We start from the raw sequence: 576,716 nt of genomic DNA on the forward strand, positions 1-576,716 counted from the left end.
GGCTGTTTATTAGTACTTATAAAGAACGTTTTGCATAATCTTATTCTCCATCCCCAATTTCTAAACCGGTCATACATTAATTGAAGGTAGAATTCTTACTAATAATTAAACATAAACTATAAGATTTGCCTCAATAGACTTGTAATTTTCTCCTAATTTTTCAGACTACTATACCTTTATGGTTCCCACACTTCTTGAAAGTTCTTAAAAGTACTTTCAGAGTACAAATTAATGTCAGACATATGAATTCAGGGCCTGGAAAGTACTTTAAAAAGTACTTTGAAAGTGCTTAAATTAAATCTAAAAATTTAATTTGTTTTTGGATATATTCAAAAAATTGTATTCAATTGTTAAAAAAAGAAGGAAAAACTCTGACAAATAATGCACGTTTTATCAATATTTCAGAAAACGCATTTGAATATCACCAGTATAGAGTTCAATATTTTTATTAAAGTTCTTTGAACATGACTTTATTACTTGTAAGTGAAAAGTTAGGTACAGGAAGGACTTTCATCAGGCTCGTAGCCAGGGGGGTTTGGGTGGTTCGAAAGACCCACCCCTTCACTTAATTTTGACTGTTATGCCATCATAAATTGTAAAAAATAACCCATCGATAAAGGCTTTAAGACCCTGCAGAATTCTGTGTTGCTTGTCTGAGGAAAGTTGAATCTGTGGTCAGTTTGTTATTTGCCTAATAATTGAAATCTGGCTAGTTTTCATTTAAAACTTTAACAGATTCATTCATTTTCTTTTCGGCTTAGTCTCTTTATTACTCTGGGGTCGCCACAGCGGAATGAACCGCTAACTTATCCAGCAAATGTTTTACACAGCGCATGCTCTTCCAGCAGCGACCCATCGCTGAGAAACACCCATACACACTCGTTCACTCAATTCACCACTAGCACATGTCTTTGGACTTGTGGGGGAAAGTGGAGCACCCAGAGGAAAACCACACCAACACGGGGAGAACATGCAAACTCCACACAGAAACTGTGCAGTATTTAAACATCATAATAAATAGAAAATGAGGTGAATAACTGCAAAAATGTCAACTTTTTAGGAAAAAAGAACCACCCTGTCACCAGGCTGGCTGCGGGCCTGTTCATGGTGCTGTATGCCAGGGTATGAACTACAAATGTGCTTGATTTAAAATGATAGATGCTTTAAAAAGTCATTAAAAGTCCTTAAATCTGCTGTTTATAAAAGCGTTGGAACCCTGTGTCTAAATAACCATCAATAAGCAGCAAAACATGTGTGAATGGTTTAGTAATAGCAAGAATTGGACCTTAAAAAAGTGTGACCAAAAGGTAAAGACAACTACTTTAATATTTGTAATGGGACACAGTCACAAATGATTATGAAATATAATATGCAATAAATTTTGTGAATTGGTAAAATCAACCGGAACACCTTGCAACCAAATAGCAACCTGTCAAAAACCAGATCATTGTGGCAACCATTTAATAACATAGATCAGAAAGCAACATTACATCGTAGCAACATGCTAAAACTATTCTATATCTTAACATCTGCATAGTAACACCTTAGCAACAGACCAAAAACCTAAGCAACCACAATATTATAAAACATCCTGTGTATCTTAGAAACCAAATAGCAACATGCAACACATGGGACAGCATAGCACCTAAAGCAACATTTAAAAGCAAACAGATGCTAAATTTACCCAGAACAACTGCAAAGTGAGGCTAAAAACAACCAGAAAAACTTAACCCTTACTTAACAGTATGCTTAGAATGTCTTAGGAACCCGAGTAACCACATTCTACACCTATAACACCATAGCAACAAGCTAAACTATGGAGAACTATGGAGTAGCAAATGTTGTTTTGAAATGCAACATGTAAAATGGCAGTGCATTTATGTGTTTCAGCTTAGCATATTTTACTGTAGCATTATTCAAACACAAGTGCAAATTTGGTGCAAAAATCAACCCAGGCTCATTCTGGAAAGGTAGTCCCGCGGACGTTTCTAGAGACAGCAAAATACGTCCCGGGAGGTACGTATTTGTTTAGTTTTTGTTTTAGCGAGTCCGCGAGAGGCCGCTGTGCGCGCTTTTTCGCACCCAAACGCCTCTTCGCGCCCGCGCTGTTCTCGCGCAAAGCCTCCAGAGGCCACATTTTTAAAATGTAATTTATATATACATTTAATGTTTTATAAGAAAATTTAACTATATAACCCAAATTGAATGAATGTGTGTAAAGTGTAAGCAGAATACAATGTAGCTGTTTTTGTAGCCTGTAGCTTCAGATCCATATGAACTGCTTCTCCTCGCCTACTGCTCCGACGTACATGTTTGCTTCTCATGCGTTACATCAGTAATAGAGACAGACATGGATAAAGCTGAAATACAGCTCATTAGTCAAACATATCAAGTAAGTTTATTTCATGTATTTGTGGTGGAGTTTATTCAAGCATTTATGAAAGGATGAGTCACACACAAACGCTGTTTGCAGTACACACACACACACACACACACACACACACACATACACACACAAACACATATTAGCATTTACTGGCACCTTGCTGCCATGGTGATTAAAGCAGTTAAAAATTACATAGCGGTTTACTGTCTTTATAACAAACATGCTTTGTTTTAAAAATGTTTTAAACGTACAAAACTTAGAAAAATCACAGAAAGTTGTAACAAATAAGAGTGTCGAATGTTTAAGTCGAAGTGGTTTTAAAATGAATTCTTGTGTTGAAAAATATTAATTCATTCATTAATTGTCCTTCGGCTTAGTCTCTTATTTTTCAGGGGTCGCCACAGTGGAATGAACCGCCAACTATTTCAGCATATGTTTTACACAGCGGCTGCAACCCTGTACCGGGAAACACCCACACACTCTCACATTTACAATCTCATACTAAAGCCTATTTTGTTTATTTAATTCACTTACTGTGGGAGAAAACAGAGCACAAAAAGATATTCAAAATGTTCCCCTCAAGTAATATGATTTTTTAAAAACACTGTACTAAAGTGGATCAAATAAGACCTGAGAAAATCTTTATTTTTAAGTCTAGCAACAATCTACCATCATCAAGGAGACCTTTGTACTGGTAAACCTTTCAGCAATGTTAACGCTAAATCTGTTATTATGACTCAGATTTCCACAGGTCATTTAGTTTCTGTTTGAGGAAGACAGCGTGAGCTTGTCAAGCTGAAAAATAACTGTCCAAATCTCCACATAAACACACACATAGCAGCAAAACTGGAACAGAAACTCGAGTCTTTACAGTACAAAACAAATGAGACACTGGCTTGGGTTCAAGTGTCGTGCAACTCAACTTCTGATTGCACAACACCCAGAACACTATAACTAGAGCTCAGCAACATACAATACTGTGCAAAAGTCTCAGGCAACCATGCACCAGCCAGGATGTTTAAGCAAAGTTTTACTTTATCCGGGGATTGCATATTGAGGTCTGTGTAAACTAATGATTTTAACTAGTTCGAAATGGAACAGGAGGAAGCACATTTATAATGAAATGAAAAACTTAAAAAAAAGTTTGCATGCAGGCCCATCGTTACATATTCCTATATAAAATGCAAAATATAAACATTGTACTTTTTAAGATTGCAACTTTCTCGCCATGTTGTTATTCATGTTTCTGCCTACATCCATGTGATGATGTGTAAGATTGTGGTCAATCAAACATTAAAAATTATAAAGTATTACTGTAAACAATGTATTTTGTTTATGGTAATTTAATTTTATTATTTTGTTTTATTTTTAAAGATGTATAAACTGTAAAAAGAGATTTGTTGACTTTAAAAAAGTGAGTAAACCCATTGCTTTAAAAAATAGTTGCATTTACTTTAAAAGTGAGTTGCCTTTAAATTGTTAAGTAAATGAATATGCACAAGTATAAAGAAAGTTAACAATATCAACTATCAAGTTAAGTCAGTTTAACATTTTCCAGTGGATTTACTCACTATTTAAAGTAATGTAACTGATTGTTTTTTACAGTGTAATATAAAAAGTTAGATTTTTATTTTTATTTTGTCCAAACCCATCTTTTCATCCCAAAAAAGTGTTTTGTACCAGACAATGGTTCTTTACATTAAAATTTTTTAAAACCCTTTAATCAATTTGTGTTGGAACAACATTAGGGATATAGTTAACCTTTAGGGCACTATTTTAAAGTACTTCAAAGTGAAGTACGCTGTCTTCCTCAAACAGAAAAGCGCATGGTGCAAACACATTAAGGGCGTGCATGGTCCAAATCCACTTTTGCTATTTTGAGGACAGAAAAATACATTCCGCACCCTGGCACATGGTCTATCAGGGTTGTGTTATTCTCTTAATGAGATATGGGTCTGTATTGAGCGTAACTTGCATTAAACTAATCAGAGTCTCATCTCCCATTCCTTTTAAGAGTAAGTTGCATTGTGCATTTGCTATTTACATGCCAAAGTGGAAAAACTTAATGCTTCACTAGAAAGAAAACAGACCATCTGCAGCGCGAGGATAAAGAATAAGCTTTCTCCATTCGACCTCTTTACTTTCTTTTTATTTTACTTTTACTCTTTCTTTACTCATTTACTTTTATGGTTAAGGAAATTATGTTGTACGCACTCCACTAAAAGCATCCGTTAGCCTAAATATTTAATTTCGTTTGTTAAGCGCAAAGATTTGCTTCGAAACTATTTCTAAATTCAATTCTAGTTTCCAGCAAACAAATAAATGAACAATAATAACAAAGTGTGTTCAAAAACTGAGTTATATTCAAACACACATCCTATTCTTATTCCCCAAATGGTGATGCATATGTCGGCAAAACTCAACATAGTGGACAAATCTAACCTTGTTTTTATTAAAACAAATATAAATATGCATATAATAAATAATACTGCTAATAATGATAACATAATACAAATGCAAATTGTCATGAATAAACTCATCATGTACCCTCGACATGAAGAAGGCATTGAAGTAGTGGTTTTTATATTTATGTAGAAAAATTTTTTTTTTTGTTACATTTTAATCCTTTTTTTCATATGTAAAGATATTTGTGTATTGCTGTACATACAGTGTATTAAGTAATGTTTAAGCCTTTGGACCTGCGCACAACTAACACTCTCTTTGTTGGACTTTAGACCTGCTTTTAGTTGGTCAATTGTGAGGTCTATTTCAGTTCCTCAAAATAGCAACGCGCCTTAACACACCTCCTTTTTACACCAGCACACCCGTAGGTCCTCTAAGTGGCCCAAATGTATTTACTATTTAACGTGGTGCAAAACATGTTGTAATAGTCAGAACAGTAACAAATCCCGCCATACATGTCTTGTGCCTTATTGTGTCTATTGTGTATGACAGGGCCCATAATCTTTTACAAATTTAAGTGAATTAAACATAAGGCAATTAAGTCATCCCCCAACAAAACTCACAAAGCTCCTATTATATAAGTAGTTTGAACAAAAGCGATAGTAATTTTTTAGGGTAAATGGCATCCCTGTGAAAAGCCCATATTGGAGCCTTTACTTTTAGGAGTGTATCAACAAACTACCATCATTGAGGAGTCATTTGTACTGGTGAAAACGCCAAATCTGTTATTATGACTCAGATTTCCACAGGTCATTTACTTTCTGTTTGAGGAAGACAGCGTGAGCTTGTCAAGCTGACAAATGACTGTCCAAATCTCCACATAAACACATACAAAGCTGCAAAATTGAATCAGTTTTTACAGTACATGACACTGGCGTGCATTCAAGTGTCCATTGCATGTTGTGTGTGTGTGTGTGTGTGTGTGTGTGTGTTTGTGCCTGCTACTACTGTGATCTGTGGAAATGATCCGGCTGTTGTTGATGATTGCTAGCGCTGTAACTGTGATGACATGTGCTGCTGATATTTACTGAAGACCTCAGGGGCCGATCCACACATCTGGAGTCTAGACTCAGCGGCTCTGCAGGCCCGAGACTCCCTCGTTTTCTTCCCCACTCTCGCCGCTGTCCACTGTTTGCATAGCTGCTTGTGTTTAATTTCAATTAAACTTGCCCCCCTTCGAGTGGCTAATTGATTCTAGCGATGAAGGACAGAGTAACCGGAGCCGAGTGTCCTCAAAACACACTGAGAGAAATATTATTGTGAAGACTTACGCAAACCAGCGCCGCCAGCATCTGTGTTTGTGAGAGAAACAATATGATTATCGCCAGAGTTGCTGGATGGCGAGGAGCCATTTTGGGCGTTTATTTGTATAGCTTTTTTTTGAAGAAGAAGTCTTTTTTTTCCTCATCAAGGCTGCATACATTGTAAATATTTGCTGTTATCTTCGATTTTTAAGCTGAATCAGTTTAAGTTGAATGAGTCACTTCAGTTACCTAAATTCAACAGACTTAAAACCAGTTACAAATTTGCATAATTAAAGTTAATAATAAAGATGAAACATTATTTATTTAAGTTAAATAAGTTAAAGTAACAGTTTGTGTGTGAATGCAAGAGTGTATGGGTGTTTTTCAGTGCTGGGTTGCGGTTGCAAGGGCATCCGTTGCATAAAACATATGTTGCATAAGTTGGTGGTTCATTCCGCTGTGGCGACCCCTAATTAATAAAGGGAATAAACTAAAAGAAAATGAATGTAGTTAAAGTAACACAAAAACATATGCTGTCATGAGTTTTTGATCATATCAAAAACAGATCATATCATTTTCAGTGTATTTTTGATCAAAAATACAATAAAGCAATTTAAAATATCTGCTATTGATTTTCATACACTTTATTTTTATTTCATATCATTTCTTAAGCAAAGATGTTGAATTATACAATATAGCCATTATATATATCTGGTCGTAGCATTTTTCAGTATGCTATTTTCAATGGTTGTTGACTTGCTACTGAATATACCCAACTTTTCGTCTGTTACTTTTAAGTAAATTTTCAATCTCCATTCATACTCCAATCAAATATATATAAATTGGCTGTTCTGTTCCCAAGCCTAGGCAAATAATCGAGACAGCACAAATCTGATTTTTTTAATGAAGTCATCATATACTGAATATATTTTGAAACTACAAAAATACAAGACACTAAAGTATTTTGAATCAGTTTTATAGCCAAGTGTGCTTTACACACAAGGAATTTTTTTCGGCTACAGAAATTTTCAGTGTACTTAAAGTGACAAGAGACAACACGAAAATAAATATGAGAAAAGACGACAAACATTGATACAAAATATTAAGTCATTTTCATCGACCCTATTAAATACAAATGACAAAATACTATTTTACTATTTATGATACTAATAATTATTATTATAATATTATTTTAATGCTAATAAGTATTTGAAAATCATGTATCACAAATACATGGTACCAGTGGTAAATACATAAATACTAATCATCCCTGAATTACTCATGGAACTCAAAGTTGACCCTAATCTAATCTTTAGTGTCACGTGATCTTTCAAAAAACATTAATATGCTGATTTTATGTTCTATTATAATCAGTTATTTTTGGTTCTCAGTCATTAATAATGATTCCTATAATTTTCAATGTGGCGGCACGCTGTGTAAAACATATGTTGGAAAAGTTGGTGGGTTATTCTGCTGTGGCAACCTCTGAAATGAATGAAAGGAAAGTTCAAAAGAACAACTTGTATTTGAAATAAAATATTATCTTTTACATTACAATCATTGTCATTGTTATTATTTTAATTATTATTATGATCAATTTAATGATTATCCTTGATTAATAAAACTAATACATTTTAACAGTACTTTTGAGTGATACTGTATTGAAGTAAAAAAAAAAATTAAGCAACACAGCAATTATTACTATTATTATTATTATTATTATTATTATCGATAATAATAATAATAATAATAATAATAATAATGATAATAAAATGTTTCTAGAGCAGCAGATCATCACATTAAAATGATTTCTGAAGGAAGACTGGAGAAATGATGCTGAAAATTCCACTTTAAATTACAGTTATAAATGACATTTCAGACTACATTTAATAGGAAAACAATTCTTTTAAATTGTAATAATATTTGTCAGTTTTACAGATTTTACTGTCAAATAAATGCAGCCTTGGTGAGGAGAATAGACTTCCTTTGAAAATATTTCTGAACCGTACTAATCCCAAACTTTTGACCGGTATATTTAGTGTGCATTTGACTTAATGCATCCGGGTGTTTATGAAAACAGTCACACAAAGGCTCTTGTTGGCTGTGGTGTGGTGATGAATGTATGTCATTGTGGGGATGTGCGGTTGAAGAGTCTGTTTTACCTGTTAATCTCTTTATCCTCTCGGCTGCTCTATAGCTCATACAGCAAGAGCTCCATACGCTGACAGGAGTTTACTTTACTTTACTTTACAGACGCTCCCTGGCGTCTTCTGGCCTGCTTTTCAAGTTGAGTTGAACTGCTGAAGTCATCATGTGCATAAGGCATTAGTGAAGGATATAAAGGAGCCAAACTTTTTGTTTGCTTTCTTAAAAGTTTCTTAACTATATCTGTCTAATTTTCCCATTTAATGATGCAACAATATTGTTTTAATTCAACTTAACTAATTTTCAAATAAATATTTTATAACAAAAATGGAAAAACGTTTTCAGTATAGTAAGAATTGGTAAATGTATTTGTAAAAAGCCTTTTGTGCTTACCAAGGCTATGTATTTCATTAGATAATAAATAAATAAATAAATAAATAAATAAATAAATAAATTCATTAATGCATTTTCTTTTCGGCTTAGTCCCTTTATAAATCAGGGGTCACCACAGCGGAATAAACCGCCAACTTATCCAGCATATGTTTTACGCAGCAGATGCCCTTCCAGTCACAGCTCAACAATGGGAAACACCCATACACACTTGCATTCACACACATATATACTACAGCCAATTTAGCTTATTTAATTTACCTATGCCGCATGTCTTTGGACTGTGGGGGAAACCGGAGCACCTGGAGGAAACCCATGCCCTGTTTCGAAAAAAAAGTTATTATTAAATTATTAATTATTATTAAATAATTATTCATAAATGTTTTTAGTTTCTAATAAAAATTTTTAAATATTCAAAATCTAGTAAACATTGCTTATAACAGGTGTTATAACAAGATTTTTTCTTACCCTGCAAAAATGTTTACTGGCCCCACAAAAAAAGTAAATAGCTATTTCTTAGCCACATATTTTAAATAATGTGTCAAAAATCTAAACTTTAAATATATACATATTTTTTAAATGATATCAACTGCCATATGGTATTTTATTGCTGTTCTAAATTTTTCAACAAAAGGTGCCTGCCAAATTAAGTGCCTGCCAAATGAGAGGGGTCTGGATGCAGGCCTGGTGCAATGCATTCTGAGCTGCATGTAATTCTTTTTAATGCGCTCACTTATTGCCAACCCCCGAACCTACCCCTCACAGTGATGTCACTAGCTCCATTGAGTGCATTGTGTCTGACATTGCATCACTGAGTTATGCAGTCTCAGCTTGCATCATCAAGGCTGTATCTGGATAATATTAAAACTGATGGCAAACTGCAAAACATCACTTCATATTTTTGCTGTGTTTATTTCCATGTAAATGTCTGCTTCAGTTGTAAGAAACAGACGTTTTCTTTTAGCATCTTAATTTAATGTTACTGGGTCTTTGCTATACTCGTTGTTACCAGGTTATGGGAAATAAAATAACATGCTCAAAACATCCAATCAGATAAGGGGAACATTGTGACATCACTGAGAAGATGCATTTAAAGGCTTAAAATCACAAGCAAACAGTAACAAAAATGGTCCAATGATAAGCCTAATATTCATTTGTTTAAAATTGACTTTAAGCATTATATAGAAAAGACACAAAAAATAAAAAAGCTATAAGAATGAATGCAATTTTGGAATCAATTTATTATTATTATTTTTATGTCCCCTGTAATTTTATTTTTATTTTTATAAAAAAAAAAAAAAAAAAAAAAAAAAAATATATATATATATATATATATATATATATATATATATATATATATATATATATATATATATATATATATATATATATATATATATATATATTTTTTTTTTTTTCCTACTGATTTGTTCCTCTGATGTAAAAAAAATGTAAACATTGTTTTTTCTTATTTTTTGTATGTAATTTTTCTCTTTATGCAATAAAAAATAAATAAATAAAATTAAAATCACAAACAGTTTCTCATTTCTAAGACTGTATTTGCATGCAATTGACAAGTAAACAAAGGGAAATTAAACTTTAGTGACATGGCAGTAAAGGGCCCCAGGCAGTCCTTATTGTTGAGCCCTGTATAATAATAAAAAAACTTTGGAGGATTCTTTGACACATAAAAACTTAAAAATAATAAAAGTCTAAGAAGTGAGTTTTTAACATATCAATATGAAGGAATTTTCTGTCGGTATATTTGCTTTTCATTAGTAATATAAGTCCATACCATTGCTGAAAATAAAATAAATGTGTACTCGTATTAGTTTTAACATTGGCTTATTTTTCCATATGGTCCTCCCAGAGCCATAACTCTGCATTCAAACCCTCAAAATGATGGAAAATCGGTCTGAAATGATCTTTGTGTGTTAGAGAGGGAAAGAGAGAGAGAGAGAGAGAGAGAGAGGGAGGGAGAGAGAAAGTATAAATGCACTCCTGATTTACAGCCCATCTTTAGGTAAAAGCCCCTCCTTTTTCCATGTTCTCCCCTTCTCTCCTTTCTGTGCCCATAATAATGGACACGGTGTTTTTACGAGAGTACCAGAGCAAACCCCATTCACACCGCGGCACTGAGTCGCCTCTAAATGGCTCCGTTCAGCTCACTGCTATTAAACAGCTCATAAAAAAAGTGGCCACACAACCGCTTGAGTCACACAGATGCAGCTTCAGGACTCCTGATCTTAGTGTGATGCAGTTCAGACAGCTGCGTTTGCCTCTTTCACATCTCGTCTAAAATGACATCAATTAACTATAAACAAGTCACAATTACACTAGGGGATTAAAGTCAATGTGAAATGGAAGTTGCGATAGTCTTTTCTTACCTTTTGTGGCACGAGCACACACACCCCAGCAAGCATTCTTTGTTTTTCAAAGATGTCTAATAGATGTTTAATAGTTTAAACATAGTAGTCTCAAAACAAGGCTAAATTTGGGCCGTCAGTGAAAATCTAATTGATGTCTAAGAACAGGCCAAAACTAGACTAGTCATCAAATAAACAGAAACGAATGACTACACATATAAAGGGCCCTATTATACACCCGGCGCAATGTGGCGCATGGTGCGACACAATTGTTGTTTGCTAGTTTCAGCTTGGCGCAAAGGTCGTTTTGACGTTTTCCGCTACGCTGTTTAAATAGCAAATGCATTTGTGCTCATATGTGCGCCCATAGGCGTTCTGGTCTAAAAAGGAAGGCGTCCTGAGACGCATTGCTGGCGTGTTGCTATTTTGAGAAACTATAATAGATTTTTCAATCAACCAAAACAAACCCGATCTAAAGTCCAGCGCAGATTGCGTTAGTTATGCGCCTCGCTTACACACTGCTTAATAAACACAAGATGTAGAGCAATACGCAAATATCTTTACATAAGAAAAATAACTAAAACATTAAGGATATATAGGATATAAATATAAAGGATTAAAATATTACAAAACATATTATTTTCTAGCCTACTTACATTTAAAACCTACTGCCTTTTGCCTTCTTCATCTCGGGAGGCTTTTTGAGTTTATTCATAACAATTTGCTTTTGTATAATGTTATTATTATTAGCAGTATTATTTATTATATGCATATTTATATTTGTTTTATTAAAAAAAGCTTAGATTTGCCCACCTGTCATGTTTTAGATCATATGGGGCACAGCATGTGTTTTAGGATATAACTCAGTTTTTTGACCACACTTCGTTTTTATTGTACATTTATTCGTTTGCTGGAAATTAGAACTGAATTTAGAAATAGTTTTGAAATAAATCTTTGCACTTAACAAACAAAATTAATTATTGATTGGCAAATTGATGTCTGTGCGTAAGAGGTTTCCCTATCCACGAGAGCAAATTTTGCGCTGCAGATGCTCTGTTTTACTGTTTTCTTGCTAGTGAAACGCTCAGTTTTTCCACTTACTTTACGTCATGTAAATAGCAAATGTGCTTATGGCGCGACACAACTGGCTCTTAAAGGGAATGGGAGATGAGACTCTGATTGGTTTATTCTCAAAACACACCTATAACTCATTTAAAAAATAAGCTCAACCCTTTTTGATCATGCACCACGGTGCAAAGCGGATTTTTCCTTCCTTATATTAGCAAAAGTGGATTCTGACATGCCCTGAAAGTGTTTGTGCTCTGCGCTTTGCGCATTGACCATCAAAATAGAGCCCAAAGTCTTCTGTCTATTTGACAACTGATCTAGATTTGTGCTATTTTTAGATGTCTATTAGATTTTCACTGACAGCCCAAGTTTAGCCTTGTTTAAGCCAAGCTGTCTACGTTTAGATGTCTATTAGATGTCTATTAATCACAAAATTGTTTGCTGGGACATATGTCAAGTATCTCTGCATATACTGGACTTAGGATAATTTTAGTGAAATGTCAATTTCTGTTTCATTATTAGGGACCGAGCACCGAACGGTGCAAGGCCCTATTGGAATTGCTCCGTTTATTAGGGACCGAGCACCGAACGGTGCAAGGCCCTATTGGAATTGCTCCGTTTATTATTATTATTCTTTTCCGGAATGAATCGCGATTTTGAGGGCCTTACCATGCCCGAAAACTCACGAAACTTTGCACACACCTCAGAAGTGGCGAAAATTTACGTTTGTTACGGGTTTTGGAAATGGGCGTGGCAAAATGACTCAACAGCGCCACCTAGAAAAATTAACCGGACAAGCCCCCGATCCACGAATCACGCACATGCAAGAAAATCGGCACACACCTCAAACATGCCAAAACATACAAAAAAGTCTCTTGGAGCCATATCTCAAACCCAACAGGAAGTTGGATATTTTTAACTTCCTGCGGCGAAAAAGTGGCGTTTTTGCCATTTCCAGGCGTTGTATTTTAACGAACTCCTCCTAGGGATTTTATCCGATCGACACCAAAATTGGGTTTTGTCATCTAAAGGCCTTGGCGATGTTAAATTGCGAAGCTTTAGAGTTTTCATCGATGGGCGTGTCCGTGGCGGCCTCGCAAACTTTGACGATTCGCCACAAAACAGGAAGTCGATATAACTCAGGCATGCATTATCCGATCTGCCTCAAAATTCGCATGTTTGATAAGAGTCCTGACCTGAACACGTTTACATGCCGATATCCAGATACAGTTATAGTGCCACCTACAGGCCACAGGAAATGACATGTTTTACACTGTAACAAACTCCTCCTACAAATTTTTTCGTATCAGCACCAAATTTGGGTGGTGTTATCTGAAAGCCCTAGCGATGATATATTGTGAAGATCTAGAGTTTTCACAGAGGGGCGTGTCCGTGGCGGCATGACAAACCTCAACGCTTCGCCATGGAACAGGAAGTCCTTATAACTCAACCACACAAAGTCCGATCTGCCTGAAACTTCACATAGTTGATAAAAGTCCCCTCCTGAACACATCCCCATAACAATATTGAAGTGGGCGTGGCAAAATGACTCGACAGCGCCACCTATAATAATTAAACGGACGAGCCCCTGATCTACGAATCACACACATGCACGAAAATTGACACACACCTCAAACACGCCAAAACATACGAAAAAGTCTCTTGGAGCCATACCTCAAACCCAACAGGAAGTCGGATATTTTTAACTTCCTGCGGCAAATAAGTGGCATTTTTGCCATTTCCAGGCGTTGTATCTTAACGAACTCCTCCTAGGGATTTTATCCGATCGACACCAAAATTTGGTTTTGTCATCAAAAGGCCTTGGCGATAATAAATTGCGAAGCTTTAGAGTTTTTGTCGATGGGCGTGTCTGTGGCGGCCTCGCAAACTTTGATGATTCGCCACAAAACCGGAAGTCATTATATCTCAGGCATGCATTATCCAATCTGCCTCAAAATTCACATGTATGATAAGAGTCCTGACCTGAACACGTTTACATGCCGATATCCAGATACAGTTATAGTGCCACCTACAGGCCACAGGAAATGACATGTTTTAAGCTGTAACAAACTCCTCCTACAAATTTTTTCGTATCAGCACCAAATTTGGGTGGTGTCATCTGAAAGCTTTAGTGATGATATATTGTGAAGATCTAGAGTTTTCACTGAGGGGCGTGTCTGTGGCGGCATGACAAACCTCAACGCTTCGCCATGGAACAGAAAGTCCTTATAACTCAACCACACATTGTCCGATCTGCCTGAAACTTCACATGGTTGATATAAGTCCTCTCCTGAACACATCTACATAATAATATTGAGTCTGTCATAGCGCCACCTGCTGGCAGATAGTAGTTTGGCTTACAAATCAGCCCCACAATGTCTGATCTGCCTGAAACTTTACATGGTTGTTTAAAATCCTCTCCTGAACACATGTACATAATAATATTGAGTCTGTCATAGCGCCACCTGCTGGCAACAGAAAGTTTGGCTTATAACTTAGCCACACAATGTCTGAACTGCTTGAAACTTCACATGGTTGATTAAATTCCTCTCCTGAACACATTTACATGCCAATATTGAGTCTGTCATAGCGCCGCCTGCTGGCAGAAGGTAGTTTGGCTTACAACTCAGCCCCACAATGTCTGATCAGCCTGAAACTTCACATGGTTTAGTAAAATCCTCTCCTGAACACATCTACATGCCAATATTGAGACACAGTCATAGCGCCACCTGCTGACAGGAGAAAGTTAGGCATAAATCTGTGATTTTCTCTGGTTCTTTTTATATATCGGCTTAAGTTATTATTGTTCGCTGTTCTTTGTCATCCGGAGGCCACCGGCGGCGGTGAGCCCGGGTGCGAGGTCCCTATCATCGCTGCTTGCAGCTTTAATTATTATTATTATTCTTCTCTCCAATGAATCGCGATTTTGAGGGGCTAAACATGCCCGAAAACTCACGCAACTTTGCACACGCCTCAGAAGTGGTGAAAATTTATGTTTTTTATGGTCTTCGGAAGTGGGCGTGGCAAAATGACTCGACAGCGCCACCTAGAAAAATTAAACGGACAAGCCCCCGATCCACGAATCACGCACATGCACGAAAATTGGCCCACACCTCAAACATGCCAAAACATACGAAAAAGTCTCTTGGAGCCATATCTCAAACCCAACAGGAAGTTGGATATTTTTGACTTCCTGCGACGAAAAAGTGGAATTTTTGCCATTTCCAGGCGTTGTATTTTAACGAACTCCTCCTAGGGATTTTATCCGATCGACACCAAAATTGGGTTTTGTCATCTAAAGGCCTTGGCGATGTTAAATTGCGAAGCTTTAGAGTTTTCGTCGATGGGCGTGTCCGTGGCGGCCTTGCAAACTTTGACTATTCGCCACAAAACAGGAAGTCGTTATAACTCAGGCATGCATTATCCGATCTGCCTCAAAATTCACACGTTTGATAAGAGTCCTGACCTGAAAACGTTTACATGCCGATATCCAGATACAGTTATAGCGCCACCTGCTGGCCACAGGAAATGACATGTTTTACATCGTAACAAACCCCTCCCACAAATTTTTTTGTATCAGCACCAAATTTGGGTTGTGTTATCTGAAAGCTCTAGCAATGATATATTGTGAAGATCTAGAGTTTTCGCAGAGGGGCGTGTCCGTGGCGGCATGACAAACCTCAACGCTTCGCCATGGAACAGGAAGTCCTTATAATTCAAGCACACAATGTCAGCTCTGCCTGAAACTTCACATGGTTGATAAAAGTCCTCTCCTGAACACATCCTCATAACAATAATGAAGTGGGCGTGGCAAAATGACTCGACAGCGCCACCTAGAAAAATTAAACGGACGAGCCCCTGATCTACGAATCATGCACATGCACGAAAATTGGCACACACCTTAAACATGCCAAAACAGATGAAAAAGTCTCTTGGAGCCATAACTCAAACCCAACAGAAAGTCGGATATTTTTAACTTCCTGCGGCAAATAAGTGGCATTTTTGCCATTTCCAGGCTTTGTATCTTAACGAACTCATCCTAGGGATTTTATGCTATCGACACCAAAATTGGGTTTTGTCATCTAAAGGCCTTGGCGATGTTAAATTGCGAAGCTTTAGAGGTTTTGTCGATGGGCGTGTCCATGGCGGCCTCGCAAACTTTAACGATTCGCCACAAAACCGGAAGTCATTATAACTCAGGCATGCATTATCCGATCTGCCTCAAAATTCACATGTTTAATAAGAGTCCAGACCAGAACAAGTTTACATGCCGATATCCAGATACAGTTATAGCGCCACCTGCTGGCCACAGAAAATGTCATGATTTACAAAGTAATAAACTTATCCCACAAATGTTTTCATATCAGCACCAAATTTGGTTGGTTGTGTATCTGAAAGCTCAAGCGATGATATATTGTGAAGATCTAGAGTTTTCGCAGAGGGGCGTGTATGTGGTGGCATGACAAACCTCAACACTTCGCCATGAAAAAGGAAGACCTTATAACTCAACCACACAATTTCTGATCTGCCTGAAACTTCACACGGTTGATAAAAGTCCTCTTCTGAACACATCTACAAGCCAATATTGAGTCACAGTCATAGCGCCACCTGCTGGCAACCAGAAATTTGGCTTACAACTCAGCCAAACAATATTCGATCTGCCTGAAAATTTACATGGTTGATAAGATTCCTTTACTGAAGGCATCTACATAACAATCTTGAGTCACAGTTATAGCGCCACCTGCTGACAAGAGGAAGTTTGGCATAAATCTGTGATTTCCTTAGGTTTTTTATATTTATCGGCTCAAATTACTATTGTTCGCTGTTCTCTGTCATCCTGACGCCACCGGGAGGCGGTGAGCCCGGGTGCGAGGTCCCTATCATCGCTGCTTGCAGCTTTAATTAGGGACCGAGCACCGAAACGGTGCGTAGGCCCTATTGGAATTGCTCCGTTTTTTATTATTATTATTATTATTATTATTCCGCCCCCTATCGGGGCACTTTTGAGGGTCTAAACATGCCCGAAAACTCATGAAAATTTGCACACACACCAAACCCGGTGTAAATAGCAGGTTGATATGGGTCTCGGAAGTGGGCGTGACAAAATGACTCGACAGCGCCACCTAGAAAAATTAAACGGACGAGCCCCCGATACACGAATCACGCACATGCACGAAAATTGGCACACGCCTCAAACACGCCAAAACATACGAAAAAGTCTCTTGGAGCCATATCTCAAACCCAACAGGAAGTCGGATATTTTTGACTTCCTGCGGCGAAAAAGTGGCGTTTTTGCCATTTCCAGGCGTTGTATTTTAACGAACTCCTTCTAGGGATTTTATCCGATCGACACCAAAATTGGGTTTTGTCATCTAAAGGCCTTGGCGATGTTAAATTGCGAAGCTTTAGAGTTTTCGTCGATGCACGTGTCCTTGGCGCCCTCGCAAACTTTGATGATTCGCCACAAAACAGGAAGTCGTTATAACTCAGGCATGCATCATCCGATCTGCCTCAAAAGTCACACCCTTCATAAGAGTCCTAACCTAAACATGTTTACATGATCAATATCCAGATATAGTTATAGCGCCACCTGCTGGCCACAGGAAATTACATGTTTTACACTGTAACAAACTCCTCCCACAAATTTTTTCGTATCAACACCAAAATTGAGTGGCGTCATCTGAAAGCTCTATCGGTGATATATTGTAAAGATCTAGAGTTTTCGCAGAGGGGCGTGTCCGTGGCGGCATGACAAACCTCAACGCTTCGCCAAGGAACAGGAAGTCCTTATAACTCAACCACACAAAGTCTGATCAGCCTGAAACTTCACATGGTTGATATACGTCATCTCTTGAACACATCCACATAACAATATTGAAGTGGGCGTGGCAAAATGACTCGACAGCGCCACCTAGAAAAATTAAACGGACGAGCCCCTGATCTACGAATCAAGCACATGAGCGAAAATTGGCACACACCTCAAACACGCCAAAACATGCGAAAAAGTCTCTTGGAGCCATATCTCAAACCCAACAGGAAGTCGGATATTTTTAACTTCCTGCGGCAAATAAGTGGCATTTTTGCCATTTCCAGGCTTTGTATCTTAACGAACTCCTCCTAGGGATTTTATCCGATCGACACCAAAATTGGGTTTTGTCATCTAAAGGCCTTGGCGATGTTAAATTGCGAAGCTTTAGAGGTTTTGTCGATGGGCATGTCTGTGGCGGCCTCGCAAACTTTGACGATTCGCCACAAAACAGGAAGTCGTTATAACTCAGGCATGCTTTATCCTACCTGGCTCAAAATACACACGTTTGATAAGAGTCCTGACCTGAACACTTTAAAATGCCAAAATCCAGGAAAAGTTATAGCGCCACCTGCTGGCCGCAGGAAATTACATGTTTTACACTGTCACGAACTTCTTCTCACAAATTTTATAGTATCAGCACCAAATTTGGGTGGTGTCATCTGAAAGCTCTAGCGATGATATATTGTGAAAATCTAGAGTCTTCGCAGAAAGGCGTGTCCGTTGTGGCATGACAAACCTCAACGCTTCGCCATGGAACAGGAAGTCCTTATAACTCAACCACACAATGTCTGATCTGCCTGAAACTCCACATGGTTGATAAAAGTCCTCTCCTGAACACATATACATGTCAATATTAGTCAGTCATAGCGCCACCTAGTGACGGAAGGAATTTTGGCTAATAACTCAACCACACAATGTCCGATCAGAGTGAAACTTAACATGATGGATAAAAGTCCTCTCCTGAAGACATCTACATACCAATCTTGAGTCACAGTCATAGAACCACCTGCTGACAGGGGGAAGTTTGGCATAAATCTGTGATTTTCTCGGCTTCTTTATATATATCGGCTTAAAATATTATTGTTCGCTGTTCTCTATCATCCTGAGGCCACCGGGCGGCGGTGAGCCCGGGTGCGAGGTCCCTATCATCGCTGCTTGCAGCTTTAATTATTATTATTATTATTATTCCGCCCCCTATCGGGGCACTTTTGAGGGTCTAAACATGCCCGAAAACTCATGAAAATTTGCACACACACCAAACCCGGTGTAAATAGCAGGTCGATATGGGTCTTGGAAGTGGGCGTGGCAAAATGACTCGACAGCGCCACCTAGAAAAATTAAACGGACGAGCCCCCGATTCACGAATCACACACATGCGCGAAAATTGGCACACACTTCAAACACGCCAAAACATACGAAAAAGTCTCTTGGAGCCATATCTCAAACCCAACAGGAAGTCGGATATTTTTGACTTCCTGCGGCCAAAAAGTGGCGTTTTTGCCATTTCCAAGCGTTGTATTTTAACGAACTCCTCCTAGGGATTTTATCCGATCGACACCAAAATTGGGTTTTGTCATCTAAAGGCCTTGGCGATGTTAAATTGCGAAGCTTTAGAGTTTTCATCGATGGGCGTGTCCGTGGCGGCCTCGCAAACTTTGACGATTCGCCACAAAAGAGGAAGTAGTTATAACTCAGGCATGCATTATCCGATCTGCCTCAAAATTCACACGCTTGATAAGCGTCCTGACCTGAACACGTTTACATGCCAATATCCAGATACAGTTACAGCGCCACCTGCTGGCCACAGGAAATTACATGTTTTACAGTGTGACAAACTCCTCCCACAAATTTTATCGTATCAGCACCAAATTTTAGTGGTGTTATCTGAAAGCTCTAGCGATGATATATTGTGAAGATCTAGAGTTTTCACAGAGGGGCGTGTCCATGGCGGCATGACAAACCTCAACGCTTCGCCATGGAACAGGAAGTCCTTATAACTCAACCACACAATGTGCGATCTGCCTGAAACTTCACAAGGTTGATAAAAGTTCTCTCCTGAACACATCTTTATAACAATATTGAAGTGGGCGTGGCAAAATGACTCGACAGCGCCACCTACAAAAATTAAACGGACGAGCCCCAGATCTACGAATCACGCACATGCACGAAAATTGGCACACACCTCAAACATGCCAAAACATACGAAAAATTCTCTTGGAGCCATATCTCAAACCCAACAGGAAGTCGGTTATTTTTAACTTCCTGCAGAAAATAAGTGGCATTTTTGCAATTTCCAGGCTTTGTATCTTAACGAACTCCTCCTAGGGATTTTATCTTATCGACACCAAAATTGGGTTTTGTCATCTAAAGGCCTTGGCGGTGTTAAATTGCGAAGCTTTAGAGTTTTTGTAGATGGGCGTGTCCATGGTGGCCTCGCAAACTTTGACCATTCGCCACAAAACTGGAAGTCATTATAACTCAGGCATGCATTATCCGATCTGCCTCAAAATTCACGTTTAATATAAGTCCAGACCAGAACACGTTTACATGCCGATATCCAGATACAGTTATAGCGCCACCTGCTGGCCACAGTAAATGTCATGATTTACAGAGTAATAAACTCCTCCCACTAATTTTTTCGTATCAGCATTAAATTTGGTTGGTTGTTATCTAAATGCTCAAGCGATGATATATTGTGAAGATCTAGAGTTTTTGCAGAGGGGCGTGTCCGTGGTGGCATGACAAACCTCAACGCTTCGCCATGGAACAGGAAGTCCTTATAACTTAACCACACAATGTCCGATCAGACTGAAACTTCACATGGTTGATTAAATTCATCTCCTGAAGACATCTAAATGCTAATATTGAGTCACAGTCATAGCGCCACCTGCTGACAGAAGGAATTTTGCCTTATAACTTAACCACACAATGTCTGATCTACCTGAAACTTTACATTGTGGATAAAAGTCCTCTCCTAAACACATCTACATAATAATAATGAGTCTGTCATAGCGCCACCTGCTGGCAGATTGTAGTTTGGCTTATAACTCAGCCAAACAACGTCCGATCTGCCTGAAAATTCACATGGTTGATAAGACTCTTCTACTGAAGGCATCTACATAACAATTTTTAGTCACAGTTATAGCGCCACCTGCTGACAGGAGGAAGTTCGGCATAAATCTGTGATTTCTCTGTTTATTTATATATATCGGCTTAAATTAATGTTGTTCGCTGTTCTCTGTCATCCTGAGGTCACCGGGCGGCGGTGAGCCCGGGTGCGAGGTCCCTATCATCGCTGCTTGCAGCTTTAATTATTATATTATATTTACAAGGTTTGATATAATATTTTCCCAATTTCAAATAAAACATGTTATTTAGAGAATATTTAGAAAATTACAAATGTTCAGAATATCAGTATCTTACACCACTAAATATTGATTTTTATAACTTTTCTGAAATTAAAACATTGGTATTATGTTATTTATATACATTTATGTTATTAACTTACAACATATAAAATGACCACAAAAACATGGAATACAAAATAAAAGCTGATTAGCTTTTTTAAATAAGTTAAAGTAACAAAAATAATTATGTTGAACTTGACATTAATGTTGTTCTAACTACATATTTAAAATAAGCCGAATCAACACAATTCCTGACGTTTTTTAGGGACAACCTAATTGTTTAATCTTCAATACAGTAAATTTGTAAAAACATTAAGTTAACTTAAGGCGAGGCAGTGGCGCAGTAGGTAGTGCGGTCGCCTCACAGTAAGAAGGTCGCTGGGTCGCTGGTTCGAACCTCGGCTCAGTTGGTGTTTCTGTGTGGAGTTTGCAGTCTCCCTGCCTTCGCTTGGGTTTCCTCCAGGTGCTCCGGTTTCCCACACAGCCCAAAGACATGCGGTACAGGTGAATTGGGTATGCTAAATTGTCCGTAGTGTATGAGTGTGTGTGTGAATGTGTGTGTGGATGTTTCCCAGAGATGGGTTGTGGCTGGAAGGGCATCCGCTGCGTAAAAAAAAAAAAAACTTGCTGGATAAGTTGGCGGTTCATTCTGCTGTGGTGACCCCGGATTAATAAAAGGACTAAGTTGACAAGAAAATGAATGAATGAAGTTTTTTTGCAGTGTTTGCAGAATAAAACAGAAATTAGCTTATTAAATTAATACATTTTTCTCAAATACAAAACTAAAATTATAAATCATGAATCCAGACAAACCGAGAATTGTGGTCTGGATTTTATATTTCTGAATTGCATTGTGGAACCTTGGTTTATGCTCTATGATCTTTTGATCTTGAAAATGTAGATCTACAGTTTAGCAAAGGTACTTAAAAACAATATTGTATAAGAAATGCATCAAGTTTATTACAACTCATTGCTAGGTTTAGTGCCATAATTGAAAAGATATAAAGTTTCAAACTGTTAAAATTTCAATAAAAGTCACTTTATCAAATGTTCCCATTATGCCTTTTAAAAGAGCTAATAAACAGAAAATGATCCATTTACAGTTGAAGTCAAAATGACAAGTCAAGTGCTGTTTAACAGACCAAGGACATTTGCACAGTTTTTTTTTTTTCAGTTCTCTTTTTCTTCTAGTTTTGGTTGAGTGAAAGCAGCTTTTAAGTTTTAGTTTTTTGAAGAATTTTTATATATTTTATTTTGATTGACTACAAAAAAATACTGCAATGATTAATAATATGATTTACTGTACATTGCTTGTGTTTGTGTGTGCGCATGTGTGCAAGAAACAGCTTAGATGTGATTTTTATCCAATTCATTGGCTATTATTGGTCTATCTTATGTGATTGACAGGTTGTCGTGTCATCAGAAAAAATAAATGTGAGATGGAGATAAGGCTGGCCGATTAATCGAAAACTAAATAAAATTGATATTGAAAACCTTTAATCCATCTAATTTTTCCAGGACGATCTTTTTCAATTACTTTTCCTACTACGTCTAAAGTAGATACATGACTCCGCTCTGTTAAGGCTGATTTATAATTCTGCGTCAAAAGCACGGGAATGTTCCGGCACAGTCTTCACGTGGTCACATACCCGCACACATCTCGAAAAATGTATCTACACATCGCACGTTTGCATTACATTGATGATTGGAAGCTGCGCCTGATATCTGCTAGAGACGTCATATTTTACATTACAATAAAACTATTTACATTGAAAATTATATTTTCTACTTTTGAAAACATTAAAAATAAATGATTGTTTCTGAAAGTGCATTTTATAAAAAAAAACGTTGTTCAATAAATAATCTATAATGTTATAATAAATAATAATGTTTCCTTCAATTATTATTTTATTATTTTAAGTAATATGTGTGCATATTTACTGTACAAAACCTGTCAGTTTACCATGAGGGCAAAAAAATAAAATAAACAAATAAAATAATCGTTCATTTATCGTAATTAAGTTAAAAAGTTCAATTAATTGAGATTTTGATTTTTGGCCAAATCGCCCAGCCCTAGATGGAGCACAACTTGTTTTTTTTTTAAATATTATTAAAGATGACTGCATGAATTCAACAAGAAATCATAACAAAATGTTCAGCTTTGTCAGCATTCTACTTTTTCTTTTTGACCAATCAGAGCGGAGTATCCCAGAGAGCTTTGGAATAATGCTAATTATCACTGACTTCTCTGAGGGCTGAGGCAACTCGGGTTCTTTCCCACCCTGCTAGCTTTCTCTTTCTCTTCTCTTCTTTTCTTTTTCTTTCCGTCTGACGCACTATGAGTGAAGGATATCAGATTCCCCTGAAAGCTCTCGGACAGGTGAGCGCTGCTTTGCTTGACCTCCATCTCTCACATTACGGTGCTAAACTGCGACTCCCTGCTGTTCTCGATTACACACGTTTGCCTGCACACACACACAGGTGTGATCCTTACACATCAGTCTCTTTTAGTCGCCAATTGGTATCGACATCATCGAGGCTAAATGGATTCAGTTACAGGGCATTATTATGTATGATGCTCAGACATGATCATACAAAACATGTTTTGTACAAAAACAGATGGACAAGTAGGAAAAGTGAAGAGACCAGTTTTTCTGGATTTATAGTTGTGTTTTGTAATCTGAAGACTTTTCTTCCAAATTTAAAACACAAATGATTACTTTTACAACATTTTTCGGCATAAAATAACAACCGAGTGCCATGTTTTCAGACACATTTGTATTAGTTTTTAGAAAGCACAATACCTTCAAATTTATGTCATTTATTTATATATTTTTTGAAACTCGGTCCTATACTGCCTGTCTTGACCAGGGCACCCTGTTATAAGAGATATTGTGCCTCAATGGGACTTTCCTGGTTAAATAAATAAATGAATGTTCGAATTGTGTTCTTGGCTTCTTTGGTGAACAGAATGTTATAAACAAAAGTATTTTTTATTGCAACCTTCTAAAGGCCTTATTTTAAAATATTTTTATGCATCATTATTTTTATGAATCAACTGTCGATTGGGTTTAGGGAAGGGGGTGGGCGGATAAATCTGTGATTTTAAAAACACTAGTGGTTGGGTTTAGGGAAGGAGGGGGGTGGGTCAGTCAGTCAGTCATTTAACAGCAGCCTCTGGTGGATTTACATGAGAACAGCAGGCGTGAATTGCACTCGCAAGAGAAATGTGAGATCTGCAAAAGTGTACACAGCGGCCTCTGGTGGATTCAAAAACTGCCAAAAATCGTAGCTCCTGTGACGTATTTGGTGCTCTCCAGAAATGTATATAATGGTACATTTTCTAAACGAGCGTGGACTGGATTTACTACATTTTTAGTGTCATTTAGTGGTTGGAAACTATTTATATGGGCTGGATTTAAATAAACAAATAAGTTAACTGTTACTAAATTTAAATTGTTTGTTTAAATTCAGCCCATATAAATAGTTAGCAAGCACTTACCTTAAGAAAATGTAGTAAATCCAATGAAACTTGTTTTTTTGTATGTAACCGTGTTAATCTACTTTTTTTTTTAAACATGACACTATTATAATAAATCCATAAGACCTCATATTGCTAGTATTTTGATCAATAACATTGAATATTTTCACTGACAATATCTTGACCTCATAGATGCTTTTGCAGGAATTTGATAGCAGCACCACTGTGAGCAAATGAAATCTGCACACTAGGCATTGATATAATAATATTAGTTTTATATCACATGAATCTAAAGGACACTTTAAGCAAAACCAGTCCTGCTGGGATCTCAGTGGGTAGTGGGCACTCTGTGAGGAACCAAAATATAATTACCTGTCTGCAGCAACCACACATTTAAAAAACAACAGCAGCTTTGCTAAGTGATGGAATAACAAATCAAAAGGAAAGTACAGAAATAGTTAATTGAGAGAGAGAGAGAGAGAGAGAGAGAGAGAGAGAGAGAGAGAGAGAAAGAGAGAAATAATAAATAACAGAAAGTTGATCTACATAATCATCTCTAGATAGGACAGCTGTGCTACATTGTGGTCAGGCTCAAACCTCAGCAGAGTTTTCATAGATTTTTAACGTGCTCTTATAACACTCAGCAAAAAAGCACCTGCACTTTTCACTCCCACTCAAGCATGAAATGATGTCGACACAGAATGACTCAACTGATTTGTTGCGCCACATTCAAAAAGACAATACGTTCTGTATCTATACAGGGCTGCATTCTAAGTCTCCCCTATACCTTAAAACAGTGTACTTTTTTAGGGAGCAGATATTTGTATTGGTGTTAGAAACCACAGTGGACATTCTGAAGTGAACTCAGTCAATCCCACAATGTATTGTGCAGTAATAAATGTACAGCCGATGCACACTCAATGGCTAGAGCAGTATTTCTCAACCATGCTTCTGATGGCACACCAACAGTACACATTTTCAACCTCTTCCTATTCAAACACACCTGAATCAACTCATCAGAACATTAGAAGACACTCCAAAACCTGAAATAAATGGTTTAGATAAGGGAGACATTCAAAATATGACTGTTGGTGTGCCTCTAGGAACAAGGTTGGGAAACACTGGACTAGAGAATACAGTAACTAGTAGAAATATGGTACAGTCTCTTTAAAGGTCTTTGAAATGTGCATATTTTTCATTTAATCCCAATAGGCACAGAACGTCAACATAACATCAGATTGACATTGTATCTCAATGTTGTGGGACATTGCTTTTTATTTGGAATTGGGTTGATGTCAGAACCCAATGTTACCGTCCAACGTCAGACAGATGTTGCATTTTGGTTACTTTCCAACGCAATCTAAAAACAACAAAATATTGATGTCTTATGATGTTACAGCTTGATGTTGTGTGGACATAACCAGTATCACGTCTACCACATGTTGGATTTTGGTTGCCATACTTGATGAATAAATGTCAGTATTCGATGTCAATATGAGGAATCAGAGCCGGCCCAAGGCATAACTGAGCTAACCGGCTGCCCTGTGGCCACCAGGAGGCCCCTAAGAGTGCAAAAAATAACCCACTTTCGTTTTTTGGTTACAGATATATTATATCAATGGCTTACTGTGATTATACAAAATGCATTATTCAATGAAAAAAGCAATATTTTGTTAACAGGCTGGCGCAGGATATGGAAATGTGGAATTGTCTAGGCCGCATTTAAAGGCTGATTTATTCTTCTGCATCAAGCGTACGCGTATGCTACAGCACAGCCTTAGCAGTGTCACATAGCCCTTGCCGTGACTGCCGCTGACCAGGCCTGGTTTATACTTCTGCGTTGAGTGTGACCCACGGTGCATGCCTTGCGCATTTCCGTGCATTTATACTTCTGTGCGCTGTTTGTATTGCTTTGCAATAACACGTCTGAAACGCTAGCTGGCAGTGAGGTTTTTATGTTCCTCTGTGTCGAGTTTCTTCATTGGTGTTTTGTTTTTTCTAAACACTACCTTAATGTACAAGTAGCTAAAACTTGCTCATTTTGATGCGGGAACTGGCGGACGTGCAACAACTTTAATCATAGAAAAGATTTGCAGAAATTTTGCTTACAGCCCCCTGAAGGCTTAGACTGGCCCTGTGAGGACTACTTTTGTTTTCTGTTGTTTTTTTTTTTTGTTTAATTTTTTATGTACGTAACTGTGAATGGCCTAATGTATGTGACAAACAGTTGCTTACGTTTTTAATGTGAAATAAAGTGCAAGCTGACAATCACCTATGTCAGGGGTGCCCATATTCGGTCCTGGAGGGCCGGTGTCCTGCAGATTTTAGCTTCAAACTTGCCTCAACACACCTGCAGGGATCTTTCTAGAATACCTGGTAATAGCTTGATTAGCTAGCCCAGGTGTAACTAAACTTTGCAGGACCTCCAGGACCGAGTTTGGGCACTCCTGGTCTATGTGAAGTCTGTCTGTATGGAAACTATTCCTATTTCTGCAATACAACACCCATAATGCACTGTTAATAACTTTTGAGTTTGGGCACAAAATTAATTTCTGAGTCTCACAGCAAGACGCCACCCACAGCTGAATCCTATCATTGTAAGTTTCTAAGTATATATAGTCAAAGTCAAAGTCAAAAGTCATAGTCAGCATTATTGCTGCTACTCCATCACTGAGAAACATCCATACACACTCATTCACACACAAACACTACAGCCAATTTAGCTTCCCCAATTCACCTATAGCGCATGTCTTTGGACCTGTGACGGAAACTGGAGGAGAAGGAGGAAACTGGAGGAGACCCACACGAACACGGGGAGAACTTGCAAACACAGAGATGCCACTACTTTAATTAAACAATATTTTATTTGTTATTTAAACTGTACACCAATAGGAATGTGCTTTAGATGCCATCTTGTAGTCAGATGTGGAAATTGATTGGGGCACCAAACTCTTGGTCAATTATGGGGATTTTCTAGGTGTCGTGTGTACATGGGTTGTAGACTTGTTATTGCTGTGCATTGTGAGATCGATCAGTCCACTTCATAGCGTCCACTATGGTTTTGGACACCATTAAAAGTAGCTGCTTATAAATAGTGGGCGATTTTGGATACAGGCATAGTTTTCCTTTTGTTTGGTTTTCCCGCTATTATTAGTTTTCATCTAGTCGGTTGGATTTTCAACCTTTTATAGATTCTAATCTCTTTAGTGCGCTCTGTCCTTCACCAATGCAAGCCTGAGACTAGGCAGATACAAAAAAGGTAAAAATGGCTGTAGGGCACAGGTGTTAAACTCATTTTCTGGAGGGCCGCAACCCTTGCAGTTTGGTTCCAACCTTGCTTCACCAAACTTACCGGTAGGTTTCAAATAAGCCGGAAGGACCCAATTATTTTGATCAGGTGTGTTGAGAGTTAAAGGTAAACTGTGCAGTGCTGCGGCTTTCCAAGAACTGGCTTTGACACCTGTGCTGTAGACGATTAATTTTGAGATTAGGGTTTTTTTGGCTTTTAGATGCTACATTGGAGTAGTCAATTTACTTATGGTTAATGGCTTTAGACTGTTGGAGGAAATGGGGAAACCCAGTGAAAACCCACGTGAGCATGGGGAGAACATGCAAACTCCACACAGAAATGCTGACCGGCCTGGTGAGGAGCCAAACCAGCTGTGTTCTTGCTGTGAGGCAACAGTGCTAACCAGTGGGCCTCTGTGCCGCCCTACCAGGAGAAGAAGAGGAGTAGGGTTAGAAGGGGGGATTCTTCAAGACAAAGATGACTGGAGTGGAAAACTCTGCTTATTTATAGTGTGTCAGTATTCATCTGATTGGTGCAATATACCGAGCTGATGCGGTACCATCCGTGTTCAATCATAAACATGCAATCCTCACGAAATTAGTTTATAAATAAACCACACAAAGGAAATGTCCAATCTGCCTTATTGTTGCCATGTTTCTTATTTGTCAGCAGATTTCAGTAAATTACAATACATTATTTACTCAAAACATGTTTTCTTCTCTACTGAACTATAAATCTCCACTTCAGCAGCACTTTCTCACTTACAGCATCATTTACTGTCCCTCTTCCTCCAAACCAGTTTGACTGTCGTTCTTCTGTTGAACACAAAACAAGATATTCTGAAGAAAGGTAACCACTGACTTCCATAGGATTTGTTGTTCCTATATGGAAGTCAATAGTAACAGGTTTTCAGCTTTCTTCAAAATATCTTCTTTAGGTTCATCAGAAACTCCTAAAGGTTTGGAACCAACTGAGGGTGCCAATTTTGAGTGAACTATCCCTATAATGAAATCATGCCACCGTTGGATATTAAACAAAAACATTTTAGAAAATTCTTAGTCAAGATGAAACATAATAATGGAACTTTTATGTGTAAGAGTGTTTGCTGAAATGATTTGAGTACTGGATATTTCTTCCTTCACCTGCAGTGACTCAGAGGTTAACACTTCTCCTGTATCTCTGTCAGGGTTATGTAACAGTGAGAGGGCAGTGTGGCTGATCCAGGTGCAGCTCTCCATTTCTGTCACTCTTATGATTTACATGAAGAAGTCAAGCTGGGTATCAGAGCAAATGTTTTTCATGGGCCAGATTCATCAAACTTTCTAAAGAAGAAATGTCGTCTTTACATACATTTTCTTATTTTCTAAGGACAAAAGTCAAGAATATTTCGTATTACCAAAGAAATTTTCTTAAGAATGTTCCTATTTAGTTTTTCTGACTTTGTTCATACAAAATAAATTCTAACAAAGAATGTTGGGGGATGTGAGGAGGACTATTTGTTTATTCAGATATCAACTCTACAAAACTATAACTTTCATTCATTCATTTTCTTTTCGGCTTAGTCCCTTCTTTTGATCTGGGGTCACCTCAGTGGAATGAATCGCCTACTATAATTTTTTATAATATAAAACAGTGTAACTACTTCAATATTTTACTTATTTAAACTAGTATAATTGGCTTATTAGATGTTTATGTTCCATATGGAAATACTATGGTTTATCAGCAGCTCTTTGCTAGGTTGTTTTTTTGTGTCTTTTCACATCATCCATCTTTAATAAGCTGAATATTTTACACTTTTTTTTGTGTGAGTACATTTCTTTTTGTTGTTAAATGAGCAAATTGCACTCAAGAACTTTTATAAGAAGAGTTTTGTAAATCCAGCTCCAGGACATATGTAGATAGAATCTCAAATATTATTAATTTGTTTCAGAACATGTTGAACTTATCATGACAAAAACTTCACTTACACTCTTGCTATTAAGCAAAGTGAACGACAGCCAAGAACTACAGCAATATGCAACCACAATGACTTCAGAAATGACAGTGAGAATAGAAATATCTGATCATAACCTTATACATTTGTTTGCATTATACATCTGTTGAGGTAATTATTCTGCCTATTACATAGTTAAATATAATTTGATTTCAAACTATAGTTGAGTTTATAAACTGTAAATATCTGGCTGTATAAGACTATAATACTGTATAGAAAGGATTTTTTTGGCCTTATCCTGAACATTATGAGAATAATTTTTACGCAGTATGAGAGTCACATCCTTTTGATCTCCCCCTGCACATTAGTCCTTAAATGAGTCTACAAAATTTTAAAGACTATAGAAAGACCTAAGAGATTGTTAAAAGCTGTTCACACATTGCAATAAAGTTATTAATTCATAAACACTCTTACATATAACTAGGCCCACACGGAATCTGTCCGCGCAGAATTCAGCAGATTTTTAGCCCATCATTAATTCTGTTTATTTACTTGAGTAAATGTGTTTAAATATACATTTATTTAGTTTTTAAATTAATTACAGTAATGTTATTGACTAATATGAAAATGTTAATCTGATTTATGTACACCAGTTTGTAAAGTAATATTTTCTTTCTTTTAGTAGATATATTGTATGAGAGACTTGCATTGTTTACCAAGAAGTGAATCTAATTGGATTTGCATTTTAAACATTAAATAAATGTTAAAACGATATTTTTTACTTCACTTATTAAGGTTTTAGTTATGATACTCCCAAAATCATTCCGCAAAAATCCGCAGATTCTTACCAAAATTTTCCGCAGAAAAACCTCCGACTGGCCCTACATATAACCCCGCCAATAGCTTACTGTTTACCTGCATGAGACTTCACGGCTGGTCTTCTGCTACAAATTAAGTCCTTTGGCACCATCTGGTGGCCACAATACCGCACAGTGTTTCAAAAACTCTTCATACTACCCTAGTAACAAAGTCACTTTTTTCTTTCAAAAAGCACCTAGCAACAAATTAAGCAATTTGCAACATCCATTTCGCAAAATAATTTTTTTTTTTTTACAAATTAATGTAACTCAAAAGAGCAATAGTACCTAAAAGCTTAACTCTTTCACAACAAACGCTAGCAGTAAGTGACCATGCATTAATAAAAAGCAAAAGCACATTGGATGACATTAAAAAGCAGCAATTTTACCAAATAAGTCAATTGATAATACTCAGAGATTATTAAAGTCAATCAAATACACTTAAACAATTGAAAACAACAACAACAACAACAAAAAACAGGCAATTGTTTTCTGAGGTACACCAGAATTAAACCAAACAAATCATGGTCCCTTTAGCTTCCTCTAAAATTTGCAACAGTGGAAATAAAGCCAATAGTATGTTCCTGCAGCACTGAAGAAGGGAGAAAGAAGGACACGTGTCTGACATTACAGGAGATGTTTATTTTATGTATTAGAGAAACCAATGCTGCAACACATTGGAGGCCACTTTCCAGAGTCTCAAAATGATTCAGATATTATATGTAGTGGCATAGGAACTATTTAAAGTGACATTTTGTGCAACGTGTTCTGAGCTGTCTATCCAGTCAATACAAGGGGAATTGAAATGCATGCTTGGATATCTTAACTGCAGTTTTGCATGTTTTACACAGCACCATGCACATCTGATGATGATGTCCGGATGATTCAGGTGAGGAATATGGGTCACTGACATGAAACTGAAAGCTATGTGGAGGGACATGCTGTGGTCCATCTAAAAGTATTTTGAATAGCATAAGTTATGCAGCATTTATTAATGCATTGTTGACATGCATGCAGCATTGAGACGTTTAACTCAGAGATTATTTTTGTCAGATATTTGCCACAGCATTTCAAATTATGCATCGATATGTCCTATGATCAAAGTAAAGTACTGATCATGTACTGTACTTCAGACATTTTCTGCTTAAACATTCAAACGATGGCATGTTGTGTATATTTTTTGCTGTATTATTGCAATGATGATAGTCTGATGATTGAAGTGTGTAGCTCCTCAACCAGAAATATAAACAGTCTGGTTATGCTAGTCATTTAAGATTTAACAACCAGACAAACATTGCTTGCTTACAATGCACAGACTACATTCAATCCCTTCAAAAAACTTCATTTAAACAACTGTATATTATAATAACTAAATAACTTGCATCATTAGCAGAAACCAGACCTATAAAATATACTTCACTTCCAGTAAATGCCTTATTCTATAAATCCTCTTTATGTTGTCACAAATGCAAAACAATCAATGGGTTTCTAGAAAAATATGACATAATTAACTTGCACTTTACACAACACATTAAGAAAATAATATTTGATAAGAGTTTTAAAGTCTCATGTAGTGCATTCTCTTAAAGACACAAACGTACTTAGAATGTACAAACTCGCTCTGTCTCCATCAAATATCTGATTTCCTGAATTTTTGTTCTTGCTCATGTCTGACCGTGGTATGTATGAGGATGTCGCAATATTTATGATTGAGAAAATGCATTATTGCAAACCCCACCGTGTTGCAACATAAACTTTGTGTGAAGGTTATTTTCATTTGCACAACCCAACAAATTCAAGTGCAAACACATTCAGTTCACGGAGACCGCCTCCTTTAGCTTCAATAAGGCATCATCACTTAAAATAAGCAACAATGTTTAAGTGCCGGAATTGTTTGGTGCCATAGCAGTGGCAATCTGCCATTTGGGGCTTATGGGAAATGTAGTCCCATCACTGATAGTGCAAGCAGAAAGTGAGGAGTGGGAAAATCTAGAAGCAAAGTTTCACTTTCATGCAGGATTTCAGAAATTTCTTCTCAGTCTCACTCAGAAGCGGAAACAGTCATTAACTTCGTCTGAGCAGTCAAAGTTGATTCCTTCACACACGGAGTCCTCAAGAAAAAAAAAGAAAATTAAGAGACGTGTAAACTTGTATAACCTACAAGAAAACAATAAGTGTTTTTAAAGTATCACAATCTATTGTACAGCATACACTGGTGGTCTAAATATTTTATATATTATTATATTATTTTAGAAGAAAATACAGCAATATTGAGAAATACTATTACTACTACTATTATTAAGGACAATTCTTGATATGGATATTTTTTTTAAATGCTACTTATTTTTGTGTTGTCCAGCTGAATTTTCAGCATCATTACTTTAGCTTTCACCTTTAGAAATAAATTATTATTATTATAATTATAATTATTATTATTATTATTATTATTATTATTATTATTATTATTGTTGTTTTTGTTGCTATATATGTTTATGGAATTCATTATAAACTAGGATTTCAGAATTTTAAAGTAGGATTTTTTTAAATAAAAAAAAACAAACAAATTAATAATCTTATTTTACATAATTGGATCAAATTAATTGAAGTATGTGTAACCACGTTTATTATGTAACATTTTATTGAAATACTGTTTTTGGGAAACCTTGAAAACTTTCAGTTTCTACATAAAAATATCAGGTAGAAAAAGCTCAAAAATATTATATATTAAAAATGCATTATAATAACATATTATTAATTCAGTAATAATAACTGATAAAAAATAAGCACCGAATCTGAATTTTAAAATCTATTTACAATATTAAATATTTTATATTTATAAGTAAATTTGATGTAACAGCACTAAAGACTGCTTATGTTGCATTCTAAACTTTTAAATAATTCAATCACTTACCACAACACATAGGTAAAAACATGGTTACATTTTTTAACACAAAATGTATGTGTAATATATATACATATATATAAACAAGAATCACTATACGTTGAAAACTGCATGGTTTTTGAAATCACACACAAAAAAACTTTTTATAAAAATGAAATGCGGTTTTAACAGGAGCTTTCAAACTCATGGGATTTAATATACTCACAGATGGCTGCCAACCACACGAGACTGTGAAAACAGAGAGATGAGGATGAAGGGGAAAAGAGGATGAAAATAGGAGAGACAAATATGGAGAAGACAAATTTGCACATTCAAAAAATTGATTACAAAAGCACAACATACATTACTTTAAATGGATCACCCAGTTCACCCAGAAAAATCCAGTCATTATTTACTCACACTCACAATGCCATTCAAAACACAAAAATACGTTTTATGTTGCTTATTTCTGTACAATGAAAGCTAACCTTACAATGTAATAAGTATGATCATTTCACTTAAGAAATTAGGAAATTGACAAAATTTTAGGGTAATTAAAGTGTGCCATTGTGATGTTACTGTTTATTTTAGCATTTTTTTTTTTAAGTCAGAAAATGTTCAAGACCAAATTGCACAACATTAATTAGTTCTTGAAATGAAAAGAAAAAAAAACTGATTCTGAACTCCCTAAAACAAGTCATTATTAATTATAGTCTTACTTCCTGCACAAATATATTGGTTTTTATATTGATATTGTTTTTGTCTGGATGGATGGATTCAATGGATGTACATTGACTTAAACTTTTAGCCACCATTTACTTTCATTGCATGGAAATAAGCAGTTTTATTTCTTATTTTGGAAGAAATTCATACAAAAGTATATGTTGAAGTATATATGGTTGAAGTCAGAATTATTAGCCCCCCTGTTTATTTTTTCCCCTACAGTTGAAGTCAGAATTATTAGCCCCCTTTGAATTTTTTTTCTTTTTTAAATATTTCTCAAATGATGTTTAATAAAGCAAGGAACTTTTCACAATATGTCTGATAATATTTTTTCTTCTGGAGAAAATCTTACTTGTTTTATTTTGGCTAGAATAAAAGCAGTTTTTATAAAAAAACAACAACAACATTTAAGGTCAAACTTATTAGCCACTTTAAGCAATATTTTTTCAATAGTCTACAGAACAAACCATCGGTATAAAATAACTTGCCTAATTACCCTAACCTGCCTAGTTAACCTAATTAACCTAGTTAAGCCTTTAAATGTCACTTTAAGCTGTATAGAAGTGTCTTGAATAATATCTAGTCAAATATTATTTACTGTCATCATGGCAAAGATAAAATCAGTTATTATAAATAAGTTATTAAAACTATAATGTTTAGAAATGTGTTAAAAAATCTTCCCTCCATTAAACAGAAATTGGGGAAAAATAAACAGGGGCACTAACAATTCAGGGGGGCTAATAATTCTGATTGCAACTGTATTTCTGTTTAATGGAGGGAAGATTTTTTTCAACACATTTCTAAATATTATAGTTTTAATAACTTATTTCTAATAACTGATTTATTTTATCTTTGTCATGATGACAGTAAATAATATACTAGATATTTACTAGATATTTTTCAAGACACTAGTATTCAGCTTAAAGGGCAATTTAAAGGCTTAAACAGGTTAATTAGGTTAACTAGGCAGGTTAGGGTAATTAGGCAATTCATTGTATAACAGTGGTTTGTTCTGTAGACAGTCGGAAAAAATAGCTTAAAGGGGCTAATAATTTTGACCTTAAAATAGCTTTTAAAAAATGAAAAACTGCTTTTATACTAACCAAAATAAAACTTTCTTCAGAAGAAAAAAATATATTTTTGAAAATACTATGACAATTTCCTTGCTGTTAAATATAATTTAGGAAATTTTCAAAAGAGAAAAAAAAAAATCAAAGGAGGGCTAATAATTCTGACTTCATCTGTACATCTAAGTATATATGTTGAGGTTGAGAGTCAGTAAATGATGAGTCAGTTTTAATTTTGGGGTGAACTATTCCTGCATGTACACATTAAACAAAAAGGCAACACGAAAATGTTTAACTTTGTTTTTGAACTGTTGTTTTCTTACAGAGGAAAAAAAATGCATTAGTTTTGCACATAAAGGTAGGATATATAATGCCAATTTAAAAAGTTAGTTTATTACTGTATGTTATTGCACTGCTAAATTATGAATACTGCATGATTTCTGCACAGAGCACTCATACAAAACAACAAAACAGAAGCTCAAGCTGAACTAAGAGTGTGCAAAAAAACATGCACTTAGATTTAAAAAAATAACAAAACGATGAAGAGCAAAATCATTTCATGCACGATCAGTACTAAGTGTGACGTTCCGGGGTGATTCAGAACACCAGTGTGAGGGTGGGTTAGTGTCAGGACAACACTGAGTCCCTGTAAGATTACGGAGCTTGTTTAAACTGTCACTAACTTGGCTTTGCTGGAGCAGCAGTGCCCCGTCTGGTGTGTTTGGGAAGTGCAGGGTGGTGGGGGAAGGGGTGAGGGGCAGCCAGGGCCGGTTGCCAGCGCTGTAGAGACGGGGACGCTTAACCTGGTCGTGACTGGACAGAGGGGTGTAACTATTCCGCCTTAACAGCAGAGGAGCGCAGTCTCGTCTCACTTTCCCCTGCTTTAAAATGGAAGAGACTGGGTGGGTTAAAAAGAGAGACCGTATTCACAAGATCTTCAACATACATCAGACACCTCCACAAAATGATCAAGAGACATGTTAGCTGCAAGTATTAACAAAGATAATATTTTTACAAATGAAAGTAGTTCTGGTTAATATTATACACGTCAATACTGGGATGGAGAACACAATGTTGTTTAATGGAGAGTTCAACAGACGCATGAACATAACCCACAACACATTAAAACACATTCCCTTATCATAGCTGTGCGACTGACACAATCACGAATGTACAATTTTTATTGTAAACATAGAGGGGAAGGGCTGAACCTCACTCTGATGAGGTGAATGAGTAGAAAGAAGATTTTTCTTTAATCAAACATTTTGATTAAAGTCAGAGAACATAGTTTAAAGCAATGTTATGGGATAACAAGATAAGCTGCTCCCACAAACATTCCATGAAGTTAACATAATTTGGCTGGTTTGACCAAATAGCCAATAGAGAAGGGGCTATACTTTAAATAATTTTACCATTACAGTTGTTTGTGGATGCATGTACATCATTTTGTCTAAAAATATATTCACAATCATTTTCTTGACCATATGTCACAGATGCTGTTGATAGACTTCAGTTGTACTGGACCCAGAAGATTGCTTTAAGCATTGGGTTCTCTGAGAAAAACATGCAGCAAAGCCAAATATGCAGTCAGGATTTCAGATTTATATGTAGCATGAAACAGCATGCTTTGGTGTGTAGTATCAAAAATACAAGTTTGATGTAAACATGTGCTGCTAATTATTTCAAAGTGAATATTTAATATCCTCTATTAATAATTCATGCAATCGGGTATGTCACTGAAACAGATGTGGACTTACCAGCGGTCTGTCCCGATGTGTGTTCACTGCCTCCACATTCAGATGAAACATCTCAACTTTGCAACCTAAAACACCAACCACATTCATCTCTAAGCACAATTTGACGTGTATGTTTGCTAACAAACAAAAAGGAGGACACAACTGTCCAACTCACCGTAGGCAACAGGAGTGAGCTTCATGACAGTATGAAGAGGACATAGCAAATAGGCAAGATCATCTATAAGACAAAAGATGAAGTTTACAGTATTACTTAAACATCTATGAGTATTGATAACTGTTGTTGCATATTCCATTTCACTAGATTATTTCTTCCCAAGACAACGATAATTATTTGTGATCAGTTAGATTGCTGCAGTCTGTCAGTCATTTCCTCACTCGTGAACAAGATCCCAATATACTTAATCTCCTCCATTCGGGGCAAAAACTTTCTAACCCTTTTTCATGATCTCAACCTAGGTCTGAGTTGGCCTGCCCATGTCCATCAGCTGCTTTGAGCGTCCCACAAGCCAACCAGGCTCTATAGAACTCTCTCTTCACCTTATTAGCATCCCTTATTCTGATGTCTGACCTCCGGCCAAGAGTGTCCCTTATTCTCAAACACGGCATTTGTTATAGACAAATTGAGACTAGCACAGAAATCCAACAGAACACCACTCAGATTCAGGTGACGGAGGTCACTTCTCCCTGTCATTCAGGAAGAAGGTATCACAGGTACAAGTTCTCCATGTATCAATGTCCTTGCTCACATGGGTGTTGAAGTCACCCAATGACCTTCAAGCACCCCTCTCTAGGACTCCAAGAAGAGTGGATACTCTGCACTGCTGTTTGACCCTTAAGCACAAACTACATTTAGAGACCTATCCATGACCTGAAGGTGCAAGGCTCTTTCCCCCAGTAACATGACATTCAGTGTCCCAAGAGCCAGTTTCCACAACCAAAGATCAGGTTGTCATGGCTCTAGCCTTCAAGCACCTCACATTTCACCGCTCACTATGGCTCCTCCTGCAGGTAGTTGGTTGATTTTTCATATATATAAAGCAACTTTTTCCAGTGCAAATGCATCCTACCTGCACTCTTGTCCAAGAAATAGGCTAGTAGGCACCGCATTACCGCCTGATGGCAGATGACTAGTACATTGCCTTGTCTCTCAAGCTCCATAATTACAGGCTCCAGTCGCTGAACCAGGTCCTGATATGACTACAAGAACAGAAAGCCTTATGAAGTCAGAGCTTTCCACAAAAACTCAGATATTAACATATGCTAACTTAACCCATAGGACTTTATATATAGAAGAGACATACTCTGATGATGAACGTTAATGAAACTGATAAGTTTATGATATGTCGTACCTCTCCTCCTGGATATCTGTAATGGTACTTGTCCTGATCTCTTAAAGCAAATTCCTCTGGGAATGTGTTCTGGATCATTTCATAGGTCATCTCTTCACAAACACCCTGCGTCAGAACAATGAATGCTGATGAACATATGATACATAAAAACCTAATCCAATCTCTGCTGGGATCTTGTAATACTAACAGCGTCTATCTCATTGAGGATTTTCCACTGTTCATAGGGAACTCCCAGCTCCTCAGCCGTCTGGATGGTTCTCCTTAACTGGCTTGTCCAAACCTTCAGGTTAGATAGCTTATGCTCCTCAACAAACTCATGCAGGGCGCTCGCAAACTACTCGCAAAAGATAAAGCAAGTCAAGAATCTTCTCATTAATTGATGCTAAAAAGAATTAACTGAATGAGGTCAGACCTGTCTCCCTCGTGAGGAGAGTTCAGAGTCTCCTCCAATACGCCCTTGGATGTTGTGTTCACTCTCTCCATGCCTGCACAGGTAGATAGAGTGCGAGTGTACATGGATGTTCATGAGGTAGTAGACAATCTTGCTCTGGATGTAGTCCTGAACACGGTTCACCAGGAATCGACGACCCACATTTATCACCTTAATGAAGGACAGGTCTCTGGGGAAAGACATTGATCAGGAGTGTTTTAGCTTTAACTATTCATGTTTACTGGCATGAAAGCAGGACAAGCAAAAGCAAACCATAAAAATCCAATCAATTTATTTAGGACATTTTTTTTTACTCATTCAGGGTCTCAGAAAAAAAAAAAACAAAGTTTGCAGTTCCAACTTTGCTAGAAAGCCTTTGCAAAAACTATTTAAAAAAGCAGAGCATCTGACTGGCTTTCTTCTAGCACCTATCATGTAAATGCCTGTTCAATACTCCTCTAATTGTAGATGCATGTGCATTTACTCCAGATGCTGCCAGAGAGGTTTGCAACTCTCCAGAGTAGATGTGTTTTACCCAAATGTATTTCACCTGAATTTCCCACCTGACAACAACAATGCTGAGGTTCACCTAATGTACTTTATGTAGTTTTTGACTACTCACTAATTTCCATCTGAACCAGGGGTGTCCAAACTCGGTCCTGGAGGGCCGGTGTGTTGCATAGTTTAGCTTCAACTTCAACACACCTGCCTGGAAATTTTTGCATACCTAGATAGAGATTGATTACCTGGTTCAGGTGTGTTTGATTGGGTTTGGAACTAAAATATGCAGGACACCGGGCCTCAGGCAATGAGTTTGGGCACCCCTGATCTACAAATGATAAGCATACAGCTGACATTTAATACATAATAATCATGTGATGATAAATTCTTGCTAAAACAATAGAAAACTATGAACTGCTCAAAGAGTTTAAAAGCTTTCAAGCAGTACTGTATGTCTAAGGAAGAGTCTGCCAGAAGATGATTAAGAGCTAGTACAGAGAAAAAGTACACAGATAAGCCAAAGCATAATGACTAATAATATGCTCGATATCTCAATATCTTAAATCAATCCTTAGGGTTTTGTAGTTCATAGTCAAATATGTCAAAACAGCACCAACTTGCATATGCATGGACTAAACGAGACCATTTCATTTACAGCTTGAAAATGTATGAGCGTTCATAAATCTTTAATCTCTGAAAAGTCATAATATTGGGCGGCATGGTGGCTTAGCGGTTAGCAATGTCACCTCACAGCAAGAAGGTTGCTGGTTGGAGTCTCGGCTGGGCCAGGAAGCATTTCTGTGTGGAGTTTCATGTTCTCTCTGTGTTTCTCCATTGCTCAGGTTTTCCCCACAGTACATGCAGTAAAAGTGAATAGAACTAAATGTGCTGTAGTGCATGAGTGTTTCCCAGTACTGGGTTGTGGCCAGAAGGGGATCTACTTCGTAAAAACAAATGCCAGAATAGTTGGTGTTTTTTTCTGCTGTGGCTACTCCTGATAAATAAGGGACTACAGAAAATGAATGAACGAATGAAATCATAATGTTTTGGCTCATTGGTAGCCCTATCAGTATATACATTTAGATACACCATAACATGTCCATTTTGCAAGTATTCTTACTTGTCATATTCATCAGGATCTAGCGGCTGGTAAGTGACCTTATAACATTCAATACGTTTCAGGAAGTCATCCATGACTCTCTCTCTGTGTGCTTCTGGATAATCCGGACTTGAAACTTTAACTTCCTGAAGAAATAATAAGGCCATGAAAGAAAGTTTATGAACAAAAGTAGTGCTATGCAGCAATAATTCATTGTACCATCAGTTAAATGAAAAACAAACTCCATACCAGGATGTTAGCAGCAATAACCTCTGGATCATCACATACTGACTCCACAAAAAACACCTGCAAACATACAGAAATAGGAAAATGATTAACACACACTTATCTTATTGAAGTTTAAATTATACATGTGGCTTTGAAACCTTGTATGCATTCTCCTGTGCAAAATCCAATATGAGATCCCTCCTCTCCCGAGTTGTGTTTGTGGCATCAAATACCTTCGAGAAAAGGTTAATTTTAGATCTGTTATTTGTAAATCAAATATAAAAATCAGCATGTTTGATTTGAATTAAATAAAACATTAAATTTTAAAAGTATTAATTGAACAGTGAAGAGGGTAAAACCTTACAGCTATTTGTCCACCTTCCTCATTCAGGTAGATCTTGACATCTTGCAAAGCCACCAATGCACACTGTCTGTTTGGGATGCAAATTAGGTCATTATGACTTCTTAAAAATGGACAAATGCATTGAATAGAACAACAGTAAATTCAGATCCCAGGAAAAACACAAACTGCAAAAGATGTAACCTTCAGAAATGTGTCAAAATATATATTTGGGCTTTCTGACATCGCATTAGTCTACTGGCTTATTTTACTCACATCCTTGGTTTACTGAAAATATAGATTCATGTTTTACTACTAACACTAACATGTACTCTTAAACTTCTCCTTTTGAAAGAAGGAAAGTCATCAGGTTAGGAACAACATTAAGTTAATGACCATAGAATCAAAATGTTTGAGAGAACTGTTCCATAAAATGACATTTAAAAAATGTACCTACTTCCGTATTTTCATGGCCTCCTCATTGTCATGTCTAAAGAAGTCATATGACTTGTACGCTTTAACTGCTTCCCTCCGGTACACACCCAGATTGAACACTGTATGCAAAAAACAACAACAATTTAAGCTGAATTTCAATATTCAACAATCACTTTTCACACTTGAAACATTAAACCCTTAATGCCCGCATGCGTCTTTCTCTGTTTGAATCTGTGTGCAAATCCTGGGTATACGTCAGAAGTGCGACACGCATATGGTCTCATGAACACACACTCTCAACTGACATTAAAGAGAAGAAACTGTTTAATCAAGTTGTTAATTGTGTTTTTTGTGTGCACAAAAATATTCTTGTGTTCCTGTCTGTGGAGGGACAGAAAGCTTTCAGATTTCTTTCAAAACATCTTAATTTATATTCCAAAAATGAACAGAGGTCTTGTGTGTTTGGAATGACATGAGGGTAGTAATTAATTACAGAACTTTCATTTTTGCATGCACTATCCCTTTAAGATGGCATCTCTGTCACATGTTGAGATGATCACATGTTGAGATGAAACAGTTCAATTGTGTAAGGAAACTTTGACTTACAGTGATCAAACACTTATACAATACAAAGTAATAGGTTATAGTTACTAAGTTACTAAGTACCAGGGAAAGTAACTATTGTATTTATTATGATTTAAAAACTTAATTGAATAAATTATTATAATAAAACAATTTACACTATTCTATATACAATATATTTATATACAGTTGAAGTCAGAGTTATTAGCCCCCTGTTTATTTTTCCCCAATTTCTGTTTAACGTAGAGATTTTATTCACACATTTCTAAAGACAATAGTTTTAATAACTCATCTCTAATAACTGATTTATTTTATCTTTACTGTCTGATGACAGTAAATAATGTTTTACTAGATATTTTTTAAGACACTTCTATGCAGCTTAAAGTGACATTTAAAGGCTTAACTAGGTTAATTAGGTTAACAAGGTAGGTTAGGGTAATTAGGGAAGTTATTGTATAACGATGGTTTGTTCTGTAGACTATTGAGAAAACAATAAATCTTAAAGGGGCTAATCATTTTGACATGTTTTTTAAGAAAAGTAAAAACTACTTTCATTCTAGCCAAAATAAAACAAATAAGACTTTTTCAGAAGAAAAAAAATATTATCAGACATATGGTGAAAATTTCCTTGCTCTGTTAAAGATCATTTGGGAATTCTGACTTCAACTGTATATTGTAATGTTCATTCATCTTTCAATCTTGTTATAACAATAGTAAATGCTTTCTTCTCTAACACACTGACTCTGATGCCTTATGGCAGATTCCAGCCTTTACTCACGGAAAGCTGACGATATGGAAATGTTTTTGTAAAGTTGTTTGTCAAAATATGCTATGAAATGCTTAACTAGTTTTGCTAATATATTTTTGCATTTTAGAACACTGAAACTAGTTTGAGTTCCTTTGATGTAGGCCTATACATGGCTCTGTGTCTGCAGTGGAGTGGAGCTCAGTTTATTGCCTGCATTCTCAGGCCCAATTTCAATTCTACCCCTTAGCTTCCCATTTCCCAATTCCTAATTCTCTTTAGCTTGAAGCTGTAGGGCTGAGGGAAAAGGGTAGATACCCATTAAAACAGAGATTTTTCAGGACCACACTCAAAATCAAGGGGTAAGACAGTTTCCCAGAATACACCGGCCACAAGGGCAGCATTGCTGCACCCGGAAGTCAGGAGAACCACAAATTAGTTTTTTTTGGTCATTATTATTATTTTTTTACAACAATCAAGCACATATTTTAATACACTCATAACTGCGTTCGTGTTTAATCTTAAAAACAATAACAAAAAAACGCTTAAATAAAAACCACTTAAAAATTCGCTATCTATAATAACAACTCCTGTATAGCAGTCCCACAACATCCTGACACTCGAAAACCTTGTCAGAAAAGTCTAGTGACTGGAAAACCCCCCAAACACACACACCAATCATCATCAGTTATTAATCTTTTTATTAAAATGTTTCATTCAGAAGTGTACATTTTTAAGAAATAAAAAACAAAACTTAAACGCTTTCTCCAATTGACAATAATTGACCTGTATTTTACCTTTAATGGGCAAAAAAAAAAAAAAATCTTTCAAAAGCCAAAAACATCTTTCCCTGACTTTTTCATTTTATTTTAAATTAGTTAAGTTGTTTACTATATAAATACTATATATATTTTCTTACAATTGTAATCTGCATAATGTAACACATTTCCTGTATTATTTTCTAATGTTAAAAAAAAGCATTATCAGTTATGTTGTTGTCCCACAGCCCCAGTTCTCTCACACACACCCCCCCACACACACCAATCATCATCGGTTATGTTCCCCACTCCCCCCACATAACACAGCAGAGCATGTCCTATAGATTAGAGTCAACTCAGATGAAAACTGCTTCAGTAAGATCAACTACAGCAAATTATACAGTGTATCTAATATATAAAGCTGCGATATTTTCAATGACGTTAACATTGTAATATGGGAAACATTAATTGGTTTGTTACTGAAAAAAGTAACTCCCTTAATAGCACTGTTTATTTATAATGCCGCTATTCCCATCACTTACTGTGGGTCATGATGTACTCAAGAGAATAATTGGCTACACACCCATAGATCATACGTTCAAATTTAGCATCTTGATAGACCTTGATGTCAAAACGGTCAGCTGAGAGCTAAATGAAGCATTTAAAAGGAGAGACAGATGATATTTATAGTGATTGTCATTTGATATGTTGCAACTGTCTGAATCCAGCTGCCCACTCACCCTTTGTTGGAACTCCTATCCAGTTAAGGTAGCGAGTGAGTTTTTTCGACATGTACGTCTTGCCTCTGGCAGGGAGGCCGATCATGACGATCACAGTAGGGGAGTTTGTCATGTAAGAAGCCCATGCTGTGGTCAAACGGACACCAAAAAAAAACAGTAAGACAGCATTTATTAGCACATAAAGAGTTGGAGGACGTTAGCAGTATCTCAAGTATTAACTATTATTCATTCATTCATTTTCCTTCAGCATAGTCCATGATTTATCAGGGGTCACCACAGATGAATGAACCGCCATCTACTCTGGCATATGTTTTACGCAGCCCTTCCATCCACAACCAAACAATGATAATCTGTTAAATATAAACTACTAAAATTGCACATATAAGCACCAAAGGGATAGATGTCGAAAGCACCCAGATATGAAAGCTTATTGTTAATTTACTCGCCTTCTTTTTTAAGGGTTTGAAATAAGTCTTTAATGCTCACACAAATGCTGTCTTTTAAAAACTATTATATAAATAGTAAAGTTACGGTAGCAGAGAAAGCTTAACATGCTTCAAAGTCATGCAATTACAAAAGCAACTGCACCAGAAATTAAGAAAAGATCTTCATCTGTACGACAGCACACATGCTGCAAATCCTCACAACACATACACATTAAAAAACATGCTGCATTTTTCCACACCGCAAACAAATGAATAAAATGTGCTGCATTTTCTCACAACACAAACAAATTACGAAATCACGCTGCATTTTCTCACAACACTTGCAAAAAGAACTGAACACAATGGATATGTTTCAAGTGGATCCAAAAACATGACGACCACCGTGCCGTGACAATTGCTCAGTAAAGTTGTAGGTGATGTTTTATTTTAACATCCTGATCCCCTTGTCTTTTGTATTTTATTAGCCTAAAATAACCATAAACTAAATAGCCAATTCCGCAAAGCAATTTCCGCTGTGTTCCATGCTATTTGAAAGTGTTGTGAGAAAATGCAGCACGTTTTCCTAAATTGTTTGCATTATGAGAAAATGCAGCATGATTAACTGATTTGTTTGCGTTGTGAAGATTTGCAGCACATGTGGTGTCTTGGGACACATCTCTTCTCCATCTACACAACATCTCTAGGACCAGTCTTTTTTTTATTTTTTTTATTTGCATGCATTTTCTTAAATTGCAGCACTAAGCTCACTGGGCTACCGTATAAAATACTAGAAAGTATTACAGCAACGTGCAATGTCTACTTTGACGTGATTCTACTGATATATACACGTCAATATATTATAAATTTCATTTTGAAGTAATGATAGACGATGCTGAATTTTAAGCACCAGTCTTTAATGTCACATGACCTTTAAAAGTTCATTCATTTGCTGCATTAGAAACATTTGTAATGATTATAAATGTTGAAAAAGCAGTGCTGATAATATCTTTTTGAAATGTTTTTATTTAAAAATATTCAAATAATAAAGATATTATGCGAAATAAAAGATTACATCCAGGCAACAATTTATTAAAACACACTCACATACACACACACACAAATAATCCTAAACACTAAAAAGTGCGCCTTTTACCTTGATCTGCAATTTGAAACCAGCATAACAGACAATGCTGACAATCTAAATAAAGGGCAGCACAGCAGTTTTCTTTTTTTTTTATAACCCAGCCTGACAGTGAACTTCTGTTTGGCTGTTCAGTAACAGCTGACACCACAAGAAGGACAACTGTGATATGATTCAGGGCCGTCGTTAAACTTAACAGGGCCAGGGAACAAATCTGTCATGCAGTAAACATCAACTGAGGAGCCCCCTAAACCTCTCAAAAACCCACGAAACATTTTAGATCAGTGGGACACGAAAGCCTGTGTACTTACAGCATTTCTTCTCTTGGCCTCTAGGCTCTGATTTCTTGGCTTCAGCAGAACTGGTTGGACCAGCCTCCTCCTGCTGCAGCCATGCAGACATACTGAATCTGTATCTGACAGACCTAATCACTCACTCACTCTTAGTGCTGCAAAGACAGGCACACCTGCAGAGAGACGAACACAAACGGCGAAATAATGACAATATACGCATTCTACGTTAGTGGAAATTACTAGTGTTTGCGTAGATTATGCTCTACTCAGTGACAAACAGCTTTTATTCTTGGCACTTATTTAGCGCAGTAATACAGATACGTCATTACGTAGAAAAGGATGCTGAGAATATCGTGCTACGTCATTACCGTTAACCTTTGGATGAGGGCTTTTCAACATTTACTGACAGTTTAATCCATACGCATATAAAATCTTATTGTACACATATTAAAGAAGCACTATCGCGAGACACATATAACCATACTGTTTCCAAATCGTTGACATTCTACCTCAAGAGGTCCGTGTTTTACTCCGTATCTTCCAGGTTCCACCGGTAAGTTCAGTATGTTTCCGCCAGGTGCTGTCGTTGCCTCAGCCGGTTTTTGCACTTGATAACCTTCCATGGCAACCAGAGCCAAGCGCGTGAGTGAAGGTGTGTCCATACGTCACCGTTTACTTACCGTAATACCTGCAGCAAACTGAACTGGGAAGTCAGTCATATCGTGGTTTGATTCATATTAGTCAATCTTTTCAATCGACTCGTAAACTGATCCGGTCAGTGTAGAGTCAGACTACAGTCGGGTTCCAGAATTATACACTCTATGTTTTTTTGTCATTTTTTTAAAATGAGCTATTTATTTAGATATTTATTTATTTATTATTATTTTCTTTTACAAAAACTGTTAGCCTGTCCCCTTTTTTTGAGCACAGACCTACACATTTAATTTGATCTCTTAAAAATTCCAAGAAATCAAAACTGAATTTAAAGTGATCTATTAGCTAGTTTTCTCCTAAAAAATTGAGAATATATAAATTATCAAACACGGATCAACCATTTTGATGACATCACTCTGCACTTGTGAGATAGTCTGCCCAATCAAATGCTTTCTAGAATCTAAAGTGTCCTACAGTTAACTTTTGATAGATGCAAAAACTGTGAAACCTGTCACTTGTACATATAATTACCATTTTCTACTGCATGTGGTGAAAGGCACACAGTGTAGTACTGTATATAGGAGATAAATGATTCAAACTATGTAAAAACTTTCCATTGAGATTGATGATGTAAGCTGCTGTCAACTCTCCAATTACTTAAGAGGTTCTCTGGTTTTAATTGACCAATCAGGCTGTGCAGCGCCACATAAAGATGAACAAATCCAAACAGACACCATGAAGCCCCACAAATAATTATATCCTCATGATGTTAAATTACCACCAAAAATACAATTTTGTATCGTTGAGAATAGTTTTCCTTCAAATCAAAGTTGTAAATGTTGCTATTTTCTTAATTCTTTTTGACTGCACATGCTTTCCGAAGGCAAGGCAGACCTGCCAAGCAGTGATACTGCATACACGCACAGCACGCAGTATTTAGCTGTTCATAAAGGGTCGTGTGTGTTTGTTTGTTTCCATGATCAACAGGTTTGTTGTATGTTTTTCCCCACAATGATGTCAGGGCTGATACAGCAAAGCTGTTAGTGTGCAGCAAGCATTTTTGTTTGGAGTCTGGAGAGCTATATGATTATTGGAGAATGGAGGACTTTTCTTTTATCAGTCCAGTTTGTTACAATTTAAGACACATCGCCTATCGGTGCTGCTGTTTTCGCCTGTGTAAAAACCTACAGATTACTGGCAAGCCTAATGCTTGAAATAGACAGGGCAAGACACGGGCTGTACTGCTATCCACTGTGTCTGCATTCAGACCCGGGGACTGAGGAGGAGAGAAGTCCTCCTAGTTTATAGTGTTTATATAAACATGATTATCTTTATGATGATGTAACAAATTGTGGGTATTCTTTCATTCATTTTCTTTTTGGCTTAATCACTTTATTTTCTAAGGGGTCACCACAGCGGGATGAACCGCCAACTTATTCAGCATATGTTTTACACAGCAGATTCCCTTCCAGCTGCAACCCATACACCCTTGCATTCACACACATATGCTACGGCCAATTTAGCTTAATCAATTCTCCTATAGCACTTGTCTTTGAACTGTGGGGGAAACCGGAGCACCCAGAGAAAACCCACGCGAACATGAGGAGAAAGTGCAAACTCCACAAAGAAATGCCAACTGACCCAGCCGGGGTTCGAACCAGCCATCTTCTTGCTTTGAGGTGATCGTGCTACTCACTGCACCTCTGTGACGCCCCCCAATTGTGGTTACGTGTATATGAAATTACAAATAACAAATATAGCAGGGCCTTAAATTACTGTTTTTTTCTTTGCTTTTTAACTTAGTAAACTATAAAGTCATGGGTCTCCTCCCGGTTTGTGTCTAATCTTGTGAGCCAACTGATAGTCGTTCATAATTACTATAGCTTTTATGATTTGTTCATTTTAAACGAACATTTTATGCAATTCTAATTTCGTTTAACGTATTTTATTATAACGTAAAATAGTTTCTTAAAAATAACTCAAATCAACACATTTACATTTCTTGTAACTAAACAGAAACTAACAATAACGAAACAAAAATAAATAGAACTCTTTTGCTTTTTCTGCATATTTAATAGTCAGGAGGAAGGGTCACCAGACCCATCACATTCGACATTCACATTTATTCAACCTCCCAAACCTCAAATATTTGCTTAAGGATTGATGATTAAGGAAGAATCTTGGAGAAAGGTTTATTTTTATACAATGCCAGTAGAAAGTGCTCCTCCAAGAGCTTCAGTGTGCAAGATTTTCAGTACCCTTTTCTTAAAAATCTCAATTGAATTGCCCCATTCAGCAGTTGACAAATCCATATCTCATAAATAGCTTATCTAAAAGTACTGTCATATGCAATTATTCACAAGGCACATAGTGGTTCTGTTTTAAGTGGTTGAATCCAAACCACATAATACACTCGCAGTGGCTACATTTATGGGAAACGGCGACCACTGCTTGTAATATAACTGTTAAGTTGTTACAGTAAGCAAGTGCATCAAGAAAAGCCATTACAATTTTGTTGTGCTTTTTTAAACGACTCAAGGAATAAGAGGAAAACTCAACAAGAATGCAGAGTTGAACACAGGTTTGCTCAGTCTAGCCAAAGGTACAGGGTACAAAAGAAAAAATGCATACGTTTGGTCAGTAGATTTGCACAGTTTTTTAAAAAGACAACTACTTGGTCATCTAGTCGCTTTAAGAGTCTCTCTGGCCCCCAGTGTTAAGACGCTGGCAGTGTAAAAGTCATCATGGTTTGATCTTCCAGAGCTGTTAAAAAAGCACATGATGGATATTGTTAAAGCGGTTAGTTGAAGGACTGTTAAACACCATTATGATAAAAGTCATGCTCTACAAAGAGTGAGCAAAACTCTCTGTCCTGATAACAGGAAGCAGTGTGTCATAAAAACACAGATCATCACGATCAATAAAGGTGCATTTCAGCGGGACAATAAAACAGGCCCAGGATACAGGTGCAGATAAGCACAGTAGTTAAAGTGCAAATGTTTCTCTCACCCGGATGTTGAACCCTAATAAATCGCTGACAGCAGCAGAAACGGCAGACAGGATGAGCACTCGTGTGATATTGTAGATGAGCGGGTTCACCGTCAGGCCTAGCAGACGAAATGGAGTGTCCAATTCCTGAAACAAGCAAATCGCGGTCAATACGAGAAAACGTGTTTTGTTTTTTTCCCCAAAGAGTGATGTTTTTATACTGGTCTTACTTTCAGTAATTTGGTGGCCAGCCTCAGCACATTGTTCACTATGTTCAACTGATCCTTTTTGTTGGGTTTCTTCTCCATTTTAAGATACAAGTTGATCTGAAACAGAGTTGTTGCAATTAATTAGAAGTAAAACAATGTATTTTATTCCAGATAACTGGCAGCTAACGATATTTATGCATATAAATAAAATCAATAATGCAAAGAAAAATTTAAAGGTGCCCTAGAATGAAAATTTGGGTATACCAAGACATAATAAAAGAAAAATAAAAGACAAGGATATGGAAATGAGCATAATGTGCGCCTCAGACACTGTTTTCTTGTTATCATGAAAATTCCACTAGTGTAAAAACCCAGTGAAGAACAGGCCAATCAGAGGACAAAACAAACTATGACGAGACGCTATGTCATCGAGAGATTACTGAGATGATAAAAAAAAGCTCTGAAATCATTAATATGCACGTCTCAGGCTGCAATTGATAAGTCAAAGATTTTGTAGTGATACAACAGTGAAAAGCTTCCTTCCTTATTTATTTTAAGTGTATATTTCACTTACTATGTATGTGGGACTTGAAAACTTTGAAAATTGAGCTCAAAATTTTTTACTGTTCGTTACTTGGCAACAACAGCACGAGGCACATTTCAAACTCGTCTCAGGACGCAAAATGCAAGATTAACACATTTATTCGTCTTCAATCTGAAGAGGCATAAGATATGTTTAGTTACATCACTTGTTAATTTATCTTGTTTATTGTGAAATTTGATGCATATGTTTCAACAAACACGTTTAGACTGCTGAATCGTGTCAAATCACTCAACTCAACTGTCATCTGTTCATGCAGAGGCATGATATTAATTCCTGGCTGCATTTCTTTCACTGTATCTTCAAAATACAAAGCAATACATCTCTATCACTCTCTTTTGTCAAGTTTACCTATAATTTAGACTTTATCCACAAAAGATCTGGTTAGCAAAATAGGTTAATATTATTCTAATTTGGTTTATATTTGTTCAGTATACATTAAGCTCTGTGCGGGTGTGTGCGTCTGTCTGTACGAATGGCAAGTCAGAGTGGAGCTTATTAATATTTACGACACGAGCCATATATGGTCAATCAGAAATTTTCTGATTTTCTGGAGATTTTTTGAACTTACCGAAGCCATAAACCTACTATGTAGATATTAGAGAACAGTTTAGCTTATTAAACTCATGCAGTATATGGCACCGTTAATATTGTCATGTCATTTTTTAACACTAAAAACTATGAGCACGTTACTACACGTTTTATACGAGCAGATTTATTGCATTTTAAATCGACTCCAATCAAAACTAGCAAATAAACAAAAATCTGCATGCTTACACCAGCCCTGCACACACTGCTTGACATGAATAAGATAACTGTGCTGTGTTCTCACGGGTGCTGTCTGATATTCCACAGATGATATTGACATATAACTTATTACTTGCATACGTCATCTTAATAGCAATAACGGTCTTTTCATGAGCTGCAATACAAGTTTCATCTGAGTGAATGCATGCTCTTTAATGATGGTGAACTGACAGCATTGTGACAATTAAGTTAGAACATCTCTTGCTGTAATGTGTAGATTCAATGGCAAACACTGTTTCCTGAAAACTCTGTCCCACCGGCTTTTTGTTAAAAAGCTTTAGTCATTTTCACAGCGAACTTCAAACACTGGAAGTCTTTTCTCCACTCTTCGAAAAATGTAAATGCTGGCTTGACATTCACCATATGATCACTGACCAGATCTGCCATTATTTGTAACTTTAGGTGGTTTCTAAAACTAAATCTGTCAGTGTTGTTTTCATTCTCTCTCGTTCTTTCATTCTCACAAAACTATTAAAGTTACAAAATTACAAAGACATGATATATAAAATAAAAACAAATTACAGGTAATAATAAAAACGACAAAAGTATCTAAACAATACAAAAATAACTAATAAAGCTCCATTCATTAGTTAATTAACAAATGTAAATTAATTAACATCAGTTAAATATGTCTGTTAACATAAAGTAACTAAAACAATGTTGAAAGCATTTATTAATCTTAATTATTGTTCATTTCAACATATTATTAACATCATATAGATAAAAAAACGTTAATACTGCCTAAACAACCTGAGCTAATGTTAAGTAAAGTTACTTCTTCTGTTTTCATTAATGAATGTTAACAAAACAATTCACTGGTAGTACATGTACCTGTTAATACCTAAAGAAATGTTAACTATCAGGAAGTATAAATGACACTCACTGCTCAGCTTGGCTCAGCTCAGTATTTATTTGAGCCTGCTCTGTGTGTGCATATGAATGGTTCACTTGTTTTTGGACAATACTGCCTCTTTGTTCTGTGAGATGTTTTATCTCACCTGTTCAGTCAGAAGCACAGAAGCATTGCTGTATTTTCGGTTGGTCTCTGCTCCAAGTGTTGCGAGACGGAGGAGGAAGACCATGAGAGCTGCACACCACACCACCAGCTCCCAGTTGGTCTCTGAATCCAGAAATGTGTGGTGACTGTGCAGAAGCTGAAAAACACAACACCAGTTTTCGGTATAGTGGGAATACATTTACCAAGAACAGCACTATGATGCTTAACCTAACACTAGAAGATACTTTAATCGCCTCTGAAGATGATGCTATGGCACTAGGTTTGCTCAATGAGCAAATGGACTCTTTTCACAAGAGAAGTTTTTAATATTTAGATTTTTTTAAATGTATGTACATATGTACTATATCATCTTAGCATCAAATTACGAACAACGAATTAGTGCTAATGCGAGGTGTTTGTAATGCAGCGTTTATGGGGGAGGACAGTAAATTTGATGTCGTTATCAGTCTCACACAATTTTTTTTCTTTCTCTAAAAGTCTTGATAACACCATCGTGAAGTTTTTCTTATATTATTTCAGCAAATGGGATTGTGAAAAAATACAGGGTGGGCCATTTATATGGATAGACCTTAATAAACTTATTAGGAATTTCACGAGAAAAACAATGGTGTGCTTGGTTTTAATGCAACTTTATTCTTTCATGAGTTATTTACAAGCCCCCTCACATATACTAATGTGCCACTAACAGGACGTTGCTATCACCAACCATTCCTATTTTATTAAGGTGTATCCATATAAATGGCCCACCCTAGATAGATAGATATTTATATATAGATATGAATATATATGTATGTATGTATGTATATGTATATATATATATGTTGTACTCTCCCATTTACCGCACTAAGTTTACCTAACTATGACGACTTCAGCTACTGAGAAACCTGGAAATGTGAAAAGGATCCATTGGGCTCCAACTATCGGCTGTCGATTTTTCGATGATTTGTCACACACACTTTTATTCAACCAGCAAGTTTTTTTTTTTTTTTTAGAGGGATGGAGGGAGGCAGGGACGGACACATAGATGGATGGATGCATAAACAGTTAAAGTCAGAATTATTAGCCGCCACCCCCCCCCCCCCCTTAATTTTTTTTTTTTTTAAATGTTTCCCAAACAATTTTTATCAGTGCAAGGAAATTTTACAGTATGTCTGATAATATTTCTTTCTTCTGGAGAAAGTCTTATTTGTTTTTTCTCAGCTACTATAAAAGCAGTTTTTAATTTTTTCAAAACCATTTTAAGGTCAAAATTATGTACCTCTTTGAGCTATATTTTTTCCAGATCAAACAATCGTTGTACAATAAATTACCTAATTACCATAACCTGCCTAGTTAACCTAATTAACCTAGTTAAGCATTTAAATTTCACTTTAAGCTGTATAGAAGTGTCTTAAAAATATCTAGTAAAATATTACAGTTTTTCTCAGTCCCTTTGGTGCATTTCTCACAACACTATTTACATTTGCACAACAGTTAATTCATTTCTCAAAGCAATTAGTCATTTTTGCACATCCTAGTAGCAGTTTCTCATTCCTTTCAACAAATTGCAAATGCTTTTGGACATGCATCAATTGCTTTCATACAACTCTCTGCTATTTATAAAATTATCATTTGCTTATGGCATGTCAGTCAAAATTAACAACTTGTAAATGCTGAATAGTCATTCCATATAAAACTAATAGTTCTCATTTCATTACTTGAGTCATTACATTCAAAAATGTTGAACTAGTTGTTAAAATTGGTTGAGCAAATTTGATAAAAAAATTAAAATCTTTATTTTCCTGAAAATGTCTTCAAAATTGAACAATTTGATGAATGATTTACAGACCTGTGTATGTTGCAGGTTCAGTTCCAACATGTACTACAATATTGTTTACAGTTGTGCACAGTTCAACCCAAAGGGAGTTTATGTTTGTTGTAAATAAGGATGTATTTACTGTATTCTTTTGCACAATGCTGTGAATAAATTAGGATTGTAAAGAGCGAATGCAGTAAACATGTGAAACATATTCAGTGTCTTGTACTCAGATGCCTCACTAAATGCATTGATGTCTAACTTTACTGTAGTTTTCAAATGGCTGTGCAAATAGTATATAGTGCTGTCTTGCAACTTTTTGCATTGAAAAAAATGTAGAGAGTGAACTGTCATAATGAAAACATGACTAAGCCATTTGACTATGTTGTTCACAAACAATGGTTTCAGGAATTTTCGATTTTGATGATACTGACACTTTGATTGACATGAATACTTGCTTTTGAGGAATGAGCTATCCATTTTGAGCATGTGACGAGTTTTTGCAGGTTATCAGCTAGGTTTTGCAGTTTGTACTAATTGTTTTGAGAAATGCATTAACTGTTGTGCAGAAATGCACTGGTGCTGTGAGAAATGCACCAAAGCAACTAAGAAAAACTGTATTTACTGTCATCATGTCAAAGATATAATAAATCAGTTATTAGAAATTAGTTGTTAAAACTATTATGTTTAGAAATTAGTTGAAGAAATCTTCCCTCTATTAAACAGAAAAAATTAACAGGGGGGGCTAACAATTCAGGAAGGCTAATAATTCTGACTTCAACTGTATGTGTGTTACATCTAACTTATTAGGCAAGTTTATTTAAGATTCACAATTTTTAGGGAAAATGATTGAATTCTGACCTACAGTAACCTGTGATGAGCCATTTTATCACATACAATTCTCAAAGATGACCTGTTGTTTAAAATAAAATAGTGAATTTCGCTAAAAGATTTACACCTCTGCATCAATAAATGGATGATCATGAAAGATTGCGCTTGCTGTTTTGATTTGACTTCGCTCAGCATTGTTTAAGCATCTCTTTAATCTATAGTGGTTAAGACCACCGACTGAATATATCAGTGAACTGTATATGACCATGCACTGACAATGCTATCAATGATTATATGGGCGGGTCAAAGTTGTATCTATAATAACTTAATATTTTTGTTATTATTTAAGGTGCAGATCAGTGCAAAAAAAATTCCCACAATTCAAAAAGCAGACTAATCTGAATATTAGTGCTTAATAAAGCAAAGGCTTTAAAAAAGTGCTTTCACAATCAGGTCTAAGTTGTTGATTTGGCAAGCAGAAAAAGACAATTTTTGCTATTAGTTTAAACAAGTTTGGCCGTGAAACAACATGTAGCTGCTCTCCTGACTCTTAGTGGTATATTTGTAGAAATAGAGGGTGTTTCTGTGCTTCAGAATGAATGCCCTTTACGGTAAAGCATTTATGTAAATAGCATTGATTTTCTTCAGAAGGAAGAAACCATGAAAAGAAATGTCTAAAGGGTGTGCCAGAAAAAAAGTGTTTAGTAGAAGAAACAGCTAACCTGTGCACAGATGATAAAGGCAATAGACAAAGCCAAGAGGAAAATTGATGATACAATGACATCGACAGACCGCTGAGGGCCTCGTCTCTGTTAAAAACAAAACAAAGAAATGATTAAATTGATACTGTATTTTCATATAATGAAACCTAGGTATATATTATAAAAGGACTAGAGAGATGTCTGACAAAAAAACAACATACCAGTTAAACTAGTAGGCTTAACTTGTAACAACAGCCAAATAGCTTTTAGACAGGAAAGACTGTAAAGCATTTTTCCATTGCACTTGTAACAACAGCCAAATAGCTTTTTGATAGGAAAGACTGTAAAGCATTTTTCCATTGCACTTGATGGTAAAACAAAGACAAAAATGTTCTAGCTGTGGCTGAGATTACAATTCGATACTATTTTATAAAAGTGTAAAAAAATAAACCTACATAAATGAAAACATTTAATGCTACAAGTAAATGTAGGTATCACAGTAGTGTAATGTACAGTATAAACATTTAACAATTATATGCTATCAAATTAAAATAATGAATTAAAGAGATTAGATGATGGCAAAATGTTCAAATTTACTTGGATGTACTAACTAAATTAATTACTACCAAATTAAAATGTACATATGCAACAATTATCAATGAATAAATATATATATATATTTTTTAAATCTTTTAAAATCTACATTTTCTAATCAAAACAAAAACATGGAGATATTTGAAATAAAATGTTACTTGAGCTCCAAATTATATTAGAATAAGTTTTGAAGAATCATGTGACTGAATTTTGAGCTTTACAACACAGAAATAAATATAAAAATAGTATTTACATTTTTATAAATCAACATTTTTGAGCAAAAGACATAAAAAATAAAATATAATCTCCACTATCAGACAATAACTGATATATGGTGCTGTATCTCTACATGTAAAGTGTAGTGGTAAGGTGATACCTTCAGGAATGATCGAAGGGAAAGCCACATCTTGATATTCTGTACTTTCTTGAGCCGAAAGTGAGGAATCTCTGATTTTTTGGCTTTGCGTGCAGATGTAAGATGGCTGAAGAGTTTTGCGAATAAAAGGCGCTGTGGATGACATTACATTTATGTTAAGAAAAAAAAAATGTCTGAGTTTAAAATGGTGGGAAATGTCAAGTCTTTAATTGTTAGTGGCTCAAAGACTCCGTTAGTGGTTTAAAAAGTTAAGCTTAACGTTAAAGTTAAGCTTAAAGGTAAACAAATGTGACAGGATCAAATGTTCACTATTGCATTTAAACATTTTGCATAAACAACAGATTCAGCTTATTGTAGATTACACATTTGTTATATATAATTCCAGTTTAAGGAAAATGTATGGACACATGCTTGAAATTCAATTCTGGAATGGAATGTTTGTTAATAAAGAGGTGTGTTTTGCGCAAGACTTTTAGATATGAAGAATTCAAGAGAACGGTTTGGAAATCCAGCCTCTTAATTCTCTCCCGAAGCCCTGGTAGACCATTAACTAGATGCAAACCAGAAACATAATTTATGAATCATAACCCTGTCAAATTGGTTAGTGTGTTGATATATTACACATCCTCGGTCAGTTTTCACACACAACGGTGGGCTTCAATTTTAAACCTTGTCTAAACCATATTAAACAAAGAATTAGTGCATAGAACTGAACATAACCTATCAAAATAAATGAACATATCAGCCAAATCATTATTAATGCACCTACCAAAACAAACATTACATTTGAAGATGATTTATTTTTGTTTTCACCTGTCTATACGTCCTCTCAGCGACACACATCATGAAGAAGAAGAGTCCACAGAGGAAAACTCTTTCCATAGTGGCGATGATGAAAAACGCATAGGAGAAGGCACAAGGCGACCCGATGGCCACTGCTGGCAGATCCTCCAGGGAAATCGCACTGAGATCCAGTTTCTGTGCCAGTCTGAAGCAGTAGGGCAGCAGAGCCAGTGATGCAGTGACCAGACCACCGAAAATCAGATAACCCATCCCCTGTTCAACCACCTTTACCTGAAAACAGAAATCATTGAGTGTAAGTTAACCGTAATAACACTCACCTGTTACTTTAAGACATGACTCATAGGCAAATACCACTGCAAAGCAATCACCATTCAAATGCTTAAAGAGAGGAGTTTACATTGTATTTAAATACAAGTCAACAGTTCTTTTTGTCTCTCCAAGAAATTTAAATCACTAAAGCCTGGTTCACACTACAGGATTTTAAACATCAGCAGATTGCTCTGCTGTTCACACTACATGACTTGACTTTGTGTCTTTTAATCTCTTTGGTGTTCACACTACGCAACACTCCGTGAACGATCCACAAGAGGGGGGTCACACACTACATGATCTGACAACATCTCATTCCCCATCAGCTCATTCAAGCTACCAAACCACAGCCAATGAAAATTTGAGGGAGGAGTCGTCAGAAAAACGCTGAACACTATTGGCTGCTTGTGTGCTGATTACATCACTGACAGCTTTTCAAGCTTTGGAGAAAGCATTTAAAAACATAGTCAAATCAGCTGATTTATTAGCTGATTAATCACTCATCTGCAAGGTTCCAGTGGATAGATACACAGAGAGTTTTTAATTTTTGTAATTTTATAACTCTTTGAAATAAAACTAACATATTTATAACACCCTGCCGTTTTCTAACTATTAGTGTATTTCTTTCTGACATTGTTATTTTTTTTATTACAAAACAGTAAAGAACTGAGCATTTCTGCCTTAAATTACCATATTGGTCAAAATTACTACATGCATGTCTGATACTTTTCGCTGTGACTTTAAATATGTGTGCATTTTCTTGCCTGGCAACTTCCTGCTAACATAAACAAAACTTTCTGATGGCAAAAACATCAATTTACTTCAGATATCTTTCAAAACAGCATATTCTGTGCTTTGAAATAGCTCCTGTTTGAAAGTGAAAATGAAAGCCAAGACCTTTAAGTGTTTTAGTATCTTAACTACATATTTATAGGCTGTATTACCAAAAAAATATTATATTTTTAGGGTAATGGTGTCATTAAATATGATGCCAGACATTCAAAGCTTAATTTTAATATCTCAATAATAGCTTTGAATGTAAATATGTTGTGACAATATGGCGTTTTATATGAGAACGGTCAGAATGAGCAGTATGGTATTTCTAATAGTTACAGAATTCTAGTTCCACTGTTAATATAGGCTACTCTCATGTCTGTGCTAATGCAGAATGAAGCGAGTGCACCGATGCCCATTCTGACCAATCACAGATGTTTCTGCTGAGCTCCTGAACACACAGGCATTCAGCTCATGTTGATATGCTCTCTCATTGGCTGTAGCTCGTCACTACATCTGACCACACATGGGGTTGAGTCGGCCGACTGCTCTGGAATATTTAGCATGCTGAATGTTGGATTTCCGTCTGCGAGGTGTCGGCGACGCGTCAGCGAGCCTCGTTGATGCGTTGCTCAGTAGTTCACAGAACGAAAGAAAGAGCGGCGAGCGCCGAGCACCCGCAGATTTCTTCCCGATCACAGCCCGATCTGTCGGCGAGCTCGTTAACTTCCAAATCGGGCTCAAATCAGGCTTAAAATCCTCTAGTGTGAACTAGGCATTAAGTAGAGATAAACAGGGTTGAAAAAGGACATTACTCGTGTGAGAATGATACCACTGATCTCCAGCACCGACATGTCAGCTTTCTTACACTCTCCTTGCTCCCAGATAATGGCACTGACACGGTCTTTGGATGGGTGACAAGCTTGCAGCCATGAAAACTGGTGCTGAAGAGAGAAAGAAATAATTTGTTTAATTCAAAGTGTTATTTGAATTATTTTTAACCACAGTTACTAAAGAAATTAAGGCCCATTTTGTTTTTGACACTTTAAACGGTTAAGTGAATTTAATAATGAGGATATTGAAATATTGAAAATAAAAGCTGGGGGTCATCAAGTTAAATAATTCAAGGCCACAAGAAAATAAAAAAATGTCAAGAGAGTAAAATTCTTGTTTGTATTTTGTTTGAAGTTTGTTCTTGCTGTCAATTGGGGGAAAATAAGATCGATAAAACGGTCATGAAAAACCGCTGTGAGTTTAACTGCAGGCACTGTGTGATGCGCGCGTGTGCGAAGGGGAGTCAGATTTGTCCAGGGAGTCAGATTTTGATGTAACTTTCCCTCACCTCCTGTTGCAGGTGAATCAATCAGTCAGTAGGAGCACACAGTTATGTTTTATTATATAAGTTGTATATAAAATGTTTCAAAACTGCCCAAATTTGTCAACCCACCTATGCCATTTTTTACCTGCACAATCAAATGCACAATGAACACTGACAGCAAAACTTTTTATATATTAATCTTAATTCTAATGGAGGAGATACAATGAGCTTTTTCTAAACTTAAAAAAACAAACAAACATTAAGTGCATATAAAACCACAACTTAAAATATTTTTTCCAGCAAAATTGCTTCCCACCTGCGGTAAGGCCTCATTCTCATCCTCATCCTCATCACTTGTTAAAGCAATAGTGGGCACAGGAAGGGAGTGGCTTTGACTGTGAGGCTCGTCCTCCCCAATCTCACTACTTCCTGTGGAGGCGGAGTCAGAATCTTGTAAAAGCTCCTCCCACAACATATCATCTGTATCAGAAGCAGGATGCGATCCCTCTGAAGGCCGTAGATGCTCAACTTCACGTGGCAGCCCTGGGATTTCTGTTGGCATGCCATTGCTCTCTCCCTGTATCAGATCACAAAATGCTAATGAATATCCTGAACTCTCCTACACACATCTCTCTTGGATTCAGTCAGATATCCACCTGAGCCTGGGGTTGTACATTGTTCTTGGGAACGTTGTGAAGTCTGTTTCTCAGCGCGCTGGCATATTTGGGAGGCGCTGATGAAAAGAGCCTCTCTTTTTGTAGTTCTGCTTCTTCTGCTTCTTCTTCTTCTTCTTCACTGGACAGATCTTCAGATGCCCCATATGGAGGCCTCCTCAGGGAGTTCTGTAAAGCCCACACAATCTCCATCAACATAAACATGAATGATTAAGAGTCTTGAAAGAACAGATTTTTTGGAAAGCGTTTTACCAGAGTCTTCTCTGATCTGTAGAGCCGATGGTTGTCTTCAAGTTGCCAGGGTTTGAGTTCTACTATCCCTGCTACTCGACTTCCTTCATCCCCAGACCTCTTGGCTTTTCTACTCTTCCTCTGTCTGTGAATAAAAAAACAACAACAAAATGTATAAACAGGAAACATAAAAAGTTTTGATCAATCAGAAGACAGGACCTAACTGTTTTGTAATATATAATAATAACAATAAACGTTTTTGACCAGATCATTTTTTAATTGAAATGTAATCCATCCATTCGATGAGTCTTCTAAATTATAACTATTTTTAGAATCAAAAGTCCTGAAATCACAAAAAAACTAAATATCACAAAAAGTAATAACTGGAATAAATCAAATTTATACTGGGTATTTGTATTTAAATGTCAGTAAAAATTTGAGATATTTCAATATTCTCCATATATTACAGCTAAATCATATTTATATACAACCAGTCAAAAGTTTGGAAACTAATTCTGTTTTTAAAAAGCTGAATTTATTTGACCAAACATAAACAAAAAAACTGTAATATTGTAAAATATTTTTACCCAATACCTTAATATCTATATCAATACTTTATAATCTATTATGATCATTACATTTTTTAAAAGTTGAGTCATTAAAAAGGGTTCAGAGTATTAATAGCTGCGCTTCCACTGTCATGCCTAAAGCGAGTGAGTCAGGGTAAGCCAGGGCCAGTTGCATTTCCACAGTCACTTCTTGGGCCAGATAGGGCCTTGGGCCACGGTTGTTATAAAATGTTTTAAAAGGAGTTATTACTGGAGAATTTTTGTGGGTTTTATATTATGGACGGTGCGCTGGGTCATCCCTCTGTTTGTGGCAAGACCACTCGATCTACAATGCCAACAGTAAGTCGGCGAGTAAACAAATATAATAAATGGAAATACATAGGCCTATGTGTATATACATATAATGTAATGCCTGATGGTGGAAATTCGGCTAATAATGGAAATATTTTGTTCTACTTTATATTTTCATGGGAAAAAGTAAATTTTATTTTTCATGATACTTTGAACACAAAGTATAAAAAAGCTGAATTATTTTATGAAATAACATTTCTGTAATATAAATGTATTTATGGTCTTTTTATCAGTTAAATATATTAGGATAATCAAAATAAAGCTAAATATAACAAATGATTATTATTATTAACTCAGGTTTATTAAACTCCCAAAAATGAAACATTAAATTAAATTTTCCTAAACAACATGACTCTAAAACAAAGAGTTAATCTGTATAAATATAGAACATGCCCTTTTATCTACGTTTTTCCTTCTCTTCACTATGGAGTCTCTTATTTGTCATTGACCCATTAGTGTCAGCTGCACACTGGCACTGCTGATTAAGCTGCCAGCTTTGCAGAACATTAGATGCATTGGCCATCTGATGAGGGGAAAAAAAACAAACACTCAGTCCCTTATGAGATCTCACAAATCTGACGCAGCAGAAGCTTAACCTTTTCCTGCGAATAGGGCTGGCTGTCCGGCTGTGGACAGGGCTGATGTCTGGGCTTCTGGAGGATTCCGTGGATACTATTTGGCAATGCACTGTTCCCAACAACAGCATTAGACACAATGGACCAACAACTTCACTAGCACAGGCTGCTGGTACCTCAAAATACAGCACAGCTCCTGCCACTGCAAACGACACAAATCCATGAAGAGGTCAACATGATGACGCAGATTTGATTATAATTTTTTCCCTAAACCATGTCTTATCTCTCAACAAAATCTTAAAAATTCAAAGAATGGTTAACCAAATAACTTGAAAGCACACGTCTTCCACAATACTGGTTTGCCAGAAGAGAAGAAAAACCGCATACCTTGAAGCACGTAGAGAACCAAAATGAGGGTGGAGATGCATTTAGACGTGACTTGGATCCACCATTGAAAAAAGAAAGGAAAGAAAAGGACTCGAACCAAGCCTTTACGAGTCAGAGCCGTCCAAGGGCTTTCTGGCTTAGCTTTGCTAAATGTGGAACCTGCAATTATAGAGCAGTGTTAATTTTGACATTAAATTCTGTTTTAGTTTTAATATTATGACATACTGTCTTATGATGTAGTTTTTGGCACACTTTGGTCACCTGAATCGCTTTAAAAGGGTTATTTCACCCAAAACTGAAATTTCTGTCATATACTTTACTTGTCACAAACTTGTTTGAGCTTCTTTCGGAATCCTGTAATCACCGATTACCATACTATTTGTTTTTCCTACTAAAAAAGTCAATGGTTACTGGTTTTTTAACGATTTTCAAAATATCGTATTTTGTGGTTGTTGAAACCGGATCAGATATGGTTGCGGCCAGAAGTTAACGAGAATAATTTATATTATTTATTACATTTCCCATTTACTGTATTTTTATTAATGTTTACCCCTATCCCAACCCTAAACCCAATCATCACACGTAAAAACAGTAGTTGTACTGAGTATTATTTATGGTGTTTATTAACTTGTATTTTATTAACACCTACCCCACCCTGAACCCAACTGTCACAGTACTGTAAAAATATTATTTATAGTTATACAGTGTTACAAAAATGATGCTAGATTGATGTGCGTATTAGCAGCTGTATCTTACGCAGACTTTACCTTGTATTGTGTTCAACAAAACAAAGAAACTCATGAAGCTTTGGAACCATTTGAGTAAACTTAAGATCTCCACTATTAATTGCTACTTTAAATTGGACATATTTATGAATGTAAGAGAAGAATCATTATTACAAACACTGAAGTCTGTAATCAGACTGAACTTCTCTTTTCCTTTTATCATTTGATTCATTTTAATGACACTGACAGCAGCAGATTCATACAGTTCTTTCACTTTAGGAGCTAATGCACTGATAAAACAAGCAGATGCACATCCTGTATTTTCCCAACTCTTCAGTAAAAAAGGTAATATTTGTCATTATTTTAGTTATCATTTGTCAAAAAATGTTGCTAAACTGTGAAAGAGATTCTTTTTAATTATTTGAAAGAAACACTGCTGTAAAGACACTAGTTTTACTGTCTAGAAGAGCATCGTACTATATAACAACGACTAATTTTATTACAAAACAAACAAAGTAAAATACAAACATTTATCAAGCTTAATAGGTTAGGTTTCCTTAACCTATACAATATCATTTTTAAATGTTCATTACAAGCAAATGTTTGGAATTGGTAAATGTTTAAATTTCTTAACCATATATACAGTAATATATATTTCCGTTTTATTTCATAACTGTAAAATTTGATACTCGAAAATATTTTTATTATAAATGTTGAAAACATTAGTGCTGCTTAATATTTCTGTACATTGATTGATACATACACACAAAAAAAATCAGAGCATTGATTTTTAAACAAAAATTTTGCAAAATTATAAATGTCTTAAGTGTCACTTTTGATAAGTTTATTGAATTTTAGCTGAATGAAAAGATTTCTTTAAAAAAATGTTAGTAACATGGTGTTACACACATTACATTTGATTATGGTTAGTTTTATGATTGTAATACTTGCACAATTCTGAATAAGAATAAAATAACACATTGAATATTAAAAAAATGGTTGTCATCTACAGTATTTATTTGACAGTTTCTATTGAATCTGACCTGGTTTACAGCCTGTATCAAGTATACACTCACAAAAATAAAGGTACAAAAGCGGTCATAGGATCTGGATCAGTTCATTTTTGTACATTTAGGTGCCAATATGTACACTAATAACACACCAGTATGGACGCTTTTGCACCTTTATTTCTAAGCAATGACAACAGATTTAGGAGCTAAACCTGTATGGCAACTCACCTCTTACTAGATCGACATCAATGAGATCTGGCTTAATATGGCCAGTCTTTTTAAGTTTGTTTCCAAAGCCCTGTTCAAACGGAAGAGTTTCACAAATCTGATTGCACACATTTTACACAATAGCAACAACAACAAATACATCTATATTTCAAAAACAAATTACCTTAAACTCAGTCTGTTCCAGTGATTTTTCCCAAATCTGTTGATCATAAGCTCCAATCTTTGACAAGAACACGACAGACATTTTAACTCCTTTCTAAAAACAACCTCTGTTTACCTGACAGGTATAGACACACTCACTTTTTTCTGATACCATGCTATTCCTGCCATATTTGAAATACATTAGCTCAGCTCATCTCAGACAGCAGTGTGGTTCACTGGAAATTCCATTCCTCGAAAGAGCAAGACATTCAAGTGTATGTCATTATCGTTGACATTAAAAAGAAAACGCCTGCAAGCAGTATGCTGTACACATAATAGGAAGCGACTCATCAAGAACAAATACAGCGAGCGGGCGTGTTTCAAAAACTAGAACGCCGCCTACCTAGACAGCACACGACAGTTATTGATAAAGTTGCTGTAGTTTTAGGTCTCGTGACGTAATATAATATTAAACTTACCTGAAGCTCAATAAACTGTAGTTTCCTCAGAAGTGCGTGAGGAGTTTTGTCAACATTTTCTGCTGAAGCTGAAACAAACCTCGCCCCCCTTCACCAAAACTATCTGACGCTACATCATCAACAGCTCTGGAAGATGTACAAACAGCCGTCTAAAGTTGTGAGCTGTCTTTATTTGACGTCAAACCAGAAAATCTTTAATTCGGCTCGATCAGGTCGGCCGTTGAAATAAGATGTTGTAAAAGAGAAGTGATTGTTAAAGTTCCCACTCTCATCAACGACGCTGCTGCTGCTGGCAGAGACGACAAGTGTGTGAAGCAAGAGATTACGACACAGCAGCCGCAAATGGCGGAAGTACATGGCGTACAAAATAAACTGCGGTAAAAGTGTGGAATATTTAACAAAACAAACAACAAATAAATATAAAACAGACAACAATAAAAAGATAATTTAATAAACCATGCAACAAAAAGGCAAAAAAGAACAAAATCCAAAAAAAAAAAATGCATTGTTCTTTGGTTGTGGTTGTTGTGGACAGCTTATTCACAAACATTCATATTCTTTACATTCTATTCACTGGTCAGATCTCTGGCGTTTTTATCTATAAGAGTATTTTACATTTATTAACATAAAACATTTTATTAAAATTAAATTGAATAGAATAACAATATTGCACATGATTTTTCCTAATGAAACAAAATCATATTGTTTTTTTAATGTATGTGCAGGGCAGTGATGGACCTACAAGTGTCGTTTGAAAGTGGAATTGTATTTACCTTGTGTTTACAATAGCAAAAATAACATTGAGGAGACAGCAGTTTAATTGATTAGTTAAAATTGATTTTGATTTGATTGATTGATTAATTAAAATTTCCACAAATATCAAGTTAAAAACACCCGGTAGGTGGCGGCAGAACACTCTTAATTCATTCAAATAGAAAAAAGAACCAAACAAATGTGTATGGATCAGGGAATAATTAATGACACTGATTTCATTTATAGATGACAAACATACCGGGTTATATAGGAAGATTTAATAAAGACTTTTACTCTGCTGGACCTTTTTCATATTTAATCGATAATATAAATTTATATTCATTCAAAGTAGAACATTAACCCATTTGTGCTCAAATCGTTAAAATTGTTTTCATGCAGATATCCTTGTTAACATTGTTAGTGTCAAACAGCCTAACCATGTAAAAAAGCTGCAGTAGGCAATACCTATGTCTGTATGGACAGCTGGGCTTAAGGTAGGAACTGAATTTGTTCGTAGTTTTGTGTTTTTCTGTAGTGATTCTGCATTTTAACAGCGATGTTCATTATTCTCTGTGTTATTTTAAATCTTTGTGGGAAAGAGACCAGTAGGAGAAGTTAATTTTACAATTTTGCTGTGTTTCAACTTGTGTATAAAAAGTCTACTTTAAAGTAAAGATATTAGTTAAAGGGTTATTTTTTAAAGGGGTTATTATGAAAGCAAAAAAAAAACAAAAAAAAAACTAAACATTAAACTAGGCCAATAACCTTAATTTATTAACTTATTAACTCTATTCTCTAATTCGTCATCATTTACTTACAAGGTATTTGCCCTCCGGCAACCATGGTTGCCGCTTGAACATGTCAAACTATGCACAAAGATATCTCTTGAAAGACTTGTTTTGTTTGGATCCTAGAGACCTTTATGATTCTATTGATTCATTCATTCATTCATTCATTTTCTTTTCGGCTTAGTCCCTTTATTAATCCGGGGTCGCCACAGCAGAATTAACCGCCAACTTATCCAGCATATGTTTTACGCAGCGAATGCCCTTCCAGCAGCAACCCATCACTGGGAAACCCATGCACACACGCATACATACACTATGGACAGTTTAGCCTACCCAATTCACCTGTACCACATGTCTTTGGACTGTGGGGGAAACCGGAGCACCAAAGAAAACCCACGCGAACACAGGGAAAACATGCAAACTCCACTCAAAAACGCCAATTGACCCAGCCGAGGCTAGAACCAGCGACCCAAGGACTTTCTTGCTGTGAGGCGACACCTACTGCATCACTGCATCGCCTATGTTAATTTATATATTTGTAAATAAAAAATATTTTTATTAACATAAAAATTGCTGTTTATGAAGGTTTGCCATTTTGCATCCTGGAATTAGAGGTAGGAAGTTGAAGGCCTCATGTGACAGCAAGTAAACCAATTGCTTTTTTTCTGTCCTGAAATCTTTTATTTGGTTATTTGCTTGCATGTCATTGAGAAATTAAACATAGATAACATGTGAAAAATTACTTAAAAGGAAAATGGTAACTATGAGCTTCTGCAACTATAGTTGCCGGTAGACTTAAAAGGGTTAATTAGTAAGGAAACAATAAACTGGATTAATAAGTGATTAATAAGTTTCCTTTTAGAAACAAAACTTACTCCTATTCCTAATAACTTGAAAAAAGTAATCATTTCGAAACTCAGAAAACAGTTCAGCAATGGCACAAGAAAGAGAAACATTTGGACACAAGCCCAATAATTTAATAGTCTTAAATCTCAACATGCAAGGTTAGTGTTTTCAGTTTGTTTTGAATTATTCTGAGAAGTATCCCATTCAAAGGTAAAACAGAACTACCGAAACACTTCTAGGCGGAAAGGTGGAAGTGAAGTGAAGTGAAGTGACGTCATGGTGAAAAGGGTCTATTGTTTCAAGAGTGCATTTCAAGTATTTTATTTATGTTAGTTTAAAAAACTGTGACCATTCCACAGGTGAGTTAATTTTCAGTACACGTAAACGCAGAAAATTAAATGCACACACATTAGCGATTGCACCAATTGCAATTTTCTAGGCCTAATCCGGCTTTTAGTAATTTTGATATGCTCATATTGATTTTTTGCTGAAAACCGTACTACTGCTACTAGGCTAGTACTACCACAAATAATATAACACAAGATAAATCATAATAAAAACTGAACATCACAGTTTCCCCCAAACTACATTATCAACAACAACAAATTTAGTGTTTTCCAGTCTATAATTTCACTTATTTCTCATTTCAAAAAAGTGTAGCTGAGCATATTATTGTTTTATAGATTGTCCTATTTATTTTTTTATTTAATTTTATCTAGTATTTGCTAATAACCTCAACATCACTCATGTTTTTTCTCTAAACACAATTATGATTGATTTCCTCACTCAATAACATAAAAAATAGTTTGAAAAAAACAGTTTGATATGACTTAAATGACATTTTAAACCAATTATCTGAACAAATTAACTGGTCAAAAGTCTTACTGTCAGTCAAAATGAGCTAAAGTGCAAGGAAACATGTACAGCAGGGTGTGAAATAACTGAAATTATTAGTAAGCAGAACTGTAATACAGCCAAGACCTGCCTGGAACTACTTTAGCCATTTATCGGTAAATAATTGCTTGCCTTAGAAAGTTTTTCAGCCAATCAGAATCAAGCATTCAACAGTCCCCTTATAAGTAAAGAATAATTGGTGATAGATCAATGAAGTTATAATGCACTAGGGACTAACTGACCCAAATTTATAAAAGTTCCTTTATACTTTAATTGAAACAACAAAATGTAAGAAAGAAAGGAACAACGTGTTAAATAAGCTATCCAATCAAAAGATAAATGTAATGCATGAAATATGTCATACTTTTAAGTACATCTAAATCACACAATTGAGGTTAAGTAATCAGTTATATTTAATATACTTAAATTACACTATCCTGTATAAGTGGTATTTTAAGCATATTCAGAGAAGCACACTTCAGGTAAACTGAGTATTTATTTTGTTTTAAAGAAGTATACTTATAGCAAACTTAAACTTATAAGGGTTTAAAATTGTTGGACTAAAATAATATTTTTCAGAGTGCATTAAACTATAAAATGCATTTGTAAATTTGTTTTAAGGCCATTTTTAACATATAATATGATTCAAAGGCATTCAAATGCCATTTCAAGTTAAATAAGTTAAGGCAAATAAATAACATTCTAAGTCTTAAAATAGAAAAGCAGTTGAAATAATTATGTTCCCTCTGTAACATTTTTACATAAATTTCTATTCATTAATTCTATTTCCTTCGGCTTAGTCCTTTTATTCATTATTATTATTATTATTAATTGAATAAACTAAATTGGCCGTAGTGTATATGTGTGAATAAGTGTGTATGGATGTTTCCCAGTACTGGGTTGCAGCTGGAAGGGCATCCGGCATATGCTGTAAAACATATGATGAATAAAAAGCAGAATGATGTGAAATACTTTTTCTGTATAAAGAAACTGTACATGCCTGTTCTTGTTGATAAAACATTTAAAAAAAAGAAAAAAAAGAAAAGAAATGAATAAATAGTAAGAAATCACAAAAGACTGTGATTGGTCAATAACAATACGCGCTGAAAAACAGTTCCGTTGCCATTTTCAAGTAGTGACAAAAATGCGCTGTCCGTTTTTCACCGCTAGATGTCAGCACTTTAATTGAATTAGTTTACATCACAATGACAGATTCATACGTATTTGTTTTTCTTTTCTCCAAATCTTAAGATCGTTTTATAGTGCTGTTGAATTCCTGTCTATTTCACGTGTCTCCTCATTTCTCCTTTTTATATAATGGCTATTCTAAATAAACCCTTTATTTAATTGAATTCACATGTCTGTTTCTGTCTGACAAAATAAAATTACTGCAGAAATCCAATTGAATCTTTTGACACTAATCAACACCATAAATCCTTAGACCTTTATTTGTGCCTTATGACTGCCATCAAGACCCAGACAGGCTGTTTACAGGCTCTTATCTGGAACTTATTAGATCAAAAGAATGACTGCTGCTTACAATCATTGTATGATAATATTTGTTATTGCAAGTTGTTTTCTACTTTGATGAGCTTCGTCTATAAATATATACATGCAGCAACTCACCCACACTGTGTTTGACAAGTAATGTCAGCTTCTCTGAACAATGCTTTGAGTATTTCTCATATAATGAAGGACATGCAGAATAATCACAGTAATCAGGTTGACACCATAATGTCACCATATAAACGAAGAGAAATTACATGAAGCAATTATGACAGACAATTTACTGACAACGCTTATTATCTGGACCATAATGCAAGTCTTCAGTGCCTTAAAGCTGTGTTAAAGCTTAAATGTCTCAGTAATTGCTGGAGAAAATACTGAATACTTCAACAGAAAAGGTTGTGTTGGTTATTGTATGTGGTCAATATTAAGCTATAGATTAAAGGGGAGTTTGGGGATTTTTTCTATTTAAATATATATTTTTATTATAATAAACGTGACTGATAATTCTGAAACATTTTTAATTAGGGATTTTCACACATCAAAATCAATATTCATCATGATCAATAATCATTCATTCATTTTCTTTTTCAACTTAGTCCCTTAATAATCAGGGGTTGCCACAGCGGAATGACGCCAACTTATCCAGCATATGTTTTATGCAGCAGATGCCCTTCCAGCTGCACCCCACCACTCTCATACACACATACACACTACAATTTAGCTTACTCAATTCACCTATAGCACCTGTCTTTGGACTTGTGGGGGAAACCAGAGAACCCAGAAGAAACCCACACCAACACAGGGAGAACATGCAAACTCCACACAGAAATGCCAACTGACCCAGCCGAGGCTCGAATCAGAAACATTTTTGCAACCCCCGAATCCTTTTTTTGTGTGTTTTTATTTTTACTGTATTTATTATCGTAGAAGGTTGCATGTTTTGTTTTGTTATTTATTGTTTTGCTAATCTATTGTTAGCACTATACTGTTAGTATATTAATATATGTAATAATATGGATTATCTTTTTTATTTTTCCATTTATATAATTGTCAAAAATATTTGTGATAATGTTTATCGTTTAGATTTACTAATCTTTAAATCTATTAGTGGTATTGGATGTGGTTGGATTAGATCTTTTATCAATTGTGAATTTCTAGTTTCTCTTTTCAGTCTAAATTTGTTGAGAGAGTTCTCTTTCAGCAGCTTTCTACTCATTTAATTTGAAATGACATTTTCTATAAATTTCTATCTGTTCACTGAATAGCACAGAGACAGCTCTCCTAAACGATCTGATGATATTTTTTAGACTGTTGATTCAGGAAAAGGTGCACTTCTAGGTTTGCTAGATTTGACTGTGGCATTTGACACCATTCAGGAAATTTTGATTGAATATTTAAGATTGTGGGCTGGGATTCAAGGAAATGTTCTGAATTGGTTTAGTTCATATCTTTTCGGGAGAACTCACTCCATTGAATGAGGAAATTTTTCATCCACTTCTGCCTGTATGCAGTGTGGCGTCCCTCAAGGATTAATTTTGGGCCTAGCTCTATTTTACATCTATATGCTTCCCCTGACTGTTATCTGCAAGAAACATGATGCAAGTTATTATCTTTATGCTGATGATACTCAGCTTTATATGCCAATAAAAATGGGAGAAAGCTCAGTTTTACAGACTTTTTTTTTACTTGTTTTAACGATATTAAGAAATGTTTGGTGGGAACTTTTTACACCTAAGTGAATCAAAGACTGAAGTGCTAGTGTTTGGCCCTCAGACTTTGTGAATCTATCAATCAACTTGGTCAGTTTAAAACTAAGGTCCACAATCACGCAAAGAGTCTTGGAGCTATTTTTGACACTGAGTTAAAGCCTTTTCTGTCGTCTAAGGATTTGGAAACCCTCATTAGCGTGTTTATTTTTTCCAGATTTGACTAATGCAATTCTCTGTATTCAGGAATTGCCTGTGCTTCAATGGTATGCCTGCAACTGGTTCAAAATACAGCCGCTAGGCTTTAAACTGGGACTAAACATTTTGCTGTTTCATCATCCCTTTAATTGACTCCCATTGCAATTTAGGATCCAATACAAGTTATTGGTATTTGTTTGTTTAAGGTTTGAATAGTCTGGCACCTTACATTGAGAGCTTCTTCACTGGCATGTCATCTAGACAACTTCAATCCGCACAACAATTCCAGCTAGTTGTTCTCAAGTCTTGATTAAAATCAAAAGGAGACAGGGCTTTTTCTGTTGCAGCCCCTCGTCCATGGAATGATTTGACTTTATATACCAGGTCATGCTCTTTCCTTGGTGCTTTTAAGTCTCATTTAAAAAATCACCTTCTGTCTCTTGCATTTGATTGTAATTAATTTGAATTTGTTTACATGTACAAGTATGGATTTTGTGTGTTGGTTGATTTGTAAATCACTTTGGTCAACATCTGTTGTCTTTAAATGTGCTTTTTAAATAAAGCAAGCAAGCAAACTAATGAATTGTTATAAAATATAGTAAATGTTACATTTCTACTTTGTATTACTAGTTATAATTGTGTTTTATTAGTGTTATTTTTGTAATTAGCAGTAGTTAATAGCAGCATATACTATTGTTATTTGGCTATTTGTTTTTAGCAGCTTTTTTGTTAGTCTACATTATAATATTATATAATGTTTTTCATTATAGCAGTTGTATTCTTTATTTAGATTTTATTTTTAGCCATTTAATGATAAATATTAACATTTGTAGCAATAATAGTTTACATTTTACTGTAAAAATTCACAGTACAATGACATGTTACTGTGAAAATGCATATATAAAAGAAAAATGTACGACTCAAATTTGTTTTGCTATTTTAGTCTTTTCGAAAATGTCAGAATGCCATTTCTTTGTAATTTAATGCTATTCTTTCGTATGTATTAATTAAATCAAGCAACGGAAGCTTTACCATGTATTTACACCTGAAAGCTCCAAGATGGAAAACTCTTGATTGTTGATGTGTTTTTTCCCCTCATTTGAATGCACTAATGGTTTCTAGCCTTCATAGATCACCTGCTATTTTGTCCAGGAGTAATTACTGTGTCCTCTGTGGGATTGTATACGTGAGCGCTGTTTTTAATGCTTATAGATTTCATTTGTGAGGTTTCCCCCTGATTTTCCCTGCCCCAGTGGAGGGCTGTTATTGACTGGCATTATATGAAATGTCTCAGTCGATTTTTTTTTTCCGTCCACTAACACCGGGACCTGGGGAACTTCATCTGTCCTGTGAGACCTTTACTAATGAGCCAGATCTCACTTCTCTCCAGCACATTTCTCTGTATGCTGTAGTTGTCATGTACGCACTGCCATTAATGACCCCTTTTGAAAATGTATTTTTATCCATTTCTCAGTGAATTTGGACAACAGTATTGGAACATTTTTATGATATATTTATTAATATGAGAGTGTGGTCATCTAGCATCTAGGATAAGAAAAGTATTACATTTAGATTCAAAAAAGGTGTTGCAAAAATCAAACTACAAATCATTTGTTTTTCTTTTTTCCCTTTTTCATTTTAAACTTTTATTTAAAGATTTGCAATGACAAAACCATGGTATAGGTGTCTCATGCCATCATATACAGTAATTTAGCTGTCTATTATACAATCATCCATTGGTTAATAATTCAAGTCTTTTGTGATAGGTAAAATTAAGGGTAAATTAGGGTCTTTCAATATACATCCTCCAAAAACTCCCATAGAGGATTCCAGATATGCCAGAAATCATCAGATTTTTGACCCAAGTCATAACATTTCATTTAATATAATTATTAAAATGGTATTTTGTTTGTCTTAAAATATTCTTCGAGGGAGACTTCCGGTATGCCTCGTGGAGACTAGACGCAGGTGGAAGTCACTCCGTGAACATTCGTGTATTTTTTCTATTAATCTCAGTTATCTTTGTCTTAAATCTATAAAGTGAGCAACGCTGCATCATATCTATACGCAAATATGCCAAAACCGGGAAAATCAGGACGAAATATCGCTGAAATGTTGGCTGAAAGAGGAGGCGAGCAGGCCGCTAACGCCTCGCCGAGGGAGGATGAGCTAACACCTGCTTCTCTGAAGGAGATAATTACGACTACCATTCGCACGGAAGTGTCAACATTACGAACTGAATTCTTATCCGAGCTCCGTTCTGCCGTGTCCACTCTGCAATCAACCCTCTCACTACAAGCTCAGAAGATTGTGGACATTGAAACCGCACTTAATGACTCGGACGGCCGCTTGACAGCGATTGAGGCACTGTGCAACGCACTGAAAAAAGAAAACGGCTCCCTTAAACTCAAAGTGGATGATTTAGAGAACCGCTCGCGGAGGCAAAATCTGAGGATCATTGGAATACCTGAGGGATTAGAGGGTCAAAGTCCGGTTACGTTCATGATTTCACTTTTTATTGAACTTTTCGGAGACAGTGCCTTTGAGAGACCACTACAAATTGACCGCGCTCATCGCACCGGCCAAAAAACACACCCGAACGCATATCCTAGGCATATGCTCGTCCGTCTCCACCACTATCAAACCAAAGAACTCATTCTGAAACTAAGTCGTGAACGAGGCTCTTTGGAATTCAACGGTGCGACGATTCGCATTTTCCCGGACATGTCTGCTGAAGTGGCGAGGCAGCGAGCCGAGTTCAAAGATGTGAAAGCTTTATTTCGCAGCGCTGGCGTAACCTATGGCATGCTGCATCCTGCTAAACTACGCGTCGATTACAAGGGAAAGCGGCATTTCTTCCAAACCCCACAGGCTGCGATGGAATTCTTCACTGCTAACATCAAGAATGCAGCGAATCAGGTTTGATCGACGTAACAGTTAAATGGTCCGAATCAAGAACTGAAGTAAAATTAAGAACTGAACTGACATCTTTGCAAAACGAGTGAAGCCTCAAAATAAATAAAATATGCAATACCATAGCATATTTACCCAGTTTCTGTGCGTTAAAAATACTTTACTTTTTATAGTCGTATGTGATTTTAAGTCAGATACATGTATGCGTTGTCTACTGTTTATTGAATAATTTCTATATACATATATCCGTTCACGGAGCGCTGCCGAAATGACAGCCAAAGTTGAAAGTTGAAACTGTTTACTGGTTTCTTATTCACCTGACTGTAATGTTCTTTTCAGTTAGGTTTGTTATGGATGCTACATTCCGTGACAGTTCTGGTCACGTGGGGGGGACACGGGTTCTTTTTATGTTTTTTTGTTTGTTTTTGGTTCCTTTAGATTTCGTTATGTCTGCTCATTTTGTTTATGCTCTCCATTCAAACACTCTTGACTACTTGAGAAATATCAAGTTATTGTTTAACATTAATGTCAAATGATGCCTACCAAGATAGACGGGGCAGGGTTAATATAATTAGTTGGAACGTTAAAGGCTTAAATAATAAAGTGAAGAGTGTGAGGGTTTTTTCTAAGCTAAACAAATTAAAGCCCAATATATGTTTTTTACAGGAAACCCACCTTAAAATCTCGTGCCAAAAAAGCCTGCAGAGATCATGGGTGGGACAGGTTTTCCATTCAGGCTTTAATAATAAAGCAAGAGGCACTGCCATTTTAATTAATAAGAATACACAGTTCAAACCCTCCAATATTATTTCAGATCCCAACGGCAGATACGTGATTGTGCCAGGCATCCTCTATAATAGTCAAGTTACTTTAGTAAGCGTTTACGCACCTAATTGGGATAACCCAGATTTCTTTACTACACTCTTCTCTAAACTCCCGGACCTGAATCTTTATCAACTGATTATGGGAGGTGATTTTAATTGCATTCTAAACACAGTTCTTGATAGATCATCCCCCAAATCAACCCTTCAATCTCAGTCTTCTAAAACAATTAATTCTTTTTTAGAATTGTGTGGAATAACTGATATTTGGCGTTTCCTAAATCCTACTTCTAAAGTTTTTTCCTTTTTTTCTCCTGTGCACCATACTTATACTCGTATTGATTATTTTTTCATTGACAGTAAACTTATTTCTCGAGTGAACTCCTCCTCATATGACACTATAACTGTTTCAGATCATGCTCCAGTAATTCTTGAACTGGTCCTTCCTGGAAGCTATTCATTTTGTACTTGGAGAATGAATGCTTTACTTTTATCTAAGAGCCATTTTGTTGAGTTTCTTTCAGAAAAGATCTCTACATTTCTTGAAATCAATTCAACGGATGGGATTTCTTCATCTTTACTTTGGGAAACACTTAAAGCATATTTACGTGGAGAAATAATATCTCACTCAGCTTATATAAAAAAGGAGTGTAATAAGAAACTTTTTAAACTTTCTGATCAAATTGGTAAATTGGACCAAATTTATGCACAACACCCAAGCACATCACTATTTAATGAAAGAATCTTTTTACAATCTGAATATAACCAACTTTCTACTGCCCAAGCTGAGCAGCTTTTGCTCAAATCACGACACCTTTTTTATGAGTTTGGTGATAAACCAGGTAAAACACTTGCACTGCAACTCAGGCTTAAAACAGCAAAAAACTTTATCACCCAAATTCAAACCCAAGAAGGCATTATTGTTTCAGACCCTCAAGAAATTAATAATACATTTAAATCTTTTTACTCTTCATTGTACCAGTCAGACTCCCTTAAAGACCCTAACATTATTAGTAGATTTTTTGACAATCTTAATATTCCTCAAATAAGTAGTGAATTAAAAGCAAAAATGGATGAACCTATCAGCTTAGATGAAATTTCAAAATCTATTGCACAAATGCAAAGCGGAAAATCTCCGGGGCCGGACGGATTTCCCACAGAGTTTTTTAAAAAGTTTTCCGCTCAGATTTCACCTTTGCTTCTCTCTGTTTTTGAAGACTCTTTAAATAATGGTAATCTCTCTTCTTCTTTGCGCCAGGCATCAATCTCTCTTCTTTTAAAACCTGATAAAAATCCATTGGAGTGTGGGTCCTACCGTCCTATCTCTCTTCTTAATGTAGATGTAAAAATCTTGGCTAAGATTCTTGCTCTTAGATTAGAAACTGTTATCCAAGATATCATACACCCTGACCAAACCGGCTTTATTAAGAACAGGCAGGCCTTTTTTAACCTGAGGAGGTTGATGAACATAATTTACACCCCATCTGACTCCTCTGTGCCTGAGGCCTTAGTCTTACTCGACGCGGAGAAAGCTTTCGACCGCGTCGAGTGGGACTATCTATTCTACACATTAAAAAAATTTGGGTTTGGTGACAAATTTGTTTCTTGGGTGAGACTCCTATACTCTTCTCCCATGGCGTCTGTGAAAACAAACAGCAATAGTTCTGATTATTTTCCTCTTCACCGTGGCACCAGACAAGGTTGCCCACTTTCCCCTATTTTATTTGCTTTAGCTATAGAGCCTCTTGCAATTTGCTTTCGCAATAATCCTGAGATTGCTGGTATTTTCAGAGCCGGAAAAGAACAGAAAATTTCTCTTTATGCTGATGATGTGGTATTGTATATTTCAGACCCAGAAACTCGTCTCCCGTATGTTCTGGAACTTTTGAGACAGTTCAGCGACGTCTCTGGTTATAAGTTAAATCTGCATAAGAGTGAGTTTTTTCTTATAAATCCTGCTCCAAGATCCTTTCCAGTGTCAATATTGCCATTTAAATTAGCCTCAGAAAATTTTCGATATTTGGGAATAACAATAACACGAAAATATACTGATCTTTTTAAACATAATTTTGTTGTAATATTAGAAAAAACAAAACAAGATCTAGCTAAATGGAAAACTCTCCCACTTTCTCTTGTAGGCAGAATAAACACAATAAAAATGAATATTCTCCCTAAATTTCTTTTCCTCTTTCAAAGTATTCCAATTTTCATACGAAAGTCATTTTTTAAGTCCTTGGATCAAGTAATTTCGGATTTTATTTGGAACGGTGGCCCAATAAGAATACAGAAATCATTTCTTCAACAACCCAAAAAGTTAGGTGGTTTTGCACTTCCTTATTTCTTAGTCTACTATTGGGCGACTAACATCCACAGTATTTTATATTGGAGCCAGTCACACTACGGACTCTGCCACTGGGTCCCAGCATGGGTTGAAATGGAATGCGATTCTTGCACCCAAGTGTCTTTGCATGCGTTACTATGCTCTTCATTACCATTAAAGACATCAAACTATTCCTCTAACCCTATAGTACTTAATAGTCTTCGAATTTGGTCACAATTTAGAAAACATTTTGGCTTTCAAACAATGTCTAGTCTGTCTCCCATATATAAAAACCCTTCTTTCCTGCCCTCTATCTCAGACCAATCTTTTGTATCATGGTTTAGAAAAGGCATTGTAAGCATTAATGACCTTTTTTGTGATGATACATTTGTTACATTTTCTTATTTATCAGAAAAATTTAACCTTCCCAAAACTCATTTTTTTCGATATCTTCAGACACGTGAATTTATACGAAATACTTTTTCCCATTTTCCCCTTGCACCTCCCAAACAAGAAATCGATCAGGTTTTAGATACAAAAATTTGTAAAGGTGCAGTCTCTAAAATTTATAAAAATATTTTTTCATTTATCAGACAGTTAGATTCCTCATCCTTTTTAAAAATAAAGCAGAGCTGGGAATCAGATCTCAATCATGTTTTCACAGACGAGGAATGGTCCAAGGCTCTGTCTCGTGTACAAACCTCTTCTATTTGTGCTCGTCATTCCCTTATACAATTCAAATTATTGCATAGAGTATATTGGACTAAGGCAAAAATATCTAAAATTAACCCTGGTTTTGATCCAATTTGTGATCGGTGTCGACAAGCTCCAGCAACTCTTCTTCATACTTTCTGGCTTTGTCCAGCGCTAAGCACTTTTTGGGCATCAATTTTTAAATCAATTTCTGAATGCTTTCTTTTAGATATTGAGCCATGCCCCCTAGTAGCATTATTTGGACTTAACCCTACAAATGTTTCTTTGTCATCTACACAATCAAATGCACTTGCTTTTTGTTAAATAATTGCTAAAAGGCTTATAACACTAAACTGGAAAAATCCTTCCCCACCCAGTTACATACATTGGATGCATGATCTGATGCAGTCTATGCAAATAGAAAAGATTAGATATACAGTTTGCGGTGATACTGAAAAATTTGACACTATTTGGCAACCATTCCTCTTACACTTTAAAAATAAAAATAATAAATAAACATGTATATATGTATGTGTATTTGTATGCAAGTATATAGCTGACTCATCTTCCCTACCCCTGGCTTGGTTATGAGTGGAGAGTGTGTTTTTTTTTATTTATTTATTTTATTTTTTGTTTTTATATATATATTTTATTATTATTTTATTTTCTACTGCTGTACCCTTTGAGTATTTGTATTTATTTATTCTCGGCACTGTTGTTGTTGTTGTTGTTGTTGTTTTTTTTTCTGTTTTTTTTTTTTTGTTTTTTTTCCCTTAATGCATGAATATGTAACTATATTTTATTCAGAGAGAAAGAAAACGTGAGCAAAATTGTATTCTACCACCACATTGGATCAGTTGATGTCTAATGATTCTGTGTATCTGATGCTGTGGCTCTCTGACTAACATATTTCAATAAAAACAGAGTTAAACTAAAATATTCTTCGAGGATTAGTTCCAGTTTGGGCTCTGTATCTGATAAACCAAATTTGCACAAATATCTCACTCTGTTCACCATTTTCTCAGTCTTTCTGCAGCAATTTTAAGGATGTATCTTGAATACTACTGTACTAGAGGGAATACAATAAGAAAATAATATGGAGGAACAAATCACAGTGATAACTTAAAAAAACCTAAAATACCAGTCAAAGTTGGAAGAAGCAATGAAAAACAATGAAATCAAAATGTACTCTTGATTGCATGTAAATAATGGTGCTTGTTATAAACTATGTATCTGTACACTTCATTAGTTTGTAAAAAATATTTTCATAATCATAATGTTTTAAAATTGCCTTAAATATACCAACAGCAAAATTATTAGAAATTTTAATTATTCAAATAATTCCCAAGCGATGCTTAACAGAGCAAGAAATTCTGTAGTCTTTTTATTTTTGATAAGTCTTTATTCATTCATTCATTCATTTTCCTTTCGAGTTAGTCCCTTTATTAATCAGAGTTCGCTACAGCAGAATGAACCGTCAACCCCCGTATAAAAGTATTACTTCTGTTAATTCATGCTGGAATAAAAGCCATTTAAATAAAAAAGTAGATGTAATTTAAGCTCAATATTATTAGTCCCATTTTTTTTGATTGGCTACAGAACAAACCACTGTTTTCCAATGACTTGTTTAATTACTTACCTAATTAACCTACTTAGGCCTTTAAATTGCACTTTAAGGTTGAATACTAGTATCTTACAAAATAATTAATAGCACATTATTTACTGTCATCATTACAAAGGTAAAATAAATTAGTTGTTAGTCATTAATATGTTTTAAAATGTGTTAAAAATATCTTCACTCCATTGAATATCACTTGGGAGATATTATCAAAACAATTGAAAATTAATATGCTTAGCTTATATGAGCATTTAATAATAATCCCCATTTTAGTTTGGAATGGTTTGTTCCCCTTATCACTTGATTGTTTAAATTTATTGTTATGGGGAGCCCTTGGCAAGAATTAAAAGTTAAAGAAAAACGTTGAACACACACTCAGAAAATTATTTGTCCTGCCTGTTAAAACCACTTATTTAAAATGAACTTAGTGAAGTTTTTTAACTACTTAATTGTTTTATGTTTAATCCACAAAAAAAATGTGAAAACAATGAAGTTAACTTAATTGATTTAAGTTGGGCAACATGAAGGAAGTAGTTGGAACCTAGCATTTTTTACAGTGCAGTTATTGAAAGATGTTTAAAGATGTTTATTGTCATTAAACTTGAACAAAACCCGGTTAGATTCTTTTCTTGACAGATTAAAAAAGATAATTAATACTACAGATTATTTGAGCTGCCATCTTATCATTTAAACTGATCTCCTTTTAAAATGGAAGTTTCCCAAAAGATGTCTAATTTATAAATGCGGCACAGGCACCAAATGGGCGGAAATGTGCATATGTCACTTCCTGTTCAAAATGTGCGCAGATGTAAGTGAAATCTCTGTAAACATATTTAACTCAAATATTGACTTAATTGAACCACTTTAGATCAACATACAGTATTAGCCATAATCTTACTTACATACATTAAATAATAAATACTTACTTTCTGGTCTAAGTTTAATTTTAGCAAGGTTTCTATGCAACTTTTTTTAAAAATCAGCCTCCAGAAGTGCAACTCAAAATTTAAAACACAGTTATGATGTGAAAAAAGGTGTTTCACTTCATATAGAAAGTATGCATTTAATTTTTTTTTCTGTTAGGGTGTATTAATTTATGCTGAGCTTTTATATCTGTTTGGTGTTTTTAGACCTCCTCATTCAATTTAGATCATCTTTATTTCGATAGTGCTCTTTACATTGTAGATTGATTCAGAGCAGCTTTAATAAAAAGCCATGAGGGTCATCAAAAGGCCTTTTTATTATTGATGGCGTGCTAAAGTAAGGAGTGGGAATAGTGATTCTGAAGCTCTGTGTGCTTTTCTTACAGTAATTAAACATGGCTGTCAGTTGTGGGTGGACCACAGGTCTGGTCACCTCATCTGTATGTTTCATACACACCTAAGCCTTCTTTCATCTCAGTCCAAGCCAAAGAAACAGTGCAGCCAAAAATATTGAGACTGGAGTTTTCTTTCAACAGAGGTAATGACATGACATGCTTACATACTGTAATACATGTGACAAGCCGGTTATGAGTATTTATTTTGTATGAAAGCTTGTTTCCATATGGGACATAGAATACAAAAAGGTAACCGAGACATTTTTAAAATGATCTTTATTTTCTAACAAATTCATTTCAAGTTTGTATTTCAGAGTTTTGGATAGTGTGCTGTGAGACATAATGTCACAAATGAACAATAAAAACAGAACTGATAACATATTAACTTGAATTCAATTGATCTAAAGCTTTAATGTAGAAGAAACACTGCAAGAAATTATTAGTTGATATCTTGATTTCTTTTTTTTTATAGACTTAAGATTTAAGATTTTTCAAGAGATTAAGGGCTCTATTTGAACTATCTGGACGCAAAGTCTAAAGCGCATGGGGGAAAAGTGTTAGGGGCATGTTTGAACTGCTATTTTAAGGAAGGTAAAATACACTCTGCACCCTTGCACATGGTCTAACAGGGTTGTGCTTATTCTCCTAATGAGTTATGGGTGTGTTTTGAGAATAATGTGCATAGTACACCAATCATAGTCTCATCTCACATTGCCTTTAGGAGTCAGTTGTGTCGTGCTATGGTGCATTTGCTATTTGACATAGAAACTTTGTTAGGGTAAAAACTGATTGGAAAAAGTAAATGCTTCACTAGCAGGAAAAGTTAAACTGACCACCTGCAGCGCGAGGATTAAGAACGAGCCTCCTCCATTCGGCCTCTTTATTTTCTTTTTACTCTACTTTTACTTTTTACTTTACTCCTTTGCTCCTTTACTTTCTTACTTACTTATAAGGAAACGGTGTTGTACGCACTCCACTGAAGATATCTTTTAGCCTAAACATAAATAATTTTGTTTGTTTAGCACAAAGATTTGTTTCAAAACTATTTCTAAATTCAGTTCTAATTTCCAGCAAATGAATAAATGAACAATAATAAAGAAGTGTGGTCAAAAAACTGAGTTCTATCCAAACACACTTAATATTTTAATGCCCCATATTCTCTAAAACCTGACAATGAACACATCTAAACTTGTTTTTATTAAAACAAATATAAATATGCAAATAATAAATAATACTGCTAATAATAATGAAAATATAATACAAAAGCAAATTGTCATGAATAAACCGAAAAAGCCACCCAAGATAAAGAAGGCATGGAGGCAGTGGTTTTTATATTTTTGTAGTAAATAATATTTTTTGTAATATTTCAATGCTTTAATTTTTAAAAAATTTGTAAAGATATTTGTATATTGCTGTACATCCTGTGTTTGTTAAGCAATGTACGCATTTAAGGTGTACAACTAACATGATCTGCACTGGAGTTTAGGCCAAGTTTCAGTTGGTCAATGGCGTGGTCTATTTTAGTTCCACATAAATAGCAACACGCCAACAATGTGCCCTAACAAACCTCCTTTATAGACCAGCACACCCATGAGTCCTCAAAGTGGCGCAAATAGATTAGCTATTTAAACAACATGGCACAAAACGGGAAAATTAGAGTTGCGTCGGTCTGAAAATAACAACAAATCACAACACGTCTTGCGCCTTTAAGGTAAAATGGAAGAATTGTATGATATAAATTCATAAATTTACATACTATAAGTTGTAATTCTGAAAAAAGGTTAAAAATTCTAGAAGTAAACTCAAAATTATGGAGAATAATATTAAACTGTTAAAAAAGTCAGAATTTTAAATACATTTGTCAATTCTGTCTTTTATGTCCCAATTTAAAGACTTTTTAAAATATTTTTTGATATTCTGCAAATCTCTGATTTTTCTTGCTACATATAAATTGCAAGATTACATAATACCAAAATATATGAAGCACATAGTCGGTGGCTCAGTGGTTGGCACTGTCATCTCACAGCAAGAATGTCACAGGTTCGAATCTCGGCAGGGTCAGTTGGCATTTCTGTGTGGAGCTTGAATGTTCTTCCAGTGTTGGCATGGGTTTCATCTGGGTGCTCCATTTTCCCCCACAGTCCAAAGACATGCGTGAATTGGATGAACTAAACTGTCTGTAGTGTATGAGTGAGTGTGAATGTAAGTATGCGTAAGTGTTTCCGAGTACTGGATTGACTCTGGAAGAGCATTCGCTGTGTAAAACATATGCCAGAATAGTTAGCTGTTCGTGACACTGTGGTGACCTCTGAAAAATAAGGGACTAAGCTGAAGGAGAATGAATATAGCGCATAAACTGTGGTTGTTATAAACTCTTATTTAAATATATATTTTTATATATTTTCACAATTACACATTTTATTTTCCTATCCCATGAAAACAACAAGCGTCAGTAATTTTATACATACGTCATCTCCCTATACTCTATCTGTATTTTCTGCATCTCAGGCACAGCTGATGAGATTTGCCTCTAGCACATACATACACACACATACACATACTCAGATGATACAGAAGAAGAGAGGACAGGAAAAACTGAGCACTCTGCAAGCCTTTGCCCTCTCTTTCTCTCACACATGATCCAGCTCAGAAGAAGAAGAGTGTTTTGCGCTGACAACACTCTGGCCCATTAAGCTCACGCTTTACTAGCTGCTCACTGACATGAATCACTTTGTTTCTGGAGTTATATAAAGACTAGGAATGTGTGCGTGCGTGTGTCTACATAAAATATGCATTTAATTGTTTTAAAGGCTTAATCAGGATAATTAGGTTAGAGTAATTAGGCAAGTCATTGTAAAACAGTGGTTTGTTCTGCAGACTATCAAAAAATATAAAGCTTAAGGTTGCTAATAATATTGACCGTAAAATGTTACAAATCTAAAAACTGCTTTTATCTTAGCCGAAAAAAAAAAACAAATAATACTTTTTCCAGAAAAAAACATATTATAGGAAATCATCACGTATGCGAGGGAGTCGAGGACAACAGAGGTAAGGATCCAAATGCTGGTTTAACAAGATTGATTGTACAGGCAAGCAAAGATCAGTACAGAAGTGGCTGGTGCATATGGAAAAATCCAAATCGTAGTTAAAAAACAGGCAAAATATGGTCAAAATAGGCAGCCAAACACAATCCAACAATAAGCAAGGCTAAGGTCAAAACATTCATTCATTCATTCATTTTCTTTTCGGCTTAGTCCCTTTATTTATCCGGGATCACCACAGCGGAATGAATCGCCTACTTATTCAGCACGTTTAACGCAGCGGATGTCTTTCCAGCTGCAACCCATCTTTGGAAAACATCCATACACACCCATTCACACCCATAAACTATCGACAATTTAGTCTACCCGTTTCACTTGTACCGCATGTCTTTGGACTGTGTGGACAACCGAAGCACCCGGAGGAAACCCACGCGAAAACAGGGAGAACATGCAAACTCCACACAGGCTCAAACCAGCGAACTTCTTACTGTGGGGCGACAGCAATACCTACTGCTCCACTGCGTCGCCAGGTCAAAACAGAACAGGCAAAAACTAACAAATGCTAGTACGTATATACAAAGACTCAGCCCTAATCTAGTGTATGTGTGGGTTATAAATAGTCTGAATGATCAGTGATCACAAGTTACAGCTGTGTGTGTCTCATCAGCGGTGATCAGCAACTGGTGTGTGTGAAATAGCATGATGGGATTTATAGTTTCCTTTGTCTCATTCACACTAGCAACAATTTTGTAGCTGCCTGTCGTTCTAGGTGGGGATCTGCTGCAAACACAGGTCTGTGTAGGTATACAGCACGAATACAGCCAGGCTCTGAGTAAGCTGAGAGGATCACATGAGCTCTACTGATGCTCCTATTGGCTGTAGCTCAAGGAAGTTGCTTTTCATTTGCATAAAGTTGAAATATTTTGAATTTTGTCCCGTCGCTCCACAGCTGGTCGCCAAGGGTCGCTATCACTCGCCTAGATGGAGGTCGCTGGAAGTCACTCGCTCTCCTTTGAAATGAAAGGTCTCTTGTCGCTTTGCCACTGCCAGTCACTCATATTGTAAAGGCTTTAATGTGACGTGTAGTTCACCAGTCATCTGCCAGGAGTAGACCGCTGGTGATCGTGACAGGAAATACTGTAAAAAGTTCCTTGCTCTGTTAAACATCATTTGGGAAATATTTGAAAAAGGAAAAAAAAATCACAGAAGAGCTAATACTTTGGACTTTAACTGTATGTAGATTGTTAGTGTAGAAAGCAGTCCATCTACAATTCTTATGACATCAATTCATCAATCATTTCTACCTCTGTTTCTCTCTTTTTTAATTACAGGAGTCTACAAGCCTTTGAGAACAGCAAAACAAGTTTGTTTTCCATCATCTGTTGAGATTAAGGGTCACCTGAAATGCACAGCTTTGTTTGATGTGTGACGTAATTTCAACTGAATCATGAAGACACAAGTGGTCATATTGATTAGATCCTCTCACTCTCTTTGTATCACAGCTTGGGCACACTTTAGGCAGTTGGTGGGCTAAAGTGCATCCCAATTGTGAATGCTTTTAAAAATGTTTTGGTCTTTATGATGAAATCCAAGTTTCACAAAATGTTCTTCCCTGTTGAGATGTAAATCCAAACAAGGCCTTTTGAAAATAAAAAGGAAGCATGAGGCTTGATTTTTGATTGTGTATAGAGAATTGATTGGATTTTTTGATCATCATGGCTTGCTTTTTATTGGTTGATCTCATGTAATTGACATGTGGCCCTGCCCTCACGCTTGTGAAGATGTAATCAGAAAAGAGATGATGTTACAAGAATTAATAACTACAAATTATAAGTGTAACCGACTCGGTCCCAGTCATTCCCCTCGCAGGCCAGCAGAGGCCGCCATCTCCGGACTTCTAACATTACATCATCCACATACGCTGATTGTGCATACACCTGTTCTGAATCAAGCTAACGACCCACGTACCCTTTATAAGCCAGTTCCAAACGCTCAGTCAGTGCGAAGTCTTGTTTAGCCCCGGCCAGCATTTCTGAGCGTTATTACTGCCTGATTCCTCGTGCATTACTCCAGCCTGTTTCTGACTCTGCTTCGCCTTCTGCCTGCCCACGACCCACGCCTGATATACGGACTCTGATCTTCGTTGCCTGCCCATGACCCACGCCTGATACACGGACTCTGACACTTGCAGCCTGCCCTCGATCCATGCCTGGTAAAACTCTCTGTGTCTGTTCATCGCCAGTCTTTATCCATCACAGACTGTTGTTGTTGTGTGTTTGCACGTTCGTGCATATTGAATGTTTGAGTGAGAGCTTGATTAATAAATACTGCATAATGGATCCCTCCGTGTCAGTCTCCTCGTTACAGAAGACTTCGCCCAACACGGATCCCGCAGCCATACAGGTTTTGTCACATGAAGTCACAGCTCAAGCTCAGGTACTCACCACACATCAACAGCAATTAACCCACTTGACTCAGTTAACAGACGAACTAGTGAGATCTCTGCAAAACCTGCAAGCTGCTCCCACAGCGCAACTCAACGCCAACTACTCTCCGAGTCAACCCTTGCAAACACAGACTCAGACCGCTTCAGGAGTTCGTTTGGCATTCCCTGATAAGTTCTCAGGTAACCCAGCCAAGTGTAAAGGCTTTCTGTTGCAGTGTAAACTGTTTATTGCCCAGCAACCCTATCTATTTAAGGATGAAAATGGGAAAATCGCTTTTGTATGTTCACTGCTCACTGGTAAAGCGTTAGACTGGGCTACTGCAGTTTGGCCAGACAGTACCCCGATATTCCCCTCATTTAATGACTTTCTCAAGCGTTTTTGCACAGTGTTTGATCATCCTGAGGGTGGTCGTAACGCTGGTGAGGAGCTTTTATGTGTGCAACAGGGAGATCGACCCGCAGCTGAATTCGCTCTGCATTTCTGCACTCTGGCAGCGCAAACAGGCTGGGCTGATGATCCACTCACTACCCTCTACCGAAAAGCTTTGAGACCAGAACTGCAAAAGGAGATGGCATGTCGAGATGAGGGGAAGACCCTGGATCAGCTTATCGAACTTTCAATCAGGTTAGACACCTTGCTTCGCACCCGTAACCCTCTATGCTCTGCCATTTCCAGTCCTGTATCCCCTGAAACTCCCACGGAACCCATGCAGGTGGGCAGAACTCGTCTGACCCCCGAAGACCGTGAACGGAGAAGGAGGAACCACCTATGCCTATATTGCGGACTTTCAGGTCACATGAAGAGCTTATGTCCCAATAAACCTCCACCTAAGGCTCTTCCGGTGAGTGCCACCACCGAATTCACAACTACTAATGACGCTGTGAGTGTTCCTGTTTGTCTGAAATATAAGGAGATGAGATTTCGACTTTGGCTATGGTTGATTCAGGAGCCGTTGGTAACTTTATTGACAGCAAGTTTGCTTCTACTCACTCCATCCCTCTAACCTCCTGTACTTCCTCTCTAGACATCACTGCTATAGATGGGCGCCCCCTGGGGGAAGGACACGTAAAGTTCCGAACTCTGCCGTTATTTCTTCGCACAGGCTCTCTCCATGTAGAAGAGATCTCCCTCCTTGCTATCGACTCTCCCCGACACAATGTGATTCTCGGACTCCCCTGGTTACAACGTCATGACCCCCAAGTTTCCTGGAAGACGGGTGAGATTGTTAAATGGAGCGGGAAGTGCTTTACCCAGTGTCTACACTCTGTTTCTCCTGTCCAGATTAACACCATATCTAGTATGGAGGACTCCGAACTCTGTCAAATTCCCAAGATGTATCACGATCTCCTTGAAGCCTTTAACAAGAGAAAAGCTACCAAACTCCCGCCTCATCGTGAGTATGATTGAACTATTGCCCGGCACCACGCCTCCTCGTGGTCGCATATTCCCCCTCTCTCAACCTGAAACCGAAGCCATGAACTCTTACATCTCTGAGGTACTGGAGAAGGGATTTGAAAGACCATCTACATCACCTGCTTCAGCTGAGTTCTTCTTTGTCAAGAAGGACGGCAGTTTGCGCCCTTGTATCGACTATAGAGGTTTGAATGAAATAACCATTAAATACAGCTATCCCTTACCTCTAGTTCCAGCAGCTCTTGAACAGCTCCGCTCCGCCCAATATTTCACCAAATTGGATCTTCGCAGTGCTTACAACCTTGTCCGCATCCGCCAAGGAGACGAGTGGAAAACCGGGTTCTCCACCATCAATGGGCACTACGAATATCTTGTTATGCCCTTCGGCCTAGCTAACAGTCCTTCCGTGTTCCAGGCATTTATCAATGAGATATTTCGAGACATGCTCAACCAGTGGGTCATCGTATACATTGACAACATCCTGATCTATTCCAATTCATTGCCAGAACACATTCAGCATGTCAGAGCAGTGCTCCAACGCCTCATCCAGAACCAATTATACGCCAAGGTATCTAAATGTGAGTTTCATCAGACATGCATCTCATTTCTGGGTTATATCATCAGTCCCGAGGGAGTTGCTATGGACCAACAGAAAGTTGACTCTGTCACTCACTGGCCACAACCCGAAACCATCCGGCAATTACAACGTTTCCTGGGATTCGCCAACTTCTACAGACAGTTCATCAGGAACTTCAGTTCAGTAGCTGCTCCCCTCACAGCCATGGTGAAAGCCAATAATGCCCGCTTGAAGTAGAACTCGGAAGCCATTAGTGCGTTTAACCAACTCAAAGCCTGTTTCACAGATGCACCCATTCTGTGTCATCCAGATCCCACACGACCGTTTATTGTTGAGATTGACGCCTCCAATTCCGGTATCGGAGCCATCCTGTCCCAAAGATCCCCGACCACGAATAAGCTCCATCCCTGTGCATTCTATTCCCGTAAGTTGAACTCTGCTGAGAGAAATTATGACGTGGGTAATCGCGAACTTCTCGCCATGAAGGCTGCTCTCGAGGAATGGAGACATTGGCTTGAGGGCGCAAAACACCCATTCACCATCATCACAGATCACAAGAACCTGGAGTACATTCGATCATGTAAGCGCTTAAACCCCAGACAAGCTAGATGGGCGCTATTCTTCACTCGGTTTGATAATCAAGTCACGTATATCCCAGGCTCCAAGAACATTAAGGCAGACGCTCTCTCTCGTATCTCTGATGAGGAAACTTCGCTAGAAGAGGTAGAACCCATCCTGAAAGACCCGTTGATTATTGCACCCATCAGATGGGATATCGAACACGAGATAACGCAGGCTTCAGAGCAAAACCCTACTCCGCAGGCATGTCCCAAGAACAAGATATATGTGCCTCCCCTGCTCCGTGAGAAATTGATCGCTGAAGTACACAGTCACCCCAGCTCCGGTCACCCAGGCAGCACTGCTACAGCTCAACTGATCCAGTCTCGCTACTGGTGGTCATCCATGAATAAAGATGTGATCGATTTTCTCAACAAATGTTCCCCCTGTCAAATGGCTAAACACTCCCGTCATCGTCCAGCCGGGTTACTGCAGCCCTTAGAGATTCCTCATCGGCCATGGTCTCACATAGCCATAGATTTTATCACGGATTTGCCCCAATCACAAGGAAAGACCACTATTCTCACGGTCGTGGACCGTTTTTCCAAAGCCTGTCGACTCATTGCTTACCCAAGTTACCCACAGCCCTAGAAACCGCAGAGCTCCTATGTGAATATGTATTCCACCATTATGGTCTCCCCGAAGACATTGTCTCAGACTGAGGTCCACAGTTCACATCCCGTCTATGGTCCGCCTTCTTCCAGAATCTCCAAATAAACATCAGTTTTACTTCCGGCTATCACCCTCAGTCTAACGGACAGACAGAACGCCTCAATCAGGAGATCGGGCGCTTTCTACGCACTTACTGTCATTCCAACCAATCTGACTGGAACAAGTTCCTCATGTGAGTATGCACAGAATTCCTTGAGAAAGGCATCTACAGGTCTGACCCCTTTCCAATGTGTACTAGGTTTCCAACCTCCCCTGTTTCCCTGGTCCGGTGAGACCACAGACCTACCAGCAGTCAACACCTGGTTCAGAAGGAGTGAGGAAGTCTGGAACGCAGCTCACACTCACTTGTCACATGCCATCCGAAGATTCAAGGAGCAAGCCGACCGTCACCATCGTCCTGGTCCCACGTATTCCCCAGGACAATGGGTATGGCTATCCGCTCGAGATCTTCGCTTGAAACTACCCTGTAAGAAGCTCAGTCCCAGGTACGTGGGTCCGTTTCAAATTGAACGACATATCACCTGTTTCATTTCGACTGACACTCCCTAAACATTATCGCATTTCTCCTACTTTCCATGTTTCCCTGCTCAAGCCTGCTGTTGGTCCAGCCGAGGCGGATAGGGAGGTGGCAGCCGGTGAACAGGGTCCCCCGCCTCTCATGATCGACGGAGAGGAAGCCTATCAGATCCACGAGATCCTGAGATCCAGACGCTGGGGTGGTCAACTTCAATACCTCATCGACTGGGAGGGGTACGGCCCTGAGGAAAGATCATGGATCAACCGTAAGGACATTCTTGACTCAACACTACTGGATGAGTTCCACTTACAGCACCCGGATATGCCGGCCCCTCACCCCCGTGGAAGACCCCGGCGTCGAGACTCTTCTCACTTCAGGAGCCGTTCGTTGGGGGGGGGGGCTCTGTAACCGACTCGGTCCCAGTCATTCCCCTCGCCGCCATCTCCGGACTTCTAACATTACATCATCCACATACGCTGATTGTGCATACACCTGTTCTGAATCAACGACCCACGTACCCTTTAAGCAGTTCCAAACGCTCAGTCAGTGCGAAGTCTTGTTTAGCCCCGGCCAGCATTTCTGAGCGTTATTCCTGCCTGATTCCTCGTGCATTACTCCAGCCTGTTTCTGACTCAGCTTCGCCTTTTGCCTGCCCACGACCCACGCCTGATATACGGACTCTGATCTTCGCTGCCTGCCCACAACCCACGCCTGATACACGGACTCTGACACTTGCAGCCTGCCCTCGATCCATGCCTGGTAAAACTCTGTGTCTGTTCATCGCCAGTCTTTATCCATCACAGACTGTTGTTGTTGTGTGTTTGCACGTTCGTGCATATTGAATGTTTGAGTGAGATCTTGATTAATAAATACTGCATAATGGATCCCTCCGTGTCAGTCTCCTCGTTACAATAAGAACTAATGATATTTTTTCAAACATCATGAGGGCAATACTGTAAAATGTTTAACCAATTAACCCTTTCAGATGTATGTGTTTAAATATTCACGCTGAGCCCCTGCATGAGTTTTTTTTTATGTGACATTCATTTAGAATGCATTGCTATAAAGTTTCCATGGCAGCTATGTCATATTTACCATGTGTCACATGGCAGCCCTGATAACTTACAATGTTGACAAACATCCTGATTATATTGTGAAATATCAGATATATTTTAATTATCAAGTATGTTTAATAGTATGCTTTCTTTTATTTAACCAGTTTAATAATTATGATATTGTTTTATCTAGAACAGTTGATGGGGGCCACAATGTTATCCTGTGCTGCAGTTGAGAGAGATTCGAGAGCTGCTGGATTTACAATGTGTTAATTCATCAAATTCTCCTGGAATACATAAAAGTAAGTGGCTGTTTAACTGTGAGAATTCTCGCAACCTAAACATTGTGTATCTGAAGTGAATTACTCACATCAACCTGTTATTTTGTTTACCAATAATTTTTATAGCTGTACATCAGTATATTTGCGTCCCAAATTACATACTTCTGCACTATTCTAGGCCATTTTGTAGTATCAATAGTAGAAGTAGTGCATGAATAAGTGCACTGTAAATCCATTAAAAAACATTACAAAGAAGTGTGCAGGTACTATTAAATAGTTTGGTCATTTATTTCACTTTGTTTCAATTTGGAAACATTGGTTGGGAAATTGTTTGAAATCCTAGTTACTAATAAAATGTTAGTTTTCCATTTGGGATGACACAAAATTCATCAACTATGAGTGTGTAAGTGTATACCTACATAGTGCATTGTGTGCCATTTGGGATGCAGTGTATGTATTTACAAATCATAAATGTTACATTCTGCTAGTACTTACGTTTATTTAAATGTCTAAACCTAAAATCCAAACTATTTGTATGTCAACACTGATAAATTTGGTTTATGGCACCTGCCTTGTGCATTTTTTCTGGCTCAGCATGACCAGTCGTGGGAATGCAGGTTTGAATGTAGCAACTTATCATGTGTGATGATTCTCTGAACAAATTAATACACTTATGTAAGTCGTATGCTCCAGGCATTATCCTAGACTGATCACACCAGTGTGATCTTATGCGTCAAAGGTTTAACCAGGAAAGACCAAAAATTCTTCCATAATTTTTATGCAAAGTATACATAAATGTGCATGTATTGTGTAACCATGCATATTTATAGCCTGCATTACACCCTGTATTTCCCAAATCACATCATAATATGAGCAGAAACTGCCGTACTGAGAACTGCGAGATGTAATTGAATGTGCCATGTTAAGCCTGAGGTAGAGAGCAAATGTTATGTAGCACAGCAGAGCAAGAGAGAGAGAGAGAAAGAGAAAGAGAGCATGAGCGAGGCTCTATGGGGACTTCAACAATATTTTCCTTGTATAGCCACATTCCGGTAACACATGCATCTTCTGAAAGTTATTTTGGAAAGGCACTGTTTTGAATTATTCTGGTCTTGCTCTGCCTGGAACTTTATACATTTTGACTTGACCTATATATTTGTAGGAACTGTAGCGCTTAGCCATACGGCCCCTTTATCCTCTTTACACACTCACTTTTTCCTTATTTCCATCAGGAATTCAGCCAAGATTGCATTGAGCTCAGCACACATAAAGAAATGTAAAGACTGCCTCAAAGTGCACTTTAACACATGCAAGAGACATTAGCATAAATTAAGGGTGCTAGCATTAGTTGGCTAATCCTTTATTCTGAATTAACGCTTCTAGTAGCTCTGTCTCTGTTGTACTGGAGGAATGAATAAATGTGGGTCAGCAATTAGAGGTTATCTTTAAAAGTTACGTAAAAAAGTTTAAAGCTTATTCTCCTGAGGAAATCCAGACCTTTAATAGGTTACGAACCTATTACTCTTGATATTACACTTGGTTTGTTTAAGGCTCTAAATTATTATATTATATTATATTATATTATATTATATTATATTATATTATATTATTATATATCATGTAAAATGGTGTCAAATGCATGCTTAACAAAATTGTATTTGTTTGATCAACAGTAAAAATTGTAATATTGTAAAATATTATTACAATTTAAAATAACAATTATATATATATATATATATATATATATATATATATATATATATATATATATATATATATATATATATTATGAAACAAATATATATTTGATACAAAATAAATATTTGATACAAAAACAAAATTTTCAGCATCCTTACTTATCAATCATGTTAATTTGGTGTTTAAAAACGTTTTTTTGAATGTTTAATACTGTGATGCTTTATATATTTTTTAAATAATTTGTCATGATTCTTTAATCAATAAAAAAGCTTAAGACTTAATGGTATTAAATTAATTAGTAATGCAATAAAATAGTAACAACAGCAATAATAATAATGTAATAAAAAACTAATTATAATAATACACTGTTAAAATTCTGTGTTTCACAAAATTAATTTGTGTTGGAGCAATAGGAAGGAATTAAGTTACCTCTTTGGTTTTTACAAATTTAAGTGTAATGATCATAAAAAATTTACTTGTCCTTAAAAAAACTCAAGAATTGTGTTTTTTCAGCATATTGTTTATAAGTAGTTTGAACAAACAACATGTCTTTTTTTTTTGAGTGTTGTAATGATGCTTCTTTCAGCTTCGACTTTAAAAAAAACAGTAAAATCTGTTCTATCTATCTTTTATTACCACTAGATTTGGGCTTAGTCAGAAAACCCATATCCTGTTTACAATTAGTTAAAAGGCTGCTGCAAGGCTTTTAACCTGTACCAAGAAACATGACCACATTGCACCAGTTTTATGCTCTTTGCACGGGTTGCCTGTGTACTGTCGTGTCACTTTTAAAATTTTTCTGTTAGTTTTTAAATTTCTAAATGGCCTGGCATCTTCCTATCTGTCAGACATGTTGATTGACCATCAGCCTGGTCTGTCTCTTCGGTCATCTTACCAGAAATTGTTATGCATCCCTAAGTCAGGGCTGAAATGCAGAGGTGACTGTGCTTTTGGCTGGTCCTGTTGTGGAATGCTCTGCCTCTCTGTATTAGATCCATTTCATCTCTCTGTTTTCAAATCTAGGTTGAAAACTTACCTTTTTTGATTTGGCATCAATAATAATTGTTAAATAAATAAATTTTTCTTTGTTGTGATGTGTCTTGTGCAGCACATTGGTCAACCTCTGGTTGTGTTTAATAATGCTTAATAAATAAAATTGGTGCTTAATAAATAAAATTGACACTAACAAATTTCTGACTGTTATTTTATCATATTAAATTGATACACTGTAAAACCCAAAAAGTTAAGGTAACTCAAACCATTTGAGGAAACCGATTGCAACAAACTATTTTAGTTCAAAAACTAATTCTAATGAGAACTGTGAACTTAATCCATTTGAGTAAATAAAGCAATTTGAGCACAGTAAAACCCAATAAATAAAGAGAACTTAAACCAGCTGAGTACTGTAAAACCCAAAAATCTAAGGCATCTCAAACTTTTTGAGGAAACCGATTGCTACAAAACGTTTTAATTAAAAAACGAATCTGTGAACGAGTACTGTGAATTTACTTAATTTAAGTTGAATAATGAGGTATTTAATGAACTCATTACCTTCAACACTGAGTTCAAAACTCTTGAGTTAAATTACTTTTCACTAAATTTTGAGTTAACTACACTTATTTCATTTGATAAAGTAACTGTTGGGTTTTACAGTGTATTAAAACACTCAAATAGAAGAAAAACATATAAGGTAAAATTACAACACTGTTTGTAAAAATATAATATATCAAAGCCTTGAACATCATTTGCAGTATTTAAGTATCTGTTTTCCCCTTTTTCCTTTCCTCAGCTATTTATAAACTACATCAAACGTTAAATATCTTGTTTTTATTTAAGCGCGCCATAGAGTCAGTGCAGTCCATCTGTTGACTTTTACTTGCTATATACAGTATGCCAAGAACAATTCAAACATTTCAAATGACAAAATCCAGATACAGAATCAATGAGCACAAGCGGAAACCCTCAGTGTGCTCTTAAAACAGGCCTTCGCTGTACAAACTGAGCATCAGGGACACTCTTTAAAGATTACTTGTCATCTAAAATTAGCCTACCTTGACATCATCCTGGTTTTTTCTTCAAATCACCATTGGTGTTTACTGCTGAAGAAGGAATCTGCCACATGGGGAAATCTTGGCCCTTTTTTCATAAATGTAGACATCTTTGCTTCACTGTGGCCTATATGTAGCTTGCTGTATTCCAAGGTTAAGGCTTTTACTAGGAATATGATACACTGTAAAAAGCAATTCAGTTGACTTTAAAGTCATTAAACTTCTTGGCTTACAGTTATAAAGTAAACAAATTATGTGCATGATTATAAAAATATGCTATTTCAACTTAACTGTTCCAAGTTACAACAGGCTTGCTCACTTTTAAAAGTAAGTTTTAGTGTAATTGTGTTACGATTATCTGTTTTTCATCAGACATAAAGCCAAAATATTTTCTAGAACCTAAAGTGCACCCCTTCACCTCATTTCCATAGTGTTTTCTCTTATTGGACAGCTATGGCTATCTGAATTGTGAAAACGGTTGCGTTTACATTTGCATTGCTGCTATACAGATATAAGTCTGATCTTCAACTCCTGTGCTATATGCAAATTTAACTATAGGTTATATGTCTACTAAAGTGTCAAATAGGCCTACAATGCACTACATTTAATTTTTAGTATTATTTACAGAAATGAAATTTGTTATACAAATGATTTTAAATGCATGCTAGGGCTTCGTTCATGTTCAAGTAATCAGCTCAAGTGTACAAGGCGGGCTCCGCAATTAATGTTATTATAGGATGAATGAAACATCTAGTTTTGCCAAACAGATAGACATCTTTTAAACCTGTAAAGGGGTTACATAAATGTATGTATAACCTTTACACTCCCAAAAACAAAACTCTGCTTCCTTTATAAATGAACCAAATGTTAAATGATCTCTTTTCAGAGAAATAAGTTTCAGGTGTGTTCTGCATCCATGTAATGCTGCCATTTGATATTAGCTGAACATTTTGATCAGTGATCTGATTTGATCATTTCACAGTAATAATAAAAATTGAATCAAAATAAAATCAAACAAACAAAATGTAATAAGAACAAACAAACACCATAAACTGTCATTTGTAGCGTTTTCATTGCTTATTAAATTTTCTCTGTATCTGACATACAGTATAACACTCTCTTTTATTGTTTACATTTGGTTTACAAATGTACATACTGTAAGTGGTTTCAACAACTAGATGCATTTAGACCTGTCCAGTTTTGTCTGTAATGTGTCCCATACCACCTCCTAAAGTGATTTGAGTGATTGAATAGCTATTTGATCAGAAAAAAAAGAAGTGACCAAATGTAAACATCCTTAATCAAGCTGAAATCAATCCCTTGTTCACACAATTATTATTTTGCTCTCATGAGTGGCACTAGTCTCTGAGATCTCGAGCAGGGAATCAAACTTGGGTCGCTGCGAGCATCTCGGTACTATGTTTTAATACACTTACCAGTAGGCAATTGGCTATGACGCTAGCTCACATTGCTAATCTTAAATTGAATAATTAAATTGTGTAGGTTAACCCACTAAAAAAAAAGTTTGTTTTGGTAATTCCTTCATCAATTTTCCCTCAGTTCAGTCTATATTTCAGAGATCGCCACAGCAAAATGAACTGCCAACTGTACCAGCATATGTTTCTTGTAACAGATGCCTTTCCAGCTGCAACCCAGTATTGGGAAACACCCATACACACTTATTCCCACACACACACACTTGTACACTACGGTCATTTAGTTTATTCAATTCACCGACAGCGAATGTAAGGCTGTGCCCGAAATCGCTTACTATACTCGAGTATGTACTACATTTGAATTTACTACACCACCGTTAGAAAAGTATGCTCTATATACAGTATTATGAATGTGAGTAGCAAAAATGGAAGTCAGACCACTACATCCACCATTTGTTGTTATTACATGACCTACCCACGTCTGCTTCACTTCCATTCATAAATTGTCTTGTGTGGCAGATAGCGTCCATTGAATGCACATCCTGCAGAGAGCAGATCCTGCAAGTATTTCTTGCCTACTGTTTTTTGAATACTTTGAATTTAGACATACTGCTTGGCTCATATAATGTTTTTATCTTACCATATAGTATGGAATTATGCGATTTCGAATGTAGCCTACATCAACATACTGAAATAAAAAACCTAAGCAAGACTTTTTGAGTTGAACAAAAACTGCATTTTTAGGAACAATGAAATTACGTTTTGTTCCTGTTAAAATTAAAACATGGATTCATTTTTATAATGTTCTGTGAAGGTAACATGACGATGGTTTTCCTTTAAGGAGCTTTTTTATTTAGGAAAAACACTACAAGCGTCATGATTCTTTGAGTACATGTGTAGTAAACAAGACCACACTATTCATTCAGACATTCACAACATGCAGTTCTCACAACAATAAATCATTCCTAGATTATAATTGACAGACACCAGCCCACGCCTTTTTCCAACATTCTTCAGAATGTCTTGTTTTGTGTTCAACAGAAGAAAGTGTTAGTAAAGGCTAAGAACATGTTCACGTTTTGGGTGAACTATGCCCTTTTTAATTGCATAATAAAAAATGCCCTTGCTATTGACCTTATTCTAAAATGCGGAAGTGCACCTGTTTTCGCGATTCTGACTAGGAATAATAAACGGCAGAAAATGGCCAAACTACTTGCTCAACAAACAAATGTTTGCATGACTACACAGACCAAGTAGCATAATATAATAAGAAAATATTAAATTGCAACATCAAGCAGCGTAACGAGCAGTTGTTAACGTCAAAAAATGAATGGAAGTGAATGTGACCGGAAGTCGCGAGACAAAAAGATTCAAATGGCAGCGCCCACTCGCCAGCTGAGAATAAGGTGAATAGATGGCAAGTGTTCATAACAAACAAAGGCATAGTTTGATAATACTTTGACTGAGCTAAAATTTTTCAATTTATTAACTTGGTATAGTAAAGAGCAATGTAGGACTAAGAGCAGTCTTGTGACACAAAAGCAGTGAAATTTTTATTATGCCACAGTACACTGTTTCTGGTTTTTCCAGTTGTGTTTACATGGGGAAAAAGCAGTGCTGTTTTATCAACATCGGCTTATTCTGAAAACTTAGCTCTATATACATTTCTGGGGGTCAGGAATTATGTAGCCAGAGGTATGAATGGCTGCATTTTGTCTTTATAATGAACGCTCTGGCACAGTATGATACTGTTCCTTTTCGCTCTTACCAGCTGACGGCGACAATGATCTGACAAATGACAAGAAGAGAAGAGCAAACTAAATAGAGAGGAATTTACGGCAAGACAGGTGAGTGAAATTGTGGTTTAATTGAATAATAGGGATGAGTGGGAAGATAGGTGGAAACATGTCAAAGCAAGCGTGTGGAGAGAGAGAGCGATTAAAACACAACACGAGCTAAAATACATGTAAACAAATGTGAAACAAACCCAGGTGATCAGACAGAGGACCTGACAGTACCTGATAGGGTCGCCACCGGGCGTACCCTGGGGGGCTCACCTCGTCTCCGACGGAAGTCCGCAATCAGTTTCTGGTCCAGAATATACCGGGCTGAAAACCAACTCCTCTCCTCTGGTCCATAGCCAGGTATTGCAAGCCCCTACCCCTACGTCTGACCTCCAGTAACCTCCTGACAGTGTAAATTGGAAAACTATCTACTAGACGGGGAGGGGTAGGAATAGAGGGAACAAAAGGGGAGGAAAACACAGGTTTAACCCTAGAAACATGAAGAACTGGGTGTACCCGACCAGATGTATGAGGTAGCTTGAGCTGAACAGCCACAGGACTCAACACTTTAGTGATCCGGTATGGATCAATGAACCTGGGAGCCAACTTGCGTGAGGCTACCCTGAGAAGCAGGTCCTTGGTGGAGAACCATACCCGTTGACCACATACATAGGAGGGAGCCGTAGTCCGATGACGATCAGCCGATGCTTTGGTCCATCTACTAGCCCGGGCCAAGGCTTCCTTTGCTTTCCTCCAGTTGCGATGAGACCGTTGAACAAAAGTCAAGGCAGGCGGGACCGCAGCTTCGGGTTCCCGTGAGGGGAACAGAGGAGGTTGATAGCCAAGACAGCATTGAAATGGCGACATACCTGTAGCAGAAACTGGTAGAGTATTATGGGCATACTCGACCCAGGATAGTCAGGCACCAGGAACTAGGATTATTGGATGTCAGAGAGAGTAGAGCATGTTCCAAATCCTGGTTTGCCCGCTCAGACTGCCCATTGGTCTAGGGATGGAATCCTAAAGACAGATTCGTAGAGGCCCAGATCTGTTTGTAAAATTCCTTTCGAAACCTGGAGAGGAATTGTGGGCCCCTATCGGAGACCACATCTACCGGAAGGCCGTGAATCCGGAACACGTAATCAACCACCACCTGAGCAGTCTCCTTGGCAGAGGGGAGCTTGGGGAGAGGAATGAAATGGGCCGCTTTGGAGAAGTGATCCACCACCTTGATCCACACCTTGTGTTGCCCTTCGATTCAGGTAGGCTAGTGACAAAGTCAAGGGCTAAGTGTGACCAGGGACGGAATAGGATGGGTAAGGGGCTGAGCAGAACAACGGGAGGTGAATTGGCACTCTTGTTGGCACAAATAGAGCAGGCAAACACGAACTGCCTGACATCCTTGGCAATGGAGGGCCACAAAAATCGCTGACGGATGGTAGCCAGAGATCTCCTGACTTCTGGGTGACAGGCCAGATTGGATGAGTGGCCCCACTGGATAACTTTAGAGCGCAGTGACTGGGGGACAAATAGCTTGCCCGCTGGGCTCCCTCTAGGTACCCGACACTCTCGTATGGCCCCTAGAACCTCTCTCTCAATGTCCCAAGAGAGAGAAGCCACCACCACACCCCTGGGCAGGATAGAGTCAGTTGAAACCTCCCTCTCCGGGGTACCGAACATGCGAGAGAGAGAATCAGGCTTGGTGTTTTTTGACCCTGGCCTGTACGAGAGTGTAAAGTTGAATCGACTGAAATAGAGGGACCAGCGGACCTGTCTAGAATTCAGCCTCTTGGCCGTGCTAAAATATTATAAATTCTTGTGGTCTGTCCAGACCACAAAAGGTTGAACTGCATCCTCTAACCAGTGACGCCACTCACCCAGAGCCAGTCTGACTGCCAACAATTCCGATTACCAATGTAATAATTCCGTTCTGTGGGGTTTGGGCAGTGGAAGAAGAAGACACAAGGATGCACCTTCTCATCCCGTTGAGACCGTTGTGACAGAGCTGCGCCTACTCCGACATCAGAAGCGTCCACCTCAACAACAAACTGTTATTTTGGATCTGGAATAGACAAGACAGGAGCAGAGATAAAACAGGACTTTAACTTATCAAAGGCCTCCTGTGCCCTGTTACACCAAATGAATGGTACCTTAGGAGAGGTGAGCACTGTTAAGGGTGCAGCAATCTGGCTGAAGTTCCGGATGAATTGCCAATAAAAGTTGGCAATCTGTCTGGAGTTGACCACTCGGCAACAGCTCTTACCTTAGAGCAGTGGTTCTCAAACTTTTTTCACCAAGTACCACCTTAGAAAAAAATTGTCTCTCCAAGTACCACCTTACGACACTATTTTTTAACCAGTATTAAAAATAGCGTTGTGGGCCTAATTAAGCAGCTACAGGTGTGCACAGTTTAAAAACGATGCAGATTAATTCCTATTATTAAGAATATGTATTATTGTCAGTCACTTTAAACATTTTAAATAGTCTGAACATTAACTGTGCTTGCAGGTAAAAAAAAATAAAAAGTTTAAATTGAAATATGCTTTTAAAGATTCATAAAAAATGGCGCTGTTTATAAAAAGTAAAAAGAAAACTGCTGCACTTAAATCTAAAGTATTCATAATAGCCTATTCATCAAAAGCTGCAAATGTTGCTTGGACCTCATAAATATAGGCTATATGTCATATTCATACACTTTTAGACAAATCTTGAAATGTTAAATGTACATATGACAGGGTTCATACAGGCACAGCCTAATGTAAATCAATTCCAGCACCTATTTTTTTTTTCAAGACTGACATGCTATGTATTGAAGACCTGAAATGTATTCTCAGCAACCTATAAAATATTGCATAGGAATAGATACACATAAAAACCATTAATAATACTAATATTTATTAATTATATATTAATAATATAATAAACCTGCACTTAATGCTTGTGAAATATTTTTTGTACTCAAGGAAAAATACTATTACACTGCTAAAATAACACAAATCTTAGTAAATAATACTAATATTAGGTAAAAGTACAAAGTACACTTTTAAAAAGTACTAGTTGGTTACTTTTGAAAAAAAATAATCAGATTTTTATTATGAAATCACTTTTTTTTAAGTGTAAACCTGATTGAATGGTTTAATTGCTTAAATCTCAAAGCTACATTTATAGGAATTTGCACTAACAAAGGAAGTATGGTCGATGTTTCCTTTCATGACAATTAATCTTTTTTTCAATAGCACTGGTAAAACTACCACATAAACTTTAAGGCCATAGTGACACTTTTTGCTCATTTTTTAAACAATATTTTCAAGATTTGAAAGGTTTAATTAAAGTATATGGTAAAAATATTTGAATTTAGCCTTTTATTTACATATTTTACACAATTTTTCTTTACAATATGGCAAATTTGTTTCTTAAATAGCTGTACATCACATGTAGATTTTATTTTACACTTGACTTTAATCTAAAATACAAAAAAAAAATAATACAAGTACACTGTCAGTAAAAAAATAAAACAAATGACTTCATTTTACTTGAGGTATTTGAAATATGACAACACTACATTTATCAAAGCAGTGTTTTAAGAGCCTTATTATTAATTTTGATATATAAACATTAAGTAACAACGAATTGTTTTGACCTGTAATGCTTTAAGACAGATCAGAATACAGCTAAATGTATAAATCACACAAATACCTTATCCAGAAACATTTCCAGCATAATTATTTTGTCGTAAAGAAATAAGTTCCACCTTTGCTAAAAGTAAGTTTCACTTCACAATACAGCCAAATAAGAAGACCATTTGCATTGTAATCGATTATGCATCAATCTAATTCTAAATACTTGATAACTTTGAATACTTTTGACTAAATTTAGTCAAGGAATAAAGATAAATAATGTCTACTTTAATAGTGGAGAGATCGCGATTGTATTCAATCTGAGCACACAGGCGATCATGAGAGGACTTGCAGTTCATTTGAAAAAAGAAGAAAAGCCTATTTAGGAGCTAGCATATCTGTTTTAGCGATTTGCGTACATGAATGCGCTCTCGTGTTAAAATAAAGCACTCGCCACATTTGCAGAAATAAGTGATTTCGCAATACCTTCATTCCCGCGCCGCCATTCAGAATGTATTTAGAGGAGTGACAGGTCAGAGGCGAGTCGACTGGCTGTCGGAGAGCGAAACGTGTACGTAGATCATCAAAAAGGCAGGAAATATGTCCGCGGTTTAATTACTCTGCTAGACATCTCTATAGTGAAAACATCCGAGAAGCATTATTCCAACAAAACCTTTGTTTTTAAGTTGTTTTCTCTGTCTCTGCAACACAGAAAGCCTATGTCCCGCCCTTACGTTTCACGCGACTAGAAAAGGTCGACTGTGATTGGCTACTTTTTATGTCAGTCAAATCACCCTTCAGAATCAATTCTTAAACTTCGGAAACTGATTTTCAACAGCTTATAACACAATGCACTAAAGTAAACATTCTAAGCACAGCGTTGTGATCGTACGCTTCACAAAACAGACAATGCTGATCACATGGATGTTATATTACGCATCAAAGGATTAAAAGTGGTAATTATTTCTTTCATTATTTGGCGATTCCTCCGCGTACCACTAGGAGGAAGCCCGCGTACCACTAGTGGTACGCGTACCACAGTTTGAGAACCACTGCCTTAGAGGGGTCAGCTTTGATCTCACCCGCCGAAAACACAAACCCCAAGAACGAAACTGACTTAGCATGGAAGACGCACTTCTCCGCATTTTGCTCAAACGAAGTGGGGTCAGATACATCCTATGCATAAATTTATGATTTTGTTCAATTATTCTGTTATTGGAAAGGGGAATAAGAGTATTATGGCATATAGTCTCCCATTGATCGTCATCAAATTTATATTCCAAATCTTTTTGCCACACGTTTTTAAGTGATCCCAGTGAAGAGTTGTTATGTTCTAATAGTACAGAATATATCTCAGAGGTCTTTCCTTTTAAAGATTCAGAATTCACCAAAATCTCCACTCCATTTTGACATTTAATTTATAACTCGTACTAGTATCTATTTTCATGTTATTAGTACTTATTTTTAGATACTAGTATCTTTTCCATTAAGTACTAGTGCTTATTCATTAGATACTAGTGCCTATTTTTTAAATACTAGTGATTTTCTAAAATATACTATTGCTAATCATTAGAATATGAACAGGTATTAGTATCTAAAAAATTAGTAGTAACATGAAAATAGATACTAGTACAGGTTATAAGTTAAATGTCAAAACCGCTTGCCATACACATTGTCCCTTTAAGGATTAATATAAAGGAATGACTTCTCATTTAAAAGCGTAAAGTCCCATTCTTGTATAATCACATTCAAAATATTGTCTCATAACACACAAACCAGTCAAGGTTGCGCTTTTACTGTACATTCTTTATCCACTCGTGCCTCCGAGAGAGGAGGAACAGATGAAAAACTGCAGTGTAATTTGTAGGTAATGTTGTTATTGAAACAGATCACAGCAGCATGGAGCTCATCCTTTCAAAGCATTCCTGCAGTCTCAGAGGAAGCCCACACTCAAACCATATAAAGAGACACAGAGCTCTGTGATTTGGAGCTGCTCCAGGTTCACAGACACACACACATGTAGACATACGACACACAGAACAACCTCTATTTGCTACAAGAAGACTCTCAAAGTGAGTGGTGAGGAAACAAAAATCAAAGCTGAACTGAGGCTTTTGTGTAAGCAGATAGAAGCTGAAATGAAGAGCTCGTTCTGGGCTATTTATAGATATAGGTCAATTAGGCGTGCTGTCTTTGTGTTTATTATTGGAGGGATGGACATACAATTCAAAACATATGTCTATATTATTCTATATCAATACTAATAATATTTATATCTTATGTATTATCATGTATTAGATATATTACATGTATAACATACACTAATATCTATATTCCATATATATATATATATATATATATATATATATATATATATATATATATATATATATATATGGAAATTCTAAAAAGCAGTAATAGATCAGTAATACAATGAATTCAATTCCATAATTTAAAACATAATAGGGAAAATACAACCTTAATCTTTTTTGTGTGCACCCCCCCCCCCCCCCCACACACCCCCACACACACACACTCTAAATAAATGTCCAGTATTACTGCCAATTTTAGTTATAACTTCAATTAATTGAATTAATTGAATAATTACAGTTGTGCTGTAAAACTACAGGCCAACTGTAATTGTTTTTTTTACTGTGCACTTGTAAATTTTATATTATTTATGGCAACCAAATTTACCAGTAATACAGTAAATTTTACAGCATTTTTTTTACAGTGCACTTATAAATGTGTGTGTAAAACTAAGACAGACTAAAACATTACATCAATGAATGTAAATCATACCTGTAAACATTGGGATGTAAAAATAAGGGATATGCCCACCATAATAAGGGATCCCCCCCTAGACTTTCGATCCACTTCCAATCACGTGTACAGAATCCGTTTGGGAAACAGCGTCTATTTATCACTATGAAGCGTGTCAGCTGATAGACACGCATTACTATGACTGTTTTTAGGATTGCTGGAGGGGCGATGACACCTGTAAAAAGCACAGAGCAGACTCTCATTTAAGAGCAAGGGCCGGCCCCTGGTGGTTTGGTGGTATGGGTTGCGTATAGGGAGGATCTGCTCTTAAATGTTTATTGCCACCCTTCAGAAAAAAGACTGAAAATGCGGAAAAAATACGGGAAAAGACCTTTATAGGAGGATAGCGGGATAGAACTGTATAGGAGAGAATCCCGGGAAAAACAGAAGGGTTGACAGGTATGGGGTAAATATGTTATTTAAATTTATTTTGCTTTAATGCTTACTTTAATGGGTCACAATTAAATGGGAAAGAATGGCATATGACAAATGACATCCAACACAGGCTCATTCTGAAAACGTAGCCCTGTATACATTTCTGGAGATCGCGAATTTTGTAGCCAGAAGTCCGTATGGCTGCATTTCGTCTTTAAAATGAATTATACGACGCGGTATGACACAATAATAAATAAACCATAAAAAACATAGTTAATCAGTCAGTAGACAGCGGCCTCTGGTGGATTTACATGAGAACAGCAGGTGAGAATGGCATTCACAAGATAAATTTATGATCTGAAAAAGCTCACACAGCGACCTCTGGTGGATTCACAAAAACAAAAACTGCAAAAAAATGTAGCTCCTGGGACGTATTTTGCCCTCTCTAAAAAATATGTAGGGGTACGTAATCAGAATGAGCCTGGGTTGGACAAATCCTGAGTGAGTAATGACTAAAACAAGTGAACTATCCCTGTCATTTTTATTATTTTAAATTTTATTTAGAAAATTTTATTTTTAAATTTTATTCATTTTGCAAAAGTAAACTAAACTAATTAATACACAATATTTAATATATTGTACATTTAATTTTTACTTTAATACACGTTGAAAAAAAAACACTTATCAGTTGCAACGAAACTAAAATGGCAATTATTAACATACAGTACATGCGGGAATGAATTAAATTTAAATTTACTCTGTCATTGACACCAACAACAAACCAAACAAAGCAAATATCAAAATAGGAGCATGAATAAATGAATACATGAATGGCATGAAAACCCGAGTGTTAATTATCAAAGAAATATAGGTGAATATAAAACATCACGTGACAGCGTTATATATACTAAGCCAAAAAAAAAAAAAAAAAAACAGGAAAACACATTGTCGTTATCTGTGCACATGAGCACACTTTCAGGGTCAATAGACTAAGTAAGGTCACAAAGTTCCCATAAGCATTCACCATTCCTCTTCAAACAGTGAGATCAAGTGAACAAGGACTGTGGTTAAATTAAAACCGAACAAATGCCTTTTATTCATCTTGCTTATCGGTTGTGGAATATCAAGGCTGATTCCACTGTCCATCCATGCTTCAAGTAAACACATTAGAAATACCAAGCACATCATTGTGAAGCAGCCATTTGGGTTTAATAGAGAAGGTTTGCATGCAATCTTTCCATCTATAGCCAATAAATACCATTAATTTTTTTAATTAGCCGTGTTTTGCCAATGACTTTCAAAGAAGGATACACTTTCCGATTTTACAGACAAACATTTCAGCCTAATCCAAAAATCAAACTGGACTTTAAAAAAAGAAAGAAAACTCTAATTCTTTTAATCCACCCACTGAAGAGCATTAAAAGGGATCATATTCTGACCAAAGGATGTTTGAAGGGTTTTATGGTACTTTCCAGCAATAGGATAGCACTCAGAGTGCATTCATGTTAAGCTAATGAACAGGATTGCAGCCACAGAGAAAAAGAGATAAAGGAGGAGATAGAGGAAAAGGAGAAAAAGAATTTAGGGTTTTGATTGAGCACATAGTCAGCTGGTTATAGGTTAAACTTGGGATGTGTTTGTGGTTGCAGGCTTCCGAGGTTTGTAAGGAGGCAAGCACCAAAGCTGTTTACTGTAAAATAAATGGCAGTTGTGGTTACTAAAATTTTAAGGTTAAAATATGGCATAAACTGTAAGAACATTAAAGTAAACTAATGCAATAAACACTATTTATCAAAACAAAAGTAACATAAAACCATAATGTATTTAACTAATTAGAAAAAAATAACTAGAAAGTACCATGGTAATGTCAGTTAAAAACATAAAATGTGAATTGTCATGCAACCAAAATTGCCAATAACACTGTAAATTTTACAGCATTTTTTACAGTGCATATGTGTGTGTGCGTGTGTGCATGTGTGTGTGTGTGTGTGTGTGTGTGTGTGTGTGTGTGTGTGTGTGTGTGTTTGTGACATATCAGGACACAAATCTGTTTAATGACATAGGTATGACACAGGTATTAAACTAAGATTATTGGCTAAACATTACACAAATGAGTGTAAAGAAGTTATTTGAATTTAATGTTTACTTTAATTGGTCACAAATAAATGGATGTAAAAGAAGAACAAATGGTATATGACACTGGAACACATCCAGAGTGAAATATCTCTTTAAGTTTTATTTAAACTACAGATCCTTTTGCAAAAGTAAACTAAACTAATTAACACACAAGATGTAATGTGCAGGAAATTCTGTGACAGTCAATTGATGGTTATCTACTGTGTATAAACAGTTGAAGTCAGAATTATTAGCCCCCCTTTGAATTTTTTTTCCTTTTTTAAATATTTCCCAAATTATTTTTAACAGAGCAGGAAATTTTCTCTGTATATGTCTGATAATATTTTTTGTTCTATAGAAAGTCTTAATTCTTTTATTTCGACTAGAATAAAAGCAGTTTTTCATTTTTTAAACACCATTTTAGGGCATTTTTTTTTTCGATAGTCTACAGAGCAAACCATCATTATAGAATGAATTGCCTAATTACCCTAACCTGCCTAGTTAACCTAATTAACCTAGTTAAGCCTTTAAATGTCACTTTAAGCTGTATAGAAGCGTCTTGAAAAATATCTTGTAAAATATTATTTACTGTCATCATGGCAAAGATAAAATAAATAAGTTATTAGAAATGAGTTATTAAAACTATAATGTTTAGAAATGTGTTAAAAAAACTTCTCTCCCTTAAACAGAAATTGGGGAAAAAATAAACAGGGGGCTAATAATTCAGGGAGGCTAATAATTCTGACTGTATATAACTGTATATAATTGTATATTAAGAAAACTTCATGTGAACCATTTTATAGATTTTTACTGTAGAATTTTTAGTTTTTTTAACTTTGAAATTTTGAAATCAACTTGAATGACTATTTGTTTTTAGTGTAGGCAACATCCATGTGTTCTGAATGGGACATTTCACTCTCTAAAGGGCACTTTGAAACAAGAACAATCATAGCCAGCATACTGAGATGTTGTTTCAAACCGATGTGCTCAAAACTGGCCATTTCGAAGGGTCCTTAGTTATGGAGGAAATGGAAGGGTACAACTGATGGACACTGTAGGCCTCCATCATTCTTTTGCAAGGAAATTGTTTAGTGCATTCCATTTGGAAGGGCTCATCTCTATGCCTCATATCTTCAAAGCTGTCAATCAGGCAATCAAGAGAGGAAACTCTTCGAAGGGATTAAGGATGAAGCTATCCAAATAGAACATTGTGCGTATCTCTTTTCTTCTTCTTCTTCTTCTTCTTTCACCTTTGAATTTATGGCAGCCCATAGAACAGCTTGCGGAAAACATGAGATTGAGCAAACATAGAGGATAATGTGAACATTAACCACAGCCAATTTGTCTCTAATTCAAATCCTCAAATCGCGCCACCACTTGTCTAAAGTTGCACTCATGTTTTTGCCAAACTAAAAGGGCTTGAAGCAAAAAAAAAATCATAATCTTAATTAAAAGCCAGATTCGTTTGTTTATGTCATTTTGCTTTAAAATATAAATATGACACGACAAAAACTCAACTCGGTACAGTTTTATCATCATTAAAACTCCTAGATCATTTGTGCAATTTATTCATTCTTTTTCTTTCATCTTAGTCCATTTATTTATCAGAAGCTGTGACAGCTTAATGAACTGCTAACTTATCCAGCATGTTTTACGTTGCGGATGCCCTTCCAGCTGCAACCCTGTACCGGAAAACACCCATACACTCTTGCATTTACACACATACACTACTGTCAATTTAGTTTATTAAATGCATCTATAGCACATGTCTTCAGACTGTGGGGGAAACCGAAGGAAACCCAAGCGAACATGGGGAGAACATGCAAACTCCACACAGAAACGCCAACTGACCCAGCCAGGACCCAAACCAGCGAGCATCTTGCTGTGAGGTGACAGTGCTAACCTCTGAGCCACTGTGTCGACTATTTGTGAATTATTCATGAAATTTGAAACAAATCTTATTCAGACAATGCCGACAAAAACTTAAACAATCAGCTCTTAAAAATTCTGCAAACTAATTTGACAAGAGCTTGCCAATTCTAACATCAAGCTACTGTATTGACCTTATTTTTAATGCAAGTGAAGTGCACTCATTTTTGTGATAGTTTTAGAACTACCGATTCAGTTGCCTATGGGAGAAATGATTAGGAATAACAAATGGCAGAAAAAGGTCAAACTACTTGCTCTACAAACAATTGTGTTCATAACATAAAAAGTGCAACATAATTAGTTAGCAAAATATCAATTTGCAGCATCAAGCAGCATAACAAAAATGTCAAGATCAGTCTTATGGGATTCAAAGCAGCTTACAGAGTCAAATTCCAATTTCTACACAGTTTTTTTCAATCCATTTTACACAATAACACATTAATTAATGCTAAAAAACTAAATTTACCATTACATCCATTTCCTGAAGATACTGAAAAAAATATTGGGACATTGCTACCTTGTGCTCAAAAATGATAAAGAAATGTAGCTTGTATCAGTAGTTTGTTGTTCACAAGTTATAGTTATGAGATATTTGAGGACATGAATGCCTACATGAATGGTAAAAATCTGTGAAGTATTATTATGTGCATTATAAAAAGACCCTCAAAAAAGCATTCGAGGGAGAAAATGACAATTGATGACAGAACTTCAGATGCTTTGTTCATACCTTTATAGGAACACCCATGAAGAAAAAATTGACAGTGTAGACTGCGACACATAATATGAATACATGCAACCAGGTCACATGAAAATTAAAATATAAGATTTTTGACATGAACTCATACAGAAATGTTAAACAGCAGATTATAAATACAGAGGATTAATAGTACTCTGGTAAATATAAGCAGTGGTAAACGTGAAGTAAGTTAATGCTTGATTCTGTTTACCCAGGGTTTGAAATAACACAGAGTTAGTTAAAGTGTAAAAGACATAATCACACACGACTGGCATTAGCTCCTATATAATCTTGGGGGGGAAATGCCTTTCAGCTCTTTTTTTATTTCCCTGTATTTTACGACTTTGAGAGATTTACTGAGGAGATTTAAAAAAAATCAGTATGTCACAGGTTTTGGTTTGTTTTCCCTCTTTATCTCTCTTTCACTGCAAAAAGAGGCCATTAGGTCACACTGTCATTATAGATCAGGATAGACTCCTAGCAAAGCCAAAAACCAAGCAATGACTGAACTGCAGTAAAAAATTCATGACATTTACTTCAAAACCTCTACAGGCTATTTAAGTTTTTCAGGCTTTCTTTTTTTTTCTCTAAACCTTTAAGGGACTGTTCACCCCAAAATGAACATTCTGTCATCATTTATTCACCTCAGGTTGTTCCAAGCCTGTATGATTTTGTTTCTTTTGTTCAATACAAGAAGGGACAATTGAAAATGTTTATGTTGTGATTGCAGGAAATGTAGCGTTGGCTGATCACTAGAGAACACTCCTTTTAATTAAACTAAACTATAACTCCTATCATGCCCTACAGTCACACACCGGTTTCAGTTCACCTTTCTCATACACACAGCTAAAGGGCATCATAACTTAATAAATAAACCATACATCATACTATACACATTCATACACTCTTCCAGTTGCTGAGTCTTAATTTCCATGTCTTTTCTTGCCATGTTTTAACCCTTTCATTGTTTAAACTGTTTATGACTGTTTTCCGCCTGGCTTGGCCCTTACATAGTTTACTCTATGCATTATCTATTGCACATGTTTCTGTCTGCTCCTGTATTACCATGAATATTCAATATCCAACCCCTGTCGTCCACAAACCTTTTAAACAGTTGATGGTAAACATTGACTTCCTAGTATTTTCTTCTAATATTGAAATCAGCGGTGACACGGTGGCTCAGTGTTTAGCACTGTCATCTCACAGCAAGAAGGTCACTGGTTCCACTTCCGGCTGGGTCAGTTGGCATTTCGGTGTGGTTTGTATGTTCTCCCCACTGTGTAAAACATAAAACATAAAACATATGCTGGATATGTTGGTGGTTCATTCTGCTGTGTCGATGCCTGATGAATAAAGGGACTTAGTTGAAGGAAACTGAATGAATGAATGAATTAATTATCTATATGTTTCCGTCTGCTCCTGTATCATCTGACTGACTATTCGATATATGCTGCAGATTGGATCCAACCCGTGTCGTCCACGGGAAAATAAATTTTTAATAAAAACAAAAATAAAAATCAAACATTTAAAAAAACTATTATTTCTGTGTTTAACAGAAGAAACTAAATCATACAGGCTTGGAACAACTTCAGAATGAGTAAATTTCTATTTTAGCTGAACTATCCCTTTAAATAATTTAAAATTAAGAGGTTTCATTGTTCTTAAATCTGTCCATCTTTAAATATAAAAATAAAGATTTTGTCTAGGTTTTGGATTAAACAGCATGGATTTCTTTTGTAGAACTTTGAGGCTTGCCAATTTGATTTGGAGGACTTTTAATACCACAACAACAACAAAAGCTTATAAATTTGGAACAAAATGAAGATGAGTAAATGATTAACTATCATATTTAATCCTTTTAAAGAAGCATTTATGTATGATCTTGATAATATTATAAATAAAGCATTTTAATTATTATTATAATTTTTTTGCTTTAAAACATAATCAGATTAACAAAATTAACATGCAAATAATGCAGACGATCATTAAAAGATCAGTGTGGGGAAAAAGGATAAATATTTAAACTTTAACTTGAATAGATACATAAACTGCCAGTGACGTGTTTTTCCTTGAGTGGGCCACATTATCAAAATTCTTGTCACTTTTATGCTGATAATTACACTGACATTAGTAGTTTTGACCATCAGCATTATTATCTTTTCCAGCCAGACAAGATTAATCCATATACAATATCAAATGTTCATAATGTTTAACATTGTTAGCAATGCTTGCACTAACTACTCAGAATTAGCACAGTTGCAATCAATACAAAAGTGGACTATTCAAATGCAAGCCATGAGTCTGCTTTTTATGTCAAATTTACTTATAAACCAAAAAAAGTAGACAACTACTTTGTAAGAAATCATAATTTTTTTAGAAGAAAGGCATCATCCCACCATCACTGGGGTTGAGCAAATCATACTAAATGTACCAATGAGATTGTACAAGTTTATTGCAATTAGGGAATAAAAACATGACTGTGAGACCGGGAAGTGCAACATTGTAATGTTGAGAACAAAAAAGGATGCTTGAGTCGCAATCCATGAAATATATGAAAATTTCAGCGTGATATATGGCTGATAAATGCTTATTTTTAATGATCTGTAATCTTTATCAGCTCAAGAAGAAAATAAATTATCGGCTGATGAATTATGGATTTTTTCAGTATATATATATATATATATATATATATATATATATATATATATATATATATATATATATATATATATATATATATTAGGGGTGTCAAAATTAATTGTTTCTTCGGTGCACCGCGATGCAGACGCGGACAATTCAGTATCGGTTCAGTAATAATCATAACCGGTTATTATGTAGTGACGTCATTTATCTCCTATGCGCTCTGCCGTTATTTACAACACTCAGCCAACTCAGGGCCGGCCCATGGCATAGGCACCATAGGCAAATGCTAAGGGCGCTGTATATCCAGTGGGGCGCCAGAATAAGCGCGCTTCAGTTGGTTTTGTTTTCGATTTTCCTGATACAATTTCAGTTATAGACGGCATTAACTCAAAAACCTCTTACCTTAAAAAGATCTAAAGTGTGTTTCCTACAGAAAGACAAAGCTGGTTATGTTTCACAGCTGTCTTTCTTTTTTTTCGCTCTACATTACGAGCACTGCTCCGTTTAAGCCCTCGCAGTCTGCGTTTACTTTAGCCGGCAGAGCTCGCTCTGAGAGGAGCTCTCTGTAAGGGACCATCGGAAAAGTGCTTATTTTTTATTTACTGCTCCGCTCAGCGCGAGCTCTCCCTGTTGCAAGGGCTTAAGTGTGTTTGTTTGTGTGTGTGTGTGTGTGTGTGTGTGTGTTTGTTTGTTTGATGCTGTCTATGTTTGTAATTGTGTTTGAATATGAGACAGTGTGTTGCTGTGTGTCTGTGTGTTTATACAGACAGCATGTTATAGCCTCCCCCCTAAAATATAACACTATATATGGAAAGCATCAAATTGAACCGAATCGATGGCATGATAATCGTAACCGAACCGAACCGTGAGACCAGTATAGGTTAACACTTCTAATATATATATATATATATATATATATATATATATATATATATATATATATATATATATATATATATATATATATATATATATATATATATATTAGGGATGTAACGGTATTGTAAATACCGTCATACCGCAATATTAATTTTTTTCGATATTACCGAAGTCGCATGACTCGGTAAAACTATAGGTCTTCTGAGAAAATTTGCTCAGGCGAATGAAGCGAACGGGAGGTAACGAAAACTACAATTGCCATCAGCCCATGCTTGACCATCATCCCTTGCGGTCTGTTGTTGCTACAGATCCAGTAATGCGGAAATGGAGTGTGCTGCTAGAAGCGGGGATGAAAAGAGCTGGAAAACTCTAAAGCAGGTCGCACACCAGAAGCGCCGCTCGGCGCCGCGACACGGCGCGTACATGACAGATTAAAGTATCGCACACCAGACGCGCACATTCGAATGATATTTAACATGAAACTAATCAGATGGCGCTCTGTGGCGCGGCTGAAAAATGAACTGCGTCCTGAGCCGTCGCCGGGCGCCGCCGACAGCCGCCGACTTGCGGCGCCGGTGTGTGTATCCAGATAGAAACCTATGATTAGAATTCTAAAATACGTGGCGCTGCGCGGCGCGCCGCCGAGCGTCGCTTCTGGTGTGCGACCTGCTTTACACGCACAGTTCAGTCCTGCATTATCTCCGTGTAAGTTCAGACTTCGCAAGTTTGATCAAGGCTGCAGTCTCTTCTTCTCAGTTTGATATGGAAAAGCAGATTATACCGAGGACACGGGTAAATCTTCAAAGGGAACAGTGTACTTTATAACTTCATTCACATCACCCTGGCTTCGTTGTTTCACTTTCTCAACAATAAAATGTAAACATGATTTAAGGAACTGCCTATTTTCATTTTAATATTAGCAACTTAAAAGACAGCAGAAATGTTGAGGCGCCGTGCTGCATAAGATGAGCGTCATCTTCACTGTGTGGATATTTATAACAAAACGGAGCCGATAACAACTGCCTCCTTTCAATTTCAGTGAAAATACGAAACACAGCCTCTCTTTTGCTGAGTATCAGTTTTAAGAATCGATAATGGCCATTTTAAAAGTATAACATACAATAAGTTTTTACATTATAGGAAATAAAGGTGATCAGTCAATATACAGAATGTACGTGGTTACATTAATCATTAACTTATCTTTGCGCTCAGCCAAAACACGTTACCTGAGAACAAGTAATAGATTCCAATGACCAAAGTCAGGGAATATGTCGTTAGATAAAGACAACAAGATGAATGAAATATCACGTTTAATAAATATAGTGAGATTAGATCCAGCGGGAGACGCTTGATGAGAAGTCCGACTAGCAGAGCTCTCATCTGGGTAGATGGGCTGAGTGTGATTAAATGTTGAATGTGATGAGTTTTCAACAATACTAAATTGAAACTTTATTTTTTTACATGGTTTAATAATTTTTTGTTATTAAAATTGAAGTTCCTGTTTCAAAGCTTACAGATAGATGGTTAATTTGTATGTCATTGACACTTTTGGCACTTTTTATATATATATATATATATAATATTTTTAGAAAAAAGTTGCCTGGTCTTATGAGTCTGATGAGAGAATTTCTGCTGCTACATTCGGATGATAGGATCAGAATTTGATGTCAAGAACATGGAAGTATGGATCCATCCTGCCTTGTATCAACATTTCAGGCTGCTGCTGGTGGTGTAATTGTGTGGAAGATATTTTCTTGGCACACTTTGGGCCCATTAGTACCAATTGAGCATTGTTTCAATGCCACAACCAACCAGAGTATTGTTGCTGACCATGTTGTTGACCACAGTGTCCTCATCTTCCGATGGCTACTTTTAGCAGGAAAACGCACCATGTCATAATGTGCAAATCATTTCAGAATAGTTTCTTGAACATGACAATAAGTTCACTGTACTAAAATGCCTCCACAGCCACCAGATCTCAATCCAATAGGGCACCAACTGTGTGGTGTTATCATGTCAATATGGACCAAAAACTCTATGCCACTGAAGGATTAAGGCAGTTCTAAAGGCAAAAGGTGGTCCAACCCGTTATTAGTAAGGTGTACCTAATAAAGTAGCCGGTGAGTGTATACATAGTTTACTCTCTTCAATAAGGGCTACTCACAGGAAGGATTGTAAAGGTTGACAGAATGAAAAAGGAGAAACAGGGGTCACACTCACTGTGCATCAGCCACCTGGACATAAATGAAGTGTTCTGGCAGGGAGGTTTGTAGTAGAAGGCCAGCAGTCAGAAAGTCCTGCCCAGTCTCAGGATGTAGAGGATTTGACTGGCAAATTGAGAAAGAGAAAGAGAGACGCTGCTAAGTTGCAAATATATCTTTGCAACTCTACTTCCATTTTAGGTGAATGCAATACCTCACTTCCTTGATAAAACAGGAAGGCTTAAGTTTTTGTTTTTTTGTTTTCATGCACGCAAGGTTTAGGTCTCAGCTGGCTCATCATCAAGAGGGCCATCAGATTTTAGCTGTGCCACTGACTGGAGCCAAACAGCATTTAGTTCCCACTTCAGATTTTCTCATGATTATTTCAGGAGTGAAATCGGGTTAGACGCGTTACATCATCATTCAAAGATCCCAGATGCAGCAGGCTGGCACGGCGTGAATGTGTCTGATAGCTTCGCTGATGATTGGAAGAGAAGTTGCACGGTTTAAGCTTAAAAGCACTCTGTTTCCTGCCCCATCCAGGCCAATGGCTGGCGTCTCCAGGGAGAAGGAGTACTTTGAATGTTATTTTTAGGATCAGAGAGCTCATTTGCTTTTCCCAAGGTGAACAGCGAAGCCCATCTGATCCCGACGACGGCCCTTTACGTGTTAGGCTGTAACATGCTGTAAGACAAACACATGCAAGAAAAATACACGGAGTGATCATTGACATTCGAGAAGTGACAGAGGTGAAGAAAATTCTTTGAAGTCTTTGAAATGGAGCTTTTGGTTATGTTGAAAAAAAAAAACGAGAGTGATAATGATGACAATATTGACATTAATAATAATTATTTTCTTGATAATAATGTTGATGTGGGCCATAATAATGCTGATGTGTGGTTATAGGCAAGACTACTTTTCATGTCTGTCCCAATGCACTATTATTGTTTAACCCACTACTTCTTCACTTTCATTCATAAATTCCCTGTCATGGCCTCATGAGAAGGTAAAGTGTCTATTGAAAGTGGCCTTTAGAATCTCAGCAACAGGAATAGGTTTTCTGGATACTTCTCACCTACTTTTTTTTAAAATACTATGAATTCTGAAATACTCATATATTGTTCGTTTTACATAATGTATAGTAGGCTAATGTGATTTTGGAAGCCGCGTTCAAGGCACATGTAAAAGGCATGAATGGAGCAATTTACTTACAATTTACTACATATACAATAGTTCAAATTTGAAGTGGATCCAGATCAAACAATAGACTCTTTTATCAAGACTGACTATGTTCACATGGACATCAGTAATCCAATTATTTACCTTAATCTGAATAAGCAATAATATGATTAAGGTGTTTACACGAGTTACTTTGTGAATGTTCCTTTTATGATCCTGTCTTACATGTTACAGCACAAAGATCGATAAACGTTGTTGCATCATCATGCTATCCACGTTTCCTCTGGAGTTTCATGTAATTTCAGATGTTTCATTTTTAATATTTCGGCTTTTACTGTAGTTAGGCAGTTTCAGTTTCATTCAGAAACATTTCATTCATGCCCCCGGTGACAAACTGAGGTATTGGATGTGTTTATGAATTAAAGAATGTTGGAAGTTTTAATGAAATTGGATACCGCATGCCGAATGAGAGAAAAAAAAACCTTTGCATTTCGTGGGATGTGTGTCTGTAGTCCTTTATTGACTCAATAGATGTGGAGAATAGTGTCATACAGCTTTGTGTGTATAGAATATACTGCCGAAAAACATGGTGAAAAATCCTCTGTTTACATGGTAAACTCTTAATCAGAGTTTTGTCTTAATCATATCAAAATTTGATTACTGGTGGCCATGTAAAGGAACTCAGTGTTATAATGTCTTTAATGGTCATCAGCATCTTAAATACTTGAAAGTTTTTAATATTTTAATAAAAAAAGCATATTAACATTTATATTTATTTATGTATGTTTTCTATCATCTTTGCATCAAATGATAAAATAGGAATTACCGCTTATGCAGATGTTTGAAATGCAGTGTATAGTGTATAGGCAGAACAGCAAATTTGATGCTTTCTCTTCTGTCTGTCATTATCACATAGTTTTTTTTTCTATTTTCTGAAAGTCTTGAAAACATCATTGCCAATTTTTATATTATTTTAGCAAATAGGATTGTATATATAAAAAAATTGTTGTACACTCCCATTCACTGTGCTCTAAGTTTATCCACTAAGACTTCTGCTACTGAGAAACTCGAAAATCTGAAAAGGGTTCATAGTTTTAGGACAATTTTGAAATTGTTTTGATTCACTTTAAATGTTGACTGTATAATTTAAATGAACCCTCATTCCAGTAAGAATCTTCAAGAGGATAAAACCAAGAATTTAGTAAATAATCTTCAAATAGACAATAGACAAATGGAAATTCTATTTGTAATGAATCATGATTTATTTTGGTAAGAGTTTGGAAAATAAGAAATTTTTTCGGACATCAAACATGATAGGCAGGTCGAACATGACTGACAAGGATTCATGTGGGATGAACGCTTACGCCAGGCTAAATTTCTTCACAAAGCAACAGTCTGGGCAAACAGACAAAACTGGTTGTGCAACAAATTGAGGAACGAATATTTATCTTTTTAAACAGCAAGTTTCACAAAAAAAAAAACCAAAAATCTTTCATGATTTTCAGCTCACACCTTGAATCTGGATATGTTTTCAATTAATGTCATTAACCAGTTTTAGATGCTGATAATAGCCTTGTATAAAGTCCAGGTGCGATTATTCATGGAGTATGTTTAAATTTATTTACTTGGAGGGCCTTTGAAGATTTATATGGGGAGAGACATTTAATCAAGAGTTTCCAGAAATCGGCTTAGGTTCGTAAATATGATTTCTTTCGTGACGGGCTTTAGGACCTGGTGACGTGCGCAGTGAGGATTGCCTTCAGGAGTCCGAAGGGAAATAATGCGCATGCGCTCCAGTGACATTCGCTCCATCCCGAGTCGCGAGCAGGCAGAACAGGATGAAATGTATCAAAACAGACGTCAAACGCTGTACCTGTTTAAAGGAGCCGTGAACCAGGAGGAAACGCTCGCTAACACTGCCTGTGTGCCAAAGAAAACTGCTGGAATGGTACTTTAAGTGTTTAAGAAACCGCTAAACTATTTTGAAAACAACTTCAGACTTGAAGAAGTGTATTTAAAGAGGTTTATGAAATGAAAAGGCAAGCAGATGCGCGCAACCGAGAATATTAAAGCGCGAGGATGAGGAAAACAATACGGGCTAATTAAGGAAGCGGTCGGAGTGGGAATTTCATTTAGTGAAGAGCCGGACAATGGCTTGATTTTGTTTTTGTTGAGCTTTTTCTTGGATCTTTTGGGGCTGCGAAGACGCTGCATTCATGACTGAGCGGACGGAGAAGAAAGTTTACCGCGTGGGATATTTCATTTTATGAAAGTGTTTCGTTTTGTCGTCTGTCAGCGGAGCCACCTGTTTCTGTGCGGATTTTATTGATTCATCATGTCCAAAGTGGTACAGAAGAAGAATCACTGGACCACCAAAGTTAACGAGTGCTCGGTCTCCAAGGACGCCCGTGGCGAGCTGAACGTGCAGCTGCTCGGTGGCGCGGAGAACGGAGAGTTCGCCTATATCGGACACGTTAACGAGACCGCCGTACAGTATAGAAATGGGAAAGTGTCCGAGGGGGAATTACTGCTGGAAGTGGAGACGCTTTCTGTCTCTGGATTGCCGCTGTATGATGTGCTGACAGTGATCAAGAACTGCAAAGGACCTATAAGGTTAAAAACTGTGAGGCAAGGTAAGCAGAGCGATTCCCCTTCACTTTTGTTTGGTTTGTGTGATGCATTTCATGTAAACAAGCCATTGAGGAACTGTTTCCTAAAATTAGCCGGGTATTATTTATTTATTTATTTATTTATTTATTTATTTATTTATTTATTTATTTTCACATGTTCACTAAATATAGGCTTGGCGACTTGGTTTGTTGGCTAATAGGCCTGTATTTATAAAAATATTTATTCATGTTTGCATGTGACTGCATAGGGCTAGTGGTTGTTAAGAAGCATGCTTTTATTTTAAAATTTCTTAATTTGTGTTATTTCATAATGTGTTTTCCTTTACTTTTATTACTTTTACTTTTATAACTACATTTTTATTTAGTTTATCTTTTAATTCTGTATTTTTATTTGTTATGTTAGTGGGGGTGATAGGAGGTGTAGTTGTTATTATTTTTCATGTCCAATAACATAATATGATATGAATAGATAAACAATTATTTGTGATAAATATTTTAGTTCTTTTGATCAATACAGTAAGAAAAGTATGTATATTTTATTTATTGTTTTATTTCTAATTTGCAAACTGTACATAATCATTACCACACCAACATAATATATGCTAAAATTATTATTTGTGTCTGTATAAATAATAATTTTTTTTCTATTGTTTATTTATTGCAACAAATACAGTAAGCTGAGTTATTACTACAGTAAGTGATTTATTATAATAAATATCTGATTTTCTCATTTTACCTAATTATAAATATTTTATTTTTTATTCACTATAGATTATTTATTTATTTGTTTATTCATTTGTTGAAACATGGTGGACTTGCAGTAGTTTCTGCATTTTTTTCATTTGTTTTTAAAATGTGGCATTACTTATGCATTTTTTCATACATTTGCAGCCTTGTTTTGCACTTCTTGTAAAGCATTTCGCACTTGATAATGAATGAATCTCTATTCAAGGGCATTGGATAACATTTCACCCCAGGTTACATTTAGCTGAACTGAAAAAAAAAAACTTTTGACAGAAGGTCAGATAATGTTGAACACTCTTTTGTACAGTCTTTGATACATTTTAAAGTACAATTTCCTAAATAAATTCACACGTAAAGCCGTTCTTCACATTTCTACACCCATTGGTGATGTATTCCGCTTTAATCCTTTATGAGAAGTTGACGAGTGAGCATAATTTGCAGGTAAAGGCACTACAGACCGTCCTTTGTGCTAAAGCAGTGGTGACTCCCCACAGGGCTCTGCCTCATCACATGGTTTGAGTTATGCTGCTTTCCCTCTCTCTATGCTTCTGCCTATTTCACCAAATGACTTCAGACAATATCAGGAAACCAGCCAATCAACTCGGACTGCATTCCCAGAGCACCACCGGGCCCAGATCCAGCTTTCTCCCTCACACACACACACATACTCCTCATATACATTCTGGTGTTGAGTTTCGCTGTTTATAATCTATCATGCTGTCTGGGAGTTTTCTGTTGTAACCAGCCTTAATTATGAAAATGTTTTTTTGGCAACACATGCCATCTGTGTTTCTGTGAGTTTGCGAAACAACAACGAAAAAACGTCTTTTATTTTTCACATCAGCACACAGATGATCTCAAACTCCCAGTGCTTTGGACTACAGTATGAATTATTGATATGAAATGCATTAAGCTCTGCTTGAAGTGGATTACGTGTGGTTCAAGAGTTTGTACGCTTTTGTTCATACAACAAGCACCTGTGGGTCTTCAAGGCAGTTGTATGGAGCTGTTTATTTGTGCAGACTGTTATTATTGTATAGTGTTTCTAATCACGAGCATGGCTTGTTCATAACCTTAGGCACAGTTAATGCAGCGCACAACAGATTCACTCATTAATCCTCATTGATTTTTACATTAAGATACACTCAGTCCTGTGGTGACCTCACTAACAGTCTGTGCCCTGGCAGCTCTCTCTCTGGAGGTAATATGTAATAAGAATACCTTTCAACGCTGTTGTATTGATTGATGGAATAAGCCTCTTATTCTTCAGCTGAGAAAACAGTTTTATTGGTAATGTCAGCAGAGTTGGACCACTTAGAGATGAAAGTTACAAGAGATGGCAGTTTTAGAAGTCTTAAAGTAAGGAAAATGTAAAAAGATTCATGGTCTGGGAAGTAATGCTCATTTTGCTAGTCTTGCCTGTTCATTTTTTTTCTGCAAAATATATTAAAATGCAATTACCCAACACCATAAAACTTGATAATTAAAAATTAATTTGAATTCAGAATAAATTAACAGAAAATGTAAAACTAATCAATCAAGTTAAACATATTAAAAAGTACAGAGAGTGTCACGGTGGCGGTGGGTAGCATGATTGCCTCACAGCAAGAAGGTCGCTGGTTCGAGCCCCGGCTAGGTCAGTTGGCGTTTCAGTGTCGAGTTTGCATGTTCTCTCCGTGTTGGCGTGGGTTTCCTCTGGGTGCTCCGGTTTCTCCTACAGTTTAAACACATGCAGTATAGGTAAATTGAGCAAGCTAAATTGGCCGTTGTGTATGTGTGTGAATGCAAGAGTGTATGGGTGTTTCCCAGTGTTGGGTTGCGGCTGCAAGGGCATCTACTGTGTAAAAAATATGTTGGATAAGTTGGCAGTTCATTCCGCTGTGGTGACCCCTAATTAATAAAAGGACTAAGCCGGAAAGAAAATGAATAATTAAATGAAAACAGGATCGCATTAAATATTGAAATATTGTGGAAAATATCAAACTTTAGACAATACCACTATATTATTATTCAAGGTGCAAGATTATTAGAAAAACTTTCTAGTGGTTGCACCACATGCCGTTTTGAAGTGTCATTATTTTTAGATAATGTCTGTCCAGACTGGCTGATGACTTGATATCATGATGCATCTCACAGTGGGACAATTTATCCCGTATCAGATTTCTCCCATGTCTGCGGTGATTGTAAACAAATGCTGATCTGAGATCAGTTTGCCACTCTGAGCCTCTTTCTAAAGGGGTGGAATGACACACTGCTCTACATCCCTCTGTCTGGGAGCTTGTGTGTGGGATTTGACATCGGGCTGGATTAGGCTATGCCTGCAGTGAAAATGCATGTGTGTGTGTATTTAGCATGTTTACAGCCTCGGTTTAAACAGGGATCATGCTAATCTACCCTGACCCCTTGGAAAAGGCACTGTGAAATGGCATAAAGCCAGTGGTCAGGGGTCACTATGAAGGTATTTAGTGTCTGGATCACATCAGGTCATAGTGGCTTACATAAACAGTCCTGCTGCAAGTCACATTGTATATCAACCACAATTCCATTTCATACATGCATACATTCTGTAGGTCTTTATATAGCTGGCTGATAGATTTACCGCAGTGTAAATGAGCTGAAGGGAGGGGTGGAGGTCTCGGTGGGCAGATTTCATGTGGAAGTGTTTATTTCCTTTTCCTGAGTTCAGTTTTAAACATCTGTGTTCTTCAGGAGAAAGAGAGGAACACACTCTGCTTCCTATCAGCTCGGTGAGCCAGAACAACTTAAAACAATGAGGAAAGCTACCCATTCTTTCAGTGCTTCAAGAAAGGAGGGAACGTTAAAGGAGTGAATGAATTACCAAATGATCTCACCTGGAAATTTGTGCACCCATCTGCGGTTATGCAACATTTGTTTACTATTTAGGTGTAACTTATGAAGGTGTAGTGAATAAGTGTTTCGGCTAGGCCCTATTTGTACCTGCTATTAATATTTATATTTTTAAAATCGTTCTGAATATAAGTAGACAACACTAAGGCTGTTTTTACGCATCAACAATGTAGCCAAAATGGAATATATATATATTTTTTACATTTTAAAGAATGTTTTACATTTATACGACAATGTTTTCAAAATCATTCACGATACACATCCTCGAAAATTAGCAAAAAGTCTGTATTTCATATGCCAGGCAAATATTTGGTGCTATGACCTCGTTAATAAGCAGTACCCGAAGTGAAGTGACGATGTGCTGTCGACGGCTTGGGGCTAGTGTGCATGTAGAATTTGCTGTGTATATGATACTTCTCCTCGTTTGATTGTAACGTGAAGTAAGAACACTGTTGCCATTGTTGTGTGTTTGTTGCCTTCTATCTACACCACCCTAACCATGTTCTATGCACATGTAGGATATTTAGACTCTTGTGTTTTTGTGTTAACACAGACACAACAATGGCTGCATTTTCAGAAACATCAATTTTGTAATGCAATTTCTGTCCCCAAAAAACATTGTTGTCGAACAAGAGAAAACACTAAAAAGTTTCCAGTGTTTGGCTGAAAATGTTGCCATACATTCCCTAATAGAGGTGTAAAGTTGGTGTAAAATGTTTTGAAACTTTCATTTTCAGATGTAGTCAAATTCAGATGATTGAATTGCTTTTGTAATGTAAGTGCTCATATTTCCATCCATATTTTAAAACGTTGCATTTCAGGTTTTAGAATGAATTGTGCTTAATTCATTATGTATAATAAAAATGTTGAAAGTCAAGCAACTTTGTGATAGCAGAAATATTATGTTGGACAACAGGGGACTCTTCAGTCTATAAAAAAAAAAAATAGAACTACTCTTCCAATTTGGAACCATGCTTCTAAAGACTTTTCCTTATACTGTAGGCCTAGAGCACACATACAGTCAGTTAAGTTCATTGACCTGGATGCCATTATTGCTGATATAGCTAAATGTTAAAAATACTAACCAAAAGTAGAACTTAATACCTTTTAATGGTAGCGAACATGACACGGAAAGCATTTGAGTAAAAATTCCTATAGTGCTTGGTCTTATGTGCATTCAAACATTGACATTTTTGTTCATACAGTATAAGTGCTAAGTAAGGGGAATTGGTTACACTTGTGTTTGTACAGTATGACCGTTGCTTTTCACTTTTTTCTCAAGCTGTATGTATCCAAAGGGAGAGCTTCTGTTCAGCTGAGCTAATGGGGTCTTGTGACTTATTGCTGCTGCTTTGACACTATTGAACTGTGAACGATGCTATAAAAATGTCTTATTCACAGATCAAATCTGATTTTACTGTCAGTATCAGAGCATTTCATTCAAGAAGACATATGCGTGTTGGCTGTTTATCAGAGATCTGCCTCTCAGCTATCACATTCACAAAACTGTGACGCTTTCTTGCCTTGTGCTTGAGATTCTGACCCACATTGTGCAATGCATGACATGAAACAAATTGATTAAGTTAGCTGACTTTTCAGTTACCTATGAACGTTTTCACCCCAGAGTAAAAAAAAGTTTCAAATATGTCTTGTGCTAACAATAGTGACTTCCCTTCCTCAACTGCAACTTTACACAATTGTTACTTTAAATTCCTGTAACTATAATCTACATCGCACAACTGCGAGGCATCGTTTTGACTTTATCACACAACTGTGTCCTTACATTGTAATGTGTATAGCGCATTTATCATGTATAACCATTAATGGTGTCACGATCCTCCAAATCCTCGATTCGATTACATTTTCAATTCTAAAGTCACGATTCGATTTGATTTTTGATTATGAATAATTAATTAATTAATAACGAATTAATTATTTGTAGCCTACCGTTTAAACTACCTGACTTGCATGGTCTTTGTTTTACCCATAAACAAATCATACAGTAAATGAATAAAGGTAAGTTACACACATAATTACCACCTGTTAATCACTTTTTTCTGCGGGACTCGTGAATAGGCAGTGATCTGTGTCGTTATAATGGCGTCTGTAAAAAAGGTGCACAATCAACAGGAACCAGCCAACAGTATCTGAGGTGTTCCCTAAAATGACTAAGTACTTGTGTGAAAGTAAAAGATGGAATCCGTCTACTGAAATTTTTACAGTTGCAACTTTTCTCAAATTATTTTGACTTTACTTTGCAACTTTTTAAATTGTGATTCTGACATATAGGCATGGGACTGGTTTCAAGGTTAAGCTCGGTTTTTGAAAAGTCAAGGTATTGAAACCTTAACATTTTTCTGTTATACCATTCCTAAGGTGTATATATCAGTTTTTTATCTTTTTAAACATGTTTTATGACTATTGTATTTCATTTTTTTAGGGCAACAGTATCTCTTGCAAAAAAAGGACCCTCCACAGTAAAAGCTGCTGGTCAGCACACTACTATTCAGTAAACATCTGAAAAACAAATTGCTTATAAATCAACATGCAAACATGCTATGAACCTGAACAGATATTCAAAAATGCCTGTTACAGTTGTTTTTCAGACTAATAAAGGTAGCTGAAGTCAGTAATTTATTTTAATTTCCAAAATGTTTTTTTTAAACAAAATATATATTGTGTTCAATAGGAATTAATTGAATTTTTTAACCAGACATTTAAAAAGAACATTTTAGAGTAGTAATCAAAATAACCATGATATGAAACCATGATATCTAACGTTTTCATACCATCAGAATGCTACTTTGGCCCATGCTTAGTGACATAATTGTTCAAAACTTGACTGTAGACCTGTCTCAAACTGAATATGGCTTTCTGTTTTATAATTGTTTTTTTGTAGACATAATATTTAATATTAACACATTTATTTATTACAATATGATATGACAATATTAACAATATTGACAATATTAACACATTACAATTATTACAATATGAACATATTGGGACTGTATATATATATATATATATATATATATATATATATATATATATATATATATATATATATATATATATATATATATATATATATAATACTATTGCTTAGAATAATCCATTTTGTTTAATATTTTTGTCAATTTATTTTTAATTATTTAATTATACCCAGTTTTTTTATTTATTTAATTTTGTTGTGATATTTTTTATCCTCACAATCTTCTCATTGGCTTTGTACCTCACAATTACAGATTTATTTGTCTTTTATTAAATTTCCTTTTAAAGCAGGACTGTTAGTTTTATCTTTCACTCGAAGGAAATGGGTTTTCACCAGATTCTTTCCTGTGGCAGTGTTGGAGGTTACACCGATTAACTCCATTCATGCTTAGGTTACCAAAGAGATGAGCAAACATTCAGCTGATTGTCAGGTACCCAGGGCTGGTGTGTGTTCAGTCATGTGTCAACAGCTTACCTGTCTCTATAGAGGATTCTGAAGAAGGCTTGGGGTGGCACTTAGATAAAGCCCTTCCGTCTTTGTTTTGACTGCCGCATTTCTCAAAGATATCATGTTCAGTACTCAAACATACATACTGAGGCAAAACAGCTCAAAACCTGTGAAATCTGATAGCTCTTTTTCACTCTTTCTTAAGTTATCTGCTCTCTCTTTTGTTCCAGTTTAATCTGAGCTTAAGTAGTGCTAACCTGTTTATTCTTACAAGATCATTGCATTCTTTATTGCCTTCAGTCAGAGATGCTGCCCTACATGTTTCAAAGCATCAGAGCCAAAGCATCCAAGTCATTTAGTGCTTATGAGAGATTTTTTTAATGCTTCTGGACCAGTTTTCCATTAGGAAAGCACTTAATAAGAATAGCTTGTCTCTTTTTGGCCAGTGAAGATCAACCAGTCGCACAAGAAATGAAACAAAGTGAAAGATGAATGTGATTTGGGAATCAGCAGATGCTTTGAAAGGTAAACAAGTCTATTGTGAGTCATGGCTGTTAGAACATTGAGCTTTTGCTGGATGACTGAATGATGCAAATCTGTGAATCAGTTTCAAAAACTCTGCATGGGTTTCATCAGTTTGTGCGTGGCAGATTAATAGCTAAACATTTTCAGAACATAAAAACATTCATACAATTAACTATATGCCACATTTAATTCACGCTAGAAACATCTTAAAGACACAAGAGCATATTGTTCATTCTTGTTAGAAACATGTTAACTACAGGTTAATTCTTGCTATATTCGTTCTATGTAGCCTATAACTTGCTAATTTATGTTAGCTATGTTTAAACTCTTGCCAGATCCACAGTAACATGCTAGAATCATGTTAGCAACTTGCCAGCTTTGATAGAAACATGCTAGCTATATGCTGACCATACTGCAAAAGTTAATCCATTCTAACTGTATGAATGGATTATATGAAATATGAATGGAATATGAGCTATAAACATGTTAAGTCATGCTAGAATTCATGCAGTTTCAATCCAGCATAAAAGTGTGTTAGCACCTTACTTGTATAATATAATTTGAATGATTTTTTTCTCTAATTCTGAGGAAAGAAAATGTCTTTGCTACAACATCTTGATTCTCAACCTAGACTACAGACTTTGACATTGATGAAAGGTGGAAAAAACCTGGAGAACATCCTCTTTAGATAATATTATTATAACTGTGACATCTGTAGCAAAAGGCTATAGTTAGCACAGAGAGACATGTTTTGAAAGTTTCTCCTGCAGGGTGAAACGTTGCAGAAACATACTTGCGCACATCAGATGTTCTGATCATCCATGCATAGCCTCAGCATTGCCGTCGTTGCCCTCTTTTCTGGATGATTTTCAGGACAGTCTCCCACACAAGCGCTAAACTGAACTTAACCTCGGGATAATCCTGGCCTTTCTGCAAATCACCAATTAATGTAGTTTGGCTGAAATATGAAGAATGTTTTAGTAAACTATTACATATTAATTCTTCATCCACCACTATTGCTGCAAAAAATGCTATTGTATTGATATTTATTCGAACAAATATTCCCGCAGTGTGTATTTCATATTATTAAGCCATATTGGCTTCTGAATCTGTGTTAGTTTTGTTTCTCTGGACTATAAATGTTGGGAAATAAATGCAGACTGGACCTCTTCGAACTTTAATTGAATAACCCTGTTATATTCTGCTGGATTATGCTTTATCATCCCAGAGTCTCCGGAGATGTTGCTGTGTGTCCAGCATGATGCGTTTTTTTTCCAGCACTGCTCTGTTTAGCCGAAGCCCAAGGGTCTGAATACACAGATCTCATTAAGGAAGAGGCCTTTTCTTTCTCTGGCTCTTCTCGTTCGGCCTTATTACTATTAGAGAGATGGCAAGAAAAGAAGTGTGGGGTGTCTCGCAGAGTGTTTGCAGGGGGTCAGACTAGTTCAAGAGGATTTAGACAGGCTTTTATTGTCAACAATAGCAGTCTGACTGCACACAGCTACCCTGGTGTCCGATATGGTCTGTGGCTGGCTATGGATTCTCCTTTGGTGCTTTTTCTTTTATTCTTTTTGTGTTTTTATTTCTGCTTCTTATGTAAATGAGCCTTTCTTGGACTAATCATCTTGGTTTTTGCTCTTTTCAAATATTTTCATTTTAAAATGCAGAGCTTTAAAATGAAAATTCATACAACATATACTCAAGACAAGTGCATTATGTTTTGATCTCTGATTTGTATAGCTGGTCTTATAAATTATAGATCTACTTAAATGTCACAAAGCTCACTTAAATATCATAATTAAAAAAAATTAAATAAAATAAATAAATATATATATATATATATATATATATATATATATATATATATATATATATATATATATATATATATATATATATATATATATATATATATTTTATATATATTTTATATATATATATATATATATATATATATATATATATATATATATATATATATATATATATATATATAAATAAAAATTTAAATAAAACTAATTTAATGCAAACCATGGAAATTTTGTTCTTTGATCTTTTGCACCCGTGGTGGGTTGTTTTTTTTATGTGTGTTTTAAATAAAAAGTTAGTTTACATTCTTGTAAATATAAGTTATAAATCTTAGTTGAGTTTTGCGTGGTGGTCAGTTTAGCATTTAAAAATTTATTTTATGTAATAGATATAAAACTGAAGCAATCCTATAGAAGTTTTTAAAAAGGGAGAGTTTAAAATGTTGTTCTGGCAGCTAACTGAAATATGTTGAAGTACTAACATGACTAAACTTTAATAAATTACATATACATGTTAAATAAATATTAAATATGTTAAAGTATTAATTTATTTCCCAGTGATGGCTTGCAGAAGGAAGGGCATCCGCTGTGTAAAATGTGCTGGATAAGTTGGCGGTTCATTCCATTCCATTAATAAAGGGACTAAGCCGAAAAGAAAATGAATAAATGAAAGCACTAAATTTAAATTCATTCATTCATTCATTTTCTTTTCGGCTTAGTCTCTTTATTAATCCGGGGTCGCCACAGCAGAATGAACTGCCAACTTATCCAGCACGTTTTTACGCAGCGGATGCCCTTCCAGCCGCATCCCATCTCTGGGAACTAATTTAAATCATAAAAATAATAGAAACAACATTGATGTCTGGATATTGTGTACTTTTGTCTTTGCTTGAAAATGTCTTTGTTTTAGAAACGGAGACCAACATTTCAACAGGACGTTCTTAAACACACACATACAGACACCCACACCCATGGAAGGATGCACCCCACGTTCGGAAGGAAAAAAGGATCAGGCAATTAAATTTAATAACCATGTGTTAGTATTTACAAAAGGAAGTCTGATTCTTTCCCACAACAAAACCCTCCCGGAACATTCCGCCTCTGATATAAATAACTTTTCCTGCAACATTTCAGTCATTAAATCAAAGAAATCCAGCTCTGTGATCACCTTATCTCAGCTTGTCACATATTCTGTTTTTAATTCATTTCGTAGATACATGCCATTCGTGCTCTCTAACCAAATCAAATCTTCAGTTTGAACTGTGGAAAACCTCTATCTGTGATTTAAAACACTTGTGCTGGTGCTGGATGTTATGACTAAAGTTTGTTCATGTCTAAACCATCCTGCACTCTCAGAAAAACAGACATAACAGCTTTTGCTGGGGCAGTACCTTTTCAAAATGTACATTTTTGTAGTTTTTGGGTGTTAATACAGTGCCTTGTAGTAATATTGGCACCCTTGGAAAAAGTGAGCAAAGAAGGCTGTGAAAAAAATCAAGATCCTTTACTTAAAATATTAATAAAAAAAAATACTTTATGTAAACTTTTACTCCTCTACCACCAACAACAGATTGAGTGCTGGTTTCAAGCCAGAGCTTTCAACACACAAAGCACAGGCTTTAAATGAAGAAATGTGTTTCTTAAGTATTACTAAAATATTGCTGGGCTTGAAAGAAGAACTGCTGGTATCAGAGGGCTGAGGGTGGTGTTAGCATTACCATACTAACAACACAAAAAGAAACTTTTTGAGTGGTTTGAATACCATATTTGAAATGGCAGCTGAACACAATTTTGAACAGACTATTATCACTTGTAATCTCTTTCTGTACAAAAGTCAGCATGAAACGAAATCCAAGATATTCCTTTTTCCTCTGTTGTGACAGTTATCCAATTTAACACAATAGATGAAGATTTAAATACAAGTTTGTACTCAGTTGTGGAGAAATGTGGATGCATCATATCATATGTGTTTAGAACCACTTTCTCCCACAAAGGCAGTGCAGAAACAAAACACACTGACAGTTTATAATATTTGATTAAAGATCATGAGGGAGAATGATTTTTTACAAAATCCACTTGTTAAGTCGTTAAGTCGTGAAAAATTCGTTTGTGACCCCTTTTTAGTCATATCACACACTAAAGTAAATTTCTTATAAAAACATAATACACAACTAATCTCACGAGGAAACGTAACTAGTGGCTAATTTGCACCTAAGCCCACACCTGAACCCAACCGTTATTGGGGCATAGGCAAATCACACTAAATTGTACGAATGAGATTTCTTACCAATCAGCTACTTGATCACAAAGTTACAAATGAGAGCGATATGCAGTGAGATAGTCCATAGATTGCCATTGACACAACTGCATCACAATGATTTAACAATTTATATAAAGTGTATCACTTTCTGTTCATCTTAGGCATGGATATTGTGGTCATAATTTTCGAAAGTATTACATCATTTTGTAAATGTTTATTAGTTGAGCCTCCAGTTTCAACTCGGAAGCTGTTTCACATGACAACAGACTAAGGCCCAATTCTATTTTTTAGTGGTGACTGCTGTAGTTATTCCAGTTGTGTTATTTTTTGGTGTTTATCTTAAGGAAATCACTGAATGCAACGATATAATGTTATCATAATGATATTTTGGCAATAAGATCGTAACGGTACTGTGCATTTGCACCGTGGCCATATTCATCTAAACACAAAAAGACCATTAACATTATACTAGACACTGTAAAAAGGTCAATTCCAGCCACTAGACTTTTCTGATAGGATATTCGAATGTCATCGAGTGACAGATGTGAATGTATGTTATGGGACTACTATACAGGAGTTATTATTATGGATTATAGATAGCGAAATTTAGCATTTTGTTATCGTTTTTTAAAGCATGACAGTAAAACATGATCACCCTTATGAATGTATTAAAACATGCTTGATTGTTGTAAAAATTCTTAATAATGCCAAAAAACACTAATTCATACATCTCCTGACTTGCGTATGTAACCATGTTGCCGCTGTACCTGGTGTATTTTGGGAAATTTTCTTACCTCTTGGTTTCAAGTGTGGTCCTGACAAATCTCAGTTTCAAGGGCTATCTAGCCCTTCCCCTTAGTGTTATGCCTTCAAGCTAAAAAGAATTGGGGAAGGGCTAATTGGTAGAATTGGGATTGGGCCTTAACTAGTGAATATTGAAGAGCACAGACGCATTGTTTATAACAAGCACTATTACATACATATAAAATAAGAAGAGTCAATTTTTTATACAATGCAGACTTTAACATTAATAGCAATGCAGCATAGGTTGTGTGTTTTTATTTGTTGCTACTACATTTGCATTGTTAGGAAAGAGACATATTCAGGAACATCAGATTTGGCTTTACAGTGTCTTTCCAGCCCATGGAAAAGCAAAGCAGTTGTTATAAAACTCGCCAGATCAACCAGTTCCAAACCCTCAGTTGCACTAACACACATTTCATGCAGATGGTAAGAGGATATGCACCTTTTAGACACCAAATTGTAACCTTTTAAGGTGCAAATGTGCACTTTTTGAAGGGGTCCTACTAGTGACACCTTTTGTACCCTAATTTTTGAGAGTGTGATGCCATTTGTTGGTATGTTTGTGGTGGGACGGAGGAGGGGTGTGTGTGACAGTTTGCAGCTGTGAAGGTGAAGCTGTCATATGTTTACAGTAGGATTTCTCCTGACAGTGAGGGCCACTGTATGCCACATCTGCTGCCATCATTGTCCCCCATCCTTATTTTCAGTGAAATGAGGGACATGTGCAATCATGCACTCATTTATGATGTTGGATTCTGTGCATAGTCGTACCACTCATCAACACCTTTTTAATTGCTTCCTTTCTCTGTTCGTCTTCATTATTTAGTCTTTACGTGCTCTACCATTGTGTCTTTATAGCCATAGTTACTGAAGTCATGGTATTGGGATGCGAATGGCGTTTATGTGACCGCAAGAGCTCAGCGCCGTCCCAGTTGACAGGGTCAGAGGCGCACGCATACATGCATATACACGCGCACACACATGCACACATTGTCTGTTGAGATCCATCATGTTCTGCCTGCAGTAAGTCAGCAGGGTCATTCTTCTCTCTTTATTGTCATCTGCTCACATGCTCATTGTTCCAGTTTGTCACATGTTATCTACGTCCATTTAATTTTTTATTTCTTATAAGCCTTTGAGGGAATTTTTATTTCACAGTGATGCATGTCACATTGTGATACATCACAATGCTATTGTTTTTGCTGAATAAAAATAAATATTTATATATTTTTGATAATCTCATGAATGAATTAATAAGATGAATGTATTAAATAATGGATTGATTTAATTATTTTTTAATAGGAATTTGATGATTTTTATATATATCATTCCATATCGAAAATTATTGAATAGCCTTTTATAGTACATTTTGGTATATTAAGATTTTTAGCCACTTTATTTTAATTTACCAACATTACAAAGACAAATAGTTTTAATAGTCAAAAACTAAAATATTTAAACTAAATATCTGATCTCTTTATAATAAAATAAAGATAAGTGTTAAAGAGACTTCTTAAACTTGGTTAATAAAATGTTACAAATTGTGTGCAATGGAAAAGGTAGATCAACATGTGTAAGGTGTCAATAATAATGGTACAGTGAACATCAAACTCTGTAAACAAAACAAATTATGATAATCAAATCTGAGCTTTCAAGTAAATGAACTAACCATCATTATTCAAAAAACATATAGTAACATTACAAATTGAGAAGTTGAACGACTACATTACAACTATGCTATAAAATCTTTCAGATGGGGAACTAGTAGCTGGGATGCACAAGAAAAGAAACCAAAAAGCTACTCTGGCGACATCCTTTTTTATTTACAATCTCCTTACTGCTGCTATATGGCAGTCATTTTTAGGGTTTGCTGTTATTCTAATTTTAGTTACAAGTGCAAGCACGTACTCTGTGTTTGTCTGAGGTAATTAGTTTGCCGTTAATATGAAATGTGTATATTCTATACAAAGTGTATAGCACTCGAGGCATTCGAAAAAGTTCAGATGTTTTTCAACTAGGTGTACCTGGAAAGTGCGCGTGCATTTTGTGCGCTCTGTTTTCACACCATGTGCACATTGCTCCCATGTTTGTGCTCATTTCTATTAGAAATGACGATTTCACACCCTAAGCTTATTAGCATTGCTTCCAAGCCACGCATGCAGCCACATTTTAATAAAACTACAGCGATTCATCCCGTAATTACATACTGAACTTTTTTTTATGACTGATATTGACAATGGTGTTTGATTTTGGATATTGATTTTATGTCCCAGAACAGCAAAATTACCAAAATTTACATGCCATCCAGTTGTACTGCATTTTACTCCCATTGTGGTGAATTGAAAAGTATTTTTTTAATAAAATATTTTCTTTTAAGTGGGAACATTTATATTTTATTTAAAATTATTTTATATTTTATTCAATTACATTTTAGTTTAATACATGTAACACAAAATATAAGATAATTTTTTTTTGAAAATCAAGCAAGCTAATGATACTATAAATGCAAGTCATTCATTATTTTTAGAAACATGTTTGACAACTAGCTTAACTTTTCAATACTCAAAACACTTTAGACCAGAGGTCGGGACCTTTTTTCAGCAAAAAGCCAATTCAAATTTTTTTTAAAAGAGCAGTTGCGGTATACTACTATAAATATTACAGGTTTAAACAAAACCTCGAAGCATCCCATGTTGAGCAAGTCCATGAATGAAAATGAGCTATTGAAAGATTTCACTGGTTTAATTTCATGAAATTAACAATTGTGAAGTAATTTTGATAAAAAGAAATAAAGGAAATAAACATGATAAATTCAAAACAATTCTAAAACAAACTAACAACATCTTTTCAATATAATCCATTATATTCTCACATGCACCCATTTATCTCTCTTCCTCAAACTTCATGGCAGAAAAGCGTGAAGAGGAGGGTGGTGCGTTTAACGTTTGATGCTATTCTAAACCCTTTAATAAAGCAGCGTCAGTTTAAATTAGGCTGTATGGCACTTATTCACTGCCATGGCCTGTAATTGCACCAACAGCTTTAAAGGAGGCCATTCCTGGAGTCTGCATCTCTCTTGCTCTCTGTGGATAGGTTGGGTGGGAATAATTTATGCTAGGCTAAAGGGCTAAAGTTGCCTTGCGGTGCAGTTGGTGTTTCTGTCTGTTTTTCATTTGGGACTTTTTTTCTTCTTTAGTGGCATGCTTTAGACCGCTTCTCCTTCGTTACAGAGCGAAAGAAAACAAAGTTGTCTTCAGCACCTCTGAGAGGAAGGGAGGAAGAGGCATGACGAACCAATTCTCTCCATCTGTCGCTTTTTTGTGGTGGAAAAAATAGTTCAGACTTTGAAGTTTTTTCTTCTAAGGACGTTGACAAAGACAGAGACAAATTGTGATTCTTGGGAGTCACTGGGATTAGGGAGGAGAATTGAGGGTGTTTTTTCTCACTTTTTTAGAGGTCATTTGCAAAATACTTAAGACTTTCAACCTGTACATTTGCAGGGTTTTCAAACAGGGCTGATGACATTTTTTTCCAAACACTGGTCAACAATTTGGAGGCAACATTAATAAATGAATCAATTCATTCATTTTTAAGCTGCTTTCCATTAGATGGATTATCCAGCTATGAAGCAAAAGTTCACCCAAAAATGAAAATCTGCAGTTAATTTACTCACCCTCAGTTCATCCAAGTAAATTATTTTTTTTTTTCTTCAGCAGAACATTAAATAAGATTTTGAGCTGAAACCATGGTTGTTGGTGATTTCATAAGGGTTTCTGGCACTTTTCGTGGCAAAACAAAAATAATGAAAGTGACAATACATTGAGATCTTATGAAGTGAAACAATCAGTCTGCGCAAGACACTGAACATCAGCTCAAGTTTGAGTTTGCACCTCCATATATGTTACCGCAGAGTCGGACCACAAACATTTATTCTTTGGTTGCACAGGTATTTTTTAGAGTCAAAATTATTGACTTTTTTTTGCCAAAATCATTAGAATATTAAGTACAGATCATGTTCAATGAAGATATTTTGTATTTTTATTCTGTAAATATTATTATTTTTTCGTTTAGTAATATGTGTTTTAAATTAAATTTCTAAATATTTAAAAATGTCAACTCAGATTCCAGATTTTTTAAAGAAGTGACCTTATGATTAGGGCCAGACAAAGTCTGTGAAATTTACTTTTTTTTGCTATTTCTGCGCAGAATTTTATGAAAAATCTGAGGATTTATGTGGAAGGATTTTTTGTGAGCATCATAACCAAAAACATAATATATTCAATTAAAAAATAATGCATTTTTAACTTTTAGTTAATGTTTGCAATGCAAATCTAATTAGATCCACTTATTTGTAAACAAAGCAAATCTGCCATCAAACATATCTACTAAAAGACAAAGAATATTACTTTACAAACAGATTGAAAATAAATCGTATGAACATTTTCATATTAGTCAATAATATTACTAAAATTAATTACAAAACTGAATAAATATAAATTTATGCACAATTACCCAAGTAAATATATAAACTCATTGATGGGCTAAAAATCTGTGGAAATCTGTAGATTTCTGCTTGCGCAGTTTCCGTCTGGGCCTACTTATGACATTTGTCATATGTCATTATGCAACATGCATATTGTGTTTCAGACTGTTATAAATCAGGACTGATTGCTGTGGCTTGAATTAAAGCTAATATCTGTTAATATTGTTTAATTTCTTGGACCAGTCATTTAGCTTCATATCTCATAGTTAGACACAAAAAGTAATAACTTTGTTTTGCCTATATATGCTTTTTAAGCCCGAGGGCAAATAAATTAAAAGCAGATTTTCATTTTTGGGTGAACTGTCTCATTACAACTAAATGTTCCTCACTTAAAGATATCCTATAACTAAAGATGTGAAATGTATAGTGGTATAGACCTTCCTCAAACAAAAGCTTGCTCATTATGTATTGTATATTGCTATGAGGAAATAAGTAACATCATACGATTTAGTAATGACATGAGCAGAGAAATGATCTCTGAGTGAACTATACTTTACATTTAATGCTGTTAATATTTTACCCTCATTCTCTCTAGCATGTTTTGTTTTGAGAGGTTTACATTGACCTAATCTCGTGTTTCATCGGTGGGCTGCGCTGCATATACACACACAGACTCTCTCCTACATTACCTAATTGAATAAATCCTGTTGCCAGGTATTGCAATTAGATCTCTCAGTGGAGCGCATTGTCCTCATTCGAACATTGCAGACTGCAACATCTCTCATTCACTTTCTTTGCTGTTCCCATCACATATTTTCTTTTCCCCTTTTTATTTTTTACTAACTTTATACTTCCTCCCTCTCTTACACATTGGCATCCCTCTTTTCAGGTTGATGCATTAATTAATTTGTTTAGTGATTCAATAGAATCACAATCAGTCAATAGAATCATGGAATCAGTCACATTGTGCCTTGATGCTCATATGGGAAATTTAGGTTTGAGTCAAATCTGCATTCTGTTCAAATATCATAGTTGATGGTGTTTTAGTTTAATTATTGGATACATTTATACACAAACCATTTTTTTCAACTGAAACTGATTTTTTGCCATTCATTTCTGCATTTTGAGGACTGAAATTGCAATGTTTTTTTTAAAATTATACCATTATAAAAATGTTTTTAAAAATGCTATTTTGTGAGAACCTCAGAATTATTAGGTTCTATCTGACATTTTCTTTTGTCAAAATTGAGTTATTAATTTATTAAATGACAACTTGTTTACATTATGTGATGTTGTTTATATTTTAAGACTTTTTATTTAAAAAGCAAAAAAGGTTTTACAAAGTCAAACTCTGGCTTGCCTCTATAAGGTTCATTCCGTGAGCCAATCAGCATTTCAAATGCACGTACGAGGACCAATCAGGATTGACGGATTGCTCCGTTGACAGCGGGAGAGATCAGAAAGAAACACAAAATCAGAGTTGACTAAATAATGCCGCATCACACAACGTTTAGACAAAACTTGAAACTGAAAAGATGTGTGTAAATGTGATAAAATAGACACAAGCAGTTTGTCACATTAAGATGAAATGTTAAACTTTACATTGTTGAAAAAGAAAGTTATAAAAAATATGGAACATATTAATTGTGAAATATATATTTTTTGTGTATTTATATAGTCAGTGAAAGATTTTTCAGTGTTTCATTTTCTGAAAACACTGTATATATATAGCACAGCCTTGTATGCTTAATTTGAAAAAGAAAAAATATTTATCCTAAAACATTAAACATTAAATAAATGTTACATGAAGCAAAAAAAAAAAAAAAAAACTTTTTCAAACAACAACATGTTGCTACAACACCGATTTTTTTAAATTTTCAAGGTAATTAATAAGCAGACTGATTGTATTTCTTGAAAAGTAATGCTTTAATTAATGATCCACTAGCTGGATAAAACTTTCTGCTTTCTCTCTGCTTTTGCCCTGTGTTTTTTACCCTGATTTGTAAATTTAAGAGAATTTGATAATTTACATTTAGAGTACATTTAGGGTCTCTGTCATGTTAATGTATGAAAGAGATCTGTTACACATATATTGTTTGCTATATGGAATGCAAAAACTTTCAAGCTCAATCATTTAGAACACAGATAGAGATTTGCTTTTATAAATACAGCATTTGTAAATGCTAAAGAATCACATTTTTATTTTTAGTGCATGTAAAAAATATTCAGATTTATGTTAATATTTTGAATTTGTTTATCTATCTGTTTATATTTTTATTTTATTTTAGTAAAAATCTGTTAAGTATTAACATTATTATATTATTTGTTATAAAAAACGTTTAAAATTGTATATTTATTTTGTACCAGTTACTTTATTTTACTTAATATGCAACTTTTTTTCAAGAAGTTAATCTAGTCACTTTGCTCTTTGGTTCTCATAAAGAAGTTGTAGTTTGAATCTGACCTTTATTGCATCCTCATCCCATTGTTTGTCTGATTCATTTTATTTAAATCCACTTAAGCTTTGTTTCCAGTCAATGCATTTCATTTACGTTTCTGTGATAAGTGGCGATACATTAAAATAGCTCTTCACTGATGTGCAAAAAACATAAATATCCACATCTAGCATGTAATGAATAATGCAGAGACTTTTAGATAAAGTCCTATAACTTCAGCCTCTGATGGTATTGTGAGTTTATTTGTTGGTACTTTGCTGAAATACACCCTGAGCAAAGTTCAAGAGCTGAGGAGGGGAAAATGTTTGGCATTATAAGCTGCATTCAGTTTAATACTGTTTGCTGACTCAGAGACTGCAGCACTTGAGAAACACTGATGCTGGGAAAGTTTGAACTCAGAGTCCGAGACAATATGATGAGCCCTGACCAATGATTCTTTTTTTATTGTATCATATCTTCAGGGTGTGAAATATTAAAAAAAAGCTGTTTTGCTCGTTTACTAACTACACTTAAGTATAATTTTTAAGAATTTGTAGTTTATTTAATTACAATTCAAACTTAACTTTACACCATATAGCTATGGGAAAAAATAAGAGATGAATGTGGGAAAAAGTCAAATTTTCTCAGTATTTATGATTCATAAGTATGTATTTAACATGGAGTTTTAAATCTATTCTGTTAACCACTGATAACAGTTGTTACAATTTTAAGATGTTGCATAAAATAAATAGGTTGCCATCTTTCCGGAATTTTCACATCCATATTTCTTTTTATACAACACAACACCAAAGTTTTACCTGATAAGTCCAATAAATCCACAGAAACTGAACATTTTCAAGTGGTTAATTTGAAATGAGTTTTTCCATTTTTCTGTTGAGTGTAGTGGCAGGATGCACAAATATTTAATTAATTTGTGATTTTGTTTTTGTTTTAAAATGTTTTTAAGTTTACAAATCTTTAGGGGTTTTACAAATACAAATTTTACAAATAGGGGAAAAGCCAGATGTTAGAGGGTTTATCCACCGTTAAAACGTGTGTACTGTTAAAAAGCATTCTGTGTTGTATTATTTGTAAACCATGCTCTAGGGAGTTTACTGGGAGTGGATAAATGATATTATAATTATATATTATAGACTATTATTACTGAAGTATTACTGTGGCATAAAAAAGGTATGAAGTGTGTCTTTAAGGGCTGTATTTCTTGCACTTGGTGTTATTGATGATTTTGACCCCTGCCCCCTCTTAACTGTCTGCTAAATTTACAGATGTTTATTTTACTTAGAAGATTTATTTTACAACGAAGATTGAATATGTTGACAAGAATTCCCTCTCTCAGTTTTATGTTTAATACTGAAGCACAATTTGAAGCTCTACTTTTATACTCAAGTACATTTTTGTCCAACTACTTCCCTTTTAACTGAGTAAAAGATTCACTCACTATCAGCACTTTCACTTGAGTAATATTTTTGCATACTTTTCACGCAGTTGTATGCCTACCATTTGTTGTTCTCTTTCGAGACTTTGTAAAATAGAAGTGAAGATCGCTTGTATTGACTATAGATTCTGAAAAGTATCAGCAGGAAATTTAGCTTCTCAGAGTAAATAAATGTGAAATGGCTGACTGAAATATCCCGAGTGCCAGAGATTCACGTGACACCTGTTTGCTGAACACACAGCGGCAGGGCTGGAGAATGTTCTGGTGAATGTTTACGTGTCTCCATGCCCTCTGTTTGCACTACGCGCTCAGGAACTCCAGGAATCTCGCCGGACTGGTCTCTCTGACATTATCTCTGTTTTTCTGCCCTTTCGTTGTCTCTGGTGTGTAATAGTCAGTTAGCATATCTTATCCCATGCTGGAAGTTTCTCTTTGTAAAAAGCTTTTGAAACAGATACACTAATACATTTAGAGATGAGACACTGTAAGAAAAAATAATGTGTTCTTTTTCATGCACCTCTCAATTTTGAGATTCGCAGCTTTCTTGGCTTTTCATAAAGTGATTTTGTTTTGTCTATTGTAGAGAAAACGTCCTAACAATATTATTAAGCGTTTCTTTTATAGCACTTTATTCATTTGTGTCTGCACATTTTAATTACAACATATTTTTACAAAATGTTTTCTAAAAATAAATCTAGCAGCACTCACAGACTTACAGTTGCTTTCAAAATCTTTCTACTGGAGGGTTTTACGGAGGGATTTGTTCATACATAATTTGCTTCACTGTATACATATTAATGCATTATTAGTTATTTTGGACTTTGTTGTACTTTTCATGCCCTATTGATATGCGGTTTCTTGCCTTGAATATACCTCTGAAATTCTTTAATGTAAATGTAAGTATTGGTGAGTCGACTGTGACGTTACACTATGCTAGTAGTAAAGCTAGTAAAGCGTGGACTGACTGTGGTTGTAACACACCTGCTCTCTGGGAGGGACCTGTCAGACCGGTTAGAGTGAAACCGATGGATGTCTTCATTCCACCTGTGGTGCGGGTGCAGAGAGATGGAGAGGAAGAGAACCATTACTGTTTAAGTGGCATCATTATGAAAGCTTCAGTTCAGTTCAGTTCACTTCCTCTCCTGTGCAATCTTTAGCACCATAGTTCTTTGTGGAGAAGATAACTTTGTCAGATTGGATGCCATGAAGTTTAACCTGAATTTAATTTAGTTTACAGTTAAAGATGCATTAAAATCTTGTTTATGTGAATTGGAATAAAGTTAGTGAAAGTAAATTGAAGTTTAAATATAGTGAGTTAAAATTAATTTGAATATTATAAAGTTAAAATAAAAAGTTTGTACAATTAAATAAAAAATAAATTAGTGTGATTAAATTACAGTTAAATATAAATTGATTTAAATAAGTTGAATGAAGGAATGGATTTTTATATAGCACTTTTATGTATATAATCTACATAGTGATATGCAATCATATGAAGGGTCCCTCCTCAAGACCACCAGTGATAAAGTTAAAATAAGTTGAATAATTAAAATCAAATTATTTTGAATAGTAGTTACATTTAAAAATGGAATTATATAGAATTAATTGAATTAAATTGACATTGAGTTAAATATAATGAAACATATTTGAAGAACCTTCCGTTAAATGAAATTACATTAAAATGGTGTTACATTTAATTCATTTTTTAAATTTGTACTTTTAAAAAATCTATGAAATAAAAAAGAACAACAATACATTATAATCTATTTAAAATATTTTAATTAAATGTAAATTTGTTTTAAGATAAAAAAAATACAATTTACGTTTAAATTTTATTGTACTTGTTATATGACTGGTTAAACTTGAGTGATTCTAACAGTACAAATATCTTCTTGATTTCATTAGTAATATTATTATTTTTTATGTTGAATGATTTTGAAAATAGTTTTATATATATATATATATATATATATATATATATATTTTAAATATTTACATATTTTGAATATTTGCCAGTTTGCCTATTAGAACATAATTTTCATATAACAACACACTTTAATTGCCTGAGTTAGGATGAGACATATTTACTGATTGTATGAGATGTATATGTTTTGAGTCACTTCAATTCCTATAACTGATATTATATTTATTGAAATATTAATATTCAATATTAATGTTAATCCTCTGAAGGAGAGGCATGTTCATGATATTTACATGGTAATAACATATATTTTCCTGTTGAAATTTAATTAGATTTTTTTTTTATTAATGATTCCTTTTAATTGATTATATACAGAGAACATTTCTGCATGTGAAAGGTTTAGATCAGCACACAATCTCCCAATCTGTATTTGCACAAACCCACAGTGGAGGCGGATATATTGACTTAAGGAGTGGACCGTCATTGGTCACGTGATTTGAGGCTTTATGGCCCACCAGAGGGTCTTAATGTACTCGTACACTGATTGATGTCAAACAGCCTTTCTTTTAGTGAGCCTCGGCCGGTGATTCTCAATCTCACACACATCCACACACACAATAACAGACAATACAATGCTTGTATCGCCTATTTTTTTATTCTTTGTATTTAAAATCACTTTTGTACACTTAGTTTATAATAAAAAAAAAATCCTCTGCAGAAACACTTTGATATTTTAGCCCCGCCCATTAGTTAAGATCTCTCCCTCATTAGCATAAACAGCCCTGAATGAGAAGCAGACATCTGCCAATGAAGTTTTCACACTGTACCTGCTGAAAATAATGTGTGTAACCAAATGTGGAGATTTAGGACACATAAATGAACACTGTTGTCAAACAATTTCACTTGAATTTAAAGATTTTAAAGAGACAGTCACCAAAATAATTAATTATTAATTATTTTAATAATAATTTGGATTAAAGCCTAAAAGGGGCTGTTTCAAAGACTGATAAAACATTATTTGTGGTGTATTTAGAGCTGAAACTTCACATAAATACTCTCTAGGTACATCAGAGACTTATTTTACATCTTGTAAAAAGGGCATAATAGGTCCCCTTTAAATTCGCATATCACCCACAAATATGCCATTTAAATCAAATGCTCTCCTCAACCTGGAATTTTGGTGAAGTATCCAGTGGAGTTCACTTCAAAGGGCACTTATGGTCGAATAGAACTAATGTCTAAAGTGATAAGGGAAACATGCATCATGTGCAGAGCCGTGGACACGAGAAGCAGGATTGATCATTAAACTTGTTTTGCTCCATCTGAAATCTGAGCTTTACTGTAGTTGCAAATTACTTTAGTTCAAGAACCTCTGGCGTATGGAAGAGAATTAGAAAGAAAATGAAAATATAGAGGTGACGTAGTGGCGCAGTAGGTAGTGCTGTCGCCTCACGCTGGGTCGTTGGTTCGATCCTCGGCTCAGTTGGCATTTCTGTGTGGAGTTTGCATGTTCTCCATGCGTTCGCGTGGGTTTCCTCCGGGTGCTCCGGTTTCCCCCACAGTCCAAAGACATGCGGTACAGGTGAATTGGGTAGGCTAAATTGTCCATAGTGTATGAGTGTGTGTGTGAATGTGGGGTTGGATGTTTCCCAGAGATGGGTTGCAGTTGGAAGGGCATCCGCTGCGTAAAAAATGTGCTAAGCCGACAAGAAAATGAACGAATGAATGAAAATATAGAAGAAAAAGCCAAATTTAAGAGTTCAGTCACTTTCTTCATTTTACTTTACTCCCGACTTATGCCTACCCCAAATGCGCCTATTGGTCTTATTGGCTAATCCAATAAGTGATAATAGCATGTTAACTTTGCCCTTGTTACATTAAATTACATTGCATTACAATTTCCTTTCATATTTTGATATACATTTCTATCTGTATATAATATAAACAATGCATATTAAATATAAGTTAAAATGAATAATTTAATAACTTCAACTACAACAACATGATTAAATGTGCTTCAATTTGAGATATTTGGTAATATTTTGCTTAATTATATGCACTGTATAAATAATTTTACTTGATAGTTTAGAATAAAAATATATATGTGCATTTAAAATGTGTTATATATTTTTATTTACAAATAACTTGCGTCCTTTTGTTTCTTTATTGCTGTATCAGCTTTTTGTTTTGAACTAATGCTCAAGCATGTTCGGAAGTAATCTGTGCTGAGTGAGAGAAGGATCCAGTGGTAGCTAGATGAGCAGTGTGATTCTGCTGTAGGCCAATCCCGTTTGGTGCACCAGCAACCACTGCTGTGAATCCAGACGTCCAAACACTGATGTCATGCCTTTTAGACACAAACAGCCCTATTGTAAAACAGAGCTGGGAAAATTATATTATGCCGAACTTCCTTTCCCATGTCTTTGCCATGAATCTGTGGTGCATTTAATTGTGAGATTTGCTTTAAAGTCTCATGCAAGAAGCTTTTAATGTTTTTCAATCCAACAATGAACTTGCAAACACCAAAAAATGAACATTTACTCTCCCTCAAGTGGTTCCAAACCTTTTATGACTTTCCTTCTTTATTTTTTAAACAGAAAAGACTTTTTTAAAGTGTTGGAAACTTGTATCCATTCACAGACTTTTACAGCATTTTCTCTTTTTTCTCTTTTTTATATTTATTTATTTGCATACATTTCTAGCACAAAGATCTGAACATTTAAATAAAGTGATGTTCAAAATTCTACAGAGTGGTTATTGGGAATGTTTTTTTGTATCACTCCATAATTCAAATAATACCGCAAAGAGCCAGAATTATTTTTTTAATCTTTTTTTTATGTAGAATAGAATGCTGTATGTAATAATGCAAATTACCTAAGAATAAATATATGAATAAAATGATGGACTTATATTATTCATTCATTCATTCATTCATTTTCTTTCGGCTTAGTCCCTTTATTCATCAGGGGTCGCCACAGTGGAATGAACTGCCAACTTATCCAGTTTTAAGCAGCGGATGCCCTTCCAGCTGCAACCCAGTACTGGGAAACATCTATACACACTCATTCATTCACACACTCATACACTACGGCCAATTTAGATTATTCAATTCACCTGTATCGCATGTCTTTGGACTGTGGGGGAAACCAGAGCTTATAGAGGAAACCCACGCGAACATGTATGTATATATATATATATATATATATATATATATATATATATATATATATATATATATATATATATATATATATATATATGAAAAGCCTCAAAATTGACAGTTGCACATTTGTAAAAAGAACCTGTAAAGTAAAAGAAAAATTCAGCTGTTGTTGCCAATATTTCACTGTTAAAAACATAGTAACAAACTGTAAAAGTATTTTTTAATTTTATGGTAAAGTACTGTATTTCATTTATTTAATGTTAATAAATAAATGTTAATGTTAATAAATAATGTTATAAAGTGTAATGTGTGTTAAAATACTAACATCTACACATCATATCTTTTGTTACACAGACATACAGCACATGGTAACACAACTATAAACATAAAGGTCATGAGAAAGTCTTTTCCTTCAAGCAGAGAAACAAACTAATATATAGAAGTTGCTCGGTGTCATACACAACTACAATACATTCAAGGTAACACACATAAAATTAACATTAATAAACATTATTTATCAATATTAGATATAACATAAAACGCTAATGTACATAACTAATGAGTAAAAAGCTAACAAGAACCATACAGTAACAACAGAAAGCATTAAAAGTGTCTTGCAGGGATTTCTGGGAAAGTACATTTATAGTTATTCACTGTATATATTAAGGGAACTTACTGTTAATCAGGTTACAGATTTTTACTGTAGCTTTTTTTCCCCCAGTAAAACAGTGTGTGTCACATTAAAATTGAGTAAATAATGACAGAATTGGAATTTTTGGGTGAACTTCCTCTTTCGATATGTTGTGAGGGTATTACTGTATATACTGGGTATATACTGTACCTGCGTGAATGTTTTTGTTGTATTTGTATTTGTTGTATTTCCTTAATGCTCATGACTCTTGGTTGGAGTCCAGCTGCAGCGGCTCCACCCGTTTGAACCGGAGGAGGCCGGTCCACCGCCCGCCGTGTGTGTTTCCCTCTCTGATACAGCAGCAGGATATGTGTGTAAGCCTGTTCATCCCTGTCTGGTGCTGCTCTGTGGGCTTGGTCAAGCATGAGGCTAATATGCTGTGAGAGCCGTTTGCAGCAGGACTAGCAGAGGCAGAAGTGTTTAGTTTACCTGTCCCACGGTGGTTTCCCTGCGAGGCTGTTCCTCAAATGTGTGTGTATGCTGACCTGTGTTCAGTTGGAGCCGTGTTTGTTTTCATATGGCGACTCTAACAGGAACACCAGGCTCTTTTCCAGCCTTAGTCTGCAGTGAGTCACATGCTGCTGTTACTGCCTGAAGATACTCTTCTCTTCATTTCCTCCTTGCACCGGCTGCTCTTTCTGTCTCTTGCACTTTTGCTCTTTTGCTTTTTTTGGATTTTTTCTTGTGCACTTTTGTTCTTTCTTCCACATGTATGCACTTTATCCACACTTAAAAAAATCCACGCTCTTGCTCTTTCGTTTGTACTTACTTTCTTTCTTTCTTTCTTTCTTTCTTTCTTTCTTTCTTTCTTTCTTTCTTTCTTTCTTTCTTTCTTTCTTTCTTTCTTTCTTTCTTTCACACTTTCTTTCACATTTACTCACTTTCGCACTTTCTTTCAGTCACACTCTTTCTTTCTTTCACATTTTTTTCTTTTTCATGTACTTGCACTTTTTTTAAACTTTCTTTCACACTTTTTGCATTTTCTTCTGAGCTTTATTTCCTTCACACTTTCAGTCTTTTGCACTTTCTTTGGCATTCTTTTGCACTTTTTTCTTTTACACTTTTACATTTTTTTCCCTTTTTTTGCACTTTTTCTTTCACACTTTCTATCTTTCCTGCTTTCTTTCTTACGCAATTTCCATCTTTCGCACTTTCGCACTTTCGCACTTGCGCACTTTTTATCTTTCGCACTTTCTATCTTTTGTTCTTTCTTTCACACTCTCTTTCAAACTCTCTTTTGCACTCTCTTTCAAACTCTCTTTCGCACCTTCTATCTTTTGCACTTTCTATCTTTCGCAGTTTCTTTCGCACTCTCTTTCACACTTTCTTTAGCACTTTATGTCACTCTATCTTTAGCACTTTCTATTTTTCGCACTTTCTTTCGCATTTTCTTTGGCACTTTTTATCTTTGGCACTTCCTGTTGCTCTTTCTTTCTTTCTTATACACTTTCTTTATTTAGCTTTTTTTGCACTTACTTTCTTTCACACTTTCATTCACCCTTTCCATCTTTCTTTCATTCACACTTTTTTCGTAATTCCTACTTTTCTATCTTTTCTTTTATTTTTATTTAAAAAAATTTACCTTGCTTTTTTCTTTTTTACTCTTTATATAGCTTTTTGTTCGTCACGTCATTTACATGCTTTCTTGCACTCATTCACTCACACTTTTTTCAATGACTTTAATTGCTCAGTACTTTCTTTTACTCATTTCTTCCATTCTCTTTCATTTGTAATTTTTTTTGCTATAAATTTTCTCTTTTTCAGTTTTTGTCGTAATTTTTATTCTTTAGCTTTTCTTTCATTTCATCATTCTTTACTTTTCTCCATTTTACTTTTCTTCCAACATTTATTGTCCTGCATATTTGCCTCTTTCTATTTTTTTGCTTTCTACTCATTCCATTGCTGTACCAACATTTTCTCTTTCTCCTTTTTCTTTAGCACAGTTATGCTTCTTTTGCTTTTTTCTGTCTTTCCCTCACCCTTTCCTCCCTCCGTTTCTGGTGTCACTCATCCATTTGAAGCGTGTGCTGGGATGTACAGTAACAGTAGAGTGACTCTTTGTTTTTACTATCGGGCATATGTCATAGAGCTTATTGGAAATGGATACTTTATGAGCAAGGAGAGGATGGCATCGCAATTGCTTTTTGCGGTGTGTAATGTAATTGACGTGTGCGTATGAAATGCAGAGTGCGTGTGTGTGTATATGTGTGTGTGTGTGTGTGTATGGCTGTGTGTGAGCCTGTTTGTGTAAAATGGGAGTGGGAGAGATCATTAAGCTGTCAGGCCCTTGAGCAGACGGCTGTAGATATTGCCGCTATAATTCACTAGGGTTGTGGATTGGTCTGCTCTGTAGGATCCCAACGGGAAAGCCCCCCAAAACAGCTTGCAGCCCCTAGTTTAAGTGTTTCTGTACAATCATATGGGTGTACATGGCAAAAGGTTGTGAGATTTGTGAAGTCTTTCATTGTTGTGTTCTGACATTTTCCATGCTTTCCTTCTTCTAGTGCATTTCCTCACAGTGTTTATGTGCATTTGGCTGTTTCTTCGTGTTGTGCGTGTGTATGGTGCGTTGTGCGTGCTGTGTGATTGATGCGCTGAATCCTCTGCAGTGTCTTCGGCTGCTATTTGTCTGTATAATCTTCTCCTCCTGCTGTTTCTCTCTCTATATCAGAGACCGCAATAACACTTACTGCTCATACTCAGCTGAAGAGTTCATTGTGCTTATGACAACATTACAGTACAGTACAGTATAGGGCTGCACAGTATGTTGCAAAATTATTGTAATTGCAATTATAGTATATTCAATATACATATTTATCCATTGTTTATATAAATTTGACCAATCAGAATGACTCTTATTCTCTTTATCCCCACCTTCTCAGTAATTGCTGCTCTGCTATAGGCTTGGGCGGCCCAAAAGTGAACCCAGAGCATGTATACCTCTGGCAGGAATTAAGACAAGAGAGGAAAATTACAACAGCCAATCGGAGTCTGCCTGAGGTTTTCACTTATTTATGGAGTTTTTAAAGACTAAACGTTTGCAGCTTGACAGTTTTTACACAGAAAAAGAATAAATTAGATCAGAAAAATGTATCTTTTACTTGTTTATTTTAATATTATTATATGAATAATGATTTAAACCCATAGCTAATTACATAGCATCTTTTTAGGGAAATGTTATTTTGTAAGAAATATCATTATCGCAATACTCAACAACATTGCATCTCAAATCACATATTTTTCCAGTATCGTGCAGCCCTGGTATTGTAGTACAGCTTCTGTGGTTTGGGTGTGTCAGATCATCTCAGGATGTTAATTTGATTAAAATATGCTTACTATTTTGTTTACTAGTGGCTTCAGACTTTTAAGGTCTGCTGTGTTTTTGACTCTGGTTTGATGTGGAAAGCTTTCACAAGAAATAATTTGTCATATTGTTTTTTTCACATATGTTAGCATACTTTATGTTCTGTTTATGCTGTTTATTGTTTTTCACAGTGTTGTCTGTTTTGACATTTTTGTTGGTAATGAATTTTTTTATTTATTTGTATCATATTACTTTTTAGAACAGCTAACTAGTTTACTTGTGGTACATTAGCTAGAAACTTGAAATTGTTTTTGACAACTAAATAGCAAAAACACTTGTAAATAAACATTTTAAAAGGGCAGTTCATTGAGTTGTAAAATCATAATTTTGAGGAATACCAATTTTGAGTAAAAGTCACTAGATATACACTACCTAACACAATTTTTAGGAGCAACAAATAGTAACTTTACTTCTAATTGATTATTTGGTACCAGAAGTGGCTTATATGAAAGGCAGAAGCGTCTAGATTAAGCTTATTTAACCAAAATAAAAAATGATCATGCCTTGATTTTTAATTATTTTATTAAAACAGTAAGGTCTGACATTGCTTAGACAAAAGTCTTGTCACTTAACAGAAATGATGTACGAAATACAGGGCTCGGTGCTCCTAACTTAAAAATTTAGGTGCACCCACAAAAATTATGAGCACCGTTACTACACAATTGCAATCAACTCTAATTAAAACTAACAAATAAACAAAAATCTGCATGCGCACAACGGCCTTGCACACGGTTGATGAGAATGAGATGAACTGAATTAACAATAATAACTGTGCTTTGTTCTCACAGGTGCTGTCTGATATTGTACAGATGATATTAACATAACTTATTATTTGCATACATCATCTTAGAATCAATACCGGTCTTTTCATGAGCTGCAATATTAGTTTCATCTCGGTTAACACAGGCTCTTTAGCAAAAGTGAATGCAGTTTTAGTCGCATGATTGACAACATCGTGACGATTTAATTAAGGATTAAGTAACATTAGAACATCTTGTGGTTAAAATGTTTAGATTCAGTGGCAAAAACTGTTACCCCGAAAACTCTGTCACAGAGGCTTTTCGGGGAATGCTTCAGTTGTTTTCATAGCGAACTTTAACTTCTGGCAAGTCTTTTCTCCACTCTTCGAAAAGTGTAAATGCTGGATTGACATTCACCACATGATCACTAATCAGATCTGCTATTATTTGTAACTTTAGGTGGTTTTTAAAACTATCAGTGTTGTTTTAATTCTCTCGTATCAGGACCTTTACATTATCGTGGCTGTAGCTCCCTGTCATCGCAACCGAGTGATTGACAGCTGATATTAACTAATCCATTCACGTTCTGTTGTAGCGCAGTGGGACAGTAAGAAGAACTTGAAGGCGGGGAAAGCATTTCAAACTCTTTTACTGCAGCAAGTTGACATGACAACTAAGTGCTGTGTTTGGTGTTTTCAGGTTCAAAGATGCCTAATGTGTGAAAGTGGCGAACATTTTGCTGTGAAAACTGGTCGCACGACAACAATTTTATGCACTTGCACAAATGCCCCCAAATATATTTTGAGGTTGCATAGATAAAATTTTGGCTGCATATGCGACCAAAACGATCACAATTTCAAGCCCTGGTATAGAATATAGGGTCATGGTGCAGTGGAAAAAGAATTAATATTATGTATTAATTATGTATGTAAAAAAAAAAAAGCTCCTTCATTTTACCACAGACATGCTGTATAATGTTCATGTCTGGTGACTGGGCTGGCCAATCCTGGAGCACATCGAACTTGTTTGCTTTTAGGAACTTTGATGTGGAGGCTGGAGTCTGAGAAAGAGTGCTATCCTGCTGAAGAATTTGCCCTCTCCTGTGGTTTGTAATGTAATGGGCAGCACAAATGTCTTGATACCCAAGGCTGTTGATGTTGCCATCTACTTTGCAGTTCTCTTGCACGCCCCCATACTAAATGTAACCCCAAGCCATGGTTTTTCCTTCACCAAAGTCTTCTGCAGTATTTGTGATGATTGAGATGCAGTTTAACAGATGATTCAAATCTACCTTCTGGCACTTTTCCAAATGATCAACTAGAAGTCAAGTTATCATTTGTTTTTCTTACAAATAGGATCGACGACAAGACTTTTGTCAAGTAATGTGTATAAAGTCTGATTTTTCAGGAGTTAAAATGGATTTCTAAGTTAATTTTGACTTCTTTGTACTGTACTGTGTGACGAAAAGTCAAATTTGTCAGATTAAAAAGATGTATTTATTTATTTATTTATTTGTGCATGTAGTGAATATTCCAATGAGTCCAACAAAACAACATTTTCTCAAAGAATGGCAGATTTTGCAGCATGTTTGCAAAATTTGTTTTTATATTCCTTTTACTTTGATCCCACATTTTATAAACAGTACATAAACAGAAATATTTTTGAGAAATTTACATACAGTTTTTTAACCCTCTAACTCAACAAAATAAATTGTGTGATTCTATAAAGAAAAAGTACAGAAAATTCTTTCACATTGCTATATTACATTGACTGACTGTATTTTTACACTAGTGTTTGGAGTTTACCTTTACCTTTCTCTGCTTCTCTTTACTTAGATTTTTCTTCTCTTGTTCATTCTCTATTTTTGTCTTTCTCTCTTATTTGGCCAGTCCAAGAACACACGGTGATCTGGAAAATAGGACAAAGTGAATTTCTGAGGATGTAATTCCAGAATGTGGGCTGTAAACAACTCATTAGTGGGCACAAACTGGCATCAGAACCTGCCTGTGCCAGATGGGCACGTACACCCCTGCAGTCGGGACGGTGTGCTTGAGCCGGGCACCACCCACTGTGGGATTCATACCCGCACACCTGTGCTTTCAGCGTTCGCTTCATACCTGGAATTAGATTGTTTTTTGATTTTCTGACATAATGAGTTAGTCTCCACCTGATCACAAATGAATCTTTATAAAAAATAAATAAATAAAAAAAGTTTAGAGTTGCTGAATGGGCAAACTGATCCACTTTTCATCATTCAGCAATAAAATAATAGATGTCAAACAGCATCACAATCAAGACGCTATTGGAAAAACTTCTTGGAAAATGCCCTTTTAATGCAAATCAATGGGATCCAAATTAGTTTGCACCACAACATTCTTTAAAATGACAAGAACTCATACGGGGCATAATTGTGTATGCATCATCTTGTATTTGTTTTAATTTTTGGCATTCTTGGCTATATGTGGACACTGGTCATTTTGTGTCTGGCTTGTTTAAAAAATGGACCCGTATTGAAGTTACTGCCATTTAATCGGAGCCAGGTGCTGTAGATCATACAACTAGCTGAGCCTCCACGTGTAACTGATGCACTAATGTGGACTTTTTTTTAAATGCTGCACTTTTCCATATGTTGCGTGCAACCATTTACTTCAATGAAAAATGCTGTATGACTTCTAAACACAAAAATGTCATTGTTTTTTTTCCTTTCTTTGAGCATCTGCGAATTTTCTCATACCTTCCTGATGGAGACAGAATGACAGAGTGAGCGGAAAAATAATCGCTCAGGAGGAATTTTAAGCTAGTGGAATAGTGAGTGAAAGATGTTACTGAGGGTTTTCAGTGTGTTTTCAGAGCTAATGATCTGCTTGCTGATCTGCTGGCTGATGCTCTGATACAGTCAGGGTTGAGATTCACAAATATCAGCTCAGGCCAATTCAGCGATGAAGGAATCCTAAACTGTAAATCCCCTTTCTATTTCCAGCATTTTCAATATGTATGTGAAATATGCATGACTATACACAGGCGTGTAATTAGTGATATGGGGGCCCTAAGCAATTCCAGCCACAGGGCACAAAAGTCCTAAAATGCACCCTTTCTACGTTTATTTATTTAGCTGTTTTTTGTATATGTGTATATATATATATATATATATATATATATATATATATGTGTGTGTGTATATGTATATATATATATATATATATATATATGTATATATATATATATATATATATATATATATGTGTATATATATATATATATATATATATATATATATATATATATATATATATATATATATATATATATATATAAATTTTAAATGATTCATTTTCTATGTATATATATATATATATATATATATGTATATATATATATATATATATATATATATATATATATATATATATATATATATATATATGTATATATATATATATATATATATATATATATATATATATATATATATATATATATTTTAAATGATTCATTTTCTAATAATAATAATAATATTTTATATACATTACATTATTATAAATAATATTACATTGCATTTTATATTAAATAATATTTAATTACATTAACTTAATTTGTTTCACTCTCACCATACAGAATAAGATAGAAAACAGTGTTATACTTAGTTTAGAGGTATAATTTATGCTCCTAGATATTTATTGGGGTCCCCAGATTTCCTGGGGCCCTAAGCGGCTGCTCACCTCAATGATTGGTTAAATCTGCCTCTGACTATACATGGAAACACTGTTAGAATGTAGGCAGAGCAACAAATATGTTTGCATATCTTTATTATTCTTTTTCAGTTTTTATAATGTCTAATGGAAACCTATTCTGATTGACTGTGACCAGTGATGTTTCACACCTTCTTTCTCTTTAGATTTTATGCAGAAACTGTCCAGAATTTCTTTCAAATTATTAGAAAAGTGAGACTCTGCAAACTGATGGGATTGAATGCATGCGAACTGCTTGATTACCTTTGACGGTTTCTCTTTATTCTTACACTGCGCTTTTCTTTCCAATATCATTTTTGCTGACCAGCCAAGGCTATATTTCCCTTTACGGCTTACAAGAGATTTTCCTTTTTTAATACTGCCGTTCCTTGTTATCAAGAGTGTTTTAGTGGCCTAAAAGCTTTTCCTTTGTCAGGGTATGGGTTTAACTTCCATTTATGGGAAGTTGTGGCTTTGTTGGTATTTCAGGTCAGTGGTAAAGAATATCCTTCGCTTATCTGGCTTGGAAAGCTCTTAGTAGGAGTTCAGGGCAGAAGCCCTTTTCAAGTTGTAAGCCCGATAAACAAATAAGAGCTCAATATCAGTTATATTTTGAGCATTAGAGATCAGTGTCGAAATACTACAATATCCAAGATCTGAAAAGACAAAAGTAAACGTAACTTTCATCTGCAAATCATTTTACTTGTGTAATCGGATCATATGCTAAAGGGGTCATGAACAGAGTAATCAAAATTCACTTGATCTTTTGACATAAAAGAGGTCATTGAACTGCAAATTGTACTGTGCTTAAACGCTCAAAGCGGTCTCTTTTGTCTAAAAGCAAGTCTGCCAGAATGACAGGTTGTGGAATCGGCTACTTTATTACGTAATAAATTAAGTAAAACTCCGCCTCCACAGATTCATCAATATCTGCTTTTTCATCTCTGTCTGTTTAGCTCCGCCCAGTGATTCACACCTCATTAGGATAATAACAAGAGACGCAAATGCGGGTCTTTGCAGAAACCAAACAATAACAAAAAATCCTAGTCTTTGCAATTTCTTTATTGTGAAACTCTATAGTTCCAGACCAGATTCACTTCATTTTACCAGTGATTTGTCAAAAAAAGCAACAGTTCGACACTGGATTATTGGAAAGTTTTGAATTGAGATCAAGTATGCTGATTGTATATAATTTTAACAATAATGTTTTTTTTTTATTGTATTTTGCGGTCTTCTTTGCTTCGGCTGTTCAAATGATTAATTCCAAAGAGGGCCCTGAAAACAGGACAGAACATGAATTACATCTTAAGTAGCATGTTTTATGAACACCCATACAAATATTATTATCATTGTACATTGTAAAAAATGTTGGGTTCCACACAATTCCTTCCTGTTGTCCCAACATAAATCGATTTACTTTACTTAATGATTTTTTAAAATACATTTTTAGATTAGATTAGATTAAACAATGACTTTAAATTTAAGTTAATTGAACATAAAACAATGAAGTTGTCCCAAGAATTGTGTTGTTTCAACTAATTTTAAATAAGTATTTTGAACATGCAGCGAAAGTCATTTTTGAGTGCAAGTAGAGCTCAGATAACAGTACAAAATAAAAAAGGCAGTTCATGGGCATTTTAAACCAACAGAGATAAAAAAGTTTGTTTAGAAGTACACGTGTCTTGATGAAATAAAGACCTGGAGCATTCATAAAGAAAGTAAATTGGGCCTGTTTTGCTTTCATGTTGACTTAAAAACCGTAAGCAGGAGAGACTTCTGGACGGAGGAATGAGATGAAGAATGTTGGACTGAACTGTACAAGTTGTTTTGGAGCTTTAATGTGGTGCTAAAGTTTGAGAGACAAACGTGAGTGGAGTGAAGGAATGCCACACATGTGGATGAACCTGCTGCAGGGGAATGTGTGTGTGGTCTGATGTCATGATTCACAAATTCAGTCTGTCAGTTTCTGGGCCGTCTGACTTCTCCTCTACAGCCGGTTTCTGTCTGCTCTCTGCAGTTTCTACAGTTACGGTATACATCAGCCTTCAATTTGGACTCTTATTCTTACGTCACTGTTCTGTCCTGAGAATAACTCTTTTTCTTATTCTTTGACAAATTACAATGTGCTTCAGCAGATTGATTGGTTCTGTTGTTTGTTTTCTTTATGGCTCATGGTCATGCAGAAATGCTTGTTTACTTACAATCTTCACAAAACAACTTAAACCACTCAGACCGCTGGAGTTTGGTGAAGATTGCTTGTTGAGTTTTGCTCTGACATTTTGGAGGGGTGATGACATAACCTCAGGCTTACTTGTAAACTGTGCGTGTGTGGTAGTGGTACAGGAAATGTGAAGTGAATCAGACATGCCAGGCTTGTGAAAAATACATGCCTATGGCAACTAAAAATAAAAAAAGAGTTAGATTGCATGCTGCACATTTTTCTGTAGTTTTAATGCATTATGTCCAGTGAGTGCCACTTAAGAGTGTGTTATAGTTTCTCAGAAATGGTTAAATTTAACTGAGACAGGGTTTCATTTTGTTGAATCATATGTTTTTTTATGCTGTTTCATGTATGTATTGTGGCAATATGAAATGAAATGTATAGCGCCAATATTGACCATTTTTGGGTGGGCTGTTTGGTTGTAAATAAATCAAAAGAAATATTTGAATCAGTGTTCTTTATCAGGGCTTACTTTTAATCAGTATATTTGTGATATTTTACCTTAAATGTATTTCCAAGGCATTTTTGTTGTTGTGCTAGTTGTATACGATTCGACAATATTGTCGCAGCCATAAGTGTTCGTATTGTCTGGTCTTTCCTTTGTCTGTTCAAATGGTTTGTCAAATGGTTTGTTCCAAAGAGGGCCATCAAAACTGTACATAACATGGATAGTTATTTCTACTACATTCAAATATTAATTCATTGTACACTGTATAAAAATGCTGGGTTCCACAATTCCTTCATTGGATCAGTTTTCTTTATCAGCATTTAATTTAATCAGTATCCTTGTAATATTCGCACCCTAAATTAATTTCCAGTGCAGTTTTTTGTTTATATAATGGCCCATTTTGTTACATGTGCTACATCTATCATATCAAATTCTTAAAGTTTATTAATAATTAAAATTCGTATTAGGGATGAACAATTACTATTATTATTATATTCATTATATTATTATTGTTTTCTTCATCAGCTCAATATATTAATTTATTTATTTGTATATTATATATTAATGTATTTATTTTTATTTCCTGATCTTCTTTTCTCTGTCTGTTCAAATGGTTTGTTTCAAGGAGAGCCATTAAAACAGGACAGAACATGGCTAGTTACTTCTATATACAGATATTAATTCATTGTACATTGCAAAAAAAAAGGCTTGGTTCCACACAATTCCTTTACTGAATCAGTGTTCTTTATTAGCACTTACTTTAATCAGTATCTTTGTAATTTTCATAAATAAAGTGCGTTTTTTGTTCATATAAATTATTTTTTTGTCATATGTGCTGAATCTAAGTTCAGTAAATTATGCATTATTTCCACCAGCCAATCTGCTTCAAATTTGTATGGCTGGGCTCTAAAATGCTGTATATGTCATAATTTTTGTGAAAATTATTAAAAAATTTTATTACTTTACTGTTTCTGTAGTGTTCATCTGAGCTGAAAACTTCAGTGAATGGTGTGTATAGTTATATTTTTGGATTTGCTGTTTGAGGCATGTTTTTTTCAGTGCAATCAGAGCTTGTTCCTCACATTGTCTCTCTTTTTCCTTTCAAAAGAAGGCATTTACAAAAAAACAAAAAAAAAAAAAACAAAAAAAAAAAAACAAACATCCAAAACCGCTTTGATATCTTTTTTTAATGACATCATGTTAGCCAGTCAAAGCATATGGTGAGCTTAATATGAGTTCAGGGAGTTCTGTGTGGACAGATGTAGATAAAGCTTATGCAAAATAAGATTCATAGTTCAAAGTTAGCTCGAGGATAGTGGACCGAGCTGACAAGCTTTATTATTGTGCTTTGTTTTGGGTCTGTATGGATTTAGGGGTTTAAGTCAAAATTCATAATCATACCGCTGTCCGTGGACTGTAGCTGGTGGAAAACACAAAACATATTCCTGATGGCTTTTGAAGGGTCACATAAAGGGCGTCCTGAAGGCATACCAACAAACTTGCTCTCTTTAAATGTAGGTTATTATTTTTTTAATTGAGCATGATTGAATAACCATATATTACGCATGTGCTAATATTAGAGTGTAAAAAAGGGAAAAATGTTAGTAGATGTGTACGTCATTACATGTGTCGCCTAAGTAGCTCTCGCCCTGATTAAATTTGTCTGATTTGTAGCATTATAAAATCAATAGTGGTCAAAAACAGCCTTTTGTTTAAAGTAATATGTCCGTTCATATATTGATGTACACATAAAACATTTTAAATGAATTAGCTACATGATATTGATCAAATTAATTATAGTTAATTGCTGAAAAAAGCCCCGTCAATATAATTCAAAGAAGTGGAACACTGTAAGGAAAAAGGTGGAGATGAAGTCCATATGTTTTTTATTTTTCTTGGTTCATGTCCATATCATTAAATTAAGCATATCACTGGCCTGCAGTGCACATCTGTTCATTTTACAATTCACTTTTTTATTCTGTCAGTTGGGTTGTCAAAATTTGACGTTACTGAATTTACATATGGGTTAAGGGGCACGGTTAATTATGTAAATTTTTATTGCATGTTTTTATAAACAATTAATTGCACTAGATTAAAATGTGAAATTAGAACCCCTAATTAAAGCTGTTATTAATATTAATGTTGTATTTGCATATTTTAAGGCTTTGACATTTCATGATATTTGCAAACGAATACACACCTAATAAAGACAGTCACTTTTGTTTCTCCCATTTGTGTGAAACTCCTGATGGGAGGAGAATCTGTGGAACTGCAGAGAAAAGTAAGCCATATAGTTCTCTAGTTATAGAAAGTGCAAATTTTAAAAATGCTTAAATATTTACCAAGGCTTTATTTATTTGATCGAAAATAAAATAAAAATGAGAATAGATTAGATAAAATTATATATATATATATATATATATATATATATATATATATATATATATATATATATATATATATATATATATATATATATATATTTAAAATGTTAAATGTTATTACAAGCAAACAACAAAAAACCAGTAATTGAAAGCACTGTACCTGCACTTCATTCTAGAAATTCTAGAAATTATTCCCCTTGTATTGATTTGGTGCTTAAGTGTGTCAATTGAAAGTTGTACTGATTCATATTTTCACTTTTTTTATGCTAAATATGTGGATATTTGGCTTGGTGGATATTTGAACCACAACAATGCAATGTGAATTGTTGCAGCATTGCATGGTTTTATTATGAGATCCTTGTTTATTCGAAAGAAATGTTGATGGTAAACCTTAACATCGAGAGTGATTTAAACCAGCTGAACTGCCTTCTGCCCCAGAGAGGTGTAGATGGGGGGTAAGTGGCCTGTCCCAGCTGGGCTTGTGGAGAAAGACTGATGAAGCATTTCTGAATGGTGAGTCTATGGGTCATAAATAAGATTAACGTCCACTTCCTTCAGTGGTATTAATGACTGTAGGTTGGCAGGTTCAGTTTTTTTCTTATTGGCTGTTTGAGATAGGAGGGGGCGGGGCTGTGTGCATCTTTCTCCAAATCCTCCAGAGAGTCTCAGGCCCTTCCAGCAGCTCCGCCCCCAGAGGTCTGCTGTCGTTAAGATACACTTCACAGGGACCAAAATGAATGTTAATGATCTTAAAGGTGTCAAGGCTCTTAATTAAACATTTGTGCGAATGACATATCAAATCGGCATATGCAAGGCACAAACAAAGCTATCTGTGAATTTTGATGTCACAGCGCATTGTGAGCACAACAAATCAATCTGCACCCAAAACCCCCTCTGTCATCTCTGAGGGACGGAGTCTTGATTTGTGGGCGCAGTTATTTGCATTTTGTAATGGCTCTGGAAACCCCAAAAAGCAATTAGTGACAAATTTAGTCCGCAAATGTCAAGCCGGCTAATAGACCAAGGCCAAACAAACAGTGTCAGCCATTCTGGATGTTACGTTGGCAATTAATGAGACATTTTTAGCATTGAGTGCATGTCTTCAGGGTAGACTTTGGACATCTGTCCAATAGTGAGTCATTATGGGTGAAATCAGCAATGCCATGTGTGTGTTGTGAGTGTTGTGCACCTAGTTGCAGAAGGTTAAACTTGCTCATCTATCTTCTGCTGAAGTTAACAGCCTTTCACTTGATGGGATGAAATTAGTCATTTGTTATTTAGGATGTAGAGATTTCATTCTTTAGGATAAAGAAGACTTTGAATTGATTTTAGGGACTAAACATCAAAATCAGTCTAAGGCACTCAAAAATGTGGGGGAAAAATTATATATATATATATATATATGGGGCGAAGCAGTGGCGCAGTAGGTAGTGCTGTCGCCTCACAGGTGGCTGGGTCACTGGTTCGAGCCTCGTTTATGTGTGGAGTTTGCATGTTCTCCCTGCATTCGCGTGAGTTTCCTCTGGGTGCTCCAGTTTCCTCCACAGTCCAAAGACATGCGGTACAGGTGAATTGGGTAGGCTAAATTGTCCGTAGTGTATAATTGTGTGTGTGTGTGTGTGTGTGTGTGTGTGTGTGTGTGTGTGTGTGTGTGTGTGTGTGTGAATGTGTTGTGGATGTTTCCCTGGGATGGGTTGCAGCTGGAAGGGCATCCACTGCGTAAAAAAAACTTGCTGGATAAGTTGGCGGTTCATTCCGCTGTGGCGACCCCAGATTAATAAAGGTACTAAGCCGACAAAAAAATTAATGAATGAATGTGTGTATATATATATACACACACACACACACACACACACACACACACACACACACACACACACACACACACACACACACACACACACACACACACACACACACAAATGAAACACAAATGAAACATGGAATGCATGAAATGTGCTTTTGCACGTGGTTTTGTGTAAGAAAGTTTTACATGCAGTTTTGAAAAAATATTGTGTATAAACAGTATTTTTACTGTAAAAAAATGTCATTTCAAAGGGCATTGCCTTTTTAAGAAAATAAAGTACATTTCCACTGCTGTAACTAGCCAACTTTATTGTGCTGTATTATTACGCTCCTTAATAGCATGCTGTTTGTTTTGATGTTTAAGCCTAGGTCAAAACCAGTTGAGATGATGCAACAACAACAATTTGCTCAACACTCAAACATTAATACATATTGTACTATTCAGAGGACGAAATACTTGTCACTAAGGATAAAACCTTTACGAAGCCACTGTTTTATTTAAAAAAAAGAGAGATTTTGAAAACAAAAAAGTGGCACAATATTGAGAATAATTCACAGTGTTATGTTGTGCAAGAACAAATTTCATTTATTTATGGATATATAGTTTCTCTAGATGCACTGACAGCACAACATTTAACGTTTTTGAGATGAGTCTTAAGCCCCAGGTATACTTTTTTTTTTTTAATGTTTACAACGTCAGAGAGACACTGTCTGTTGTACTTCACAGAGCATACTCCATTAATAGTTTATGCTGACTCAAGCACTTGACCGCAGTAATATTTTTCTTAGAACTCGAATGTCGTGGAACTCATTTTAAAACAAGTTGTCATTTGATAGAATGTTTTTACAGGCATGCACTCATCGACACTCATCTTGGTTATTCTTCGTCTGTGAAAGGATAATGGCTTAGTTTAGTTAAGAGTTAGCTAAATATGTAGATAAACTTAATTTTTAATTACTTTAACTCACATTTTACTTGTAACATGCTTGAATAGTTGATCTTGATGAATCAAGTTAACGTTTAATACCTTCACTTATGATCAAGATATGATCAATAAGTCATGACAACATGGTTTTGTAACTTTAACTTGATTTAAGTTATACAAGATTGAGCTTATAAGTTAATGTTAATGGAAGCTGAAATGACTTTGATTAAAAACTTCAGGCAGAAACAGTTTTTTGATTTTCTAGAGTGTTAGATGCTCTTGAAAGGGCCCAAATTAATTGTTTAAATTGCAGCCTACACCAAAAACACAGCAACTGCCAACATTCATTTTAGCTTTAGTTAAAAGTGAAGAAATAGCACAGGGTGTTTACAGACTCCGCGAATGATTGTTTGTGGAAAGTGCCAGGAATCACTTCAATTTCTTCTCCTCCTTTTTACAAAAGCACCATTCTCTCAAACTTTTTCATGCATTTGCATCCTTTCATGTTTCAGGTAATTACAAATCAACCCCCCCTCCTTTCCTCCTTTTTTGCCTCCGTTCCCATGATGCTCTTTGTTTGTGTCTTGTGGTGTGATACAGATTTAGATCAGGTTGTTTATCCACAAGTTTCAGACACTTCCAGGAAATGGCGCTGCAGATGAGGACATTATGAATGACTAAATGATGAAATGTTTGTTAAGCTTTGTCACAGAAAGTTGATTAATGAATCAACAAACACATATAATACATTGCCTTCATTTAAGAAATGCTGTCATTGTTTGTTAAAGCTGTTTATCAGTGGCTTGTCTGTAATTACATTTGGTCGTGGTGTCGGCTGGTAAACACGCAGCGGATGATTTTGTTGAAAATGTGGAATGTGTCCGGCTAAGGTATTTTCAAGAATGTCCATCACGAGGTCTTCTCTCACTCTTGCTTGAACGCACACAAAGACACTCCATCTTTTGTGAGCAGATTAAGCTGGTAACGGAGGGCTGAGTTCTAGAAGGACTCAAATGAACTGAGAGCAGCTGAGATTCACGCTCGAGTTCCCTCTCCGTTTGTTTGCCCCCTTATTTCACATCAAGTGACACGAATCTGCACAGTCAGACATGTGATGTGTTTTGCTGGAACGGACAGCAGGGCAATGTGGGTTTGTGCAGCAACGCACATCAGAGCTTTTATTTGCTCAACTAAAGCATGCAATGTGTTGCGAGTCATTTTTGTGGTTATTAGGAAGATGGCTTTTTGTGTTTATTAGTTTTTAGAAAAATCTAAAGCAGAATTAAATCTAGAAATACTTCATGAACAACTTTTATCTGGCCTTGCTCACTTTTCATTTAACTCCGGACAGATTTCTTTTAATGTTGCATGTTTTTGGTTGGAAGCTGAACGATTGAGCTGTGATTTATTTCTGATGTCTATCATGGTTATAATAGACTCAACATTATGTAGATAGAGGTAAAGTTGGTTTTATATTCGCACATTCGTTCATTTAGAAGTCCCTATATTGTTTACCATGTTACGTTGAATATTCGATCCGAATTGACATGCGAGTATGACTTCTAAACAACATTAACACTATCTAATTAACTGTGAACAATGCTGTAGCTACTTATTAAATGCTAATATGATTTCCCTGTTAGAATTTGCAAAGAATACTTTTCTGAAATTATATAATTAAGGAGAATGTCTGAATATCCGAATATAAAACCAACTTTACCTCTATATAATGTAGTCAGCAATAGTAATTTCAGTCAGTTAAAACATCACCATGGCATGATCTGAAAAATGTCTTTCAGTAAAGTTTTGCAACCCAACTGAATCCTGATTCACTTATTTAAATTCCATTGCGATTTACTGTTATGAAATAAACGTACGTTTTTCAGCAGATCCTCTCATTTAATCCCTCTGTTCACACGCGCTGCAGTTGTTCAAATTTAGTTCAGTCACAGCAGGCTGTACTGTTTGTGTTTGGTTCACTGAAACACGCATGTGTAGTATTATAGGTTCACCGCTTCTCAATGTAACGTTACTGCTCTAATAACTGAATAAGAGTATATATTGGATTATTTAGAGTAGGAGGGGGGTATTAGGCTTGTTAAAAAGTAAGTAGTTTGTGGAAAAGTGCTTACTAAAGGAGATAGAATCGTTTCAAATTATTCAGTTCAGTACTTTCAAATCTGTTAAAGTAATAGTTTAAAGTGTCTGTATTTAATACTGTCGCCCTGCTGCTGTCATGTCCACTCGTTGTTTTTGTCGAGGTAGCAACAGCGAAGATGACTGGAGGAGGACCGGCTCTATCTGGCCAATGGTTGCCGGAGACTCTGAGGTGCGAAAGGGTCAAACACAAACACATGCAGCGCAGATTATATTTACTTCTAAAAGGCTTACAGTAAGATTATGTATTAAATACATTCACAAATAGGAAGTATTCTTAGTTTCAGTTAGTTTTTATGTACACATACAGTTTCAGTTCGTTGTAGTTTTTTAAAAAACTCTCTTTTTTATTTTTATTTCAGTAAACGACAGTTATTTTACATTTTAGTTTTAGTTTTTTTGTTTGTTTTCGTTAACTATAATAACCTTGATGTCTATTTGTAGATTGCGCACAATTAGGTGTTGGCAGTTTATTACACAGAGTAATTTTCATCAGGTTAAACTGTTAGTCTACAAATAGCCCTAATTAGGTGTGGATGTTATGTTGAATTGAAGAAACTGTTGGGACGTATTTGAGAAATAGATTTATTTTGTTCATTTTAATTACAGTTTGCTTTAAGTTTGCTACAGTTTGGTGGAATGAACTCCCTAAATGCATCAGAACAGCAGAGTCACTCGCTATTTTCAAGAAACGACTAAAAACTCAACTATTTAGTCTCCACTTCACTTCCTAATCTGCAATTGCCTCTCTGAATATCACACTAACTGTACCCCAAAAAAAAAAATAAAAAAATACTAATACTACTAATACTTTCCTTCTTAGACTTTACAGACCTGAAACTTGCCTATAGCACTTATTCATTGTTGCTCTTAGTTGTGTAAATTGCTTCCTTGTCCTCATTTGTAAGTCGCTTTGGATAAAAGCGTCTGCTAAATGACTAAATGTAAATGTAAATAGTCTGTTTATGTGGAAGATTTGTGGTGAACCACCTGTAAGATAACTTGGCTAAACGATTTGTTAGATGTAAAACACCAGTTATTAAATGAAGGCTAATTAATTATTTAATCCTAAAATGTAATTAGTGCTTATTTAAATTGAGTTAGGTAAATAAAACCATGCCTGTCATATTTTTGCTGGATAAATAAAAGCATTTTGATATAATTGGTCACAGTTTTTCAGTTTTAGAGTGTTTTTTTAACCAGATTACCTTTATTTTTAATAAAAGCCTCATCCTGAAATTATTATTATTATTATTATTATTATTATTATTATTATTATTATTATTACCTTCAATTTACCAGGAAAGACACATTGAGATTAAATCTCTTTACCTCTTTCACAAGAGAGTCCTGGCTAAGATTAGGTAGTACACATGTCACATGGGTCTAACAGACAAAAAAACAAAAAACAATTGACATTTAACATGAATCAAACATTTACAAACAAAACTATTCAAATCATCTACAAGCCCGTGTTTCACTTTCTAAATCATTTATAAAAGCATCTAGTGAAATCAATTCTTTAAACTGCAACTTTGTAGATTATTCCATCCAAAAGGTGCTGCGTATTTAAAAACCTTTTTTCCATCTCAGTCTGCACTTTAGGAACAGACAGTAAATAAATATCCTGTGACCAAAGGCCATAGTTAAGGACTATTTTTTTTTACAAATGTAATTCTGTAGATATGATGGGAGTAAACCCTATATAGATTTGTAAACAAAGGTATGCCAATGCTTGAGCCTACGAATGGACACAGCAGACCAACCTACACTAGCATACAGCACACAATGAGGAGTAAAGGATTTAAAATTAGTTATAAATCCTAGTGCAAAAAAGTGTTTAAATCTCTAATCACATATTGTTTCAACTAATGGCTAAACTAAATATGTATTTTTTGTTTGATTAATATGCTAGAGATAATGTACAGTAATTAGGCACAAAAATTGATTTGAGTTTAAATATTTAATTAGCTCATTAAACACAAAGTGTCTGTGCAGAAACACAATTACTCGCAAGCAGCTTTTAAGCCTAGACAAACAAACAAGTTTAAACACTGAAAGGATAATGTTTCGTTTTGTATCACTTATTACACTGCTTACTCATTAATAATGATGCTGCATGAAATATTTATTGAAGAACACACTGCTATAAAATCTGATCTGTTTCTTCTCTCCATGTGTTTTTTAGCAAGAAGACAAACACATTAATAATGTGATCAAGATTTAATTTTATTTTTTTAATGATTGATGAGAGACATAAGAATTGCCGGATTATCAGTCATTGAACAGTATTACTGTTGTTGTTTTGGTTTAATCTAAAGGCAGATTTTGGTTTAATCATCTGTTATTTGCAGAACAAATGGATCAGTTTAAGTGTCAAAAATGAATAGTTTTTTTACTTATTTATTTAGGATCTTTATTTTTATGTTTGTTTAATATTGTGTCTAGTGGTGATTTAAAGTTCCCCATTAAGTTTGTCTTGAAGGCTTTAAAATTGAAAGAAATATAAACCAGTGTTCCCCTGTCCCTTTAAACAAATGGTTCACCACAGGGGCGTTGCTAGACATAGAGTTATACTGGGGCATGCACCCCCCCACCCCCACTCTCTTCATGATCCTCCAAATTTATATATATCTGGAGTGATATGTGAAGATCATTTACAAATCTTTTAAATAAATATTACTTTAATTTGAATAAAATTCTATAGACTATACTATAGAATACAAAAAAAGATGTTTTATAGAATTATCTGTTGTCTTAGACTTGACACAAGGCAAAGAATTAGGTTTATTAAGTCTTACCTCCCTAACTCGTCATCCCTCCTTTTTGTATCATACAAAAATATATATCAGGCATGCTTAGTAAGATCTCCATCATGTTATTACAACTTTAGATTTGCTGATTTGCAAACACCTCTGCATAAAAGACTGTTATGCCGGTTTCACAACGCATGAGCAGTACGTGAGCAGCAAGTAGCCTCCTTGTTTGGCATGCATGTTAACAACCGAGACTCATACGGGGAGAAGAGCAACACGTCAGTGTCGAGCAGGAGCGGTGTGTGAGGTGCGCAGGTATGGTTTTCTGCTCACATGTGGAGATGCGTCAATTTGTTTATTGATTAAACTGTTGCTTTTATCAGTGTTGGTTCAGTTGCACATAGAGAATAACGTTTTTATTTCGGAATTACCGCTCTTAATAAACACACTTGCATATGAAGTAAATCGTATCTCAAAGCATTTACTGGGGTACTGCCAGTGGGGTACTGCCAGTACCGTACTGGTGATTTTTACTGGGGCACGTGCCCCAGTAAATTGGGTCTAGCGACGCCCCTGGTTCATTATTCCTTTGAATTTTTAACTGAATTAATGCTAAGAGGAAATTGATCTGAAGATGTGTTTGACTTGAAGAATAACTAACTATATACAGGTAAAGTCAGAATTATTAGCCCTCCTGAATTATTAGCCCCCCTGTTTATTTTCCCCCAATTTCTGTTTAACAGAGAGATTTTTTTAAACACATTTCTAAACATAATAGTTTTAATAATTCATTTCTAATAACTGATTTGTTTTATTGCCATGATGTTAGTGAATAATATTGTACTAGATTTTTCAAGACATTTCTATATAGCTTAAAGTGACATTTAAAGGTTTAACTAGGTTAATTAGGTTAACTAGGCAGGTTAGGGTAATTAGGCAAGTTATTGTATAACAATGGTTTGTTCTGTAGACTAATAATCGGAAGAAAAATTGCTTAAAGGGACTAATAATTTTTACCTTAAAATGTTTTTTTTTTCTTTTTAATAAAAACAGCTTTTTTTCTAGCTGAAATAAAACAAACAAGACTTTCTCCAGAAGAAAAAATATTATCAAACATACTGTGAAAATTTCCTTGCTCTTTTAAACATGATTTGGGAAATGTTTAAAAAAAGATAAACAAATTCATAACAATATGTTATTATATTATTATAATAATAAAGAGACAAATATAAGCAAGCTACACATTTCAATATAGCTTATCAACATTTAGGGTGGCTTTGTGTTTTTTAAACAAATACTAGATAAGAAACCTGTTCGATGACAGTTATGTTTTATGAATCTCTATTTTAGTACACAAAAAACAAGATGCAATTTAATATTCAGACAAACTGAAACATTATTAGACCATCCCTGATGATGTGCTTTATTTCCAAACCATTTCCTTTATACTTAAAGTCCCTTTGTCTGTGTTCTAAATCATCTTATTGTTTAGCCTTTTGTTTCCCGGCACAACTAAAAACTCCTCTGTCTTTGTCTGAGTCTCTGTCTGTTCACTCCCTGGTTGGCGCTTTCCTTCCAGCTTTCAGTGTTGAGAGAGTTTACCGTCACACGGCTTAGTCAGCAGCGCTAATGGAGAGAGTACATGGAGAACTGCCCGGCCTTATCAGCTCTTGACCAGCGTCATGGAGTTAAGCTCACGCTGCTCCAGTCGTCTGACCGCAGGGACGTCTCTTCATGCATCTATCATTAATTACTCAGACTCAGGAACAAGCACAGCTCCACATGCCTGCTGCATGACCAGCGGTTGGCCTTCTGTATCCTGAGTGAGACGCACCAGGCACTAATTGTAGCTTGTGGGATGCTTTATCTCAAGCACACATGGCTGTGGGTTAAACGTTGACTATCACAGGTTGGAACAGGATCATTCCAAGTAGACAACACGCTATCTGTTCTTTGGGTAATTCATACACCCACAAAATCCCTCCTTATGAATTCCCTTGACCTCTGGACTTGCTACACATTTTGTGCAACTTAATATCCAATTAAAGCACAAAGTTAAAGCAGCAGTGATTCCCCGTTGTCAACAAACTCTTGATTTAAGCCTCCTTCAGAAGGTTTGAATCTCCAGTGTTTTGGATTATGAGTTGAGTAGGAGGAAACAGCATTTTTCAAGCCATTAATGTTTGGTTTGGATACAGTAGAAGGTCAGGTTTTGGGCAACGATGCCAAGTCTGGAAATCTTCCTGTGGACTTTAGATAAACAGCTTATCTTGACTTTACCGTTTCTCGTTCTACTTGTCTAGGTTAATGATTTATTAATGAAGAATACACACTGGGGGTTTTGTGTATGAAATTTAATGTTGATATTAATGTGAAGTGTTTTTATATTTATGAATTGTTACATATCTCTGAGTCTAAACCTGTGCTCCTATAATGTAAAAAAAGATGTGTTACAGTAATTAATGGTTGCTTGTATTTTGTGTTTCATCAATGTGTTCTGATTATTTGCACTTTGCATGGTCTTCTGCCAGTTTTGGGTGTAGAAATATTTTGTGTCTTTAATTTAATTTTTATATTAGCTTGAAACAATGTAACGTTTGGTAATGGTAATGTAAATTACAGTACAAAAACTTGCAAAGGTGTTGAATTGCAGAACTGGTGTGAACAAATTTAAAGTTCAAACTATTGTCATACATTTCCAAAATGCAAAAATGTAGGCCAGCACTTCTTTAAATTTCATTTGCATATTTGCCTTCCAGACCTGTGATTATTATACACACCGATCATTTTCTTCAATTATTTGTGCTTTAATACATTTGGTAAGCAGGGCTTGACATTATCACCCGTCAACCTGCCGAATGCCGGTAGATATCAGCTGTGGCGGGTTAGAGAACTGCTTCCACTTGCCTCTTTGGCTGGTTGAAAATAGTTTTTAAGTTGTAGTTCATCGAGAAGCAGCATGATTAACAAAATAACTGTTCAGGCAAGCAAAAGAAGGTAATGATCACATGCACAGTGAAATGCAGGCTTTCTTCACTCACTGACTATAGGTCACGGATGTTGCATGCATGGCTGATGTGATTCACATGAGTGTTTATAAATCTTGTGCGCTCCTGTTTTCTTGCGCAAAGCAACATTACCTGCAACTTGTGCGATCAGTTCTCTTTAAGACTGGACAAAAAGTGATGCTCGTGCACTCACAGTTCTGCTGTTTTCAAGAGCTTTGAGATTTTTTTATAAGCAGCTTTTGCTTTAACTATTCTATGAACAGATTATTAATAAATTACAGGTTAACAGTGTGCACACGATCATCCTTTCATTATCGCACTTGATAAGTTTTGACCTGCTTTCTTCTGTTTACAGTTATTTTTTTATTTATGGTTTAATTTTATCTTTTACAACACCATTGCTAAAATAGGAGATTAACTTACCATTTATGTACAGTTAACTGGTGATCTGGCACCTTTAGCCTGGACAGACTACCGTGCATACTTTTAGATAAATGCGGATAATTCTTTTTAAAATGTCATTCTTTTCAAAGAAAGGTTTTGTTGAATAAAAGCACATGTAAACAGCTTTACAAGTTTACCAAGAAAAATTTGGTTAATCCTTAATGTTGAGCCCTGAAAAGTAAAATGTATTAAGAGGCTTGTGGACATAACACAACATCTAAATCAAGTAATTTTAGCATTCCAAAATCAAATTCTCTACAACAAAATTGTGGCTAGTAATGTTAAAAAAACTACTAGCCACAGTGGCTGGTGATCAATAAGGTTAATGTCAAACCCTGTTTGTAAGGAATACTTTTTCAATTTTTAAAATATATTTGAGAAATTGTAAATCAGGCTCCACATGTTGCTGGTTGGTGAAATAATATTTTTTCATATAAAATGTCCAGTGGTTTCTACATAGAGGATAACAATAAAGGATTTTCAGATTTGCAATTAAAAAAGCAATGGATGTATTTAGCTGATTTTGAATTAGTATTAAATTAATCCACTTGTGGTTGGCGAATGTTTCAGTGCTAAGATTCTGACACAGGAGGAAAGCTTTTAGCTCTGTTTATTCAACTGGAGCTTTGTCACTTTCCTCCACAAAAGTTTGAGAGTATTCCAGAGTTTTACACAAAGCCAGAGTCCCTTGCTTCTCTTAATGCTAATGTTTGACACTTTACTTCATCAAGGAATTGTGTTGTTTCAAAATTTGAGTAGTGCAAACAGGAGTACATACTGTAGATTGAATGACTAAAGCGTCTTATAGGAAGCCGATGCACAAATGTCAATTTCGGATACATTCATATATTTAAATCTATAACAATAAAGACATTTTGATATTCAATTGTTCAATAAGTTTTTTTTTTTAAAAAGCAATGTTTTGAAAGAACTTTCTTATGTGCACGAAGGCTGATTTTTATTTGAAGTAAAACAGGAATATTACTACAGTTTATATTTGTTTCCGCCATTCTTATATACATATTTGTGGCTCATTTATTAAATTTTTTATTATTAGTTGAAAGAACAGCATTTTAATCCCATTAACAGTACTTCTGGTCATTTTTATTTAACCTTTATTAAGGGCTAAAGGATGTGGCAAAAATGCAATCTCGTAAATAATTTTTCATATTGAACGATAATGATGTATATTTCGATATAAGTTGTTAATGCTTCCAGATTTAAAAGAGTACAACAATGACTAAAGCCACAAAAATGAGTGGGTCCATTAAATGGCATAACATTTTTTGGCCGATAAATTTTCGGTGGTAGAAAATTCAGTACGTTTTTAATATCAACAAACTTTTACATTACCATTGCACATTTCTGCTGTGTGATTGGCTTTTAGATCAATATAGAGTAAAAAAAAGTCCAGAGCTTATCATTGTTATTCAAATAAATTTTATTGAAATTCAATATAATGTTGCTTATTGGCACAGCCATACCTTCATGAACAAAAGTATTAATTTCTTCATAAAAAAAAAAAATTCAACTCTGTACAGTACATGATAGGACAGATTTTTGTTGTTTAATAAATAAGCCCCACTGTCTCTAAAATGTAGCTAGCTTTTAGCATCAGGCCCTCTTGTAGAGATTTGGCAAGGTGGCGTGTTTACAGTGGTGAAAGTGGATTAGTCTGAGTGTTGTAGTACACTTGAGTCCATTCCTCCATCTGACTGGAGTCCAGCTCCCTGTGGAGTGATAGGTGTTGTTACCTGCCTGCTTTAGCCCTCTCACTGATAATCTGCTCTGCATGCACACACACACACACACACACACACACACACACACACACACACACACACACACACACACACACACACACACACACACACACACACACACACACACACACACACACACACACATTTTGTCAGAGAGGCTCAGAGCCTTTCTCTAGTATCAACTCAACCATCACATCTAGAGCCCCGTCTGCTCTTACTGACTCTCGCTCTTTACCAACTGTTCTGTCAGTCTGGTTATGAACACACAGTGTGTGGCTTTTAGATGACTGACAACTGCATTCAAAGCAAATTCACTCAGCTATTAAATCTGTATAGAGCGTGCACAACCAAATGGAACAACGGTTAATGCAAACACATTGGGGGATTTGTTTCAGGACTGAGTCCAGTTGTTGAATACAGTAAATGACCAAAAAGAGACATAGAAACCAACTTTTCCTGCACAATGTTTTGTAGGTTTATTACAAATGTTGGCCACTGATATGTTTTAGTTTAAAAAAGAAAATTTTCTCTTTCTTTCTTCCTTCTGTCCACACTGAGACAGCTTTTTTTGGAAACCAAATAATATATATTTTTAAAACTCTGTCCAAAGTGGATAAATTTGAAAAAGCTGTTTTTGTAGTGTGGACTGTGAAAAAGAAGGCTCTCGAAAACGATGGCACATTTTACATTGTTACAGAAAGGTTCTTTGAAAAACTATAGCTCTTTCTCAATACCAAGTACCAAATCAATACCAAAAATCACACTTACATTCTTGGAAGTTCAGACTTGGAAGAATGAACTCTTGAGAACGCCAGGACACAAGTCGGGTACTTCTTCAAATAAAACGGCAGTCTACTTTATAATGCCACTTACCTCACCATGGTTTCATCGGTTTCAATGTACATTTAACAATAAAAATATTAAATTATATAAAGCATGGCCTTATAATTAATATTATAAACTGATATGTTTAATTTAAGAATATGTAAAACATAAATCACCATAACTGTGAAGTGAAATGGTTTATTATTAGACTCGTGTCTTTGATTATCAGATTTAATAAACTACAATGGACATTATACAAGTAAAAAGTACAAGATGTAAACTATAGGAAATCAAGATAACGTTAAGCAATTAGGTAAACAAAGACAAACATTGAACAACACAGTAACTTTAGCATAATTAAATTATAAGACATAACAAAATAACACTGCCAAAATAATAAAGCTGAAAACAAATAATAGATTTAAATGGCCAAAAAGAGGACACAAGAACACCAGTACAGACAAGAACACATTTTGAGAAACAGCCTAGTTTAAAAGAGGCTATATCCTTAAATGAACCTTTTCAGACATTGTGAGAAAAGAGATAACACTGAGGAAATTTTTGACCTTGGATTTTTGGATACAAATGTATGACACTTTGGAGAATTGAAACGGATTTAAGATAAATTTGCATATTTTAATAGGAATATAAAAGTCTAGAGACATCATTGGAAAGCCCTTGTGCCGTCTATATTTGTCAACACTTGAATCATATCATATTTTACTCTTACCTTTATTGCAATTTTATCCAAACTTTTAAAAGGTTATTTACAGTTATTTACTATTCTGAATTTCTATTTCTATTCTTTATATTATTCTTATACCACTATAACAGTGTTATAAAACAGATAAGAACATTGCAAAACCACTGTGGCATTTCAAAGTAGCCATGTTTGAGAATGTTTTCAGACAATCCCTGACTTACTAGGTTTTCTATGAAAGACTGAGGTCTGAATTTTATGAACAACATGGAAAATGATTGGGAAAACCCTGGGAATTTTTAAAGTATGACTTTTATGCCTAATCACCTGATGGTAATTTTCTTAATTATCTGACAAACCCTATTTAGCAGGCAGCCAAACTTTCCAGTTTTCTCAGCATTTGGCAGATGGCAAGCTTTTTTAAAGTCACATTTACCCATTTATTTGTTACATTTGCATGAACAAAGTTTCTAACTGCAGTTCACCAAGCAACCATTGCTGTCACTAAATAATAAGAGGTTCTAAATTCTGCATTTAAGTTAGAAAATAATACATATAACAATGCTCTTGTTTTGCTTACTCATGTTGAATATGCTTCTCCAAAATTGTATAAGCGATTGTTAATAAGCCAACAACGACAAAAATACCATTAGGTTTGAGTGGATATATTATAACTTTATGGCTGAACATGTTAGCCCCGAATATGTTTTTAATGACTTGATTGAGAGCAGATGAAATGCTGAACTGTAGAAATGGCGCATGGGGACTTTCACTATTGTCATTTCATTTATTAGGATTTCTAAGGTTTGCAATGTTGGACAGGAGACTGCAAGGGGAAAATCTAGGTTTTCCCCTCACGGCACCTTGAGAGACACATTCACAGAAAGCACTGTATAAAATGCTTGCCTCCGCAGTTTATTTTACTATCCTTCTGAGACTCTGAAAGAACAGGCCAGACTGGTGCTTTTGTTTCCATTGACACCTTCGATGTTTTGAGTTGAAACAGAGCCGGAGAAATGGCACACCCTGACTGTTCACAGACGCTTCACTGAAGGACAGCGAATGGAAATTTTCTGGGGAACTTTTGGCTGTACTGTGTTTTATTAACCATTTGAACCGTCTCATGCTCCCTTTTTCACTCCCCTTCTGCTCCTTCTCTCTGGAGTGAGGATATTTAAATGCTGATAACTGTGCCTGAAAATAATTAGCTGCAGCGGGTCGCAAAAAATAGCCTCTTTCGCTTTCAGCGGTTCTGTCACTGTCAAAACGAGGGATTGGATGTACAGACTGTGGGTCATGTAGTGGTTAAAGTGGACGTCTTGTCATCTGTGGGCTGTTTTTTTGGAGGTCTTGTGCTTAAACCTCCCTCGGGGAGACTTTAGTTTGGACTAGTTTAATGAATGCTCTAATGTGCTGCTTTCTAAATGTATTTTCTCTCACGCCAATAGTTCTCAATAAAAAAAAGTCATCTCATCACATGGTTACACATATGATTATTCTATAAATTACTCTACTGTTTAATTATCTAATGATCTATGAACTGTTTGGAAACATTTGAATAGATTTTGTTTGGGTCGTTTGTGATAAACGTTCTGCATGGATGGAGCAGGGCTTTCTGCTTCGTGCTTATCAAATGCGAGTCTGTGTGCACAGCATGTGCTTAACGGCTCTCCAACAGAACAGGCAGGTTGTCAATGAGTTATTTTTAAATTTTCTATACCTCAGACTAATTTACACATGATATGACTACATGAAAAAAAACTCATGGAAGTAATAATAATAATAACAGTAGCAAAAGTAGTAACAGCAGTAGTAACGGCAGTTGTAGTAATAGTAATAATAATAATAATAATAATAATAATAATAATAATAATAATAATAATAATAATAATTATTATTATTATTATTATTATTATTGTTATTGTTGTTATTAAAAGCAACAAACTATTTTGCTGTTTAATTATTTAATGAACATTGAACATTTTGAAAACATAATGTGCATATAGTGCATGTGCTGTGTGGATAGACCAGGGCTCTCTGCAACATGTTTTGTACATTCAATGGTCTGTGTAAGAAGGATGTGCATAACCCCTTCGACAGAACAGGCAGGTTGTCAATGAGTTTTAGAGCAGAATAATAACAGAGCAAAGTGTGGATGCACTGTGCTTGAAGGAAGTTCAACTTGGAATTTTAAATGACAGATGTCATATTTAATTTTTTTCTTACTGAGACACTTTTTCATATTTTGCTGACAGAGAAATGTAAAAAATACTTAATGTCGTAATAAATAAGGTATGCAATTTTTGTACAATCTACAGTTTTTAACAATATCTTTACAATACAAATTGTAAAGCGGATAGTGAAAATGTAAAAGTGAGATTGTATAAACAGGATTGAATTGGGAAGAAACAGAGATATGGGTTATAAACAGAGAGTGAGTGAACAAACAGTGAATAAATGGCAGGTGTGAATACATTTTTTAACAGTGTTTAAAATTTAAATATTTAAGTTATAGAGGTTGGGTTTCCATGGTAATAACTTTAGACTTTTCTACTATATGTTCCAGAAAAGATCTCAATTTACAGTTTGCAATGTAAAACGCATCAGAACCTATTTATTTAATAGTTCATTTCACTCTAATGAAAGGGAGATAATCTTTCCAGAATAGCGTTTTTACTTCACACTCACTTTGCAACTTTAATCAAGTGTTTGAAATAAATCCTTCAGTGAGAGTAACCGTGCGATTGTTAGTCATATTAAATCAATTCCTCTTTGAATGAATGACAGCTATTACATCTTCTGTTCATCAACTGCTATGGGGATTATTTATGTATGACATAATAATAATAGTATTAATAATCAGTGTTTCCTCTAGGATTTTTTCCAGCTGTTGCGGCAGACCTTTTACACAAATATAAAAAAATAATACCCCATATATACTCAATAAATTTGAGGTAACAAATTACAAGCAATATTATTAATTCAATTCAATATATTTGGATTGATTAACAATGAATTAAATTAGCTTATTTAAAATTAGTCATTTAAATTGAGTAACCACAAACAGTGCTTAAAGAAATGAGCAAATTTTAAACCAAAATGTTAATTTAATTAAACAGAAAAAGCATCTTAATGAAAACTACTCAATGTTTTTATTTAGATTTAACATAAAATGTGTGGAGCCTGTTCATCAGTTCTAAAAAATAATACTTTATGTCTACACAATAAAATTGAGGTATCAGATTACAAGCAATATTACTAATTAAATTCAACAATTATGGATAGAGTAAAATTTAATTAAATTTAGCTGAAATTAGTGGAGCCTGTTCAGCAGTGTGGAGCCACAATACAGATTAACAACAATCTCATAATTGACAGTACGTCATATAATACACAATAAAACATGTACATTTAAACAATTTGATCATCTTAACAAGGACTTTGATAATGTGTTTTAAACAGCATAGTTTCAAACAACACACTTAAAGTAAAATGTATCTGACTTAATCTATGAAAAGTATTATTTGCCAGAATAATGCAGATTCAGTGAAGAAAAGAGGACACAGCTGTTCATGGGAATACTAACCTCTCATATCTTCCAGTGTTCACTATCACCTGTAAAAACACCATTCTTTGTCACAGTTAAAATGCATAGGTCAAACCAGGTGGACACAAGCTCTGGGAATGTAGTCAAGAGCAGTGTTTCCACTCTCATGCCTTAAGTTAGCGTGCCAAGGCAAGCCAGGGCCATTCGCCTTTCCACAGCACTTCCGGGGCCTGATCGGATACCTTGGGCCAAAACTTTCCAGCTGGGGCTTTGCGCGGAATGAAAGCAGAGTTTGCCTGAGTCTGGTAAAGAAAAGGTTTAGAAGATGATGCCAGTGTCTTTAGGCGGTCACTTGTAGAAGGCCCCAGTTCAGGTCAACATTACTGCCATCACAAGCAGCTCAGTTCCTGGCAGTTCTTCATTGTCCAACACAATTGAGCAACAGTAAGAGAAAAATAAAAAATAAAAGAGAAAATATGTTAACAATCTGTTATTATGTTATGACATACAGTCAAAAACTGTAAACTGTAAACATGATAAATGTCAGAAACTCTACCTTTAGTCTCAGATCTCTGTCGTTCTCCAAGAGTTCCTCAGCAGCTGTAAAGATTCACGGTGCTCAGTAGCTTTTCTCTCAAATTCAGCGCTCACCTTAAAAAACAGAATGACAGAAAAAACGTTAACATGAGTTTTTTGATACACTGTAAAATATTTGATCCTCAATTAACAGAAAATTACTAACTAATAATTGTATTACTCTCATAGTAAGCCCATAGTAAGAAACTGTGTTCATCCTAACTAAAAGCTTCTTCGTGCTTGCTGGCCTCACGCATCGCGCACCTGTCTGTCAGTCAGCCAGCACATAACCTCAAAGGGTTAAACAAAAAATGCACACCACTACAACAAATACACAAAAGTTATAATTCACTTACCTTTTAATACGTTTTGGTGCAATTATGACCTGCTAATAAAACAACAAAAACAACAATGACTGAATGTTTTGAATGAGAAGCTGTAATGTAGCCGTGGCGGGATGGCACCCCGCCATGGAAGAATGAATGTAGCGGAAACCATGATTATAAATAAACTATGCACTGAACATTTTAAGACTATTCTGGTGATGCAGCCTGTTTAAAAAAAATTGTATTACCTGCTTTTTTTATACCTGCAATTTATGATGTCTTACCTAACAATATATGATGGTAACTATTCAGTAATTAAAGCAGGCTTTTATGAAGTGACTGTTTGACAGCAATGATTGTTTTTGTTCTCGGCTGATGGGTTAAGGTGGGTCAAGTTTTTTTCTTTTTTTGTGGAGTGTATTATTGACCTTTTCCAGCAGTAATAGCTTGTTTTTGTGTTGCTCTCTGTGTTTATTTGATTTCCTGTAAGGTTTTAGCTTATGTCTCTGAGGATGATGTTAGACATTAACTGGCCCGTCCTGACAGCAGCTCTGTGTTTATCAGTCAGAGGACATTCAAGTGTCTGAAGCTGCAGGTCTTCAAAATCTACCTTGTAGTTAATACAAAATATCTCTTTTATGTTTGAATTTTAATGTTTGTTTATTTCTGTGGAGCTTTAAAAAAGTAAATTAGTATAAAATTATAAATTAGTTTTAATCAGTTTAGTGTATAAACTGTAGTGGCAATTTTCTTTAAGAAGGCTCTCAGTGGTCAAGAAGTCAAATTCTTACCCAAAGTGTCTTTTAAAGTTTTATTCTTTGCAAAGAAGGTCACACGATCATACATCAACAACAGTTTATGCAGAGAGTGAGACGCAGAAACAGAGTGCGTTCTCTTTTTATCTAGTTTGTAATACCCACAAGGTCATCAGTGACATACAGGATGAATCTCAGTTAGACCACCGCTCAACTTCATTTTTGACCCTCTACATTTCAGTCCTACCTCCCACCCAAACATGTAGCTTGTTAAATCACCATGTACTTATCCAGATCCTGTCTGGTGATAAACAGATGTTAAAGTGGTCAAACTTGGTCTAATTTAAAGAGTACATCCATGGAAGAATAATAGAACAGACCTTTATAACTACAACAAATGAGTATACAAAATGAATATAAGATGAATAAAATGAATTTCCTCCACAAAACTATCTGAAATTCCTTTTTAATTTGGTCTGTTACTTTTTAATTTTTTAAAGCAGACTAGTCTTAAATGAGTTTTTATAGCTTTTCAATTACTTTTAGCGATTTAAAAATATAAATGCAGCATAGTTTTTCCTCAGTTACTGTGTAGATGTATACAGTAAAATTTAATCGATTAAAATTTCTCATAAACTTTGTCTCCAATAGGTCTGTGGACAGGTCGGCCAACAATAACCCATAAAGTGGCCTAGAGTCAGTTTTACTGCACCAGTATCATTTGCAATGTGCAGATCTTAGTCAGCATTGAGCTGCATTAAAAGCCCAACTGCATATGCTTCTCTAACATAGTTTATGCAAGTCCAATGGGGGCAATAGTAATTCATGTGAATTTCAGATTCATTGAGTATTATGTCATTTGTAAGACTGTTATGCGCTCTCAGCACTTATACCAGGACTTGCGCCTTCATCAAGAAAAGAGTCACTGAAAACAGGTGAGAAAGGTCTTGTGATGAATGGCTAATGCAGCTGTAAATGGTGGTCTTGTTTCCCACGTTGATGGTAATTTAATAAAAAAAGCTTTTATGTGTGATTGTTTTCCCCTCAGCAGTTTAATGCTGCTGAAATTAATCAAAAAGGAAAACTCAGTCTGCATTTTATTGAGGAATGGCATTAAAAATAATAAAAAAACAAAGCAAAAGACAAAATAAAGGAAGAAAAGCTGCAGAGTCACGGTAGTTACACAAGAAATATCCATTTAGGAAGTCCGGTAACTCAGCAGTTATTCTCTGAATAAGCAGATTAGCATCAACATAACATTGTGTTATTTTAATATTATTTGTATACTGCTGTATTTATTTATATATACGTTTTAGCGTTTATATATGTTTTAGCCATTCTGTCATTTTAATTTTTTTTATTTTTATTATAATTTTTATATTTTTTTTATTTATTTTTTATTATTATTTAAATATTTATTATTATTTTATATATATATTTTTGATTGGCTTTAAATGATTTTGTTTTTTTAATATTTTAATGTATCAGCTTGAATGAATGAAATTGATAACATTTAAAAATATGTCTATTTAACACATTTACTTTTAATGTATTTTTTATTGAAATGAGTTTATTGAATAATTTTATTAGTATTGCAGTTTTGTATTAGCTTTAAATTGGTAAAATACTTATTTAGTCTTGGCCATGTTAGTGTATCAACTTCAATTTGATTTGTATTTTTAGTTAAATATTTATTATTATTCTTTTATTCTAAATGTTTTCTTCCAAACTAGTTTTTTTATTGTTAATAGTTATACATTTTAATTTTTTATAATAAAATGTTTAAAATGTATTTCGATGTAGCTACTTTGTAAATATTTTTAAACTAATTATTTTAATTGTTTTTATAAATTATTTTAATGATTGTAAGGATTTTTATAACCTTTCAAAAAAATGTAATCAAACTTTGATGCATCACTTGCTTTTGTTCATATCTCGGACAGTTTTACCTATTAAAGTTTATTACAATATTAATGACAAGAGAACATGGGTTGCTCTACAAATATATTTCTTATTATGTCAAGAATAAAAGCAGAAAAAGTGCACTTACTAAAATATAGAGATGTTTTTTATAGATTTAGCCTGCTCCACAATTTACACATTACTGTCTGGTTACTTTCTGTCCTATATGCTAAAAAGGCAATAATGGTTCAACATTCCTGATCAGTATCACCAATAAAGCCTAGAAAAACAGCCCATCAGTATATTATAAACCAATGGCTTCAAGTTTGTTTCTTGATTATAGTTTTGTATCTTTTAAATAGTTTGAAATTCAAAATAGTAAAATATACATCAGTGTAAAACCTATAAATGGTGGAAAAACATATTTCTGTAATTGTGTACCTGGGTCTCCACTTTTGCCATGGCCTGTTTTGGCTTTAACAAACTTATCCCTTAGGTTTTTCCAAACCTTTTAACAAAAACGTGCCTCCTTTCCCACTGCGGTTGCAATTTCTAGCCAAGAATTATTGATCATCTGGTTATCTCTATGATCACAGATCATAAAGGTGTCTGTACAGTCGTACTGTTTCAGACAAAATCTCTTTAAAATGATTCATATTCAACTCAAATCAAACGTGGCACCACACACACTGTTTACTCGAGTCTCAAAAAAAAAAAAAATAAATCATGCGCTCCGCCAGCTGAAATCATGTCGCGTGCACCCAAAGCGAACCTTCACAAACACAGCGATAATGTCACATTCGCCGCTTGCACTCAAGCAAACTAGTGGACGCGTTGAGTATAAACCAGGCTTTACACCAATACTGCATATAAACCTTTTATACTTACTTTTTAGGCATAGTATTATTTCAACTCTGCATTTGTACCTATAACAATTCTTTTTAAAAGTGTGTAAAGCCCATATTTGTGCCTTTTCTATAATTCTATGTTTGCAAATTCACCTGACTGGTCTGTTCTGTGGACGATCACCTCTTCCAGTCACTCCTTCCTAATCGGAGAGAAAGGAAGTCTCTCTCATCTGATAGTGAGATGGACGGCCTTTACAGTGGCCTTACCCTCAAAACAAGGGGGCTTCTTTCTGTCTCTCAACATAATCAAAAGTGAAGGTTGAGGACAGGAGACAGGCCTGAGAGAGGGAGAGAGAGAGATGGAGAGGGGGATTATATAAACTCAGAGTCTCTGCCGTTGGGTCTCAGCTGCCCTGCTTCACGAATGGACATGACATTACCACGGCCTGCTTGTCTCTCTGGCTTACTAATGTTTTCATATGCGTGTTTGCGTCCTCTTAACACGCTATGCCAAACGTCACAGAGTCAGATGATAAATGTGACATCACAGGAAATAAAATGATGTCTTCTGTGAGCTATATCTGAGCTATAGCTTGCTCTTCTTATGACTGTTCTTGGACTGAAAACACGCTGATTGTGTATGTAATAGAAAAGAAAGCAGCTGACACAATAAATAAGAGCACAAATTCAGCTTTCGTTCCTGTGTTGACATCTATTCTGTCGAAACATGAAGCTGGGAAAGGACCTATTGAATAATTTGTACAGTATAAAATAAGCAATAATAATGGTATGACATATAGTACTGTATTGTTTAATACAAACATACTGTATTAGATGGATGGATGGATGGATTCTTATTCTATAGGACTTCTGGTTTGACTTGCTATTTCCAATTATCATGTTGTTATGACATGTTATTTTCAAATCATATGGCAGTGTTGTGACATGTGCGGACAAGCAGTCCATCTACCAGGCCGTTGAATGTTGATTGCTGTTATTTTCCCCTTCATGGTCTTGTAGACAAAGAGTCATTAATTCTATAATAATGTCCTGACACGTATTCATTCTCAAATATAGTCTGTTGTTGTCTAACTTGCAGGGTTTTATTGCATTTTGATGTCAGTCTCTTCAGGGTGTTTTGTTGAGCCGCTGGGACTCGTCTTCTGCGTGACACATTCATTTCCTCAGCCTCTGTTTTCTCCACAGTCGTCTTTCTCTGCTTTTTCATGTGATGTGATCAATGTGTTGTGATCAATCTCAACGTCTCTTACACTTACCATATTCAGCACACTGATTTTAAATAAACAGCATTTTAAAGAGGACATATTCTGCTTCTTTTATTATGGTGCCAAGTAAATCTCTGGTGTCCCTAGGATGTGTCTGAACCCTACAAGATCATGTATTATAGTTTGCCAAATTTTATTTGGATGTGCACACAAACATGCCATTTTGTGTGTGTCCTTTTAACAGCAAATGTTATGCTGAATTCCAGAAGAAGGAGGAGACTTTGCAGTATTCTGACAGCCTAGTAACAACAAAACAAGCAGATCTTTTGCAGCTAAATATCAGGAATAAAAATGCAGTCTTTTGACTGCACAGTCCATAATTAATGTGTGTTCATGAATTACACAGATTTTTTTAGTGTAATGTAATGCACTGTGCATTTATTGTCTGTGGCCATACAACCAAATCACTTCACAATCATAAGGGGAGGTCTCTCCACTCAACCACCAGTGTGCAGCATCCTCTTGAATGATTCGAGGGCAACCACAGAACAATGGCAGCAATGTGCTGCCACACACCAGCTATAGGTGTTCAATTTGGTCGTTGGGGATGACTGGAATGGTGGCGATTGATAAGGCCGATGGAGGGAATTTAGCTAACACCGGGGTTACACCCTTGCTCTTTACAAGAAGTGCAATGTGATTTTTAATAACTTTTTCAGGACCTCTCAACGTCTCATCCGAAAGATAGCGCTCACTGACAGTATAGTGTCCCCTTCAATATACTGGGGCATTAACACTGCATGTTGAGTGCCGCCTGCTGGCCTCACTAACACCACTTCCATCAGCAACCTAGTTTTCCCATGTGGTCTCCCATCCAGGTACTGACCAGGTAACTGGTCTTGAGCTGCAGGGTGCAGTGGTTACAGTCACAGTGGTGTCTTCAGCCACATTTGCCAAAAAGTATATTAACAAGCACATTCTGAAAGAAACATTTGGAAACATTCATTGACTTTTGAATTTTAAGTGTTCTTCCTGAACCCCAGTATATGAGTTATTTTTTAAAATGTAACCATTATTTAGAATCCATCGCCTTAAAGTTTCCCTGGCAATGTGTCAAGTTTATCATGTGGCACAACACACCCCATTGATTTATGTATATCATTTACAGTTTCTTTGTTAGTTTTGTATATACTTGTTGTCGAGTCATTGACGAACATCCTAATTGAAATTGAAACATCTGATTTCGGATTCTCAAATATGTGTAAGTAATTTCAAACAGCTTAACAATGATCATAGTATTTGATCTATGATTGGTGATGGGCACCAACAGTTTAGTCTGCGCTGCAGTGAAGAGATCAGAACTAGGGCTGCGCAATGTATCGAAAAATTATTAGATTAAAAGTTAGATTATGAAACATTGATGTCGACCAATACTTCAGAAACAGCACTGAACTGACACTGATTGGTGAAATAATGTGACGTAAAATAAAATAATAAGTAATTTGTCATTAATAAAGTAATTGGACGTCAAATAAAATAGATTTAGCCACATTCCTTGGCACATTTCCTACTGGCTTTTATGTCAGGACTCTACATTCTTATGTTGAAACAACAGACATTGTCATACAATGCAAATCCTGAGCTGCAGTGATGCTGTGGGTGGAAATGTGAAGATTGAGGTGCGGTAATCTATATTCAGATCCCGTTCCTGCATCACTTGGAAAGCAAATTTCTTTTTACATGCTTGTAGAGAAAGTATTGCCATAAAGTTGCTAGCTTATCCTTTTTCGTATTTTCTGGCTTGGTAGATGCTCCAGGGACGCAATTATAACACTTAATCAGTGAAGAAGTCAGATTTGCATGATATGTCGTCTTTAAATGAACTAACAGTGCAAGAGTTCTAGAATGTGTTTCAAAGTGATTGATATTATTGGAGAGCCTGGCTAATATTACACCTCTCATTTCAAGTTACATGAAACATTAGATGGCGGGTTTTGTTTTTGGTCTCCTGCTTTATCACACACACAGGCACACATGGTTTCCATTGAAGTTGACATCTGAGGTCATCATTGAGCAAGAATTGTAAATGGAGTTGATAAGCCATGAAATTATCCCCTGTCGAGGCCTCACTTCCACAGGATCAAAGAAAACACACTGTCAAAATGTCTTTCTCTGTCTTTCCCTCAAACACGCACACACACATGCATACACATACACACACACACACACACACACAGTCATGCGCATATACACACACATATCATTCATTCAGGTGCTGTAATATATCCAGGGTGCAATCAGAGTTCACAGGTGCTCGTGTTCAGACGTCACATCACTTCTCAGACATGGCTGATTTCAGCCATTAATTATATTTTTTATAACTTTTGCTTGATAATTTTTCTGTTTAGCTTAATTTTAATATTTAATTTTTAGTCTTAATATTTTTTAGCAAATTTCACTTATTTACATTATTCTTCATTTTCACTTAGTTATCAGCCAAATTTTTCTTTTTATTTATTTTTTCTCTTTCCTTTCCTTTTTAAAAAATACTTTCAGATTTTTTGTTTACACGACAGAAATCAAAATAGGCCTAAACCAAAACTGGACCACACTCACTTTCACATTTGATTGAAAAAATATATAAATATCATCTTTAATGTTCCAAAGCAAGTCCTACAGGCTTGGAATGACATAAGGCATTTAATCTTTGGGTGGAATATAAACAAAAGTGCAGTATAAACCAAATAAATATTCTGAGGTGAGATGAAGGGTGTTGGTGGTGATGAGAGGCTGCGGATCTCCTGGGCTGAGAAAGCGGTGTGGAGAAGTGAAGTTTGCCAGCGTGCTGACAGTGTGCAACCAGAGAGACCTGGAAAGTTTGTCTTTCCTTCCCTCAGTCCCACCCTCGTCTCATATAATCTCTATCACAGCTGTGTCAATGCTGTCAAAAATCACATTCCTCCCAATTAGATCTTTGTCTGCTTTACCAGCCCATTTCTTCTGCTTTCACCTCAGATGGCTCTCAGTGGAATTACACTTTCTGTAAGTTTGCCACACAACTCTGGAGGTCTTAACTTTGTTTTTAGCCACAAATACACAAAGCGCTGAATGAAATTTCTGTTCTGGGAAGAGAGGTTTGATTTCAAACATTGGTCTGGTTTTGAAACCACATTAAAGCTACACCTGTGGGAGTTAATATACACTATGAAAAACACTATGCAACTTTAGAGACTTCTCAGATTTCTCAGTTTCTGTGGATTTACTGGACTTACTAGGTGTGGGTTTGAGTAAAGATTGCATTATTTGTGAGTGACCCTGGCCCTCAAAACTAGCAATAAGGGTCAATTATTTAAAATCGAGATGTTTAGATCACCTGAAAGCTGAATAAATATGCTTTCCATTGCATTTGTGTTTGTTACAGTAGGTATCTAAATATTGAGAAAACTGCCTTAAAAGTTGTCTAATGAAGTGGTTAGCAAGGCACATTAATAATCCAAAATGACATTGTGTCCTATACACATGATGTTGCACCACAACACACAATAAAATGCATCTTTTTCATGTTAAATCAAGTTTTTGCAAAAGTACAAAATTTCCATTAATGTCTGTTTCTGCAATATTACGGCAAAACAACGGCTTAAACTATGACAATGATCACCTCATGCAGGCACTTATTATGTGGTTTATTCAGTGTTAAAGGATACCAATGTAGGTTTGAACACCATTTTACGTGAAAGCTATTGCCATACTACTGAAGGCAGCCAATAGATCTTGAAAATAAAATAACTAGCAAACGGTTTGAAAATGAAAGTCCGAAATGTGACAGTGTGAACCAACATCAGTCACTCATCTACTTTATATAATGTTAATTAGTTTAAATATGTTTTAATTAGATTATATGCTTTACCATTTCATTGGAAGTCCAGTGGTATTTAAATGTTTCTGCCATGTTATGTTTGGTGCAGACAGCCATATTGCTAATCATTGCATTTAGGACACAGTGTTAAGTTTTAATAAGGAAATTATTGAAAAAAAAACTTCATAGATGATTGTAATATTCTAATGGTTTTAGGGAATTTTTTTTTACATTTTAATAAATTTTACCTATACAATGTATTTTGACTACTTGTTAGAAAATGATCTGATTTTATTATAGACTAATGCTTTAAAAACAGTAAAAAGCTCAGATTTCAGAGTCACCGTATGAACAGTGGACCAAATTAGAGAAAAGATGCTTCATATCAGGATTATTGTCGACGTAAAGTGATAGTTCACCCAAAAATTCAAACTCTTGCCAACGTTTACTCACCCTTTAATTGTTTCAGACCTGTTTGTGTTTAAACAAAAATACTTGTTTTATTTTTTGTTCTTACTATAGATGTTAATATTTGCTTTTCCCCCAAAATGCTTCAGAAAATGTATTGGAAGCCTGATATAAAGATTGGTCTAATGGTACAGTTTGGCCATTGTGTGCAATTTGTAGGTGGTCCAGGGTCTTGGCGAATGTTTGAAATAGTCCTGTTTTTTTCATTGATTCAGCATATTATCCTTTCCTGCACATCTGGAAGTAAAAAGGGTGAAGCTCCACCTTCCTGGATTTAGTTTTATCATCTGGAAAACTGTATGTGGATGTGTTTAGCGTGTGCATGAGAAACGCTAATCTGCTGTGACATGTTAACATGTATGAGTGCGAGTGTCAGCGAGTCCTGCAGGAGGTAAAGTAGTGAAGGCTGAAGATTCAGCATCTTAATGTGGCGTAAAGCACTTCGGCTAAAGAGCTTACAGCTTAGTTAGGATCTGCTCTTTCTCCATTGGCAGACGCATTAAAGTGAGAGATGGTTGTGGCTCTTCTCTTTTCATGCTCTCATGGTGTTTCTGCAGTTTCTTAGGTTTTATAATGTTTATCTGCAGTAATATGTATGATGATTAATACTTACAGTAATGTTCAAAAGGTTGAGTTTAAAATGCATTTTCTACTTGCCAAAGTTGCTTTTATTTAGTTTAAAAAAACATCTGTAAGAATGGTGATATGTGACATAAGTAGTCTTCACATTGATTAATTACCCGAAGTTCCATCATGTTTCTTTGAATTAATACAGATTTTCAAAGTTGTGGTATTCTTTTTGAATCACCGTGTATTTATAATTTGAATACATCCCTTAATATAATAAGATGTTGTTAATACAGATGTGGTGCACAAGGAATATTTATATCATAGTATACAAGTATATTTATGGTCCAATCAGTAGAACATAAATAGTCAGTGTATCCCTAAAAAGAAATTATAAGTGTAAGTGTAAAAATAATTTTTCAATGTTCTGTTTCTAACAGGTTTTTCTTTTATTTTATGTGTTTTATGTACATTTATATTTACTTACATGTATTGCACATTTGTAAAATTCTGTATATTTTGCCTATATTAAAAAGATTTTAATGTGTATTAGGCATACAAAATTGTAATGTAATGGGACGCTGACGATAGAGTAGAGGATCCAAGTGCAGTTTATTATGAAAATGGTCAGACAGGCAACGGTCAACAGGGTTAAGCAGATGTTTACAGGCAATCCAAAGTCATGGTCAGTACAGGCATCAAGCGGCGTAAACGAACAAAACAGAGGGTCAAAACATGACATGGCAAGGCAAGGGAAACGCATCATAAAGTTCACAGTACAGAAAAACAAGACTCAGCCCAGATGTGTATGTGCGTGCTGCATTTAAAGTCCATGGAATCAGTTTGTAATGATCCTCCGGCAGTGTGCGTGTGTAATCAACGGAATGAGGAACCGGTGTGTGAGAGCGGTGCATGACTGGATATGTAGTCCATGCAATGGCTTTTTTGTAGCTCTTTATCGATCTGCATTTTTACCAGCGATCTGCAAGGATTAGATCTCTGGTGAGTGTGACAACAAGTAAGCATTGTTCCTTTTTTTTGCATTGTTGATTATTCAATGTCTGTACCTAAATACTATTAGACTCTCCAGGAAAACGTTAAATTTAACTATTCAAACCATCTGGTGAAACTGTATTCGTATCGCAGAAAAATAAAAAATTGCAATTTCAGATTTTTGCAACATTATTATTATTTTTTTGTTTGTTTTTGTTTCAATTTTATTTTGTCTGACATGATAGTCATATTTAGGATCTCATATTTGTGTTCTGGCTTTTATTGAAGTGTTTTTGATTAAACTTTTTTGTCTAATTCAGTTCGTCAGCACATTTTTTCATAAATATATGTAACTTTTAAAAAACTGTATTTTTGCACGTTTAGAAACTTTAGCAGTGTTGGCATGATTGCTTGGTCTTTTTCCATTATCCGGTGTGTGCTGGATGGAGGAGTGTCTGGTTGAGCTGGTAGTAGTGTTGGCATTTGAAGGGCTGGTCTGTGGGCTGCAGTCTGGATGTTATGGAGCTCTGCCAGGTGAAGTTGTTAGCTAATTGCATCATTATCTCTGGTTCTCCTTCATCTCATTAGACGGCAGTAAAGTGTCTGTTCAACAGCCTCACTGCAAGATTTCTTGACAGAGCTGGTGCTCTTTAGCCCTATTAGCTGTGGTATGAAATAAATCCTAGCATTATTTGTGTTCTGTACATGTGTTAATTTAGGTTAACTTCGGTGCAATCTAACATTGCATCAGCAGTGGAGAACATATTACTCTATAATATACAATGATATGGCACTTATGGCAAAAAACAGGATTTTTGGTGCTTTTTTAATATTTAAAGGACTGTTTAGTACCTGTTTAAAATTATTACAAATTATTACGGACAGTAATTGTAACATTGTCGTAAAAAGATGTTGTTTTTGTTTTACAGTATTTAGTTTTATTTTGTTATTGGTTTAATTTTTTTATGTTTTATTATTCATGTTTGTGTTTTGTTCTTTTTTTGTAATTGATTCAAACATTATTTTTATTTCAGAGTTTCATTTTGCTTTCTTTTTTGTTTGTTATAATTTGTGTTTATTATTTTGTTATACGTTTTAGTAACTCTTTAAAATAATGGTCCATCAGTTTATGTTAGTTAAAGTATGTACTTATATGAACAAACAATTAGTAATACATTTATTACCATATTTATTCAGCTTTTTAAACGTTACTTAATATTAAGTTAAAAAACATTTATGGTTAGATCATGTTGACTCACAGTGTTAACTAATGTTAACAAGCACAACCATCAACGTTAATAATGCATTAGTAAATGGTAATAAATGCTTTATAAGCTTATTCATACTTAACTAATGTCAGTACATACATTAACTAACATTAGCTGATGGAACATTATTCCAGAGTGTTTACTTTGCTTGATTTACATTAGGTTGTTTTCTATTGTTGTTTTGTTTTGTTTTGTTTTAATTATTTGTATTATTTATTTGGTCACTTTATTTTTATTTTCATATATTTTGTATGCTATTAGTGTTTTCTCTTGTTTATTTTTTTGCTTTGATAAAAACAGCAAAACGGCATGCAGCATAATATAAGCATTATACATTTTCTAGACTACAATAACAGCATAATGGGAACGTCATAACTATACATCATTATAAAAAACTTCGGTGGTACAGCGGCTCAGTGGTTAGCACTGTCACCAAGAAGGTCGCATGGGTGGAGTCCTGACTGGGTCAGTTGGCATTTTTGTGTGGAGTTTACATTTTCTCCCCGTGTTCGCATGGGTTTCTTCTGGGTGCTCTGGTTTCCCCACAATCCAAACATATGCGGTTTAGGTGAATAAAATAAAATAAATTGTTTGTAGTGTATGAGAATGTGTATGGGTGTTTCCCCATACTAGATTGCAGCTGGAAGGGCATCTGGTGCGTAAAACATGTCAGAATAGTTGGCTGTTTATTATGGTGTGGTGACCTCTGAAATAGTGTGTGTGTGTGTGTGTGTGTGTGTGTGTGTGTGTGTGTGTGTGTGTGTGTGTGTGTGTGTGTGTGTGTGTGTGTGTGTGTGTGTGTGTGTGTGTGTGTGTATGTATGTATGTATGTATGTATGTATGTATGTATGTATGTATGTATGTATGTATGTATGTATGTATGTATGTATGTATGTATGTATGTATGTATGTATGTATGTATGTATATATATATATATATATATATATATATATATATATAATTTTTTAGTTCATTTAATTTTATTTAATTCTACTTTTATATTCTCACTATATCACTATATTCTCTACTTTTGTGTTATGATGTGGATGTGTGTTTCTCAAACTGAAATGGACAGAATAAACTGCAGGCGATTTAACCTCCTCTCTATTGGCTCATTATCTTCAAGCCCCTCTCTATGCAAACCGTTGGCCCCTCGTAGCAGGTCACAGATTGGTTTTACGAAGTGAAATATGGCCTGCACTGGATCTTGTCCCGCTCTTTTCCTCATTTCCTCAGCACTTCCTGAGCATGTGCACATTGTTTAGTACAGGTGGAGGAGAGAAAGAGGCATTTTCCACAGGAATGAAAAGACGGAACGATGAGCCTCTTGTAATGAGGGACTGAAATGGAGATGATATTATACTGTGGTCTGGTAAAGAGGTTGATGACGTGTGGCATGAAAGCGTTTAGTGACTGATGAATGAGCCGGAGCTGCAGAAAACCTTCACTCGCTGCTGCATGATTAATTCCCTCTCAGTATTACACAGTCTGCAGAGGAAACTCCAAAAGCATGCTTTTTCTGTATGCATTTCTATAAACCTCATCTGAATATACACTGCAGTGATGTTTTGACTGACCAGATAAACGGTTTTCTCCCTGGACAGTCTGCCCCGTGTATTTTAGTGCATATGGGCATTTTTTTCATTTGGTTAATTTGGTTTATTGCTTGATTGTTTGTTTTGTTTTAGGTTTTTATAAAATGTTACATATCTTTGTTTTTAGTTGTTTTCAAAATGTTATTATATTTAGTTTTAAATGAATTTTTAGTTAAATTGGGATTTATTTTAGGAATTTGATCCTAGTGCTGGGCTATACAGCAAAAGTATCACAATAGGATGTTTCATATCATTCTGTATCGATAATTGTTGAATATTTTTTAACAATCCATTTAGGAATATTAGGATTTTTTAACCATTTTATTTAATTTACCAACATTACTAATGCAATCAGTTTTAATAGTCAAAAACAAAAATATTTAACAAAATTTCTGATCTCTTTATAATAAAATAAGCATTAGTGTTAACAAGATTCTTAAAATTGATAAAAAAAAAGGTTACAAAGTTTGTGGTAAATGCTGAACAATCAAAGCAAACTTTAATGTGTCAATAATAATGTTACAGTAAACCTCAAACACATTATGATGATCGAATCTGAGCTTTCAAGTAAAGGAATGATCCATCATTATTCAAATACATACTGTAAAATTACAAATTGTGATGTTGAATGACTATATTACCCCTTTTGCTATAAAATCTTTCAGATAGAGTGCTAGTGGCTGGGATGCACAAGAAAAGAAACCAAACAGCCACTCTGGTGACATCCTCTCATCCTTTTTTATTTATAATTTCCTCATTGCTGCTATAAGGCACTCATTTTTGCTTGTGTCGTTTTTCTGACCTGAAGTGGCGATTACGTAACCCAAAACTTGCACCTGAAAAGAGTGAGCGCGAGGTTTACTTCATGTTCTATGCGCTCTGTGCTCGTGCACCCCTGTCGTCTTTCTATAATAGGCGATCGTCAACCATTTTTTCAGAGGATGACAAATGGACAAACCATTGCTGCAGCTCTCATACAAGTTTATGGAGAAAATGAAAAACCGCTGCAGTTTTTGGATGTGCTGTGTGTGTCTGAGGTAATTAGTCTATTTTTACTGAAATGTGTATATTCCATACGAAGTGGGAAGCAGATTGGTTAGTTCTACTGTCATGATCACGGTGCGCTTGCGGCATTTGGAAAAGTTTAGATGTTTTTCAACTAGCTGCGACTGGATAATGCTACTGCATGACATGCGCACTGCTTGCACACCATGTGCACGTCGCTACCTATTTTCCGTGAAAGTTGCGTGCCTCGATTGCAAATGACAAACTTACACCCTAAGTTTATTGGCATTCCTTCTAATGCGCGCCCTCAGCACCTAAATTTTAGTAAAACAATAGCGATTCATACGGAAACCTCATACCAAACTTTTTTTTATTGTTATTGTCAATGGAGTTCAGTTAATAAATACTGAAACATTGAGGCAATGAAGATGCAGGTGAATATAATTTTTATTGTCTGCATAAAGATCTAATTATATAGGTGTTATTACCTTGCCTAAATGATCAATACAATAGAAAAAAGAGGGGGTGCCAGTCAAGAGCCTAGTGGGACACCTTTTTTAACTGTTTCACTTTATTCAATTTTTTAATGAGATTTTATTTATCATTGTTCTTTTTTCTTGTTTTTAATTTGCTTAATTTTGTCGTTTTGCTTTTTACTGCATAATTTGTAATGTTTTGTTGATCAAAGTATTTTCTGCTGTTTTATTTTAATTTGCTATATTTTTAATTTTTTGTTGCTTTTTTAATTATAATAAACATATTTATTTATGTAGATGTGTTACTACAGCTACTTTAGGCCTGTCATGAATGAATAAATATGACTCTCGAACCTCCAGTAGGTGTCAGTCAAATTCCAGTCTTAATGATTGATTCGTTCAAGACGTCAGATTCATTTAGAAATAAGGCAAATCACTTCAAAATATCCAAAATCACTCTCTTTAACCGCTCATCACAGCAATATTCGAGGAAACAGCCAATATTAGGGGTGTCTTAAACAATATACAACAGTCCAGTTATAGTGGTAAGTGTACAATCAGCACTGTGTTTAGATGTATGTGTGACGCAGGTGATCTGTGCGCTCATGCGTTGTGTCTTTGTCTGAATGAGTGCAGGTTTTCGGATCTGACAGATTGCGAAGCCCCTTGAGGTTTTGTGGCGGTAACAGACTCTGCACATATGGGCGCTTGATATTTTAAGCATGAAAATTAAGGAAAAAATGTTATTTGGAAGGCAACGCATTAAAATTGCATGTGCTTCACATTCCCTTGGCTATCATAGGGGAGGTTTTCAGTGTTTTTGTTTTCTAACTACTTTTTTTATTGTAGCCTTGAAACTGTTTTATATAGGACAAGTGTGTCATGCTGTTTTTGTTTAATCTAATAATTTATTTAAAAATCAGTTACAATGCAATACATATTTATTTTAATGTATTTTTTTGCTGATGAGAACATCTATTATTAATATATTGATTTGTTGTGTTTTGACTTTTTTTACTGTTTATAAAAGCCTTTTTTTACATTTAAATGCCATGGTCACTTTTGTTTTGTATTTTATTTGCATTTATATATGTGTGTGCATGTAGTTTAATTTTTGTTTAGTTTTGTGTTTTGCTTCAGTGTTTTGTTTTTTTATTGTTCTTTTATTTGTTTTGATTTATTGTTTCTTTTTTATCTTTTATCTTTTATTTAGTGTTTTGTTTTATTTATTGATTAATTGATTAATTATATTTTACTTAATTGTTATTTTTTGTTTGTGTGTCTTTAATTTGTTTTGTTTTATTTCTTTGTGTTTTTTTTAGTTTTTGAAGATTTAGTTTTTGTGTAGCTTTGTTCTGTTTTTATTTGTCTTGCTGTGTTTTGTCTTATTTTGGTAGTTTTGTTTAGTTTTAGTTTTGTTTTTATGGTTATTTATATTTTGTTGTGTTTATAAAACATTTTTTTCATTTCATTTATTAATTTACTTTTATTTTAAAAACAAAATTTGTATTGCATATATTTACTCCTAATGGCACTACTTAACACATTCAATGCATTTTTTTTCATATATTTTCAAAAAATATTATTTTAAAAAATAAAAGATTTTTGAATACTAACTCATCTTTATTTTTTGAAGTATGCCATCAAATATTTCAGATTCTCATTAAACACTTTTTTTTTATTTTTTATAATGAAACCAAAATTAAGTGTAGTAGTGTAACAGGGTTATGTTTGTTTGATTGTTTATTTTCTCTTGTAAACCAACAGTGCTGTATAGTGTAAATCAGGAATTCCCAAACTTTTCAGACTGCAACCCTCAAAATAACAATGCCAGTGACTCGCCACTCCCAATATCTGAGGTGGTATATAAACCTTGCACACAGCTCTGCAGCATCAAGTTACCTTACAATTTTAAGTTGTCAACTTTTTTACAGTGTTGTTTCTTTTTTATGGTAAGTTTTAAGCTTTTCTTTTAGTATTTTGTTCTGTTTTATTTGACTTAATTTTTGTTTTGTTCTCTTTTATTTATATGTTTAATTATTTCTGTGTTATGTCTGTCTTGTTGTTGTTGCTTTTGTTTTGGTATGTTTATAAAATCTTTTCACCTTCATATGCCACAGTTTTATTTTTTTACTCTGATCTCTTATTTAAAGATCTCCTTCTCTCCTCATGCTCATTGGATTCATGATTTGTTCTAGGCTCATTTTGTTGGTTCATAAAGACAAGTTTAAAACCTATTTTAAAACTTATTTTTTTAAGTTTAAAACCTATTTAACATCACCTATACCCTGCTGTATTACTGTATCAATATTACGTAGCACATAGTTTGCACAGGATCAGGGCTGCATGTGGGCCACTGTTAGATTAGTGTGTCAAAGACTTGTTTGGGAAGTTGCCTAAGCCTATGTTTATGATGTGCATGTATATAGTGTCTCTCTCTATCTCTCTCTCTCTCTCTTTCTCTCTCTCTGCTTGTGAATGTAGTTAAATGACGGGGCCGCTTGAGTGAGTTATCGTGCTAAATATAGATTCAGGCAGATGTGGCCTGATGTGGAGAACTTCACCTTCACCGGTCTGTGACTCAGCATCAGCATCAGCGCTGCTCAAACTGGGTCATGGACATCAGCTCCAGGGTCGGAGCGGCCCGAGAGCAGAGAATCACAGGAAAACGCCAGGACGGATGAAGGAAAAGTCTGGAGGTGATAGCAGTAGTCCCAGATGTAGAAGTGTTTGATGGAGCTGTGGGGCATGACAGTGGTGAAGGAGAGTTCTTATCTACGATATTATCATCACAATTTATTTATGCTATACTACATATATTTTTTTATTTATTTATTTGACTACAAACAGCTTCTCTTAGGTTGTGAAATATGCACACAGGATGGATAAAACCTATCCTGTCTACTGTCATTCCAAAGTAGTATTAAATAAAATAAAATAAAATAAAATAAAATAAAATAAAATAAAATAAATTTTTTATTTTATTTTTAATTTAATATAGTATAATTTAATGAAATTTTTATTTATTTATTTCTATTTTATTTTACATTTAATTTATTTTAAAAATAATTTAATTAAATTTTAAATATCATTTTCATTTAACTTTTCGATTTATTTTAGTTTAGTTTTAATACTTTTATATATTTATCTTGCATTTAAATTTTTTTTTAAACTTTTTTTTTATTGTATTTTTATTTTGAATAACTTAATATCTGGAAAGTGTTTGCTTTTGCTGTATTTTTTCCAGCTACGTTCATCACTCTATTTACTTTTATTGTCATTAATTTATTAGAAGGCTTTTCTTAGTTTTTTTGTTATTATTATCATATTTATTATTGTTATTATTATTATTATTATTATTATTATTATTATTATTATTAATCATTTTATGTCATAAATAACAGATTTATTATTATTATGTTCATTTATAATAATAATAATAATAATGATAATAATAATAATAATAATAATAATAATAATAATAAAAATAATAATAACAATAATAATAATAATCTGTTTGCCTATTTATTTGAGTAAAAAATCATTGTTTTATTTCAAATTTAGTTTTGTAATTTTAGTTTTATATATATTTTATAATTAAAGTGTTATTTGATTTTATTATTATTAGTAGTAGTATTATTATTATAACTCAATCCATTTTATTGTACATATCAGAAACATTTAACATAGGTCATCATGCATATTTTTATGTCAGAAGCTCATACACTAACCATCTGTGTGAGGAATTAAATCAGGTGATAAATGCATGTAGCCAGTGTTCAGTGTCTCCCCCTAGTGTTGCTGTTGCTCTGCTGCAGCTCTGCTCTCTCAGTCAGATCAGATCAGATCTGCTCTCCTTCAGGGCTCCACGTGCTTCATTTGGTTACAGTGAAGCATCAGCAGAATGAGAAATCAATGGTGAAATCAAAGGCTGCTCTGCTGGTGGTGCTGTAATGTCTGCCATGTTGACTCCTGAGTGAACTTGCTGGGGGGGCTGTTTTTCCCTGCAGGGGCTCAGGGTCGGGCTTTCAGCAAACACAGCGGTGGCGTCACATGAAGGAGGAGAAAACACCGGGATGAGGGACTGAGGGAATGAATGAAGTCAGGAGACAGAAATGTGCTGAGGAAGCTGAGGGGAAGGAAGGAGAGTGAGGAGGTGAAGGGTTTACAGCGGTGTACTAAAAAGTTCAGGGCTCTTTTGTGTTTTGGTTTGAATGAAAAGAGCTTTTTGGGAGGAGAAGATGCCGTATGTGGAGCTAACAGTTGTGTTTGAGATATTTGGTTATTAAGTATTGTTCATTGAATTGAATTAATCCAAGAAATCTATCTATTTATTTTCGTTAATTATTTATTTTTTTATTTTTTTATGAAAAGTGACATTTAACTTAGGCCTGGGGAATTAATAATTTGGGGGGAATTCATAATTTTATGTATATGTTTATATTTTATTTTTATGTACTTTTTATTTCAAATAATTGTCAAATTATTTGAATTAATATTTATAAATAATTTTGTATAAACCAAAATGTACATGTTTACCATACTTTTTTATTTTTTATAACAAAATAATATAAATATTCTAAAATAATATAATATATGAAATAATGTATTCTGTTTATTTTATTAAAATAATATATATTATATTTAAATTAGGGATGCTCATATTAACTTTTTAACCAATAACCAAAAGGATGCATTTTTAACTAATTAATGGTTAAAATTTATTATTATTTTTGACCCGATCTGGCAAAATAAGTTTGAAATGCACTGTTCTATTTTAAGATACAGGCTGATAAAGTGAAAAAACAATGAAAAAAAATCCTGTTGAAAACACTGCAGGAGAAAGAAGATTTGATGATGTTCGGTTGTTTAGATGTTTTGTGTTGTTCTGTGCTACAATTCAATATTTTAAAATGCAATAGGCCTATTTAATGTGTTAGACACACAATACACACATCAGTTATTTATTAATTAATTAATTTATTAGGTTAATGGTTAATATTCAGTTAATGAGCGGCCACTGTCGGTTGGGAAAATTAACCGAAACGAGCATCCCTAATTTAAATTTAATCTAATTTAAATTTAATTACTGCACATTAATTAAATGTATTTATTTTTAATTTACATACATTTTATTTGTTGCATTGTTTTATTATAATTTTTATTTAAATCATTTGTTTTGAATAATTTAGTTAGTTGTTCTATATTATATATCTTTGTTATTTTAATATTATTATTAATTTTAATATCCCTTTACTTTTTTGTTTGACTTTTTTGCATTATTTGCTATTTACTTTCTCTTTATTTACATTTTTATTGATTTATTTTTATTTTTTTTATTTTGTGTCTTAGACTTCTTTGCATATAACATGGACAACTCTGTAGCTACTGTTCTTGATCAAGTTAAAGCAGAACTCATTTTTTAATTCAAGCTAGAGCTGGAGATTATACCAAAATCTTTATAAAATCTTTATTTTTTTTCAGATAACAGTTGTTATTGTTGTAGACTAATGCAAATTTTGTGCATATATATTCATTCATTCATTTATTTTCTTGTCGGCTTAGTCCCTTTATTAATCTGGGGTCGCCACAGCGGAATGAACCGCCAACTTATCCAGCAAGTTTTTACGCAGCGGATGCCCTTCCAGCTGCAACCCATCTCTGGGAAACATCCATACATACACACACACTCATACACTACGGACAATTTAGCCTACCCAATTCACCTGTACCGCATGTCTTTGGACTGTGGGGGAAACCGGAGTACCCGGAGGAAACCCATGCGAACGCAGGGAGAACATGGAAACTCCACACAGAAACGCCAACTGAGCCGAGGATCGAACCAGCGACCTTCTTGCTGTGAGGCGACAGCACTACCGTCGCCTGCATATATATATATATATATATATATATATATATATATATATATATATATATATATATATATATATATATATATATATATATTTATATCAGGGGATATATATATATATATATCAGATATAGATATATATATATATATATCAGGGGCGTAGATTTAGGGTGGACGGTGGACGGATATGTATGTGTATGTGTATGTATATATATACATATATATATATATATATATACATATATATATATATATATATAAAGGCACGTGCACACATAGGGCTCATCCTGTGCAGTGCACATGCCCTTTTTAGTCTTGGATAGAAAGTGCCCCTCCAAAATGATCAAAAGTGCCCCCGCGACGCGGCACACCTTCGGTCCCACCCTTCAGTAGGCGCGCGACAACACCGCTCTTGAGTACGCGCGCGACAACACCGCTCTTGAGTACGCGCGCGATAACACCGCTCTTCAGTACGCGCGCGATAACACCGCTCTTCAGTACGCGCGCATCCACTCTGCAGATCTGCAGATCCTGCAGCATATATAAACAATATTCATTCTTGGTGGGGGTGTGGGGGGATTTTATTCAGTCATTCCCAGTCCCCACCAATATATATATATATATATATATATATATATATATATATATATATATATATATATATATATATATATATATATACTGCCTCAGGTTAGTACATGAATTAAAGAAGTTTGTTTACTGTAAAGAAGCACCAGTGTTTGACAGTCACATCCCTGGGCAATGCATTGATGCTGGTTGTGTTAAATCAGCTTTGGTGTGTCCTGAAAGAGCCAGACTTCCGAAAGATTTAAGTCGGTTTGTCCTAATGAGCAAATATTTGTAGGAGGACAAACAATGATGCTAAGCTGCTTTAACAGCCATTTCTATCAAGCACTGAATGCAGTCTAGCAGTGTTAATAGGCTGTGCTGTTTAATTGTGTTACTTCACGGCAGCTCTTAATGCTGCACTCATAATCTTTCACAAAACTCGCTTCCGCAGCAGTTTCATGTGCTGGACTGTATATATGAAGCATATAATGATAAGGAATTGTGCTAGATGTATTTAAATATATTTTCCAAGTGTTTAATGGAAAGACAATTTTTTTCAACACATTTTAAATATGATAAGTTCGGAAGTAATTTCTAATAACTAATTTATTGTGTCTTTACAATGTAAAAGGCTTATCTATAAGTTATTATGTCAACTGCAGGTGAAAAATATCAGTTTTTGTTAAACATTGGCACATTACATATTTCCTTTTTAAGGTCAATGTATTGTCGTGCATGTCCCTGTAAATTTAAATAAATATTTGGGTAACATGTGGATTGTTCTGTAGATAACAACAAAAAATATAAGGGAGCAAATAATATTAATCATAAATTGTTTTTGAAAAATGTAAATGCTTTTATTTCAGCCAAAGTAAAAAATTATATGAAATGCTGTAAAAATATCCTTTTTTCCCCCAAATATTTAAAAAAGAATAAAAATTCACTGGAGATCTAATAGTTGGTCTGCTGTATATTTGAAATGTTATTTTAACAGTTATTCAGTTCAAATGTTTTGTTATGTAATTTCTTTTATTTATAAACCAAAAATATATATATATATATATATATATATATATATATATATATATATATATATATATATATATATATATATATATATATATATTATTTAATTTAAATTCATGAATTATTAACCGGATGCTCATATTATTATGAATTAATTTATATTACATAATAATTCTTTACAATTTAGTTAATTATTTAATTATTCTTAGAACATTTTTATTATTTACATTTAGTATTAAAAAGGTCCTATTTTTAAAAATTTAAATAATTAATGAAATGAATTGTCCAAAATGATAAAATGATAAAATAAATGGAAAACGAAATGCATATATTCAATTGAGATACAATAAATGCATAAATTATGAATGATTATGATTAAAAAAAGAAACTGTAGTCAAACTTAAAAGCAACATCCACACTGAAAAGCGTCGGACAGGAGCAAAAAGCCAGTGTCAGAGAGGGCTAATATAAAGTTCTGATCAACAGTGCATGTCTGACATGAATGATTTTTCTGTAATTTTCTGCTCAGATGCTGGCAATCAATAAAAGCAATCTGAAACATGGTAAACAATTTCACTTGCTACAGGAGGCTGTAAAGCGTCTCTGTGTTTTTTATCTGCTGTGGTCATTTCAGATCCACAGGATAAATGATGATATGCTCCGATATGCTATTGTCATAAATTTAGACACAAGCAGGGTGTTTATTTTCAGAAATAAGGCATTGATTGTGACTGCTGCTACATTGGCAAATTATCATTTCATATTATACAATTTCAATAAAAATAACTAATAATTGTAAATTGTTTTAAATAAAATTAAATTGTACAATTAAAAATGCAATTTAAAGGAAATGAATAATTAGTTTGTTAGATAATCAATTTTAGAAAAACTTTTTGTGTGTTTAAACAGTATTTGTATGAATTCCAGAAGTTTAAAATGTATATTCTCTACCTTATTCTACATCTTTAAAGCTAATAATGTTAAAAGTATAAATAATAAAAAAAAATATTCAATTTTTAACATCATTATTAACATTATTTTATTTAAATTGAAAGCTTTTTTTGCTATTTATTTTATATATATATATATATATATATATATATATATATATATATATATATATATATATATATATATATATATACTAAATATATATATACTAAATATATACTATATATTTAAGTATATATTTATTATATATACTTGTATATTTTCATTTTTTCCACACACGTTGATAATTAATAAAATTCATATGCTAAATGTTTGCACTGTCTGACACCGGCCACAGGTTGATACCCTGTACATGTTTAGCTGAGTTGAGCACCAGCAGGGGGCGCTGCACTGAAGCATCTTGGCCTGTTCAGTGCTGCCCTGAGCAGCGTCGCCATGGCGACAGTGCCCAGTGTGATGGAGGGAAACAGAGAGGGCAGTGTGGAGCCGAAAAACAGACGCGAGCAGAATAACAAACACACATACTTCTGTCCCACTGTATTCCTGAAACAAATGTTTTTCTTCTGCAAGATCTGCATATTTTGCAATGATTATACAGAGTTGTGCTGAATGTCCTTCTTGCAGGCATCAGATTAGTAGTTTGAGTGTTTTTGTTCAGAGTGTGGAGGGTGAGCTTGTGTCTGTGGGGTGTCAGACTGATCTAATAAGAGCAGATTCATTCACTGACACTGACTGAGGCTCCTGCAGGTTTGTCCACAGGGCGCCTGTGAGCATGTTTCTGAATGAAGGCTAATGAGGTTTTTATATTGAATACGTTTCATTTCTTTAAATATACTTATAATTTATATTATTTATTTTTATATTTCATTGAAATATAAGACAAATATTTCTAAAAATTTATAATAATATAACTTATTATATTATATTATATTATATTATATTATATTATATTATATTATATTATATTATATTATATTATATTATGGGTGAAGCAGTGGCGCAGTAGGTAGTGCTGTCGCCTCACAGCAAGAAGGACGCTGGTTCAAGCCTTGACTCTTGGCGTTCTGTGTGGAGTTTGCTTGTTCTCCCTGCATTCGCGTGGGTTTCCTTCGGGTGCTCCGGTTTCCCCCACAGTCCACAGAAATGAGGTACAGGTGAATTAGGTAGGCTAAATTGTTTGTAGTGTATGAGTGTGTGTGTGAATGTGGCTATGAATGTTTCCCAGAGATGGGTTGCGGCTGGAAGGGCATCCGCTGCATAAAAACTTGCTGGATAAGTTGGCAGTTCATTCCGCTACTGCGACCCCAGATTAATAAAAGGACTAAGCCGACAAGAAAATGAATATTATATTATATTATATTATATTATATTATATTATATAATATTATATTATATTATATTATATTATATTATATTATATTATATTATATTTTTGTTGTAAGATATTAATTAAAAATTTAAGCAAGTATTTATTTTTTTACATTTTTCATGTAACTTTTCTATGTAGATTTACAATTTTTAATATTAATATTTTTTATACTGTGCTACGCAAGTATTTATTTGTATTTACATTTATTATATTTATATTTATTATTATACATAATAGATTAATATATAATTATATAATATATTATATACTGTAGATATATAGATCAATACACCTTTACCTATTTTACTGTATTTTTATGTATTTTTTTATTTCTTTTATTTATTTATTGCTGCCTATTTCTCAGAACACTTGTTTTCTAAAGTAAAAGGAATAAATTCTGAATGTAACATTTACGTAAAAATTGTATTTGTTAGAACCTCAGCATACAAAATATGATAGAAACCAATGTTATTCTTATATAATTTATAGGAATTTATTGGGCCCCCCATGTCTTGGGAATCCCTAATCAGCTGACTACCTTGCTTATTTTATTTTTATTTTTTTATTTTGTGACAGTTCCTAGAGATATGGAATATTAAATGATAAACAGTGGGCGTGGTTTATTTTTTCTACTCGTTTTTAAGGTATTTGGAAGTAGTAAAGTAAACATTTCATTCAGAAAGATGAGGAAAAGGGTTTGCTAAAATCTGACAGACTCCTCCTCACCATTTCTGTTTGTTTTCAAAACTGACATCTGGAGCAGTGTGGTTAAATATGTTAGACATGCCGAATTCCTAAGATATACGTAATCTGACAATTTAACAAAAAATAAAAATAAAAAACAGGAAGTGCTTTTACAGATTTCAATTAAAGATTTGAAGGACATTGTTTTTCTTAATGACATGCACAAATGAATTGTTCATCATAAAACTAGCAATGCGAGCTAACAAAATAATAATGGTCAGTTTTAATTTCATGTGGACTTGAGGCCCGTCCCATTGTTAATTTATAGTAAACACATACATCTAACAAATATTGAAATTTGCTAATGTATATATTACTTTTATCGGCCTTAACATGCTGCGTTAACGCAAGACTTTTATTGCTCAATAAAATAAATATCCTTAATCTATTCTCAACGTTGGTTTGGATTCATTCTATGCAAGCTTTGATGAGGTTCACCTTGATATTTTAGCGCGGATGTATACCTAACCGGTGAGCCATCTGACAAAAAAGTGGCCTTCTGAATCAAATCAGAAGGATGCCTGACTTTAATTGCAGTTCAGCAGTTTCACTTTAATTCATGAAAATTTCGTTCATGCCATCGTGACAAACTGGGGTATTAGATGCAAATAAGGAGTAAGGACTGGTGAGAGTGTTATGGAATTTAATAACGCATGCCAAGTGGAAAGAAAAAAACTCTACATCTCACGATGTGTGTGCATGTGCATCTGTGTGTGTGTGCGGTCCGGTTTGGTCCATTACTGACAGCCGTGTGTGTGGATATTGTCGGAAAATACGGCGAAAAGTCCTACATGACGGTAATAGTTTGATCGCGGTGTTTACTTCAATAATGCCACTAATATATGCATACTCCACGTATTAATTCCATTTCTGTTCAGTTCAGTTATGACTTTAGTCGGATTAAGGTGATCAAAAATCACTGTTTCGAGCTTATGTAGGCCTACAGTTCAAAATTCATGTTTAACTGAATAAAAAGTTAGTAAACACAAGTACATCTTATTAAACATAATTTATTTTCATCACCAATTATCATAGTAGAACAGTTTCTCAAACGTTTGGTGATGTATTTTGGAAACAGGAGATGAGCCCCTGGTCTAATGCACCACCTGGCTTGAAAAAACGTTCTCAGTGACTTATTATTTGAGTAGCACACATATTCTGAATGCCTTCGGCAGAATTCAAATGAACCATTTTAATCTAGATTTAAAAAATGAATCTATGGCCACCTATAGTATATATGCATAGACGAAACTAGAACATGAATTTCTACTGTATCAAAGACACTCGAGTGTGTTTCCTCATTTCTGAAGTCTACTGCACACCGCTGGACAGACTGTGTCTTTCTTTACTTATCAGTCAGGCTCCATTTTTTTTTTCTTTTTCAAAAGCTTTTTTGAACAAAGTTATATTTCCTGCTTTCATGCGCAGGCAGACAAAAACGTTCAGAAAGTAAGCTTGACTCCAAAGAAATGTGCAAATCCGACAGTTCTTTCATTTTCCGTCTCTGAAGCCAAGCGAGTAAAACAAGACTCCGTTAAGTTGCTGGATTTGGTTTTTCCTAGAACTTAAGGCTGGCGTCAGCTGGCACTGATGTTTCTAAGTGCCACCCGCTCCTACACACACACACACACACACACACACACACACACACACACACACACACACACACACACACACACACAGGATTCTTTGTCTGATCCAGTAATCTCCTCTAAACACACTGTGCTTTAGTTGATTCTGATTGGCATCGAGATCCAGCAGGTAATTGAACATGATACTGTTGTCTTACACACTTGTGTAAATGTAGAAACACACAAACACTCTGGAATAAATCCAGCTCGCTTTGGCTGTCCGTGTTCAGTCAGCTTATCAGTATCTCTGCCAGGTGCTGTTGAATCACTGGCAATTTGTTTCCTAATTATCTGTTTTAGGAGGGATTTGTCCACCAAAGTCCAATCCACAGACCTCTGTTTACACCTGATCTTAAGATGTCTTTTTGTTCAAGGATAAGTGGACGAACACTGGTGTAAAATGTTTCAAGCTTGTCCACTTTTACCACTTTCAGATGATGCTGAAAATGTATTTTGTAATTTAGTTGAAAGACTTAAAGGGCACCTATGACGAAAATGATCTTTTAGAAGCTGTTTGGACAGAACTGTGTGTAGGTATAGTGTGCCCACAGTCATATTGGCTTGATGTAAAGACAATAAGTCGCTTTTTTTAAATTTCCTGATGTTAAAATAGGATCCAAATCCGTTCCATTTTGAGGCCAATCCCTTCCATTTTGAGTGCGCAAAGCAACTGGGATTAAAAGACCTGTTCAGCTCTCTGTGATCATCAATTATCATCAAATGTGATCGAGAATGAGTTTTACAAGAGTAAAACGTTTTTAAAACAGTGCATGTTTGTAATGAATTACAGCGATTTTTACCATCTTTATTTTATCACCACAACCGCATGTCAGTACAGTTATAAAAGAAGACGCTTCAATCACGGGTTGTGGACATTAAATCTGGTTTATTTCGCACATTAACATAACAGATATCCATACAGCAGTAGATATTAACATGCTTCTTGTCACATTTGCTGTGCAAAAATGCATGCGCTGTGTGTGTGTGTGTGTGTGTGTGTGTGTGTCCAATGTGCGTGAACTTTGTAACAACATTGTGTGTGAATTTACTGCACAAGAAATACATCAAATAATCATTGGGAAATTCTTACTGTAGTATTTCCCACAAACCTTGCGTGAGATCTGCATCCTTCATGTCTGTCACTGTGCTGTTTATCTGATGCAGCTGGAGATTGTGGCACACTCTGACAGGCACGTTGGAACATTGGGCAGGGAGAACTAGCGTTAAAGGCACAGGCGCCAAAAACAGCTACTCTGTGTTCAGAACAGAAAATTGCAATGTTCTAAAAAGGTATAATAAATAATCTGATGGGTGTTTTGAGCTGAAACCTTACAGACACATTCTGGAGACACAACAGAATTATCTTGAATCTTGAAAAAAGGAGTAAAATAGCTGTCCTTTAAAACAGCCACAAAAAAAACTAAACACTATTCTTAATTTATGAAATCTTAGACATTAAGAGTCAGTCACACAGAGCACAATTTTCCCTTCCAATGCACTACTTTTACATAGTTTTTCTATGTAAACATGCTTGATAGTTTACTGTGAAAAATACACAGTATTTGAGTTAACTATAAAAGGAACTCATTTCTAGGAAAAGTAACTATTGTGTTACTTCAAAAAGATCTAATTTGTCAAATATTAAACATTGTACACTAATTTACACAATTTTTATTATCGTTGTGAGACAATGTGAAAGACAACCATCAAATTCAACAAATCATTACTCAATATTATCATTACTATAGTTGCACAACAAAACACAAAAATGGTTTAGAACTTTAAGTATTTATTGCACAGACCACATCATGGACTCCTGGTTGTTGGTGTGTGCGACTGACTGTGCGTGTGATAGAAATGTACTCTATCCAAGCTAATCATCTCATTCTCAGTTACACCACATTCACAGACACACCAATCATTATCACTGGTTGGTTATGTGTCCTGCACCAGCCCTAAACACACACACCAACCCCAGAAAAAGAGAGGTATGGTTAAAAGAGATGCTGTTAGCTTAAAAAACACTTCAGTATTCTTAATTATATTAACGCGCATTTTATTGTCAGTATTGGTATTTGTTGTAACGGGGGAAACAGTAATTAGTTTGATTACTCGTTACTGAAAAAAGTATCGCCACTTATTTATAGCGCTGTTATTCTCTTCACTGACCACTGGAAAAGTTACTTTATTGTTTCTATCAGTAAAACAGACAACCGCATCTGATGCCACTTGCAGCAGAAATAATGTAATGCGATAGAAGTCTAGATGCCAAGAAAATAAATATCATTGTTCTATTTATTTTCTATTTTGCCCTAAAATATACACAGACTCAAAAAATGAGTTATGTTCGCTTCCAAAGTGGCAGATCTAGGTCTGTTTTTGGAGAGCAGTGGAGTAAAATACTGATAAAAAAATACACATGAAGACTCGGCAGCTACTTGTTCATCTTCACACTGGATTATGGACACACTAAGCTGTAAGAAAGCAGTCAGCCTTGTAAGATAAGATGTGCACCATTGGGCCGTTGTAATTTCTGTCTAGAGGGTCTGCATAAATCAGCCGAGAGTCAGCAAAATGAAGCTGAAGCTCACAATAGACATCCTACAGCTGTTTAAAAGCCTCGGGATGAGTAAGGGTGCTCAAAACACATTCCAGACAAATAATTCCTCTTAGAGTCATTTTGCTGTGTTTGTCCTTTTTTGTGGTTTTCTATGTGCTGGAATTGAATTTATCTTTTTTTGGCATGCGAATAATCTACTGCACTGTATGTTAAAAAAAATCTTGTAATCATATTTCCTTCACAAAACACTTGTTTCCTCAAAAAGGTGCTTTTTAGACCATTTTTTTAACTGGCTCTAAATCCATTATCATATAACAGCTCAGAATGCATGTAATAAGATTATATCTTGTGTGATCCACTCGCTGTATATAAAAGTGCACAGCTCTCTGTAAAAAGACACCCTGAACATTTCAGTACTTTTCAATTTAACCGTACAGTAGTTTGAGAAGGCAGAATTTATTTTAAAGGAAATTATTCAGTCATTCATTCATTTTCTTTTTGGCTTAGTCCCTTTATTAATCTGGGGTTGCCACAGCGGAATGAACCGCCAACTTATCCAGCATATGTTTTTACGCAGTGGATGCCCTTCCAGCCGCAACCCATCACTGGGAAACAACCATACACACCCATTCACGCACATACACTACATACAAATTAGCCTACCCAATTCACCTGTACCTCATGTCTTTAGACTTGTGGGGGAAATCGGGGCACCCGGAGGAAACCCACGTAAACGCAGGGAGAACATGCAAACTCCAGGAAATTATTACTAAAACATATTTTTATTTTTCACTTTATCAGCACTTATATGTCTGTTTTAAAGATCATTAATTGCTTTAATAGTTTCTGTTAAAATATGATTTAGAAAATGTTTATATTCTAAATAGTGGACAAATACACTCACTGGCCACCATTAGGTACACCTGTCCAACTGCTTGTTAACGCATATTTTCTAATGATCCAATCAGATGGCAGCAACTCAAATCATTTAGGCATGTAGACATGGTCAAGACGATCTGCTGTAGTTCAAACCGAGCATCAGAATGGGAATAAAGGTGATGTAAGTGACTTTGAATGTGGCATGGTTGTTGATGCCAGACGGGCTGGTCAGAGTATTTCAGAAACTACTGATCTACTGGGATTTTTACACACAACATGGTTTACAGTTTACAGAGAATTTATCCAGTGAAAATATCCAGTGAGCAGCAGTTCTGTGGGAACAAATGCCTTGTTGTTGCCAAAGGTCAGAGGAGAATGGCCAGACTGGTTCGAGCTGGTAGAAAGGCAAGAGTAACTCAAATAACCACTTGTTACAACTGAGGTATGCAGAAGAACATACCTCTGTACCCAACTGGCCTCCACAGTCACCAGCTCTTAATCCAATAAAGCACCTTTGAGAAGTGGTGGAACAGGAAACTCGCATCATGGATGTGCAACAATATGGACCAAAAACACTAAGCAATATTTCAAGTACCTTGTTGAATCTATGATGCCACGAAGGATTAAGGCAGTTCTGTAGGCAAAAGGGGTCCAACCCTGTACTAGTATGGTGTACCTAATAAAGTGGCCAATGAGTGTACGTGTCTAAATCAGGGAGCTCAACCTTCTGAAGATCTACCTTCCTGCAGATTTCAGTCGCAACCCATATAAAACAAACCTGCCTGTAATTATCAAGTGCTGTTCAGGTCCTAATTTATTGGTTTATTTGTTTGATCAGGGTTGGAGCTGAACTCTGTAGGAAGGTAAATCTCAAGGAACAAGGTTGAGCACCCCTGGTCTAAATCAATAAAAGAGAATAATGATTTATTTATTTCATTTTTTTTTCATGTACGTCTTTTAAAAGGAATTTGTTTTCAGTTTTATATATAAAAATGAGAAAGTTTGCATGTTTTTATGAAATTCCTTTCTCCAGACCAGTGGTTCTTAAACTTTTTTTTATCAAGTACCACATCTGAAAAAATATACATTATTACAGAAATACAGTAGTGTAGTAGACCAATTTAAGCTACAGCTCTGCACAATTAAAAATGTGGCAGATTAATTACTATTATTAAGCATATTTATTATTGTCAGACACTTTAAACATTATTAATAGTCTGAACGTTAGGACTGTACTGTGCTTATATGTTAAAACAAACAAACAAACAAACAAACTAAAAACGTCAACAGTTAAACTAAAATGGGCTTTTAAAAGTTAAAAATGGTAGGTTAAAAAGTAAAAAAAGAAAAGTGCTGTACTTAAATGTAAAGTATATACATATAGTAGTCTATTCATCGACACCTGGAAATGTTGCCTCAACCTTATAAATATAGGCTATATGTTATCTTATTCATATACAAATCATTTTTGAGAAATTTAGAAATATGTTGCATGTACATATGACATACAGTATTTGATTCCTCCGTGTACCAATAGAAGGAAGCCTGCGTACCACTAGTGGTACCATAGTTTTAAAAAAACACTGCTCCAGACTACACAATAAACAAAATTAATTAGCTGAAAAGAAGCATCTGTCTATTATAAGTCATTTTCAGTTTTATTTTAGTTTCATTAAATTTGTATATATCAATTAAATTTTATTTCAGTTGTTACTGACACATTTATGCCAATCCCCTCATGAATTAAAAAAAAAAATAGTTTCACACATTCCACTAACATTTTGTATTCAACACCCTCCACTTTTATTGCAAAAATCCACTTAAAACGCAGTTCAAGACTTGCTGTTGCTGACATAACCTTCTGCAAAACTCAATTACACTTTTAAACATTTGTAAAACAAGCCAAGCCATTGCTCCATAAAGTCTATCCGCTGGCATCTTCCCACACATCTCTCTGTCTTCACGTCCCCGTCAGCGTCTCTCGAAGCTCAGATCTGCTGAGGTTTTTCTGTTGAGTTCGACTAGTAAGCAGCTCATTGGAATAAAGTGAGTTGGGGATGATGGATGGCGGTGGGTTTGTAGTCTGGCTGCTGTAGGTTTGAGTAATGACTCGCAACCTGTTGCAGGGATTAATTCACAGCGGTAACATCAACGCCATGCTGCACACAGCAACTCAACAGGAAGTTTCGCACACATACATTATTCCCCGTTTTAGCTCTGAAAAAGCAGTCTAATGGGTTTCATATCGAAGTGTATTTTTAGGCTTGGATGTGGCTAGATTAAGAAGCGATCCTCCAGAGGTTCAATTAGAAGAGGAGAGCTCTTTTCTGACCTTCTAGCTTCAACATTTTGCCTGGCAGAGCTGTTTCTTGTTTTACAGATAATTGTACAGCCTGTTCGACATGGCAGCGCTAACACCAACTGCGTGCTAAATGTACAGTTTTGTCTCCATGCAATGTGTGCTACTGAAGATGTGTATTCTGTCCTTAAAAGAAAAACTGTGTAGGTGAAATTTCTGTGCATTTTACAGAATAATTAATTATACATTGTGAGTCTATTAATTCAAATATATAACAATTCAAAGTAGTTGGGATATTCAACGAATCACTATACACGTTTTGAACAGCAGGGGCAATTGTGTTTACTGAAGCCAAACGTGCACAATAGAGGCAATTAAGTTAACAAATAGTTTAAAGTGATGAGTGCAAACTGCAATTTGATTTAAATGTTATATGACCAAACTTATTTTTATTTTACTAAGAAATGTGCAACACTTGAGAATAAAAGGGCTCTCGTTCATTTCAAATTTGTCAACTTATTAAAACAAATCTAATTGTGACGTGAGTGAATTGTTACATACCTAATTCATGTTCATGCTATGTTGAAGGGTTTTGAAGTATGAACCTCCTTTTTAAGGTCATGCCACAGCATCTCAATTGGATTCAGATCAAGACAAGATTTGGCCACTCCATTATCATTACACTACCACCATCACATTTTACTGTTGGTATGATGTTCTTTTTCTGAAATATGTTGTTACTTTTACATCCCAGTGGGACACCATCCAAAAGTGTGTCCTCAGAGTCTCGGTGAACCATCAAGATGCTTTCTGTCAAAACTGAGATAAGTCTTTGTTCTTTTTGCCTTGTTTTTGTCTTGGAACAATGCAATATAGTTGCAGTTATATTGGAGTCATGAACACTCATCTCAACAAGTGAGGCCTGCAGTTCTTTGGATGTTGTTGTGGGGTCTGCAGGTGTGCTCATGGGGTAACTTTGGTCAGCCGGCCACCTCTGGGAAGGTTCTCCACTGTCACATGTTATTGCCATTTTATTTGTATTTGAAAGAAAGAAAGAAAGAAATCTGCACATAGATAAATGGTTCACAATAAGATCATTGGGATGCACTTAGTAACCTGATGAATTCTCAATTCATGTTTTGTTTAAAGATCTGTAAAGATTTTTGATTTACAGACTGCAATATTAAATACATTTACATTTTTGAAATACTGATAGTATTTTTGTGGTTATTACTATATTCTGATCACCCCACAATAAGTGTTAAAATGAGAATTTAAATGTTTTTCAATTATCCACAAACCCTAAAATGCCAAACGGTGTTTTAACATTTCTACAAAACTATTATCTACTTCAGGAATGAACTTTTTGTAAGTGTTTTCAAAAGCATGTGCTTGTGACTTTACTTTGTCCATCTTGAATAGGCTATTTATATGGATTTTGAGTGTAAAATGTTTTTAAAGTGGACTCTAATTTGGCCTTTTTTTCCAATTATCTTAGCCCAAGTTGAACACAGAAGTGCTGATTTTACTCTTCCGACCCTCACTTATCTTAGTCAGTGTGCTTCAGAAAGGTAATCCCGTATTCCAAAACACCCAACAGGAGGAACCACATTAGAAGTCACAGCGACCAGTGACTAGCTGATAATTCTGATCTGTTGGCATTTTCCATGCAGCTTTTTGTCTGAGCTCAGATTGGTGTGAATTTTCAATCTTCACTATTTATTCTGCTTAATGTCATGCAAGTTTGCATTCGAAGGATAACTACAAGAGAAAAGGGGCATCATTTGGGATTTTCAGCACTAAGTATTGCCATGGCAACCAATTATGCATGTTCATAAAGTTTAAAAATGTAGCTTTATTTGATCAGCGACAGACTTCAGAGCAAAACTGAGAAACTGATTACATCATTGTGCCTTAATGAGACTATCCATTCAAAAGGAATTCTCTAGGAATGCAGTATTCCCATTAATCCACTGAGGGGAAGTCCCTGGAGTCACTCGCACATGTGAGAAAGGGAGAGTTTGTGGGAAGGCAATGCCGGCGAGTGATCTGGCATTGGTGCGGGCACCCAGCGGAACCACATTAACACATAAACAGCTTTTGGCTATTGGCATCTCTTTGAAATGGTGCTGGGTAAGCGATCTGTGTCTCTGAAACAGATGGTGGAGCGGAGGGTGGGAAATGTTTCACATGGCCCACTCTATTGCCTGCGCCGGGTTGAGGTGGCAGCCAGGTATCCCCATGAGTGTGAATGGAGGTGTGCTTCTATGTGTTAATGTCTCGCAGATTACACTTTCACACACATTTTATTTTTTTTTGGGGGGGAAGGGGGTTTTGATCTGTTTTGATAATAATACTTTATTGCATGTTCATTTGAAATATGATTTTTGGATGATTCTAAAAGGTTTTACTGTCACTTGATGAGTTTAATGCAAAAATACTTGCTGCTTTTGGACGACTTTTTTAGGCTTCATACTGAGGGGCTGTTGAATGCTTTATTTAGATTGGCTGATGAACATTTAAGGCGTGCAGTTATTTTGAAGACACATAGCAGCTGTTTGATGACAAAAACCTGATAAATGTTTTAAAATGCAATATGTGAGCAATATAATCTGTTATCAAAAATACAATGATATGCACCATTGATGTAAACAAAATCCATTTACAGTATATTTTCCCTAAGATTCAAATAACTGCATAATTTTAAGTATTATTTACTTATCACTCATCACTTTTGTTCATCATTTAAACACAAATTGATTTTTTTTAAATAAAATATTTCTGTCCTTCCATTCAAGTAGATTCACCTAAAAATTAAAGAAAGTTTAAAATGTATTGTTATCCAAACATGAAGATGATATTCTTATTATAGCATTGAGGTATTAATCAGCGATTAATCGGAAAGCAATATTCTGTAACTATAATCGGTCAAATTTGTCAAGGTCAATTTTTTCAATTACTTTTCTTACTGTGGAGTCACATAAGCCCGCTCTGTTAGCCACACTTTGCAGCCACATCTAATCTCTGGTCAAGTAGGATGATGGACCTATTCTTGAGCCTTATATGATAATTAGAAGCAGCACCATAGACGCCTTGAGAAGGCATATTTTCCATTACATTAAAATAATTATTTACGTTGAAATATTTGTTTACAGAAGATGCAAAAAATGCACTGTTTAAAATATTATTTACAGGATATACAAGAGTTATTTTATTTAGAAGAAATACTGCTTATTTTCAACTTTTAATATGAAAAACATTTCTTTATAAAAATTCTTTATTTTGTTTACAAAACAAAAGTTATTTATTTTCACTTTTTTATAAGAAAAAAAATGACTTTTGGTTTTAGGCAAGGTGTGTTTTAATTTTTAGGTGTTCAACACTGAATTTAATAAATAATCATAGATAGTAGATGGTGTGCATGTGTTTCCCCTCAGTTGTTATTTTAAAATTAAGTTGTGTAGCCTTCATTCAGAAATTTCTCACTTATAATATGTGAGCATATTTACTGTACAAAACATGTCAGTGAAATACGAGGGTAAAATCATACAATAAATAAATAAATAAAATAATTGAGTTAAAATGTTCAATTAATCGAGATTTTGGTTTTAGGTCGATTTGCCCAGCCCTACGTTGACAGATATGAATTAATGGAATTTTTCTCTCGGGTAAAAAGTATTTGCTTTGAAACAAATAACGGATTGACACCAAGGATTGCCTGTTATATTTTATTTTATGTTTGACCATTATAGAGACATTAAGCACAAGTGTTTCTTTATTTTTGCCAGTATTATGTCAAAGATAAATCTGTAATTTCTTCTTCTGAATGCAGGATACAATTACAAAAATAAATCACCTGCAAAGCATAAAAATATCAAAGGTTCAGTTTATCCAATCTATGGCCTGAACAAAACTGCAATAGTCTGAATGAAAATGCAAATATACTTATTCATATTTCTTATATTTAATTTCATTATAGATATTACTTTACTTATACATTATATATTTATTTACAAACCTATATTATATACTTAAATTTTATATTATTTAATTCACCTAAATACTTACACAGTGCTCAGCATAATTGAGTACAGCCTATTTTGAAAATTAATATTTTCCTTCATTTCTCAGTGAGTATAGGCAATGTATTTTGGTCCATTTAAACAAAACCGATTTATTAAATGCATATATTCATTTAAATGATATTTTAGTCACCAAACAAACTTAGAAATTGAAAGATAATACAATTAAATTCAAGCAAAATATTGCAAAAAAAAAAAAAAACTACAACCTACAAAATTTCAACTTTATTTTTTCATTTTTTTTTGCTTCTCTTGATTTTTCCTCTTTTTAAAATTTGTATTTAATATATAGTTTTTAATTGTAATATAATATTTTATAGCTTTCCATTAAAAATATGCATTTAAAAGATGTGCAAAAAAGAACACTCTGAAAGATCTAACTGTTAGATTTGTTAGCCATTTTAGCCACTGTTAGCACCATTAATTACCATCAAGGTACTTTAATCCATTGGTAGTAACACAGAGTAAGATGTGAACTATGAGTTTGCCAATGACTCAGCATCTTTAACATGAGCATTTCCCCTTTGTTTTGCAGGACATAAACTCAATAAAGACCTGAAGCACTACCTGAGCCAGAGGTTTCAGAAATCCTCCGCCGATTATGAGCTTCAGCAAACCATACGAGACAACCTCTACCGCCACGCTGTGCCTTGTGAGTATCCTGCTTTATTTCTCCTTCCCTCTGTTCTTCAAAACACTCAGCTCTAGTGAGCGGCCTACTCTCTATACTGCTTTTATGTTTCTCTGCTTGTCTCTATTGTATTCTTTTGCTGAGGTTTATATGCAGACGCTGTGTGATGGCTGGGCTGTTTACACTGAGACGGTGGAAGCGGGGATTCGGTCAATATTCACAAAAATCCTCCTTTCGATTGAGTAGGTGGCAGTCGTGTTCTTAGAGAGGTTTGATAACATAGTGTGTGCTTTTTGTGTTTGTGTAGAGGAAGAGAGTATTGGTTGTGTGCATTTGAGTGGATTTTGGCAGATGTTTCTAGAAGTCCACATAGATTCCCCTTGTGCATGTCCGTGTTTGATAACTGGCAGCTTTTAGGTATTTTAAACCAGTGTACGTGCTTGTAAAATGTAGATTGTTATACATCCATGCTACCTTATAACAATTTTTTCTTTTTCTTTTTGGTTGAATGTAGTGCTGCACGATATTAGCTAAGTTTGATAAGTTTATAATTCACATAAAAACTTATGTCGTCATGACTTATTAATCATACACTCACCAGCCACTTTATTAGGTATACCTGTCAAACTGCTCTTTAACCCAAATTTCTAATCAGCCAATCACATGGCTGCATCTCGATGAATTTAGGCAGGTTGACATGGTTGAGATGATCTGCTGCAGCACAAACTAAACATCAGAATGTGAAAGAAAGGTGATTTAAGTGACTTGTGCCAGACTGTCTGGTCGGAGTATTTCAGAAACTGCTGATCTACTGGGATTTTCTCGCACAACCATCTCTAGGGTTTAAAGAGAATGGTCCAAAAAAGAAAAATATCCAGTGAGTGGCAGTTCTGTGGGCGCAAATGCCTTGTTGATGCCAGAGGTGAGAGGAGAATGGCCAGACTGGTTCGAGCTGATAGAAAGGTAACAGTAACTCACATAACCACTTGTTACAACCAAGGTATGCAGAAGAGTAGCTCTGAATGCACAACACGTGGCGGATGGGCTACAGCAGCAGAAGACCACACAGTCATCTCAGACTGGGTTCTTGAACATGACAATGAGTTCACTGTACTCAAATGGCCTCCACAGTAGGGTTGTCGCGATACCATTAATTAATCTTATGATATTATACCAGCTAAAAGTATCCCAATACCAAATAGTATTGTGATACTGTAATTCATACCTAAAATTATAAAGGGAATTGTCAGATATTCTATATTTTATGTTATAATAGGCCTACTTGAATGTAATTCATTATTCCCTTAAGGCCGCAAAGTTTTATTTGCACCTCACTTCACCAACAATTTATTCATTCTTTTTGTTTATTTTGTAGATAACTGACCAACAAAAATACAATAAAATCATTCATTCATTCATTTTCTTTTTGGCTTTGTCCCTTTATTGATCGGGGGTCGGCACATTGAATGAACTGCCAACTCATCCAGTATATGTTTTACGCAGCGGATGCCCTTCCAGTTGCAACCCATCACTGGGAAACACCCATACACTTCCATTCACACACATACTCTACGGACAATTTAGCCTACCCTATTCACCTATAGCCCATGTCCTTGGACTTGTCGGGGAAACTGGAGCACTCGGAGGAAACCTATGCGAACATGGGGAGAACATGCAAACTGTACACAGAAATGCCAACTGACCCAGTCGAGGCTCGAACCAGCGACCTTCATGCTCTGAGAAGAGAGCACTACCCACTGTGCCACCGTGCTGCCCATACATTAAAATAAGGATACAAATTATACTGAATTAAATTAGTTACAAAAGAGCATTTTTACAACAAATTGGGCTATATAAAGTGGTCAAAAATAGTTTCAATGTTTCCTGTTGCTATTTTGGGGTTTTCATCATTTTTCAGTCTTATCTGGTAACAATCCAAAGTAATTCAAAATTTTACTTTGTGAGTCCTTCTTTTAAAGAGATTGTCGCAGTCAATAATAAATCATATTATCAGGAACAGAAATGAACCGAAGCGTTAAAAACCATGCAATAGTCTACCATAAAAGGCACAAATTCTGCAGTTTTGCAACCTTAAAGGGTTCCACAGACTATTAAAATAATAATATTTGTTGCACAAACATGACCGTTTTAGTGTGTTCTCCATATGCAATATTATCTATTGTAGATAAACCATTAATGATGAAACTACCGTTTGCAAACTACAAGGACAACGCCAGTATTTTGTAGCCATAGCATCGCGATACTACCATAGTACTGGTAAACCGTGAAACTATACTCCACAGTCACCAGATCTCAATCCAAAAAAGCACTTTAGGGATGTGGTGGAACAGGAGATTTGCATCATGGATGTACAGCTGACAAATCTGCAGCAACTGCGTGATGCTATCATGTCAATATGGACCAAAATCTCTGAGGATTATTCCCAATATCTTGTTGAACCTATGCCATGAAGGATTAAGGCGGTTCTGAAGACAAAAAGAGGTCCAACCCGGTGCTAGTAATGTGTACCTAATAAAGTGGCCGGTGAGTGTATACATTTTTACAGTGTACTACCGCTTATTTTAGTGAAAAAATCACACCAGATTAGATCATTTGACTCATACTTTGCTGTGAGCATAAAGTAGCTTTGATAAGTCATAATATTTACATTCTTGATGCTGTGCTGTTGAAAACAAGCCATTGCTCCGATTTACTTACCATACTGTTTTTATGGTAAGTTACAGAGTAAACAGAGCAGTGAAGGGTCTCTGATTAAACACTCTGATGCAGTCGCTGATGTGACGGAAAGTGAGTGGCAGTGTGTGTGGTGTGTGTGTTTGAGAGTGATTGATGGACATGAGACAGCTGGAGGGACAGATGGAGGGAAGGACTGATCAGAGGACTGGCTCCATCTCTCTCTCTTCTAAACTCCATCACTCTTTCATGGATGCAAAAAAAACAGCCATGGCCTCAAAGACGTCCATATGCATGCGCCCTGAAAGATGAAGAAATTGCTTTAAAAGTGCTGTGTGTTCAACAGAAATGGTGTGTGCAAACAATTAGGATGCAGAGTGAGAGTTTGTGATTTGTCCTTTGGTTTTAAAGTGTCACATGCTGTGAAGATATTAGACTTTAGAAAGAGATGAGACATATGAAAGAGGGCATCTTTGGGAAACTGGAGCAGCCACCTCTGAGCTCAGGGATGCGTCCACATGCTCCAGAATCAACTTCTAAAGCAGTTTAGCATTTGGAACTATTCATATGCTGTTCTGACATCAGTATTTAGCTGAACTTGATGAGATTTTAGGAGTGCATGGAGATGATCTTAGGCCAAAAAATCAAACATAGATCACATAAATGGACAAAATTTGGCTGAATTGACCACTTAAAAAGGAAAACTAGACCTAATCTTAGTTTGAAGCCAGGTGCATTGTAAGAAATTTTTACTACAGATTTTGTGACAAAAGTTGAGATATTTAGGGCTGATGGATTTTTAAAAAGTTTTGATTCAGTTGTGTTTGCCAAGACAGCATTATTTAATCATAAATATTGTGAAACTTATATCATTTAAAATGTCATTTAAAATAACAGTTTTCTACTCTGTTAATGATGTTGGTAAATAGATACAGTATTTATTTATTTTTATATAATATATTTTATAGGAAAGTAAAGGGAATTATCAGGAAAGCATGGGGAGCAGAAAAAGGGGAAGGATCTGCATAGGACCGCGAGGCGGATTTGAACTCTGGCACCGAAGTGCATGGGCCCTATTATACACTCGGCGCAATGTGGCGCAAGGCGCAGCGCAATAGTCTTTTGGTAGTTTCAGCTTGATTAGAGATCATATGTGCGCCCATAGGCGTTCTGGTCTAAAAAGGAAGGCGTTCTGAGGCGGACTGCTGGCGCATTGCTATTTTGAGAAATTAAAATAGATTTTTTATTAGACCAAAACAAACCCGGTCTAAACTCCAGCGCAGAGTTGCGCCTCGCTTACGCACAAATTAATATGCACAAGAGAGCAATAGGCAAATATCTTTACATGTGAAAAAGGATATAATAGGATATGATAAGAATAGATATAGGATATAAATATAAAGGATTAAAATATTACAAAACATCTTATTTTCTAGCCTACATGAATATGAAAAATTACTGCTTTTATGTCTTCTTTATCTCGGGAGGCTTTTTCAGTTCATTCATAACAATTTGCTTTTGTATAATGTTATTATTATTAGCAGTATCATTTATTATATCTATATTTATATTTGTTTTATTAAAAACAAGCTTAGATTTGCCCACCTGCAGGTTTTAGACCATAAGGGGCACAGCATGTGTTTTAGGATATAACTCATGTTTTTGAGCACACTTTGTTATTATTGTTCATTTATTCGTTTGCTGGAAATTAGAACTGAATTTAGAAATAGTTTTGAAACGAATATTTGCGCTTAACAAACGCAATTAATTATTTATAGACTAATTGATGTCTGTGCGTAAAGGTTTCCCTATCCAAGAGCGAAAGTGAAAGTAAATCGATTATCTCTCATTCTTGTGCGGAAGATGCTTTGTTTAACAGTTTTCTGTTAAAACAACTGTTAACTGTTAACTGTTTGCTTGTGAAATGCTCAATTTTTCCACTTAGACTTACTTTACATCTTGTAAATAGCAAATGCGCTTATGGCGCGATGCAGCTGGCTCTTAAGGGGAATGGGAGATGAGACTATGATTGGTTTATTCTCAAAACACACCTATAACTCATTAAGAAAATAAACTCAACCCTTTTAGACCATGCGCCACGGCGTGAATTGGATTTTCCCGTCCTTAAATTAGCAAAAATGCATTCTGACACGCCCTGAAAGTGTTGTGCCCTGTGCGCATGAACCGTCAAAATAAAGCCCCATGTGTCGACACACTAACCACTACACCACTGGTGTCGACAAATACCGTATTTGTGCTGTAATTGATTTTCAGTAAGTTACCGGTGAACTGCTGCTGTTCTACAGGAAATTGCTAACAGTTTATGTTAATACGTTTAAATGTAATTCATGAACCTTTAGTAATGAACCAAATATGGTGATCTGTTGAAACATTACTTATTATTATTAATGTTAAACATTTTTTTACAACTTTTTTTTTCTTACATCTGACATCCTTGGGGCTGCTTATTTGCACATATGCAGTGGTCCTTTGCCATAAAGTGGTTCAGCTTTCGCGGTCTCGCAGTGTCCGATTTTTTTTGGTGTGCAATTTGACATGCTTTTTTTTTTTTTTAACAGTTCATTGTGTTCTGGCTCCTGATTAGCTGATCAATGATCGGCTGTGTCCTGATTGGCTGTAGACCATTGTCAATCAATCTCCTCCATTTCATGTCTCCCGTACAGTACAGAATGCATTCATCTTGCTAAATTGGCATAAATCTTCGATCGCCAGCAGTGTGACTCTGAAGTGCTGTACTGTATGTTTGCCAGTTTTCTCCTCAACAAACCCCATAATGTCGACGAAACATTCTGCACCGTCAAAGGCATAGAGTGTTTAATGTGTACAATTCTTTGTTAATGAATGTTACAGAACACTGTATAACAGTAAACCGATAAACTGTAATAAATATTGTTAGTGGAAACTGTGGAGCATTGTGATGGTGTAAAATTAAAGCATACAACACTGAAGCCTATTGAATAATTTGTTCATTACTACAGTTGTTTTGTACCACAGCTACAATATAATTACTATGACAGCTTCATGTAATTATAGTATACTTCCAAACACTAGTATTTACTATAGTATTTTTCATGTAACGTTAACGTTATAGCTTATACAGTATATGCCACCTCGATGACAGGCAAATATTAGTTCAGTAGGAAACTCAGCCCTCTTAATGATATAAGGATCATGCTCAGCATATGTGCTTATTTCCTATTTATAAATATGATATAAATCGCAAACATACAGACTTTTCACTATGTCTCTCATTCAGTTTTTTACCTCCTGCCCTCTACCTGAATTTTGCACATCACCAGAACATGATTGAAAACAACTTATAATTTCCCAACAACAAAATTGTGGCTAGTGAAAATGGCAAGTGGCTAGTAACGTTGGAAAACTACTAGCCACAGCGGCTGGTGGTCAAAAAAGTTAATGTCAAGCCCTGATTATTGGACTTTTCAAAAGTTTGAAAAAGTGACTTTTATGAACATTTTTAATAGCTTAAAGTGATAGATTGTCTGGGTCTGTGTTGTTTATTATGCTGCAAGAACCTGGTAATAAGTTGCCAGTACATTTTCTGTTATTCTACAAACTTGGTTCTCTATATATTTTTTCTTAAACAATATCTTATCCCAAACTACAGACATGTCAATAAAAAGTCACTTTGTTAAACTGTAAAGTTGAATTCTTCAACATCAAAAGTGGACAGAGCAGAGATCAAGATCTCCTAATTCAATTCACAAGCGTAAATAAAAGGAAAACACAAAGTACGTAAACTGTTAATTAACAGATATTATTACAATGTATCCCATTTGCACTTCTTATTCTTAACTAGCGGCTAGTTTCGATGGGGTGCTAACATGATGAGAGCACATGCGTTTTAATATCCATTTTAATGGAGCAGCCGGCGTCTTTCTGTCAATTACCTGATAATCGTACATGACGTGGAGCTGGTGAACATGACAGCGATGAGTCAGGATTGATCAGAGCTCATGAATGTGAGGGTCAGTTGTGTTCATGCATGGCCAATGTGGAGGGGTGCAGCTGTCTCTTTTGTGCATTGATGGCCCGGGCTGATAGTGGCCTCACCAGGTGGCCAGTGGCTGGGAGTGTGTGCAGAAATGTGTGTTTGCGTTGGGGGTGTAGGAGAGTAACAATAAAGGCATGTGACCCTGAGACTGGACTGTGTGTCACTAATGCAATTGCAGATACAGAGGAAGAGTCAGCTGTCATTATGTGCGTCTACACTGACGAAGGTCTATTGAATCATGACATGAGTCAGTGTTACTGTGAACTGAGTCAAATCCGTGTTATTGGATCAGTAACAATGATTGTATTTTTATTTTTATTCAGAGAGTTATCAAGGAATACTTGATTCCGAATTCTCAGTCATACATTCTGTCATAATGTTTTTTGGTTTGTTCTGTTTTTTCAGGCAACATAATTTAATTGTAATAATTTTTTTTTGGTTTACCAAATAATTTACATTCATATAATAATAATAATTGTATTTATTATAACAATGGTTATTGGGGTTGTTCTTTTATGTATATAATAAACAGTTATGTCTGGCTCATCAATGTATTAGAGCAATTCCAACATAACAACATTCAAAACATAAATTGACAGAGAAAGTATATGATAGCATTATATTGAAACATCGGTTTATACTTTCCTAAACAACTAAACACAGAGTTATGGAAGCAGAAAAATATTAATCTGTAAACATTTTTTCAATATTTTTAATGAGGTAATAAAGTTTGCACTGTACGCTCGCAGTTTTTAAACAATTTTTTGTTGTGTTAATCTTGTCAATATTATAATTCAGAAGGTCATGCTTTGCACTCATTAAATAATTTTCTGAATGTAGAATAAAAACTATACAAAGTAATTTTTTAAATAATGCGAATCATGACATTCTGAATTATATTTTTAAACATGGGTTATGGATGTGATGAACAAAGTTACGGAGTTGACAGTATACAATATATTTTGTAGAAATTCTTAAACTGTACAACCCAAAAGAAATAATGCCAATCAAAAGGATAAGAGTTGACTCACTATAGAACAAAGCTGATTGATTTTATGTTGGGAAAAGCTGTTTTGGATGTGACCGATGTGAAATTGGCACTTGTGTGATTTTGGTAAACCAAATATAATTGTTTGAAAACATTAACAGAGACACTTTTGAGTATTTTTAAAAGCACTGTCAATTATTTGCACAAACAATGCAGTAATGGTTTCACTAATATTTTCAAATTGCTCATCACTTATTTATTATTTTTCATTAATTATATTATTTTTGTTGTTTAGACAATTCTTATATACGTGTATATAAATACATAATTATACAATTATGGGCAGCCATTGTTATTATTACTGTTATGTATTATTATTTGACTATATGTATGCATTTATTTATTTATACATTTTTTTCTTTGTGTTTAACAGCATCTGTAATAGACGTGCATCTAATGCAGTAATGTCTAGCCAACTATTACTATTAACATTATTACTAATTATTTTATATTATGTTTACAGTTGTGTTATATCTTTTCAATTCATGTTTTAATATAATATATTTAAAAGTTTAGTGTTACATGTTAAATGCAGTTGAAGTCAGTTATTAGCCCCCCTTTTAATTTTTTTCTCCAATTTCTGTTTAATGGAGAAAAGATTTCTTCAACACATTTCTAAACGTAATAGTTTTAATAACTCATTTATAATCACTGATTTATTTTATTCTTTGCCATGATGACAGAAAATAATATTTTGCTAGATATTTTTTCAAGATACTTCTATACAGCTTAAAGTGACATTTAAAGGCTTAACTAGGCTAATTACACTGTAAAAAAAATGCAGGATTCCACACAATTTATTCAAGTTGTCCCAGCACAAATTGATTAAGTTAACTTAACACTTTTAACAAGTTTATCTGGATAAATTAAGTTGTAATAAATAATAATAAATAATAAATGATAATTTCATGGGGACAAATTAAGTTGTCCCAATGAAATCTCAAGAATTCTGTTAAACATGATTTGGCAATTATTTAAAAGAGAAAAAAAATTCAAAGGGGGGCTAATAATTCTGATGTCTATTGTATATATCGACAATAATAATAATAGTAAATATAACTATTATTATTGTTTCATCATAAAAAAATATTTTCATCCTACTGAATAGTTTTTTTAAACTATTTACAAAACTTAAAAACATGGCACTTGAATGTAATGAATCATGAATGGATCAAAAAATTTCTTGCGTTGTTTCTTCTCGAGAAAGCCGACAAATATGCCTTTCATTGAAACAGATGGACTTAAAATAAACTGCTACTAATGCAAAATGTCCTTGTGTGAGCTATGAATCCAGATGTCCGGTGCACATTTCATTCTGCTGCTTTATCTCAGAGTGCACTTGTCTGAAGGAACTGCTGTTTTCCCCCTTCTGTTTATCTCATTTTTTCCTCCAAACCTCAGCTCTAGCAGCTACAAACAGGTGCATATGAAGTGCTTCTGCGGCCTTGCGTATACATTTCATTCCTGTGATATCTGTCCTGTGATGTAATAGTGAGGAACAAAAGGCTGTGCCCTTTGTCTTTTTCCCTCATTTAGCGCTCCAGCTTTTCCCATCGCCGACACCGTCAACACAACAGATGCAGCTGAAACGGCGCTCCCTCCCTCAGTGTTTCCACATTTCCTTCTCAGTCCCTGAGTTCTCGTCTTCATCCATCAGTCTATTTAAGCCTCCCTGTGGTTAGCCAGCCCCTGCTTGCCCTCTCTCTTGCTCCCCTCCTCTTTCCTGCATCCCCACACCCCCCCGCCCTCCACACCCCCTCTTCGGCTCTCTCGCTCCCTCCATCCCTCCATTTGTTTTTCTGCTCGGTAGCAGACAGCAGGATTGCAGCTGAAGACAGGTTGCCGCTGCGATCTCTTGCCAGAAAGAAAGAAAGGATTACCGTCCGGAGGCTGCAGCACCGCAGCGAGGCAAGTCCGTCTTATCCTTTTTTCTACACGCTCTCGGGCTCGTTTCGTGCCATCTCCGAGATGCGTGCAATGGATTAGAGGGTTTGTGGGTGATGTATGGGACTTAGTGCGTGCCTCATATATAGGCTAAAGGGTTGGATTGGGGGTGGGGTTGTTGTGGGGGTGGGGTCGGGGTTGTAGTGGGGTTGAGTCAGGGGAAAGAATATGAAAAAAAGAGAGCGAAAGATCGAACCCTTCAGTCACATCTCATTCACAGGGACAGATGGCTCCTAGCTGAGGAACTTTCTCATCAATATGATTTATTTTCAAGCCATTGTCTGGAGTCCCTTTGGGGCACGGTCCTCATTTTTCCTCTGCAAGCTTGTGTATGCATGCATATATGTGTGTGTGTGATGGAATGATGATGTGGCAGAGGGAGTACGGTGCACCGAAGGGCCATCACCCTTGATGTAATGAGCAATGATCAACTCGCCACCTGAACAAAAGCGCTTAGCGTCGAGCCAGAGCAGCGAAATTCAATTTGTCACTGCCCTTCGCACCACCGAGCGCGCTGTGGATCCCTCATATGCTGCCTCAGACAGGTTACTGCCCAGTCATATGCTGTCTTCTTATGTTAGGCATCACAAAACATTGTTGCTAGGTAGATCTCTGCATCTGAGAGAGCGTATTCATTCAGTCTGTGACTTGCAACTGTCATTGTTTCAGGGAAAAGCAGATGTTTTCTAGTCCTGTGTAAGAGTAAAGAAACACTTGGATCATTTGTTTTAGTTAATGTCATGAACAGGGCATTCACAGACATCCATGTCTGTGGTAGCTAGCTAATTAGCATTTAGCATGTGTGCTAGTCTGTCTGCCAACAAGCAGCGCTCATCAACCACAGGCTTGGAGACAGGGTAGATCTGAAGAGCACCCTGGTCGCAAGTCAGCTACGATTAGCAGACAGAAAAGAGATAATACCTGCAGGGAGCCGAGGGCTTTCAGTTGGGTGGGCGAACATTCAGGGTGAGTTTAAGCATTGACAGTATGTGTCTGGATTTTTGTGCAGGGTGCATTGTTTAGTCTGAAAGGCATTTATTTCGGTTATTTGGAAGTCTGGTGCTCTGTGTTTGGGTTTGTCTTGTGTTTCCAGGCTCCATTTTGATATGTCAGCTTAAGCTTGATATCACTGAGCAAGCATATGTGGGCGGCATACTGAGAAATTTCAACGAAAATCTGGGCATGTTCAGTATCTGAATCCCATTCCATGTTTTTTTTTTTTTGGCTAACACCTTGTTCAGCGTAGACGAGTCTTGCGATTTGACTGTTCTTGGCCTGAAATGCCCATTTGCTCACAGCACTTGACATTCTGTATTCGAAAGCATTTTGTGAATTCATTTGCAAGTCAAAAGCGCCCTCAGAATGTGTTGATCACCGTGAGAGTGGACAAACTAGAGACCAGCATCAGGCCTGTCCAGGGGGCACTACTTTGGATGGGTGGATTTTAAAAGAGGTTGTTGGAACAAAAGGAGAAGAATGCCTCTTCAGAGAACCACTCCATTCATGTGCTGCTCTAGAACAAGAAAGACCAGGACAGGGGAATCTGAAGCAATTTGCCCATTTTTAAGATGTTCTTCAGTATCAAAAGCTGGAATTACTACAAATTACTATAGTATCTTCAGCCTAGTACTCAGTTGTTTCTGTCCACATGGAATGGCATCTACACTCATTCCATCAACACTCAGCCAATCATTCTGAACTGATCACATGAACTTTGCATTTGTAATTACATTTTAAAATCGCATTATACGTCTGTAAACAAGGTTCTAGAGCAAAGATACCCAAACTAGGGCCAAAGTTGGCCTATGGTAACCTTTGAATTGGCCTGCCATACCATCTGAGAATGGTTTGGAGATTGTCATTTTCAAATTTAAGGTAAACTTTTATTTGTTTGTTTTATTGTTAAGCTACAAGAAAACTGAAATTAAATATTTCAGTTTAAATGGTGTAAATGAACCATATTTAGTTTAAAATGTATATACATCGCAAAGAGGACAATGCAGAAACGTTGGTGAGCAAATCAAGGCAAAGACAGCTTTTGCTTGAGTGGAAATTACCCATGGCAACTTTAATGTACAATAGTTTAATGTATGCATCTTTAGCCAATGGCTAATAATGTTTTTGATTTTTTTTCCTTTCATACAAAAAAGTTCGGGCACCTAACATAGGGCATCTAACTAGAGGATTTTTTTAAACCAGTGTGACTACATTTACACTTTTAGATCCATATTTGTTTGTATGGGGTCATATGTAATAATTTGTAAAATATTACAAAATCCCATATTTGTTTTACATGTGTGTCATACATTTCATATTTGATTTTAACGCATGAATGCAAATGTAAAGTGGTGACAAAATTGCTCTCCCCTAAAATAAAGTCATTTTTTTTCCATTCTTAACCCTTACGTTCTTAAGTAGAACACAAATTGACCATTTGAAGAATGTTGTCCATATAGTAAAATACTCAAAGGAGTCCAAAACAAACTTTGACTTGACTGTTTTTCAAAATAGCTTTTATTATTTTCCAAAAGAAAGAAAGGGATTAGAATGACATGAGGATAAACAAACGACTGAACATTCATTTTTAAGTGAACTATCCCTGTACACATGACTGGAAAACTGCTCAAGGTGCAATCTTTAGAAGTCCAAAGGCCACATATAGCACACATACTTTACCTGCATCAGATTTGTTTAACTACACATACTGTGTATCTGCAGCTCGCACAAGTGCCTTGATTTATTTATGCATAACTCAGTTTGTCCATAGTTGTCAATACTGATTTTGACTGATGTTTAATTGTCAGAAAAGAAATAGAGGTGACAGAACAAGAACAACACACTACTGAAGATGGCAAAAACAATCGATGGCCTATTAAGAGGATTAAAAAATACTCACAGTGGCATTGCGAATAGAATATTCTCATCAACTATAAGTTCCAGAGAGAGAAAGCATTAACACTGGATGATGATAAATATTTTTTAGTGTGCAGGTGCCTACTACATGAGATCAAATGAAACACATGTAAAGTAGATGAAACATGTGAAACATAGTTTAGGAACATTGCGTGTTGAAATAAATGTGATTTAGTGAAACCGGTTTCACATGAAAATGTTCCAAAACCATGTCTCTTCATGTGTTCCACACGGATTTCACTTGCAATTCTTACATGTGATTGCATGTAAGAAGTTCAACAAGGTTTTTCTATGAAAGGCCTGTGTGCAGGCACAGTATCAAATGGTGTATACTATATACATGAGTGCCTTTAAATAGTTGTACATTAAAAATAAAATTACTCTTAGTGTCTAAGGCCTTCACCTTCTGTTTTTACATAATGAAGTGATCCTGCTGTTTGTCTTTGGTTGAAAGTTTGATGTTATGTAAAAGGTGAGCTTTAAACCCAGAATCACAGCTCCACAGGGCTAAGAAGATGATTCATGCTGAGCTCCACCCAGAAATAGAAGCTCATACTCGGGCTCAACGACACACTGTTTCTGTCATTACCTCTGGCCTATTTTCTCAGGGTTTCATCTGGAGATGCGTGTTTGTCATTTTGCCACCGTAATCATTCAGCTCTGAGGGTTAAGAAAGAAACAGAGAGAGTTTGAGAGATTTGCTTAAGAAATATGGGACTTGTTTGATGGATGAGGGAAGTAATTTTGTTGAGTGGTTATTAGTGGTCAAAAGGCCATTCAAAAGCAGATTCTTTTGATTTAATTTAATTTCAATTTAATTTAATTTAATTTGAAGATCAACTGAAAGATGGAGAGTAATGTGTGAATTTAGTCTAAGGAGATCAACATGTCATATAAACATTGAACAAAATAATCAAAAGTTCACCTCAAATTATAACTCGTCATTGTCAAGCTCTCCCACGATTCAAATTTCGATCCAATTTATCTTTTTACAATGTAGATTGTGTCAATGCAGCGTATCATAGAAAGGATAAAAAATAAAGAGGATAAAAAAAACATAACATAATTTCAAATATTAAAACACGGCATTCCAAACATGTACAATGATGTATGTAACATAAGGAGCAGATCGTGAATGCACTTTTCTTTTCTGAAAACTTGAGCTGCACCACACTGCCTTTTTTGCTGACAAGAAAAAAAGCAGCTTAGTGCGTTTTTTTATGTCGCTAGGCAATGAATGAATTAGCTGGGTATTGTGTGTGTGTGTCGCTGTTTATAATGGTTTAATTTTAATATTTAATAATATAGTGAGATTCAAGATTTGTGAAGTCATACAGCTCCGGATAACTCAAAACAGCAACCACAGGTCTCTCCTTTAACTTAAAAAAGTCTCCATAGCTGTCTTGACAACACAAACACTGCAGTCATCTCAACGGAAACCCCGTCTCTGCTTTCACTTGATTGGAGAATGAAATGTGCGACTGACGTAACTTGCTTTTTTTCTACTGCGATCGAACAGCAAACAGCAAAAATGTAAGGCACAGCAGGTGGTTAAAATGCAAGGCGTGCAGGGTGCACAAGCAGCGCGCTAAACACTTGTGGCCGTCATTGAAAAAAGGTGCCTTTCAACACAAAAGGCACCTTTGTGTGGTCGCATACCCCTTGCCATAGCTGACACAGAAACTGACGCGCATCTCTCAAAAAAATCAAACTACACAATGCAACGATGCGTAGCGCAAGCTCTGTGATTGGTCGGCTTGGTTAACTTTGATGAGTGTGGGCGGTGCTGAGAGCCACTTGCCCGATGGGGCAAGTCCTGTAAAGGAGCTTCAAATGGAAACTTTTGTTTTTTGTTTACCTTATGATTAAAGTTGTTGCACGTCTGCCGGTTCCAGCCTCAGAATGAGCGAGTTTTAGTTACTTAAGGTACTGTTCAGAAAAAACAAAACACCTGCAAAGAAACTCGACACAGAGCAACATTTAAACTTACTGCCAGCTAGCATTTCGAACGTGTTATTGCAGAGCAACACAAACAGCACGCAGAAATCGAAATGCATGGCTACATGCAAGGCAGGCCACGGCCATATAGACCAGCCTTAATTGTTCAGTCTGGACATGTGTTATCACAAACTGTGTTGTTGGATGTTTCCCCACCCACACGACCATACTGACATCATCATAAGAGAAGTTTTGGTGGTCATAACATTTCACATTACGAAAACATTTTTCCTTTTTCTTTTTTTAATACATTGAACACATTCCCATCAGTAGCATTTATTTAGAAAGGATTAATGAGGAATATACTTGTAAATCATTCCTTTAGACTAAAGAAAGCCTCCTCGTCCCAGACCAAGTCTTTGTTGTTTGTTATGGCTTAATAAAATGTGGGAAATGACTCTGGCCAAAATGTGTTCGCCCTCTCCATCAACCCCCCTCAAGTGCCAAATGCCCCGGTGCTCTGCTTGAGTTAAACAATAGTATTGTATTCATGCACATGGCTGGCCTGACCAGCCCGATTTTTATCTGCTAAATCGTATTCAGCCTTTAATCCCCATCCTAGCCCACCATTTGATTGCCTTAGTCACGTCGTATTTGTGTACGTACTTGCATGAGCGAGAGGGAGTTGTGTAAACGTCTTGTTTGCAGGGGGAACCATGTGTGTATCTGTCTGCAAGTGTGTGTTGGAGAAGGAGGAGGGGGGATGTGGTGAAGAGAGAGAGAGAGAGGGAGAGAGAGAGAGGTGGGCGGGCGGTGGTGGATGAGTGTGAGCCTGAAGACGTTTAGCTCAGATGGTGTTTGCTGTGCGAGCCCCTCACATTGGCTGAGCTTCAACGCTGGGCTGGACGACTGCTTTACAGAGAAAGAGATCGAGAGGAAGAGGAGGAGGAGGGATGGCAGACTGGGCTAGCTGAGATACAGGCGTCTGATGCTTACCGGAACAGGATTCTGGGATTTTTTTCTGCTCATTTCCATTGGATTCTGCTCTTGTTGTGCAAGACCTTGTTGTGGATTGCTTTCATTGGAGGTGTTGGCTCAGAGGTTCTCCGCTAAGGTAATTTAGCTTTTTTTTTACATCAAATATCACCTGGACTTGGTCTTCCGGGGTCTGTTGAAGGAGGGGTGGATGCAAAAAGAGTGACAGAAAGCTCTGTATGTGCTAAATATGTGACCATCTTGACGGATGTGAGAGGATGTGATTTGTTGGGGATGGTAAAATGGTGCACCGGAGATGCCGCTGGAGCACGAGCGTACGTGTTTGTCTGCTTGAGCGAGTGGAGGTTGAATTAAGCTGTGGTCACTTGACGTGTTGGAGGCCATTATGTTTGGAGTTCAGCAGTGTGGCAGCCGTCTCTCTCCCAGCCCCCCTCACACCAGGCTCATGTCTGTCTCTACGCCGCAGCCGCTGTCTCCAGCCGCATCTCTGTCTGTGCTCGCTTTTTCACAGAAGCTCTGAAAAGATGCTCTTTTGCAATGATTCTCTGTGTCTTGTTGGCATGTCTAGGATAAAGCCTCATTCTTTTGCTCTTGAAATGAATTTTGCTGATGTCTTAAGGCTTATGTGTTGATCTGGATGATTTGAACCGAGTAAACCTAAACCCTGGAACAGTCCCGGTTATATTGCATGGTATTTCTTGTTTAAGCTCAGTTTTTGGGTGAGTCCATCAGAACAAATCTTCTCAGGTCATCAGTGCATTGATCGATATTTTCGGCAGGGCATTATATGGCATGTCTTGATGCATTGATCGGTTGTTTCGGCACAGACGTTGCTGGACTGATTTGATGGAGTTTGTGAATGCTAATGCTGTGGATCCCCAACTGGAGGTCTTTTTGGGGGGATATGCTTCCAGAAAGCAACTTCATTTTGCTAATGGGAATATGTGGGGTGGAAATCGCTAGAATCGGGGATCTGTGTTGTGGATTAACCCTTTGCTGGGACAGATGGTTCTCTCTCCCACTGAGCCGGAAGGGCTGGCTGTCAACATCAACATGGGCGCACATCCTCGAACATTTCCTGATCATGAGTCTTGCCTTTCCTAGCTTCCAGATCCCCCAAAATTGAGAAAACGAGACGCCAAGTTTGCCGCTCTCTCTCTCTTAAAGCTTCTGCTCTTTCTAGATCATCATGGCATAAAATTGTTTACAGACATACTGGCTAAACTTACTGAAAATCATTCACTTTGCTTTTGTAGAGAGGTTACGTGTGTGTCATGTCATATGATGTGTCTTTGTTCAAGAAAATACATGCTTGTTTGTGTGTGTAGGGTTGTAACAATATACCGGTATGACGGTTTACCACGATTTGAACGTGCACGATTATCATACCATGAACAATTGCATATCAACGGTTTTAACCCTTAAAGACCGAGACAGCCGCCCGCGGCTAAAAATAAGTATTGCTCTTAAATGTTTAATAACTTTTGATCCGCTGATCCGATTCATACAATTCAAAGATTGGCATAAAGAAGAGAATCTCAGCTTTCCAGTGCTGTATCACATAACATAACGCGGACTTTCAGAGGCTCCGGAATCAGTGCGGTTACGTCATCAAAATTTGACAACGCTGATTTGACAAAGAAACGCTCGTCACTGTGTCTCCGGACAAACCAGACATGATACATTGATGCATTGTCCCTCCTCCATGCCCAGATTGGTTCAAACTCGCTATATCACAACCAATAAGCATAGGTTTCACTTTTGTTTTTGGACCAACACTGAGCTTTTTGAACAACACGGAATGAGAGATAGGCATACATTTCTGCGCGGCTAAATAAAACGCAAAAAAAAAAAAAAGTTTTGCATGAAATAATTCTCATACTAAGTACTTTTGCATGCACAGCAGCACAGAAACATGACAAAACAGTGACACAGCAAAGACGAACTGCTGCTCTTGCTGTTTTCAAAAGACACAAATGAAGGTGCAGCTGTTTGTCTGCATTGCATACAACCACATCCAAATCCATATTCACAGACAACCATATCCATGCTGGCACATAAAACCTAAGGATGTTCCATGTTGAATCTAGTTTCGTTATGTAACTATTTATAGTATAGTAAATATTTACATCTATTTTTTTACTGAGGATTTGCACCATGTTTATTTGGACTTTGACACATTATTTATTATTTTCTTATTTTTTTATTTGTTCATTGTACAAGTGGACACATTCTCTCACCTCAGCGGTCAAGATTAAGTCCTGAAAATCTCAACATGCTTACATTTCTTCATCACAACCTAGACTGAAAAAACAACAACGCTTTAAATACATGTTTACAGCCATAAACTTGGTATTGCACTTTTGGTTTCCCATTTATCCTGCTTATAAGGAAGGACAGTTTAAGTTTATTTTTGACTAATCTTAAAAGACCTTGCTTGTTTATTCCTTCTAATTTAATTTATTAAAATGGGAGATTTTTCAGTTTATTTTTATAAAAGACTTCTATAGTTCTATTAAAATGGTTCTTTCAAAAGTTTGTTGAAATAAAACCTTTGTTCAGTCAGAAAACGTGTTCTTATTCTTTTCAGGGTCTTTGCTATGAGAATTACTATTTAATACCGTATACCGCGAAACCGTCAAACCGTGGTATTGTTTTAGACGATTATCATACCGTAAAAAATTCATACCGTTACAACCCTATGTGTGTGTATGTAGCATCTTAGCATTAATGGTTAATGAGTAATAGAAAATAAGCACAGTGATATGCAAAAAGAATATATAGGTACAATATATGTGTCTATTTACACAAGAACTGTAATAAGGATTAATAAATGGCTGATGTTTATTATATTTATTTTTTATGTTTTATTGTTTTTAATCATGCTTGATTTAATATAAAATGTTACTAAATATTAATAATAATAATAATAATAATAATAATAATAATAATAATAATAGCTAATTTTTTTATATGTATGTGTATTAAATATCAGCATTCTACATAACTCAATGCACCAAATAGTGTCTGTGTGTTTATGTGTGTATGTGTGCTTGTATTTTTAACCCATGTTAACACTGATTAAGCATTATTAATTAATAACTAATACTTTTCTCTATTTCAAAATATATTTGAATAATTATAGTATTTTATTTCTAATAATGACTATTACTCTTTGGTGATGCAATGATAAAGGCTTATTATAGTCCCTATTATAGTTATAGTTCCTTTTGTGCCTCTCATTGGTTTCCTCTTCGATAAGCCTTTTAACAAAGCTTTAGTTATGTTTCGTTTGTGCAGATTTGTGCAGACATGCTAATTATCCAACGCACATTTTGTGTTTGAATAATATGAACTGTTATGCAAACTATTGTGCCATTCAGTGTGTTTTGATAAATCTGTAGTGATCTGTCAACACTTTGCGGGCATCAGTCACACAGAAGAGAAGGTAGGGGCTCTCAAACGCCTCTGCTGTGACAGGACTGTCAATATCTTGTATCCCTTTGAACTCTACTGACGTCGCCTGCAGCCTGGACTTGCCATTTATTAATGCTTTGCCTTTTGATTAATGCTTTTGACTAGGTATACTGTAGGTGCTTTCAGCTTTTTGTACTTTTTCAAAAAAAAAAAAAAATTCTTCTAATCCCTGTCACACAGGATTGGCAATGCATGTAAGAACAGTGTAAGAATGAGCTTGTCAAAAGTTTTAGTTTGGGAAATCAAGTTTATTTGCTTGTTTGGGCTAATTCACAGAGCTGTTCATTTGACTATTTTTGCAGAGAGACTCTCGCCGCAAGGTATTCGTGGCTCTGCTCATGGTTTCAATCACAGTGGAAACTGTGGCCTTGCAAAAATGCATCATGTAAACACGGTTTATGTGATGTGAATCGACACTTCATTCCAGTGTGTGGAAAAGAAGGTCTAATATTTCAGTTTATAATCAGTTAAGCTAGAAATAGTTTCATGCTATTCGTATGGTTTTCTTTATTTTTTTTATTTTGCTAAAAGTTTTTGAAGCTTTCGTGTTACACATACAATGTTTGTATTGACACTGTAAAATGATATGGCAATTATATTGCTTTAATGTTAATCACTTATTCAGGTTTTAACTATTTTTTTAGGTATACGTTTAACTTAATATTTTTAGTAAGTTTGACTGATTGAGTTGAGATGACTAGAAAAGTTTATTTGGTTAAAAATACACTGCAAGAGGACAATATTAACTAGTTTTTTTATTTTATTTTGCTTAGGATTGATTTTAAGTTTTTTTTTTTTATCTGATGCTTTGTGAAATTATACTAGAGGCATCTGTATTTATTAAGAAAGACATGAAAATGGCTCTTGTGATGTTAGGTTGTATTTTGAAATAGACTCTAATACATAACATTGCATCTTATCTTGAACCCTATTTACACCTGGCCTGGTGTCTTAAAAAAGTTGCTCTGTTGAAATCACTGATGATACAGGTTTAACCAGATGTGATTGACAATGGCTTTTTTTTTTCCTCTGACAGCAGTCACATGATCTGAGACGGGTGTTAACACTACTGACGTGATGATGATAATGATATTAATACTATATATTTTGAAGTGAATGATATTTTCCAAGCAAAACTATTTGGAATAAACATGTAACTTCTGCCTTTTGATCAACAAAAGTGATTATAGAAAGCATATTAAATGCATATGTCTACTTTAAAGAAATAAAAAGAATAAAACAGCAAACTGATTCTGATTAAAAATAATACTGACAAATGGGTAAAAAGTGGTTTGAAGGATGGTGGAAAGTCTAATGATATTCTCTATGGCTGTGTATAAACTACTGTTATGCTAAATTACAATTGATGGGTGTCTTCTGTAAATCACAGTAGAACTTTGTAATAAATAAGTACAATAAAAGTAAATAAGGCCCATTCTCATGAAGTCAGGAATTGATAGAGACTGCATTTGCAAATTGTTAAAACTAATCTTAAATGTTGGGGGTGCAAGGGGACATTCTTATACTAGTGTATATACAGACATTCTCATTTGTGACCTTGAAGCACAAAGCCTTATGTTGCACAGGTTTATTTTAGGCAAAGTTTATATTTTCTATGCCAAAAATCAGTAGAATATTAAGTCATTTTCCGTGAACATATCTAGTAAATTTCCAACTGTAAATTATATCATAACTAAATTTATTATTTGTATTAGTTAAATGCATTGAGAACCTCACATAGACAACTTTAAAGTTTTTTTTTTTTAATTGTTATGATTTGTTTTGAATGCTCAGAGTCCAGATTAGGCATGGGACGATATAACCGTTTTCAAGGTATACTGCGGTTTGTAAAAAAAGTCAAGGTTTTAAACCACCAAAATTTTTATAGCTAGTATATGTACAATTTTTTTTTTTTATCATTGTTTATTTGTTTTACTTCTTTAGGACAGCAGTATCTCCAGCAGAAAAGATGTCCAAAGATGGCATTTTAAATTGTAAAGAAATCTGTGTTTTAGAAACTAATGACAACAGCAGAAGTCAGTGATTCATTTGAATTATTTAGCCTGACATGTTTACTGCTCCAAAATATTTAAATGTTTCTCAACATAAAATATATTGTGTTCGAGGGGGGAAAAGTTTAGTTTTTTACCCAGACATTTAAAAAAAAAAATGTTAGAGCAATAATCACAAAACCGTAAAACCGTGATATTTTTATCCAAGGTTATCATGCCGTCAGAATCTTATACCCCATGCCTAGTCCAGATTTTCAAATATTTCTTGGCATAATATTGACCTAGCCGAACACAGTTCACATTAATCTTTATTCAGCTTTCAGATGAAGTTTTGTGATAGTGTCAGATTTTAGTGTTTTTACATAATTGAGTGATTTCTGTTAATTTAAGAACATTTAATCCATATTTAATGGATGTTAGTATCAGTTATTCGATTGGAGAAGTTTTATAGTACATTTCATGTCTGCTAAAAGAGTAACTTTTATCCATACCCTCGTATGTAATTTATGCAATGTTTAAGACGGTCTCAAAGCAAACAAGCACTTGAAAGTGAGTTTTGCCACTTATTTGATTTGTTTCATCATTTCCCCACTCATGTCAGTGCCTTTTCATTTATGGATTACAGAGAGAAGCACATGCAGGAAAAAAGAGAGATGACGAGAGCACGAAAAGAAGGAAGAAGGAGAAAGGGAGCGAGAGAGAGCAGCCTGTATTACTCACTGGGTCAGGCTCATGAAAAATTTAATCAAGCCATGCAGATAACAGCTTCAGCTCAGAACAAACACATCTCAGCATACAAGAGCATTTTTCAATTAGTTTTTATGTATTTAACTGGGAGGCCATCAGAAATTGCTTCTGCTAAAAGAGCGCCCGAGATTTAACATCTCCAGCTAACCCAGTTTGCATTGTAGAAACATTGTAATCGTGCTTTTATTTCAAGCCCGAAACCACAGGGCCTTTAATAACTTTGAAAGAGCGCAAACATCCGATTGCTGGTATAGTAAGAGTCTTGACTATTATTAGAATGATGATGATAATGAGTCGTTTCCAAATGCGCTAACAACAGCCTACGCTACACCGCTAACTGAATCACGGCGGTGAGGCTCAGAGTCACTTAAAGCTTTGCGTCTGATTGATTGCCTCTCCAGTTACTGCAGTATTGCTCTCCAGGAATGCAATACCTCCTTTTAAATGCTTCGATTCCACTTATAACCGGACAACATGTTGCCATGTCCGATTTCACAATGCCTGGTAACATTTGTGTTGTTGTGTCTGTGAGAGGTGAAGATGACCTAGTGCTCAAAAAACAAAGGAGCTTCGAAACGTCTTTGTGTCTGGATTGGGAAGGGAGAGTAACTTTTGTAGATGAATGGAGCCTTTGGATAGTTTAACAGTTAATCTTCACGTGTTTTTAGAGTTCTTTTAATTGGTGCGGGATTAGTCTTTGTCGGCCATTAGGATAAATGTGAGATGGAGTGTTTAATGCGGAGAGGCTATGATGTGGTGGGAGTTTGACTGCGTGTCACACCTTTGCTTGACCTTTAAGGATTTGAATATGGATACATGCTAATTTTAGTACTTATTATGTATAAGAGTCATCAGACACTGCTGAATCACACAGGCTGTACTATTTTTGTCCACTTTGCAACTGTGATTTTTCCTCGGTGAGGGATTAGTATGCGCATACACACATACTGAGCATTAAGATGGCTCAGAGACCAAGTTAAAGCCTTGTTACACTTAGCTGAACCTAAAGCAGACATTCAGAGATGCCTGTTTTTTTTTTTACTTTAGTTTGTGTGTGTGTGGTTTTCTTAATGCAATTAATGATTTTGCATTCGTATCGGGGCATTTTTTTAATCTGTCAATGACAAGTTGAGGGCCATACAGTATAATAGATAAAGCAGACAGGCTTTTTTTTACCGAATTTACTCAATAACACAGAATGTCACATCATTTTGCACATTTGTGTAATTTAATCAATAGTAGTGCTGCTTATTAAAATGTGATATAAACTAGTGTGTGTGAAAATAATATTGCAATAGATTATTTAAATAACAAATCTGTTTATGTATGGCATGGCTTTATTAATAGGACATATGCAAATCTACTATAGTGTAATTACACTACTACGCTATATATGTTGCTGTTTTATGTTTGAAAAGCAATCATCATCTTCAAGTGTCTTCACAGCAAACTTTTATTTTGATGTTTACAATTTTTATTTGTCTAATAAGTATTGTACTATTGGACAGTAGAAAGCATTTCTAAAAGTAAAATTGTTTATGTACTCATACTTGGGTTTAGAGCTTTACACAGAGACAGAGTTACATGTCTATGTATGTATGTTTTAAGCATCATTTGTTTTTTTTAAATCTTTTGGAGTCATGAAATGAATCATGGTTAATCCTGGAATACAGGGAAACAATTTTTATGTGATTCTACAGATGCATCCTCTTTTGGTTTGGCTAAGAATATTGCAAGAATATTATTATTTTTTTACTTAGTAAAATATCTTATAATGTTTATTTGTCATGTTTTATTATTGGTGTTCTTTACATCACTAGTTCCCAACCTTTTTTTGCCTGAGAGACTCCCTTTTCCCCTGGAAAATATTGTAAGGTCCCCCTTCACATTTTTTTGCAGTAAAGATGACAAAAAAATGTTTGCAAACAAACGCTGTTTATTACTATATCTAGATATGTTTATGCACATCAGTAGGCCATTTGTAACTGAAAACATAAGCCTTTGGCCTTTAAAATAATGCGCAGATATTGCACTGTGGCTGCATCTGGGACTCTTTGCTTCAAGAAAATAGAATAAAACCATAGTTCTGGTAACTATCTTGGTGCTTCCTACATTTCGTGATTCCAGTATTGCTAGCGCTGCGACCCGAAATGTTTGGAGCTTCCTTAGCTGGGTTCTTAGACTTTACAGACCTGAAACTTGCTTATAGCACTTATTCATTGTTGCTCTTGGTTGTGTAAATTGCTTCCTTGTCCTCATTTGTAAGTCACTTTGGATAAAAGCGTCTGCTAAATGACTAAATGTAATGTAAATGTAAATGTACTTGGGTCATTATACTATTAGCTGTATTATATGTCTTTTTCGTTAAGGACGAACTACAAATTTGTCCAATTTTTTGGTCGGCCAGGGAATAAAATAAACCAAGGCAACAAGAGTGTTCTCCTAATTGTCCATTGCTAAAAAAAAACTGTTAAAATATGACGTGACCCCCTACAGAGGTCGCTGACGCCTCCTTGTGGGCCGGCACCCCCCTATTGGGACCTGCTGATTAACATCATGTTTGATTGCTATAGATACATTATTATGCTTTGAATCTGTTTTTGACAGCAAAATAATATACCTTCCTTTATGACTGGGGGCAAGCAGTTTTGTAGTGCTCAGGGCTTTATTTAAGTAATTAAAAAGCAATTATTGCCATATTGATGAATTAAATAGGTAAATTGTTTAAATGGCATAACAATAACATATCTTAACAACATTGTTTCATTTTAAAAGATAAAGAAATTGTAAATCCAATTAAGAGTTTTAAGTGTAATATTGTTAAGTTGAGGAACAGAAAAACTGACATTTCTGTAAAATTTTGCTCAACTCATAGTAATGTGTAATTATAGCAATGAGGTAGTAACTTTTGCAAGGGCAAGAGCCCTTTTTTCCAGAAAATTATAAAAGTTTGTTTTTCAAAGGAACTTTGTTTTGTGAACATAAAGCTGATTGGAGCTTTACTAGTTTTGTGGCTTATATTCTTACATTCCTAGGTACTAGTAACTAGCTAGCTAGAGGGCGCTCTCACACAAAACTGTAAATATGCCCTAAAGAAGAAGCCCATGAAATCTCTGTAGAGCTTGCTGAATAAACAGAACATTTACCTACTTTCAATGATTCAGCATGACTACACTGTAAAGCCCAAAAAGTTAAGGTAACTCAATGAGTGATGAGAACTCAAACCAATGGAGTACTTTAAAACCCAGTAATTTAAGGCAACTCAAACTGTTTGAGGAAACCGAGAGCAACAATCCATTTGACTTAACTTACTCCATTTACTCCACCTACTACATTTACACCAAGTATTGAGGCATTTATTAACTCATTACCTTTAACACTAAGTTCAAAACTCTTTTCAATTGAGTTTAGTAAATTTTAGGTTCACTACACTCATTTCATTCGATTAAGTTGACTGTTGGGTTTTACAGCGTAATACACACACAACTACGGAATCATCTCACCGTAGGATTTATTTAACACTCATCTGAACTTATGAAGTGAGTTTAGAGGTAAAACATGTTATTAAATGTGGTATTTTCACATGCTTGCAGATGCAGTTTAAAAGCTGTCGTCATTGCAAAACATGCCATTAGCATTACACATGTTATTAACATGTTAAAAATTTGCTGGTGTGTTAGAACTAAAGACAGAAATGCATTGCTTTATTATAGTTCATAATTGTATAGTACTTAATTATAGTTCATATATTGCTGTTAAATTAAATGTTAGCCAAAACTACTACTACTGTTTACTGAAAAAAGTGTTGCGTTCAGAACTGTTGCAAACAATTTATTTGTGTTGAATTTAAACAAACAAATTAAGTTTAATAATGTTCAGCTAAATTTGTTTGTTTAAATTCAACACAAATAAATAGTTTGCAACCACTTAACGTAGAAAATTAAGTAAATCCAAGGAATCATCTTTAAAATTTTTTTCCATATTATTAATAAAAACTACATAAACTTTTTGTAAGATATTATATATTAGCAGAGGGTTAAATCATGCTAGAAACATGCAGTTAACTTCAAATGTGCTAATAACATGTTAGCACTGTGGTAAAACAGGTAAGAAATGCGTTGAAACATGTTAGAATCATGCTAGCAGTGTATTAAAATGTAAGTAGTGTGTGAAATCATGTATGATATTACATGATAGCAAGTCATGTTAAATCCTGTTAGAAACATACCAGGAATAAGTTTAATGGAAGAAGTGTGATCAGTTATGTTAGAACAACTTGTTAAAGCATGGTGAAAATGTGTTAGAAATGTATTTAATTACATTAGAAGCATTTTGGCATGGCAGACATGTTAGCAGTTTGAAATGAAAACACGTTAGGAACACGCTAAAATGTTCAGTAGAGTTTATCAAGCTAGCACAAATTTGACTGTCTACACTGTCTACGCGTTTTACATTTTTAACCATATATGGTTTGTAGTTTATATTTGAACTATACATTGCAGCAAACTTTGAGTGATGCTGGAGTAGTTAGGTACATTTTTTTATTAATTATTCACTATCATGTCACTATAAACCTGAATGAACTCTTGGAATGAGGTTTGAATGTAGGCCATGTGTGAAAGCTGAACTGGGGGCTTCAGGCACACGGCACTTGCTGCTGCATTGCTCCTGGAGGCTCAAATAAACGGATTTATCAGAGGCCGCTATTTTTAGAGCCAGTTCGTATTCTGGATGTGCACATTGCATTGTTGTTTTCCGGATGTATTTTGGAATGTGTGATGTTAAATACGCCCGCCTTTGGTGCTTTCAAGTTTCTTTTTGGCTTTGCTCTTCACAATGCAGCTATTTTTTACCCACAGCATGTATTTATGTCATATACAAAGATGTGTAGAGAGATCAGGCTCCATTTTGTGGAAAATGAGATACATACCTTACTTGGCATAGAAAGAGCTGATTTGTATTACTAGCCTTCTCAGTACTGTAGCAAATCCTGGAATGTATTATATAATTATTTTGCATTTTGGCAGAGTATAAAAATCTTGGAACTCTTTGTCATTTGAGAAACTTGAAGAGAAATGCCTTAAAATAGGGACTAGTCTTTCATTAAGAATGAATGAGCCTCTGTTTTCGCTGCCAAATCACTGCACTCGTTTTAATTCCAATCACAGCTCTCAGAATCTGTCCTTGTCCTTACACTACACGTTCACTTAAAGGATTAAATCGCCTCCAATATTAAAATTCGGTCATGATTCACTCACCCTCACGTTGTTCCAAAGCCGCATGACTTTGGTTCCTCCATGGTACATGTTTGAATGTACTTTAAAAGCTAATGTTTTAGTATGCAAAAAAAAAATACATCAAAGGTAATTAAATTGTGCGTATTCAAAGTCTTTTCCAGTCACATGACAGAACAAACAATATGTTTGTTCAATCATGTTGGCATGTTATAATAATAATAATAATAATAATAATAATAATAATAATAATAATAATAATAATAATAATAATAATAATAATAATAATAATAATAATAATAAAATAATAATGCATTAGTAAATGTTTATCTATGATTAATAAATGCTGTACAAGTATTGTTAATTCATATTAGTAAGTACATTAACTAACAATGACTAAGTAAACCTTAAAGTGTGACAAGTGCATCTTATGAACCATTTTTTGATACCATTTCAGTCTCCATTCATTGAAATTAGGAATATTTATATATGAACTTTTTTTGTTGTTTCTTGCTAAATGTGATATATATTGTATGTAAGTGGGTATTGGATATGTTTTTGTGCATTATGTTTTCTATACTAATCTAAAAACAAACAAAAAAGCCCTCAGGCTAGCTCAAATATTTGGTCGGTGCTCTTTGGGTAAGGGATTCATCAAAACAACATAAAAAAAATCAGTCCTAGGCAATCGAAAAATATGGAAAATTTTGAAAGCCTTTATTCACATGGCTAAACCTTAAAAAAACCTACCATGTTTTCTATACTGTACACTCTTAGAAATGAAGAGCGTTATTTTTTCAAGAGAAACATATTTGTATCTAAAGGGTCTATATTGCCAATTTAAATGTAAATAAAATTACCTAAAAAGTATAAAAGTGCACCTCATATGATGTCTACACAACATCAAAAACTGTATTTTGTTTTACATGATCATTTCACACACTTTGTCCGACCTTCAAAATGAAATGAGCTCTTCGTGTATATAAGACATCTACATGTAAATGACCTTGTTATGATTGGGCAACTTGTTTGCATATGAAAACTACTGGTGCAGTTCACTGTGTCATTCATCAGCACGGGTGATGCTGTTGAATGCTGAATAGCTGTTGATGTGTAAATGTGGGTGGTAATATGTTAATGCCTTCATAGTTGGTGCATCAGTACTATGACAATTGCAGAATGACCTGTTTTTGAAATATAATTTGCATAAATGTCCATAGTCTCTAAATCAGGTTTTTAATAATATGGGAAGTTTTGCAGCTCTGAGGAAAGAATGTGATTTTTTTTTCTTCCTAAGAAGTAGACATTTGAATGAAAAAGAATATGAGTAGCATGAGAGTGTTTGCTTAAACTGATATTTATAGAAAACACTTGGTAGAAAGTTACAAAATTTATATCAAGGGAAAAAAGAAAGAAAAAAAAACATGGACTGGTTGTGGTGCAGTGTGGCTGAAGGGGCATTTGCCACATAAAACATATGAGTAATTGGTGGTTCATTCTGCTGTGGCAATTGTTAGATCAGGGACTAAGCCGAAGGATAGTGAGTGACTGAAGTTACTGTTGCATAGACAACAAAGACACACATTGTTCCAAGACATTAATCTAACGCAAATAATGCAAAAATTACTGATATAATCTCTCAAGTTGCACATAAAAATGAACATTTTTAAGTATGTTTTATAAATTTTGTTTTGGTGTTTATGATAACAGAATTTGCTGAAGTACAGAATTTGGTTAGCAAACGCATGTGTGTCTAACAAAACTCTTATCTAAACACATCTGATTGGCCATTCCATTTAACTGCACAACATAAATGACTGTGGTTATCATGCTTATCACTGCTCCATCCATCCATCCATCATTTGTTTTTAGCTTTAGATTTTAATGGCATTGGCGGCAGTCATAACAAATTTAGTTTCATTTTGTGAGGGATTTTTTTTGATTGCCCAATGATCTTAAATTTGCAAGCTATCTTTTCTCATTTTGACAAATCCCTTTATTTTTTGACTCCTTCATTGTACTTAATATACCAATACAGTCCCTTTCTGTGTACAGTTTTGAGGCAGTGTGTGTGTATGCATTATACATCAGTGCACAGGTTGCATGTTCCAAGGCTGCATTGTGGAAACTCCTGATGCTGATTCACTGTGAAGCACAACTGTTCTTTTCCAGAGAAAGAATATCTTCAGCTACAAATACACACACACACAGACACACACACACACACGCACGCACACTTCACTGCTCAGAAATACAGCGAGTAGCCAGTGTGGCAGCAGATTCTGCCTGTGACGCATGCGTGCGTGAGATTGTGTGTGTGTGTGTTTGTGTCTGTAACGGGGTTATCATTTATCAGAGGGTTATAAACCCCCCATTAGGTAATTATTTCTCTTTTGGGCTCTGGATCATGCCATTTGGTGACAGTAACCCCTTCTGTTCGCAGCCACTGACCCACAACTGATGAGTGTGTGTAGGCCGGGATCGAACAGCTGCAGATTGTGATGTTTGTTGTCACTGCTCCTCACCTTTGCTTCATTTAGCACTTGGGCACCCAGCGGGCTCTCAGTGGTCTAGCAGAGATACATTAACAGCACCGTCAAAACTGGCCATCCTGACTTTTTGTTAAAAAAGAAGTGTGGTGCACTCTGCTGTGATTTATTCAGCTAAACGCAGAATGCTTCACATGTCACATGTGCAGCCAGAGATAATTAAAGACTTTCATCATTTAATCTAAGGTTCCCATTGTTCTGGAAAACCTACACATATTAAGTATTTTATTTTCTAGTTTCATAATGAAGTTTTCAATATCATGATACTGGAAAAATTATATATTATATTATATTTTATTATATTTTATTCTATTCTATTCATTCATTCATCCATTCATTCTTTCATTCATTCATTTTCTTTTCGGCTTAGTCAATTTATTATTCGCCAATTTATTAGTTGCCACCGTAGAATAGAGCGCCAACTTATACAGCATATGTTTTACACACCAGATGCCCTTCCAGTCGCAATCCGCCACTGGGAAACGTCCATACCCACTCATTCACACACATACACCACAGACAATTTAGCTTACCCCATTCACCTATACCTTAGGTGTTTTTTTACTGTGGGGGAAACACAGAGGACACCCACGCAAACACGGGGAGAACATGCAAACTCCACACAGAAACGCTAACTGACTCAGACAGGGCTTGAACCAGCGACCTTCTTGCTGTGAGGTGATTGTGCTACCCACTGCGCCACCGTTCTATAATCATAAATTTATAACTATATTGACAATGTTTGATTATCATTATGTGATTTTGTTGATAATGTTGGCCATGGGAGGCCATAGGAGAGGATTTTTGAATAGTGACACAACCAGAACACATGACAGTGACAACATGTTCAGATTATGCCTGAATTTCATATAAAATATGTACACAGTGGTTTAAAGAGTACTGAAAATTCATACTCAAATAAAAGTATTATCACTTAACCAAAAATGTAGCACAAGTAGAGTAAAAGTATCTTTTGTAAATATTACTCAAAGTATGTGTGAAAAGTAGCATTTTTAAAAGAGCACAAGAATAGTGAGTAGTGAGTATTACGCCATGAAAGGTTAAAACATTTACATGCAATTTGTGCGTTTGTGTGAAAACTTAACATTCTGTAGTGCATTTAGTTATTGTTTAAGACTATTCAGCATTTCAGTTATCATACAGTAGGTGTCATTCATCTTCTCATCAGTGAAAAGCAGTCTTAACCATCTCTGGGTCATTGCATATAAAGGTTTTGGACATCTTAGACACTTTTAATACTTCCAAAGGGTTTGCTGCATTTATAAAGCGTCCATGTCTTGAGGTTGTTCAGTATGGTGTGATTTACTTTCTATATATGCGATTAGATTGGACAGGAAAAACAGGATTGATATTTCTACTTTGCCAATGACCATAGACAAGAAAAATAAAGTAGTGACTGCAGGCTGAAAAAAAGTAGTGGAGTAATAGTACTGACACAGCATTAAAAATGTACTCAAGGAAAAGTAAAAGTAAACATTTTTAAAAATACTTAGTAAATTACAATTTGAAAATCCTATTCAATTACACTGATTTGAGTGTACGGATGCAGAGATTAACCGATTTCACTAATAACCACGCTTTCATTCGTCACATTAAACTAATCATAAATGCTTCTCAACATCACGTTTTTTGCACTGCAACTGAACAAAGTTATGCCAGCTCTGTGCTAGTTTAAAGTTCCAAGCTTGTACAACGAGGCTAATACCCACACACTGGATTAACTATGTCTGGCTGAGGCTATTAACTAAGGGCTGTTCACATATCACGTCTTTTGGCGGGCTGTTCACGTATCGCATCTTTTACACACGCAAGTTTGTAAACAATTTTGTAATATAGTATCAAAAATGCCTTTCAGACAGGATCAGCAACCTTTGACTACATTTGTTTTCTTTAAAAGTTAAATACTTAGCTAATATGTAGTTAAGATTTACAATTATATTAAATTTTTTTTATTTATTCTTATTAATTAATTAATTTATTTTTTATTTATATATTTATGTATTTATTTATTTATGTATTTATTTATTTATTCATTCATTCATTCATTCATTTTTTCATTTATTTATTCATTCATTGTTCTGTCATTTATTTTCAGTGTAAAATTATTACTTTTTTTCCCACTTATTTTTAAGTCCAAAAAGAGTGTTTCGAAATTAATGAATGCATAATAACCATGATAACCTACTTAAGTATTTATAATTTGTTACTTTACAGCACTGTAAGTATATATTTTTAAAAGGGTGGTAATGTTTAACCCAAATATGGTGCCTGCTATACAGTGATCTTCGTATGCATGGTTTGTAGAAATCATAATGTGCGTCTGGCATTGTGGTTTGATTAAAAAAAAAAATGTATGTATATATATATATATATATATATATATATATATATATATATATATATATATATATATATATATATATATATATATATATATATTGTACTCATTATGCTAAATGCACAGTTTAACTGTTATAACACTTTCACACTTTCATGAGGGTTTAGAGTATATACATAAAAAAAAGTTTAAAATGCTAAAATCAAATATGTTTTACAATGGTAAAGAAACCATAATTTATTTTCACTCACTTTTGGGTATGGATTTTTAAAAATAATGTACATAATAATGTATGCTTGTTGTTGAATTACTGCAGCATCTGAATGAAATGAAAAATTACATCAATAAATAAAAACTGTTGTTTGAGCATTTTCCAGAGTAATATTTTTGTTGTTTGATGTTATTTTGTTATAAATAGATTTTATTCTTTGGACTTTTTGATTTTTTAAAATCATGAATTCTAAATGTAATGGAATTTAATTAAGGTTTTAATGCAGATTAATTTTAGATAATTTATCGTTTTATTCATTCAATTCAGGCAAAAAAAAAAAACAAGGTAAACCATGAAAACATTTAAAATTTGAAACATTTTCTTTTTTAATGAGAGCTTGCTGATTAGTTTTTTGTTCATTTTTAACTCACGATAATCATTGTTCTGGAGTAAGCGATGAGGAACGTGAATACAGTGTGTGATAACCAACAGCTTGCCTTGATATAATTTAAAAAAATATCATGATATATGCTTTACAAACATCCATGATATAAATAACAGCCAGCATTACCTTGAAATAGCATCATTTTTGTGGCTGTTATTTTGCAGATAATCTTCCCTGCGCAGCACAGTGTGTGATATGAAATGAAGTGGTCTGATCCCCTCAGAAATCAGAAATGAGGCTCTCAGGGATTGTATCCTTCAAGGGTTGTCCATAGCAACAAGAAAATATATCATCATGTGACATTCATGCTATTTATATATTTGTGGAGATTTGTTTTTTCTACATGCCGTATAGTAACATTGGTTCATGTTGGGTAAAGAGTGTGATTGTACATAAGTATATCTATTTACTGTTCAAAGGAGGGGAAATATGTTGTGCTATTGCATGCATTAAGTAATAAGGTGGAGGTTTGCATGAGCAGTCAGTGTTATCACTGGATAAAAGTATTGTCTTGAGGATCTAGATGTAGGTTGACTTATTCATTTACAGCTGCATATTTAGTTTGAGTGCTTTTTTACTGCAATGTAGTGAAGCATAAATACCTTGTTTTAGTGTGCTTTCTAACATCCTCCCATAATGATTGCTTGGCGGAAGCTGGTCTTTTAAGGCTGTTTGAACAATTTTGACCATTTTGAACAGTAACACTTACCTCTCTAAGTGATAAAAATTGGACAAGATCAAACATTTTAGACCCAGTTTACATCAGCATTTAATGTCATACACTTGTGATCAAATTGACAAAAACACACAACTCAGGCTCATTCTGATTATGTATCACTATTTACATTTCTTGAGAGTGCCAAATATGTCCCAGGAGCTACGTTTTTTTGCAGTTTTTGTTTTCACAAGTCCACCAGAGGCCGCTGTGTATTTTTGAGATGTCATATTTCTCTTGCGAGCGTCATTTGTGCCTGCTTTTTTTCCCGTTAATCCTCCAGAGGCTGCTGTCGAATGACTGGCTGACTGACTGACCAATCACCTTACCCACCCCCTTCCCTAAACCCAACCAATAGTGTTTTAAAAAGCGCAGATCAACCTGCGCCCACTCACTTCCCTAAACCGAACCGTCAGCAATTTGAGAAGCAATCCAGATAAAGAAAAGTCAGATTTTTGCCATGGTTTCAGATTTTACCACATTCTCGCCATGCTATTTTCTTGTTTGTTTTATTTTTTTGGCTTTTGTTTTTGTCTTACCTGCTTTATGGAACCGTTTTTTTTTTGCCAGACTCAAACCCCAACGTCAGAGTCAACCACTCTGTAGGTCTCAAATTCTCTGACATACGTGGCAAGCCACTGGACAAACTGGTAACAGTAGAAAAGCCATCTACACGGGGCAAGGGGTCAACTGGTGAGCACGAAAAGGAATGGCATCATACCGCCATGTACCGTTTGTTTTAATGATGAAATGCAGCCATACGTTCCTCTGGCAACATAATTTGCGGTCTCCAGAAATGTATATAGGGCTACGTTTTAAGAATGAGCCTATGTTGAATCCACATCTTAATATACGATTAATATGGGGTGTTAATGTGACCTTTTGCTCCAGTTTGAGGGTATATTTAAAAATATTGTCAATTGCCACATTGACATGCATCTGTGAAAATGACAATAAACATAACCTTGTTTATAAGAATGATTTAGGGCGTACTCACACTAGGTACAGTTGCCTCGAACCGGGCCAAAGCACGCTTGTCCCCCCTCCCGTCTCCCCCGACGGCCCGCGCTCACACCACAAACGGGCCTCGGCACGCTTACGTCATCGCTGCTGCACTGTTCAGTGAGAAGCGCTCTCTCACTCAGCAGCACAGTGGAGATTTCTTTATTTATATAGTTTCAGTCGTTTGCTATGCAGTGACATGCAGTCAAATATTTCGCCAAACAGTCCTTTGGGATGCTGTGACACGCAGTCAGATATTTCGCCGAACAGATGCGCCACTTTTGGTGCTCATAAACAATCATAAAGCTCTCGTGCTGCAGGAATGAGGAGGTCTGCTGAAGCCGCGCAGCTGTCGTGCTGTGAGGAGTTTTTAATAAACTACGGCAGTTTGCGTTCACTGAACAGTAAGAATGATTAATAAATCCATATGAAACAGCCCCTTAAAAGTCACGTCTCGCTTTCTCGCTTTGGCGCGTTTTGCACTCACACACAAGCGTACCGTGCCAAAGCCCAAGTGAACCGTGCTCAGGCACACCTCTTCCAACTGGGCCAGGGCCGGCCAAGTGAATCGTGCTTGAGCCCGATTCAGCGCACTCACACTTCTCAAATGATCCGGGAAACGGGCCTGGGCACGGTACGGATGGCATATTGTGAGTACGCCCTTAGTAAACAGACAGGAAGTTTTGACATTTATGGCATATGTGTTGTCTGTGTTTTCAGCATCACATAAGGAATAATTGGAAAATTAGCATATGTAGTCAAAAGTGATTACCAAGTTTGTAAGTTTCATTATTAGTAGATGATGAATGGTTTATAACTCTTGAAACATAGGTGACGCTGTCACCAAATTTATGGTTTGTTCAGTGTGAGATGGTAATGACACATCTAAAATTTGGTGTCAGTATTTTGAAGCATCGCAGAGATACTACTTTACTTTGGCTCATGCCAGGACATTTGTCGGTGTAAGAAACAAAAACTATTACACCTATTAACACAAATTAGATAACTTTTTGTCAGCATGGTCTGAAGATGATCTAAGTAAAATTTGGTGAAAATTAGATGAACAGTCTTGGAGGAGTTTGAAAAAGCAGCGTTTCAACTTGCATCATAATGGCAGACAGGCAGTTTGTCAAATTATGGAAAAATTGTTTTGACAAATTCAAGTACAATTTAGAAACAGGTGTCATGCTATTTGATCATCAACATTTTAAGAAGAATGCTATGCAACACACTATTCATATCTGTTATGATATATATATAATCAGATATTTACCGCAGAGAAGATGAATGGGTTTAAGCTTGTGTTGTTTAAAGATTATTTTTAGTATTTAAATAAAGATATGGTGGTTAAACATCTCTTACATTGACTTGTTTGTTTTATTTATGCTTTGTCAAGAAAGTTGGCCATAGAAAAGAATAGTTGATTTATAAGCTTTTCTAAATGCAAGGTTCTGAAATAATATCAGATGTTCATTCTATATGCTTGCAAATATGCAGAATATGTCATATTTATATCTGTTGGCTAATATACTGTATCGGCTATTTGCCTCCAAATCCAACAAAATATCAGTTATCGTTATCAGTCGAAAGTTCCATTTTGGAGTATACCTAACTTTTATTAATTTCTTTTCTCTGTTGAACACAAAGCAAGATATTTCGTGGAATATTCTGCTATTGACATCTATAGGAACAAAAAATGCAATGAAAGTCAATGACTTTAATCCAACATTCTTTAGTATATCTTTCTTTGTGTTCAACCTAAGAAAGAAACTCAAACATGTTTGGAAGCAGTGGAGAATGAGCAAACGATGGCAGAATTTTCATTTTTGGGTGAATTATCACTTTAAACCTGACTGACTTCAACTAGTAGTTTGATTAGTAGACAGAATCAATTGAATCAGTGAATCAGGAAATAAACACACTTTCTGACTGATTATGTGAATCAGGCAGAAAGTGAATCACTCTGACTGAATCAATTGAATCAGTGAGCTGTTTGGACATTGGCTGTTTTTAATTTCAATAATGCAGAGAACGGACTTATGTCTTTGTAAAGATTTTTGTAATGTTGTAATGTTAATGTTTACTTTCACTGTTTAATTTAGGGAAACTATATGAAAAATATATATACTATAGAATGCTGCGCTTCCTACCTGCTTTACTCAGCCGCAATGACTTCTGGGACTTCTTGAGCAAGTCTTGCGCTCAAGTCTGCATTGATGCGTTCTCGATATCGAGAACACATTCGGGAGCTTTCACACATCCTCCGTTCTTACGGTCTTGAGCAGTTGATAATGACATTACACGAGAAGATGAGGACGCAAGATCGCTGAAGAATGCACATTGAGAAGCATCCTATCCCTCTGAACAGATCATTTGATTCAGTGAGTTGTTGCCTCATGAACAGAATCAATCTGATCGGTCCTGTTCTGTGCGATTCAGCAGATTATTAAAATCAGCTTGGTCACAAATGTTTTTATTTTTGTGTCTATGAGAGGGTGATGCTTTCACTAGTTCAAAAAAGGAGGAACATTATGTTTCAATAAAATGTGTTGGAGAAAAAAGTACACTAATTATGCTTTGTAATGTAGTGAAGTAAAAGTTTCCCAACTGAAAAATCTGAAATAAAAAATGTGCTTGAAGTACGAATGCTTTATCACCATCCACCACTTAATTTCCCAAACGTTTACATTGAAATGAAACTGATAAAAGGCTGCTAAAACTTTGAAAAGTAAAAGTTTCCCATAAGAAAAAAAATAAATCCATACAAAATCTACTTGAAGTACAAAAACTTGCAATACACCACTTAATTTCCCAGAAGCTTCCATTGAACTGAAACCACTAAAAAGACATGCACTGTTTAAAGTGAAACACACACACACACACACACACACACACACACACACACACACACACACACACACACACACACACACACACACACAGGCTTTGCTCAGCATCCATTTTGGCTCTTGTGTTTTACGCCACACACTGTAAATGAGAATATTACATAGTGAGGATGTCGAGAAAACAGTTATCTTCACATCTTTGATTTATTACCAGTGTCACTAAGATGGCTGCCAAAGAGCCTCTCCCATCACGAGTGCTATTTATATCAGCTATTCATCAGCTCATCAATGATGGACAGAAACACACGGACGCTGCCAGACCACCCGCTTCACCTTCAGCATGTAGAAAACCCAGAGAAAACATACAAATGCTAAAAACATGTGCCCTGTTGAGGAGATGCATTTATGACAGCAGGGATATTGATGACTGGTGCAACACGAGGGGCAGTATGTGTGTGTATGTGTGTATGATACAATGATCCATCATGGTGTCACATAAACATGCTCTTGGGTTATGCGTGTTCATTTGAAGAGAATGTGTGTAGTAGGAAGGAAAACTGTGAGGCTTTGTTTTAGGATGAATGACGCTCAGACTTTATTTATGGAACAAATTGTAACTTGAAATGTAGGATCATTTCATGTCAACTCAACTAGGGGTCCTTTGCTCTAATTTTACTGTAATTACTGTAGACTTTATTGTCCTCTTTAGTGATGACTTGTTCTGCAGCCAAATAGATTTACAACACATATGTCCTACCACACACACTCAAGAAAAACCTTAAACAACATTAATTATACAAAAAACAGCAACTACCTTTACCCATTAAAATTCAGCAAATCTATTGCACAAGGAGCAAATGAAAATTTGCCCCAAAGGGACTCGAGATCCTGAGGGAAGTATTTAAAAGGAATCAAAAATATATATCAAATGTAATCTGATGGGCTTTTTTAAAACACCTGGCTTTCATACAAATATGATAACCTCGGCACCTTTACCCCTAATACTTTACTGCAGGCAGTGGTGGAAAGAGTACTAAAAAATAATACTCAAGTACCACTACTTGCCTAAAAATGTAGTGTGAGTAGTAAAAGTATCTGTTGTAAATATTAATCAGAGTATGAGTTAAAAGTAGCCCTTTCAAAAGTACTCGAGTAGTGAGTAGTGAGTATTATGCTTTATAAAGCTGATGCGATTACATGTAATTTGTGCATGTGTGTGTAAACGTAACATTCTGTAGTGCATTTAGTTATTGGTCAGCAGGCACACAACATCATAAGACGTTAACATTAGGTTAGATTTAGGTTGTGATGTCAGGTGTCCAAAAATCAATGATTAACCAGCGTCTAAGGACAAAGTTTTTTTGATGTCCATTAATGGCGTCAAATGTTGTTGATATTTGGTTGATTTTAGGTTGTGGTAGAAAGTGACCAAAATCCAACGTCGAGCCAACATCTTAAAACAACGTCATATTGACGTCAAAAACTGACATTTATTCCTCAGGTATGGCACCCAAAATCCAACATCTGATAGACGTCATAGTGGTAACCTCCACAGAATTTCAAGCTGTGACATCATTAGACATTGATATTTGGTCGGTTTTAGTTTAAACATTGACTTTGGTCTGACGTTGAGTTCTGTCGTCAACTCGATTTTCATTTCTAAACAAAATGCAACATCCCCATGACGTTATGGTACAACGTCAATCTGACGTCATGTTGACGTCTTGTCCCTGCTTGGTGTTTAAGGCCATTTCGGTCATCATACAGTAAACATCCGTCATCTTCTCATCAGTGACATGCATCTAAACAGTCTCTGGGTCAATGCGTGTAAAGATTTTAGACATCATCTTGGACACTTTTAATGCTTTCAAACAGTTTACTTCAATTAATAAGCACACATGTTGAGGTAGATCATTGTGATGCGATTTACCTTCTGTGTACGATTTGATTGGACAGGAATCACAGGACTGATTTTTCTAATCCCCATAGACAAGAAAAAATAAAGTAGTGACTGCAGGTTGAAGGAAAGTAGTGGAGTAAAAGTACAGATACTGCACTAAAAATGTACTCAAGTGAGAGTAAAAGTACACATTTTTTAAACTACTCAGTAAATTACAATTCCTGAGAAAAACTACTCAATTACAGTAATTTGAGTATTGTAATTAGTTACTTTACACCACTGGCTGCAAGTATTTAAAACCTTAGATAATGAGTTCTTCTGTTTTACTTTTAAAGTAGTAAACCAACAAATCAATAGAAAAGGTTTAAATGTATTCTATATAGGGCATCAGAGTTCTATCATTATTAAACTTTGCTAATTTCTGCAGACAGTCAAGTCAACTGGTCCAAATGGTCCATGTTTTGTCTCCTCACCAACCAACAAACTTACAGTGGTGTTATCCGCTAATTTAATTTTTTTGTTTGTTTATTCAGATATGCTATATTATTTCAGCAAGAAATCGATAAATGAATAAGAAAGACAAAATAATGAATGCCATGGCTTTTGACCACTGAAAAATGTACAGTTTACTCATGGAGCCATATTGGGATTCCTATTGGTCTGCAAATAGACAAGGCATGGCCTTCAAATATGGATATCAAAGGAAAACGTTTTTTAGAACAAGAATTAGGATTGAGATATTGGTAATACTTCTTAAGTTATAGGCATGCAAACTCAGAAGAAAAAACATGAAAGTGTCTTTTCCCATTTTTGAAAGGTCCACATTGAAATATAGTGCTTCAAGACTTTTACAATTAGGCAGGTTAGGATTCACTTATAGAGTGGAGGAACTATGATGTCACTTTATAGGCTAATCGGCTTCTAGCATAAAACTGGATCCCTCAATAAAATCCCTATAGGAATTTCCAGTAGGATGTTCGAAGATTGGAAATAATAAGCTTTGTGTTCAAACACAGTCCATTACACTTACATGTTTAGTCCAGCTGGATAATCCTCACATGAAAATACAACTTTGAGCACTTTTGGATCTTAAATGCAAACACAAGAACTGAAAAGCTAACATTAGGCTAGAAACGGACTACAGTGCCCTCGGAGCGCTCGCCTGTGACGTCAGCACCACCCTGCTACAGACAACTTTTCTAGCTTATTTTTACAAACATGGCTTAAGACAAAAATTTAATCTCTCGGTTTTTTATATTATCCACGCTATATAATATAAACAAACAAATACACAAAAACACATCTGTATAGACCTACATGCATTTTGAATAGTTTTTACGTGGGAAATACATTTTGTTTTGCTTTACGGTTATTATAAAAGTTTTAAAACTGTAAGTATAAATGTGCCTTCATAGTACTATCAGATGAAGAAAAATCACTTGATCACGTTAAAATGACAGTTAACATGTCTGTATTTTTTACACATTTATTCACACGTTTGCATTACTGAGAGCAGGAATAAAACAGGCAGCACTGCAGTATCTTCATAATATCGTTTAATTAAAATAAATGATCAACAAATTAATCTGTCTTGACGGTCTTTACAAGTGATTATTAACACACAATATGAATTCACAATTAGAAAAATACTACAAACTATAAAATACTATTCATGAAAACACTTAAATAACAGCCAAATCCAAATGCCCAACACAAGCGGGCTGCGCTCCAGACCAGCTCAACTCGATGACTTATAATGTCTCCGACATCGCCTGTATTCCCATTTATCAACTAGATAGCAACCATCTTTTTAAAGAAGCATAATCAATTTAAAAAATTTGACTTTGGAACTGCTAAACTGCTAAAATGCAAACTCGCTTCTGGGTTTTTGCATACAAATTGACGTCATAGTTCCTCCACTCTATAGACACTAATATTTGTGTGAAATTAAAACAATGAGGGTGGCACAGTGACTCAGTGGCTAGCACTGTTGCCACACAGCAAGAAAGTTGCTGGTTCATGTCCCAGCTGGTCCTGTTGGTATCTCTGTGTGGAGTTTGCTTGCTCTCCCCGTGTTCACGTGGGTTTCCTCTGGGTGCTCCGGTTTCCCCCACAGTCTAATGTAATGTGCTATAGGTAAATTGAATAAACTAAAATTGTGTGTGTAAATAAGTGTGTATGGATGTTTGCTAATTAAAACTGGGTTGCAGCTGAAAGGGCATCCACGGCATAAAACATATGCTGGAATACTTAGTGGTTCATTCCACTGTGGTCACCTCCGAAATGGAGACTAAGCTAAAGGAAAATGAATGAATGAATGAATGAATGATGCTGCAATGATACTCTAAAGCAGGTATGTCCAAACTCGGTCCTGGGGGGCCAGTGTCCTGGCTGGTTTAACTCCAACTTGTTGCTCCAACCAGCTGGTTCAGGTGTGTTTGATTAGGGTTGGAGCTAAACTCTCTAGGACAGTGGTTCTCAAACTGTGGTACGTGTACCACTAGTGGTACGCAGGCTTCCTTCTAGTGGTACGCGGAGGAATGAAATATGTCATGTACATGCTACACACATTTTAAAATTTATCAAAAAGTATGTACATAATAAGCCATATATGACATATAGCCTATATTTCTGAGGTAATCTGCCACATTTTTTTAACTGTGCAGAGCTGTAACTGCTTTACTTGGCCTACTGCGCTACTGTATAACAATACTGCTCATTTTGGTGGTACTTGAAGAGACAATTTTTTCTGAGGTGGTACTTGATGAAAAAAATTTGAGAACCACTGCTCTAGGACACTGGCCCTCCAGGACCGAGTTTGGACACCCCTGCTCTAAAGTAATTTATGGTCCTCTGAAATTTGGCTACACATCTCAAGTAAAGATGCCATTTTCACCTGCCTCTAAAAACTGTGGATTACTCAATAAATATACACCCATGTTATTTAATATTTTGACTTTCTCGCTACTTTTATCTTAAAAATAATAAAATTCAAAGATTTGAGTCGGGGACCTCCGGTTGAGTTGACATGGAATGACCCAATAAATGTTTTGTGTTGGGTCATTCAAACCATATATATATATATATATATATATATATATATATATATATATATATATATATATATATATATATATATATATATATATTTACCAAACCTTTTTTATTTAAAAATAAAATAAATAAAATTGTTTACAAATATTAATCCAGGAATACATTTTCATTTTACATTTAACAAGCTCATGATTGAGTATCTGCAAAATTAATGGGGAAAATGGTTTGTGTATAAGTGAAAAATACCATATTAAATATCAATATTGCTAAATCATTCTAATTGCATCTATTTCTTCCAACAAACATAATTAGTGTGTCAAATTAGTTAGAAGCATCTCTTTGAAGTAACAACTACATGTTAAATCTTTTCACAATGTTGTTATTATTGGATATTTTCCATTGGTCATTGATTTCAACCCCTTGTTTTAGTGCATGTCTACTGAGCGGTCTGAGACACAATGTGTGTTTTGCACCTGTTTTTTCATTCTGACCATTAGTGATCTACTTTAATCTAATACGAAGTTGGATAGTGGACACAGCTTGCTCTCCTACAAGCAGTTATCATCAAGGTGTTAGAACATCTTCACTTGGTCTGTAGCAGTGATTTCACACCCAGCGCTCGGCGTCCAGGAGCCTGCAGACTGTAGCATGTGGTTGTTGTTGTTGTTGTTGGCCCTGATGGAGGTGGTAAACATAGACATGGTGTGGATGCGGTTTCAGGCATAAATTATCAGTTGGGTGTTGTTGATGTCTTACGCGTTCTGTCTGTTTTCTGCTTGTCACAGGTACAACTCGCCCCCCTCGTGAAGGAGAGGTGCCGGGAGTAGATTACAATTTCTTGTCAGTGGACGAGTTTCTGAAGCTTGAACAGAGTGGGACACTGTTGGAGATCGGATCTTACGAAGGTGAGTTTAATTACATGCTGTTTGATTAGACTTGATTCACAGTGTCATGAGAATAAAATTAAATAAGATAATAAAATAAATAAATTTATAATCTAGTAAAGTAAAATATAAAAATTATGTGAATATAGAAGCTAATAAATTGATAGAAACATGGTATAAAACTACTAAGATTGTAGCTAATATTAAAATGGAAGCAGAAAATAAAAGAAATCTAATTAAATTATACTCTACAGAATTAAATAATTCTGAATGCTACATGTTATATAATATACTGTATGACGAAATACAGTTAGTTTAGGTATTAAAATGCTATATGGTAGGGCTGCAAAATATATTGTTTCAGCGTTTATGTCGCAATGTGTGCAGGCGCAAGTCACATCGCAGGATATGCTGTTGAGTTGGGATTATAGTTGATTATAATTAGTGCAGTTTAATTATAATAGAGTAAAAGTTTATCATCTGCATGTGTTATTAAAGAAATATTAAACTTTACTCACTATTTTTATTTACCATTCACTTGTTTCAAACCTTTATGAGTTTCTTTTTTATATTGATTCAGTAAAAGAGGATATATTAATAACTTATAAATGTTTTAAACAACTGAATATTAAGTAAACAGTCATTTTTGAGTGAATATCCCTTTAGGAAAAAGTTTAAAACATCCGGCCACTAGTCTTTGCTGTACTGTATTTAACTATGCTTGTAAGTTATTTGTTATGCATTATTTGAGATTTACTACTACAAAATTACCCCAAATCAATCTAAATTGAAGAATTCGGTTTATTCATATTTTTTAAAAAGTTTTTTTTTTTTTTTTTAACAAGGCAAGGAAACCTTTCAGTTATTCCTATTTTTTAATTAAAGTCGTCTTTTTTAATTTGGCTGGAGTAAGCAGTTTTTACTTTTTTTTATTTTTTAAGTTCAATATTATTAGCCCTTTTAAGATTTTTTTTTTTTTGTCATCATGGCAACAACAAAAGAAATGTCGTCATTATTATATTTGTTATGTGTTAAAAAAATCTCTAATAATCAGAACTTGGGAAGTATTTGAAAAAAGATTATAGATTATAGATTTTTTTAAAGTTCCAATAATCACAAATGCTTATAAAGAGGATGGAAATAACTGGAAAATGTTTGCAGCAAAAAATGTTTTTGTTTTATTCCTTTAAATGACAAAGATAAAGCTACAAAGCTTATCAGTCGGTACTTTTAGCCATTGCATAACTTAGGATTTGCTTTTGTATTTCATACAAGTGCTATAAAGCTTTAGTTAGGTTAAACCAAGGGATAGATGGAGGTCAGCTCACAGTAGCTTTGGATTTGGGGATGATAAATCTGGTCTAAACTCTCAAAATCTGACCTTTTGTATACAGTTACATGATCAAATTTGCTTATATTAGTGACCTAGACTGCACTAGTACACATTAAAGATTTTTATTCCAATTGATTTCTTTATTGACAGTTGTTTTTGAATGATAAAGAAAGATAAAAAATATATTTATTTTAAAAATATATTATATAATATATATTTCTAATAATAGTAAACTATTTACACGTTAAAAATAATGACAATAAATAGTATAAATAAAACCATAATAATATACATGAAAAAGAAATAATAATATAAGTAAATAATGTATAAATGAAATGTGGTTTTTTTTTGGAATTTTTTATTTAAATAAAATAAAAATAAAATAAATCAAAAAAATCTTTCTAAATGAAATAATTGAGTTAGTATTTTACAATTATTTAGTAATTTATTTAATGTACTGTACTATTTCTAAATGCAACTGCTTCAAATGTTCATATTTAATTGTTAGGGTTATCTAATAATAATATTTAATACTGGTTTTACTGATTTATTGGACACTTTTGAATACTTTGGCCCTGTTATCTTAGGGGGGTAGTGTTTTTAAAAAAATGAAAGTTTTATGAAAAGTTGTTATGTAGAACACCAAAGAAGATATTTTCAAGAATGCTAAAAACCAGTAACCATTAATATCCATAGTTGGAAAAACAAATACTATGGAAGTCATTGGTTGCAGGTTTCCAACATTCTTCAAACAAATACTATGGAAGTCATTGGTTGCAGGTTTCCAACATTCTTCAAACAAATACTATGGAAGTCATTGGTTGCAGGTTTCCAACATTCTTCAAAATATCTTCTTTTGTTTTGAACAGAAAAAAAAAACCTCAGATGCTTTGGAAGAAGTCAAAGGCTTGTAAATGGTGACAGAATTTACATTTGTGGGTGAACTGACCCTTTAAGAAACATTTTCTTTTAAGTGGAAGGCAATACTTAATACAGGTTTAAATTTTGTTTATTATTTTTGAGTTTGTACATTTTTTTGCAAATTTGTTCATAGACCACCCACACCTGCAACTAGACACCTTTATTAGTTTTGATTACTTCTACTCTGCTGCCGTTACATTTCATCAAAATAAATTTCCTAATAATTCAAATCAAGGTTGATCAATCTGCATGCTGTGGCTAAATTATAAACATATTACTCTCATTTAATGAATCTTCCCGCCAGACAGCAGCTCTGTCCATTGTGCCCTTAAGCAATACAGTCTGTTGTCCAGACACACAGATACTATTACCTTCATTTAAACTTGCATTGACGTCATGAAGACAAGCACTCATTTATTTTCATAAATAATAGACTAGTTTGCTGAAGCTCTCTTCATAAGGTGACACAAAACATTGTGATTTATGCATCTTTTTCGTGATTAGTTTTTTATTTTCATATATTTTTTTAATTATGTTTTTTAGTGTAATAGAAAGAAACATCGAGAATACACCTTTTGCGTTTCTTTTTTAGCCTTTAACAGTATTCAAGCATATTTTAAGGGAAATGTTTGAAAAGGTGTCTTCTGGAGGAATTTTAGAAAATTCAATATCATTAATCAAACTAAAATGTTGTACATGACTCAAATGTTATGTGTATGTTCTTTTTGTTTGTTTCTGTAGGAAACTGATATGATTGTATGTTATATATTGTATATTTAGTATAGTTTTTGCCATGAATATAGCTAATGCTGCTGCTATGGCATAAAATAAATAATTAAATAAATTAATTAATTCATTAATTAATTATAAGCAGTTTATCAAGTTGTGACTTTAGATTTCAATTACAGTATTTATTTTAAAGGCATGTTTTTATCTAACGGTATTTTTAACAGTTTAACACATACAGTACAGTGTGTGTGTGTGTATGTGTGTTTTGGCTGGTTATATAAGGGTATCTTAAAAAAGTCTTAAAATATCTTAAATTTCAGAAACAAAAAACAAATTTTAGGAACTATTATGTTGTAGGTCTGAAATCATTTGAAACGGCTCTTAATTTTCTTATGTCCATTTTTTTGTCCATAATTTTCCTATTACTATGTCTATTTCAATAAAAGTTTTAATAAACATTTATCTATTAACTCTTACTTTTACTTATTAATTTACTTATTAATATGGTTTAATTGTCTTCCTTAAAATAACATTTGTTTTTAACTTGGGCTTTAATTTTTTTTAGCATTTAGCCTTGTGTTAGTCTGAAATTTCATTTATTATGGTCTTAAAATGATCTTAATAAGGTCTAAATAGTCTTAAATTTGACTTAATTAAACCTGTTGAACCCCTGTATATACAACATTTTGTTCTACAAATTTCCTTTTTCTTGCGGTTTGCAATGTTTTTTGAATTATGGAGCACTAAAAGAGAGTTTGACTCAAATGTGTAAAAAAAAACTAAATGAAAATTTTAAAGGTCCGTTTGCCCAATACTCTCATTAGTGGTTCCATTCTCTCATCATTTGGAATAGAATAACTTTTGCATAGATTTTGATGGAGACATCTTTCTTTGTTCCTATGATTACTGACATGTACAGGAACCAACAACCTTAATTATAGCAACCTAGACCACACAGAACCTAAAAGGTACACTTTCAAATTTGACTTTACAAAAAAAGCCCCTCTTTTTTGGAGGTGTTTATTATAACACAAACAACATATACAACTATTTTAATTACTTTCAACAGTGTTTTTTGACTATTTAAAGCTTTTTCTTTAAAATGATAGCAAACTTTTGCTTTTACACCTCTGCTTGTTGATTTAGGAAGCTTTTGAATTTGGGTATAGGCAAAATCCAGGCGGAAACACCAAAATAACACTTGACTTTAACAGGTTAAATTTCAAAAATCTAATTTTAGTCCTTAAAAAGTCATACTGAAATATTGTGTTGTAGATCTTAAATCATTTTTACAGGTCTTAATTTACCTATGTTTATGTAAAGCTATACCAAACACCCATCAAGTCACTAATAATATATTTCAATAAAAGTTTTAAGAAGCGTTTATTTATTAACTCTATTTAATCATTAATATGGTTTAATTATCTTCTCTAAAATAACATTTGCTTTTAAAATAGATTTTAACTTTAACTTTTGGGCTTTAAAATAGTTTTTTTCAGCATTTACCCTTGTGTAAGTCTGAAATTTTATTCATTATAGTCTTAAATTTGACTTGAAACCTGTAGAAACCCTGTATATTATTATTTATTTATTTATTTTTATTTTTATCAGGATCCCCATTAGCCACTAACAAGGTAGCTATTCTTCCTGGGGTCCATCGAGCACAGAACAAAATGACATTAATTCATAACAACAAAGTGCAATAAAAACAAACAAAAAAACAAATTCATACATAACATCCAGATCAACAATCCACTTAATATTGTGCTATTAAATATTTTTTCAACAATTTTTTAAAGCCTCATTTTACTTGTTACAAAGCATGTAATGTCTGAAGGCATTCATTCCATGTTTTCATTCCTCTATAAACGGTGGAAGTCCGAATCATTAGTCCCCCTTTGATTCCTAAATGATGCTTAACAGGGCAAAGAAACTTTCACAGGATGAGTGATAATATTTTTTCTTCTGGAGAAAGTCTTTTTTTTATTTAGGCTAGAATAAAAGCAGTTATAAGTTTTTTAAAAACCATTTTAAGGACAATATTACTAACCCCTTTAGATTTTTCCGATAGTCTACAGAACAAACCATCGTTATAAAATAACCTAATTTGCCTAATTAACCTAGTTAAGGCTTTACATGTCTCTTTAAGCTGTATAGAAGTGTCTTTAAAAGTATGTAGTAAAATATAATTTACTGTCATCATGGCAAAGATAAAATAAATCAGTGATTAGAAATGAGTTGAAATGTGAGGATGATAAATCTGGTCTAAACTCTCAAAATCGAGTGTTTTGAAATGTGTTGAAACAATCTTCTTATCAATAAACAGAAATTGAATAAAAAAATAAACAGGGGGGCTAATAATTCTGACTTCAACTGTATTACAGTACAACATTTTTATTCTACAAATTCCACTTTTTCTGGCTGTTTGCAGTGTTTTTTGAATTATGAGGCACTAAAAGAAATTTGACTCAAACATGTTAAAAAATAAATGAAAATTGACAAATGAAATCTTATATTTAATAAAACACTTCCTCATTTGCAAACTTAAACATAGGATTTAAAAAAAATCAAATAATGTAATCAATCAACTGGGGAAATATAGTGACAACTATTATTTTGGAATCATCCTATCCACCCTATGTCTTTCCTTGAATTCTGCCAATATCCTCTTGTTTCTAGGTAACTATTATGGCACACCCAAGCCGCCTATTAAGCCCCCTAGTGGCAAAGTGATCACTGGCGATGCTCTTCAAGACAGCCTTCCCGGATCCCAGCCGTCCACCCCGCGTCGCACCAAGTCCTACAATGAGATGCAAAATGCTGGAATAGTGCCTACAGAGACTGAGGATGATGACGAGGTTCCTGAAATGAACAGCAGCTTCACAGGTCAGCACTGAGACGCTTTGTTTGCATTTGTGTCTGGCACATGGAGGAAGAGATGAGTGAGTGATGCCTCTTTGTTGCTTTTCCTCTTCCTTCGCCATTGCCCGTTCAGGAAGGAAAGGGGGAAAGAGCGCCATCTGGCTGTGGCGGAGGGGTTTGTTTGTGTTAGAAAGCAGCAAGATGGACTCTAGCTGTCCTTATGTATTGATCGGACAGTTATGCGATGCCAACTTTCACAACAGTGTTGAATGAGGTGCATTTTTTGTGTCGAACTGAGGTGTTTACAGGCTTGCGGTCTGATTACTAATAGGCAACAGTAAGTACAGATTGTGGAAATGGTTAAACATTAAAGTAGGTGCATTTCGTTGTTTTGAAATGCAAATTAATGGCCCTGTTTGCAACTGGTAAGATGTGTTTTTGTTCATGAGATTTAATGCTGGTTTTACTGATTTTTCTGACCGCTTTTGATTACTTTGGCATTGTCACCTGGTATTAGATGGATAGGGAGTTAATAATATGCCAAAACAATATGAATTTGAATTGTGTTAATTTGAATTATTGACAATTGACAAATCTGAATTTTCATATGACATTAAAAATCCTTTTGAATTTGAATTTCTTAATTTGAATTTGGGCGAGGCAGTGGCGCAGTAGGTAGTGCTGTCGCCTCACAGCAAGAAGGTCACTGGTTCGAATCTCGGCTCAGTTGGCGTTTCTGTGTGGAGTTTGGATGTTTTCCCTGCCTTCGCATGGGTTTCCTCCGGGTGCTCCATTTTCCCCCACAGTCCAAAGACATGCGATACAAGTGGATTGGGTAGGCTAAATTGTCCGTAGTGTATGAGTGTGTGTGTGAATGTGTATGTGGATGTTTCCCAGAGATGGGTTGCGGCTGGAAGGGCATCCGCTGCGTAAAAACTTGCTGGATGGGTTGGCGGTTCATTCCGCTGTGGCGTCCCCGGATTAATGGAGAGACTAAGCCGACTAGAAAATCTATGAATGAATTTGAATTTGTATTTCAAAACTTAAATATTGAACATCTGAAATTAAAAACAACTGAGTTTTTCAAGGCTGATTTTCTTTTATAGACGTATTTTCAAACTCATCGACTGCAGATGTCCCGTTTGTAAAAGTAAAGTTTCAAGTTTTCAAGATGAAGAAATTCAGACTGATTCAATAACCTAAAATTCAAAACCAGAAATTCAGATTGTGCAATTCAGATTCAGCAGACAGTAGGTCAGGGGTGATCAACGGTGAAGTGTAGATGATTACCGAAAAGTCAGATAAAAATTCTGATTTATTAAATTACAATTGTCAATAATTGAAATTAACACAATTTAAATTCAGATTGTTTTGGCATATTATTAGTTCCATAGAAGGATAGTTCATTAAAAAATAATTTATATTTCATTTACTCGCCCTTGACTTCTTCCAAACCATTTTTGTTTTGTTATGTAGAACATGAAAGAAATATTTTAAAGAATGTTTAGAAACCAGTAACTATTAACATCCATAGTTGGAAAAACAAAGACTATGGAAGTCAATGGTTGCCGGTTTCCAACATTCTTCAAAATATCTTCTTTTGTTTTGAACAGAAAAAACCTCAGATGGTTTGGAAGAAGTCAGAGGCTTGTAAATGTTGACAGAATTTACATTTGTGTGTAAACTGACCTTTTAAGATACGTTTTTTAAGTGAACGGCAATACTTAATACAGGGTTAAATTTAGTTTATTATTTTTGAGTTTGTACATTTTTCAACACTTTGGCCTTGTTTACAACTGGTTTTAAGATATGTCTTGGTCGACTAGATTACAAGTAGATGAGAGAGACATTCCCATAATGTTTAAATGTTAGGTGAATAGATGTTTTAAGCCCTCTTTTAACCGCTTTATTAAGGAGAGTGTATGTATAAGCTTTTTCAGAGCCTTCCATCTAATATTGGCAAATAAGCTTGCACCATTTTTGTACTGTACTAAAAAACGTTGGGAGCCCCATTTTTGTTTAAACACTTTTACAGTTAAAACTACTAGTAAATCTTAAAGCAGTGATATTAATGAAATATATTATGGAATGTAAACTGCCAAATAGTGCAGCATTTATACAATTTTTAAATATAAAGTTGAAGTCAGAATTTTTAGCCCCCCTGAATTATTCGCCCCCTGTCCCCAATTTGTGTTTAACGGAGAGAAAAAATTTTTCAACACATTTCTAAACATAATAGTTTTAATAACTCACTTTTAATAACTGATTTATTTTATCTTTGCCATGATGGCAGTGAATAATATTTCACTAGATATTTTTCAAGACACTTCTATACAGCTTAAAGTGACATTTAAAGGCTTAACTAGGTTAATCAAGTTAACTAGGCAGGTTCGGCTAATTAGGCAAGTTATTGTATAACGATGGTTTGTTCTGCAGACTATCGAAAAATTTTTTTGCTTAAAGGGGCTAATAATTTTGTCCTAAAAATGGTGTTTAAAAAATTAATAATTGCTTTTTTCTTGCCGAAATAAAACAAATAAGACTTTCTCCAGAAGAAAAAATATTATGAGACATACTGTGAACATTTCCTGAATCTTTTAAACATAATTTTGGAAATATTTAAAAAAGAAAAACAAATTCAAAGAGGGGCTAATAATTCTGACTTCAACTGTATGTGCCTTATTGTCTACATATAAACCTGTATAACAAGTCATACAACACTTGTTTTGCTAACTGAAATCATATATTGTTTGCATAAATCAAAATAATAAATTGCACATTTTATTGATGGATTAAAACATTCACAAACCAGTACTGTAAATCTCCAAAGAAATGCTCCCTGAAGAGAATGGACAAGAAGGCTTTATTTCAAATAGCTGATTGGGAGTCAAATGCTACTTTTATCCCATTTTGTGCCTTTTTCAACCCCTACAGTATGTGTTACAACATCTCAAAAGTAATTAAATGCATTTTCGACTACCTATGGAAGTGTTTAAAAGTAGATTAACATAAAACATTTTCCCTCCAGTTTACTGTTTTCAGAGTTGTCCACTTTTAAATGGATCAAGTAAAACAGATGTGAACAAGGTCTTGATTTTGCAGCTTTCAGTGCAAAACTTAAACTGCTGCCCTGCATTTTGATTTCTATAGTCTTCTTTCACATACATATGTCAATTACACAATGTTATTTTACACTTTTGAATTTTTTAAAGCTATGTTTATTTATTTTATATTAAGAAATGTTCTCTATACTTTTGTATGTTATGTAGCACAACAATATTACATCATTTAAGGATAATCTTTTTTTTCTGTGCACTCCTACATTTTTTACTGTGCTGCTAAATCTTTTTGATTAGGAGCGCAAGTGCTCCTAATATAACTGTTAGTGTAGAGCCCTGTCATAAGATCAGAACAGGCCCATAAAATAACATGTTCACAATCTTTCCCTGAAAGAAATCAGGCAAGTGGTCAAATGTTTACAAAATGTATACAGATTATAACACTAAATAGGAATAGGAATGTGTCTCTCTCATCTATTTGGAATCTGATTAACCAAAATGCTTCTTAATAGCAGGTGTAAACCTGTTTTGAAGACTGTTTGATTAGGTTATTTTAAAGTTAGGCTCAATCATGGATTTAAAACTTTTAATCAATTAATATAGTTGCTTATATGGAGAGTGTTTATATCTGAATTTTGTTTGCTGTTGTATCATTAAGTGGATGTAGTATATTTGGAAACAGTAGCTTTGCTCCAATTGTTTTTTAAAGCAGTTTATTTGATTTATTTTGGTGCTCTATCAACCTGTAGTATGACATTTGTATGGGACCGACAATGGCATAGTGCATACACATTTTAAAAAGAAGTCTCTTGTGCACCAAGATTGTGTTATTGATTTAAAATTGGTAATATTTTTCAATTTTATTATTCATTCATTCATTTTCTTGTCGGCTTAGTCCCTTTATTAATCCGGGGTCGCCACAGCGGAATGAACCGCCAACTTATCCAGCAAGTTTTTACGCAGCGGATGCCCTTCCAGCTGCAACCCATCTCTGGGAAACATCCACAAACACATTCACACACACACACTCATACACTACGGACAATTTAGCCTACCCAATTCACCTGTACCACATGTCTTTGGACTGTGGGGAAAAACCGGAGCACCCGGAGGAAACCCACGCTAAGGCAGGGAGAACATGCAAACGCCACACAGAAACGCTAACTGAGCCGAGGTTCGAACTAGCGACCCAGCAACCTTCTTGCTGTGAGGCGACACCACTACCTACTGCGCCACTGCCTCGCCCTCAATTTTATTACAAAAAATTAAATAACTTAGATCTTTTTACTCCTTTTTACTCCTTTTACGCCTTTTTACTCCAATGTCATGCGACTAATATCGTGATTTATTATCATTGTTATAAACAAATCTTTGTTAAGATTCTTTGATGAATAACAAATAAAGAATTTCATTGATTTAAAACAGAATTATTTGGGAACTTTCAAACCTTTTCACCGTCGACTTGTTTGAATCACGGGAGATGTATTTGAGACACATTATTAACAGCTGTAAACAGCAGATGGTATTGTCTGCCAACTTGTGAATGAAGTCCTGTTTACACCTGCTGTTTTAATCCATCTTGCTTGTCCACTTTCAGCCAATTTTATCATTTATTTGAGAGGAGGCTCTTCATTTTGTCATCTTTCCATATAGTATTCTAGATAAGAAAGGAAGATGATGTAAAACAACATGGAGAGCTTTGTTTATGCCCTGATACCAGCAAAACTCTGTGGGTTTGTGTTTGAATTAAGAGAACTTTTATATTTATCCATCCTCAATCCAAATTCTCAATTTCAGATGGCAAAATTGATCCTGCCTGGCTAATGTGCTTTATGTGGTTCAGTTGTGTCTTTTGTGGCTGTCTGAATGCATTTGTCCATGACACAAGCAATCTGGTCAAATGCATTTTCAGCTACCACTCAAAATGTTTCAGACCCCATTTACATCTGTATTTAGTGACATCCATTTGTGATCAGATTGGCAATAGAAAAAGAGTGCATTTTAATACCAGATGTGAACAAGGCCTGCATTACCCAAGACACATACGTTTTTTGTAAACATTGAGCCTTTTTAAATATACTGTAGCTGTAATCGTATATTTTTACTTGAAGAGCTTATTTGTTTTATATTGCATGCCATGTTCAATATCCAAGTTTATTCTAGAGCTCTTGATTTAAAATAGGCAATAAGTCGTCTTATTCACACAGGCTTGCGCCTTTCATTTGGCAGAGTGGTTTGATTTATAGCAGTTTTTAATTCATTGCGATGCATTTGAGATTCCTCACCTCTTCAAGAAGGTGAAGGGTTTAACTGTTTGCACTGTCTTTATTGACTTAAGGAGATGTTTGTGATTTGAGTGTCAGACGGCCAGGTGTCGATATGCAGATTTGTGAATAGTAAGTGTAAATGGGGATTCGATCACTCCAGAGTTCACAGGAAGTGAGAAAGAGGGAGGTTCTTTGGTAGATTGATTGGGGATGCAGTTTTTTGCTGGATGTTGAACTGAGAGGGTCTACGCTTGTGTGCATTGCAGGAGACTCGAGCGAACCGGACGATCACCCCTCCGTGAGGCCCTTCGCCCGCGACCAACTTCAACCCTACGGGCTCAACAACACCTCGGCGTCAACCACGGAGAGCTCTCAGAACACACACACACACCCCGCCTACCCAACGGAGGAGGACCCACTGGGCCCTCTGCCTGAAAACTGGGAGATGGCGTACACGGAGAATGGAGAGGTCTACTTTATAGAGTAAGAAGATGATTAATTTATTGTTATTTTATTCAAACTATTTACTGTTAGTGTTTTTGGACACTGGACAATTTGGGAATGTGTGGATGACCGATAAATAAATTAATTGGCTTCCAACTATTGATGAAAAAATAGCAAAAATGGCTCAAATGTATGACAAACAATAACAGGCATTTCATATTTATAAAAACTGAACACATAATATTCATGTAGTGGCTTTTTATTATTATTTTTTATTATTATTGACAGTTTCAGCTAATTAATAATAATAATGTTTTTTTTTTTTTTGCTTTGCTTTGGCACAATAAAACATCAAAGGAAGTCAAATCAATTTTAAAACAAATAAAAAATTCAATTACGGCTCAAATGTAAGACAAATACTATCAGGCATTTGATAATTATGTAAATCGGACGCATAATATTGTTATTTTGAAAGTAGTGGCTTTTTAACTTTGTTAATGTTGTTGACTGTTTCAGCTATTTGATAATTGAGAAGTTTTTTGTCTTTTTTTATTTTATTTTTTTTATTTAGTTTAGTTTTTTGTTTTGTTTTGTTTTTTGTCTTGTGGCTTTGTAATTTTGTTAATGTTGTTGATTGTTTCAGCTATTTGATAATTGAGAATTTTTTTGTCTTGGTTTTTTTTGTGTCTTTTATGTAGTTTAGTTTTTTTGTTTCAGCTATTTGATAATTAAGAAGTTTTTTGTTTTGTTTTGGCACAATGAAACATCAATGGAAGTAAAATCAATTTTAAAATAAATTCAAATTTAAATAATGTAACGGGTAATTGGCTTCAAATTATTGATAAAATAAACAAAAATGGCTCAAATGTATGGCAAACAATAACAGGCATTTGATAATTATGTAAACTGGTCATATAATAAAATATTTTTAAGTAGTAGCTTTTTAAATTTTTTAATGTTAATGATGATTTCAGCTATTTGATAAATAAGAAGTTTTTTTTTTCGTTTTTGCACAATGAAACATTAAAGGTAGTAAAATCAATTTTAAAATAAATAGAAATTCAAATAATGTTGTGGGTAATTGGCTTCAAATTATTGAGAAATGGCAAAAACGTCTCAAATGTATGGCAAAAAATAACAGGCGTTTGATAATCATGTATTCTAGACGCATAATGTTATTTTGAAGTATTGGCTTTAATTTTATTAGTGTTATTGATTGTGTCAGCTATTTGATAATTTTGATGATTTTGTTTTGTTTTGTTTTGTTTTGTTTTGTTAGAAGTTGTGTTTTGTTTAGCTTTTTTTTTCTTTTGTTTTGTCTTGTTTTGTGTTTGTTTTGTTAATGTAAGAATTAAATACCAAAATATGAAATAGTATTGTTATTTTATTGATTAATTATTGCTAAAAGGCATGGCAAAAAAATCGCTCAAATATAGCAATCAATATAATGGACGGACCCTTTTCACATTTCCAGGTTTCTCAGTAGCGGAAGTTGTCATAGTTGGGTAAACTTAGCACAGTGAATGGGAGACGGCAAATATTTTTTTTACAAACCTATTTGCTGAAATAATAAAAGAAAAAAAAATCCACAATGGTGTTAAAAGACTTTCTTAGTATAGACAAAATTGTGAGAGACTGATAACAGCAGCCAAAAGAGAGACAAATGTCACATTTACTTTCCTGTCCATAGATGCTGCATTAAAAAAACCTTGCACAAGCGGTAATTATTATTTTTTGTAATCTGATGCAATGGTGATATAATAAATTTGTGAATACATATACATGTACATACATTTTTTTATCTAAATATTATACATTTTTAAGGATTTAAGTAACTGATGAGCGTTAAACGTATCACAACAGTCTTCTGAAAATATCTTTAGGTCTTCAGGATTAATATATAGTGAGTTTTTCATTGTTACTTATGTATTTGAATTACGGCACTTACATTTTTAATATTTTCAAACAGTAACTTAAAATAAATAGCTTTAATAATTTCTCAAAAGAGTGACTCCTGTGAAGCGCCACACAGAAGTGAAATTAAATAGGAGGGAAGTTCTAAGATCATTGCAGATGTAACTTGGTTTGATTTTTTGATTCTAATCTAATAAAATTCATGGATTTCTAAGCGTGAGTAAAGTGTCCCAAACTGTTCCCAAATTATTCTCAGCACCACTTTCAGTATATTTAGATATTTTGAATGAACACAGTTTGCACTATAAATAGTTCTATGTTTCCTATTTTAGCTTCAGAAAAGGCAGTTATTTAGATATCAGGTCAGGAAATATCAAACCTGGCGGTGCCTTTAGTATACGTATGTTTTCCTGTCTGCTGGGGTGCAGGATGTTGTTGTGAGCAGTCAACAATACCTTACCGTCTGCTTTCTGCTTCTATTCTCAGCCACAACACAAAGACAACATCCTGGATCGACCCTCGATGCCTGGACAAACCTCAGAAACCCCTGGAGGAATGTGAAGATGATGGTATGCAAAAGTTTCTGTCTTTTTGTGCAAATATCAATTTCATGGTTATTACTATTATTATACTGTTGTTATTATTATACGCATTCTTAAAGCATGTTTGTGCATGTGTGGCTTTGTGCATTTATAGGTTTTAATGTTGTAAGTTTGACATAATATCACTATGTCACGATTGTGAATTCCATTTCAGACATTAAAATGGGGTTGCAAATACTGATTATTTTTATAATAAATCTAGTAATCAGTTAAAGAAAGGCAAGACACTGCAGGGGAAAAAGGGGGAAAATAGGTAATTTTTATCACCATACGTCCTCAGTGGATTAACTTCCTATTGTTTCGTGATTGCAAGATTCTAAAAATATGCAAATGAGGCATTGATTTAATTAGTATGCATCTGATTTGCATTTTTAAACCAAAAAAAAATAAAAAACGGAAAAAAAACGAAATTTTTTTTAAACAGAATATTAAAAAATGTTGAATAAAATTATATAGAAAAATTATTTCGCAAATGATGTATAAACAACTCCCCCCCCCCCCCCCATAAAAAGCTTCAAAATATAGATATGAATAAGAAACGTAAAGTTTGTGTACGAGCTGCTAAACTGGAGATTTATTGTTTAGTACAGAAGAAAAAAATATTTTAATAAAAGAGTATTAAAAGAGTATATGTGTTGGGATTGAAATCTACATCAAGTGCAATAAAAGAACCGCTTAAAGTTGATTTTCAGATATTCTCTTTCCATTAAGCTGAAAAAAGACTGACAGTACCTTTTCTTAATCGAAAAAATATATATTTTAATCTGTTATTAAGACTTATTCCCCATCCTAGCCTTATCTGAATGTAATGCAATGCAAGGAAACATATCTCACACTTAATTTAATCATTTAATTGATGTAGGCCTAGCTGCAATTCGTAGATCAGACGATGTAAAAGCCACATCTACTGTAATCTCTTGATGGTCTGTAGATGGCGCTCTTGAGCTTTCAAATGTTTAGCAGACACTCACCCTGTGACTAAATGACTGAGGCAGCTGCTGTAATGCTGCAAGGAGGGTCTGGATTAAACCCAATCTCCTCACACAAAACAAATAATAAAGCTCTGTAGCTGATTTTCCTGTGGTGGGTTGTGCTGAATATGAGTGTATTTGCTCAGATCTCACTTAATAATTCTGTATTAACAAAGGCTTAACTCAGATAATTTCTTTTTCTTTTAATTAAGGGCACTTTTTTAGGGGTTTAACAAAGCATTCATTTCACAATTCTTCCAACACAGACACTTATATAAAAAATACATATATATATATATATATATATATATATATATATATATATATATATATATATATATATATATATATATATATATATATATATATATATATATAATAAATCATATAGTTATGTATTACTGTATATCATAATAAATTAATATAAAATGTTAATTGATACTAATAGTATTTATAATATAAAATATAATTATATGTTATGAATTTAAGTTTATTCTAAAAAGGCTTATTTTAGTAAGCAATTTAATTTCATTTCCATTTTATATTGATTATTTACATTTTCAAGGTTTATTATTATGTGTTGCAGCAATACATGTCTAAACTAAAATAAAGTCAATGAGAATCCATAAACATGATGCACTGTTTTCCAGTACAGATATGTATGAAATATTCTGAAATAATTTTACTGTAAAATCCTTCTGTAATGGGTCGCTACAGCCCTACTAAATAATAGATTTGATCTAAAAGTGATTTCCACTCTATTTTTTGTAGTTTTTTGGGATAATTAAAGGGCTTCAAGCTTTTATTTTGCTTCTGATCAACAACTAACCCTCTCTGCCTCTCTGCCACCCTTCCTCTTTTTCTCTGGTCCTGCTTGCGTGCACCTGCCCCTTTTATTCCCTGATGAGAAGAAGGGGTCCATACAGAGGAGCTGGACAATGAACTAGGTAGGCCACAATCCCACTGGGAAACTTTTTTTTAACTTGTAAACCCAGCCTACATGTTTTTTATTTTTTTGAGTGTAGACCGATCCTTCTGTGCTGCTTTGGGACCAGATGTTTTCTCTGAAATACTGGATTTAATTATGAAAACAGAGCCCACAATTGATCCCAGATCAGCGCAGAAGGAAACGTCTACCCACAGTGCACGTGCAATGCCACGCTTTGTAGATGTAGAATCATTTTTCATTTTGAAATTGTTTATAAATTTAATGGCAAAAAAATGCATAGAATTAAACAAGCAATTTCGAAGTAGAAAAATGAAAATTGTTATCTTAAATTGATGAAGTGAAAATGAAGTGTTATCTTATTAAAGGGACAGTCCACCCAAAAAAGACAAATCTGTCATTATTTACTCACCTAAAAAGAACACAAAATAAATTTGTTAGTATTTTCAAATCCAGTAGCCACTGACATCTATAATATTTGTTTCTCTATAGACCATTTTGAGGGGTGTAAACTAAAGTAATGGTCCCAACATATTTCCTGATTTAGATTTTTTTATTTCTTGAGCCTCCGAGAATCCAAAAAGAGCCACATATTGATAAATAATGTCACAATAGCCGCTTTAACTTGAAGTTATGATTGAATTGTCTCTTGTTACAGTTAAGAAATAGTTTGATAGCAAGCAGGAAATGGTCATGGGGCAATGACACGACCACATTGAAATAGTCTGTTATGGATGCCAATTGTAACCGGTTACCAACATTTTTCTAAATATATATTTTTGTGCTTAACATTAAAAAAAAGACAATCGTAAAGGTTTGGAACCACATTTAGGATGAGTAAATTTTCTTTTCTTGTTTTTTTTTTTTTGGGTGAATTATTCCTTTAAAGGGATAATTGACTGGTTTTCATGTCATTTTTTCACACTTTTTTTGTGACAAACCAGTAAGACTTATGTTTATATCCAAAACACAAATGCTGATATTTTTAATGGAATTTAGGAGATACATTTCTCAGCTTATGAGTACACCTCTCACAACTCTCTCATTTAGATTAATATGTTCTATAGGATGCTTTGCAATATAATATTTATGCATATACATTAGTTTTGTCAGTACTGAAGCCAAATCTGGAGCATATCCAACAAAAAAAACATGCGATAATGGTTAAAAACTAGTTGCCCAAATTTATATGATAGGGAAAAATTACCCAAAATCAAGAGAAACAAAAATATGTTGGAATGTTTGCATTTTGCATAAATTTAAATGTATTGTCTTTCCATTTCTAAAGATTTTATGTGACTAAAACACTATTTTAATAAATATATATGTTAAATAAATCTGTTTTGTTCAAATGCACCAATATATATTACCTATATTCACTGAAAAATGGATAAAGCACTGAGCAGTGTATATGTCCTGATGTGAAATTCTCTATGCTGATATTCTGCACACTGAAAACTCTGAAAAACTCTGAAACTTCGAACAAAAATGAATCCAAATGAATTGAGTGTTTTATTCCAAAATTTCAGAAGAGATTTGATTTATATGATGAAGGGATTTGATATCAGCATACATTCACATTAAATTATCAATCAGGAAACCAACAGTGGCTTAATCAAACTTAACGCAAAAGAACAATCCTGAACGGAATAATATGACATGAAAAATGAACCTAATTTATTTGGTTTCAAGCAAACATAAATGTGCCTTGGTGACCAAATTTAAATTCTGTAAGCATTTTCTTGCTGTATATGTCAGTAATTATTTAAGCTTGATATAGTGATTGTGGCTCCTCAGAATGTCTTATTAAAATGGATTTATTGTGTGATCAATTTATGAACATTTTGAGGGAACAGACTTTCAGCAGAAATCAGTAAAAAATGATTTTTATCTTGCACAAATTAACCAATGTTTGTCTCAACATGAGGGTCAGTAAATTTTAATTTTGGGTAATCAGACTTTTAAATGTAGTCATTTTTACAGTAATCGTTGTATTTACACCTCAAAATATTAATACTAACAGTATAGCTCCATTTGAACTAACTATAAAACCCATTTTCATTACTTTCAAACAAGCCTCATTCTGTGTTGTCATTGGCACTGCATGACATCAAATATTCATTGTTACTATTTCTACCTCCAAAGCGTGCGCAGTTGAAATGGGCTCTTTCGCAGCTGGGAGTGGTTTCCGCTTTCATTATGCATGCAAATAGCTCAAGAGATCCGAAACTATTATGTCGAGCTAACGGTGACAGTCAAATCATTGAATAATTTGTTGCTTTAATCAGTTTTACCATCATCGCAGCGCACTATATCAGCACACAGAGCTTCCTCTCCGCTGTTCAATGTGCCTTCTTAATTGAAGGGCTGATTCATCATTAGTAACGGATTAGTTGATGTAGGCAGTGGCCTTGAGGAGCCCTGTGTTTGCGTCTGGCCTGATTGGAAGAGCACGGTCAATAGCTATTGATTTGAGAAATCGGAGCCATTAGGTAGATGCCGTGACTGCGGCATGTGGGCAGTAGGTTCGAGAGTATCCAGTCGCACCAGAGAGACTTGATCCTGTAGAGAGGGACGATGGGATGCAAACAGATTAATGGGCAATTTGTCAGTAGAGTCACAGTAATGATGTGGGGGAAGGAGGACAGGACGCTTTCTTCTTCAAACAGTCAACACAAAATATGTCACATAATGTAGTAAAATACATATACAAAGCGTTCCCAGTGTTGGGTTGTGGCTGGAACGGTATTTGCTGCGTAAAACATGCTGGATAAGTTGGCGGTTCATTCCGCTGTGATGACCCCTGATTAATAAAGGGGCTAAGCCTAAAAGAAAATTAATGAGTGAATGAACATATACAAAGCTTAATAATAACACTATGATAACGTGTTATTAGGGGCCGAATTTCTACGATGCACATTTTATGCACATTTACAAAAATTGGCACATACATTAAACATGCCAAAACCTACAAAAATATCTCCTAGAGCGAAATCTCAAACCCAACAGGAAGTCAGATATTTTTACTTTCAGTTTTTGCCATTTCCAGGCATTGTATCTTAACAAACTTCTCCTAAGGATTTTATCAAATCAGCACGAAAATTAGGTATTGTCATCTAAAGGCTTTGGCGATGTTAAATTGCGAAGATCTAGAGTTCTCGTCAAAGGGCATGTTCGTGGCAGCCTCACAAAATTTGATGTTTTGCCATAAAACAGGAAGTTGTTATGCATAATGCAACTCAGGCATGCACTGTCCGATCTTCCTCAAAATTCACATATTTGATAAAAGTCCTGACCTTAACACGTTTACATGCCAATATTCAGTTACAGTCATAGCGCCAACAGTAAATGAGATGTTTTACACAAACAAACTCCTTCAAGCTTTATCAGATTGAGTCCATGCTCCAATTGTTCAATCCAAAGGCCTTTGTGATGTGAAATTGTGAGGGTCGAGGGCAGGGGTCTCAAACTCAAAATGGCGGGGACCCATATCAGTGACTGACAGTTCGTAGGAGGGCTGTTTTAACATTCTAGCATACAAAAAAAGTGAAAAACCTGATGTAATTGATGCACTTAGACATTCTTCCCCAGAGTATCAAAGCTCCTTCTTTTTGTTTCCTGTTTAACATATTGAAGCGGTATTTTAAATTGATATGAAAATATTAAAACAATAATAGGTGCAATAATAAGTTTTGTTATGTCTCAATGAATTGTTCCTTAACCAAAAGTTTAACAGTTAGCTTAAGACAGCAGAAAGCAGATGTGTAACTTTATTGACTGGTAATTGTTCTTCTCAATATCTTTATTTTTTTGTAAAACTATAACAAAGAGGGGGAAAGTATGTACATATTTACATTTACTTTAACAAGTTCCATTTAGCCAGCAGTACAATTTTATTAATGCACACATATATATATATATATATATATATATATATATATATATATATATATATATATATATATATATATATATATATATATATATATATATATATATTTTTTTTTTTTTTTTTTTACAATTCATAATATGCATATGAGGAAAATCTATCAATGAGACCATTTAAATCAAATATGAGCAAAATCATAATTACACCACTAGCATAAAATGTAAGCTGTGAAGAGCTGTTTTTATAACAAAATATAGGTGGTATTTAATTAATAATAATCAAATGAATCAAATGAAAATTAACAAAAATATAGCTTTAGCAATAATAGAGCACTTACGGACATATATTTCAACGTTTAAATCAGCCCCAGAAATAATCTGCATGTGCGTTACTCTCGACTGTACACTGAGAGAAACTGAAAGTAACACAAATATATAGTACACTATTAAATGTCCAGGGGGGTCAAAACCACAAGTGTATATGTGACTGCACAACAATGATAGGGATTCAAAAATATATGTTTTGTTGGACCGAAGCTTGTTATATTTTTGGTGTCAGTTGCGTGCCAGATGGAGGAAGAGGGGGGGCATCAAATGGCCTGTGAGCCGGCAGTTTGAAACCCCTGATCTAGAATTTTTGTTGAACGGCGTGTCCGTGGTGAACTGACAAAGTTCAGTGTTTTGCCATAGAAGAGGAAGTACTTGTAACTCAGCCACACAGTGTTTGATCTGCCTGATAATTTAAATGAGATTCCTCTCCTGAAGACATTTACATGCCAATAATGAGTTGTAGTTTTAGCGCTACCTGCTGGCAGAAAGAAGTTTGGCATAGATCTGTGATCAAGTTATATATTCTCAAGTTTTTGTTTGATTGGAGCTGTATTTTGTGTGTACGTGTATTTTGAGGGTTTTTTGATTTGAGTATTTCTGATAGCATGGTTATCTGGAATATTTTCTCTTATAATATAAAAAAATAGATTTTTTAACATTTTGAAGTAAAAACAGTGACATTGGCTTGTCTGGAAATGAATATAATATGTCTGAATAGCTGCATCTTTTTTGTAATATTGAACTATTATCATGTTATGCAAAAATCCCCTAAAAATTACTTTTTTTATTTGAAATAATAAAGAACTTTTATCCGTACTTTACAAAATAAAATAAAAAAGATTGTAAATCTGTATCATCAGCGTTATTTTATTGGGTGAATTTCAGATTTCTTAGATCATGAATGATTTTAAAAGAGAAACCACAAGAATATATAGAAAAAAAGAACAATTGTGAACAAACAATAAAAATAAATAGATAAAATAATTTTGCTAACAATTTACAATAAAGATCATTCCTGCACATTGTTCTGTCATTTAGATTTGCAAGTGATCTGAATTGTATTTAATTTTTTCATTATTAATGATGTTTCTGATGCTAGATGAAAAATCTAGGCTTAGCATTTATTCACATTTCAGTAGAGTACATAGAACGTAGTGTTAAGCACATCATTTAGAACTCTGCAACAGCTTGTCTATTACACATTTGCGCAAAAACGACACCGTGATTTTCACCCAGCAAAACACTTGTTGATTAATTGCATGAAAGATCAGGAGGAGCGAAGATATATGAGGCTGAGGCTGCTCACCGCTAGATCGTTATTTGTAAGTAATTAGTGTTGGTTGACATTTATAGATTCATTAGAACAGTACAGGGGTCTGCCATATATGTTATTGCTGCTTGGGAGAGATAATGAGTTCTTGCTTTGAAAACACACAAAATAATAATAAAAAATATTATAAATGTGTGCCGTCTTCATTGGCCAATTAGAAAGTGGCATCATAGAGAAGATTTCTCGGTGGGAGACGTAATGATGAGTTTCCTATGTGCTGCAGGCAATATGATAATACAGCAGCTCTGTGTCCCAAACACAAGCGTAGCCATGGTAAAGAAAGCAATATTTTCATATGCATGAAAGCACATTTCAATGTCAAACGCGGCTCAGCCTTTTCATGATTATTCCATTATTCTGGAGAAGACATGTTGTGTATCTCCTCGCCTTAACATCGTCACGATCAAATCTCGGTATATCCTCAGCTGTTTTTGTGCACTTGTCAACTTTTTCCTAAAATATTCGGAGCTGTTTGTATTTTTGTTGTTTACCAGGTTGAGAGATTTGGATATGCTGGGGGAACATATTTGCTGTTTATGTAAATATCACAAGGAGAATTTGTCATAGAGCTTTGTCTCTGGAGACTTGTGCACAAACTTGATCCAGATATTGCCTATTTTGCATCTCCATGCCTGATGTCTCAATTAATAGGGAATTCTTTGTATATTGAACCAGTGTTTTTACTACTTAGTGATGGGAAATATCTGGTCGATATGGAAGAACTGATGGCAGGCTGTTTAATTATTGAAAATGGTGGAAATGCTGACCACAGCTACTAGAGATTGCATGAGTTTTCAGTTGATCATTTATTCTGCATTATAATCTACCATGGTTAACTCATATTTATGTTTATCTTTATTATGCATAGTATAAGAGTATTATGATTCAAACCACTTATACATCTTCTAGTGCATTCAAGGCTCTATTTTAACAATCTAGGCGCAAAGTCCAAAGCGCATCGCGGAAAAACATTAAGGGCGTGTCCGAATCCACTTTTGCTATTTTATTCGTTCATTCATGTTCTTTTCGGCTTACTCCCTTTATTAATCTTGGGTTGCTACAGCGGAATGAACCACCTTTGCTATTTTAAGGATGGAAAAATACTCTCTGCGCCCCTGTGCATAGTCTAACAGGGTTGTGCTTATTCTTTTAATGAGTTGTGGGTGTGTTTTGATCATAATTAAAGCAGAGTCTCATTTCCCATTGCCTTTGAGAGTCAGCTGCATCATGCTATGGTGCATTTGCTATCTACATGGCAGACTTTGTTAGTGGACAAACTGAATGCTTTACTAGCAAGAAAACAGTTAAACAGAGCATCTGCAGCATGAGGATAAAGAATGAGCCTCCTCCATTCGGTCTCTTTACTTTCTCTTTACTTTAATTTTACTCTTTCCTTACTCCTTTACTTTCGTGGAAAAAGAAACAGTGTTGTACGCTCTCCACTGAAGACATCCATAACCCTACATATAATTTAGTTTGTTTAGCACAAAGAACTGAAAACTTTTGTCTGGAAACTATTTCTAAATTCAGTTCTTATTTCATACAAATGAATAAATGAACAATGATAATGAAGTGTGGTATAAAATAATTTGTGTAACATTTTAAGTCTTTATTTTTTTTTCATATGTAAAGAAGTTTCTGTATTGCTGTACATCCTGTTTGTGTTAGGCAATGTGTAAGAGTTTTGGACCTGAACAGGTGAATAACCAATGCACTCTGTGCTGGAACTTAGACCAGCTTTAGTTGGTCAATGACACAGTCTATTTCAGTTCCTTAAAAAACACAACGCACCAGCAATACACCATAACACACCTCCTTCTTAGACCAGAACACCCATGAGTCCATAAAGTGGCGCAAATGGATTTGCTATTTAAACAACGTGGCGCAAAACGTGAAAATTAAAATTGTGCTGGTCTGAAAATAGCAACAAATCACGCCAAACACATCTTGTGCCTTATTGCGCTGGGTGTATGATAGTGCCCTAAGACATAATCAAGTTGATCTCCCTGCTCTTGAAAAACCAATTTAAGTAATTCAAACCATAACCCATACAATTTCACAGGCCTTTACCTTGGACTTTTTGTGTCTTTTTTCAAAGAATTTGTGTCAAATGAACGTTTGTAATGTTGTGATTCTCCTCATAGATATTTGGCTTGGTTTATGGCTTAGAATGCTTAAGTGAATACATTTTTAAAATAGATGGTGAAAAACAATTCTGGATGTAGCATGGCTGAAAAAGTGGGTGGATACTAATGAACCCCATAAGCAAACCCTTTAGAACATCTGCCAACCAATCAAAATCAAGCATTTTGTAGTGCACTTTTAAAATCATGCTAAACGATGCAGTTAAGATTCAATTTGCGTAATATAATCTGCTCATCGTGGTCATTATAGTTTTAAAACGCCTGGCTTGTTAGTTGGAAAGCTCTTGAATGTTAATCAAAACATCAAATTACAAAGGACTCCATAAAAGCCTTATTAAATGAGTTACAATGAGCTGAAAAACCTCTTCTGTTTTGCTTCCTTTTTTCCAGAGCTGCCAACAGGCTGGGAGAAGATCGATGATCCAGTGTACGGGGTGTATTATGTTGAGTAAGTGACTCATCAATATTATCTTCAAATCATCTTTAATAAACTGTGTGACATCATCTGGAAACATCAAAGAGGCGGCCACTGTTCCTCCGATCGGGCCTGTTGTGTTTTCGGCTGTGCACACCCTTTGTTACTGTTACCATTTTGAAATCTTGTTCTCTCTCTCTCCCTCCCCTTCAGAGGGACCCTTGGGTTTGTAGTGCATAAATATGAATGCATTCATATGTTTTGATGTTGTTTCAAAGCAATACCTCAGAGGCTGGAAGCCTTCCGGTTTTTGTCTTTGGAGATGTTTACGCATGTTTCAAGCCGTATTTGCCTAGTAAATTGTGCAGGCCTTTTGGAAAGTGGCCTGGATCGCAGCTGGGCGTGATCTGATTTATTTTGTAATTGTGCCGATGGAGTTTTATTTATTTTTATTTGTTTTTTTTTTTTACTGAGCTTGTCTAGTCTGCTGGATAGATTTTGCTTTTAAGCACATGGGATGAGAGAGAATTGCACACTTTTTTTTTCTCCCCCAAATTTCAAATGAATTTTAAATGAATGCAGAGGCTTTCAGCTGTACTTGAAGCTGTCTTTATTGCCTTTTCTCTGAATGAATTCACTTTATTTCTCCGCTTACCTGCTCTCCTTTGGCTCAACCTTTACCTGCCCTCTCATTCTATTTCCCGTTTCTCCCTCTGCTTCTGTTATTGACTGTGTCCTCTGCTCACTCATCTTCATCACCTCTTTCTCTTTCTCTCTCACTCTCTCTCCACCTCTCAGTCATATTAACAGGAAGACGCAGTATGAGAACCCAATTCTGGAAGCTAAAAGGAAGAAGCAACTGGAGCAGTCTCAGCCCGCTGAAGGTGAGCGGTTTATCCAAGGTTCGTTTCAGGCCCAACATGCTATCATTTTTTTTCTTATATGATTTGTCACTATTTAGCCTTAGAATTATGTTGCTGATCTGGTTTTGAAATTATTGTTTATTATGGTTAACCATATTCATATTATCTATAATTTGTTTAATTTCTTATCACTGCTTTTTGTAGATCTTTCTATTTCTTTATTTTTATTTATGTATTTATTTTGCATAAGTGTAATATTTAATAAAAAAAATAAGAGAACTTTAAAATATTGTTTGATTAAATGTTTATGTTTTGGGCCAGTGTTATAGAAACAGCTTGAAAAGGGAAATAAACCAATCGCAGTTGCGAAATGTTAAAATTTTCAAGTGAAACTAAATATTCAAAAATGTCTACATGAACTCATAATCAATCTCATTGACTTATTTAAAGGGATGTTTCAATCAAAAAATATTTATTTCTTCTTCTTCTTCTTATATAAACCTGCATGTCTGTCTTTTGTGTAACATAAAAGAAGATATTTTAAAGAATGTAGGTAACCAAACACTTTTAGTGATCGCTGACTTCCACCTTTTATGTTCCCTAAAAAAAAAGAATTCGAAATTTTGACAGTTAGTAAGATAGTAGTTTTGGAAATCTCTTAAGTAAAGAAAATCCGCAAAGATTCATGGTTCAGTAATGTGACACACATATTAATTCTATTTATTAACTGTATAAAAATATAATTCATACTATAACTTGGATAAACTGATGTGGAATACTTGCACATCCTTCTAAAATGAATGATTTATTGATATATTAAAATTCATGCAAAGAGTACATTTCTAAAAATGTTATCTTAATTACTGACACTCTGGCATGTCACTGACCCTCATATTCACTGTAGGTTTTGCAAAAATAATTACTCCGTCTAGACTGCCTGTTGAATTGATCATAATGCCTTTCGCAGTACAACATCCTGTATCAAATTTCTCCTACATCTTTCTCATTTTACATAAAGTTCAGACCTTTCCCGTAAAGAAAAATTGGTCAATTATAAGCTCACATCAACTACTTCAGTCTCACCTCATTCTTTAAATGGTCCAGAAAGTTCTGCTAAAACTGAAGCTTGCCTTGGTCTCATTTCCAGCAAACTCAGCTGAATATTGCTCACTCGATTACCTAATTACCCAATAACTTCTTCTCCCTCAAGTTTCAAGTATTTCATATTCTACCACTGACTGTGATGCAGTACTTACAATATGCTGGTTTTACACCTAGAGGAAGTTAAGGCACCATAGGGGGCTCTTATGATTTAGCCACCATCCGCCATCTTGGCTCTAAAGCCGGTGGTTGCTCAGTATTACTTTGAATAGGCATAGGAGGTGACTTGAGAGACACACAAAAAAGGAAGTGCACCCTTCACTCTTTCAGAATGGATAGACGAGCATTCGTCAGGAGCACCGCTAGCGAGCTATGCTGCTAACCACCAAGAGACTTACAGAGACCCCGGCACCGGCCCTCCACTACCAACTCAACTGGGGGCTAAACGTATGTGCTGCCTCCTTTTTTTTTGTTTGTAACCCACATTTACACAACCGTGCGTGGCGTACTCCTCTGTGGACATTCACTATTCACTCACTCCTTTTCACTTTCTCCAAATCTTCCTCTCTTCAGCTCTGTCTCTTCTGTCCCTGTGTTGTTTGAACACCCGACGATAAGCTGCTTATTTAAGGATTTAGCAAATACTGTCTTTTAGCGAAAGATATTGCGTTGTCCCTCACCCCATCTGCCATTTTTCCTCTGGCGTCTTCATGTGGGCTCTCATTCAATCTCTGTAGTGCTTTCTATACAAAATATACCATACGTCTTTTGGTCAAAGTCAAGGATGTGTTGAATTAATAATTCAACCCTCAAACACATCTCAAAGGCACTTAGGATTATGAATATGATAGAAATATGTATAATATTCTTGAATCAAAAATATGTATACATGTAGATAGATTGTATACAGTGGGGTTCTACAAGTTAATATTGGAAGTTAAACTTTCTGAATTATTTATATTTTTTTCATTCAGATTTTTTTGTTTTATTCGTATTCCTGGTCATTTTGTAACGTTCAAATTTGCATTCATTTAAAAATACTGTATTATCCATAATTTAGCAGTGGATAGTGACCTCATTGTATGCAGTTTTGTGAAGCCAACGCAAATTTAGTTTTTAGTCTTTTACTCACAGCTCTGTTTCTCTGTCTGTCATGTTTTTACTCTCTCGTCTATGTGTATATATATCTTTATCACATCTAGTCATTTGCATTCAGTGTACAGTGTGTATTTCTCCTTAGGGTTTCTCTGCAGCTTTCTCTGATCTTCTGTCATGACAGACCATGATGAACAGATCACACTTCATGTCTCCAGCCGATCACACCCTTCTTCTCTGTTCGCTCATCCATTCGCTCCTCTCATTCTCTCTTGTACTAACGGCACTTTGGCTCTGATCTAGGACTGATTAGCAGCTGATGCATCTACTAACATCCATTTTGCCATTTTGATGTATAACTATTATAATGCACAACACTATTGTTTCACAAAGTTATAGATAGATAGATAGATAGATAGATAGATAGATAGATAGATAGATAGATAGATAGATAGATAGATAGATAGATAGATAGATAGATAGATAGATAGATAGATAGAAAGTGTGCTCGTGAAGTTAACTTTGCTGCACAGCTTTTTCTTGAAACAAAATATTCTCAAGATTTGCTGTGTCCTAATACTCAAAGGTATACATAATAATCTTCTACACAGGGGCCAACAGATTTACCGTTGCCGATTGCCATAGCTCACTAGTTGTGCATCGCTTTTCTCATTGCAGGAGGTAAGCCATTTTTCACAAGGAACCCTGCAGAACTGAAGGGGACATTTATTAACACCAAGCTCAAGAAGAGCAGGCGTGGGTTCGGCTTCACTGTAGTAGGAGGAGATGAACCCGATGAGTTCTTGCAGATTAAGAGTCTTGTGCTCGATGGACCCGCTGCCCTTGACGGAAAGATGGAAACAGGTACATCTGAAAACCATGAACTCATAAACGCGTGATGTAGTCTAATCTTTGTACTTTGCTCATCGCAAGTTTTTTTTTTCTCCCTCAGGTGATGTTATTGTAAGTGTGAACGACACTTGCGTTTTGGGTTACACACACGCCCAAGTTGTGAAGATCTTCCAGTCAATCCCTATTGGCTCTATGGTCGACCTTGAACTCTGCCGTGGCTACCCTTTGCCCTTTGACCCTGATGACCCCAACACCAGCCTGGTGACTTCAGTGGCCATTCTGGACAAGGAGCCAATCATTGTCAATGGAAAAGAAAGCTACGACTCACCATCCAGCCACGGGAGCGAAACTACAGCTGGAGGCAGTAGCTTAAATGGCTCCAGTGATCCTCCTCGCCCCCATAGCCCTTCAGCAGAGGTGGCTTCCAATGGCTCTCATGGTTATCCCAGTGATGTGGTGACTTTGGCGTCCTCGATCGCCACCCAGCCCGAGCTTATTACTGTCCACATGGAAAAAGGCGACAAGGGATTCGGCTTCACAATAGCAGACAGCCCGTCTGGAGGAGGCCAGCGAGTAAAGCAGATAGTGGATTACCCACGATGCAGAGGCCTGAGGGAAGGTGACATCATCATGGAGGTGAACAAGAGGAACGTGCAGAACCTGACGCACAATCAGGTGGTCGACCTGCTCAGCAAGTGTCCTAAAGGCAGTGAAGTGACCATGTTGGTGCAACGAGGTAAGCTCACCAAAATGTTATGACATGAAAGGAAAAGTGAGAAAGGAAATCCAAAAGCATTAAAAAAAAAACAAAAACAAAAAAAAAAACGGTTGCTTGCATGGAAAAATGCTAATTTGCTGTTGATTTACTTATCCTCAGGTCAGACAAGATCCAGGTGACTTACAGTAGAGCATTAATAAAAGGTTTTTGTCTTGAACCTGGTGGCTTGGTTTTTCTTTAAATACAAATCATTGACTACAACACTTTCAGAATCACTATTATTTAATTTGTTTTGTCTGTTTTTCATTTATTCATTCTGAAAGTGCCGGTAGCCATTTACTTCCATTTTATGAAACACCAGGGACCAAGGTTTGAGCTAAAAATCTTTTAAATGTTCTGCTGAGGAAAAGAGTTACCTTCATCCTGAATGAACTGAGTAGGGAGGGAAACACTTTCAAATTTCACAACATTCCAAAGTTCATGTTTTGTAAACTCCAACTGGCAAATTTTTGTCTTGTTGACCTGGACAATAGTCGATCTTTATAAATGCTTCTACTAATATATTACACTTTTCTGCAATTCGGTAGATATAAGGTTAGATTTGCTGGATAAAACAAATCTAAATTTATATCTAGAGAATATATTACATATTTTAAATTGGTTTAATTTAGGAAATGTGCCAAATAGTGTGACAACATTAGAGCGTCTGTCAATATTCTGTGTGCTTAAAGTCTAGTGTAACCATCTTTAAGAGTATAGTTTTTATTTTATTACCAATATTTTATAATTTATTATATTATATTACAAGTATTTTTACTAATTATATAATATAATAAATATAAATATTCAAGGCAAGAAGGTCGCTGGTTCGAGCCCCAGCTGGGTCAGTTGGCATTTCTGTGTGGAGTTTGTATGTTCTCCCCGTGTTCGCGTGGGTTTCCTCTGGGTGTTCCAGTTTCCCCCACAGTCCAAAGACATGCGGTACATGTGAATTGAATAAACTGAATTGGCCGTAGTGTGTGTGAGAGTGTGTATGGGTGTTTCCCAGTGTTGAGTTGCAGCTGGAAGGGCATCCGCTGCAAAAAAAAAAACATATGCTGGATAAGTTAGCGGTTCATTCCGCTATGGTGACCCCAGAATAATAAAGGCTAAGTCTAAAAAAAAAATTAATGAATATGAAAACTAAATATAAAAATTCTAAAATATATATGTAAATCTCCCTCACGTTATATGATTTGATGTCATTTTTGATCAAAGTAACATCCTTACTAAAAATATATATACAAAAAAATCATACTGACACATTAACTTTCAGTTTGGAAGGGCATCTGCTGCGTAAAACACATGCTGGATAAGTTGGCAGTTCATTCCGCTGTGGTAACTCCAGATTAATAAAAGGACTAAGCTAAAAGGAAAGTGAACCAATGAATGAATTTCTGTTAGTTTATTATATTTTATAACATTTTTCTTTAAGGTTTTATCCCATAAAAGAACAAATTGTGGTTGGTTGGCTGGTTGGTTTAGAAGTCACTAAGGGCGTATTCACACTATGCTATACGAACCGTGCCCAGGCCCGTTTCCCGGATCATTTGAGAAGTGTAAGTGCACTGAATTGGGCGCAGTTCACTTGGGTTTGGCGTGGTACGCTTGTGTGTGAGTGCAAAATGTGCCTAAGCCCGAAACTGAAAGAGAGACATAACTTTTAGGGGCCGTTTCATATGGATTTATTAATAATTCTTACTGTTCAATGAAAGAAAAGTGTCATAGATCATTAAAGACGAAAACACTTCACTACACGACACCTGCGCACCTACAGCAACCTACTAATTCCTGCAGCACGAGGACTTTATGGTTATTTATGAGCGTCAAAAGTGGCAGATCTGTTTGGCGAAATATTTGACTGTGTCACTGCATCTCAATCGATATAACTAAAGAAATGTCCACTGCGCTGAGCAAGGGCGCTTACTCACTAGTGCAGCATCGATGACGTAATCGTGTCCAGGCCCGAATGTAATGTGACTACGGGCCGTCGGGGAGACGGGAGGGGGGACAAGCGTGCTTTGGCCCGGTTTAAGGCAACTGTACATAGTGTGAGTACGGCCTAAGATGTCACTGATTGGCTTCATATTTTTGCTCTTACATGCTGTAAGCTCCTTTCTCACATTTTTTTCCTCACTTTACTGTTGTTTTCATCTGCATGCTACACCTTGGAATGTGAACAGCATCCTTCAGTGTTGGCCTGGCTCTGTGCAGACCTTTATGGTTGAGTGTAGAGAAAGAAATATAAACAGAAAGCAGCCCGATTAAAGACTAACACATGTGGCTGTTCAGTTAGTGTTCATGAATGAAAGTTCATGCAGTTGAGATGAAGAGTGAATGACAGGAAAGTGTCCAGACTAAGATGCTCTGTGCCGATCATAAATATGAAGCCTATGGCTCTTTCTTTTCCCTTGAGGACCTAACTCAGCTGTCTGTTAACCCCCATATGACACTTCCACACTGGTTTCTCTGTCTGTCTTGAATTTTATGGTTGGAAAAAAGATAGAAATGTCAAGGTTACCTGTTTTTGGCTTGCAAAAGAGACTAAAAGAAAGAGATGAAAGAGGAATAGAGAAATGCAAATGCGTGAAATGAGAGAAAACACTGAATATACTCATTTGACTCTTTTAAAAAGTTTCAAGAGTTTGCACACACAAATCTCAAGGCTTCAAATTCCTGTTTTGAGCCGTTTCAGAGCTTTCAGTCAGAGCTCTGCACTCGGATTATTAATTTGATGAATTGAAAGCACTTTTATCTGTCTCGTGTAAGTGCTTTTAACAGGGCCGGGAAATTGCTATGTTCCAATCGCAAGGCCGGAGCCTGTTGTATTAAAACATCCCCATTTGTCATTTAGGACAGTTACCAGCATGTAAACAAAAGTGTATGCAGTGCTTATATCTTTTATGGCTCATCAAAAGAGCTGCCGCCAAGCTATTTCGGTAAAGCAAAAAAGCCCAGTTGTCCTCCAGGGTTTGATGGCCTACTGAACTGACATCACATAAGTTGTAGTGTAATTTATGCAGAAACTGCAGGACAAAAGTGGCCTGTTTTGCATCTACAGTATGTGGCTCACACGCACCAACTGCATCAACTGTATATTTCGGTTCGTTTTTTTTTAAGCAGCCAGATATCAACATCAGTAAGTGTTGTGCCCTGCTATGGTTCACAGTTAGTAACTAAAATCGTATATGTAATAATTTATTTTAGTTACATGTGTACACTATACACATACTCAATAGATGAATTATTATTTCAGAAATGCACAACTGAACATCAGAGTAGGAACATATTTGGTAACATGAGTAACAATACTTAGGGCTGCATGATGTTAACTAAATCGGACACTACAATAATAAAATTGCAAGAATAATTATAATAGAACAAAGAAAAAGTCAAATAAACAGTTCTTTATGGTTTTCCAGAAAGTCAAACAGTATTTAGATACAGAAATGTAATAATGTAATGTTAAAAAAGTGTATAGTGTTCAATGTACTAATAAATCAGTAAATTTTTTCTTCATTAAAGTTACAAATGTTTACGTTACTGTCCCTGGAAGCTTTACACTTTCTTGAAATGCCTTAATGACACATGCAAATGATAAAGTTTCACTCTGTTTTGGTTATACGTTGCAATGACTCTTCAAATCTCATGTGTTCTCAATTGTTGATTGACTATAATCCCAATTTAACATTGCATATTCTGCGATGTGACTATTGCAGGCACAGACTTTGCGAAATCGATGCAAAAACAATATATTGTGCAGCCCTAACGCTTACTGTTTTCTAGAGGCTTATGCATGATGATAATAAAAATAATAATAATACATTTTATTTGTAGCTTTTTTTAGATTTAAAGCGCTGCAATGCAAAATACTAACAATACAAGGCAAAATAATAACAGTAGCAGAAACAGTACAACAATAAAAATATGAACCAGAAGATAGAATAAAAGAAGTTAATGAAAATGATCATCCTAAGTTTAAATCAATGCATTTAATAAGTTTCTTAAAACAGTCCAGAGAATTGGCATTCCTCATGTACAGTTGAAGTCAGAATTATTACCACCCCCCACCCCCCCCACCCCCCCCCAATAGTTTTTTTTTCTCTCGATAGTCTAGAGAACAAACCATCATTATACAATAACTTGCCTAATTACCCTGACCTGCCTAGTTAAGCTTTTAAATGTCACTATAAGCTGAATAAAAGTGTCTTTAAAAATATCTAGTCAAATATTATTTACTGTCTTAATGGTAAAGATTTTAACTGTATATGATCTTGCATATAAGCGGCATATGATCTTTAGTTCAGTTTCCTTAAATTTTTTTTTCAAAACATCACAATAAATTGTAATGCAGAACGAAATTACGGTGCATCAGACCCAACAAGAACTAATCACATATATAAAGTATAGAAATGTAAAATATAACCAAATAAAAAAAAATGACAGGAGAGAATAAATTAATACTTAAATAACTATTGCACAGTTTGTTATAACAGTTATAATATTAACAATTTGTTCTAGTTTGTTTAACTATTTATTGATTTATTATTACATACTAGCTATCAATAGTATTTAAGATACTTTATTATTCAAAAGTCTTATAATGACAGGATAAAAAAAATGAAAACCGGACTGATTTGCAGTTTCTTATTCTATACATCTAATCCTATTCAATACATAAACCCAACTACTTTTTTATTAACTATTAATAAGTAGCAAATTAGGAGTTTATTAAGGCAAAAGTTATAATTAATGGTTTATTAACAGTGAAAAGATACCTTAATATAAAATGTTACCATGTGTTTTTAAATAAAAAGCAATAACACTTTCGTATATGAGATTTATTATATACCATAATTAAATGCTTGAAAAAAGTTCAATTCTAAGGGTTAAAGTAAAAGTGATGATGAATGATTTTTTAAAACACTTATTACCTTGATTATTAATATAGGCCGCAGGGTAAAACAATAAAAAAAAAAATCAATGTTAAAAGCACTTTAATTTTCACTAGAGTAATCCAAGTTCAGTAGTTCATGTTTGTACACAGTGGAGACGTTCTCTAATGTCTATGAAATGTGGCCGGGATGTTTTAAGTATTCTCTATGCTCACATCTCACCTTTAATTGCTGGCCTTGATGTCAGGCAGCAAATCCAAACACACACACACACACACACACACACACACACACACACACACAAGCACTTTTTTTCATCAACACCCATCACTAGCTGACCAATTACAGTAGAAGATCTAATGGTGAGAAACGTGATTTATATCTCTTCATTTTTTTCACACAAACACACACACACGTGGTAAAACTGCAGCATGTTTGGCTTATTAAAAGTGCTGTTGTCTCTGCTGGTTTTCTGGATAATTGACTCATGTTAGAAAGTATACATGGTTTAACATCAGTTGAGGTCTTTTTGCTGTTCATTATTGTGCCTCTGCTAGGTGGATTCGGTTGGTGGTCTAAAAGCTGCATTAAATTGTAATTTGAACATTTTATTCACTTGCTAGAAAGGACTGGTAGAGTTGCTTTGTATAAATGTGTTTATTAGGGGAAGGTTAACCTGAAGTCAACTTGATTTGTAAAAAAATGATGATTGCCACGCATAGAAAAAGTGATTATTTTGTATGATTTTTAAAAAAATTGACATTTTAATTATAAATAAAAAAAGTCACCACACAAACTTTTTAACAGAAATCAAGGCTATGTTACTATTTTCTGAAGGATTTAGTAACACAAATGTGAAGCTTATAATTTAAAAGATTTTTTATCGTCTAATTGCTCCAGTTTTTATCATCAAATTAATATTTTAACTATTTAATAATTTACCTTGAAAAAGTTATTTAAAAAAAATGTTAAGACTTTGATCAATGTACTTGAATGGGACTTTTAAATAAATGTTTTTGTTAAGTGTCACTAACATGTTTTTGTAATGTATACTATAAAATTATTTGTGCAGTCCAGTTATCAGATTAGCATTATATACATTTGAAGACAGAATTATTAGCCCCCTCCTGTTTTATTTTTTTCCCAATTTCTGTTTAACGAAGAGAAGATTTTTTTCAACACATTTCTAAACATAATAGTTTTAATAACTCATTTATAATCACTGATTTATTTTATCTTTGCAATGATGACAGAAAATAATATTTTACTAGATATTTTTTAAGACACTTTTATACAGCTTAAAGTGACATTTAAAGGCTTAACTAGGTTGATTTGGTTAATTAGGCTTGTTATGTAATTAGGCAAGTCATTGAATAACGATGGTTTGTTCTGTTGACTATCGAAAAAAAAAAAAAAGCTCAAAGGGGCTAATAATTTTGTCCCTAAATAAAAAAAAAAAAATTAAAACTGCTTTTATTCTTGCCGAAATAAAACAAATAAGACTTTCTCCAGAAGAAAAAATATTATCAGGCATACTGTGAAAATTTCCTTGCTCTGTTAAAACACCATTTAGGAATTATTAAAAAAGAAAAAGAAAACTAAAGGGGGGCTAATAATTCTGACTTTTACTTTACTTTCTTTATTGTCTACAAGTGGAAATTCATTTTTGGCTTCATTACACAAACAGATCAACGTTCACATTACACACATCACAGAAAAAACAGGCATCACAAATACACTCAACGTTATCACATATATAACATTAAAAAACATTAAAAAATTCAATTTAAAAACCTTTGCATACTTAGAACCCAGTATTTAAAATTCGAATGGCTCTCGTCACAAAGGACATCTGATACACATTTTTCTTTACTTGAGGTTGCCTAAAACAATTTTTTGATGGCAAGAGCTGAAATTTTATATTTATAAACAATCTTCAATAAAGATGTGTGCTTTCTGTTTAATTCTCATTGAAAAAATTTTCATTTTGTTGTCTTTATGCTTTACCTACAATTGCACTGCCACTACTACTCGACACAGTTTTTGCTTTTCTTTAATTGGCAACAGTCCATACCATGCAATCATATTAAAACTCACAACAACTTTCAACCAAGTTCTTGTATACCATCTCCAGAACATTTTGACTCCAAATTGTTGTAACCTCTATATGAGATATAATGTCTGCATTGTTTTTTAAAAAGGCACTTTGCATTTGCAGAAAATGTTAATTCACTATCAATAAGTGTTGCTAAATATTTAAAACCACCAACTGTTTATTTCTGCTAATTATCATCTCCTTGGTTTTATTAAAATTGATCTCCAGTGAACACCTTTTACACCAGTTTTGAAGCAAATTTATATAATTAAAGTACAAGGTATCTCCTTCTGTTCCTATTTTAGTCAACCGGCCTACAAGTGCAATATCATCTGCATATTTAAATAACTTAAAACCTAAATCCTGAATCTTAAGTTCATTTGTGTAAAGAGAAAAAAGTAAGGGTGATAAAATGCTTCCTTGTGGAACTCCTGTGTTTACAATCATTGTTTTAGACACCATTTCATTAACAACAACTCTTTGAGGACAATTTAAGAGGAAATCTTTAATCCACCAAATAAGATCACCATTCAAGTCTAAAAATTATTTTGTATGAGGAACTATTTTCTTCCTCCATTCTTTCACATCTGCAGCTGAAGTCAAAACAGTAGAAACCGTTGCTACTTCTCAAACGTCACTTTAGAACTAGTATTTGAATGATTCTCTAGCGTAATGTCTAAAGGGATGGAAAAACAGGTGATTTTACTCGCATTATAAGAATATAAGGCCGAATGGCATGAAATGTTTATTTTTTGCAATCAGGATATCACAATATTTAACCCCGAAAAATCCAAAACAACGCAAACATTACTAGATTACTGTTGTGTTTGTGATAAGGAAAGATGCTAAACACACATGCGGGCATTTCTTCTTTTTGTCTAGTTACTGATCTAGCCTGCATAAACTAAAACAGGACACTAACTAGAAGGGTGAGGAGGCTGTACGAGTTCTGATGTTGCAAAATACAGCACGGCAATTAGCCAATCAGATTCGAGAACCAGACAGAACTGTATAGTTATGTGTGTGTTTATATATATATATATATATATATATATATATATATATATATATATATATATATATATATATATATTTTTTTTTTTTTTTTTTTAGACTTCCGAAGCAATAAAATATTAACTTTTTTTGAAGGATTTTAAACACAGAAATTTGAGATTTAGAATTCTACATTCATTTATCTTCTAAAATGTGTGTTATTATTAGGTGGGCCCAATTTTTAAAGGATTTCAAAGCAGTAGGTGAAGCATATAGTTTTATTAAAGCATTTTGACTTGTTTTCTGTCGATTTGTGTTTTTCGATCTGTATCATTCTATCAGTCATTTGAGCGTTTATGGAATTTATTTGCTAAATTGTAATCTACACAGAAAATAGAAAAATGCACAACACTGAACAAATAAATGTTTTATCATTTACAGATCACTTCTGTTCACTTCCATTACATGCCTCATTGTTAAGTATATTGTTGCTTTTTTATTTGTATTTAATCTTTTCTGATGATCAAGATTTAATATTACAACTACTGTTATGATCCTATACAGATCTAAGAAAAAATTTTCTTAAAACCAAACAAGAATTATGATCTCATCTAAGGCTTGACAGAGCATAAATCCAAACCTTTATTTTCCGACATTGAGCTGCCATTGTTGGCAGTTTTTCTCCCACGAGACTTGACCGCTGTCAGTTATTCCTCTAGATTATTCTCAGATGTTCAGGTCTAAATGTCACGCTCACAAATGCTCTGTATAAAGCAGATTCATGCATCTGTTGTGCCCGGGGTAATCAGTTTAACACAATGCGTGTTTGTGAACCGAAAGCATGATGGCTTCGAGTCAGTGACCCAAGGGTCCATTCTCTCTCCCTGAAGAGTGTGCGCGTGCGTGTTTATGTTTATATATTTACATTCAACGCCGCAGCATATGGAAGGCCATTTCTAGGCTGATTGTAATTCCTCCTGCTGGTGTTTATCAGAATGTGCTGCTTTGAGAAGAGCGTGATGAAATGAAAAGGTGCAAACTACTATCTGATCCGCTGGCTTTATGAGTCATCAATCAGCGATGACAGCACACATCTCGATTTCCCCAGCAGATATGAAACCTGCTTCTACACAGACATCAGCTAGTCTGCTCTCATTAGCTGCTACTCCAAGCATCCAAATGAGTCTGTTAAGGCTTATTCGTAGCAAAAGGAAAATAAAAAAATTTAACTAATTGTAAACAGAGTTAAACCAAGAGTGATACATCGTTGATGTGCAGGATGCAGGCTATGTTCTATTTGAATGTTAACAGATAGCATCTTGCAGGTATTGCTGAGTTGTTTTGGGAGATATTGGCTGTATCCGAAATCCATACTATATTATGCTAAAAACAATATGCGAGCCGGGTAGTATGTCCAAATTTATACAATCCAAAAATCAGTACGCAAGATGCATCCGGATAACTTACTACTTCCGGCGAGATTCTAAAGTGTGCATCCAATGCACGCTGCGCTATTCTATGATGTCCGGCTCGAGAATTTATGAATGGGAGTGAAGCGATGCATCTCAAGCGGGTAGGTCATGTGGTCAAGACTTGAATGGCGTATGTTCTAGTTCCATTTATACTGCTGACATTCATACTGTATGGAATGTACTTTTTAAACAGCCAAGTAGTACGGTTAAATTCAAATGTAGTACCTACTGAGTAGTTGGCGGATTCAGACATTATTTTGTTATTTGACCGAGAATAAAAGAATTAAACTTTTCTAATTAATGCTACCATGTTTCTATAGAATGACCATATATAAAACTTTTTTTTTGTCACACCTTTACACACGTTTCAAAGTTCTATTAAAGTTTGTTGAATTAAGCTTTGAATGTCTATTGTCATACCTGATAAAAGTCATTCCCCTAAAAAAAAAAAAAAAAAAAAAAAATATATATATATATATATATATATATATATATATATATATATATATATATATATATATATATATATATATATATATATATATATATATATAAAATGTTTTTTTTTTTTGTATATTAAATACAAATTTTAAAGAGGAAAAATCAACAGAAACAAAAAAATGAAAAAAATAGTTTTGTAGGTTGTAATTATTTTTGCAATATTTAGCTTGAATTTAACCTTTCATTTTCTAAAGATGTTTAGTGACTAAAATATTATTTTAAGAAAAATATTTGTTTAATAAATCTGTGTTGTTTAAATGCTCCACATTATATTGCCTATATTTACTGAGAAATAATTAATAATATTTTTTACAAAATGGGGTGTACTCCGTTATGCTGAGCGCTATAATACAATACATTAATTGAGATCAGTGGGAATCAGGCTCCCTTATCCTAAATACCCATAACACATTACGTGGTTCTGACACATTCCCCTTCTCTTTAGACCGCCCCTGAATGTGTATACCTCACATTGTTCGCAAGCATGATAGAAAGAAAAAAAAATTTTTTTTAAAAGGCATGTCTGAAGTAAAGTTATGTTTTTGTAACATAACTTTGTTTTAATATAACATAACTAACGTAACATAACTGTTTTTGTAACAAAAAAGATGCACATAAACCATGATGGAAAAACCTTTACCGATCAAATTCCAATGTGCGCATCAGAAAAATGTCATGTGATTTTGTTATAGGAGATCATGTGATGATAAAAATGTGTGTGTATGGACAAACCAGCAGGCTGAGCACATTGTAAAATATCTGAGATCTTATTGTGATCATTCTAAAATGCTTTGACCGTTTCGGTATTAGTGTTATTATATTATTAATTACCTCCAGAACTGTCAAGAGCATCTGTACTATACGTGTGATGCCTTCAAACGCCAACACACATTCATTGTGAGGCACAGGGCATTTAGTAAATAAAGAAAAGATTCACGCAGCTTCTCCTATCCCAGCAAATTCTATTTTTACTTTTGATATTTGGCGCCAGTTAATAAGGAAGTGACGATTTTGTTCACTTTGAATGGTTGGATGGAAACACACATCTTTTATTTACACATCTTTTATGCAATATTCCGGCTATTCGCATAAATTTAAATAACATCTTTGAATGGAAACAGCTAGAGTTATGGCCAATCACAGTAAAAATACTCAGAACTCTTTTGTGATTTTAATAAAATAATGTTAGAATGAAATCAGGTACTAAGCCGAAGGAAAATGAATGAATGAAATATACAAACATTTAGGACAGATTAGGGCTATAGATATATGACTTTTATTTTAATTTAAAAATGGTCAAAATGACTGCCACTGTAGTATAGTGTTAATCAGTGCTTTATCATTGGACTAATTTTCATTTAAATCCAATGTTTCTCACAAAGTCTGTTTGGTTTAAGTCACTGTAATTATTCATATTATGTATCTTTAACACAGAAATAGATTGATCAATAAAGTTTTGTATTTACAGCCATCGTTACAGTCATTGTCCTTGGTCTGAACGGCCTTTAATCCAGCAGAGGAAAATTAATCTAAGCTTATATTTTTTTTTCACCATGGAACTGCATTGCCGTCTCATTTTTCTTATCTGGCTGGACAAATACAGCATGGGAAAGATAAACAACCATGATTAGTGGTGTGTTCAAAAGTAACTTGATTTAATGTTTTAAAGGAAGTTTCTTTTTTCTTTTTTTGCATTAATTTTTGCTGAATTGACTAATGGGCGAAAAATAAATGGTGTAGCAAATTCCCAGGATAGAAACGGTCTTAGAGAAGTGATTCTCTGGCTTTGAACCAAATCAAAGTGTTTATTTTGTAGTGAAAAAAAAAAATGTGTTTAGATAACAGTTGTGCGTCTTCTCTTTGACTGCTCACCCTTTGCTTTGCTAAAGGGGTGAAGCATAAAACCCACCAATCACACCATTTCACACCTTGTTTCCATGACGATGCTCTGCTGCACTTTGCGGTGGGGTTTCCTGGTAAAATGATAAAGCGGACGGGTCTGTCTTGAACACAACATGCAGGCACATCACATACTGGAACAAATGCCAGCAGGCGATGAGAACAGACAGACAGGCAGACAGACAGGTGTTTTCATGTCCACTTTGCATCTTATTCTTTCATTATGTGTTACAGTTGAATGATTTTTGATTGGCATGTTTGTGCGGACCGACCGAGTCCACATAAGCAATAAAGGGGACGTTGTTGAAGCTGTCAGAGATATATCTTTGTGTGCCAATGCACTAGGCTATTTCAACATCACCTCATGCCCTGTCACCTCCGATTGCAGGCCATGTCATTTTAAGGCCATACTAATGTACACAGTTATAACCGTGCACACATGAGAGTATTCTAATGCTTAGTGAGCAGCCTACACAGGCAGTTATATTCTTAGGCCGTTTTGTAACTGTCAGGGGAACAATTTGAAACACTCTACATTGGCAGTAGCTGCACACAAATAACACTTCATGTGAGAAACTGGACCCAAAATTGATCTGAATTGATTTCTTTTCACTACTGAGTGATTAAAAAATTTAATTTACAATTTTTTGTAAATTTAATTTACAAAATTTAAATTACAATTTAAACTTTTATACAAATGCATCTATCTATCTATCTATCTATCTATCTATCTATCTATCTATCTATCTATCTATCTATCTATCTATCTATCTATCTATCTATCTATCTATCTATCTATCTATCTATCTATCTGTCTGTCTGTCTGTCTGTCTGTCTGTCTGTCTGTCTGTCTGTCTGTCTGTCTGTCTGTCTGTCTGTCCGTCTGTCCGTCTGTCCGTCCGTCCGTCCGTCCCACTCATCCATCCATCCCAATCCAGTCATCCATCCCTCCCACCAATCAATCCATCCATCCATCCGTCCATCCGTCCTTCCATCCATCCCAATCCAATCTAATACTTCATCCATACATCCATCCCACCCTCCAATCTATCCATCCCACCCACCAATCCATCCACCCTCCCACCAATCCAACCATCCCACGAACCAATCCATCCATCACCACCAATCCAACCATCCCACCCACCAATCCATCCATTACCACCAATCCAAACGTCCCACCCACCAATCCCCCCATCACCACCAATCCAACTATCCCACCCACCAATCCATCCATCACCAACCAATCCAACCATCCCACCCATCAATACCCCCATCACCACCAATCCAACAATCCCACCCTCCAATCCATCCATCTATTCCATCCATCCATCCAAACCCATCCATCCATCCATGAATCCATCCATCCAAAGTATTACTGTATAGAAGCCATATTTATAGACATCTCTTAATTCTCATCTTATCTTGAGTTTATCAATTGTTTTCTGGTTATTGGATATGGAGTTATCATTGGTTTTGTCCACTATTTTAAATGTATCTGATACAGGTGAAATTCATTATTTTTTCTAATAATCTATTTCCATTGCACTTTATATTTTAACAGTACAACGTTGAGTGACAAATTTATAATCTGTCTGCCATCATGAAATTATCACTGGCCTTGTTAAAGTTCATTAATGAAAAGCACATTTGAGTTTTGTGGGCTGTTCACACCAAAGGCATTAACTGTCATGATATCTATAAAGTTTTATTAGTCGTTCTATTACTTGAGAAAATATGTCATTTGACTATATGACTATAGTGACAACAATGTGAGAAACAATATAGTTGTAATCACTGTTTCAGCTGATGACCAAAAAACAACACATTACGTCAAGCACAATCCAGCCATCTTTTAAAAATTTAGAATTTAAAGTGGTAGAAAAGCCAATCAGAATACATCTGACATTTGTGATGTCATAGAGAAGGCGGATTTTGTTGCTGACTTCCATAAAATACATTGATAACTGATCTCTGGCTAATTTGGTTCTTCAAACAATTTCGTAAATCAGATTAAAATGTTTGGATGAACTGATCTGAGATCGCTTCGTGTGTTGTGAAGGGCAGATCTATTGATTTACAAAATCATGATCAGCAATGCAACGATTGGCTGACGGTACAGCAGTATAATGATATCATCCTATTAACATTTCATTATCCATGTGAGCAAAATTACATAAAACTGGCTGTTTAGATTAATTTCGCATCAAACATTTATTATCAGTAAAGGTGTCTGCAACTTCAGAATCAAATCACCGTCATATTAACTGTCAAACCTTGTGCATGACTGCATAAATTATTATTCCTTTAAAAAAAGACGTTAAATATTGTGCATGTCTATTATCATACACAAATTGTTCAAAAGTGTATACAACTTCTACTGTAAGAAAATATCAGAATTTGATACATACTTGCAGTATTATCTTTGTTTGAAATGACCCAATCTAATCCTGTTTATATGAAATAAGCTTACTCCCGAGCAGTTTTGGGCTGTCAGACCTGTTACAACAAATCTTAGATGAGTTTTGAAGAACAAAATGATCCTAGATTGTGTCATATTGTCAATAACCAAATTCAGCTAATTGAGTAATCCACGTACGAAGAACAGACCCTAGTACTAGCATCTCTTTTTTGTTTTCCCACATTTTAAATCTACATACTATATACAAGAGCTTCTTTGCTCTTATTGGTCAACATCACAATGACTGATTTCAATGTGGAGAAGCAGAAAAAAATTAAACTTACCCTTATTTTAGCCTGGATGTCCCTGACTTTGTGTCGGTTGTGTTCAATGATATGTAAGTGTATTCAGGGGCAACTTTTTCTGCATTTCCCACTAAGTTGGGTCATAGGGGTTACAGAAAAGCAACTTTGATGCTAAAATGAGTTATCCCAGTAGGCAGCATAATTAAGTCACCTATCTTTTGTACCTGGCTTCACTTTTGGTGTGCTGATTATGCCTTAGAATGCTGCCTTTATACGCTTTTAACAATAATCTTGCATGAAAATGGCTTTGCATCTGGTGTCAGACTCTCCACACCACAGGCTCATGTTCATACAGCCATTCCTCAGAGACTGTCTTTCATTCCTCTACATGTCAGACTGCATCACTGGCAGATGGTCCAGACCATAAGAATCTGTTCCTATCAGCCTGGTCGAGGAAGGGGGGTCCAGTACAAAACCCTGCGCATCCGTCATGCTCCACACACATGCACGTGTACATGCTGTGTATCATAATCTTCACCTGCTAAACCTTCTTATTAGTCTCCTCTGTGCCTGACACGGTTCACGCTGACCTGTCGCCGGTTCTCCTGCTGACCTGCCATGACATGTTTAACACTGTTATTGAGTCCATTTGGGTTTGATTAACTGGCTTAGTTTCTCATACTCACAATTTGGTTTGAGACATGAGCTGAATTATTTAACTTCATTTTCATGACTTCTGAACATTGCACTGAAGTGAATATGTCTGATCACAGCTCTTTGCTGTTCTTCTCAAGCTTCTGAATTAATAACAGATTGGTGCAGATGTTGGACTCATATGACATTAGTCGTGCACAAAGCAATGAGGAGAGGAAATGGCAGGGGGTTTAAAATTACCTCAAAGTGCATGACGGTAGGATTTGAAACGGGTCCAAGAGTTGAGCGGCAATCACAATAAGAGTCATCCAGTTTTAATGCATTGGTCACTTTGTTTGCTTTTCATTCAGCAAGCAGCACAGCTTTATGAGATTCAGATAAAGCCATTATGTGCCCAGTAAAGTGAAATGGATTGATTGATTAGAAGGTATTAGGCAGGATCTCTCCTCTATAAGCAACGACCTCCAGACACACGCTGCATGGGTTGTAAAATACGACCAGCACATCTACTCTTAAATTCTCAATAATAACGTGGATTCATTTATTTTTGAATGTTTGCTTGATGCTGTGCAACTGAGGAATAGTTTGTTCTGAGCCAGAAAAATATTACTGAAATTACACTTGAGATCACATGAATCACCAGCGTTTAGCTGAATCAATTTTACAAATTGAATTCAACTGGGAAACTTTAGTGAGCATCTTTAATGTTAATTCAATTCGTATTTTACAGTAAGACTAAGATATTTTAGTATCAGTTAAAGGGTTAGTTTACCCCACAGTTGGACTTTTGTTATCACATGCTCGTCTTTACATTATTCCAAACCCTTAAGACATGTGTTCATATTTTAAACACAACTGAAGGATTCATAAAGAGATATAAATACATTCAAATGAATCAAGTGGCTTTTAGTCTTCTGAAAGGTCGTGAATGCTCTAATTTTAGATTTAAATTTAGCTTTTATATAAACGTCAAACAGTGAACATGAACAGAAGTTCAACCATACCTGCTTGACGCACAACAGCAAACCTCACTGGTTCTTAAATTAACATCATTGGTTATGCTTGCTCCCATGATCAAAGTGGAATGCTTTAAGCTTTATTAGCTGATGTGAAAAGCTTAAATGAAATGTGCGCATCATAGAAAGAGTTCATGTCTCTCCATAAGCCTTTGAGTGAACTGCCTAATTCATGTGCAGTTATTTTTTATCTCTTTATAGATGTTTTGTTGGGTCAGATTTACAGTGGCTTGAGTTGATTAAAATATATCTTCTTGAAATAATAGCACATTTCTTATTGGTTTGGTCCAACATAATAAGATTTTCAATATTTAGGGGGAAATAACCTTTTAAACGGTAAACAGTACTTTTTTTTTTTAGAACATATTCATAAATGGTGGCTCAGTGGTTAGCACTGTCGCCTCACAGCAAGAAAGTTGCTAGTTCAAGTCTCGGCTGGGTCATTGTTGCAGCTGGAAGGGCATCTGCTGTGCTGGATAAGTTGGTGGTTCTTTCCGCTGTGGCGACCCCTAATGAATAAAGGGACTATGGATATGAATTAATATTCATAAATTCAGTGTTTATTAACACATATAATATGCAAAGTTGTGTTTGTAAGCATTGATGTTACTGTAAACTGACATGAACAATCTATTAGAGAAATTAGGTTTGAATTTTTGCTTACCAATATTACAAATAAATACAGTTTAATTATAATTAAGTAAGAAATAAATACTGTAAATAGATATATGGCAATCTAAACAATTTTCACAACAATCAGCTTTACCAAATAACTGATTTTGCAAGATTTGATGTGAATACATAAACACAAGAAAAAGCGTGTGTTTTAGCAAAGAGGCCATGTAGCGATGCTGCAGAAACTTTTAACAATTAATGGACTGTAGTGGAGACGGGCATAGAGAAGCGGAGGAGGGAGGCGGCAGACTGCAGAGGATGGTGATGTTTGTTTGGGGGATAATGAGTCAGGCTGGGGGCAGGGCTTGATGGGACAGGTCAATTTGCGGCAGAAAGGAAAATGGAAAATTGAATACCTGGAATTGTATGAGAATAAAAAGCAGAAGAGAGAATGATGTGTGCAGGACGAGCTGGACGCTGTTTGTATCAAATTGCATGAGTGCGCATGTGTGTTACTGTGGGCAGGCTCACACGCAGACGACTTGCTCTCAAGGGAACAGCTTCACAATAAGCAGCCTTTTTTTTTTTAGGCCAGACTGAAATCAGAGGACTGATCACGCACACCCTTTTAGATCTTGTGAAACACACAACCAGCTGCGAAATTCTAATGAATCTCTTTTTTTCCTGTTTTTATTTTATTTTATAAATGACGTCCACATCTATTTATGTTTGAATGCATAATTTATGCGTGGCCTGTCAAATGTGGAGATGTGGGAGGGGGCGATGGTCCATCGACGCATGTAAAAGTGGGAGGGAAATGATGTTCGGAGGAGGGAGTCTGATGGTAAAGCGAGGGCGAAGAACGCTGGCGTCGGGGAGAGAAGGAGCAAACACATGAAGACGGAGCGAGGGTGATGCACATCGAAACGAGGAGGGGGAGGGCGAAAGAGAAGAAGGAGAGAGAGAGGGAGAGGGAGAGAAAAAAGAGAAGCTCAAAAGACAGGAGAATCAAGCACTGGCTCTAGATGCAGGATCCTTCGGCAGCAACGTCGCGAGGGGCAGGGACGCTGGAAGATGGTTTCAGTAAGAGGGGAACTGACCGTTGCCTATAATTTAATGTTCAGTATCTTGGACTCCTTCTCCATGGGTAATAGCTTAGCACCTGTCTGGGCATAAGCCCCTCTCTGTTTCTCTTCCTGTGTCTCGTTGGTTCTCTCTATCTGTCGCTCTCCTCTTTTTCTGTCTTCATCTCTCGCGCAGTGTCTGGTAGGTTTAAAGGGATCGTTCTACCTGAAATTCAATTTCTAGAATCGCATGTCCTGGCTGCTTTTATTTGTTTGTTTTTCTGTTGTTGTTGAAAAACTAGTGCTTGTTTGATTGTATGGAAATGAGCAGCTGGGACATTTTGTTAAGTATCTCCTTTTATGCTCCATAAAAGCACACTTATTTTTGGCTGAACTGTCCCTTTAAGTTCATGGGGTCTGCTTAGAATTTAATCAGGGTAATGGGGGTCGGTCCTCTGTTGCGGATGGTCCGTGCTGCCCTCTTTATGGTTGTGGGAGTAAAGGAATGAGCGAGGAAACGGAAAGAGAAAGGGGGCTGCTGCCGCCGCACCACCACCACCACCACCACGCGCCCTGATTGGAGTCATCCATCTGTCTTGGGATTGCTTTCAGATCTGTGCCTGTGGGGAAGGTGAAATCTTTGTGTGCACACAATTAATATTTCTGTCTCTTTCGCTCTCTGTAGGGGTGGCACCTGCGAAGAAGAGCCCCAAACTGGTGAGTACTGATGTTTTAATCTTGTTTTTTTTTTACTCTCCTTTTTGTTGATGCACTTCTTTATGTTGTTGACGTTGGTCTGGTGTTCAGAGCTGATACAGTGTTACTGTCTTGAAAGAGAATCTGACTTTAATGCAAATTTAATGCAAAAAACACCAATGGTGGACAGCGATGCCATGTGGTCAGAGAGTTTGAGGGTGGTGTTCACCCCTGGGAGGAGGGCTGCTTTTATTGGTCACATGGACGACCTATAATAGCCCACAAATGATTACCCAAAAACCAGCAGATTTAGAAAGTGTTTTTAATTTAACCTTTTACATTCCACCAGCCTGTTGATGATAGATTATATCTGTGGACAGTACAGATAATAATCAGTGTTCTACTGTTAAAATGGCAGCCTTAGTGTTTTTTTTTCTACTTTGTTGAAATGGAGTCCTTGCTTGTATGACTTCTCAATGCCAAGACAAGCGCCTCTCAATTCTCAAATGGCCTCTTTTTTATTTGGATGGATTTATTAGCTACTTATTGGATTGGGGGTTGATTTTTTTTATTTATTGCTGTTTATTTATTCTATATTTTCTTTCTGGCTCTATTGCACAAATTCATGGGTTGTGCTGGGATATAAAAGGACGCAGAGGTGTGTGCGTGGGTTTAAAGAGAACTTCAGATGACTTGGTGAAGGAGAGATCATTAAAAGGCTCCTCTTGTAATGCTTTAAAACTATGATTTATTTCTTGAAATAAGCATTTGCAGCCTATTTACAACTAATATGTATATATTGAAAATATTCATCCTAAATTTTGACTGACAGTAACAGCATCTGTAAGCAAGCTGTAAGTTTGTGTAAAACCTGATGATCTTGTTATCCTCAATTTGAGAATAATCCAAAAAGCATCTTGGGACATCTGACCATCTGTACTAAGTAGTCACATGATCAGTCTCTCTGATTTGCTTATTTGATTTGTGACCTAGAAATAGTGCAGAATGTGAAGTATGCTTCAATGTAATGTTGCTTTTTTTATTTATATCTTCCAAAATAGAGTTTATTTACAGTTTTTATTTAGATTTTCTTAGACTTTTTGGACCCTCATTTTATTTTATTTTTAAAAATATTTTTAATTTAATTTATTTTATTTTATATTATTTCCTTTTATTATTTTATTTTATTTTCACATTTAATATTAATGTTCACATTTAGCATATTCATATTGACCATAAAACGACCTTGATTCAAACTTATGAAGTAATAAAATGAAGACTGAATAATGCTTGAGGCAAAATATTACAACTAGAGTTGATGTCATTCTCATAAATGAATCCTTACTGAAATGTAAAGAGAGTTGTGCGTCATTCTGTCCTTCAACCAATTCATTCCCACCTTTTTGTTTCCTTATTCAATGCCTCCAGTCCATCTTCAAGATGCTGGCAAGGTTGTTCTGCTTTGTCTTATGTTCACGTTTTCACATTTCCGCTCTCTTTCCCCCCTCCCAACAGCAACAGTTGGAGCGCAAGGACAGTCAGGGCAGCTCCCAGCACAGCGTGTCCAGTCAGCGCAGCATCCACACAGACTCTCCTCTCCACGCCTCTCAGGCCCTGCTCAACGAGTCGGCCGCCCCACCACCCCCGTCCCAGCCCTTGCCCAGCCTGCCCCAGGACCCTCCAGTAGACGGAACCCTCCAAAAGAAGCCAGATCCCTTTAAAATCTGGGCCCAGTCCAGGAGCATGTATGAAAGTAGGCGTAAGTAATATGGAATTCCGGTGGTGGGTGCTTGGCAGCGGATCACTGGGGCCTCTTCCTTAGTTTTGGTTGGTAATGGGATATCAAGACTGGTTGGTTGGTTGGTTTTTACTAGGTTTTTCTGCTTTGCCATTTAGACTGATCATTTATTCACTCTCATGTTGTTTAATGCCTATTTGAAGTTATCTAGAGTCATTTTAATGACACAAATGAAGGTATTTTTGATCAAATCTGAGACACTTGACTCTTTGAATTATTTAAAACGAGGTCAAAAAATAAATCTATTTGAATTGAGTGATGTAATCAAAATCTTTCATAAGAAACCCGCTCAATTTACAATAAATATATTTAGTTTTAGCTGTTCTTAACATAAATATTGATCAACGAGTATGAATGCTCAGCCATGTCTGTGAGAGATTAAACCTCATTGGGTTCTTGTAGAAGCTCAAATGTGTTTCATTGGTTCTCACACATCTGGCAAACATTTTTGAGCTTCCTTGACCAAATTAGAGTTTTATAAATCTAAATTTAGTTTACTTTTGTTAAAACAAAAGTGGATGATGCCTCTTCAGACAATGTACTTTGCTTGGATTTATTTTTTAATCTCTTTGTGAAAGATTTGGGGTGCCAAAGGATTGGGTGAACAAGAACGATTTGATAAAAAAATATCATTTATGTTTAGAATAATTTCTAATAATTTTGAAACACCATGAGGGTCAATAAATGAACGATGACAGTTTTTTTAGGGCTGTGTTTCTCAACCACGTTTCTGAAGGACCACTGGCACTGCACATTTTCCATGTATCCTTAACTAAACACACCTGATTCAGATCATCAGCTTATTGAAAAGGGAATGAAAGAATTAAAGACCTGTAATGGGTGTGACGGATAAAGGAGACATCCAAAACATGCATTTTTTGTGGTCCTTCAGGAAGGTGGTTGAGAAACATTGCTTTAGGGTAAACTAACTCATTGACATCTAGGTCTATCTAGTCTGGTCTATATCTAATCTATGTTTTTTTTTTTGCAGAAAATTATTTAACTTTGGTGTAAAAAAATGTATGGTTGAGGTTGGTTAAAATCAGAGCAGTTGCCAATTTATGTGGATTTAAAAGCCTACCCTAATTTCAAGACATCGACAAAATGTAGATTTTCAGCTTAAAACACAGTTTCCAAATCTTATGTTATTAAGTAAGGGACGTTAAGTCGTTTATATATTTGAAAAGTAGTGAGCCCACCAAGAAGTCCATTTATATTCAACATCCCTTTGAGTGCTTCTGCAGTCTTTCAGTTCTCAAATAGCTGTCCAAAGCTAATGCAAACCATTAGCCATCAGTTCCAATCCACTGTGTCTGTTTGTGATCAGAGAGCTGTGTTCAGATGAATCTGTCATCTGTACATCCAAAAGCTATTCATTAGCCTTTCTCATTCCTTCTTTCCTTCACTTTGCTTTCGCCTACTCACTCACCACCAGCGAAAAGACAACGTGAACGCCGAGGCACTTCTGACCAATTACACTCCTCTCTGCCATCAGCACGTTCTTGCGCTCCAACGCGTCCAGAACACGTCTTCTGACAAATGTGCATATAATTGGTAGTGGTGGAAGACAGTGAATCCTATACTACTTTCATGTGTGCCAGAGCAGAGGGGCTAATTAACAAGAGTCTCCTTCAGTGGATAAGTTAAGATGCTGTGGAATGAAGTGCTCCAGTGTTTGGCTTGGAAAATTCTGCTACTGTAGCTTGGAGTGCCTTCATTGTGTTAGCTTCTGTTTGAGTCGTTCATTAGTAAATCCCTCAAGAAGGAAGCTGTTGTGGCTGTGGATGAGAATTGAGAAGAATTTAACTGCTCCACTTCTGTCGACTCTTAAGTGTTTAGATTCATTAACGGTTCCAATTACAGTTCTTTCCCTTTTTTGTGGAAAATATAACATTTGATAGTCAAACAGTACATTTTTCCATTAAAAAAAATGTTGACTCAGTTGTTACAGTACATATTTTTTACAAACATTTGAAAGATTCATTCATTGAAATGGACTCTTTAGAGTCATTTGTTCGAGAATTGGACTACAGTGATTATGCCATGTGTTTTTCTTTCCTAATTCTAGTATTATCTAATTAAGGAATCATTGACATATGAATTAATTCATTTCGGAGTCAAATTGCACTTCTTCTGTAAATCCGACTTTATTAACTTGATATATTAAAGTTTAAAAATTTGTGGTAAAACATAGACATAAAATGCCTTAAAAGAACTGAATATAACCTTACCAAAGAATCAAATCATTAGTCATTTCTCCACTTGCAGGAAGTGTGCTTCACTCTTTGCGTCAAATATGATTTTGATTTACTTTAGAAGAATGGCTCACAAGAGCCCATTTCATCCTCAGAAAACACTGTCGCTGTCCTTGAAAAGATTGAGAGATAAATGATTGACAAACTGATTGACGTTTCTGGACTAGCTCAAAACCATTCAGTCCAATAAACTCAGTGAGCAGCCGCATTGTGAAGCTTTACCACAAATGAATGGAAGTTGAAGGTCTATTCTTGCCATAATGCACACAATTTGCAGAATCTGCCACAACCGTCCTTGCTGCCTAATGGAGATCGAATGGTGTGGGAAAATTGCCCATGCAGCAGCCATTTTGTATGGGTCTGGTGCCTTTCTGCCTTCTGTCTCTGTTACAGTAAATTACTGTACATCAGCATGTAGCTGCATTTCAATAAGTTTGCAGCAAAGGCACATACATGGGTTGTTGAAAAAAAAACACCATATTTGAAGACAAATTGAAAAAAAAAAGCTCTTAATAATATATAAATAGTGTGAGAGCAATGTATTTTATCTTCGCTTATCTTCATATAGTGCTATTAATTTTAAATTAAATTGTAAATCATATTTTTTTCTTAATGATTGGTTGAACTTGTTGAAAATTTTCAATAAATAGGTGCTTTACGTCAAAGGACATTAAAACTTTACAATTTTATAGTGGTTACACGGATAGTAAATATGTCTTAAAGTCACATGATCTTGAAAGGGGTTCTTCCACTAATGAAAGTCTTCTATGGATTTGTCTGATTTAAATATAGCATCCATTGTCACAGCAGAGGACATGGTTTTCAGTGACAAAAAGTATCCATTCTTTTGTTTTTACAAATATATGGATGGAAAAAAGATTTTAAAATGAGCACTTGTTTATTAATCTTGTTTATTAATGATTTAATGATTTTTATTTTATTTATTAAAGCTGTTGACAGTCACACCATATAGGACATTTTTGATATTTGCCTTAAAAATCTAAAACATTTAATAACCCATCAGTTTTTATAACAAATTATTTTGTTTTTAGAAATATGTGGATGGAAAAAAGATTGTAAAATTAGGCCTTAGGTGTTTATTAATGATTTTAGGATTTTCTATTTAATTTATTTAAGCTGTAGATGGTCACATCATATAGGACATTTTTTATATTTGCCTCACAAATGTAAAACATTTAATAACCCAGCCATTTTTATAACAAGAGGTCAATGGACGACATTTAATGCATATTATATTACGACAACACTAATTTTATTCATAAAATGTTACCTCATGTCAAAAACCCATATAAAGAGTCCCATTCATTAAGGCAAGCATGTTTTAAAAAGATCTCCAGTAAAACACTGCATCAGAAATATCCGTGGTATCCAGCTCATCTCTTACTTTACAGACTTAATTGTCCCCTGACGGAACATCATGTGATGCATTGGAGAACTACTGGGTCAATAATGTAAAAGCTGACACACTGCTGATGTCTGTAAAAGAGAAGGGGAGCTTCTGGTCCTGAAAGATTTGACATGGAAGTGCTGGGGATGGGGAAGGTGTGAAGCTGCTTCATAAGACCTTTGGATTTTCTCTTCCACTTTACTTGATCTCTAATCTAGACTGAAGCACACGTGTGCCAGTGCTTATCATTTTCTTACCTGTTAATCAGATTATGCTGTGTGAAGTCTTTAGAGCAGAGTAGCTATTATATTACATCTTCGTTGGTGTGAAGCAATTAGAAGAAAAATCAAGATGTGAGGGAATAAGATGCCAAATTGTTCGCCACCTTGATCGGCAGCTGTTCTTGAAAGGAGGAGAATTGGGGTGTAAATCAAAGATGGTGTGTCATTCTGCAGCTCTCAAGCTATTTTTCCCTCTTTTTAGTGCCTGATTACCAGGAGCAGGATATCTTCCTGTGGAGGAAAGATACCGGCTTTGGATTCAGGATCCTGGGAGGAAATGAACCTGGTGAGCCGGTGAGTACAGGACTAATTTGTGTATTGTGTTTATTAGTTTAGACAATTATTGATTTTTATTCTTGCAATTAGTCTATTGTGGGTCTAAGTAGTTGATGGAATTATTTGCTGTGGTGTGACATGTTGTCCATCTAAACGTGTTAAGTGATCAGTTGTAGTCCAGTCTTTATTACGTTTTTATTGTAATTAAAAAATAATATCTATCTTATATCTATTATTTTAATATTTTTATATTTGACCTTTTAATGGCATTGTTGTTGTTTCTATGTTCTATATATATATATATATATATATATATATATATATATATATATATATATATATATATATACATAATGTTTGTTTATTAAGAAACGATTAAGTGTATCAGGGTGAGGCCAAGTAGGAGTGCTCACTCTGATCCCCCTGGCTCTGCAAGGGTTGGGGAAATTACAAATTTAACCAAAACAAACGATTACAATTGGCTTAAGATTGGCAGGGACAATTCGGGAAATGGGTAAACCAGCAGAACCTGGGAATTAAAAAAAAAAAAGAAACGATTAAGTAATGCTTGTAAATCATGCTATGAATATATATTACTAATGTTTCAATGAAAGTTTCCATTAACATGACTTGTTAATACATTTTAGAATTTATGTCTTATTATTATGTTGCTAAACTAAATACTTGATATAAAAGTTAACTTTTAATTATTAAATTGTTTTTATTAAATTGTCTTAACACTAGACATAATTTGTCATTTCTATAAGGCTGTGTATAATTGAACATTTCCAAAAGGCACCCAATAAACATAGACCCTTTGAAGATCTTCTAAATATAATAGTCCAAGCTTGGCTGAGATCTCCGATTCAGTATTCACAGCTTGTGCACGATATCCATTTCTCTGTGAAAAGTGCCCGACGCATTACAAACACTCAGCTTTTGGCAAAACTTTTCCCCAGTGAAAGCATCTGCCCTGTGTGTAGGTTGACAAAGGCTTTGATCTGTGCAGTACAGCCTCGATCAGTCAGAAAATATCTCCCAGACCACCAGATCTTCCCTTTAATGAGGCCACGTTACTGCTTTGAACTGATGAGCCGCTTTTCTTGGACTCTACTCCTTAAAGAATGAAACACAAAATACTACTCTTCTTGCCTGGTAAACGGGTGTTAGAAATCCCAAAGATGTTATACAGTTTGGAAAACATTTTGCTACCATTAGACCTAAAATAAACACAATTGTCAGTGTTTCAGTGAAGAAAAACCCCTTGAGACAATGCTGAATCGATGAAGTTTGGCTGAGATTTGTTTCAAAACTCTTGCTAACTCTCCCTAACTTTTGTCTGTATAGATTTATATTGGCCACATTGTGAAATATGGAGCTGCCGATGAAGATGGGCGTCTGCGATCAGGAGATGAGCTAATTTGCGTGGATGGAACGGCCGTTGTTGGAAAATCTCATCAGCTCGTCGTTCAGCTCATGCAACAAGCTGCAAAACAGGGTCACGTCAACCTGACCGTGAGGCGCAAGACTGGATACGGACGTAAGCAGGCTCTCAAATGTTATTATTTTAGAGAATATGTACAGGCTATAAATATTTATTACCAGTCATGAACCTGTATTTTACATTTTTATTGAAAAATGTGCTTTGTCCAAATGACAGCAGGATTATTTGAGCTATTTTCTTGCATTATTTTGACAATCAGGTCACCAGCAGAGATGAACTAGAGTCAGTCATGACCACATTAAACCACACTGAGATTTTGTTCCTCGTATTTTCGTTTTGAATGGCTTGATGCAAGTCATTTATAAAATGTTTTCACATTTCACTACTTTATTCTTGCTTTTAATTTTAATGAGCATTGTTATTAATTTTTTTATTGAACATTTTAGATTTTGAACCATATACAACTAAGCCTGAGATCCACCCAACAGAAAAGTTAAATAAAAACAAAAACAGTAATACTGCAATAATCAGGGTTAAAACATCTAATACAGTCTGTCTCATATTTAACCAAAACTGTACAGTTTTCTTTCTGGCACCATTTATTTTGGCTGTGATGTATTCCAAACTAATAATGTCAAATAGGTTGAGCCTCCAAGAAAGATTAGCAGGAACAGATGGGTCCAGCCACTGTGCATTATTTTTTAAAGAACTGACGATTGAATTAGTTATTTCAAAAGTTTTGAAGTTTTTGCAGGACATCTCATAAATGTTGCGTTTATTTGATCAACTATATTATAAAACAAAACAGTACAAATGCAAGACATATTATAACAGTTTAATTACAGTACTGATTTCTATACAATTTCTATGCTAAAGCTATTTTTACAGCTTCATTGCATCAGTGTAAACCGAGATCTTTCCAAATTAATTTAAATTTTTATATGCTGATTTGCTGCTGAATAAACAGTTCTTAAATATTTCATCACTGTTAAAAAAATTGTGCTGCCTAAAAAATGCATCATGATTTAAAAAAAAGAATAGTGTTTGTGAAACTTTACTGTTATGTGCATTCATATCAATAGGCAGTATAAATTCTAGGCTTTGTGCTAATTACAGCTTATAAAAGCGCTTTCCTCTCTTATAGGAACTTAATCATACTCAACGGGATGCAGTGAATGAAACTATTTTCACTGTGTTATGGATTTTGTGATACTAGAGATGGAATGTAGAAATAAAAGTTATCATTTGAAAAGGCCAAAAGGAGAGCTAAGAGGCAAATGGTCTACAACAGCTTTCAGTATAATTCTTCATACCACTGAGACTCATAAAAGGGCATAATGCTGTAGACAAAGGTGACAAGCAAATGAAACTAACAATAACTGCCTATATGTGGTGTAAACCTTGTAATACGGTGCCAGCCAAAACAAAATAAACTTACATCACCGGTAGTTCTTATTGTCCTTTAGGAGCTCATTTATTTTCCCCAAAGGGGGTTCATTGCCAGTTCCTGCAATGCAAATACTCCACAAAGCAGACCTCCACCAGTAGTTCCAGGAAATATGAAAAAAAGGTCTTCAGTGTGAATGCTCCTTATGTTGCTCTCTACATCCTTTATGTAATGACCAGCATGACTAGTGAAATAGTAAATTATGCAGGATTTTGCAGTCTGATTAGGCATTCCTATCAGACAGACTTTATTTAAATGAGAGTTCATGGCACATGATAATGAGGGTACGCCTGCTGACTCTGGCTAATTAATCTGTGCAGGGCTCTGGCTCCCATATGTCAGGTCTTAGAGTATAAGTTACAGTTTTTTACTCATCTAAAATCCCTTACCTTATTTCCAGTCCTAATCTAACCATTGTGAGATAGTAGGGCAAGATATCCTATTTACCCAGGGAAATCATGCTTTTTAGTAATTACCTACCCAAGATCATTGCCCTTACACATTTTCAATTACATGTTTAAATCATGCATGAAACAATGATGAAAAATGGTTTTGGAACATTTTCATTCTAAACCCATATGATCACATTTCTGAACAACCTTTCACATTTGTTTTTCAACATTTAATTGCACATATGACGCTTGTGCTCCTCCCACCATTTCTGAACATCTCTAAAAATGGAACTGTACTAAATGGAGATGCTCCGAACAGGATTTTGTCAGCTGATACCGATCACACCGATTCCTTGTGATGGTGATCGGCCGAAACAGAGTACTGATTCTAATGCTTTAAGCTTCATAATGCATAAAGCACATTTTCTCAATTGTGCTACTCAAGTACAAATCTCTCTTTACCTAAGAGAATAAAGGAAGGATGTTGCATATAATCCCCTAAACATGTCTCATAACTGTTTAGTGCGAACATGTCATGGTCAAGAGTAGCTTTACAGAAAATCATATTAAACAGATAAAAAAATAAGTAAAGCGAAAAGGTAAGAAAAGTGACTATTATTGCAGTTTGGAAACATTCCAAATAGAAAATAAAAATTGAAGCACATATTTGATGCATAAGAAGTTAAAATACACACCTATATATCCATTTCCTCTTGACTAAATGGAAGTAGGCCTGTAAATGACAAATAAATCTGTATGTATTTTACTGGCTGTGTTGGGAGCCCAGCGATCGCTCATGCATTATTTATCTCCTCACGTGTTTTAGCGCAGCTGATGTGTCTAATATACAGGAGAGCACATGTGTCTTCCTCGTAAACAAAACACTTGCAATTGTTTCATGAGATTGGCCAGAGTACCGATCGAGTCATAAAATGTGATTATTGGCCGATACCGATTTGTGGCCGGTTGATCCCTAGTACTAAACATTTGTCACAGCTTTTCGCTAAAATGAAAACTAGAGGCCATACAACACCTAGGACTTTTCTTCCAAAGAATATTATTGAATGAAGACACACTTCCGTCTGATTCAATGCACTTTACTATTGCTATCTCCTCAAAGCAATTTGATCAGGCTTGAGTAAAACAGCTCTCATTTAGAGCTGAAAAATCGTTTGAGAAATGAATTAAGATTTTAAAAATCTCTGTTCTCTCTTGATGGGATTCTGAGCTTAGTCTTTTAACAGCAGATGGTCACACACATTTTTATGGTCCGTTTGTTACATTGCATCTACGTGTCAACCAATTCTCATTAGATTATAAGTAGATGGTTAGGTTGGGTTTAGAGTTGGGGTTAGGGTTAGTGTAAGTTGACATGTGCTTGCAAAGTTTCTTATAGTCAGTTAAATGTCTGTTGAAGGAGCAGAATAACAAATATTAAGCAGACAGTCTACTAATACATCAAAATAAAGTGTTACTGCAGCTTGTACTCTTGTCTACTTTTTATCCACATACTCAGAAGGATGAGCACTTTTGCATTCAGAATGTACTCATGTAAATAATTTTTTTTGTCCTTAGATTAATGTAAACGCAGCTCAATATGAACACTCTTTAAAAAAAAAAAAGATTATTTAGGTTGAAGTGGTATTAGTAAGGAATTGGATGCAGCGGAGTACAGCTGTGTGTAAAGCATACAGCACCATCTGCTGTTAAAAACTAAGCTCAGATTTCAGTCAAGAGAATAAAGAATCGATCTCTTAAACTGTTTCTTTTCCGCCATCGCTCTAAACATAATACACTATTGCTAAATTCACATTTATCTGTTTCTAAGAAATTCTAAGCTCTTTAGTGCCATTCACTGGAGATTTCATTTTAAATCTGCTCCTCGATGTTCAAGAAGCAATTTGACATGTTTACAAACACGACACACATTTTTTATAATCCTAGTTTGATGATTACATACATTTAGTCTTGAGCAGTTCAGAGGCATGTTTGGTTTATTGATTATACACGTGATTGAGTCCAGGCCTTTACGTGTCCAGCTTGTTGATGTAGAGCTCCAGAAGAGGTTTCTCATTGACTTGCAGAGCATAACTCTCAGCGTGACCTTCCCTCAACCCCCTTCTCTTTTTCTTCAGTGGCAAAGGTGGACGGTGAAATGCCTCCTTCTCCTGCCTCCTCTCACCACAGCAGCACACAGGCCCCATCTCTGACCGAGGAGAAGCGCACGCCACAGGGCAGCCAGAACTCCCTAAACACGGTCAGCTCTGGGTCAGGCTCCACCAGCGGTATCGGTAGTGGAGGTGGCGGCGGCAGCAACAACACAGTCATTCCCAATGCAATCCTGCCCTATGATGTGGAGATCCAGCGCGGAGAGAATGAGGGATTTGGATTTGTCATTGTGTCGTCGGTGTCGAGGCCTGAGGCGGGAACAACTTTCGGTAAGATTTTTCAGATATTGTTTGGACTTTTTCCAACTTAGCCAAGCAATTAATGCAATCATTTAAGTCATTACTTTTAATTAGAGGTGCTCAATTTAAAAGACGCCTTTTTTGGTATGTATTAGTATTGCATTTAAGAGATCAAGTTAAATGCAAGTATATGTTGAAAGAAACAAAGCAACACATTAAAAGGACATCTAATTTTTGTGCATCAGATGCACAAATCAGATTTTGAGACTGAATCTTCAAAGATAATTTCTTAAATCCTTATTATAATTGAATTCTGAAGATTTTGTCTAGCATTTTAATAAAAAAACAAGCTTTTCTGTTGCTTAGCTGGTAGATAATGATCCATTCAACGCCATATTACCCAGAAAGCACTTTAAATGTCAAATTATAGCTTCAATACACTTTTTATTGTCTGCCACAAGCATAAATTGACTAGCAAAATAATCCCATATTTGCATATTCACTTCTTTTATATTTTAAATCAAGTAAATGACCCCTTTGTGGCGATTTGATTATAGTTTTTAATGGGTTGTGGTTGTACATTTTGGTGGGAGTGGGTTCTTTATATTCTCCTTACGCCAATCTGCATGTCCAGCATTTTTTTTTCTCATTGCAAAAGGCAGTTTGTTTGCATTGAAGCAGGGGTGGACATCCACCCTTTTTTTTTGCGTGGGGCTCTTTTTCTGCTCTACTTCCTAAAGTCAGACAAGTCTCCATTACCCAAGATGGCTGTCAAAGTAGTGAAACAGCATTGTAGTTCTCCACATCTCACCATTTCGTTTAGTTGCAGGCAGCACTTGCCATCATTATTTTATAACAAATGAAACTGATAGAGAGATCAAGTTGGTTGCAAAGAAAATCAAGTGTGACATGCTATGTTTACAGACTCGGAATCTTTTTCGGCGTGTTCATCTGAGTGCTCTCATGCTTTACATGCACAATAGTGCCGTTGGCAGGCTTCACGTTAGTGTGTACTGGATCCAGCGGGCTCAATGATTACTCCACGTGGGAGTTTTGTTCAGAGCATGGTGACGGAAGAGAAGAACAAGGGAGCAGTGCTTGGCACACGTTTAATACAGTGATGAAACCCGTGAGTTCCTGCGCCAGAGTCACAGAATAAGGACCTCAGAGCATTAAATGAGTTGCCTTCATTACATTACAATCATAAAACAAATCGTCTTCAAAGTAGTGCAACAAGCGTTGACAGGTTAAATGAATAATTTAAAGCTGTATTGCCTCATTGCCGTTACAAAATTAGTTTTGATAAAAAAAGGCCATTTTTTTGTAAATGAAAATGGCAAAAAATTAGTTGGTTATAAATAGAAAATCTGTTTTAAAAGAGTTCTGAAAAACTGATGACTCGCATACTTTGGGCGTCATTTACACAGTATGTTTTTGTGTTTTATTTGACTGATTTACCATTGTTTTATCTTAAAATGTACTAGTTGCTTACAACACATGATTAACCCTCCTGTCGTGTTCACATCCTGCCCTTTACTTTAGTGTTCCTGGTCAAAACAGACTAGAGTGTTTTAACTGCTTTTAAATGAAACATTTTTCACCACCAAATTTTTATTCAACATTCTTTAGCTGTAAACAAAGTAGTGTTTAACATTATTATCATGATTTGCTTATCCCCCAATGACAGTTGGGTTTAGGAGTGGGGTTTAGTGCCACGCCTCCTTTTTAAAATTAACTAAACCCAACTAAACTACCACTAAACTGACAAAACGTAAAAAAGTTGCATTTCCTTGTGAGATAAGGCTGAAGGATCGGCATATAATCTCGAAGAAAGACATTGTTCAGTCAGAAATGAGTTAGTGAGTTGGGGTGGTGTGTATGGCCATGTTTTCTGTCTGATGGATAAATATAGTCTGGTTACCCATTCATTTCCTATGTTGTTTACTTTTGACCGTGAACAAGGTTGATTAGAAATGCCCAAAATTCAATGAAAGAGGTGATAATAACCTTTATATGTTCAAGTGCATAGTGTGGAGGATTTCATAAGGCCTTCAGGCATTCAAATGGAAAACACAATATTTATCAGTCTTTTGAGCTGCAAGTTGTTCAGATTTGATCCGAACATGACAGGAAGGTTAAGTAAAAATATTAAATAAGTTGTACCTTGTTTGTTAGAAAGTCTAAAAATTAAGTGTTGTCTTGTGTACCTTTTTTAAGTTAGAAATTTTAAGTGTTTATCTGGATAAGTCTTTATCTGTTTATCTGAAAGTATATATAGTTGAAGTCAGAATTATTAGTCCCTCTATGATTTTCTTTTTTTTCTTTTTTAAATATTTACCAACTTATGTTAAACAGAGCAAGGAATTTTTTACAGTATGTCTAATAATATTTTTCTTCTGCAGAAAGTCTTATTTGTTTTATTTCGACGAGAATAAAAGCCATTCTTAATTTTTTAAAGACCGTTTTAAGGTCAAAATGATTAGCCCCTTTAAGTTATATTTTTTCGATAGTCTACGGAACAAACCATCGTTATACAATAACTTTCCCAATTACCCTATCCTGTTAACCTAATTAACCTAGTTAAGCCTTTAAATGTCACTTAAAGCTGTATAGAAGTGTCTTGAAAATGTCTAGTCAAATATTGTTTTACTGTCATCATGGCGAAGATAAAATAAATCAGTTATTAGAAATAAGTTATCAAAACTATTATGTTTAAAAATGTGTTGAAAAAAATCTGCTTTCTGTTAAACATATATACATATAAAAAAATAAACAGGGGGTCTAATAATTCAGGGGTCTAATAATTCTGACTTTAACTGTATATAAAAAAGGCGATAATGTATGACCCAAAAATAAAAACTTAATAAAAGATTTGTAATTGTAATTTGTGAATAAATTTAAGAGGTGAATGCTGAAAAATGTAAATAAATTAAAAAAGCGTTGTCTGACTGTGAAACATTTTTGCATTTGCTAACTTCAAAATGCAGAATGTATGGCCCAATTCAGCAAAAATGAGCAAAACTGCTAATAGCGATGTGCTAAGTGAACCACAAAGTACAAACTTGCATAATCCTAATATTATCCCGTCAGTTTTCATAATTCATCACACCGGCAGAGTTCCAACATAATGCAGTGCTCTGAGGGATTGTGGAGAATTTACACCTTTTTTATAATGAATAATTCACAAGCAGTGGTGATTATTCACAGGATCTGAAGAGCACTACAGAAATGAAGCTCAGGGTGATCTAGCATGCAAAAGGCTTTTAATATTACCAAATTCAGCAGATTCACTATATCCGTTCTTGCTATTGCCCCCCTCTCCCCATACCTTTGCTGTCCATTCAGTAACATGCTTTTGTTTCTTTAGAGGTGTATTTGGCTTGCAGGGCAAAATCTGTGGGCCTTCTATGAAAATGTTGGCACTTTGGCTTGGTCGCTTGGTGTATTAACCCCTACACAATCTCTCTGTCCCTTTTCTTTCTTCCCCTCTTCTCTTTCTCCATCCCCACCAAAAATAATAAAAAATAAACCTCATACACGCCTAATTAAAAATCATACATGCTCAATCATCAAAAGCTGGAAACGCATGTGTGGCAATGCCTCATAAAATAGGTCGCATCATCGAGGGAAGCCCAGCCGACCGCTGTGGAAAACTGAAAGTCGGAGACCGGATCCTGGCTGTGAACGGCTGCTCCATCACCAACAAGTCCCACTCGGATATCGTCAACCTGATCAAAGAGGCTGGAAACACAGTGACGCTGCGGATCATTCCAGGAGACGGTTAGTTCCTCTCTATCTTTCTTTGCTTAGCTGACGTGAGAACATATTGGTGCGTGTGGGTGTGTGTAATATGTGTAATAGCACAGCTATTCAGCATACTGCTCTCGCGAGCCTCACAGTAATAATGTAGACGGTACATTCAGCGTTATTACAAGAAGAATAATGAACAGGAAACTGCGAGGGGATCAACACTCTGAATATGCAACACGCTTTTATAAGCTGAGAGCCAGAAACGCCTTCATATTGTGCTGTAATAATGACAGATGGCACACCAACAAGGTTAAAGCCATGCAGAAGGATCATGTTAAATCATTCCCCAGAGATTTTACTGGTTTTTAAATCAACTGTTGAAAACATTTTATGTATACATGTGTATATAAAAATCTAAAAATACAAAATAATTTATTATTTAGGCATATGTTCAGGTATTTTAAGATTTTTCAGACTTTTTTCAGCTGAAGATAATGAAGTGATGCATTTATTGAAGCGTAAATCACATAAAAGTATACATCAGCACAGAATAACTCTGTCTACAGTCCTGCCCCTGGCTCACACTTAATAATCTACCAAAATTGTAACATGCTATCGTAACATCTGTACTGAAGACTCTTTTGCTGCTGTTGTTTAGGGTATGCAAATCAATGCAACAGCATAACCATAGAAACAAATGCTGATCTTCTGTAAAATGGAATTTCGTCACAGGAGAAAACAAATCTTATAAATGGTGATATGCTGTGTGGACAGTCAATCATCTTTCCAATTGAATTCTCAAAATACTGTAGGGATTTTGATTGACAGACAGCTGAACAAGGCTTTCTTTTCTTCAGAAACATCTGCATTTACTCATTTGTACAGTTGTGTCTTAAACCATCTGTGAATTGTATGCTTTAAGCTAGGCGATATGGCAACAATTCAATCTCGATAATTCTTTTTCATATTGATCGATAATGATATATAGTTCGAGATAAGTTGTTAGTGCTTCCAGCTACTATCCCAACAATGAATCAGTCCACAAAGAAATAAATAACATTTTAAAGTAATTTTTATTAACAAAACCAGTTTACACATAACTAAGTTTTTTGGAGAGTCCAACTTTCTGTAATAAACTTCTGATATTCTAAATAAAATATAATATTCTGGAGAACAGTTACAGAAATATTTTTAAATAAATGTTGTACCTTCTTAAAAATGATAAATACAGTGACCATTAAAATAAACAACAGGTTAACCTCAAATACTGCTGGTGGGAAGTCATTCGAGCTCGCTAAACAATACTGGGTGATGTAGCATATATCTGATATTAACATAATTACAGATTTCTGTGGTTGCATATGTTTGCTGTGTGATTAGCTCTTAGAGCAATATCGAGTAAAAATGTCCAGAGCTTATCATCGTAATTGACATAAACGATATTATATCGAATTGCGATAAAATTTATTGGCCCTACTTTAATTTGCCTGTTCAAGCATTCGTTTCACTTTCATGTTTTCTTTGGAGCTGCATTTTTTCCATACAGGATATTGCATCTTGATCGCTGCTTGTCAAATTCAGTTGATTAAATTCTGACTAAAATTTGTATCCTAAATTCTGCCTTTGACGTGTCTAATGCCAGTGGCTGTAGGGGGTTCATTTTCTTTAATCAAGCACCTGCAGACAATGCCAAAAGGCAGACTTGACACTGGTCCTGCCTCAAAAACAACTGTTGGCTGATGTTTTTAGCTGCTCATGGTGAATACGGGCATTCATGTGCCTGTGTGTCTGTTCACTACCCTGAGTGTTCTCCTCAGAGGAAAAGCGGTATGCAATAATGAGAAAGCTGTTTGCAGTGAAGTCTCGGCTCCGCTGTAATGCCTGATGCCAAATGCACTGGGGTCTGTCCGAGTTCCTCATGCTCTTTAATCAGAGCTCTGGCATACTATGGGAATTTTCCAAAAACTGACAGAATGTGGGTGTGTGTGTCTGTTCGTATGGCTGTATTTACAAGAGGGCGAAGATGCTAGTTTTTTCTTTTCCTTCTGTGGATCTCACTAAAATGCAGTCTTATGGTATCTCTGTTTAATTTATGCACAATTCATAATTTATGCATTTTTTGTGCTTTCTGAGCGGAGGAAAGGAGAGAAGAAAAAAAAACAAGATAAAATCAAAAGAGAACGAGAGAGCGCCAAGTGTGTTCCCAGAGTGATGGGGAAAGGCTATTTTAAGACGGTGGGATTCACGGGCTCTGCACTCATCAAAAACCCTCTCTCTCCCACAGCGACTGCCCAGTGGAGCAGAATTAAAGCGGCTTTGAGCGCAAGCAACAGCAGCCTGCATTGCATTGGTGACGGCAGACTTAAGAGTTAGATTCATGCAGATGATTCAAGATTAATTAAAATAATAATGTACTAAACGGGGATGCTTTGAAGAATGATTAGTGAGAAGTGTACACTGATTACAGGCTGTCAAGCTCAGAAGGGCAAAAAATGGCAGTTTAGATTAAAGCAGTGAGAAAACAACAGTTAAGAAAGCATCTGATCATAGCGATGCATATGTTTTTGCACAAACTCTGCAATTTAACACTCAAGTAAGGTACTTATAGAGTTTAAAAGCAGATGGCTTTACAATTTTTTACCAGCAGTGATCAAATTGTATAACCAAAGTCATGCTAAGTTAATTATGCTAAATAATATAGCATTAATACTGTAGATATGGACTAATGTCTACTCATTGTTTGAAACTAATGTGTTCAGTATGAATGTAACCTTACTAATATTACTTTTTTATCTATATTATTTATTTGATTTATCTTATAGTATGAGCTATGCTGTGACGTAAATTTCCTTTTGGGATTAATAAAGTCTAGACAAACAAACAATATGTTTTAAACATGCTATTTAGTTATTTTTACTCTTTAATGTTTTAGTTTGATACAATCTTTAAAACACCTGAATCTAACTTTTCAACTGTTCATTTTGGCTTTATTTATTAAGTCTTAATTTTGTCATTTTTATGATTTTATTACCATTTTTTTTTTACAATTAAAAAAAATTGTTCTCCAATGTCATGTACTACTTCTGAAATCATTCTAAAATAGAATTTTTGGTTTATTATTCGTTCAATAGTTTTTGGAATCAGTTGTGACACAATATGAACCATTGTTATCACAAAACAAGTATTAAATAGCATAAAATAATACTAACAACCTGTATTAGTAATACAAATAAAACATTATGATTTCTGATTCATTGTGTGATAAAATTATAAATAAATTGAAATACTATTTTTTGAATGGGGAGACTCAGTGAACATAATTCTTCTTGCAGAAACTATAGTCTGTAAATACTCTGGATATCAGAAAGTGATATAAATGTACAAGTAATCCAAACGTTTAATAATTGTATTTCAAGAGAGTTTTTATTTTAAAGTTCCCAATATGTTTCACACATGCACCCTAACCAAATCACAATGCAGAATCATCATTCTTCAGAATATCTTCATTCACTTTCCTTCAAAACAATAAATTCTCAGGTTCATAATGACATAATAAATAATTGATAGAGAATATTAATCTCCGGGTAAACCGTTCCTTCACCCCAAGCTATTATTATTGTTAATATGAGGCTAGATTATGATGTGTGATTACAGGCAGGAGCAGGAAATTGGCTGTCGGGCTTTGCATGGTAGGCTATAATGTAATCTGTGAGACCAAGACTAGAGCCAGAATGATGAATGTGCTGCTGTTCCTGCTGCCCAGCTGGAGTACACTTGCACACTGAGTAGTGCTAATGCTTCTGTTGTATGGAAAATGGGCCTCTGACACTTGGTCCGCAGGGTACACTTGCACTCTGCAGATGCATTATGGGTAATAATGTGGAGGCACCTCTATCTTCCTTAACATTTGCAATGTTGGTCCCACAGAGTCCTCCAATGCATCACTGCTGACCAATGCTGAGAAGATTGCAACCATCACTACCACACACACACCTCAACAGCAAGCTGCACCTGAGCCAAGGTAACACTCAGAACATGTAACATTAAAGATGATGTAGTTTATTTTATTTCATTTATGAAGGAAAATCTTATTAGACCATTACATTAAAAATGTATGAATAGACATTTAACCCATTATAGGGCACTCATTAAATACTCATTGGAAAAGCCATGGAGTGTTAATAGTTATAACAAGAGTTTTGAACTTTTATGACTGTAAAAAACCAATGTCACTTGAGAACATAATATTAAGCCTATTAAAATTATATATACACTCACTGGCCACTTTATTAGGTACACCTGTTCAACTGCTCGTTAACACAAATATTTAATCAACCAGTCCAATGGCAGCAAGTCTGATTAGTCTGCTGCAGTTCAAACTGAGCATCAGAATGAGGAAGAAAGGTGATTTAAGTGACTTTGAACATGGCATGGTTGTTGGTGCTAGATGGTCTGGTCTGAATATTTTAGAAACTACTGATCTACTGGGATTTTCAAGCACAACCATCTCAAGGGTTTAAAGAGAATGGTCCGAATAAGAGAAAATATCCAGTGAGTGGCAGTTCTGTGGGTGCAAATGCCCTGTTGATGCCAGAGGTCAGAGGAGAATGGCCCGACAGATTCAAGCTGATAGAAAAGCAACAATACCTCAAATCACCACTCGTTACAAACGAATGTACTCAAATGGCCTTCACAATCACCAGATTTCAATCCAATAGAGTACCTTTGGGATGTGGTGGAATGAGAGATTCACATCATGGATGTGCAGCCGACAAATCTGCTGCAATTGCATGATGCTATCATGTTAATATGGACCAAAATCTCAGAGGAATATTTTCAGTACCTTGTTGAATCTATGCCACGAAGGATTAAGGGAGTTCTGAAGGCAAAAGGGGGTCCAACCCAGTACTCGTATGGTGTACCTAATAAAGTGGCCGGTGTGTATACTAAAAGTTGTATTAAAAAAACATTAGATTTTTTTTGCAGTTTTGCCATGGTTCAAGTTTTACTGCATAGTTAATCTATTTTGAAAATGCAGCAACAGGATGTTGATCAAAATAGTTTATCTGTAGGATCACAAGGAAAAGTGAAAACATTTCTCTTTGCAAATATGTATTGATCCTTGAAACAAATACTTGGCAAGCCTAAGTGCTGCTTAAAGAGTGAACAAAGGAGAGGACAAAAACGTGCTTACATTTTTTGTGATTAAAAATCTCTTAAATGCCATATTTAAATATTTTTCTTCTGCTTTTTATCAAGTAAATGCAGCCTTGTTAAGAATTAAATGCAAATTATGTTACACAAATACATTATGATGTGTGTTTACAGTGTAGAAATAATTTTTATGGCTTTAATATTTCCCTCTCCAAACTTTTTACAAAAGTGTTTTTTCTCCCACAGAAACAACACCAAACCAAAACAGGAGTCTTTTGAGTTCAAAGCCCCGCAAGCGCCGCCTCCTCCAGCTCCAACACAATCTTCAAATCAGGTAGATCTTCAGATGCTGTGCCCTCTGAGAGAGGACATGACGGCAGTTTGATGAACAGTCTAAAAAACAAACAGAGTGTTTGAACCAAACATTGACTCATTTTACACCAGAGGCTCCTTCATTCATCTATGACTGATTCTGAGGTGGCGTTTTGGACTTTGAATGTGTTTGTTGGGTCTCTCGATATCCTCCATCCACCCAAAATACCATCAGAGTCAGATCAATTATTGAAGCTGTTCCTCTGACTCTGCTACTATCAAATACAGTGACTTTTTTTCTGTTTGCGGCTTTGGTTTCCTGTGGCGAAACGGGAGCCTGGATGAAAAGTATTCTATTATAGATTCATCACTGACCTTGGCTTCTGTGTGTGCTTGTGTTTTAGGATGCTGAGTTTTACTCTGTGGATCTGGAGAGGGACAATAAAGGCTTTGGTTTCAGCCTTAGAGGGGGTCGAGAGTACAACATGGACCTGTATGTGCTGAGACTCGCTGAGGACGGAGCGGCTGTCAGGAATGGGAAGATGAGGGTATGTGGAGCTGTGAATGTGGATACCTGTGATAGGATTTTTTCATACGATGATTAGAATCCGCATGTGAATATTGCATTATTTAATTTATTCATTGTTCCAAGCAATGAATTTGCTTTTTAGGTTGTGGATGCAATACTATTTAAGCAAGTAATTTATTCTATTCTATTCTATTCTATTATATTATATTATATTATATTATATTATATTATATTATATTATATTATATTATATTATATTATATTATCAAGTGGGCAACGCAGTGGCACAGTAGGTAGTGCTGTCACCTCACAGCAAGAAGGTCGCTGGATCGAGCTTCGGCTGGGTCAATTAGCGTTTCTGTGTGGAGTTTGCATATTCTCCCCGTGTTCATGTGGGTTTCCTCCGGGTGCTTTTATTTCCCTCACAAGTTTAATTGGGTAGGCTAAATTGTCCATAGTAATTGAGTGTGTATAGATGTTTCCCAGTGATGGGTTTCCGCTGGAAGGGCATCCGCTGCATAAAACATTTGATGGATAAGTTGGCAGTTTATTCCGGTGTGGCGGCCCCAGGTTAATAAAGAGACTAAGGGACTAAGTCCCTTAGGGGACCTTAAGGGAGTAAAAGATAAGAATATATCAAGTAAATAGACAGAATATCTATTTTGCAATTAAGTAAAATTATTGAATATAGTTTTAATGAATAAACAGCAAAAATGAGTCCAAGGCACTCGAAAAATGTGGAAAAAAATATTTAAAAGCCTTTATTGACATGGCTACGCAGTTCGGCAAACATTTGCCTTCATTAGGGTTTTAAGAAATTTCCATGTCAACAAAGGCTTTTTAATATTTTTCCACATTTTTTGAGTGTCTTGGACTGATTTTTGCTGTTTATTCTGATGAATCTTTTACCCAAAGTGCACCGACACATTGTTTAAGCTACCCCTGAGCACTTTTTGTTTAATGTTGGATTTTTATAGCTTTAATGAATATTTTATGTACATTTTTGTTGTTATTATTATTTTAGAATATTAGTTTTAATCATTTTAGCTTTGGTTAAAGTAGATAAATGACATTGATTGTGAACATTTATCAATAACAAACTGTATTTTAATGATAAGCAAGTAATATACAAGTATTTAATAATAAGCAAGTCTTATACAAGTGTTATATTAAATTATAACTGAACACAATGCCTGTCAAAAAAAGTTAACTACTGTATGTTCTGACTATTCATGCTTGTACCATGCAAATTATACAGCAACTTATTCACATTTTTTGTTCTCCGTTAAATCCTGTTAGCTTCTAAATAACATCTATATTACTGTTTGTTGTCTGATAGAAAACTAGTCATCTTACACTGGAAAACCCAACAGTCAACTTTATCAAATGAAATTAGTGTAATTAACTCAACATTTACTAAACTCATTTGAATAGAGTTTTGAACTCTGTGTTGAAGGTAATGAGTTAATTCTATGCCTCATTCAACTCTAATTCAACTTAAATGGAGTAAGTTCACAGTACTTATGTAGTTTAGTTTTTCTATCTCAAATGGTTTGTAGCAATTTTTTTCCTCAAATGGTTTGAGTTGCCTTAACTTATAGGGTTTTACAGTTTGGTTAGTTTGAGTTCTCTTCATTTATTGGGTTTTACAGTACTCAAATTGCTGCGTTTATTCAAATAAATTAAGTTCAAAGTACTCATTAGGAACAGTTTTTCAACTTAAATGATTTGAGTTACCTTAACTAATTGGGTTTTACAGTGTAGAACTGTTCTTAAACCACATATTCTAAAGTAATTGAGATACTGTGAGATTATTCTTTTTAGCATCAATGCTGACAAATGCTAAGTTCAGCAAGACGGATGAGAGGATAGCAAAACAGCGAGTCCATGAAGCGCAGCGAGTTGTCAGCCCAAGTGGAAACGGTATTCCCTCGGCAGCAAAGCTCTGACAGATATCCAGAGGCAGGGAGGAAAAATAGAACAAAGGAAACTCTACCTTCCTCTTCATCCACAGCTTTCTCATTGCATGACGCTGTTTACTGGATGTCGCAGCTAAATATAGGATCCATCGCCTTATTTGTATTCTCTCCGCATTCCTGTAGGTTGGAGATGAGATCCTGGAGATCAATGGAGAGAGCACCAAGGGCATGAAGCACGCCCGCGCCATTGAACTGATCAAAAACGGTGGCCGAAAAGTCCACCTGGTCCTAAGGAGGGGGGACGGCTCGGTGCCAGAATATGGTGGGTCAATCTACGAGAACATCCCCTTCTCCCCTGTCTTCACCCCTTGAGGAGTTTTCGGCAACACCACCACCACCTCTTCTTTTCCGCGCACTGGCCCTCTTCTTTGACCTCTTCCTGGGTGACGGGGCTTCCACTCGCTGCTGTTGCCCCCCCGCCTTGCCTCTGTGCACTGCCTAGGGGACTATGGGATATGTGGCTTTTGGGTGGTGGTTGTGGCACTTGCTTTTCATAATACTTTCACGAGATTTGAGAAAAAAAAAAGCAGAAATATTAACGTTTCTAAAACTGGATATACGTTTATTGTTTTTAAGAGGAAAAAAATCAAATAAAAGATATGATAAACTCTGTTGTGCCCCCTTTGGTGGGGTGGCATGACCGCGCCGGTGGGTTGTAACATATTTATGATATTTATTGAAGGTGAATGTAAGCTACTGAGAAGAGTCTTTTAAGGAGACTCCATGACGACTACAAATGCATTCTGGTATCATTAGCCGTTTCGGAAAACTCACGATACTGTATTCAGTCACAGATCTTTCTTTTGTTTTGCACGTTGTAAATGTCAACTGCTTTTTTGCAAACTTTACAGATGCTCCTCAAACTCCACATTTCCATCATCAATTATTTTTGCATCGGAATATCTAACAGATTGTTATCGAACGTTACATCCTTTCATTTACAGCCAGAAAGCAACTCACTTATTGAGCATAATGTCAGTGCCGCATGGTGTCAGTGAATATCTAAATGTGTTTTTGTTTTATTTTTTTTGTCGGTTCCATAATATTTATGGAACAATTCATGTACTAATTTGCCACAGTTCATTTTTTTATGCATTTCGTTCTTTTGTTTTCATTTTAAAGATGCTCATTCATGTATTTTGTCGAGTTCAGAATGTGATATAATGTGTCCTTTCCTGCACCAACATGATATCTCTGTGAGGTTGTATATTTTTATACCATTTTGTACTTGTTTTTTTTTTTCTCTCATTTTTTCGTTCTCTTCCATGTCTCACCTCTTTCTGTTTGCAATGTAAAATGCTTCATATGGTGTGTGTGTTTGTGCACAGAAGCTTGTTACAGCATCCACATCCCACTGTCTTTGGGTTGATTCGCTGCTGAGTGAGGATGTATGTATGGTGTGTGTATGTGTGTATGTGTGTGTGTGCGTGTGGTTGCGGCTCTCTCTGTTACTGTCGATTTTTCACTCAAGGGTGGGGGCGTTTTATGGACAATCTCTATCTTTGACTAATTGATAAAATAAACACTGTTTCCATTGCAAAAGAGCATAATTCTCTCACGACTGTTGTTTCAGGGATCTAAATACTCTGCTTCTCTCTCTTCTTTTTTTTATCTTTACTTTTCTGTTGATCTGGGCTCTTCCTTCCACCCCTAGCGATGGTTGCTCCCCAAGTTGCTGCTTGTATGAGATCTGAAAAGACAGGAGAGCCTGCTTTCTACCAAAATCAGACCACGGTTTGTAGATCCCGTGTTCCGTCTCATCACATCTCTGGCAGTTTTCTGTGCTGTGGCTTCCACTGTACTGTCCCCTTGCAAGTTCATTTACACAGAATGCATTGCCAGTGCTGTGGCCATTCCTGACATTGTGACCTGAATGAGTGGGTTCATTCTTGCATTTAAAGTTTGCCGACATCCCTACGGATGAAACGAAAACCTCATCAGTGAATGCTATTTTTTTATTTTATTATTATTATTAGTGGGTGTTGTTTATTTTCTTGTCATGCGTTCCTTTTCTTTTGTCGACGTTTGCCACCAACTAATGCCATTAATTTTGGCACAGGTAAAATTTCATTGAGTCTTTGGATTCCTGTTAATATTTGGCATGTTAACTTTCTGACACACACATACACACACGCAAAAGTGCTTCCACACGTAGGGTCTTAATTCTTCAGGAAAGAATCGTTTGGGAACAGAAAGGTTTGCCTGCAAGTTTTGATTCAGGTTTGTTACATCCATTTTTTCTAATCATATAGACATGCCACATCACAAACCAGTCCATTATGTTCATATTTAGAAATGAATTTTAACAGCATTTTAAAAGCAACAAATGCATGAGTTTGTGTCAAATGAGTATCATCATCATTTGCATTTGCACTAAAACTATTCTCAGTTGTTGCAGAATCACTAAGTATGTTAACATGCACAGTTACAGGTTATTTGTGTGTTGTCAAACTCCATTTGTGTCTGTCCAAATATAAATGGCAATGCATAGTTGAAATTTCAGATGTGACCACTGTCTCTAGAAGAAAATTGTTGAGGTAGTCTCATTACATGTACATGTTAAGCAATACACATGTACATTCTGAAAAATGCAGGCTACTGTTGCATTAGCTAGATATGATAAGGCTGGATTCCACTACATGACAACACTAGGCATAATATATATTTGCCAAACTTGAAAGCAGTTACAGAAAAAAAAAACTATCATAAATTAAATGCCCATTTATCACACAACCAGACTTTTACATTGTTTAAAACCTGGCAAACTTATGTAGAAGCACTGTTCTTGTTGCTGGGAGACGGTTGACAGATGAAAGCAATGTGTTCTAAAATCGGCTCAAAATATCAAACATGTTATGACTGAATGGAATCATAATCTGCAGAAAGAAATCTTCTGTGGCCATCATGCACTACACAGTTTTCTTTGAAATCTGTAAAATCCTGCTAAACCAAATCTGCAGACTGATTTTGACTCCAATGAGTGATTATAGCCCTGCAATCCCAATTCTGTTGGATACCCCTTTGCTTACCTCTGCTATGCCTACAGTTATCCTTCCCTTGCCTCTTAAAAAGAGTTGCAATAGTTATTGGTGAAAATTCTCCCTTAAGAAATAGGACTCCACTACTAAACCATTTTACGTCACCAATCGTTGTATAAGCACAAAACTATTAGCACTGTTTGTTTACAATGTGCTTACATATTCATGGTCGTAACTACTAGGAAATATTAGAGTAATTGACATTATAACTCCATATTATATAATTGACATCTAAAAAACAGCCATAATCATGCCACTTTAAAACTAGGCTCAACTTCGTATAAAGTCAAATGGACAAGTTCAATACATACACCTTTAGCACAGTCACCTTAAATGTGCACTGTTGTACCTAAAAGTTGAGCCACATAGGAATGGTCTGTGTTTGCACATTGTTAATGTTGTGCACCCTCCTGATGATGACAATTGGACAAAGTGTACATGTGGATGCCACATGGACAAAGTGTACTTTGTGTTTCAAACTGCAAACAAGTGCATACATGTGAGTTGTGTAGTGTAGGGGTTTAAATTCGGTCCTGGAGGGCCGTTGTTCTGGAGAGTTTAGCTCCAACCCTAATCAAACACACCTGAACCAGCTATTCAAGCTCTTACTAGATATACTAGACACTTTGTGAAGTTTATTTCTAAACTAATTTCAAGAGGATCACGTGCTTTTGATTGCTTGCAGCCATTCCCGCATTATTCAATTTATGATTCACCAATCAGACGATTTCTAAGCCACCTTAAATAGCCTAAGTTCCATTTAACAGCCATCTTTGTTTTGAAGAATCCACCCTTCCACCCCTCTTCTTCCTAGATGGGTGGCACGGTGGCCCAGTGGTTAGCACTGTTGCCTCACAGCAAGAACGTCTCTGGTTCTAGTCCTTACCAAGCCAGCCGACGTTTCTGTGCCGAGTTTACATATTCACCCCGTGCTCCCTGGTTTCCTCCCACTGTCCAAAAACATGCAACTTCCAATCCAATTCCAATCCAAATCGGCATCATAGACATGCTCCTAGTAAGTAGTTATCTGTTAAGAGCAATTACTATCCGTTCATTAGTTACTACAGCAGGGGAGTTCTCGAGATCTACCAGAGCTCAAACTTCCCCCTCGCCTCGCAAACGGGAGGGAGCCGGGCTCGAGGATCTTATGAGCTCAGGGCTCTCTCCCGGGACAGCATGCCAAACATGCTTTATAATCAATCATCAGCTAAGAGTAAACTCTTAAACTGGCAGGTGTGTTGAGCCAAGTTGAAGCTAAACTCAGCAGGACACCGGCCCTCCTGGACTGAGTTTGGACACTCCTGGTGTAGTGGATTCAAGTTAAACTTTTATTGTGCATGTTAACGTACTTAATGGGGACTGCAGTCTAGTCATGGTGACGACCTAACCAACAACAACTCTTCGTGGAAAATAATACTGACAAAAACCATTCACAATCCATTGGATGATACTTGTTCAGGCAGTATGTGATAACCTATAATTACTCATATTTTACAGACGGCATCAACGACGGCAACGGCCTCGGCGCCGGTGCACAAACTGTTTCGGAAGTGAACTCAGCTCCTCCCGAAAGTCGGCCCCACCCACCATCGGAGTCCAGCTATCCACCAGACCTTCACAAATCATCCCGAAATGACAACAAAAGGACACGGGAGTCAGGCCAACGGGAGCATGGTCACCGGTCAAACCACCGCCACAACAACCACAGACACCGCTCCCCTGAAAAGAAGAGCAGGAGCAAAGGGCACGGTAAGGACAGTGGAACTTCAAAGTCTCACAGGAAGAAGGGGGACAAGAAGAAATCTAGTACGGATGATTCGCATCATCATCACCACCACCACAGCAACAGCCGCAACCAGTACCACCATCACCGCCAAAGGCACCGCTCCCCAGAGAGGCGCAGAACTCGAAGTGCCGGGGACACCTTAGACAGTAGACACACCCAGAGAAACGGACGCTCACCAGACAGGCGGCACCATCGCCACTCTTCCCCACGCAGACACAGCTCACCCCATCGCTCACCTCACCGATCTGGTTATCGCCGAAGCTCTCCTTATCGCAACAGATCCCCCTATCGCTCCCCTCAACGCTCCAGATACCAGTCTCCCTCAAGACGTCCCACGGATAAAGAGTTCGACAGGGGAATTGACGTGACCCTAAAGGAACCTCCTCCTCCGAAGCCCCCATCCCGCTCTGAGAGCATTCCACTTTTAGACCGGCTCAGTCTGGAAGACACTGTAATGAGAGAACCCCCCAGCTACCGTCGTGACCTTTCCCCAATGGAGCGCGCCTATCGAGAGTCGACCCTTCTCCGAGGGGCTTCGCGTGATGGCACCTTTCCCCGTGTTCGAACGCCAGAGTCAGATTCAGCTTTCCGGAATTACAACTCATTACTGAGGGGCCGTTCTCCAGTGAGAGTTGGGAACAGACACGATGCATATCGCAGAGATCAGTCTCCGGTTGCAAGCTCATACCGAACAAGGAGTCTAGGTCGAGACCTGTCTCCCATTCGAGGGTTCCGCGATGAGGAAGAAGAGGAGGTTGAGTCTCAGCTGAGCGAGTATTATAGCCCGCTCCGATCTAATTACAGCAGAGCTAACAACAACGTACCTGAGCCCAGGAGGAATGCCTACAGAGAAAGCCCCAAAGATCTCAGCATCTGATCGGTTCGGCTGGAAGGACCACATACCTAGAGCCCAATGTCCACTCGAGCCTTCGTCCAAGGACTGTGCAGACCCTGGATACTAAATTATTGATTTGAAATCTGGTGTTTTTTCATGGTTGAGCATCTTTACAACTCTCAACAGCAGAAGAATGATTTTGTCTCTTTCCATTGAAGTGTCATTTTTGCTTTCTTTTATGACCCTTTTTATAAATCTGCTAGCAGTTCTACAGAGTTTGACAACTATGTATAAAGGAAACGATTATGTGCCTAACAGTACCATTCTTGGTGTATTTTTTTGCTTTTTCGTTCATTTTGTTTGACAAAGGACAGCCTTTTGGACTACTATCTGATTCAGAGACCTTCAGTTACAGAGAGCCCTCTCATGCACCGAGCAGCTCAGCCAACGTGGTGCTCAGACATATACTGTGCATGTCTTTACACTTTCAATGTCCTTTCTCTTCTTTATTTTCTTTCTCTTCCCCAGTGCCACTGTTTTTTAGACATTTGACCAGAGTATAGCACAAGCCTGCATTTGTTTGTATATTTTTGACAGTTTGCAGTATGTGTACATTCAGAGGTGATCATTTTAAAAGAATGAAGGGATAATGAAATAAAACTATGATGATAACGTTCAAAAAATAAAAACAGTATATATACACACATCTTGACGCTCTTTCTTTTAATTCTCCAGCTCAGAAAAAGGAAATGGGCTAGTTAGCCGGTCGAGCCGAGTACAACTTGGCCCTGTGAAATGTATTCAAGATGGATGCGTGTGGGAGGCAGAGACTGTGTTTAACTGCATTGGGTTCTTCTCTAACACTTTGCCAACATGTCTGGAAAATAAAGAGGAGGAGAGAACAAAGACTTCTTTATCTTCTTGGCAGTTCAGAAGGTGAAGGAAAAGAGATTCAATACGCTACCCACAGAGTCGACAGCTTTTTAAAAATCCAGTGAGAACTCCTTCTCTCGGGTTATCAGATGAATGCGAGACTGAGCCTTCCTCTCCAGCTTAAAGAGAATGATGTGAATGCATAAAGAGAGAAGTGCATCAGGTGTACTTTCTTCTTTGCATCTCTAGTAGCGACCTGGTGCTTAGGGATCAGATGGAATTAGTAGCCTATGTCCATACTTGAGCAGCACACAGTAACTTAACCGAATTATATTAAATAAACATTACTGACCTAGAAAAGTGTTTTGAAAATGTGTTAAACTTTTAGCACAGTTTAAACAGTGCAGCAATGGGTAGTGCTTTTGCCTCACAGCAAGAAGGTCACTGAATCAAGCCTCAGCAGGGTCAGTTTTCATTTCTGTGTTTGATTGTTCTCCCAGTTTTTATGTGGGTTTCCTCTGTAAGCTTTGGTTTTCTTTATAGTCTAAAGACATGAGCTATAGGTGAATTGGGTAAGCTAAATTGTTCATAGTGTATGTGTGGGAATGAGAGTGTATAAGTGTTTCCCAGTGATGGGTTGCAGCTGGAAGCGTATCCACTGTGTAAAACATAAGCTGGACAAGTTGGCGGTTCATTCCACTGTGGTGACCCCTAATTAATAAAGGGACTTATTAAGAAAATGAATGAACTAAATGAAGGGCAGTGGTGGACAGTATTTTTGATTAACTACTGCAATACAGTTGTATACTGTATATATATATATATATATATATATATATATATATATATATATATATATATATATATATATATATATATATATATATATATATCTGTACTTTTATTTCAGAAAACTTCACTACATTCCAAAAACAAAGTACTTGCTTATATGATTGCATTTCATACACTTATTTAGAACTGGAGAAACCATCACCATTCTTAAAGATTAGTGCGAAATGAACTCATGTCTTGTGTTTTGTTCAGATTCACCCGTTTTTAAAGAAATTTTACACCAGATTTACACGAGAGCCAAGAAACAAAGCTGTTTGAGTCTCAGGATATGTAATTTTTATGTACTAAGCTTTTTATCTTATTACTCAGCTATGCATACACTGTAAAAAAAAAAAAAAAAAAAAAAAAAACGTTATTTAACTTTTTTTTCCGGCAGCTTGGATGCTGAACAAAAAAAAAAGTAAAATAGTGGCTGTTAAATTACAGAAATTTACCATAAAATAAGAAATTAAATTACAGAAATTTGCCATAAAATAACAAATCAAATTAAATTTGCCATAAAATAAGACATTAAATTACAGAAATTTGCCATAAAATAACAGAAATGTTCTTATATTTTCTTATTTTGTTATGTGGGTCGTTATTTATACCCCATATATATATATTATTTATATACACATTATTTAAATCAGTGAATCATTAAAAATGCGCCATAGAATGTCTACACTGTAAAAAAAAAATAATCATATATATATATATATATATATTATTATTTATATATTATAAATATCCATTTTGGCCAAAGCAAACAAATATTTTTCAACAACATCCAACATCCAGCTGTGCAGGAAAACAGACAGTCTGACATATGTAAAATTATCTGTCACTGCTGACCTACTGTATTGTTAAATATAGAAAACAAGAACAGTAACCTTTATTCTAAATCTTGGACCTCCTCCTCGAGGCAAAAATAAATGAACAATAAAAAGGTGTGAAGCATCAAAAGTGGCCCATGTTAAAATTAATTTGAATACTGATTAGGCTATTGTTGTTATCCATCAATATTATTATCATTATATTTTTGTACTATTCAAATGGCTAAATTGTGACAGGACAGTTGAATGTGCAGGCTAGTTTGTTATTTGCCTGACAAATGAAAATAGAGCACAGTTTTTTATTTAAAACGTTAACAGATTCCTATTTTTTCTAACGCTATATGATGTATTAAATTTCTATTTTATATTTCTTTATTCTAAATGTCTAAGAAATATTTTTGGTACATCAAAAAGTGTGGTTACAGATGACCATCTAACAAGCTAATTCAGCTAATGATAGTGCTTAAAATGTCACAAAAATGCAGTATATAAATCTCATAATTAAATATAAAATGAGGCGAGTAACTGCAAAAACAGTCCACTATTTGAGAAAAAAGAAACACCCCTGTTACCATGCTGGCTACGGGCCTAGTATGAAATAATTGATGTCCATTTGCGTATTGCATGTTTTACTATACATAAAACTAGTAGCATAGCCTACTCTTCTTGATGTCAACAGGCCTATGACTGCGAAATTATGTCTGTTTTGTATCATATCTTAATCTACATTCGCCAGCACACATTTATGCATATTTAGCTTTTATTCCATAACCATAAGTTATATTTATGGTTATTTTCATTTGTTTGAACAAATAAATGATCATTATTTATCATTACTATGGTTACAAAGTGTAGTCTATGGCAAGTTTGAAAAGGAGGACCCACCACTGCCCAGCTTAATCAATAAAAAGTCTGCAGATAATTATTATTACCCAGGCAGCAAAGAATTCTGGCCCAGATTGGCCTAAATCTGGCACCGCAGGCATTTATCCGACACTGGCATACAGCATGTGGGCATCGTCTTTAAGGCGGCACACAGTACTTGGGTCACATGTTGATAATTGGTATGTGGGCCATGTGAGTTTGGTCTATCTTGACCCACATTTAAAATACATTTTTATTATTTTCAAATAAAGGAAAAACATTCTACAAATCAGATCACTTCGAGAAAAAGCACACCCATAGCATGCCTAAAGCACAAGGATTCATGGGTTTATCAATTTCATAGCAGTTGTGACACACCAACACATCTGGCCCAGTTCAGGCTCAGTTATGAGTTATTAACTTGGCTGAGACTTGGCCCAGATATTATCCATGTTTGGCCCTTGTCCGTAAGCCAGACTTGGTCCAGTCATGTGTACCTTAATTCACTGAGGCATGTGGGCCAAGCAAAAGCTGATTGTATGGGCCAGATCAAGGCCAAATATATTTTGTTATGTGGGTATTTATTCTTATATCTATTATTATATTTGATAATAATCTTGAAATATGTATTTATTTTAAAATATAAAAACATGACTCTGCAGATGATGGACTATGTCTAATGTCAGGCACAAGAGGAAAAAAAGGTTGTATCATTCCTGGAATAAAACCATCGAGCTACCTGGTGTGAATGGTTGTTATTTTGACCTCATTTCAGTCCCACTGCTGCATCCAAGAATAGAAGGCCTACATTTTGGAGAATTAAAAAAATAAATGGAGTGACGTCAGCTATACACTGTTGCTCTCCAGACGTGCAAAGTATGCAGACTTCCCAACATCCATATCAATCTATCTATCGTTCTATCTAGTTGTTTTGTGTATCATTCTATTGTTCTATCATTCAATCTATCGCTCTCTCTCCCTCTGTATCAGTGGTTGTGCTCGTCTCTTCTGTTTATTCAGGTCTGAATTTGTATTCTGTTGTACTCCGGGGGAGGGTTGGACGTTTCTGGGTTGCCATAGTTACCTCAAGGTCATTTTTACAGAGTTTCATAGGCGTTTGTTTCCAGAGAGCAAGGTGCAAAACCCATAAAAAGCCTACAAGAATAATGAAAATTGATTGAATTTTAAAAGTTGAATTTTCCTTCTTGTCATAGATGATGACAGAAAATGACTTTGCAGTTGACTGTGGTAAGTCAGAGAACATTTTTTTTTTGTTCATTGTGAAGAAACATATTGCAGTTTTCTATATATGACACTACATTAATTTAGATTTGATTAAAAAAAGAGTGATTATTTTGCTTACTTCATTGAACGCCTTTATTGTTTAACACTGTTTTGCAGATGATATGGTACTATAATAATAATAATAATGAATGCATTTTACTTAAAGGCGCCTTTCATGACACTCAAGGTCACCATACAGGACAGCTAGACCAATCAATTCAAATAAAAACACTATACAAGTCAATAGAAAACAATTCAAACTTTAAAAATGCGGTCAGGTTAAAGTGAATAAGCTGTTCTAAACAGATGTGTTTTGAGTTTGGATTTAAATTGAGAAAGAGAGTCTAAACTACGGAGATCAGGAGGGAGTGAATTCCAAAGCTGAGGAGCAGAGTGGCTGAAAGATCTGCTCCCCATGGTGATGTAATATTAGAAAGGAATTTCTGCAACCCTTAAAACAATGAAACTTGTGAATCTAATGGAGTTGAGGGCTATACTTGTTTCTCATTACGCTAAAATTCATTTGTTCTAAATAAATTAAGCAAATCATAGGATATATGATAAAAATGTAGCAAACACTGATACATGGAAATATTTTATGAAATATATTTTAAATATTTTAAATAATGCATTATGATACATTTAAAAATGCCTTTTATTCTTGAAATAGCAAAGCTTAACAGCCATTACCTCAGTCTTTATCCTTTTAATATTCTGAGTTGTTGCTCAAGAAAAATTATAATAATTATTATTATTATTATTATTATTATTGTTGTTGTTGTTGTTGTTGTTGTTGTTGTTGTTGTTGTTGTTGTTGTCATCACCGATTTTGAAAACAATTCTCACTGCAGTTGATTGGTAAAATGTGTTGTATTTCACTTCACTACAAAATCCAGCATCTCACAGCAACTAAAATATACATTAACTTGGAATAAAATCAGTAAACAGCATTTCCTTAATTGCCCACTGTAAAGTGATTAGCAAAACTTCTCCTACACAGTTCTTAATAAGCCTGTTTCCTTGCATTAATTTATACGAAACAACTAAAATGCATGTTCAAATTACACTGCTTAAAAAAGCATCCACATAACAGCCACGTTTCAATAAATAGCAAAGATAATCCTATATTTGACAACTACTGTAAGTCGAATAACAATATTTTGACCATTGCAATTGATCAAATGAATACATGCTTGCTGTATTTCTTTCAAAATAGAAAAATAAATAAAATCTTATCTTATATGTCTTACGAATCTTATACTGTTTGTATATTCAGTAACACTTTAAAATAATGGTCCATAGTTAATGTTAGTTAATGTATTTACTAACATGAACAAACTATTAGATATATGTTTATTATGGTTATTTATTCATCTTTGTTAGCGTTATTTAATCTTTTTTCTTTTCTGCTTATTCCCTCATAAACCAGGGGTGGCCACAGCGGAATGAACCGCCTTAACGTTATTTAGTGTCATTTATTTTAACTTACATTAGTTTATATGAACTCATGGTGCATTAACTAATGTTAACAAGGACAACTTTTGTTTTAATAATGCATTAGTTAGTGAACAAGGTTATTATTGGCACTTAGGTCATGTTAGTAAATACATGAACTAATGGGGCATTATTCTAAAGTGTTACCATAAGTAAAAGAAAATATGTAAATATAAAATCACACATTTTTATAATAAACTAATATTCTTGATATATTATTAGAACAATTATAGTAATTGCACATAATATTTAAAATATTTTTTGAAACATATCTATACAACTCCATCTTTCATTTCAGAATCTTCCATAAGTCCTGTCATAATCTGCAGGCAGTGGAGTTGTGTTTTCCACAAATAGCCCAGAGCCTGAGCCTCAGGCAGAAGAAGCTGAGCTAGAGGAGACGGACGAGGTCTCAGTCTTAGACTTAGAGCTGGAGCTTCCTTCCTCCTCATCTTGGAACGGATCCTTTCCACAACACACCGTCATCATCATGGAGTGTCGAAACTGCTTATTCATGAAGACGTAAATGAGCGGGTTGTAGAGAGCTGAGCTCTTGGCAAAAAAAGCCGGGACCGTCATAAAAACAGGGCCGAATTGACTCCCCTGGTGGGTGAAGATGTACCAGGCCACGCTGGCATAGGGGAGCCAACATATTAAAAATGCGATGACCATGAGGATCACCATTCGGGTCACTTCGCGCTCAGCCCTTTGTGTAGTTTCTGATTCTTGCTGCTGGGCAGCTGCAACCTTCACAGTGCAAAGCAGGCGCCCATAGCAGAAAGAAATGATGGTGAGAGGGATTGAGAAATGAACCACGAACATATAGATGACAAACGACTCGTTCTCAGTCTCAGGATTCGGCGTATAGTAGTCCACTCCGCAAGAGCACTGCAAGCCTTCGGGGATGTACCGGGACCATCCTAGGAGTGGAGGAATGGCACACGAACAGGCCATCGACCAAGAAAAAGCCACTCCTAAGGTAGCATGAAGTTGTGAGAAGCGAAATTTGGTGAAAGGCTTGCAAACGACTACCCATCTCTCAACAGCCAGAACAACCAAAGACCAAAGTGCAATCTCACCGCCAACGGTTGCAAAAAGACCCTCTAAGTTGCAACCAGCCCGTCCCAGGACAAAGTATCCATGCATGGAGGTGTAGAAGGTCGTTGTAAATCCACCGAACACCATAAACAAGTCAGCCACCGCTAAATTCAGAAGGATATAGTTCAGAGGCGTCCGGAGCTTCTTGTTTTCGATGGTTACGTACAAAGTGAGACCGTTGACAGGAACGCAGGTCACGATGAGGAACAGCATGTACGCGGCCATGCAGTAGAACGCAAACGGAGATGCCAAGTAGTATTGTGGGTATTCATAAGGGCTGCGCACCACGCCACTCTCATTCGACATGGGAACGTAAAAGTCTGGTCCCTCTGTGCCGTTCATGGTTGCTGGTTTGCTGTAGGTGGCTTTGGTATGGGAAAGTTGAGCACAGTCTGTTTTGATGCCTTTACAGGACAGATTATAGATTAGTATATTTTGACCCCTCAGCATAATATGGTTTAGGCTATGCTTATGATAATCTCTGAGTCCACAGAGGTGCTCATAGTGTGATCGGGTCATGTGGATTGAGTCTGTCTACATCAATTGGGTTAGACAGGTCAGTTGGTGGATGGAGCAATAAATTTTTGTTTATAGTCCAACACCTCTACAGTTTCATGTTTTAACAGAATATAGGCTATTATAGTCAACTAAAAGAGTACATGAACGAATACAGACATTTTTAAGTATAAAGACTCAGTTAGTGTGTATATTTTCATAACAAAATAAGTGTTCATGAAAAAATGTGATATGTGGTCTTGCTTCATGCTGAGCACTGTTGTTCATCATCTTTTGATTTGATTTGTGTTTCATACAGCTTTATATGTTGTTCATTTGTGTTTGTCTCTAGCCTTGACCCTTATTTGAACCTGAAAGGCTTTGACGTACTGTTTATCGTAGATACTGTATGTGTGAGTAGATGCCACATTCATTTCCAGCATGTTGACTTGTCATCACTCGCAGTAGAAAAATCAATGAGTTTTCCAAGATACCTCTTCGTTGCACAGCCTCTGGTTGTAAAAACTGCTGAGATTTAAAGTCTGCATGAAATGAAAATGTACAATGTCTGCTTTGCTAGCATACATTGATAGTCTTAAGGTGAACAATTAATCCATGCAAGTTAATTTATTAAAAAAAAAATTGTTTTAGTAATATCTTTTATCAAAATCAAACCATTCACAGTGGTTGATTGGCAGCCCAACTCTAATGACATCAGTTTGATGACATGAAATCTGCATACCTGCCAACACTCCAGTATGTCATACTCATCTACCCTTACCTTACCGTTTTGTTATTTGTCCTGGAAAACTCCCATAATTCCACCCCTACATTCTTTTCTGGAATAGTCTCCAACAACAGTCCCACCTCGGTCCTCATCTATTTTGCCACGGTGTCCAACAACAGTCTCCCGGTTATCACTAACATCGCAAACAACACCCCCGGTTCTCAGATCTTGCCTACACCCCCAACCCCCTGCCGATTATATCCAGTTCCACCCAATCCACCCCCCCACCCCTTAATATCCAGTTTAAAATGTTATCATACTAAAATAACAGTCTGCATGAACTTCCAGTTCACACTGAGATCAAATTTCAGAAGAAGCAGGATGACCTTTACAGGTGAGAATTGTTTAAATTGTGTTTTTATAAACATATTAGAGGAATGTGTGTTTTTTTTTACTTTAGTAATGTCATTTAAAGGTCCTTTCACACTGAGAACTATTAAACAGCATGAATGTGTGATGCCCTAAACAATCGCTTTCCATTGGATCATTTCACAACAGGTATGACCCATGTTAACAACAACAAAAAAAGATAAACAAAGAAAGAAAGGTGTGTATCATATCACATATGCACTAAAGTCTATGCTATTTTGTAGGATATGTAGTGCATTCATAACGAAAATTCTACAATAATAAGTGCACATTAAAAAACCAGATGATGCATCTATTCAACCTATGAACAGAATCCCTTTTGTCTCGATAAACAGATTCATTCACTCAACAGTTGCAGCTTTGCTCATGTGGCAGAAGGAGAGGAGCTATCAGCACTAAGGTTTGATTGCTGTTTTTATTTCAGATTTTGCAACCAAAATTCTCCAACGTAAGTGACACATACAAATACAAATAGTATAGCATTAGACAGAAAGGGAAAAATAAAAATAACAATAATCATAGTATTGATAAAAATAATACTAAAATGACTAAATTAAACAAACAAATTAATGAAATTACAATGGCACTTAAACGAATAACCACAAGTAAAACAGATAAAATCAAGGATCTTCTTTAAATACGTCTGTATAATATTTCAGCAATCCTTGTTTTTTTTATTCTTAATAAGATGAAGGGATTTAAGGAGGGAGTTAAATTCTATTCTAAAATGAGCAAAGGATGGGTAATTATTTGCCAATTTCTCTTTGTGAATGAAAAATGTGCCATATAAGATAAAAAAAAAGAGTCTAATGTGTTCCAGGGGGTTATCTTTTGGATTATTATTATAAAAAATAATGTCTTTTTAGACTACAGCAACTCACAGCATTGACAGAATCAAATATATGAGAACTTAGGGGTGACCAAAATTGCTTGGATATAATTGTAGGCTTCAGTGTATTGTGTGTCATTTGTGACTTACTAACTTTCACACTCAGTATATTTTAAAGTTTGTGGTGTCGCAGAACAGGAAGACAATTCTGGAAAAGAATGATTGTCATGTGTTTGTTGCCTTTGCTGTCTGAGAACAGAACTTTTTGATAAACGTCACACAACTACAGAAACATCATTGTGGCAAAGAATTGCTGAGGCAATGGGAGTAGATGGTAAGTTGAATATTTTATGAAAGTGGTAAGCTTGATAGATAGTTCTGGTGTACTTTGTGTTTGTGATAGATGCTGGTGTTATAGTAATGCATTTCAGTTGTTGTGCTTTTGCACGGACACTCTTAAAAAGAAAGTTTTTGTTATTGCCATTTAAGACTCCATGAAGAACCTTAACCAGCAATGGAACCTTTCAATTCCGCAAAAGTTTCTTTATAATAAAAAAACAATTATTCAAAAGCTTCACACTGAGTAAATAATAAAGGGGTTTAAAAACTGTACAGTGAAAGGTCCCTTGTGGACGCCAAAATTATTAATTTATGGCATCATTGGCTGTGATACCAAACTAAAATTGCAAATTGAAAAAATATGCAAAATAAAAGTCATATATTACAAAAGGTTACACTCGCATGAGGTGTTTTTTTTTTTTTTTTAGGATATTCAAAATAGCAATATTTAACAAACCTGAAAACATTTTTTTCTGTATTTTCTTTCAGTTAATGCTTGAATAACACCTACATTGATCTTATATGTCTCAAAAAAAAAAAAAAGGCTGTGATATATGTTAACCAGTACCAATGTCAGTCATCATGAATTTGAAATCTCTTAATTTGTGAGAGTTAAAGAGACTGTTTTAGTCACACAATACAGTGTGGAGGCCTAAATGTATTGCCAGTCAGACCTGTCTACCTGTAGAAGTTTTAGAAAGGAAAAAAACGTTTCATGTTTGGGCGAGTCACTTTTTCTATTGCCATCATCTGCTAAAAGCTAATACAGATGTAGTTATTTATAGATGTGTTTTTTGGCGCAGTAGGTAGTGCTGTCGCCTCACAGCAAGAAGGTCGCTGGTTCGAACCTCGGCTCAGTTGGCGTTTCTGTGTGGATTTTGCATGTTCTCCCTGCGTTTGCGTAGGTTTCCTCTGAGTGCTCCGGTTTCCCCCACAGTCCAAAGACATGCGGTTCAGGTGAATTGGGTAGGCTAAATTGTCCGTAGTGTATGAGTGTGTGTGTTTGGATGTTTCCCAGAGATGGGTTGTGGCTAGAGGGGCATCCGCTGAGTAAAAACGTGCTGGTTAAGTTGGCGGTTCATTCCGCTGTGGCGACCCCAGATTAATAAAGGGGCTAAGCCGACAAGAAAATGAATGAATGAAAAAATGAATGAATGAACGCTAGTCATTCTTTTTTGACATTTCCAATGCATATACTGTACAAGAATTGCATGTTCACACCAAAAAAGCTATGCAGGCATGTTATTTAAGATAAATGTGATATTACTATAATCCAAATATATACTTTAGTTATTAAAATCGATATTTAAATTTTCTGTAGAAGATTTCAAAGTGTATTACGTTACTATTACTATAGTATTACAAATTACTAAAAAAATAATTACACTTTTTTAATGAAAATGTTGACCACTACAGTATAGTGCCACATTTTTATGGTTATTTAATTATTTTAATTTGGCTTTGAGGCCTGGATAATAAGAAGACTATAATTTAACACCAAGAGAGAATAAGGACCCAGTAAGTGCATTTTGGTCAATAACTACCATAGACTGGAAAAAGAACTTCCCATGCGCCACCTTGTGGTGAATATTATAAATCGCAACTCCTAAACAACGTAATTCTTTCTTTCTCTAAAATTCAAAATTGCTTTATTGGCTTGACTGTAAATAATACAATACTGCCAAAGTTTGAAATAGGAGGACAAATATAAAACTACAATAACATATCAAAATAAAAGAATAGAATAAAAATATCATATTAATTTGACAAAACAATTTAAGAAATAAGATGACACACACACACACACACACACACACACACACAAACATACACAGATGAAGGGCCACTGTGGTATACAGTATAGGAAAGTATTATTCCTTCCCTATACTGCTACACACATTACACACATTACATACTCTCTCTCTCTCTCTCTCTCTCTCTCTCTCTCTCTCTCTCTCTCTCTCTCTCTCTCTCTCTCTCTCTCTCTCTCTCTCTCTCTCTCTCTCTCTATCTCTCTCTTAACCCAATCTTCACCCAACTGGCTGCATAAATTGCAACGTTGTGTAATTAATTTACTTTTCACAACTATAATTCAGGATTTGTATGATTTAAAAGAAAAAAAATATAAAGAGTAAAGTATCTTTTACACATGTCAACAGTCATTCCGCACAATGAAACATATTATACCCAGGACTTATATTTTGCACTTTATCCATGTTTTCTTTTAGCTACAGTTGAAGTCACAAGTATTAGCGTTCCTGTTCATTTTTTTTTCTTTTTTAAGTATTTCTTAAATGATGATCAGCAGAGCAAGACATTTTTACTGTATTTCCTATAATATTTGTTCTGAAGAAAGTCTTATTTGTTTTATTTCAGCTAGAATAAAAGCTGAAAAGTTTTTAATTTAAAGGACAGCTATTTTACCCCTTTATCATGATTTAAGATCATTCTTTTATGTCTCCAGAATGTGTCTGTAAAGTTTCAGCTCGCAACACCCATCAGATTTTTTTTTATACCTTCCAGAACAATGTTTTGCTCTGAACACATTAGCTGTTTTTGTTGCTTGTGCCTTTAATGCTAGTTCTCCCCGCTCACCGTTCCCACGTGCCTGTCAGAGTGCCTCAATCTCTGTCTCAGCTGATCCCACGTAACGTTTGTGAGAAATACAACAGTAAGATTTTTCCCAATGATTATTTGATGTATTTCTTGTGTGGAATTAATTCAAGTCTTTCTGTAACGTTGAGTCACACATGATGTTGTTACAAAGTTCACGTACACACAAACACACACGCACACAGCACACAAGTTTAACTTTGCAGTGCTTTTCATTACAAATATGCACTGTTTTAAAAACGTTATAAAATTTAAGGTCAGCATTATTATCCCCCTTAATGTGTGGTTTGGATAGTCTACAGAACAAACTATTGTTATACATATACTTGCCTAATAACCCTAACTTGCTTAATTAACCTAGTTAACCTAGTTAAGCCATAAAATGTCATTTAACTTAAACACTAGTGTCTTGAAAAATATCTAATACAATATTATGTACTGTCATCATGGCAGAGATAAAAGAAATCAGTTATTAGAAATTACTTACTAAAACTATTATGTTTAGAAATATGTTGAAAAAAATATCTTTCTATTAAAAAGAAATTGGAGATTCAGGAGGGCTAATAATTCTGGCTTCAACTTTAAACTAAACACATATTTAATACATAAGCATCTACTCACTTAAACCTCAATGCTGAAGTTTGAGCGATTTTACTTTTTTAAAGCTGCTTTCACAGATTTCTTTGAAAAGGATGAAGCATTTCTTCACTCTCCAGGAACGTTTGGAGGACTGGCTGTTAATGGCATCTGCTTTTTTGCTTCTTGCCGGGGGAGTTGAATTATTTTTATTCCAGGAGTGTATTAAATTATCAGCGCCTGTGACACAGAAAGACCAAACAAAGCTTTTCTCACATCAGCAGAGCTTCCTGTGTGTCTTAAACATCCCTCTTATCTCTCTCTGGGTCTTTTAGTGCTGGTGTGCTGGATAAATCTCACAGGACTGTATATTATTATGTTATTAATAGCTCAGGATCAAACGTTTTTTGTGTTAACTGATGGTAACTGAATGTGTTTGAATGTTTACAACCAAAAAAGGAAGAAGAATCAGGAAGAAGTTTTTTTTATATATTATTCTACATTTGATATATCGTTCAATTCATCAAAAAGTAAAATACTTAATTTGAATATTTAAAACATGAAAATCTCATTAAAAAAAAAGATCTGTCCGTCCATCCATCCATCCATCCATCCATCCATCCATCATTATATATTCAGCAAACACTTTAATGCATCAACAGTCATGGCTAGAATCTAAAGGTGTTATATTTATTTTAAAAACAAATTCTAAAGTAATTTTGTAATTTAGTGCTATACTTTAAAATACATTTAACTTTAACGTACTGAAATACATCTAATTAACTTAAGAATATTGCTGCACATTGATGGAATGAGCCAAAAGCCTTATTTATTTCTTAAACTATGCTTTTAAAAACATCCTTTTCTTTATCTCAGATAAGAAACATCCACAGATGGACCTGATTTGAAATGAATATAAGTTTGCATGCTGTCAGCAGAAAAATGACAATAAAACCAAAAGACATTTAGTAACTGACTTATATGAAACTCATAAATACTGAAAAGCAAAGAGCCAAGGACAGAGCCCTGTTGAACATCAAGTTACAAATTGGCTGTGATCCCTAAACTAAAATCTGAACCAGTCCATGGTGATTAAAGAAACAACAAAGATAGCCTGGAGATGGTTTAGTAACAATGCTGAGTTTATGTATGTCCAGAAGAATAAGAATGGACAGTCCAGAACTAATCAGTTTGTTGGACTTTGTATAAAAATCATTAGGATCAGAATTTCACTTTCTAAAAACTGCTGCTGCAAAGGTATATAAAATCCTGGTGATTTGAGTCAGCAACTTAATGATTTCAATTCTGAGAACAGCCAGACACACACACAAAAAAAAAAAAAAGAAAAAAAAAAGGTTTGATTAAACTTGAGAGATCAAACATGGAGTTCATTCCGAACCTGAGCACCAGCAAGTGACAAGGTTCTGGGAAGAGATTTTACACCTTCATAATGACACACATTAACCAAACTCAAGTTTTTTTTAAAGGAAATTTAGACTTATAGAGCAGATAGATGAAGAAAGGTCTGACTGAAGTTATATTTGGTTCATTGAAGACATTTAGATGTTTGATTGTACACAATGGACAATGGAAGTCCAGGCAGAAAATCACTGCAATAATCCAATGCAAAAAAAGAAAAGAAAAGACATTGTTAAAGAAAGAATAAAGAAACTCAGGTTTCATCAAAGACCACCCAAAACCACAGATAAAACAAGATGGGACTATTGTTGATGAAACTAGCTAAATGTAGAAATTGTGTTGTATATTAATGAAAGGGATAACAACATATTCTGTGCCTTTATAGGTGATGACGTTTCATCTGTTTGAGATCTTTACAGCTTCTTTTGGATTGAGCAGTATGTCTATGATGGGGCAGAAATATGGAGCGATCCAATAATAGAACCCTGAGGAACCCACATCACCAGGTGAATAGATATTGTTTGGTGATACTGTCTGTTATATCATCCATTCATAAATACACTGTAAAAAAAAAACAGCCAGTTGCTTTTAAAGAGATTTAGTGACTATTACTTTTGACAATTTAGTTGACTTTACTTTTTAAAAAGTGAGTAAACCTGTTACTTTAAAAATTATTAAGTTAACAAACTATGAACATAATTATACAAAAAAACTATTTAAGCCAATTTAGCAGATTTAAGTTAAGTCCATTTGTCACATTTATAGGGCAATGGGATTACTCACTATTTAAAATAACTATTTGCGTTTACAGTGTAAGAATATATTATCACAATTTGTTTTGTTTTTGCTTTAAATTGTATTCCTTATTAGTGTAACATTTGATGTAAATACTGGTACTTTGGTATTGTACTTTTGCCAGACATAACATTCAGCTTTCTGGTCAGCTTTAGAGTTGTCAGACTAATAAATTTGTTTCCGAAAGGTTTTAGGTTGTGTCTAGTGTCTCTCCCAAAGAGCAGTGCTGAAGAAAGTGCTGATGTCTGGATAGTCTCTCCAATTTTAGCCAGAGAGTGCTGAAACTCTGTAAGTGTGGGTGACCTCTTACTCTAACAATTTCTCTTCTTGTCCAGTTGCTCAATTTGTCTTGGTTGTTTCTTTCCTTTTCCCAGTAGAATTTAGAAATATTCCTTCACAGTTTCAAGCCAAGGTAGGTTGTTCTCTGAAATAATTGTAACGTCTACTTCAACTTGGCGACTATAAGTGCACGTTGATCTGCTTTGCTCATTATAAAGTGAATTACTTCATATTACTTGAATATTATTAATATGGGGATGAATAATTTACAAAATTTTTTATTTGAACATAGAAAGAAACTGAGCTCAAACAATTATCTAGTCAAGAGAATATTGGATTTTTCAAGTTGTCTTATATATTTTTTGTTTTATTTTGGAATTATTTCATATTATATTATTAAAAACTATTTATTTTTAATTAGGTTATAGGTAACACTTTAGTTAAGGTCACAATTCATGCTTTTAAGCACTGGGTTATTACCTGCCTAAGAACTGTTTATAGTTATAAAGTATGATCTGTATGAACTCTGCATCCCTAATCCTAAACCTAAACCTAATTTCTACCTTGCTAACTATTCACAAACAACTAATTAGTAATTTATTAAGCTAGTAGTGTTAGTTAATGGTTTGTTAATACTGTGAACTGTGATCTAAACTAAAGTGTTACCAAGTAATTTTAATAGCGGATACCTCGGCTCAGTTGGCATTTCTGTGTGGAGATTGCATGTTCTCCCTGCCTTCGCGTGGGTTTCCTCCGGGTGCTCCGGTTTCCCCCACAGTCCAAAGACATGTGGTACAGGTGAATAGAGTAGGCTAAATTGTCCGTAGTGGATGAGTGTGTGTGTGAATGAGTGTGTGGATGTTTCCCAGAGATGGGTTGCGGCTGGACGGGCATCCGCTGTGTAAAAAAAAAACTTGCTGGATAAGTTGGCGGTTCATTCCGCTTTGGCGACCCCGGATTAATAAAGGGACTAAGCCGACAAGAAAATGAATGAATGAATGTTTATCTAATATTTTTTAAATATAATAACAATAATTATTTTATCAGATTATTTGCTATATCAAATTCATAACGAAGGTTGAAAATTGTAGGCTAAATATAATCTAATTTATCTTTGTATCACCCAAAAACTGCAAAACGTTTCCAAAATAAAACTAAAAAACTGTGGGGGATTCATTCCGTTATGGCAACCCCAGATTAATATAGGTAATAAGCCAAAATGAAAATGAATGAATGAATTAAACTGTGATCGCTACAAGATCATTTACATAGTGAGCTTGAGTTTGCATCTTGACACTTGTAAAATTTAAGAAAGAATAGAGATACACAATCAATCTATCCTCTGCCAAAGAAAATGTACACATGAGTCAGACACAAACAGCTGGAGAGCCCTCAGCTGTTTACAGTTGTGAAATACTGAAATATAAGAAACAGATTTGCTCATCATTGCCTGAGATTTGAGCCATCAGATATCATAAGCATATTCTGTCAACAATAGTTTGGGTGATAATAGGGCATAGATTGAATTTTCTAACTTACTGCGCAGTTTCTTATGGAGAAGATTTGCATAATGTATGCAAACATGGTGAAATGGAGTTAAGTAGGATGCACTTAACACCAAGTTAAAATCCATGAAGTAATGGATTATATGAAAAAGTACTAGTTACATTTAAACGGTTGTATCATTGCTTTTGTTGTTTTTGTAGATGTAGTAACTCACTGTTTTATGGTGTTTGGAGTCTGTTTTCTACTCGTAATGACACATTCATACCCATATATAGTGAGTATATTGTAAGGTGAACTATCTCTTTAATTCAAAGACACATTAAGTAAAACTCTCAAAGAGAGGTTAAATGTACTTTAAAACAATAAAAATTCAAGATATAGTTAGAAGTTCCCACAGAAGAAAACCAGAAAAATACAGTGTAGGCATATATAAGTTAGACTGATGTGTTATTACAAACATATTATTCAGCAATATTTTAAATCTTTTTAAAATTAAAAACTAAAAACCAAAAATGTAATCTTGCATCGGCTGGATCATCTGTTTGTTTACCCTCTGAATCCTCAAGATGGATGCTAGGTTCATCAGACAGGCAGATGGTTCAATTTAACACTACCCTGACTGTTGGGGTCATCTGATGGGTCTCCTTAATGTTGAATAATCAGTCACGGTGAAACAGTGACAGTCTGTTTGGACCCAGAACAAGTGATAAGCAGAAAAATTAGGAGCAGAACAGACCAATATGTCTTGGCAGGGAGGAACAAAAACCATATCTGGAAACTGTAAGTTAGATAAGATGTCTAATGCAGATATTGAACTCAAGTCAGCTGTCAACTGAATTCTCACTTTCAGGGACATTATCCATGTCCCTCACCAACAACTTATCAAATTAATTTACTGAGCTGTGAGGCAATATGTAGGAGGTTAAGGCTATCGTTCAAAACTGACTACTATAGAACACAACAGTTGGATTCCGGAAGTAAAAAGTCCATTTATTTTCTCCACGAGGAAATATATTTTTACTTATAATTGATCATTGAAGTTGTTATATGATTGTATGTCCTTTTGTTTAACTCATGTTCTTATTCATTGACAATATAACTTAGAAAAAAAATTGTGGGATATGTACAAAATACTACATAATATGATGCAATGTTTAAAATTGCACCAATCATAGGTTTTAATTAAACTAAGATTTATGAAATAAGCATACATAAACATATTTTTAAATTTTGATGAAATGTCCCTTAAAATGTTTTCAATAATATTCATACTTTGCCATACACTTTCATAGTATTCCCCAGCTAATACAAAGGACTGTAAAGGCTAATACATAATCTTTGCATTTGCCATTTACAGTGCTGTACAGAACTGCTCCCTCAGCTTAATCCTGAACATTTGGTTGCTTAAATCTGATTGGCTGATACCTGGCGCCAACAGTTACAGCACACATCCAGCTTTTTCGCCCTTGTTTATTACTCGGCCCACACGATCGACAAGCAGAAAACACTCTACAGTTTGAAAACTACTCTTGCTCTTGGACAACATAACGCACTTTTGAGGCTTTTTTAGTCGAGAATTTAGTTGTTTAGATTGCAACTATGCAGTTTATTTATAAGGATGGTGCTTTTAAAATATTTATAGTTTCTGATGTGTGTGTCGGCGGCCGTTAGCCTGTCTTTAAACAAAGAAGGTTGATAATATTCATCCACAAGATGGCGACAGAGACTGCATAATAAGCCCTTAGAGAAAACAAAATCAAATCATCATTAAACAGGTAAAAGTCTTTCCAAGTCGATCTCTTTTATATGTTGTAGTGCTGTATTTATACCCTAATAATATTGGGATCTCCTGATTGCAACAGATAAATAAGTTACTAGGAGAGATATCTCTGTAGATTCATGGCATTTCATGCCATTCAGCGTTATAATCTTAAAATGTGGGCAGAATCACCTGTTTTGGTATTACTTTATATATTGCGCGGGATAATCAATCAAATACTAGCTCTAAAATTACGTTTGTGAATGAGCAAAGGTTTCTGCTCCGACGTCAGCTGCCAATGTGAATGGCGGAAGAAAGTAGTTCCTCTTTCAACAATTTTTTGAGACTCTCCATGTTTGATTTTCTTTTCTTATACACATTATGATGTTGGACTGTTGTACAAACGCAATATCACACTTGTAGCAGTGCGTTACACAATGTTACAGCCACATCACACTGCTAAGTTACTAGTGTGATATTGCTCAGTCTACATGCTTTCAGAAATAACCTATAAAGGTTTTAAAACATGTTTCTAGTTGTTCACACATTGACAACAAAAAAATAATTCATCCATGTAAATTCTCTTCTATACTCCTTTAAAACGAAAATGTACAGTAACTTACATAAGTACATTTTATGTGGATACATTTGTTTATATGGCCTTGTAATTATGATAATTTGTAGACTTAACCTTCGTAACATAAATAATAATAATAATAATAATAATAATAATAATAAAAGACCTTAAAGGGATCGTTCTCCCGTAAATGAAAACTGTCATTTATTCACCCTTCACTTGTTCCAAACTTTTTTTTTTTTTTTTTTTTTTTAAACACAAATGAACATATTTGGAAAAATGTTTGCTGCTGACACCCATTGAGTTACATTAGTTGTTGTGTCATTTCAGAGGCTGCATCATCTGAAGAATGCAGACTTCAAAGATGAGTCCTTCAAAGTCCACACATGCCGAACCGAGCATTTTGAAATGAGAAGATCTAGCCTACAAAGGACAGATTCCATCACCTAGTGACCGAAACAGCTGATTAACAAGAGGTAATAAAATTTGTATGACAGATGTGTTTAAGTCTAGATTTGAATTTGTCTAATGTTGGAGCACTTTTGAAAATTTCTGGTAGCTGATTCCAACAGCGGGAGGCAAAGTAGCCCTGGAATTTCTAGTTTCTTTGATCCTAATGATCTGAGGGACTTGCTAGGTTTGTATTTAGTGAGCATGTCTGTAATGTATTGAGGTCCATTTAGTGATTTGTAAACAAGTACTTCAAAATCTATTCTGAATGTAAATGGGAGCCAGTTAAGGCCTGAGGACAGGTGTGATGGTTTCTGATTTTCTGGTTCTGGTCAGAATCCTGGCAGCAGCATTCTGGATGAGGTGCGACTGTCTCACTGTCTTTTTGAGGAGGCCCTTAGGAGTCCATTTCTGTAATCCATCCTGCTGGTGATAAAAGCATGAACAAGTCCTCCCTGGAAACAGAGCATCTAATTCTGCCAATGTTTTTGAGATGATAGTATGATGATTTACTAACTGCCTAGACATGACTACTAAAACTCAGATCTGACTCCAGAATTAGACCAAGATTCTTTACCATATTTTTGTTCTTTGACCCTGAGAGCCAAGGTATGCATTTACAGTACCTTGAGAACTTCATCTTTGTTCCCAAATGCAATGACTTCAGTTTTCTCCTTGACTAAAAAACGTTTTGCCACATTTTTTCAATAAATGCATTGGCAGAGGGTTTCAATGCGGCTGTAGTTAGGCAGTACGGCTAAGTAGATCTGAGTGTCATCAGCACAGGTGTGGTAGGAGATTTGGTTCTTTCTCATTATTTGGCTCAGTGGGAGCATACAAAGGTGGAACAGGAGAGTTGCCAGAGTTGAACCTTGTGGGACTCCATTTTAAGCGATTTGAAGACAAAACGAGGTTCACAAAAGCTGGAAATATATTTCCTTTGAATCATGTACACACACACGCATGTAAACTGTCTATAAAATCACTTTTTAGTAAGACATCTCATACTAAATTCATACATTAAATCTAGAGTTTGCTTTTAAAAACCTTCCATTGTCAGTGCGCAACTAATATTTGGATGTTTGAGGCCACAAAGGATCCACTGGTTGTATATTTCATCATTCATTCCTGGGAAATGAATGACTCAATTGGAGGATGCATTTAAAGAAGCCTGATGCAGCGACCTTTGAATGCAGCCTGCAGAGGATGCAGCCTCTAAAGTGAGACACAGCTATAGTATTTATTTCATACTATGGAAGTCAACCAGCAACCAGTATTCTTCAAAATATCTCGTCTTGTGTTTAACAGAGAGAGAGACTCATAAAGCTTTGAAACCATTCATTAATTCGCCACAGCGAAATGAAACACTTATATACCATACTTTTCCAGCATATGTTTTATGCATTGGATGACCTTCTAGCTGCAACCCATCACTGGGAAACACCAATACACACTCATTCACACACACACACACTACGGTCAATTTTAGCATACCCAATTCACCTGTACCACATATCTTTGGACTTGTGGGGAAACCTGAGCACCCGGAGCAAACCTACACGAACACGAGGAGAACATGCAAACTCCCCACAGAAATACCAACTGGTCCAGCCGAGGCTCGAACCAGCGACCTTCTTGCTGTGAGGTGAACGTGTTACCCACCGCATCGCCCAGTTTGAAACCACATGAGGGAAAATAAATAATCTGGTAATTTCAATTTTTGGCTGAACTATTCTTTTAAAAAACTTCTTTTTGTAGATCTACAACTGCAAACAACTGAATGTCTGGATTCAAAAAGGTATTATTAAGCAGCTTAATTTTTCTTTTCTTCAGAGGCTTTAAAGGTGAAGATGACATTTGGAAAGTGTACCCGGAAATATCTTCCAGAACACCCACACCATTTACGTGCTCCATGCCTTGATCTAATCATCCACTTTCTTCTTCAACACCATCAAACTCGGTCAGCTTCTCCCCTTTCCCACTTCGGGATATTTGGCAAGGCTTCTTGTCTCTTGCTCTCGGATCTTTCTCTTCTTCTCGTCTGCCTGGACTTCCTTCCACAAATTCATCTCTATATGTTTCAGCTAATGAATCTGGTTTGTGTTTCAGCTGTTACAGTAAGGAGTACTAGTAGGGAGGAGGTTGCATCCTCTTAGGATGACTACATCTCCGAAATTACAATGCTGGACCGCGGGGAGAGGCGTGTAGGAACGCCTGCACAATGAAAGTGGGGTGGGGTCACCTACACGTTGATGGCACTGTCATATCCCACTCATGGCTTTTAGACACGTTGTTAAACCATCTAAGAGGTAGGAAGTGATGCTAGGTATGGAGGTGTTCACAGGATGTCCTGAACAATAATAGGCTGGGTTGACAGGAGGAAGTGACAGGGCGACATACTTCTGACGTAGGAAGAGACGGGACGACGTTGGCCCAGTTTTGTGGGAAAAACTGAGCATGCTCAGCTGCCTTGTATAGAACAAAGGCCACTGCTTGCGCCTCTTGGGACACACAGATTTCGTTCAGTGTGCCTGCTGAGAATGCAAAAAATAGAAGCCTTACACATTTGCTAACACACATGAACCTTGGCCAAAATACACAAAAGTATTTCAGAGGAGACCAACTTTGATTTCAGGAATAGAGCCAACAACTGTGGACTGAAGCACTGTAGAGGAGGACAGGGATAGTTGTGGCATTTAGTTTTAATGACTGTGACTTCAGACACTGATACGGTTGTCCCATATTGGTTACAAATTAGATTTGCTTTTGAAATCCATAAACTGGGTAAATAGTCAAGTTCAAAGAGTTGTCAATCTGACATTGATGTAGCTTTCTTTGTTCCAATGATGACAAAAATGTTTTAAAGGTGCCATTGCTTCAATATTGTATGTTAAATTGTTCTCTGATATCTGCGTGGGGCTTAGGCATGTTCAAAAATTCCCCAGACATGTTATTTAATTGCTCATTTACAACTACAGAAATTATTATGAAAAGCTTGGTTTGACCGTATTTAGAACAGTCATTAATATTAATGAGCCTGGTTGGATGCTCTGCAGCTTTTCAAGTAAGTGCTCTGTCTCTCACATACATTCACACTCATGCAATGTGAAGTACATGTATGCGAATCTCCCGTTCCACCACATCCCATAGGTGGACATGGTCAGCAACAAGGTAGGCTATGGCATTGACACAATGCTTAATTGGTAATAATTGACCTAAAATGTTTCAAGGAAATATCCGCCACACCATTACACCACCACCAGCAGCCTGAACCGTTGAAATACGACAGGATGGATCCATGCTTTCATGTTGTTGACACCAAATTCTGACCCTACCATTTAAATGTTGCAGCAAAAATCGAGACTCATCAGACCAGGCAACATTTTTCCACTCTTCTATTGTCCCATTTTGTGATGAGCTTGTGTGAGTTGTAGCCTCAGTTTCCTGTTCTTAGCTGACAGGAGTGTCACCCGGTGTGGTCTTCTGCTGCTAAAGCCCATCCGCCTCAAATTTCGTTGTGTTCAGAGATGCTCTTCTGCATACCTCAGTTGTATTGAGTGTTTATTTGAGTTACTGTTGCCTTTCTATTAGCTCAAACCAGTCTGGCCATTCTCCTCTGACCCCAACAAGGCATTTGTGCCCACAGAACTGCCGCTCACTGGATATTTTCTCTTTTTCAGACCATTCTTTGTAAACCCTAGAGGTGGTTGTGTGATAAAATCCCAGTAAATAAGCAGTTTCTAAAATACTCAGACCAGCCCATCTGGCACCAACAACCATGCCACATTCAAAAGTCAATTTAATTTATCTGTATTTGTATAGCGCTGTTATAATGTGGATTTTGTCAAAGCCGCTTCACATAGAAGATTATAGTGATTTAAAAATGTCAGTTCTGTTCAGTTCAGTGTGGTTTAATATTCACTGCTTAAAGTCCAAACACTGCAGAGCAATCCATCGATGTGCAGCTCTACAAGTCCCAAACCATACAAGCCAGTGGTGACAGCGGCAAGGAAAAAAACTTCTCTTCACAGGTCTTTGATTGCATCAGTGGCACTGCAAAATCTCTAGGAGTCTCGGGATGAGTATCACTATATCTTGTATTTCCTGTGTGACCTGATAAAGACCATGTATGCTGGAACAATGTTCAATTTAATTTCTCTTTCGAGAGCTAAAGTGGCAGAGGGCACTGATTTTTTTTCTATTATTCACCTTTCCCATATTTAGTATTCTGGGCAAGCTGTGATAAGATCTCTGTGAGCATACTGTATGTCTATGCTAGTAGATTTTCAAAATAAGAGTCCCACATGCAAAGTATGCATACAAGCTTAGATTATAAGGGGGAAAATAAAACTGTTGTAATTTCATTAGGAAACATTATGACCGATCAAATGGATCGTGGGGCATAAATATTAATGATGATGTGTGCATCATAACAGTCAGTGTTGCAACTGTCCTGATTTTCTATAGAATTTTACACTCACAGGATTTACATGAGAATGAGGACACTCTGGTGTTTAAGGCTCATGGTCATTTCCATGTACTCAACTGATATTATTCAGCTATGCCTATGTATTAAGATTTTCATTGTATTTCAACTTTAAGTTAAATGTTTAGGATGATCTGTCTAAGCAATTTGACAGCTTTATTGTTAGCAGAATTTAATCTTTACTTTTAATTTAATTTATTTTCAGTTTTTAACACTGAAAGTGTGTGTTCAGGTGTTTAAAATTTCATTTGAACTACTGTTCTGTGATAGAAAAGATGCAATAATATAACATATATAATACTGCGATTTAAGTTTTTAGATCTTTCCCCCCATTTTTTAAAAGAATAATTACTTATACTTTATGTTGCTACATGTTTTGTTTTTGCTGTTCTGTTCAGTGTTATCATTGCCTAACCAACAAGTACATAGCTACCATAAATGACATCTACTGAACAAACATTAATTTAGGCTGATGCTGCACAGATTATTGTAAAATCCATGTTGTTCCCTCAGAGTTATAGACATGCCTTGTAAGAACTCTCAAGCTGCGTCGTTTCCCAGATGCCGAGAAGCCCAGTGACGTTGTCCTCCCATGTGCGTGGATGTGTTTGAGCGCAGTGACGTCTGTTTGGATCTGACCAGCAAGCAGAAAAGAGGAAGATGGCAAAGGAAAGGGATGTGAAGGGAGGAGTTCTGGGAAGACGTGGAGCGGCTTGAGAAGAGGTATTATTTGGGCATAAATCACACATTTTTTCAAGCGTAAAAATCTGACGTGAATTACTGTACTGCCAGCTTTGTTTGCAATGTTTTGCTCAGTTTGTTAAAATATTTTCCCAGTTTAATATGCTGAGACCATCTGAAAACTGATTTCTCAGCATCAAAGAATTGTTTAGCCTGATTTGTTTTGTTTTATTGATAGCCTGACAATGATAACATTGGCTTATCCAATTGCTTGTGTTTGGGGCATGGCTATCCGTTTGTTTGACCAATGACAGACAGGGGAGTGTTAAAGAAAATTAAAGGTTTGATCACAGTTATTGTTTTTGCATTTTGTATTGTTAAAAAAGATATAAAAATCTATGTTCTTAGTTTTATTTTAATATATTAGCAGTCAAGTATTTCTAAACACTTTGCATTATTTCATAAATACTTTTTTATGTGGCATTTTACTAAAACAGTAGGAATTATAATGTTTTAATTGAGAGATTGCTGCAGAATAGAAATTGAGACAAAAAGCTTCATACCATATGGTGTACAAAAACAACGACAGACACTAATAACTGAGTGTCTGAATAAAATTATAAAATGCAAGAAAAAATTGTTCATATGCATTAGTGGTTAATCTCTTGTACACACGTGGGGTCTAATTTTGTATAAAATCTCTTTGAATGCAGCCAAGAATGCTTTTATTTTAAACACACTAACCTAACAGCTCACAATAAGCACTAACAAGTCATTGAGTTATTGCATTTATGGAGATAATCAGCCGGAATGTCTGTTTTGTGTAGCGATCCATGTGTGAGCTTGTGCTTGAGGTTTAGTAAAAGGGTAGGTGTCATGATGATTGTCTCAAAATGATCCCAAAGCGTGTGCATAGCCTGGAGGATCGTCTTCCAGACTGTTGTAGTGCACCACAAACCACTTTAAACATCACAAAAGAACAAATTATACGACAGATGCCCGTAAAGTTCAGAATAGGCTCTCAAGTTTGTCTGCTTTTCGCATTTCCTTCTTTGCCAACCTGAGTCAAGACAATGAGTAATGTCAGACTTTTTTTTATATACCCGACACAGACATTGGAATAGAAGAGCCAGTTGATGCAGTGCATATGTTGCTGTTTATTGCCAAGGCATTGTTTGGTAAATTACCAGCTTATATTTGCAGTCTTTTATCAAATGACACTGTTGATTCACTGTTGGTTCAGTTTAGGTAAGGCAAGTTTATTTAAATAGCACATTTAATACACAATGGTTATTCAAAGTGCTTTACATAAACAAGAATAAAAGAAACATGAAATACAGCAAAGAATGAAGATGATTAAAAACAGATTAAAATGTGTTAAAACAGGTTTTAAAGGAATGAAAAAGAAAAGAAAGACATAGGGAGTGTATAAGTAATGCAGGGTAAAATGTAACCAGTAGTTTTAAGGTATTTGCTCAGGGTTAACCAAAGCCTGGTTCTGAGGTTTTCACCACATTGTCAGCAGACGTCTGCCAGCTAATTATTGAAAAGGTTTGGTGAAACTTGGATGAGAAATGCAGGAGCAACCTTTTTTTAGAATACATTTATTTTTTATTATACTGGATGTTTTTTTACTTGAAAAAAAATTATGGGAGCAGCACGGTGGCGCAGTGGGTAGCACAATTGCCTCACAGCAAGAAGGTCGCTGGTTCAAGCCCTGGCTGGGTCAGTTGGCATTTCTGCATGTTCTCCCTGTGTTCGCGTGGGTTCCCTCTGGGTGCTCTGGTTTTCCCCACAAGTCCAAAAACGTGGTATAGGTGAATTGGGTAATCTAAATAGTCCGTAGTGTATGTATAAAAATGAGTGTGTATGGATGTCTCCTAGTGCTGGGCTGCAGCTGGAAGGGCATCCGATGCATAAAACATATGCTGGATAAGTTGGCGGTTCATTCCACTGTGGCGACAGTGACTGTTAGCCAGTTTTGAGGAAAACACAACACCGCGGGTTGGTTGGAACAGGATGTTGTTACAAATAAGCCACACGCTGTTTGGTTCATTTTTGAATTTTGAGTGAAACATTGAGAACTTTTATACAAATTTTTTTTTTTTTTTTTTTTTTTAGAAAATATCAATTTTATTGCTAATAATGCAAATAAATGCATTGTATAATAATGGATTGAATGCTGTGCTAGGAAGAATAAAACATTGAGTTAAGTACAACGAAAATAGGCATCACTGTGGCACAATGAGTAGCACGATCACCTCACAGCAAGAAGGTCGCCAGTTCGAGCCTCGGCTGGGTCTTGGCGTTTCTGTGTCGAGTTTGCATGTTCTCCACATTTGCGTGGGTTTCCTTTAAGTGGCCTGGTTTCCCCCACAGTCCAAAGACATGCACTATAGAATTGAATTAGCTAACTGTACCTTAGTGTATGTGTGTAAACGCAAGTGTGTATGGGTGTTTCCTTGTGTTTGGTTGCAGCTGGAAGGACATCCACTGTGTAGTTCATTACGGTGTGGTTAAATACCCTGTTTAATAAGAGACTAAGCCGAAAACAAAATTAATGACAGGGAAAATATTCTATTTAAAGTAAACTAAATTTTAATTGTGTGAAATCTGACTTCATAATCATATGTTACAACTAACAATCTGTCTGTAACAACCCGGCCCTGCATGTGGGGTAAATAGTAAAATTTTTACTCCAGGCACTTTTGGCAGTACTGCACAGAAACCATTGGTCTGGCGATCATAAAACAAGTGCTCATTTGTAGGAGAAGCTTGTGTGTTGTTGGTAAAAAAATATGCATTGTCTAACCCCATTACTGTGTGCATTATTTGGCCAAAACCAAAAAGTGTTACTTTAGGCGCCGCTCTACCCTAATAGTGCAATCTGTCAGACAAAGCACAGTGCTAATTCAGTAAAGACAAAGCTAATTTGAAGGAAATAAATTAATTTATTTCAGTTCAGTTTAATATGCATTAACACACTCTCACTTTAACCTGTACATTACATGCATGTGACCCTTAAGAAATGCTGGAATGTTTAAATCTACATTTGGGTCCAATACAGACAAACCCAGCCAGATGAGTTAAATTTTAACAATTATTTTAACTTCAAATTTCAACCCAAGTTTATTTGACCTAAAATTGGGTTAAAGTAACTCAGCATTTTTTTGATTGTGCATGTGTATTAGCTAAGAAATTAATGAATATGTATTACATGTAAAAGTGTGCTTAAAAATGAACCTGCTATTCAATTAATCTAGCTTATTCAATTCACCTATAGCGCATGTCTTTGGACTGTGGGGGAATCTGGAGCACCTGGAGGAAACCCACGTGAAAATGGGGAGAACATGCAAACTTCACACACAAATGCCAACTGACCCAGCCGGAGTTCAAACCAGTGACCTTCTTGCTGTGAGGCCTACTGATTTACTGCAAAATTTGCTGAAAAATACAGAATACATATGCAAACATGGCTAATGTAAATCTTGTTTATTCCTCTGAACACCTGCATGTTCTGTTTCATCTTCTACAACTATCTCTTCTGGTTATAGAGCGGTTGTGGTGGGAGGAAGACTGAGGAGAAAGGGATGAGTGAAATAAGAAGACATATGGAGAATGAGAGACGTTGCACAACTCACTTTTCTTGCTTCGCCATTAGGTAAGTGGGAGACTGTTGTTGTAAAAGCACATTCCCTGGATGTTAGTACTATCAGCCTGTGCGATGGAGTGAATAGCACAGACATTTGACTGTTTGTGAGCGTAGAGCTGAGTGGAGACAGATATACCAGCCCATTTGGAAAGGGCCATCTCAAAGAGGTAGGAGACAGTTTATGTTACAGAGAGAGAATACTCTGACATTACAAGTGCTGCACAGTTCAAATATGCCACTGCTATCCTTTATACTGTATATAGTACTGGAGATACAATGTCAAGTGGAAACAATCGCTCTGTTCCAAAACATAAAGAGCTGTCTTGTTGGTTGCTAGAAGCCAGTCGTACTGTATTAGGTCTGCAGTTTGCCTCAGTAGTCAACGCCGTTTCAGAACACCTCATTAAGCAGTATTGTAAACTCCTTAGGAAAGGCAATCCCAAAATGCATTGTGTCAAAAACTAGATAATTATAACCAGTTCTTCCAAAATTATATTCTTCCCAAATATAGTATGTGAGCCTATTAGTATTTCCAAATTCACAGTTTCAGCAGTGGTGTCCAAATTCAGTCCTAGGGAGCCAGTGTGCTGCAGATTTTAGCTCCAACTTTCTTCAACCTAGTATGAGCTTGATTGGCTACAGTAGGCCAGGCGTGTCTGATTTCTGAAGTGCACATCCAATGGACCCTTTAATTTCCCATAAGGCAACATGAGAGAATTTATGAATGGGAGTGAAGCAATGGAACTGTTGGAGTTAGCTCATGTGATAATGACAAATGCTGGATTCAATACATTTGAATTCCATCCATACTCCTTTTGATAAGTTCAGACTGCACGATTTTTCAAAATAGTCGCGTCACAGATGAATATCTGGGGAACCGTTTTGTCGCTTCTGTGTTCACACTGCAAGATAAAGATCTGCACGGGACAAAATTTTGAATCCAGCTCCTGCCAGGTTTTAGAACAGAAACCCGACCATTCCTGCTTATGTTTAGTTTTCGTTATCCCCCTGCCCGAACTGCCATTTTCTGCCTGCTGAGCCCATTCCCGCTCACGAGCGGAGGGTTGTAGGGGGAGGAGGTGTGTGTGTGTGTGTGTGTGTGTGTGTTGGGGGGGGGATGGGGGGGGTGTTGTTCTTGCTCGATAGTCGGTAGTCAATATTGTTAGACAACCCGCTCCCGTCCAAAATGAAACTAGTTACTGACCGCTCCCGTGCTTTATTTAGAAATTTATTCCTGCGCTGCAGAAGACTGGTCGGACCTCTACTGCAAGACCTCTGCTGCAAAATGCATCGGCAACAAGGGGTTTCACATTGCATGACTTTAAAACAGAAAGAATCGCTGACAACTTTGTCCACAAACTAAAGAAGAAGTGACATGGAAACAATGCAAAGTCACATAGTATATCATTTGTTATTAACTACATAATGAGAAAGAAGCCTTTAGTGAGATGTACTCATTTTGCTTACCTGGCTTTGAAGGGAACTTGTTGTGATATTGCTCAGAAGAGACGTCAAACACACACGGCTGCTCCTGTCATATTTCCACTAGTTTTTCCTCCATTTCTTGGGTCCAAATAGACTACTTCTCCCCCAACCTCCCGCTGACTGCAGATATCCATACTAGTGGATGCTGCTCTATCATTGGCTGTAAGTGATAGCCGATGTTGTTTTCAATCAGAACACATTTCACATGACATGATTTGAATCACCTACAGCTCCAGATATTTAGCATGCCAAATATCTGACAGGTGTCTGCGACTCATCCGCAATTCTCTCAGATCACGTCTTTAGTAGTTCACACTGTGTGAGTGTTAAGCGTTTGAATGAGCACCGATTTGCTTGTGATTTCAGGCAATTGTCTGCGATTTCTCAAAACCTGTCGGCGAGTCAAAATCTGGGCTAATATCATGCAGTCTGAACTCGGCATTATTTTAGGATTGTAAAAGTTGAAAGATTGAAAAGTGTAAAATTACATGACAATTTGGAATACTTCTTTCTTATTGGTCAGTCATGTCACTAATAGGTTTGTTATTGCCTCAATTACCAATAACCAGTAACTCAATTTTCTCATAACCAGTAAAACTGATAAGAGAAGCTTATGTAACTCCGCCGGACCTACACCACTTAACGCACTCTGAGCTGGTATTGAACTGGCAACTCTGCATGGGAGTTGGTTGCTCTAACAAGGACGCTAAAGACCATGGCCTCTAGTGTTTGATGCTAGAGCACCTTTTCGGGTTCAGAGAAATGAGGTTTACCTGCACAGCACTCTACCAGCTGGCTTCTGTTGCATTCCTCCCCCTAAATCTCACTACCATCCGGGTCACGGCACCAACGTAATCCTGCGAGTACTACACCACCCAATCCACTCCGAGCTGTGATCGAACCGGCAACCCACACTTTTTAAGGTTCAGAGGAATGAGGTTTACCTGCACAACATTTTATTAGCTGGCCTCTGTTAAACTTATATGGGTGCTATAGAAATTTCAAAGCAAGACATGTCAGGGGCTTGGTCACGCTATGTTTATTCTGGGATTTTGAGCTAATCATGCTTAGCAAATTGCTAACATCACACTTTGCTAGAAAAAGCTGTCAGCCAAGTCTCCCGTGTATAGTGGCATGCTATTGTACAGAGCAGTGATTCTCAAACTTTTTTCACCAAGTACCACCTCAGAAAAAAATTGTCTCTTCAAGTATCACCATAATGACTGGTATTGAAATACATAGTAGGCTCAATTAATTTGCTACAGCTCTGTACAATTCACAAACGTGGCAGATTAATTCTTAATATTATGAATATTTATTATTGTCAGCCACTTCAGCCACTATAATAAATAGTTTGAACAATAACACATACAGGTAAAAAAAGATAAAGAAAATGTCAACGTTTAAATTAAAATGTGATGTTAAAAGTTAATTAAAATGGCACTGTTCTTAAAAAGTTAAAAGAAAACTGCTGTACTTAAATGTAAAGTATTATCATAAATAATAATATATGGCCCACGTGGGCCATATATTATTATTTTATTTTCTTGTCGGCTTAGTCCCTTTATTAATCCGGGGTCACTACAGCGGAATGAACCGCCAACTTATTCAGCAAGTTTTCTGCAGTGGATGCTCTTTCAGTCGCATCCCATCTCTGGTAAACATCCACACACACACATTTACACTCATACACTATGGACAATTTACAGAGCACCCAGACGAAACCCACGCGAAAGCAGGGAGAACATGCAAACTCCACACAGAAACGTGAACTGAGCCAAGGCTCGAACCAGCAACCTTCTTGCTGTGAGGTGACAGATATCTAGATATAATTAGATAAAATATTAGATGTGGTCCCACATGGGCATTTAATATATATTGTTAGAGACGTGTGTCAGAGAAGCAAGTGGTTAAACTATACCTGTTAACATTGGGATATAAAAATACGAGATATGTTACAAGTATAAGGAGGAAAATAACCTCAAATGATAGAATACATAACAAACATTAGAAAAATGAAAATAAAAAGTTAAGCCTATTAAAATCAATTTCCGAATCATATCGTTGTTATTGTACGCGTCAAAGGGTTAAAACTTCCTTCCTTCCTTTTATTGTCGGCTTAGTCCCTTTATTTATCCGGGGTCGCCTCAGCGGAATAAACCACCAACTTATCCAGTAAGTTTTTACGCAGCAGATGCCCTTCCAGCCGCAACCCATTTCTGGGAAACATCCACACACACACTCATACACTACTGACAATTTAGCCTATCCAATTCACCTGTACTGCATGTCTTTGGACTGTGGGGGAAACCGGAGCACCCGGAGAAAACCCACGCGAAGGCAGGGAGAACATGCAAACTCCATCTAGAAACGCCAACTGAGCCGAGGTTCGATCCGGCGACGCAGCGACCTTCTTGCTGTGAGGCGACACCACTACCTACTTCACCACTGCCTCGCCCAGGGTTATAACTGTGTTCATTTTTTTTACTTGAATTATTCAACAATTCCTCTGCATACCATTATAAGGAAGCCTGCGTATCACTTGTGGTACATGTACCCCAGGTGGAGAACCACTGAGATAGAGCATTTCAGATCATTTATCAGTTACAGTATAACTAATGAGCTATGGTTCAGTTAGAACTGCTGGTTTAGATAGCAGTATACGTAGCTAGTTGGTAGCGATGCAGATAACTAGATTTTTGAACAGAGCTACAACAGGAATTGTATGTTGAAATTGTCCGTGAGGCATTTGGCTACTCTTATCGGTTTCATTTGCTTGTTTTCATCTCCCTCACTGTCTTTCTTTCCCTCTACATCTGTCTCTCTTTTTTTCCTTCAAATATTTTTGGAAATATTAATTTACATACCAGAGAGATGCCCCCACAGAGAAGCATTACCATACTATCATGTGTACCAGAAACATTGCAGTGCAGGTTCATTTCCTATTATTTATTCTGTATTTTGTTCTCGGGTTGACAGTTTTTATAAACACAGACCAGACTTATCTATGAAACATTTGTGACTTGCAGGTGCTGTAGGACTGGCTAATTCAACTTGTGAGAGAATCTTGTGTATCAGAATTTCATGCAATAATGAAGTGTGGTTAGTTTTTCAGTATTTGACCAAAAGTCAAGGTAAACATTTATTTCTAGGCTTTACTAGAGACACTGTCACATTGACAGATGCCAGTGACATATTCCAAGAGCTTGCCACTTCGGCGGTGCCAGCTGTTGGAGGCCCACACTAAATATCTCACACGCACACACTCTCTAGACACCTCATTCTCATCATTCTTAACAAAGAACATCATTCAGAGGTGTTGAATGACATACAGCAGCCCCAAAAAATTGCCCTTAGAAGACTGAGGCAGAGATTTTGCGAGTGAGTGTTTCTGTATCTTTGAGTGCACTGCAGTTTTTTTTTTTTTTTTTATACAGTAGATGCAAAAGAGAATGACAGAGAGATTGAATGTGAGCTCTACTCACATCTCTTCTCTTCAAACTTCTTTCAAACATTTCCTCAGTCAAAATACATGCAATTATAGGATACTGGCTCTAGGGAATTCATGTGATTGTTTGTGGTATTTTGATGGTCTCCTTTATAGTAGAAGAAAAATACAAAAAAATATGTAGTGCCTTTAGTGTAAATGCATTTAAGTGATGCAATTGCAATTGGCTAGCTTCTCTTGCATCTCTTTGGATGACTTGTGTCCAGATTTCAACAAAAGCCTTCTGTCACACTGGAGAATATCAGAAGTAATTTTTAAAACACCCAGAAATTAATCCAAGAATGCTTCTCAAGCTTGTACAACGGTCTGCAATTCTTTGACAGCCGTGTCAATACAACGCATCTATTTGAGTATATCTTGCCACACCTTAATTCCAACAAGCAGTTCAGGAGAACTGAACATCGGTCTAAATGTTCAACCTTTGTCTCAACGTCTGTTCTTTCATTTTTGCCCATGTATGCAGGTGATTAGACGGGGTAAACAATCAAAATTGGATGTTTAGGGAAGCAAAACAAAAAAAATTATGACAAATGGTTTATATACAGTCTGCAAAGTTATCTCTTTTATATTGCACTTTAGTGTATCAAGCAAAACTTTTAGCATCAGAAACTTAGGGCACTATGCTATCCGAACCGTGCACAAGCCCGTTTCCCAGATCGCTTTAGAAGTGTGAGTGCTCTGAATAGGGCTCTGGCGCGGTTCACTTGGCCAGCCCTGGCCCAGTTGAAAGAGATGTGCCAGAGCATGGTTCACTTGGGCTCAAACGAGCGATACCCTTATAGTGTGAGTGCAAGCGCGCCTGAGCCCGAAACTGATGAGACGTCACTTTTAAGGGACTGTTTCATATGTATTTATTAATCATTCTTACTGTTCAATGAACGCAAGTTGTTGTTGATTATTAAAGACGCAAACCCCTTACTGCACGACAGCTGCACCTTTAGCAATCCCTGCAGCACGAGGATTTTATGATCTGTTCGGCAAAATATTTGACTGCGTGTCACTGCATCCCAAATGACTAATACGATATAACTAAAGAAATAGTAAATAAGTAATCGCCTATCTGTAATCAGCCTACTGTAGACCAGTTACTTTTCAAATATGTTTGTGCATCATGTATCACACACCAAGATTAATTATGGTTGGATATTTTCCAAAAACGGCCCCAATCACATTCTTATCTCATTTTTATCAGTCAACGAGAATGTCAGTATTTATTTATTATAGTTGTTAAAAAAAAGTTGTTAATAAATAAATATTAACACTGAGTTACAGTCATAGCGCCATCTGCTGACATAAAGAAGTTTGCAGCTAATCAATGACTTTGTCAGTATTTTAAAATATTTTTCAGCTTAATCTTGCCCAGCATTCTCAATCATACTGACCGTGCATGACACATGGGACTTGAGCGTCAACTCTTGACCAAGGGCATTTCTGAAGTTGGAGCTGATGCGATCGTCATAGCAGTGTCAGCCAATGAAATTAGTTTGTAATTGGTTACTATCTGAGCTGGGGTATTTGGATAAAGCGATCTGATTGGCTGTTTCTGTTGGCGCTTGAAAAGTTGAGAATTTCCTAACTTCTGCAGTGAGCAACGCCACTGAAGTGGTGCTGACGGATCCGCCACAGTGCAGTTTGGCAACGCCTGATGTCACCCATTCAAAGTAAATGTGAAGCGTTGACGCTGACATCTTGTGTTAATGAGGCGTAAGGCCACCAGCTAGCAGTGAGCCGGGGTGCGAGATTCATCGCTACTTACAGCTTTTATATTTGTTTTAGCATTGTGTACATGACCAATGTAATTTAGAATTGGCTGCAGGTGGAGTTTGTTCATAAATAGATACTCCACCCAAACAAAATGAAACCCATGTTGTTCTAAAACTGAATGGTTCTGTTGTTTTAGTGAAAGATAAAACAGGATATATTTAGAAATGTCTCAGAGCTTCTTGTCTACACAATTGAAGTCAATGGGCTTTGTTGTTCATTCTTCAGAATTTTCTTCTTCTTTGTGTTCTGTAGATGAACATCAAGCAGGTTTGAAAAGACATGCGGGTCAATAAGTTATAATTGAGTTTTCATTTCTAGTTTGGAAAAAAAATTATACATGCTAAACAGCTTATGATGTTTAACCTAATGTGCTCCTGTCAACTCTAGCCTTATATAAACTTCCAACCCATCTTCTGTTTATCCACAAATCTTTCTCGTTTAACTGACAATTTTCCATAGCGACTTTGCAGTTTTGTAATCTGGCCTCAAGCTTGTTTGTGTGCAAATCTTTCGGCAGTTTTGTTTGTGGCTTGTCTGACTCCCTGCTGAGTGTAAGTACACTTGTGTGTGTGCTCCACTTCTTTTGTCTGGCTGCTTCTTGTCAGGAAATCTGTCTGTTTCTGACATCACCCTTCAGCACAGAATCATACACTCATCCTTTTAGCCATATTTTATCAATTGGACCACTGGTTTTGCATGCAGACAATTTGCAGGTACCCCTGCTGTTATTTTTCCTCTTTTTCCCACAGTATAGGCAATGAATTCTGTGGTTTATCACTGTAAACACACACAGCTGTGATGAGGGTTTACTGTCTCACAAGATCAGCATTAGCTATTTTTGATAGTGTATAAAACCCCCTTTAAACCGTCTAAAGCTGCCTTCACACATAAGATGACATTTTTCACCATTAGTTACACAACATATTAGCAGAAGTATCTGTTTTTTATGTTCATACACTGTATATTTACAAAACAGAAACTAATAATGGTTTTAGTTCTAGCAATGTAGTTTTGGGAACTACAGTAATTTAACTAGAATACAGCGATTTTTTTCATTTAACCATACACATCTCCAGTGTAATATTTTAAAGTATTAGAATCAGGATAGATTATGTGTAGTGCTACATGCTGTAATAGTTGATTTAGTGCTCCCTTTTGCTGTTTTATTCTCATAATGAGCATGCGTATGCTCCATCTCTGTATCAAGAAACGCACAACAATGCAATAGAAACACAGCTGTAATCGTGGTGTTCACATCCTTTAGTTGTTGATTTTTTTGTATGCTTTTTTGCTGCTTGTTCAAATCACTTATTTAAAATGAGTTGAAACAACACAATACTTGAATTTTTTGAGGACAACTTAATTGTTTTATCTTCAATTTCAATTACAAATCGATTGTGTGGAACCAAACATTTTTTACAATGTAGACCAGGGGTGTCCAAACTCCTGTCCTGGAGGGCCGGTGTCCTTTAGATTTTAGCTCCAACTTGCCTCACACCTGCAAGAATGTTTCTTAAAAGTCTAGTAAGAGCTTGATTAGCTAGCCCAGGTGTGTCTGATTGGGGCTGGAACTAAACTTTGCAGGACAACGGCTCTCAAGGACCGAGTTTGGACATCCCTATAGACCGAGCAAATGTAACTAGAAAATGACTTAGAGGAAAATTACTGTAGCTTGCAGAAAAATATATTTGGTGGCTAGATCCTACGTAAGCCCCATTACACCAGATTTTTTTTTATCACAACATAGCTAAGGATAAAGCCACCAATTCTTTTTACATAAATTTTCAAAGAGCATTCAAAAAGGATCAAGATTTATTCATTAAAAATAAAAGCAAAAAACAAAACACTAGAACTGTGTTATATACAGTCTTTGCTTACTTAAATTATCTAAAATCTTTGAAGTATTGTTAAAATTTTAAGTAGTGACATGGTGTTTGTCATCTTGGTAATAATGTCAAACAACCTCCATCCAGTTTGGTTTAATAAAAAACAGTGAAACACCAAAGACACTTTATTATGTTGTGTGATTTATTAGACTGCATTGTAACAGGATTATAACAGAACCCAAAGTTTATTTATTTACATTTTTAAATATTAAGTATGATGAAATAGTGCTGCTTTTTCCAAACATGATCATGACTGGAAGAACTGAAATTGGTGCACTATGCCATAATAAAAGCTATGCTGCTTTTGTGTCATGCTGTGCTCAAACCTTATCAGAAATTGCTTCAGTGTTTCATTTTCACAGCTTTCAGCCTTGATTTTCCTTCATCTTAGTCCCTTATTTATTAGGGGTCGCCACAGCAAAATGAACCGCCAACTATTTCAGCCTATGTTTCACACAGCCGATGCTCTTCTTGCTGCAACCCACTACAGGGAACCACTCATACACTCTGGCATTCACAAACATACTCATACACTAATGTCCCAGAAAAAACCCACCAAGTGCACCCAGAGAAAACCCACCCAGAGCACGCTGAGAAAACCCGCACGGACATGGGGTGAACAGAACAGAAGGTTCTTGCTGTGAGGCAACATTGTCTCTGCTAAATACTTCCCCCATAATAATACATTTTGAATACTTTAGCTCACAGGTGTCAAACTCAGTTTCTGGAGGCCCACAGCTCTGCACAGTTTACCTTTAACTCCAATTAAACACACCCCGTCTAACTAATTGAGTCCTTGAGGTTTGTTTGAAAGCTACAGTTAGTTTGCTGAAGCAGGGCTGCGGCTCTTTAGGAACTGAGTTTGACACCCCTGCTTTAGTTTCTCCATGAACATCAATTCTCCAGGAGTTCAATAGGACATAATAAACTCCATATGAGTCCACACTCAGTCATGGCGTCATCATGCTATACCTTTGTTTGTTTCGAATGTGCGCTTAGCAGCAAAAATTATATACTGTGTCCTTAAGTTGCACATTTGTCAATCTGATGGAAAATGAATGACACTAATCACTGGTGCAGTGGTCTAAAATGTTTTGAATATATTATTTCTGTCCCCTTTCAGAGGTAGATAAATTTGATCAGATTGTCTTCATAGTTTAAACAATTATGTGGTCAAAGGTGTTTAAATGGCTACAGAAATGCACCTACTCTACTCGTTCATTCATTTTCTTTTCGGCTTAGTCCTTTTATGGATCTAGGGTCGCCACAGCGGAATGAACCGCCAACTTATCCAGCACATGTTTTACGCAGTGGATGCCCTTCCAGCTTCATCCCATCTCTGGGAAACATTCATACACACTCATACACTACGGACAATTTAGCCTACCCAATTCACCTGTACCGCATGTCTTTGGACTGTGGGGGAAACCGGAGCACCCGGAGGAAACCTACGCAAACACAGGGAAAACATGCAAACTCCACACAGAAACGCCAACTGACCCAGCTGAGGCTCAAACCAGTGACCTTCTTGCTGTGAGGCGACAGCACTACCTACTGCGCCACTGCGTTGCCCCTACTCTACTCCTACTGAGCTAATACTATGGGACATGTTGTGAAAAAGTGCACCAAAACAAGGTTTTTGGTCTTCACTGAATTTTACAAAAACACAGGTTATGATCAAACAGTAGTTGCCATTAACTTCATTCTCATTCACTTTCATTTCCTCTTACTCACAAGCTACATAACATAGGTTTGTATGGTTAACAGTTCTCAAGTGTTTAACTAAGTGCTCATGCAAAACTGCTGTAGAGCAGGGGTGCTCAATCCTGTTCCTGGACATCTACCTTCCTGCAGATTTCAGTTGCTACCCATATCAAACACACCTGCCTGTAATTATAATGTGATGTTCAGGTCCTAATTAATTGGTTCAGGTGTGTTTGATATGGATAGCAACTGAAATCTGCAGGAAGGTAGACCTCCAGGAACAGGATTGAGTACCCCTGCTGTAGAGTGTGATGAAATAAAAGAAAATGAAATGGTCTTTGTAAATTGGGTCACACAGTGCCATTTCAAGGACAACTCAAAGGAAATAGATATCAGATATATGACCCTGGATCACAAAACCATATGTTGTTATGTATAGGTATATACACTCACTGGCCACTTTATTAGGTACACCTTATTAGTACTGGGTTGGACCCACATTTGCCTTAAGAACTGCCTTAATTCTGCATGGCATATATTCAACGAGGTTCTAAAATATTCTCTTAGAGATTTTGGTCCATGTTGACATAATAGCATCACACAGTTGCTGCAGATTTGTCGGCTGCACATCTATGATGCTAATCTTCCGTTCCACTACATCCCAAAGGTGCTCTATTGGACTGAGTCTGGTGACTGTGGAGGCCATTTGAGTATAGTGAACTCATTGTCATGTTCAAGAAACCAGTCTGAGATGATTCATGCTTTATGACATGGCACATTATCCTGCTAGAGGTAGCCATCAGAAGATGGGTACACTGTGGTCATAAAGGTATGGACATGGTCAGCAACAATACTCAAGGTAGACTGTGACATTGGTCTTCTGCTGCTGTAGCCCATCTGCCTCAAGGTTGGACGTGTTGTATGTTCAAAGATCCTCTTCTACATACCTGGGTTGTAACGAGTGGTTATTTGAGTTGTTGTTGGCTTGGATATTTTCTCTTTTTTGGACCATTTTCTTTAAACCTTATAGATGGTTGTGTGTGAAAATCCCAGTAGATCAGCAGTTTCTGAAATACTGAGACAAGCCCATCTGACACCAACAACCATGCCACATTCAAAGTCACTTAAATCACCTTTCTTCCCTATTCTAAAGCTCAGTTTGAACTGCAGTAGATCGTCTTGACCATGTCTACATGCCTAAATGCATTGAGTTACTGCCATGTGATTGGCAGATAAGAAATTTACGTTAACTAGCAGTTGGACAGGACCTAATTACATACCTAAGTGACAATAGCGTAAAATACATTGTATGTCAAAAATATTGAAAATCATTGAAAATTAATAAAAACATTAGAATATTAAGTAAATATCCAACTCCATGAGGATATTTTGTAAATGTCCAAGACTTTTTTAGTAATGCACATTTAAAAGCACCTAATTTCTACAACTTAACAGGTGAATTTCTTAACCAAATATTAGGATTTTTTCTAACCAGATTTTCAAATAATTCTATCCATTCTAGTGCACCAAAAAATACATCAATGCAATGCTTATTTTTTTTAGCTTTCAGATGATGTAAAAATTTAAATTTTCAAAAGTTGACCCTAACTTATTTTGTGGTCTACAGTCACATATATCATTCAGTTTAAGACAGCTCTCTGAAACATCTATCGTTTCACCAAACATGCAATAATTAACTTCAAGACTGTACAAAGTGGTGAGTTTTAAGTTTTTTTCCCCCCCAAGCTTTCACTTAACTCCCTGGACTCTCATAAAAAGTGTATTTGAATTCTAAAGGCGCTGCACTTCATGTCCAATATAAGACTCTCTTTATTTTTGAAAGGACCTGGGTAGGGTTGCACCAGCTGCTTGTAAGTTCTTTCTGCAACTTAAGTTCACAATAAGCGCTTAGTAACTACTAGCTAGTTTGTAACTAAATTTGTTCTCACTTCGGTTGCGCCACATGTTCTTAAAGCAAACCGTAGTTAGTAGGTTGTAAGCTCTCCGTAAAGTCATGCATAGTCACATTTCTTTTTATCATCTCGAGCTTCTCAATGTAAACTAATTGCCATCATCTCTTTTCTACCATTATACATGGGGGGGTGCTGTTGTAAATATTTAGTTGGAAAGTTGCGTTACGTTAAAACTAAGAAATGTTGAAATACCAAAAAAATTCATTCAACTCTTTTGAGATGCTATGGGAACTCAACATGCCCCCATACACTTACAGGAGGAACACCTGGACAAGTGAAAACTTTTCAGAAAGTCCAGCTGCCACAGTTTTTTCAACCTTCCTCATGTCAGCTCTTTTAAAGTGGTAAACCAGCACTCCAAATGACCCGGGCAGCCTGCCTTGAACCTGAGCCAGCTCCGTTAAACACTCTCTTCATCGCCACCTTAAAACACCCCTGTGGGCCAAACCCAGTTGTATGGGAAAGCTTTCACACAGTGCAAGCAAAGAACGGGAAATGGCAGGAAGGAAGAATTAATAATGTATCCGCATCCACAAAAAACCAATCAAACACATCCGTTTATTCAAATTTCTTTACTTAATTCATCAGTTCACATTGTTTCCTCATTCTAAAGCAATTCCTGGATACTTTTTCACCACAACCCACTAAAACACTTTAATGGTTTTAACACTAGACTGGTAATCTGATATTTCCCAAAAGCTCACGTCTGAATCTGCTTTGGGTCTTGCAGACAGATTATCTATTGTAGTGAGCAAGGAGTTGATGATTCCTTCATATTCTCCAGAAATGCAGGCCTGTTTGGTTGTCTGAGTGTTTAAGGGTTGTGGTCACCCGCTGTGAGATTTAGGATTAAGCATGGCTTCTAATTAAATCTGTTAATTACAAATCACGATGATGAAGAATATGCGAATTTGCTCTGAGGCGGTTTTCAAGCCACAAAATGCACTCCTCCACACTCGTGGAATATTTTGTTCATTGAAAGGCATTCTTAAGAGTGATTTCAATTAAATAACAGTTTGAAAGTACATGGTGCATAAGATGCTCAAAAAAATCGACATTACATTTTTATACTCGCATATATTTACATTTTTTATGGCATAGAATAGATGTTTTGAACATAAATTGAACTAAATATTTTGTGCTAAGTCTTCTTTACTCTCACAATTTCTCTGTATAACTGCTGGAGGGATGCATTAGGAAGAAAAATATCTGTACTTTAATATGTTGTTTTTGTTTGAAGTGTCAGTTTAAAATGAGGTGTTGTGCACTGAGCTTTGTGTGCGGTACACTGCATCTGTTGAAGCTATCAAGGTAAAGATAGCAGCTGAAAATGTTTGGGTTTTGACTTTCTTTGTTTCTCATCATAAATCATTCAGGAACACATTATAGATTAAAATGAAGAACACAGCTTGATTTTTGATGTCTCTAAACCATCATAGACTGTGCTGCAGACTGTACCTCATGTTTAAAACTGCTTTTGATCTTTACATGAATGGGAAATCTTTTTTTTTTTGCCAAAGAATAAAAAAATATAACATAGCAACAAGATATTTTAAAAACTATAGTTCTGACAACTTTTTTTTTATAATTTCAAGATTTAAATGCTAAATTGTAAGATATAACCCCAGAATTTTTGGAAAAAGCTCAGAATTGCACAGCATACAGAATTCTAGAGAGAGAAAAAAAATCTAAATTATGAGACAAGCTGGAAATTTTCTGGAAAAAGCATATCAAGATGAAAAAAAAAGTACAACATGTTAACTCACAATTAATGTTCATAACTTGCAATTGTGAAATTAAGAGGAACTGGGAGGGTAAAAGTCTGAATTGTAATATGCAAACTCAGAATTACAAGTTAAAAAGTTACAATTAGGAGGAAAACAAAGTCAAAATTGTGAAACAAAATGTCTCCATACTTCCATTATCATACACAGCTATCTGATTAGTATTACAATAGATATTTCTGCAATATGTGCAGAAATCTGGAATCTACTGTACTTTTCAAGGAAAAAAACTGAAGTGATGCTCAAAAAATGTTAATATAACTCTATCCCAGGAGGCCACACTTCCGCACATCCTTTGGTGTGAGAGAGCAGATGAGCAGCATGGGTGTACTGAATGTAGGCCAGAGGACATTCACTACTCTAATTGCTTCTTGTCATTGACATAATTCCTGGGAAAATGAGCAAAGCTGGTACATTTGAATTTAGCACAAAGTATACCACCAAGAGTTTTTTATTTTTATATATATTTTTTTCAATTAAAAGATCTATTTTTCTCAATGAGCATTTTTGTTGGTTATTACGAATATAGTTTTTTTTAAACACCTTTCAAACATAATAATCCAGATTCGCAGGAAATCTTTCTGAATAGGCATTTAACTGCCACAAAACATGAAACAAGCAACATAAAGTATTTTTTTCAAAAATAAAACACACACTCAACAAAATAACTCATTTGATGAACTGATGAATTGAGGGCAAAAACAATTTACACAACTAAATGCAATTGAGTTGGTCCAACATGATTTTATCAAATCATTTTTTTATTAAATTGTATTTTTATTTAACTTAAAGTCAAAGGTCTTGTAATATCATGCATGTCTATTATTTGTCATACATTTCAATGTCTCTTAGTTTTGTTTAATGATATCCTAAATGAACTAAGATCCATTTTTAAGCATACTTCATAAGTTACATATACAGTTGCTTAAGCCTGATCTCAGAACTAAATTTAGGACAGTTATTGCTCACTAAGCAAAGCAACAAACTGCATATTTGCCAATTAAGATGCCCACACCCAAAGCATGGGTTCTTCTGCAAGGTGGTAATCTCAAAACTCAAAATGTTGCATGAAACTCTTCTAAATCTTCAAACTGTGAAGATTAAACTCTAACAAGTCTCTTTTATAACTTTAAACATCTAAGATTACCTTTATTGTCAACTTTTCCTTCCGTTAGTTCAATCCCATGCAAAGCATACTGGGAACTACAAATCCCCTAACCAGGTAGTGGGACCAACACAATTCTTTATTGTTGTCCTAACACAAAATGCTTAAGGTAACTTAATGGTTAAAGTGGACTGAACATAAAACAAACAAACAAAAAAAAATGGCCAAAGAAATGACAAGAATTGAGCTGTTTCAGCTCATTTTAAACAGGCAGTTTGAACAAGCAGCAATAATCATTTGTTTTAGTGCAGTTTTTGTCATATTCTGGTTCTGCAGAGTTAGACATTCCTGGGTCAACATATTTCGTTGATCCTGGAACATTAGTCCTGTCAGAGAATTTAGTCTAAACGTAATCCCTACCACTAAACCTAACCCTACTAATAAGTCATCCCTAAAATCAGAGGGAAATGATAGTTGAACAGCAATGATAGAAAAACATTTAATTTCTCTATTCATAAACATAAATTTGTTGTAAAGAGTAAAACCATGTTCTGCAAATCTTTTCATGAACATGGGTTGGAAAACATACATTGATTCTAAAAATTATGTTAGCCCTTTTATAGCAGTGTTTTCTGCTGCACATATTTTGCTATGTATGTATATTTTGGTGCATTTACTGAGTCTTAATAAACTAAAAAATGTTGAATGCAAGACTGTCATCGACTTCCTTGTTAAAAAGATTTTCATTAATTTAGTTACGTGGCATCAATCAACTCCACATGCAACCACGTTTAAAAAAAGAAAATTGTCCAACCAACTGGTTTTTGTTGAACCTGAGGAACAAAATTGAATTTATTTTCCTTTCGTGCTTCAGGATTGACTGTGGTGATTATAATTACCACAAGCATGTGGTTTCAGACACTGATTAAACATTTCCCAATGTCACAAGACATTCGGCAGACATTTTGAATGTGCAGCATATCCCAGATGAGCTTATGCCATGTGTTTCCACTGTAGCATGTCTAGACTGAATGTTGGCACCGTATATCACCTCTTTCTCTCTACTTAAAGAGAAGAAGCTGATGTCATAATAAAGCATAGTAATGCTGGATAAGCCTGTGAAGACTCAAAATGTATGGCAAGCTGTTTTAACATATAAATATTAAAACAAACTAGTTTTAATTATTAACTACTAGAGTTTATTCTTAGGCGCGACATGGATGCTAAAGGTGTCGCACACCAGTCACACCACACTGTGGCAAGCCATGCCTTTTAAAATTTGTTTTTGTGAGTGTACGCGCACCAGTGCTGTCATTCGACATCAATTTGCATTGCTTAGTGACATATAGACAACCATGTAAAGACATGACCTGGTGTGTGTCAAGCTTAACTGGATAGCATGGTTTACTCACAGTAAGAACGCTCGAGGCCTGGTTGGGTCTGGAGGCCTATCTGTATAGAGTTTGCATGTTTTGCCTGTATCTGCATGGGTTTCCTCCGGTTTCCCCCACAGTCCAAAGACATGGGAATAAGAATGAGAGAGTGTGTGGTGTGGGTGTTTCCTTGCACTGAGGGTTGCTCTCCCCCTTGATGCTGAACCGGCATAGTGATCCTCCGCTTACCCCCTTCGCAAAAGCAACAAAACGATCCACATCCACACTGGCACTTCATTTAGCATTTCTGAACAGCCCTCCATCCACACTATATTGATGAAAACGCACATCACGTGACTGCAAACACACAAACCCTCCGTCATGCTGCAGCGTATGAGCGTGTTTGAACTCCAGCAGTCAGAAGGACAGTTTATCAAGGATGTACCGCTGGATCGCATCTCACTATAGTTGTTAAACGTGATATTTAATTCATCTTGTCTCTATCTAATGAATCTTCTGTCTTTTGAATCTATCTGGTAACGTGTCACAGCGTCAGTACACTGCTCCAGTCTTTCACATTCACGCTTGTACTTAGTAATTTTAGCGAAAACCTAATATTGGTTAGTTCCTGTTGGTTGTGCACTTTTTTTTTACCAACCAACTTTTTATTGACACAGATCACTCTGCCTTATCATACCAGAGTCCTGGGGAAAATGTGATTGACAGGTGATAATTTGTGTGTAACTTATTTTTATGTATTTATGATTTGGTTATGGGTAAAACAAAGAGCTTGGCAGGTAGTTGAATTGGTAGATAACAAATACTAATCCATTATGAATGAATTCATTATTCATATATAATCAATTTACCGTCGCCTACGACAACGATGCCATCGATGCCAAATTGGTTGACATCGCCCAACCCTAAGAAGTACAAGTATTTAATTGGAAAAAATGTATGTAAAAAGTTCTATAAAAATGTTAAAATGGCTTGCCATAATATCCCTGGCATCATTTAAAAAGTGTTGTGAAAATAGCTCTTACAGAAAATCCACATGGCGTTATCTGGTACCTTTACTCATGGTGTATCAAATAATATTTTGGAACGTTGCCTTCTTTTTTTATTCTTTTGTACACAATGATAATTCAAGCAGTTGGCCCATGGCCAACATTACACTCTGTTTTGGGAGATTGCAAACTAAGCACTTATCTTTTCCCTTCTCTTCTGTAAAGGTTACAGTTGGGTTGATTTTCCATAGGGTTTCATAAATGTGCTCAACCAGATGCTTTTGATTGTTCTGTTTGAAAAACAAGAAACTGTGTTGTTTGAAAGAGGTTAAATAGGTCAAATTCCACTAAATGCAGTAATTCCCGTTTTATTTATGGAGCACTTTGCTTTTCTCGATAACTGTTACCCAGTCAGCTCGCTTTTTATGAGGCACAAAGTCAAGCTTTGACCAGACCGCTAAAAAGCAGCATCATTTCATTGTAAATTGCTTGAATGGTATAGTGATCATAGAACATTATATTTAAGTGCAGCTCTCATAAAAAAATGTATCGCAATTAAATGTTGCCTGTGGCCTCTTTTGAGAATCCAGACAGCAAGTTAGTTCAGGTATGTCTCATAGAGTGTATGCTTTAATTAATTTAAACAAGCCACAAAGACTGACTGTTCAGACCATCGGGATGATATTTCTATAAACTTGAAGATGAGAAGGAAGTAAAAAATAATTGTGAACAACTAAAGTTGCTTCCTCGAGAGCTGAGCTGCACATCTGGAAGTCCCTCAAGATTAAACATGCACTTTATGACCTACTGAGAAACCCTCGCTACAGTAACAAACACATCTCTGCCAAAAAAGTAAAGAAAGACAAGCTTGATAGGTAAACTGTGAGCTCAGAATCTTGGTGGATTAGACTTTGGAAGTTTCCAGTGTTGGATAAAATCTCCTATTAGACACTCATTCATTTGGCAGGATGGGTGGGTGGGTGGTTGTCACATTCCCAGTAGGGTTTCACAACCCACTCTACAACAATCTGCTCTATAAACATGAATGAGAATGATGATACTGAATGATAAATATTTAGCAGTGTTTGTTTAGGTTTTTATTATATAGAGTTGAACATAAGAGAAGAACAAAAGAGAACTGCAATTACAAATACACTATGTGATAAATAATAAAACATACACTACCGGTCAATGGTTTGGGGTCCTATAGGATTTTTAAATGTTTTAAAATAAGCTTATTCTGCACACCAAGACTGCATTTATTTAATTAAAAATACAGTACAAATTGTAAAATTGCACTATAAAATAACTTTTTCAACTTAATTTTAAAGATGAATTTTCACCTTCATTACTCCAGTTTTCAGAATCACATGATCCTTTAGATTTTTTTTTATTATTATTTTTATTATTAATATGAATAATAATGTTAATATTACTATAAATAATTGTAATAGTAATAAAAGCAATAATGAATAGAGTAATCGTTTAATTTAAAACTACATACAATAAAATAGCAGTTTTTTTAAATTTGAATAAATAGTTTTTTTTTAAATTACATTTAATAAATGCCGCCTTGATAAACATTATAATCTTCTTTAAAAAAAATTTATTTATTTTTTTTTTTGACTGGTAGTGTGTGTAACCCTGGTCTTATGTTGGACAAGCATATTTTTGGCTGTTGGTCAAAATTACATACTTTTTTTTTTTTTTACTTTATGCCAAAAATAATTCGAATGTTATGTAAAGTGCATTGCTAAGAACTTCATTTGTTTAACTTTAAAGGTGATTTTTTGCAATATTTAGTTTTTTGTTTTTTTTTTAATAATGAGATTTTAGATACTCAAATAGAAAAAGTTGTTCATTCATTTACCGTGTGGTTAAGGGTTTATATATTTCTGTAAGGGCAACATGGTGGCTCAGTGGGTAGCACTGTCGCCTCACAGCAAGAAGGTCGCTGGTTCAAGTCCCGGCTGTGGTGTTTGCATGTTTTCCCCGGGTTTCACCCAAAATCCAAAGACATGCGCTTTAGGTGAGTTGAATAGACTAAATTGGCTGTAGTGTACATGTGTAAATAATTGTGTATGGATGTTTCCCAGTACTGGGTTGAAGCTGAAATGTCATCCGCTGTTTAATACATATGCTGGATAAGTTGGCGGTTCTTTCCACTGTGGTGACCCCTGATGAATAATGCGACAAAGCCGAAGAAAAATGAATGAATAAATGATTTCTGTAATCCTCTGCATCATTATTCCAGTGTTAGTGTCCCATGGTTCTTCAGTAATTATTCTATATTCTACTATTTCTTTTTAACATAAGCTTGAAAACAAAATTTCTCTAACACTTCTTGATAATTGTTGTTGTTATTGTTGTTGTTGTTGTTGTTGTTGTTGTTGTTGTTGTTGTTGTTGTTGTTGTTGACGTTGACTCATTGGTGAAAAGAAAGTTAGAAACAACAAATTATTTGAAAGAAATATTTTTAACATTATAAACTAAACTGTCTTTATTACAGTTTTTACAGTCACTTTTGTTCAGTTGAACACATAATTGCTAAATTCAAGCAATTACTCCCTCTATTATCTCTGTAGAATTACTTCAGTTGCTGTTTGAATGAAATAAATGTTTTAATTTAATTATATGCTTCTTTGAGTTTCCCTTTCTCATTACTTCCAGAACGAGACAGGGATATGTGGAAAGGAGAATTGCATAAAACATTTAAGCTATTTTCTTCCCAACTAGGATTGTTTTCCTGTGGCTTTCAAATAAATTCTCAATTTGGACTAAGAATAACAAAATTATGGGGTATGTAATTTAGGAGCAAAAACCAAACATTTTGCATGCAGTGTTCTTAAAGCGGAAATGGCGATTCTGAGTTCAAAGGCTGACATTTACAATCATTATTGTCTTTTTCACAGCATGAATAAACTCCAATGCCGGTGACATCCATTAAAAGCTCTTAGCATGTGCAGCTAGTTAATATACTCGCTTTATAACAAAATGACCACAATTATCTTGTGATTCAGCACAGCTCAAGACTCTACACTTCACTGATCTTTCATAGAATGCAATTCATTTGTAAAGATTCCCCACTGTGTGCATCAAAATACATGAAACATGCAAACACTTCATTATAATTAACAGATTTTGGCAGCTGCACTCATTAAAATCATTACTAACAGGTGCTTAAAATATGTTTACAGAAAAAAGATGTACTGAAAAAATAAAAGTTTTTCCTTTACAACCTGTACAGAGGACAACATTGTCAACAAACACAAAAACAATTAGTAATGTGTATTGCTAAGAACTTTTAAATGTGATTTTCACAAAATTTTGATTTATTGTAAATCTCAGATTCCAGATACTCAAACATGCTAGACCATGTAATGTGCATGCTAGACCAGTCACTTTTAAAAGAAACTACTCAACTTTGCACACACAGTCCTGCCATTGGACTTTTGTTCTTATGCATGTCTACACAATAAACATGTAATATTCATCTTCACTGTTTTCAAAGATAATAATGATTTCAAAAGTTTTGGTTTTTAAGGCCCTGAAACACGAATGACTGGCCAAAATATATGAAGATTTTTGGCCTGATTTGAAGCTTGTCACAACCTTTTCCATTTCCAGCATTTCCACTGTTGGGCCAGTGCAAGCCAAGGCTTTTATTGGGCCGGGCCGGGCCAATCACCTGGGAGGTAATGTTTCATCCAGACATCCTTAATTATGAGTCAGTAACTACCAAATCCCACATCAAAAATATCAAACTGCTCCAATGGGATTTTTGCAATAGCCATTGAAAGCAACCGAGTTTTGTCAACTGGAAGCTTTTATAGATGAAACTTGGCTGCCATCAACAAGTCACAAAAATTGAGTATATTGATTTCTAGAAATATGTCAACAGTACAAGTGCAATTTTCATAAAAAATGCAAATTTTCTGTTGTTGTTTTTTTAACTGATCTGTAAAATTTCTCCAGTGAGCAAATGTGTTGAAATCACCAACAACATACTCTTAAGCTGCTGACCAAGGCTGCGTCTAGCTATGTCTAACTAGATCTCAGTGATGCTTTTAATTTGCCTCTACAGAGGTATCCGGGGACAAGCTTTATGATTTGAATCATACCTATCTGATCATTACCACTATGTAGATGCTATTGGACAACTGTCAAGTACTGTTTAATAACTAATGTCAGTGTGGTATGGAGTGCCTCAAGGGTCTGTCTTAGGACCCTTTATATTTTTAAAATACAAGCTGCCCTTGAGAGACATTGGAAGGCATGAAATTAACTGTCACTGCTTTACAAATAATAATTTCAATCAAACCTGAGCTAACAACGTTCTTCTAAACTTAATCAAGACAGAAGTACTTGTTATTGAATCAAAAATCTGTACACATTAGATCTCACAACTCAACCTGCAATTAGAGGGATGCGAGTGTTTTGACAAATGAAATACAAATATATTTACATGGAATTTAATTGTGTGGTCTGGTGGACTGTCTGAATCATCTAGTTTTTACAGGTTAATAGTGTTAAAAATCTATTAAAAAGTGCCCTTATCTGTCATACACCACAGTTTAAAATCTTTTTCAGAGCATAAGACAAACCCTTTTAGTTAAATAGGACCATTTTTGGTTGCTTTGGAAGAATGGCCTGCTAAAATGCAACCCAGATCACCCAACTTCAGTTCCTGAATGGCAGTTAATTCCCTACATTCATGATCCAGCATTATTGAAAAGAGTTGCAGAAGTACATGAGGTCCATATACGCTTCAGTTTGCATGTTATTTTATATGGATTGCATATTTTATAGTGAGCTTTTTTTAACACAACGGGGTTCAGTAGTTTGCACTGTCACCTCACAGCAAGAAGGTCCCGGCTGTGCCAGTTGACATTTCTGTGTGGAGTTTGCATGTTCTTCCGGTGTTGGCGAAGGTTTACTCTGGGTGCTCCGATTTCCCCCACAGTCCAAAGACATATAAGATGCTATAAGTGAATTAGGTAGGCTAAATTGTCTATAGTGTATGAGTGTGTGTGATTGAGTATGTATGGGTGTTTCCCAGTGCTAGGTTCCGGCTGGAAGGGCATCCGCCGAGTAAAACATATGCTGGATTAGTTGTTGGTTCATTCCGATGTGGCGACCTCTGAAAAGAGTCTATGGCCGAAGGAAAATGAATAAATGAATCAATGAATGTTCCATAGCTGGCATCCTTCCATCTATTTTCTTCCAGGTCCAGTCACTGGAACTGAAGTAGATTAAGACTACGCATGGTGGCCATGAGAACGTACAACTTCCTTTTTGCAGCTTTGATAACAGCGAGTAATAAAACAGAACATTTCCTTTTTCATGGTTTTATCAGTTACAGTAGCTTCCGTTGAGCTCACATCTCCTCTCATTTTCTGCCCCCTCCTTCAAACATAGATAAGTAGGTCATTAGGGTACTTGAACTTTTCTTATGCAACGTTTTACCTCTCTATAGACACAAAATTACAATTTTTGGAGACTTCAAAAAAAAAAAAAAAGAGAAAAAAATGTTTGCATGTGATAAGATACTGTGCACAAAGGCTGATGTGCAGCCCAATCAAGTGAATGTCCCTGGGACATGAAACTTATCGTTGCAGCTCAAATTTGCATCAGTTCATCTGTGTTTTCCTTTCGAGTCCTTTGCAGTGCTTGTACAGATGGATAGTCGCAGGAAACCGCAAGCCCAGAAGGGATTTGGCATAGCATTTGGTGTGCTAACTACAAAGGAGAAACACCAGTGTACCCTTGTAAAAGAGTTAAAATAAAGCTGAAAAGAAATTGAAGCCTTATAGGATGTCTCATTGACTGACTATATGTGGTGCGCTGCAAGAGAGAATCTGCCTTCAATTTAAGATGGCTAAGCATTTTTTTTTCTAGTATTTGCAGTATATAGTGTGAGCAGCAAAATTTAAGGGCTGAATATATTAAGGAACTATTTTTGAACTAGGTGGGTCAACTGAATTATGGGGTAAGCAACTATTTGCTCTTTGATTTCCTGCCAAGTTTCAAGGCCTCATTACAATGGCATTATTTGTGGAATTTCTCCTTCGCCCTGATCGTTGATAATTACCTGTCCTAAACAATTTCTTCAGGCCAGATGCAAAGTCTTATAATGAATAGGTGCACAGCCACATGAATGCAACATGCCTAAACTGCGCTCTTTGTTAAGCAGTGACTGTGACAGCAAATTAGGACAGAAAAATCTCTTTGTCTTGAAATAAAAGCATTTATGTTATATCAAGTGATGGTAGTGTATATGAATACACTACCTTTTTAAGTCTATTAAGACTTTGAGATTGCTTTTGTACAATCGTTCAATGAGCTAGACACAGTCACTTTGTCTCTTTTTGCTCTACCAATGAAAAGATGAAATAACTGTTGCATGTAGCATGGCAGTGGTTTAGTTCCTTAATAAATTAGTGCTGTTGCATCAGTTGTTTGAACTGAATTAGAAATGTGGACTTGGAAGAAGTGTGCATCAAGGGTGAAAGGGTGAAAACTTCTTCTAAGTGAAATGAATTTGGGACGGGGCCATTCAGAAATGAAATTAGTGTCTCTTTATTCAATTCAAGCGATTCATTCAACAGCACTAATTTATTTAGGAACAAATCACTGCCTCACAAAGGGGGGACTCGTAAGCACCCTTCTAAAATTGGAAATGATGGATATTACACCCATATGATTGGCCATTTGGGTCAGGGACAAGGAACTATGTGTTTGAATGAATCAGCTGAATGAGTGATTCAGGGACACTCATAAAGAGTCACCCATTTAATGCAACACAGGCTCAATGGAAATAAGCATACATTTTGTGAAACTGCAAAAACATGCTTTACGCATGTTAAACTGCATTTTAGGTAAAACAAACACAATGAGGCAGTATGATCCCAACAAATTGTCTTTCTTTTTACAAAAATGATATTGACAAGCGCATATTATTAATCAATAAAGGATTGTTTTTCTGCAGTTCTGCACATCATGAATAATAATAAAAAAAACGTTTGCCTCTCCATAGGGCCAACCTGGTGGGGCAGTACAAATTACAAATATTAAAATTACTAATTGTTTAGTTTTTCTCAGGAATTGTACTTTACTGAATGCAATTTTTGCCATGCAATTCCATGTGCATGCTGGCTGATAAGTCACCTAATCGGCTTCTGCGTTATCAACTACATGGTGTAGGAGATTGGTTGCTTTCACCTCAGTAGCCAATGAGCTTGCTTCTCATTTTTTTTAATGCTCTGTGGTCGAAACCGCCTACTGCTCAGTAGGTACTGCATTTAAACTGAAGTGTACTACTAGGCCATTAGAAAAGTATGTTCTATACAGTATGAATGTGAGCTTACTCCCATTCATGAATTCTTTTGTGGTGCATCATGGGATAGCGCAGCGTGCATCAGATGCACACATATGAATCTCGCCGGAAGTAGTAGGTCATCCGGGTACTTCTCGCATACTGATTTTCGAATTCTGTGAATTCAGACATACTACTTTGCTCACGTACTGTTTACTATATAGTATGGAAGTATGCGAACATGGATGTAGCCTGTATCATTCTATGCTATTCAACTAGAGCGTGTTTACATCATGAGACTCTCTGCCACCCCAGCTCCACCTGTGTTTAGACCTGCTAAGCAGGTTACATATATATTATGTTTGCAAAAGCAAAAGTTATATTCTCAGACAGCATATCTGTGTATATAGTGTCAGTAGCAGGTCTCGGTTCTTGCTCTGCCATTATAATCAAAGCAGCAGCAGCATAGCAGATCTATACTGCCAAGAATAAACATGTCAACATTGCCATGTACATATTCATTACCATACTAAATCCTGAGACTTGTCATGACAGAAGTAGCTATAAAATAAGTTTACTTGTGTACCTCTTTGGGGGTAAAGGGGTAGAGAGCAGTGAACTCTAAGTAGGCGACATGTCGATCTGAACACGGAGGCTGTGTCCAAAATCGCATACATCCATACTTTATATTACGCTAAAATGTGAGCCGAGTTGTATGTCCGAATTCACGAAATTTGAAAATCTGAATGTGAGAAGTACCTGTTACTTTTGGCGAGATTCTGAAGTGTGCATCAGATGGACACTCCGCTATCCCTTGATACCCCAAGAGAAAATTCATGAATGTGAGTGAAGCGATGCAACTCATGCGAGTAGATCACATGATCATGACAAAATGGCAGATGTAGTACGTCCGAGTTCCATTCATACTACTCGCATTCATACTGTATCGAACGTACTATTCTAACAGCCGAGTAGTGGATTTAAATTCATATGCAGTACCTACTGAGTAGTAGGTGGTTTCGGACGCAGCCAGTTTCGTTTTGGAGCTCTCTTTTAGTGAGCTGGATATCTAAATCCGGTGTGGTAAACAAAAGAGACCTGCAAAATGAGCAGTGTGAAAGTCACAAGGACCAGGATTGAGAACCACTGATGTAAACTGTTTTAGTCTCCCTCTAAATCCACAGATTCGAAATGTGATACTGCACATCATAAAACTGCAAATGTAATAGTGCTGCACATTCAGGGTGCATAGTATAAATCAGCTAAACTAATTTTTTAGTAATTCACTTATAGAAAACAAGTCTGTCTGGAGCTCTTCAATGACGATTCGTTTTGCTGCATAGTAACAATAGGCTATCTCACATAACTTTGATGATGCAGGAACTTTAAAATATTAGGTGCAGTCTGCTTACTTTCAACTGAAAGGTAACAGGACATATAAAGTCATAATATTACAAACAGTTTGTACCTAAATTGATACTTGGTCCACTTGGTCCGTTAATAATAGTGTGGAGTATGAACAGCCCTGACTGAATTAAACAGAGACTGTTGAAAATGTGAGAAACAAACAGAAAGTGCTTTTGGCCTACAGCTCATTTTGGCTGCATGAAATAATAGAAGATGTCATAGCTGGTGCAACAACAGTGTTAGTAATATGTCTCTAAAACCCTGGCCTGTGCTAATCTTTCACATGCAACATGTTGACCTTTGACACATAAAAACTTCCCAGATGACTTCTTCTAATATTCGGTTTTCATGAGAACATTTAAAATACTGTGCTTTAGACTCTTCTTTGGATTTTGAGATTCTGAAAAGCAAGTTTTAGTCTGTAGACTGCTTTCCAGTGCCTTTCTGAAGACAGTAGTATTAAAAGTAATATACTGCAGTATGGCTCAGTGGTTGGCACTGTCACCCATGTGTTCCAGTTTTCCCCACAGTCCAAAGGCATACTTTATAGGTGAATTGTAAACATTGGCCAGAGTGTATGAGTGTGTGTAAATGTGAGGGTGTATGGGTGTTTCCCAGTACTGGGTTGCAGCTGGTAGGGCATTTGGTGTGTAAAGCATATGCTGTAATAGTTAGTGGTTCATTCTGCTGTGGCAACCCCTGATAAATAAGGAACTAAGCCGAAGGAAAATTAATGATACTGTTGTATACTAATGTCAGAGCGCAACATCTTCCAATTTTGTGTTTGGTTTAATCAGAGCTGCATTCCTTTTATTGCTGACTAAGCTTATGAAACATGTTTTTCAGAGTTTCATACAATGTTTATGGCCCCAAACAAGGATTTGCTGTTTAATAAAGTGCTGTGCTTCACTTGCCTTTTCCTGAGGAATGAGTGTTTCAGGGTATACAAGTATAGGAGTTTCAGCCCGTTGTCATTTGATATTTCCTGTACTTCTCCAGCCATCCAGTTCACAACTGAAGCATACACAAAAGACAATCTGTGGCCAGAATGTCATTAATCCTGGGAAAGAAAGAGAAAATTTATGACAATGTTCTTCATTTTGAACATTTATAATGGCAGATTTCAACTTTCCAGGGCTTCTTTTAACGAAGATTTTGCAGAATATGAACTGTTTAATTATAAAACACCATCAAATATCTTTTTGTTTTGTTTTTCTTAAAATGTAGCTACAAACTTTTCAAGTTTTAGACAAATTCTGACATTTAAATAAATTAAATAATAGTAATGATAAAAAAAGGATAAGCCTTTTTTGATAGTTTGTTGTGGTTTGAAAATAGTTTAGGTATGGACTAATGAGGAAAGTTTTTCTCAGATTGTGCCAGGAGCTCTACTGCACTGCAATTATAAATTACATTTCCCACAAACTTTCCATCTATGATTGTTGGATCATCTGACGCGCAACAACAGCTTCTGATGTTTTGTACTGAAAAGCTGTCAATCACAGTGATTGGAAGCACTGCCTCTGCACCATTTTTACAAAAGATGACTAATCTTCTCATGTTCAGACAGCCAAGTTACAATTTCTGCTGTCTGTAAGGAACGAAGGCTAATATCATCACCACCGCGGATGTCTTGAAGCTCAGCCAGGTCGACTGTATTCCGACTACATTTGGATGGAAGCTTGTGTTTTTTTTCCTAATAAATCAAGAGGATTTCTCTCAGCAGGTCTTTCTTTCAGTGCCGTTTCTCCCCCTCCCTTTGGTCTCTTTTCAATGAATGCTCACGTTCACACACAGGAGCGTAGAGGTAATTTGGGCTGCCGTTTTCCTCCAGCGGGGGCCCCGGCGTGCACCGCTGCGATCCTGTCAGACGCTGAGTGGCTGAAGTCACAGTCAGTCCCGGGTTTCCGAGCTCCTGTCAGCAGGACTCTGGCCTGGCCATTCTCATCCCTGTGACAACCAGAGAATAGAGTTTGTGACCCAGAATTCTAAGCTATATATGATATGACAAAAGGCCAGGCCACTGCATCTGGAGGGGCCAGGCACATTTTCCCCATGGTTCCTCCTCCTACAGGCGCATGGCTTTGATGTAAAGATGTACAGTTTGGACAAAGAGTTTTCCAGTCTGTAAGAAATGATGAGACATAATCTGATTGGCCTCTTAGAAACTATGATTAAAGGAATAGTTAATACAAGTTCAATTTAACTGACAGCCCTTGTGGGATGATGCGGATTACCACCAAAATCTAGACTCACCCTTGTTTTCTTTTTAAATTGAGGCAGTTATGTTGGAAGTAAATGGAAGCAATATGTATATGTTAAAATAGTCATTTGTTTTAAAGACTCAGTATGTAATTTGCTGCTTAAGGTCATTTCTTTTAAAAAACAATAACAAATTGTGGATAGATGACGCTGCAAAGGAATCATTGATATTACCCTTTATATCAGATATCTGGCATGACTCATGCAGAGATAATGAGTAAGCTTGCAGCGGTCGTCTTTCTTGCCAATACTAAATGCTGTTTGGCTGAAGACCAGTTACATTACTTGCCAGTTGTTTTGCTTTTTTATATAAATAAAAACTATTTAGTGCTGTTGGATAACATTTCTAAAATGAAGTGCAGCATGTAGTGTCTCAGTATGAGTGAGATTTTACAGATAGTGTGATGATTTGATGTGCAACAGATCCTTATATCTTACCAGATGCTGAATATCTTCATTCATTCATTTTCTTTTTGGCTTAGTCCCTTTTTTAATCTGGGGTCGCCACAGCTGAATGAACCGCCAACTTAACCAGCACATGTTTCACGCAGTGAATACCGTTCCAGCTGCAACCCATCACTGGGAAACACTTACACTCTCCCATTCACACACATACACTACGGACAACTTTAGCTTACCCAATTTACCTGAAAGGCATGTCTTTGGACTTGTGGGGGAAACCAGAGCATCCGGAGGAAACCCACGTGAATGTGGGGAGAACATGCAAACTCCACACAAAAATGCCAACTGACCCAGCCAAGGCTCAAACTAGTGACCTTCTTGCTGTGAGGCGACATCACTATCTACTGCGTGCGCCACTGCTTCGCCCGTTAACAAGCATGAACTTGGATTTAATAATGCAATAATAAATATTAAACTTGCATTATTAAAATTCGTTTAGTAAAAAACATAGTTAGTAAAAAAAAATTAACTAGCATTAACAAATGAAAACTTAATGTAAAGTGTAACCCACAGCTTAAAATTTGTTATCAAATAAACAATGACTTAACGGATGAAAGTAAAGTGTTACCGTATCTTTTCAAGTTTCTTTCTTGCTTTTAATTGTTAAGTTCAATCAAAAAAAAGTTATTAATTACTCATCCAATCCCCTGAGACTTTTGTTCATCTTCGGAAAATAATGAAATTATTTTAGATTAAATCTGAGAGCTCCCTCATCCACCATAGATAGCAATAGTCCTAATACATTCAAACTCCAAAACAGGGTCCAAAATAATGTCACTGTCTAAACAATGCATGTGTCTTCAGCTGTTCAACTGTCATCTCAAAGTTCCAAGAACACTTCTGTGTCCTAATGGGCTCTATGCACAGTTTTTAGCCAATGATAAACTTCCAGTGAAAGCTTGATATGACTAATGACTATTTTCAACAGAGATGCCCAGATCTGATCATATGATCGGAAATCGAGTCCAATCGCACGATTTCAACCTCGAACACAATCAGAATTTACCTCCCGATCAGGACTTGAATATATATATGGTAGAAGTGAGAATTATTAGCCCCCCTGAATTATTAAATTGCTTATTTATTTTTTTCCCATTTTTGTTCAACCGAGAGAAGATTTTTTTCAACACATTTTATAAACAGAATAGTTTTAATAACTCATTTCTTATAATTGATTTATTTTATTTTTTTAATTCAAAGGGGGCTAATAATTCTGACTTTAACTGTATATAGTTGTTATTGTTTAACATATACTGTATATGCAGTGGCACAGAGTTAGACCTCTTTCTTAACACACAGAAAAAGCCACGCGTGTGGCATGACATCACTTTGTTGCAAAGACTCCATTGGTTAAATGCCGGGAAAGCAGAACACAGATGCAGCTTGAAGCAGAAAGCGTGGGTATGTCTGCAGTTTGGAGGTATTATAAAGTTGATGAAGACAACATTGATATATCAAGCTGTGAGATATGTAAACTTGGGATTGCCTGCCAGGTATTAAGTTGAGGTGCTATTTGTTTTTATATTAGATTTTTTTAATATTAACTGTTGCACTAAAGTCCAAAAGTGAAGAATTGATGTTTTTTATTACTTGATTGTTCAAGCTACCTCACAGAAGTGCTCTGTTTGGTAACAGAGTTGTTGAATGTTGTTGAATGAACATCCTGGATCTGTTTCTTTGCTCTTCTTTATTATTTTTAATGTATTATAGAAGTATTGTATCAGGTTTTGGTATCGGTAGATATGTTATCGGTAGATATGATAAAATTGGCCCCAAATGTGGCAATTTTATAATATAAAGACAGTTCATCGGAAGTGCTGGTGTCGTATTGCATGTAGTAAACACGCACACTAATATGATACAGAAGACATAAGCCAAAAAGTCATTTTTACAGTTTTTTTAATGCACAAATCGGTTCCTGGAACTTCGTATGATTAGTTGAACCTCTGAAGGGACTCACAGTGTTATGTTATTTTTCAAGACTTTTAACACCTTGGGACTGTCTGTGTCTATAGAGAATGAGAGACCTCTCGGATTTAATCTAAAACTCTTTATTTGTGTTCCTAAGATGAACGAAGGTCTCAGGGAATGACATGAGGGTGAGTAAATTAAAAACAGAACCTTCATGTTTGAGTGAACTAGTGCTTTAAATCCTCCAAAAACTGGCCCCATTTATTTTCTGTTACGAATCCCTTACTGTAGTGTTAATATGAGTAACAAGCTAAAAGTTTTGGTTGTCATTATACCATAAATATTTTTGGTTAAGCTTAACTTATGTGTTGACCATGAAATAAATTAAATATGGTATAAACTGGCCAGAAGAAGATGAAAAGCCTCACTGATATTAAGTGAGGAACATTACATTCAGTACTGTATGTTACAATAACCCTCACTGCAGTCTAGTCATTTAATCATAAGCATCATGCCATGTTGTGACCCTTTTATCAATGACTCTCTCAACATGTCATCGTTCATCATGATACTAGATGTTTGGTTCAAGAAACGTAATACACGAGGTGAGGCCAAAGAAATGACGAGTGATAACACTGTAGGTCCTCCATGTTCATTTGCTCAGCTCATTCTCTCTCTTTGTGTCCAGCTGCTTCATATCAGCATGCAGGCTTAAGCAGTTTGGGCACTGAGTTATCTTTTTCAATTTCTCTCACAGCTGAGAGTGATTAGGTCACTATGTTGTCCTTATGTTTGACACAAGAAGATATGTGAGGTGATGGGTCAGACAGCCGTAATGCAATGCCATGAAGGCTCAGATCAAAAATAAAACCTCTATTTTTTTTTAAACCATCTGTCACGTTTCATGTTAATCAAAGTTTGACTCCATCTGGATAGCCACGTATTTTCACATAGTCAGTGTCACAGCAGCGATACCACATGTAAAATGCTCTTTTGAGATGGGAATGATTCAGTGCAGCCATTCCTGGTCAAAAGCACATCTAAACAAATGGCTTTTTGAAAAGTTTTAGGAACACAGATGGGCTTTGTTAGGAAGCGGCATGGAAAAGGTCTTTCCAACCTTAACAAGTTTCATCAGTCTATTCTCTGCTGTCTAATCTCTGTTTGCACGTCTTGATGGATCCCTGCTTTGCTTAACTGTAGCGTTCCCACTCCATGGAGCGGGATACAATTTGGAAAGTGCTTGGATTTGAAAAAGACCCCAAGCAGCTGCTCTAGATCTTGGAAAATGTCCATGTTCAGTTTAGCTCCGTCAGCACTTTGACCTGGCTTTGCATTTGATATTTAAAAGGCTTATTAAGACTAAACGCACATGTTACGCCCCTGCCCCCTTTCTGGGATTTTTTAGATTCCCAAGAACAATTTTTTTAAAGATTGTGGGAAATTTTCTTAATTACCTACTGCGCTATCCAGAGACCATTGTGGTCTATGACCTAAAAATATTTTTGTCTGGCATTTCAGGCATGTTGAAAACTTCTCTGGAACCCTGTTTCTGCCTTAGAGGAACGAAACAATTTCTCATTTTATCTGCACAATTGATAAATTCATTAGTTCATAAATTTTCTTTCATCTTTATTCATCAAGGGTCACCAGAGCAGAATGAACTGCCAACTTATCCAGCATATGTTTTGCACAGCGGATGCCCTTCCAGCTGCAACCCAGTACGGGGAAACACCCATACACTCTCTCTCATTCCATTTTCAATTTACCTATAGCGCATGTCTTTAGACTTTGGGGAACAACGGAGCACCCAGTGGAAACCCACGCCAACACAGGGAAAACATGCAAACTCCACACAGAAATGCCAACTGGCCCGGGCGGGACTCAAACCAGCGACCTACTTGCTGTGAGGTGACTGTGCTAACCACTGAGCCATCGTGTTGCCCCAAAATAGAGAAATGTAAATGTTTATATTTCAGATCTCACCCAATATTGAACATTTAACATAATTGTGTTTTCAAGAGTTCACACTAAGCTCATGATTGATTATAAGCAAGTTTGGCATGCTGTCCCGGGAGAGAGCCCTGAGCTCAAAAGGTCCTTGAGCCCTGGGCTCATTCCCGTTTGCAGGTCCAGAGGGGAGCTTTGAGCTCAGGTAGGTCTCGAGAACTTCCCCCTTGATGACAGAAAATTATTGCTATAGAGAAATATGCTGCTGGATGAGAGTTTGACTGTAGTGCTAATTTGATCAAATAACCTGTAGTGCATGTTTTTAGATTGTGGGAGGAAACCGGAGAAACCAGGGGAAACCCATGCGAGCACAGGAAGAACATGCTAACTTTGCACAGAAAAGGCAGCTGGCCAGTTAAAGGACTAGAACCGGTGACGTTCTTGCTATGAGGCAACTGTGTTACTTACTAGGACACCTTGCTGCCCTATGAAGGGAATGGTGGAGTGACTGTAGTGAGAAACCCTGGCTCTTTATTGTGGGTTAGTAATAGTCTGATTGGTGGATCATACATAGTAAATGTAGATCCGGGCCGTGATCAATCATAGTCATGTGATCCTCTCAAAATTAGTTTATAAATAACCTTCACTTATAATTGTCACTGTTTGTTGTAATTATAACTTTATCGCACAGGGATTTGTTTTCCTATTTTATTTGCAACTTTATCTCACAGTGTGATGTTGCCAATGTAATTGCTACATTATTGTGGCTGAGCATTTTTTCTTACAGTTGTGCAAAATTGTTTATTGTAATTGTGACTTTCACAATGTTTTGTTGCGTGTCATGATTTCTTTTAAATAGGACCTTCTCCTCACAATTGTCATTTTTTCTTAATTGCAGCTACTTTTTTCCTGCAAGTGCTACTTTATATCTAAAACTTTGTGAATTTACTTTATGTGATTTTAGTTCTTAAAATGTTCTTTTTTTGTCATGTGACTGAACGTTAAGGGCTCTATTTTAACTAAGTGCATGGCACAAAAGCATTAAGGGCATGTCCAAATCCACTCTTGCTATTTAAGGATGGGAAAATATGCTCTGCCCTGGCGCATGGTCTAACAGGGTTGTGCTTATTTTCTTAATGAGTTATGTGTGTGTTTTGAATGTAACAGGCATTAAACAGAGTCCAATCAGAGTCTCATCTCCCGTTCCCTTTAAGAGTCAGTCTTTGAAAAACTAAAAGCTTCACTAGCAAGAAAACAGTTAAACAGCCCATATGCAGATGATAAACAACGAGTCTCCTCTATTTGTCCTCTTTACTTTCTTTTTACTTTACTTTTACTCTTTTCTTTATTCCTTTACTTTCGTGGTGGAAGGAAACAGCGTTGTGCGCAACATCCATTAGCCTACATATTTAATTTAGTTTAGCAAAAAGATTTGTTTCAAAGCTTTCTAACTTCAGTTCTAATTTTCAGCAAATGAATAAAAGAACAATACAAAGTGTTTAAAAAACTAAGTATATATTTAAACACACGTCATAATCTTATGCCCCATATGGTGATGCAAACGTCTTTAAAAACCGAAAATATAACAGGTGGAAAATCTAAACTTGTTTTAATTAAAGCAAATATAAATATGCATATAATAAATACTACTACTACTATTACTACTACTACTACTACTAAATAATAATAATAATAACATTATACAAATGCAAATGAATAAACTGAAAAAGCTTAACTTTAGGTTTTAAATGGTCAATGGCGTGGTCCTCAAAATAGCAACACATCTCCTTTTAAGACCGAAACACCCATAAGTAGTGCTGCAAATGGATTTGCTTTTTAACGAACGTGCCGCAAAACGTGAACATTACTCTTGCACTAATCTGAAAATAGCAACCAATCGTGCTAAACATGTCTTGCACCTTATTGCGCCGGGTGTATGATATGGCCTATTGTCTTTAAATATCAAAATGTTTCCTTTCTTACTGTGAGGAGAAAAAAATGCTTTCATACAAACATTTCTGAATAATCGCTGAGTCATTTTTTGCCTTGCAAATTTACACAGCACACTACACATCCGAATAAGTGTGTAGGCAATCAATTAACAACATGTAATCAGTTAAATCATAATTTTTTGATATTTCACTCCACCCCATTTTTTTTTTTCTGATAAGAATATGTTACGTAAATTAGGTACATTTCAGAGACTTTGAGTGACTGATCTTGAACCTTCTTTGAACACTCAAGGCAACTTTCAGCATCCATTCAAGCTTTCTAGTTCTTATCGTCTCATCAAAGCCAAGAGGAAGTGAAGTTTACAGTGACTTGAGGTCACCGATGATACAAGATTGCAAACCCAACACACTACAGTCAAGCTCTCTCTCTCCCTCATTCATGCTTTCCATTGAGGAGCCGTACAGCTGGTGCACAGTAAAATCCATATTCACTCCAGGAAATCCTAGAGTGCAGATAGAATCTCCAACTCCTTTCATCTAAACCTGTAATGGAAAACTGTTTGTACTTTGCTTTGTCCAAATCTGTAACCCAATGAATCCCATGAAGCACCACATTTATAGTCACTTTAGAGAAGGTAATGTAACTGTAAATAGAGAATACCTTCGCTTTATGAAGCAATGCTTATTAGCCTGAGATGTTAAAAAGATTTTAAAAATCAGCTAATCTATGCCAATGCCTAATTAGTTATCAAATATCCAAAGGGGCATTTGTTTTTTTATTTGTATATTAGTAAAAAGTCTTAATTTCAGCATACAAGACTACATTTAAGTTTCTTTTAGGATCTCAATGGAAGAAATGTCAAGAAATAATAATACATAATTATTTTCTTTCTTATCGGCTTAGTCCCTTTATTAATCCGGGGTCGCCACAGTAGAATGAATCGCCAACTTATCCAGCACATTTTTACGCAGCAGATGCCCTTCCAGTCGCAACCCATCTCTGGGAAGCTTCCACACACTCATTCATACACACACTCATACACTACAGACAATTTAGCTTACCCAATTCACCTGTACCACTTATATTTGGACTGTGGGAAAACTAGAGCACCCGGAGGAAAGCCATGCGATTGAAGGGAGAACATGCAAACTCCACACAGAAACGCCAACTGAGCTGAGCCGAGGCGACCTTCTTGCTGTGAGGCGACAGCACTACCTACTGCGCCACTGTGTCGCCAATAAATAATTAATAAAAATATATCAAATACATTTGCAAGAATCCAAAATATAATATATTATTACTATAATAAATGAAATACTATTACTAAGAAATTGCACAGAACGGACTCTACACACCTCCTTTGCAGCATTTAAAACACAATTTTAATTCAAATTCTGAATGAATAAATGTGTACATTTACAAAGAAAGAATGCAAAGAGCACTACATTTATAAAGAATAAGAAGAAGTCACTCATTTCAGTTTGAATTTGAATTTATGGAAAGGGATAGCTCCTTTCATTGGCATGGATGGCTCTTAGAGAAGAACCATGCCATTTTGAGGGGGTACATCACATCACATCATATCAAACATACAGCTAACCAAACAAACAAACAAACAAACAACAGTACCACTTCACCTGAAACACTTTCCACAAAGCCTGAGCAAACAAATACATATCATCAAAAGTTAAATTGGAACCAATATTAATAACATTTACAAGTTGTTTCCAAAAATAAAAAATAAAATAATAAGTCCTGAAAAGACTAAAAGAAGGAAGATTGTTCCAGTCAGAAAGAGCTTTGTTCTGAAAGGACCTACGGCCACAGTAATTCTGTTGTGTGTGTCAAAAAGAATATGAGGAGGTAAATGGAAAAAAAACTGCTGACATACTTTGAATGTTTTATATTTTGTTACAGACATACAGTGTCATCCTGCAACTGGTTTACAGCATATGAGAAGTCCCAAACACTATTTTTAACTTTCCAAAAAGGGCAAACAACCTTTTTGCTTTCTGATAGTCAAAACTTGTTTAAAAAATGTATTTGTAATATATGCATTAAAAAACAGTCAGGAAAAAGTGCTTTATGTAAATTTGGATCACGCATAAATGAACATCATTTTTCTCTAAAAGTACATCATGTCAAAAGATTATACTTAGATTTTTATTCTAATTAGGCTCCAATAAGCCCAAATAGCAAAGAGAAATAAAAAATGCATGTAAAATAACACCTTGGGCCTTAAGAGGATAGCCACTTAAGAGCTAAAATGTGCTGTCCACGTATGTTGCCGCTAAATAAGAGGGTAAACTAAAATAATCACACTTAAAAAGAAACAAATACCAATGATATTATCTGCGGAACTTAGGTTGAAGCAAACTAAGTGTTTCGTGTAATATACAATGATGGGTTCTATACAGACATCTTAACCTACATAGAGAATTGAAGACTGTATTTAAAGGTTTTAAAATAATATCAGCATAATCAATAATAGGGAAAATTGATTAAGAAAGCATTTTTTCTTACATGAAATGAAAAACAATTAATAGAACGATAAAGAGAACCTAAACACCGATATGACTTTTTAATTATAAAATCAATATGAGATTTAAAGGACAGTTCAGTGTCGGGCCAAAGACCTAGAAATTAAACATCGTCAACATTAGACAATTGCGACTGATCATTAAATCCTATATTTATGTCTACTAAATGAAACTGTTGAGATTTTTTAAAGAACACCATACTACAAGACTTTTTATTAATTTAGTATAAGTTTGTTTTTATTAAACCATTCTTGAATTAAAGTCTAACTGCAAAGAAGACTGAATATATGAATTATCAAAATGAGTCACATAAATAAGTATAACCTGCATAAAGTTGAATCTAGCAGATTGAACAGAATTTAGGCAAATTGTTAATAAATAAACAAAAGTTCATTGCTATCATACAGTTTAATAAATGATTAAGTCACTCAAGTTTCTGACTGACTTAACGTTGGCTCTGGTTAAATGATGACAATATAAAAAAGCCCAATCTGATTTCTTGGGGTCCAAAGCAGCCACTTTCATCCCTTATTGTCATGGGTTAGTCAGTATACCTTTAGGCCTACACGGAATCTGCACGCACAGAAATCCGCAGATTTTTAGCCCAACATTGATTCTGTTTATTTACTTGTGTAAATGTGTGTAAATGTAAATTTATTCAGGTTTAAATTAATTACAGTAATATTATTGACTAATATGAACATATTTATATGATTTATTTACAAAACAGTTTGTAAAGTATTATTTTCTGTCTTTTAGTAGATATATTATATGAGAGACTTGCTTTGTTTACCAAATAAAGTGGATCTAACTGGATTTGCATTGTAAACATTAAATCAAAGTTAAAAAGGTATTACTTTTTAGTTCATATGTTAAGGTTTTGGTTATGATACTCCCAAAATAATTCTGCATAAATCCGCAGATTTTTAACACAATTTTGCGCAGAAATAGAAAAAAATGTCAGCAGATTCCGTCTGGCCCTACTTATCACTAATATTAATTAATATCAGTCACTGAAAAACACATAGCCTACGTCAAATAAATAGACTTTTCTGAGTACACAATTGGGACATACACAAAATATGAAGAAAATCTAATAACAATAACATAAATATTAAAAGATGTTTCCATTATAAAAAGTGTTTTCAGAATCTCAGTCGATTTTAGCAGTAATACATTGTGTTTTTAAGACAAAGATAAAAGTCAGTGTTCCAATTTCCAAATTGCCCTTTTCACCAGTATTGTATTAATACAGTATTATTACGTGTTACGTTATTATTACATTAGATAATCTCTGGACTGAGGCAGTGTGCTTATCTAACTTATCCAACTGAATGTTCAAACATAACAGCACAATCTGAAGTAGTTACGAACATAATGCACGTGTGCGTGATGATTATGAGTAACATGTTCAGTGATTTTAAAAGTTTAGTCTGCACGCTACATTAGCGACACATATGGCAGGAGTGGCTTTCTGAGAGGGGTGTCTCTAAGAGTACGCCCAAGTAGGCTAAAGTAATCAGCAAACTGGAGACCACCACAGTTGCATCGACCCCCTTTCTGGTATTATGCATGCAAACCAAGAGCTCCGACCGAGCGCTTGTTTAGCGACATGGAAGTCACTTCTGTAAAGTAGAGGAGAAACGCTTTGGATGCAGCAACCGTGCGGCGAAAGCCCGGCTTCAAGGGACAGCGGAATACTGTATTCGGGCTTGCTTGCATTCATTTTTTCTAAACGTGGACAATCATGGTTTTGTTCTCCTGGGGAATTAGTTTTTTAGTATTACTCTCTGATCTAATGAATGCACTAGCTTCAACGGGGAGACTGCGAGGTTCAGAAAAAGGTACGTGCTCTTTTCACGATCGTTTACTCTCTCATTCAACTCAGTACTTTGAGGCGCGGAGAATGAATGACTTTCCTTTACTTTCCTAACAGTTCATAGCGCGCTGTCGAAGATTTCGAGTAATGCTTTCAGAAGTCTGACTGACACCTGATTTACCATGTGGAGTCTTAGAATGAAGTCCAGTTTAATGAGGATTTGTACATTTTTACTTACAGTATGGGCTATATCAGTTGACAAAATGAATTATTAAAAAAAAACTTGAAGTCATCAATTCTGTTACAGTCAGTGGTATAAAATCCCATTTAAGCGAAGATTTAATTCAAGTGAACCCTTATGGACAAGTCGAAGTGCCATTTTTGTCAGTTTGTTTAGTTTATCGTTCTCTTATTGTCAGGCACGTTACAATGATACTAAAACAGATATTTATAGAAATATCAACACTTGTGACTTAGCGTTTCTCTTTTAATGACAGTAAAACTGTCAACTCGGTTACCTTTCTATTTATCTTTATATTACCATGCGTCGCAAAATACGACGTTTTATGCACGGTTTGCCTTAAAAATGTTCTAAATGTTACCAAAACATGCCTATAATGTCTTTTCAATTTAAAGTAGAAGTTCTTCATTTAATGGCTACACATAGAGCCATCCATGCAAAACGTTCATGCTCTAAATAGGCTACTGTAGTTCTTTAGATTGTCAATCCTTCCTTTAAAAATTTAATTGTCTTTATGAACCATTTTGCTTTTCTCTAGAAATGCTGTGTAAGCACTCATTGGAAAAGTTCATCGCATTGCAAATGACATTCATGACCTACTTATATGTAATTTTACCATTCAATCTCCGTTCCCTTCCTCAGCGAAATTACAGGAGTTTGGCGCGTATGAGATTGTAACTCCGGCCAGATTGAACGAAGTCGGTGAGCAACTGCCAACGGGCGTGCACTTCAAGAGGAGAAAGCGGAGTACCGACCCAACAACCGCCAACATCTCTCATCATTGGACCTCGCCGCACGCCTATTATCAAATATCTGCCTTTGGGCAGGACTATTACCTTAACCTTACTCTCGAGTCTGGATTTATTGCGCCAGTTTACACTGTCACGATACTCGGAGCATCCAGTGAAGGTCATAATTCAGTGGAGGGGGAGGAGGAGGAGGACACGGAGTATCAGCACTGCTTTTATAAAGGACATGTGAACGCTGGGCAGGAGCACACTGCAGTAATCAGCCTCTGCTCCGGTTTGGTAAGTTAAATTATATATTTCTATGATGATATTAACTAAATCCAATGACCAGTATTTACGCAATGCAGGACGCATTCGGTAACTTTGCAAAATTAGCCTTCTCAAAAACTTTCGTTCGTGATTAGGCTACACAATTATGCACGAGCTTTAATGGAAGGGTGGTGCAAGTTAATCGGGGCAACGTTTTTGAAACGAATCGGGATCACTTATAAAGTTTTTTCTCAAACATGAAATCATCAAACTTTCAAAATAGCGCTCTATGAGTTGAGTGACGCACATTCATCAGAGGCATTAGCAGCAGGAGTGAGCTGACGTCAAAGGAGACTCCATATTTGGGAGTCAGATGTCATCTGTTGATGCGAACGTGATGTTGCGCCAAACTTAATGTTTTTCTCACAAATCAAAATTAGCCATGAGATCTACTTTGGTTCTTTCGAATCCTGTACTTACACTTGGTGGTTCTTCTGTAGTCAGAAAGTGGCAAGGGCTAGTAAAGTTCTAGAAATACATCAAGTAATTTCATGTGTCCCTATTCACGATAACGGCTGTTGCATGATTCAGGGATTGCTTGATGAAATAGTACGTTTCTCAGCTGCATATGCTTTGGCGAGCTTTAAAAAGCTGAAGCTATACATAACCTGGAGATAATCTTATCTGAGTTTATATGGGGGGGCATTTACACAACACTGGTCCCACTTTATAGTTGGCACAACAGTATAGTTACAAATTTAATTACACAAATTAATGACAGATGTAATTACATGTAGGTATTTAATAAATCATAACTACAATGTAAAAACATGTATTTACACAATAAGTGCATTGTAGCAAATTATTAATTTCAGTATAAGTACATATTAGTTATATTCGTTAATATAAAGTGGCATTGAAAACTTTTATTTTATTTACACACATTATTTTGAAAGTGTAAACATTCTAAATGTGTTTTTAAAGTGCTCTTGTCATCCTAGAGTAATAAATACAAACACATCATTGTTTTAAAGCATGTTTATTCTGCAGAAGAATGCATAGACTATATGCAAGTGCATAGGACCAGTGTTTATTTACAACATTTACAACATGACATTGCCAAATACTGGCCTGGCATGCAAAATGCATAGTTTCAGTCATTAACATGAATGGGAATTGTTTTGACTGGATTGTGCTTGACAGGATTGTGAATCTAAACTTATATTGTTAAGTATCTATATAAAACTTAATATATGTCCTATAAGCCTTTTGTCTTTTCAACCAAACCCCCAATTCTTTGACCTTTAGGAGTTAATTTTTTTAAAGTATGCTATCATGAGAGCTGTATATTTTCACAGAAATATTGGAATATGGACAAATCTGTATCTCTAATTAAGATCCCATATTTTCTGTCTAGTGTGTTCTCGGTCATTATGAACGACTGTAACAAAGAGCTCAGCCATGTGTTGGTTTAAAATCTCCAATATGCTACCAACATTAAACAATGAATGAAAGAAAGTGTAAATGTGAAGCAAAAAAAAAAAATCTATATTTTGTCTCTTTTTCTTTGGAGTTTCAACAGGAATTTTAGGTTGCTCGGATAACCTCTTATCAACCATCCTTATTAGCATACAGTGCCTGTAGCAAAAAATATATGATATTTGGTATTTTGATGTCATAAAAAGCAGCCGCACAGTGGCTCAGTGGGTAGCACTGTCGTCTCACAGCAAGAAGGTTGCTGATCTCACAGCAAGAAGGTTGCTGATTCGAATCCTGGCTGGGTCAGTTGGCATTTCTGTGTGGAGTTTGCATGTTCTCTCTGTTTAGGTGGGTTTCCAATGGGTGCTCAGGTTTCCCCCACAGTCCAAACACATATAAGTTTATAAGTGAATTGAATAAATTAAAATTGGCCATAGTGTATGAGTGTGTGTAAAAATGCGAGAGTGTGTATGGGTGTTTCCCAGTACTGGATTGAGGCTGGGTCTGCTGTGTAAAACATATGCTGGAACAGTTGGCAGTTCATTCTGCTGTGGTGATAAATAGGCCAAAGGAAAATGAATGAATGTCATAAAAAGATTCTGCACAGAAGTTCTTATGCAGAATTTAAGTGTTTTTTATAAGAAAATGAAGTTTTCCAGTTTTTATGAATTGGTGTACACAAACAATTTGTCTAAAATATAGAGCAATCAATAGTCTAATATAATAATCAGCCTCAAAACTGCTCAGCATGTTTCTTCTTGAAGATAAGTAGAATATTTTTTCAAGTATGCTTCTTGCTTGTTTTATGAAATTCACATTTCCAGACAATATACTTTGTAAGTGAAGCACAATGTTCTGATAGTTATCAACTGCATTCTGCGTTCATTACCCCCCAGAGGCCAGTGCACTGATATGCATGCAATGTATGTTTACTCTATCACTCCATCAGCCACTTAGGATTTGTGCGTAAATAAAATCTTAGGGGGAAAGTTTTAAGGGCAATTTACAGTCACACACAGAATGTGTCCATAGATTGCACTGGCCATGGACCAATTTAAACAGTGTTGTTGTTTGTTTTAGCTTGGCACTTTCAGGTCACCAGAAGGGGAGTTTTTTGTGGAGCCCCTTCATAGCTACAATAGTGAACATTATGAAGAAGAACACATCAAACCTCACGTCGTGTACAGAAAAGATGCCTCAAAAAAGACTGTAGATGATTCCGCTGCATGTGAAACTTCAGGTAAGCAGGAAAACGCATACCTTAAAAAGTGTTACCTTACATTTTTGGATGACAAACATATATATATATATATATATATATATATATATATATATATATATATATATATATATATATATATATATATATATATATATATATAAACATTAATTACTAGATTCGGTACTGGAACATTCATCACTGTAACTTTTCATATTAAAGATTTTTTTTTAAATGCCGCGTTGTAATAATTCATCATAGTCTTTACAGTTAATAATTAATATATCTAAATACAAATATGAACATGAATGCAGCACAACCCCACTACAGGCACAGAAATAGACTGCTCTCATTGACATTTAAATACTCACAGTGCTATTCATGGTATCTTTTACATCCTTTGCTTTTCTATTTTCATATGTCATTGAGTAAAAACCAGTGGAACAGGAAAAATCATTTTGGAAGTTCTTGGTATCATTCCAATCTTAGTTTACTGCCACAAAATCCTGTTGACTCTTGCACTTCCTGTGGCCTGAAGATAAGGAAACTCAAGAGGCCCAATACCATGAAAGCCACGTGGGGAACTGCATTGAAGTAAAGCAATGCCAGTTTGAAGTGTTTGGAAATTCAATGTAACAAAAATAAATGTGGATTGGGCTAATGCACACTGGTGTATATCAATAACAGTCAACGGCAGCTTTGTTTTAAAATGTATTGTGTTTTTTAAGTGAACTGTTTGGCCCCAAAAAAGTGCTGGGAGGAGAACTTTTTTTAGACTTCATTTTTTATTGGAAGCAAGCTCCATTGTGGCCTGCTTTTTGTTCATTTCGATAAAAACAGGATTTGTGTCGATACCTGGCACACTTTTCTCACAAAGCACTTTTCTCAGCAATTTATGTACAAAATCAATATCTATTGTTTAATATTGAGTAGAAGGTAGGGGTTGTGTTGCATTTGTGTCCTATTTTAAGCTCAGGAGAGTTTAGAGTGTCCTGTTATTGCTTTTATTTTGCCATAAAACTAAGCTAAAAGCGTTAGCTGAAAACTAACACTTAACACTTGCGTCTGGATTTAACCTTTAGGTCAGACTGCAAAGTTTAATTTAAAGGAGCATTGACTAATTTTTACAACTCCCCTAAAGTTAAACACTTGAGTTTTACTGTTTTTTAACCTAATCAAACTATTTCCAGTTCTGGCGGGAGAGCTTTAGCTTAGCTTAGCATAAATTATTAAATTGGATTAGACCATTTGCATCTTGCTTAAAACAAAAAAGATTAAAACTGACTCTTCTCTAGTCACATTGTGTATTAAGACCAGCAGAAAATAAAAAGTTTACATTTTCTTTGCCAATATGGCTATACTCTCATGCTGATGTAATAATCAAGGAACGTTGCTGCCATACCATGGTTGGCACAGTGAACTTATGCAGCACAATCAGCATATATTCTCTCTGTATCAGACAGTCATGTTGAAATTTACAGCATAATTTCATTGTACCTGCTGCAACCATGATACTACAGCGAACTTTCCCGATTATTATGCTGGAATGAGACTATAGCTTGAAACCCTTTGGTCATTTTTGAGTTAAATGCTAATGGTATAATCTGATTCAATGATCAATACAATAAGTGCTCCCACCAGACCCAGAGATTGGCTGAATGGTTGAAAAACCTAATAAATTCCTTTAAAATACATGCTATTCAATACATGCATTTTTAAAATTTGCTACATTACATTCTTCAGAAATAGTTTACTAATTTATTATAGAACATAGTTTACTACTTTGTTACAAAATAGTGGCTACTAACATTGCATACACACAGGGCTTTAATGTCAAAGCTTGACCGAGTGTGTCTGAAGTTGGGGCTGACGCGATCATCATAGCAGTGTCAGCTAATAAAATTAGTCCGCAATCGGCTTCTGTCTGAGCAAGAATATTTGCATAAAGAGATCTGATTGCCCTAAGCTTCCTTTGGCGCTTTAGTAGTTGAGAAATCCCCAACTTCTGCAGCGAGCAATGTCACTGAAGCATCGCAGTCGGATCCACATTTCAGTTCGGCAACCCTTGACGTCACCCATTCAAAGTAAAATTCATAGAGAAGCTTTAACGCTGACACCTCGTGTAAATTGGGCGTAATGCTCAATGTTGTCATTTAGAGCAAAAATATGAGTTTTGATCACCAAAGATATTTGTTATTTTGACAAATTTCAATTTTCTTGCCAAAAAAGAGGCCAGTGACGAATTTGTATTTAAAATATGGAAGAAAAGCTTGGAATAAACAAATAAGGTAACATTTTATTTTGATGGTCCATTTGAGTGTTAGAAGACTGTCTGCTTAATATCTGTTGATACTGCTGCTAAGCAGACATTTTATCTGTCAGCTTACACTAACCCTAGCCCTAACCCTAACCCTAAACTAACAGTCTACTTATAATCTAATGAGAATTAGTTGGAATGTAGACGCTATGTAACTTAAAATAAACAAACGGACCATCAAATTAAAGTGTGACCTCAAATATTAACAATTTGCTCGGACACATACCTAATAAATCAAGTAAATAGAGAGAAACTTAACATTTTCAAGTGGTCTCTTATTTCTTTACATAGCTGAACACATGATCATGAATACATTCATCCATGGTTACCATTGGATGTGAACTTGTGACATATAATAAAGGAAGCAGTAGCCCTCATGGCTAAATTTGACTTTCTTGTAATAAAATAACTTAAATTCATTTAAATGCATTGTTCTCTTCTTCATCTGCAGGACATACAGAGCCAAACCGCAGACACAGGAACAGACTGAAGAGAAAGTCGCCCTCCAGCATGCTGTCCGACCTGGAGACTCTTAATTCCAGACTCTTCCCCTTCTCAGAAAACAAGCACAACTCCGCTAATGAAAGCAGTGACTCCAAGCCACACCGGAGATCAAAGCGTTTCCTCTCCTACCCCCGTTTTGTTGAAGTCATGGTTGTGGCAGACAGCAAGATGGTGGAACATCATGGAAGCAACCTTCAGCACTACATTCTTACCCTGATGTCCATCGTAAGTTACGGCCAGTTAACGATAGTCTTAATGGGTCTGTGTCCGTTGCTTTAGGTCAGGTTGTGAAGTGAATATTTCTGACAGGGTTTGATGCACATCAGTATAAAACAAATAAAATCAGGTATGTCGCATGCACGGCATACTTTAGATGCTTTTTAGTTGAAACTCGCTGGGAGCTTCGATGACCTATATTTTGATCTTGGCAAAGGCTGCATTCTCAGCAGGATCTGGCAGCGCAGGCCAGTTCTCAATGGCCAAGAAACATTTTTTCAACAGCTGAGGTTAATGTCGCGTGTTCAACCCTACTTAATAAGATAAATCAAAGAGGTTTGTGTGTATTGGAGTTAGTGAATGAGAAAAATGCCAGCTTTTTTGAGGCTGCAATGTAAAAACTGCTCTGCCAGAACTGGACTGTACATGTTGCTGTCCTTTCAGTTACAGTTAAGATACACAAATTTACACATAATACACTTTATTGTAAAGCATGGGTCCAACATAGGCTTATTCTGAAAACATAGCCCTATATACATTTCTGGAGATTGTAAATTATGTAGCCAGAAGTACATAAACAAACGATATATGATTCTGTTCTTGTTTGTGCTTAAAAGCTGACCGCTTACCTCCTTATGAACGGCATTCCTGCTGTCACCAGTTTGTCCAGTTAGCTCGCCATGTACATCAGCGGACTTGAGATGAAGAGAGGAGTTGACCACGATGACAGGGTTCAAGTCTAAAGCTTTGAGTGAATTGACTGAAAGTCATTCATTTCTAATGGCGAGTAGTCCAGGAGCTGCTTGGATTTCCGGTAATCTCTGTATGTGGAAAATTCTGATCCGATTTGAGTTGCGGATACGTTGAAACAATTGAACTCCTGCAACTAGACCATATGGGACCGGTCGACTGGATGTGATGTATTCCAGTGTTGTCCAAGCAGGTCCGTGCGCACGAGATGAGAAATAGGATTTTTTATTTTTTTTAATCTGAAAATCTTTTTTTATTTAAAAAAAAATCTATTCATAAATGAGTTATAATTTTTTTATGTTGTCTCCACATTCCCTCCAAATTTTTTAGTGCTCTGAGTTTCTAGTATTCATTCATTCATTCATTCATTCAAACACGGTGAACACAGAGAATAAATGCTCTTTTTGCTATTTCGGACACCACGAGAATCAGCTTCTCTCCCATGGTTCACGACAACACTGAAAATCTTGTGCTACTGCCACAAGGAGGCATATTCTGACAGTTGTGTCCAAATGTCATCTGCAGTGGAAAGGCGGCTTGATGAAGAACAATTCCAGAAAGCAGGTAAGACAAAAACAAAAGCTAATCTGTGGAGGAGGGCAGGTTAGGGGTAGGTTAGTCTGTCGGCCAGTCAGTCAGTCAGTCAGTCAGTCAGTCTGTCAATTAACAGTCAGTTGACAGTCAGTTGACAGTGGCCTCTGGTGAATTTACCAGAGAACAGCAGGCACGAATGGCACTCGAGAGAAAAATTTGAGATCTAAAAAAGCATACACAGTGGCCTCTGGTGGATTCGCGAAAAAAAAGAAAAAAAATAAACTTAGTAGCTCCTGGGATGTTTTTGTCAAAAATACAATACAAAAATACAAATACAACAATACACAAATGTGTAGCGGTACGTTTTCAGAATGAGCCTGAGTTGCAACGGTCTCAGATGAGAGAATCACACAAATGAAGCAATGTTCTCTTTTGGTTAACGTTTAACCAAATAATTTTTTTTTATGTTTTTGAAATCAGTTATTCTCATCAAGGCTGCATTTCTTTGATTAAAACTATAAAATCGTTGAATACTATTACAATTTACAACTACATTGTTTATAAGTCATTTTTATTTCAATATATTCAAAGATTTCAGCAAACTTTAGCTTCATCCAGTCTTTGGTGTAACCTAATCCTCTGGCATTTGTTTTAATATGCTGATTTGCTACTCAAGGAACGCTTATCATAATTACAAATGTTTAAAAACAATCCAGCTTAGTTTCACTAGCCATAACCACTCAGTACTTCTTCAGCAATGTAAGTGCTTTTTTGTTCAGTTTAATGCATCCGGGCGGAATAAAATAAATAATTTCACACTCACCCCAAACTTTTGAAAAGTATACTACAATATATAACAACATGCTGTGAAACCGTACCATGGGATACAATTAAGGGCCAAAAATGGTCAGATGTAAGGATAAACTGTTGAAAGCTAAATCTCTCAGGCTGACAGTTTGAGGCCCCTGTTGTAAAGTAATTAGATCCTTTGATAATGAATTCCAATTGTCTGTATTCCTTTGCTCAGGTTTCCTCCATCTATAAGGACCCCAGCATTGGAAACCTGATTAACATTGTTATTGTGAAGCTGGTCATTATAAAGAATGAGCTGGTAAGAGTTCCCTTTGTGTGGTTTAAAGGAAGTGTCTTAATTAACAGCTCTTTTAAATGTGCTTAAGCAGTTCTTTACAGTCGAGCCCTAATCGTTTCCACAAGGCTAAATGTATATTTCAGTAACATCTGTCTCTATTCCCCTGTAGGATGGACCCACTATCTCCTTCAATGCACAAGCCACTTTGAAAAACTTCTGCATATGGCAGCAAAGTCAAAATCACCCTGATGACAACCATCCCTCACATCACGACACCGCCATCTTAATCACAAGGTGAGAAATATTCATATGCTTTCTTACCCCTTTTTATTGCTCACTTGTGTTGTAGAATACTTAGCATAGATAAAGATGGTTGATGTTATGTGTCCTCCCTCCACATGTATTTAGAGCCGTTCACTGAACACTGAAACTTTATACTTTGTGTAGGCGATGAAAGCTAAATAAAAGTTTGACTTTTCAAGGCCACAAGAGCAGAAAGTAGACAATAATGTGGACAACATATACACAAATGTAAGATCAATTGTGTATGTAAGTACTGCTTAAACTAGTCCTGTTTTCTTCTTTTCTTTTTTAGGCAGGACATCTGTCGAGCACGGGACAAATGTGACACTTTAGGTAAAAAGTTTGATTATGATCACATTACAGTTGACAATAGGGCTTTATACTCTCAGAATGTTTAATTAGGAACATTCTAAACTCCATGTAAAAGTATTACACAATGCTTTTATTCAACAATTATCTTTTTTGTATAAAGTGTATATGGTCACTAGCAACCAATGGTGTGTAATAGTGTAAATATATTTTCCCTATGCAACTACATTCTCAGAAATAAAGGTATAGGAGATGTCAATGGGGCAGTACCTTTTCAAAAGATACATATTTTGACCGAAAGAGTCTACAGTGGTACCTCAAAGGTGCATTTTAATGCCGAAATGTACTTAAAATTTATATCTTTAGAAATGATACCGCCCCAATGACAGCTTTAATTCTGAAAGTGTATAAATCAATATGACTCAAAAAGTGCAATTCATTTAAAGGGTTAGTTCATCTAAAATGAAAATATCCTCAACATTTACTCACATTTAAGTGGTTCTATAATAAAATATTCTGAATAATGTTGAAAAAAAAAACATCCATAGTAGGAACAAAAAAGAATGCTATGGAAATCAATGGCTGTGTTTTTCCAACATCTTTCAGTATATCTTCCTTTGTGTTCAACAGAAGAACTTAAACAGGTTTAAAATAAGTGTAGGATGAGTAAATGATAAAATAATTTTCATTTTTAGGTGCACTTTTATATTTTATTTTTAAGATGGTAGTGTCACAGTGAGTATGTTTACATGGACACCAATAATCAGATTTTAATATGATTAAGAAAATACTCTGATTAAGAGTCTACCATGTAAACAGCAATTTTTGATTAATTTAATTGGATTAATTTAATCTGAAGATCATAATCGAACTAAACAGAAACTGAATTAAGGTATTTGGAGTATGTCAATATTTAGTGTCATTACTGAAGTGCATTACAGACATGTAAACAGCTTAATCAAACTATTACCATCGTGCAGGATTTTTTTCGCATTTTGCGACAGTATAGTCTGTACGCACGACTGTTTGACACTACTGTAGTCTCTGGACCACAGACACCTGCCTGAGGTTTTTTTTTCCATACGGCATGCCGTATCAAATTTCATTAAAGCAACACTCCTCTAGCAAGTTATACTCACATTCAATATCTTGTTTGCCATCGGGGGCATGAATGAAATGTTACTGAATGAAAGTGAAAGTGCCAAACTGCAGATAAAGTCGGAAAATTCAAAATGAAATACTCAAAATTACATGAAACTCTGGATGAAACGAGGATGACATTAATTAAATCCTATAACATTAAAACGGGATCATGAAAGAACATTTAAAAAGCAACTCAAGTAAACACCTTGATCATATTATTATCTTAATCAGATTAAGGCAAATAATTAGAGACCTGATGTCCATGTAAACGTAGTCACTTATTATGTGATGTGATGTTTCTCTTTAAATTACCAAAGGCATAAAGATGTAATCAGCAAAACTTAAAATGTCTTGAATAAGAAAGCAATCACCATATGCAATCAATTATGTCACTGTCACTTGATGCTGAATTTAGTAAGTTGACAGAGATGTTTAAGACATTGCAAATAATAGTCATCAGAAAGTGGTTGACATTGCAAATGTGAGCCAGATGTTGAATGTACTGGGCAAGTGCGTTCTGATGATGACAGTGATGGTAAAATCATCTGCCCAAGCTAAACATTTCCAAGTACCCAAATAACAAAATGTGCCTTATTTCACTCACTCACTCACTAGCTCGCTCACTTACTCACCCGCTCACTCGCTTACTCACTCACTCACTTATTCATTTTACTATAAAAAAGTGAGTATTATCACTACAAAAGTGGTGCTTACCATGCTCCAAAACAAGACTTCAGTACTTAAGGTAAAAATGGTGCTAACCCCCAATATTACAGTTATGATTTCAATTATTATGATGAATTGATTTTATACAGTTGAAGTTAGAATTAATATCCCTCCTGTGAATTTTTGTTTCTCTTTCAAACATTTATTAAATGATGTTTAACAGAGCAAGGAATTTTTCACAGTATTTCTTTTAATATTTTTCCTAAGGAGAAATCTACATTATGTGTTTTATTTCGATTAGAATAAAAGCCATTTAAGCCATTTAAACCATTTCAAGGTCAATATTTGCCTTAAGCAGTATATTTTTTTTAATTGTCTACAGAACAAACCACTTTAACCCTTTAACTACCTCACCAAGAGAAAAATTGTTTAGATTGCATTTCTTAACTCTTAATGTCACTAGTTAACACACTCAATGCAATTTTTTTTAACACATCCCATAACTTCTAAAATATCAACCTCTAGCAAATGATTGATGTGTCTGTTTATGGTAATAGTGCGGGAAATAAAACATATACTATGAAAAATCTGAAAAAATGAAGCATAAGACCAATTTATTAAAAAAATACATTTTTGATCCTTAAATCATCTTTAAGTATGGCATAAAAATATTTCAGATTTTCATTTAATATGTTTTCTTGTTTTATTTTTACAATAACACCTATATCAAGTGTAGTAGTGCAACAGGATTTTGTTCGTTTGATTGTAAACCAACAATTCATTCATTCGTTAATTTTCTTTTCGGCTTAGTCTCTTTATTAATCTGGGGTCGCCACAGCAGAATGAACCGCCAACTTATCCAGCATATGTTTTACACAGCGAATGCCCTTCCAGCTGCAAACCATCTCTAGGAAATATCCATACACACTCATTCACTCTTATACACTACAGACAATTTAGCCTACACATTTCACCTGTACCGCATGTCTTTGGACTGTGGAAGAAATCGGAGCACCCGGAGGAAACCCACGCGAACGTGGGGAGAAAATGACAACTCCACACAGAAATGCCAACTGAGCCAGCTGAGGCTCGAACCAGCAAACTTCTTGCTATGAGGCGACAGCACTACCTACTGCACTACCCTAACTTGCCCAATTAACCTAGTTAAGTCTTTAAATGTCTTTTTAAGCTGAATACTAGTATCTTGAAAAATATCTAGTAAAATATTATGTACTGTCATCATGGCAAAGATAAAGGAAGCCAGTTATTAGAAACGAGTTATTAAAACTAATATGTTTATAAATGGGTCTAAAAATCTCTCTGTTTAACAGCAATAGGGGAAAACATACAGGGGGCTGATAATTCAGTGAGGCTAATAATTCTGACTTTACCTGGAGTAATGATTGCAATTGTGAAATGTTTGTTTCCTTGGCTTTAATAGTGTTTAGAATAATGTAAACCTGGATTAACACAAGGTGTAAAGCCCTAATGAGGATGATGCTTATGGCAATGATGTGAAATGCAGCAACATTCTGACTGCTTCCATTTGCACTTTCAGGTCTAGCTGAGCTGGGTACAGTTTGTGATCCTTATAGAAGTTGCAGTATTAATGAGGATAATGGACTCAGTACTGCTTTCACCATCGCTCATGAGCTCGGCCATGTGTGAGTACTGTTGGGTTTTTTGTGAAATACTGTGAAATAAATGTGCTCATACTTTTCTTCCTTGAAATATATGACACTTTGCATGACATTTCGCTGTTCAGCACAATGTCTGTCTTGCATTTTTCATTTCTAAATGTGGCCTGAGTGTCCAAATTCTTTTTGGGGCAGTAATATCTCCTGCATTAACAATGATGTTTGTCTTATGAACTTTACCTGAGAGGAGCTTTTATTACACACAGATCTAAACCTTTAATCATTTATTCAAGTGATTATGTGAAAGGTCTACCTTTAAAACACTTTATTTCTTTCAAGGTCTAACAGTGTGTAAATTTCTTATTCGTCTTCAATAGCTTTGTTTCATTTTGTAATGTTTTGGGAAGATTTCATTGCCTCTTGTACAGCTTGATAACGGTGTGTCTATGTCTGATATGCAACTTCCCAAGGTTATTTCTGCAGAGAGCACTAAAGTATTCAGTTATACACTAGGTTTTTTTGCAGCCTAATATAGTCTTGGAGGTAATAAATGTCATGGCATATATAGCAGTCTCATTATAGTCAAGTAAAGTAAAACAAACATTATTTAAGCACATTTCAGTGCCTATTTCAGTCAGCTAGCTTAGCTAATGTTCTCATTTGAAGACAAACATTGAACTTGCAATATTGGCAATAGCATTTAGTTTGCATGTGCACTGATGTGAAAATAACCTGTAAACAACCTATAAATGAACCTTTTTTCTCACATTGTTGCCCTGTGGCAGGTGGTGACATCAGTGCCGTGCTCTTGAGTGTGGATTTAGTTCTGGTGCTGTACAGTGCTATGCAGCGCGTAACACCTCTCGCCCCACAATCTGATGTGTTCTGCTGCTCATGGGATTATTACTGTCCTCACTGGAGGACAACAGATATGGGAATTGAAATTTTGCCAAAACTAAGTTTAGTGTCTAGACAACAGACTGGCAAATAGTTTATATAATGCAGATATAGATAATGCACTCTTATATAACCTATAAATAAAAATATATCCTTTATGATATTGAATAAGGCGATGCAGTGGCGCAGTAGGTAGTGCTGTCGCCTCAGAGCAAGAAGATCGCTGGTTTGAGCCTCAGCTGGGTCAGTTGGCGTTTCTGTGTGGAGTTTGCATTTTTTCCCTGTGTTCGCATGGATTTCCTTCAGGTGCTCCGGTTTCCCCCACAGTCCAAAGACATGCAATACAAGTAAATTGGGTTGGCTAAAAAAAATGTCTGTAGTCTATGAGTGTGAAAGAGTGTGTGTGGATGTTTCCCGGAGATGGGTTGTGGCTGGAAGGGCATCCGGTGCGTAAAATTATTTAATTAATTAATTAATTTATTTATTTATCCATGAATCATTAAATGTGCAGTAAGTGATCTGCCTAAATGCTAACTGGTTAGCATAATATCTTTCAAATACAATCCCTCCCCTGCCGTCCAAAGCCACAACTACTGAAATCACAAACGTGAACATTAAAAATGACAGAGAACCACTTCATAATTTCATTCACCAGTTTTTTAAAAACTTTATAGTACTTTATAATACTGCGATTCAGAACAAAAAACTGTATTATATCTAGCAGAGTTTCAGTTGTGTAGCTAGCAAATCTTGTCATAATGTGCAATATTTCACGCATGCAAGGATCGCTGGTCTCACTCTCTCGCGCTTTGTCTTAAAGCCACTACTGTATGCTTAGTGGTTGACGGGGAGGATGCAGGAATTAAACTTATTACTAAGTTTACTTACATGCTGTTTTAGAGGAAATATTTAAATTCAGCATTTTTTTTTAGCGCTGTCACTTGTGTCCACGTGACTGCGATGTGCGTGGGCACGCTATCAGCAAATCTGCGTGAACGGATGCGAAGATGTACAATTTTTTTTTATACTTTTTGACAGACAGTTTGGGTTACTTATCAGAATTATTGGAAATGTCTTGCCGACAATTTTTTATTGGATGAACATTTTTGAGTCTTATCTCTTACCCAGAATATAAAAATACATATAAATGCATTTAGGTCATTTATTTTAATCATTACTATTGGAATGTGAAGAGACTTTCAACCAGCACAACAAAACATGTTTCTGAAGACAATCAGTTTTGGTATTAGTTATGTTATCAGCATCTACATATTTTCCATATTTTAGTATTGGCACATCCCTGTTTAAAAATTTTAACATGTAAGTTATACTGTACATGTTCCATATATAAGGACAGGCTGATTTATTAAACAAGGGTCAATTTTTAAGTATTTCATTTTATTTGTATTAAGAATGAATAAGTAGTTTTTGATATCTAACATTAATAGATCATCTTCCATAACATGAAATGACTGATTTTGTAGCAGTTTATCAATATCTGTATTGTTGCTGTATGCATTTTTGTGTTGGTATGTCCCTGTTTTCTTTATGGGGACAAGTGAATATATTCAGCAAGCTAAGTAATGCATCAGTTTAGAACAATGCAACAATTAATGGTAAGACTGTATTTTGATGGTTCCTATTGCACATTTTGTTGACTAAAAGTTGCATTGCAACTACATGCCAATTACTTCTTATTTGAGTATTAGTAGACTGTCTGCTTAATATCTGTTGATACTGCTCCTTCAACAGACATTTAACTGACTATAAAAAACTTTGCAAGTACATTTCAACTTACACTAACTCTAACCCCAGCCTAACAGTCTACTTATAACCTAATGAGAATTAGTGGGCCATGTAGATGCAATGTAACTTAATTTCAATAAAATGTATTAAAGGGCCATCAAAATAAAGTTACACCCAGTTAATTATCTATATTGTATATACCAATTATTGAGCCTGATACTAAATATCAGCGCCTTTTACTGTTTTTCACTACTGCCTTTTTCATATGATCCTGGAGTAAAAGTGAAATTACCCGGTTTAAGCCGACTTTGCCAGTACTGTTTGTCCTGTACATGCTCATCATCTTGATCAGTTGCATGTGTGTGTTTGTGCGCACGTGTGTTTTCACTCATGGCCTTAGGTTCAACATGCCTCACGATGACAGTAACAAATGCAAGGAGGATGGAGTCAAGAACCAGCAACATGTGATGGCCCCTACGCTCAATTATTACACTAATCCCTGGATGTGGTCCAAATGCAGTCGGAAATACATCACAGAATTCCTCGAGTATGTAAACCCTCTTTACACTCCATGCATTGACAGGATGTTGTTAAGCCTGTGATGTTGGCTCGAACTCTTCAAGTTGAGCACCACTTAGTGATTAATGTCCAGCATTAGCATGCGCTTGTTGTCCTCTAAACATTCTCAACTGAGATGAAAACTACGTCATCAGAAGCAAACTGTCACTTACTGAGAACATTTCTATTGTTTGTTGCTTGTTTGTTTTGCTTTCTTTTAGCTCATTTGTTTATCATTTCTCATTAGCACAGGGTATGGTGAGTGTTTGCTTGATGAGCCGGTTTCTAGGCCATACAGTTTGTCCCAGCAGCTGCCTGGACAGATATACAGCGTCAATAAACAATGTGAGCTGATATTTGGGCCTGGGACGCAGGTGTGCCCATATATGGTGAGAGGATCCCTCAGGGAATTGCTTAACATACTGACATGGACATCTTCTAGTGTATATCTGCCATGTGCTGTTATTTATAGATGTAAATTTTATATAGATTTTGTCTTGTTTCTAGTCCAAATGTCTCAAAAAATTCTTGTTTTCAGAAAAAAAAAATTACATTTTATTTTTTCCTTAAATCAAGGGGTAAGCAAAATAAACTTGTATTTTGCAGATTATTCTGGTTGTTTTAAGGAGAAACTCGCTTTATTTATACTTGTATTTTTCTGAAAACAAAACTATTTTTTTTACTTGTTTTTCCTTTTAGATTTAAATAAAAATGATATTTAGAATAGAAACAAGACAAAAAAAAAAATGTTTTTATTTGTAGCAATGATGTCATTTGAAAATATCTGTCAATTTTAACTTGATGTACACAAGTGAGATATTCAAGCTAAAAGTGAGTGTTTGGATGTTGTGCAGACACAATGCCGGAGGTTGTGGTGCACCAGTCCTGATGGAGTCCAGCGGGGCTGTCGAACCCAACACATGCCATGGGCTGATGGCACAGACTGTGCTCCAGGAAAGGTAAGCACTTCTGAAAATTTACAACAGCACTCATACCTACAAATGACATCACTAGTCCTCCAACCCCAGCAGCTCGTTTAATTTAAACATTTCCTTTTACGTTTATGCATTGGTTTATTATCTTCTATTATCTTCTTTCAATGTATTGTTTAGGTACTTATTTGTTTATACTTAATATTTTAATGCATTTTCATGAATCAGATTACAAGTGGATAACATTCAATTTAGATGTCAATTGGATCTGAAACGCTTTAAGATTTTACATTACATTTATTCATTTAGCAGACACTTTTAGCAACTTTCAATAATGATAAAAGAAGCACTTCAAAAAATCATCAGCAATATATTAATGCAAGGACAAGTCTAAGTTATATATTTTTAGGTTAGATTAGAGGTGAGAGTGTGTCGTACAAGTGGTTTAAAAAGCCCACTTACCAGTATGGAGCACACTCAGAAATGCACATTGTTTTTCAAGAAGAATACAATGTTTATTTCTATAGCCCTTTTACAATGTAAATGGTGTCAAAGCAGCTTAACATAGAATATTATAGTAAACTGAAACTGTGTCAGTCCAGTTTTCAGAGTTTAAGTTCAGTTTAGTTGAGTTCAGTGTGGTTTAATTTTTACTGCTGAAAGTCCAAACACTGAAGAGCAAACTTTTGCTCTGGTGCATATGGAGAGGGGAGTGTTTGTTCTACAGGTGTTTTGTCAAGCACACTCACCTGTGTGGAGCACACTCAGAATAGCACAATGTTTTCCAAGAAAAATACAGTGTTTATAAGAAGGTTTCTGGTGCACATGGAGAGTAGAGTGTGTTATATGGGTGGTTTGTAAGGCGCACTCACCTGTATGGAGTACACTCAGAATTGCAAAATGTTTTCCAAAAAAGTCTGGTGCATATAGAGAGGAGAGTGTATGTTCTACAGGGAGTTGGTCAAGCCCACTCACCTGTGTGTAGCACACTCAATTATTGCACAATATTTTTTACAATGCACGAGCGTGCTTGTTAAACAAGTTGTCTGGTGCACATGGAGAGGAAAGGAGTTTGTAACTTAAAGTTGGACCACTCCCAGAGGTAGCTGAAAAAGCATTCGATCAGATTGCTTTTGTAGTGTAAACACTCATATGGTCAAATGCATTGAACTAGCCATAAAACCATCCCCTAAAATGTGATCAGTATGGGATGTGTTATGAAAAACACACTAAAACCAGTGGAAACGGCAATGCATCTCATCTGACACTTGTGATAATTAAAAACGCATTTTAATACTAGGTGAAAACACAGCCTTGTTTTTTTTTATTTATTTATTTTTTCAGAAACTTCTCACTAAATGTTTTTTGCTAACTTACAACATGTGCAATCCCCAAATGTGAAATTTAAACAAACGCAGTTTAAACACAGTAAACACCTTTTACACAGTGACTTTACACAGAGCTCATTAGCCATCTGTATTTGCTTACATATGGGTGGTTACTCAAAGAAACCTAACCAAGAATAGGCTCTTTTTAGTGTATGATTCCTGTATTTTGTTAGAAATATATTTTAGAACAAATCTATTGACTTAATCAATAGAACATGTGTAGCCGTGGGGGTCACACAGTGGCTCAGTGGTTAGCACTGTGCCCCACAGCAAGATAGTCGCTGGTTCAAGTCCTGGCTGGGTCAGTTGGCATTTCTGTGTGGAGTTTTCATATTCTCCCCGTGTTTGTGTGGGTTTCCCCTGGGTGCTCCGGTTTCCCCCTGAGGTATGTGCTATAGGTGAATTGGATGAACTAAATTGTCCATAGTATATGTTTGTGAATGAGTGTGTATGGATGGTTCCAGTCATTGGGTTGCAGCTGGAAGGGCATTCGCTGTATAAAACAAATGCTGGATAAGTTGGCGGTTCATCCCGCTGTGGCGACCTCTGATGAATAAAGAGACTAAACTGAAGGAAAATGAAAGAGTGAATGAACATTTGTTGGCAGATTATACAAACAAATTGCTTAGTGAATGAGACCTATTGTCTTTGTTGCTCAGTAATGCTTCCGTTAAGCAAGCAGGAAGAATACTTTGAAGTATTTCTCTTTGCTTGATCTATATGATGAAAGTCAACAAGCTCCAATGTTGTTTTGACCTCAAGCATTCTTCAAAAAAGACATTGAATGTCTTGCAAAATATGTTGCTAAGTTAAAATTGGAGCAACATGAAGGCAAGTAAATAATGACAGCATTTCATTTATGAGTGGACTATCCCTCCAGCTTTTTTTCTGTTAGGAAACAATAATAACTCTTGGCTGGTCACATGTGGAGAGTTTGTTGTATGTTATTGGTTTTGTGTAGATTTTAATTCCCTGCCAGAAACTCATTATGTCCCTTGAAAGAACTCCAGGGAGTTAACATTATATTTCTGCACTTCGCCCAATAACCGTTTTTGCAGAATTGCAGATGAAAAGCAGATTCTTCAGTGTAACTTCAAACACAAATTTCCTCCAAATAGCGACCAAATCACTTTCACAGTGACACTTGTCCACACTGATATATTGCTTTGTTTTTGCCCCTGTCTCTGCTTTAGAATGTTTCCCAGATTGTGAACTCAAGTCAGACTTGCGTAGTGCTTGTGATTGTGAATGGACTTGCATCTTGTGACCTTTATATGAAAAGTTTTGCCAATAGCATCATTTTTGCTATGTTACTAGCTATCTCAGGACACATATTTTTCTAAGAATTTCATATGCTGTGGTGTCATGCATCTTGATGCATCTAGATATGCAAGAGATCAGCCTTTTGCATCTTGTTTTGATTTTCATGCTGGGACCACCCATGATAAGTGGATTGTCTGGTAATCATTGAGCAAAACAGTTTTAAATCTCAGCATTGCGTTTTAATTTTCACAAAGACAGACCTATGTGTGGAATGGCAGTTATTTTTTCCCCAACTTCGGAGAGCTGATTTTCGGAGAGACACATTTTTAAACATAATAGTTTTAATAACTCATCTCTTATCACTTATTTATTTTATCTTTGCCATGATGACAGTAAATAATATTTGAGTAGATATTTTTCAAGACACTACTATACAGCTTAAAGTGACATTTAAAGGCTTAACTTGGTTAATTAGGTTAACTAGGAAGGTTAGGGTAATTAGGCAAGTTATTGTATAACAGTGATTTGTTATGTAGACTGTCGGAAATACAATAGCTTAAAGGGGCTAATAATTTAAAAAAAAAACTAAAAATGTTTTTTTTTTTTTTTTAAACTGATTTTATTCTAGTCTAAATAAAACAAAAAAAGGTTTTTTTTTCCAGAAGAAAACAAATTTGTCAGACTTAATATTTCCTTGCTCTGTTAAACATAATTTGTGAAATATAAAAAAAAGAAAAAAAATCAAAGGGGGTTTAATAATTTTGACTTCAACTGTATATATCTGTTTTTATATATATTTATATGTTTTTATTTTATATATATTTATGTACATTCAATCAATTTATAGGTCATATATATTGATCTCATGTAAATAACTATTTCTTTTAAAAGTACAGTATATACTCAGAAACTGACTCATTCTTATGTGATCATATTTCTCACTTTATTGAGAACTTCAGGCCAAATGCTTGATAAAAAATGTAGAAACATAAATTAGATAATAATAAAATATAAAACGTCTTTAAAAACAAATGATTACAGGTTCAACATAATATATATATATATATATATATATATATATATATATATATATATATATATATATATATATATATATATATATATATATATATTTATAAATTGATAATGTGTGTTATATACATGTTGCTAAACAAACTGCAAAATCTAAACATTTTACTTTCAAGACTGCAACTTTTTAACAATGCTGTTATTTATTTTCTTTATCTGCATCCTGTAAGGGCTTGTAACATTGTGCTCATATAAATTATAAATAAATAGTATCATAAATAATGTATTTTGTGATGCTACTAAATAAATGATAGAGCAATATGAATTGATAGATTTTTTATTTTGTCTACATATATATATATGAGTTCATTTCCCTGTGTTGGGTTGCAGCTGGAACGGCATCCGCTGCTTAAAACATATGCTCGATAAGTGGCGACTCCTGATTAATAAAGGGACTAAACTGAAAAAAAATTAATTAATTAATGAAGAGTTCAAATGCCAAAACCTGTAAATGCTGTCTGAAATTTTCTCCTAAAATGAGGATTTTCTAAGCCTTCTACATTTGTCTTCAGTTATTTTACTTTAAAGCCAATGAAAAGAACTTATTTAACATTATAAAAGTGAATTACTAAGCCCACACTCAAGATTCTGAAAAAAAAGCTAATTTAGGAGAATATCAAATAGCATTTAGAGGTTTTTGCATCTAAACTCTTCATATATTTAACATATTGCGCAATGACATATATTGTCATATTGCACAACCCTACCTGCCATAGCCAATATTTCACTACTCTGCAATAAAGTGAAAAGGCAGAATAGAGCAATCGTTCATAGGAAGCCAATAGCTTTCCACAGTTGGGTTTAAAATGAGCATGCTAATGTGTACCAGAGCCAATTGTGTTTCCACTTTCACGGCAGTGACTTGATCAAGCTACACCTATCTAGGCTTCCTCAGGGCCAATGGCCAGGTTTTTTGTTTTCTGGCAAACCAAATACCTTGGCTTATGCTGGAGTAGCTGGGCCTGAGAAGTGTTCATAAACAAAGGCTGAGTTTACCTGAGTCAGGAGATAGTTAGCGATGCTGCTCATTTCTCATGTTTACATATGGAGCGATTAACGCATTTGCGTGTCATCCTTTAAGGGGGCATGCTAATCTTTTATGTATTGATTCAATTTTAGTATATGTGCCACCGTAGCGACACATATACTTGTCAACACATACTTGGCTTGCTTGGTTTGGCTTGCTTGGTTTGAGACATGTGGAGTTGCACATTGATGGATTGAAGAGCAACAGTGTTTGGACTTTCAGCAGTGAAATTTAAACCACACTGAAGTGAACTAAACTGAACTCTGAAAACTGGACTGACACAGTTTCATTTTACTAGAACTTGCTTTAACACAATCAGCATTGTAAAAGCGCTATATATGAATTGAATTTAAATAAACATATTAGTCTACCAACTAATATCATATATATATATATATATATATATATATATATATATATATATATATATATATATATATATATATATATATATATATTAGGGGTGTCAAAATTAATTGTTTCTTCGGTGCACCGCGATGCAGACGCGGACAATTAGGTATTGATTCAGTAATAACCATAACCGGTTATTATGTAGTGACGTCATTTATCTCTTATGCGCTCTGCCGTTATTTACAACACTCAGCCAACTCAGGGCCGGCCCGTGGCATAGGCACCATAGGCAAATGCTTAGGGCACTGTATATCCAGTGGGGCGCCAGAAATGAGCGCGTTTCAGTTGGTTTTGTTTTCGATTTTCCTGACACACATTCAGTTATAGACGGCAATAACTCAAAAAACGCTTACCCTAAAAAGATCTAAAGTGTGTTTCCTACAGAAAGACAAAGCTGGTTATGTTTCACAGCTGTCTTTCTTTTTTTCGCTCGACATTACGAGCACTGCTCTGTTTAAGCCCTCGCAGTCTGTGTTTACTTTAGCCGACAGAGCTCGCGCTGAAAGGAACTCTCTGTAAGGGACCGTCGGAAAAGTGCTTATTTTTTTTCGTTTTTTTTTTTTTTTTTCTGCTCCGCTCAGCGCGAGTTCTCCCTGTTGCAAGGGCTTAAGTGTGTTTGTTTGTGTGTGTGTGCGTGTGTGTGTTTGTTTGTTTGATGCTGTTCATGTTTGTGAATGTGTTTGAATGAGAGATAGTGTGTTGCTGTGTGTCTGTGTGTTTATACAGACAGCATGTTATAGCCTCCCCCCTAAAATATAACACTATATATGGAAAGCATCTTCAATGCACCGTGATGCACCGAGATATCGAATTGAACGATATCTCTTGAGATAATCGGTAAGAATTTGATAAAATCTGAAAACAGTACAAATTTCAATCTATGCCTTTAAAACACTATCGGTTGGGTTTAGGGAAGGGAGTGGGTGGAGTTTTCGGTCAGTTGGTCAGTCAATTAGTCGACAGTGTCCTCTGGTGGATTTATGTGAGAACAGCAGGTGCGAATGACGCTCACAAAAGAAATGTAATATCTCAAAAACAACTTACACTACGGCCTCTTGTGGATTTGTGAAAACAAAAACTGGGACCTACTGGGACGTATTTGGCGCTCTCCAGAAATGTATAGGGGTATATATAATATATAGGGGTACATTTTTAGAATAAGCCTAGGTTGCATAATTTTGTGGAAAATTAAAAGAAATGCTGACTCTGACTAAATGAATAACATGATGTAAACAAGAAAATTCGACACATTTTTGTAAATGTTTTTGGTCTAAAAAGCCCTAATAGGAGTTGTTTTTGTGTATTCCTGTGCTCTCAAGTAAAGAAAAGTGACTTGGCTTGTAAATGTTTTTTTATTTTGTGTAATGTTATGCTAAATATGTGTTTACATGAGGTACATTACTGACACAAATTGATTGGTTTTTGTTGTGTTATTAGCCGAATGTCGATGCTAATATTTAAAGTTGAGTCTTAAAAGCCAGATGATACTCAATTCATGTTTAAAATTAGTGATTATACTCTAAAATGAGAATGCAGTGTTTGAACTTTATAAGATTAATTGGTTAATTATATATGCAGTCTGAAATCCTCAACAATCGAGTGGATGACATTTTGTTTTTGTGTACAGCACAGAAAAGAGACCGCTGAAGACCTCAGGCTGACATTTGACAAAATTATTAAAAGCCTACTTAGGTTTGTGTTTGAAGTAACCTCGGAATCATTGACAACTTGTTTCAGGCAGTTGGGAATTGGTTCTTTCTTTTGCTAGACAAAAACTCCCTTTATTCCGCACTTTGATCTTTAAAACTTTGCAAACCAAACATAAAAAGGTAATATCTAAAAAAGAAAGGCTTAATTTTCTCCAGGTCGACTAAACAGTTTGTTGAAATGAAAGTAAATAAGTCAGTAAGATACACAGCTCAACCAACCACATGTTGACAAGGGATCTGACCAAAGCAAAAGACACTCTGAATTGTCATATTGTCTGTGTTTCAACATTCATTCTAGTCGGTGAACTTTATAACAAACAGCCAGTCATGACTAATTCTTCAATGATCTCATCTTTTCTCTGTTTGTTCATTGCTTGCAGCATTGTAAACATGGCCTGTGCATCCATAAAGAGCATGAATATGTTCCAGTTGAGGGTGCCTGGGGCGTTTGGAGTCCCTTTGGCACGTGCTCAAGGACCTGTGGAGGGGGAATCAAGATCGCTGTCCGCGAATGTAACCGACCCGTGTAAGCTGCCGCTCTTTGTAGTCTTGCATCCTCACTGGACTGTGAATTGGCACCATGTTTCTCAATGTTCCCTGACAAATGGCAGCAGCAAAGCCATCCTGAAGAAGAACATTTTTCAAAAGAGACTGCATTTTAATGCAGTGGGTAGACTGGAGGCTTTGCTCTATTTTAATTGCAGTGAAACAGAAACAAGATCAAGAAAGCTGAAGAGATTTTCTAAGAAATATTTCCAGTGTAGATATAAGCTCTGAATGTGTTTTTTTCTACTGTAGGCCCAGAAATGGGGGGAAGTATTGTGTTGGACGCAGGATGAAATTTCGCTCCTGTAACTCTGAGCCATGCTCCAAGCAAAAGAAAGACTTCAGGGAGGAACAGTGTGCCAGCTTTGATGGACGGCACTTCAACATCAATGGTCTACCTCCAAATGTTCGCTGGGTGCCAAAGTACAGCGGAAGTAAGGGATTTAGTCCAGTGATTGCAACTGGAGTATAATAATCAGATTTAATGGACAGTTGTAAAAAATAATAAAATAATAATTGAGTTAATTACTTAATAAGTAATAATTTAGGCTATCACTTATTTAACGATCCTGTATCTTCCAAAAAATCATCAATGCGTTAAACTTAAACTTAAAAATATTAAATGAATATTAAAAATGCTGCCTTAGCAACCAAATCAAGGGCCCTATCATACACCCGGCGCAATAATGCACAAGACCTGTTTGCCCCGACGTTTTGCTATTTTCAAACCAGTGTAAGATTACTTTTCTTGTTTTTTCACTACTTTCGTTAAATAGCAAATCCATTTGCGCCATTTTGTGGACTCATGAGTGTTCCGATCCAGAAAAGAGGTGTGTTAAGGCACATTGTTGGTGCGTTGCTATTTAGACTGCACAATAGACCAGCTGGAAGCACAGAGGACGTCAGTTGTGCGCCTTGCTTACACATTGTTTAAATCAAGCAGGATGTACAGCAATATTAAATATTACAAATATTATTATTTACCCCATAAATGCAAAAGGCACTGCCTGCATTCCCTTTATCTCAGGAAGGTTTTTCAGTTCATTCATGACATTATTATTATTAGTATTATTTACTATATGCATATTTATATTTGTTTTACACCTATAACTCATAAAGAGATTAAGCACAACCCTGTATATTGACCATGCATATTTTTCCATCCTTAAAAAAGTGGATTCAGACACGTCCTTAATGCTTTTGCGACCAGCACTTTAGACTTTGCGCCTAGATCATTAAAATAGAGCCCCAAATGTTTAAAGGTATAGTTAACCTAAAATCAAATTTCTGTCATCATTTGGCATATTTGGGTAATTTTTTTCTGTTGAACACAGAAGAAGATATTTTGAAGAATGCTGGTTGCTTTTACTCATTGAACTCCATAGGATTGTGTTTTTCATGCTATGGAAGTCAGTGGGTGCCCACAAGCAGCATTCTTCAAAAAATCTTCTATTGCATTCAACAGAAGAAAGAAACACAAGAAGGTTTAAAACCATATGATGGAGAGTAAATAATGAGGTATTTTTCAATTTTGGGTGACCTATACCTTTAAGATAAAACCAAAACAAAAAATTGTATAATTATGACTTGAAATTAAAACCAAAAAGCAACAAACTGAAATATGTGAAATAGCACATTTACAAAAAAAAAAAAAAAGTTTCTAAAAAGCAATTTACACGTTTATAAAACTAAAATTAAAACTGAAAAATAAAAAGTACTAGTTAAACCAAAATGTGAATAAATACCACAACAGTAAATGCTGCAACATACATAGTATATATTTTAGTACATAAACAGTAAATCAGCTTGCCAATTCTGCTCATATACTGTAGCTTCAGTATTGGTTAAGAGTGCATTTTAAAACTAGTACATAATTGCTTTTGGCATATTAAATAATTTCCCTTAAGATTTGAGACATGGTGGAGCCAATAATTTCAAAGGTTCCATACTTTCAAAATCAAATTACTAAACACAATTATATTTCAATTAACTTGCTAATTGCACAGCACAAAGACGACCAGCTGGTGAGAAACATATTATCAATGTCCTAAATACAGTTAAGCCTCCAGACTGTATTAACATTATCTGTCTCTCTGTCTCTGTTTCTCTCTCTCTCTCTCTCTGTCTCTGTTTCTCTCTCTCTCTCTCTCTCTCTCTCTCGTGTATCTGATTGCTGTAGTTCTGATGAAGGATCGCTGTAAGCTATTCTGTCGTGTTGCGGGCAGCACAGCTTACTACCAACTCAGGGACAGAGTGACTGACGGCACGCAGTGTGGACCTGACACTAATGACATCTGCGTTCAAGGCCTGTGCAGGGTGGGTGTGTTTGTGGTTGTGCTCCACTAATAATGGCACCCGGGGTGAATATAAGTAAAGAAGGCTGTTTTTTTCTTTCTTGTTTAACCTTTTTGATTTTGGGCTCAAAAAAACTAAAACAAATGAAACGAGATGAGATGAGTTGGTTTTTAGAGGCTTTTTTCCTAAAACACTTTCAAATAGTTTGTGTTGATGCAGGTGCTTTCGGATTGTAGTTTTAGAGGCTTTCTCTGATCCCAAGACTCAACTAACTAATTTATAAGACTACCGGTTTACTGGAATTACTTATTTATTCCACTGGTGGGGTTTTTGTTATTTTCTTTTAGCCATTTTTTGTGAAGCTCAACAATCTTCTATCACAAATGAAAGCTCTGTTTCTTTGGTTTTATCCATTGAAATGAATGACTGAGTGAGTTTGGCCTGCGTTTCCTCCTAAATATTTAGCCCTGTGAAACATACTGTAAGGTCTTGATTTTCTTTTTTGTTGAACCTTTTTGCTCAAAAAACTATGACAAAAAATTTAAAGAGATGTTTTAGAGCCTTCTTTGGTAACACTTTAGATCACAGTTCATGCTATTAACTACTAGCTTATTACCTGCCTATTATTAAGATATTAACTGTTTATTAGTAGGTATAAAGCATGATCTTATTCTACATCCCTGATCCTACCCAAAGCCTAAACCCAACTACTATCTTACTAACTATTAATAGGCAGTTAACTAGTAGTTTATTTAGTATTTTAATAAGCTAGTAGTGCTAGTAAATGGTTTGTTAATACTGTGAATTGTGACCCAAACTAAAGAGTTACCCCTTTTTTTTTCACGAAACAGTTTCAAACAGTTTGTGTTGATGCAGGTGCTTTCAGATTGGAGTCTTAGAGACTTTCTCTGATCCCAAGACTCAGCTAGCTAATTCATTACACTTCCAGTTTACTGGAATTACTCATTTATTCCACTGTTTGGGTTTTTATAATTTTTTTATAGCCACTTCCCTTTTTTTAAGCTCAACAATCGTCTATCACAAATGACAGCTCTGTTCTTTGGTTTTATCCATTGAAATGAATGACTGAGTTAGTTTGACCTGTGTTTCCTCGTATATATTTAGCCCTGTGAAACATGAGGTCTTGATTTTCTTTGTTGTTTAACCTTTTTGCTCAAAAGACTATGACAAAAAAAACTAAAGAGATTATTGAGTAAGTTTTTAGAGCCTTTTTTGGTAACAGTTTAGTTTAGATCACAATTCATGCTAATAACTACTGGCGTATTACCTGCCTATTATTAAGATATTAACTGTTCATTGGTAGTTAAAAAGCATGATTATATTCTACATCCATTATCCTATCTAAAACATAAACCTAGCTACTACCTTACTAGCTATTCATAAACAGTTTATTAGTAGTTTATTAAGCTAGTAATGTTAGGTAATGGTTTGTTAATACCGTGAATTGTGACCGAAACTAAAGTGTTAACCCCTTTTATTCACAAAACAGTTTAAAACAGTTTGTGTTAATGCTGGTGCTTTCAGATTAGAGTTTTAGAGACTCTCTCTGATCCCAATACCCAACTAACTAATTCATAACACTTCCAGTTTACTGAAATGATTTATTTATTTCACTGGTGGGGTTTTCATTAATTTCTTATAGACACTTACCTTTTTTGAAGCTCAACAACCTTTCATCGTCAATCACAGCTCTGTTCTTTGGTTTTATCCATTGAGATGAATGACTGAGTGAGTTTGGACTGCATTTCCTCACATTTGTAGCCCTGTGAAGCATGAGGTCTTCCTTTTAACTTTCACTTTTCTAGTCAACAAGGTGTATTTAAAGTGTAAAATATCATTAATGATATACTTCAAACTCACAGTAAGTAGGTCGCTGGTTCGAGTTACGGCTAGACCAGTTGGCATTTCTGTGGGAAGTTTGTACATTCTCCCCTTGTTCGTGTGGGTTGCCTTTGGGTGCTCCGGTTTCCCCCTCAGTCCAAAGACATGTGGTATAGGTGAATTGAATAAATTAAATTGGCCACAGTGCATAAGTGTGTGTATGTGTGTGTGTGTGTGTGTGTGTGTGTGTGTGTGTGTGTGTGTGTGTGTGTATATGAGTTTGTATATGAGTGTGTATGGGTGTTTCCCAATACTGGGTTGTGGCTGGAAGGGCATCCTCTTCAGAAAACATATGCTGGAATAGTTGGTGCTTCATTCCACTGTGGCTACCTTTGAAATAGAGACTAAGCCAAAGAAAAAAATGTATCAATGAACGAATTCATATGGGTGCCAATTAAATTGTGGCACAAATGCAGTTTTCAATAGTCATCAGTGACTGCAGAGTTTTATAATACATATTTAGATTTTATAATACATTTTATCACAGGTGAGGGTGCCAATATTAGTTTAAGACACTGTATGTGGCCCAAATGTGAAGCAGAAATGCTGTAAAACTCTCTTCAAGTGTCCTCTGAATTAATTCCACATCCTGTTTCTGCAGCAAGCAGGATGTGACCATGTGTTGAACTCCAAGGCCAGGAGAGATAAGTGCGGGGTGTGCGGTGGGGATAACTCTTCATGCAAGCCTGTGGCAGGAACGTTCAACATAGTGCATTATGGTAGGTCACACAGACAAATCAGCTCTTCTCATATATCAAGGTAACTGAATAGTTTAGCATTAGTTAAACATTAGTAAAACTCAGTTTGATTCCCTTCAGCCAGATCTCAGAGCAAATTAACAGAAGTATTTACCTTAGAATGATATTTTAGGATGTGTATTTTGTTGACTTCTTTATTTTTTTTATTTTACAGGTTACAATGTAGTGGTGAGAATTCCCAGTGGTGCTACAAATATAGATGTGAGACAACACAGCTACTCAGGGAAAGCAGAGGACGATAACTACCTCGGTAAGGCAAGAAAAAGACATCAAACTGAACAGTGTATGATTTTTGTTCAGTTTTACTATACTGTAGTTCATCACAGTGGAAGTCTATTTCCACTTTAGAGTAGGACAGATTAATTGATTGATGGATGGATGGATGGATGAATGGATGGATCAATATAAATAATACAAATAAGTTATTGCAACTTTTTTTTCTCCGTTTTGAGTTTTGGGCATTGTCAGAGCAGTAAGTGTTTAGTGGAGTTTAGTGGAGTTTTGTGAGCTACAGTAGGAACTCACAATTGCTACAAACTACCAGTTCTGAGAAATGCAAGATTGCAACTTTTAATTGTGAGTTTATAATCTTTTTCAAAACTCAATTCTGGATAAAAAGACACTAAATAGGAATAACTGTGGCTAAATAGGAATAAATAAAAAAGGTGTAGTAATAGTAATACACTTATGAAAAGAATACTAATAAAATGAGTTATACAGTATATGTTTTTATATACACTCACCGGCCTAGTTCCCGGTTGGACCCCCTTTTGCCTTCTAAACTGCTTTAATCATTCATTGCATAGATTCAACAAGGTGCGGGAAATGTTCCTCAGAGATTTTGATCCGTATTGACATGATAGCACCACACAGTTGCTGCAGATTTTATGGCTGCACATCCATGATGCGAATCCCCCATTCCACCACATCTCAAAGATGCTCTATTGGATTGAGAACTGGGGACTGTGGAGGCAATTTGAGTACAGTGAATTAATTGTCATGTTCTTTAAACCAGTCTGAGATGATTCACACTTTATGACATGGTGCGTTAACTTGCTGGAAGTAGCCATCAGACTGCACGCTGGATTTTTTTCCCTTTTTTTTCTGTAAACCCTAGAGATGGTTATGCGTGAAAATCCCAGTAGATCAGCAGTTTCTGAAATACTCAGACCAGCCCATATTGCTTTAAATGCAGCAGATTGTCTTAACCATGTCTACATGCCTAAATGCATTGAGCTGCTGCCATGTGATTGGCTGATTAGAAATTTGCGTTAACGAGCAGCTGGACAGGTGTACCTAATAAAGCGGCCAGTGACTGTATATAGTTTCATTATTTAAATTAATCAGCATATAATGACGACAAAATTCATTGGCCAAAAATAAATCAGAAAAATACAGACAGCAAATACGATGCTCTTAAATATTGTGCATCTAATGTACTATTCAGATTCAGCAGATTACTGAGTGGTTCTGTGTTTATTGATATATTTGCATGTCTCTGTGTATTTGCCCTATATACTGTATGTGTGTGTGTGTGTGTGTGTGTGTGTGTGTGTGTGTGTGTTTATTTATGTTTATCTACAATGCGTGTGGTTTAGGCCAAGACAGGAATGTAGACGTTGTGGAAAGAGGTATTTGAGTGTGTGTAGGTGGTTAGCAAGGGGGAACAGAGGTTTCTCGGTGTAATGTGTGAAGTAGTGAGGAAAGTAACTCAGGAAATTAGCTACATAATCACATTAGCGTGCATTTTTGAAGCAAACTGACTTCAGCAGTGCAAGACGTGGCCTCTTCACGCAATACTGGATTTCTCTGCCCCGATTATCCTAATCTGCCCTGACTCTTGCTAAATCTGACTGTAAATGAAAATGCTTGATTTCTTAGGTCATTCGGGTCTTGGAGTGAGACAAATTTGTGTTTAAAACAAACGGACACTACTTTAGTTTGTTTAGCCTCTATATATATTTGCTTTCTGAGCATAACCGTAAGGACGATAAAGCATGCATGTTGTTTCTTTTTTGCTTTGCAGCCTTGTCCAACAGCCGTGGAGAATATTTACTCAATGGAGATTTTGTGGTCAGTATGTTTAAAAGGGAAGTCAGGGTAGGGAATGCTGTTATTGAATACAGCGGCTCTGACCATGTCGTGGAGAGAATCAACTGCACTGACCGCATTGAAGAGGAGATTATAATCCAGGTAATATTCAATCTCACAGCTTCACAGTGTGTCGCTATTGTTTAAGCTGTTTAGATGCGTCATGTATTTTGTGTGTGATCTTTTTCTCAAACTAGGTGCTATCCGTAGGAAACCTCTACAACCCTGATGTCAGGTATTCTTACAACATTCCCATAGAGGACAAACCTCAGCATTTTTTCTGGGATGCGTACGGCCCGTGGCAGGATTGCAGTCTTTTGTGCCAAGGTGGGTGTGAGAGAAGCAACAAATATTTGTTGCGTTTGCCAGAAACGTCAGTGTAGAATTTGGTAAACTTGAACCAGACGTGTGATGCTGTCGGGTCATCCAGTTCAGTATTTCTTGGAAATTCAAAAACCTTTTTTTCTTCTTCTTACTTTTCTAGATCACAAACATGTGTTTGAACTTGTGTATGTCTTGTGCTGTATGTAATGTGCATTTTAGGAGAGCGCAAGAAGAAGATCTTGTGCAATCGTGAATCGGATCGAGTGGTGGTTTCTGATCAGCGGTGCCACGGTTTACCTAAACCAGCTGCGATCACTGAGTCATGCAACACAGACTGTGAACTCGGGTACATTTCCACATGCATTAGCTTTACTAACAGCTTGAGCCAACACAAACCCTCTTTTGGCATTCATAAACTTGAGGATTTGCTAAAGACACAGTGAGCAATTTGTGATGAAAAGATATGTATATAGTTATTCTTTGTAGCTGAGCTTATTGCAGATGCATTTGTAGGAGTGAGCCTTTTGTATACAAAGTTATGGGAGGGGAGTGTTTAAATAAATCAAGCAATGTGTTTTACTAAGTGTGCTGGAGTCAATTTACTAGTATTTAAGTCATAATTTAAACATAAAAAGCATGCCTGGGAGTTCTTTTCACAACAGCACCTGGGTTCATTTGGAGTCAGAGTTCAGTTCATTTGGCTAATATAAACAAACCCAACAGAACTCAAGTTCAATCCAGGCAATTGAACCAAATGAGAAAGCACCTTTAACCGATTTTGCACAAGTGTTGTTCGTAGATGATAACCCGCACTTGATTATTATCATCTTTGCTTGTTTGCAAGTTAATTTAGCTGCTCTTGGGAGATTGTAGTGGTCATTATGGAAATTTTGTCTCCCTTTTCTAAGTTGTCACTGGAATCACAAACAGTACATTTCACTTGCAAGGATGCTGTTATGAAATTGTGCTCTCTTGCAAATTTGCTGTGCTTAGAAAGTCTAACTGTTGATCAGTTAATTGAAAAAAAATATATAAAAAAACATCCAAACATTTGGTGTTCGTAAGATTGTTTTTTTTTTTTTACTTATTGAACAATAATAGCACAATAATAGCACATTAAAATAAAGTCCATTCATTAAGTGATTTTTTTTCGGCTTAGTCTATTTATTAATCAAGGGTCACCATAGTGGAATGAACCGCCAACTTATCCAGCACACGTTTTATGCAGCGGATGCCCTTCCAGCCGCAACCCATCACTAGGAAACACCCACCCACACTCATTCACACACATACACTATGAATAATTTAGCTTACCCAATTCACCTATAGCACATGTCTTTGGACTGTGGGGGAAACCAAAGCATCTGGAGGAAACCCACGCAAACATGGGAGAACATGCAAACTCCACACAGAAATGTCAACTGACCCAGCCGAGGCTCGAACCAGTGACCTACTTGCTGTGAGGTGACATCACTACCTACTGTGCCACCCAGCTGTTGATCAGTTAATGTAAAAAGTATAAATAACATCCAAACATTGTGTTCGTTTTTTTTCTTATTGAACAACATTAGCACATCAATAGCAAGTTCATTAGCACATTACAATAAAGTCCAATTGTATATTTATGATGTTATAAAGATTTATAAGCTTCACAAAAATTATAAGCATCCCTCTACAATGATTTACAAGAAATGTTTCTGGAGCACCAATTCCAAATATAAGGCTCTGTTAAGAAAGCTTTCAAATCAGATTTTACATGCTCACTTTAGCAAAAAAGCGCTGTCAACCCAAACAGAATGCTTTTGTGAATTATTATAATTTATGTTTTGTAAAAAGAAAAAGTTCAGCATGAAGCTGAAATATATTTACATATTGCAATGCTTCATGCTATAGTCATTGCTGGTTTTGCATCATTTGTGTATTAATTCTTTTGGCATTTCCACTAGTTTTGATGTAGCAGCCAAAGAATCTACAGTGAGACACATCTGTTAAAATCTGCTAAAATCCAAATGTGTTTTAAATCATAAACCAATAACTCTATCTGAATAGTCTGAACAAGGCCCTAAAGTGACTTCAGAAGATCAATTGACACTGGAGACTGGAGCAGTGACTGCTGAAAATCCATCTGAAAAAACATATTTACATTTTAAAGTACATTAAAATATAATATATATATATAGATATACATACTTTCAAGAATGTATAATAAAGTGCTCAGCATATATAAGTACACCCCTCTCAAATCTATCTTTTGAATTAATATTTTTGATAGGAAGCTATACAATATTATATTTGTGTACATTAGATTAGTCAGTACTGAAGCCAAATCTGGAGCTTTCTTACAAAATAACTTACAATAATGGTCCAAAACAACTACACCCAAATTTATATGTTATAGAAAATTATTAAATACAAATTTTAAAAAGAGGAAAAATCAAGAGAAGCAAAATAATATTTTGCTTGAATTTAATTAAAGATAGTCTTTCAATTTCTAAATATATGTTTGGTGATCATTAATACAATTTAATAAATATATCTTCTTAATAAATCTATTTTGTTTAAATCGACCGGAATACATTGCATATATTGATGGAGAAATTTTCATATCTCTGAACTAAAACCATCACTTATAAGTTTATTTCTGAAATTTTTAGGTGGCACATCGCTCGCAAAAGTGAGTGCACAGCGGCATGTGGTGTGGGCTACCGGTCTTTGGATATTTACTGCACCAAACAGAGCAGATTGGATGGGAAAACCCAGAAGGTGGATGAGCGGTACTGCAGCAGCCAACATAAACCCAATGACAAGGAGGTCTGCCATGGAGACTGCAACCCTGGTGGATGGGAGTACTCCTCCTGGTCTGAGGTGCTCAAATCAGCCTATGTTAGACCTCGTTAATGTATATACATGACATAACTTACAATGAGCTATTTATCTTGGTTATCTAGTGTTCCAGGAGCTGTGGAGGAGGAACACGTCGCAGGAATGCAATATGTGGAAAGTCTGACGAAAGAGATGACGATAGCAAGTGCAACCCACAAGAAAAGCTCACAGCTCAGCCCTGTAATGAGTTCCTGTGTCCTCAGTGGAAAACTGGAGACTGGTCTGAGGTAAACATCTGATGGTGTATGTCTCGCAAAACTTATCATCAAATATAGATAATGTTGTCTAAGATTGTGCTTGCATGACTTAAACATCCTCGAAAAGATCTTAAAACTCTATCATGAATGCCAGGCCAGTAGTTTGCGATGGTTTGTAAAGAAACACTGGTCATCTGTGCGTATATCATCCTGCATTGTTTATTCGGTTGTCCTGTACTTGTGGATTGACAATAGTCTGAACATATAATGTACATGCACTTGAGCTCACCATTTTCGCATAATCACATTCTGTAGTTTACACCGAGATTATATCATCGTTTACAAAAACATGCATATGCAGAGTAAATAATTATCAGATGTGGTTTAATATACAACAATGGATTAGGATTTGCACAATGGTGCAAAATAGGATTAGACACATGTTTAGGGGTGTTAAATAATGACTCAAAAATATTTAAATGATTAACTTGAACCTTAGTTATTCCCATAATAGGTCAGATTCAATTGGAAATTTCCCCTTTCCTTTTTGTGAAGTTAGCTTCTTAGCTTGTCATATTCAGGTGCTTTGTTGTCAGAAGAAATAGGAATCATAAATGACATATAACTGTTTTTATTTGAATAAAATGTAGTATCCCATTCATTGACAACCGCAAACATTCACCTACTATCATATCCAGATGGTTATGGTGATTTTGGAATTTTGAATATGGTGATTTCAGTGTTCATATGCATAGCAGGCTCATTGGAAATACGTGTTTCAGCCTTTTATGCAACCACAAAAACATACTTCTACATATGTTTGATGGCAGTTCCTAGATAGAATCGCTATGTGCCATATGGCGCCAACAATGTTTGTTCCTATTCACAATAATGATATTTAGAGAGACATATTATTGACTTGTAATCCAATTTGTTTGCCTTATCTAATGATCTCCAAAGTGTACAACTTTTCCTTTGTTGTTAGTTTGCTCTGTAGCTCACTTTGTAAAGTATTGTACTTGTAATAGAGCTCTCGGTTTTAAGTTTGGGATAGCACGAGTCCACAAAATAGGTAAAAGCAATGTAAAACCGAGGTAAAACTATAAGCAAATGCATATTTCTCTTCTGTTTGCTTTTGAAAACAACAACAAGAGGGTGGCACCGTGGCTCAGTGGTTAGCACTGTCTAGAAGGATGCTGGTTTGAGACCCGGCTAGGCCAGTTGGCATTTCTGTGTGGAGTTTGCATGTTCTCCCCGTGTTGACGTAGGATTCATCTGGGTGCTCCAATTTCTCCTACAGTCCAAAGACATGAAGTATAGGTGAATTGAATAAACTGAAATTGGATGCACAGTTTCTTAATTATGTTAAATAATGATTTTTACCATTGGCCATATTATGGTTTTTTTTAGTAGTCAAGCAGCCTTACTAATGCATTCGTTCTGGTTTTATCTGGCAGTGTTTGGTAACATGTGGCAAAGGCTATAAACACCGTCAGACTTGGTGTCAGTTTGGAGAGGAGCGTTTGGATGTCCGTTTCTGTGACTCATCCAAACCCGAGTCGGTGCAGGCCTGCCAACAGCAAGAATGTGCGTCTTGGCAGGTGGGACCCTGGGGACAGGTGAGAGGAACAACTTTTATTTTGGTGTTTATTTTGCATTATTTTGGTTCATGTAATGTTTAGGTATGTCAGAACTTATATGCATTATATTTGATGGTTATGCTGGGAAAATGAAAATTCGAGTGTATTATGATGATGGTGCATTCATAACTGACAGATAATAAAAACAGATTTTGACAGCTGCAGTGTGGGAGGACAATGACCACAAAAATGAAATGAGGTTGGGGAGTTGACAGAATAATACATGATAATTTCATGGAAATGTGGAGCAAATAAGCAAAAATAAAAATAAATAACTAAGATGTCTGTGAATTGTCACTTCCATAAAAGTAAATTGACTTCAAAAATTCAAGTTCATCCATAATTAAAAGTAGATTCCTAACTGAAAGATGTTTGCAGGTATTTACAGAGATTTTAAATTGATTATTCAGACAGGGCATTATTAGAATTATTCAACTAAATGGTGTAAATGTGCAATACTGCATGTTTTTTGGTGTAAATGTGCAATACTGCATATAGACAAAATGGCAATAATATATTGTTTTTAAAAGGCTGAATTTTTTTGATACAGGGTTTTCCCTGGCTCAAAATGAGATGGTATTCTGATCATGACATTCTTGCTATTTGAAAAAAAAAACATATTTTTCATTACTCTCATTATGTTGTCAATTAAAATATTATCTTATTAAAAAAAGGCTAACATTAAATATTTTTAAATAGATACAGCCAGAGACAGCCGTGACTGCCTGTCTGATTTCTGTCAAATGGCTGAGGTGGGACAAACTTTGATAAAGGTGGAACATAATAATTCTTCATACCGGATTAAATCCTGTAAAAAGGGATATTGTGAAGTATTGTTACAATTTGCCTAATTACCCTAACCTGCCTAGTTAGCCTAATTAACCTATTAATTATTATTAATCGAACCGCTCCAGGGTTCATTTCAATCGAGCCGAGACCACCTCATTCAAGCGATCTCGGAGCGATTACTTTGGCGCGGAACAGAGCGCGATTGCCCTGTTCACATATGCCAAACGAACCGCGCTAACTGGGCAATCGAGACACGTTCCGAAAACAAAAGTGTAGGTGTGAAAGCACCCTAAATGTCACTTTAAGCTGTATAGAAGTGTCTTGAAAATATCTAGTCAAATATTATTTACTGTCATCATGGCAGAGATAAAATAAATCAGTTATTAGAGATGAGTTATTAAAACTATTATGTTTAAAAATGTGTTGAAATAAAATCTTCTCTCCGTTAAACAAAAATTGGGGGAAAAAAATAAAAGGGGGCTAATAATTTTGAATTCTGAATATATCAAAATTAATGTTTTTTATAATTACGAAAAAATGTCAACATTTGTCAAGAACTGCTTATATATCAGTAATCAGCTCCCAAATATAAAGAGTCAAACCATATAAATCAAAATCTCCTTAGCATTTCTGCACAAACATATTTGACTGGTACTCCAAGGCTTAAATCAGACCTCTTCGACCAGATGCCAAACTTACCATCTTAGGCTGTCTAGAAAACATCCTCTCCCTCAAACAATGCAAGAGTCTTTAATGCAAGGCAGGGTGGTGGCTAAAAGACTAGTGCTTAACAATTGGAAATCACCTTTACCCCCCTCATTCCAGAACTGACATGATATCTAGTATTAAGATGGTTGGACAGATTGTTCTGTATTTATATATATATATACAGTATAAAGTATAAATATATAGTTGAAGTCATAATTATTAGCCCCCCTGAATTATTACCCCCCTGTTTATTTTATCCCCAATTTCTGTTTAACAGAGAGAAGCTTATTTCAGCACTTTTATAAACATAATAGTTTTAATAACTGTAACTCATTTCTAATTACTGATTTTATTTTATCTTTGTCATGATGACAGTAAATAATATTTGGCTAGATATTTTTCAAGACACTTCTATACAGCTTAAAGTGATATTTAAATGCTTAACTAGGTTAATTAGGTTAACTAGCAGGTTAGGGTAATGAGGCAAGTTATTGTATAATGATGGTTTGTTCTGTAGACTATCCAAAATTGAACTATCGAAAAAAAATGGTGTTTAAAAAATTGAAAACTTCTTTTATTCTAGCTGAAATAAAACAAATAAGACTTTCTCCGAAAAAAAATAAATAAATAAAAAAAATAAAAAACTTTAAAATAAAGTAATAAAAAATCTTTTTTTTAAAGCTCTGAATATCACCCACTCATGACTAATGTGTTTTCTGTCCACTTGAGCTTATGGCTGTTTTCAGACAAGCAAAGCGTTTCTCCAGAGATCTCCCAAGTGCATAATACGAATTTGTAGCATTTGTGTAGGCAAACTATCTTTAAGTCCTAAAGTATGATAGAGATTAGACATCACTCTTAGCATAGATTAAGCAATCTAGATAAAGGCATGTTTGAGGTGCTTTACTGAAGCATTCAATATGCATTCTAGCTGCCACACAAGCTTGACCTTGTTGCCGTCAAGTCAGCGATGAGGAAAAGAGATAAAGGAATGGAGAAATGTGGACAAATTTCTAGCCCATGTCCCAGGTTGCCCAAGCGAGTCCTTATCACATCAATGAACTGAGCTTCAGTTTCAATTTATGCTTCAGGACCAAGCATATGCCTTGAGATGTACGATAAAATAAGACACTGTCCCTAACTGACCTGATTTCTTTATTTGTGTATGTAGTGTACCACCACATGCGGACCGGGATATCAGATGAGAGCTGTGAAGTGTGTGGTTGGCTCATATGGCTCTGTTATGGATGACACTGAATGTAATGCAGCAACTCGTCCAACAGACACTCAGGTAAGAGCATTGATCTCTCTTTTTATTATTGACTCTTGTTAATTTCTCTCACACTAATGAACGCAAAGAAGGAACTATGACTATTGGATACTATTAAAGTGTGAATCAGAATAAAGTACAGCTACTCTTCCAAATTTCTTTGTGGAATTAAAGACGAAAAAGCCAGGGCTCAGGTCAAAATAAGCTTTTATTAATTGAAATCAGACCACATTTAAAGGATTAGTTCACTCAGAGATGAAAATCTTGTCATCATTTTCTCACACTTGTTTAGTTCCATACCCAGAAGTCTTATCTTCATAAGATAAAGGAGGATATTTTTTATTAAATCTAAGATTTATATTCTTCCTTTGAAAATCTGTCCATCCAAAACTTGGATGCTTCAAAAGAAAATTAATAGTCCAGTGAAAAAAATAATAATAATAAATTAGATGTTAGTTTCAGTCTATTAGTTTAAAACACTCCAAAACAGTGTCAAAATTGACATTTAGGAAAATATTAAATTGTTATAAACACACAAAGCCTGCAATTTGTCACTTTCGCCTAAATGGATAAACAACTTTTATTCATATCACCTCATACTTGAGTTTCTCATCAAATCTTGACCAGTCAAATGCTCTCTAGTATCTGACATGTCCCGCCCCCTTCAAGATGCTTCTCATTTGATGCGCTTGATCTTAACCATTTTTATAGGCAAAGTTGTGATAAAAACAAACTATTCCATATAGAGGAACTATTCTATATCCCAACTTCCCTTCTCATTTTTCAGTTGATATTATGTCAAACATTGAATAAAAAATGCACATTTCAAAGTACTTCACGTGCCCTTTAAATAAATATAAAAATGATTTCAAATGAATCTTCTGGAAAAACTTTATACTAAGAGCAGATTTCATTGAATTCTTTATTGTGCTACAAATAAACATTGATTGGCAGACCTGTACAGGAGCTCATCTAAACCTGATGCTAAAGAAAAAACTCAATGTTTTAAATGTGACAAGCAGTAATGATTGTTTTTCAAGTGTTTTTGAACTTTTAATTAACTTTGATATTTGGTATGTGCAAGTATTATTTATTATTATGTAAGTTATTTTACATCATCTCGGAATAAGAAAGTGGAAAAGAAAAAAGAAAGTGGGTTCAGGTGCAGCCTGAAAGGCAGGAAGGAAGTTTCCCACCCAGTATATTTATCACCTGCGCTCAATAAGGCCTTGTCTGATGGAAACCCATGGGTCTACACACACACACACACACTCAATACTCTTAAATGGTTTCCCACGGTCTTGTAATGTCTGGAATTGTCAAGGAATTAAATTAAAGGAATTGAAATGAAAAAATAATGGCAACTAACTAATCTTTAAAAGCCATATTTTATTAGCATAATTACTATATTTTTTACAATCATTGTAGTGATACTAGTGTTTTAAATACGTTAATTTTAACTCATTGGTCAAAAATTAGAGTTATTCTAAAATGTTGGGTACATTTTCTATCTCCTTAAACTTATTTTTCAAATATAACACAAATTATATGAAGTTCATTCATTCATTTTTCCTTCAGCTTAGTTCCTTATTTATCAGGGGTCGCCACAGTGGAATGAACCGCCAACTATTTCAGCATATGTTTTACACAGCGAATACCCTTCCAGCCATAACCCAATAATAGGAAACACAGATAAACACTCACACCCGCATTCATACTACGTTTACCCTATTCACTTATTATGCATGTCTCTGGACTGTGGGGGAAACCAGAGTACACCCATGTGGACAAGGGGAGAACATGCAAACTCCACACAGAAAGGCCAACTGGGACTTAAACCAGAAACTTTCTTGCTGTGAGGCAACAGTGCTAACTACTAAGCCACATTGCCACCCATTATATCAAGTTATCTCTAAAAAAAATTTTTTTGATAGTTTAAAGACTCTCACTATATATGTTTTGACTATCTATGCCTCCTGAATCATTCCAAGTTTATATGTCCTCTATAGCATCATATTAAATGCTTATAAAAGTTAATTTGCAGTCATGTGAATCCCAAATTTATCTACTTTCAAAATCTGCACATACCTGCAAAATTACATTCTCCTCCCTTCCCCTGCCTAATTGTGCTGTAGAGCCAGAGTGGCTAAATGCTGCATTTCACAGAGTATTTTATGAACTTTCCTCAGGCATTGGTTTTATAGAGCTTCATTTTCACAAGGCTCTTAGGAGATGAAAGAAAAAAGCCCTTTTTCCCACCACCACCGAGCCATCCAGGTTGATAGAATCCCAGGAACAAATTCATATAAAACACTGTAATATACACTATAAGAGACTGAGAGGAGAGGGAATTATTTAATATGTAAGGTAGATAGTACAGTCAGATGGATTATCACACTATAAGCTCTGACAGGATGATCAGGACCACAACACAAACTAGAAGGATCTTGTTTCACCCTGAAGGAGTTTATTTTGGGATAATACCAGGTCTGACTGCATAGTATCCTTCATATTACACAGCTACTTACCAAAGTAAATCAATTCACATGAAATTTTGATTCAAGATGAAATTACCCAGATAAAAAGTAAGCAGAAGGGATGAGCATAGGTATGCAGTAAATCAGTTGCTACAGTGTTTTTGTGATTACAAGCTGCTGTTTTTTTCATCTGAAATATGCTGGAATTTATTTAATGTAATGAAAAGGAAGCAAAACATTTGGGTGAAATGTGGAATATGAGGCGTGCGAATACTTGTAATGTGCATGTGACACATGCTGCTTTGGTTTCTCTTAAATTAAATGTAATCTTTAAGTTTATGATGGAGCTGCCTGATTGAATGCCCCAATAGATTCAGAAACTTTATTTTGAATATAGTTTAATTGAAATGCCCTAAAGATGAAGATTTTTTTTGTACCTTGTTAAAAACCTTTTAAAGTGCATCTATAATGAAAATCATCTTTTGTAAGCTGTTTGGACAGAACTGTGTGAAGTATAGTGTGCTCACAGTTATACTGGGGTGATATACATTAAAGACAATAAGTCGCTTTTTTAAAATTTCCTGACGTTAAAATAGGATCCAAATCCCTGCCATTTTTAAGGCCCACCGCAACGTGATGTAGGAGTGCGGTTTCCCCGCCCACCGAATTGATTGACAGCCACATATTACCATGGCTCTGTAGTAAAGTGTATAATTAACAAGACATGATGTGCACAAAGCAACTAGGATTAAAAGATCTGTTCAGCTCTCTGTGATCATCAGTCATCATCAAATGTGATCAAGAATGAGTTTTACAAGTTTGAAAAATTTTTAAAACAGTGTATTTTTTAATTAAAGTAAAGACTGTAAAATCACTGTGATTCATCACGACAGCTGCATGTCAGTACAAAAGAAGACACTGCAATCCTGGTTTGTGAATGTTAAATTTGGTTTATTTTGCATTTTCCATACAGCAGTGGATATTAATGTGTCACATTTGCCATGCAAAAACAGGGCAAAGTTAAACGCGCACGCTGTGTGTGTGTGTGTGTGTGTGTGTTTGTGTGTGTTTATGTATGTTTATCTACAATGCGTGTGGTTTAGGCCAAGACAGGAATGTAGACATTGTGGAAAGAGGTATTTGAGTGTGTGTAGGTGGTTAGCAGGGGGAACAGAGGTTTTTCGGTGTAATGTGTGAAGTAGTGAGGAAAGTAACTCAGGAAATTAGCTAGTGTGTGTGTGAACTTTGTAACAACATTGTGTGTGACTCATCGTTGCAGAAAGGCTTGAATTTACTGCACAACAAATACATCAAATAATCATTGGGAAAGTTCTTACTGTAGTATTTCTCACAAATGTTACGTGAGATCTGCAGCCTTTATGTCTGTCACAGTGCTGTTTATCTGACACAGCCGGAGATTGAGACACATTAGGCACAGGCAACAAAAACAGCTACATTGTGTTCAGAGCAGAAAATGCAATGTTTTGAAAAGTATAAGAAATGATTTGATGGATGTTTTGAGCTGAAACTTTACAGACACATTCTGGAGACAAAAAAGAATTATCTTATATCTTGAAAAAGGGCTAAAATAGATGTAAAAAATAGCCCTTTAAGATGTAGGTGACTTTATTTTTTCAGCACAACATTGAAGAAGATTTTTAGTTGAAATCATAGTCAGTGGTCAATGGCTACCAGCTTTTTAAAGTTGGAAAATCTTGTGGCTCAGTGGTTAGCATGGTTTTCTCACAACAAGAAAGTTCCTGGTATGAGATCCATCTGGACCAGAATGCCTTTCTGTGTGGAGTTTTCCAGTTTCTCCTTCAACCCAAAGACATTCAGTATACACTGTAGGTGGAGTGGATAAAATAAGTTATAAGCTCTAAATAAGCTCTAGTGTGTGTTTAATGAGAATCAGTACTGGGGTTTAGTGTTTAGGAAAGTTACTTATAAAAGTTATGCATTACAATTTTGAGTTACTCCCCATAAATGTAACCAGTTGTGTTAGTTACTTTTTATAGAAAGCAATGCGTTACGATTAGTGGTGGGCTGTTATTGTGTTGCTTTAACGCTAGACTCTTAATGCGCGATAAAAAAATATCGCCGTTAATCTATTCTCAAAGTTGGTTTAGGAGCTGGGTCTATTCTACGCAAGCTTTGATGACTTTCATCTTGATATTTTAGCGATATTTAAGTGCCCTTCTGAATCAAATCAGCAGGATGCCTGCCTTTAACTGCAGTCCGGCAGTTTTACTTTAACTCATGAACATTTCATTCATGCCGCTGTGACAAACTGGGGTATTAGATGCAAATAAGGAGTAAGGACTGGTGAGAGTGTTATGGAATTTAAAAACACACGCCAAAAGAAAAAAAAAGTCCTACATGACGGTAATAGTTTGATTGCCATAATATATGCATACTCCACGTCTTAATTCCATTTCTGTTTAGTTTAGTTTTGACTTTAGTCGGATTAAGGTAATCAAAAATCACTGTTTTGAGCTGTTATGTAGTACTACAGATAAAAATTCATGTTTAACTGAATAAACAGTTAGTAAACACAAGTACATCTTATTGAACATCATTTATTTTCATCACCAATTATCAGAGTAGAACCGTTACTCAAGCACTTTGTGATGCATTTTGGAAACAGGAGATGAGCCCCTGGTCTAATGCACCATTTGGCTTGAGAAACCCGTTCTCAATGACTTATTATTTGAGTAGCACACATATTCTTAATGCCTTCGGCAAAATTCAAATGAGCCGTTTTAATCTAAATTAATCTAGGTTAATTCAGAGATCAATCTAGATAAAAAACTGATCTATGCCCACCTATAGATACGATACTTTTGAGTTACTTTTGCATTACTTTTTATTCCCTGGCCAAGACTCGATCTCATTCAGAACTGTTTATACGTGCTGTTTATACAGATTAAAGTAAGTTTAAAGCATTGCGTTTGCTTCTTTTGTACTTTTTGTATTTTCAGTTATGTACAATACATGTCTATTTAGACAATCCTCTTTTGCTTTTCTTCTATGAATTCAAAGTAATACTTACACTGCAGAAATCCTAAACTCTAGCCTGCCATCTTCATTTCGGACTGTTCCCACATGGAGCAAATTCTCTCATTCAGTATGTGGTTTAACATGACCATGTTCATTTTAATTTAGCAAAATTTATTTTTTAAAGCTAGTTAATTACACTAAAAAGCAAGTCTTGTTACATTTTTCAAAAAGTTACTCAAATATTACTACTTAAGTTTTTTTAAGTAATGCATTACGTTACTTAGAAAAGTAATATTATTTCATCACTCGTGTTACTTGTAATGCATTACCCCCAACGCTGCTGGGGTTAGGGCTTAAAAATAAGTTGAACTAAAGGCATAGTTCACCCAAAATTTACTCATCCGTCATTTACTGACCCGTCACTTCTTCAAAACCTATTTGAACTTCTTTGTTCAACAGAAGAAACTCATAAAGGTTTCAAACCACATGAAGGAAAATAAATGATGGGGTGATATTCATTTTCAACTATCCCTTTAATGCAAACATTTAGATTCACCAAGAGCTTATGTAATCTCAGAGCTGACAACAAAGTTGAAAGTTTTCTGTTAAAAAATAAGTTTTGCTCTATAGAAAATAAATGTAGCTTTTACTTCCGGAAGCAGACTCTCTGTAAGTGTAGGTAGGCAGGACTGTGAGAAAGTCAGAAACTAAAAGGAGGGATACGGCAGACAGAAAGAGAAAGCAGGAGGCCCCCTGGTTTTAAATCCTGCTGCAGTGACCCAGAAGAAGTGATTCCAGCCAGTCAAGCATAAATCAGGCACGCTGGCTCCTACCGGCCTCACCCCTAGAGTCACGGATCTTCATTACTGAAAAGTGCTTGTCCTTCTCCACTTCCTCTCTTCCACAGGACTGTGAACTCTCTCAGTGCCCCGTGACTCATCCTGTGGCCCCAGAGCCCAAAGTGATGCCACATCCTGGCCATAAAACGCAGTGGCGCTTTGGATCATGGACACAGGTAAAGGCCTGATGGTCTGATGCAGATCAATTACTATAGATATACTTCTTTTTTTTTTGTTTTATTTTAAGAATAATTTTGCTCAAAAAGGCTGCATTTATTTGTAAATTTCCCCCAATTTTAAATGTTATTCCAATTAAAAAAAATCTCTCTACTTATTAAATGTACTTTAAAATTGTATTTATTTCTGCAATACAAAGCTGAATTTTTGGCATCATTACTCATGACTCTTTAAAAATCAACTATATGCTATATCATATTAAGCTGATGTGAGGTTGTTTTATTATTAATTATTATTTATACTGAACCAATAATTAAAATTCTTGTTCATTGGTTAAAAATATGATTCCTGTTTCATGATTTTAGGGAAATAAATTAGATTTAAGGATTATAAATTTGATTTGTTTGGCATTAAGTCTTTCACGAATGTAATGTATGCTTGTTACTTTTGTATGGTACTGTACACAGTTTCCACAAAATTATGAAGCAGTCCAACAATTTTCAACACTGATAATAATAATAATAATAATAATAAATGTTACTTGAGCTGCTGATGAATGTATTAGAATGGCTTCTGGAGGTTCATGTGACACCGAAGACAATTCAGCATTAAATCACAGGAGTAAATACACTTTTAAATTACATGTAATTAGTTATTGATAATATTTCGTATTTGTTGATCATGTAAATGCAGACTTGGAGGGCAGAATTCCTTTTTTATATAAACATTTGAAAACCTTACTGATCCCAGACTTTTGAGCTGTATTGCTATTATTATGCTAGTAATTGTAAAATGGTTGTTGTTTATTATAGTGCAGCGCCACCTGTGGAAAAGGCACTCGGATGCGTTATGTAAGTTGCCGTGATCAGCAGGGTGGAGTAGCAGAGGAATCAGCCTGTGCTCATCTGCCAAAACCTCCTGCTAGTGAGGTTTGCTCCATAGTGGCGTGTGGACAGTGGAAGGTTCTGGAATGGACTGCGGTAAATAAAATACACTTCATTCTATTTTAGCCTTTATGAAAACACAAAGCATTTTATTTATAATGTGTTTTTCTTACATTCAGAGCAGTAGATGTTAAATATGGTGTGTCATTTATATACTGTAAAACCCAATAAGTTAAGGTAACTCAAACCATTTGAGGAAACCAATTGTAACAAACCATTTGAGTTCAAAAACTAATCCTAATGAGTACTGGGAACTTAATCCATTTGAGTAAACGAAGCAATTTGAGCACAGTAAATCCCAATAAATGAAGAGAACTCAAACCAACTGAGTACTGTAAAGCCCAATAAGCTAGGCAACTCAAACCGTTTGAGGAAACCGAGAGAAACAAACCATTTGAGTTAAAAAGTAATCTATATGAGTACTGTGAACTTAATCCATTTAAGTTGACGTAATGGAGTATTTAATTAACTGATTACCTTCAACACTGAGTTCAAAACTCTTTTCAAATGAGTAGAATTAACTTTCAGTCAATTTTGAGTTAACTACACTCATTTCAGTTAATAAAGTTGACTGTTGGGTTTTACAGTGTAATAGTTGAAAAAAATCTATTAATAAATTTAAATTATTAAAATACAAAATTAAATTTCTGTTATGCATTTACAATTAGATTTATTGTATTTTTATTGTTGAAATAATTTGAAAATATATAATTTTTTTTATATTTGTAATGTATATTACATTGATTTTATTTGCCTGATTTGTATTTTTTTACAACATTATTTGAATAAATATTTTTTTCTTTTATTTCAATATTTTATAATTTATAATTTATAGAATTTTATGTTTGATTTGATTTTGCTATTTATATTTCACTTTTATTTTCATTCATTCATTTTCTTTTCGGCTTAGTCCTTATATTAATCTGGGGTCATCACAACGGAATGAACGGCCAACATATCCAGCTTATGTTTTACGTAGCAGATGCCTTTCTAGACGCAACCCATCTCTGGAAAAAATACTGACACACTTATTCACACTCATACACTACCGACCATTTAGCCTACCCAATTTACCTGTACCACATGTCATGGACCGTGGGGGAAACCAGAGCACCCGGAGGAAACCCACACGAATTTGGGGAGAACATACAAACTGGCACACAGAAATGCCAACTGAGTCAGCCGAGGCTCGAACCAGCGACCTTCTTGCGGTGACGCGACAGCACTACCTACTGCGCCACCGCATCACCCCACTTTTATTTTATTATCCAAAATTGAGTATTTTAATTTATTTATTTATTAATTATTTATTTATTTTTATTCTGATTAACTTTTTAAAACCATTTCTAACTGTTTTTATTGTACTTTATTATTAGCCTAACTTTTTTATTTTATTTTTTACTTTTTTTTATCACATTATTTTCTTTTTTATATACTTGTTTTTATTATTTTATGTTGGTGCAACATTGTTCACAAGGTCAGTGTTGCAAATGCATTTCTTTGATTTGTGATTTAGAGGTATTGCAGAACCTCACATATATTTAAACATTATTCTTAATTAGCATTTTTCAAAATCCTAAAATGTCTGTTCATTTTTTAAGCTGAAATGACATTATGTGTGCCTCAGTTATTTGAACTCAATTATATTTATTTAATGTATATGTTCATTGTTAATGTGCCACTGTGTTAGCCAGCATTCGTTCAACACTGCAGGTTTTTTCATTCACAGCTGTTCTGCAGCCTAACATCATCCACCAATGACCTTGATCATTCTCCCATTCGGCTGTTTAGAGCTTAGTTGTAATTGGAAACTGATGAGAGTTCATTTAGTGTGGATCTTGTGTGCAGATGGATTGGGTCTGCATAATGTTCACATTTAAACAGGAAGACAAGCATTATGAAGAGAAGCTGGATTGCTTTAGTCAGTGGCATTTTGCTTTCTAATGGTTTACAATCAGGAAATCCAAATTACATAACTAGTGTTGCACTTAACTAAAAAGTAAAGCTAATTCAACTAAAAGGACAATTACTCTACTTTTTTCCTGATTTGATTCCTTACCTCAAGATGATTGGATTGCACCATATGACATCATTTCTGTCATAAATTAAATCTGCTAATTTGAATGTTTTAAAGAACTCCTCCTAGATCATTTGTCTAATTTTCACCAAGTAGTCACGCTGACAAAAATAAAACAAAAAAATTATATAAATATACGGTTGAAGTCAGAATTATTAGCCCCTCTGAATTATTTGACTCCCTGTTTATTTTTTCCCCAATTTCTGTTTAGCGGAGAGCAGATTTTTTTAACACATTTCTAAACATAATAGTTTTAGTTACTCATTTCTAATAACTGAATTATTTTATCTTTGCCATGATGACAGTAGGGGCGAAGCAGGGGCGCAGTAGGTAGTGCTGTCTCCTCACAGCAATAAGGTCGCTGGGTCGCTGGTTCAAGCCTCGGCTCAGTTGGCGTTTCTGTGTGGAGTTTCCCTGCATTCGCGTGGGTTTCCTCCGGGTGCTCCGGTTTCCCCCACAGTCCAAAGACATGCGGTTCAGGTGAATTGGGTAGGCTAAATTGTCCGAAAGTGTGCACATCACATCGTTTACGCATCGCTACCAACATGACGCGTGCCTCCTTTGGAAATAACAGACGCAATATGTAAAATGTTCCTTAATGAGCAGAAGAGATTCGAAAGCCTCTAAAACTCTCATTGCAAAAATGTTTAACTATACGTGTGGTAGGCTATTATCTTAATACGTATGTGATTTTACTGTGTTTTCTGTGTAATCATGAGTGTGTGTTTATGTTTGCAGTGCTCTGTATCCTGTGGTCAGGGTACGACTACACGGCAAGTAGTGTGTATGAACATCAGCGATCAGGTTGTGGAACTGAGTGAGTGTGACCTAGATGACAAACCCGCGGCAGAGCAGGAGTGTGCCATGCCCCAGTGTCCGTCCCGCTCCAGCGACCACGGGGGCTTTTCACCCAACCCCGATTTTCGGAAAAAAACAGCTCTTCCAGGACGAACTGACCGCAACAGAGCTGGCAGACTCCAAGCTCAGCAGTGGAGGACGGGACCATGGGGGGCGGTAAGTACCTCAGAAAATGATCTCAAATTGATTATATCTCTAGATGTGCATGGAATTTGACGTAATTCAAATACTAGAAGCAATCTGAGGAACATTATGACATCTGAGGTCATGATGTCATTAGCACACGAACTCTCCAAATCATCCAGACAGCATCATTTCCTCTTCCTGATAAATGCTGCCGCTTCCTTTGTGATATCAGTGCTTTAAATAGCGTAGGATTCAAAGTACAGCTAAATATTGAGAAGCATTTGGGAAGCTCTTCCGCTTTGTCTTAAAATAGGTATTTTTAGATCTTTTGAAAAGTGCTTCCTTTATAGCCAGGGACTAAAAATAACACTCACCAAGCCCCAAATGTGAGTAAGAATCCTTACCTGGCTGGTAACTTCTTTTATATTATTACTTTGAACAGTGCCTGACAATGTAATATGGTTCTATGAGATTATGAAATATCTAGAGCTACAGTGTACTTCTGTAATAAGTACAAAAATATGTATGTAATATGTACAAAAATGAGTTCACATTAAAATATTTCACATGACATCTTCCCAGGTTTGTAATGAGAATAGTTTATGAATCAGCTGTCAACAAAAAGTTGTATTGTTTAAAAGCAGAAGTTCAAAATAGTAGATTTACACCCCCAAAAAAAGCTGTTTTAACGTTTGAAAGTAAAGAAAAAACTATATAAAATTATTTCTTTATTTATTATAGTATTAAAAATAACTTCATTGATAACTTTACAGTTCAATTATATTGTAGAGTTTTCATTCATTCACTTTTCCTTCGGCTTAGTCCCTTTATTTATCAGGGGTTGCCAGGTGAATGAACTGCCAACTATTCCAGTATATTTTTGCAGTGGATGGCCTTCTTGTACACACACATTCATACTCTACAGCCGATTTAGTTTATTCAATTCCCCTACAGCACATGTCTTTGAACTGAGGGGGGAACCGGAGCAACCGGAGGAAACCCACACAGTAAAAATAATTATGATAAATTCTGACACTTATATTATATAAGCAATACATTTTATATAGCTATACATAATTTATAACTAAGTAATGTAATCATTGGGAACTGAAGGATTATTGTTCTCATTATTAATCATTCTGATTTTTTAATGAACTGAAAAATGCAATCCCATAAGCAACATAATCAATCAATTTAATCAATGAGATGTTTTCAAACACATTAAACTGATTTAACCAGATAAATCAAGAACTTGACAAAGATTCTTAAGTGGATATAGTTTTATAGTATATAGTATCAGTACTAGTAAATATTGTATTTATAGTTAAAGTCAGAATTATTAGCCCACCCCCCCCCCCCCTTCTTTTCAACACATTTCTAAACGTAATAGTTTTAATATCTAATATCAAATAACTGATTTATTTTATCTTTGCCATGATGACAGTAAATAATTTTTAAATAATTTTATTAAGCAAGGATGTGTTAAATTGATCAAAGTTCACTGTAAAACCAGCGCCGACACCACCACCCCGCACTTCGCTTTCGTCCACGACACTTCTCCCTTCACTGGTAACATGCCGGATCAGTTACCTCGATCTGTTCCGAGACCTCGCAATTGACAAATTAAGCACTGTGTAAAACCATTTATTATATTAAATAAGCTTACAATTCTAATGTATTTGTTTTGAGCTCATCAAAGAATGTGATCATTAAAAAGGATAAAAATTGTTTCTCGAGTATATTAGAGGATTTCTGAATTGATTGAGGGAAATACTCTTGATTCTCAAACTTTTTCATCAAAGTCTTCAGTGCTGATCAGTGTTCCTCCAATGACGTATATTTTCCGTTAAAGCTAATGGGATGTGAAATTGGTCCAGTCTGAATGTGTGTGGCTTTTCTGTGATTATGAAGCTGTTGTTTGTTTCTCTTATGTCAGTGTTCGAGTACCTGTGCCGGAGGCTTCCAGAGGCGCGTGGTGGTGTGTCAGGATGAGAACGGATATCCGGCCAGCAGCTGTGATGAGAGCATTCAGCCCATTGAACAGCGCTCTTGTGAGTCTGGCTCCTGCCCGCAGTGGTTCTACGGCAGCTGGAGTGAGGTGACTGTGACTATACATACAATATACATTACTGATTACAATGTTGTGTTCGGGTGTCATGGTGGCGCAGTGGGTAGCACGATCCCCTCACAGCAAGAAGGTCAATGGTTCGAGCCTCGGCTGGGTCATTTGGCATTTCTGTGTGGAGTTTGCATGTTCTCCCGGTGTTCACGTGGGTTTCCTCCGGGTGCTCCGGTTTCCCCCAGTCCAAAGACATGCGCTATAGGTGAATTGAACAACCTAAATTGGCCGTAGTGTATAAGTGTGGGTGTTTCCTAGTGTGGGTTGTGGCTGGAAGGGCATCTGCTGCGTAAAACATATGCTGGAAAAGAATTGAGCAGAAAATCAGCATGTTACAATGATTTCTGTAAGATCATGGGACATTGGACTGAAGTAATGATGCTGAAAATGACAGACATTTTAGTTAGTTTTAATAGTAAAATCATTGTTAATTCATATTTTTTATTAGAATTTTTAAGAAATATAATTTAAATGTGTGTTCATGTTTTTATAATATTTTAAATTGATATTCAAAATGATATTTGATTAGTTTTTTCTTTACAAACTAATGTTACATAATATGTATTGCATTTTAAATAATAAATATTGTATTAATTTAAAATTATTATAAAATTTGAAATAGATAGAAATTATGAGTAATACTTTAAAATGAGATTGTATTTGTTAATTTTAGTTCATGTATTCACCAAAATGAACAAACAATGAGCATTATTTTACATGTACATTTATTACAGTATTTATTAGGGATGTAACGGTATCAGAATTTCACGGTTCGGTAATACCTCGGTATGAATGTCACGGTACGGTATTTATTGAATCATTTACAGGAAAAAACAAAACTTATGAAAATACTCCAAAAAAGTGCCAAAAGTGTCAATGACATACAAATTAGCCATCTATCTGTAAGCTTTGAAACAGGAACTTCAATTTTAATAACAAAAAAATATTAAACCATATAAAAAAATTAAGTTTCAATTTAGTATTGTTGAAAACTCATCACATTCAACATTTAATCACTCACTCACTTAGATAGAGATGGGTTTAAAGGAAAATTATCATATAAATATAATCTGGTAAAAGCTGGTATCTCTGGGTATTTACAATGTCCCCTGCAACAGAAAAAACCCTCTCATTTGGGACTGAGGTTTCTGGGACAAGAGAGATATGACTTGGCCCAGGTTGACAGCAGTGGGTAACGTTGTGCATTGTCTTTCCCCCACTTGAGAGGACAAACCATGAGTAAGATAGAGGTCTCATGTCTGCATCAATCTGAACAGTGTGCTGACAACACCGCTATTCAGTTTGCGCGCGACAACACAGCTGATAAGAACTCGCGCGGCAACACAGCTATTCAGTACGCGCGCGACAACACAGCTGATAAGAGCTCGCGCGACAACACCGCTATTCAGTTTGCGCGCGACAACACAGCTGATAAGAACTCGCGCGGCAACACAGCTATTCAGTACGCGCGCGACAACACAGCTGATAAGAGCTCGCGCGACAACACCGCTATTCAGTACGCGCGCGGCGACAACACCCGCTTTAGAGTTTTCCAGCTCTTTTTCATCCCCGCTTCTAGCAGCACACTCCATTTCCGCATTACTGGATCTGTAGCGACAACAGACAGCAAGAGATGATGGTCAAGCATGGGCTGATGGGAATTGTAGTTTTCGCTACCTCCCGTTCGCTTCATTCGCCTGAGCAAATTTTCTCAGAAGACCTATAGTTTTACCGAGTCATGCGACTACGGTAATATCGAAAAAAATTTATATTGCGGTATGACGGTATTTACAATACCGTTTCATCCCTAGTATTTATTCATCTTTTATTAAGAAAGTTCATGCAAATAAAGTCATTCATTGTCAGTTCATGTTAACTCACTGCAATAACTCATATCACATTGGTAAATGTTGATTGTTTAGGTGAACTTTATAAATGCTGTATGAGTGTTGTTCATTATTGGTTCTGTTTAGTAAATACACTGTAAAAAAATGCTGTAAAATTTACAGTATTATTGTCAATTTTAGTTGCCAGTAATACTGTAAATATTAAAACTGCAATGGAAATAAACAATTACAGTTTTGCTCTAGTTTTACAGCCCAACTGTAATTATTAATTTATAATTTAATTGTAAATTTTACAGTATGATTGGCAATTTTTACATTATTACTGGCAAAATTTAAAAGCACAATGTAAACTGTAAATTAGTTTTACAGCACAATTGTAATTGTTAATTTACAGCACACTTGTAAATTTTACAGTATTACTGGCAACCAAAATTCCCAGTAATACTGTAGTTTTTACAACAATTTTGTACAGTGTACATTAACATAATCAAACCTGGCGACGCAGTGGCGCAGTAGGTAGTGCTGTCACCTCAAAGCAATAAGGTCGCTGGGTCGCTTGTTGGAGCCTCGGCTCGGCTCAGTTGGCGTTTCCGTGTGGAGTTTGCATGTTCTCCCTGCGTTCGCGTGGGTTTCCTCCGGGTGCTCCAGTTTCCCCCACAGTCCAAAGACATGCGGTATAAGTGAATTGGGTAGGCTAAATTGTCCGTAATGTATGAGTGTGTGTATGAATGAATGAGTATGTGTGGATGTTTCCCAGAGATGGGTTGCGGCTTGAAGGGCATACGCTGCGTAAAAACGTGCTGGATAAGTTGCCGGTTCATTCCGCTGTGACAACACCCAGATTAATAAAGGGACTAAACCAAAAAGAAAATGAATGAATGAATAAATGAATAATCAAACCTTCCAGTAAATTGTGACCCACATATTTTCTTTTTACATATGGTTATAATATTTTTTTAAATATTTAAATTCTATATTTAGAATATCACATTTAAATGAGAAAGTATAACTAAACACCAATGACTTCTTTTCAAAACTTCTTCCACATACTTTGCAAATAGTATAGACTAAGGTCAAATGACACAGTTTAATCATGTTTTGCTTTTTTATTTCAACTGTTCTGTGTCAGATTTGACAGCATAGAATCAACCAAAATCGGTCCAAACTAAGCTTTGCAATAGTCTCCACTCAGCAAAACACTCTGACATTATGACATTCTGGCATGTGGTCCAGGCTTTCTTTAGGAAATGCAAATGAACAAAGATTACATCTGTTAATGAAGCAAGACGTTCACTCATGCTCTGTTTCTGCCTCCCCAGTGTTCAAAATCCTGTGGAGGAGGGATAAAGACCCGGCTGGTCGCCTGTCAGCGTCCCAACGGGGAGCGTTTTAACGATCTGAGCTGTGAAATTCTTGACAAACCACCCGACCGAGAACAGTGCAATACTCAGTCCTGTTCTATTAACCCTCACTGGAGCACAGACCAATGGAGCTTGGTACGCTCATAACTACATTAACCCTTTTCCCCTTCATAAGTTCTCATTCTCACAACAGGCTGAGGTTTCTTTACACCCAACAAATATCCAAGAAAACAAATGGAAACTCTTTAATGGTTTGATCTTTTGCTGCTTTGAGGTTGCACTTAAAGACCTACCAAAACATGCAGTTTAATATTGATTGAAAGTTTTATTTCCTAACTGAAAAAGTGAGCATCTCTTTGGTCGACTTGTTTTTTTTTCCCAATGCAGCTGTACTTTACATTCATTCTAAGGATTGTGACGGTATTTGTGGTGGTTTGTGTTCAAAATATAGTACAGTTGTATTTAGTATTTACAATGCAGGCAGTTAACTTTGGTATAATGTTTTATTTTTGTTTCTGTTGCTCTTTAATATTGATTTTTTAACCATACCTCACGTGAAACTCAGCTAGCCATTGACCTTTTTTTCCACTTTATGATGGTGCTTTTTCAGTACAAGGGAGACTTTGTGAAAATCTGTTTATAGTTGCTATATTTTTGTATATTTAAGGTAACTGACTGAAGTAACTACAAAAGTAATTGTGACGTAAATCAAATGTAGCTTTCGTTCATTTTTATGTCTGTTGATTTGTTCTGATAGCCTTTTGTATTCTTTTTTCAAAATCAGTATTATTACTTTTGTTTTGTGTATAAATCTAGTTTTTTTGTTTGTTTTTGTTTATGTTTTTTTTAAAGTTTGTTTTGTTGGCCAGTTACTTGTGTCTACCTCATTCTCAATGAAGAGCCCCATAACCGTTCTTTCTACTTTATATTAGTGGATGTGGATACAAAATATTAACATCCTTTAATGTATTGCTTAAAGTGTTAGCGCAGCCAGAAATTAAAATTCTGTTATTTATTACTCAGCTTTATGTCATTTCAACCCCCTGAGACTTTCGTTCATCTTCACTACACAAATGAAGACATTTTAGATGAAATCCTAGAGCTCTCTCATCCTGTATAGCCAGCTGTAGATGTTCACAAAACTGTCAACACATTCCACTTCAGTGGTTCGACTTTATTTATGCAAAGGTCCAAAAACACTTTGTAAATCTGTAAAAATCTGTAAATACAACTTTACCAATGTTTTCCACATCAGATCAGGAAGCATATTTACTATGGGCAATACTACTGTGTGCTTTCTTGTTTGCTTTGCGGACTCTAATGGCAAATTTGTCATACTTTATTTACATACTTCAATTATATTTACAGCTTTTTTTTAATGCACAAAAATGATTTTGGAGCATATGATTACAACTGAACCACTGAATTCACATTAAATGTTTTTGGTCTGGACTTGGAACATCTCAGGACAGTTGCTGTCTATGGAGGGTGATGGAGCTTTTATGCTGTATTCACAACAGATGCGGTACGTGTGGTAAAATCTTGTATTCGCTGGGTAAATAGACACGTGAACATTTTGAGTTTACTTCATACACGCATCAAATCTGCTTCATTAGCGTGTCATGGGTGGCCTTCTGTCTGCGCGGTGATTCTAGGTTCATTGCTAAATAGCGAACATGAATTTTATAGAGAGAGAATAGCTGCGTTTATGTGTTTTAAGAAGACTGAAAAACAGTGTAGATTCATTTTAAGGCCGTGCGTGAGTCCACTTGGTCCATTCTGGGGTGCACAGCTCTGTGAGCTCATCAACTCCTCCAGAAACTTAACCTAGATAATGGAAGCTTTCAGCAGTGCTTCCAACTGAGCCGAGCCCAGTTTAATGAACAGTTGTCTGGTGTCGGTAGGAGAATTTTACCCCGGGACACCAACAACAGGCGCTATGTCATAATCACGCCCCTGCAAGAGAAACTCCTGATTGGTTAATGCGGCACGAATGTCCGCTGAAGTTCAGATTTTCCAACTCGAGCCATTCGCGCAAAACGCATAATTTGCGCCCCCTCATTCACGCGTATCGGATCGATTCGCGTCTTTGCATGTACTTAACATGTAAATCACTCACGCTTAATGCATCTTCTGTGTCTGGTGTGAACACAGCATTAGATTTAAGCTAAACTCCAATTTTAATGTTGTTCTGAGGCTGAATGAAGGTCTCTGGGGAATTGTAATAACATGGGAGTGAGTAACTGATAACATATTTTTTAGTTTTGGGTAAACTAATCCTTTAATTTGTTCTCTAATATCTCATGGATATGGCAGTAGGATGACCAAATTTAAGAGACACATACAGTGTTGAAAAAAATGTTTTCCACCATACACAATATGGTTAAAATTGTTATTTAATGTGCATTAAAAAATAATAAATTAAAGTTGGAATTTTAAAGGGACAGTTCCCACCAAAATGAAAGTTTGCTGTTAATCTTATAACATGCACTCTTAAAAATAATAATAATTATATATATTTATTTATATAAATAAAATAATCAGGGCTTGACATTAACTTTTTTGATCAACAGCCACTTTAATCCCTTGCCGTTTTCACTGGCCACAATATTATTGTTGGGAAACTATATTTTATTCACATGAATGTGACTTTGACATGCTAAAATTACTCGATTTTGGCTTTGCGTTATGTCCACATGCCTCCTCATTCATTTCATTGTTGTTTTTAATAATGAGCAAATGTGTCATGGTTTCATAGTATTAGTTAGTTTTTATTTCACATAATTTTCAGAGCTCAGAATGAAGGATTTACCAAAATTATCTCTGACCACACCGAACATTAACAATTAATTATTTCTTAGTCACAAATTTTAAATGTGTCAAAACAAGCAAAATATAGCTGTATAATTTTTATTGAACAAAACATATGCAAAGTGATTTGTCCTGGCTAAAGGCCTCTCAGATCACCAGTTAACTACACATAAATGGAGAGTTAATCTCCCATTAAAGCAATGTTATTGAACACAATGATGATTAAAGCATATTAACGCAAAAGAAAGCAGGTATAAAAAAAAAACATACCGTGTGATAATGAAAGGATGATCACACACACAAACGCTTAACATTAGACTTTTAAATATTCTGTTCAAAGAACAGTTACAGCGAAAGCAACTGGTGCTGCTTACAAAAAGACAAATCTGGAGCTCTTGAAAGCAGCAAGACAGTGGGTGCATGTTCATCACATTTTGTCTATTGTATTTGAAAAAGACCCATTCACATCAGTTGTTTCTAGACACAGTTGCTTCACGCAAGGAAACGGGAGCGCGCACATGTTTTAAGCAGTCGCGCTCATCACCTCAGCTGATCATCCTCTCATTCGGTATTCACTAGCTTTCAAAAATAACACAATTATTTTTGTCTTTCGTGTTGCTTCTCAATTCTAAGATCACCTTTGCATGCATATTGGAACATTCTTATTGTCGAACCCTGCTTTTAAGAATTATTATCAGGGAAAATTATTTTCAACCAGCCAAAGGGGCTAGTGGGAGAGTCTGTCTAACCTGCCACCGCTGAAATCTACTTGCATTTGTAGGGTTGGGGGGTGTTAATGTCAAGCCCTGATAATAAATATATATATTTAAAACATGTTCATTTTTATTTGATGTTGTCTGTATACGCGTATAAATATACAGTACATATGAACCACTGACTAATTTTATATTTGACAAAGTACCACAGTTTCAGCTTAATATCTAATTCGACATTAAACAGAGTTATTAAATTAACATCAGACTTTCTTTTTTTGTGAGAATCATCCATTCAAATTAAATCAACAAAATCCCAATCCAGTAGATACTTTTCAGGGGGTGTACTTACTTTTTCACAACACTGTATCATTGCTAACCTGTATTTTGTCCAAAGACACCATGGTGCTATAGTGTCTGAGGAGCAATTCCCTTTCATGACATGGTCTGTTACCGTAACCAGACTGAAAATGATGTGCTCTCAATCAAATGGCAGTATTGATAAAGGTGCGCATGAGCATTTCTGTATATTATTGTATGTATTTGTATTTATTACAACTGCCATACACGTGTCATTATATTTTCAAACAGTCAAATTAAACAACTGCAAGGTGTTATTTTTAAAAAGTAGGCTATTGTGCTGTAATTAATGCTTGATTTGTAAATCTAGAGACTTTTTGAATGTTTTATATTATTCTAAAGATGTTATATATATATGTATAAGCATACATGTTCAATATGCAATGAATGAAAGAAGGTACAAAATCACTAAGCATGATATCTGTTGTCTCAGATATCTTGTGGTTTTTATCCTGCTGCTCATCTAAACGGGATGTCTATATTACCTGTTTTAATGATCTCGGATGGATTTTTTTGGTGCTCACACTTCAATACCTACAGAAAAAAAGAAGTCTGTACGGCTGTCAATTTCCTTTGGTTCAGCACAGGATATTAAGCAGCCCTGATGGCAGTGATACGGTCACAGTCAAGCGAGTGAACATGCATCAAAATAACAATGACAAGGGCACAAGGGGTCAAGGACGGCCTTTGATCTCTGGGAAGCTCTTTTCTGGCCTCATCTAATCAGAATGGACGCATTTCTCAGAAAGAGGTTTAATCTTATGGGAAAAATGAATGGAAAGAATAAGGGCCCCTATGGAGCACGGAGGCCTCCTCGGCATGGATATCTGTGTGTGGTTTCATTCTTGGGAGTTGGAATGTAGTGAGGCATGTTGCCGGGTTTAGACTGATCATTCAGGACGATGATTTCAAAGAAAAACAAGGGCACACTTATTTGTTTTGACTGCATTGGAATGTCATGAATTGGATTATTTGGTTTGGGTCGCAAATATACAAAAGTCTTGCTCATTTTTGAACCAAAAAAGCCTACATCATTTGTATTTTATTTTTCTGATGTCGGTTTAAGAGAAATTTGCTTAAACAGTCCACTCTGGGAAATGAGTTCAAGCTTGTGTGTTTCGAAATCGTGGGTGGTTTTTGCATGAAGGGAATTTTGAAGTGAATTCCCCTGCTTTGAGTGTAAATGTTGGTAATTTGCGCTCATTAAATCAGTGGAGCGTTTGTTTAACAAGGCACATCAACTGAACAGCAGTGTTGCAGTTTTTCATACCTTAAAGGGATAGTGCTCCCAAAAACTGAAAATTCAGCCATTATTTACTCATGCTTGCTCCAAACATGCTTGACTTTCTTCTGTTGAGCAAGATATTTTTAAAGAAACCAGGAAACATCTTCCATTAGGTGTTTTTATTCTGTCAGATTTCTTCATATATATTCATTAGTGTTCATCAGAAGGTTTGAAACCAGTTGAGTAAATAGTGAATACATTTTCATTTTTGGGTAAACTATCCCTTTAATCATCACTGAAATAAACGTCCTGCTATATCTAAATAATTTATAGGTCATTTTCAGATATTTTACTCATATGTAAACATTTAAAACAGTAATTCTAAGTGTTTTCAATGAGAAATTAGCATTAAGATTTAAATACAGTAAACATATTCAGTTTATTTTCTGCACCAACTCAAAAACATTGATCTTTCATCACACGTGTAATAGCACAGAATCTCTCAAAGAAAACAGAAGCCTTTTCATGGTTGCATAAACACACACTCGCTGTAGAATTCTGAGTGAGCAAGTGTATGATTTATTATGAATCAACATCGAGGCCTTTGGATGAATTATTAAAGTGGATCGTTATGACAGTGGTACATGGAGGTCTTGCTTTAAAGATAAATGTGTATTTTTATATGAAGTTTTTTTTTCTGTTGTGTTGTTTTGCTGCCTATGTTGATATTGAATTGTGTATAAAATGTATTCAGTTGAACCAATTGTATATATTTTGGTACTGTAAATATTTATAAAAGCAAATATATATTTGAATGTTAACTCAATTGCATGAGATCTCCTTTTTTTCCACCACAGTTCTGGTTTCAAAATGAATTCCATCACCCTCAATACAACACACTGATTTGCTAGGCTCCTCTTGAAAAATATCCCCGGGAAAGAAAGCATTATCCAATTGGAGAGTTTGTGTTCTCTCAGCTCATGTATTTCGCGTGTGCATGCTGGGAATGGACTCGTTCAACTTCAGACTTGTCGCCTCGTATCCATCCTCCCTCTACGAGGCCCTTTGATTATCCGTTTCCCTCTCATCCTGGAGTCCAGGGAAGCCTTTCTCTTTTCCCATCAGCTCCCCTCCTGGTTCATTCACTCAGTAAAAATGGTGCCAAAAAATATGTCACTGTTCCTTTGGTTCACTAAGCCTCACTAAAAATCTAGCCGCTGCCATTTAAAATACTTCTGAAATGCTTCATATTTCGACTTTTATCCTAAAATGTGACTCTGGGCTACAAAACCAGTCTTATGTTACTTGGGTAAATTTTGCCAATAAACAAAAATACATTGCAATATTATTAAAATGACCTTCTATGCAGTGTGTAACAGCTCTAAGTGAAGTGAAATATCCAGCTAAAGCTTAAATCTGAAGGTGCACCATTTTTAAAACTATTGATTCATCTATAAAAAAGTCGACTCAAAGTGGTTTAAATGAATCATGATGGAGGTAACGAGTCTTTAGTCGTGTCAACCTGACGTCGATACGAAACTCAAGCCCCACCCATTTGTTGCACACGCAGACCCGATAAAATTAAAACTCCCAACCCCACCCACAAACACTGTAGAAAGAAAAAGAGTAAGACAAACACTAGCAGATCCCGATTCGAATCATAATGCAAAAGTGATGTGCTCTGAAGTATGAGGGATGCATATCAGCCTTCTGTTGGAGACCTCCAAAACCAAAATATGACCTTTTTAAATGCATAATGAGGCTCTTTAAATAAAGATCATTTGTAATTTTCCAACTGTAATTATACCAAAAGTCAATTTTTCATTAATAATGTGCAATTTAGACTATTTAAAATGCCTAAAATCTTGGTCAACAACATTTTGATCAAATGTAGTTATTTCCTAGCAAAACAAACAACAATTAAAACGTCTCGGGTTACATATGTAACCATAGTTCCCCGAGAGGGAACGAGACATTGCGTCTAACCAGAACGCTAGGGGAACACCTCTTTTATACGCGTCTTGAAGCACATGTGAAATCAATCTAATGTAATTAAGCAGGTGTCGTCAGACCAGAGAGTATAAAAGCCTGTACTGAGCATTCGGTATCAACTTCGAATTTGCTTGAAAGAAGTAACAGCCAGAAGAGAGTATGGCGGAATAATTTCAACACTGCGTCTAACCAGAATGCTAGGGGAACGCAATACCCACTAGGCCAGACTCACTGCTGACTGTGAACGCACACTACGCAGTGAGAATAGAGGACCCTGGTGAGGGGTCTACATCGAGTTGATAGTGACGCACAAATGTATGTGGAGTCGACCATCCTGCCGCCAAACAAATGTCAGAAAGGGCTGAGCCCGAAATAATGCTTTGAAGGCCCCTACAGCCCTAGTGGAGTGGGCCTTAACAAATTTAGGTGCGGGGCGTCCAGCAGCCTGATAGGTAATTGAGATAGTCTCAACTATCCAATTACTTATTGTCTGTTTATTCGCCGGACTCCCCCTATTTGAGGGTCCGCAGCAGACCAGTAACTGTTCACTCTTTCTCCAGTTGATAACCCGGTTAACATATGTATTCAGAGCCCTAACTGGGCAGAGTAAGTTTAACTTCTCTTGGTCCGACGACTGAAATGGGGGCGGGTGAAAGGCCTGTAGCACACCAGGTCTCGCCACATGAGTGGGCACCTTAGGCACGTACCCCGGTCTGGGTAAAGAAAGGCTTTGGACATGCCTGGAGCAAACTCCAGAAATGAAGGTGCAACCGACAAAGCCTGGAGGTCACCAACCCTTTTTAAGGAAGAAATAGCTAATAAGAAAGCTGTTTTTAGTGTCAGAAACTTATCTGACGCCTCCTGCAGTGGCTCAAATGGGGGAACAGAGATGCCCTCGAGCACCAATGTTAAATCCCATGTCGGTACCCTGTGTGTGCTGACAGGCGTTAGCCTTATGGCTCCACGAAGGAAGCGACGAATTAGCGGATCCTGTCCTAGTGACTTATCATCTAGGGGAGAACGGTAGGCCGCTATAGCTGACACGTACACTCTCAGAGTGGATGCAGCTAACCCAGCAGACAGGCGATCTTGGAGAAATTCCAGCACTGAGGCTACCTGACAGCTGACTGGGTTCAGCTGGTGTTCTCTGCACCAAGCTGAAAAGAGAGCCCATTTTAGGGCATAAAGCTTCCTTATGGAGGGAGCCCTGGAGCTTAGAATGGTCTGAGCAACCTCGGTTGACAGTCCATACTCTATGAGGTGGGCCCCCTAAGAGGCCACACCCACAGTTTCCACAGGTCGGGTAGGGGATGAAGTATCATTCCTCCCGCCTGGGACAGAAGGTCCCTCCTGATGGGGATCTCCCACAGGAGACCCGCCAGCAGGGCTATGAGGTCCGAAATCCAAATCCTGGTAGGCCAAAACGGGGCTACCAGCAGTAACTGTACTCAGTCTTGACGGACCCTCTCCAGGACTCCTGGGAGCAGAGCGACCGGGGGAAAAGCATACAGACATAGCCTCGGCCATGTCTGAACCATGGCAACCAGTCCCAGAGGGGCTGGATGCGAGAGAGAAAACCACAGTACGCAATGCGTGGTCTCTTGGGAAGCAAACAGGTCTACCTGCGCTTTCCCTAATCTTTCCCAAATGGTCTCCACCACCTCGGGGTGAAGTTTCCATTCCCCGGATCTCACCCCCTGCTTCGACAGGAGATCTGCTCCCATGTTCAGATGGCCCGGGACATACATTGACCTGATGGACAGGATTTTGTTCTGGGCCCACAGGAGGATCCGATGTGCTAGTTTGCATAACATTCAAGACTTCAGACCCCCCTGATGGTTGATGTAAGCGACCACCAATGTGTTGTTCGTGCAGACTAGAACATGATGGCCCCTTAGATCTGGGAGAAAGTGTTTTAAGGCCAGAAACACGGCCATCATCTCCAGGCAGTTTATGTGCCAGTAACGATGATGTTCTCCCCATCGTCCCGCTGCAGGAAGCCCCCTCAGGGTTGCTCCCCAGCCCGTTAGAGAAGCATCTGTCATAAGCATGATGCGATGACAGACAGTCCCCAACACTGGGCCCTGGGACAGGAACCAGGGCATTTTCCACATACTTAAGGCTCGAAGGCAGCGCCGCGAGACCTTGATCATGCGGAAAGGATTCCCCTTGAGGGAAAACCCCCTGGATTTGAGCCACCACTGCAGGGGTCTCATGTACAGCAGACCGAACGGAATCACGCTGGCTGCTGCTGCCATGAGACCCAACAACCTCTGAAAGTGTTTAACAGTGATGAACTGGCCTAGTTTGACTCTGTGTACGGCTGACTGAATCGAAGCGATTCATGGCGGGGACAGACGTGCTCGCATCGTCATGGAGTCCCATAGCACACCTAAAAAAATGGTCGTCCTGGCTGGAACAAGCACACTTTTTGCGGTGTTCAACCAAAACCCCAACCTTCTGATTGGGTAAGAACGACATCTCGATGTCGAACTGCAAAATCGTGAGTCTGAGCTAGAATTAGCCAATCGTCTATGTAGTTTAGGACACGTATACCCTGCATACGAAGTGGAGCTAGTGCCGCTTCGACTATTTTGGTGAAGGTTCGAGGTGACAGAGCTAGGCCGAATGGAAGTACCTGATACTGGAATGCTTTGCCCCCGAAAGCGAACCTCAGGTATTTCCTGTGTCGGGGAAGGATGGAAATATGGAAGTATGCGTCTTTCATGTCTATTGTCACAAACCAATCCTCGAACTGAATTTGTGACACCACGTTTTTGATGGTTAACATCCTGAACCTGAGGGCCCCCACGGACCAATTTAGATTTCTCAAATCTAATATGGGACGCAATCCCCCATCCTTTTTGGAAACTATAAAATACCGGCTGTAAAACCCTGACTCTCTGTCGAGTGGGAGAACACGCTCTATTGTGCCTTTTTTTAATAGGGCCAGTACTTCCTGTTCCATAACCAGAGCCTGTTCTGGCTTCACTATGGTGGGTGTGATAGCGTTGAAGCGAGGTGGGCGTGCTCAAAACTGTATTTTGCAGCCATGTTCCACTGTGAACAGGACCCACTGGGACACCATCGGCAGGTGTTTCCACGCTGCCAAAAAATGTGCTAGGGGTACCAGCTTCTCGAGACTGGCCTCTGGTTGTTCTTGGACCCCGAAGAGGAGGTGGGGCCCCCAATGCCCTCAGACACTGAGGAACGCCCACCCCGGGAGACACAGAGCCCCCCACCAACATAAGTGGTGAGGTGGTCTCTCCCTTTCTCCACGGACCCTGGTTCAGTGAGAGCCCTGAATGTTGCTCTCGGTGTCCAGGGGGGGCCCTGGGAAGCCTGACTCCCAACACGTCAGGACTTTTATCCTTTGTACTTCACGATATGAGGAGCTGGTTGACGGCTGGGGCTGTCTATTAACAGCCCCCTGACTTTTTGATATTGGGTGGAGAAAGTCCCCGAGGGAGCTAGAGCGTTTTTTTAACTCTGTCGAAGGATTCTGGGACGCAATCGACGGCGTCACCGAAGAGCCCTGAGCTCGATATTGAAGCATCCATAAAAATAGCTCTATCGGTTTCTGACACTTCTGCTTGTGTCAGCCAGAGGTGCTGCTCAGCAGCCACCAGGGTAGCCATAGATCGCCCCAAACTAGAGGCTGCCTCTTTAGTAGCTCTTAAAGCTAGATCTGACGCCCGAAGAGCTTCTCGAAGCTGTTCGGGTGTCGATCCCACACCATCTAGGCACTCTTTAATTAGGTCAGCCTTATATGCCTGCAGCACTGACATGGTGTGCAGGCATCCAACAGACTGACCAGCCGTCATATATGCTTTGCCGACTAGACCCGATGTTACTCTTAATGGTCTCGATGACAAAGGAGGGACCCTTGCAGATTTTAGATCTGGACGACGACGCGCTAAGTCCTCTTCTATCATTGGCATTACTGTACATGCCTTTTCCCCTAGCCCACGAACTGCTGAATAAATAGCTGTTTTTGGTGTCATTAACCGTGCTGAATACGGATTTTTCCATGATTTAGAAACCGCATCATGTAGCTCGGGACAAAAGGGGAGGTGCCTTAGTGGAGGATCTACTCTGCTGGGTAATTCTCTCTCATCCAGCATTCCTGTCAGACGCAGCTGCTGCTGCTCACGTGCTGGCTGCCAATCTATTACTTCAAACCTGTCAGCAGCATGTGAAATCACCTCCACTAACTCCTCATATTCCACTGACTGGGGCGGCAGATTCCCCGATCCTCTTTGCATTTGCTGCTGTGGCGCCTCGGTTTCCTCGGAAACGGAGGACGCCGCCCTCCCACGAGGCGCAGAAGAAACTGCAGAGCGTGCTTCTGACGCTACCGAAGGAGGATTAGATCTCACGGATCCAGAAAGAGAAAGGACAGAGTCAGTCTCCATCTCATCCGCCAGATCTAGCTGCGAACCCCACGACCGAAGTCGACGCTCAGCCTCAGCACGAGCGTGAGCCGAACCGCGAGGAGCGTGCGCCATGGGAGCTTTATTAAAGAACTCCCTACGACTACGCAGCACTTTACGGGAGAGAGCGTCACAGTGTCCACAGTCAGCATTCTCAAATGCTGCCAGGGCATGCTCTTCTCCCAAACACTCTAAACACAAATCATGTGAGTCACCAGCCGTAATAAAGCGAGAGCATGGAGGCACACAACGTTTTAAGTTTTTCTCTGCCATATCAAAATAAAAAAGTTGTCAGTTTTTTTTTTGTATTTTGTGTATGCAAGTCAGTAATGAAAGTTCACAGAAAGAGGGTGTATTTTCACGTGCGTGCTTCTTGAAAGCAAAGAAGTTGACACCGAACGCTCAGTACAGGCTTTTATACTCTCTGGTCTGACGACACCTGCTTAATTACATTAGATTGATTTCACATGTGCTTCAAGACGCGTATAAAAGAGGTGTTCCCCTAGCGTTCTGGTTAGACGCAGTGTTGAAGTTCCCTAGATGGGGAACCTAATTTAACAGCTTTCAGGTCAAAACAAACAAACAAACAAACAAACAAACAAACAAACAAATAAATAAACAAAAACACTTACTGTTTTGTGGATCAGTATCACATAATTGCACTGCAAATATTAAATAGTAGACCTTAATCGCAAATGATTTTGCTACTCACATTATCATATATCATGTTGTCGTCCTCTTACTCTGTAAATATCCTTCTATTATTCTCCACATGCCATTACAATAATAATCCATTAAGAAAATGACAATGGTTAACACAATTTAAGACCATACATACAGTAAACTAATCGTATTCCATATCAGACATAATCACCTCAAATGGCAAGTTAATTGGGCTTGTTCCTCAAGCAGTTAGACTTCACTTTAACGCTTTTGTGTTTCCTGCAGTGCTTTGCGTCCTGTTGGTGAGGATTTAAGTGCTGTAATGTGACTTGTGTCAGTCATTTAGGCCGATCAATCCCAGAGGAGAACTGCCAATAAAAGCTAAAGTGAGCATTGCCCTCAGTGTAAGGCCCAGGCTGGGGAAAGGGATAGTAAAATATGCTTTACATTTTTTGAGTGTATTCTGTCGAGACTCAGGCTGTCTTCTGCTACAGGTGGGCCAAAAGAGACTGACTGGTAAGAGATGAATAAAGAGAGAGAGAAGTGAATTGATGAACAAGTGAACGTGAGCAGAAGAATGTATGATTGAGTGTAGCACAACAGTGACTGCCTACTATTTTCTTTTCTTTTTTTTTTCAAAGTAACATTTCACTCAAAATGAAAACTGTCATTATTTATTTCCCCTTATTTCATTCCAAAATGATTTTCTTTCTTTTGTGGAATATTTGCAAGGATACAGTCATTTTGTCCCTGAAGTGTTAAACAGAAGTATATGTTGATTAAATTCTTGTTGGAAAATTACTAGGTATACGATAAGATAATAATTGCTGTATTCTGAATGGGATAACTCCTCATCTGAAATGTTTTTCTGAGTGAAAACGATTAATGCCAAACACAAAAATGTGCGCATTGAACCTTTTGAACAAAGGACATTGGAGGGTACTTGTGATGGACACTTTCTGCTGAAAGGGGTGGTCCAGAGTGTAACATGAAAACGACTGTCATATTTCATAGTTTCTCCAAAAGCCCGCCCTTAAGAGGCTCTGATTAATCAGCTAACATAATGTGCTGTGATTCGCGGATTGGCTTTACGTCACCAGGAAGCGTCATGTCCAGTCACGTTTCTACTAGCATGCACTCTGCCTCTGCTGTGTAAATACTGTCAGTCAGTATGAGCCTGATTTAGACAATAAATATTTTTTATAATTCTCTGGAACATAATTAACATTAAACTGTAAGCACTTATCTCTTTGTGTCGTGTCCTTTAAAAGCCTGAATACAGAAACAAAAGACGCTCTGTGGAAATAGCAGTGTTTGGACGACATTTAGGCTTTCTTTGCTATAACAATACAGTGCCTCTGGCCACGCCCCTTCACTACGTGGGGTGTATGTGTGTAACCCAGGTTACTGTAGTCCTTATCAAGCCCTTTAACCAAATAAATAAATAAGAACAATAACTGGAGTACATGTAAAATTATTTTATTTGTATTTTGTAATAGTCACAATGTTATCAAAAAGAAAAAAGAAACATTATATAATCGTAGAATACAGATAAAATTAAATGCATCTATTTAACTGCGAGTGAAAAAAATACTAGCTCCGCCTCCCGGAATGACGTCATCTGCGCGCGTTGAGTTGAGAGAGAGGCAGAGTCACAGCGTGAGAGAGGAGTGAAACGAGAGAAACGTGAACAGCTGGAGCGAGCTCGCGGCCCGCGTCGTGTATAGCTGTAAAATTTGAGAAATTAGAAGTGAAACAAGCAGTTGAAACTTGATTTAGTTGCTGTAGTATACTACTGTCCGTACTCAAACCCCCAATCGCGTTTGGACCAAGGACAGGAATCGTCTGAAGCACAGATCTGATTAGGCTGTATTTTTTTTTGTTCATAAGTGATTTTTTCTTCAACTATAACTACTATATTTCTTGGTTGGGTTTTTTTTTTGTGTGTTCTTTTCCTCTGTTTTGTTGTTCCATCTTCTCTGTTCGTGATCCTGACACCTGACATTTGGAGTGTGGAGTTCTAGAAGTCCAAAGTATTCTTGTTTCTGCCATCTTGGAGGACATTCGCTGTTGGTGGAAACTGGCGAGCCGCCCGGTTTTATGGAACCAATATTTCGTGTTGCCCAATTCATCTGATTGGTAGGAAATTTGAGTTTATATTTTCCATCGTCTATCGGACACAGGAACGACTGGAAGCCAGAGTCATATTTAGTTCTATTTTTCTGGAACTGAGCTACTAATCAGTGTTAAAACAAAACACTGCAACGGGTGCATTATAAACATTTGAGTTTATTGAACTGAACTTGAACATTTCGCAACCAAACAGGTGATCAATCACATTTGTTTGATGGACTAGTGAATCATTTTGCCGAATCACTTTGGTATCTGACAAGAAATTATTTTCTGGGTTCAATTTTCTAGCCGTTTTTTTTCCTAATTGAAGTGTTTCAATTATTACTATAGTCTTACTTACCTGAGGAGTGCTGAAGTTGTTTATATTTACCTTTTACATTTTGTTTTTGTGAAGAAAACACTTGACAGTGTGAAAAGCCTTTATTTTATTTTATTACTTTATATTTGGGGAAATATACATTTCAAAGTCCAAATTTGAGAATAATTAGTTTGTTATTTTATTTAATTTATTTCATTTCTCACTAATATTTACAATATAAATCATATATATTTTGATACAAAAAATTCCTGTCTTGTGTCATCATTTCCCTTGTCTTGCTGCAAAGTTGGCTCCAGAGCGAACTTAAACTTCTGATAACTTGGTCCAAAGTTGATAGTATAATATTGTAATCTCCTTGGTTTCTATATCGTGCGGGTTACAGTAAAGTTGGCGAGCCAGCCAGGAGTCTAATTATTGCAGCAAGGGTGTCAAACGACAAGAAAAAGGGAATTCTATCAGTAGCAAACCGTTTTAAAAATTTGAGCTGTCATAATGGATGTCGTAAGACGAGAAAATATAAATGTAGCGAACTCTCTCATAGTAAGCGGTCTAACGTTAACTGAGTTAGATAATGAGCTGGAAGCATATTTGCTGAGATACGGCTCTATCCGTCGCAACGTGATAATTGATGACCCAGCATCAGACTTTCACAAGCTGCTGATTGTGGAGTTTAATGAAAACTCTGCGTTTCAAACTTTGCATCCCCATTTGCCCCTGACTTTGGGAAGTCTTTCTGATCCAAGCATTACCTTTCGGGTACGTGCTTTAGCCGCTGTGTGTGACCCAACTGTCGTTAGCACTGCCACTGAAGGGTACCTTGAGCAATTGAAGGCCATAGCCAAAGAGAGTGGAAGGCCTTTCCAAACCGTGTTGCAGGAGGAGTTAGAGAAACTTAAAGAAACTCATTCAGTAGACCAAACTCTAGCAGAATCTCAAAAGATAGAGGTTGCTAACACACAGTCTAGAGATAACACTCTGATTTCTGAGTCACCTAATGTAGCAGAGATAGACCCCCAAGATTCCGAATCCAAAAACCCAACCAAGAATAGAATCATTTATGTGTCCCCGCCTTCACCCGAAACTACCGCTGATGATAACCTTACAACAGTTTTTCCTTCCTCTTCGACAAACATAATGGGCGATGCCCAGGTTCAAAGAATGGTAGTTGAGCATGTAGTAAAAACGAGTGATGCCATGATGTCTCAGCAGACATCCATTCGTCTTAGGGTCTTTTCAGGGAAGAGTCCCCGCCCCCCTAACGAACCTGATTATGACACTTGGCGTGCCAGTGTTGACTATTTGCTTAATGACCCATCTATTTCAGACCTGCATAGAACACGTAAAATCCTGGACAGTCTCTTACCTCCAGCCGCAGATGTAGTTAAACATGTGCGTCCCCCAGCCCTTCCTGCTGTCTATCTTGAGTTGCTGGAGTCCGTTTATGGTTCTGTTGAAGATGGAGACGAACTGTTAGCAAAACTAATGGGTACTTTTCAGAATCAAAATGAAAAATCATCCGACTATCTCCATCGCCTTCAAGTCCTGTTAAGCGCAGTAATCAGGCGAGGTGGTATAAAAGAGAGTGAACGTGACCGTTATCTTTTAAAACAGTTCTGTAGAGGGTGCTGGGATAGCCGCCTGATTGTTGATCTTCAGCTTGAGAAAAAAGAGGGCCAGTTACTTACCTTCGCTGAATTAACCATACTAATTCGAACTCAGGAAGACAAAAATGCTTCTAAGGAGGAGCGTATGAGGAAACACTTTGGGATGACAAAGCCAGCAAATGTTTACCCAAAGACACGAGCTATCTCAAACCAAGTGTCAGCTTGTGCATGCGACGTGTCTAGCACTTATAGTTCCGAAGCAGGATCTTTAAAGAAACAAGTCGCAGAAATTCAAGCTCAAGTCGCCACTTTAAAACAGTCTCCTGATAAAAAGAGTATTAAAGGTCAATCAGAAAGGGCTGAGTTAGTTGCTTTAAAGAGGACTGTTGAAGACCTTTGCGTTCAGGTGGCTGCTGTAAAAGCATCTGTTGCTGAGGGACTAAAAGGGAACAATCCAGAGCAATCAGAAATTGCCAGATTGCAGCGACAGGTAGCAGAGCTACAAGCACAAGGTATTGTACAGAAAGCATATCAAGCTCCTCATATGCAGAAATCCCCTGGAACTGAAATTGGCAGAGCTCTCAAGAAAGAGCCTTTAAGAACTAACAGACCTAGGCCAGGGTACTGTTTTCGATGCGGAGATGATGGGCATTTGGCAGTCAACTGTGAAAACCCTGCAAATCCTCCAAGAGTTGAGGAAAAGCGGCTCAAGCTGAGAGAGCAGCAGCATCAGTGGGATATGCTACATGGAAGACCCGCCCAGTTTTTAAACTAGGTGAGGTCTCTATAGCGGGGCATATGGAGGCCAAACTTTATAATAGCCGCCCTGGATGTTATAAACAGATACCCGAGCTCAGTCAAACCACTGTGTCTTTCAAACATTTACCCAAAGGTCTGGTAGGAACCAAATGTACAGCCCAAGTCACCATTGGGGGGATGGAGGTAAACTGCCTTTTAGACACGGGGTCGCAGGTCACCACAATACCCCATTCGTTTTACAAAGCACATTTGTCTGATTTCCCTTTGGAGCCCTTGAAAAATCTACTGGAGGTAGAAGGAGCTAATGGACAGGCTGTGCCATATTTAGGGTACATCGAACTTACCTTGAAATTCCCCAAAGAATTCATCGGGGCAGAGGTTGAGGTTCCTACATTAGCTTTAGTTGTTCCAGATTTAACCAGTTTTTCCCAAATTTTAGTTGGAACAAACTCGTTAGATGTGCTTTATGGTAAATGTGCTCAAGATTGTGCAGCTGATGTCAAGTCTAGTTTTCCTGGCTATCAAGCTGTGCTTAAAGTGTTGGAAGCTAGATGGAGGCAGGCCAGCAGTGAAACCCTTGGTTATGTAAAATTCAAGGGAAACTCCCCTGAGATAGTACCTGCAGGAGGAATGGTGGTGTTAGAGGGTCAAGCCCATTTTCATGGTCCCCACACAGAAAAACTGGTAACACTCGAACCACCCTCCGTTCCTTTGCCCAATGGTCTTCTTATTGCTAGTTGCTTGCACACATCACCGAATAAACGTCTTTCCAAGCTGTCAGTTCTGTTAAGAAATACCACGCAAACTGACATAGCAGTCCCTCCTAAAGTCATGTTAGCCGAGATTCATGCTATTCAAAGTGTCCTGAACCAGCATCATCAGAGTTCAGATGCTAAAGCTGAAGAGTCAATACCCACCTGTGCCAACTTAACATTTGACTTTGGCGACTCTCTGCCCACGACCTGGAAAGAAAGGATAACAAAACTGTTAAACTCTATGCCGGAAGTTTTCTCCCTGCATGATTTGGATTTTGGTCACACAAAGAAGGTCAAGCACCAAATAAAGTTAAATGACGAGACACCATTCAAACAAAGGGCCAGGCCCATACATCCCCAAGACATAGATGCTGTGAGGAGGCACCTCCAAGAGTTGCTAGTTACTGGTGTTATCCGGGAGTCTGATTCTCCATTTGCTTCACCCATAGTTGTTGTCCGGAAAAAGGATGGCTCAGTGCGGCTATGTGTTGACTTCCGGAAGCTAAATGCACAGACAATAAAAGACGCCTATGCGTTACCAAATTTAGAGGAAGCTTTCTCCACACTGACGGGCTCAAAATGGTTTTCTGTGCTCGATCTGAAGTCTGGGTTTTATCAAATAGAGATGGAGGAAGTTGATAAGGCCAAGACTGCATTTGTCTGTCCACTTGGCTTCTGGGAGTTCAACCGTATGCCGCAGGGAATTACAAATGCCCCTAGCACCTTTCAAAGGATTATGGAACGGTGCATGGGAGATCTAAATCGGAAGCAAGTCCTTGTCTTTATTGATGACCTCATTGTTTTTTCTGATACTTTAGAGGAACATGAGTCCCGGTTGTTGCAAGTCCTTAACCGACTTAAGGAGTATGGATTGAAATTGTCACCTGAGAAGTGCCGGTTCTTCCAAACCTCAGTGAAGTACCTTGGCCACATTGTTTCTCACAATGGGGTGGAAACAGACCCTGCAAAGGTAGAAGCTTTAAAGACCTGGCCAAGGCCAAGAAACCTAAAAGAGCTAAGGTCCTTTTTAGGCTTCGCTGGATATTACAGGAGGTTTGTGCGTGACTTTTCAAAGATAGTTAAACCGTTAACTGACCTTACTGCAGGATATCCTCCTCTTAGAAAGAGTTGTAACACGAAGCAGAAAGACTGTGACTATTTCAATCCCAAAGCGGAGTTTGACACTCGATGGACTACAGACTGTCAGGATGCATTTGACTCCATAATCGACAATCTCACATCTGCACCTATATTGGGCTTTGCAAACCCCAAACATCCCTATGTGCTACACACCGATGCAAGTACCACCGGGCTCGGTGCAGCTTTGTACCAAGAACAAGAGGGGCAGCTGCGAGTCATAGCTTATGCTAGTAGAGGGTTGACTAAAGGTGAGAGCAGGTACCCTGCACATAAACTTGAATTTTTAGCGCTAAAATGGGCTGTAACTTCCAAGTTTAATGACTACCTTTACGGTGCAGAATTTACTGTTGTGACAGATAGCAACCCTCTAACATATATATTAACTTCGGCAAAACTTGACGCTACCAGTTACCGCTGGTTGTCCAGTCTATCGACTTATAATTTTAAGCTGCAGTACAGGGCAGGGAGTCAAAACCAAGATGCAGATGGTCTCTCTCGAAGGCCACATGGTGAGCTGGTGGATGACCTAACCTCACTAAAAGAGAGGGAAAGGATTAGGCAATTCACTTTGCACCATCTTATGGAGTCAGAAGATGAGTCACCTGTTGTGATGGCAGAAGTAGTGAAAGCGATCTGCGAAAAGCATCAAGTAGTTGGGTCACCCCAAGGACTCCATTGTATCCCTTCGGTTACTTTGGTTGAGTCTTTTACCCACTGTGTGGATGTCCTTCCATACGAGTTCCAGCATGAGGATGAACATGGTCTCCCAAGTCTCCCTCATCTCTCACAAGCTGCTTTGGCAGAGTTGCAAAGAAAGGATCCAGAGTTGAAAATTGTCATTGAAAGAGTGGAAAGTGGGGTTAAGCCTTGTAAGTTAAAGGAACTATCTTCTGCTGTGAGCTTATGGTTAAAGGAATGGAAGCGTCTTGAGTTGAGGAGTAATGTTCTGTACAGAAAGAGGCAGGAACACGGAGCTTCATCATACCAGTTGGCTTTACCTACCTCACTTAGAAACACCGTATTACAGAGTCTCCATGATGACATGGGTCATCTTGGTATTGAACGAACACTGGATCTTGTGAGGACAAGATTCTTTTGGCCGAAAATGTCTCATGCAGTGGTACAGAAGGTAAAAACCTGTGAACGCTGTGTTCGGCGGAAAACACCTCCTGAAAAAGCAGCTCCTTTGGTTAATATTCAAACAAGTAGGCCCCTTGAGTTGGTGTGCATTGATTTCCTATCCTTAGAGCCGGACCAAAGCAACACTAAGAACATTCTGGTTATCACTGACCATTTTACAAAGTATGCTATGGCCATACCTACTCGAAACCAAACTGCCCAAACAGTTGCAAAAAGTCTTTGGGACCACTTCTTAATACACTATGGGTTTCCCGAGAAGCTGCATAGTGACCAAGGAGCCGACTTTGAGTCACGTACTGTCAAGGAGCTGTGTAAGGTTGCAGGAATACACAAGGTCAGAACAACCCCATACCACCCTAGGGGGAATCCAGTGGAACGATTTAATCGTACACTGCTCCAAATGCTTGGAACACTGGAAAATGAGAGGAAATCTAGGTGGAAGGAGTATGTAAAACCCCTAGTGCTTGCCTATAATTGCACCAGGCATGACACAACTGGATATACTCCCTACGAGCTCATGTTTGGGCGACAACCTCGTCTTCCTGTTGACTTGGCATTCGGGTTGCCAGTGGACACTCCCAACAAGTCTCACTCACAGTATGTGGAAAACTTGAAGAATCGTTTACGTGAAAGTTACGAGATGGCTACCAAAAATGCTGGAAAGATTTCAGAACGTAACAAGCAAAGGTTTGACAAGCATGTAGTTGCCTTAACTCTGGAAGAAGGTGACCGAGTTCTAGTGAGGAATGTGCGTTTGCGAGGCAAACATAAATTAGCTGACAAATGGGAGCAAAATGTTCATGTTGTTGTCAAGAAAGCACATAACCTACCGGTGTATACTGTCAAACCAGAAGGAAAGGATGGTCCGTTACGAACTTTACACCGTGACCTCTTGTTACCCTGTGGATTTTTGCAATCAAATAAGCTTGTAGAACCACCAAAACAGAAACCAGCCAGGAAGCCTCTAACCAGATTTTCCCTTAACAATGAGATGCAGGAATCAGACTTAATTTCCGAAAACTCAGAATCTGAGGAGGAACACATCGTCAGTAATGTGCCAGAAGGAACATTAAGTTTTGAAACTCAAATTATTGTTGGTCCTGAGTACATACCAGTTGGGGAGTCTGGTGTTAGCTTAACAGTCCTCGATCCTGCTGTGGAAGACGTGTCTGTTCCGGAATCTGTAGTAAGTAATCCAGAAGAACCTGCAAAGAAACACTTACCTGGTGTGGAACCTGTGGAAAAAGAAACAAATGAGTTAATTGAAGTAGAAAAAAATTCCAATGCACTTGAGTCAAGTGACACTGTGCCAATTGTCCTGACTGAGAAAAACTCAGAGTTGGAGCAATCCTCAGAGCTTTGGAGTGAGTCCCCTGATCAAACAGCCAAGAATGTGCTAGATAGTTTTGAGTGGGAAACTGAACAAAATCTGATACCCAGCAATGTGGGACATACTGAAATTTTGCAGAATGAGCAACCCACTTGTAATGAACCAGATGATATTTTACTCAGACGATCACAGAGGGAGCGACGGCCTCCCAAGAAGTTTGAATATCCCCAGTTAGGGAATCCACTTACCTTAGTTATACAGTCTTTGTTACAAGGCCTTGATACAGCTCTCTGTTCTTCTTTAGAGAAGTCAGTTGTTGCTCCAGTGCGTCATCTGTGAATACTGTTTGCTGTGCAATGCAAAGGGACTTGCATGTATTCGAGAGGGGAGGGTGTAACCCAGGTTACTGTAGTCCTTATCAAGCCCTTTAACCAAATAAATAAATAAGAACAATAACTGGAGTACATGTAAAATTATTTTATTTGTATTTTGTAATAGTCACAATGTTATCAAAAAGAAAAAAGAAACATTATATAATCGTAGAATACAGATAAAATTAAATGCATCTATTTAACTGCGAGTGAAAAAAATACTAGCTCCGCCTCCCGGAATGACGTCATCTGCGCGCGTTGAGTTGAGAGAGAGGCAGAGTCACAGCGTGAGAGAGGAGTGAAACGAGAGAAACGTGAACAGCTGGAGCGAGCTCGCGGCCCGCGTCGTGTATAGCTGTAAAATTTGAGAAATTAGAAGTGAAACAAGCAGTTGAAACTTGATTTAGTTGCTGTAGTATACTACTGTCCGTACTCAAACCCCCAATCGCGTTTGGACCAAGGACAGGAATCGTCTGAAGCACAGATCTGATTAGGCTGTATTTTTTTTTGTTCATAAGTGATTTTTTCTTCAACTATAACTACTATATTTCTTGGTTGGGTTTTTTTTTTGTGTGTTCTTTTCCTCTGTTTTGTTGTTCCATCTTCTCTGTTCGTGATCCTGACACCTGACATTTGGAGTGTGGAGTTCTAGAAGTCCAAAGTATTCTTGTTTCTGCCATCTTGGAGGACATTCGCTGTTGGTGGAAACTGGCGAGCCGCCCGGTTTTATGGAACCAATATTTCGTGTTGCCCAATTCATCTGATTGGTAGGAAATTTGAGTTTATATTTTCCATCGTCTATCGGACACAGGAACGACTGGAAGCCAGAGTCATATTTAGTTCTATTTTTCTGGAACTGAGCTACTAATCAGTGTTAAAACAAAACACTGCAACGGGTGCATTATAAACATTTGAGTTTATTGAACTGAACTTGAACATTTCGCAACCAAACAGGTGATCAATCACATTTGTTTGATGGACTAGTGAATCATTTTGCCGAATCACTTTGGTATCTGACAAGAAATTATTTTCTGGGTTCAATTTTCTAGCCGTTTTTTTTCCTAATTGAAGTGTTTCAATTATTACTATAGTCTTACTTACCTGAGGAGTGCTGAAGTTGTTTATATTTACCTTTTACATTTTGTTTTTGTGAAGAAAACACTTGACAGTGTGAAAAGCCTTTATTTTATTTTATTACTTTATATTTGGGGAAATATACATTTCAAAGTCCAAATTTGAGAATAATTAGTTTGTTATTTTATTTAATTTATTTCATTTCTCACTAATATTTACAATATAAATCATATATATTTTGATACAAAAAATTCCTGTCTTGTGTCATCATTTCCCTTGTCTTGCTGCAAAGTTGGCTCCAGAGCGAACTTAAACTTCTGATAACTTGGTCCAAAGTTGATAGTATAATATTGTAATCTCCTTGGTTTCTATATCGTGCGGGTTACATGTGCGTGGTGAATATGCATAACCTGAAGGGTTTAAGATCGCATTAACTCGGATATATTATTTTTTGTAATCCCCAAACTTTGTTCGCTGTAGGCTTTGCTGAGCTAACTCTGTAAACAGGCAATGTCTCCCTTTGCATTGAACTTTGAGTGTATTACATCCTGTTTGTGTTCACACAGCTACTTTACACATCAACTAAAGTTTAAATGAGCATTATCACACGAGTAGCAGTGCGATGTGGCTGTATATCGTCACTGGTGGGAGGCGTGCGTTGGCATGGGCCGCAGGCCGAGTGCCTTAGTGTCCCATCAGTAATGATATACAGCCAAATTGTACTGCTACAAGTGTGATATTGAATGTATACAACAATTCAACAATAATTAACCCCAAACAAGTCAAAGCAAAGCAAAAACTACCAGAATAAATAAATAAAAAATAAATACAGCACTACAACAAATAAAAGAGAGAGATCAACTCAGAATGTCACTTACCAGATTTATAATGATTTGATCAGCTGTAGTTTTACATTGAATTTTTCTCCTCTAAGGGCTTATGTGGTCTCTGTCACCATCTTGTAGATGGACAATGTCAACCACCTTTACTCTGCTACAAAACAATTACATTCTCAACTAAAAAAAAAAAAACTCAAAAGTACATTATGTTGTCCAACAGCTGCAATATTTGCCAAACTGAAGTCCTCTGCTTGCCACTTGTGTGGGCAGAGTAATACACAAGAGGGAAGAGGCTGTCATGTTCTGATATTGCAGAATATTGCACGGCTATCAGCAAATCAGATTCGAAACTGGACAGAACTGTTGTATAAAATATGATATCGTAGTGGACCACCTCTTTATGTATTTCTGCGCATGTTTTATAGTGCAGCTGACTGATTTGATTTTTGGATGAATTTTAGCGACACCAGTGGCCATTATGTGAATACAGCCAGCGACTTACACCTGTTTCACACCGCAAGCGTCAGCAGGCGCTGGGTCTATTTTTGCCGCGCTGCTCACGTTCAATTAAATTGACAGTGCATTGATAATGACCAAAACACATTGAATAACAGTAAAAAGTAGCAATTTTACCCAATAAATGCCTTAATAATGTCAACGAATTTATATATAGTCAATCAAATGAACTTTAACGATTAAAAATGGCAACAAACATTTATTTAGGCCCGAACTACAAAACTAAATGTAAAACAATTTCAGTATCAGTTTTGCTTAAGTTGCACGCTAGTGTTGCAGGTAAGGGGAAATAGAATATTTAGGGGAGTAACTCGGCCTACAGCAACCTGACAATCAAAAACCAAATGACATGATCTCACAGGTGATTGTCTTCTGACTGAAAACACTTCTTGTAGAGCTTGAGAAGCATACAGTACTATCTGATCTATAAAATTTGTAAAATAAACATTTGCAGGTTAAAGAAACAGCATAGGAGGAAGTTGCCGCGGGCCTTGGTGCAGATGAAAAGTTTAAAAAGTGTATTTGTATATAGAGAGACATGGGTAACTGGATAGAATAGACAGAGATAGGTTGATCTCTGCAGCAGCTGCCGAAGAGCTGCGCGCTGCAGACGCAGCTGGTGTGAAAGGCAAACGCCTGCATGCTGCTTCTGCTCGACATATGCGCTGCGCACGCTCTGCTCAAGCACTGCTTTCGCTTGCGGTGTGAGACAGGCGTTATTGTTTATACTCACACCGAGAGGGGTCTGGATGCAGACCTGGTGCAATGCAATCTAAGCTGCATCCAACGCTTTTTAATGCGCTCACCTAACCCCACCCCTAACCTTACCCATCACAGTAACATCATTCACTCCATTGAGTGCATTGTGTCTGACATTGCATCGCTGAGTGATGCAATCTCAGCTTGCAACATAAAGGCTGCATCCAGATACTATTGCTCACACCTGTGTGAACGATAAGGTACAAAAGACTAAACGCAATTCAACACCCTGATATACTCATGGCAAAACTGTTTTGTTTATTGATTAAAGTAAAAATGTTTTAAATGTCTGTAGCGATAAAATTCTAGAACAAAAAATAAACTAAAATTTCAATTATATTATTTTCCCTCCCTTAATACAAACAGTTCTTTAAACATCTGGAAATAAACAGAATTACTTAAAACCACACTTCTAGATTCTGTGAATAATATGTTATGCATTCATATATACTGTAGTTCTTTTAATAAATGTTACAGGAGGCGTTCAAAAAATTGAGGAAAATGTTTATAAAGTCAAAAAGTTGAGAACTACTTGGTCTACAGAAAAACTTTTTCACACAACAAATCTGTTCCATAAAATTGAAATCTGGGTCATCTATCAGCATGAAATCACAGCACTTAAAAGAAGTGTAATTAGTTGAGTGCTCTGCTCGAGAGAACACCTCCACTTCTCCCCCAGCGCAGAAGACGCAGGCAGCTGGTGCCTATTAGAGCAGCTCACTTTGCCTGTCGGATGCTTGAGGGGCCAAGTTACCTCGCACAAAGCTTGGTTCTGCCCATTGTCAAAAATTTACAGCATATGACAGGATTCTCAGAAACTGGTTCCTCTCTTCCCAATTTCTATATCTGAGGTTAACTGTTGATGGGTGATCTGAGAATAACTTGAGGGCCTTGAAAAAGCAAACATGATCATCTACTAGTTAAAGGTGCAGTAGGTGATCTGCCTAAATGCTATCTGTTAGCATAATATCTTTGAAAACACAGTCCCTTCCCTGCCGCCCATAGCCCCGCCTCTTAAAATCACGAACATGTACCTTAAAGATGACCGAGATCCACTAGATCATGTCATTTGCCAGTTAGAAAACTTTGTAGTACATTATAATAGAACAATTCTGAACGAAAAACTGTATTATATCCAGGGCTGCACAATTAATTGAAAAAAGATCACGATCTCGATTCGACACTGCACACGTCTTAATTTAACTTTTCTATGATTCAGCCAATTAAATTTTCAAGGTCAGGAGAGAAGCAAGGCAGTCGCACAAGTCACAGCAACATTGACACCATCAAATGGTGTTATAAGTGTCACATGCTGTATTTATGAGGTGTAATTAACCCAAAAATGTCATTTCTGTCTTATTGTATTGTATTCGCGACCACAAAAATCAAACGTGAGCTGACCGCCCAGCTGTTTGTTTACTACCGAAAATGCGCGTGCACGCCCAATGACTGCCTACTTTAGTGAACACAACCTGCATAGACTGTGAATAACAGGTAATGAAGTTGTAATTAATGATCTGTTTAACGTAACGTTCAGAGCGATCATTTGAGGGCCGTGTGGGAGGTTTGATTTGCATGTGTGTGTTTTTTTCTCACAGTGACAGCAGCCAAGAGCCGCACTCTGAAGTGAAAGTGAAACCTGTGCACACATCATTTAAATGATCGTATCGTATTTTACAGTTATGATTACGACAAGCACTTAATATGTTTTTTTTTTCCTTTCATAGCAAACACAGTGTTGTGCATAAAAATAAATGTTTACTGTGTCAGTATAATAACCCTAGCCTATGTTGAATATGGCGAGGAAGGCGAGGAGGGATCTGGGGTTGAGAAGGGTACATGACTAATTTGAGGACCGGGAGGGAGATGCACGATTTCCGGGAGGTTATCACTTGTTTGCGGCCATTATAAGTCCACCAAATGCATAGAGACTCCCGGAACTTCCAGTAGACTTGAGATGTCTGAATATCACGTTTAACAACTGTAGTGAGACGCGATCCAGTGGTACAACTTTGATAAAGACGTGCACTGCTCTCTGTCTCTGGAGCTCAGAGGAACGCATGGCTGTGTGTGTGTGTGTGGCTTTGCAGTGAGCACCACGTGTGTGTGTGTGTGTGTGTGTGTGTGTGTTTGTGTTTGTCTGTGTGTGTGTGTGTGTGTGTGTGTGTGTGTGTGTGTGTGTGTGTGTGTGTGTGTGTGTGGCTGTGTCAATGGTCATGTGATGTGTGTTCTCAGGGGACGGAGGGCTGTTCAGAAATGCTAGGTAAAACTAGGTGTGGATGTGGATCATTTTTGTTCTAAAATGCCATTTTAACGGCAACGCAGTGGCGCAGTGGGTAGCACATTTGCCTCACAGCAAAAAGGTCGCTGGTTTGATCCTCGGCTCAGTTGGCGTTTCTGTGTGGAGTATGCATGTTCTCCCTGCGTTCGCGTGGGTTTCCTCCGGGTACGGAGGCGGGACGGAGCATTGGCGATGCCGGCTCTGCAACGTGTTGTCTATTGGCCATCATCTATTGGCATCATCTATCGGCCCAACCCCTAATGCTTAGTGGTTAGCCGGAGGAGTGCAGGATATACACTTATTACTAAGCCGTACTGACATGGTATTTCAGACCAAATATTCAGAGTAGCATGGCAAACAGTGGTTCAGCAGTGGCTAAACAAAACTTCTGTGTTTATAACCCATTCATAACACAATCTACATCTGCTTTGTGTGACTAATGTTAAAACATAACATTACGTGTCTAAAGGAATCACTTTAGCCATGGTGTCATTGTTTCTCCACCAAGCAAATCTAATTTCAATAATGATTCAGGATTTTAAAATTTGATTAAGCATTTGTTTTCACCACTGTCTCTCTCAGAACGATGTGCGCGTGCAAAAGACGGATCTGCGTGAATGGCTGCGTAGATGTACAAATCCAGATTTGTTGACAGACAGTTTTGGTTACTTATCATGGGAATTCTTGGCCTGACCATTTTTAAGAGGGGCTGGGTGCTTGGTAGGCCTGGTCGGTGTATCAGACCAGATTTACGACAGCAGGCCAGACTGTCCATCATCAGGTATTATTTATTTATCACTAGCAAAACCTAGAACATTTGAACAACCTGTTTAACTTTGGAAGCAACATAGTAATTTCAGTTTCATTCAATCTTTATGTACTAAAACATGCTATAATGTGTTAGTTCAAATTAGCGTTCTACACAGAATTAAAAACGTTTCCCATGTTATAAAAATGATTATATTATATATAAACAAACAACTGCTTTCAACATGTTAGAAAAATGCCAGCAGCCTGTGAAATTCATGCTAACAACGTTGTTAGTTGTACTAAGACATGCTATCAACATAGTAATGTACATTAGTAACATATTAAACATGCTAGCAACATGTTAAGTCACAATAGTAGTGTGATGAAACATGCTTCTGATTTGTCAACAGTGTGCAATTGTATGATCACACAATATTACAACATAGTAACAACGTCAATAGCTAGCAAAGTCTTAGGCATGTTATGCAATACCTAGCAAAGGGGTAATTCATTCTTAGCCTACCTTGTGCTAAAAATGTTAAAGAGCCCATATTATACATGAAATAGGGTCATATCCTGGTTGTAAGGGTCTCCAACAACAGTCTAATATGCATGCAAGGTCAAAAAACATTTTCATGGTCTTATAATCTGCATTTATTTTTACCTAATTATCCCAGCGACTCCTGTATGAATCGTCCAGTGATTCATTTGTTCCCAAACCCCTCCTTAGCGCGGAGCTAATCTGCGCTGATTGGACCGATGACAGTCTGTCGCGATTGGTCGACTGCCTTCAGTCAGAGAGGGAAATGGCCAATAGCTAATCAGCAATTTAAAAAGTAATCACAGTTCATACACGCTCGATAGTGTAGACGTGGATTTTAGCTGCCACACTATGGCGAGTGGATAGTGCCACGGATAACCGAACGAAGGAGACAGTCGTGTACTCGCCATACCACACACACACAAAAACACACACACACCTCCGGATGACAACGCTTCCGCCCGCACCCGCCAGGTTTTAGCCTGAGAACCCGCTCCGTTTTCTGCCCGCCGCGCCCGGTCCCGCTACAGCGGAGATCACAACCAAAAATCACCCAGTATACAGTCCAGACAGCCAAGCTGTCTGTATAAACACACACACACAGCACAAAGCACACAAAGCTCGTTCGTTCGTTCGCTCTCTCTCTCTCTCGCTCTCTCTCATACGCGCGCATGCGCACTAACACACACACAAGCACCACGCACACTCTCTGTTTCTAATTCGCATAGCAATATCCGTGATATTGCTAGACAGCCCGCTCCCGTCCCAAATTAAACCCGTTACCGACCGCTCCCGCGATTTATTCGGAAATTTATTCCCGCGGCTGTCCCCGCGCCAGATTTCTGCGGCGCGGGAATAAATTTCCGAATAAATCGCGGGAGCAGAACTCTAGCACGGAGCTCCATAAACAAACAGCACGCGTCGCGTTTTTAACGTGACTTTGCACGCGATAAGATAAAATATCCAGTTAACCTGATACAGTACACGCGGTTACAAGTAACAAATCACAACTAAATACATTTGCAAGCTAGAGTAAACGAGGCAACAACTTTAACCGCACGTACTTACACTTGAGAAATGGAAGAAACCCATCCTGACGTCCATCAGTTACTCTTTACTGATCCTTCCTTTAACAAACTCAGATGAAGTATTCTTTGTAGCATGTAGCTTCCAGAAGTTTCCAACTGCTTGGTTATAATGCTGAGGTTTCATCTTTGGGTAGAGACTCAATATATCCATCTGCAGTGTGACTTCAATCGACCGGCATGTTTGTGTGCGTGTGTTTGTGGGTGTGCGTGTGTTTGTGGGTGTGTGTGTGTGTCTGGGTTTCTGCGTCAGAGGGCGGGGCCTCAGGTTTGAAATCTCCCGGGTTTGCGCGTGCACGTGAATAACTTTTCGTTCGTACGTCATGGCGAAACACCTAATGAGTCGGTATCAAGGCGACTCGTTTGAAGCACTATGAGTCGACTCTTTTATAGATGAATCAACAGTTTTAAACACTGTATTCTTACAGATTTAAGCCTTAGCTGGATACTTCACTTCACTTAGAGCTGTGTTACACACTACATGGAGGGGAATTTTCAAAAACCCATAATATGGGCTCTTTAAAGGGTCACGAAACACCAAAACACATTTTTTGAGCTGTTGACAGTCGTATATGTGTCCCACTGCTAAAAACACTATTAGGACACCTATATTTCTCTAAAAAGTGTAAATTGGTTGTTTTTGCGTTATTTCAAGCAAATTCGTACTTTCGGTTTGAAACGAATTTTTAAAGCTGCATAACAGCTATGAGATAATAACGTGTATTCCAGCGTGCAGACTGGACGTCTGAGCCAGATTGTGTCTTATTACGTCTTACAGTGTGATGCATTAATGCATGAGTAAAGCTTGGTTCAAACCAATCAGCGCGCTCTATTGTGCAACTTCCTTAACATTCAAACATTGCATGAAAAATACACGCTTAGAGCAGTTCCTTGAATCAAATTTCTTGTTTGTCGCGAGGGACATGAATGAATTCCCTGAATGAAAGAGCCAAACTGCAGTTAAAGTCCACCATTTAGTAGTTTGGCAAATAATTCGACCCCAGATGTCCATGTAAACACAGTATCTCCAAATAGACACTCCCACACCACGCCTCTTTTCTTCCTCCGACACTCCCCCCAAAACAAAGCTGGACAAAGCCCACTTTTCTGACTTTTTCCAATGTAGAGGTGTGAAAACCAAGTGTGCCGCAAGCCTACGTTCGAGTGAAGGTTTCGGCCGTTAGATCGCCCCCTGGGGGCTGGCTGCAGTACAAGTCATAAAGCCCGCCTCCTCCGTGTTAATGAAGGAGACTTGAGCCCAAATAAAAAAAAATATTACACTTGCAATAAAATGTCCCGAAAGATAGTTCTGGTCGATTAAGGCTCTGGTTATTGTGCTGAAATAGGTGCAGATCTTCATTTTTGTAAACAGTTTGTTTTTAGCAGTAATTTAATGCTGGGCGTGTCATCGTGATTTACAGCTGTGATTGACAGTTTCTCAAAGCGCGGCGTCTGAGCTTCGGCAGGAGACTGAAGTAGACTGAAATGTTATTATTCGATTTCTGTGTTATTTTACCATGACAAAATGAGTTCAGCAGTAAACTATAGTTTCTGACATACATGATCCTGGTGGAACACTGTTTATTCGCTAAGTTCAGGGCTTTTTTCGGGCTTTATTAGTTTGCTGATACACGCCTAGCCACCCAGATAGCAAAACACAGTTCCGGCTAGATTCTCGCCTGCCGGAGACTTATCTCTTAGAGCTCAGACTGACTAATGTTACCTCTGCTGGACCTACTCCGGATGCCTGGACTAACTAGGTTAGTTGGACTAGTTGGACTAGGTTCCCGCCTATACTTCTATAGTGAGACTGAGAGTATGAGGGTAGCCGTGCTAAATTGTGAGTTTCCGTAGTGTAGTGGTTATCACGTTCGCCTCACACGCGAAAGGTCCCCGGTTCGAAACCGGGCGGAAACACACTGGCTTTTTGAAATGTGAGCCACACTGAAAATAGCTCTTCAAACAGGGTTTGAACTTTGACATGGTTTCTTGAGTCCAGATTGATTACTACCACACAACAGTCAGGATATGCTGGATCACAGTCTTTGAGTGAAAGTTTTTGTATTGCTAACAGTCAGAAAAATCTTACTTTACACGAATCTACTGGTTGGAAATGTCATTACCATTCTTTTATTGTAAGTGATAATATGAAGTAGAACTTGATGTTTCCAGTATTAAAACGTGAAAGCTAAAGTAGAAGTCCTAATTCCTTTTAAAGTGAGGAGTTTTATACATTAATAGATGTATCACAGTCATAATCATATAATAGTTAATTGTATTTTAAATCCATTCCCATTTCATCAGAAATAATTAATCACTATATATATATATATATATATATATATATATATATATATATATATATATATATGCGCGTGTGTGGTGTGTGTGTCTGTGTATCAGTGTATCATACTTTTGTCTTGTTTTAAGATGCAATGTGTGGCTTTTTCAGGGGCCAAAAACAACCATCACGCAACAAAACCATGCCAATTAATTTTCCTGTAAGAATAAATCAAATTGATTATCAGGAGAAAAAAAAATAATTGTATCCACAAATTTGCAGTTTTTTTGCCCCATAAAAAAAACAACAATAAAAATTTTCAAAACACTGTTTCCGCCCGGTCTCGAACCGGGGACCTTTCGCGTGTTAGGCGAACGTGATAACCACTACACTACGGAAACCAGACCTGCTGTCACTGTTCCTGAAGCAGTCCAAGAAATATGCCAAGATCAGTACAGCAACGAGGCAAGTTTCTGAATAAATCAATAATAAAATAACAATAATAAAAAATGTATAAAGCTAGTGAGAATTGTTTGTAAGGCACTTTTCATTTTGACATGGTTCAGGCCATCAGAGTGCATAAGAAAGCATAACTTTTTCAAAAATGGTAAACGATTTAGCACATATCAGTTTGAGTTTTTTCAGCAAAAAAAAAATCATAAATAAACAAATGCCAAGCTGTTTCTGTAGTTTCATCATAGGAATTAGCAGGGTGATTTTCAGATACCAACATGACAACAGCTTAGGACAAAGAAACACGTTTCAGTCTGTTTAAAAAAAATGACTGGTCTTTTATTAAAATCAACCTCCAGATAACCAACCAAGTATGGAAAGTCACATGTTCTTCAATCTGTAATGGAAACTTTTTCCCCCACATATTCTAAAATGATGTTTCCGCCCGGTTTCGAACCGGGGACCTTTCGCGTGTTAGGCGAACGTGATAACCACTACACTACGGAAACTGTAGTAAGAAAGCACTGAAACATGGTACTTTGGGTCAGTGACAAACTGTTAATAGATAAACTGCCAGATTATACTACTGACTATACACTCTACAAAAATAGACATTTTGGTCACTTTTGCGCAGTTAATGTTTAACCTAGAAAAAATATGTGACTGCATATTTCAAGTTGTCAAGTTGTCATATGGCACAAAAGAAAGTTTTATAATAACTTTATATATTTTATAATAACTATATTATAATAACTTTAACTGTTAAAAGGTATTACTGACTAGTTAATTCGTTTTTAGTAACTAATAAAGTTATTGTAACTGATAACCTTAACGTTTCTGAATGTCATTGTAATAATCAATTATAATGAAAAATGTGCACCTGATTTGAAACCATTTTTTTGTGAAAAGCACTACACAACTAAAACTTTAATGTTTGATTTTCGAAATAATAAACATCTGCTTACCTTCTCTGTTTATTAGATGTACTGTTTAGAAATGAGCCCTTACAATCTTGTGGAGCACTGATCACTGGAGAAGAAGTGAATTTTTCTTTAGATACAGGAAATAGTGCTTGCACAATTAAAATATTAAATGATGAAAAGTGTGCAAGTCATAGATCGTTTAAAGCAGGATATATGAAAATGGACAATATCATCGCACATTTACCTTACACCTGAAACTGCAAGTGTACAAAAATCAACATATTTTTTTGTTTGCTTTTATAAGTTATTTTAAAGGTAAAATATTTTGCGTTGGTCTTGGTCAAATTTACTTTACAAAAGAATTTTGTTTTATTTACATAGAAGATGTATTAAATGCAGTGGTGGAAAGAGAACTGAAAAATCATACTCAAGTAAACCATTACCATTACTTGCTTAAAAATGTAGTACTAGTAGAGTTGTAAACTGTTGTAAATATTACTCAAAGTATAAGTAAAAAGGAGACCTTTCAAAAGTACTCAAGAGTATACTCTTGACTATAGACTATAGTCACTATGGAGTATTAAGCTGTGAAAAGCTGATGCATTTACATGTAATTTCTGCATGTGTGTAAATGTAACATCCTGTAGTGCATTTAGTTATTTCCCAGCATCATAAGATGTTAATATTAGGTTAGATTTAGTTTATGATGTCAGGAGACCAAAATTTAATGTCTAGCCAGCGTCTAAGGACAACGTTATTTTGATGTCCAATATTGTCAAATGACGTTGATATGTGGTTGATTATAGGATGTGTGGGAAAGTGACCAAAATCTAACAGAGCCAATATCTTGAAACAACAACATATTGAGATCAAATACTGACAATTATTTGTATGGCAACCTAAATCCAACATCTGATAGACGTCTCAGTGTTAACGTTAACACAACGTCAAGCTGTAACATCATTAGACGTTGATATATTAGGTTGGACATTTTCTAAATCCCATAGACAAGAAAAAATTAATTAGTGACAAAAATGTGCTTAAGGGAATGTAAAAGTACACATTTTAAAAACTACTTAGTAAATTACGATTCCTGAAAAAAACTACTCAATTACGGTCATTTGAGTATTTGTAATTTGTTACTTTACACCACTGATTGAATGTAAGTAAAGTGTCAACTTGTTTAATAAAATAAATATATGGGTGTCAGTATGTTATATTGTCATTGAGTGTAATTATCTATAAAAAACAATAGAATTTTTCTGAGCTTATTAAAGTATAGGCCTAGACAAAATAAAAAAATGTAACGTTAACGTCAGCAGTGCAATATGGCTTTAAATATAATAGCTTAAGCTGTAAGTAAAGTTAGCCATGTGCTATACATACACGTTACAGCCTTCAAACATGGCGTTTTAAGGTTCAGGACACCCCGGAGAACTTTTTTTTTTACATTAACAGATTTGTGTGTGTTGAGCATTAGTTAAGACAATGTTAGCACCTGTCAGCTGTAATTGTGGGGGAAACTGGATAATTTTGAGCTTTTATCAGCTAATTTCAGCTTCCGGGTTTAAAATGATTTTTGGGGCGGGATCAAAATCGGCGACATAGCGCAGAGCTGCAAGTGCAATGATGATGCGTCAGTTTCTCATTATTATTCATAGCGGAGTTTTCTTATCCTGTGAGAAGAGTCGGCTGCTTAATTATTCATGAGACCTGCCAGACCTGCCAGTGTCAAGCCCGAGCTGAGAGACACAGAAACCACAGCACAGTATTTAGCCGTTGATGAAGGCTCATATGCGTTTGTTTCCATCATCCACGGGGTTTGTTGCATGCTTTCCCCCGCGATCTTGTCAGGGCCGATCATACAGCAAAGCTGTGTGTGTGCTGCTAGCATTTTTGTCGGGAGAGCAGCACGACGGAGAATGGCGGACGCTGTCTTTTATCAGGAGTTTGTTCCAATGACTGTAAAAAATATGGACGACGCGACAGCCCTTTTTCCCATTGAACGCCTTGAGGGCAAAACGCCTGCTTGACTGGCACAAACTGTCGGAAAAGACTGCTGAAATTGGAGCCAGACATGCGCAGAAGGATTGTCTGATGGAGCCAGAGGAGGAGCCGCGAAAATGAGCAGAGTCGAGCTTCCAATCAAACGCTTTATGTAAAATCAACTACGCCCCCCGAACTTCTCAGCATGCGTTTGCTGTCATATCAACACAAATGGATGTAATAACGTTAACAAATATGAGGGTTTTATATATTCAATCGCGCCAGCTCCAGGCCGCATCGCATAACTTACTCGCGGCGTCGCGGGCTGATTCCGGCTCGCATGCGGCAGCGCCTGCTCGCTCGGCCGCCGCATCTGGCTCGATTGACTCGGGCTGGAATTGGGTAGTGAGTCCAGGCATCCGGAGTAGGTCCAGCAGAGGTAACATTAGTCAGTCTGAGCTCTAAGAGATAAGTCTCCGGCAGGCGAGAATCTAGCCGGAACTGTGTTTTGCTATCTGGGTGGCTAGGCGTGTATCAGCAAACTAATAAAGCCCGAAAAAAGCCCTGAACTTAGCGAATAAACAGTGTTCCACCAGGATCATGTATGTCAGAAACTATAGTTTACTGCTGAACTCATTTTGTCATGGTAAAATAACACAGAAATCGAATAATAACATTTCAGTCTACTTCAGTCTCCTGCCGAAGCTCAGACGCCGCGCTTTGAGAAACTGTCAATCACAGCTGTCAATCACGATGACACGCCCAGCATTAAATTACTGCTAAAAACAAACTGTTTACAAAAATGAAGATCTGCACCTATTTCAGCACAATAACCAGTGCCTTAATCGACCACGACTATCTTTCGGGACATTTTATTGCAAGTGTAATATTTTTTTTTATTTGGGCTCAAGTCTCCTTCATTAACACGGAGGAGGCGGGCTTTATGACTTGTACTGCAGCCAGCCCCCAGGGGGCGATCTAACGGCCGAAACCTTCACTCAAACGTAGGCTTGCGGCACACTTGGTTTGTTCACATTCAGACACATCGCCATGCTGCTGTGTTTGCCTAAATCCTCCAGATTACCAGCAGGGTTAATGGTTAAAATAGACGGGTCAGGAGACCTGCTGCACTGAGTCTGCTGGATACGGGGATTGAAGAGAAGTCCTCATTTGTTGTGTTTACATGAACACGATTATCTTTATAATGATAAAAATTGTGGTTGTCTGTATATGAAATTACGAATAACAAATGTAGAAGGGCATTAAATCACTGTTCATTTCTTTGCATTTTAACTTTGTAAACTATAAACTCATGCGTCTCCTCTTTGTGTCTCATTTTGTGAGCTATAACTGACAACAGCAGTTATTCGCTCCCCTTCTCCCCTGCTGGCCACGCCCACTCCTGCCCGATGCTCGCGGAGCTCCACGCCCATTAATCATGCATCTTTTGAAAAAATTCTGATGTAGACTTTAACCGAAAGAGGGGGGTGTCATGGCCTTTTAATAACACTTCGGCACGTGTAAAAAAAATCACTTTACAATGAGGGTTTGATTTTTCATTGCATTATGTTGGCCTATAATGTCTTTAAAATGACAAAACAGAAACTTGCTCACTGTTGTGTGTAATCAGGATAATTATTATTATTCAGTTTTACTAACGATACTCACATTATCCCATCTGAGAAAGCAAAGCCAATACTACACTGTGTACTGAATGTGAGTTTACCTTCTTTGTTCAACTCAAACTCGTCCTTGAATCTGTTTGATCTTTTGTTTGGCCGTCTTGAATCTCCAGCATTAGTTTGACCATTCAGGAAACCAGTTTACGAGAATTATCTCGTTGGTAGAGATATATCCAGCTGCAGGCCCGTGATGTGCGGATGGATACTAAAATATCGATATCTCCGATACCAGCTTTGTATGTTCTAGAATCGATTATCTTATCAAAATATCGATATTTCAGTAACTTGGAGCAAATTTGTATATTGTTGGAAATAGAAATACAGCTAAATGTGACCACAATTACCCTAGTGTATCTGAATAATGCCAACTTGGTCGGACTACTTGTTCTTCCTTCTGCAAAGTCATGTGCGTAATATGGCACTGTACAACTGCAGAGCACGCTAGCTAGCCTTCAATTCCATAAGCTCAAACGATGCGATTTGTGACACGTGTAACAAAACAGTGAGGTACTGTGGTAATACCACAAGCCTAATCAAACATCTACATATAAATCACAAGACAGAATATGACAACGGCATGACTAGGCGGTCAGACGAGGAGGAAAGGAGTACAGGTGCTGCTGGGGCGAGACAGACATCGCTTGCAGAGTCCTTAGGTGCTGCAGGCAGACACTATCCAGGTACAGAGGGAGAAAATGCGGCGATGTGGCTGTATAAGGGGTCTTGGATTTTTTGTGACAATGATAAAACAAAAGAAAAAGGGTTTAAAATACTTTCATGAGAACCGGATTAACATGGCACTAAATGTAGACGTGTACGTTTTTTTAAGATGTTCAGGCAGGCGTTTAAAGATATACATGTTCAGATACTGTAAATAAATATGTAAGTTGGCTTTTTTGTATGAAAATTCTTCATCAATAAGCAAGAATAACTCGTAATATTGCTCATATTCAGTATAAAGTGACACTTTTAAGTACACTACTTGTAGCTTTAAATTCCCAAACAGTCATTTTTTGGCAGTATCGGGCCGATAGTGATGTGACGTTGTGCGCCTGCGCGAGGCTTCGAAGCATGTGTCAAAAAAACGATACATCTGGCAGTGAAGCAGTGTATCTGAGCTTGATTCCTTTTGTAATCATTACGTGATCGGTTACGTCCAAAGCTTCATTTTCGCCTATATCCATGTGGGTGAAGGACTAACTGGAATCCGATAAATGTAAAATAGTTTTGAATATCTTAGATTTTACTACAGTCATCCATGGTGAAATGTAACATTCTTATGTGTAAAACTACAGTACTTGAGTAATCTGTTCATATTACTGTTGTTGTATTACTACATGATTTAGTTGGTCAGTTGTGAACATTTGACATTATTGCTACACAGTGCTTTCCCACACTTTAACCAGAAGAGGTCCTCATCGAGCTCTGACTTAAAAAAATTCGAGTAACGAACCTTTTTCCGATACAATTGGGTCAAGCGCTTCACTGGTTCAGAAAGCCTTCATTTTACTTGGTATCGGATCGGATAGGAAATCAGTGGTAACGCACATCACTACTTGTTCGTTTCTTTCAACATAAAAGCCTTTAGGACATGAGACGGTCCCTGTCGCCCTCCTATTGGCAAAATAATGTAATGCTAACAGTTAATCACACAGAAGGCCATTTAATTAAACATATATGTATAGTATTCATTTATTTTTTTGTTGACTTAATCCCTTTATTAATCCGGAATCTTTGGACTGTGGGGAAAATCAGAGCACCTGGAGGAAACCCACGCAAACGCAGGGAGAACATGCAAACTCCACACAGAAACGAAAACTGAGCTGAGGTTCGAACCTGCAACCCTGCAACCTACTTGCTGTGAGGCGACAGCACTACCTTCTGCACCACTGCTTCGCCCCATATGTATATTAAATATATTTAATATACATATCCATATTAAATATATTTAACTGTTTTTGCTGAAACCATTGCTGAAATAAAAAATGAGTGATGAACTTACCTGATATGTAAGGAAAACTGCAAAGTCGAGCATTTTTAATTAGGTCCTCACTTCATTCAGCTCCTTTAGCCAAAGATGTCTGCGATTGGCATTAAAAGCAGTGTGGTGTACAATGGTACAAAAGTTAAGTTTTCGAATTTGGCCTCCTACTGCACAACCCCATTGATAATTCCTCTTTATCAGGGTGGCCAACCCTGTTCCTGGAGAGCCACCTTCATGCAGATTTGAGCACCTGAACCAATTAGTTAGGACCCGAACACCACGTGATGATTACAGGCAGGTGTGTTTGATATGGGTTGCAACTGAAATCTGCAGGAAGGTGGCTCTATATGTTTCCTATTTTATATTGTTATTATATACATTAAATATAATATATAGTTTTGGTTTAATGCAATAATGTTGTTTTAAGTACATTATTTGTATTTTTCTAAAAGTATTCATTTTTTGCTCTTTGCTTTTGATTTAATTTCTGTCGTTATAGATCTGTTGTAGGCCTACTGTTTTGATAGCATTTGTCACGTAGTTTTATTGTATAAAATCATTCTTACCTGTGAAAGGGAATTCTCAACTTGCAGAAAAATGCATTAAAAGTATTAAAAGTACATCTTCAGTTCTCTAATTCAAACAGCTACGGATATGACATTACCTTTAAGGGGGAAATTAATATTAGGCTATTTGGTTTGCGTTCGTATTACCTTTTAACAATGTTTATTTGTTAATACTACTACTACTACTACTACTACTACTACTACTACTACTACTACTACTAATAATAATAATAATAATAATAATAATAATAATAATAATAATAATAATAATAACCGTTTTCTTCCTGGCACAGTTTGTTGTGTAAGGTACAATACCTGGAAGATTTTATCAGCAATAAATATGCAGTCAGTGGAATCATACAATGTGACCAGTAGAAACTCAACCTATTAATTTATTCAGGGAACTTGGTAACTTTTGAGAACTTGGAACTTGGTCCATTTGAGTATCAGTAGACTGTCTGCTTAATATCTGTAGATACTGCCCCTTTAACAAACATTTAACTGACTATAAGAAAGCTTACAAGTACATGTAAACTTACACTAACCATAACCCCAACCAACCTAACAATCTACTTATAATGTAATGAGAAATAGTTGGCATGTAGATGCAATGCAACTTAACAACAAACGGACCATCAAAATAAAGTGTGGCCTGGAACTTGTTGCAACTCCAGACTGCACATTTGCCAATATGCTTATTATTAATTGTGTGGTCAAATGGTTTTAACCAAAATCATTTTTCAGGTATTATTCTTCTGTGCATTTTTTTTTTTTTGTGTGTGTTAAATTTGTTCTTGTCTATATTTAACAACCCTGTCCCGATTAAAAAACAAACAAACATTCATTTCTTATAATAATCAGCAGTCACTTTATTATATACATATTTATTTTATGAAGAAATGCAAATTCAGAACATCATCTAAACATCATCATTTTATATTAACATGTGCAAAGTAGAAAACAAGTCTTCTTATACAATTAAATTCTTTGATTTCCACAATAAAATCTTGTACATATATGAATAAATAAATAGCACCAAAAAATTTGTATCAGAAATTTACAAGATCTAAAAGAAAAAGAACCAAAAACCTCCTCAAAACAGACCATATTTCTTGCTCCCCTTTGATTTTGCCCACCATCCCATCCGAGACAAGAGTGAAAAGGATGGAGAGGGTTGAGGCAAATGCCTTTAAAAGAGATCATCATTTCTAATTTTATGTATTATATTTTTGTTTGTTTATTTTATTGTTTAGCTACAAAAAAGCAAACTGAAATAAAATGTTTCAATTAAAAGTTGTAAAAGAAATTATAGTAAATAATGTCACTTGATGGATCGAGGAATCAAGGCAAAAACTAGTGCTTTATTCAAAAACTGGTCATCCATTTTGTTATAAATGAGATTGTTTGTGCTTTTACTGTAATAATTTCATTATAAAACATTTAAAAAACGATACTGTATTAGTTTATATAAAGCAATGCTTTCTAGTTATTTTTTAATATCATTAAATTAATAAGGAAATTACCCATGGCAACTTTATTTCCTTTATTTGCCCACTAGCCTCAATTAAGTTTGTTTTTTGGTCCTTCATAACAAAATGTTTGGGCACCCCTGCTTTAACTCAGTCTTGCTGCTTACGTATACCTCAGATGCACCTGTGCTTTGTTTTTTGTTTTGTTATAAAGAGGAAGTCATAGTGCTCATGAATGTGCACAATACACTGACACTGAGGAGAAGAAACATGTTTCACAAATATTTTCATACATTTAGAATATTCAAATAGAACCACCAAAGGCATGATCTGTATATAATGAAGCAATGATAAGACATTTGTTTGCACATAAAAAAAAAGACTTTATTCCACAGTTATTTGTGTCAGTTCCTCTGTGTCAGGGTCACATTCACAACAACACTATGAACATGCACAATATACTGACACTGAGGAGAAGAAACATGTTTCACTAATATTCTCAAACATTTACAATCTTTTCAGGAGGTTTTATAATATCTTTCAATTTAATGCTCTGCATGTGGGCCACTGCACTCAGGTGTAATCATCCATATCCTTGGAGTCGACCGCTGTTTTGACAATTTTGATGCTTTGTGTGAGGAGGTCTTAACTGAGGAAAACAAAAGAAGAAAAACATGTCTGGGATTTGTCTAGCTCATATTTAGATAAAAATCACCTTGCCTGTGCTGTGAACAGCCCCTTAAAGCTCCAGCAATTAACTGATAAAACATAGTTTGGAGTAACTCTAGGGCCATATATACTTGCAAAAGTAAAGAAAATTTTGCAAAAAAAAAAAAAGTATTGAGAAAAAACTATTAAATAAATAAATGCAAATCTCCAAAAATCACAAAGCGAAAATGATTTTTTGAGAAATAAAAATTATGGGAAAATTAAGTTTTGAAAAATTTGCAAACAAAAAAAGAACTGCAAATAAAAATAAAGGCAGTGCAAAATATATATATATATATATATATATATATATATATATATATATATATATATATATATAAATATATATATATTTCCAACACATTTCTAAACAGAATAGTTTTAATAACTCATTTCTAATAACTGTTTTATTTAATCTTTGCCATGATGACAGTAAATAATATTTCAGCTTAAAGTGACTTTTAAAAAAGCGACAAGCAACAAATCTAGTGACTTTTTTGTGTTACTGGAGATTTTTATTCATTTGTCCGTACTGTACCATTCCTACTCTTCTCTCAACAAGCTGCAGGTGATGCCATCGGCCCCTCCCCTGCCTCAATGCACTGAATCTGCTTATTCTTTATTTTAACAATTTATTTACCCGTTTATTCTTTTCTTGTTCACAATCACAGATATTTTCAGTGAGAGTTACTGAACTTGTCTGAGTTCTTTTTACCTCTGAGAAATTACTGCAAATTCACTACACATATATATTGATATACTTTATTCAAACAGCAATAAATATTGTTAAATTGACATGCTTACATAAAGCGTAGTGCAAATACAAATACCCCTTTATTGACCATAGGCTGTTAAACAAACAAAAATGGTAGAATGTGATGACGTCAGTAATATGCTAATTGTTGTATGACATAATGAAGTGCAAAGTGAAAACAGCATAGCAAACTCACGTTTGACTAAAAAACAAATCAAAATGAGAATTGCTATTGACTGGATGAGTTTTGTAAAGGCAATGCTATAATAATGTTAGCAAAATACTATTTTTTTCGAAAATTAACTTTCACTTTGTGATTTTTAGAGATTTGCATACATTTTTTTCTGCTTAATACTTTATTTTTTGTTTGCAAAATTTCTTTTATTTTGCAAGCATATGGTCCTAGATTGACTTCATACAAAAGACCATGGCCTCTAGCGTCTGTCGCTAGAGCACCTTTAGAGGGTCAAAGGAGTGAGGTTTACCTGCATATCACTTCGCTAGCTGGCTTCCGTTATGCTAAAAAAGCTTAATACTTGTTTATTTTGCTGAGTTTTAAGTGTACACTAGCATCCTAGAAAACATAAAGATGCCAAAACTAATCTGACACTGGCCGATTATCAGCTTTGTGTGTCCCAGCATTATAAATGTAGTTCCTTCAGGATGAGTTGTATTTACCTTCATTTCATCTTCATTCACAGCTTCTTCATCCACTCGTGCTCTAAAACCTCCTCCAGTGTCGACAGGTCTTCTTTCAGACACTTTTCGATGAGATCACAGCAGCCTGTACAAGGAGAGAGAGAGAGAGAGAGAGATTGTTAGTCAACACTGTATAATGCACTAAAGGTGAGAATTACTATAATACACATAATCTGAAATTTGAAATTAAAATAAACTAATGTAGGCGACACGGTGGCTCAGTGGTTAGCACTGCCGCCTCACAGCAAGAGGGTCGCTGGTTTGAGTCCTGCCTGGGTCAGTTGGTATTTCTGTGTGGAGTTTGCATGTTCTCGCCAGTGTTCGTTTGGGTTTCCTCCAGGTGCTCCAATTTCCCCCACACTCCAAAGGCATGCAGTATAGGTGAATTGGGTAAGCAAAATTGGCTGTACCGTATCAGTGTGAATGTGAGAGTGTATGGGTGTTTTTCAGTACTGGGTTGCAGCTGAAAGGCCATCCGCTGTGTAAAACATATGCTGGATAAGTTGGAGGTTTATTCCCTGATGAATAACGGGACTAAGGTGACAAGAAAAGAATTAACGAATAAACTAGTGTAGAGGCCTGGAGGACCAGTTTCTTGCAGTTTTGCTCAAACACTCCTGAACAAGCTAATAAATAACTATATCTGAAATCACGCCCTCATAACCTTAAATAGTACACTATTTAAGGGAGTAACCATTTGTAGTGGTCAAATCGCATACTTATGCACTATTCTACGCCATTTTGTAGTATGAATAGTGTAAGTAGTGCATTCACGCTGAAAACTCTAAAAAATAATAAGTGCACTTTAATTATCCGGATGATGCACTAATTCAGCCGCTAAAAGGAAGTGTGGACTGATGGACACTTCACGCACTCAACGACTGCAGGTTTGCTTATGTAGCTGAAGGGGCGGAGCTATTGGACGCACATGTTGGATAACTTTATGTATTTTGGATGGTGAAAGCTAAATTCTCATACGAGAGTTATTATTGCGCCTCCCGATGGTGAATGCGGCAATATTCAAGGCAGGTATTATTTGATCATTCGGTCGTATATTTCACTGATTTGGCAACCGTCAAACGTCATCAGGGAAACGGTTTGAATTTCCGCTTAGTAAAAAACATTAGTGTGCCATTTGGGACAACACTACATGCATATACTATCCTGTTGAGTGTGTAAGTGCATACGTACATAGTGCATGAGTGCATAGTGTATAGTGTGCCATTTGGGACGCAGCTCTTGTGTATGTTCTAAAGCCGGTGTCCCTGCAGAGTTTTGTTCCAACACTAGTCAAACACACCTGAACAAACTAATCAGTGTCTTCAAGATCACTTGAACTCTATAGGGAGGTCTGTTTGAATAGGGTTGGAGCTAAACTGTGCAGGACACCGGCCCTTCAGGACCGAGATTGCCCACCCCTGTTCTAAAGTGCACTTAGTCAAGACTAAATGAATTTTCAAGGTAGAGTCTAGATCGGCTAGGCGGCCGGCCGAAAGTACGATATGTACATCAATAATAGTAGCATATTTTATGACACTGTATAACAATAATTGATATTTTTACAGTACTATGACGGTTGGGTTTAGGGTTGGGGTGGGGGTAGGCGTTGAAAAATACAATTTATTGGGTAATTTAATAAATACCATAAATGATACTGGTTACAACTACTGTTTTTACTTTACTGTGACGGTTGGGTTTAGGGTTGTGGTGGGGGTAGGCGTTAATAAAATACAATAAATGGGAGATTTAATAAATAATATAAAAAATTCTCTTTAACATCCGACCGCAACCATATCCGATCTAACAACAACCAATTTTCATCACTGACAACAAAGATGGCATCCACAGCAGATAAGATAAATAAGTAATTGTTTAATTAACATTTGTATATGACATAATAGAAATCAAACTATGTTATTTTATTACTAATATACAGTTTGTTAAGTGTTAAATAACCTGGTTCTGACCAAGAATAATCAAATAAATCTGAGGGGTTTATCAACCAGCAAAACATAAAAACTACACAAATTCCCTCACCCGTTTACATTCACTCCTTTGAGTGCACTATAGACAATTTTGATGGATGTAAACTAAATCAATGGTCCTAACGTATTTCCTGTTTTACATTTTTAATTTCTATAGCTTTCGAGAAAAAGAAACATATTGATAAATAATGTTGTGAAAGATATTTTAATATTAAGTTGCCTCTTGTTATAGTTCATGGGCCAGTGACATCACCACATTGAAATGGTCTATATTAGTAGACTAACGTAAGGAATAGTGGATGAGGTCATAGTAGCCAATTCTGGATACAATTTAAGATCACTTAAAGAGTTGGAGGTAAACTGCAGGACAGTAGGCCTCAGATCCACTTTCCTGAGTTAATACACATGGTGACATTAGGGCCATAGTTTGATTCTGTTGTGGATATTTAAAGTCACACATTTCCTGGGTTCAACAATGCTAAGTTCTTTCTGTCCTGACATGAGACTACGACAGGTTTAGTTTTTGGCATGTACATTTATCAGTGTCTGTTTACTCACCACTGGATATGTTGGGCATAAACCTAAGTCGATATCCTTTTTTTTCCCTGGCGTACAATGGCACTTTTCCGTTGACCATTAAATACAGCAGGTAGCCTAGAATCCAGATGCTCCCTGAGATGATCATCTCATGGTCTTCTTCCTTGTATATTTTAGCACAGCCGAAGTCAATCAGCTTGAGCTCGAATGTCTTTGTGTTCACCAGGATGTTGTCAGGATGCACATCGTTGTGGAAAATACCATGTTGAAGGGAGTGCTTAATTGCCTGGATTAACTGGTGCATCAGGCAGCGTGTAATCGGTTCTTTCAGCATGCCACGTCTGCGTACAAAGGTCCCCAGGGATATACAAGGTTTGGGGTACTCCATGACGAGTGAAATGAATCCTTCTTGATCAAACCACTCATACATTTCTATCAGGTATATGCTCGTTGGAGGATTTTTCAGCATGAGCATAAACGCTGCTTCTTTGAATACTGGTTTGGAATAACCAGGCTAAGGAGAAAAAGAGAACAAGGGTTACTAGCTATAGATCTAAAGAAAGACCTGCCCTATTTAATGGATTAATTCAACCAGAAATAAAAATGACCTCCCTTCATGTCATTTCAGAGACCTTCAGTCGACTTCAGAACACAAATGACAATATTTTATATTAAATCTGAGAGCTCCCTTATCCTCCACAGACAGTAACATTCATGCAGCATTCAAAGTCAGTTTCAAATGCAATCATACGAAGCTCCAAGAACATTTGTTTGCCCAATTCTTCCACATCAAGTCAGGATGTGCATTTACTACAGGTAATATAACACTTGTGGTGCTGACTCTGACTATACATTATAATGCCTGTAGAAAAAGTGCACCCTGACTAGATGCAGGAGAGAAAACAAATACATTTTTTTTTACAGTCTTCGACACACAAAAGTGTTCTATCAGGTTTGTATGATTACAGTTGTACCACTGAAGGCACATGTTTTGACAGTCTTTGGCTCCTTTTCTGGACTTTGAAAGTCCCAGGGCCCTTGCTGTCTGTAGAGGACGAGGGAGCTCTCCAATTTCATCTAAAGTATCTTCATTTGTGTTTTGATGATGAATGAAGGTCTCAAGAGATTGAAATCACATGAGGGTCAACAATTTAATTGTTAAACAATAAATAATTTAATGTTTGGGTCAACTAATTCATTAAAATGTGCTTCATTATTTTTGTTTATACAATGCTCAGCTTATATAATAATAATAATTCGTATTTTTAATAGGAAACTATACAGTATTATTTTTGTTCATATATATTAGTTTAGTCAGTACTGAAGCCAAATCTGGATAACAATATAACAAAATAACTTATGATAACGGTGCAATAACCCAAATTTATATGTTATAGAAAAATATTAAATACAAAGTTTAAAAAGAGGAAAAATCAAGAGAAGCAAAACATTTGTTTGAATTTAATTTTATCATCTTTAAATTTCTAAATATGTTTGGTATGTTAATGAATATATCTGTTTAATAAATCTGTTTTGTTTTAATGTACCAAAATACTTTGCCTATATTCACTGAGAAATGGATAAAAATATTAAATTTCAAAATGGGATGTACTCAGTTAAGCTAAGCACTGTATGATCAACATGGCTTTGCAGCTTATCTCTCTTACTTTGCTGCTATGAACAACAGTAACTTTTGACACAAAAAAATGAAAGCATTTTTCCAGTAGTGTAGACTTATATAAAGCACAGCTCATTGGGTTAAATTGAATGAGTTACCCAAAACATTATTTTACCCTAAAAATTATTATTTTATTCGACTTGAACATTTTTTATACATGTTTAAATGACTGGATTTTGCCTTATAAAATACAACTATGCAACATTAAATGTGTCCAAACCAATAAAGAATTAAAAATTAAATGAAGTTTTGCCAACTTACAACAGATAAATAACGGTCACCCAGTCTCTTCCGAATCCTCTTGATGGCAACCTGCAAAGCAAACATACAAACATAAGTTTTTCACATATTATTGTCTCTGTAATTTATTTAATAAATATACAAGTTTGGATCAAGTGGACAAGTTACATAAAGAGCAAAATGCACACTAAGAGAGTGTTACCTCCTTGCCATCAGATTTACGGATTGCTTTGTATGTTATGCCGAAGCTCCCGGCTCCCAGAATATCTCCAAAGCTGTAGAGACTGTTCAGCAATTCTGAAAAAAGAAGAGGTTAAGTTCTTTCAATTCTCTTACACTGATAATACCTTAAATTATCAAATATGTTAGACTAGCATTTATAACAGTACTGTTTGTAGCAAACTTGAATTTGACACTTTGCATTTATGTTTTGTACATGATTTCAGAGTCCTGTCAGCAGACTAACCTCTATTTGGCCCTGTGGCAGATGACGACTCCCCATCAGCCATAGCCTGGAGCCCAAATGGTCCAGGGAGAGGCTCTGGATCTGGAACCGGATCAAAAGTAAGCTGGCGCGCAGACAGTCCAGGGACAGGTTCTGGATCTGGATCAACAGTATTCTGGCCACCAGACGCTCTAGAGACATCCTCTGGATATGGAACCGGATCAAAAGTAACCTGTCGCCCAGACGGTCCAGGTACAGGCTCTGGATCGGGATTCAGATCAACAGTATTCTGGCACCTAGATGGTCCAGGGACAGGCTCTGGATCTGGAACCGGATCAACAGTAACCTGTCGCCCAGACGGTCCAGGGACAGGCTCTGGATCGGGATTCAGATCAACAGTATTCTGGCACCTAGATGGTCCAGGGACAGGCTCTGGATCTGGATTCGGATCAACAGTATTCTGGCCCCTAGATTGTCCAGGGACAGGCTCTGGATCTGGAACCGGATCAACAGTATTCTGGAGCCCAGACATTCCAGGGACAGGCTCTGGATCGGGATTCAGATCAACAGTATTCTGGCACCTAGATGGTCCAGGGACAGGATCTGGAACCGGATCAACAGTAACCTCTCGCCCAGACGGTCCAGGTACAGGCTCTTGATCGGGATTCAGATCAACAGTATTCTGGCACCTAGATGGTCCAGGGACAGGCTCTGGATCTGGATTCAGATCGACATTATGCTGGCCTCTAGATGGTCCAGGGACAGGCTCTGGATCTGGATTCAGATCGACATTATGCTGGCCTCTAGATGGTCCAGGGACAGGCTCTGGATCTGGAACCGGATCAACAGTATTCTGGAACCCAGACGGTCTAGGGACAGGCTCTGGATCTGGATTCGGATCAACAGTATGCTGGCACCTAGATGGTCCAGGGACAGGCTCTGGATCTGGAACCAGATCAACAGTATTCTGAAGCCCAGACAGTCCAGGGACAGGCTCTGGATCTGGATTGGGATAAACAGTATGCTGGCACCAAGATGGTCCAGGGACAGGCTTTGGATCAAGAACCGGATCAACAGAAATCTGTCGCTTAGATGGTCCGGGCACAGGCTCTGAATCTGAATTCGGCCTAACAGTATTCTGGAGCCCAGACAGCTCAGGGACAGGCTCTGGATATGAATCAGTCTCTTGGTCTGGATGGGTTGTATGTGGATTCTCCTGTGGTGTTTGAGGCTCCACTCTTGTTCTTCTGCAGCAGAGGAAAGGCTTCTTTATAGCCTTCCACACTCTCTTGAAGAAAGCATAGATCCTGCTTCTCCTTCTGCCTCCTGTTTGAATTTATTAATTTAACAAAGACAAAATAAAAATAAAAGAGAATATTTGAAACATGATAAGTAATTGTATTGACATATTTAAGAAAATATAAGTATATTCATAAAAGAAATCTAAATAAAAATATTATATTGGGTGAATTGTCTTAAAGTGGGACCAAAACATGAATGCCACCAAAACTGTAGGTTAGCCAGAGATGTAGTGCAGTGTGATTAAAACCACACAATCCAATGCCCAGATATAATATTTTGTTGTTTTTCAAAGAGGGTGCTTCTTGTTTTATGATTCTTGATTTTGCCCCATCAGAGACTTTTGAGTGTCCCATGTTAGGAACTGCTATAGCTAATAGAAGCTTTATGTATTTCATTTTTATAGAGATGTTTTGTCTGTAATTTCTCTTTTTTAATTTTAAAATAACACATTCTGTGATTTTTAAAACAGTATTTAGGATGTGGATTCATTGTTTTGGCTAGACCAAGTGAAAAGATACTTTCACCTTAGGCCAATTTATCTTACAGGACAACTTTTTCTCTTCCTGTTAAAGTGCACTATTGATTATTTCCCATTTTTGTTTAATGTGTAATGTTTCTTGTTGCTTTTATACATTTATTTTAATTCCCCCAATAACTTTAAATACATCTTAAGACTTTACCCAATTAGAATTGATTTAAAATTAAGAGATCAATTAGCCTATTTCCCATTATTAAAATGTGTGTATTCTACAGTGAAGTGGTTGCTGATAATCTCACCAGTTGTGTCCTTTTCCACAGTGTTCTCCGGAGGAGAAATCTCATCCGGCATCTCATCCTGTACTCTACCGGCATCTGAAGCCACAGTCCAGTCTTCGTCCAGCCACGAACAGAAGTCACTGCAAAAGCTGATGGTCTCCATATTTGATCCTGAAAAACAAAATTAGCCTCATTAGAATAAAAGAATCTGATGTTTACTTAATATTCTGACAATTGTGCATAGTAAATAAAATTAATATATTTTGGGCTATTCCTGAAAATTTTGCACATGAGGAATACATTATTTTGTTGTACATCAAATTTGTTATTGACACATTTTGCATTATTCTTGTAATCTTATTATCACATTTAAAATGGCTAACACTTTTTTATAATTGTTTTACAACAAATTTCAGCACCCTTATGTCAATTTTCAAAACTGTAGACACCAAATTCACAACCGTTAACTTCATTTTACTTTATAAACAGATGTTTCAATATAATGTTAACATACACTTTCTCTGTGAATCTGTTTTGAATTTTCATGTCATATCCATAACGCTGGAATTGTGGAATTACTCACACACGTGTGTGTGTGTGTGTGTGTGTGTGTGTGTGTGTGTGTGTGTGTGTGTGTGTGTGTGTGTGTGTGTGCTAATTCTGGTGGTTAAAAAAATTAAAACGGTTATTCTTGCAATATTTATGACATTTTTGTACTGTATGTGAATTGAAAAGTAATTTGCATGTTGCTATATATCGTGCCATATATCATCATTCTACATTTAACTATAGTCTTTTTTTTTTTTTTACAGGAACCCAAAGTAAAAAGAAAATGTATGATTAAATGAAGAAATGTTCAGTGATTCCACTGTCTGTATTGTTCCCTTTACACTTATGTAAAAACAATAATGAAACCTGTATCATATATTTTAAACAACAAAACTGAATAACTTAATGATTGATTATTGAAACAATGTGTATCACGTGCGTGGGTGAACTAAAGTAATGTTCCTGTAGTATTTATTTGATAAAAGGATTATGTGAACCAATAACCCTGCAAATGCAAGACTATTTTAAAGAAATGTACAAACTCATGCAGAGTTTTGACCACCGGAAAGTCTGTTAAATTAGTTACTGTTTAGACTTTTGTCTCTACAGTTTTCAAAATTTACATCAAGGTTCTGAAATTTGTGGCAAAATTATTGTAAAAAAAAATGTAAATAAATACATGCTTGAGCATCATTTGTGGTCTGTCTGCCTGCCTGATTTTTGTCACAAGTGGAGTTGGTACAATTTGGTAGAGGTGGCCACCTCGCAGTTATCTATGCAGGAAAAAGTCATGAGAATATCTTTTTCCAGTTTTAATAGGATGCATTATGTGTTTTAAAATTGTGTTGTGTGTGTGTTAGAGAGAATATGAGAGTGTATGGGTGTTTCCAGGTACTGGATTGAGACCAGAAAGGCTGATGAATCAGGGATTAAAAGGGGACAGTCGGGGCTTAGCAACCAGGGGGGTTATGTCCCCCTCACTTTTAGAGACAGACCATTTAGAAACAGCTGGTTAATAATTATATGAACGTAAACTTTTAGATCTTATTCAGCTGTCACACACTTTTAAAATGTCTGCTACGGCCCTGGGGACAGTGCATGAGTGAGTGGGTGTGCATCATTGGAGTAGGCCAAAGTCTTAATTCAGGTCACCTTACCTCACAAATTTTTCTCATCCCATTGATCCCAAAGCTAGTTAAACCCCCATTATTGATTATTTATCAGGTTTGTTTTATATGTAACGTCTTTTCTGTCATTTATACGTTTATTTTAACTCCCCAATAGCCTTTCTTTCCTCTGTTTTTATCGTTTTAAACCTTAGACAGCTAGAGTGTTTGCTGACAGTCTCACCGGTTGTTTTCTCCACATAAACAGCAGAGGGCTCTGCAAGTGCTGTACTGGCATCTGAAGCCGCAGTCCATTGCTCGTCCAGCCAGGGACAGAAGTTTCTACAGAAGTCGATGTTTTCCAGCATTGCGGCCGCTTCTCCTTTCTCTCCTTCACCACACACAGGTGCTGTTGCTGCCATTGCGTGGACAGCCACAGGCTGTGTCGTTTCACTCATAAAGTCTTCGAGTTCACTCATGTGTTTTCTCATAAAGTAAGTCAACAGATAATCGTAAATCAGAAGATTTGGTCAAACTCTGTTAACGCGTTTAAATAATGATCTGACTGTAGCTTGGATAATCTCTGAATTGTAAATGGAATTTAGAACGTGCGCTTATGTGGTTGTACAGAGTGACGTCACTTATGGAATGTTTCGAACAGCTCTCAGCACCGCATGTTTTTTTTTTAAATATTACTTATATTACATAACTAGGATTGTTTTTGGCTCATTTTTATTTGTATGTATTTTCAATTAATGGTCTGAAATAAATAGATAACAGTCCCCGTCATGGTCTGCCTAAAAATCAGATATTAAATAAAAGATAGCTAGACGCTTCATGGTACGCTTCGGTCAGTTGCTCCGATACTTAAAGGCGGCTGCCATCCGTGCGCTATAAACAGACGCAAGTGAATGGAGGAGCTGCCGTTTTCTCGGATGTAAAAAACAATAACGTTTAAATTTATCAACGGATTATAAGTTTATGGTGTGAAAAAACTACAGTTACCTATAAGTAACGCTCAAACTTGTAATGTATATGTAAAGGTATAAGAGTATTATTAATAAATGTATCTCTTTTATCAAAAGTAGTTCTGGAATTGTATTCTTTTTTTATATTATTATTATTATTATTATTTACAGTTTCATAACAGTTAACAAAAAAAAAACAGTTTATAAAAAGTAACGAATCACACATTATTTCAATAAAAAAAATTCAATAATGTAGAATAAAATAATACATTATATCTAGGAAAATAATTAATAAGAGCAAATAGAATATGAAATAGTATGTGTGTGCTATGTATAATCATATCTATAATTTGAGGATGAATAATACTAATACGCCATTGCGCATCCGGTTTGAAAATTAGTGAGGGCGGAGTTCATAAAAAAATGCTGTGTTGATTTCAATTAATGTATAGTTTTAAATTAATGCAAAACTTTTATGTACATTGTTTTATTTTTTATCATTTTATTTTTTGCTTTGACAATTTTAATCAATAAGTTTAGGTTTATGAACGACAAATGACAGGTGCTCCAAGTAGTTTATGAAACATTAATGAATATTTATGAAATTGACCAGCATTGCTGAATTTTTAGCATAGCAAGATCATGCTTATTCAAATTTAGTTCCTTCATTGATAAATGCAGAAACCTTGCAAATTAACAGTTTAGTTGTTTGTATTTTGTTTAATAATAATATCAAAGGCAAAATATTTTAAGTTTTCCAGCATGACTTCTAGTGATCATACAAGGCGTTACGTGATCGAGCGGGTGCGCTCGCCTGCTTAAACCAATGGGCTTTAACACACCTCATTTGAAAGGATCAAGAATGAATGGAATGTCTCATGGAATAAAAAACTTGATGAGGAGAATCGTCAGTTCAAAGTTGAATGTACAGTTAATGCGTTTATTTTGCCACAAGTCAGCACAATGCCATTCTGCTTGATTTGTAATTGGACAATTGGAGTTGTAAACAGTGGAAATGTGAAACTCCACTATGAAACTAAACACGGTTATTTTGGACGACATTACGTTATCCACGAAATAGTTAAAGATATAAGGACAGCAAAACTACTACACCTTAGGTTTTTATTACACACTTTTTGTATTTTTCACTTTTTTGGAGAGGCATTGTGTCTGACATTGCATCTTTTTTATTTTATTTTTTTTTAATTAACAACGAAAACAAAATTATGCAGTATTATACAAAAATATATGCCCGAGTGTACATAAAAATATTCAGTAATTAAAAATTTTATATTCCTTAAGAACATTACAAGTCTTCTTTGCTTTTTTATTAACAATGTTCTCCAAACGTGCAGAAGTCCTTAGTCTCTTGAAGGAAGTGAACTAAATTTGGCTTTGATCCAGTCCGTTTTTTATGTAAATGAAACTTTCCCATAATAATATAAAGTTGTACTAGAAAGCTATTTTTTACATGTATTGACACAATAAATGCACATATTTGTTTTCCTTCTAAGAACATTTTCCACATCCACCCTGGAAATCCTTGTGTATATACAATCACAAAACACATTAACATTAGATTCCTTTTCCATGCAACAAAAATCACAGGAATAATCAATATCCAAATTAATCTAAAACCTCTGAGACATGCAATCTCTGCTTGCATTATCATGGCTGTATACTGATACCATTTGTCTTACTAAAAATGTACAAAACACTTATATTAGTGGTTTTGCCACATTTATATTGCATTTAATGTGTTTTGAATGCAAATGCCACTTGGCTTAAATAAATAGTATTGAATTGTGGTGCATGTTATGGATGTTTATTAAAAACAAGTTATGTAATGTCAATTGTTCTGAACATATAAAAAAAATATAAAAAATTAATTGAATGTAGACATTAAGAACCCCTGGCCTGTAACATATACCAGCCAGTGTTTTAATTTCTGTTGTTCTAGATCTATTATTATGCTACAGTTTTGAAAGAGTTTGTCACATAGTTTCATCTGTTACAGAAAAGGCCTAATATCATGACAATATAGCAATAATATTTTTGTCAGTTTAACAAGTGTAATATTGCTATGAAAAAATCTTCCTGAAAAATTACAAAATAAGTGAATATATTCTGTAATACAGAAAATCTAATCCCAACCTCCCTATTCCCAATTTATTAATGTTCAAATTACTTTAATAACGCTGTCAGTATTACTATTAAAAACTCTTAGCCTACTATTTCTATTGAAGTTCAACTTTAAAACTGATTCTACTGCCGACCTGTATTGCAAAGAAGTAAAATGTTTTATGTTGTTTGTTACTTTTAGGGATCACTTCAAGTATTAGTTTAAGATATCAAAGTTGCAGCGAGTACAGTACTTTAATTTCTCAAGGGAACTACATCAAGTCTCAGGTCATTCAGACACAAAGTACTGGCTTTAAATAAACAAACTTACTTGCTGAAATCTGAAAGTCATCATGTAGCATACAGTTTTTTTTTTTAATATATATTTTATTTTAACACATTGTTTTAACGCGTAACTTTATTTTGCTTTTAATCTTATATAGTTAATTGTACATATCAAGCATTTTTTGTTTTTAAAACATGTCTAATAGATGTCTAAACATAGCTGTCTTGGCTACAACAAGGCAAAATTTGGGCTGTCAGTGAAAATCTAATAGACATCTAAGAATAGGCCAAAACTAGACATCAAATAAACAGAAATTAATGACTAGACTACACATATAAAGTCTGTTTATTTGACGACTAGTCTAGTTTTGGGCTAATCTTAGATGTCCATTAGATTTTTACTGCCATTTCAAGTTTAGCCTTGTTTTATCCAAGCTGTATCCGTTTTGATGTCTATTAGACGTCTATTACAGTTTTTTACAATCGTTTTGCCACGAATTTCAGAACTCTGGTGTCAATTTTCAAAACTCTAGACACAAAATTCACAACCATTGCCAAACTGCACATTTTTGCAAAACTCTTAACTCTTTTTTTCAAATGCTTGGATACAATACACACAAGTCAAAGAAACTTTGTTCATTAAACTAAGATCGCCTTTTCAATATAACACAATTAAACATCAAATTTATCCCATTTCAAAATGCAACTCAAACATTACATTTAAAATAACTGTGTATTTATTTACTTAACATGATGGTATATGATCAACTGAGACAAGCACTCAAAATGATAAATAATTGTTGCATTACTCTTGATGTGTGGAAACTGATGTACGATATTATATGTTTAGATGATAAAAGTTTCAGGATAGATCAAATGACATCAGTTTCCACAAAATATGCCCCAACTGGATAACATTATCTATAGATTTAATCTTTTTTCATCCTTCTTCCATATTTATGTTTTTGTCGTTCCATGTAGCACTTTTACAGACAACGTTTTTAGATTTGACATTACTGTAATGTATGTAAGAAAGCCTAATCATAGCAGACCAGTGTCATGCCTGGGTTCACATTGACAGAAGGATCTTTCCAAGATTTGTGATGAAAATGTAATGAAAACACCACTGTGATGTAGAGGAGAACCTGTGACCAAATCCACAAGCCCAGACTGATTGAAACATAGATCCCAAAATAGAAATCTGATATATAGAAATATATGCAAATGACATACGTGGCATAGTAATTCATATGAACTTTACATATGTAAAAAATGTCATACATGTCAAAATATTGCCATTTTTCAAACTATGAGAATTACAAATATCTATATACATGTTACATATATATATATATATATATATATATATATATATATATATATATATATATATATATATATATATATATATATATATATATATGATCTATTGTGTTATATATATTTACCCCTACAAATGTATTACCTATAATTTGTATTGGTTTCCATATGGCTGTATATCAAACACACACACACACACACACACACACACACACACACACACACACACACACACACACACACACACACACACACACACACACACACACACACACACACAGTATATGTATGGTTAAAATAAGTAAACGGTGATTTCTGCACTATTTTGACAAATTATTGACTAGTATGACATTTTATATACATTATGTGGAATCCAATTGCAATTTGCATATGTTGTCATACATCATGCAACATGTCAGCTTTCTATATGGGGACGAGCAGTGGGAAAAAAATGACAGTAAACCTACATTATGATAAAATGAAAACTAGTTCAGCGATCCCACTGTCTGTACTGTTCCCTCTACACTGATGTATAAACCATAATAAAACCTGTCTCATATATTTTAAACAACAATATTTAATGATTGTTGGTGATTGTTTATTGAAACAATGTGCATATTGTGTTCTGGTAATCTAATGTTGTGTTCCTGTAGTGTTTGCATGATAACAGGATTATGTGAACCAATAATCCTGCAAATGCAAGACTTCGCTAAACAAAAGAACGCAGCACGTCGAGTTTTGAGCTCTGAAGAGCCTAGAAGCCTAGAAGTAGTGACTGTTTAGAGTTTTGTGTCTAGAGTTTTGAAAATTGACATCAGGGTTCTGAAATTTGTGGCAAACAATTGAAAAAGACTGTAACAGAGTATCCGCGGGATCTTAAAAAGTCTTAAATCTCAAAAGCTTAATTTTAGGCCTTAAAAAGTCTTAAATCTACTGAAATATTGTGTTGTAGGTCTTAAATCTTTTTTAACAGGTCTTAAATTTTCTATGTTCATGTATAGCTAACCAATCTGGCCATGATCACCCTTGCAATCACCAATAATCCCAATCTCAATAAAACTTTTAGCTTATTATAAAATAGCATTTAATGACTTTCCTTACAGTATCATTTGTTTAAAAGTTCTCCATTTATGTCAGCGCAATACCCTAGTGGTTAGCATGCTGACATATTGTGCAGTAGCACTTCAGGTAGTCCTGAGTTTGAATCCCAGCTCGAGGACATTTCCTGCTGTACCCCCTCTCTTTCTCCCACTTTTCAGACTCTTTCTGTCTGTAAAACTGTCCTAGCCTCTTAATAAAGCCAAAAATAAATCTTTTTTTTTTTTAAAGGAAGTTCTCCATTTATTTACTGCTGAAGATACTGACCTGACCTGTATTTTTATTATCAAATTCTTATTATTTTATTATTAAATTATAATCATTTTTGATAGGTCAAGTGAAAAGCTTTTCCTACTAGGATATTCTGAAAAAAATCCTTAGCGTTTAGCCCTGTAAAAGTCTAAAATTTCATTCAGAATGGTCTTAAGAATGTCTTAAAAAGTCTTAAATTTAACTTGGTGAAACCTGCAGGAACCCTGATTAAGGGATCAAAAATGTTTGCTGGGTAACATGACAACACAGTTTCTTTAAAACCTTTTCGAAACAAAATGTAGGCCTACTTTCACTAAACTAAAAAAAGTTTTGTCGACCCGAAGTGATAAAAAAAGTCAAATGTAAATTCACCAGACCATGTGTCATCCCTCACTGTGTAGCATTCACATCTTCTGAATGAATAGTGAATAAAGTATATTGTCTATTTTTGGCTTAGAATTTGTTTTTAACAAGTGCAGTACCTACTCATCCATCTTATTTAGTGCAAGTGTCCTGTGGAACACAATCATGCAGCTGCTGTGCAGAGTCAATCCTTCTGGAAATCAGCAGAGAGTCATTTTGGCAGAGACTGAAAAGAGTCCAGTTTAAAATGATCCACTGTTACAAGTCAAGAGCTCTGGAGGACAAGCACAAGTAAGAATCTAATTAGTTTTAATTTTCTTTATTATATATTTATTTCATTCTTCTATGCTTTTATTACAAAATACTAATGAAAAAGCTCCAGTTTTTTGTAGTTAATCTAAGCTTCTTGTAACCTGTTTCATGATGATTCATGACCAGTTCAATCGTGTACTCAGTCATTAAATTTAGGTTTCTTGTTTCTTACTTAAATTTAGCAGGGGCGTAGCGAACAATTTAAAAGTGGGGGTGGGGGGTATATGAGCTAAATGCTATATGAGATCAAAAGTTTTCATTCATATAATTATTAATCACCTGTTTCTAAATAGTCTGTCTCTTAAAGTGACAGGGACATATGCCCCCATCCCCTGCCCATTTGGTTTGCCCCAGTGCTGCAGCTTAAAAAAACTTACTTAGAACTTGAACATGTACTTCTTCTTGAATCCACAGGATGGCAGTAGAGTTTTGAGAATTCGTGGTGTTTATTGTTGAACTTGTACTCCCTCTTCTTGCTCTGGGCTTCTTGTCGAAGGTTCATAATGTGAGTGAACTGGTAAGATACTGATAAACCAGCAGGTAGGTTTAAGACATATTTCTAAATATTACTGTCTGTTTTAAAATCCTTTTAGTTGAAGTTTTCATTGAGTCTTTCATTAAGTCTAAAGGGCATCCCAAATGACGTGTTTTGAGAAGAAAAATGTGTACGTTTTCAAAGTTAACAATTGTTCAATTATAAGTTGGGCCAGACAGAATCTGTGGACATTTTTTGCTATTTCTGTAGAGAATTTTGTTAAAAATCTGCTGATTTAAACAGAATTATTTTGGTAGTATGACAACTAAAACCTTAATATAAAATAAAAAAATAATACGTTTTTAACTTTTATTTAATGTTTAAAATGCAAATCCACTTTGATCTACTTTATATGGTAAACAAGACAAGTCTCATATAATATATCTACTAAAAGACAGAAAATATTATTTTATAAACTGTATTGTAAAAAAATCATATAAACATGTTTATATTAGTCAATAATTATACTGAAATTAATAAAAAACTGAATAAATATAAATTTACATACGTTTGCACAAGTAAATAAACAGAATTAATAATGGGTTAAAAATCTGCCGAATTCTGCGTGCTCATATTCCATATGGGCCTACTTATAAGCCATAAGAACCATAATACACTCTCAGAAATAAAGGTACTCGAGCTGTCACTGGGGACCTAAAAGGTACCTAAAAAATATAAAATTGTTGCTCTTAAAATTCTTAGGCACTAATATATACTTAGGAGGTACCAATATGGACCCTTCAAGTACAAATGTGTACCTTTTGAAAAGGTACCACCCCAGTGACAGCTCGCATACCTTTATTTCTGAAAGTGTAAACAACTATGGCTAACTAAGAAAATCAATGTTTCAATGGAAGTCAACATTAAAAAAAAACTAATCAGTAACTTAGGCTTACAAAATTAGCAACAACTGAACTAAGGTGAGGTGGTGGTGCAGTAGGCAGTGCTGTCGCCTAACAGCAAGAAGGCCGTTGGTTCGAGCCTCGGCTGGGTCAGTTGGCATTTCGGAGTTTGCATGTTGTCCTCTGGGAGTTCCGATTTTTCCCACAAGTCCAAAGACATGTGATACAGGTGAATTGGGTAAGCTGAAATTGTCCGTAGTGTTTGTGTGTGAAAGAAAGTGTATGGGTGTTTCCCAGTGATGGGTTGCAGCCATAAGGGCATCAGCTGGGTAAAAACTTATGCTGGATTTGATGCTGGAGTTAGTGGTTCATTCTGCTGTGGTGACCCTAGATGGATAAAAGGATGGAGCCGAAAAGAAAATGAATTAATAAATGATCTAGAAAATTGAGGGTTAGAAAAAATCTCTCTGTAGTGCTCACAAAATAAATGAGTTTTCAACGGTCTTTTAAATGTTGTCAGAGATTTTAGTTTAAGTTTTTTTCAATGTTTAGATTTTTAAGAACGTATCAGATGATGCATGATAATTACATAGCTACTGCCTTTAATTTACTTTTCTGTTTAATGCATTCCAGAGAAGCCAATATAAGAGAGCCTAAATGAAAGACAGTCTAGAATACACAGTCTGTGTGTTTAACATTGTTAAGGAAAGCAACGTGTTGTGTCCAAGCAAATGGAATTCGGACTATTCAGTACTGCTAGTCTAAATAATTTAAGTGCATATGAAGTTAACATAAATAGAGTAAATATAACACTATTGTGAAAATAATATTACTTTATACAGTATAATAACTAGACTAAGATTTTTGGTGGTATCTAGTAAGTTTTGCATTTTTATTACAGCTTTTTCTAGCTTTAGACTCACGTCACAAGTCTAAGTTTATTATTCTTGCTGCACTAGCAAGAAGAAGAACTGAGTAAAAATAAGACATTCCAAGGAGTTTTGTTTGCAGTTGGTTGTCTTATTCATTTGCCCAAGCTTTGCATTTTGAGACCAAATGTTTAACAGCCTGAAGGAAATCAAGATATAAAAGATCAAATGTTGTGAATATATTAAGGTGTTTCAAATAGGAAAACCAGCCAAACATCAAACCCCTTTTATAGTAAGCAGACATCAAAATCATGTCTGGGAATGTTTCTGGGTGCAGTGTGGTGTATATTATTTGTCTTTTTATAGTATTATGTGGGGTGATAGTTAAATATCTGCAATTGATTCAAATCCATTGTCTCAATAATGATTGGGATATCGCAAAATTATAGTTTTTTTCTAATATTTAAAGTGTATATCAGGTAAAAATTAAGAATTATATGAAAATTCTAAATGAAATTGTTTATGTTCTTTTAAATGTTAAAAACATACTGGATGATTTTATTTTTTTCAGAATTTTTCCCCAATTAATAGTGTTGCTAATAGCAATTTCTGAAGTAAATTATTACAAATTGTTTATTTATTTATTTTATAACATGAAAATCTTAAAAACAACAGAGCTTCATTTTAAAAGGTGTGCATGAGCAGAAAGGTAAACTAATAAGCACAAAATATTTCAAGTACATTATTTTTTTACATTATACATTGCTTATTTGAAATTTAATATAGATATTTATTATAGATAGATCACAAAATGTTATAGTAGAAGTAGTTATTCTTATTATAGCTGCAAATAAATTGTATTTGCATTTTATCATTTGTATTATTCCTTTAATTTCCCTTTAGAAAATGTTTACAAGTAAGTGTACATTTTTGGTAAACAAAGTAAGTCTCATAAAATATATCTACAAAAAGACAGTAACAAGAACAGTACATTGTATTTTATTTAAATCATATAAAAATTGCAAATTGTACAATAAAATTACATAAATTAATACAAAAAACAGAATAAAAATATTACACATATTTACATATGTAGAATAAAATGGGCTAAAAATGCAGAAAATGCAATTGTCTTAAACATAGTTATTGTACACGCATATCAAGATGTACAATTCTGTTAAGCAAAATGTGTTTTGTTTGTTAATTATCTCTGTGATGTGTCATATATACTGTTTGTTCTGTCTTTTTAGGTTGTGTCTCTTTAATGACTTTGTGTTTGATGATTGCATTTTACAGGTGAAGCACTCAGGTGACACAGGTCATGTTTACAGTCACCATGACGACACAGACTTATTACACAACTTCCTCTAAACACCCGCTGGACTCAAAGCTGAAACTATGCCACTGAAACTCCTCCAGGGTGAGCATCTTTGATTAAACCTGAAATCTTTGCTGCAGAATATAATACAATTCTCAGAGGGAAAAAAATCTAAAATATTAGATAAGTATTTAAGATATGTTCTTCAGCTTTTATTAAAGCCAACTGCATTATGAACTTTAACAACTGTAAGTTTCACAAGTTTTTATGGCCTACTTTTAGCTGAAATGTTGGTTGGGAACCACTTGTAAAGTTGTATAAAAATTGTCATGAATTGCAGTGACTAAGGTATTTACATTATTGGGTTGTTTTTCATTGGTCTTGAATGCCATTCACATGCATAGAAATGCAAGCTTGTGCTTTGAGCCCCACTTAAATTCTGATCTCTGAGACATTTCTTACATAATGACCATGAAAGTGTCTCTGTAAGTGTCCTTATCATGCTGCTTTGTTGATCTCCTTTTCCTCTAAGTGCTTCTTTCTGATTAATTAGAAAAAAGTGATGAAATATTTCAGCTCTTTGAGAATGAGACGCTTTAAAATGACCTTTTGTCAGTTCGAAGGTCAAAAAGGTCCTGGTAAATGTTTTCTTTGCAGAAAATAATGATAATCATACATTTGACTATGGTTTACAGAAGTCTTTTTAGGATCACAAGTGCAGTACCAAAACAACAACAACAAATACACCAAAATAAGACTCGTCCTTGATTGTCATACATTCATCGGATTCGAACCCTTGATCTCAATGTTGCAGCACTACTTTTTATTAATTGAGAAAAAAATTACAAATTGTTTATTGTTTACAAATTGTATAACGAATAAATGAATTAAATTATCAGAATATTACGCACAAATAAATATAAAACATGATCAAAACATGATTTTGCCTCATATAAAAAGTTACTTTTTAGTTTAACTATGGCATAGGTCTGCAGCTTGATCTATGGTATCCACAAATTAACTTTGGTCTTGCTACATTAACAATAGTTTAACCATGGTATTTATATAAGACTGATTATTGATACACTGTAAAACCCAACAGTCAACTTTATCAAATGAAATGAGTGTAGTAAACTCAAAATTGACTGAAAGTTAAATACTCATTTGAAAAGAGTTTTGAACTCAGTGTTGAAGGTAATCAGTTAATTAAATACCTCATTACTTCAACTTAAATGTAAAGTTCACAGTCCTCATATAGATTACTTTTTAACTCCAATGTTTTGTAGTTATCAATTACCTCAAACGGTTTGAGTTGCCTTAACTTATTGGGTTTTACAGTACTCGGTTAGTTTGAGTTCTCTTCATTTATTGGGTTTTACTGTGCTCAAATTGCTTTGTTTACTCAAATAGATTAAGTTCACAGTGCTCATTAGTTTTTGAACGTAAATGGTTTGTAGCAAACGGTTTGAGTTGCCTTAACTTTTTGGGTTTTACAGTGTAGGGACATTTCAGTAATTGGTGGATATTGGTGGGGACACGTCCTCTCTGTCCATGCCAATTCTACGTCCTTGCATTTACTATTATAAAACCATGGTATTTTTTACTTCATTTTAAAACAATACACACGTTTACATTACGAAATGCTTGTTTCTATAAAAATCACAATCAAATCCATCATTTACACCAGGGGTCACCAACATGGTGCCTGCGGACACCAGGTAGCCCGCGAGGATCACATGAGTTGCCCGTGGACCTGTTGTAAAAATAGCTTACCATAGCACCACATACCAGTAAGCTGCATCTAATTTTTTTTTGTAGCTAATCACACTTGCATTGGTTGATATTTATCTGTTTCCAATCATTGTTGACAACTTTTGTAAGAAATCATTAATGATCAGTGTCTTCACATAGATGAATATTATTAATTATTAATAACATGTAATTAAAAGTAAATTGAGCAAATTTGTTATTAGGAAGTGTGTATCAAACTGGTAGCCCTTCACATTAAACGATACCCAAGAAGTAGCTCTCAGTTTCCAAAAGGTTACCCCTGATTTACACAATGACAAAATCGAATCATAATCTAACCCTCGCCTTTTTTGAATGAGATTAAAAACGGTCAAAATCAGTGATTCATGCAGATGCAACAACAGAACAGGTCTCTCACATTTACACCGGAATGTACCTGACATTTACAAGTTTTCTTTCAAAAACCGCTGCTGTCTCCGGAAATGCAGTAATTTCATTCACAAGCGCGCAGCCAAACGGATGGGACAGACCGAAAGAGCGCACGGCGATGAGCAGTTCTATATATTGACTCGCTGACCCGTTTCAATTCGCTTTAAGACTCATTTCTTCAAGCTGTCATGTTTGTTCGAAGCCTTAAAAAGAGAAACTCCTGCCGGTCGGTGAGTAAAATTGTACAAGGGTGATTTCATTGTAACACCTTGTAGTTTTACGCACGGTTGGTCCACGCGAGTCCGTGAGACATTTCAGAAATGCTAGCTATTTATTGTGAGTTGTTTGGAAGAAATGAAAAGATGTAAATATGCTGACTGTTGATGTGTGAAGTTGCGAACAACAAACACAGAGCTGCTACATCAGACAAGTCTGATGTTGTAGTCCGAAACGTCTATTATCAGATTAGTTAGAAATATTTTGTTGCATTTAACTGTGAGCTTCAGAGATTAGTTATTCACCACAAGCGTGTCGTCAGTGCAATGATATGTCAACATTTGGGCAGATGTGTTGCTGTGTGAATTGCATTGGATCATTATTTTACTTTAAGCCTTATGAAAAAACTTGAATGGCTTGAATGTTAAGGAAAGTGCTTTATTTTTGGTCAGAATCTGAACAGCTGCTCAGTTACTCAATGAGATATGAATATGTGTTCACATTAGGGCTGCACTCTATTGGGAAATCTCACATTGTGTTATGAATACAACTTCACCAGATGACTTAATATCTTTAGTTGGAAAGATGTATCATGTTAGATCATTTGGAATTCTTCAGTGGGAGTGCACCTCCATAAAATCTAATAAACAATCTATAAACTTTTTGAAATCCCCTGACAAAAATTTCGTTGTGGTCTGTGCTTTTTGCAGTGCATTTCTGTATTTGCCCATGTTGTGAGTTATTTTCATGCATAACAATCTGTAAATATAATCAAGACAATGATACGATTGAAATAGTGTTTTATCATTTCCTGAGTCTAACATTATTCAAGTACAGTAATTAAATCATAAAAATAAAAACAATTTCATAAAATTAATTGTAGTTAAGGCCACAAATGGTACAATTTCTTATACCTAAATGCTTTTAAAATACAATCATAGGCATTAGAAACAAGCGCTAATGATAAATTATAATACAAACTCAACATTGCATATATCTAGCGATGTGTCTATTGCGAATGATCCCATTGCAACATCGATGCTGAAACGATATATTGTGCAGCCCTAATTCACAATATAATACCAAGAAATGTATGGATATGTTTGGATTTAATGCATATTTTGATGTTCTTAATGATTTGCATGCATTCATTCCTATACATTTGCCACAGATATTTTGACATCAGTAACATTTCACAGATTAAGAGCATAAATTATGAACTTGCTGATATGAGAAATAACTCCTGGACCATTTCTCAACCTTTGCAGCCCACTGTGCTTGATGACCTAGAAAGAGGACAGCCATGCAACGTGTGTGGAGAGCAGTGTCCAGGCTTCATTCTGCATAAATGGAGGTAAGACGCTCAACTTCTAATTCTAAACATGCATTTCGCTTTACGCTCATGCATTAGAAGGAGAAACGAGTTATCTGACCAGATCCTGATTGTCTCCTTTTGATCGTCTGATTGTCAGGTTTTGGTAAACAGTGTTTTGTTTTTGTATAGTGTTAGTAGTATTAAATTGAATCAGCATTTCTAAGCTCTTGAAATATTCAGTGGACATTCACACTAGAGGTCTTTGCCTATAGAGTCACCATAGGGGGATTCAGAAGAATTTGAATAGAGCTGATGGTGCATGTCTGAGCCAGCAGGTAATTTGCAGGACCTGTGTGCTGAAAGATAACAACGTACACTAAGCTAGCTATTCATACTTCCTTGACATTTAGGCTTCATTTTTCCTTGGCAAGTCCAAAAGCCAACGCTTTTTCAGGCACAGAATGCATTTCTGTGAATGCAGATGTGATTGATTCTAATATGTAGTAAGCAAATTAAATTGCTTATGAGAATAGTTTACCCAAAAATGGCAATTCATAAATTGCACCCCATTATGTTGTCATAGACCTTGCTTGACATGATAATGTTCTGTGTGTTTTGGAGTATACAATGTAAGTCATAGGAGTCCAGTGTTGTTTTAGACCTCACTGACTTTCACTTGATTCACAAAAGCGTTTTTTAAAATATCTTCATATAGTCACATATCGTTGAGTGTATTGTCTCTTAAACTCCTGTACTTCAGCAACTTCATTGGCTTCCTGTTAAGTCACGTATTGATTTTAAGACTCTGATTTTAACACACAAAGCAGTGCATTAGGTAGCACCTGACTACATCTGTGGCCTGGTAACTTTGGCCACTCCCACCCGGAGTCTTCGTTCTTCATCTGCTATTTTGTTGTATCAGCCACGCTGTAAACGGAAGACTATGGGTGGTTGTGCTTTTTTGTACAGTGCACCTAAGTTATAGAATGGCCTACCCATCAGCATCAGGAATGCTGTTTCTCCAGAATGTTTTAAGAAACTTCTCAACTTTTAACTTTTAACTTAGATTGATTATTTTTGTTAATTTTATCATCCAATTGTATTGAATCGGTCATATTTTATTGCTTTATTGTTTTCTTTTTTACTGTTTTTAATGTTCTGCTTTGTTTGCCTTGTATGCCTGTTAGCGCTTTGGGTATGAGAAAAGCGCATTATAAAAAATTATTATTATTATTATTATTATTATTATTATTATTATTAAATTGCACCAAATTCTAAAATATTTTCATCAGTTTTAGATGGTTTATGAAATAAGTTGTAACATTTGTATCCTCAGATCTTGCAGTTTGAACAATTTATTGAAGGCTTAGGGAACCTAAAGTGAAACTTACTTAATAATTTAATCAACCTCAAATTTTTAAAACCTTTTATGAGTTTCTTTCTTCTGTTATTATGAAAAATTCTGGTATATCAAACTTACAGGTTTTGGACAGTGAAACTGAAACACTGGGGTTTAGACCACAATAATTTATTAGTATGGTGTAGAGCCTTGTTTTGTGGCCAATACCACATCAGATCATCTCGTGTGTTTTTTTTTTTTTGTGTTTTTTCATCCACAGTTACTCTTGTTGGATGTGATTCTTCTTGGTGGTTTGCTGACCTGCTGTCTTGGTCACAGATGCGCCAGCAAGATGCACATCAATAATTTGTCCTCGTTTGAACTCTGCTATGTCACCAATAAAGTTCTGTGCATTGCAATATTTTAAGCAAAACTGTGCTATCACTCTGCCAATTAAAGCTTCACGCTCTGCTCTTAAGCTGTGGTCACACTGCACTTTTCTCCCCATAGACTTCCATTTATACGCACGCGAATGCTTCAGATCGGAAACGCAATCTTGTGTAACAAGTTTCTCAATTCGCTGCTCTGGAAAGTTCAAGCTTGGTGAACTCTGATCTGCGAAATCGCATCACTGCATGAGACCTGCGTGAGACCAATCGAAGATCAAAACATGACCTCCGGACAAAATTTAAAATATGGACCAATCATTTGCATTTATAAAAGTCTAATTATCATGTTTAATCCTGCTCCTTTTCACAGCACAGTACAACAGAATTTCGCAAGCTCAAACTCTAGTGTGACCGCAGCTTTACTGGTGGAATGTGCAATCAATGAAGATTGGTCAACAGGCTTGTCAAATTTAGCCATGAACCTCTAATGCTAAATTGGCCAGTGTTTCAGTTTTATTGTCCAACCCGTTTGTTTAATTTTGTGTTTGACAGAAAAAGAAATTGTTTGTAATCACTTGTATATTTCCGTTTTTTTGCTTGGTCTTGCTTTTTGGGTGAATATGACCTTTTTTTCATTGCAAAAAAAACAGTTGGCCATCAGAGTTTCCGTAGTGTAGTGGTTATCACGTTCGCCTCACACGTGAAAGGTCCCCGGTTTGAAACCAGGAGGAAACAATTTTTTTTTATTCGTTATTTGTTGAAAGCTGCTTACCTATAACTTCTTACAATATTTTCTGAAAAAAAGAATATTTAGCTCACTGGTTTTTGTAGTTTTCTCACAGAAAATAACAGGGTTACTTTTGTTTTCATCAAAATGTCAATAGCTTTCAGCAAAGGACCACATGTACCAATTTGTATTACAAAGGTCTTACCTTTTATCTAACTCAATTTATTAAGTTGGAAAAGTAACATTTACTCTACATGATTTTATTTGCCCCAGTTAACCAAATTTTAAAAGTATTGTTTTGCGTGTTAGGCGAACATGATACCTACTACACTACAAAAACATGTGGTGCCCCTTAGGTTTTTGCCCTGGTGGTTGTGAGCGAACTGAAGGGGAGTTAATAAAAATAAATCCAGATAGACTGCTAAAACGCAACAGATAATTTTTTTAATCAATATTATATATAAAATATTATAAATACTAATGATTGACATATTAGTTTAAAGCAGGCATAAGAAACCTCAAGGCCTTCAGGGCCCTGTCAGATTTTTCATTTTTTAAAAGAAAGATTATTAGAATTTTATTCGTTTCACAATTCTTTTATGATTTATTTATTAGTTCTGCTCCAATTTCTGAAATTACTTGTTTTTTCAGGACCAATGGCATTAGTCAGTTGTTTTATTTTAAAATGATAATCATATTTGATCAAAATTACATTTTCATCATTTTTTAATGAGAAAGTTTTTTTTGTGTGTGTGATATTTTATCTCACAGTTCTGACTTTCTCACAATTTAATATGTTCTGTTTTTTCTCAGAACTGTGAAGTAGCATCTTGTTATTTAGACTTTAAACTCGCATTAGCAACTTTGTTATGTAGTTCAATTTTACTCACAATTGTAACTTTGTATATCATAATTTTGGCTTAAACTGTAATTTTAAGCAATTGCAATCTTACATCTCACAATTCTACAAAAAGTATAAATTCAGAATTGTGAAAGCCTATAAAATCATAGTTGTTTAAATATGCAATGATCCACAAAACTTGAGAATTGTTAGAGAACTTTAAACTATTATTTTGTAAACTTTTTAAAAGTTGTTAGAAACTTTTAAAGTGTGTTAGAAACATAAAAATAAAAACATTTACTTACTAGCCCTAGACTTCTGTTACACTTTTGGTATTGTGTTTCTAGATCCAAGAGTCAAATCAGCTAAACAACTTTCTATGTTTGCTTTATAAAGAAAGCAAAGGATGTTTTATGAGTTTCTATAGAAGCAAGCGTTGCTGGGATCGAGTGTAAAGGATCTCCTCATCTGCCTGCCCTCCGTTGCTGTAAACTATTACGGGGCAACAGTCAGCTCTGGAATGTGCCCTTAATTGCCTGTCTCTTGTAGTGCTACAATAAAACAAAATGGTCTTCCAGACGAACTTAAAGCGGACATTTGTAACATAGTACTTTGTTGCCATCTTTGTGTGTGAGTGGAGACACCTATGGCACAGTATGGGGCCTCTTACACAACAGAAGCTCCTAAACAGTTTTGCGAAAACTGTGAAAAGGCATATTTGGATGCAAATTATTATCAGGATGGTGATGTGTGTGAAAAAGAGAGGAACTGAGTTTAAATACATGTGTCCAAAATCTGTTTAAAAGAGATCAAAAGCAAGAGCAAATTTGAACACTTGATTTTTTAAAGAAGTACTTTTCATTGTTCAAAAGCTGAAGGAATTTTAGTTGTGGCTAAACATGCTAGAAGAGCACAATGAGAGGTTTTGTCCCTGCAGGGTGAACCATGTAAACTACGATTAATTTGTTGTTGTTTTTTTCTGGAAAAAGCACAGGAATTTCATTAGCAGGGTGGAGGTCATTCCACAGAACTGCAGTGCCTTGTGCTCCAAATATCCAAATTTAAAAAGCTTGTTTCCGCCCGGTCTCGAACCGGGGACCTTTCGCGTGTTAGGCGAACGTGATAACCACTACACTACGGAAACACCTGCTGTTGAATGATTGACTGCACCAGAGGTTGAGGGGGAACTTAACAGGAGTGTGCCAGTTAATGAAAATGAATAGCAGTAAGTTGCACATAAATAAATAAGTAAACAAAGAAGTAGGCTAAACAGTCAATCACATAAACAAACAAACTAACAAATACATTTAATCTGACAAGGGAGCTTTTTAAGGGGTTGTTCACCTAAAAAAATTATGTTATAGTTTACTCACTCTTCACTTGTCACAAACCAATTTGAGTTTCTTCTGCCAAACACAATTGAAGATATTTTGAAATTGTATAAAAACATATAACATTGATTTTCTTCGTATTTGTTTTTCCTACTATGAATGTGAATGGCTATAGGTTTTCAACATTCTTTCACCATTCTTTCAGTAATTTTTTTTTGTCTGTGTGAAAAAAAAACTTTCAAAGGTTTGTAATCACCTGTAATCGTTTGTTTAAATGAAAATTACTTTTTTTTTATTTTTTTATTTTTTTTTGTGGGTCAAGTTGTTTATCAGAGTTTCTGTAGTGTTGTGGTTATCAAGTTTGCCTCACACGCGAAAGGACCCCAGGTGGAATTTATTTTATTTTATTTTTTTTTTGTTGAAAGCTGCTTAACTATAAATTCTTAAAATATTTTATAAAAAAAATTAAGTTAAATAAATAAACTAGCTTCTTGGTTTTTGTAGTTTTCTCACAGGAAATATAACGGTCACTTTTATGGGTCAAAATGATGACAGCTTTCAACAGAGGATCACATGTACAAATTTGTATGTAAAGGGTATTACCTTCTATCAAACTCAATTGATCAAGTTGGAAAACTCACTTTTAATCTCCATGCCTTTATGGCCCGTTTCCACTGAGTGGTACGGTTCGGTGTTGTACGCTTTTATGGCCGTTTCCACTGTCAAAAAGCGTACTGAACCGTACCGTACCACTTTTCGGCACCCTTTCGAAAGGGTATCAAAAGGTGGAGCTACACGTGCAGCTGAATGCTGATTGGACACAGAGATCCATCACCAGCTCGTGGAACTAGTAAGAATGTAAACAAAGCAACCGCCATGATCTAATACACAGCCGAGACATTACATGGAAATTCTATATGCATATAATAACGAGCCATGGATGACTCGAGCTCAAACAAACCTTGTCATTGTCTTAATGAACAGACACAAAGCCAAGAAGAAAAATCTGCCATATGCTGTTGTTGTTTTACGAGCCCGTCTAAAAGTGCGAGCGGTATTCGCTTTCTTCCGGGAACTCGCGATTGCGTCTATATTTGATATAACGAACTTCAAGAGCTGATGATAATAACGCATGCGTGATTATTGACGTGTCTCCGTCATCTGATCCATTCAGAAAGAAAAGGACAAGCGCGAGAATGAAGCGTGAAAAAAAGGATAAGCCCGACAAAACACTGGATCAAAATTGTTTTAGCAACCTGAATCATGATCAAAATGCCATGTTTATCTTCGCCTTTTGGACTATTATAAACTGGGAAGGACAAAATTACTCTCTAATAGAGCTTACATGTGCTGGTAAAGATTACAGACACAGATGAGAGGTTTGCTCTGACTGTGGGCTATATTGCGTGTGTTTTTGAACTTAAATAAGTTATTCAATGTCTGCTGTGTGTAGTTTTTCTTTAATTAATAATATATCGTAGACTGTAAGGGTCTATATGTGTTAATTTATGTTGTATTTATTTATTTATTTTATATAATTGCAGACGTTACAGTAGGCTATTTTGCAATGTCATTAATCTACAGTTATAATCAAATCCTGTTCATTGAAAAGTTAGTAATAAACATTTATAAACAAGTATTTGTGTATAAAGCATCTGTTTTGTGATAAGTGCTTCTCATGTGATATGTAAGCGACCCGTACAGCTTTTCTATAGACATTTATTTGAGCGAGTATGACGTCGACTAAAACTTTCTTTAATACACCACACCCACCAAAAGGTTACCCTTGGTAGTAGAAGCCTGATAAAGGTGACCCGTACCAAGCTGTACCAGTCATTATTTGGCCCAGTTAACCAAATTAAAACAAAAGATGTTTCCGCCCGGTTTCGAACCGGGGACCTTTCGCGTGTTAGGCGAACGTGATAACCACTACACTACGGAAACAAGTGATGCTTCTCATGTTCTCACCGTGGGTGCTGTGGAGGAACTGTTTTTCTCAGTCAGTTTGGTCCATTTCTCAGATCAGATTTTAAATTCTCAAAACTACCTGTTCAATTTCACATTGTGTCAGTTGTGCACATCAAAAAGACATTTCACAATTCGCTGAAAAAGTTAAGTAGTCTTACCCCCCACAACATTTAAGATTTAAAAATATATGTTCTGTCAACAAATTACAGTACAAAGTCATAACATTAGCCATAGTTTACATTGGAACACCACTCCAAAGTTCACTGTAAAATTGACAACACGACTAAGTAATTTGACTGTCTTATCCGTACACAATGACACAAAGACTTTTAATTCTGATAGCACTGACACATTCATTGACAAAGAAATTTATTTTGAGCAAGAGACTGGCTTGTTGTTTTGAGAAATGTACTTACTGTTTTGCTAAATTTCAATTCTGATTGAAAATACACTGCTAAAATTCAAAAGATAAAATGTTTTTACTAATGACTGAAATATTAGCTTAAAGCAGGAATGAAGAACCTCAAGGTCTGCAGAGCCCTCAGAGTTTTCATTGTATATTTTATATTTTATTACATTCATTAGTTCTACAAATTTGTATTCATTCATTAGTTCTGCTCCTCTTTCTGGAAAGACTTGTTCAGAATCCATGACATTAGTCAGTTATTTCAGTGTGATGGTCCTTAGAAAGATGGACATTGACTGAGTTGTCTGTCCCTTAATTATATCAGTGGGGTTCAATGGTATCAGCCGTAACATAAAATGCTGGCTGTGGGTATAAAAAGATTTTGGTGTTACTGTGTTTAAGTAAATATAAAATATCTGTTCAGAGGAATCACCAAAATGATCACCAGATTATCTGATGTCCCGTAGATGGATTTTGCTTAAAAGTAGAAGAGAAAAGCAAATGAAAAGGTCATGCATCAACTCCTATTCCAACACTTTTAACATCTGCAATGTCTAAAAAGTATTAAAATATTCATAGATCTATAAATATTAATGATGGTAGGAATATCTACTGAAGCCGAGATCCTTATCCATTAGGATATAAGACCATGAGGGGTAGTCTGGGGTTTAAACAGTATTATTTGTTGATTAGTTTTATTATTTTGGTATTAGCAACTCTTATATTCAAGAAAACTACAAATGTTGGATTAATGTTATCGCTAGACATAATTTGCAGTTTCTTATTGGCTGATTCTCTCAGATATAAATGCATTTACAACAGGCATTTTGACCAGATTATTGACTTTATACTATAGAAATCAATGTAATTATATCTGTATTTGTGATGAAATCAAATAAATATTCGCTCAATTCTAAAAGCCAAAAAATAAATAAATAAATAAAATCAAAAAGGCATTTTTGTGTCATTGCATGTTGGTCAATCTTTGACTTTTGTTATCTGCATTGTAAATCAGATATTATTACTGCATTACAAACTGTTAAAGTAAATTTATAATGTTTTCATTTGTCTGCCTGTCTATCAGCTTGTATTAGGGATGCTATGTAGGGAAGGAGTCAACATAGCAGGACATGTAACATGATGAGGTGAATAATTTATGAGAGCCGTTGGCTTGATTGATTTTCTTTGTGTTAATGAGTCTCAATACTGCCTCTATTAGCATCGGTGCGTTGAGTATTTGCTATCTGATCAGCCAGCTTAAATGACCCGCTCCGCTTGGCATGTAGCTTTGGGCATGTCGATGCTCATTTGTGATGATCAAAGACTAGTTGTTGCCAGCTTCTTTACTTTGGCATTTTTCTGTTCATTATGTTTTTGCAAATGGTGAATTGTGAGGATCATCTCTGTACACTTTGTCTGTTTCTGTCTGTGCACACCATAGGGCTGCACAATAAATAGTTTTTGCATCAACATCACAATGTGTGCATAAACAATAGTTACATTGTAGGATGTGCAATTTCGAGTTGGATTTATAGTTGACCAGCCACCACAGATTGGAAGACATGTGATTTGTGGAGTCTTTGCATATTTGAACCATAATAGAGTCAACGTTTATCACTTGCGTTTTGTGACTATGTAATCTGTTTAAGTGATTTTAAAGCATTCAGAGACAAGGAATTCTATTCATAACTTTAACAAAAATCATTTTTGAAATTATTTATTTGCTGAAAATTTTACCCTATACTGTACTGTATATTGTTAGACTCCTCAGAAAAAAAACATAAAACACTGTTTATTTCATGTCTAGCTTTGCTTTCATTACGATCACCAGCAATCTAAACACCATAGATCGCTGGAAAACATTCACATTTACTCGAATGAATACAAATCTGCCAGTTTATCGACTGCATATCCCAGTCATGCAACACACACATTCACCTGCTCCAAGTCACCATTGATAAGAGACTCTCACAGCTGAAGCTGCTTTTGGACTGATTACTGCACTATAAATACAGCACACTAACACACAGTTGTTGCTGAGTCTTGTTTTCTGTATAGTGACATTACATCACGTTTCCTTTGTCTTGCTCTGCTGTGTTTTTGATCCTCATTTGTTTGTTTAATCCTGTTTGCTGCCTGCCTTGTGACCATCTGCCTGTTATTTGACCACAACTCTGAATTGCCCTTATACATCTGTTTGCCCCTGTATTGACCACTGCTTACCTGACCTTGCCAAAAGCCCGCATGTTGATCTGCACCTCTGTTATCAGTGTCACTTTCCCTGATTACAGATTTGATGGGTATGTCTTTGCTTTGAATTTAATACATTTTATTTAGACACTCTACTAGGGCTGGGCGATTGAAAATGGTGTTTGTATATATATTGACCGAACACCATTGTCAATATCTATAAAAAAAAGTTTAGTTTGAAGTTTCTGTTTGGAGGACTATATGTTTATTAAAATTTGGCAGCTGAGCACAAGTTTTGTGTTGTCATCGCCACTTCAGGTCAGAATAACAACAGACATGAAAATGAGTGCCGTATAGCAGCAGTGAAGATATTGTAATTAAAAAATATGATGTAGGTATGTCGCCAGAGTGGCTTTTTTTGTGCTTCCCAACCACTAGCACCCCATTTGAAAGATTTTTTTAGCTAATTCTTCAGCAAGATAGCGCTTCTTCTCATACTTCAGCCTCTACATCAAAATTCCTGAAAGCAAAGAAGGTCGAGGTGCTTCAGGATTGGCCAGCCTAGTCACCAGACATGAACATTATTGAGCATGTCTGAGGTAAGATGAAGAGAAGGCATTAAAGATGAATCCAAAGAATCTTGATGAACTCTGGGAGTCCTGCAAGAACACTTTATTTGCCATTCCAGATGACTTTGCAGTCATTGCAGAGATGTATGGATGCAGTCGTCCAAGCTCATAGGACTCTCATTGGATTCTTTTTCCACTGCACCATGACTGTATATTTTATACTGAACATTATCTTTGGTAAGTGAAAGGACTTTTGTCTGAGCAAAATCAGACCTCACTGTCCTCATTAAATCCTTAAAAATCAAGAGATGATCATATTTAATTTTGGTTAAATAAGGTTCATATAAGCCACTTCTGATTCCAAATGATCTGCTAGAAGTCAAGTTAACTTGGATAGTCGACAAGACCTTTGTCAGGTATTGTAAAGTGTTTTTATTAATTAATTTATTTATTAATTAATTTATTTATTTTTAAATATTGTAAATATTTAATATTTACATCAGCAAGCTGTGCATAGAGTGTTTAATATGGAACTAAAGACAAAAACATTTATTAGAAATGAACTTAAAATGTCTGTGATGCTGTCCTCCAGTTAACCTGCTCCAATATGCATAACAGTGGCTTTCAATGTTTTAACCAGCTAAACCAATCCGTCAGACTGCTCTGTCACATCAATGAGCCTGTAAAACAGAGTCTCCTTTTCAGCCAGTCAGGAGGAGGAGAATCCATGCTCCTCACACATATACAAAGAGCCAAGAGAGCATAACAACTGGGACTTTCTAGATTAGCAGAGCCACTAAAACACATCCACTGTTTCCACTCCAGGAGTTTTGTTGCCTGCTAGTGCTAATTTCACTCATCAACTAAATGTGCTTGGGTTTTGTTGTCTTATGTGGTGATTTAAGGTTATTTTGAGGAAAGACTGATATTTTGGCATCTGTGTAAATTGATGGGCTGTATAGAAATGCATATGAAGGGATACAACAGAGGTTGACCATTGAGATTCAGAGAGTGCTGTTGTGGGGGTGTATGTGTGTGTTTGTGGTTGTGGTTGTCTTTGATTGGGTGTAATGAGAGGGTCATTTATTTGTCATTGTGGTCATAAAAATTGTGGGGTGGGTCACGTGCCCATGAATTGAAGCCAAATGGATGCACGCATAAAAGTAACATCTGGTTCAAGAAATTTAGTAGGATGCCCAAACTTGAAGATTAATTAAATAAAATTAAATATAAAATATAATACAATAATATAAAATATATAATTTTTTATCTATTATAAAAATATAATATTGTAGATACAGTACTATATCTATGTCTATAAAATTACAAAATACCATTGTTTATTAGAATTTTTGTTTAACTTGTAACACAAGATTTCTTCATGTAAACAATATACCTGCAATAAACTATCCAGATCCTCAATCTGTTGGCTTGAAAGCCATTAATTCATTTCAAAACAAGCAATGCGAATAAAAAAGAAAAAAAGATTTCCATGTTGGATTCTAAGTGGACTGCAAAAATCAAAATCCAAAATATAGGCATTACAAATATGGAAATTGGAAAATTACAAAAATAAAGTACTGAATAAAACAATTGTACTGATTAAAAAGTTGTATTGCTGAAAGTAAGAACATTTATTATATAGTAGAAACAATTTTGCTTAGTCCTCCTTTAAATTCAGCCAGTTCCTGAGACAGACCAGTCTGTTGAAATTATCGGGGGACAATGTAGCCCTTTTCTTTAATGATGTGACCCGAGACTGAGTACAGTCTCTCACAAGTAGGGTTGGGTACCGAAACCAGATGCCATGGAACTGATATGCACTGTACCGAATCAGCACATGAATTTCAGTGCCACTGGTGCTGCGACAAGGATGCAAGAAGCATCAAAAGATGCATCAAAGACACACATAGGTACACGTTGTGACACACCAAAGACAACAGAATTCTTAAAGGGGCTTTGGTCACACCATGTCTAAACTTTCAATTCTAAACAGCTTTGAGGGATACGGACACTGTCTGTGATGTTAGGCTGTTGTTCTTGTTGCTAGGGAACTCGTAGGCAACGCGCACAGTAAATGAGGTGAGAGACTAGATTCATCAACACAAATGATCGCGTTCATCAAATGCGTTTAAAAGTTTTAATAGAAATAATAAGACTATTAAATAATAAACAATATAATTATATTTTGTATTTATTGTAGGCATAATTTATTATTAAAATGATAAAAAAGTTGGATAATTTAAAATAATTTACCTGGTGAATTACCAGTTTGCAAACATTCAGCATGTGCGCTCTGCGAGGTTGCAGAAAAAAACGGGAGCGCTAGCATTTACAGTAAGGGAATGACATCCGATGTGGTACAGTTTGTTGTTGTATCAGATATTATATTATTTGGAGGTTATATTGATTACATATTATCTATATTATTTATATAATGCTTTCTGCCTTACTGTTTGTCACCCAGTGATAAGCACAGTTAACAACTAACATTAAGCAAAATTAACGTCAAGGTGAGCAGCGTTCCTCTGACAGGTCGATTTGTGATAGCACCCTCCCAATGGATATTGGATAAGATGAAATGGCCTAGCTTCCAGCCTGAAGTATACAACTATCTCTTTGAAAATCCAAGTGATTTTACAAGTGAGGCCTACAAGTCTTTGGATGCAAACAATTTTATTCTATGTATTTCATGTGCAAGAAAAAATGTTCCATGATTACCAGATTCAAAACTTTGCAGTGCTAAAAACTGAGGTTCTGCCTAGCTAAAGACAAGAAAACAGAACTGTTTAAGGCCTGGGTAATCATCAACAAGAAAAAGTACTGCCTTCTGACAGTGAATTGCACCTATTGACCTTATTCTCCGCAGACGAGCGGGCGCTGCCATTTGAATCTTTTTGGCACGAGACTTCCGGTCTCATTCACTTTTCATTTTTAGACATTAAAAACTGCTCAATTCGCTGTTTGATGTTGCAAACTGATATTTCCTTGTTATATTATTCTACTTGGTCTATATAGTCATGCAAACATTTGTTTGTAGAGCAAGTAGTTTGACCGTTTTTTGCCGTATATTATTCCTTGTCATTTCTCCCATAGGCGACTGAAACGGAAGTTCTAAGACAATCGCGAAAACAGGCGCACTTCCGCATTTTAGAATAAGGTCAATACTGCTGGGTTAGTGTATGTGAACTTACATTTTTATATTTTATTCTAAGTATTTAGTGTCTGCAGTTTAATTAACCATATTAACAGTTTTTGCTGAAATCAATACTGCAATTAAAAACGAGTAATGTGTATGATTCAGCATAGCGTGAACTTACCTGGTATCAAATGAGAATTGCAGCTTCGAGCATTTTTAATTACGTCCTCACTCCATTCAGCTCTTATAATGGCTGTTAGCCAAATACGTCTGCAGTTGGCATTAAAAGAAGTGAGGTGTACGGTAAAATTTAAGTTTTCTATTTTTTGACTTTCAATTTTGGCATCCTACTGCATAGCATGACATGTTTGTTCTTGCAACCAGTCTTTTTTTGCAACCAGTATGCATAATTGAACCCGTGAGTTCATGTGTGACGTAGGTTGGTAATTCCTCTGTAGTTTTAATATATTAATGTTAATTCTGCGGTTGTGTTTATTCATTAAGAATACATTTAATTAATTATAAATAAAAGTACTGACCTATACATTGTTACAACATCCAATATAATAATTAATCATAAATAAAAGTACTGACCTATACATTGTTACAACATCCAATATAATAGAGTCCAAAGAAATAAATGCTTGATCAAAGAGTCTTAACAAAATATTATGCAACAAAGTTTGAACTTTATTAATATTATATTAATATCATTCACAATACTGTTTTCCCTGCTCAAATAATTGAAAACTTTCAGAGCATAAACAACCATTCACCGTTCATTTATTATTTTTTTAGGAATAAAAGCATCACTTAAACATCTTGCCATATTTTTCATAATAATACACCTAATTTATTCACTAGACTCATAGTTCAAAACAACTGCCCCACTTTATGCCAGTAAGTGCTGCTGTACGATGTTATTACACAACTGCCTATTAAAACTAGACTTTGACTAGACAAGACAAACACAAGAGGGCAAGTTTCACCATCAATAATAGCTCTCATTTATAAAGAGATTCTTCAACATGCAGAGTTTTGTATCAAGAGACTTCCTTTTGTACACATGCACTTGAACATGCTAGGAAGAGAAGAGACATCTCTAGGGTTTGGTTTTATGGCACCTTTATATTTCCACCTTTACAGAGGCAGATGCTCAATGGTGCCAGAGTGGGTGTAATTGGAGAATGTTTCGATCCTATTGTCTATGAATCTGTAGAGCTGATGATTACAGAGGAATTTGAAAGTGTGCCAGCCTTTGGGTTCTCGATCTTTACCATAGTAAGCTTGGTTTTCAGTACATCTTTGCGTGAAAGTGAGGGAGAGGACATGATGACAGGATGAGGCCTATTTCTGGTATCACATTGCCTTTTTTGTATTTTAATCACGCTTTATGTGGATATGTTGTCATTCATATGTCAGCAATCTTGAACAGCTTTAGTTCATTAATTTAGCTAATGTAAAATCAGTGGTGTTAAACTGGATGCATTTTAAAGGTTGGTAAAATAGAGAAGTCATAATTCTCTTTTGACAAATAAGATGTCATGTCAGATTGAGGAATGAGCCAATTTATTATGTAATAGTGTGTCTACATCTAAACTCCACCTTCAATGATGAAGGTCAACCCCTGCTTTTACATCACTGTCTGTTAAGCTCCGCCCACTTATTTACACAGCAGGAGGTAAATAATGAGAGAGACAAACACATGTCCATGCTGAAAAAAATGGTAGCAAAACATTGTGCAATGCCAAGTTGTGGAAAACAGTCTTTGCTTTACCTTATTATGATCCCAACATTAGGAAAGAGTGTATGAACTATGCGAGTAGGAAATTAACAATTCGTTCTTTGTAAGGGATATTATTGTTGTCATTTTAAGACCATTATTAAGGTTATTTATTGATTATACATCAAAATTATGCAAATATACATAAAGACTTACTTTCAAAGGACAATTTTTTTATTATGATTTTAATATGATTTTATTCAGATTTACTTAGATTTTATAATATGCTGATAAAAAATCATATAATGTAAATGTCTTTGTAAAATGGCTTTAACAATATTTGAAAGTATCACTTATTGTAAGTGGGTTGCAGCTTTGAAACACATCTGTACAACTTCCAAACTGTCAGTTGTTTTCAGGAATATGTGGAAATTCATTTTTTATCCCCTTTTAGCAAGCATTGTTTCTAAAGGAGGTACCTGAGCTTGCTGAGACCTCCAGAAAAGATTAGCTGAGAGGACAAGAGACTGCACAATCAGCTGAAATTTTGGTGGCATTCATTGTTATGTAAAGATAATGGCCGATATATATTTGATCACCCAAAATGTATTGCATGATAAGTAAATATATATTGTGTAACTCCGGTGTCCCGGCCAAATTCACTCAATCAGTCTTCAACATTCATGATCTTCTAATCATCCCGATCCTCTCAATTGGCTCTTATTACTGTCTCTCCACACCACCAATAGCTGGTGTATGGTAAGTGCACTGGCGCTATTGTCTTGTGGCTGCCATTGCATCATTCAAGTGGATGCTGCACACTGATGGTGGTGTGGAGAGACCCAAACCCCTAATTCCCTGCCCCTCCACGCATCTCTAAGATCCAGATACGCTTTGCATGTATGGCCATACACAATGAATGCACTATATAAATACACATTGAATAACATGTAACCATTAAAACACAGCAGTGTCTCTGAAGAATGTTTAAGTGTTTTAGGCTCTTAAAAATACGTGTGACAGTGGGTACACAGATGTCCTTATTAACTTTAGGACCTAATCAATATACACAACTGAGAGATTACAGCTTAATTATTTATATATATATATATATATATATATATATATATATATAATAACGAGCCATGGTCGACCCGGGCTCAAACAAACCTTGTTGCATCTTGATGAACAGTCACAAAGCCAAAAAAATAAAAGAGCATATTTACCCTTTTGCCCCTTCGTTTTTTACGCGTCTGTCTGAAGCGTGAGCGGTTTCGCTTTCTTGCTTGCCCATGCTACGCATCTATACCTGAAATAACAAACTTGATGAGCTGATGATAATAACGTGTGCTTGATTATTGACGTGCTTTTGAAACCCGATCCTGTCAGATACTGACAAACGCGAGAGTGAAGCACAAAAACAAAGGAGAAGCCGAAAAAAAAGGAACACTTTTTTTTTTTCAGCAAATGAGAACAAACTGCCATGTTTAACTATTATCATAACCTTTTTGACTGTTATGAACTCAGAATGATGGAAAGACTCTTTAACAGAGGCTACACGTGCTGCTGAAGATTACAGACACAGATGAGAGGTTTGCACTGACTGTGTACTAAATGTGTTCACATACTTTGCATTTATTTATTTATTTATTTTATATAATCGCAGATGTTACAGTAGGCTATTTTGCGCCGTCATTGATTTGCAGTTATAATCAACTCATGTTCATAGAAAAGTTAGTAATAAAATTTATAAAGAAGTATTTATGTGTGTAAAGCGTCTGTTTTGTGAGAAGTGCTTTTCATATGAAATGTAAGTGACACATACAGCTTTACTGTAGACATTTTCTCGAGCGAAAATGATGTAGACTGAAACTTTTTTTTTTGTGTGTCATACACCACGCCCACCAAAAGGGTAGTGGTAGTGGAAACGTAAGCCTGATAAAGGTGACCCGTACCGACCCAAACCGTACTGTACGAGTCAGTGGAAACGAGCCATTAAACATGGCAGGTCCTTTTTTTTCATTCTGGCTTGTTGCGTAAGCGAATGACGTATCTTTGTAAACCAATAGCGTTAAGCTGAATGTCTAGCTCCACGTTTTGGTATCTTTCTCATTTTTGGTACCCTGTCGAAAGGGTGTTGAAACAGTGATATGGTACGGTTCTGTACGGTTTGCCTTTTGACAGTGGAAACGGACCGAACCGTACCATACCGCACCACTCAGTGGGAACGGGCCATTAGAAGCAAAGTGTTGAGTTTAAATATGCAGAATTGTTATCCTGTCAAACAAGTGGGCATTTACATTTCAGTCTGCAGTCTCACCTATTCAAACGTGTGTTCAGATGAGGGTAAAATCAAAATAGGAAAATAGCCTATTGCTTCCAAATTATGATGTGTGAATCTTAATACCATTATAGGTTGACCTCCAAGAATAGAAGAGCATTTTAAAAATGCAGTTCACGACCACTTTGAATGGGGTGAAATGTTTTGATCTTTTTTTTTGCATAATTCATTTATGACTCAAAATGAAATGCCACTCAACAGATTCTTGGTAAACTTAGCAAGATGATATTAAACACTAATAATTATGATGCCATTGTTTTGCAGGTACATGCAAATGTTGTTGATCTTAAAGAAAGTGAATGCTCATTAGTCAGCATTTGATTTTCCATTCATATTTTTAATCCAGCCAGAGTTTTAAAGTTCAACCTAATGGAAAAAATGCACTTTATTGATGACTCAGTAAGATGATGTACATTTGATGAATGATTTTCCATGTTCTTTAACTCTTTCAGTCTGGTGGCTCAGTGTTATCTCATTTTCTCTCTTCAGTATTTCAGTTTAGGGTCAGCATCTGTCTCTAGTTGGGAACAGCTGGATAACTTTCCAATTATTATGCAGATCCTTGATCTGACAACAATCCTTATCACCTCAAGAGGCCAGTGAGTGACCAGGGTCCTGGTATTAACATGTCTCTAATGTGTCTCCTGTGACAAATTTAAATCAGATCTCATTAAGAGTTTTAACGACATGACCATCAGTATAATAATATTGCAAATGAATGAATAAATGTGGATGGATGGATGGATGGGTGGATGGATAGATAGATAGATAGATAGATAGACAGACAGATAGATAGATAGATAGATAGATAGATAGATAGATAGATAGATAGATAGATAGATAGATAGATAGATAGATAGATAGATAGATAGATAGATAGATAGATAGATAGATAGATAGATAGATAGATAGATAGATTCATGGATGGATGGATGGATGGATGGATGGATGGATGAATGGACGGACTGAGAGTAAGAGAAATGCATAAAATGATGATTGGGTGGATAGACAGCTGAACTAACAGACAGATAAAAAGCTGGAAAGATAAATACATTGATTGATGGTTAGATGAATTAATGGATTAATGGATGGATTGGTAAGTGGGTGGATTAACAGGCAGATGAATGAATATATAGATGGATAAATTGGCAGACTGGTAGATGGATGGAGAGGAAGATAGACAACAGATGAGAAACTGGATAATCACTGTGGCATGAAATTAAATGGCTGAAATGAGTAGCTCTTCTGCAAAGACTAATGATGTGTGCAAACAGAGGGCAGCAGTGCAGTTGGAGAGATCAGAGATTAACACTGGCAGAGAGCTGTGTGTCTGCATAAGGAGAGCTAAAGCTGTATTCCCTACAGTCTCAGAGCTCAGGGTCAGCTTTCTGTCAGCTGCAGCTGCTGAACACCCAGATCATGTCTTCATCACCTCAGCCAATTTACTTACACAAGAGCCACAAAGAGCCACTGGAACCCACACCCAGTGGACATAAATTTGGGGAATGTATGCGTATCAGATGCTACCTTCAGAAACATTCAGTCCATAATATTTAGTATTAGTCTTCCATCTTCTACTGGACCAAAAGCTCAATTCTAAAAACCTGTTAAACTCTCCTCAATACTCACAAACTGTGCTTTTTTGTATGCGGTTGGATCACAACTGGATAGGGATTCCAACCTTGAATGGCATAAAATCCTGGCATGTAAACATACAACCAACTGCTAGAAAACCAACTGTTTTATTATATCATTCCCATTCAATGTATAAGAATGTGTCTTGTCAGATTTCTTAGTCAGGAGATTTTTTTTAAACATTTGTAAAGTTGTCTTATGATTTTTATAAATGTTATACATTATTTAAAAAAGTAAATAAAATGCTTTGCCACACAATGATAACAAGACAACAGATGGTTTTACAAACGTTTTCATTCAAGGCTACCTTTATTTAATGAAAAAATATTTAAACAGAAGCATGCACATCAATCTCCACTGGGCGCCCAGCCAAACAAAACATCTGCTATAATAGAGTTAAAGTCAGAAATATTAGCCCCCCATTTAATTTTTTTTTTCTTTTTAAAATATTTTCTAAATGATGTTTAACAGAGCAAGAACATTTTCACAGTATATCTGATAATATTTTTTTCTTCTGGACAAAGTCTTATTTGTTTTATTTCGGCTAGAATAAAAGCAGTTCTTAATTTTTTAAAAACCATTTTTGGGACAAAATTATTAGCCCCTTTAAGCTATTTTTTTCGATAGTCTACAGAACAAACTATTATGTTTAGAAAGACAGCAAGACAAAAATCTAATTTGTTTACTCAAATCAACATGTAATATTTTGAGCACACCAGTTTGAAAAATGTTTTTGAAAATATTATTGTAAATTAATTGTGGTGATATTTATGTATATATATATATATATATATATATATATATATATATATATATATATATATATATATATATATATATATATATTTTAAATTTCTGTCAGTTTTATTTAATTTACAGTCTGATCTGTTAAAGATAATCCATTATCATTATTGTTTTTGGTGGTTTGTACTATGTTTATTACAGTTTTTACTCAGTTGCTTTGGCACAATTTTTAAAACAAACTTAACATTCTTTAAACTGTAAGTGCAAATCTCAAAACTGTTTGCTGGAATTGTAGAACTTTATTGCATGTCAGCAAAATATAGTTACACCCCCAAATCATTTAATTCATGCTTCAAAACCTAGTTATTGTGTCAGTAATTTGATCAATGCCACCAAAACATAGAGTGTATTTGTCATTGTGTGAGCCACACTGCTCAAAATGATTAGATGTTTTTTCACCATGACAGTCAACCATGGAAATCAAGGTTTTAAAAATTGATAGTTGTTGACAAGAGTGAATAATACATAGACAAAATAAAGGAACATTTGTATTTATACAGTACATTTATTTGTGTACAAATGTATTACATGCAAAGTGCCAATTTGTCCAATGTATTGCAATATTGTACAGTTCTTATGGTATCACAAATACACACAAAAACTACAAAATTTCATCTATGTAATATATATATATATATATATATATATATATATATATACATATATATATATATATATATATATATATATATATATATATATATATATATACATATATATATATATATATATATATATATATATATATATATATATATATATATATATATATATATATATATATATATATATATATATATATATATATATATATATATATATATATATATATATATATATATATATATATATATATATGTGCCTATATAAATTGGTGGACAACTCAGAATTATTCAGAATTATTATCCCCCTGAATTATTAGCCCCCAATTTGTGTTTAACGGAGAAAAGATTTTTTTTCACCACAATTCTAAACATAATAGTTTTAACTCGTCTCTAATAACTGATTTATTTTATCTTTGCCATGATGACAGTAAACAAAATTTGACTTTATATTTTTAAGAAACTTCTGTACAGCTTAAAGTGACATTTAAAGGCTTAACTAGGTTTGTAAGGTTAACTAGGCAGGTAACGGATTGGCAAGTTATTGTATTTTGTTCAATAGACTATCGGAAAAAATAGCTTAAAGGGACTAATAATTTTGACCTTAAAATGGTGTTAAATTTTTTTTTAAAACCCAAAAAACAAATAAGACTTTCTCCAGAAGAAAAACGTGTTATCAGCCATACTGTGAAAATTGAGCGAGGCAGTGGCGCAGTAGGTAGTGCTGTCGCCTCACAGCAAGAAGGTCGCTGAGTCGCTGGTTTGCATGTTCTCCCTGCCTTCGCGTGGGTTTCCTCCGGGTGCTCCGGTTTCCCCCAGAGTCCAAAGACATGTGGTACAGGTGAATTGGGTTGGCTAAATTGTTCTTAGTGTATGAGTGTGTGTGTGTGTGTGTGTGAATGTTTGTGTGGATGTTTCCCAGAGATGGGTTGTGGCTGGAAGGGCATCCGCTGCATAAAAACTTGCTGGATAAGTTGGCGGTTCATTCCGCTATGGCGACCCCGAATTAATAAAGGGACTAAGCCAACAAGAAAATGAATGAATGAATGACTGTGAAAATTTCCTTGCTCTGTTAAACATCATTTGAAAAATATTTAAAAAAGAAAAACAATTCAAAGGGGGCTAATAATTCTGACTTTAACTGTATTTTTACATAGCTTTACTGGAGGAAAATGTTTATTAAAAGTAGTAGTGCAAGGGTGTTGTTTTCTATTTTTTTGGTTCAATGTAATTTATTCTTGTGATGGCAAAACTGAATTTTAAGCATCATTACTCCAGTCTTCAATAAAACAATTTGCCTCATTAGTCCTGTTAATTTCCAATGAATGGTAACTTCTTTAGACATTAGGAATGTGTTCGATCAATGTTTGTCTCCACCGAACATCGTTTCTTGATTTTAGCCACTTCTGTGTATGGATGTACATTTTAGCACAGATTTTAAAAAATAATAAAAAAAATTGGTTTAATAGGGGAGACACGGTGGCAGAGGTGGTAGCGCTGTCGCCTCACAGCAAGAAGGTCACTAGTTCAAGGCCCAGCGGGGTCAGTTGTCATTTCTGTGTGGAGTTTGCATGTTCTCTCCGTGTTCGTGTGGGTTTTCCCTGGGTGCTTTCACCCACAGTCAAAAAAACATGAACTGTCGGTGAACTGGGTAAGCTAAATTGTCCTTAGTGTATGTGTGTACGTCCTGGTCCTCCAGATTGGGGGTTGAGCGTTGGGCTAACAAATAACCCCATAAAAACTAGATGTTACGAAACACCAATATGGTGTGGCTAAATATCAACTTTGATATAATTGTCCCTGAGAGCAAGTAAGTAAGAATGTTTTGATTACAAGTCATCTCATGTTTCACCTCTGGGTATTGTGAGTTATAATTTTTAGTTATGAGCTTGCAATTGTGAGAAAGAAATTGAAAATAATGAGATACAAACTTTATGTTTTGTGTAATTTTAGATTTCCAAGACAGCTTATGAACTTGTCTTATATCAATTCATAGGAAAAAGTTGCAATTCTGAGTTCTAACTAACTATAATTGAAATAATTCTATAATTCTAACTAACTAACTTAGAATTGAAAAAATAAATATGATTTGTTAAGAAAATCTTTAGAATTCCAAAGCAACAGATAAGTTGGCAATTCTAAAAAATAAAGTAGCAAATTCTAGAGAAAAAACGAAGAAAACATTTCAGAATTGTAGCATGTAAACTGCTAGAAATAAAGCATTCAGAAACTTTTTTTCATCTTCTTACACACAAGAACTTTCCATATCAAGCAATTTCTGAAACATCTTGCTCAAAATGCAAAACTACTCAGCAAATTTTCAAAACCAATCTCCAAAATCTTTTTCTTACTTAGATTTTTTGTTTTGTTTCTAGTCCAAATATCTAAAAAAAAATCTTAAATCAAGAAGAGTTTTCTTCACAAGCAAAACATATTGTCTTGTTTTAAGAAATAATAAGCCAAATTTAAGTGAGTTTTTCCTTAAAACAAGCAAAATAATTTGCTAATGGGGTAAGCAAATTAATCTTATGTCAAAAAAAAGATTGTATTGAAATGTAGAAGCCTAAAGAGCAAACGGCTTTAGTTTTAGACCAAGTGTTTACATGCTATATCCAAACATTTACTGTTATGAAAAACGTGTTTGCCATTTGATGCAAATGCTTCCTTCTGGCATGTGTTCATGGCAATTTGAGATGTGAGACATTTTGCAATTTGTGCGTGCAGTTTTGAGAATTGTGGGTAAACTTTTGAAAAAGTGACGCTGTTTTGAAAACATGTGTAAGCAGGTTTTTCTGACTAAATGTTTATTTCTCGAAATTCTGAATATGTTGTTTCTTTTTTTTGTTTTTTACAATAAAACATTATCGGTTGTCTTTAATATAAATTCAAGAGTTCACATTTAGATATTGTTGACAAATGTTAAAGGTTTGGCATGCTGTACCGGGAGAGAACCCTGAGCTCGGAAATAATTGAGCCCAGGGTACCTACCTGGTCGATTGAGCATGTAAGGGGAGTACGAGATCAGGTAGTTCTCGAAAAAGAAAGGGGGAGAAGGGGTGGATGGGGGTTTCTTCGTAAAACGAAGATAAGGAAGTAATTTTTTGCTAGGCTACTTATAGTGTGTTTGGATTAATCTGATTGGCTAACTAATGATTGTAGATAAGAGACCAGCTGCGGTCAATCATATCACATGCTCCACTCGAAATTAGTTTGTGAAACTTCACTCCGAATTGTGAGATAAAAGTCACGATATACTTTGAACAAAATTAATTCCATTTAATCTCATGGTAAATCCCCACTTTCTAAAGTATAGCGATCCATCTCAAGGTGAAGAGAACAAATGACTGCAGGCGCTGTGGCTCTGCAACACTGCTGATCTGCAACTTTACCAGACAGCTGAGGAGACTTTATGGGAATGGATGTCTCTTTGACTCCATTCAAGTAAGACTAGGCTTTATCCTCCTGTCTCTAGTGTCCAAGGGATGGCAATTGTTAAGTGGCACAGCGGGGCTGTGTCTCTTAATATACATGGGCACAGAAACACACACATTCAGTCAAAACAGCTTGTGAACTGCAGGTATCTGGACGCCTCCCTGCATCACTTCAAACTGTCTTTTGACTCAGTTCCTGTCACTTTCTCTTACTTTGTCATCCGTCTCTCAGTTTTCCAACACTTCTACAGCAGTGTTTTGTTCATGAGGCTGCAGATTGATACTTTTATTGATCTCAACTTCTATGCCTTTTCCCTTATAACCTCTTAAATTAAAACGGCATCTGTTCTGACTGAGTCTGTTGTGAATGAGCTTTAAATGGATGCATGTGACACTGCCGCTGGAATTCTGTTTGGAGGAGGGAAAAAGATTTTATCTTGTCTGTGAGGTCAGGGGCAATTGCAGTAATAGTTAAAAATGCTTAAAATATATAAAAAAAAGCAGGACTTAAAGGCATAGTTCACCCAAATATTACAATTATGTCATTATTTTACTCACCCTTCACTTGTCTAAACCTATTTGAACTTCTTTCATCTCTTGAACTCTTGAAAAATGCTGATTACTGAGACCCAATGACTTCCATAGTACTTTTTTTTCTACTTTGAAAGGCGATGAGTCCCAGCCACCGCAGCATTCATCAAAATATCTTCTTTTATGTTCAACACAAGAAACAATCTCAAAGGTTTAAACCCACTTCAGGTTGGGTAAAGGTAATTTTCTGTACATTTTATTAAACATATCTTGAAAAACTCAAACACATATTTTATTAAAGTGTATAGTTGTAACCTATGCTTGACTTAGCTGTGTTGTAGAGTTTAACAATATGGATAAATAATTGTAAAAAATTATATGATCATTTAGTCATGACAACATAAGTTTTTAGTTCATTTTTACATATTTAACTAAGTTAATCATGTTCTAAAATAATTTTAAAAGCTGTTTTAGGTCAGTTTAACATAATATAAGTTCAATGGACCTAAGGTTAATTTGATTTAACTTAAAATTTAAGACAACCAGTATTTTTTTTACAGTGTATGTAAAGTATTTGTATGTAAATACATCACATTTAATATATACACAATTGTTTCCCATACAAAAAAGTGTAATGTTAGTCTGTAGGATATGAAAGTGCAAAAATGTTTGCCCATGAGTCTACTGAATTTTTGAACAGACACTGAAGTTGTCCTTGAAATCCTTAGTTGTTGTAGTCATATTGTGTCAACAGAGGGCACTATTGTATTTATTTAGTAGCGTAACACTGGAAGTTATTGGCTGATTGGATGTTCACTGAGAGTTGAGGCCAACACCACGTTTGCTTTAGATCGGTTTTGTTTTACTGTGAATGTAAATATAAGTTTTTGGCATAGGAAGAGGGTGAATGCTGCACTTACTGGCCACTTTATTAACTGTGTTAATTTGGCAATGTGGCTTAGATTCAACAAGGTGAGTTCAAGGTAGTCATAAACTGCATTTTTATAATGTTATTAAGATTTCATTAATTGTAATTTAGAAGCAATAGGCTATTTTTTCAGTTCTGTTTTTTTACCCTCATCTAAACACTCACAATTTCTTAGATATTTTGGCATTACATCGTCACACAGTTTGATGCAAATGTGCCATATTTGCACATTCATAATGGGATTCTCAAATTCCATTATGACTGTAGGCATTTAAGTATAGTGATCTCATTGCTATTTTCAAGAAACTAGTTTGAGTTGATTTAAACTTTGTGATGGCATGCTCTTCTGATGGGAGAAGTCATGAAAAGATAAATACTCTGATGATAAATATGCCAAGTGTGTGCCGTGAAAATACTCCCACACCAGACAAGGTAGGACGGATACATACTTTCATGTTGTTTACTTTAAATTCTATCTTGACCATCTGAAAGTCAGATGCAAATATTAAGTTAGATGTCAGACCAGACAAACTTTTTCCAGCCTTTTTCCATGCTTGTTCAGGGTTGATGAGGCCGTGTGAAATATCTGAGTTTATTTTTATATTTATTTGGCAGGGGCAGTGGATGGTAATTAGCATTGCTGCATATGCACCAGAATTTACCAGGCTATTTTTCATCCGTTGTTTGCTCTTTTTATCTGACAAGAGTGACTCCGGTGTGCTTCTCTTCTGCTGCTGTAACTTATCTGCTCAAGGTTTTTATTATGTTATGATTATATTTGCATTAGCAAGCAAAAAAACAAACAAAACAGAACAGTTTTACCTAATAAAGCATTACTTTACTGAACAGTTGCAGAAACTGATGTGTGTTCGTGTATGCATGCATAAAGTGTTAGCATGTGTTTATGCATGCATGTACATGGATTGTTCAGAGTTTCACGGATGACAGAAAAACAGGCATACCCGTTCAGCCGCTGCCTATCATTCAATCTAACAGGAAAACGCAGGAAATGACTTTTAATAGGAGAACTGAAGCGGTTCCAATTTCCTGCGATCACAGACCAGGAGCTCTTGTGAAAGCCCAGTTCACACATACATAAACTCAAATGCACTTTTAGCCTTTATCCGAACTGAACAAAAGTGTCATTTTAATGTACACCGATGACGACCTAGTGTCCTAATAAATGAGACACTTATTAGGTATTTACACATATTAGGGCTGGGCGATTTGGCCTAAAATCAAAATCTCGATTAATTGTACATTTTAACTCGATTACAATTATTGAACGATTATTTTATTTATTTATTTATTTATTTATTTATTTATTTATTTATTTATTTATTTATTTATTTATTTAATGTTTCTGCCCTCATATTTCACTGACAAGTTTTCTACTGTAAATATGCTCACCTTTTACAAGTGAGAGATTTTTGAATGTAGGGTGTATTTCTTGATTTAAAAAAAATTGAAGTAAACAAACACTATCTATTATCTATGATATTTTATTGAACATCAACGGTGAACAATTAAAATGAAAACACACTGCCTAAAACACAGCTTTGCGTGCCACCCATCCTCGTCACCGCTATCAAACTGACTAATCACTAAGCTTTCGATACACATTGTTGTGACGCGTAGTTACATTTTTTTTTTTTTGAGAGGTGCATGGCTCTGCGAAGGCTGTGTCGAACCGTACGTGTGCGCTTAGCAGAAGTATAATTTCAGAATAATATAATAAGCATTAAACATGATTTAATAATTATAAATCAGCCTTAACAGAGCGAGGTCACATGACTCCACACACGGACGGGAAAGTACTTGAAAAACTTGACCTGGAAAAATTAGATCGATTGTAGCTTCTGAATGCCAATTTTGATTACTTATTAATGAATCGGCCATATCTTATGCATATTTACATTCACATTATCATCATCGGATGCTTTTATCCAAGACTACTTTAAATGCCATAAATTCAAGCAAGAAACGAAAACATATTGTAAATACTATTAATTAGTGTTACTTAAAAGTACTTTGGCATTGCAAAAAATGCTGATTTTGTTTTATTTTGCTTCAATATAACGTTAACATATATATTTTTACGTGAATCTATGTTTTGAGTTTTTACTGCAAATGTCACATCCATAACGCTGGAATTGCTCATATGCATGTATGGATTATAGAATGGATACTGGTGCAGTAGATAGTGCTTTCGCCTTACAGCAAGAAGGTCGCTTGGTCGCTGGTTCGAATCTCGGCTCAGTTGGCATTTCTGTTTGGAGTTTGTATGTTCTCCCTGTGTTCGCGTGGGTTTCCTCCGAGTGCTCCGGTTTCCCCCACAGTCCAAAGACATGCGGTACAGGTAAATTGGGTAGGCTAAATTGTCCGTAGTGAATGAATGTGTGTGTGTTTGGATGTTTCCCAGAGATGAGTTGCAGCTAGAAGGGCATCCGCTGCATAAAAACGTGCTGGATAAGTTGGCGGTTCATTCCGCTGTGGCAACCCTGGATAAATAAAGGGACTAAGCCGACAAGAAAATGAATGAATGAATGAAAAGGAATTGTTAGTGTTAGAAAATGGTATTATATTTTTTATCTAAATTAAAAAAGCACCTGTTCAGAATTCATATCGCATTGATGTTTGTCAAATATTACTGTATCTTTTCATTTAGAACTAATTTATAGGTTTACATTAACTTTTTAGCTTCCTCGCTTAAATTCAACAATATCCAGAACACAAAAATTCAAGTATAAATGAGCAGAAATTATGGTGTCAATCACCATGAACCAAATTTGTTATCAAGTTTAAGCCTGCACAATTCAATTTCAACATCTGTCTATGTTTTGCTAGAAGTACGTTTAACCACTTTATAGGGCTGGATGATTTGGCCTAATATCAAAATCTTGATTTATTAAACATTTTAACTCAAATAATAAACAAATATTCTTATTCATTTATTTATATTTTGACCTCCTAGTTCACTGACAAGTTTATTAAATATGCTCACATATTACGAGATTTTTGAATGAAGGGTGCATTACCTGATTTGAAGAAAACACACACTACACTGCAGACACAGGTTGTCAGATTGACAATGTTTCGCAATGTCATTGGTACATAGATTGTGGATGGAAATGAAAATCAGGTTACCCTCAGAACCCAACGACAGGCAGAAGTTGGATTTTGGTTAGTTAATGCCACAAATTTAGGCCAACCAAAGATTAATGTCTACTGATATTAGACTTTGACGTTGTATGGACGTCACAATATGATATTAAGATGACGTTGGACTTTATTATGGATTATAGATTAGTTAATTCCATTATCTAAAGTCAAGCAAAGATCAACATCTACTGATATTATACTGACGTTATGGATGTCTTATTATGACGTCATATGACGTTAAACTGACATTGGATTTTGCTCCCCTGACATTGCAACCAAAATATAACCAAATACCTACATCATATGGCATTGTGTGCCTGCTGGGTATCTACTATCTATGATTATTTATTGAACATCAACATTGAACAGCTGAAATTAAAACACACATTGTATAAAATGTACAGTCACTTTTTTCTTAGAAAAAGATTCAAATAAATTAGCGGTGTATATTTGAGAGTGTGCAATAAGTTTTAGTGCATGAACAGAGGAAATTGGCGTGTGAGCAAAGAGATTTGCATGCTTGTATTACATGAATGTGCTCTCAACTTGTAATACTGCACTCACGACACTTGTCATTTGAAATAATGCCATAGAGATCAGATGTGGCTGTAAAGTGCTGAACATTTTTCAGTTCAGTCGAGTCATGTGACATTTAGGGAGAGTAGGGAAAGTCAAACAAATTGACCTGGACAAGTTTGACCGATAATAGGTTCTGAATTTTGATTGCATTTTTATTAATCGCTCAGCCCTACCTTATTTTATAAATCACTTTTTTTGAAAATCAAGTTACATAAAGTTTTAGATGATAAACAAGGCATGTCACTCATAATATGGTATGTAAGCAAAATTAGCTTAATGTAAGGAACATTTTCAAAAGTGCAATGTTGCAAGTTGCCTTCGTAAGGTCTGAAAAATAAATGCAAGAAGCAACTCTCATTCAAAATGCCATCTTATTCTCAGTGAGTCATAAAAAGAGAAGTGTTTCTAGGCGCCAGTTTCCAGGGTGATGGTACTATTCACACTGCTTTGGTGCCGTGAAGGCAGACGAACGAGGGCGAGAGTGGTCAAAAATCAAACCAACACCCTCTGAGATGTGAACAAACACAATCTCTCCATGTTTTTGACACGTCTTTACAGCTGTTTTGTGGTTAAGTCGTAGCTTCAAACCCCCAAAACTGAGACAAATTGTGCAAAATCTCAGCAAGAGTCTCATTACGTTCTTTACATCCCTGACAGTCTTGTTTGTTTGAAGTCCAAAACAGTTATTTCTGCATTAGGACAATATGCCAATAAAAAGCTTTGAGTTGAACAATCCTTGTTCGTGCATTGAGTCTCCAGCTGTTGAGCTCTGACATCCCCACCCAAACATACAACAGCCTGAGGGAGTATAAAATCCAAACCAGACATGGCTTCTTTCCATGATTTCTATGATAGATTATTGGTAATGTAAACAAACTTGTGCGGGGATCATTTCAAAAGAATCCCAGCTACAAGAGAATACAGATAGCCTTCACTTAGTGACCTAAGGTGAGTCTCAGATTTGGCAGTTCTGAGAGCACAAATCCCAGAAATGCGAAACTGTAGTCAAGGCTGTGCATTTTTCAAAGGCTGAAAGCCATTTATCTCTTGATATGATATCCCTGTAGTCCAGAAGTCGCTGATTTTGAACTTGAAAGCAATTTGGATTTGTTTTGACTGGTCATGTGATATTTAACACCGTCCTGCTGATGACATCACAGGGCAAAAAGTCAGGACAGACGCTGAGTTACAGGGATTTTATCACTGTCTGTTTCCACTTGGTATTAACTAAGGATGGGTACGGTTAGGGTTTTTTGAAATTCTGGTCGGAAATCTTTTAAAATCGGACCTTAGCCAGTACTTAAACATGCCATAGATTGAAAGTCTGGACATACCAAGTCATAGCTGAATAATAAGAGTTCAGTGCCATAGATGAAAGTCTGAATATACAGTTGAAGTCAGAATTATTAGTCCTCCTTTTAATATATATTTTTAATGTTTCCCAAATGATGTTCAGCAGAGCAAGGAAATTTTCACAGTATGTCTGATAATATTTTTTTCTTCTGAGAAAGACTTATTTGTCTTATTTCAGCTAGAATAAAAGAAGTTTAATAAATAAATAAAAAAACATTTTAGGGTCAAAATTATTAGCTTCTTAAAGCAATATTTTTATTCGATAGTCTACAGAACAAACCATCATTATACAAATACTTGACTAATTACCCTAACCTGCCTAGTTAACCTAATTAACCTAGTTAAGCCTTAAAATGTCCCTTTAAGTGGACATTAAATATCTAGTAAAATATTATTTACTCTCATCATGTCACAAGTCAGTTCTTAGAGATGAGCTATTAAAACTATTATGTTTAGAAATGGGTTGAAAAAAATCTGCTCTCCGGGAAAAAAAATAAACGCTTATATATATATATATATATATATATATATATATATATATATATATATATATATATATATATATATATATATATATATATATATATGTATATATATATATATATATATATATATATATATATATATATATATATATATATATATATATATATATATATATATATATAAAATAAACGTGAACCTCAAACACCATTGTTTCCTTTTTGTCTTGTAAATCGGATGAGTGTAAAATTCTAGTGAAACACCAAGCCAATCTGAACAAAACATAGACTGTGATGTTCCCCAAAGGATCATTAATTTGCATCCTTCAGGCAGTGTTTAATTGGCCACAATGTGTCAAAGTGAGATTACAACAATGATCATTTTTCTTGTTTTTGAGTTTTCCTAAACTTGTTTTATACTATGTATGTGAGACTTTTATTTTGAAAATGTAACAGGCTTTAAGGACGAGTAATGGAGCAGTTTTGTGAAGCAGGCAGCCATGCATGACCAAAGTGTTCATAGCTCATTGTCAGAATGCAAAATGCAGGATATACTGATAATAGCTTTATTCCATACCACCTTAAAGAGGCTCTTTTTTGTCAGTTGTTACATGTATCTTGTGAAATTTACAGTATATGTGTGTACTGTGGCAACAGAAAAATATGCACATTTGTAATGAGTACAAATACTTGTAAACTGAGGAATACAAGCATTTAATGCACATTTATGCATGGTGTCATATCCATCAGCTCTTACTGTGAATTGTCTTAAGTGGAATTAAGGCGCAAGTTTGGTCGCTCTGGTAGAATAAAGGTAGCTCACTTACTCCTAAAAAAAATAAATCTTTTCATCACTTCAGTTGAAATGATTTGTGTTTAACAGGGCATCTGCTCAGTTTGTTAAGCTATTTGTCAATTGAAATCTGATTATTTATCATGTTTGTATTTAGAATAGATCATGGTATCTGTGTCAGGCAATGACATGAGCTGCTTTAGCATTAGAGCAGAGCTCATTAATGTTCACAAACCATCCAAATATGGTCAAAACCGAGCATAACATATTAGGACAAATTTATAGGGTTAGAAATTGATCTATAAAACCATTTATGGAGAATTCTTGTACTTACAATAAGCCACATACCTACTCTGTAAATATAAATTAACAATTTAATACATTATATCAATATATTCTACGACTCCTTTAAAAAGAAGAGACATTAAGCTATGTTAGATGACATTAACTGTACTTTTAAAAATTCAGTGACTTAAAAAAAAATCTTTAAATAAAAAAATGTATTAAACATTTAAATTATGCATGATATTCTACATACCAACCTTAAATTACAATTTTTTTAAAGAAATATGAGCACATTTGCTGTCTCTGCAAAAAAAAAAAATAAATAAATAAATAAAATATGGCTTGCATGTCCTTCTGACTTTAAAAAGATTGCAAACTTTTCACTACAAATATTACTTCTTGACAGTTGTTATAAGCTTGACCTGATACATTCAAAGTCACAGTCTATCATGCAATGACTTGCCAATTCTATGCATATTGACAAAAGTTCTGATCTATTAAAATGTCTTTGTACTCATTTGAGATGCAGTAATCTGGTTGATGTTCCATTTCTCAGTCTTCTTTTCAATTGTCGAGTAACTAATGGTCTGGTTCATTGGTAACTTCTTGTCTATAAACTAAGTAGGGAAAAAACTATTCAAAGCACATGTGTGAGCTGCTCATACACCACATACATGGTAAAAAAGAGCTGCAAGTATACAGTAAGCATATTTTGAAGTAGATTGTCAGGCAGAAAGATTGAAAACGGTATGACCTATATATTAATGTATACCCCTCGCAACCATAACCATATAACTTTCATATCAAGTGTTTTCATGCAATATCCTAAAATACCTGCATTGAAAAATAGCAACAAAGAAACATTTTCTTTACTCAAAATAATTACAAGAAATAGCTATCACCGTGAACCAACGTTTTTAAATATACTTCTTAACACCTTTTCCTCATTGTTTTATAACTTCAGGGAAAGAGAAGGTTAACTAAGAGAAAGCCTAACTGTGAGCTTCAGATCAGCAATGGGTGTAACTGCATGTTTTATCTATCCAACTGCAAAAACTGCATTTGATACAGAAGATTTGAGATCCACATGTTTTTCCAGCCGTTTGTAACATGAACACTGGCATCCTTTCCCTGTGGTTTTTAGAGCACACTTAAATATAAAGACAGATCTTTGCACTGCACAATATTATACCTTAAAATGTCTATTTGAGATCGCAATTATATTACTCGTTTGCTTTAATAAAGCGATGTTTGGGTTTTAAATGAACCGTTTACCTTCGGATGGAAACTTTGCATGTAAAAAGTAACAGCATGCAAGTTTGCGCATCACGAGGCTGAGTAAATGATGAAAGACCTTTCGTTTTTTGGATGAGCCTTTGAAGTGTTACAGAAATGACGCACAGCTTCACATTATTAAAGCATTCCTCTCTCCTTTTCTCCGAGGAAGCACAGCCTAATGATTCACGGCAACCCTCAGCTGTTTAGGAAGAAAGACTAAGCTGGTTGAGAAAGTCAAGAAAGAGAAAAGAAAGAACAGATTGAGAGAGGGGTGTGATGACATCATCCTGGCTGGCCTGTATAGCTTTTTTCTTAATCACTGCATTCTCTTTATGGAGCAGATTAAACCAACGCTTATTCCATCAGTGCATCTGTGTCTAATCAGAACTGAGAGATGTTTGTTTCTCTAATAATATGTTTTAAAAATCCAGCCCTGACTATGTTTATTGGGTAAGTGTGTGGGGGTTAGGTATACGCAGGGGGACGTAATTGTCCCCAGAAGTTAGTTAATTTTGAAAAAGGCAGCCTTTGGGAATGCTTGCAAAAGGGTATAACAATATCAAAACAGAGCAAGATCAACAAACGTTGCTTTCAAGAAACCTTTTTTAATGTGTTCTTGGCAAAAGCAAGACAGTTTCAGCTGAAATGATTAATGAAGTCAATTGTTTATTTATTTATTTTAAATGCAAAACCGGTTCTTTGGGGAAAATCTCTACCTGCTTTACATGTAATTTGTACAATAATTGACTAAAGGGGAATGGGAGTTGTTTTATGTAAGTTGCATCCAATTTCCATTTAAATGTAGTTTATTGCTCATTAGTAATTTCCAGTGTACACATCCTTTTTTTATTTATATTATTTTATTAACTAATCTTATGGACAGTTCTATATATTTCTTTAGTGGGCAAAATGGGGTTCAGCCTTGTAAGTAGCTTTGTTATAATAAAAAAGCTGGTGCGTTAATGAGATGTCTTCATTTAGATGGCTAATTAAACAAATGTGCATGTTTGTGGGTTTACTTATCTATACTTAGCAATACTTTGGGGACAATTTTGTCCCTAGAAGTTAACTAAGCATAGCAAAACCTCCCATTAGGGACATGCTGTTCTTGTTTATAATTCATAAATGAAGCACGTAATGTTTATCATATAAATTATACAATGTTTCTCTTAGGGCTGGATTTGGGTTTTAGATGGATTTTGGAATTATAATTCTTATCTTGTGTATCAACAATTGTCGATGCTGGTTTACAAATGCAATGTCTACACAGTGCTGAAACTGAATGGTTTGTATTAGGGTTGTGTGATTTGGGAAAAATATCTAATTGCAATTTTATAAATGTATTTTTTTTTACATATTGTGATTTCGATTTCATGTGCGATTTAATTTTGTAGTCAAGCTTCAGCTCAATAATCTGTATCGTAGCTTCTTACTGCTATTATGCAGTGAGTGTTAAGCCCTGGTCAGATCACACGAATCAGAAAGTTGTCACGATTTCGGCATGATTTCCTTGATGTGGGGTGTTGTAGGCATTTGTAAATAAGAAATAGGTGTCGTAACACAAGATTTAATCATTTATTCGCATGTAATGTGGTATAGTTAACGACAACCGATACCATGCCTGCAACGCCTCACGACACCATCGCAGAAAGTCTAGCATGTTGAATTTTTTTTCTCATTCTTGCAGACGAGTTCCATTAAGTGGGTGATGCTGTGCAATAGAAGCTCATCATTTCTCGGTTATATCAGTGAATGCTGCTGGTCAGATAATCAAAAAATAGGCTACTTACTTACTTATGGGTGGGTCACTTGCTTATGCACACTTTAACCACCTTTTTTTAAATTTTAAGCAAGATTCTGAGTTCTCTCATCCTTCCAAACAGAGTTTGTTCTTCCAAGGTAATCTAGGAACATGTTCAGTGCTGCAAATGCATTGCAAAAGCACTTATTCAGATTTGTCAGTAATAGTGAAAACAGTTTAATATAAGCTTCTCTGAAACTGGATATTTCACTTTAAATATTATTTAGGCTAGATTATTTTTTTATTTACCAAACCATCACAATCTCATGGCAATTCGTGTTTTGGCACATCTAGTGGACTTGTTTTGAAGCGCATCGCCTCAAATGTTAATTGTTATTCTTGTTTATAGATAACTGACCAACTAAAGATACATTTTTACACAATTAAGTTTAAAATTATAGCAAACGAAGTTCAGGCTTACTTATTCATTCATTCATTCATTCATTTTCTTTCGGCTTGGTCCCTTTATTAATCTGTGGTCGCCACAGCGGAATGATTCCCCAACTTATCCAGCATATGTTTTATGCAGCGTATGCCCCTTTAGCTGCAAATCCATCACTGGGAACATCCATACCCTCTCATTCACAAACATACACTACAGACAATTTATCTTACCAATTTACCTATACCACATGATTTTGGACTTTTGGGGAAACCCGAGCACCCGGAGGAAACCCACGCCAACACGAGGAGTACATGCAAACTCCACACAGAAACGGCAACTGACCCAGCCAGGGCTCGAACCAGCGACCTTCGTGCTGTGAGGCAATTGTGTTACCCACTTCACCACCATGCTGCCCCAGACTTACTTATTTACTTAAACATTTATTCATTTTTTTTTTAAATATTCAGAAATGAAACAGACATTTTTCTCTAGAGCACACAGTAAGCTCAAATGAGATGACCTTACCTTTCTGTAAACAAGTTAAACTCAAATTAAAGAGATGGTGTAGCTTATTATAAAAACAAAACAATAATAATTATAAAAAAATTCAGAGCACTCAGCAAACTAATATGGCTGAAACAACTCTGAAATTGTAATTGTTTGCTTGTGCTTACTACTAGTTCGAGTGTCACTAGCAATACTTTCAGTTGACTTTTTACATCGTTTACGAATGACCTGTTTTTGTTCAGTGTCTGTGACTTTTAAACCAAAATATTCCCATATTACTGATGTCCTGTTTTTCTTTGATTTTAATTCAACTGTTAATACTTCTGAAGAGGCAAATTTCTTCATCCCATTCGTCCACGCATTCCTGTTTTTTATTTTAATTTATTTTTTTTATTTTGGGCATTCCACATCGTTCAGTTGCGCAATTCTGATTGGCCAGAACAAAAGTGTGTTCACTGAATTGGCTAGTAAGACTATCACACAAAGACGACAGTCACGTATTTGCTCTGTAAATAATTCATATATATATATATATATATATTTCATATCGCATACTTCTGCGATTAGCAATTCGCAATGTTTTAAAACATGATTGCGATTTGATTTTGATTAAACACACAGCCCTAGTTTGTTTTTAATTTTAAAAATAAAACAGATTCACAGTTTTGATTTTCTTGAATATGAACATGTTTAATAGTCCAGTTGATTCTTGTTTATTTCAAATTTACAATTAGCAGCCATATTTATTGGATAGATTTTTCATGTTAATACATTATTTATTGTTTGGAGTGCAGGTTTAGATGTTAGGGGATAAAATGTAGTGTGTGTGTGTGTGTGTGTGTGTGTGTGTGTGTGTGTGTGTGTGTGTGTGTGTGTGTGTGTGTGTGTGTGAGTGTGTGTGTGTGTGTACCTTATATTTTTTTAAAGTTGTGCAGAACAGGTATACAAGGTTTCAAATGTATTTTGAAAATGTAAAATTTCCTGTGAGGGTTGGTTTTTGAGATAAGAGCATGGGATATACATTATATACAGTTATGACTTTTGGAAGTGCCCATAAAGATAGCTGTACAAGTCTGAGTCTCTGTTTATGTGTGTGTTAGTGTGGCCAGGCTCATGTGTCATGTTTTGCTTACTCATGAGAACCAAATGTCCTCACAAAATTGTAAAACCTGACATTTTTAGAAGAAAATAGAAGTCTATAGCAGGTCCACACAAAGATAACTACAAACATGTGTGTTGTTTGTTTATATGCGTACATTTTAGCTAGTCCATCATCATATTACAATGATGCACCTGTTTGTCAAAAACAGACTCTACTCAAGCTCAAACATGCTGAGTGAAGCTCTCGGCGGCCTCGCTCGTGCTTTGGAGTGCTGCTTTTATTTTCTGTAGCTTTTGAAAGTGATCTGTGTGCGTTTGTCTTTCTTCTACTCTAGTGGATCTGAATTATGGCTCCATGGGGAATCCAGCAGACATGGGATAAGGATGTGCTCTTGTTTCTCCATCAGATGGCATTTGAGTTGTGATCTCCAGTGCGGGTTACTGTGTGTGTGTGTGGACTGGCAGACTCAGCAGATGCAAGCTGATCAGGCTTTCCTGCCCTGAGGCGAACATTCACCATGTGCACCATGTGTTTGCTGTTGAGTGTGAGGGTGTAGCCAGGCTGGTGGATTTGGGTGTAGTCTGCGTGTGCACCAGGGGCTCCTGTTCGCTTGCTTGAAGTGTTAAAGTGCGACGTCGGTGCCAAAAGTGTGCAAAGCAGAACTTCTGTCATGCTGGTTATCTGCTCATATGTTACACAGTCTGCTGGCGGAGACGTCTGCAAACAATTTGGTTCACATTGAGTGAGTGGATTATAGTTCGAGAAGATGCCAGTTTCAATTCTTTTCAGCTACAGTTGTATGTGCACGTATGGATGTATTGTTTTCACTTGTGTGTTTGTGTACATTTGGAGTCTGAGATACTTTGAAAGAGAGATCTTATTAGATGTTTCATATAGTCCAATATTTTAGCAATTGAAAAGCATTGATGTAGAATCAAATAATAATATTAATGTAACAAAAATATATTTATGATTATGGACATGAGAAAATTCTGTGGCACCTAGCTGAAATCAAACATCTATTTGCAAAAAGTACACCAATCATGGCTAATTTATTTTTAGCTTTTATTTTCTTATACATACTCATTTATTTTCCTATTTAATAATTTTGCTCTCTTTCTCTCTCTCTCTCCGTCCCTATTTACTTCTTTTTCTGCCTCTTGCTGTTAGGTTGCCATAGACCACAGCTTCACCTTGACAACAGGCCCTCCCAATGCCTTGTTTGAATTGTAAATGCTCGCACACTTGCAAGCTGTGCACCTTTAGTATGAATAATGAATATACACAGCAAGTAGAATATCTGATGTTGTTTTCCTTCACAGAAAGTTGACACTTCAGTATTGTACTGTACCATATCATGTTTCCAAAAAAAAAAAATCATGTGTCATGGGTCATTATAATCCAAGATGAATGCCTGGAATCATAAATGGCCTCATCTTTATGATTTTTGAAACAATATCTTAAGTTAAATACCCCATTTAGTGGCTGGATGAGCGCTGTTTGAGAATGTGTGTATGATCAAACATGCAAACATTTAAAGCAGTTTTTGTTTTGGAGATGTTTATGCATGAATCTTCTTATTTATTCATTATTTTCGAGTATTCTATCATATAGTTGGTCTCGAGGATAACAAAAAAGTGTTGCACATTATATCCCCCACCATATTAGTATTAGTCAATAAATGTTGAAACAACTTTATAGTTGTCAATTGTCAGATTCATTGTCCTCTTCAAGATTTTTATTTATTTACCTATATGTTATTACAAATAAAAAGACACAAATATATTATCGGTTATTATTGTTTAAAATTCCCATATTGGTGCATCTCTAAATGTAGTAAAAAAAAAAAAAACCTAGAATGTTTAGATAACAACCGTATTAATAATGTGTTTTTACTGTTTTCTCAGTATTATTATTATTTTGTAGATGATAATTGTGTCACTTTGGGCTGCAAAATAAATTTAAATGACATGAAAATTGCCATTTTCTGTTACAAATTAAATAAAAAATCCTTAATCAAAATAAGGTTTAACCAAAACGTAACAAGATAATAGGGATTAAAAACATAATCCCTGGTCCCCCGCACTCTCTCTCCCCAAGATATGAACCAAACCACAAACCACTGAGAATTAACAAGAAAATATTATTTATTTACAGAAAGCACAGAACAAAACCTTGTCAGAGGTGTAACCAAAATAAATGACAATAAACCAAACTAACTAAATTAGACAAAACTTACCTGGAAAATAAATAAGAAAATAAAATACTTAAAATTTACCGATAACACTTTATTTTGATGGTCCATTTGAGTATTAGTAGACTGTCTTTGCAAGGACACATCAACTTACACTAACCCTAACCCCAATTTAACAGTCTACTTATAATGTGATGAGAATTAGTTGGCATGTAACTTAAATTCAACAAACCATCAAAATAAAGTGTAACCAAATCACCTTCCTATACTAACAGAGAATCACGAGCGGGAGAGTGAGGATGGAGAAATCCATGTTCTCTGGTGTTTTAAATACAGCCGTCGTCAATCCAATCGCCAATCACGATCCAACATAATCCTCTGTATTTTCAGAGAGTGAAAGAGAGTGAGAGAAAGAAACACCACACACACACACACACACACACACACACACACACACACACACACACACACACACACACACACACACACACACACACACACACACACACACACACACACACATTCCAACAACTACTCGTAAACATATCAAAATATGCAATTCTTGTCAGGCAAACATGACTCTGTGTTCAGTAATAAATATCTTCCAAGGGCCAGAGGGCCCTCTCGTGCCAAAATGCAAATATGCTGCAAAGAAGAAACCTATGAAATCAAACAGAGAATTGAATTGCTTTTGATTCAACGAGACAAATCTTCACATCATCTTACAGAAGGGTTTATTTCAGACACTTGTCTGAAGTTGTAAAGTACGTTTTTTTTAAGGTGCAATACATAGCCACCGAGAAGCGATGAAAACAGCTGTCAAATCAGACCAATTATCTTCGATTTCAGAACCGCAACTATTTTTTTCTTTTTAGAACAACAACTTTTCCCAACAATTTTAAAGATGAGGGAATAAAAAAATAAAGATAATATAAACATTTTAAAATAAACTAAGAAATATACAAAATAGATATATAAAAAAGTACTGTCATCATAAATACTTTTCTAGGGATACAATTGTACATTGTTACATTGTGTTACATTGTAGTTAACTCAGATTACATTTGTGATATGTTAATAGACCTCTAAATGTACATACCTAAATATGTTGTTCTACATTTCCACCTCTTCAGAAAAATATTTGTCTTTATTTGTAGACATGCAGTCATTTTTTTTTCCATTACATAGACCTGTTTAAGTCTCTGAATCCACTGGGCTACCTTTGGAGAACCTTCTTCAATCCAATGTACTATCTTTTTTTTTTGTTTCAACCAGTAATAATATCCTTAGTACAAATCTTGTTTCTTCATTGTTTTGGACAGTGCTCCCAAAAAGCACACAGCTGGATCAAAGTTTTTCTATCTAATATCTTATCTTCTTTTTTTAACATTTTTTCTAAAACCCTTGAATCTTAGGGCAATCCCAAAAATGTGGGTATGATTTCCAATATTACTACATTTTCTCCAACACAAAGCAACAGATGGTCATTTTTAATATGTAGAAATTTCAAAAGAAGTAATAAAGTGCCTCCTTTTTACTTTCCAATTAAATTCTTTCCATAATTGACTATTAATTCCTTCATGCCATCCTTCACATAACTCAATTCACACCCCATCAGAACCAGCTTGACTGACAAGAATGCACATGAAAATCACCTTAAATGCATTTTCAGACCCCCAAAACATGTAAATAAATAGCTAAACCACATAAATATTTTAAGATGTAATGTAAATGCCCCTAAACGGTTTCGTAAACTCATTCATAACTTGTTTATGTACAGTGTTTCAAACTCCAAATATGCCAATAAAGTAGTTTTGTTAAAATATTCTACCTCAAAACTTCATTATGAAGTTTAATGGCTCAAATCAAATGCAAAGGAAGGGAAACACTATCTCGGCGTCTAATAAGGAAATTATCATTTTTGTGGTGAACTATTCCTTTAAGGGTTAAAATAGACATTAATCAAAGCTGGAATTTTCACTTGGAGACTTTTGTAGATTCATCCGCTCATTGTAATGCGGTGACTGTGTTTGCTGCTGGGATCTAGTGCATATATTAGCTGAAGGCAATGGACTGTCTGACTTGATTAATGACAGCAGACAATTGACTGTAGAGCTGATGGGCCTTACTGCGCAAATACAATAGGCCTGCCGTGAGGACACACACACATACATTTGGAGAGGCCTGGATCCGCTGGGGTTTGTCTTTATAGAGCACTTGTGATCTAGTAAGGGGCATTCCATATGGTAAAACTATCTTTGGGGAGATTTTATGAAATTTCATTTGTAAGGAGGAAATAGACTGTTATAATGTATTTTCCAGCGCCTGATACTAGTGAAGTGAGAGCTGAGACCTCCGGCTTTGTCTCCTGTCCATTGTGTCATCAAAAATCACACATTATTCTCTCTGATTTGACGTTTGCTTGTCAAATCTTTCCATGAAAAGGAAAAGACACTTTTTTTTAAAATCATATTTATAATTCTCAGTTTGTCTCAGTTGGATGTTTGCAAACATTAAGAGAACGCTACCTTTATCTTTTGAAATAACCTCCTATTGTCAAAGTGGGATAGTGTTCTTTGCTGATCAAAGCCGTATGTGCGTCAGTTTTTGCGCAAACCTTAAGGAGGCTTCAGCGTCAGGGTTTGATAGGGCTAGATTTTGAAATCTTTTAGATCAGAATGCTTCTCTGACAGCAAAATGTTCAGCTATTTTTGGAGAGGGAAACGCTGCCTTCCTCAAAGGCCTGCTGGTTATTGATGTCCCGTAAATCTTTCAGAGTTACAGGTTTGTTTGTCCCTGAAGTGTTGCTAATTAAAATGGTATAGACTTTGTGTATAATCTACATTAGGAGACATTATATTATCAATGAAAAGCAATGTTTAGGAAATCTGTGTTCCTGGGGAAGCTCAACCAGAAAATGTGATTTTTAGGAACTTTAAGGAATATTATATAACCACCCACTTGGAATGTTATCACTTGATTAAATGGGCATTATCAGTGGTTGTCAGCTGATAGTGTTCTGATCACCAGCACAGGTAAACACAATTCAATAAAGAACTACAAATCTACCATTATATGGTTTTACAAGATCCAGTCACTGTTAAAATAGTTGGGTTAAAAATACCCCAACATAAAACCCAACTATAGGTTATTATAGCACCTTCTCAACTATGGGTTATTTTAATCCAATGCATTGGGTTATATAATTAATCCCAATGCATTGCGTTATTTTGATTAAATGTTATTTTTTTCCATTCTGGTCTTACTACTACTATTAATTTTAGAATTATGGCTGTGTAAATAAATAAATGTCTCCTCTGTGTCCTTTAGGTGAGAAAGACAGCCGGATATCCCAAATTTGAGTATCATTTCTTCAAAAAAAAAAACTTTAGAGATGAACACATGAGGTAGAGAAAGCGTTTTATTCATTTAATATACAGTAGATCAGCTATGAAGTGCGCGTTTGTATCATCATTAATTAAGAATGTTCGTGAAACGGATATAAAAAACACGACACGGAGAGGTACTTTGACAAAACCAAAACAATATTATTATAACTTAACTTTTATAACGCAAAAAACATTACACACATATTAATACTGCTGTTCTGTGTCAGTTAAATCAGTTGACTGTTGAAATTCAAAATTTTAACCCAGCTGATTGAGTTATGATATAAATAACCAACTAAAGGTTATAAAAACACAACAAAGCACAGACTATTTACCCAAACTGGTTGAGTATTTATAAAATAACCTAATAAAGGTTAATAATAACCCAACAAAGCACCAAATATTTACCCCAACTGGTTGAGTATTTATTAAATAACCTAATAAAGGTTAAAAATAACCCAACAAAGCACCAACTATGTTTAAGTATACCATTGGGTTAAATAAATAACTACGTTTTTAATGTGCATGCACTGCACACACACACCAGTTCCTTATCCTGCCTGACACTCACAGCTGAAGCTGCTCATAGACTGATTAAGGACTATAAAGAAAGCAGACACACTCACACACACACACATTGTTGCTGAGAATTGTTTATCTGTCAGGGTAACATTTACGATGCGTATTCCTTGACGTGTTTTGCCGTGTAAGACCCTTGCTTTGTTTTATTGTTTTTCCTGTAGGCTGCCTGCCTTTTGACCTTCCACCTGTTTATGACCATGACTCTGGATTTGCTTGTATACATCTGTTTGCCCTTGTTGACCATTGCTTGCCTGACCATCCTGTTAATAAACCTGTGTTTGGATCCATTGTCAGCGTCTCCATTGTGAAAGATAGATATGTAGTACTACTAGTAGGCTCAGAAGGCTGTCATCCATCCACATGGTTAATCAGCTATACTAATAGAAGACTCCAGATCCAGATCTGTTTTTACATTAATTTGATGGTTGGGTTCAGGGTTGGGGTAGGGGTAGACGATAATAAAATACAGTTAATGGGAAATTAAATAAATAATATAAATAATTCTCGTTAATTTCCGCCCACATCTGTATGTGATCTGTAGCTGATTAAGCATGTGGATGGATGATAACAGCCTTCTAATCCTACTAGTAGGCACAGAAAGCCCCTACTGGCCCATATCTATCAGCTGATAACCACTGATAATGCCCATTCAATTGAGTGATAACATTTGAATCAACCTGTCACTGGGAAACATCCAAACACTCATTCACACACAGACACTACGGACACCTGGAGGAACCCTACACGAACATGGGGAGAACATGCAAACATCCAAACTGCCAACTCACCCAGCTGAGGCTCGAACCAGCGACCTGGTTGCTGTGAGGCGATCGTGCTTCCCCCTGCGCCACCGTGACGCCCCTATAGGTGAATTGGGTAAGCCAAATTGGCAGTGAATAAGTGTGTGTGGGTGCTTCCCAATACTGCGTTGCAGCTGGAAGGGCATTTGTTAAACATATGCTGTAATAGTTGGTGGTTCATTCCGCGGTGGTGACCTCTGAAGTAGAGAATAAGCCGAAAGAGAATGAATAAATGAAAAATTATTCTGGTGATTACTAGTTTGATTGAGTAATCTTACACTTAACTTTGAAACATATTTCACGAGTTGTATTCATAAGCCTGTGGTTTGATTCTAAAATAGATCAAACTAGATTCCATATTGCTTCATTATGAAATATATAAATATCTTCTTTAAAATTTGTTTTAATAATCTAAAAAAAGTCTATTTAAAAAATGTCACCTTGGATGGATTGAAAAGTGACTAAAGTAACGTCACATTTTTGTTTATTTCATTTAATAATAACAAAATCATATTAAATACACTTCTAAAAACATATCAGTGCAAAGCATTTTTATTTTAAGATTGTACATGTAAAAAATTGTAAATTCAAAAATCTTGGTTAGCCTAGAAGTCCCTTCTAGAAGTTACTTCTATCAAAATCTTTTTTTTTTATGTTAGCAACCACATACTATAAATGGTAGTGGGTATGAGCTGAAATCCCCTGGGCCAAAATAAACAAAAGTCAGATTGAATGAGTTGCTGATAAAGCTGAGTGTTAGAGGAAGGATAGTTAGTCTTAGATATAAAATTTTCCTTATGTAGCTTTTTTTGGAAACTGCTAGGAGTGTGTTATGAGCTATTTGATGGGTATTGCTTGACTGCTTGATTCAACATTTACATAGTTGAGTTTAATCCTTAATGACCATCTGTTGTTTGACCTACTCCTGTGCGTTGAGGAGACGAGCAGCAACACATGCTTATTATTCGCCATTGTGTCATTAGCAGATCACAGCTAAGTGTCATGTTTCAGGTTAAAGGGACAGTTCACCCAAAAATGAACGTTTACACACCCTCAAGTGGATTTAAATCCTTTATGACTTTCTAGATATTTTGAAGAAAGCTGAAAGTCTGTAACCATTGACGCCCATAGAAAAAACACATACTATGAAAGTTAGTGGTTACAGGTTTACAGTATTCTTTAAAATATCTTCTATCTTTAACAAACAAGTTTGGAACAAGTAAAGAGTGAGTAAATGATGGCAGAATTTTCTTTTTTTTTTTTTTTTGTTGAACTGTATCTTTAATAAGGTTATAGGCTTTAAAACACCTTAATGATTAACATATATTCCTTAATTCACTTTACTCTGTACTTATGTGCTGAGATTAAAACAACAACAACATCATTTTATATTAATTACAGCGTTTTCAGTTTGCTTGTGTAATAAAACAGCTCTGTTGTTTTTCATTTGAATTAGTTTGACTCATCAGAGGCTATAAATGTCTCCTTTTTCTTTTATGTAACTGGTTTATTATGGGTGAAAAACTAATGTACTTTTACCTGCTTGCTCGTGTTTCCATGACAGTGGATCCAGACCAGCCGCAAAGGTTGAGCTGAACTTGAATTTAGCTGACAGACTCCTGGCACAAGCACTGCTGATTGCTTGAACTATTCATTGCAATCAGTTTCGCTCTTGATGACTTGATTTGCTTTATTCAGGCAGATCTCTGCTCAAGTACATGATTTGAGTCTTGTCTGAGATGAACAGCTCTTATAACTGCAGAGTTCTTATACCTGTCTGATTTAAAAGATACATTTATGAAATGAAAAGTCTTTTTGCTTACTAATGCTGTAAATATTTAACAGTAAAAACTGTTCACTGATTGTGAAATGTATTATCACATTGCTAAATATGAAAATATTTTTGCAGAATCATCGTGCAGTGCATTTTTTCGGGACTCTTTGATGAATCGAAAGCTTAAAATTTTTATGTCTTCAACATTCACAGTTACTCTTTTGATATATGCAATAAATATCATGATAAAACTGTTGATATATTTCAGCATTAAAGCTGACTTTATAAATTATTTGCATTTTCAGTGCCAATCATTTTCATATACTGATTCGATGCTACAGAAAAATTGTCATTATTATCAACTGATAATTGAAAGATTGACAAATGCTGTTTATTAATATCCATTTTATTACAATTAATTTAGTCAGTTAATTTGTGCATCATGATGATTTAAAATAAATATCAATTGATATTACTAAAGATTATATACACTCACAGGCCACTTTATTAGGTACACCTCACTAATACCGGGTTGAATCCACTTCTGCCTTCAGAACTGCCTTAATTCTACATGGCATAGATTCAACAAAATACTGGAAATATTTCTCAAAGATTTTGGTCCATGTTGACATGATAGCATCACATAGTTGCTGCTGATTTGTCGGCTGCGCATACATGATGCGAATCTCCCTTTCCAGCACATTTCAAAGGTGCTCTTTTGGATTGAGATAAGGTGACTGTTGAGGCTATTTGAATACAGTGAACTCATTGTCGTGTTCAAGAAACCAATCTGAGATGATTCACACTTTATGACTTTATGTGTTATCCGGCTTAAAGTAGCCATCAGAACATTGTAGAACACTGTGGGTACACTGTAGTCATAAAGGGATGGACATGGTCAGCAACAATGCTCAGGTAGGCTGTGGCTTTGACATGATGCTCAGTTAATACTTATTAACCCAAAATGTGCCAAGAAAATATCCCCCACACCATTACACCATCACCACCAGCCTGAACTGTTGATACGAGGCAGGATGGAGCCATGCTTTCATGTTGTTGATGCCAAATTCTGACCCTACCATTCGAATGTTGCAGCAGAAATCGAGACTCATCAGACCAGGCAACATTTATCCAATCTTCTATTGTTGTATTTTGGTGAGCCTGTGCGAATTGTAGCTTCATTTTCCTGTTTTTAGCTGACAGGAGTGGCACCCAATGTGGCCCATCCACCTCAAGGTTGGACGTGTTGTGCGTTCAATTCAATTCAATAAAATTTAGTGTTTAAGTTCAGTTCAGTTTAGCTCAGTTCAGTGTGGTTTAATAATCACTACTGAGAGTTCAAACACTAAAGAGCAAATTCATCGATGCGTAACTTTACCGATCCCGAACCATGCAAGCCAGTGGTGACAGCGGCAAGGGGAAAAAAAAAAACTTCACCAATTGGGGAAAGTGAAGAAAAAAAACCTTGCGAGAAACCAGAGATGCTTTTCTCCGTACCTCGGTTTTAATGAGTGGTTATTTGAGTTACTGTTGCCTTTCTATCAGCTTAAACCAGACTGGCCATTCTCCTCTGACCTCTGGCATCAATAAGGCATTTGCGTCCACAGAACTGCCACTCACTTGGTATTTTCTTTTTTTCAGACCATTCTTTGTGAACCCTAGACATGGTCATGCGTAAAAATCCCAGTAGATCAGCAGTTTCTGAAATACTCAGACCAGCCCGTATGACACCAACAACCATGCCACGTTTAAAGTCACTTAAATCACCTATCCTCCCAATTTTGAGGCTCAGTTTGAACTGCAACAGATCGTCTTGACCATGTTTACATGCCCAAATGCATTGAGTTGCTGCCATGCGATTAGCTGATTAGAAATTTGCATTAACAAGCAGTTGGACAGGTGTATCTAATATAGTGGCCGGTGAGTGTAAACTTTTACATATGTTATAAATCTGATTTAGTTCTTTTATTGAACTTATATGTGCATATTAGTCAGCTTTTAGACTTTTGTAGGTTTGTATCATGTTCTTCATAAAGTTTAATCACCGAAATCAGGGGGGCTAAGATTTTTACCACTGTAATAAATGTCTGCTGTAGCTCTTTCGCAGTTCTTTTACAACTGTTTTCATAAAAAAAAAAAATGTAAGCTTAGTCCATTTCTTTGGTCGTTCAATGACCTCCAGAGAAAAATGTGGCTTATTTCAACTTAAAACGTTTTGTTTTATATCTCTGTCCATCTATTTCACTGTTGTTTTCCCCCCACAGCCCTTTATTCTACCCAAAAAGATATTTTGAATGTTACATAGATTCTTCCATAGTATTTATATTTTCCTACTAAGAAATTCTAAGCCATTATTCAAAATACCTTCACCGGATAAAAAGGGTCTTATCAAGGTTTTGTTCCACTTGAACATGAGTGAGCAAATTTTCATTTTATGGATAAACTATTTCATCTAGTCTGGCTTCTTTCTGAACACAATGCTGGACCCTGAAAGCAGAGCTCACTTTTTCCTTGGCTGTCTCGTCTTCCACACTGCCAGCCTGTGTTCAGATTTGCATAGCAATAATAATGAATTGAAAACCCGTTCGGCTAATGTTTCAAATCAAATTAGGTCACTGAGCGCAGTTCCCACCAGGCCTAGTAGTCTCCTTTCTTAATTATGAGCATAGCTGAAATCCCTGAAACGAGGAGTAACACAGAGCTTAGCCGTGGATTGTGAAACACTCTGTGATTTGTGTTAGACTTGACACTTTTCCCATATGGTTCAGTTGTACATGCCAGAAAACGTGCTCCTGTGAGAGGAACATATATATTCTTCACCTCTGCTGAAACATTATTGCCTTGTGCAGAACCACCAGTGAAAACTGTTTTTGCTAGAGATGACATGCACGTATGCTGTTGATGTAACGCGTCTCAGATAAATTATTATGAGTTTGGGCGTTCTCTCTTTGCTACCAATTGCTCTGTCTGTAGGCTCGTTGTACATTTAAGCAGACTTTAAGCCTGTTATCCTGGGGAGTGATGTAAATGTTTGGTTTGTGGGTTGTAAGCAGATGGTATTAGTCTCGGGCTTTGAGTTTTACGCCAAGGAGATTGTTTTTGCTTTATTAAAAGTCACATCTTATTAGAGTGCCTTACTTCTTCTATTGCTCTTTTGAGGATTTCTTTGAAGCAGCACAAACTTGCCCACCCAGTCGAGTGCACGAGGGCTTTGTATATCATTCTGAATCATTTGTAAAAGTTGGTGGTCTGTACGTTATTCAGTTTGGACTGGAGTTTGTTACCTTGGAGCATATGGAAAACAATAAAATGTGGTTATTACTTTCTGCATAAAACGATGACAAATATGGCATGCGTTCAGCGAGTCTCCCTGTTTGCAAACAAACAAAAAAATCTGACAGTTTAGGAAAATATTAAATAAAAAAATAAAATTTGATGTTAATTTACATTAATGTTGGTGACTGTTTGGCTGAAATTGCGATTTATAAAATGCAAGTCGAGAGAGGGAGAGAGAGAGACAGAGCGAGCGAGCGAGAGCGAGAGAGAGTGAGAGATTTTCTTTACTACTATTTACAGGGTCAACTATGTTTTATTTAAATATATGTATGTTCTGATCTGTTTTGATGTAAACTTTATAAATGCTTTGTCAATACATTTGTAACTTTTGTCATGCCAATAAAGCAAGTAATGAATTAAACTGAATTAAATTGAATTGAGAAAAACATATATAGAACAGGCCAAACAAATTTAATACACAAGGCTTCTGACAATGCACTGATGTCTTTTAAAGTGAAACAATTGGTTTGTGAAAAAAATTGAGCATTTTGTAACTTGCAAACAGTCTTGACTGTGTTCCTAAACTTTTAAAAATTAAGGTGCTAATTTTATTTTAATATTTTGCATCAGTGGATCTATAAAGAAACTTTAACATCAGTGGGACCTTTACATTTCACAAAAAGTGAAAAATATTTTTTTAAATCATTAGAATATTCGTCATACTAAGAACTAAATGGTTCTTTTATGAAGTGTTGACTATCATTTTAACCTTTTCCAGTGTTTTTTCCTCTTTGTTCCTAAATAATAATTGTTTATTATAAGCAACATTTATTTTACTTAAATTTAATTTTTACTTTAAAGGGCACCTATGATGAAAATTATCTTTTGTAAGCTGTTTGGACAGAACTGTGTAGATATAGTGTGCCCACTGTCATATTGGAGCGATAGAAACACTTCTCAAAGTATATATATGTGTATGTGTATGTGTGTGTGTGTATACTGCAAATGACAAAACGACATTTGTGTGTGACTCATCGTTTCAGAAAGGCTTGAATAGACTTCACCACAAATACATGAAATAAACTTACTTGGTATTTTTGACTAGTAAGTCTGTCTCTTTCACTGACTGCTGTCTATCTGACGTAAGGCATGAGAAGCAGACACGCATATAGGAACGGTGGGTGGGAAGAATAAGTTTATTTGGATTTAAAGCAACAGGCTACAAAAACAGCTACACTGTAATCAAGACAGCAAAATGGACTTATTCTGGAGGGTATAATAAAAAATCTGATTAGTATTTTTAGCATAAACTTTACAGACACATCCTGGAGACACCAAAGGCTTATCTTGCATCTTGTACAAGAGTTAAAATATGTTCTTTAAAACCATGTTATTTTTAATAACGGTGATAAATCATTTATAGTGAATGATTGAGAATTATGTATTAAAGGAATAGTTTGTGCTGGAATAAAAATGTACTGATTATTGGCTCAACTAATGGGTATCCAAAGTATATTTAACTTTCTTCCTGCAGCTGAAGTGTGAATATGAAATTATTAAGTCCAGAATTTCTTCCATTAACTGCAAGTGAACAATTTCTAGTCCAAAATTTCTTGTATTAAATGCCATATTATGATCAAACAGGGGTGACACGGTGGTTCATGGTTAACACTGTCACCTCACAGCAAGAAGGTCACTGGTTCGAGTCCTGGCTGGGTCAGTTCGCATTTCTGTATGAAGTTTGCATGTTCTCGCCGTGCTGGCGTGGGTTTCCTCCGGGTGTCCGGTTGCCCCCACAGTCCAAAGACATGTGGTACAAGTGAATGGAATAAATTAAATTGGCCATAGTGTATCAATGTGTGTGAATGAGTGTGTATGGGCAATTCCCAGTACAGGGGTGCAACTGGAAGGGCATCTGCTGCACAAAACATATGCTGAAATAGTTGGCAATTCATTCTGCTTTGTTGGTTTTTGATGAATAAAGGGACTAAGCCGAAGGAAAATGAAATTATGATCAAACCCATTTTATTGTTTTTTATACACCTATAGAATACATGTACCTCAAACAAAAAAGGCAGTTAGGTATAGTTACTTTCGGGTTACGAAGAAAAATATAGCAACATATTACAGTTTTCTTCCCTGCATTGCGTATATGTGTGTGTGTGTGTGTACCAGTCCTTGTTCCAAGTGGTGTAAATTAGCAGTGTAATTGCTGGCAATGAGGCCAAGAGCCCGGGGAGAGGATTTTGGGATAACCTGTTGCTCAAGCACCAGAGGGAATGATTATCCAGACACAAACACACACGCATACATACATACATTCAGACTTACTTTGAAGTAACTTCGCTCTTTTTATCTCGCTCTTGAATTTATTTGCATCCGCATGATTTGAGCCTTTGTAGTGCAAAACCGAATCGAGTTTTACCTCAGTTTAATGAGAGCCGATCCAGTGCAGAGAATATTTGTGTGGAGCGAACTGCATGCAGACAAATGCTTTTAGATGGATAGATTGTGATGAGAAAGAAAGTACAATATCATTAGTAATGTGATTTATGACTATGTCATTATGGCAAAATTCATTGTCATGATTATTATGGTTTGTGTTCTTACTGCGCAAACAGTAAGAGTGACTACAATTTTTTTCCAAGCCT

The 576,716-nt window shown here is 35.9% G+C and overlaps 8 protein-coding genes, 2 long non-coding RNA genes and 6 other non-coding genes across 78 annotated transcripts in view; 6 read left to right on the forward strand and 10 right to left on the reverse strand.

Moving 5' to 3' along the window:
* Positions 1–31,460: 31,460 nt before the first annotated feature.
* On the reverse strand, positions 31,461–46,972 carry pfkfb2b (6-phosphofructo-2-kinase/fructose-2,6-biphosphatase 2b). Of its 4 annotated transcripts, XM_005155843.6 has the most exons (17): positions 46,842–46,972; positions 46,351–46,505; positions 44,474–44,599; positions 41,671–41,767; positions 41,238–41,304; positions 41,032–41,106; positions 40,895–40,951; positions 40,667–40,791; positions 39,028–39,235; positions 38,803–38,949; positions 38,616–38,720; positions 38,334–38,463; positions 37,421–37,483; positions 37,267–37,331; positions 36,193–36,390; positions 33,946–33,968; positions 31,461–32,949 (listed from the first exon to the last, which is right to left on the reverse strand). In XM_005155843.6, the coding sequence occupies exons 2-17, from the start codon at positions 46,439–46,441 to the stop codon at positions 32,880–32,882; spliced, it is 1,647 nt and encodes a 548-aa protein (XP_005155900.1). In that variant the 5' UTR covers positions 46,442–46,505; positions 46,842–46,972; the 3' UTR covers positions 31,461–32,879. The 4 variants fall into 4 exon arrangements, with proteins under 4 accessions (XP_005155900.1, XP_021335476.1, XP_021335475.1 ...); XM_021479801.3 differs by lacking the exon at positions 36,193–36,390; XM_021479800.3 differs by lacking the exon at positions 33,946–33,968.
* A 1,943-nt stretch (positions 46,973–48,915) lies between these two features.
* Positions 48,916–65,788, reverse strand: phtf1 (putative homeodomain transcription factor 1). 5 transcript variants are annotated; one of them, NM_001114429.1, is given in 17 exon segments: positions 48,916–49,749; positions 49,996–50,121; positions 50,205–50,300; positions 52,590–52,745; positions 55,958–56,044; positions 56,907–57,038; positions 57,720–57,980; positions 59,609–59,737; positions 60,428–60,688; positions 60,768–60,953; positions 61,038–61,161; positions 62,533–62,713; positions 62,899–63,057; positions 64,862–64,931; positions 65,025–65,081; positions 65,162–65,253; positions 65,482–65,612. In NM_001114429.1, coding segments are annotated over 16 exon segments (2,076 nt in total). In that variant the 5' UTR covers positions 65,192–65,253; positions 65,482–65,612; the 3' UTR covers positions 48,916–49,728.
* Positions 65,789–119,747: 53,959 nt separating this feature from the next.
* On the forward strand, positions 119,748–336,691 carry magi1b (membrane associated guanylate kinase, WW and PDZ domain containing 1b). Of its 51 annotated transcripts, none has more exons than XR_012386769.1 (24): positions 119,748–120,575; positions 216,370–216,486; positions 259,371–259,490; positions 265,132–265,338; positions 270,907–271,123; positions 273,485–273,567; positions 275,483–275,518; positions 283,600–283,657; positions 284,423–284,508; positions 285,919–286,035; positions 287,362–287,547; positions 287,636–288,271; positions 306,885–306,916; positions 308,411–308,648; positions 312,840–312,931; positions 314,261–314,453; positions 318,332–318,634; positions 322,217–322,384; positions 326,282–326,375; positions 327,755–327,842; positions 328,225–328,368; positions 330,452–330,590; positions 331,983–334,476; positions 334,524–336,691. XR_012386769.1 is itself a non-coding variant. In XM_009305956.5 (24 exons), exons 1-24 carry the CDS (start codon positions 120,278–120,280, stop codon positions 334,918–334,920), a joined length of 3,849 nt encoding a protein of 1,282 aa, XP_009304231.1. In that variant the 5' UTR covers positions 119,748–120,277; the 3' UTR covers positions 334,921–336,691.
* Positions 336,692–340,754: 4,063 nt separating this feature from the next.
* On the reverse strand, positions 340,755–346,783 carry rhol (rhodopsin, like). 2 transcript variants are annotated; one of them, XM_073916019.1, is made up of 2 exons: positions 344,845–346,783; positions 340,755–344,636 (listed from the first exon to the last, which is right to left on the reverse strand). In XM_073916019.1, exon 2 carries the CDS (start codon positions 343,784–343,786, stop codon positions 342,542–342,544), a length of 1,245 nt encoding a protein of 414 aa, XP_073772120.1. In that variant the 5' UTR covers positions 343,787–344,636; positions 344,845–346,783; the 3' UTR covers positions 340,755–342,541.
* A 14,150-nt stretch (positions 346,784–360,933) lies between these two features.
* LOC141376596 (uncharacterized) lies at positions 360,934–367,740 on the forward strand. Its single transcript, XR_012387142.1, has 3 exons — positions 360,934–361,269; positions 364,511–364,641; positions 364,782–367,740. It is a non-coding gene; the product is annotated as an uncharacterized lncRNA (long non-coding RNA).
* A 36,076-nt stretch (positions 367,741–403,816) lies between these two features.
* On the forward strand, positions 403,817–465,676 carry adamts9 (ADAM metallopeptidase with thrombospondin type 1 motif, 9). The gene is given in 28 exon segments (NM_001423670.1): positions 403,817–404,112; positions 404,971–405,356; positions 407,886–408,045; positions 410,793–411,070; positions 413,373–413,456; positions 413,605–413,729; positions 414,031–414,071; positions 417,415–417,520; positions 420,537–420,683; positions 420,942–421,083; positions 421,549–421,653; positions 428,894–429,039; positions 429,312–429,493; positions 431,239–431,375; positions 433,858–433,975; positions 434,169–434,264; positions 436,041–436,207; positions 436,303–436,432; positions 436,649–436,775; positions 439,084–439,294; positions 439,378–439,539; positions 440,967–441,128; positions 443,818–443,937; positions 450,301–450,408; positions 451,222–451,389; positions 454,169–454,444; positions 456,351–456,512; positions 459,700–465,676. Coding segments are annotated over 28 exon segments (4,332 nt in total). The 5' UTR covers positions 403,817–404,015; the 3' UTR covers positions 459,889–465,676.
* Positions 426,405–426,508, reverse strand: LOC137496754 (U6 spliceosomal RNA). The gene has a single exon (XR_011017310.1). It is a non-coding gene; the product is annotated as a U6 spliceosomal RNA (small nuclear RNA).
* Positions 465,677–468,898: 3,222 nt separating the features above from the next.
* LOC141376589 (uncharacterized) lies at positions 468,899–471,846 on the reverse strand. The gene is made up of 2 exons (XM_073916661.1): positions 469,947–471,846; positions 468,899–469,824 (listed from the first exon to the last, which is right to left on the reverse strand). Exon 1 carries the CDS (start codon positions 471,546–471,548, stop codon positions 470,313–470,315), a length of 1,236 nt encoding a protein of 411 aa, XP_073772762.1. The 5' UTR covers positions 471,549–471,846; the 3' UTR covers positions 468,899–469,824; positions 469,947–470,312.
* Positions 471,847–491,178: 19,332 nt separating this feature from the next.
* On the forward strand, positions 491,179–491,251 carry trnav-cac (transfer RNA valine (anticodon CAC)). Its single transcript has one exon. It is a non-coding gene; the product is annotated as a tRNA-Val (tRNA).
* A 692-nt stretch (positions 491,252–491,943) lies between these two features.
* trnav-aac (transfer RNA valine (anticodon AAC)) lies at positions 491,944–492,016 on the reverse strand. Its single transcript has one exon. It is a non-coding gene; the product is annotated as a tRNA-Val (tRNA).
* Positions 492,017–492,504: 488 nt separating this feature from the next.
* Positions 492,505–492,577, reverse strand: trnav-aac (transfer RNA valine (anticodon AAC)). The gene has a single exon. It is a non-coding gene; the product is annotated as a tRNA-Val (tRNA).
* A 4,480-nt stretch (positions 492,578–497,057) lies between these two features.
* LOC141376593 (uncharacterized) lies at positions 497,058–511,029 on the forward strand. Of its 3 annotated transcripts, XR_012387139.1 has the most exons (4): positions 497,058–497,339; positions 502,842–502,986; positions 507,726–507,843; positions 509,825–511,023. It is a non-coding gene; the product is annotated as an uncharacterized lncRNA (long non-coding RNA). The 3 variants fall into 3 exon arrangements; XR_012387137.1 differs by lacking the exon at positions 507,726–507,843; XR_012387138.1 differs by lacking the exons at positions 497,058–497,339; positions 502,842–502,986 and adding an exon at positions 507,496–507,591 and having other exon boundaries at positions 509,825–511,029.
* LOC137496751 (uncharacterized) lies at positions 499,986–513,203 on the reverse strand. Its single transcript, XM_073916658.1, has 8 exons — positions 511,682–513,203; positions 509,804–509,953; positions 507,746–509,050; positions 507,482–507,576; positions 507,301–507,351; positions 505,383–505,875; positions 502,819–502,924; positions 499,986–501,327 (listed from the first exon to the last, which is right to left on the reverse strand). The coding sequence occupies exons 1-7, from the start codon at positions 511,926–511,928 to the stop codon at positions 502,836–502,838; spliced, it is 2,430 nt and encodes an 809-aa protein (XP_073772759.1). The 5' UTR covers positions 511,929–513,203; the 3' UTR covers positions 499,986–501,327; positions 502,819–502,835.
* Positions 513,204–523,968: 10,765 nt separating this feature from the next.
* prickle2b (prickle homolog 2b) overlaps positions 523,969–576,716 on the forward strand; it is a 190,700-nt gene continuing 137,952 nt past the window's right edge. For all 3 annotated transcript variants that reach the window (XM_073915553.1, XM_073915552.1, XM_068224119.1), the window contains exons 1-2: positions 523,969–524,128; positions 525,383–525,468. Coding sequence is in view for 1 of the 3 variants with exons in the window: in XM_068224119.1 (XP_068080220.1) it covers positions 524,087–524,128; positions 525,383–525,468 (128 nt within the window). In the remaining 2 variants the exon portion in view is untranslated. The remainder of the gene's footprint in view (positions 524,129–525,382; positions 525,469–576,716) is intronic.
* Positions 529,797–529,869, reverse strand: trnav-aac (transfer RNA valine (anticodon AAC)). The gene has a single exon. It is a non-coding gene; the product is annotated as a tRNA-Val (tRNA).
* Positions 531,928–532,000, reverse strand: trnav-aac (transfer RNA valine (anticodon AAC)). The gene has a single exon. It is a non-coding gene; the product is annotated as a tRNA-Val (tRNA).

The sequence above is a fragment of the Danio rerio genome, chromosome 11 (assembly GCF_049306965.1).
Source record: "Danio rerio strain Tuebingen ecotype United States chromosome 11, GRCz12tu, whole genome shotgun sequence".
Classification (NCBI taxonomy): domain Eukaryota; kingdom Metazoa; phylum Chordata; class Actinopteri; order Cypriniformes; family Danionidae; genus Danio; species Danio rerio.

Bases quoted from the DNA above. Each gene is read 5' to 3' on its own strand.
- phtf1 (XM_073916032.1), bottom strand. From the start codon at position 65,191: ATGGCAGGAATAGCATGGTATCAGAAAAAA. The intron at 65,118-65,161 runs GTGAGTGTGTCT...GGTTGTTTTTAG, and splicing joins TAGCATGGTATCAGAAAAAA to AAAGGAGTTAAAATGTCTGT. The intron at 60,689-60,767 runs GTGGATATCTGA...GATCTGATACAG, and splicing joins ATGTACAACCCCAGGCTCAG to GGAGAGAGCAATGGCATGCC.
- magi1b (XM_005155829.6), top strand. From the start codon at position 120,278: ATGTCCAAAGTGGTACAGAAGAAGAATCACTGGACCACCAAAGTTAAC. The intron at 286,036-287,361 runs GTATGTGCTGCC...TTCTCATTGCAG, and splicing joins AACTCAACTGGGGGCTAAAC to GAGGTAAGCCATTTTTCACA. The intron at 288,272-306,884 runs GTAAGCTCACCA...CGCTCTCTGTAG, and splicing joins GACCATGTTGGTGCAACGAG to GGGTGGCACCTGCGAAGAAG.
- LOC141376589 (XM_073916661.1), bottom strand. From the start codon at position 471,548: ATGGCAGAGAAAAACTTAAAACGTTGTGTGCCTCCATGCTCTCGCTTT.
- LOC137496751 (XM_073916658.1), bottom strand. From the start codon at position 511,928: ATGAGAAAACACATGAGTGAACTCGAAGACTTTATGAGTGAAACGACA. The intron at 509,051-509,803 runs GTGAGATTATCA...AAATTCAAACAG, and splicing joins TGTGGAAAAGGACACAACTG to GAGGCAGAAGGAGAAGCAGG. The intron at 507,352-507,481 runs GTAACACTCTCT...TTTGCTTTGCAG, and splicing joins GTAAATCTGATGGCAAGGAG to GTTGCCATCAAGAGGATTCG.
- pfkfb2b (XM_005155842.6), bottom strand. From the start codon at position 46,441: ATGTCTGCATGGCTGCAGCAGGAGGAGGCTGGTCCAACCAGTTCTGCT. The intron at 40,952-41,031 runs GTTTCAAAGCCA...GTATGTTTGCAG, and splicing joins CACAGGAGAATGCATACAAG to GTGTTTTTTGTGGAGTCAGT. The intron at 37,332-37,420 runs GTGAGTTGGACA...TTGGTGTTTTAG, and splicing joins GCTCACTCCTGTTGCCTACG to GTTGCAAAGTTGAGATGTTT.
- rhol (XM_073916019.1), bottom strand. From the start codon at position 343,786: ATGACCCGATCACACTATGAGCACCTCTGTGGACTCAGAGATTATCAT.